This window comes from Mus musculus, chromosome 16 (genome assembly GCF_000001635.26).
Source record: "Mus musculus strain C57BL/6J chromosome 16, GRCm38.p6 C57BL/6J".
NCBI lineage: Eukaryota > Metazoa > Chordata > Mammalia > Rodentia > Muridae > Mus > Mus musculus.
This window is the reverse complement of record NC_000082.6, coordinates 11320563-11799703: the sequence shown is the minus strand read 5'-3', so window position 1 is coordinate 11799703 and position 479141 is coordinate 11320563. Positions and strand designations below refer to the sequence as shown.

Here is a 479141-nt window from a genome sequence, read left to right as displayed (position 1 = left end):
CAGCCGTAGGCAGCAAACTGCAGAGGAGTGAGCTCTATAACGCAGGTGCTGCCCAGCGAGCCTTCTGAGACCAGCAGCGCTGGAGAAGGCTCTGCAGCTGCTGAACCAACAGGAGAGGCAGAGTGCACGTGAAAGATGAGAGACAAAATGTCATACTGCACCTGAGCAGGGAGGAAAGCAACTGGTGCCACCCGGAGATCCGTGGACTAAGTGTGCACAGACCAGCTCCCTCTGTAAATGCCCTTAGGCAACCCCTGAGATTTGGGAAATGGGCAGATTAAAAGAACTTAAAACCTAGACAATAGTGCTGCGTTGGATATGAGAGTACAGGTATCCTCATGCAGGTGTGCACGAGGAGATGGAAAGATGGGTGAATAGTTGAGCGTAATACATGTAAGTGTGAATGTGTGTGTGTGTGTGTGTGTGTGTGTGTGTGTGCATATTTCAGCCTTTAAAGGGATGAGTTTCTGCCATTTGTTATAAAACAAATGGATCTAAAGTACATTATACTATGGGAAGCCAAGCACAAAAATGTTGCCTGATGTCACTATGTGAAATATAAATATTAAAAACGTAAATTGTGCTGGAGAGATAGCTCAGCATTTCAAGTGTTTGCTACAAAAGCAGCAAGGATGAGGGCTAGAGTCTGGCACCGCAGAACCCAGTTAAAGTTTTAAGTGCACACAGCAGCCTGTCTGTAATCAGTGCTCGTCCTGAAGTAAGCTAGGTAGTGACAGGAGCTCTTTGGGGGAGCTCTGGCTAAATTGAGATGCCTGCCTCAGCATAAAAGGGAAGAACAGTTGAAGAAAACTCCTGTCATCACCTTGTCCTTTCATCAGCCTGCACGTGCACATAGGTACTTGCATGCATAAACACCACACACAGAAAGATATAGATAGATAGATAGATAGATAGATAGATAGATAGATAGATAGATAGATAGATGAGATTTACATGTGTATTATATATGTGTGTGTATATATATATATACATAAATGTGTATAATGATATACTCATACATATATCTTTATATAAGATACATAAGGATAGTGATAAACAGTGGTTCCAAGGGGTGGAGGAAATTAAGATGTAGATTGAGGGATTCAGACTGCCTAGCATGTAGAATAAACAAATTGGAATCCCAGGTAAATCATGAGGGCATCTGCCCATGCATAGGTTATAGCTCTTCTTACTGTGGGAGGAAAGGCAGTAACTGGACAGATTCACCTCTGAGAGAGAGAGAAGTCAGAGGGAGAGAGAGAGAGAGAGAGAGAGAGAGAGAGAGAGAGAGAGAGAGAGAGAGAGAGACTGTCCGTAGTCTTGCACTGTTGGGTCTGGGCCCATGGAGAAGCAGAACCTCACAGTAGTAGGAGCCTGTGGCAGAGGCTGCTCATACAAAAGCAGAGAGAAGAAAGCACTAGGTATAACCCTCAAAGGGGAGCAGTCACTCTATCTGGGCCCCACCTCCTTGAGGTTCTGTAACCTCCCCAAATGGTGTCACTAGCTGAGGAGCATGCATTCAGTATATGAGTTGTCAAAAACATTTCCTTTTCTAGCCACAGCCGAATATGCACCTATGATATCCCAGTGTAAATACTAAAATAGAGCTGATTTTGAAACAAAATATTTTAAAATCAAACTTAGAGAAGACTTGGCACAAAAATGAGTTATAGTCCTTCCCGCTCACCGAGAGTTTGCCTGAGGACAAGCCATTGCTGTTAAGTGGCACATCAGGGATAAATAATATATTTGCAAATATCTGCTGTTGCTTAGACCAAAGAAACAAGATAAAGAAGCCTAAGGCACTGGGGAGCAAGTAAGGAGTCCCAGAGGGAAGAGGGCCAGGGATGCAAGCCCCTGATAGGTACTTCCCGCAGATCTCTGCCTGGACCCAAAGCATGTGTGAGCCAAACAGGCCAAATGGCAAAAGCTAAAAAGACTGGGACAAAATGTGACCACTCTCCAGAGCAAGCAACAGGCAGTGCACTTACAGTGTGAGTATTATCTGTGAACATAAAAGAACAGCATCACAGTGCTTAAGACAACTTTAGAGTGCTTGATAGGAGAGGGGAGAGGAGGAGAGGGAGGGGAAGAGGGAAAGGGGAGGGAAGGAAGGGGAGGGGGAAAAGAGGAAAGGAGAGGAGAAGAGAAACCCAAGTCATACTTAAAGGAAATGACACTCTGGACACTCAAATACCTGTTGTAAAGAATATATGCTCAAATGGGGGTGCTCATCTGAGGGACAGAAATGAAATTTTTTTTACTGAAAAAAAAATATATACAACACCTGAACTTTTAAAATCCATTGGTTCTAGGGTGTTCTGAGATGTGTTCCTTGTTGGAACAGGGCCACTTGGAGAAGGAAGAATAGATTTAGGAGAGGACAACTATCCTTTAGAAGACAGGATCAGAGGACAGGAGTGTGGATGGAGAGGTAGCCAGATGACGCAGCAGTTGGTTCACGGTCCCTGCAGTGTCATCTCTCAAAGGCACGCTACTCTGTGAAGAAGCAGGAATTTTATACACAGGCCCCCTCTGTCATGAGGCTGAGGCCACCACGCGTACAGAACTGGTGGCATCTGGCTTTTCTTGAATCTGACTCCACCCAGAGGATCCGGCTGCTCCAGCACTGGTGGAAGGCAGCAGGACTGCCTTTGTCAGCTCGCTGTAAATCCTTGGTGCTCCAGGCTACCCTTTTAAGCCCTTCGAGACAGTGCATGATCCCATCTCAGCTTATCTTTAAAAGACTTATGTTTTCTAGAAGATAATAATAAAGATTTAAAAAAAAAACTAGCAAACTTGGGCTGGTAAAATGCTGTCGTAGTTAAAAGCACTTGCTGCTGAGCCTAGCCACCTAATTTCCATGATCAGACCCCCATGGGGTGGAAGGAGAGTAATCCTCTACCCTACACACACACACACACACACACACACACACACACACACACACACACACACACACACACAGACACACACACACACACAGACACACACACACACAGACACACACACACACACAGACACACACACACACACACACGCACACGCACACGCACACGCACACGCACACGCACACGCACACACACACACACACTCAGGAACCACGTGCCCAGGCTGTCACTAGTTTACTGAAAAGCCCTGCAGGAAGATTAACTCTGTTATCTTCTGTTGGTAGAGAGGAGTGTGAGCACTTGAGGTGGGGACAGCAGCAGCCACCGTGCTCCCCCTGGCCCTTGTATGAGGATTTGTTGCTTTTCTGTGCAGATGCTTGAGTGACAGTTCCTCTCACACCATGAACTAGCCCACAGATGTCCACCAAGCACAGTGGGTAGCACATCGATGGCTTCAGGAAACAGCTCACTGTCTCAGCAGCCCCACCTTCCATCCCTGGGGAACACCTCCACACTGAGAGCCTCAGGACTGCCATGTGACCTGTCTCTGAGGACAAGATAAGCCTCTACTGAACACACAGCATGACAGTATCCAAAGTCATCTCACACTGCTCCCAAACTGCCCTTCTCCCCTGCAAAGAATATTCTCCTTCCATATGCCGTGTCTTGCCTCCATCACTCCAAGCTCCCCAGCTCTCTACTCGACAGTAAGCAGCCAGGGCTCCCGAGTCAGGCTCTCAACTCCATTCCTTAAGCCAATTAACCTCTGAAAATCTTGAGTTCGCCTGTAAAATGGGGACAGGGTAGCACCTGTGGGCATTGATAAGAAACAGTGAGTGTTAAAGAGATAGCTCAGTATATCAATACATGTTAGCCACATATCTGCAGAGGCTAAACCATGCTGCCTGCACCTCTGCTGAGAGCTCCCGAATGCCCCGCCTGCCTCTGTCTTGCCCATTCCATGACCTGGTCAGCCAAATGTTGTGTTTGTCCTATCACCAGGTCTGGTTCAGGGAAGATTCCAGTAGAGTTCTCTGATAATAGGAACATAAGAGAATGGAGGGAGAGTGTTACAGAGAGCTTTGAAAGCCTCGGCTTGAACTGAGAATGCAAGATGGTTAGGTCAGCCAGGAGAATGAGGCTGGGAGGGACGTCCCAAAGGGAACAGCAGAGACGGCCACAGTACAGAGAGAAGACACCGGGAGCAGGATTCTGCACTGCACATGTGGGTGGAAGTTGAAGCTGACTAGAAGAAGGCAGAGCTGGTGGTGGCCTTGGGTCTCCTGCCCTATCCTGAGCCAGCCTCCCTTGGCCTTCCCTGATTACAATCCATTCTGAGTTAGAATAGCTTCTACACAGTATCCACCTAAATGACAGTCTCTTCCCACAAATCCCCCTATGCCACCTGGACCCCTCTTCCAGGGCCACAGGCTGACTGCACAATGCAGAACTGGCCCAGCTTTGAGCTGCTCATGCAGCAGGCACCACATGCAGAAGGGCGTCTCATCAACAGGCTGCTTCCCTAACTCTAAGATGCACAGTCTCCCTCTCATCTTGTTTCTGAAACGAAGACATGCCTTGCCACCAGTGGCCTCTTTTTAATCGCAGACCTTTAGAAATTGATAGAATAGGAAAGAGAAGAGAGGCATAACTAAAGGTGGATGTGACTTCCGTGAGTTGAGTTCCAGCCCTGGCATTCTCTCAGTGGCCCTGTGTGTGACCTGCTTCTAGGGCTCAAGTTCATTTTCCATGAACTGAACTGTAGAGAACTATCCCCATAAGATCTCCAGGAGTTTCTTCATGAGCACGTCACTCCCTGGTCTGTGTGGAGCCCTCTGTTCAGTGTGCAGCCTGCTCTAACGGGAGATACTGGCCTTGATCACCACCCCACTTCATGTGGTTGCTGGGTGATGCTCAAAGACCTTAGCAGTGCAGCCGCAGGGATGATTGCTACACCAGCTCCCAAGCCAAGGCTTCCAGGCTGCTCTTGAGAACATTCACATGCTTGAATGCCTAGGTCACCATTGTTGGTGAAGTTACAAAAAGGCATGCCAGTGGGTGACGGGAAGAGGGGAGGGGGAAGAGGCAAGTGCAGTGGATTGTATCTCAGCTATTTAGCTTTTTATAGTTCATCCTCAAAAGAATCAGACTTCTTGAGACTGGGAAGGTAGTTCAGTAGGTGAAGTGCCTGTGAGGTAACTCACAGTGGTACATACTTAGGTACATAGTGGTAATGTATTCACATGGGACATAGTGGTCGCATCCCAAGAGGAAAAGACGTGTGCATTCCTAGGGCTCAAGGCCTAATTGGTGAGCTCCAGACCAACAGGAGCCCCTGTCTCAGAGACAAAAGAGAGTAATTTTTTAAGGATAATACCCTAGAGCAGCAGTCTCGACCTTCCTAATACCGTGTGACTTGTGCATGTGACAGTTCCTCATGTGCTGACCCACAACCATAAAATTATTTTTGTGACTACTTCAAAACTGTAATTTTGCTATTGCTGTGAATTTTATGTAAATATTTTTGGATCTAGAGGTGGCAACAAAGGTAGAACTGCTGCTCTTCATGGTGCGCTGGACTGCATGCACACAGACACAGGGGAAACAGAAGCAAGCCTCTCTTACTAGGGGGTGAAGGGCGTGTTAGTTAAGTGTCCGAATCATCTTCTCAATGTGTCACCAGCATGAGTTCACTGAAGCCTGAAAACAAACCTCCCCAAGTGGGAGCTTGCATGGTACCCATATTCAAATGAGGAAGCTGAGATGGAAGGAGAGACAGAAGGGGACTCATCACACATTTCGCCTATAGCCATCGCTATGACAGTGCTGGCATCGTTCTGTAACCCTTGGGCATGGCGCACAGTGGCAAGCCCCAGCATGAATAGTGGATGAGGTTGAGCAGGGTTAGCAAGTCACCAGATGACCCAGCTTCTCCCTGAGAGCAAGCTTGTCTCCTGAAGTTCTGTCTCTAGCATCCAGGAGAAGTCTATTTAATGATTCAATTCAGTTAAGTATTTTTTCCCCTCTCCAAGGAATTTTAAGCAACAAAGTCACAAGCTCCCTGAAAGACCTCCAGCAGAGGGGTTTCTGGGCCATGCTCTCACCTGCAGAGACTCTGGGGGGATGAAAGAAAGTGCTGGGAGTTTATTTATTTCTTCCAGCATAGTTGGCCAGCCTAGGACGAATACTGATGTCATCTGTAATTAGCAGAGCCCCTGACCGCCTGGTCACAGTGTGGACTGGCTGCTCTGTGGGCAGAGAGAGTCTAGGAACTGGGCTCCCACTGAGATGCTCTAATTACCACTTAGGAAAACAAGCTTTTTGATGTTGTATAGACAGTTGTCAACATCTCCCCAACAGGGCAAATAACTGTTAACACAACTCCCAGCTGGGGAGGGGCTTTCCAAAAAAAAAAAAAAAACAAAATTGCAGCAACCAGGCCTGGGGACCTAGAAATTAGAATCCATCTTCATTTCCAACTGTCTTGTCCCTGGAGCCCCCGAATACTGCCCATTGCCATGGAATCAGAGGACCCAGAGAAAGAGGTTCAATGTCTGATGGCGTGTGAGCTATTACCAATAACATTCACAATAGACCATTTGAAGGGAGAGAATAAGGCCTATCTTGAATCTCCTGTGGCAGGGTTTCTCTGAGCCTCTGAGAGAATGAGAGATTTCTAACAGAGTTAATTACTGACAGACTATCCAGTTTCGTGGCATTACTGCTGCTTCCAAGTCTCTCAGCAAGAGACAAGGCACAAAGCAGGATGCCATCAAGATTATTTGAAAGAATTAGGAGGCAGGCCTTGTTGGGGGAGGTGTGGCATTGTTGGAGGGGGTGTGGCCTTGTTGGAGGGGTGTGGCCTTGTTGGAGGAAGTATGTCACTGGAGGTGGACTTTGAAGTTAAAAATTCACAAGCCAGGCCCAGTGTCACTCTCTTCCTACTGCCTTCCACTCCAGATATAGAACTCTTAGCTACCTCTCCAGTGCTGTGTCTCCCTGCATGCTGCCATGCTCTCACCATGATGATAATGGACTGAACCTCTGAAACTGTAAGCTTGGCCCAGTTAAATAAACAAGAGTTGCTGTGGTCATGGTGTCACTTCTCAGCAGTGGAAACCTATCTAAAACACCTTCTCTACCCTACTGCTTGTCAGCATGGCCTCTCTCCTACTTTAAGTTTCCCCTTTTTTGAGACACACTGTCACTATTTCCAGGGCTGACCCTCACGATAGCACAGGTTGGCCTCTACATCATAACCGCCATGCCTAAACTTCCTGAGTGTTGGGGTCACCAGCATGTGCCACTGCTCCCAGCTTGGACCTCCAGCATCCTCCTGTTTCTGCACACAAATCCTCCCATGTTTACAGCCTTTCCTTTACCCTGGCTAAACCCACTGCACAGCCACATCTGCCAATGGCTGCCTCCTGAGAAGCTGCATACACTCCCACTGTACCCATGAAGGAGCTGGGGGTCTCCTGGTTCTCAGGCTCTCTCTTCTCAGTCGTCAGCCTTCTACCACTGATACTCATGGGCGCCACCATTCGGCAGACAATGCCCTGCCCCCTCTCTCTCTTGTGCACACACACCACACATGTACACACACAGACACACATATACACAGACATGCACACACACACATGCACAAACACAGACACACACACATGCACACATGCACACACATGCACAAACACACAGCCACTCAGGCTTATTGTCACCTGCCAATCTTCCAGCAGCTCTTTTTTGTGGAAGATGTTGGAAGCTAGTTAACAGCCTGCCTTTCTATCCACCTCAAGTCTCACCTTCATCCAAAGTGGCTTAGTTTTCAAGGTCACTGACCATCTCAGGAGAAAGGGTGGCCTTTGTAGCATCCCTCAGATGCCTCCCTCCCCACCCCTCTGCTGTTGTCTGGGTCATTTGGATGAGTTCCTTCTGCCCTAGGCTTTTGGTGATAGAAAGAGACGAAAGTGGGATGCCACCTTTCTGACCACACACCAGAAGAGCCTTGATGGCAATATGACCAGATCCAACCACAGAGACACTGTCCTAGGCTGAGTGGGAGGAGGATGAGCGCTCTTCCGGCTGGAGTGTGCCTGGGAAGTGTGCCGGTTAAGCAAAGATGTTGCAGCAGAAACTAGAACAGAGCACAGGGAAGAGAGAAAGATGAGATAAGAGACCAGCGTGCACGCCTGGGTCTAGCCTTGCCTGAAGCTTTGCAGAGACAGTCTGGGAGCTCTACTCGCTGAGCCAATGTTTCCTTTTCTGCTTAAGCTTGATATCAATTCTTTGCAAACCAAAAGGGCCCCAGCTGATACCCAGTGTGACAGGTTTACCTCAGCTTCCGCAGTCCTCTCTATCCTGTAGTCAGTCATCCCCACAGCTGAACTGGAGGCTTCGTGAGGACACTGTAAGCATGGAGTGGAAGCAATACCCACCAATCAAGATAGCACAAACTCACAGGAGAGGTGGCAGAAGCCAGGACTGCCCTGCTTGGTGGATGTGGTACTTGGAAGCACAATTATGATGCTGTGACCATCTCCCAGATCTCAGGGACATGGCGATGAGCAGTAAAAATGGGCTTCCTATCTCAGACATTTATTAAAACCTATAGCATATACACCTGATCAGACCATGGAGCCCGCTGTTCCTACCTGATTGTTTAAAAAGATGATACCCATCCCAGTTTGATCATTCAGGAGATTGCTGCTTGAGTGGCTTTTATTCTGTCAGATATAATCTATTTTCCTGTTTTTCAAAGTTAAGGGCATTTGAGGCACGTGAGTTGATGCCTAGGCTTATGAGCTGCCCACACAGTCAGTTTCTTCCTTATTGATTCAGCAGTGGGTTCTGCAGAGATGTCTGTATGTGGGCATGCGAAATCCACAGTGTGCTGGACCAGGAGCCCCAGAGTCACATGCCAAACGCTGATGTATGACACTATTCCTGGGGTCAGGAGAGCAAGCACCCACTCATTCCAGATGGGTAACGGAACCTACTACAGACTAGAGCCCAGATAACCACCGATGTCCAATGGGGGGAATCAGTGGGTTTTACTGGGATTCAGGTGAGCAGCAGTCACTTACAGGAGGAGACATGAGTCACAGGCAATGGTGTGGCCAGTGCCCAGCATGGATGACAGAGTGAAAGATGAAGAAAGGTGTGGCTGAGTGGGTCTGCAGGAGAGTGGAGGTGCAGACAGGGTGTGTCCTGACTACTCACAGTGAACACTTTGCTACATGTCATCAAGTTTGAAGTTTCATTTAAAAGAAAAAGGGCACCTGGACTCAGAAATCTGTTTCTCCCCAGTGTAGAAGCGTGACAGCCATCAGTGGCATTTGCCAAGCGACAGGCGGCAGGCGCTGTGCTCTGAACTTTACATCCACAGCCTGTTTAATTTGCACAAGGATCCGGTGCTCTTATTTCTTCTGCCCTGGATTTGAAGGTGTGAACCCCAAGGCTGACGGTGACATCTCATCCAGCCACACCAGCAACAGCGAGAACCCAGAAGCCAGTTGGTGCCTCCCTAGTTCATCATACTGTCCATGACAAAGTTGGGGGACTATGTGGGAGAACCCCCACGAAAGGCAGCTGCTCCCAACCTCCCCACACCCAGAATCAGGTGATATTTGCCATATATTTGACTATGTCTCCTCACACAGCTCCTGTGCATACCACCTGACATACTAATCCTGTGGACCAGGGCCTTCCTGTGGTCCTGCCATGGGCCCCAGGAACTCACCCATTTGTAGGAACTCATATTTCTTTGCTCATGACTGACTTGCCTCTACCAAACTCCATTTGCTCTGGCCCTTTGCTCCAGCTGGACCCCACCACCACAGTACCCTCACATCTTGTTCATCACATCCCTCTAGTGCAGTCCTGGAGGACAGGACTGTCACATACCACCCCTATCTGTCCCTCACAAGGGTTCAAGAGGATGTGTTGCATGGAGAACTGGCTCAGTCAGGAAAGTGCTTCCCACAGTGTGTGAAGATGTAAACCCATCTAAGGACATCGACTGCTCCTTGTAATCCTAACTCTGCACAGGCAGAGTGCTTGGTCCCTGAGACTCCCTGAGTCAGCATAGCTTAGTCAAAGGACTCCAGAGGAAGATGACAGAGCAGAGCCTGTGTCCAAAACAAATAAATTTTGACAGTGTTGACAAATAATGGTAGAGGTTGTCCTCTGGCCTCTATACACATGCCCACATATCAGCACATACACACGTGCACAAGTGCACATGTATAACTTAGTGGCATGCACACATACAAATACACACACACAAAGAAGTGTTGATTGGTTGATAAAGTCAAAAGATATATTCATGTATGTATGTATGTGCATATTTACACATATACGTATAAGGTGTGTGTGCGTGTGTGTGTGTGTGTGTGTGTGTCTGATCCCCTTACCCTAGATGTTTGCATGTATAGTTTGGAGAACAGTAGTAATCATGGTTTCTGCTCTAATGGAGCATCCTGGGTGAAAGATGACTAGTATACACTGCTGTGTAACGTTGTGTCAGTGTTTTCAAGTACCTCTCAGAAGTGAAGGATCTCGGAGCAACAACTGAGCGATTCTAGAGCAGGGCTTCTCATGTTGTTTTGCTCGGTCACCTGAAGGCTTCCTTAAGCCTTCATGGCCTTCATGTGGTCACCCATGTAGCCCTTGTCAGGTATCCTCAGCACGTGAATCTCAGTGTCTTGGAAATGATGGCTGGGTGTCCCCAAAATCAATGATGCAAGAGAGACTCTTCATAAAACCATAGTCTCTCAAACCTGACCTTAAAGTCCCACACACCACCTCTGCCACAGAAACTCTCAAGCAGTGTGGGAAGAGATCCGACAGAGCGTGACTATCAGGCAGTGGAACACATCCAGAGCCATCCTGAGGACTGGCTACCCAGTGAGAGATACTGTCGAGTCAACTGCCACACACACGAGCACACAACTGTAACCTGAGGCCTGTGTTCTCCAAGTGCAGAGCATGGTTGTAGGAGAGAGTAGATTGGGTGGGGACCAGCACTTGGAGGAAACTAGTGGACAAATTAGCCAGAGATGAGGAAGGAGAAGAGAGAGCTATGAGCTCTTAACTCACAGCTTTGCCCACAGTGGGAAGCCTTAGATGCAGGGATACCAAGACTGTCCCTCAGAGGGTCTAGGTGGCCAGAGGGAAGCCTGGACATTAAGGATTTTCACATAAGCCAAAGGAGAGAGCAAGTTGCCCAAATGGTCCAGGGCCGTGGTCTAAATCTAAGCAGGGCCAGAGGAAGGGAGAAGGAAATGCTGATTAGAGTATTGGACTAAGATAAAAGCTGTGTGTGAACACCTCATGCTCCCAGATGAGAAGGCCAAAAGGTCATTGTGGTTGGAATCAGTGTAATTATAAAGCTGTCTGAAATGCCAGCCAGGGTCAGCATGGTGACCTGTCCCTCCATGCCTGGCAGGGACTCTCAGACAGGAGGTGGGATCTGCGGAAACTCTACCAACCTCCTGACATTCAGATTCTGTGTGTGCAGGGAGAGGGGGAGGCATTCTGTGCCATGCCTGGACTCTTTTATCTTCATCAGAACCTGTGAACTCCTTTCCAAGACAGCCTAGTCCATTGACAGCTCGCCCCACCTCGGCAGTCACACGGAAAGGTTATTTCCCGCCTTCCACTTTTAGCCCCACATTAAGCAGAGGGGGTTCTACCTCTTCCGTCAGTAATGATCCCCTGCTTCCCAATATGTGACTTCTGGGTGTCTTTCTTGAGCAGAGGAGATGGTGACTCATAGCTCAGCAGACTGCAATCATTAGTATTGGGGTAAAGGCCCCACTGTCAGCCTGGCCCTTGATACCCTATGCTTATTGAGAAGAAACAGATGATGAGCACAGGAAGCAGAAACTAATACAACAGACTGGGCATAATGTCCCACTGAAGCCTTGGGAGAAAATGTAAAAATTAGAACTAAAAAGATAGTTTAAGAAAATCCACTTTAATGCCGGGTATAGTGGAGCGTGCCTCTGAACCTAGCATTTGGGAGGTAGATCTCTGAGTTCAAGGCCAGCTTGTTCTACAAAGCTAGTTCCAGGACAACCAGGATTACACAGAGAAATCCTGTCTCAAAAAACAGAACAATAAAATAAAATCTACTGCAGAGGTGGCCAATAAGTGGCACACACCATCTCCCCTCCATTCTATGCATACCACACAGCAGGCACACAGAGGACCAGGGTTCAATTCCCAGCACCTCTACAGTGACTTGCAAATGTTTGTAATATCAGTCTCAGGGGACCCAATACCCTTTTCTGACCTGTGTGTCTATGATACACAGGCACACTTTCACGCAAACACCCATACACATGAAATAAAGATCATTAAAATCTTGAAAAAAGTGTGTCTGAGGACCACCTACCTCTGGGTCCGCCTCAGGGCTGCGTTACAGGCAACCATTACTTGCTAAGTTAGGGTTTTATTGCTGTGAAGAAACACCATAACCACAGCAACTCTTATAAAGGACAACATTTAACTAGGTCTGGCTTACAGGTTCAGAGGTTCAGTCTGTTGTCATCATGGCAGGAAGCATGGCAGCGTCCGTGCAGACATGGTGCTGGAGAAGAGGCTGAGAGTTCTACATATTAATCCAAATGCAGCCAGAAGGAGACTGTCATCTGCAATGGGCAGAGCTTGATCATAGGACCTCAAAGCCCACCCCCAAGTGACACACTTCCTCCAATAAGGCCACAATCCTCCAACAAGGCCACACCTTCTAATAGTGCCGTTTCCCATGGGCCAAGCATATTCAAACTACCACAACTATCAATTGTGGTTTTCACCCAAGACCTGCATTTTTTATATAGAAAAATTATATCAGAATTTCAGCCTTTCACACTGCCCATATTCTAGGAGCATAGTACTCCCATGTGGCCGGCTGTATTCACACGGAATGGAGCGTCACAATCATTACAGACAGATTCGATGACATCATTGTCTTAGAAACACATTTCCCACATGTCAGTAATTCATCTGTCATTGTCATTTATGTGTGTGTGCTATGTTGGCCACTTTGGTTTTTAAAGCGTCTTATGTAGCCCCAGGGTAGCTTCACACTTGCTACATAGCCAAGGATGACCTTGAACCCCCCCCCCATCCTCCCAAGTGCTGGGATTACAGGTGTGCACCAACACTCCCAGGGCTTCCTGTATGCTAGGCAAGCACTCTACCCTCTGGCCTACATCCCAGCCCACAACAGCCACCTTAATAAAGACATTCATGTTAACTTCCGTCTCCTTTATTTGTTATAACAGATACAATCCAAGGACCTCCCCAGATGCCCCAAACTGCACATAACAGCAAATGCCTTGTTTGTATGCTTTCCATTCTTACAAAGCTGTGATAGACTTTAGCCCATCGTTAGCATGGTGAGATTAGTAATAACTAATGATAAAATAATTAGAACAATATAGGATGGCTCTTTAAAAATTATGAATTTGTTCTGTAATTTTCTCTTTAATATGTCATGGTACGTTTGGCTACAGAAAGTAAATCGTGGCTGAGGAGGAGAAAACCACTATTGGCTTTTCTCTACTCAGTGTGAAGGGAGTCAGTCATAGGTACTCTCAAGAGTCAACAGGGCTGGAAGGGAGTGCTGCTTCCTGTATGCTCTGACCCTGAGCACTGGCAAGCATCTCCCCCCCAGGCTGCTGTCTGTGCTGTGTGGAGTCACTGTGGATCTCACTTGTAGCCCCATAAGATCCCATGGCACCTCCAGCAACAGAAGTGGAGGGACGTGGCCTGTCAGCTCCCCTGTAGCAATTTTCCATGGAATTCCCCCTTCCTCTGCCTGTCAGCAAAGCCATGGAGTCTGTGGCTGGGGTTTCTTGCAGCTACTAGACAGACGGAGCTCAGATGTTTGGCTGCAGGAAGCAATACACGAGCAAGAAGCCAAAGCTCACTCTGTTGGACCCCAAGATGTTTGGACTTACTTGTTTAGCAGCTGACCTCGCTTATCCTGACTACTCTGCCAAATGCTGAGGTTTGCACATGCCAACAGCCAACTGACGTTTGTCCTTGACAGAGTCAAGAAGATTGGAAAAGAATTTGGAATGAGGTAACTTTCCCACTGTGTGGTTCCATGTGAAGCCTTACAGGTGTGCCTCTTCACCGGGGATGAAGGACGTGACTTCTCAACACCACAAGAAATGACTTCACTTCCTGAGGCTCTGCTGTGGAAATGCTGTGCTAAGGGAAATTTTGTCTAAGAGGAAACCATTTGTTCTTTGTTTCTTTGAGACAGGGTCTTACAATGCAGTCCTGGCTGGCCTGGAACTGTTCTAGGATGGCACTGGCCTGCTTCTGCCTTTTCAGTGCTGGGATGAAAGGTGTGCACCACCATGTCCTGCAGAGGAAAACATTTGCATCTTCTATGTAGTCCTACCTGGGAATTTTCCAGATGGCAAGGTTCCCACCAGAAGGGATATGTCAAAACCTTTGCTACTTGTTGCTACAGAAGATCACAGACCTGTGTGGTGATACAGCTGTTAAGAGCACAGACTGCACTCAAATACTCTACCACTGAGCTATAAAGACCAAAGTGTAGATACTTCCCTCCTTCTTAGATTAGGGAACAAAGTACCCATGGAAGGAGTTACAGAGACAGAGTTTGGAGAGCTGAGATGAAAGGATGGACCATCCAGAGACTGCCCCACCCCGGGATCCATCCCATATACAACCACCAAACCCAGACACTATTGCATACACCAGAAAGATTTTGTTGACAGGACCCTGACATAGCTCTCTCTTGTGAGTCTATGCCAGTGCCTGGCAAATACCAAAGTAGATGCTCACAGTCATCTATTGGATGGAACACAGGGCCCCTAGTGAAGGAGCTAGAGAAAGTACCCAAGGAACTAAAGGGGTCTGCAACCCTATAGGAGGAACAACGATATGAACTAACCAGTACCCGCCAGAGTTGTGTCTCTAGTTGCATATGTAGCAGAGGATGGCCTAGTCAGCCACCAATGGGAGGAGAGGCCCTTGGTATTGTGAAGATCATATGCCCCAGTACAGAGGAATGCCAGGGCCAGGAAGTGGGAGTGGGTGGGTGGGGAGCAGGGCGGGGGGAGAGTGTAGAGGGCTTTAGGGATAGCATTTGAAATGTAAATGGAGAAAATATGTAATAAAAAAGGAGAATAGACTGATCTCACAGAGAGCCAGACTTTGGTTCCCAGTGCATATAAGTGCCTGTAACTCCAGTTCCAGGAGCTCTGGCGCCCTCTTCTGGCTTCCACAGACACCCATGCTCACGTGCACAGACCCCTCCCCAATCCCCATCCCCCCCCCCACACACACAGACATAAATAAAAAGAAAGAAATGTACTGACTCACATTCAAGAGCTCCTACCTCAGCACTACTGACTCGAGATTGGGAACTAATGAATGAATAGGCACTTGGTTCCTTGGAGATGTTGCCCTTTTAAAGAAGGCACCTCTTACTGTTTCGGCTCTAGCATAGACCACTGTCTGGTAGAAGAACGTGGGCCTGGTGCCTGTCGTTGGATGGGTATGTCCTATGTCAGTGAGTACAAGGGCTTATGGTTATCTGTGTTGGAAACTGCTAGTTCCCTTTAAGACAACACAACTAGTGCTCACAGCTTGCTCCCTAAAAACCAAGGCTCTCAGTATTCACAGGCTGAACAGCCCACATCCTGGACTATCATCCCCACCACACAGAATATGGTTGTAGCAGCATGCTGGATCCTGTCTAAAGCAGTCAGCACCTTCCACTTCTAGGCACTGGATGAAGAAGTCTGAGCCATAGGGAAAGACCACAGCCAGGAGGGAGAGGGGTCCTGCCTTCCAGCAGCCCCTTCTGCCGGGACCAGGAGTGAAGCCCTTTTAGTCACAAGTGCACTTTGAAGGAAATGAGACTTGATAAGAGTGAGAAATAGTCTGTGCTCTGCTGTCACAGCCACTCACAATACCAAGACTTTAAAGACCCAGCCGTGTCCCGCAGTAATGAATCCTGTCTAACCCTTTTAAACACAAGCGTTCCTTAACCTGTTTCGTTGTAAAGCCCTTTCCAGCTAGGCAGCCCCAACCACCCAGCAGTCACCCAATCTACCTCCTCTTATTTTGGGTTCTTGGACATTTTCAAGAACACATTCATCTTCCACTGTGGTAGTTTGAATAGGAATGTCTCTCCCCACTCCTTAGACTCATGTATTTGAATGCTTGGCCAAAGGGAGTGGCACTATTAGGAGGTGTGGCCTTGTTGGTGAAAGTGTGTCACTGGGGTGTGGGTGTGGGTGTGGGTGTTGAGGTCTAAGAAGCTCAAGTCTGACCAGTGTGTCACAGTAGCCTTCTGCTGCCTACAGATGAAGATGTAGAGCTCTCACTGAGTCTGCCTGCATGCTGCCATGTTTTTCACTATGACAATGATGGACTAAACCTCTGAAACTGTAAACCAGCATCAATTAATTGTTTCCTAAGAGATGCCATGGTCATGATGTCTCTTCACAATAAAACCCAAACTAAGACACACACAGAGTATAGTTGAGCCCTGTGATAACAGTTCCAACAGAAAAGGCATTGAGCTAGAGTATAACCTGACGTGCCTCGAACACTTCTCCCCATGATGTTTCAGTCACCCACCAGATGAGTGAAGCACCTCTGAAGGGATAAGGGAACTCTGTAGAGATATGGACAGAAAGCGTCTGGAGCCTTTCCTGACTCTCTATGGACCTGTGATGTGAGCCCCTCGTGTGTTGTGGTGTGGCTGTGAGACGCCCTCAGTAGTTGTGTGTGTGAATTCTTCACCCCCAGCTTGTTTTGGGAGGCTACTGAGCCTTTAAGAGGGGGAGCCTCCCTGCAGGAAGTGAGTCCTGAAGGAAGGGGGTGAGCCTTGAGCTTTTATTGCCTGGTCCCACTTCTTGTTAGCTCTCTTTTTTTGCTGACTGTATATTCAGTGCTACCAACTGCCTCTAGTCCTGGCCTCCAGGCCTTCTTTGAGAGTGAGGCAAAGCAAACCCTTCCTTCCTTCCTTCCTTCCTTCCTTCCTTCCTTCCTTCCTTCCTTCCTTCCTTCCTTCCTTCTTTGTGTCTCATGTTTAATCACAGAAGCAAAAGCTGTCACTAATGCAGCGTTTTGGGATTTTATTCACGTATTGAAAGCCTGACCCTTAGTGTGGCTGTACTTGGAACTTTAGACAGTGCTGGGGTCTACATCTCACCACTTCTGTTACCTAAAAAAAAAAAAAAAAGAAAAGAAAGAAAAGAAAAAGAAAAGAAAGAGCAACTTCTGCCTCTGGTTGGAAAAGCCTGCATGGAAATCTCTGGCTGTAGGGCATCAAGCTTTGTGGGGCCTCTGTCCTGGGCCCCTGTCCCTCTGTGATGGGACCCACAGGGTTCTGTGAAGTGTCTCACTTTGGCTGGCAATTGCAATGGATCTTTTGGCAAATATCTACTGAGCACTAGTTAGTATTGGCACTACAGGAATGTGGTGCTGTCTTGCAGCTGCTGTGATAAATTATGCACACTGTTGACTTAAGATAACTGTGAGTGTGACGTCAGGCTCACACTGCAGGCTCCAAGGACAGTCGTCTGTGCCTCCCTCATAGCTTCTGCTGGCTTCTAGGACTCTTGGTGATCTTTGTCTTACAAAAGCATTACCTCTCACCTCTGCCTCCACCTGCATGTTCACAGTAGCTTCTCCCCAGAATCTATGTATCTCATGTCTCTCCAGCTTTCTCATAGGCTACCAATCATTGGGTTTAGAACCCACATGGGAAATACAAGATAATTCCATCCAAATGTCCTGAATGCCCCTCCCCCACCATGCATACTTATTGGTTGCAGAGCTTTGTCACAACTGGGGGAGGGATAATGTTACTCTACTCAAGTAGGTAAAGACTGGCATTGTGGCACAGGACAGACTTCCATGACACAGAACGATCCAGCTCAAAATGTCAAGATGGCTGAGAGCCCTGGCTAAGGCTATGGAGCCCTGTCTTACAGGAACGCTTCATGGCTATGATTTGCCTCACCACCCTTCCCGCCACTGCATTTCATCTCATCTACAAAGGTTTTATTTCCCTATAAGGCTACATTCACAGATACTTTGAATATGTAACTTAGAAGTGTTAGGAAACACTAGGGCCAGTGAGATAGCTCTGTGGGTAAAGCCCCCTACACCAAGCCTGAGCACCTGAGCTTGATTCCTGGGGCCCACACAATGGAAAGGAGAGAGCTCTCTCCTGAAAATTGCCCAGTGGCTTCCATATGTGCATCAGGCATGCACATGCCCTCCCCTAAATATGCACGCACGCAAAATAAAGTAAATAAAATGTGTTTTTAATGAAAGCCCTGAGCACACACACATTCTAGCCACACACCCCCTCCCCAGGCTAGCGCTGGCTCTCTGTGCTCTCAGATGAAAGACGCTGGGACAGACCAAGGCTGTTTTGCATTTTTCTGGGCTTTGTTATTGTTTCAAGGTAACATTTGTTGATTTTTCTTAAAATATTCAGCAACACACAAGTATGTTGACAATCACAAGGTTAATGCAATAAGGACTGAGGAAAAGAAAAGGAAAATTCGGAAATTCTTTTCTGTAAACCACTTCACTACTATCTCTTGAAATTCTTATTTCTTTCTGAGTCTCCAAGGAGGACGTGGGCAGCCAGGCCCTCTGACCTGCACCTTCTATAAGAACAAGCACGCTACAAGACCCTAGCTCCTTTGTCAAAGCTGACGGGTCCATAACTAGATACATGGCCTAAACTGGACGGATCTGATTCTCCTTTGGGCCGTCCTGTCTCTAACTGTGTTGGTCTTCTCTTAGAGACAGTATTGTCTGGGACCAAGGACGACCACTGCTCAGTGCTCTGAAGACAAATTAAAGAGAACAGAAGAGAAGCCGAGGTGAGACACTGGAAAGTGAGACTGTTGGTTTACTTCCTGTGTCCTGAGAGGCTCACGCGGTGGGCACATTGCTCATAGTCGATCGTATGATGCCCCTGCATCCTATGTCAAATTTCCTCCGCCCTAAAGGTTGCAATGAAAGAGTCTGTTAGTCTGTTTGTGTCTTGAGGATCCAGCTGATTTTCTTCCTTCCTCATCAGTCTTGAGCCTCTTCCATAGCCCTGTGGGTGGCCCTCATCCTCCTGGGAGTCTCATCTCCTCATCTATAAAACATGAACAGAAATAACGACTGCATGGGTTTATGAAACAAGTTAAATAAGATATAGTTCTGCAAGTATAGAAAAACTATTATTATGTATCACCTCTCTTTTGGTAGAAAATAAATTACTTAATAGCAAAGACTATGTGTGTGTGTGTGTCTGTGTCTCTGTGTGTGTGTCTGTGTGTGTGTGTCTGTGTGTGTGTGCGTGTGTGTGTATGTGTGTGTGATTGTGTGTGTGTGTATGTGTGTGTGTGCATCTGTGTGTGTATCTGTGTGTGTGTGTAAATCCCAGGCCATTGCAAGAGTGTCAGAGGAATGAGTGGTGGATACTTGATGAGTTCCTGCCATGGATGAACTTGTATGTAGTACTTCAGGCTCCTAGAGATAGTTAGATATTGTGTGTGTGTGTGTGTGTGTGTGTGTGTGTGTGTGTGTGTGTGCGCGCACATGCACGCATGTGAGGATGCAGAACACATATGATACAACATGCTTGTAGTGCAACTTCAGATGTGGTCTCTTGCCTTTAACCTTGTTGGAGGCAAAGTGTCCTTTTGTTGTTAGCTCTCTTATTCCAAACTAGTTCACCCATGAGCTTCCGAAATCTTCCTGTCTCCTCTTCCCATCTTACTTTAGGAAAATCAAAGATTCAGATTTGCATTGCTGTGTTTGGCTTTTACATAGATTCTGGTGATTCAAATGCAGGTCCTTTCTATTACAGTGTCTTAGGATTTTACTAATATGAACAGACACCATGACTAAAGCAACTCTTATAAGGATAACGTTTAATTGGGGCCGGCTTACAGGTTCAGAGGTTCAGTCCATTATCATCAAGGCAGGAGCATGGCAGTATCCAGGCAGGCATGGTGTAGGAGGAGCTGAGAGTTCTACATCTTCATCTGAAGTCTGCTAGAAGAAGACTGGCTCATGGGCAGCTAGGAGGAGGCTCTCAAAGCCCATCCCACAGACACACGCTTCCTCCAACCAGGCCATACTTCCTAATAGTGCCACTCCCTGGGACAAGCATATTCAAACCATCACACACAGCAAGCAATTTATCCCCTGGGCTGTCTCCTCTGCCCAGATATTACTATCAACTCCTTCTTGCCTGTGAGGAAACCAAGGCTTAGAGGAGGTGTGTGTCCCTCGGAGCCACACAGCTTGCAGTAGCAGCAGGTTTGCAGTTTGCTGTTTCTGCCCTGTGAGCTTCCCCAGCGGCTTTCCCAAGCTTCAGGGCCCCATAACTGCTCTGAATCTGGAAGGCATTGGCAGAGCAGATGGGCTGCCAGGGAGCAGCAGGCTGAGCCTCCTGCCTGCCCTACATCTGCTCCCTGGAAGTCCCTGGAGCTGGAGCTGATGTGGAAACCAGGGACAGGACAGGAACTCTACCTGCCACCTGCTTGGCATGCAAGCCTTTCTTTACAGCAAGGGTTGGTGACAGGAGCCTCCCACGGACGTGCAGATTCCTCTTGCTCACCCAGTTTAATCAGGTGGAGATGCCAAGCCGCAGCATGATCACCTACAGATGCCACATGGGCAGACGCCACCCGTCACCTGCGTATGCCTCAGCCTCTGCTCCCCACTCCACCCAAGGTTCTGGGGCATTGCTTTGCTTGCTGCTGCTTTTATTTTAATTAAAGCAAATGAGTCATCCATGTGGCCAAATGCTCAAACAGCAGCAGAAGATATAGACAGATATAGATGCAGATATAGCCTCAAAGCTCCTTTTGCAATACAGTCCTCCAAGGCCACCTCCCTGAGAGCCGTCACCGCTTCAGTCTCTTAGCCTTCCAGAAAAACTTCATGCATACCCAAATCTAAGAATCTATTTTAAAAGCACAGGCACACACATTTTCCTCTAGTTAATGTGCCATGCTGGGACCTTCTCAGTGTCCCTTGGTGGAGAGAATGCTTCCTGTGCTGCCCCAGGACTGTGTGACGTCGTTTTGTTATTGCCTGGAATGGGTGATGGCCCCACCCAGTGCCTTGGTGAGCACTTCACATAACCTGGATTTGCTTCGGATGCAGGGAGCTTCATAGAAAGCCAGCTCCTGGTGGCAGAATTGTTGGGTCAAATGTTACCTTTACTTTTAATTTCAATAAATGTCAGCAACTTACCACTGGAAATTGTGTAGATTGCCAGGGCAAGTTTCTTCCTGCTCAGTTTCCCGGTGTGGGGTATCCAGCTGTCTTTGAGAGTCTGAACATTCCTTTAGCTCCTGCAGTGTGCCCTCCTCCAGGCACAGCCCCGCCCATGAGTTATAAGTCAGAATCATGAGGCTGGCTGCCAAAAGTGTTTTTAGAAAAAAAATCATGTGGATAATATGAATAATGCACGCTCACATAAGTGATTGAAACAAGTGCCCAAAAATAAAGAGAAGGTTTGACGACGCTAAATTTGTGATAAATGTGGGATGCACAGGCAAAACCATGGTTCTGGGTTGTTTGCTTGTTTGTTTGTTTGTTTGTTTGTTTGCCTTGTACGGTTGCTTATGTGTTTGGTGCATGTGTGTATATGTGTATGCCAATATGTATGCACATGTATGCAGGAATATGTGGAGACCATAGTCTTCCCAAGTGCTTCCCAAGGACCCATGCACACATGTCCAGGTACACATGCCCATACAGTTTAAAGGAGATTGCCAGTATCTTCTGTCATTCTCCATCTTATTCCCTTGAGACAGGGTCTCTCATTAAACCTGGCACTTGGGGTTTAGAGCTAGACTTGTTGGTGGCCAATGAGTGCTAATGATACTCCTGTCTCTGTACACCTTGTCGCTGTTCCCAGAGCTAGGTTCCAGTCACAAATGGCCAAGCCCAGCTTTTACAGAGGTGCTAGGGATTTGAACTTGGGTCCTTAGGGATTTTAACTTGGGTCCTTAGAGATTTGAGCTTGGGTCCTTAGGGATTTGAGCTTGTGTCCTTATGCTTGCATTGCAAGCATTTCTACCCCCTGAGCCATCTTCCCAGCCCCCACCTTGTTTGTCGAGTCTGAGTCTCTCTTTGGCCGGGTTCTCACCAACTAAGCAAAGCTGGATGGCCAGCAAGCCCCAGTGGCCTGCTGCCTGTCTCCATCTCCTCAGCAGTAGGCTGCAGCAGGATTCTAAGGATGCCAGCATACCTGGCTTTGTTTTTAACCTGAGTTCTGGGGATCCAGCTCAAATCCTCATACTTGCAAGTACTCTGCTAACCAAACCATCTCTCCAGCCTCATACCCTTTTATTTTTAGCAAGCTCACTAAGTCTTATGTCTGAATCAGAAATGTACCCACAAGTTCATGTTTAGGGTGCTTGTTTCCCAGTAACAGTGATATCTGGGGGATCTTTAGGAAGTGGCACCTAATTGGCAGAAGTGGGCTGGGCCTTTGGAGATTATAGGCTGGTGCCAGTTCCTACCACTCAGTAAGCCAGGCTCCATCCATTACGTGGTCCCACTACCATGTTGACTTCCTCCTCCTCCTCCTCCTCCTCCTCCTCCTCCTCCTCCTCCTCCTCCTCCTCCTCCTCCTCCTCCGTGGTGATGGACCAGCACGCCCACTTCCCAACCTGGAACCATGAACACCTAGGCTCCCATGTGATGGAGGGCAAGAGATAACACATCGGATCAAGCAGTAGTCCCAGAGAACAGAGGCTCGCTAATCATTTTCTTTGTTTTTTATATTTTCATGCATAGACATGTTGATGCTCTAAAAAGTTTTAAACCCTCACTTCCATCTTCCATGTCCCCTTCCCTCCTCTTATTCCATCCTCCCTTCTTCCTTCTCCCTCTCCTTTCTCCTCTCCCTCCTCTCCCTCCCTCCCTCCCTCCCTCCCTCCCCCTCACTCCCTCCCTCTATTCCTTTCATTTGCTGCCCCTCCTTTCTAATTTGGTTCAGGTTGGGAAGGGCCAACAACTTGGGCCTCATCCCAGCACTGACTGCGCCTCCATCCTTTGCTCTAAGGAATGTCGCGGAGGCAGCTGTCTGTACTTGACTCTCTTTCAGGCCCTGTAAATAATGATGTAATGCACATTCAAAAGATTCATTTTCTTGTCTAATTTTGGGCCTCTCTGCATGTCTTGTGGTTGCAGCCCTATGCCCTTTCTCCATAATAAAAGGACTTAAAAATACTTTATGATCTCATTGATATACTATTAGTATAAAATTGGTATAACAAAATTATTATTATACATTCAAACATTCTCCTGGAGCTGAAAGTTCATGGTTTGTTTTTTTTTTCCCATCCTATAGATCTTGGCCTGGTGCTTACTAGATATAATGGAGAATCTGGCCTCAAGTGAACGGAGCCTGCCACATTGCAGTCATTACCGTTCTTTATTTTCACAGCAATGAGCTCATGCTGAATGTCTCCCCGTGAACGTCCTTCACCCTTGGTATGCCACAGCTGCTTCTACAAATAAATAGGAGTTCACTCTTAGTAAATGAACTTACTAAGTTCCATGGCTTGGCTCTGACAGTGTCTATTCACTCCAATTCCTGCCCGACCCGTGAGCAGCCGTGGCTTCTATACCTTCTCTGCCTGGTTCCAGTATCTAAGTCTCAGCTCCCAGCACGGGTTATCCAGAGAGAGGGAAGACAGGCAGCTAAAGAAACGCCTGCCATGATGGTGATGGTTGATGGGGCTGCTCACGTCCCATTCCAGATTAGTCTCCTGTGCCTGCTGATGCTCAACCCAGCTCCCATCCTGTCTTGCAGTGCCCACTGGGAACATCTCCCAAATAGACCACTGTACCCACATCTTTGTCTTGTAAGATACAAACAGCTGTTGGTGAGCAGTTAGATTGCTTTTTATAGCACACAAATAATCCATGTTCAAGCAAATAGATATTTGTGGACTGCTTTTTAATTGATGTATAGGTATGCATATTGATGGGGCCCACTGTTATTCAGATACATGAGTACTGTGTGTGATGTTTGTATCAGGTGAATGACCTTTCCCCTTCCTTAAGCTGCACTGGTGTGTGGGACAAAGTCCTCATCTCTCTACCTTTGAGGCTTGGTACCCATTTTCTCTGTCCTTCCCTCACCCCTGCCCTTCCCACCCTCTGAAGACCCGTGTCTTTTCTCTTCCTCCATGACATCAACTGCTTTATTCTTGTGGATTGACGCTTTTGTTTTTAAAGCAAATTCTCAGGACTAGAGTGGCTGGGTCAAGGGTTTTGCTTGCTTTTGTTATCAACCAACGCTACTGTTAGAGTTTATCTGCGCAAGAGCCCAGTTATTCCTAGCCTGCAGACACTGAGGCTCCCTTCCCTGCCCCCTTCCATCTCTCTCTTAGTGTGTAGTGTATGTGTAGTGCTCTTATGGTTCTGTAGACATATGTGTATGAGTGCAGAAGCAGAGGGCAGTGTCACATGTCTTCCTGAATGGCTCTTCATCTTGTTTTTTGAGACCGAGTTTGTCACTGAACCGGAAGCGTACTGACTGGCTAGACTTACTGAGCAGTAAGCATCAGAACCTGCCTACCTCCATCAGCACCTCTGCCGCCAGCAGTGGTGATGGGGATTTGAACTTGGGTCTTCATCCTTGTATAACAGGCACTTTACCTGGTGAGCCATCCCCTTCCTCTCTCTCTCTTTTGAGATTGAGCCTTAATCTGTAGATCAAACTTGCTGGGAAATTATGGTCCAATTACCTTAGCCTCTCAAATGCTGGGGTTGTGAGCATTCACACTCACACTCACTATTCACGCTCCTCTTCTGGGGTTACATATTCTGCCCACTCCTGAGACTACCCTCACTCAGTACCAACACCGCTATTCCATGTTGGTACCCAGTGCAGCCAACACAGCCTTTCTCCTTTAGTGGCCACGGGAGGCTTGAATTTGTGCTCATTTGGAGAAGTATAGCTTTCAGGCTCCAAAAACTTCAGTTCTGTGTGGTTTCTTTTGGTCTTCATTGTGAAGTAATTCTTTGCTAGCAAAGAGTTGAAGGCATTCTGTTGAAAGTCTATTCCAACATGAGATGTCTATGCTTTATCAGAAAGACACATGCAATGTAATATAAATGCATACCAGACACAGCTAAGTGTGATTTATAACTTATGAATGTACAGTTTATGTTATGAGCCATTTGAACAAGATGTCCACTGATTTCTGCTTATTTAATTGCCTGGTGTATGTTTTGCTTGGACAAGGTCCCTCAATTGAACAATTTCTCTGTATTGTCAGCTAGGGAGTTAACAGGCACACAATATTAGCATCTCACGTACAGATCACCTTTCCCAACAGTATCTCTCAGGCCACAGATTATACATCTTTTTCTGGGTCAGGCTCCAATCCAAGACAATGAATTCCTCTTCTTCCTCTTTAATCTTCCTTCATCTAGAATGTTCCTCGGCCTCACTCCGCCTTTTGTGACTTTGACATTTGTGAAGGCTCCAAGCCAATTACTGAGCAGCATGTTCCTCGGTGTGGCTTGGCCTGCCGTTCCCTCATTACTAGATCTCTGTCTCACATCTCCAGTGGGAAGGTCAGAGACTGATCTGGCCTCTCTTTGCCAGGCAAAGAATGCTTGCTCTGTCTCCTGCTGCCCCTCATTTTGATCACTTAATTAAGGTGGTGCCTGCCTGGTACCCCCACTATCGATATTTTTCGCTCTTCCATTGCTCTCTAATGAGTACTACATACGTAACAAGATATTTTGGGACCATGTAAATGTCTTGCTTTTCTATAGACAACCTTTAATTTTAGGTTCATTGAGGGCTCTCCACTGAACACTGTGTTTTGGGGGTGACTGATAAGGTCAAACTGAGAAGATTACAAGCAAGCATGTGTCAGGGTCTCTTTGACCTACTGACTTTATTTCAAAAAAGATATCCAAAGGAAACATGCAGAACAAAGCTCCCAACCCAAAGATTTACATTCCACACCTACAATTAGCAGAGTTGAGCCACACATGAAACTGCAACCAGGACACAGGAGACAATTTCCTTCATACAGTGTTATGTGGAGGGTACATAATTTGTGAATGGCAAACTGTGTGTGGGCAGATGCAAGGTGGGGTCCTGGGTCAGAGAGGGCATTGTGAAGTTCTCCCTTCCTTCTTACACGGAGCTCACCAAGTAATCCAGGAAGGCCTTGAATCTCTGAGTCTTTTCCCTATGTCTCCAAGAGAGCTAGCATTACAGGCACAAGCCCCAGCATCCAACAAGCTGACAAAATTCCAAAGAAGCCTGTAGTTTCTTTCCTGGTAAGCATTGGCATTAAAGAACGACGGACCACAGTCAGGTAAGATGGGCTCGGGTGAGAGGTGCGTGAGCATTCTCTGCCCAGCTTTCATAGAGAAAACTATTCCAAAAGAAAATTGCCACTAGAAAGTTAAGGAGGGTAATGGGAATTTCATCTTGGTTGCTATGGTGGTTTTGTGGGTCGAGAGAGTGTCCAGACACACATCATATGATCAAGTTTGTACAGTTTGTTGTAAGTTGATCATAAATTTATTTTTAACCTGCATAGTAATAGGAAGGACAGCTCAGTGAGAAAGTGCTTTCTATACAGTCATGAGGGCCTGAGTGCAGATCCCAAGCATGGTGTAAAATCGGGGCACTGTGGCAAACACTGTAACCCAGGGCTGGGAATACAGAAAGATCTTGAAACAGCAAGGACCAGGTGGAGCAACTATGGAGAAATACCTGATGTCAATCTTATGCCCCACCCCTCAACACACACACACACACACACACACACACACTGTGATGGTTTGCATAAGAGAATTGCCTGCCTGCTTCCCTCCCTTCCCTCCTCCTTCCCTTCCTCCCTCCCTCCCTCCCTCCCTCCCTCCCTCCCTCTCTTCTTCCCTCTACAGGGGTGCTCAGACATGTTGAGTCTCTGGTGGCCCAGGAATGGGCTCCTTTGCCTCACTGAGTTCTGGGAATCTATTTTACTATAAATGTATAGCTTTGAGAGAAAGAGTTGCCTGAGAAAAGCCTGCAGGGCAAGACAGGCAGGGACAGAAGAGACAAAGTCAGGGGGAAGCTGGACCAGGCCACTGTGAGAACCAAGGAAGGGAGAGCAACAGGCAAGTGCCTGGAAGGCTTTTTGTTCTTTTATGAGTGAAGACTTCACGCTTTCCAGGCAGCCCTTGCTGTAGAGGGAGGCCTAGGTGTGCTGAAGGAATCACATCGTCCTCCCTTTGTCTGCTCACAGGCTGTGACCCAATTTGTAAGCAGCTCCAGAGACTCAGGCTCTTCCAGGGCAGATGCCTGTTCCAGGTAATAATTCAATCCAGCCCCAGCTCAAGGGCAAGGCCCTGTTTGTACATGGCAAAGCATATGGTCCCCTCTTAGGAGTCCACACAAAGTCATCTTGGAAAAAGAATCTTTTGGGGAGCCAGATGAGGGATGCCATCTGCTGGGGCCTTCCTGGGGGATGGGTGAGGCCTGGGTATCATAAGCCATATTTGAAACAGAAGGCAGGAGAGATCCTTTTCAGCCGCACAAGTGGGCTCGGCACAGGAGTGGCCCCAAGTTGTGCTGGGGGACAGGGACAAGATCATTTCAGTGTCTCTCCAGGGTGAGAAAACAGGCTGATAATTGATTAAAATGGGGGAGAAGGGGGGGTCCAGGCCCAGTTAGGGTGGGTGGCCTAGAAAGAAGTGTAGCCTCAGCTCGGACCCCAGCAAGACAGACAGGGTGTTTGTTTCCTAGATGAGTAAGCAGAATTAGCTGTATGAGGTCCCAGAGTGGGGGACAAGCAGAGTAAGAACACATCCCCCAGCACAGCTATAATTGCAGTACTGGGGAGGATGAGGCCCGAGGGTTGAGAATTTGAAGCTAGCCTGGGCTACATAATGCCAATCAATCTCCTGTTGCTCTGATCAGACTCACTTGCAGTCCACCTCCAGTCTACATGAAGGCAGTGGGACAGTTCCAAAATGCACCCCAAGTTCAGCTGCTCCTCTCCCTAGTCAAGATGGGCTCCTTAATATGACTGTCAAACCAGAGACAACTCTTGTCTGCAAATGAATTACTCTATGGTCTTGGACAGGCCGTGTATGCTTGGCTATCTAAGGCATTGAATATTCCATCATGACAATAGACCCCTGGGGGTCACCTGGAGTCCCCTTACAGGGAAGGCTGAGGCAGGAGAGACCATGCCCTGCCTAGTGACCTTTCCCACACCTCACAAGTCACCCTGGAAGGACACTCATTCTGTAGCTAGACTCATGCCTGCTGCTTCCGCACTAAGTGTCCTTGGGGGAGTCTGTGTTTGTCTGTAGAGCACTAATGAGCCCTCCGACTTCACAGAATGCTGTGAGAGTTGTGAGTGCCTGGGGAGTGGCCAGAGCAGTGGCTCAGCAGGTAAAGGCATTTGCTTCAAAAGCTTGACACTTGGCTTCCATCCCTGTGCCCCACACAAAGGTAGAAAGGGAGAACCAATTCCACAGAGATGTTCTCTAGTTTCCATACATGTGCCATGGCACATGTGATATACCCACCCACATACTGCAGATATACATGCAATAATATCATGTTCATACCTACACTCACAACAATAAATTTTACACAATTTTTTAAGTATGCAGGGGACCTGGTAAGATTGATCGGAAGGTAAAAAAACCTGACACCAAGCCAGGTGACCTGAGTTCAATCACCAAGATCCACAAGGATGTCCACACACATATACACAGAAATGTATTGGGAATATTTTAATAAAATAAAAAATGCCCAGGAAATTACAGTGCATTGTGTTGACTTTGCAGTGGGTTCCCATGGTCAGGGTCCCTACCCCTTTGCATTATCTAAGAAGAAATTGTTTCCCAGAGAGGATCCTGGTCCCCTATACCTAGGGGCACTGGGTAGCCATGCTTGGCGCAGGCAGCATAGGAAGGAATGATGAGCTCAGGACTTAGAGCCCATTAGCTCTGGTTCCAGTGAGGGATACTGGCCCCCTTACTAAGAGGGGGTTCTCCAGCCACTGGTTTCTCTAACCCTCAGCCTCCTGCCCATTAAGCACTCCCAGACCAGGAGCACTCACCTCTGCACAGATGAACCTCTTTGCCATCACCCTTTAATGACTGACTGTGAAAACTCATTTTTTGTCATGTGACTGGCAGGGTTCTTCACAGTGGCTCATAGGTATGCATTCCATATTAAATGTGGTACTTGCAGCTTTTTGCCTATGGTAAGCCTTTCGATTTTGGGGTTTTGTTGTTTTGTTGTTTTGTTTTGTTTTGTTTTGTTTTTGTGTTGTTTGGTTTTGTTTTTTGGTTTTGTTTGTTTTGGTTTTTGTTTGTTTTTGTGTCTTTTTCCTTGTGTTGTTTGTTTGCTAAGCACATGCTTTGAATATGAGGCTGTCTTGGTTTGGTTTCTGTTATTATTTCACTCAAGCTTCAGTATGACATGGGAAAACATGCAGTAAAACTCATGGAAAAATGTTAGTGAAAGAGTAGTAAACTCAGTGCTCCAAGGTATGCTAATCATAAAACAGATCGTGACATTCCTCCACCCACCCACTTCCTGAGTTCAAGGAGTATTCATTCAAAGAAAGTCACCCTGACCATTACTGGAAGCTGCAATGCAAATGTGCTATTGTTAGGGGCTCTTAGAAACTGTCTTGAGAGTTAACAATTACCAGGTATTCCTTGTGACACCTGTGACTTTGTACTTCCTTGTGACTCTTATGTGGTATTTTTGGTATTTTCCAACAATGCCCTTCCCACCTCCTTGAGTTGTGGTTTTTTCCTTTAAATACCCCCTTACTCAGCTACTCGGGGCGCCATGGTCCTCTACCCTTGCGTGGTGTATGACCGTGGGCCCGAGAGCGCTCTTGAATAAAAATCCTCTTGCAATTTGCAGCAAGACCGTTTCTTGTGGGTGATTTTGGGGTGTCGCCTCTCCTGAGTCAGATCGTGGGGGAGTCCTCACGTTGTGAGTCTTTCATTAGAAAGAACCAAAGCTTTCTGTTCTCGATGAGTTTAATTACTCAGCCCATGAGGATGCTATAGCCTGGCCTTTAGAAGATTGCTACTCAAGTGGAAACTTCTGGTTTCTTTGGAAAGTCAGCTATGTCAAATGATGTTTCACTGGGGCACACAGGTGAAAGAATGTCTTCCTGAAGCAGCCACATGTGAAAAGATGTTAGGATACAGCAGACATATGAAAGGATGTGTGATGAGGGAGTATAAGCATGGTGCCACAGACCCTGGGCTTTTGTTTGGTTTGCTTCATACCACTATTCTTCAATAACACACATGTATTGGTTCACCTCACATAGTGTTGTTGAGCTCAACTTATGGTAACATGGCCATTGAGAGAAACTTGCCAAAGAACTGCTCCTGAGGTTCCTGCAGAAGCTTGCTGCTTCAGTAACCTCACTTCAGGCTGGTTGGCAAGCATGATGACTTCTTCAGGATTGAACAGCAGCTGTGGGTTCATGCCTCGTGTCTGCCTGCGTAGAGGACTGGTCTGCAGCTGCTAAGTCATATTTGGTGTTTGCTATGGGACTGAACTGCTGAGAAAGAAGATAGAGCTCACCCCTAAAGAACTATTGCTAACAGGTCCACTTCCCCTATATCCTAATAATTTTCTCTTCCACTACCTCTGGTGGGTGTTAGGCTAGAGGAAAGGTTGAACCCTTATTAAAAGTAGGTTGCAAAAACATTATGCCTACATGATATACTGGCATCACCCTTAGAGCCTGGCAGCTGGGAGCTCAGGGTTTGGTCTCACTTGCCATTCCCTGCAGAGTGGTTAGGCTCGCTGGGTGCCTTTCCAGTGTTATTCTATTTTGGTTTAAGCATATACATGTGTTTGTGTGTGAGTATGTACCACATGTATGACATGGGGACAGGTAGAGACTAGATGAGGACATCAGATCCCTGAAGCTGAAATACAGGTAGTTATAGCAACCTGATGTGGTTGCTGGGGACTGAACTCTGGTTCCCGAAAGAGCAGTGAACTGCTGACCATCTGTCCAACTCCAAGGTTTTGCTTTTTGGTATAAAAAGTGTCAGGATGTATGCCTGGCCATACTGCTCCCTTTTCTTCAGTGTCTCAGAGCAGGCCTCTGATTTTATAACCACAGCTCAGAGATCACTGTACAGATGAACCAACGCTGACCTAGTCTCCGGCCCTGGGCGGCCGATGCTCATTACTGCATGTTGTGATGGATGCAGTGGGCAGCCTGAGGCACCTTGGTGATGTTGGGAAATGCTGTCTTGAGGGAAGATACTGAGAAAAATAAAATAACGGTGCTGCATTTGATGGTGCTCCTGTGTGCTAAGTTGTTGAGTTGACCCCCTCCAAGATAAACAATTACATCAAAGTCTTGGTGACATTTTAATTTTATTTTTAGTTTGTGTGTGTATGTGTATGCATGCACATGTGTGCATATTTGTTCAGTGGCCATAGTGTCCAGAAAAGGGTATCAGATCTCCTGTAACTCTTGTCAGAGGCAGTTGTGAGCTGCCCCCATGTGGGTGCTGGGAACCTAACTGGGGTCTCCTGAAAGAGCAGTGAGTATACTTAACCACTGTGCCAGCTCTCTAGTCTGCAGTCTTACTGATGTGGTAGGTAAGAATATCATTTCAGTAGATGGATGCCCTCAGCAAGGCTCACACCACTACAGGAATGTTGGCATCCCTCCAATTCCAAGGATCCCTTCTCTTCATCATTCTCTTGTTGACAATGTGAGAAGAGGACACTCTAAACTGCTTCACACACACACACACACACACACACACACACTCACTCATATACTCACACACTCACACACTCACTCATATACTCACACACACTCACACACACTCACACACACTCACACACGCACATACTCACACACACACATTCACACACATACTGACATACACTCATGCACTGATATAAACACACACACTCACTCACTCACACACATACACTCATACACAGACACTCACTCATATACTCACACACTCACACACACACTCATATAGTCACACACATGCACAATCACACATTCACACATTGACATACATTCATGTACTGACATACACACATTCACACACACACTAGCATACAATCACACACTCATACACTCACACCCATACACTCATACACATTCACATACTAACACTCAGACTCTCATACATTCTCATACACACACATACACTCAAACTCTCAAACTCACACTCACACAAACTCACTCTCACACACACTCTCTCATACACTCTCTCTCTCTCTCTCTCTCTCTCTCACACACACACACACACACACACACACTCATACTCTTACACACACACTAATTATTTTGTTATGTTTCAGAGTCTTCTAGAACATACTTCTCTTCTAACTTTTGTCCTCCAGAATCTTAAAATCTGTATAGTCAAAGTTAGTTGTGTGCAGATTAAGTAAATCTTCTCAAAGTCATGTATATTTGTCCATATTTTGTCATATTAACATTTGAAATCAATTTTTAAATTTTGTGTGATAATAGCTCAAATTTCCATTTTTTTCTACATCTACAGACAACAATTGGGAGATAAGAGCCTCTGCTTGTGTAAATATTCCTTCAACACACATTAAGCCTCTGTCTGTACGGGGTTTGGTTCTGCTCCATTGATCCTGTATTCCCACTATAGTGTCCCTGGCTGTGTCCTTACTGGATGGACACACTTCCCTCCATTCTTCCTGAAGCCACACTTGGCTCTTTTGTCTTTCAGAATGAGACTCCGATTCTAGAGAGACAAGGCTTCCATGGGGGGTGCATCCATTCACATAACAAGTTAGGAGGATGGCCAGACATCTTTATTATGTCTTCTTATTTTAAGATTTATCTTTATTTGTAACTATGTGTATATGTGTGTCTGTGTCTACACATGTTCACATGAGTGTGGGTGCCTGAGGAGGCTGTAAACACATTGGATCCCTGGAATTACAGGTGGTTGTGAGCCACTCAGTGAAAGTGCTGGGAACTGGACTCAGGTCCTCTGCAAGAGCAGCAAGTCCTCTTAGCCACTGATCCATCTCTCCAGTCTGTTTATAAATCTTCCCATTCATGAACGAGGTATATACCTCACTTAACCAGCTCTTATAAAAATCTACATTTTTTTCCTATAAAGATCATATTTGCATAGAGTTTACAGTCTTATTGATTTTTTTGAGTTTTGAAATTTCCTTGTCAACCCAGCTTGTGTACACAACACACACACACACAAACATACACACACACAAACACACACACACGAAGTTAATGTCATTTTCCTATCATGTTTCTCATCTTCTTCACTTTTTAATAAAAGAACCAGAGAAGCCACAAGCCTAGTTGCACCTGTAGTGGTGGCACTTGGGAGGCTGAGGCAAGAGGTGTGTGCTGAGGCTACACAGTGCAATCCATGGCTGGGCTTCAATAAATTGCTGACAGAGAGCACTGGTCAACAAACTTTGGTGCTGGACGAGATCCAGTCTGCTGCTGCTAGTCCAGAGATGAGCTGGAACACAGTCACACCCACCTGAGAGCTAGGTGGTTATCATATAGTCCAGTGGCCTCACAAAACTTAGTATAGACCCCCTGCTGAGAGCTAGGTGGTTATAGTACATTCCAATAGCCCCACGGAGCTTAGTATCAACCCCTGGCCTTTTAGAGTTGCTTTTCTGGCTCCTCGCATCAGCAGTTTCTTCCTGTGCTGCCTTCAGCCTATCTAGTCTGGACTGGATACACTTTATTCAGGTGGCCAACCTTCCCACAAGGAATAATCAGCACTTGTTTAGTGAAGGGTGTGTATGTGTCTGTGCGTCTGCATGTCTATTTATGCGTGTCTGTGTGTGTCTGTATATGTCTGTGTGTATGTGTTTGTCTGTGTTCTGTGTGTATGTCTGTGTGTGTCTATGTATTGTGTCTATGTGTCTCTCTGTTTCTGTATCTGTGCGTATGCATGCTTGTGTGCATGTGTGGACACACAAGCAGTACCCACCATCCTCTTGCTAGAAGTATTCAGTATACATGAAGCATATCTGAGTTCCAGATCAGAGTAGAAACCAGTCTTGAGCATGGACTCTAATTTTTCTAATCTGTCCAAGTCTGAGCTTTTACAGAAATCTAATGGGTTCACCCATTTCCAATGACTATTAAGATTGAGTGAGATAGGACAGGGAGGGGTGAGCCCTGTGTAGGGAGAGCAGGAAAGAGAATGGAAATCAGCAGGGGGCAACTCTATGACATTCCAGAGACTCAAGATGGGAGGCTCCAGGGACTTTATGGGGGTGCCTCTAGCTGAGACTCCTAGCAGTGGGGGATATTGATCCTGAAGTGGCCATCTCCAGTAGCCAGGTAGGACCCCCAGTGGAGAAATTAGGACAGTAACCCACCCTCAAAACTTTTAACCCAAAATGTTACTACCTACAAGAAGTGCCAGGACAAAGATGGAGCAGAGACTGAGGGAAGACCAGCCAGTGACTGGCCCAATTTGAGACCCATTCCAAGGGCAAGCACCAGTCCCTGACAATGTTAATGATACTCTGTTACGCCTGCAGACAGGAACCTAGTATAACTGTCTTTTGAGAGGCTCCACACAGCAGCTGATGGTAACAGATGCAGAGACCCACAGCCAAACATTAGTGGAGCTCAGGAAGTCTTGAGGAAGAGTTGGGGGAAGAATTGAGGGGTGCAAAGGGGATAGAGACTCCACAGGAACACCAGCAGAATAAACCAACCCTTGGCCCTTGGTGGCTCCCAGAGACTGAACCACCAACCAAAGAACAAGCATGGGCTGGAACGAGGCCCCCTTACACTTACGTAGCAGATGGGCAGCTTGGTTTCCATGCTGGTACCCCAAACAACTAGAGCGGGAACTTTCCCTGACTCTGGTGCCTGCCTTTCCCTAACTGTGCTGCCTTATCTGGTCCTATAGCAACCCAACATGGCCTGGGTGCATTGATACCCAAGGAGGGCCTCTGCCGTCTCAGAGGAGAAGGAGAGGGGCTAAGGAGAGGCTGTCAGGGAGGTCAGGAGGAGGAGAGGGCAGAGATCAGGATGTGAAGTGAATGAATGAATGAATGAATGAATGAATAAATAAATAAATAAATAAATTTAAAATATTAAGTGAAGTTTTAAAAGTTGATTTATTTTTATTATTTTTGTGTGAGGTGATGGAGTGGGGAGTATTGTAGTAGTGGATGCTAGAGCATAGCTTTGTGGACTTGGCTTTCCCATCCCACAGTGGGTTTCTTCAGGTTTGTGCAGTAAGTACCTTCTTACCCACCAACCCATCTTGTTGACCCATGGGCGGGTTTTGTTTGTTTTTGAAACAAGGTCTCTCTATGTAGCCCTGGCTGTCTTAGAACTTACAATGAAGACCAGGCTGACCTTGAACTCATAGAAATCCACCTGCCTTTGCTTCCTGAGTGCTAGAATTAAAGGCTGGCCACAGGGGTTGCTTTTTTTTAAAGCAGAGTCTTTGGTGTCATTCTGTTCCTGGCTGCCTGTAAATGGTGCTCATCCTCCTTAGAATATGAGGGACCCTCCCCAGCCCGCATCCTCCCCCAGCCCCCCACTGTTTCCATCCTTTCCCCATACCCTTCTGCACTAGCCAACACCCCCCTTTCCCATCGCCAAGCTTCTCCCATCCCTACCCTGCACTCCCATCACTCATGGACCACAGCAGGTGACGCTCCTCTGCCTGAGCTGTCCAAGAACCTCCTTCCTGGAGGGCAGTGGGGACTCTCCATCCATCTGTTGAGGGCATTGCCTAGGATATCTGGGCTCCCTCAACTCAGAACCCCGGCTGTGAAAGTTCAGACTGCTTTGGGTTAGTGGCTCCCTCTATCCACCTAATTCCCTCCCTAGCCTCAGAGCACTGACATCTCCAAGTGCTGGCTCACTAGGCATTTTCTCACCCTCTTCTGTCCACTCCTAGTTAATGTGACTTCTCCCTGCAGGGTTTCTGTTAGCAGACATCAAACGGTAACCTGATTTTTGTTTTATGTTCTGCGCTACCAGTACAATGCACCCCATTTATTGCTTTCTCTTAACTGTAGTTTTTAAATTTCCAGCACAAAGAACTTATTTTTTTGTTGTTGCACTTAATAATAAATAATTATGGTAAATCCCATGACATAAAATAAAGTTCTTCTGGATTGTTGCAGGTGATGTAGTTCAGTGTTATAAACATGTTCATAACATTGTATACCCACAACGCCACCCGACCCTATGGTCTTCCATCTTGTCAAGGCCCTGCTGCCCTCCTTAACCTCTCTAACCCACCATCTGAGTCTACGTCTTCTAATATAAGTGGGAATCGTCCGGTTTTTCATTCACTACCAGGCTCATTTCCCCATAGCTCAGTGTTCCTGAGTTCATTTGTTTTGAAGTGGGGGAGGGTATCAGCATGCCCTGGGGGAGGGGTGACAGCGTGCAGTCTCCTGTTCATCTCTTCTAGCTCCTGCTGAAGCAGGAATCTTGTGAGTGCATTAACACCTCAGAGCAGGCCTGTGCCCAGGAGCAGTGGACCAGCATGGAGTATTGTGTGGCTTTTTGTCTAATTTTGGTTTGTCCATTTGTGGGTTTCAAAGTGTGAAGATGGTGTTGCAAAACCCAACATTAGAAAATGTTGGCCACTTCCAGTTTTCATCTCTGCCTGGAGCTAATCTTCTGCCACAGGGCTTTATACACAAATAGCACCAGGAGAGAGCTAGCCTCCGAGGAGTGCAGACAAGCCTGTGAGTACAGGTTATACCACCACTGCAGCTCAGAGGGACCCACACAGAACCCCCAGGACACAGGAATCAAGGAGCAGCCTGGGACAGAAGCCTTCCCGTTTCCATCTGCACCTGGAGCTGATACTGTATCACAGCGCTACAAACACCACCAGGAGAGAGCAGGTCTCCAAGGAGTGCCATACCTGCAAGCAGAGGTAACACCACCACTTCTCTTCAAATTCCAGGCCCAGGAGGGACCCACCCAGAGTCATTAGGACACAGGAACCAAGGATCAGCTGGGGACAAGATCCTTCTGGTTTCTGTCTGCACCCCACAGCTGACCCTGTACCACAGCTATCCATATCTAAATTCCTCCAGGAGAAAACTGGTCTCCCAGAAGTACTGACATAGAAGCTTGCAGGAAGGACAAGCCACAGTCAGAGACAGCAAGACTGGAGATAACCAGACGGTGAGAAGCAAGGGCCTTAACATAAAACACAGAAACCAAGGTTACTTACCATCATCAGAACCCAGTTCTCCCACCACATCCAGCCCTAGATACGCCAACACACCAGAAAAATAAGGCCCTGATATAAAACCACATCTCATGATGATGATAGGGGAGTTTAAGAAGGACATAAGTAACTCCCTTAAAGAAAAACAAGGGAACACAGGTAAACAAGTAGAAGTCCTTAAAGAGGAAACACAAAAAAATCACTTAAAGAATTGCAGGAAAACACAATGAAACAGGTGAAGGAATTAAACAAAATAATCCAGGATCTAAAAATGGAAATAGAAACAATAAAGAAATCACAAAGGGAGACCACCCTGGAGATAGAAGACCTAGGAAAGAGATCAGGAGTCATAGTCATCACCAATACAATTCAAGGGATAGAAGAGAGAATCTCAGGGGCAGAAGACACCATAGAAAACATTGACACAACACTCAAAGAAAATGCACAAAGCAAAAAACTCCTAACCCAAAACACCCAGGAAATCCAGGACACAATGGGAAGACCAGATCTAAGGATAATAAGTATAGAAGAAAGTGAAAATTCCCAACTTAAAGGACTAGTAAATATCTTCAACAAAATTATAAGAAGAAAACTTCCCTAACCTAAAGAAAGAGATGACAGTCAACATACAAGAAACCTACAGCACCCCTGACCTCAAGCTGTACTACAGAGCAATAGTGATAAAATTGCATGGTATTGGTAGAGATACATGCAGGTAGATCAATGGAATAAAATTGAAGACCCAGAAATAAACCCACATACCTATGAACACTTGATCTTTGACAAAGAAGCTAAAACTATCCAGTGGAAAAAGGACAGCATATTCAACAAATGGTGCTGGTCAACTGTCGGTTAGAATGTAGAAGAATGCAAATTGATCCATTCTTATCTCCTTGTACAAAGCTCAAGTTCAAGTGGACCAAGGACCTCCACATAAAACCAGAGACACTGAAACTTATAGAGGGGAAGAACCTCAAACTTATGGGCACAGGGGGAAATTTCCTATACAGAACACTATGCTCTAAGATCAATAATTGACAAATGGGACCTCATAAAATTACAAAGCTTCTGTAAGGCAGAGGACACTGTCATAGGACAAAACGGCAACCAAACAGACTGGGAAAAGATCTTTACCAATCCTACATCCGATAGAGGGCTAATATCCAATATATATATATAAAGAACTCAAGAAGTTAGACTCCAGAGGACCAAATAACCCTATTAAAAAATGCAGAACAGAGCTAAACAGAGAATTCCCTACTGAGGAAACTTGAAGGGCTGAGAAACACCTAAAGAAATGTCCAACATCCTTAGTCATCAGAGAAATGCAAATCAAAACAACCCTGAGATTCCACCTTACTCCAGTCAGAATGGCTAAGATGAAAAACTCAGGTGACAGCAGATGCTGGTGAGGATGTGGAGAAAGAGGAACACTCCTTCCTCCATTGTTGGTGGAACTGCAAGCTGGTACAACCACTCTGGAAATCAGTCTGGCGGTTCCCCAGAAAACTGGACATTAACCTGAGGACCCAGCTATACCACTCCTGGGCATATACCCATAAGATGCTCCAACATGTAATAAGGACATATGCTCCACATGTTCACAGCAGCCTTATTTATAATAGCCAGAAGCTGGAAACAACCCAGATACCCCTCAAGAGAGGAATGGATACAGAAAATGTGGTACATTTACACAATGGAGTACTACTCAGCTATTAAAAAACAATGACTTCATGAAATTTGCAGAGAGTATCACCATGTATGAGGTGACTCAGTCAGACTGTTGTGGAGGGAATGATGGTAGCTTGGAGTGTCAAAGGTTTATCTTGGAAAATGAGCTTGAAGTTGGTCCTGATAGATGTATGAAAGAGGCACAGAAAGCAGGATGGACCAGCACATGCAAAGGGCCTGGGGCAGATAGAGATGTGGCTTGCCTGGGAATGAGACCAGAAAGCTGGGGGCAAAGGGAGTAAAGGGTGAAAGGCTGAAGGTAAGTTGGAAAAGCAGGCTCAGGCCAACGTCTGAGACAGAACTGAAGGGCTCAGTAGAGCCAGGAAGGGCCACGCAGCTCCTCACAGCGCCTGGTGCAGGTCCCCACTGGAATCTCAAGGTCCATGAATCTGCTGCATGGAATCTTTTGTTCCTGCTCCTACTGCTGCGGTTCCCCCCAACCCCAGCTTCTCAACATGGCCCCAGCCCAGGAGAGGGTGTGGGGAAGGCTTGGTCTAGACTTCAGGAGCAGCTGCTCTATAAGGGGTAAAAGTGACTGGTAGAAAAAAGCCTTCTAGAGGTGATGATGCTATTTAGGACCTTGTTGGTTCCAGAGTGGGTCTTCCAACATGGCTGTACTGATGCCAGTGTCCTAAGCAGGCCTCTGACTGGGTGGACAGAAGGCTCTTACAGTACACATAGTAGCCTAAACTCAGCATTAGGAGTCTCCTAAGGCGAGCTTCTATTTACCTGGACTTTGCCAATCTACCCCCCCAAAGGTCAAATACCTTAGGCAAGGGCATCTTGTCATCCCAACAAAGGCCCCAGACCTGCTATTATAGAAAATCCAGTTGACTTTTCCACTGTTTTGCTGCTCTTCCACCACACACACACACACACACACACACACACACAAACACACACACTGAGAGATAGTGTTGGCATTTTGATCCCCAACAAACCTTTCTATCCAACAAGTGGTTTGGTGCAGTGGTTTTACTGTACCCTCTTTTACAGGACGCACTGAACACAGGAACTGGGAGCTGAAGCCACAGTCTGGGAGCACAGAGACCATCAAGACCCTGGACCAAAAGGGACCATCATCAGACTTCCTCCAAGGACCAAGGTGGCTCCTGGACCTCAGCCTCTGGGGCTTTTTAGTGAGGGTGGTGATGGTGGTGTGGATCTCCCCAGGCCAAAGGCAGACCAGCTAGAGAAGGCTGTATGTTTGTCTGGCTGATCTCCCAGGGTGCCCTTGGCCATGCCTGGACCGACAAATTCAAAAGTCTATGCAAGCAGGACTTACTTTGCTGCCTGCAAGGGAGTTAGCTCCCTTCGATGCCGTCCTGATGCCATGAGAAGCTATAAGGACAGCCGTGCAGGAAACACAGGATTCAAGTGGCTCCCGTCTTGTCCTTACTTACCTGTGTCTGGACTGTAACCTGTCATGAGGATGGGATGAGGTTTTTTTTTTTTTTTTTTTCTGTGTAAGACTATTATTCTACATTCCACTTTACCAAGATCAGTCTAATACTACAAGTGACTCCCAATGTTTAATTCACCAAAGCTGTGTTAGTGGAACCACATTTTGATATGTAGTGTTGCCTGAAGTGATAAGTGAACCTTCTAAACTTTAGAGGCTTTCTTGTGATATGTATATAGTTCACTGAAATCCCAGCTGTCAGTAAAGAATCTAGACAAAGGAACCACAGAGAAGAAGGTCTAATTTAGAAAATGCCATTTTAATCCCCTCACTGAAAAGGCTTCTCTCGACCAGATTGTAACAAAATCCACAGCTTATTCCAAAAGAAAAATTTAATACAAGAGATTTTAGAAAATTAAACATATTTGTTTAAAAATTCTATCGTGTAAACCTTAACATAAGAGGGAGTCGGGATAGCACATGCTCAGATCTCTGGGATGTTTGCACCCGCAGGCTCCAGACATAGGGCTGGAGTAGCCTCAGAGACCTTTCCAGGCTGGATGGAGATAGCAGACCAGGGCCTTCTCTCCCCTGGAGGTCCCAGCTCTCAGGTCCTCTTCCCAGGTGCTCAGTGACCCTGTGCGAACCACTGTCACGTGTCCCATGTCCCAATTCTTGCTGGGTCCTCCCAATCTGTCCTACTGATGAAAAAGAAAACAAAAACAAAACCAAACCTCCCTGTGGTCAAGTGGTTGCCTCCTGGTAAGGGCAGAGCTGAGCAGGCTGCAGGTGGCACTGGAACAGGTGGTGAGCGATGTCTTCAGGGCAGGAGAACATGGCCCCGTGAGAAGTGAACCCCAGGCCTCCACACAGCAGCCACTCCAGCCCTGACGCTGCCCTCTCTCCCCTCCCCACCCACTGCCTAGACTTGACTTTAGACGTAGAATGGAGACCACATATCACAGCAACAGAGCCTGAACTTTTTGGCACAGAAATATTAGATAAGATATACAGTGCTACAGTTGTGCAAAGGTAGCAAAACCAACCTAAACAGCAAACACTTAACACTATCTTTAGTGAAATAATGCACAATAGTTTAAAGAATGTTTGTTACAATAGACCTTGTTCATAAGGAGGTCACAGCTCCCAGGCCAGGCTGTGCCTCTGGAGTGGGTAGCAATGTCTCTAACAGGAATGTTGAGCAATCAGGACTGTTATTGCCATGGGCACGAGACCGCTCCTTCTTGTATACTTCCCAGATAACAGAGCAGGCAGCGGCTGGGCACCATGGTGAGACTGCCTGCTCCTGCGTCGTCCTGCTGGCAGAACACTCTCAGGAGTCCCTCAGCTGAGCACATTGAGTGGGTGAATGCAGGTGCAGGTGTAGGCGGCCAACGTGAGGGAGTCTGATGGTGGGCCTGGGAGGACAGAGCCCAGCCACTCCTCAGGGGCCAGTTGTGTCTACAGGTTACACAGACAGATGGAACAGGAATAGATGACACAGTAATCAAGGCCTAGGACACTGACTTGCCCTCAGGACATGTGAACGCTTATAGAAACAGAGTTTTAGCAGCCACAAGAATGGCAAGGCCGCAGTCAGGGGACGATTAGGAAGCAGTCTCCTGTAAACCTGAGGTTGTATCAGACCGGGCGAGCACAGCTCTGAACTCCCCTCTGCACTCTAGGCCTCAGATCTGGGGAGCATTGTGGGAACAGCCTTCCATCACCTGACCCTGCCCTGCACCGCTCCGCCTGAGTCCCAACATGCTCTTGTGAGGTATAAGATGGGCAACCTGGAACCAAGAGTTTGCTGGGTTTCTGTGGAAGCAGAGTGTGGGCAGGGCTAGAGTGTGGCTCACTGGAGAGTTTTTGTCCAGCACTTGCAAGGCCCTAGTGTCAATCCCCAAGACGGGGAAAAAGACTGGGTAGGAGGCAGATGTCAAGCAACCAAAGGGCTTACAAAGTCCCTGGAACCCAGCCTTTATAGCACATTATGGCAAAATTGGGCAAGTTCCCCATAATTAATCCTAGAAAACCAAGGTCCCAAGTCCGGGTGCCTGCCTGCCTTCCTTCCTTTTCCTTCCTTCCTTCCTTCCTTCCTTCCTTCCTTCCTTCCTTCCTTCCTTCCTTCCTTCCTTCCTTCCTTCCTCCCTCCCTCCCTCCCTCCCTCCCTCCCTTCTGTCCTTCCTGCTTTAACTGCCAGTGCTCCAGTGCTGAATGTGAAAGATGGTTCTATATATGCTGTTTGCAGTGAGAGAGCTCAGACTCTTAGTGACACGTGTTTAGGCTAGGTGTCCCAAAGCCCTGGTGCTCAGGACTCTGCTGTGGGAGGTGTAGCAGGATCCTGTCTGTACAGAACATGATAGAATATGAAGCAGCCCCATGCTGGGTCCCCCAGCTCAGGAGGTGAACTTGGGGCTACCAAAGCCCCATAGGGCCTTTCTGCATGCCTCAGTTTGCCCAACTGCAAAGTGCATGCCCAGCCCACACTCTGGTGTGGCCTTTGTGTGAAGCCTGAAGCATCTCAGGAGACAAGAGAGGAACCATGTTGGCTTTCTAGGTCTGAGAAGCCTCTTGGGTAGCTCCTTCCCAGCAAGCTGAAGAGGGTTTCTCTGCTCCCCTCAGCTCCTGCCCCTAGCCATGAGGGAGGACAAGAATGCTCTGCCTCACCTGTGCACAGCCCACCTGTCTGTCCCAAGGTAACCTCCAGAACTGGAGCTGTTCAGGCCCCCCCTGCACTCTGAAGTCCTCTCTGGTTTCTAGACTACTTCCCCCAAGTTTCCAAGGTGCCAGGAAAACTCTGCTTCCCCAGACCACTCACCCAGGTCTAGCTTTGAGCTTCAGCCCTTCGAGTTCATGCTCAGGCTCCCTCCCACAACTGCCTAAGTAGCTGCCCCTTGGTAGGTGCCACTGTGAACTCCTTCCTTGGCAGAGAAGTGCACACTGCTTGGTACGTGGTCCCTTCGGCAAATTCCTCCATACTGCATGAAGACAGCAAGGAGGTTCTGACTTAGGGAGACAGACCACCACAGACAGGGGATCCTGAGAATCGGGGAGACCCAGGCTTGATGGCAGAGGAAGGCAGGGCTGCAAAGCAGCTGGATCTTATTCCACTCCATACCTGTGAGCCCTGAACTCTAGGATGGGACCCTGAGACGAGAGCAATAGAACTACATCTTGTGAGGACACAGCATCCTGCTCCCACTGAGATGTTAGGGGACAGTTGGTGCTAAACACGTTCAGAGGACAATCATTCTCTTTTCAGTTCTGCACTGGGTCTGAGAGCCTATAGGGCCAGCCTTCCACAGCAATGTCCAGAGCCAAATCACTAGTGACATGAGGTCACAGCCACCAATTCTTGGGCCAGAGTTTTCAGGCTGCTGCTGAGGGCTGTGCTGGCGGGTGGAGGTCCTTGCTGGGGCAGCCTCAGGTTTCCTGTGTGTATGTATGTATGTATGTGTATGTGTGTAGGGTGCTTCCTGTGCCAGCAAGAAGAGGGAAGGATAAGTTCCTCAAGAACCAAGTCACTGCCAATTGCTTTGCTGGGCCACTAGATGGAGAAATCACATCCATACCAGGCACGTGGCAGTACCGTTGGGTGTCTAACCACCCTAGGGGGAAGAGGACAGGGAAGCAGACCCCATCCACCAGCTGCAGCAGGCATTTGCATCAGGAAATTCAAGAGTATAACAGTCATTCTGGTTCCCACGTGGGAAAGCGTCACAGGTGGCATCCGAAGGATCCTTCTGCCATGTGTTGTGCATCTCAGCCAGGGGTCTGGGCCCAGCCTGGCACCCACTGTCTGTTGGCAGAACTGGAGGAGGTGACAACCATCCTTGGCCACCCTGGGGTTAGTGACAGAGTCCCCATCTGTGTCTGTCCAGTGAGCAATGCTTTGCTCTAAGGACAGAGACCCAGCAGCTAAAACTGACCAGTTTAATTGGGTGGCATGTGGCAGCAGGAAGGGTGTGTTCTCTGTGGGGACATGGTCATCCTGCCAAGGTGTCCAGGGCCAGCTGCCATGGCAAGGTTGAGCACAAAGTGGCTGGGGGCTGAGAGTCCACCGAGGTCAGAGGTCACCACTTTGAGGTTCCACGTTGCGCACCTCCCTGGGGTGGCCTCGGGACAGCTTAGGGAAGCGGGAAACTGCTTTGGGCCTGCTGCTCTTGTTCAGCGGTTCTCCAGGTGGGGTGATGTCCCTGCAAGACAGGAGGAGATCTGGATGAAGTCAGAGCTTAAATGCAAATGACACAGACAGGGAATAGAGTCACATGTGAGACCAGCAGAAATCACACAGAGGGAGGAGTATCTGGCCAGCTCCAACTGGTCAGTGTAACTGGAAGAAATGAGGTTTCATGTCAGTGTGTATGTTTCTCACTTTTAAAACAGCCTGGAAGGCCCACTAACCCGGGCTTTGTCTGAGCTAGCTTTAGGCACCATGTAAGTGCTCTGCCACGCATCCCTTCATCTCATAGCAAAGCCTCATCCCAGAGCCAAAGATGACAGGCTTCCCTGAAACACCTGCATCCAGGGGTACAACAGCTGTGCTGCGATGTTCAACAGGGTCCTCTGCTGCTGTCCACCTAAGAGGATAGGGCATTTGCCAGTGTTTGGTGACCAAGGCATGGTTCACAGCCTTGGGGAGGGTGGGGCTGAGGACTGCCACATGACATGGAAGGGCCCAGAGCCAGGCTGCAGATATGTGTTCAATGGACAGATCTACTCTTAGACTCTCAGCCATAACTCAGGATGCCCTGGAGACCCCTTGCAAAGAGGAATGTATGTGGGATAGTCTCAAAAGTTTTCCTCCTCCTTACCCAGTCCAATAATACTAGTCATCAAACATCTGCCTACCAGGAAAGCCCACAGTAATACAACCTGCTTCAATGACTTGGGAGAGATGGCTGGCTACCACTGAAGGCAAAGTGGTGAAGGCATAACCTACTGTGTCCATAAAAGTATGGGGGAAATGTGTCATTCCCTCACAGACGCAGCCCTACTCTGAGTGGACCATGGGTTCTCTCCTCTTTAGCTGTATCTCTAACCTGAGGCAAGAGCCTTTTCCCATCAAGTTCTGTAAAAGATGAGGAGGCAGAGGCCACTGAGGATGCGTACAAGGTTGAAATGAGGGGTCAAAACAATCATGGTGTCAGCTCCAGCAAGAGTCTTCCTGGCTGAGGGGGGTAGCAAAAGAGAGTGAGAAAGCCCTGGCCAACAGTAATAGAGGGCTTTATAGGGACAATGGCTGGGGTACCAAAATACCAAGGGCCCCACTACAGTCTAAAACTGCTGTGGGTGTGCTGGTGCCTGCCTGCTATCCTAGCAGCCCTATGATATCCATACATTTGGGACGGAAAACAAGAGGCTCAAGACAGTCTGGGAAACATGGCTACCTGTCTAATTCCAGCCTCAGAAGGGTACTCTCAGTGATGGTCCTTCCCATAAAAACAGTGCTGATGCTGAGCCTGGTCCCTCAGTTCCAAAGGCTTCAATGTAACTCAACCAGTAGTTCTCAAAGTCTAGCAGCAAACTCATCACTGACCATCACCCCTGAGTTCACAACTTCAGCCTGGACTCTGGGCATGTGCCTGGGCCAATCCACTCCACATGGCAGGCAGGGGGTGCTTAAATGCTACCAGACCTTGCATATCTTAAGCAACCCTGGAGTCCCCTCACTCTCACTGGGCTTCCTGTGGTTCCTCAAGTGGCGCCTTGAGGATGACTACTCAGGACAGTGGTGGCTGTGCTCATACAATCACTCAGCCTCCTTCAGAACATGCATGCCACCAGGCCTGGAGGGTTTCTTGTTCTGTGTGCTAGCATACTGCAGGCAAAGCCTTACTGGGACATGACCACGTCCAGTCACCTCCCTATTGGTTTTATTCCCACAGTATCAGCAAAGGTAAGCAGCTGTGACACAGACTAAGTGACCTGCAGAGCAGCAACCCCAGGGACAAAGTCGCACCTCTAGCTTACTCTTTAGAGAGGCTGGCAGGCCTCACAGGTGCTACCTACAGGGGCAGAGCCTGGCAGCAGGTCTCCATCATCCAGCTGAGAAGAGGGCAGCCCCAAAGCCCATGTGCTATTCAGTTGTTGGTGAGGGAAGAGACCTTGTTACTGTCCTAAGCTGTCTCACTCAGACCTGGGAAGCCCTGTCAGGTGGGAGGTGAGAACAGTCTTACAAGACAACAGCCTGCTGCACACAGGAGGTTGCTGAGCTGATTTTCTTGGGATCTATTCTGGGCTCACAAGAGCAGTTCTCAGCCCAGGTGTGCTCCAGAGTCATCAGACCTCAAACAGTACTCAAGCCAAGATGTAAGACTCATTTAAAGCTTGCTGGAAAGTCCAGGGCAGAAACCAGGAAGCAGACGAATCAAAGCGCCAATCAATATAAGAAAACAAATCCATTGATCACTGAGCGTAAGGTGGCTTTCTGGTGTGCTGGCAAACTGAACTTTGAGACGTGACTTTGGATTGTCTCTAGAGGAGGCACGCAAGTCACACTAGGAATACACCAAGTGCTCTATAGTACTTCCCTAGCTCTGGACGCCACTCTCTTCATTCCAGACTAGGCCTCACTCAGTAACAAAGCTCACTGCAGCTGGAAGCCAGAGCTCAGTGGAGGAAGTCCTCAGAGCAGGGCAAAGCCACTACACTTGCACCGCTCACCGCAGGGTTCATTTCTAGTTAAATGTAGTGAGGACTACTGCCTCCTTCTCCAGCTTCCTCCCAGAATGAGACCATTAGGACAAGAATGTTCAGACAGAAGAAGGTAGCCCCTAAAAAAGACCTCTGCACTTTCCTTGCAAGGCAAAGGGGATGTGGCCAAAAAGACTGCTTCCTCTGTTTTCGCTAGCTCAGCTTTTCAGCCTCAAGCTCTTTGAACTGAAGGAATGACCATCTAGAGCCTGCTCCACCTGGGGGTCCACTCATATACAGTCACCAAACCCAGACACTTGTGTGGATGTCAACAAGTGCTTGCTGACAGAAGCCTCTTATAGCTGTCTCCTGAGAGGCTCCAACAGTGCCTGACAAATACAAACTGAGCATGGGGTCCCCAATGAAGGAGCTAGAGAAAGGACCCAAGGAGCTGAAGGAGCTTGCGGCCCCATAGGAGGGACAACAATATGAACTAACCAGTACCCCCCCCAGAGCTCCGAGGGACTAAACCACCAATCAAAGAGCACACATGAGTGGGACTCATGGCTCTAGCTGCATATGTAGTGGAGGATGGCCTAGTTGGTCATCAATGGGAGGAGAGGCCCTTGGTCCTGTGAAGGTTCTATGCCTCAGTGTAGGGGAATGCCAGGGCCAGGAAGTAGGTGTGGGTGGGTTGGTTGAGCAGGGGGAGGGGAGAGGGAGTTTTCAGAGGGGAAATTAGGGAAGGGAACAACATTTGAAATGTAAATAAAGTAAATATCTAATAAAAAAAAAGACAAAAAAAAAAAAAAGAAATGTGGAATCTTATTTCATTACATCCTGGAATAAGTAACACAGAAAATGGAGCAAATATAAACAGAAAAGCAGAGGTAAGTGGCACGCACATGTCCCCTGAACCCTGGCCTCCAGGGAACAACACCCTTTTGTTCTGAACATACCTTCCTAGAGCTACCTATGTCGTGTGTGTGTGTGTGTGTGTGTGTGTGTGTGTGTGTGTGTGTGTGTGACTTACATACTGCTTTGTTTGTTATTTCTACAAATATGTACCATGCTGCCTCTGCTTCTCATGCCAGCCATGCATTGTTGAGCTTCTCTATGCTACTTCACAGAGATCAGGATGGCGTCTATAGGTAAATCTGGAGGTAAGGTTCATCACAGACATGCTTGAGAGCCAGGAAGGTGTCCTCCTGCCCTACCAGGTCACCTTGCCTTGTTTCTTCCAGGGGGGCGGGGGGAGGAGACTCTGGCAGAGTTGCTCTATGTAGCCTAAGAGGAAACTGCCTGTAGGAAGATCTGTCAGAAGTACCAGAGGTCCAGAAGAGGGACACCAACTACAACTGACTCCCTAGATACCAGTATGGTCCCTGAGGACATGGTCTTGGAAGAGAGAAGACTCCCAGGAGTCATGGAAGGGTGTCAAGCGGAGAAGACAGTGCACTCAAGGACAGGGGAACCAACCAGTGGTCACTGTGACACAGGGCACCATAAACTTCCAAAACATTGTATTCTCATGATTGCAGGAGTCCTGCCTCCAATAGGTGTTATTGTTGGGTGACAAATGCTACATCCAGACAGAACTGTGCAGTGGCAAGAGGCCCACCTCTCTCTAGGGGACAGTGAGGGCAGACTGCTATGAGATGTCCAAGATGACTCTGAGTTCTTGCTTTTGTGGGACTACACTGATCTCCGCCCTTTCTTGTGGGATCACTGGATATTACCCAGGACGCACAGGGAACACCAGAGACCACAGAGCAGACAATTGGGCTCTTACAAACTGCAGGTTTTTTGAGACAAGGCCTCATTCTGTAGCCTTGTCTAGTCTGAACTCACTATGTAGATCAGGCTAGCTCCAACCTCACAGCTCCACCTGCCTCTACAACCCAGTACATGTGTCACCAACTGCTCTTTAAAGGCAGCTCTGCCTTCATTCTGCACCTGTTCATGCTAAGCCACAGGAGGCAGACAGGGAGTGTCTGCAAACCAGGGACAGCTAACCTAGCCTACCCTCTTCTAGGCTGAGGGCATAGAGTCTGCTTTTACATCCTCTTTCAGATCTCCAAAAAAGTGTCTCAGAGTCACCAGCCACTGTCCTAAACCTATAGCACCTTAGATCTTAGGAACAACTCACCCTTGAAGCCAGTGGGACCTCAGAAGCAGATCAATCATCTCATGAGAATCAGACTCTCCTGGGGCACCTTTACAGAGCCAGAATCGAGTAGTGATCATCCAGGCTACCCCTTGCTCAGGACTGCTTAACGCTGGCCTTCCCTGTGTCCAGGCTTAACCTCTGCCTTTGTCTTGTGGACTCACGGGATATTCATATCAGTATCCCAGCAACTGCCAATGCTTACAAATGGCAATTGCGGTTAAAATCCTGCCCCGCCTTTTGCTCATTACTTTCTTCTTCCTCCTTTGAAGTGAGTGGCCAGGCCTCACATCTTCAAACTCTTAGAGCAGGGGCTCTGGTTATGAATCAGAACAGAAATGGATCAGTACCTTACCCGATCCACCAATGCATTCAGTGATGTAGCACGAGGACATGTGTGCAATGCCCATTTCCAGCACCGTAAAAACCAAGGAACCAGACCACCACAAGCAGCAAAAACAAACAAACAAATAAGCAAACACCAAATTAGCAATATGCCTGTGGCCTGGCTCACATTCCACAGCTCTAAAAACAGGGCAAACAAAGCAAGGACCATCCATCATGCCTTAAATGTAATTGTGTGTGTGTGTGTGTGTGTGTGTGTGTGTGTGTGTGTTTCGGGGGCAAATGGCTGCAGTGGCTCTTACTCTGAAAGGCACAAACCTGGGAACCCAGGCACAGATTCTCTGTTCTTCACTGGTCTGGGACAGGGGCTTTCTGTCACCATCTCCTATCTATGGGGTCTGTAGTACAGGATGAAACCCTACATGCAAGGCCCCATGCAAAGGACTCACACAGGGCAGGTGGGACTGCATCTAGCCCCAGAGCTTGGTTCCCCTACTTTATGACATTGAGAGCAGAGGAGGCTCAGGGGTTTTCTGAAGTCTCAGCAGGCCATTTGAAAGGAGAACTAGTAGCACTACCACAGATGTCTATAAGCAACAGGTACCTGGTCTCAAAGCCTCCCTGCTCTACCTGTACATCTTCAGGGCATGCTGCCATTTCCTCAACCGGCAGGCTTGGAGGTCACTGCAGTGGCACCTAACACAGTGGCCTTCATTTGTATCTTAGGTAACCTCTGGGTACCTAAGTAGTCCAGCTGACCTACAGACATTGTCACCTCAGCTTGCCTGTCAGTCAGGCATCCAACAAAGATGCTGCTCTTCGGCTCATCCCTGGGCAGATCCACTGACAGTGCTGAAGAGGTCTGAGGTCCAGGGGAGAGGAACCAGAGCTCAGAGAGGGCACATGAGTGTCAGAGCAGCTAGGCCCTTCCTTTAGAAATGCCCCAACTCCTGCGCCCCATTGGCCCTCTCCTGCCCAGCACTCAGGGCCATCTTAGCAGCAGCTGCTCCTTGAGCACAGTGCAAACTCTGCCAGGCCTTGTCGTCTATGTCCCCTACCCACAGTTGGCTATTCTTAGGATGAGGCCTCTGAGATCTTGAGTTATAAAGGCAGAAAATGGCCCAGGGAAGACTTCCATTTGTGGCAACACCTAATTGCACTGATGTTGCCACTGGCTTCACAGGCCAAGGGTTCAGCCCTAAAAATCAAAATGGGGATCTGCTTAGGCTGAAGACAGTGGACAGAAGTGACAGAGGATGAGAGAGCCACTGCCTGCACCAGCCCGTCTCATATGCCGCGCTTCCGGTATCCAGACACTCTGGGCTGCCTTGCTGGGCAGGCAGAAGAGGTGCCATTCAGACCCCACTCTCGCATCAGAGGCAGGTGTGTGCCTGGGCTGCCTGCTTCCCCGGTAGCAACTTCCATTCTCGCCAGCAGGGAGGCAGGGGATGCTCTAGTCTGGAGAATTCCAGGAAGACTGCATCTTTCCTGCTGGGCTGTGTCCCTCGGCTTCTAGGACCTACGACTTGAGAGTGTGCGCCACACACCTCCTTCATGGGCTCCTCTTCACCTACTGACATCTCCCAGGCACAGCCACAAGTCCTCTCCTCTAAGCTACTCTGTCCTCAATGACCTTACTTAACCCAGAGTACCAGGTGCCTGCACATGGACAGCTCTTCAGTTTACACCTTGTGCAGGCCTCTGCCCTCGGGTTCTAGATGCACTACCTGCTCGGCACGGATGTCCAAATGCCTCACAAAGCCCATCTCCTGCATCTCCGAGTCACCATTTACTAAATGGCAACCCTCACACCAGCAATGTAGCCATGCACTCTCTCAGCCATGCCAGACCTTCAGTACTGTGTTCTAAACACACCAGGGGCTAACAGTTGCATCCACCCTTCTCACCTCCCCAGAGTCATCTTGCTTCAGCCTTGATGATCAAACTCCTCCCCCAGTGTCTCCCATCCATTCCCTACACTACAAGCTTTCCTCGCACTGGCCCTTCTGCTCACAGGGCCTTTGCACCCATGGTTTACTCTGCCTGGATCTGCCTCTGAGGGATATAGACCATGTCCCATTACCCTTGAGGGCTTCTCTAACCACAGTGACACATCCATACCAGACCTGTTTCCACTTGTCTCTGAAGCAATCCGCAGCTGGTGTGCATGGCCCCCCTCCCTGGGCTCAATGTCTGTGTCACTGTCATAGGTGGGAGCATGACTCACCTTAGCACTGCCAGCATGCTTGGTGTGTATCAGGCGTGCACCCTGCATTTGGTGGAAGGCAGCTGCGATTCTGAGCTGCGCTCCTGGCCAGCCTGGGCTACTACATTGACAGATCCTAGGCAAGTTAAATGAGCCTGGTCTTCCTTTCAGTACTGGGACTAATTTGAACCATTTGATTCTATAAATGCACATGTGTGAAGTTTTCCTTTTTTTTTTTTTAAGCAAGGAAGGTAGATGCTTAAACACCTCTAATTTTCTCATCATGTTTTGTTCATTTTTTAGTCAAAACAACAGTTTGAATCACAGCAGACCTGTGGGTAATGGAAAATAAAGATTTCCCCTCTTGTTCGTGGTAATTGTTTATAATTACCAATCGATCAATCTAGCATTCATATTTCCCCTCACTGTATCCTTCATGGGATTAAAAGGAAACATGGATTGCATGACTAGAGCACCTACTATGTGCCTTCCACAGGCATAGCACCAATGCTGCAGTCCCATACAGTCCTGTTAGCATCTCCATGTTGTGGGCACACGTGAGGATTGCGAGAGTATGGCACAGACAGATGGAGCACTTGAGCCCACCATGGCTTCACTGTTTCCCATCCTATGCACTGAGACTGAAGGGGCTGACCCCAAAGATCAGAGTCCTGAAAGAGGTCCACACCAGCCCTTCACTGCCAGACAGTAACTATCCCAGACTGTTCCTGGGGTCCAGAAGTGACTTGTGCCAGAGAAGGTTCCCTTTCTCACTGCAGTGGTCCAGCAGCCATGGATTGTCTGGAAACCAGAGACCTGGCTAGGGACCTAACCACAGTCCATATGGATGAGTCAGAGGTCATCATTCTAAGGCTGCCCCTATATGAACTGTGGCTGACTCCTTCCCATCTGACACACTCCATGGCCTGACTGCCATTTCATTCTGGGGGGGGGGCAGGGAAGGAGCCCCCCAGGGCCAGGACCTGAGCTGTGGAGTCTTACATCCAGGCTGCAGCTGTCTGGCTACGTACTCAGTCCCCAACAGGTTTCCCATTTTCCCACCTGAGCTGAGGGGTGACTGGAGGAAGTGAGCCACTATGGATAATCCCCAGTTACCAGATGGTGAGTGAAATACACCTCATGGCTGGCTGAAGTCCAAAGAACCAATGACTGTCTCAAGACCATTTCTATGACACCATTTCCATATGAATGTTCAATCAAGGACCTGGTGTGAAACTTGGCCTCTTGGTTAAGAGTTAAGAGTCCAGGAAAAGCAACTTACTATAGGTGACCAGAAGGTTCCATTACTCTCCCTTGCCAGCTCTTTCCAGCCGAGTATCAGGACACACCATCAGAACTGATGGCCACCATCAGCTTCTTTACTTCCTGGGCTTAGAGAGAGAGTTCTGCAGGAGGAACGGCCTGGACAACTAGCTGACTTAGCTCACCAGCTGCAGTCAGAGCTTGTCTCTTACTGTGCCACTCAGGCTGGAGGTATATCTGAAGGCCTCTCCAGGGAACTTTAAGACACGTCTTACTCTGATGGGGTCGGTGACTCTGCCAAGGATGGCAAGACAGGCTGTGTGGGCATTCCATATATGCCAGGAAGCTCAGCAGGTACAGAATGCAGTGCGAGGGTGTCCCAAGTTTCTCACACAACCTGTGAGAAAGGAACCCTAGCCCCAGTGCATGGCATACTGGCCCCTTCCTCCCACATCACCCCTGCTCAACTGTGAATCTGTAAGGACTGACTGACCCCTCCCCCTTTGCCCTAGATGTGATGCAAGGAGTCACTGGGGCCCCATCAAGAGACCAGTCAATTCCAGAGCCTCCTAGCCTACCATCTGAAGTGGGAGGAGTGCTTGGACTTGGGGCCGCCAAGACCTAGGACTGATGTTTTCTGCACAGCAGTAACAAGGTAGGAGTAGGTATCTCATTGATAGCCCAGTGAGATAACCACTCATGGTCACCCTAGACAGCACATTTTAAAGTTGGAAGTGAAGGCTGTGTGACTACCTGACCCACAGACAGAAAAGCTCTCACCAGGATGAGGTGGCACCACGGTGAAACGAGTCACCTCAGCGCCTGGTGCCCATGTGCTGCCACCACACCTCCACTATTACAGGGGGTTGGTACTTCTTCTTCTTCTTTTTTTTTCCCACTAACCCTAAATTGGATGGAGGGTACTGTGCCAAAAATAACCTAATCTGTTTCCCTTTCTCCAAACTGGATGTTCTGAGGCTCCAATGTTTAAAAATAAAAGCCACGAAGTAGGGCAGGCAATTGTAGTAATATCTATGCTGCTAAGCCATATCCTTTGGGGACTAAAGTGAGACTCTGAACACGAGCTAGGCTGTAACTGCAGTCAGAACGGCACCCTGCAAAGGCACATACTTGGTAGCATTTCTTTTAATACTCTTAAGCCTCTGGGGTCTTTGTGACTCAGCCCTGTTTTACAGGTAAGGACACTGAGGCAGAGAGTGAGCCAGGCCACAGGCTATGAAGGTCTAACACTGACTGCAGGTCTGTGTGACCAAGTCTTGCTCTTTCTGCATTCACATGGCTGCAATGTGGACAGAGCTCCCCCACTGCAGTCTGTAGTGAACATGCTTGCTGTGCCCCTGACATCTCACAATGCCACACACTCTCTGCCCTGTTCCTATGGAGCTCAGGAATTCTGTGCACATCCCCACGAGCGATGCCAGCAGCTGTAACGATTGTAGCTCTGTGGTTCCTGCACAGCTCAGCCTCAGCATGCCACCTCCAACACTGTCTGCAGAAGGGGGAATGGAGGCACAAAGCCTGTGGAGGGGCAAGTCCACAGTTAGTGAGTAGGATACAGCCTCAGGCCACACCCAGCCCAGAGCCCTCCATCTCCACAGATGCCACTACTGAGCCCTTGAAAGGAAAAAGTGCCAAATGGCTCTAAGTGGCAACAGGATGGCAGCTTCCTGTTGTATTTGTAGGTTCTCAACCTGCCTTCCCAGAACAAGTCAGTGAAAAACATCTGCAGCCCTGTCGCAGCAAGTTCCCGAGTATGAACAAGAGGAACCCAAGCAGCTCTGCTCCTTTCCCAGGCAGTGGCCTACCACGGCTCCCGAGTCCTCCACCACTCCTGAGTCCACACCTCCCAGGCAGTGGTCTACCACTGCTCCCGAGCTCCACTGCTGGGCTGGCAGATTATGGGTCTCGATGTTCTAGGGCCATTTAGCATACAATGGGCATATTGGACACACAAGGGACATGAAAGGGCTATGGCTCCCAAGCAAGCCAGCTAGGAACAACAGGTCAGGCACAGTGTGGAGCAGACATCTGAGACCATGCTCTACAGTAATGCCAGACCCAAGTTCCTCACTGCATCTTCCTCAGCATCATTTTCCAAACCTTTCTTTCTGAAACCTGCACTACTTGAAGTGCAGGCTGTGGTAGGATCTAGGGCAGTGCCAGACAGCTGTCTGTGGTCATCATTTGGAGGGGCTGCAGCAGGCACAGATTGTACCCAGGGGACTTCCCCAGGAAACAGAGAACAGCCGCATGCCCCCCACCAGGCTTTATTCTGACTTGGGCAAAAGGACCCCGAATAGCAACCCTGAACATGGATGGCACTGGTGAACTAGTAGGAGAGGCAGAAAAGCTCTGTGGCTCGTCCCTCCCCTTGTGACCCCAGTCCCACACCCAGCAGCGCACTGCCTTACTTCATCCTCACGCTCATTTTCTCACCTGGGGAAGTAACAGCAACACAAACACCAAGGGAGCAAGTGGGTTCCAGTGACCCAATGGGAGGAAGCCCCGGCCTAGCTCAGGGCATCCGACAGGGTGAAGAACACATTGTTTTCAACACCTGTCTCACTCCTGTCTATGGAGCCCACAGGTCTGCAGATAGCTTTACAAGATCCAACGAGCCTGCTCAGACCATGTCAACATGGCAACACGGCACCATAGTCACAGGGTCCTGTTTCTCTATACACTGTTCACTGCAGAATGAGGGCTTCCCACAGCTGCCCGTTGAGAAAGGCCACGCCCAAAAGCACGCTGGCCCAAGCAACCCCTCCACACTTTCCTGCTTCCCCTATGTTGACCCTGATGGCTAACTCAGTACACTGCTACACTGATGGGGTGGCAGGGATGCCACCACAATTGTGGGCACACCACCTGCTGTGTGGGGCCTCTGCCAACTTAGCAGCCTAGGAGCAGAGAGCTTGCTACTCTTGATGCTCTGAGGCTGTGCTTCACAGGCTGTTCAGACAAAGGAGGAACTCTGGAAAACCCTGATCCCCTTCAACCCTGACAGTTCCTTCCCAGCTTCCCCTCTGCCTGGCCAGGCTACATTCTACCCTGTCTCAGGGCCCAACACTGGTCATCGCTGTGTTTTGTTCCTCCCTCTTTCTTTGGCCGCCTCAGTGACTCCCAAGTCAGTCGTTCTCACTAGTGTCCTGGGAACCTGCATCCTGAAGAAGGATGCTCCAAATCCCTAAGTGAGAGGAGTCTTCATGATTTCAATTCCAAAAATCAGACTTGAAGATTGCACCAACAAGAACCTGTTCTTAGAATATCCTCATGTTTTCCACTCACTATTATAGCAACTCACAGTGACCAGTGCAGTAAACGGGCAATACTAGCTTGGGTTAGACTGACATAGCAACAGCCTAGAGTGAATACCTTAGGCAGGGAGGACTCCAGCCAATACCACCAGCACTGCTACAGCAGTGTGTGCCATGCCTACCTCCTAGGGAGGCTGTAACTACACAGATTCATGCTTCTAGAGTGTGCTTTCTTACAGCTCCTGTGATACATCCTATGCAGATTAACATACTAGTGTTTACTGTCTTTGCAAGGATGTTCCTGTGTTTGCCATTTCGCTCAGCATTTGCAAAGGCAGGATGAGCAACAGGGAAGAATGAAAATGGAGAGGAGGAAGGGAGAGGGATATGAGCCTCGAAACACAACAGCTCAGGAGGGCTGGGTGCAAGGCTAACAACCTCGAGGGTTTGTAGCCTCCCTCAGCCCTGAAGCAGGCTGATCCAGACTTTGACCTTGCTGCCACTGAGAAGGAAATTACCCTAAGGGGGAGCCTTCTGACCTAGATGGCTCTTTTGTTCTGCCACCTGCCACTGCTCTCTCCAAGACACTGCTACCTGCTGAGAAGCACCTGATACATTCTGGAGGAACATCCTATTCTACACATCACCTACAGGCTGGCTCCAGACACCAAGAATGGACTGGCAGGGGATGGACCTTCCCCTTGTATAAGTAGACTCCCATAGTAAACTGGAGAGCCTCGAACAGAATCATGTCTTGGCTCCATTAACCTCACGCCCTCTAAGTCTCTTTCAGCCCCAGCCTGCCTCCCTGGTGTACCCGGTCCTTGTAAGCCACAGGCCAGCATACAACAAGTGTTGCCCAGTGCCTCCTAACTAAATAGAGATGCAAGGACAGAGACTGCCCCCTGCCCTGGGTGGGGCGGGGGAGCTCCCTGGGATTAGAGTCCACAGAAGGACAGAGTCCAGCAAAGCAAGCCATGATCCTTCGCGCCCCAAATGCCAGTGCAGTTACACTTATTTTTAAACCCTTTCTGCTTGCGGCCATGTAGCTTGTGCATCAGTGATGTCCTGAACATCTCTGAAGTAATGAGGACTGTGGAGCCTAGAGGGCTCTTGACGATCCACCACACTGACTCAAGATAAAAAGTTCTGAGCTGTACGAGTCAGTAACACCTTTTGAAGCAAAAAAGCCTCCATGTGGGCTCAAGTGGGCCCTGGCAGAGCACACAGCAGCCCACTGCGACCCTGGACTAAACTTAATTGCTCTCTGGGAGAACATGGCTCTTCTAGTCTCATCAGAAACTATATTTAACAATGTTTGGAGTAAAAGCAACAGTGGGTGGAGAAACACGGCCCACACTTCTGCTGAACCTCCACGTGGGGGTCTGTGCTGTGACCTACTTTATTCTGTCTCCCCCATCTGTCCCTCCCAGGGACATGGACGCTTCCAAGGGATGAGTTACACTGCAAAGAAACATTTTAATGATAATATGGTAAGTGGCAGCCTAGCAAATCACTGAGGCCATGTGATGTGAAGTCAGGCTCCCTTCCTTAAGGGCCTCACCTTCCCTGGGTCTGAGCAAACCTCTGCAGCAGGTTACATCCCTTGGGACCCACCAGGAGAGAACAGACAACGTGGGGCTCCTGAGTGGTCAGTGAGAGCTGCTATCTTTCTTCTCCCTACCTGGAGGTGGGGACTCCAGCACTCCCGTGTGCCACACTGGCACAGAAGCCAAGGTTGAGAAGAAATGCCCTCTTCCCATTGCCCTACTTTCAGCCTCAGCATTGGGTGCTGCAGGCTTTGTTGCCAAGGGAGGAAACAGGCCAAAAGTGGGCACACTCGACCTCCCAAACACAAAACAACACTGACAACTGCAAAGTATATGTGGAAGCAGGCTACATGCAACACCAGACCCAAGACTGCAGAACTCTGAGAACTTATAGGCACATTCAGGAGGGAATTCACCAGCCAGCTCCTCTCAGAAACTCTGATTGGCCCTGATCCCTGCCCCATCTCCAGGTGGCGCAGGCTACTGGAACAGGAAGTAAACTACGTCTGGCTCACAGAACAGAATGACAGGCACATGGTATAAGCAGATGCAGAATGAATGACAGCAGTGTGGGGGACAGGGTATATCAAGTCCATTACCTATGTGAAAGGGTTCCTAGAAGGATGGTCAAGATCCAGGGCCATGCCTTTGAGTCTCTGCAGTTAAGCAGGCCCTGTGAGTGTAAGACTGTGAGCAAGTAAGAAACCAGCCAGAGAATCATGTGTGTGCTAGGGAAGCTGGGTTAGCATCTAAGAGACAAAGGCCTAGGAGTACAGAGTCACCAGTGCCCAAAGCTGAGTGTCGTATGGTGGGGACAGGTCAAGATCAATCTTATGTTCAAGAGAAGCCTGGCATTATTTCAATGTCTTAACCTGATGTTTTTAGCTGTTTTACAATGGCAACTGCTTCACTTAAAAACAGACAAGAAAACCCCACTGTCCGCTCATATCAAAAGCAGAAGGATTGGGTCTGTCCATGGGGCTGTAAGTTTCTCAGCTACATCCCCAACCTAGGGGAGGGCACCATCCCGCCCAGGCTTCCCACAGGCTGGGAGGGGCCCTGAGATCAGCCATGTCTCCTCTCTGGCTGGCCTTTGCTTTGCTTTTCCACGTTATAAAATAGTTCACATATGTAATCGCATTGCTATAATCTTGAACTGCTACAAATCCTTGCAGGATTGGTATACAATCCTTACTGGCAACCTTCACACAGCTCCACCAGTAAAACAAGCACAGCAGCCACGCAGTGAGAGCCTAGAGGACGATGAGATGAGGCAGGAGCATGGGGCTGGCCCAGATCACCTCAACACTCTTAGGAATCACATGTGTGGACATTCACTCACTAGATGGGACCTTTAAGATCCTGAATCAGTGTCTAAAAAAAAACAAGGTGCAAGCTGTAGAGATTTGTTAACATGATGCTTTAAGGGATTTATTTCTTTAGTTGACAAGTTCATATATGTGTATGCATGTGTATTTATGTGTGCCTATGTGCATATGTGCCTGCTTCTGTGTATCTGTGCATTTGTGCACGCACACACACACACACACACACACACACACACACACACACACACACCTGTCTGTGTATGCCTGTGTAGTGTGTCTGTGTAACACAGATAGAAAACATCTTGGGGATCCCTACCAACATGTACAAGACTTGGCTGCAGATTACCTCTCTGACCCTAAAATAAGAACAACCTATAGCTTTCACCTTGCAATCTCGCCTACTCACAAGACAGGAGAGGGAACTTAATTACTGCAATTTCAAAGAAAGCCAAAGGGATAAGACTATTGGGGGTTGACCAGAGTACAGCCTAGTGTTTACTCAAAATTCCACTTCCCCAAATTTTCTGCTGAAATTCTTTTGTTCTTTAAACCCACAAAATTGGACCCTGTGTTCTGTGTGCTAATCAGGAATAGACAATTTCTCTCTCAGCACTGACTGGCACTAACAGCTGGACCTTCAGTCCCTGCTGGACACACTGACATATAGCTGTCACAATCCAGCGACCTAGCATGTAGGAATGAACGCTGGTCTGTGGCACTGGACTGCTGGAGCCAGCTGGGAACCATCGTGTCCTTGGGGACCATCCTTCTCTCAGATTCCCTGTCATCAGTCCTTCTGGGCCTGGACTGGAACTCCCTTAAAAAGCCCAAACTGCTGGGGCTCAGAGGGAAAGGCTAATTCCCAACAGATACCCAGGCTGGAGCTGCCTAAGAGATGAGCTAGTGTTCTTCATGATGTAACATGGCACTACTAATAACTGGATAGTGGGGAAATGTGGTGTCCCAATTCATCTCTTTTAAATAGGAGAAACGGCATCTTTCAATACACAATGCATTAGACTTATGTCTCTTCACAAAACCTCAAGAGTAGCAAAACCAGTGAGTGACCTTCTCAGCTACAACAAAAGGATCTTTGCAGAGAGTAGCTCTCTGCCTGTCTGTCTGTCTGGTCAAAGTTCAACCTGGAAACTCTGGGCACATCCCACAGAGTAGAAATCCACCCATTTCTGGTTAGAACATCGCTGTGTGGTGAACAGCCCAGGTACCTTTCTGCATACTGTTTTAAAGAGCCTCAGTGGAAGGACACTCTAATTTTGTCCCTGGAAATTATACAGACTCAGACAAGGGCTTCTCAAGTGAGATTCTCAAACCCACCTGTGGAGATTTTTCTGAGGCTTTTCACACCTGGGACTTCCACAAGGAGAGTATATTATAAATAGTATCATTACCTTCCCACACCTGGAGACCATGAGAATAACAGGACTTCATGATCTTGGCCATCTTAACTCAAGGACATAAATGATCCAGACAATGAAGGCATTTGGGACAGAGCACCACTCCAAAGCACTGCCTAGATACATCTTCCTAACAACAGCACCAGAGTTGTGGGTACATGGAACCAGTAAGCAGAAGCATCATGTGGTGTGGGACAAGTGAAGAGGAAGATGCCATCACCTCAGGGCACAGATGCCAGGTCAGGAAGACAACTCTTTGTTGAGTCTATGAACTATGCATTGCAAATATCAACACTGAATGTTTCATTTTGGGAGCACTCAGAAAGTGAAAAAAGACAGGTATTTTTCCCTTGGCCTGGATCTCCCAGTGCTGCAACCAGTTCACTGGGTAAAGGCACATGCTCCCAAGCCTGGTGACCTGAGTAGAACCCCTAGGACCTACATGGTGGAGGGAGAAAAACAACTCCTGCAAGTTGTCCTCGGTCTTCCACACATGAGATGTAGCACACAATACACATGCACACACAAGTAAAAGCATGTAATAAAAACAATTAAACTCAGTCTTGAACGGAGGACCATCAAGGATGTCCATTCAGACACTAGGTTGGTAAGGTCCAGGGTGGAATTAGCGTTTCAGCACCACCGACAGCTCCCAAGCCCCATAGCGCCACAGCACCAGGGAACCTACAGAATCTCTGGCTCCTAACTCTCTAAAGGTGCAAAGGGGGCAGAGTGCAGTGTCCAGGAGCATGCCCCAGGGCAGGTACTCACACAAAGAAGGGCACCAGCTGCACCAGGGTCTCCTTCTTGGGGTTGGCAGCAAACTCAGGCACCATCTGGATGACCTTGTTCATGACGCTGCGTAGGTAGCTCTGGAGTTGCTTTCGCCGCTCTTCCACAAACTTGGCATCCTAGGGACACAGGTGGAAGGTGTACACTCAGTAAACTTGTTTCCTAAGTTCAGAGATGATCTTGTCCCACATGCACCCATCAGGTGACACTGGCAGAGGGGCTGCAGTAGAGAGTGGCATGCTGGCTTGCTATGTGCAAGACTCTGTTCTATTCCATCATGCCCAAGGTGGGGTAGGCATCAGCCAAGGGGCACGCCTATGCACAAACCATCTGCATGACTTCACATGTGCTATGGGAAGGATGACTGGAAAGGTGGCCCAATATCTGTGTAGAGTATGATTCCAAAAATGGCTGAGTGAGTGAATGAGTCACCAGGTGTGGCTGTTATTTCTTAGATGCCACAATAGTCCAAGTGTGGCATCAGAGACCAGGGCCAGAGCAGTAAATACAAGCCATCATTGCACTGACTCTAACGGAGGTCACAAAGACAGCATAAATGCCTGTAGTAACCACACAGGCGTATAAGGTTATCAACCACACTGCTACTCCTCTGCAGTACATGCTCAGTTTATCTTCAGTTTTTCAAAATATGAACCTGTCACTGATTACACAAGGTTCAACATGTGGCTAAAGCTGCATGGCACAGCCCTCAGGTGGGCACAGTGTCCAAGTCACAGTCACACCTGGGTGTGCACTGGAGGCTCACCCTTACTTGGGCTTACTCTGTCTTGTGTCTTTCTGGCCATTGCAGGCAGGGTTAGCTCCTCCAGACAGTACCCTGCACCATTGCACCTATGCTTGGAACTCTGTGATGATCTGATGCCTCCCCCTCAAATTCCCTGCCTACTTCTACTCTTGCCCAGGTGGGTCCTGGATTATGACAAAGAAATGTGGGCAGTATGGATGCCAGCAGAGGCCTTACTGGGCAAGTGGTGGCTTGGTGTGGAGAGAAAGCTGTGGAGGGGCAGGGACTTGTAGTCTCAATCTGGTAGATCACACAGCAACGGTGGAAAGTGTTGCCTACAGCAGAGCTCCACCCTTGCACTGGACCACAGAGTAACCCCCTGAGCCAGAGGGAGCTCATCTCACCAGGGTCTTAGGAATACTCTGCCCACTGTATTGGATGGTACCTAGACAAATAAGCCTCCTAGTGCTTCGCTCTCCAGCAGAGAACTCCCAAACAGCCTGGGATAAGCATGAGTGAACAGGATGCCTGGTGACAGAGACTGGCTTATTTTCATAAGTCCACTGAAATAAGGCTCTGCAGTACCAGGCACACTTAGTTAAGTTACATATATTACTGTGGTTTTTCTGAGACTTCAGTACCATGTGTGTGCTCTGAGAAGTCTCCTTGAGGAACTGTATGGGAGGAAGAACCAGGGAGAATCTATTAGCAGGTGACGTCTTCTTCTCCATGAGTTGCCCCAGTGTGCAACTCTAGTGCTGAGGGCTGGATGGGCACAGCCAGCACTGCCCCAGGCTTAAACCTCCACAGCCTGGTGGGATCAAGACAAATAGGATCTTCCAGCCCTTGACCTGTGCTCACTGGGTCTAGATGCTGACTCTGCTCCTTGCTCTCCACATCAGGCAATTAGATGTTCATTCCTGAGAGGGGTGATGGATCAGGTGAGGGTGAATGGCCCTCCTCAGGCCTGGGTTTTAAATTTGCATGAGAAACCCCTAAAGCAAGCTTGACAGGCCCGGCAGCAAAATGAGACAGGAACTATTAGTCCTGGAAGGGACTGCAGAGGATTCTGGGCATGGACAGAGACACTATAGCCACAAGAATCACAGATGGCCCTTTGTGGTACACAAGTAGCTTTGCTGAGCCACAGAGCCCAAGGAGGGTAAGTGCCCCAAATGGAGGCCAGAGGACACTCTACATCCATCAGATATCACCTGAGCAATGTCTGCTTTCACTCAGGTCCTCTAGGCAGCAATGACTTAGCAGATGGGGGTTTCACCTGGAGGAACTCCCAACTCTTTCAGATCACCCATTCATCTTGAGAGCCAGTACCTGGGATTCCACACTGTCTTGATTAAAAATAAATCCAACTGAGCGGCAACCATTGTGTAACTGCTTGCTCTCAAGTGTGTGTGTGTGTGTGTGTGTGTGTACTGTGTGTATGTGGACATGTATGTGGAGACTAGAAGACTATAGGATATCTTGGGTGTCATCCCTCCAGACATACTGTCTGCCTTGCTTTTGAGACAGAGCATTTTACCTATGGCTCACTAAGTAGGCTGGCTAGCTGGCCAGGGAGCCTCAAGGATCCTCCTTGCTCTGATGCCCTAGTGATGGGTTTACAAGCTTGTGTCATCATACCCAGATTTATTTTTAAAAGGAAGTGTGCTAAGATTTTTCTTTTATCTGATGTTACTTTAAAGAATGAACTAGCTCCCTGGGTCGGGACAAACAGTTTAAACCCAAGCTGTTCAGGGTGAGCAACAGTATGTCTCAAGTCTTCCCTGTGCCCATGCTCCTCACAAGCTGTCTCATTACAGGACCACCAAGGCTGCTGACAGGATTGGATGGGAAGAAGTAGCCCACGGCCCTAAACTAGACAATAGATAAGCGGGGACTCAGGTCTTCAAGAAGCAATTGCAGACCCCTCAGCTCAGGAGACAATCCTCAGGCCCCTGCATTCAGTTCACAGAAGTCTTATTTCCTCCTTGACTTTTAGCCGAAGCCATTTTCTGTGTGGACACAGGGATGCTCATCTCCTCAGTCCCAAGGTAGACTGTCTGACCTTTGACTTAGACCCATGGGCTGCCTAGACCCTTAGCTGCTACTAAGAGCTCTTGCTCTGGCCCCCAGCCTGCATATCCATACACCATGTGCACACAGTCATGGGAGCGTGCATACCTGCAACTTGGGAAGATACCATCCTCTCTGTAAACACCGATGTCTTTGCTTTATTACAAAAGTGTCTCAGGTATCCCCAGTAACTCTCGTCTAATGAAACAGTGGCTTCCTCATTTTGGCCTTTTCACCATACATTGCTGAGAAATTAAAGCCAGGGCCTTAAGCATGCTAGCAAAGTGCTCTATCTATGAGCTACATCCCTAGCCCATGCTAACATAGTCATAGCTGGGTATGGTGGTACATTTCTATAATCCCAGCATTTGAGAGGTGAAAGCAGAAGGATCAGGGGTTCAAGACCAGCCTCAGCTATGCAGCAAGTTTGAGATATACCTGTTCTACATGAGACTTTATATCAAAAATAGGACAATAAAATAATGAACAATTATAGCCACTTGATACTTCATTCTTAAACACTTTGTATATAATTCTAGAAAATTAGGACATGTTTCTATGTAACAAATATCATTATGCCTCCAACAAAGAAAACATTCATGTGCTAGTATTACCAACTAGTGTATCTGTCATGGTGAAGCCTACATTTTCAAAGGAGTCTGCTGCTTCTGACGTCTTTCAGTGTTTCTGATTTTGTTTTTGAGACAGGCTCACATTTTGTGTGCTAAGTTGGCCTTAAACTTGTAATCCTTCTGCCTCAGCCTAGAATCCCAGTGCTGAGGTGATGAGTAACTACTCTCACAATGAGAATGGAGGTGTGAATCCAGGACCTTAGCCAGAAGCTCTCCCAAAGGTTGCGGGGCAACGTGGACAGGCAGGGTCAGCCCTTCTGAAGAAGTTAGTCCCCACCATTTTTACCATACGTGCTGTCAGGAATCCACAGACAAGGTTTGACCCACAGGCTGTCTTGTGTGGACTGAGCAGCGTTAGAAAAGATTAAAACAGGTGAAGCAATTAAACAAAATCATCCAGGATCTAAAAATGGAAATAGAAACAATAAAGAAATCACAAAGGGAGACCACCCTGGAGATAGAAAACCTAGGAAAGAGATCAGGAGTCATAGATGTAAGTATCACCAATACAATTCAAGAGATAGAAGAGAGAATCTCAGGGGCAGAAGATACCATAGAAAACATTGACACAACACTCAAAGAAAATGCAAAAAGCAAAAAGCTCCTAACCCAAAACATCCAGGAAATCCAGGACACAATGAGAAGATCAAACCTAAGGATAACAGGAATAGAAGAAAGTGAAGACTCCCAACTTAAAAGGATAGTAAATATCTTCAACAAAATTATAAAAGAAAACTTCCCTAACCTAAAGAAAGAGATGCTCATCAACATACAAGAAACCTACAGAACTCCAAATAGATTGGACCAGAAAAGAAATTCCTCCCGTCACATAACAGTCAAAACACCAAATGCACAAGACAAAGAAAGGATATTAAAAGCAGTAAGAGAAAAAGGTCAAGTAACATATAAAGGCAGGCCTATCAGAATTACACCAGACTTCTCACCAGAGACTATGAAAGCTAGAAGATCCTGGGCAGATCTCATACACACCCTAAAAGAACATAAATGCCAGCCCAGACTACTATACCCAGCAAAACTCTCAATTACCATCAATGGAGAAACCAAGATATTCCATGACAAAACCAAATGTACACAATATTTTTCCACAAATTCAGCCCTACAAAGAATAATAGATGGAAAAATAACAACACAAGGAGGGAAACTACACCCTAGAAAAGCAAAAAAGTAATCTTTCAACAAACCCAAAAGAAGATAGCCACACACACATAATTCCATGTCTAATAACAAAAATAACAGGAAGCAACAATCACTATTCCTTAATATCTCTTAACATCAACAGATTTAATTCCCCAATAAAAAGACATAGAATAAAGATTGGAAACATAAACAGGACCAGCATTTTGCTGCATACAGGAAATGCACTACAGTGTCAAAGAAAGACACTACCTCAGAGTAAAGGGCTGGGAAACAATATTCTAAGCAAATGGTCCCATGAAACAAGCTGGAGTAGCCATTCGAATATCGGATAAAAGCAACTTTCAATCAAAAGTTATCAAAAAGATAAGGAAGAACACTTCATACTCATCAAAGGAAAAATCTACCAAGAAGAACTCTCAGTTCTGAACATCCATACTGAAAATACAAGGGCACCCACATTCATAAAAGAAACTCTACTAAAGGTCAAAGCACACATTGCACATCACACAGTAATAGTGGGAGACTTCAATACCCCACTCTCACCAATGGAAGACCATGGAAACAGAAATTAAACAGAGACACAGTGAAACTAACAGAAGGTATGGACCAAATGGATTTAAAAGGTATTTATAGAATATTTCATCTTAAAACAAAAGAATATACCTTCTTCTCAGCACCTCATGGTACCCTCTCCAAAACACACCATATAATCTGTCACAAAACAGGCCTCAACAGATACAAGAAGATTGAAATAATCCCATGCCTCCTATCAGATTACCATGGACTAAGGCTGGTCTTCAATAGCAGCAAAAACAACAGAAAGCTCACATACACATGGAAGCTGAACAATGCCCTACTCAATAATAACTTGGTCAAGGAAGAAATAAAGAGATTAAAGACTTTTTAGAATTTAATGAAAATGAAGGTACAACATACCCAAACTTATGGGACACAATGAAAGCAGTGGTAAGAAGAAAACTCATAGCTCTAAGTGCCTCCAAAAAGAAACTGGAGATAGCTTACACTAGCAACTTGATAGGGCATCTGAGAGCTCTAGAACAAAAAGAAGCAAAACTACCCAAGAGGAGTAGACGGCAGGAAATAATCAAACTCGGGGCTGAAATCAACCAAGTAGAAACAAAAAGAACTATTCAAACAATCAACCAAACCGATTTTGAGAAAATCAACAAGATAGATAAACCCATAGCCAGACTAAGCAGAGCGGCACAGAGACAGTATCCAAATTAACAAAATCAGAAAAGAAAAGGGAGACATAACAACAGAACCTGAGGAAATCCAAAACATCATCAGATCCTACAACAAAAGCCTATACTCAAGGAAAACGTGGATGAAATGGACAATTTTCTAGACAGATACCAGGTACCAAAGTTAAATCAGGATCAGATTAACAATCTAAACAGTCCCATAACCCCTAAAGCAATAGAAGCAGTCATTAAAGGTCTCCCAACCAAAAAAAGCCCAGGACCAGATGGTTTTACTGTAGAATTCTATCAGACCTTCAAATACTAAGTCCTAATACAAAGACTCTTCAAACTGTTCCACAAAACAGAAACAGAAGGAACACTACCCAATTCATTCTATGAAGCCATGGTTACGCTGAGTGTTTCCCTTGGAGGGGGAATGATTTTTGTCTTATCAGGAACTTATCACAATTTTCTTTTATAGAGGACTTCATAAGAGATTTTTTTTCTACTTCTATCGTGTTTAATGTTCCAAACAGATTTTAAAAACGGGTTGAGTACATATTACTTTTAGCTTCAGAACATATCATGTACATTTAAAAGGCATTTAACTATTATAAATTATTTTGATGACTTAAAAATGTTAATACTGAGTTGTATATTTTAAAATAAATTTTATTTGAAAGAAAGAAAGAAAGACAGAAAGAAAAGAAAAGAAAGGAAAGGAAAGGAAAGGAAAAGAAAAGAAAAGAAAAGAAAAGAAAAGAAAAGAAAAGAAAAGAAAGGAAAAGAAAAGAAAGGAAAAGAAAGAAGGGGGGGCTGGGTGTGAGTCCACACATAACCTGCCAGACACCTCTGCTGGCCACTTAATGAAACTGTTGTCCATTGGTCTGCTGCTGTTTTGTAGGTGTCTCTGTTTGAATACCAACATCAGTTATGGGTGGAGCAGTTCACGAGTATGCAGGGCACATAGGGATGTTTTAATGGGAGTATTTATTCCTTCCAAAAGGGCCATTTTGCTTCAAGCTTCAGAAAGGATGGAAAATATTAAATTAGGCATCACTGTAAATGAGAGTGGAAGTTAAGACAGGCTGTGCTCAGAATGCATGCTTGGGTTCCACCCATCTCCAGGCAGTTTCTGACATGGCTCTTCTCCTACAGGAAAAGCTCTACCCTGCAGCAGCGCCTTCCCAGAGGAAAAGTCATTGTGCTTCCTGTGTTTCCTCACACTCTTACCAGGCACAACCTGGAATCTCCCCAGAACCGCAGGTCCAGTCTAGTGGCTGCAGCAGACAGGCCAGTCCCTGCCAAGAGGCAGCAGCTTCAAAGTCAGCAGATGTAAAACAGATCACTGGCCAGAGAATTTACAAACCTTACTGAAGCCTGAGTTGGCCTCCTGTGCCCATTCCGGTGCCCACCCCCGTGAACACTAGCACTATCTTACCTAGCCATCTCTGCCTTCTGAGCACAAATGAAACCCAAACCACCCAGCATGTCAAACATTAGACCAGAGCCACAGGCAGGCAGATTATGGCCAACACAAGGCGACAGGATTGGGCCTCATGAGCAGGGCCAGCTTTGAGGGCCTGGATCCTAGAGAGAAGGCCTATTTCTACAGGTGGCACTATAAGGTGTCAATGTTATATATCTTGCCTAGAGTCCACCTCTAGAGAATACAATTTTGGGGTTTGAGACCAGCTTTGGAATGGGGCAACCCTCATTAAAAATCTCTTGAATATATGTGCAAAAATATTTACTTACGGGAAACAAATGCTGCTAAAGACAGTGAGCTGAGCACTAGCCAGGCTGAGATTTGACAGAATCCTTTCCACAGAGGGGCATCCCTATCGTGATCACAGGGGAAAGGCAGAGGTGCCCGAGACAGAAGCACACACACTCTTCCAGCTGCCTTTATGGAGTTGGCGTTTGAACGAGGTCCTCTAATCCTCCCCAAAGAGAGATCAGGGTTCTACTCCAGACCTAGAGCCTGCCACTCCGTATCCTGGAATACAGCTTCTCACATCACAGACACGGAGACTGGTGAGCAGGCAGAGAGCACCCTAGTTAGGTTCTGATAGATGAGCCCTGGCAAATGCTGCTTGGGATAGAAAGAAATGGAAGATCTGAGATAATGCCATAACCCCCAACATCATCTTCATACACCGTTTGAGGGGAAAGCCAGAGGCTCAGTGTCTGGAAAGATGCTCTACCCTGGACCCACTCCTTTTCTCAGATTCAGAGATGACAGATTGTAGCCCTGGGGCTGGGCAGCACAGGGACAGAACAGTCAGGAAAGAGTTTGGACATGCAAAGCAGTACTCCAAAAGAATCAGTGGTATGTGTTAACCATGAAAATCAACCAGACAGACAGAATGGAAAGCATGACTGTTCCAGGACGGGAACTAGGAACCCAACTGCATGGGAGTGTAGGACACTACTCAACAGGCGACCCGTCATCTCAACTCACCCTTACAGCAGCTTTATGAAGGCACGAGCTTCCCATACTGCACAGGAAGACACTGAGACTCTGGGGGATCAAGTGTCTCCTCCAAGTTACACAGCTGAGATTAATAGTGAAGGCCATGTGTCTGACTTCAACAGCTGCCTGCCTTGAACCAATGTACTGACACCAGAGATCTACAGCTCTGACAAGAACAGAAATAAACCAACTGGCCCCATGGTTCATGCAGAGTGAATCACACGCCCCAGTTCAAACACTATCACCTTGTCTGGAGGAAGGAGAGTCACAGAGGTTCTGGAAGCTTGTTCTGCCCTGGGGTAATTTGGATATGGTGATCTGTCTGCCCCAGGCAGAAACCAGTGTGCAATATCTCTTGTATCTTCCCACTCCCCTTCAGAAATTGTCACATGCTAAACCCTTGGGGGACAACAATGGAGCCACAGGAAAACATGATTAAAGGCCCTGCTTTGGTTGCTGAGGACCATGGTGGATATCCTTAAACTTGCTTTCTCTTAAGTACTTGAGAGTCCCCTGTTTTTACTGAACTTAGAGAGTCCAAGACACCTCTTCAAGATAAGAGGAGACCTAGATAAATAAAAGCAGGCATGGCAGCTCTTGGATCCTGTTGAGAGTTTCTGCATCACTCCATGTGCCATGATGATGGTTTGAATAAGAATGCCCCCCCTAGACCATGTGCCATGATGAGGGTTTGAATAAGAATGCCCCCTAGATCCATTGGTACAAATGCTTAGGGAGTGGCACTCTTTGAAAGGATTAGTTGTGGCCTAGTTAGAGGAAGTGTGTCACTGGGGGTCGGTTTGAGGTTTTAGAAGCCCAAGTTAGGCCTCTTCCTGCTGCCCGTGGAAATGGATGTAAGACTCTCAGCTCCTTCTCCAGCACCTTCTCGGCCTGCGTGCCGACATGTTTCCTGCAGTGCTGATAAAGGACTAAACCTCTGGAACTGTAAGCCAGCTCCAATTAAATGCTTTTCTTTATACGAGCTGCTGTGGTCACTGTGTCTCTTCACAGCAATAGAACACTGACTCACACACACACACCCACACCCACACACACACACACATTTATTTAGTTATTTAATAGTAGTCACTTTCTTATCGCAAAATCAGGGCTCTGACTCAGGTCCTCGCATGCTGTGCAAACCCTCTACCACCAAGCTCCAGCCCCAGACCCAAGAGCCTCCAGTTCAACAGATAACTTTTCAGTCTAATTCCTGCAGGCCCTACACTCACTCTTCCCCACCATGACGTTGCTGAAGCAACATTATGATCCCTTAAACAGCTTTCACTTCCTGTGTTCAGCCCACACTGTTAGAAGAAGGCATACCTGCTCTTGGAATGGGCTGGGCACACATGTCAGGCCCAGATGTTGGAGCATCCATGATCTGCTCATGGTGACCACCCCAGTTATGGGTTCATGTGTCATAGAAATATTTAACACCAATCTGGGGTTTTTAGCCCACCTTTAACCATTTAGTGACCCTGAGGTCTGGGGTGGGGACACAGTCAGGGTACTGCATGGCCATAGTAGAGCCCATCAGAGCAATGATTTTTAAGTCATGGAACATCTATGCAGGAACAAACAGAAAGCCCTTCCTATTGAACATATTCCCTGGAGCTATGACAGCACTTACAAGGGCCTTTGTGTTGATTCATTAATCGCAAGGTCTACTGGCTGGTCTCATGTTCACAGCAACTGCAAACTCATAAACTTAAGGATACAAGACAGTAGCTGAAGCTGCTCTGGGATCTGGCAAATGCCTGTGACTTACAGTGATGAACGAGTCCCAGGAGCCACAACTGTTGTCAGGTGTCACCACACAAGTCCTTGGGTAAAGTTCACTGTATCCAGAGAGTAACTGCTTTGATTGGAATGCAAGATATCCCTCACAGGCCCTTGTATCAGGCCCGTGGCTCCCAGCTGTTTGGGGATGCTGTAGAAGCTTTCAGAGGTGGGATCCAGCTGGAGGAAGTAGGTTAGTGGGTCAGGTCTTTGGGATTACAGGTTACTTACCCTGCTTATTGCATGTCTGCTCTGTAGTCTGCTATGATGGGCAAGCCTCCTTCACACACCTTCCTACCATAAGTTCTGTCCAAAAACGTGGAACCAAGAACACATGGGCTGAGGCTCATTGACTCAGGTGCCCTGATGAACATTCCTCCTTCAGTTATTGATTTCATCAGTGCCATACTGACCAAAAAATGGCTAACAAAGACAAGTATGGACAGGGGAGCCACTGCATGGTATGACACCTATGACAAGCGCAGGTCTTACATTAGCCCTCCCAGCCACTGTAGCATCCCAGATAACAGTGACATGCTCACTGCCTCCCAGCTCAGCAGCCCTCACCTGACTCTTGGTCAGCTCAGACCCTCTGCACCAGCCCCAGATGGTCACTGCAGAGTCTCACGTCTCCACTGGGCAGGTGAGCACTGTCCTCACCGCTGCCTCACTGCCGAGATGCCAATGTCAGCGGGATTCAGAGGTGGCACAAGAGAGTCTGGGAAAGACATGGCCCACTGCTTGCCCAGCTCAGGAACTGTCTCACCAGCAGCACACCTACAAGTTCTCTAGAGCACAGCACCACCCACTGGAAAGGGGTGGCTGGTGGGGTTGACCGTCTCTGGACTCGAAGTATGTGAGGTACGATCGGTACTGCAAAGCCAAGTTGATGGCAGGATTTGCTGTGATCCCAGCAAGAGGGCCAAGAACCCCAGTCTACTGCTGCTCCTGAGTGAGGCCTTCCGTGAGAATCTCCAGGAAGTGCTCTAAACTGGGTTCTCTTTCTCCACTCTAAGGAGCAGGCAGGAGCCAGAAAGGGAAAAAAGAAAAAGCAAAGGTGGGGATCAGACAGAATGCTACCTAACATTTGTGGGTCCAGCCTCCCAAAAGACTGACCTGTCTGTCCCAAGTGAGGTCTCAGCTATTACACAGTGCACAAAGCCACTTTCGATGCCCTGTGGCTAAAGGTCAGGACCAAGTGGCACTTCACTGCTAGCATCTGATAGCCCTGCCACCTCCACACCCACTTTTGTCTTTCAAGGAGGGCTGAGTAATTCCACTGTGGATGTCAACAAACAAAACTGAGTGTGTGTGTGTGTGTGTGTGTGTGTGTGTGTGTGTGTACGAGTGTATATATTTGTGTTGAAGGAATTTGATGCTGTGCCATTTCAGACAACACTCACTATCACCTGGGCCACCCTTCCAACGTGGCTCTTAGCCCCTTTATTACATTCAGAAATAACTGAAGATCTCTGTGTGAGGACTGATGTGCTCTGTGTGAGCGCGCGCGCACACACACACACACACACACACACACACACACACACACACACACACACACCTTCCCAAGCCTTTGAGAGCATAGCTCTTCTGTAGTTAGTTCCACAAGCTGACACACAGCAGGGTGCAGGACCATGGTCTAGGCAGGATTGCTTGGGGAACATGACTTAGCTAATCTCTGCTCTCATGACTGAGCCCGGCATGGCCCAGGACCCCAGCATGAAGCTATCCCACACAAGCAGTCGCTCCTTCTGCTTGAGATGCTTCACTGATGGAAAGTGAGCCAGGAAGACAGACCATGTTTGCCTGAGGAGGACCCTGACTGACAAGAAAGCCAATTTAGGAAAACATAGGCAGAGCAAGAAAACTATCAAGACAGTAGGCAGGGGTCAGTGAGTACCCAAGAGACTGCCATGGACTTTTAGATCCAGCTATTCCTGAAGTCAGATTCTGTTACACAGCCAGTAAATTCTAATTGTGTTCCTGTGGCTGCATAGTGAGATGCTGTCTTTAAATAAGCAAACAAAACTTAGATGGAAAAAAGAAACCATTCTTTCCAAGAAGCCAGCCTTGAACCTCCAGGATAACAAAATTAAAAGCTGTTACAGCAGGGTGCAGTCTGTGGAGCATCAGGGCAGACAGGCTCATGCCATGACGGGGAAGGACCCACTGTACAAGGCACTGACCAATGGCTGCCACAGAAAATATAAGTGCAAGAGGAAGTCCTGCTGTTGTTCTGTTCCCTTAACTGTTACTGTAGTTCCAATAATCAACACTGTCACAGCCCTTACTGTGAGACACAAGGCAGATCTCAGGAGAAATGTGGCCTTTGGGTCACCAGCTGACAAATTCTGCCCTGGTGCTATGTCCGCAGCACTGGTCTAGGCCTCACATGGAGACCAACATCAGTGTGAGTCTGACATTCTTGAGGGTTCTCAGCTCTGCCAGGTTCTCCCTGCCTTCCAAGTCCCCTTCCAGCCTTCAAGGGCTCTTACTAGCCTGCTCTGACATGTTTTCCTGTGTCTTCTGCATACTGACCTCATCCATCTAGCATGAACTCCACCCTCCACCTAGAAGTGACACCTCTAAACTACACACTTAACATGATTATATGATTATATTATCCTTTTGATGCCTCTCCCTGACACAGGGGTATCCACATTTATAGAAACAAATTACTAAACATGGAGTCATACTAAAGCTACTGAAAGAAAAAGGAGCCAGAAGAGCGATACTCAAGGACGTGAGTTCTATGAGCAGAGAGGACTCAAGCTGAACCTAAGAGAGACAAAAGACCCACTATGGGAAGAGTTGGGCAAAATGCAAAAACTGTGCAAGCAAAGGTCCTGAGGCAAGAAGGGGATTGAGGACTCAGGGTCTGAAGGGGCGACAGATGTTATCCTCCAAGGTGTGGTCACCAGGAGGCTGAGACGATTAAATGAGAATATGCACATGGGCAAAGCTTTGTAAGTAGTGCCCGGGCAAAGGTAGCAACAAAGAGCTGCCATTTTTAGTAGGACAGCCCTGCTAATGTGAGCATGGTTCTGTTTATTTCCTGCTAATAGGAAGAAGACTGCCTGGTTCATGGGGAAAGCCATGAGCCAGATCAAAGGCTCCTTTGTGACTCAAAACAGTTCCATTTTCAGCGGCTTTATGAGGAGCAGGCACTTGGCTTAAAAAAGCTTCAAAACTCATTATAAAAAAAAGAACTTCGCTTTCCCTCAGAAGGCGAAGCCCCAGGAAAGTAAATGATGAGAATATTCTGGGGACTAAGCCTAATGCTTCTGTGACCTGGGAGACAAAGCTCTCCAGAAAAAGGCCTCTGCTACTCAAGACACAAAGCCTTCACAGCCCTTCCTAGGGAGGATTGCAGGCTGGTATGATGGCTCAACTAAAACTCAAATGGCTGGGCACACTGTGAGCAATGTTTTCTCATGTAAATCATTTGAGGTGGGAAGGCCCACTTCTACCCTGGGTCTGGAGGCAGGAAGACACACCTTTAATCGGGGCCACACTTCTGCTGGCAGCCTGTATGAACACATAGAGAAGGACATGCTCTGTACCTGCATGCCCTCACTCTTGTTGGCAAGTCCATTCCGTCACTGACATTAGACCCCACTTCTTCAGGATGCTAGCGTATACAGAAGCCCAGCTCAGATACCCAGCCAGACTCATGGACTGAGCAACTACTGAGTTCTTAGACCTTCCACTATTAGGCACAATAATCGCATTAATACAATAAATTATATAATAATACAATAATAATTATTGTATTAGTACAATAATTAGGCATCCATTATTGTACTAGCTGGCCCATACCCTGAAGCCAATCTAAAAAAATCTGCACTCCCACCCCCACCCGTCTTTCTCCAGAGAGATGTAAAAGAAAGGATTTCTTTAACTGTTTGTTGTATGTTGGCAGAACATTGTAGCAATCGTGTATAACATAATGTTTGGAATAATGAATAGATGGATACACACACACATATGTACACACACACATGCATTCAATAAGTTCTGTTTCACCCTTCACAATAGTCACAAATAATATAAAATACCTTGGTGTGATTCTAACTAAGGAAGTGAAAGATCTATATGATAAGAACTTCAAGTCTCTGAAGATAGAAATTGAAGAAGATCTCAGAAGATGGAAAGAGCTCCCATGCTCATGGATCAGCAGGATTAACATAGTAAAAATGGCTATCCTGCCGAAAGCAATCTACAGATTCAATGCAATCCCCATCAAAATTCCAACTCAATTCTTCACTGAAATAGAAAGGGCAATTTGCAAATTCATCTGGAAAAATAAAAAAGCTAGGATAGCAAAAACTATTCTCAACAATAAAAGAACCTCTGGTGGAATCACCATGCCTGACATTAAGCTGTACTACAGAGCAATTGTGATAAAAAACTGAATGGTACTGGTACAGTGACAGACAGGTAGATCAATGGAATAGAATTGAAGACCCAGAAATGAATCCACACAGCTATGGTCACTTGATCTTTGACAAGGGAGCTAAAACCATCCAGTGGAAAAAAGACAGCATTTTCAACAAATGGTGCTGGCACAACTGGCGGTTATCATGTAGAAGAATGTGAATTGATCCATTCTTATCTCCTTGTACAAAGCTCAAGTCTAAGTGGATCAAAGACCTCCATATAAGACCAGAGACACTGAAATTAATAGAGGAGAAAGTAGGGAAAAGCCTCGAAGCTATGGGCACAGGGGAAAAATTCCTAAACAGAACAGCAATGGCTTGCGCTATAAGATCAAGAATTGACAAATGGGACCTCATAAAATTGTAAACCTTCTGTATGGCAAAAGACACTGTCAATAAGACAAAAAGGCCACCAACAGATTGGAAAAGGATTTTTACCAGTCCTATACAAAGAGCTCAAGAAGCTGGACTCCAGAAATTCAAATAACACCATTAAAAATGGGGTTCAGAGCTAAACAAAGAATTCTCAACTGAGGAATACTGAATGGCTGAGAAGCTCCTGAAAAAAATGTTCAACATCCTTAATCATCAGGGAAATTCAAATCAAAACAACCCTGAGATTCCACCTCACACCAGTCAGAATGACTAAGATCAAAAATTCAAGTGACAGCAGATGCTGGCGAGGATGTGGAGAAAGAGGAATACTCCTCCACTGCTGGTGGGATTGCAAGCTTGTACAACCACTCTGGAAGTCAGTCTGGAGGTTCCTCAGAAAATTGGACATAATACTACCGGAAGATCCAGCAATACCTCTCCTGGGCATATACCCAGAAGAAGTTCCAACTGGTAATAAGAACACATGCTCCACTATGTTCATAGCAGCCTTATTTATAATAGCCAGGAGCTGGAAAGAGCCCAGATGTCCCTCAACAGAAGAATGCATACAGAAAATGTGGTACATTTACACAATGGAGTACTACTCAGCTATTAAAAACAATGGATTTATGGAATTCTTGGACAAATGAATGTATCTGGAGGATATCATCCTGAGTGAGGTAACCCAATCACAAAAGAAGTCACTTGATATGCACTCACTGATAAGTGGATATTAGCCCAGAAACATAGAACACCCAAGATACAATTTGCAAAACACAATAAAAACAAGAAGAGTGAAGGCCAATGGGTGGATACTTCATTCCTCCTTAGAATAGGGAACAAAATACCCATGAAAGGAGTTACAGAGACAAACTTTGGAGCTAAGACGAAAGGATGGACTATCCAGAGACTACCCCACCCGGGGATCCATCCCATAATCAGCCACCAAACCCAGACACTATTGCATACGCCAGCAAGATTTGGCTGAAGGGACCCTGTTATAGCTGTGTCGTATGAGGCTATGGCAGTGCCTGGCAAATACGGAAGTGGATGCTCACAGTCATCTATAAGATGGAACACAGGGGCCCCAATGGAGAAGCTAGAGAGAGCACCCAAGGAGCTGAAGGGGTCTGCAACCCTATAGGTGGAACAACAATATGAACTAACCAGTACCCCCAGAGTTCATATCTCTAGCTGTATATGTAGCAGAAGATGGCCTAGTCGGCCATCACTGGGAAGAGAGGCCCCTTGGTATTGCAAACTTTATATGCCTCAGTACAGGGGAATGCCAGGGCCAAGAAGCAGGGGTGGGTGGGTAGGGGAGCAGGGCAGAGGGAGGGTATAGGGGACTTTCGGGATAGCATTTGAAATGTATATAAAGAAAATATCTAATAAAAATGAATATATATATATATATATATATATATATATATATATATATATATATATATAAAAGAAGTTCTGTTTCTCTAAAGAAACCTGACTAATACAGTAGGTGGATATTCACCAAGGTATTTCCATAAAGAATGATCACTAAAGAACATGGTTTGGGGTCTGCAGAGATGGCTGTGGCTGTGGGCAGAAATGCCTCAGGAATATAAGGACCTGAGTCAATCCCCAGGACCTGAGTTAAACATCATGGCATGGTGGCATACCTTTATCATCCCAGGGTGGAGACAGCCTGATCCCTGGAGCACTCACTGGCCAGTTAGTCGGAGAGACAATAACCCAAAGCTATTGTCTCTCTCAAATAACCCAGGTGCTTAGTACCTAAGCCGTGATACCCAAAGTTGACCTCTTGTTTCCACGGACTTGCACACACAGAGAGCACAATTCATGGCCTACTGTTCCTCCATGCAGAGGAGCACAAATCTAGCCTCTGCTTATATGAGGCATAAACAACTCCAGCGGTACATGGGCTCCTGGGAAGTTATTGCAAGAGCTGGGACACCTCAATTGGGCTGACTGACTGGTAGGCAGGAAAGCAGAGATGTAAATAAGTGTTTATAATGACAGAGCACACACTGGGAGGAGGCAAGGCCCAGTTTCCAGGAATAAAGAAGTCCAAGGTGCTACTTCCATGAGGACACAAGTCATATCTCAGCAAACAACGTGAAGGCAAAGGGTGGAACCAGGAGGAAGTCCTCTCCAGCAGGAAAAGGAACACAGGCTCACAAAACAAAGAATGGGACAATGCAACAGCTAGTGTCACCCAGTCCTCGGGACCCATTGCTGGCAAAACAGAAATAAAGCATGCTGCTGAGAGGCAGGATCCCCCTCACCACATGATGTGGACACGCCAGGCTACCTGGAGGGTCAGTTTGACAAGAGTACAACGGGTGCCTCATTAGCCAGGCCTACCCAGGCAAACCGAGTCCCAAGTAGACATGAGGTGGTGGCACAGGGTACTTCTGCTATAGTGACCAAGCAAGCATGGTGGTGCATACCTATAATCCCAGAAACTAGGAGGCTGAGGTAAAGGGATCATGGGTTCAAGGGCAACATAAAACACAACGCAGTGAGGCAGTATCTCAAAGAGGGGGAATGTTGTCTAAATGGCTTCATCTCAAAGTCCTGTAACACCCCTGAAGAATGAGAGCTGGGGAAGGATACATAGAGCGGCATCATTATAATCCCACCATACAAGTACAAAGGCAGGGCCAAAGGAGCCAACAGCCCCATGCTGCTCCTCTCTGGGGCGGGGGCTGCAATGAGAATTCAGCTGTACTTATGATGTTTAATTTCTAAACATTAACATTCATTCCATCTGGATGGAGATATGTGCTTATTCATTACAGTTTTCTGTGTACTCTAGGGACTAACAGAAAAATTTACAGTATTTTTTTAGGAACTTAGAAGTAGATAGGACAAAATGTGCATGGCTGTTGATTCTAGATGGTGGTAAGATGGGTGTTTTTCCTATTCTATGAGTTCTGTCTTTTTCCATTCTCTCAAGGAACCATACCAAGGAACTCAGTGCTGACCAGGCATGGGCCACAAGATCACAAGTCTCCGTCCAGCCTAGGCTACAGAAGAACACTCTATTTCAAAAGCTAAAAACGAAAAAGGAAGATTGACACACTATATGGCTAGCAATAACATCTCTGAGTGCAGACCCCAGAAAGCAGATAGACAGTAGATGGTTAAATGTAGCCAGCATCACCTACGCTTCTAGGAACAGGAAAGATACTTGAACTGTGGTGTCTTTACAGAGTGGAATAGTATACAGCAATGAAGTAGAATCGCCAGGTATCCCATGCAGCAGCAGAGAAGAATCTGGCAGCTGTAGTGTGGAGAGAAAAAGCGAGAGTGTTCAAGTTCAGAATTTCTCCATGGAAGGCTCTCGGGCCTCAGATGGTCTGTCATTAGATGGATGGTGGTTCACTGTGGAGAGAGTGACAGGAAGATGTTCCTGGTGCTGGGGCCTGTCTTGGCTTGCAGGGGTGCTGGGGTGTGTTCACTGTGGGGAAATACTCCAAAGAGCACCTTTAGGCTGGAACTTGTACCCCAATCTAAAACAATACCAGAGCCTGGAATCCCCACACTCAGGATCAAGCAAGGCTCAAGCATTCAGGTCAACTCCAGGTCAGCTTCAGGGACAGAGTAAGGCCAGGCCAGGCTCTACACATAGGGAGACCTGCCTCAACAAATACAATAAAAGCCTCTCCTCATTGAGGTGAGGTAAGGAGATAAGGGAAAGGGCGAGAGACACCAGGCAGGCCCAGCAGTGGCTGTGCTCTTACGGTGATCACCTACAGAGAAGGGGAAGACAAGGCAGCAGGAGACAGAGCCAGACTCGAAAGTGTCTGTCTGTGCCCCCAGGAACCCACCTCTTCTTACAGGTTCCACAACCTTTCAGAACAGCGGCACCAACTGGGGACTGAGTACTCAAACACAGGAGCCCTGGGTGTGCGGAGGGGGGGGAGGGTTGGGGGGGCACACGTTCATAGTCAATCCACAACAAAAGCCAAATTAGTGTGGTTCCCTCTGGACATGTTTTAAAGCTAGCATGGGGGCAGGATGCTGAGCTATGCTGGGTGCAGTATATAACAGCCAACCTGCACTGACTGCATGCCCACAAGAGTCTGAGGTGTCAGGATGCTGCCAAGCAGCCAATTCACACAGAAGCCCGGTGACTTGCCCAAGGTTACACAGCCAGTGTTCACTCTTTGTGCCTAGATCTCATGGCTTCTGAAAAAAAAAAACAGCAATTGAGCAGCCCAGAAAGCTGGGGCCAGTAAAAATAACTAACTGGGGCTCTGAGACACTGGAAATACACATATGCCAAAGATTGTGATACCAGCCCTCAGTATGAGTGGGAGTACTGGAGGGGAAGGGGCAATTATTCTCAATTACTCAAGAAGACATTAAGAGCCTAGAAGGGCTCTTCTCTGGTGCCATTTTAATCAGTTGTCCAAAAACACATGCAAAACTGGCAGATGGAACACAGGTTAAGTAGATTCTGAAGGCCTTTCAAGCTAGAGGAAGAGATTAAATGATGATATACAAGCAATCTAACGGCCTAAAAACAATGTGCATGAGATCAGATGCCCGGTAGAGAGTCAAGTGTCAATTAGAAAAGCAGCAGGCTTGGCATAAAAACAAGGCTCTCCAGCTTAGCCAGGCAGGGGTGAAGTGGGGAGACAGCCAGTTGTGGCCAGCTAATTGGGAAGACTGTCCCCAAGTGCCACATCAGGCATAACTGGTTTGGTGTTGTGAGGCAGGGTCTCTTTATATAGCCCAGTTGGCCTGGAACTTGCTATGTACCTAAGGCTGACATCAAACTCAGAATCCTGCAGACTCAGCCTCCAAGACATTGGGACTGCAGGTGTGAGCATCATGCCTGCTGAAGATATTGACTGTCCTAGTAACATTAGCTTTCCAGTGTCCAGAGTGAGGTGGTGCCACCTGGGACTCAATCGTCTCTTCCAATCAATGTTATCTGTGCATCTATGCAAGCACCTGTCAATCAAATGAAAGATAAAACCAGAGAAAGAAAACTGATGGAAAAATGGCTGCCATGCATGAATCTGCTTGAACTCAGGACTTGTCATGGGTTCCTTCTCTGTACTCACTCTGCCCACAAAAGTCAGCCTCTGTTGTCCATGGTTGTCCATGATGTCACAGGACAGAGAGAACTGTAAATCAGGCAGCTGGTATACAGTGTGGGAAAGAAACCCATGAGATCAGATAAGGCTTCCTGGAGGTAAGAGAGGCCAGAATATGCAACAGACAGAGCAGCCTTGAGTCTAACCTCTCCCTGTGCATCAAGCAGCAGACATGGGGTGCAGGGGCATCCACACTTCATATTTCTTTATACATGATTGTAAGATTTGTGTTAGTTTTGATATTGAGAAGTCTCCCTGAGAACCCCATTTCCTCCATTCAAGGCTGGGCTTATGTGTGTCACTGTCCTGAGATGACTTTCCTGGCAAAATGATGCAATCTACTCTGACGTCCCTTTGGTGCCATTTACTGATGCGAGAGAAGACTGGGTTTTTCTCTGCCCTTGCTCAGTATATGAAGTGCCAGGCCTCAAGTAGGGCTGCAGAGCTAGCTTTGTTTGGACATGACTCCTTTTACTCTTGATTTCTCTTTGGAACACTAGCCACTACCGATGTTGGTGGTCTCCCCAACACATCTCTCCATCACTTCTGGGTTCTTGGCACCATTTTACTCATTGTAAGCTCCTACCACCTAGCACAACAGCCCACACTCTGGGATACGCCCACTATAAGGAAGTGTCCTTGGAAAAGCCACCAGCTGCACTTTCAGACGTCCCTCTCAAGGTCCACGTGCTGCGTGTGGATAGACCCAGTTTTCTGCTGTTAGAACTCAACTGGGGAGTTCCTACTGAGACCCACTACTCACGCTCCAGTCACTGTTACAACTAACAGCACTGTGGGGGAAGTATACAGATGCTCATATGGCACAGATATGTGTAGACTGTTCCCTGGACAGTGCCCATGACAGTCAGCTCACAGTGACTGGGTCATTCCAAAGATGTCATGTATGGATTCTCCCTCATTATCCATAGACAAGTGAGTCACCTTTGAAGTACACCAGTCAAATTCCCAACATAGTGAATTTTCTGGACAATGTGTATTCACGCTTTCTAGAACTTTTGCCATCAGGACACTAAAGCAGATATAATGTACTAGGCCCACCTGAATCCACAACATCTTGGCCTTTAATTGAGATCATCAAAGGTCCTTATGGGCACCGACAGTTCTACACCCTGACTCAGTCCCAATTCTGTCCTGGTCTTCACTCAAAGTGGACTGGAGGGTAACCTCATGTGAGGCCAGGATCACCATCCTTCAGCCATTGAGGAATGATGACAAGGTGCATGTCAGGGATGAGGCTGGAGCTGGCAGCTGTCAGGTCCATGTGTCTATAGGAAACTGATCTGGCTATCTGGTTGCCACCCAGCTGTTCTACTGTGAGCCAAGCTATGCAAGGTGGTGTCCTTCAGCCTCAAGTTCATTTCTGCACAAATAAGTAAGAGTCTATTCTACAGAAATGGGTGTGGCAGGGATGGGGCTTCCACTGCATGGAGGGACCATGGGTGATCCACTATAGATGGGAGGCTTCTCTTGCATGGAGAGGCCCACTGCAAAGAGGAAACCCACTCCCAGTCCCCACTACACACAGGACAGACCTAGGGTTGCCACCTGCTCTTTCTAAATGACTGAACTGAGAAGCCTCATTCTTCAGTGCAGAGCCTCGGTTGACGAGGTTGGCTCATGGGACTGGCACTCTTGGCAGACTTAACTCAGTGAAGGCTTATAAAATGGGGAAGAGGTTGCTGTGGAAGCAGGGGTGGAGAAGGGGCTGCTTCAGCCTCAGAGAATGCTCTTAGTGATGTAAGATGTGTGGTAGGCGGAGCTAGTTCCTAGAACTTTTGTGGTGAATGGCCTTGGCAGATGTCATTAACTTAGGAATCTTCAGTTGGGATACCACTGCAGGTTTTCTGCATGGCCCACTGTCATCACAAGAAGGAAAGACCTGAAGATGTGATAGATGAAGGGTGAAAGTAACGTGGCTTCTGTCTTTATGAGGACTAAGAGCTGAGAATACAGCAATTCTGGTTGGCAGCACACACTGAGAGCCAGCCCTAGAAAGGGGTTCCTGTCAATATTGTCCCCAGTTGCTTTCAGGTCCTCAAAGGATCCTGAACGTCAGTGTCCAACTGGCTGTTTAATATCCTGTCACCTGATTCTGATGACTATGATGTGGAACTATCCAGGGAGTTAGTGACCCTTTAGTGCCCAGGAGATTTAAACCAGGAAGCCAGGGGTGGGCTGTGGGCACAGTGGTTTTCAAGCTCCCTCAGCATGTCAAAGTGAAGGCAAGGTAGGCAAATGTTTCCACTCACTAACAGGAGGACAGGGATGAGGCCAACTGCTGGGACAGGTGACTGAGCAGCTGCCCCGGGTCCAGACTTGGCTCTGTCTTCTTCAGTCTCACCTGGCCTTTTACATGCTGATTAAACAGTAACACATTTTCAATAGAGGCCATCCCACCTTCATGACAGAAGTGGCCACAATAAAAGAAACTTCTCTGATAAAGTCTGGTCTCTTCATGCATGTGAATGAGTATAACAACAGCAGTAACTGAAACTAGGGAAAAAATATTGAATCAGAACAGCAGTCAGCAGGCATGGCCAACCAATATGTCAATTTATTCTGTGTTTGTATGTACATATATGCACATTTGTATGTGTGTGTATATGTGCATGTGTGTGCAGCTGTATTTGGGGGGGTGTGCACATGTTTGGCAAATGTGTTTAAGTGCATATATGTGCTTCTGTAAGTGTGTGTGTGTGTGTGTGGCTTTGTGTGCACACATGTGCATGTGGGTGTAGATACCACAGCACAACCTTTGGTCCACTTTGATTTTTAGACAGGGTCTCTCACTGACCAGGAACTAGCCAATAAGCTAGTCTGGTTAGCCAGTGAGCTGTCTCCCTGGTGCTGGGATTACAGGGATGCTAAAACTTATTTTGACTTTGTAAATTATACATTTTTGTGTGTGCACACGCACACGTGGAAGCCAGAAAACCTTCCACCTTACCATTAGTTCAGTGTGACAAGCTGATGCAGCAAACATGTTCACCCATTGAGTCTTTACTGACCTGTTTGTAAGAATATTCTCTACAGGCCACAGGCAAGCCTGCCTACATCCAAATTGTCTCTGATGCACTCATACAACACGGGTGATAATTAAGTGTTTCCTACTGGAAGGGAACAGCCCACACTGAGCTAAGCACACCAGCTCTCCGGCGCTTTATAGGAAGCTACACTGGCAAAATAGGGGGAGCCCACCCACAGGAAGAGTGCCCTTCCCTGAGGCAGAGGCTCATGGGTAGCTCCCGTCTCGATTTTCCCTAACACTGCAGTTTTCCTGTGGTGAGCACAGTCTTCAAGGGCAGACAAAAATGACAGCAATGAACTGGCCCCTGGATGCATACCTTGTTTCCGATGGCCTTTTTGGGTGGGAAACTGTAGGCCCTCACTTGCGGGAAAGCACTCTGTAGCTGGTGGTGCAGCGCCCGGAACTCGGTGTACCTCCGATACACATTCCACTCATCGTCTTTTATCCGAATGTAGACCTGCCGAAGATGGAGAGAGGAAGACAGGCTGAGCCCAAGCTCTTAATGTCACCCTCATAAAGGTAGGTGGCGCATCATTCTGTCCACACAGGGCCCACATCTGCTTCACGCACCACTAGGCACTGACAGGCACTGAGGGCACCAGTGGGCACAGGAGGGACTCAGTGAGGCACATGTCACACGAGCCCAGCTGCACAGTGTGTCCACAGCAGCCTGAGTGACAGCAGAGCTGCAGCTCCCCGTCACACATGCATTGCCCTGACAAGCTGCCCCATGGACACCAGTTCTGTAAGTACCACAGGTCTGGGGTCACACTGACCAGTGCACATTAAGGAAACTGACTTAGGGCAAAAGAGTGAGGCTGATATCTTCCAGGCCACCGAAGGGTCTGGTAGGTGGAACAGAAAGTCAACACCGGGCAGTCTAAGCACATGCAGGGACATAACTTTAGCTCAGCCAAGCTGGGACCCTGCCCAGGGTATGCACAAGATGCTGCTGTGTTTGTGGGTTCAGCACCTTCCAGGACACAGCTACTTGGCAAGGAAACCTGAGAAATGGGAGGTCTCCTTAAGCACATGCTATTGGCCTGAACCTTGCTATTAGACCAGGCTAGCCTCAAACTTAGAAAGCTCCCACTGCTCTGTCTGCCTCTGCTCCAAGCTGATGTGTTTTAAAATACCCCACCTAAGAGTCACAGAGAGGGCAAAGCCTCTGTGTAATGACTATTATACTTCACATAGCAAGGTCCCCGCATCCCCAAGACCTCCTTACAGACCAGGGTAGACAAACCTCTCTACTGTGACAATCTGCATTCTTCATAACGTACATTTAGAAGCCAACTCTTTTTACTCAGTGGGAGCAAGGTGTGCTTCTTGTTCCCCTGCTCTTCCTGAGCCTTCTACAAGGATGCTTGGCTTCTGTCCCTGCTCCCCTACAGGAAGCCACACTCAGTTCTATAGGCCCTATGTTTCCACCCAGAGCTCTGCAATCTGCATATCTAGTGCAGACCTCAGACGGGAGCTGCAGGCTGGGTAGGCATCCTTATATTCTTTAAACACATGCCTAACTCTGAAGCCAGGCCCTATTCCTAAAGCCTGACCTCTGTCTCCTGAGTTACTGATCGCTCAAGAGTAAAGACAACACAAACCACCCTTGATGCCATTGTCTTGACACCTTGCCTGCACGTTTCCAGACCAGGCTGGCAGCAGTCAGGGGCAAGGGGCTTGAGAGCCAACAGCAGCAGGGCAGAGCTGACTCCTGCTGTGAGCAGCATGTTCACACTCCTGCCTTTGCTGGTATCCAGAGTGCATTTTTGTGCCCACAGTTACTATAGCTGGAGGCCAGTGATAGCCAGGACAGCAGGGAAAGTGCCAAGGCTCCATGGATCATCCATGACAGGCTCACCTCACTACCTCACACAGATGTAGATGACTCACTCAGATCTGTGACTCCCACTCTAAAAGAAATAAGCCTCTGAGAAGTCAGCAAGTGGGAGGCCCAAGGCTGAACAGAAATGACACACTCCAGCTAATCCCAGGACCTTCAGCACTCAGCCCCAGTCACAAGCCTCTCCTCTGTCCTCAGGCTAAGCTGCAAGGCAGAAGCTGGGAGCATACCATCTTCAGATAGAGACATGGACTCAGATAGGCAACATCAGTTGCCCAGGAAAAAAGGTGGGGTGGGGGGGGAGAATCTGAGTCCAGAGCTGCCTTCTCCCCAGTGTCCCATGTTTCCTCCCCCAGGACTCCCCTGCAAGGGCAGGGGCTCACAGGGGCCTCTGGAACCACAAACTAGCAGTGAGAAGGCAGGGAGAGGCACCTCCCTTTGCCCTTTTCCTGAGCATTTGATGTGACTTCCAAGTTTTGCCCTTGCTAACAAGCCCCTGATGTGACCTCCTCATTCACACTTTTCTGCTCAGATCTAAGGATCTGATCTGACAGAATCAAATGTCACCAAACCCCTCCAGATGACCAACAGCCTGCTTGGCAACCAAACCTGGGAGACCTGAGGTGCAAATGATTCCCTCATGAATTCTATACCCCAGAACTGAGCGTACATGCTGAAAACTGTTAAGAGTTATTCATTCATTCATTTGTTTAATTAATTAATTGTGTAAATAATTACTTTCAAGGACTCTTCCACCCAGATTAAGTTTGACTGGCTCAACTTTCCTTAGCTTGAGCCACAAAGAAAATGATTCCTTGGTGGAATGAAAAACCAGTCTCTTCTACACAACCAAGTTCCCTTCTAAACGATGGATAAAGTCACTCATCTCGGTTCAGCAGAAAGAAATAAGATAGCTGGGGCCAGCATCAGGACCACTGCCTGAAAGGAAAGTACAGACTTAAGAGCCCTTCACTGCAGAAGTCCATCACTCCCCCCCCCCGACCCCCAGAAAGGCCTATACAGAACAAGGAGGCAACAGTAAATTGAGGGCGTGAGGTGTGGGCCTCAGTCCTTTGGTGAGCACAGACTAGAACATGTGCTTTCATGGACTGGGCCTCGAGGAAATAAGAGGATCTGGGGCTCGTCTAGTGAACAAACAACACAGTCTAAGACGGGACCCGGAATAGCTTTGCTCATTTCTACTGATAAGAAACTGTTACAGCCACTATGCAAAGCAGGATGCAGACCCCTCAGAAGCTCAGGTAGAACTATGTATGACCCAGCTGAGGACACACCAAAAGGATCCAAAGCCAGCACACTACCAACATAATTATATATGTACTCTGGTTTACCAAGACACTACCAACTTCAAGAACCCATTAACATTTGAATGGATAATGAAATCATCACTATAAAAACTCAGTTTTGTTTAGCTGTAAGGAATAAAATCATGTCATTTGTGGAAATATGAATAGAACTGGAGATCGTGTTAAATGAAATAAGTCAGACTCAGAAAAATGCTGTGTGTTTTCTTTCACATGGGCATCTAACTTTAAACATACTCACATGTGCCACGCACATGTATACACACACACACACACACACACACACACACACATGCACGCACAGGCACACATACACAGATGCACACATCAGACATGGAACTAGAAGAGGGGCCATTTATGAAGAGTAGGGACCTAGATGGACACTAGGAGGAAGGACAACATAGGGTGACACAAATAAATGCTATCAAGGATCTGCCACCGCATATATATTAAAGGCCAGAGCGAAGCTTATCATTCTGTGCAGTGAAGACATGCTAATTCTAAAACCAAGAATGCCTGCAGAATGCCATGGGCTCCCTCACACTTCTCACTTGTCAGTGCCACTCATCTGCAGAGCTGTGCGTGCCCCTGTATTTCTTCTCTTCTTTCTTGAACTTCATATAAGTGGGGTCATGCTTATATAACCCACCATGTCTGGCCCTTCTCAGATAATGTATGTGAGATGCATCCATGCTGCTACATGCCCTCTCAATAGTGCTTTGGCATGGATGTATAATATCCCACAGTGGTAACATGTCACCAGTATTCACCTGCTCTGTAGGGATGAGTTGGATGCACTTGTACGTGATCCTTGGGGTACACAGATCTAAATGTGGGAGGCAAAACTATGCTATTATGAAAAAATTGTGGTCACTATTGTCATGAGCTAGGTACCCTTAGCAAGGCTGCCCACCTGAGCACAAAGGATGGTGCTAAGTGTCCTGCATCTCCACCAGAGAGCAGTGGTGACACGCAACAGATGTGGGCAGAAATCAATAGGAAGACAGGGTCTGCACGATGTGTATTTGAGCAAGTCGTGCCTTTCTCCTGTCGAGGACCTAGATGTCCAACTCAAACTGTGGGCAGTGGTTGGGCTATGCCCACTCACATACAGGTGCGGCTGGATCAGCCCTGAGAGGGATGCTAAACACTGGGTCTGAACCCCACTTCCACCTCTTTTAAGTGAAGTCACTTCTGTTTGGTAAATGAGGGTGATGCTGATGTGGGGAGAGCTGAGTGACTTCAGGATTTAGAATGGTGTCATCCAGTACCTGTATCAACACATCCGTCAAGTGTCAGTTGTTCCTTTCAGTGAACAACTGGTCATACACACAGTGGATGAGGGCAGGATAGGCAGGGAAAGAGATTTAAGATCTGCAAGCTCATTTTGGCAGGTAGAAGTTCCAGGTCAAATGCCTGCCAAGCACAACACAGGACTCATTAGCCCAAAGTATGAGGGACATCAGGCAGGTTGGCAGAGACACGGAGCACAAAGCTATACACAGGAAAGGCCTGGGCCATCCTAGCTGCTCCCCAGTATACTTACTTTAACACAAAGCATGGTCCCTCGCCCTGAAACTCAGTTCCTTCCCCTGCAGAATGGGGTGGAGCCTGGCCTCACTGGGTGATCCTGAGATGCCATGCCTAACAGGCACAGTGAGCAATGGCAGCTGCAGATATGGCAAGCCCTGTCACCTCCGTCATCCACTGCCTTTGTGTACATGAACTTCCCTATTACAGAATTAGGGGTAATTATAGGATGTGCAATCACGAAATTAAAGCAGGTAATTACCATGCCTAATTAATTGTCAAATGCTAGGCATACAAGAGAATACAAACAGAAAGCGTTGCTGTGGATAGGGCAATACTAGGTGCCCTCTGCTTGCAGAAAGCTCATTGGTAACACCAGAGGTCAGAACCTGACCCCCCTGGGTGGGTTTGCAAGCACTAAAATAAACCCAGGATGCACACTGGGCTCTGACTCAGCCTGAGCGGGGTACCCTCTGTGCTGGCTGCAGGCCAACAAGGCATTTATACAACCCTGTCACCAACACACCCAGACTCCCAAACCAGAGAGCTATTTCAGGAAGGGGACCTCTTAGGGATAACTTAATGGCTGCTGTAAACCCTGACAAGGAATAGACTATAGAGTCTGGCCCACATGCAACAAGAATTCACAAATATAAACAGTGGGTTTGCAAGCAAACCACCATGCTGCCTCTGCTTGCTAGCAGCCACTAAACACCTCCCTTGTTACTCAGCTTCTGCCCCACATGAAGTCCTGACCCCAGAAGCAAATGTTAGCCCTGTACGGTGTTGTTCTTTCCTCTCCTTGGTTCTGGGGATTTAGCTTGGGGCCTCAGCCATGCTAAGCAAGTGGCAACCAATGTGGCACACCCCAGCCATTACTTTCATTTCTTATTTTCAGAGATCTCATTCTGTAGTTCAGGCTGGCCTTGAACTTGTGATTTTCCTGCCTCAGCTCCTCCTCACCCCCACCCCCAAGTATATGGGATGACAGGTCTACACTACCAAGCCCAGAGCACGAAAAACAGGTCCAGAGAAACATAGGTCTTGTTTCTCTTAGAAAATGCAAGTCTGACTCTCACTTCCTGGAACTCGTGGACAATGGCATATGGCTCCAGACATATTGCATAAGAAGTTCTCTAAAGCTCAGTGATTTTCTTTGTTTTAAAGTGAAGCCAAGGAACAAACAAGTAAGACTTGTAAGCACCATTACATGATACAAAGGGCAGAGGAGACCAAGCTCAGAGCTCCTGATGTAGGAACGGCCGGGAGCCACACCATATTCATGCAGAGGAAAGCAGAGACAGCTGACACTGATGTGAGGGCTCTCACATGCAAAACAATCAGATGGCATTAGACACTCTTCAAAACGGCTTGAGGTTCCTAATACATTTTATTTCCTTAATAGGCAATGAGTAAGATGATTTGTGTTTTGGTTCACAGCCTATGTTAATGTATCCTCGCTCAACTTTCCTTTTAATGAAATGGCTTCATGTGTTATTAACTGTAATGTCCTTGGTGCTAGAACAAAATGCCCAAATTACCATAGGACCACACTGATGGAGTGATATTATCACCGTCAAATGCTGCAGAAGATAAACAACTTAGCTCAGGACAAATGACTTTCCAGTTCACTGGGTTATGTAAGCGAGAGAGACAAGAAGAGGAAGAGATGGAGACATGTTAGTTATTTACTGAGGACTGCCAGCACCATCCCACAGGTCTGTGACAGAGGTACAGAGGAGGCCTGGGAAGTAGAAGGGGCCAGCACAGTCTCTCAGAGGGAGAAGTGCAGTGCCCAGTTCTACACACTATACTCTAAATAGACACTCAGCACCATCTGAATGTCACATCAGAATGTCTTGGCCAATGGTTCCCAAAGAGTGGTCTTCCTGCTGGCTTGTTGGCTCACCTTTGGAGGGGACCAGATTTGAAAACACTGTGTTTCAGTCATGTGCCCTCCCTACCTTTTAGACCCGATTCACATCAGGTCTCTTTCCCTGGTAGCAATCAGGTATTACTAGCTCAGAGACAGCCAAATGGCTATTTCTATCCCCCTTATAGATAGGCACTAGGGATCCAGAAAGAATTAAGCCAGACTTCACCCCTGGCCTCAGAAAATTAGTTGGCCTGCCCAAAAAGGTGCAAAGAACCCTGATGAATTCAACTGGGAAAGAACTGGAGGGGAGGGACATGGTGTCTCCAGCTAGGTGAGGAATATGAATGCAGGAAATCAGCTGAGGGGTGTTTGGCTTAGAACAAAGGTCTAGGGGTAGTGTTGAATGTCTGTGTTGAGGCATGGTGACTTGAGCTCAAGGCCAATGGTTGACTGCACAGGGGAAAAACAAAAGGCTGAAGAGATGACTCAGTCAGTAAAGTACTTGCTTCTTAAGTAAACAGACCTTAACTCAAGCCCAGAACCCATGTAGAAGGGCAAGGCGTCACTGTCAGCGACAAGTGCCATCTTACAGATGTACAAAATGATGGACACAGGGAGGGGGAAGGCATCTGATGTAGACTCTCTAGGTCTTTTAGAAAATATGCTCTATCATATACACTCAAGTATAACAAGAAGGATGGGAAGTACACAGACATCAGGGAAATGGGCACCAGGCAGAAAGGAACATCCTGTAGATATTACCATGGCAAAGCTGGAAGTATACAACGTCACCCCGCGTGCTGCTAGCACCAATGTGAACAACTCAGGGCAAGACCAATATACAGTGTGTGTATTAAACACTCCATGAAAAATTACCAGGTGAAGAAAACTTACTAAGGGTGAGCAAGGGACAAAGAGCAAGGCGTGTTGTTTAGCAGAAAGGCTGGCTGCTCCAGCCAGGGGATGCTCTCTAAGAGGATCCTAATCTGCAGAAGCCTATTCCTTGTGAATCCATGGCTTGAAGGATGTACAGAAAGACTCAAAGTACCAAAACAAAAAACAAAAAACAAAAAACAAAAACAAAAACAAAAAAGTGGGGTATGGTGGAGTACATCTATAGAATCTGCTTGAGGGTGGTGACAATAGCAGGCTGACATTCTTGCCAAGTTCTAAGTCACTGAGAGATACTGTGTGTGGTGACTTGAATTAGAATGGCCCCAACAGTCTCATGTGTCTGAATGCTTGTTCCCTAGTGAGTGGAACTGTTTGGAATTATTTGGGAAGGACAAGGAGGTGTAACCTTGTAGGTATGGCCTTGTTGGAGGAGGTGTGGCTTTGTTAGAGGAGGTGTATCATTGGGAGTGGGTTTTGAGGTTATAAAAGCCCATATGAGACCCAGTCTCCCTTTCTTTCTACCTCTTGCCTGTGTTCAGATGTCAGCTCTCAGCTTCCCGCACCATGCTTGCCCTCTTGTTCCTCACTATGGTGATCATACACTAACCCTCTGAAACAGTAAGCCCCCAAACACCTTCCTTTATAAATTCCCTTGTTCATGGTGTCTTCTCACAGCAATAGAAGACACTGTCTTACAAATCAAGGTGAACAGCTGCTGAGGAATGACATCCCAGATTACTTTCTAGCCTCCAGCATGCACACACACAGAGGCATGCCTGTGAACACGCACACAAAAGAGGTCTTACCATTTGTGACAACATGCAAGCAGAGCACACCAAGAGTCTGCCATGCTGGGGTGAGGTGAGGGAGCTCTTGTGGAAACCACAAGATAGGAAAGTTCTGGGACCCCCCTGTGGCAATGCTATAACTAATGCCTGTCGTCTTCTAGAAACTTGGTAAGAGAAGTGTCTTCATTCCCCCAATACATACTAAATCCAGGTGGTGAGGAATGTATTAAGTTATTTATATTTAATTAAGTCATGATGTATCTTTGAATATATATATATATATATATATATATATATATATACTTTTTATTTATCAATCAATTATATTTTAATGCAGAAGTTTTTAAAAATAAAAGAGATGACAAGCTGGATATGGTGGCACCTGTAGATGCTCAGAACTCCGGAGGCAAAGGCAGGAGGATCTCAATTTTGAAGCCAGCTTTGGACGTAGAGACCCTGTCTCAACAAAAGAACAAGAGAGACGATGGGGTGGAGACTTAGCCTGGTGTTAGTAGATGATGGGGTGGGGATTAGCCTGGTGTCAGAAGTGCCGAGAAGACAAGAGGCATAGCTGGCACATAAAAGCTTACAGAGCACAGAGGAGAGCTGGACATGGTAACTATTACAACCCATGATAGACCTATGTATGATTCCAACAACATATGTATGAGCACAGTCACAGTCTAGAAATAAAGCCAGGAAACAATCAAACATTAACAAGATGGTTCTGTGAGCTGATAGCTTCTTATTTTCTTTATGACTTTTTTATGTTTTCCAGATTTCCTTCCTCTGTCCAACTTTGGTAACAGAGAAGCAAAGTATTACTTTGTCAAGCACCTGCTCAGCACCCTAAGGATGGCACATCTCTTCCTCCACCTTCACAGAGAACTGAAGGATCATCAAAATATCATGTTTAGAAGGTCTCAAAATAAAAAGACTGTCTAAGCTTCAGGAAGAAGAGCCCCTGTCTGGGAGTGAATGGGGGGTGCAGAGCCAGCCACAGTCACAGGGCTAGCACAAGGGTTCTCTGGGGACTAGGCCAAAGAGCCTACCTGTGGCCAGAGAGCTAGCTGAGAACCTGTGTAATGCCAGGGCCTGCATCATCTGCCACATGAGCATGAACCATGCCTCCGTGTTTCTCCCCTGAGGATATGTGAAGGAAGCACTCTCCCCTCGGAAGATCTTATGTTCCCCATTCTCAGGCCCAAACAGAACTATTGTAACCAACAGTGACCTCTTGTCTCCCTGTGCCCCAGAGCAAAGCCTGGATGCAGCTCCCAGTACAAGAGAAGTCTGGCAGCAGAGCACCTCTCTCTTGGCTTGGGGAGGAAGGGGGAGGTTGATGGGGAGCTCAATACTCTCCGTCTACAGGAGCAGGAAGACAGACTCCCCTGACAGTGTCCTGCAGGCAATCTCATCTACTGCAGCCTGCCCACACTTGCTGAGTGAGCATCTGCTAGGTACCAAGCTTTGTACTGGCCTTGAGGACAACAGCAGGTGGCCCACGGGGTCAGAACAGTGATTATGAGTACAATCTGGGGCTGCGGCTACCTGGGGCAATCCCAATCGCACATTCTTACTAGAGCTGATATTTTTATTAGCCTCATGACCTTCACTAGTTTATGAAGTCATTTCATGACATAAGATGAAGGCAACTGCCTGTGAAGACTCTGTTTGTTTAGAGCCAGCCACTCCAGCTGGCATGCAACACATAATAGGTTTGCTGCTATCAGCAAAGCTGTCCATCTTTTCTAAAGCACCCCACACACCACTTACAAAGACAGACAGACAAAAACTCTGTCCCGTGGTGGAAGTGTTAGGACAGAGAGCAGCAGGGATGGGCAGCCAGGGACACTGCATGTAGCACAGTGCAATGGTGCATCATGGAAGGCTTCCTGGAAGAGGCGATACCCCAAATCAGGCCTAAAAAGGTGATGAAAGCTGGCTGAGGGGCCAGGCAGACCAGGCCAAAACAATAGGCAGCTGCCTGCTATGTTATACTTTCTAAATCAAATTCTCTTGAGCCTTGCACTTAAAAAGTAGCCTGGCATCTGGACAGCAGCATGGCCGATGATGAAAATGGAGAAATGGTTGCCCATCGGGAACAGAGTTTCAGGACTTCCAGTTCACATGAACAGATTCAGTCATAAGGAACCATAGGGGAACATGGGGCTGCATCTTACCCTGGGAAGTGGACTGAGGTATGCAGTATGATGCTTCAAGCAGATCCACTGGGCTGAGAGGCAATGTCTCTATAAACACATCCCCTGCTGCTGCCCTTGAAGAGGTTTCCTGCCACGTAGCCTTCCAGCATACTCACTCTGTCTCACCACGTGTATCCAGAGCCTTCAATCCATGCAGATCAGCCTCTGGGTTCTCTCCAAGAGAGAAAGAGACAAACTGCTCCAACTTGATGGTGCTGGGGCCCCTGGCCCTGTTTACTCCTCTCTGTCGCACTCTGACTATCATAAAGAATACCTGTGGCTTTGGAGGAGGGAAAGGGGGATTCTTGGAGGCATTTTTAAGGCTTCTCAGAGAAGCCAGAGTGGACATGCTGTCAAACCTTCTCTGGGGCTATGTGGCTATCCATGGCAACTGGCTGAGTGCCTGTGCCCAACCATCCTCACAGACCATGATGTGCTGTGTGTTTGCAGCCTGGCTCTCTCTACTTTTTGAGCCTTCGATGGATGCACGTGAACTGAGACATTACTCAAAGGCCAATTCCCTAAGTTACAGAAGGGCTGACATGAACACAGACTCTGTCTGACCTCTGTTGCCCGAGATCTCTGGATCCTGTCCAGCTCTGAGCATGAGATTGAGGTCCTGTCAATCAAATCTAAGTAAGCAGTAAACACATGTCTGGTCTGCACTTACACCGTGACTTCCCTGCTGTGAAGAAACAAGGCACCGGGAAGGTGGCTCAGTGAAAGAAGAGCCTGCCACCAATGTAAGCATGAAGACCCATGATCCCCAGCACCCTGGCACTAGCAGTGAGGAGACAACAGGTGGATCCCAGCATAGCCCACCAGTCTAGCAAACTGGTGATTTCTGGGTTCAGTAAGATCCTTTACTGCAAAAGGTAGAAAGTAAAAGTACATGACAGTCAGCATTGCCCTGATTCCCTGTGAAGGCTGTACAGGTCACACGCACCCACAAGCATGCACACATATGCACATACACGGTCAGCATTGCCCTGACTCCCTGTGAAGGCTGTACATGTCACACGCACCCACAAGCATGCACACATATGCACACACACACACACACACACACACACACACACACACACAAGCACGAATGCACACGTGCCTGAGTTTATATCAGGCTTGGCTTCTTCCTCAGCATTCTCACCAAACACACTCTGGAGGCTCCAGTCAAACAAGATCAATAGGATTATTTGAGCTGGGAGCAGATATGCTCAGAACAAACTCAGCCCATCCAGGCTCAGAGATGAGAAAGGATGTGGAGCCTCTTCAGATGCAGTGCAGGGCCCACAGTGACACAACTACTGCTCTTGCCCAGTGCAGCCCAGAGAAAGCAGACATGGGCTCTTCATACAGCTACAAGGCTGGGCCTACCATCCTTACTCTTCCTCTTTGACAAGCATCCAGTTTAAGGACTTCTGCAGTAATTGTTTCAGATCATAAAAAGCCAACAGCACAATAGAAGGCTCCACCATGATGCGTACACAGCCCTCTCTGATGAGTGTTTAAAGAGACATATTAGTCATGGCCTTGTTCATGATCCCAAGAGACAAAATTTCAACTGCAAGTACATTGCAAACACCAGGAGACAGTGGGCACATGTTCCTCCCTCTAATGATAGCATAGCGTTTCTTTCTTGAAGTCCCTAATGCCCATGATAGGGCTGAGAAGAACATGTTCCTACCTCCCAGGCTTATAAAGCACCATGGAAGGCATTATATCTTTCAGCTTTATCTTGGAAATGGGCAAACGAGGCATAGGCGGCATTTGCCCCAAGGCCTACAGTCAGTAGGTAGTGGAGATATGATTTTAACTTCTGACTTTTCCAACCCTGATTTGTGTTCTGTTTTTCTCCCTGTGGCCCCTAACCTCAAGGGGTAAAGAAGTCCAGACTCTAGTGGCCATCCTCTAGACTCTTTGCCCTTTCTAGTGGCCATCCTCTAGACCCTTTGCACTTTGAAATGCCCAGCCTGCTGACTTGGCACTCCCATGAGTGGGGAGGACTGGAGACCAAAGACAAGTCCTAGCTATGGGATCCACTGCTGCCTCAGTTATGCTCCGATCCCATCACCAGGCTGAGGGCCTGGAACAAGCTTCTAGCATCTTCACAATAGGACACTACTTGTGTCCTTGTAGGGCAGCTCTGATGGCTCAGTGGTGTCCTGAAGGACACATCTGCCAGACTCACATTAGCAATTCCACAAGGGAGTGAAGTCCAATTAAAGAGTGGGATGGGTACCTTCATAAGGGGAAGGAAAGGCGAAAGGCCTTGTTTGATGTCAAAGCTCAGGGTCCGCCAGAGGATGGCCTCATGGCTGAGGGTCCTCAGAGTTGACTCTAGCAAGTAGATTCTAGCAGTTCTTTGAGGGTGAGAAACAAGGCACTTTCTCTGCAAGGACCTGGAAGGTGAGATGCCAAAGAGCCCTCCATCAAGATCCACCAAGGTGTGCCTCTCCTAGTTGAGAGTTTAGAAATGTTTCTCTTCTTCCTGGGCCAAAACCCTCTAGAAAACCTCAGTAAGCCTATGGATCTTCTCTAGGAAAAAAAGAAAAGCACAACACCCACCCACCAGGCAGGTGTGCTCGCTCACACATGAATACCCCTCGCTAGATATGACACACAGAGACATACCAGGTACACATGCTACTAACACACACACACACACACACACACACACACACACACACACCACCAGGCAGGTGTGCTCACTCACACATGAATACCCCTCGCTAGATATGACACACAGAGACATACCAGGTACACATGCTACTAACACACACACACACACACACACACACACACACACACACCACCAGGCAGGTGTGCTCACACATGAATACCCCTTGCTAGGTTTGACACACAAAGACATACCAGGTAAACATGCTACTAACACACACACACACACACACACACACACACACCATCAGGCAGGTGTGCTCACACATGAATACCCCTTGCTAGGTTTGACACACAGAGACATACCAGGTACACATGCTACTAACACACACACACACACACACACACACACACACACACACACACACACCATCAGGTATGCACAAACACATAGAAAGACCTTAGGTACACATACTGACAGATTATCTTAGACCCACAGTAAGGAAGTTCTATCAAGCCAGGGCCACGCCCAGAGCTTCTGAGAATCCAACCTGCATACCCAATTTATAGCCTTTTCCACTGGACTCAACCCTACTCTGACTCTCTGGGACCACAATTTCACATTAGGGATAGGGACCCAGAGCCTCTGGAAGAAAATGGAGATCTAGCCTGGGCCCTTCTAACTCCAGAAGAGCCCCCAACATCCCCTGTGTTTTGGAAATCCTGACAAGACATACAGAGGGCACCAGAAGCCCATCTTCAGATGACCAAGTAGCCCTGTGGGATGTCCAGCACAAGCTCTTCCTGAACACCCTTCCGAGGCCTTCTGATAGTCTAGCTGAGGTTCATGTGTGAGTCCAGATGCAGCAGCCAACAGACTAGCTTTATCTTCAAACCACATGGCTATGGGCTAACAGTAATGGAGGGCTCTTCCTGGAGATGGGGCCTATGCTAAAGGTGCAGGGACAAACACCCTGTCTCATCCTGGATGGCATCACCAAGTAATAGCAAAACCACTAAAACCCCAGTTTCTTTCCAACACTTCAGCTCAAAATCCATGAAGCAAGTCAAGAGTAGGTGATCCCAGCACTCTGGAGGTTGAGGCAAGAGGTTGAGGGTTTGAGCCCAGTCTGAGCTGTACAAAGTCTGAAAAAGGTAATGGCAACATTCTAAAAACTAGAAGGCTCTCAGTAAGTTTAGCACCAACTCATCTGGCAGCTAAACGTGGCTGAACTCGAAAGCATCATGACCAGGCCACACCTCACTTCAGGTCAGTGTTCTTGTCTCTGAACACAGAGACACTGATGTGGGATGCTTGGGTGTTATCCGAGACCCAATAACTGTGATTTAGTCCTTTCTAAAGCCTATCAAGAAAAGAAAGGTGAGGGTGTAAATCTGGAGAGTGTTGACTGTGAAAGTTTTAATGGCAGGATTCTGACTGTGCTAACAGGCCATCTACACGAAGCTGAATTGTATATTCTCTGCAGCCCAGAACACTGTGAGATGCAAGGTTGTCCGGAATCACCAGAGATAGTCTTTTGTTGCTCTACAGAGACTGTGCACATGGTTTACACATAAGCCTGAACAGGAGATTGGCTACATAAACATTCATGGAATTATAGAACACATAAGGACTGCTAGGAATTGTAATTTAGTAAGACCTCAATGACACATACATACACAAAAAAGATCAATCTTTAAGTATCATTCTGAAAGGAAAGAAATGCTACTTACATCTTTCACCTAGGCATCTTTTTGCTTAGGCAAGATGTCTACACTTTGTAGATTTACTTTCCCATCTGTCTACTATGATGGATAAATTAACAGCCAGGTTCCCAGTTGGTGGGAAATCCTGCTACTTAAGGTCGAAGTCTACCATGTCCAGATAGGTTTCCCAATACACACATACACACACACACACACACACACACACACACACACACACACACACACACACACACTGTATAGCCCTTGGAAAACCTTCAACTTCCTCTTTCCTGATAAGAACCCACCCAGGAAGTACCTGGAATTTCTGGGGTGCCTCTCCATACAAAAGAAGCATTCCTAGTACTTTAAACTCTAGCCAATGATTTCCATTCACCATGAAAACTCCTTTCCCCTCTCTACGATTCATATATAGCCTTGTCACCCCAAATAAAGTGTATTGTACAAGCTATTTCACTTACGATTGTCTCAGAGAACAGTTTTATTAAGTATCATCTAAAAGAAGAGGAACACTAAAATCTCAGGGAAGACTTTCCTTGGAGAAGCTCCCCGCTCCCAGCCAAACAGAATCCTGTAGACCCCACCTTTTCCAGACTCCACTTCATCCTTTCAACCTGGTGTGCAACAGCACTTGGACACCTGGAAGGAGTAGAGGACGTGGAACCATAGCTGGTCCCCAACACTCATACCACACCCAGTGAGCTCATACACTCAGGCTGCTTGCATGCAACTCTGGATTCCTAGTAGAAATAGAATGTGCATCTGACCTTGGCTACATTATCCGCTTTGGCCCATAGAATGTCAGAGTACTGGGAAGCGCCTTTGCAGTCAAAGTGGACTTGCTCCTGGTCCAAGACACAAAGGATAAGAGGTGTGGGAGACCTTATCCCACCACAGCCTAGTGATAAGCTCAGCCTAGATCAGCTAAGTCCCGGGCTGGCGAGTCCACACATATGTGAACAAGGACATGCAAGATGCTCTGGTGGGCTGTTTGTTGTGCCACATCACTATGGCAGTAGCTGACAGATACACTGGGCTCCACTAGGCCTAAGTATATAAAGTCAGAGTGTGTCTGCCGGATTATGATATGCTCTTTGTTTGCCATCTTGCCATTTCCCATGTCTCATTTAATCCTCTCAGAACGATGCAGGGAAGACCAAGGCTCAGAGAGGCTTCTAGACGAGCTTGTGGTGACTCTATACTCAGGTCTGTGGATCTCAGAGCACAAGGTTTATCTCTACTATGTTTATGCTGCCTCCCTCCCAGCCTCCATCTTGTTGAATGAGTTCCATTTCTCTCTAAAGGAGGGGTTCTGGGCTAAAAGGAGGAGAAATGCAAATCACATACACACATACCCACAAAAGATGACTGCTATCCCCATTTTGCAGATGAATAAACTAAGGCCCAGAGAGCCAACTCTGACAGAAAATGCCATGCATTTAATAGCTACCTTTAGCTTCAGAAATCTTCAGGTGCCCTACTTCCATGCCTGTTTCCAAGCAACCAAATCCTTTTTCAAACCATGGCCTATATGAATATTTGACATTTAAAAGAGGAAAGCAGAGTTTCTCTGTCTACAGCCAAGTCCAGCAGATCCCTGCCTGATCATGTATGCCAGGGTGGACCCCAGTTGTACTAATAGAGTTCTGCATCAGTACCAACCTCACTCACCCTCACTTGCCTTGGCACCCCTCCCTGCAGCCCTGAAAGCCTAGGCCCAGGTCCTGGTCATGCCCAGACTAAGTAGTCCACTGAAACCCCTGTTCTCCTTCCCCTGCTAGGCATCTTCCTAAGGCATTTCTGCCTGTGTCTACATACAGGGCCTCTCCATCCTTAGCTTGCCTCAAAACCCTGCACATTCCCCAGACTCTGCCCACATGGCTCCCATGGCTCTTCCACACTCTACTCCCCCCACCTTAAGGAAGCTTTAGTGGCATCCCCACCTAACATTCCTTCTGTCTTACTCCCTATCTTCCTTTTGGCTTCATGAGTCCACACCATGCTTATTTACTGACTTTTCTGCCTTCTCTCTTCTAAAATGCCAGTCTACAAATTTTATTCTCCACCGTCCAGAACCCTGGCCATACCTGGCCAGTGACAGATGTTCAATGGATGCCTTTCAAAGGGAATGAACAAATGGGCACACTGACATCTGCTGCATGTGTGACTGTGCAAATGCCTCTGACCTCTTCCAGACAATGGGGAGAAAGGACTGGTGTTTGGTGCTCCTGGCAGCAATACATCCCTGGAGGTAGTTGGTGGGAAGGGAGATGGATGAACGGACGAGAGAGGGATTCAGGAAGACAAGGATGCGGGCAGGAAGCAGACAGATGGAATTAGCAGGGTCCCTGCTGGTACCTACCTGCCGAAGCTATGTCTGCCCATGCTGATGCTGCCTGCCAAGGAAGAGATCTTGTGGGACCCTCCCCTCACCCTCTGCACAGAGTTTACAGGACACATGGGAATGAGGTCACCTGCTACTCACACAGTGAAAATTTGGAGTTTGAAACTTATCGACTGAGACAAAGGGAGCAAAGGGTGTTAACCAAATTTACAGAGGGAATAATTTAGGAGTGCTGGCTACTGTGCTGCACGAAGAGAGATAAGTTCTTTCTGGGATGGCAGAGGAACCTACAGAGCAGGCAGCCATTGCCACCTAGAGGTCAGTCACAGCCACAACTGACAATGGTGTCCACAGGGCAAGCAGAAGTGGCCTTGGCCTTGGCTAGCACAGGCCTGAGTGTGAAAGGCCCAGCCCACAAGGCCAAGAGCAGTGGGTGCTTTAGAAAACACCAGATGGAGAGCTGGTAAAGTCACGCAGTGCCACACAAGTTGAGAACTCGAGTTCAAATCCCCAGAGCCTGAGCCAGACATGTATAGTCTTCCTAGACCCAGCACTTTCCAATGGGGAGATGAGAGGCACAGGCAGGAAAATCCCAGAATCTTGTTAGTCTACACATGACGTGGAAAAACAGTAATGAGGCCCTGGATCAAATCAAGTGGAAGGCAAGAACCAACACCCAAGGGTGTCCTCGGACCCACATAAATGTATGAGGATATATACATGCAAACATACACACAAGAAAAAAGAAAAAAAGAAAATTCCAGATGTAGACTAAAGTCTTACTGAGCCCTGAGCTGGCTGCCGATCTCAGCGAGACAGAGGGTCTGCATGAACTGGTGGCTTTGGTGTAGGAGAGGAACAACTGGCCCAGTGAATGAGCAGGCCTCCCAGAGTGCAGAGGAATGCTGGTCCAGAGAGGAATGACACCAACTCTCTCTCTTCCTTTCCTAACTAAGTCACAAGGCAATAGGGCCTGGGGGCACGAGAGCACAGGACTCTGCTGAAACCATATCATTGCATCAGATAGAGGCTTTCTGGGGTCAGAACGCTTGTAAAATTCTGTGTGTGCCTTGGGGGCTTGTACCTGTATAGGGAACACACACTGCCTCTGGGTCATGTGATCTGAGCTTTACTTTTGAGGATCTTCTGTGTCTCTGCCCCCTAGGGCCCGAGGAAGGATAAAACTTAAGCCACTTGCAAAAACGAAGGCCATTTCCAAGGTCAAGGCAGCACTCTTACTAGCAAAAGGGCTCAGAAACAATAAAAGAAATGATAGCCAACATTAGAATAAGACACTGTTTTATTTAACCACTCAATGTTGAAGGTTAGGCCTGTGAATATCTATGGGAGGAGGGTCACAGTGCCCATCCTAACAATACTGACCACAGCCTCACTAGCACCCCAGCACCGGCATAGCTACACTAGGGAGAGATGCAGGAACCAGTTCCCAGGTAAGGTGCCCTCCTCCCACCTCAGTTCACTGTAAGATGGGGAACTGGAAGCCTGGCTGGCTACTCCCTTGACCTCCCCTTCTCCAAGCAGGGTGTGGGGTGCTCTGAGAAGACCTTCATTGCCCCAGCTGGAGGGCAGGTGCCCTTTCTGGACAGCTCAGCCCATGGCATCAACAGCATTCTTCCACAGTTCTTTGGAAGACACTCAGCACCTCCTGACTCGGCGCTGTTACATTTTGGATGGGGTAATTCCTTATGGTGTAGATTCACATGCATTGTGGGGTATTTACAACATCCCTTCCTAGGATTCCTTGGGTGTCGGGAGCACTGGTACCCTCCATAACAACATCTCCTTGGGAATCACGGAAGGAAACTGTCTCAGAGAGGTTCAGCCACTTGCCTAGGAAGTACCTCATCAATGTTGTATCTATCTCACTTAAGTTTCTTAACCATTTCATGAGGTGGGTGCAATTATCCCATCTTATAGATGACAAAAGTAAGGCTCGGCAAGAACTTCCCACAGCCCAGTACCTGGGGACTGGCCCTTCCTAGAAGCAAACCCAGAAAGACCATGTGGGTAGCTGTCCACAGTGACACATTATGCCCCTATTAGGGAAGGGTAGGAGGCAGCCAGCAAAGCCAGGTTGGCTGTGAGTATCCTGGATGTAGTGATACAATCAGGCCTTAAAAGCTGTGGTACAGGGCATCTTTGAAGAGTGAATACTACTGAGCAGGTCACAGCCACACTCTGGCAGCCCTCAGCTCATCAGGGGATCAACTGCATAAATTGCCACCACTGACTACAGCAGCACTATACAGTGGCCACACAGCTGCAAAGATTCCTAACCACAACACTTCTCTCAGCACCAAGAATGCTGCCATCTAAGAAAAGGAAGTCTGAGCTTAGCAGGCAGCCAGGAGCCACAGTTCCTATCATAGTGGGGGTCTGGAACCCATGTTCATGAGACTAATCTGTAGGGATGTGGCAGACAGGGAGTACTGGGGTCTGGACTCTAGTGCTAGGCCCTGGGCAGTGGGAGGGTTAGATGAATAAGTACAACAGTCAGTATGCCTAGGGTTCTCCTACTCGAGGACAGAGGGTGCCACACTGGAGGCTGCAGATCCTATCCCATTGAAGAAGGCAAACATCCTGTTTAAAATGACATCTGCCTTGCTAATCATGACACTTGATGCGTAATGTGGCTGCCCAGTTCCTCTTCAGCTGCCTCTTTACTGGACAAACGGATCACAGCCATGTACCTGCTTCTGTGGGCTGTGGATCCTTCCCTGAGCTCCACTTCTGAGTCATATTAAACAAACAAATGCTGGTGTCTCCATTGTGGCCACAAGAAGGCCACAGTAGTGGAAATGAGAGCAGTGAGTTGGGGCTTGGGGCAAGGGACAAGCAGGCTGACTGCAAAGACCTCTGGAAGGAGGTGCACCTGCAGAGGAATGTTGGTTTGGTAAGGTGCAAGCTATATAATCTCAAGTGGCTTGTGTGACATCTCGGAAGCTCTATCCCTCTATCAAATGGGCTAATGGCATCACTGCTGCCGCCTGGTGCTCATGGTGCTCAGGATGCTGGCCTTCCATGACAGTAGTCTCAGCCTTTCTCACTTGATTTGGGGAGCTTTTATCTTAGATGCCCAGAGAGGTAACATTGTCAGCTTGTCAGGGTCTAGAATTATTCAGCACATTTCTGAGAAATTCTGTGAGGGATTGTATTGAGTAAATTAACTGAGGTGGGGGGTGTGTATTAAATGCACTGGTGACCCCATGCCATGGGCTGGAATCTAAGACTGAGAAAACAAGAAATAAGCTGAACACAAGTTTTTAATCTCTGCTTCCAGAATGTAGATGCCAGGTGACCAGCAGCCTCACACTTGTGCCACTTACCTGCCCTAATGACAAGAGTTCCTAATGTGGTACCCATGAATCTTGGGTCGAGAGTCCTCCCCACTACCCTCCCGACAAGCACGCCAATGAGGAGGGCCCTCTTATGTGGGGTTGCTGTTTTAGCTTTTGTTCAGTAAAATGAAGTGCCCTAAGCTCATGAAAGCAACCTCAGGAGCCACCTGGAAAACCGGAGCAAGAGCTGAACGCCTTCTCCATAAAACTGCACCGGAGCTCAGACAGGCAGTTTTCAAAAAGCATCCAATTATAGCCCTGGGCCACTGGTCTCCTGCGCTAACAAGATGAAATTGATTTACTTTCTGAGCCAGGCAATCCAGCTGCCAGTGAACACCACTCCCTTTCAATTGTGTAATCTCTACTCTGTCCAGTGGTTTTTCTGGGATTTCATTTCCATAGTTAAAAGACAGAGATTTGAGCAGAGGTGAGAACTAGTCTGTAAAGTTCTCATTCCCAGCTGGATGCCAGGAAAATTTATTCTTTATATTTTTTAGAATCCCTGTTAATGTGTGTTTGTGCCAATAGACAGGAGAAAGCAAGGTGGAGAAGCACCCAGGTGGTAACACTCATGCCTCCACAGGCTGGATTCAACCATCCCAATGCTTTGAGAGTCAAAGTTTTGAGGGAATGGTGCTGATTTCTAGTATTTATTTAAACATTAAACCTTGCTCCATTAAAAGAAAAATCACAGAAATTGATAGACCCTATGGAATAAAGCAGAATAAATACATGGCAGCTCGTTCACCTTGACAGCCTAGTTCAACCAGGGCTGGCTCCAAGGGCGTCTAGATCACTTACTTGATTCTTTTGTTATTTGTCTGAGGTCAACTGCCAACAGGCAGGGGATGCAGTAAATGACCCAAAGCCACACTTGATCTCGAACATCTCCAAGCCAAAGCCCCTGTGACACAGGAACAAACAAGCAAGCCATGGAGACATGGAAGAGGAGATACTTCATCCACTGGGACATAAAAGCTGGCTGGGGTTGGGGCTAGGGAGGGAGGGAGAATCCAGGTAAAATAAAACTTGAAGTTCTAAGAATATCACAAAGGTAGGGTAAAGAACCCACCACCCTTCCTGATGGCTCACATTAGCATGGAGGGCCACTGGGAACAGTCGGTGATCAGATGGACTGACTGGCTTGTCACTGACTTAGGGAGTCAGAGAACATTCTGTGCTCCATGTGTAAGTGCATACCTGCACACACACACAGCAAATGGGCAAACACTGCAAGCCCACCATGAGGGGACAAAAGTGCTGACTGCTCCTTAGTGAGAGGCAGGACACATGCAATTACCACACGTGGCTGATTCTGCCCTATGTCAGCAAAGCTACCACATGTGTTAATTCCACCCCACAGAAGCCTATAAGGAATCCTGTCCTCAGTTGACTGCTGTAAACTGGAATAGTCCCACTAGCACTGCGGTGACAAATGTTCTTCATGATCTCTTTTGACTCTTCTCTGCTCAGTGAGCACATAATGGTGCCTCTTAAAGGGCTGGATCAATCCTGAATTACCCATTCAATTAAAGGAGGTTGATACGAGAAATATGCCACCTGATAATAAGCAATAATTACTGACTGTGCTGTGCACTCAAGATGTGAGGTGCAGATGCTGAAAGGCATTTCCTTGCCTCAGTGAATGGAAGGAGAAAGGACTGGGGTACCACTGAGGGCAGATACACACTTGCCTAGTGTGTACAAGGTCCTGAGTTCCATCCTCAGCGCCATGAATTAATCAATCAATGAGTGTGCCTACAAACCAAGAGGCATAGCATCTCAAAGAGAAGCCACCATTCCAGCCGCATGTCAGGGGTTCCAGCTGACAGGGCGTGTGATGGAAGAGTGAGGAGTCTGCCTGTCTAGAGGGCTAGCACTCCCCACACATGCTCACAAAGCACATCACCCCTCCAGCTTCCAATCCTTATTTACATAGTGGAAGCATCAGGCACTCTGGTGTAGTTCCCCAAGCGTAAAGGGTTTGTGTCCAGTTAGCACCCAGTGGATGATATATAGGGATGGGTAGAAAGGTCAGGGAAGGAGCTAAGAGGCTGCAGAGGAGAAGCTCTGCAGAAGAAGGCCTGCACTGAGGCCACCTTTCATCAGGTGAAGTGGCTCGCTCAGGGTCACCAGACAAAGCTCCTTCCTAATGAGGTAAGTACTTTCTCCCCCTTCCCCATCCCCCCTCTCCTTTTCATTTTTTCATTCATTCCTTTGTTTGCCAGGCTCAAAATCCATCTCAAAGGTACTGAGCCTCAGATGATTCCGAGAAGCCAAGGCCTGCCAGAGAGAGAGGCGTTTATAGATGGGAGCAGAGAGGCCAAAGTGAAAGAGGAATGGCTGGGACCAAGAAGAAGAAAACAAAGCAGAGGAATGAGTGCAGAGCTCCAGGTAGGTTTAAGTCAGGTGAACACACTGTGGAGATGGAAGGATGCAAGGGTCTATAGAATGCTGTGGGGGTGCAAGCATCAGCAGTCACTATCCTGAAGCCACCTATCCAAAGGGGGAAAGGAAGAAGCGAGCAGATCCAAGCCTCCAAGGCTCTCCTCCCTCACTGTCTGACCCCTCTGGCAGGGTCAGACAACTGGTTCAGTCTCAGGCCCTCTGGATGCCACCACCAAGGAATGAGAAACACAAAGAGCAGGACTGGACCTGACAGTGGGTGGGCTGAGCTCAAAGGCAGAGCTTGTACAGCTCCAAGGAAGCCCAGCAAGGCTCCCAGGAAGGTGTGCCCCCAGATGGGAGAAGGCCTATCTATCATACCAACGTGTACGTGCTGGCAGCAAGTATGTCTCTGGGCTTGCTCTGAACACAGAAAAGGGGTGCTTTTAGTCAGTTCTGGATGGTGTCAGTTGAAGTGCTGTCTCTGGGAGGCACCAGCGTCACATGGGTGAAAAGAGCAGATCAACAACCGACAATACAGTCCCTGCACACTGACTGCCCCTCCCTTGCCCCTTGCTCTCTTTGCCTAGTATTTCAGATTTGTGGCTAGAGACTGTCTTCCGTACAAACACCAGGCATAAGCTGCTATGCAGCTTGTGGTCCCAGGGTCCTCTCCACACACTGACGATGTATGGCCTGCCTCTTGATAGCCTGAGTACAGATCCTCTCGCCATCAGACAGGAGAAAGAGTACAGGGACTCAGACCATCTGCTCCATCCTGGCACTGAGCACAGATGTGGCACCCTGTGACCGCTCTGAGGAGGTAAAAGAGTAAATGTGTGAGAGAGTGGAGGCAGACATGTAAGCAGGAGAGCAGGAAAACAGTACGAGGAAGGAAGAAATACTTGTTTTGGCTATGTTGAAGCAATATAGGGGTTCAATAAACACATGGTCTTGTTTGTTTGTCTGTTGGGGATTTTGTTTTGTTTTATTGAGACAGTGACTTATTTTGAATGCCTGGCCTGAAACTTTCTATGTAGACCAGACTTGTTTCGAACTCACAGTGATCCACCTGCCTCTGCCTCCCAAGTGCTGGGATTAAAGGCGTGTGCCACCACATCTAGCATACACAGTTTTGCTGAACTTACTATCTGCCCATTTGCATTCTAGCTTAGACTCATGACAGGTCCAGACCCTCAAGGCTAACAGCTTCCTCTAATATATTCAGTTGTCAGGCCCAAGTGGGATGCGGATAAATCCTGTCCTGCCCCTCATAGTCAAAGACAGAGAAAGCAAGAGGTAGAGAAGCAAGAGCCTTAGCTAAGGTCAGGAGACAGACAGGGTATCAGAATGATAACATTCCTGTGGGCAGGGATTGCCTGTCTGCTATAGTGATAATTCTGGTTTCTTTAGGAAAAAGAAAAAACAACCCACAGAAATAAGAATGTGTTTTGTTTTACTCTCTGCCGTGGGTATGGGGCTGACTCAGACTGTCCACAGCAGCTATGCCTTGCCTAGTGTTCTCCCAGGGGAGCGATTTTGCCAGCAGCAGATGGTTTTTGCAACTATGACTTTTCAGAGGGTATATAAATAAATGTTAGGGCTCTGGAGAGGCGGGATGGGTTGTTGGTTGTCGATTGTTGGTTGGTTGTTGTTAGTTGTGGTTTGTTAAATAGTCATTCACAAAGAAGAAGAAAATTGGACAGCCAATATCAAACTTGCCTCAAGGAACTCTAAGTTCCTAGTCACAGGAAGTAGTCTAATAATAATGTTGCCCCCCTGTCTCTCTATTTTTTTTCTCTCTATCAAGTATTAAGGGTTGAAAGGGTGGGGAAAAGGTGGAGAAGGGTGGGAGACAAAAGAACTCACAAAGTAGCAAATTGTTGGCTGCAGTCTACAATCCTTCCAAGGAAAAACAGGGCTCAGAGAAGCTGCTCGGCCACCCTGAGTCCTGAGCCTGGTGTGTCCTGTGAGCAGTCAGAAGGACGAAGGCCTGTCTGAGCAATGGTGACAACTCCTGAAAAGGCATCCGGCAAGGAAAGTGGCCAGGTGCTCGCACCACCTCCACCAAGGCACACCTTGCTCATGGAAATGTCACGCACCATCCCCTCTCCAAGCAGCTGCTGACTCCTTGCACTAAAAACAGCACTGTGTTCCTCTGTTTATTTCTTTCTCTTTCCTAGAATAGAAATGCCTGTCTGTGAGCTCTCCATGAAAGCCTGTGCCAGCGTGGCTCCTAGCACAGTACGGCAGCACTCTTGGGCAGTGCCAAGGAGGCAGTTCAGCCGCTCTGGAAGATTAGTGGAGTTACATCTGCTTCACTAAAATAAAACTATTGGGACCAAGAGGGGCCGTAGCTGAGCACCTCATGCCAGCTGCCAACTGATTGTAGCTGCCACCCCGTGAGCAAGGCTGATGCTAACTCCAACCCCAATGACCAACCAGGTGTAATTCAGTCTGTCAGCCCAACTTGCATAGGCCTAGAGGGCAGAGGGATTGGCACTTAGTGTCTTCATTGAAGGTGGCACACTGTGCTCTGTTCAGGGAGCTGAAGATAGTGGATGACTGCAGAAGCTCAAAGACACACTATCATTGTTACAGAGACTCAAAGCCTAAGCAATCTAGACAGACTGCCCAGATCCTGCTCCTCCCAAATGGAGAAGTACCTGTCAGTTAAAGGAGAAATATTCATGACTGTGCTGGGTTCTGAACCAATGAGCTTCAGAGGAGGGTAACAGTGCTGGTAAGGATGTGGTGGCCAAGGCAGTGACCAGATCCCTCTGCCATGTCCTTGGGACCTTGCACATAACCTCTGCTCAAGGAGGCTCCCAAGGGCACTGCAAGAAGGCCTGGAGTCAAGGTGCTGTTCAATGTAAAGGTTTGACTATCCCATTGCTACCTTTCTAGCAAGTGGGGCAATTTTTTAAACTGGAAAGACAACAGTTTGAGATGTTAAGGAACACATGCCTGGTTGAAGCGTGCTCTTGCCAAGACCTTCGGTTCTCTACCTTGGAGAGTACCAGCCGGCTCCTTCCAGGTACTACCCCACATTGACTTCCAAATGTGGGAGAGAGACATCCCACTTCTCTTCACCATAAACAAGCATGAAAGCCCCACAGCACTGCATCTGGGAGTCTGCCAGGCCTGTCTGTAATTGTGCTGGTCAGCCAGGTGCAGGTGGCAGAGAAAATCCAATTGCCCCATCAGCTGTTTGGGTTTTTTTTGGTTTTCTTTATTGGTGGTGGTGGGTTTTTGTTTTGTTTTGTTGATTTGTTTTGTTTTGTTTTTTTGAGACAGGGTTTCTCTTGGTAGCTCTGCTATTCTGGAACTCACTCTGTAGATCAGGCTAGCCTTAAACTCACAGAGATCTACCTGCCTCTGCCTCTGCCTCTCAAGTGCTGGGATTAAAGGTGTGCACCATCACTACCAGGCACCCCGGGGCTGTTATAAAAGGAACTGGCACTGTGGGCATCGCCAGAAGGTTCTACTGGAGTGGGGTCATCTCTTGGCATACTTCCCTGGCCCTGAAGCAGGATTAAGAGAAAGGATGAATCTCTCCTCTCTCCTAGGCCTGGACCACACCTAATTCCAGGTCACCAGATACCCTGCTCTAAAATCAGAGTACCACTAGTAGCTGTCCCCAAAGCCCAAGTGTTTCTACTTCCTACTTTAGTCAAACAGAAAAACGAAAGCAGCTGCCTAATGTTTGCTGTGCTGCAGGGATCTGGTCAGCAAGCTCTATTATCTTATGACCTCCATTATTGTCTCTACTTGAAAGGAAAGGAAACTGAGGTTCAGAGAGGTCAAACAGGTTGCCCAAGACCATCCGGAAGTTGATTGGATGGGCTGAAGTCAAAGCATTTGAATCCAGGGCTCAAACACTTGTTCTCTAGCATGTCAAAGAGCATGAAATAACACCATCAGGGGGACTTTCCATTCAGCCTTCATCAAGTGGTACAGGGCACGGGGACCAGTATGGAAAGTGGCTGTAAGGACAACCAGAGCCAAGGTCCCAGGAATGAGGCAAAGGACAGAGCAAGCAAGGCATGCAGGAGGCAGAGGCCCTGAGGCACAGACCAAACTCAGGTCCAAGTAGTTGAGGAAAGAGTTAAAAACAACTGAGGCAGGAGTGGGGTGTCGAGCAACTCCTCCTTATCAGCTCTGGGATTTAGAACTATTTGCAGAAAAGACAAGGAAGCCAAAGGGGCATTTTCTCTGCCCATCCCTCCTATCCGAAGACTTTCTGTAGGATGTATAACTCCAATTAAACCTGAGGCAGGAGAATCATCTATGTAGACTCCAGTGCCCCCTCTACACATTACTTTCTCTTTTTACTTTTAAGGAGAGATTTGTTTACTTTATGTTATGTGTCTGAGTGTTTTGCCTGTGTGTGTGTGTGTGTGTGTGTGTGTGTGTGTGTGTGTGTGTGTGGTACCTGTGGATATCAGAAGAAGGAGACAACCAGAAGATGACTGGGGGCCAAGGAGAGACAGAAACTGACCCTAGGTTCTTTGCAACAGGGGCCAGGATTCTCAGGATCCTCCTCAGTATTGTCAGTATTCTTAGTATTCCCAGTATTCTCAGTATTCTCAGTGTTCCCAGTATTCCCAGTATTCTCAGTGTTCCCAGTATTCTCAGTGTTCTCAGTATTCTCAGTATTCTCAGTATTCCCAGTATTCTTGGTATTCTCAGTATTCTCTCTCAGTATTCTCAGTGTTTTCAGTATTCTCAGTGTTCCCAGTATTCTCAGTATTCCCAGTATTCCCAGTATTCTCAGTGTTCCCAGTATTCCCAGTATTCTCAGTATTCCCAGTATTCCCAGTATTCTCAGTATTCCCAGTATTCTCAGTGTTCCCAGTATTCTCAGTATTCTCAGTATTCCCAGTATTCTCAGTGTTCCCAGTATTCCCAGTATTCTCAGTGTTTTCAGTATTCTCACTATTCCCAGTATTCTCAGTGTTCCCAGTATTCTCAGTATTCTCAGTGTTCCCAGTATTCCCAGTATTCTCAGTATTCCCAGTATTCTCAGTATTCCCAGTATTCTCAGTGTTCCCAGTATTCCCAGTATTCCCAGTGTTCCCAGTATTCCCAGTATTCTCAGTGTTCCCAGTATTCTCAGTATTCTCAGTGTTCCCAGTATTCCCAGTATTCTCAGTGTTCCCAGTATTCTCAGTGTTCTCAGTATTCTCAGTATTCTCAGTATTCCCAGTATTCTCAGTGTTCCCAGTATTCTCAGTATTCTCAGTGTTCCCAGTATTCCCAGTATTCTCAGTGTTCCCAGTATTCCCAGTATTCTCAGTATTCCCAGTATTCTCAGTATTCCCAGTATTCTCAGTGTTCCCAGTATTCCCAGTATTCCCAGTGTTCCCAGTGTTCCCAGTATTCTCAGTGTTCCCAGTATTCCCAGTATTCCCAGTGTTCCCAGTATTCCCAGTATTCTCAGTGTTCCCAGTATTCTCAGTATTCTCAGTATTCCCAGTATTCCCAGTGTTCCCAGTATTCCCAGTATTCTCAGTGTTCCCAGTATTCTCAGTGTTCTCAGTATTCTCAGTATTCTCAGTATTCCCAGTATTCTCAGTGTTCCCAGTATTCTCAGTATTCTCAGTGTTCCCAGTATTCCCAGTATTCTCAGTGTTCCCAGTATTCCCAGTATTCTCAGTATTCCCAGTATTCTCAGTATTCCCAGTATTCTCAGTGTTCCCAGTATTCCCAGTATTCCCAGTGTTCCCAGTGTTCCCAGTATTCTCAGTGTTCCCAGTATTCCCAGTATTCCCAGTGTTCCCAGTATTCCCAGTATTCTCAGTGTTCCCAGTATTCTCAGTATTCTCAGTATTCCCAGTATTCCCAGTGTTCCCAGTATTCCCAGTATTCTCAGTGTTCCCAGTATTCTCAGTGTTCTCAGTATTCTCAGTATTCTCAGTATTCCCAGTATTCTCAGTGTTCCCAGTATTCTCAGTATTCTCAGTGTTCCCAGTATTCCCAGTATTCTCAGTGTTCCCAGTATTCCCAGTATTCTCAGTATTCTCAGTATTCCCAGTATTCCCAGTGTTCCCAGTATTCCCAGTATTCTCAGTGTTCCCAGTATTCCCAGTATTCTCAGTATTCCCAGTATTCCCAGTATTCCCAGTATTCTCAGTGTTTTCAGTATTCTCAGTATTCCCAGTATTCTCAGCCTCCACACCACCCCCTCCAGAGCCTTCCTTTTCTTTCTGTTTTTAATTTCAAAAGTTCTCAGAAATACCTTCCCAGCAGAACACAGTGGGGTTCATGAATGCCCCTAACGCCCCACATAGTAAAGGCTTGGTCTCCACTGTGAGCTGGTGAAGTTCTGAAGATGTGGGGAAGACATGGACATTTAAGGTCATCCAGCCCTCAAAAGGGAGATGGAAGCCTTCCTCCTCCTTTCTTCCTCTCTCATTCCAACTGACCATGTAGTGAAACTCCAAAATCATGAGCCCAAATAATTCCTTCATGAATTGACTGTCTCTAGTTCTTTGTTGTACTGATGGAAGGCTGACTCACACAGTGTCCCTTGTACTTCAGACCATCTTACCCATTTCACCTCTACCTACTTTCTCTTCTATAGTGAAGCACAGGGGGGTCTCACTGCAGGATAATCCAATCAATACAAAAGGAGCCCATCACTGATCTTTGCCAAGAAGCACAGAGTCAAAAGTTGTGGGAAGTACTCCTGCTCGCCCAGCACCTTCCTTCTCAGGGAAAATGCAGAACCCATAAGAAACACGAGGAGAAAAGCACAGGAATGGTGACAGGCATCCCTGCTTCCCAACCACATCCTAGGCTAGACCCCATACCCCTGCCCTTCTGTGAGCTGTGTGAGCTGACAGCCTTCCCTTCACTTATCAGCCCACCCTAAACCCTACTCCATGCGACCCCTAAGGAACTAGCCAGGATCCTGTCATTGTCAACTGAGGAATTAGACTAAGCTGGTCTTAAACATAGCCTTCACAATAACAGCCGGGCTGACTGCTGGCCTATCAGAGACTAACAGCTGAAAGTACCACACTGCTGGGGTTATCACATAGTGATGGTTCCTCTAAAGAGGGGCCCACCCTTCTTCCCCGATTGCCCTCACCTGAGCCTGAGCTAAGGGCTGTACTGTTACAAGCCCAGCACGTGCTCCCACTTGCTGAGGGTGTTTATGATGATGGCTGTTATTCGACGCGTTCTCACGACCGGCCAGGAAGAACACCACAGACCAGAATCTTCTGCGGCAAAGCTTTATTCTTACATCTTCAGGAAAAGAGAGCAAGAAGCAAGAGAGAGAGAAGCAAGAGAGAGAAGCAAGAGAGAGAAGCCAGAGAGCGAAGCAAGAGAGAGAGAGAACGAAAACCCCGTCCCTCTTAAGGAGCATTCTCCTTCGCCTCGGACGTGTCACTCCTTGATTGGCTGCAGCCCATCGGCCGAGTTGACGTCACGGGGAAGGCAGAGCACAAGTAGTCATAAGATACCCTTGGCACATGCGCAGATTATTTGTTTACCACTTAGAACACAGGATGTCAGCGCCATCTTGTAACGGCGAATGTGGGGGCGGCTCCCAACATCTCCCCCTTTTTCTTTTAATAAGAGCAAATAGGCCACCCATATTAATGAGAGTGGAGATAGAGGTCAAATCCCCAGTGTGTAGGTAAAGGAGCCATGTACAGGATTAGCTCTTAGGCTTACAGGCTTTTACCCAGAGCAACCCTGACCTGCTCCCGTGTCGTTTTGCCTGGGGGAAGGGAACTAGGACACTGAACCTTCATGAAAGATGACATGTCTCCCTAGAATAGGCTCATATATGCCGCAGAGCCTTTCCATTGCAGTGCTTAGCCTTGCAACTCTCTCGGGCTGCTGAAGCACACTCACTCTATCTCGTGCAATGAGACTAGCCTCGTGAGATATAAGAGCTGAGTGGCCAGCGACCTATTGCCTAAGCATAGATATATCAGGGGAAGCTCCATGTTCTAGTCCTGCAAGCGCCTGGGCAATAACCACCTTGTCTCTCCTAGTTTAGGCCTTAAGCTTACAGACCAATCAAAGAAGCAACACTAATCCACAGCAAAGTGTATCTCCAAATAATATTAATCCCACCCATTTTTTAAAGAAAGAAAATGCTGAGGAGATCCAATTGGGTAATCCTTTGGTCAGGGACAGGTCCAAGCGCGTGGAGTTGACCTGAATGATGGCAAGCCTCGAAGGGTCTGTTCAAATTCAGCCATCCAATTCTGTAACATATACTGAAAAAGACTTTTTGACAAATTAGCTGCCCTAGTAAATTTAACATACTGAATGGAAATAACACACAATCCCGGAAACTTTTGTTCACATCCCTGCTGAGTTATTTGTCATAATACATCTAGTTGTATCTGGACAAGATCTATGAGTTGATTAACCAGCATGAGACCTCTCTGTATCTTGACATTAGCTGAGGCCTGTTCATCTATGACTGTAGTCACTGAGGCTGACAAAGTGTTAATGGTGTCAGTCATCTGGACCTGTCCAGACAGAGCCAAGGCTGTCTGAATTAAGGCCAAACCCAGTTCCCAGTTAGTGGTAAAAAGCAGGAGAATACTTGAGCATTATACATCACCGTCATTGGGAGTGGAAATGTCGACATTATCCCCCAACGCTGCTTTCTCTTTATTATTGACGCCCTGGACATTACCAAGACGAGGGACATTAGTATTCCCTTGGTCAGTCTGGATTTTTCGGGTGAGTCTTTCTGGTACCCAAAATGGGTTGTCTTCATTCTGTGGGAAAACACAGATAGCTCCCCTGGATCTTATCAAGATAGGATCCGGGCCATACCATTTATTATCAATATTTAAAAAATTGAGTGTAAAGAGTGCCAAAGACACCGACACTCTTGGTGCTCGGGGTACAGTCTCCTCAAAAGTTCCCCTCTTCTGTTTTATAAGATAGGCTTTGAGGGTGCGATGCGCACGCTCAACAATACCCTGTCCTTGAGGGTTGTACGGAAGTCCAGTCAGGTGGGTTACGTCCATCTGACGGCAGAACTGCTGGAATTTTTGAGACGTATCCATTATCAGTCTTAAGGAGTCTGGGTTTCCCCCAAGCACTCCATGCCTCAAGACAATGTTGAATCACATGTGAGGCTTTTTCTCCGGTTAACGGAGAGGCAAACATGATGCCAGAACATGTGTCAATGGACACATGGAGATATTGAAGTTTTCCAAAGGAAGAAACATGTGTAACATCCATTTGCCAGACCTGTAGAGGTCGAATACCGCGTGGATTAATTCCCACATGAGGAACTGGCAAGAACTCACAGCAGCTTTGACATTGAGTAACAATGTCACGGGCTTCTTTTCTTGTCAAGGAGAAACGACTGCGTAATGTTTCAGCCGTCACATGAAAATTGTTATGAAAATTTCTTGCAGCCTCTACCGGGGATGATAGGGCAGCAGCCACCACTTTAGTGGCCTTATCTGCCAAATCATTTCCCAGAGCCATGGGGCCAGGTAGGCCTGAATGGGCTCTAACATGAGTAATATAAACAGGAGATCTTCTAGATAACAAAACTAATTGTATCTGCTGAAAAATATTGGCAACTCTACTGGAAGGCTTAATCACTCCAGCCACTTCTAAAAGATTTACTGCATTTACCACATAACAGGAATCTGACACAATATTAAGGGGTTCTAAAAAGGTTTTTAAAACTTCTAAGACCACTAAACATTCTACCACTTGCGGTGAATTTTCATTATATTGTTTGGATACCACTTTACCATTAGCCACATAGGCACCTATGCCAGTTTTTGATCCATCAGTATATACCACAATCCCATTTTTAAGTGGGTTTCTTACTGTTATTTGTGGAAACACAACAGATTGATTTTGGGCAAACTGTAAGATTGGATGTTTTGGATAATGGTTATCTATTTTTCCTGAAAAGGAGGTAACTAAAACTGCCCAATCATTAGATGTGGCTGCCAAGGTTTGAACCTGTGCAGCGGTATAAGGTACAATTAAAAGATATGGACTTTGCCCAAAGTGGGTGATTGCTGCTTTTAGACCTTTAAGGGCAAGCTGTGCAATTGCATCAGGATACCAATCTATTATTTTAGCTGGGGATACGTTTGGATGGATCCACAACAATGGCCCATTCTGCCACAAAACTGCGGTTGGCAATTGTGCTGTCTTAAAGACACACAAACTGAAAGGTTGCGAATCCTCAATACGTTGTAATTGTGCATTCTGTAAGGCCTTTTCTACCTTTTGTAAGGCCTGGTTAGCAGCTAGAGTAAGAGTCCTAGGGGAGGAGATATGAGGATCTCCTTCTAAAATACTAAACAAAGGCCTTAACTCAGCGGAAGGAATCTTTAAAAAAGGTCTAAGCCAATTAATATCTCCCAACAGCTTTTGAAAATCATTTAAGGTATGGAGGTGATCTCTTCTTATCTCTACCTTTTGGGGCACAATCTTATCTGGGGACACCACAGAGCCCAAGAATTGTCCTGTATCAGAAATTTGGACCTTTTCTGTGGCTATCTGTAAACCCCACTGACTTAAAGTTTTAAGTAGAAAAGGATATGCCTTTTGTAGCATGGTAAGGTCTTTATGGCACAGGAGGATGTCATCCATGTAAAGGAGCAAAATTAAAGAGGGGAACTGTTTCCTCATTGGCAAAAGAGCTTTTTGCACATAAAGCTGGCACATAGTAGGACTATTGGACATTCCCTGTGGTAAGACCTTCCATTGATACCTCTTATCAGGTTCAGCAGAATAAGCTCTCTGACCCGTTAACAAATCAAAAGTCCACTCTCTCTGCTCTGGAGTTAAAGCAGCAGCGTTTGCTCGGTCCTGCGCCTGTGCCGCCTCCTGCCACAGAGCTCGCCATTCCACATATTTGGCCATACTAGGGAGAGCGGCTTTTGCAATCATTTGCCAGTCGGCAGGAGTTAGTGCCATGCTGGCAAGCCTGTCTAACTGCACCAAGGTAAAATTAGCATTGATTCCATATTTAATCTGCACATATTCTACCGGAGCGTGGACACGCCCACCCTCGGCTCCTTCAAAGACTGGAAATGCCTGTTGTATTTTCCTTTGTTCCTCTCGGGGAATGAATGAGTCTGCGCACTGCCTTTCTGCGCACTGCCTCTCTGCGCATTGCTGACGCACTACGGGCTGACGCACTACGCAGGGCGGGGACTCCGCATAGGGCGGGAGTGCACCTGGTAGCCGATTGCCCTGAGGCCAATTAGCAAACTGGCCTTCGCCAGCCGCTTTTGGCTTTTTTCTTGACCGATTAGCTGGCTGGTAATGGGCTGCTTCTTCCTCCCAGTCTGTTTCCTCAGAGGAGGATTCTTCATCTGCTTCAGAACTACTAAGAGCTGGCTTCCTGAGCTCATCTAGTGACGAGTATCTCCTAGAGACCTCCGCTAATCGATCTTTTTTCTTCTCCCTTTTTCCTCTTTTTCTTCTAATCTCTCTCCAGGTATTCCTACCTAACCTTAACTTTTCCTCGGGTTCAAGACCCTTGGAAAGGCCTGTATACTTACCGTTTCTCCTTGTTCCTACTCTCTCTCTCCGCTTTACTTCTGATAGACTGTCCTGAATTTCCTCTAGAATTTTTAGCCCTGCCTTAAGCACTATATAACATGTGAAAAGGAACAAAAGGGCTCCTAACACTAGAAAAAATTCAAGGCCAAACATTTTCCACTTTACTTCTGATAGACTGTCCTGAATTTCCTTAGAAAGTTCAAGATCAGACTTACCTCGTTCCCCAGCTGAAAAGTTCTGAATTCATACAGTTGAATCCTTCTTAACAGTCTGCTTTACGGGAACCTTTATCACCGTCGTTCCCCAGCTGATGAGTTCTGAATTCGGCAGTTGAATCCTTCTCAACAGTCTGCTTTACGGGAACCTTTATCACCGTCGTTCCCCAGCTGATGAGTTCTGAATTCGGCAGTTGAATCCTTCTCAACAGTCTGTGTTACGGGAACCTTATAACCTTGATTCGCAGTTCTGGTTCTGGAATGAAGTATCCCTCCTGCGCCAGTCCGGAGTTTTTTCTCGTCCCGGATTTTCTCGTCCCGGGTTTCGGCACCAATTGTTATTCGACGCGTTCTCACGACCGGCCAGGAAGAACACCACAGACCAGAATCTTCTGCGGCAAAGCTTTATTCTTACATCTTCAGGAAAAGAGAGCAAGAAGCAAGAGAGAGAGAAGCAAGAGAGAGAAGCAAGAGAGAGAAGCCAGAGAGCGAAGCAAGAGAGAGAGAGAACGAAAACCCCGTCCCTCTTAAGGAGCATTCTCCTTCGCCTCGGACGTGTCACTCCTTGATTGGCTGCAGCCCATCGGCCGAGTTGACGTCACGGGGAAGGCAGAGCACAAGTAGTCATAAGATACCCTTGGCACATGCGCAGATTATTTGTTTACCACTTAGAACACAGGATGTCAGCGCCATCTTGTAACGGCGAATGTGGGGGCGGCTCCCAACAGATGGCAACTACCCCCAAACATCATCAGCTCCTCAGATGCTCAGAAGACAAAAGCTTAGAAGATATGGATGCAAACTACTGTAACACTGCCTGCAGACACTCCCCATTGCAGAGGACTTTCTACAATGAAGTCTCTCCCACTTAGTTCTGATTTGTTCTTCCCTATCAGTGAAAAGAGGCCTTCCCTGACCATCTCACCTAAAGTAACCTTTCCCACAATGCTCCGTCCCTCATCCCCCATCCTGTGCCACTTTCTTTCCAGAGTCAGTGATGAATAGCTTTGCTATGCTAGATGGTCACTGGCATATACACATTCCTGAGGAGCAGGCATCTTACCTGGCTAGCTTCATTGGCATAAGCCAGGCTCAAAGGCCTTCCATATCCATGTTAGCAGGCTCAGTGGTTGGTTGGAAAATGGGATGAATGGATGAAAGAACTTCCAGAAAGTAGCCTATGAGCTATCCCTGTGCTGTGAGTCCTGCCTGGCCTTGTTGCTCAAGGGTTTGGGCAACAGCAAGATACTGAGGGCAGCAGCTCCTAACACTAAGAAAGAGATACGGGTTGACCACTTCTTGACTTGACTTAGTTCAGAAGAGAAAACTTACTCTTTATATAACATGGACAGACCCACTTTCTGGAAGATTTTATCAAAGATCAAGCTTGCTTTTTTTTTTTTTTAAAGAATGTCTATTTTACTTTTTATGGATTCCATGAAAGTTACATTTTTTTCATTATACCACAGAGCTGGAATCACCATTCCCACCTTGTAGATCAATATCTTCAACATTAAACAATAAAAGTTTCAGTCTCCAAGGAAACAACAATCTAATAACATGCCACCTTCCCCCTCATAGGTCCCAGGGCTTGGGGAGCTGGGTGCTACTCTTGGCCACACAGTCTTGACACCATAGCTTGGTTCTGGTCATTCCTCCAACTCCCCCATTCATTGGTCCCAGCCCTGCCCTCTTCTCTGGACAGGACCATACTGTGTCCTCTGCTGTGCTTCTCTGCTGACTGGTCCCAACTCAGCATTACAGGCAGTACATGGAACACTCCCCCAGGACGACCTAAAATCACTACCACTGCTCTCCAAGAGTGAGGCACCCCTCGATTCTTCCACGTTAGCTCCTGCACAGCTCCTCTGTGGAACTGTGTGGCCAATGTGTGGCTGGAGAGTAAAGTGCCCACTGTGCAAGCATGAGGACCTGGGATGTGCTCGGCAGCACCCATGGAAAAGTGGATGTGGTGGTGTGTGTCCATCTAGCACTGAGCAAGATCTTCAGGGCTCACTAACCAAACAATCTAGCCAAACAAATGAGCTCTGGATTCAAGATGAGACCCCATCTCTAAATACAAAGTGGAGAGCAAGAGAGAAAGATGCATACATATTCACATTTAAAAATGTGCTTGCACACGCATACAAAGTGATCAGTAACAGTATGGCTAGCTGCAATGCGTACAGAACACAGACAACAGTATAGGTAAGTGAATTCCAGATCACATCATTTTGCTCATTTTTCAAACCTCCATAAATGTTGTGGCTGATCCCCATTCTACATAAACAAACTATAGCTCAGAAATGTTAACTTATCACAGAGCAAATTACTATCGTGGGACAAATTTGAGATGCGAACTCAGAAGTGATTGATTCCAAATCAGGTCTGTCTGATTCCAGGCCCACGGCTACTCAGTCCCTAGATTCCTGACAGCACAGTACCTACCAGCTGATGTGCCTTCCAGAGCCACAGATGTGCCTTCCAGAGCCGCAGATGTGCCTTCCAGAGCCGCAGATGTGCCTTCCAGAGCCGCAGATGTGCCTTCCAGAGCCGCAGATGTGCCTTCCAGAGCCGCAGATGTGCCTTCCAGAGCCGCAGATGTGCCTTCCAGAGCTGCAGATGTGCCTTCCAGAGCCGCAGATGTGCCTTCCAGAGCCGCAGATGTGCCTTCCAGAGCCCAGAGCCACAGATGTGCCTTCCAGAGCCACAGATGTGCCTTCCAGAGCCCAGAGCCACAGATGTGCCTTCCAGAGCCCAGAGCCACAGATGTGCCTTCCAGAGCCACAGATGTGCCTTCCAGAGCCGCAGATGTGCCTTCCAGAGCCGCAGATGTGCCTTCCAGAGCCGCAGATGTGCCTTCCAGAGCCACAGATGTGCCTTCCAGAGCCCAGAGCCACAGATGTGCCTTCCAGAGCCACAGATGTGCCTTCCAGAGCCCAGAGCCACAGATGTGCCTTCCAGAGCCCAGAGCCACAGATGTGCCTTCCAGAGCCACAGATGTGCCTTCCAGAGCCGCAGATGTGCCTTCCAGAGCCGCAGATGTGCCTTCCAGAGCCGCAGATGTGCCTTCCAGAGCCACAGATGTGCCTTCCAGAGCCGCAGATGTGCCTTCCGGAGCCCAGAGCCGCAGGGTCACTGCTATCATAATCATTACTCTGGTTTCTTGAGACAGATCTCACCATGTAGCTGGCCAGCCTGAAACTGCTGTGCAGCCCCACCGGCCTTGAACTTAGAGACTTCCTGCCTCAGTCTACTGAAGTACTGGGATAAGCGAGTGCCCCTACATCAGACTCACAGTTATAATGACCCTGCAAAATCAGTGGCACTGTTCCAATTATGTGCATGAAGAAAACAGGCACATTTAATATGTAAATGTGTTTGCTGCCAAGACTGAGGGTCCACACAGTGGAAGGAGGGAACTGACTGGAACTCCTCTGGCCTCCACATGCACACCAGGGTACATACTGCACACATGGGGATAAACGTGTGCAGTCATTTTAAGCATCAATAAATAAATTGCCCACTGTGACAGGGTTGGGGGGGGTGTCTCTCTTCTCCAGAACTCTGACTTTCTAAAATATCACACAGCAGCCCGGTCCCCAAGCCACAAATTTATCTATAGGGAAGAAAGGAGGGAAAAAACCAGACTGGGCATGAAAGTCGTTATGGCTCCCAGAAATGTTCATGACAGTAAGAATGCAGAATAAAATGCACAAGGAAGGAATTGTGCCCCCATCACCCAGCTGTGCTACACACACTGGCAGTGGTGACCTGGACATGAGGTGCAGCATGGTGAGCCAATTTCTATGTTAAGAAGGGTGCACATTTTCACAGGTGAGGGAGACCATCTCAGGAGGAGAATGTAGAAAAGGCCTGCAGGCTCTCACTGCAGTGCTGTCTTTGTAGGGAACTGAGTTCTTTCTGGTCCTCTAACTTCCCAATTTCTGTATGACAACCACACACTAATTTTGACAGTTTTAACTTTTGTCTGTCTTTTCTTCTTTTTGAGAAATTGTCTGCTGCCAGCAAGGGCTGCACCCTACCTGACTTCCACGCTGGGAACAGGCACTGCTGGGGGCTGATTAAGGCTAATCCAAGACTTTCAAATGTCCAAATGGTCTCTGTTGATTTTTTTTTTGAAGTGACTAATTTCCTTTTCTATTAAACTTATTTGCAGCTTAAAACCTTGTTTTGATTATGTGTTTGGTGTAGAGGCAAGGCTGCATTTGCAAGATGGTGCTGAGGAAGGGAGGGGGTTAGACTTGTGTGAGAAAGGGAAAGAAACCTGAATATTCAACAGTGCATATTAAACTCAATTCCCTCCTCCACTGCCATTCACAGCCCCTCCCACGTGCATGCCTGTACTTCACCTGGTAGGGAGCAGCTGCAGGGGCTACACTGTGGCTAACTACTGGACTGGAGCGACACAATATCATAGGCCTGATTTTCCTGAGCCACTGCTATGAGAATCAATGGGCTCCTTCCAGGCCATTAAGCCGCTTTCAGGAGGACACGTGTCCATGTGTCAGCAGAGTCACTTGATGCTGCATCAGCAAGCCCTTAGGACCTCTTCCCTTTTCTTCATTGTGGTTGGTTCTGCTTTTCATGACTGTGAGCATAGATTGGTACTTGTATTTCCCTTCATTATGGAGCACAACAAGTATGACCAAAGCTTTGCCAAGATCACATTTCCTGCTTAATTAAACACCATGATCAACTGAGCAGAGATTCACATAGTGAATCTTGCAGTAAAGGTATTCTCACCTTTCATTAAATGATTAATTAAATTGATTGAATTAGTTAATTGATTTAGGGACAAAGTCTCACTTTTTAGGCCATGTGGTTCTGAAACTTACTATGTAGTTCAGATTAGCCTAGAACTCATGGCAATCCTCCTGTGTCAGTGTCAGCCTTAGTGCTGGGAATACAGCTACCATTCTGAGCTGCTTAGTATCTTGCTTCCTTTATTATTCTTTTTGATTAAAAAAAGGTAACTAGTTTGAGGATAAAGTAAGAAAATAAAGTTGAGTATCCTCAAACTAGTTACTTTTTTTTTAAACAAAAAATAGAACAGATAGGAATCAAAATATTTCCTCTGATTAGTGAAATATTTTGGTTCCTATCTGTTGTAAACTTAAATATCATACTGCTTTTTTAAAAGCCTGTTTAGCTTCTAACATTTAAAAGGAGGCGGTTTTAACATTCAAATCCAGGCTGTTATTAAAATGAGAACTCATTCTGTGTGACTCAGGCAGTCTGAAGTCCCATGTGCTGACAGTTGGTCACCCTGAGAAGCCAAATGGATTCTTTTACATCTGAGCTATGCACACAGCTCCATTTTTCCATTTCATTTCCTATACTACTATATGCATTTTTTTTTACTTTTGAAAAACTTGGAATAGACTATAAATTCTCCAATTGCATTTTTGTTTTTTCCCATTTTGGCATGTGTAATAAATAACTTTGCAAGCTAATCTGTGAGATCTACAACTCTATTTAATGGCTATATAATATCTTCCCATCTTCTGTGATATTTCTACAGTGAGCATTGCTTGCTGAGGTAGATTATATTATATTAGATTCCTTTGGTGGCTCAGATCCCCTCCTGGAGAGTCCTACCCATGGGAAGATCAGGTGTGCTGGTTTCTTATCACTAATCTAATGAGATCTGTGGAGGGATGCTACCTTGTCACTTCCGAGCAGAGGCCTCCAATGCCTAAGCATGGCTTGCCAACTTCTTTTTTCCCTTCACCATGATAACGGGACACACTAGCTGAGGACCTCCCCTTAGCTCTACAATGCTGGCAGGGAGACCTTGTGACACACATAGGGTGATCCTTGGGGGTAGAGCCCGAGGTGGAAATAGACATGTATAAACAGCATAGTGAGCTTGGAGGATCTGACAGTTACTTGTCATAACATCAGAAGCTGGTGCACAGCAACTGATTACTGGAATGTTAAAGTGAGAAACAACTAAAACATTGTAATGGTCTCTAGCCAGTGCCAAGGGTTGGTCCTGTGGTCTTGATGCCTTCCTTGAGCCTCATCAGCCCCACACTACCAGCAGAGAGAACACAGCAGTGCCTCCTGAAGTGGATAAAGGCGGGCTTCCCAAGCTCTCTATCTGCAGAATTTACCTGTTGGAGAATTTTCTACGTGACCCAAAACATACAGGAACATAACATAGGCTTACAGGTTAAACATTTGCAAGAAATAATTTTAAAACATTTATTCTTTAGTATACATAAAGTCTTCCCATTTGTGAAAGATAAAATCAAACTTGCACTGCTAATGAGATGGATTGCTGTCTGCATTTACATAAAGCATGGAATCCTGTCTGAATGTTCAATAGAGTGGGACCTAGAACATCTTCAACAGTCTTCAGAGTTGTCCAATATTTACCTATTATGACTATCAACACTGACAAGACCAGGCATAAATATACCATACAGAATGGCAGAAGCAGGACAAGAGTCATTTCAGAAATTATTAGAAAATCCTAATTTCGACCCAAAATTCATGAGGGTTCTTCATGAAACTCACATCAACAACCCAAACAGCAATCTTTGAAATTCAACATTCTAATACAATACAATTCAAAAATATAATTTATACTGAGGCCTTGTGAGGGAGTTATTAAGTCTTTCTGGATGAAGCCTTTATGTATCTGAGTGCCAAACTCCTTCCATGTCCCTTGAAAGCACCATTCTTCATAGCATACAACAGGCTCGAGTCTCAGCGGAGCATTCCAGCATCAAGCAGTGCTGTGTGATATGGTGACACACATATGCACACTGTGTGTTCAAAGCTGAGGCACGTGAAGCTGTGTATGCAACAGGCAATGCTGCCAGAAACACGCTGGACTCATTACATGCTGGACCCGGAATTAATTTTTGGTCACTGTGCTATTCACAAGTACTTTCCTATTGCCAAGTTTCTCATGGTTCCCAGACTCAGCTCTGTGACCCCACAGTGTGAGCAGCAGGGTTCAAGTGGGTAAGAGCACCTGGGTGGGGTCTGGTCTTCTTTGGTCGTATCTCTGACTTCCAGCACTGTTTAGGAGACTCATCCATATTACTGCCCCTAAACACAGATCTTCAGTCTGGCGCTACCCGGTGCTCCACTGGATGAACGGACAACTTACACCTCCATTTTTCTGTGCACATGCTTGTTACAAGTGCTATCCTGCCTTATAACATGGTTTGGTAGTTTTTCCTCCACTAAATGACAAGAACTTAGTATATGTTTCTCCTTGCTGCAGAGTTTCAAACAGAAAAAGAGAAGACATTGAAACATGGCCCCAAGGCGGGACCTCCTCCCAAGCACAAAGTCTGTTTCATAAGTAAGTTAAACCATTCCCAGCTCCTTCTTTCTGTGATCTATATGGACTTTCAGCTCTAATTCAGCCTCGAAGTTCTTAAGCAATCACAATGCCAATTAAGATGTTTAGATGCCATTGGCCATAATGTGCAGACACCCAGTCTCTGGGCCCATCATAGAAGGCTGCTTAGTAAGACTCTTGATGCCTGGGAGTCCCTGTGTCCCACGTCAGAACATTGTCATCTCTGTTATATAACAATGTTCAAGAGATAAAACCTTTCTGCTCAATTAAATTATCATTTTCAATAAAATATATAAAATATATTTTATATAAATTTACACTTGAAGAGAGTAAGAGAAACAGCTAAACAAAAACCAAAGTCTTGTTCAAAACAGAGTAGGCAAACTGACCCTAGCAGGTCTCCCAGCCCAGTACTAGAAGTACAGCTCTGCATGTCTGAAGGAAAAAGGAAAGGGAGGTTCTATTGCAATATGGGATCAGATCAGATACACCTTGGCTCCTGGCTGCTGAGAAATACACTGTTATCCTTTCAAAATAGAATCTTTCCCATCATGCATCCAACCTGTAATTTGGACATATGTAACCCAAGTTTCACCTGTGCATGTGTGCTTATCTATTCATTTAATAAATATTTAGTGATCTGAACTGATCAAGGCCCTAGCGGGGAAAAAGCAGTGCTTAGAGACCATCCAGAGTCAATGAACAGTATCCAATCACATAAGCAAATTAAATGTGTCAGAAAGGACAAGCACTATAAAGAAGATAAGGCAAGTGGGAGGAGGTGGTGGGGACAACTTCTCAAACCTGGGAGTGTTTAGGAGAAGAGACAAGGGAAGAATGAAGGCCAAGATTCCAAAGGAATCAGAAAACTAAATGGGATTGTTGGTGCCCCAGGCTCTGCTAGACGCAGAGGAATAGCTAGGTTGGACACAGAATTTCCTCTCAACAATGAAGTGTCCCAAACTTTTCATGATTTTATTTTCTTTAACAGAGTCTGACATGTTGCCTTCTACTCTTGAAGCTGTGATTAGAGTTTTCTGATCAGAGCTGGAGAGATGACCCAAGTGCATAAAAGTGTTCATTCCTCAAGGCTAACAACCTGAGTTAGATCACTAGGCTCCAATGTAGTAAAAGACATATTCTATACAGTCATCCTCTGGCCTCTACAGGGGTGCTCCAGCATGCACGTGTACACACAGACAGACAGACACACAGAGACATACACACACCATGCACACATAAGAAATAACAACAAACAAAGGACTTTCTTGTCAGTGTTCCCAGAGTTCAAGTAAAGAACAGAAGTGATTTTTTTGACACTGGGAAGCATTTAGAAACCACTACAACTGCAGCTACTGCCATTGTCACCATCACCACCACCACCATCATCACCACCACCACCACCACCACCGCCACCATCATTATCATCATAGTCCCTCTTCTTTATTTTGGAGCTCTGTTGAGGGTTTTGTCTTTTACTGTGGATAGTAACGTTAAGTGCAGACCCCAAAGACCTGGAGTCTGCACGTAGACCCTGTGACCCTGCCCCCCAGTTAATTGTGATTAGTAAATAAAGATGACAATAGCCAACAGCTAGGCAGAAGAGACATAGGTGGGGTTTAGGTTTCCTGGGCTTAGGACCACGGGGAGGACGAACATGCAGAAGAGGAGGAGGAAGAAAAAGAAGCTGCCATGGGCTAAGGTCAAGAGAGTGTGGCCCCGAGGGCTGCCCAATTGGAGCTAAGAGCAGCCCAGATGGAACATAGTAAATAGTAGTAACTCGGGATTATCGATAGGGAAATAGAGTCTGACAGCACGGAGGGCTGTACATATGAAAGGCTTAGTGACCAGCACTGGCCTTATTCACATTTCCCCTGTCCTTTCTTCATAAATACATTAGTGCAAAGGTGACTACAGAAGAGGTGAATTTGGTGACACAACTCAGTCACTGAAACTTTCCACCAGATGACTTCCTTTTGCTAAGCCACATGCCTGTTTTTCCTTTGACTTCTTCTTCTAACTGAGGTGTTTAACACCTGTTTCTCTCCACACCTTTCCTGGGCTCCCTGCTCTGCACCTGTCCCCTGTCACTGAGCCAGCAGCACTCAGATGCTAGAGCTGAGATTCCTTCACCACTCCTGGACTATAAGCGTCACACCGTCCTTGAGGACATCAATCAGCATTGGACACATTTTCCACAGCCTTGTCTCTCTGCCCCTAGAAAACCGTTTCCACACGGCTGCCAAGTCAGGCTGCCCCTCCTAGCTCTAGACAGTAGAGCAGTCTGACAGTCACCACGGCTGGGAAGCCTGGCACAGAGCTTGGGACTCACAGTCTCTTGGGAGGAGGCTGCCAGCACAAGGAGATAACCTCTCAAGGTTAGGCCTGAAACGCTTTTCTATATCTAGGAGAGGCTGAGGCAGAGATGCAAAGCTTAGAGCAACAGCTCCACCTCTTCTGCCTCATTAAGAAACCAAGACTTTTGAAGCCCAGCTCCAAACAACAAAACCTAAAAGCTCCCAGCCCTCCTGGTCTAGTGTGGTGGCTCAGAGACTAACACGATGTGAAGGCCTCCTGAAGCTGGAACCATTCCAAAGGCAGACAACAGGGAAGCTCTCCCAAGCCAGAAGGCATCTATTCACCACCATGTGTCTACTTCTTCAAAACCAGAAATAAAATAATCATTACCCCTGTGCCACATGCCTCCGGGAAGCATTCATCACATAAATACAACCCCTAGGAGCTGACATCTGAGCAGCTGCAGGCTGCCGGAAGACAGTCCCTACACACTGCCTCCTGCAGGCTGCCGAGAGACAGACAGTCCCTACACACTGCCTCCTGCAGGCTGCCGAGAGACAGACAGTCCCTACACACTGTCCCCTGTAGGCTGCCGAGAGACAGACAGTCCCTACACACTGCCTCCTGCAGGCTGCCGAGAGACAGACAGTCCCTACACACTGCCTCCTGCAGGCTGCCGAGAGACAGACAGTCCCTACACACTGCCCCCTGCAGGCTGCCGAGAGACAGACAGTCCCTACACACTGTCCCCTGCAGGCTGCTGAGAGACAGACAGCAATGGGCAATTGGGCTGTGCAGCAATGGCACCAGCAGGTGAGAAGCTGCAGCATGATGGTACCTGTTCCAGAAGCATCAGTGTCCAGCTCCATTTTGCCAATATAGCAAGGAAAAAGACAGGCAGTTACTTGAATCCTGGCCTGAAGCCAGGGCAGCCCTGGTTCTTAATTCTTGACTGGAGAGGAAAGTGTGTCTGTGTGTTTACATGCTCATGTACACACGTATGTGTACATGTGCATATAGAAAACAGAAGATAACCAATAGTCAGCTGATGTTCCATCTCCCCCTTCCACACAGTCTCTCATAGGTGCAGAACTCATCAGGTAGGTGAGGCAAGTTGCCCAGCAAGCCCTGGGGACCTGTTTCCACCTCCTTAGCACTGGGATCATGATACACATAACACACCAGCATTTTCAGATGGATTCTCAGGGTGGAACTCAGGCCCTCAACACACCCATTCCCAACATACTCATCACCAACTAAGCTCCAGAAACATACTTTTGTCATAAGTGTAGGACGATTATACCATGCTGTGTCTACACAGACAACCCTGTGGGTACAGAGTAACTCAAACAGCAACTACACTAATTGTGAATGCCTGGGAGGAACATGCCTGCAACAACTCTACTAACTAGGTCCTCTCCATGCATGCAGAAGGCTCTACAGGTACTATTCTAGAAGTTTCTAACCACTCTGAGAAGACCTATCATGATGTTAAAGAGGACAACACTGTGAGTGCTGCACTTTGTACATTCACTGTTGTGTCCCCAGGACCCAGTACATGCCTAAAAAACAGAAGGTGTTTCTCTAACTTTTATATTCTTTATTTTTTATATATTATATATTATATTATATATTTTTTATTTTTATATATAAAAACTCCTGCTTTGGGGGCAGGAGAGATGGCTCAGCAGTTAAGAGCACTGCCTGCTCTTCCAGAGTTCCTGAGTTCAATTCCCAGCAACCACATGGTGGCTTGTAATGGGATCTGATGCTCTCTTCTGGTGTGTCTGAAGACAGTGACAGTGTACTCATATAAAAATAAAAGAATATATATTTTAAAATAAACCCCAAAACAGAACCTCTTGCTTGGCCTAAACTCTCATGCCTACCTAAGGTACAGAGTCTGTCTCCTTCAGTATGCAAAGATGATCGTGGGAAAGCCTGCTGAGAGCAGCTGATTTGTGGGCCTCCCCTTTTGTTGGGCTCCATGGAAACTAAACCATTCTGCTAACACTAGACAGGAAAACACCCAGGACAAGAAAGCCATTCCAGTCAGGGTAGGCCCTGTTACAAGCATTCAACAAAGTATGAATGAATCAGTGGAAAGAGTGGGCACCAGAGAGGACAGATAGGGAGTTTGGGAGATGAAGAGTTTGATAAAAAGACCAACTCTGATGGGGGCAGTGCATCAGACATACAAGGATAGGAGAAGTATAATCTAGGGTATGGTGTTAATAGAGACCCAGGCTCTTGATAGAACACTCCATCCACCCACCAATCTAACAAATGTGCAGCAACCCAGCCTGTGCTGGGCACTGGGGTCAATGGGAAAGAGCTGGCACACAACTGAACCTGAACATCAGCCATCTAAGTGGCCTCCTTGAAGGCTGCAGGCCCTGGCCCACATGATTGCATACATATTTAGTGTCTGAATCTAAAAGTCATGGAAAAGCCAGACCAGAAACCTAAACATAGTGGCTGTGCCCACTGTAGCTGGGCTACCTCAGCACAGGCTGAGAGGCTGTGGGTGCCATCTTTAACTGCTCTCAGCTGGGTGGAAACAGGTCTTTAGTCTCTAGTCTTGATGGATATAGGAGACACTTATCCTGAAAGTACCATGCCCACGTTGAGCCAGACCAATCATGGAACAGAGAGGCCTTTTCCACTGGTGTAGTGAGGTGAGGGATATTGACCTTCACTTGCACATCAAGATCTACTGCAGTCTGGCTGCTCAGTGGCACGACTAACAGTCCTCAGCAGCTTCACAGAAAATAGGAGCCTTGATGACACTGAGTTTGTAGAACTTACCGTGCTGCCTGGACCTTCTCCACTGGGTTACTTGTAAGTATCATTTGAAAGGGTTTCCTGTTCCTGCAGCCAACCCTAGTTCCAAATTCCAGCTCCCAAGGGAAGCCTCCCCTAGGGAGGACAATGAATTAAAGGAACTCACACTGCTTCTGTAGCCCTGCTCCCAGACTGCAGGTAGGTGCAGGGACTCTGGTGATGCTACTTGGCTATGGGTGCTATCTTCCAGCCACAGGACTATGAGCAGCATCTGTCCCTGGCCTCTCACTCTCCCTGGCCAGCAGTAGCAACTGCATCCGCCCCCAACCCAAATGCCAGTCTAAGTCGGGAGACATCAGACAAGCTTAGGCAGGTTTTTAAAATACTGCTCCTAGGCAGGGGGTGACTTCTGAGCTGACTGTAAGGAGGCCCCAAGTTTCAGGAATAGAAATGATAGCAAGCACAGAGAAAAGGTCCTGAACCACTGGACTTCAAGACCACGACCAAACAGAACAACTCCTCCCCATCCCACTCTACCAGCAAAAAGTTTCTATTAACAGCAAAATCCCAGCAACTGAAACCGTCTGGTGCGTGTTGTAGCTTGAGACTCCTTTGCTCTCCTCACCGGGTCAGTCCAGGGAACTGTGACATGTTTTCAGCAGTTGTAAACATGGCACTGAGAGGTACTTCTGCCTTAAAGTGAGGGCATCACCAAGTCAACAGACACTGATTAAAGCCTGGACAAGGACAAGTGTAGTTATTAAAAAATACACAGATGATTTTTAACAGTAGCAACTAGGTGATCCCAAAAGAAACCATCTTCCCTGCCTCCACACAACTACAGGCTACATTCCAGTCAACGCTAAGTTGGCTTTTAGGGAGGTCACCTTAATGAGGCTTCATTTCAGCTGGGAGTGACACACCCCAACAAATGGAAAATGACTCCTGAGCTATGTGCTTGAACATTTAGGGAACCGAGAAGACAGCACTTCTGACTGCCACCCTGCAGCCGGGATCCTTTTAGGTTTGTATCAGGGCACCAATTATGTACCAGAGTTGGTATTTGAATAGTCATCAGTGCTGTTTGGGGGGAATGTGGAACCTTTGCAGGCAGGAGGCATAGCTGGAGTGTCACTAGGAGTGCGACTCAGAAGGTCTTCTAGTCCTAGCCCTAGCCTGCCTGCCTGCCACAGCTGTTGAGTGAGCACTGCCAGCTCAGCTCCCTCCACCAAACACGAAGAGGCTCCAGCAGCCTCGACTGCCATGCCCCCTCCCTTCGATGCTGAATGACACCATCTAAGCCAGGAACCCAGGAAACCTTCCTCCCTTAAGTCGACTCTCTCAGGCATGTGGTCACGGCAGTGAGGAAAGTTAATGGATACAGCTCTGCTACCTCCTCCTTCCTCGTTCCTCGGGTGCCCTTGTGCCCCTCCTTGAAGTCCCTGCATTGCAGCCTCTTTCCCCTCAACAGACATGCTGCTGCAAAGCTGTCATTACTTCTCCTCACCCTGTGATCTCTCAGTGACAAGGCCATGTCCCCAACAGTGGTCGTCTATGCTTTTGATTCTCCTATATCTCCTATATCTCCCCTATATCTATTATTTAACAATTACACAAGCCCAAGCCCAACTTCCCAACCCAAGCATGTACTTAGCAAATGATCCCCAAAGTGTAACCACTCAAACAAAAGCACAGAACGAACAGTGCAGACAGTGATCTATCTCCACAACAAGCCGCTGTGTCAGCTCACGTCCTATCTGCCAGGTCACTGGCTTGACATGTATGTGCACAGCTCTACAGGGGGAAGGCTTTGGGGTGGGGGCAGAGGCAGTCAGAGGCAGCAGAGGACACTTCCATGCTACTGGGGATCTGATGCTACTAATCTACTGCATTTGATTTCCCTAAGTCTAATACCTACCCATGATATGTGTACACTTCTTACTGTAGCTGCTTACAGGGTGTGCCCTTAAGCTTTTGAAATCTGAATTGGAGCAGTGACTAAGTCTTCCTAAGCATGGATATGTTGAAAACTGTACCACTTGATGTCCAAGGAAGTCCCCCTCTACTCATTTCTCGTGGCCCTAGGGCTCAGCAGGTCCACATTCCAGTCACTGCTGTGCCCTCTGAGACTGTGAGGACGTTACATCACCAGTACCAGCTGCTATGCCAGCAAGGACAGTGAGTGGTGGGGAAATGAAAGAGTGGACAGAGACTTTGGAGGACTGTGGTCACAAGATTGCATAACCCAAACCAATCCGTGGCATCTGCCCACGAGGTAGGTATGTGGGTAGAGAGCGCCACAGGAAGGACAATGAGACCAACAAGGTCAGATCCTGATCCTGACCCGGTGGAAGTTCCTCAACCCATGGTTCACCACACTTCATCTGACACATGGGCCTGAGGTCAGAGCATGCATGAGATGGCAGTGACCATCAAGGCAGCACACCATCAACTGTCACCTCCTGCAAAATTTCCTGGGATCCTCAACCCTCCCCCCACAGACACCACCCTTCACCTGCAGCTGCCCAAATGTAGGTCCTGTGTGTCTACCACACCCTCCAGACTCTAGGCCCCTCAGGAATAAGGGGGCCTCATTCCTTGCAGTCCTCTGGGAAGGACAGCCTGGATGCCAATCAAGGTTTTTCAGTGTCAGAACATGCCCAAAGACATGCGGTCACATGAACTGTAAAGAGTCATGTCCACAAAGATCATATGTGCTCAGCCTTTACATGCTGTCACATGTGGCCATGTCCTGTCACTACCACCGACCTGCTGCCCCCACTGACACATAGGGTCATGAGAGAAAGCTCAGTGAGAGTCTGGCTCACTCCCAGCTCTTGCACAAGTTAAGCAGTGCATGGCAAATAGCATGTCCTTGGTCACTAGCTTAGGGACAAATAAATTATACAAAGAAAGGATAAAAATCCCTCCTATTTGCAAAGACAAAAACCAGGATAGAATCACAGTGACACCTGAAGCCAAGAGAGAATCCGCAGGAGGCTTGAGTGCTCTAAGAGCACCTGGGGCTACGGGCCGCAATCCCTAGACACTTAGTGCTGTGGGAGGGAATGTTCCAGAAAAGGAAACCGCACTGGGATTTCTCATGGCCTGTAGCCATGAGAAGTTAACCAGTACTAGCTCGAGAAATCACAGTCACCACACAGCAAGGCCACACTAGGCTCTCGAGGCAACCCACGCTCACAGTAGATGCAACAGGTGGAAGCAGGTACGAGTGGGAGGAGGCAGCTTCAGCCTCGGAACTGATTGGTGCTTTTCCCCAAATGGGAAATGTCATGTGCTAAGGCTGAGAAGGCTGCGGGTCCTTGCAGCCTACACTTCTGCACTGCAGTCCCCATTTCCGAATGCAGCTCTGCTATCTTTCTTACTTAGCAGATGCCCTCTCTCTGCAGAGCCACACAAAGATGGAGCCTGAGATAAAAGAGACTTGAGGCACACAGCACACCACCTTAGGAAAGAAGATGAAAGAGGAGCCAAGAGACCCAAGGCCTGGAATATAAAAACATCACCCCTCCAAACCATTTAGCCTACTGAGTGCCTATGATCTATTATTTATAGGGGAAAATAAAATTTCCCAGCATCCTCCACACACACATGCTCAGCTGGATAAACATTTAACTACTCTGGCTATGCATATTTCTTTGGCAGGACTGGGATAGTAGTGGGGAGCTCAAATACTAAGTGAGTCTTTCTAGGGTACCACCTTTCCTCTCAGCCATGACAACACCCTGTGGCCTCTAGGAAAGACAGCTATTCTAGAAGAAAAGGGCTTGACTGAAACATTGTACAAAGAAAACCTAATTGGGTCACGCTTCTGGTGAGTAGATTCAAAGGCTGAAACTAATCTCACAACAGACGCCAGGTGAGCTTAGAGAAAAGGTACTTCTAAAGGGAGGGGCTCGAGGGCCAGGAACATATGTGCTGATGGTGTGGTATTGCATATCAACGGAGTAGCTGTAACATTTGCCAAAGGAGGAGGGGATGGTAGGTTGTTTTAAGGGCCAAGATTACTCTCTAAGCATTCTCAGTTGGCCAATGGCACCGATCTTCAACTTGTTTGGAAGGTGGGTTATCTGGAGAATCAAATTAAACATTTGCAGAAGCATAAGCTAGAAGTTTATTGATCAATAGCAAACTTAATTACACCATGTGAAAGTGACATGAAATCAAACCACAAACACATCCATACTAAAAATGAGAGGGAGGGAAGACAAGAGACCACTGTGCACTGAGGTGGCTTCCTGTGGATTTGTTCCCACTCATCGCTGTGTCAGCATTTCGTTTCTGGCTACAGCCTGTTGGCAGCCAGACATCAGTGGGCTCCAAAGTGTAAGAAATCCTCAGGATAAAAAGTGTTAAACTTGGAACACACTTGAAGCCAGTGTCATTCCCATTCTGAAAATTGCCAAAATGCCACTTCTCACTTCCAGTGCCCTGTAGGCAGAGGAACAGGAGTCTCCACACTCCTCAGGACTGGCCGGTCCTGCTAGAACCCTCTTTGGCATTAGCATGAGAGCAGGGGCTGAGGTGAGTATCTGTGTGATGTAGATAAACTGTCTTCAAGTCTCTGGCATTGGAGAATACCATCTCTGAGCCATCCTATAAGGCAGGCTTCAGGCACCTGACATTACACCAACAAAATGTCCTGAGGGAGCAAGTCTAAAGTCCTGCTATGACAGGAGTGGTCACTGGGAGACAGCCAACACAACTTCCTGAGACAATGGCTTCTGTCTGGCTTTTGTGCCTAGCAGGCTGGAAGAGAGTACATGAGTGTGTATGCATGCATGTGTGCGCAGTACACACTGCAGAGGTCCAGATGTCTGGACCCATCCCATCACCTCAGGGATGCAGGTGACTGTGTTTACAGAAAAACCAGAGGCAGGCTGGGCCCCTCCCTTTGGAATAAGGGCAGCTGTCACAGCTGTTTTTCTAAGAGTTTCCAAAAAGCTAGATTCTACCCACAGTCGGAGTTGTGATTTGAATGCAAACTATAGGCTCACACAGAACACTTGCTCCAGGATGTTTGTTGTTGGGGAAGGCTGTGGAATCTTTAGGAGGGAGAGTCTGGGTGGAGGAAGTGGGTCACTGAGGATGGACCTTGAAGCTTTAAAGCACAGCAACACTCCTCTGCAACCTGCGTGCACACCATGACCAGCCACCTCGCGCCATGGCCACCATATCTCCTCTGCCTTGTTAGACTATGTGCCTCTGCAGCTGTAAACCAAAACAAATATTTTCTCCCTAAGCTGCTTTTTTTCCAACGGTAATGATCACAGCACCAGGAAAATAGCTAAGTTAGTAAAACCAGATCTCTAAAAATCTGGCAGGGGTGGCAGTTTGAGCTACAAAGCCACATTGCTAAAGCAGGTGCTTCCCCGTGTCTCTGTCCTCTCGCTGTGACATAGGGATAAGAGTGTCTAGCCTCACTAGGTTCCCATATTCCCACAGCATGCAAATCAGTGCGGGGACAGGGGACCTGTGGCTGGTAATGACTTTTTTTTTTTTTTTTTTGGTTTTTCGAGACAGGGTTTCTCTGTATAGCCCTGGCTGTCCTGGAACTCACTTTGTAGACCAGGCTGGCCTCGAACTCAGAAATCCTCCTGCCTCTGCCTCCCGAGTCCTGGGATTAAAGGCGTGCGCCACCACGCCCAGCGGTAATGACTATTGTTGCTAACATAGCCTGCCTGCATCACCCTTGACTTGCTGCTCTTTCACACTGTGAATTTAGCATTATTTATTATTTATTATTCTTTAGGCTGACTCGCTTCCTATTTACTCAAGCTTTATTTTTAAGGAAATCGCACCTCATTGTGGAACATGGGAAAATAGAACTGTGTCATAACTGAGAGGCAAATGTAAAAATAAACACAGTGAAAAGGATGACACCTGTTGTCGGATGACTGTGTTATGTAATTTGGAGACAGGAAGGTACAAAGCTGTCCTCCAGAGACTAGACAGGCATCTCTAACCTGCAGCTCACAAGCCACATGTGTTCCAAAATAGTGATGACGGTCGCTCAACATGTTGTAGATAACAATATTGCCCTGTAACGTCAGAGAGTTTGGCACCCATCCTGGAAGCAGTACAACAGTGGTTCTCAGCCCAGGGGTCTTGCAGAAGCACTATTTGGGAGATGCTCTCCCCAACGCTCTGCCATCCGAATTCCAGGTGCTCTCTCCTAAACTTCCAGTGCACATGAGACCCTGCTACCCCCTCCCTGGGAGACACAGTTCTCAACCTGCATGGCCCCATCGAAGCTTCTGCAACAACATGGCCACCACAGGCACAGCTAGTAAGCACCACACGACTAGTGTGACCAAGGAGCAGATGTGTTCAATCTATTTGGCTTTAAATAACTTCAATATAAACAGCTGTGTGTACCTAGTGGCTGTGGTGGGGGGACAGAAGCTGCACAGGGCTCCTCACAGGCATGGGGCCATGTGTGTAGTTATGCCCTCAGCTGCCTGAAAAAGATGTCCCTTGACAACTGCCACAGGATGTAGTGGAAGATGGACTGTTCCAGCCTTCCTCACTGGTGAAGCCACACATGGAGGTTTCTTTTTTAGCTTCCGGTAAGGAATTAGCATCTTTTCTTGTTGTTAGCAATGGAATTTATTACTCAAAATAGCCAATTGCATTTCCATTTCACGATGGCTGCCAGCCCATGGGAAGCTCAAATAACTGGGAAGACCTTGTTGGACGTCAGAATAAATACAGTTTCTGCTTTTTTTTTTTCTTTTAAAACCTTTGAGTTTACATTTTATTCTACCCTGGTATATTTCTCTCTTTTTTTTTAAATCATTCTTTTCTATATTTTTCTCTAGAAGTTATCTTGAATCTAAATAATATGCATTTTAAAAAATCTTGTAAGCAATGCCCAGTGGTACCGTTATTTAAGTACTTCTATCCATTATCAGTGCCATGGAAAACACTACACAAAGCTTTCTAAAATGTTTGTGAACATCAACTAGAAGCACTGTAAGACAAAGGCAAATACCCATGTTATATACAGAACTAAAAACACAAACATAAAAATCCCCCCAAGTCTGACTGCAGACCAGATCCAAATTGTACCAGGCCTGCAGAGCTAAACCCTAAAGCAGTCATGTGAACAGAGCTTAGACACTGAGGCACTGAGTGGAGACATCTGCACTCTTTGCTTATCAAGCATCTAGGGCTCTTTTCTTTTGCAATGGGTAACTTAACTGGGCATGGTAGCACATGCCTGTACTCCACACACTTGCAAATTCAAGGCCAGCCTAGGCTATATACCAACATCCTTAAAACAACAACAAAAGCATAGTCTTGTTTCATTTCGGGCATCATGTCCCATCTGCCCACTCTCAGACATGTGGTTGAGTGAGATCAGTGCCAACCCAGGTACCAGCAGTGGGTACAGGGAGCCAGATTGGGCCAGCTATGAAAATCAAAATCCATCACCTAACCCCAAGATTCAGCCATAGACCAGAGATCCAAGAAGGACTATGATATGGTCCAGGCCTTGGCTGAAGCCATGCAGAAGGCTGAGTATACGGTGCTGCTGGGAAACAGCCATCAAGCCACAGACAGAAATCAACAGCAACACTAGCACTAGGCAGGAAATGGTGCCAACATGCAAAGCACCATGGCTCCACAACCATGATGTCTACACAAAGCCCAGGCACTTACCTGATACACATGGAACGCATTGGCTGCTTTGCCTCGGAGAAACACAGACGGGATCCAGACATTGATCAGTGCCCGATTTGATCTGACCAGAATAAAGAGATGAGAGGGGCCATTTTTATTTGCAAAAGAAACCAAAAAACAAAATACAAACAAAAACAAAAAAACAAAAGCAGGCTAAGGGACTATTTTCTCCAATAAAAGGCATTTCAAATAAGACACTTATACAACAAACATGTATTATCCAAGATTCAAGATAATTTCTAAAGAAACATATAGAAAAGAATGATCAAAAGAAGGTAAAATATACCAGAAGAAATATATACCAGAAAGGAGATATATATATATATACATATATATATATATATACACACACACACATACACACACACATATATATATATGTGTTTTTTATGCCTTTATATATATATATATATATCTCATATTCATATGATATATATATATACATATATGAATATGAGAATATATATATAAGGCACACACACATATATGTATATGTATATGTATTTATTTAAACTTACATATGTAGTGTATTCTCAAGAATAAAATGTTTGATCTTCAGTTCTTACCAGCTAAGTGGCCTTGACCTAGGATGCAGCTGAAACTCAGCCACATCTGATAAAGGAGCAGTAGCAGGGAGCCACGGGAGGCCACCCTATGGTACCACCTCCTCTACACTGCCTGATTTCTGACCTTGATCTCCATTTCTACACAATAGCTCACAGAAGCAATACCTGTGGTTTTGAAAGTGACTTGGGATTGAGGGAGAGACAATATAAAATAATAAATTAGAAAAACTCAGATGCCAGGTACAGATACCCTCTTTAGATGTCTCCAAAATACTGCATATAATGCATTTGTGCTTTAATTCAGTGTTCAACTTGACACAACTGAGGAACTGTTTCCATTGGTCTGGCCTGTGAGCATGTCTATGAGGCACGTTCTTAATTGCTAACTGAAGCAAGAGGACCAGTCTGCGACAGACGTCATTCCCGGGTAGATGGGTCTGGGTTGTAACAGGGAGGTAGAGAATGAGAGGAAGCAAGCTAGCAAGCATTGCTCCTCTGTGGTTTCTGCTTCAAGCTGCTGCCTGAGTTCCCGGATGATGGGCAGTAACACATAAGTCAATAAGCCTTTTCTCCCCAGGTTGCTTTTGGTCATGGTATTTATCATGGCAACAGAGATGGTCACTAGGACAAGCAGTCTAAGACAAGCAAGATGTAAGCTGCACTACATGGAGGCATGGGTCAGTGGCAGAGCACTTGCCTAGCATAAGCCAGTGCCTGGGCTCCATCTGCAGCACCATCAGAATAGGAAACCTCAAATGCAAATTCATTTCCTGAGGACATTAACTGCACAGCTCCATGTTCATGTACACTGACTCACTCAATGCCCATGAAAACTACTTAAGATGCATTTGAGGGCATTTTGGCTATATGGCAGCTCTGCCTTATGGTACGACTTAGGGTACACAGTGCCTAACCTGCCACAGCTCCATTAACCTGAAAGTAGGGACTATGGCTCTCCAGGGAGAGGAGCCTTCCCTGAGCACCCCTGCTCAGAGCTTGTCAGCTTCCTGAGCTTGTAGCATAGGCCAGTGGTTTTTGAAAAACTCTACAACCTTCATGTTCTCACAGCCTCCAGAGTGAAAAGCATTCTATCTTCATGCACACACACACACACACACACACACACACACACACACACACACACACACACACACTAACCCTCAGGTAAGCAGCCCTGGCACTTGTACACTCGGCCAAGGTGGTGATCTCCTTCCAGGGGACAAGCAACCTGAGTGATGTATTCAGGATTGAAAACACAATCAACAATTCTGAGCCATCAAATTGGCCTGTGTATCCCGTGGTACTCCACAGGAAAAGGTCCCAAACCCAGACAGGAGTACAGAGTAGCAACACCCTGGTTCTGCTCTGTTCCCCACAGTGCTAAGGCCAGTGATCCTGCAGGGCCAAAGCAGGTGTCTCTATACTGGGTCACATGTTCTAATTACAGACCATTTACTGCACTGTTGGAAATGACTATCTATGTGACTCTCCTGCATATCATCTCTGCTGGTCCTCTAGTCCTCCCCCTATCTATCACTCATCTGTTCATAGAACAAGTGTCCAGCTAGGACCTTCTACAAGGCACATACAATGCAAAGCATAAGAGACAGAGGAGCTGAAAAAACAGACATAGCTCTCTCCTTCATGGAGTATCTTGTTCACCATGAAAGCTGCAAATTATACAAATTATTCTACATGGACAAAGGAAATAGTATGATTTGAGTTTTAAAATTTTATTGAGACATGGTCTAACCTGGAGATTGTCTCATGTGAATTTGGGAAGACATTTTTTCTAGCTTGGAATCAAGCTAGAATATATATATATCTATAGGATCCACAAAGGCTCATGTGTTAAAGGCTTGGCCCTAATAGGAAAGGTCACAGGACCTTTAGCAAGTAAGGCAGAATGGAAGAGAATTATGGGGTCACAGTGTTTCCCTAATTCTCTTTGCTTCCCAGCACCATGAGGCAGGCAGCTTGCTAGAACCATTGCATCCTGTCTCTGCACAGGCCCAAGAGCCATAGGTCTACCTTACTATTGGTTGAAACCTACAAAACAAACAAGTCTCTCTACTCTATAAGCCAATTGCCTTAAATACTGTTACAGTAACAAAGCGCAGACTAACACAAGTGTGTATTCTATTTGGTGGAGTGCTCCATCTGATATGTAGCTATATCTATAGCATCTATACACTTATCTATATCTATCTATATAACTTTCTATCTCTATATCTATTTATGCTATGCTTAACTGTGTTATAATATTGCTCAGGTTCAGTTACCTTACTAGTCTTTCTAGCTGCTCTATTACTGGAAATGGTATATGCAACCCTGACTGTCATAGAACTGGCTTTGTTTTCAACTGTGGTTGGGCATTTATACTGGAGGGTCAAGCTCAGTTTTGACTTTGATCATTCTTCCCACCCTCCCCACCACCACCCATTTTCTCCTCTACCACATCCACCTCTATGGCAGCCTCAAATGGGGCTCCTAATGTTCTGTGCTGACCACAGTCTCATTCCAGTTGCTAACATATTCCACAAAGTTGCTTCCAGGACTTTCACCCTATGAAAGGGGTCACTAAGACTCAGAGAGAGGGGCTTATCTGAGATCACAATGTTGTAAGTCCAGTGACAAAGATTTCAACACAGATCTCCTGGCTGTAAACAAAAGGTTCTTTCTAACATTCTGCCTCCCCCATGCTCTAAAAATAGCTTTTCTAAATGACCCTTCGCCTAGGGAGGCAGGACTTCTGTTGTTGAGACAAAGACTCACTGTGTCTAGTGGGTCTTGAATTCCTGGGTCTGAAACTAGAGAGGTTGGACATGCATCCACTGACTACAACTAGGTGAAGAGAAGGAGGAGGACCTTCCTGGTTCTGGGCCCATGTTCCTGAGGGGCCTGAGGAGCCTATGGATCACCAAACAGAAAGTGTCTGAAGACTGACTATAATTGCTCCCCAGTAGAGCATTCACACAGAATCGGGGCCAGACAAAACCAGAGCAGTGCAGACACAGACACAGACACAGACACAGACACAGACACAGACACAGACACAGACACAGACACAGACACAGACACAGACACAGACACAGACACAGACACAGACACACAGACACAGACACAGACACAGACACAGACACAGACACAGACACAGACACAGACACAGACACAGAGACACAGACACAGACACAGACACAGACACAGACACAGACACACAGACACAGACACAGACACAGACACACACACAGACACAGACACACAGACACAGACAGACACAGACACAGACACAGACACAGACACACAGACACAGACACACAGACACAGACACAGACACATACACACACACAGACACAGACACACACACAGACACAGACACAGACACACAGACACAGACAGACACAGACACAGACACACAGACACAGACACCGACACACAGACACAGACAGACACAGACACAGACGCAGACGCAGACGCAGACACAGACGTGGATGGGCTGGACAGCAGCAGGGAACATGAGGCTGTACCAAGGTGAAGAGTGGAGTGTGCACCCTGTGCAAAAGACCCTCTGGCCTGCTCAGCTGACTGTGGCCATGTGGGAGTAAAAAGTGAAAACTCTATGTAACACTTTCCCAATTTTAAATTGGGAAATTTAGGTCAAAACTAAAATGATTGTAAGGCCCAAGAGAAAATAAAGCACATTAGACAGCCGGGACCTCAGAAAACTTTCCCAGCTCTATAACCAAATGGACCCTGTGTGGACCTCATAGGCATTTCTGCCTTCAGGATGTGGGCCAGCAACAGGGTTCACTCTCTAGAGGCCCCTCAAGAGTATATGCATGGACTTACATTTCAAAATCCGACAAACTCTGATCTTCAGATGTTTGGCTCAAATCTCCAGGCACCTGCAGTTAGAAAAAGGAAGGCAGGGGGAAATGCATGGGTTATCAGTTTGCATATTCACCAAAAACTTCTGTCTCTCCTGTCCTCAACACTTCCTCTCAGAGTGAGGGGGAAAGCAACTACTAAAAAACAATAAGATTTCATGAAGGGCTGGCTGGGGATGATACTGCAGTCATTAAAACACGCTGTCACACACGATCTCAATTATCTTTACAGAAAAATCACTGTTAATCCTATTGAGATAATCACAGGCATATAAAAGTATGTAATTTTGGAGCTATAAAGGACTAATTAGGACTGGTGACATAAGATATCATCTGTACAATGAAAAAAAATATCTATTGTCATCGTGAAGAGTATCACTAATGTCACACCCAGTATGTGAGCAAAAAAGGCCACTGCCCTCTCAAAATGGCTGTCTTTTTGCCCTATAATGTATGTGCAACTACAGGAGGAAAGAACATGGAGTCTTCTGACTGACAAGACCTATGTTAAAACATGATTGGTAACAGAAATCAGACAGTGTCATGATGGCCCTTACCAACACTGCTCGGGTCCCAGCCATACACCATGAGGCAAGTGTGAAGACCAGGAGATATTGACAGCACGTGAACTCCAGTGATCTCCCAACCCCCAACACTGGACTGAGATGGGGACTCAGTCATCAGGGCTGGCACAAGGGCTTAGAACAGCTCTGCCCTGGCTACCTGACACCCGTGCTGGTAGCTGTTAAAATGATGATGATGTTTTCCACCTCCCAAGGTGGGGCTTCTCACCTTATGCCTGAACCTGACTAGGATCTTAAGAATCTAGACAAAGAAAAGGGAAGCACCTAAACCAGAGACCAGCATGGGGAAGTGAGGGGAATTTATTGACAATGTCCATCAATTTCCACAACTTGAGGCAAGTTGAGTGCTGTTTCCCTCGACTAACAAGTGAAATCAAGAATTGGAGCTTCCCACTTGAAAAAATGTTCAACATCCTTATCATCGGGGAAATTCAAATCAAAACAACCCTGAGATTCCACCTCTCACCAGTCAGAATGACTAAGATCAAAAATTCAGGTGACTGCAGATGCTGGAGAGGATGTGGAGAAAGAGGAACACTCCTCCATTGCTGGTGGGATTAAAAGCTTGTACAACCACTCTGGAAATCAGTCTGTTGGTTCTTCAGAAAACTGGACATAATACTACCACTAAATCCAGCAATACCTCTCCTGGGCATATACCCAGAAGATGTTCCAACTGGTAATAAGGACACATGTTCCACTATGTTTATAGCAGCCCTATTTATAATAGCTAGAAGCTGGAAAGAACCCAGATGTCCCTCAACAGAGGAATGGATACAGAAAATGTGGTACAGCTACACAATGAAGTACTACTCAGCTATTAAAAACAATGAATTTATGAAATTCTTGGACAAATGGATGTATCTGGAAGATATCATCCTGAGTGAAGTAACCCAATCACAAAAGAAATCACTTGATATGCACTCACTGATAAGTGGATATTAGCCCAGAAACCTAGAATACCCAAGATACAACTTCCAAAACACAAGAAAATCAAGAAGGAATACCAACGCGTGAATACTTCATTCCTCCCTAGACTAGGGAATAAAATATCCATGGAAGGAGTTGCAGAGACAAAGTTTGGTGCTAAGACAAAAGGATGGACCATCCAGAGACTGCCCCACCCGAGGGTCCATCCCATAATCAGCCACCAAACGCAAACACTATTGCATACGCCAGCAAGATTTTGCTGAAGGGACCCTAATATAGCTGTCTCCTGTAAGGCTTTGCCAGTGCCTGGCAAATACAAAAGTGGATGCTCACAGTCATCTATAGCATGGAACACGGGGCCCCCAACATGGAGCTAGAGAAATTACCCAATTAGCTGCAGGGGTCTGCAACCCTATAGGAGGAACAACAATATGAACTAACCAATACCCCCAAAGCTCGTGTCTCTAGCTGCATATGTAGCAGAAGATGGCCTAGTCCGCCATCATTTGGAAGATAGGCCCCTTGGTATAGCAAACTTTGTATGCCCTAGTACAAGGGAACTCCAGGGCCAAAAAGAGGGAGTGTGGGTGGGTAGGGGAGCAGGGTGGGGGTGGGGGTAGATATAGGGGACTTTTAGGATAGCATTTGAAATGTAAATGAAGAAAATATGTAATAAAAATGTGGGAAAAATAAAAATAAAAATAAATAAATAAATAAATAAATGAATGAATAAAAGGGTTGAGGTGTATCTCAGTGACAGGGTGCTTGCCTAGCCTGTATAAGATCTGAGTTCAATCCCAGAGTGCTTAAAAAATATATAGAGTAAGCAATATAAATATAAAACATAGTCACAAGCTGCTTGAATGTCAGGAACAATGAGAAGAACATTTTGGGAGAGCTAGTGGCAAAAACTGAGGCTTGGAAATGGGCTTACAGTGCAGGTTCAGAGAGGCTACCATATACTTTTCAGCCATTTGAAACCATTGGAGTTTTATGCCTGAGTGCAAACTTATGAGATTTCTTGGTTGGTCTTATAAAGGATACAGAACATAGGAAGCAGAACTAAGGTAGGAGGCTGCGATAGCCTTCAGGCAAAAGTATGGTCACGGCCGAGGCCATGAAAGGAATAGAGAGGAAGGAAGGGATTGTCTCAGAATATTGGAAGTTACAAATCTGGGGCCATGGGGATCAACTAGATAGATGCAAAGGAATGATTCCCTGAGTCTCTAGCTTGAGGACATAGTGGGATAGGCTCTATTCTGTGAGGTGGAGAACACTGTAAGTTAATATGAAATAAAACTATGTTCACCTTCAAAAAAAAAAAGAAAAGAAAAGAAAAGAAGAATTGGAGCTTCCATCTAGGAAGCAGATACAAGCCAGGTCTGTTCAGTTCTCTAATGAAAATGAAAATGAAACCAGCTAAAGGTGGAGTCCTGAGGCTTTCGTGTAAGGAAGGCTGGAAGAGACTAGAAGGTGTGCCTTGAAGAGAGAGAGCAGCCCAGCTGTGGAGACAGGAGCAGGAGTGAGTGGGAGCCTGAGTCTTGACCTAAGTGGCTTCACACCAAATGTTAGCCTGCCTTCTTCCTAGTCCCAAGGTCCTGAGCAAATCAGTTCTGAGATACACTGTGATGGACAGATTCAGAATCATCTAGATTGGTGAGGCACACCTTTGGGTGTGCTTGTGAGGGATTTTCTAGAAGCAGTTAGCTGAGAGCTCTGTGTACAGAAGATTCAGGAAGCAGACAGACTTCTGCCTTGTCACTGGGCAGACTCCACTCTCACAAGGCAGCACCAAGTTCCTCACTTGTCCAAGGTCTTACTGGACTGGGCTCTTGTGTCACATTGCTGTTTTTGTGACTATCACTTTCTGTAGGTAGCTGGAAAGAGCTGATATAACATATTCAGAAGGCAGGAGGCTGCAAGTACCGAGATCACTTAAAAAACAAAACAAAAAAAAAAAGCCATCCTTTAAGAAGGAACCTTTTGCCAAAATTTACCTAGAAGCAACAAGCCCACACCATCTAAAATGTTTGCCAGAGATCATCCCTCAGGCAGCAGGTGGTAGCTCAGTGGTAGAGCATTTGCCAGCATGGAGAAGGCCCTGTATTCCATCCCCAGTATAAACCAAAACCAAATCTCAAGTGTCCTTGATTATAGAAGTTAAAATATATAAACTATTCAACTATTTTAACAATGTTAGCTACAGAAAAAGGCCATGTAAGGAGGCATCTTAAAACAATTTTTAAAGAGAGCAAGAGAGTGAGAGAGCATGCACTATCCTAGATAATATACAACAAGCAGTTGACAGGAGCTGTCACTGCCAACAGGTGGAGAGTGAGCTTGAGAGCCTCAGCTTCCGTAAGATGGAATGAGCCATCTTCTGAGATGCTTCTCGAGAATGAGTTGACTTTCTCTACATTATGCAAAGATCTATGAGACAGATCTGGTTCAGATGCAAGCCTAACTCAACTAGGGCACCAACATGGAGAGGTGAGACCTACCTAGTACCTGTGCCTGCTTTTGCATCCAAAACCTGCAGATGTGAAACTCAAGGTATTGATGGCAAACGTGCCCCGTGGACCTGGGGTAGAACTGGGCCACCATTCATCACTACAGCCATTTTGTGGTGGTGTTGTTTTGAGATAGGTTCTCATGTAGCCCAGGCTGGCCTTGAGTTCTCCATATAGACGAGGATGACCTTGAACTTTTGATCCTCCTGACTCTGCCTTTCCAGGGCTGATTTATGCAGTACTGGCAATGGAAGCTAGGCCTTTATGCATGTTCAGCAAGCACTCTGTCAAGTGAGCTACATTTCCAGCCTCTTAGAATGCATTTTGAAACACAGTACTACCAGTTAAAAACCTTAAATAAAAGTGTGATAGCTACTCAAAGTGTACTTTGATAAAAGTTTAATAGCATACATAAAAGCTTGGTCTTTTTCAAAAGCAATGAGGGAATACACGTGGCCAGTATGGTCTCTAAGTGTAAGAATGTGTGTGTGTCAATACTGTTAGAACAAAATACAACTAGAAGATGACAGCAAATTCAGATGAGGCTGAACTACCTATTTTAAGCACTTCTGCAGTATTCTGTAATGATGGTATTTCCATTGATACACATTGTAGGATAATCTGTGTATCTATCATATTATTAAGGTAAATATTCTTTCTCCAGCTTCTTCTGGCCCTCTTGCAGCTTACTAAGTTACAGAGAGTCGGATGGGAGAGATTTTGCCTTCAGAGTCACTGGAACATGTGGGATGGGCCAAGACAGAGCCAGGACTATGAAGCCATGCGCCCTGCTCCTCACCCCAGTGGCACAGAAGTGCAGTACAGACAGACACAACCAGCACTGAGTGATGGAGGAGCAGCTCTCAGCCACTGCTCCTCCTTGAATCTTCTCCCAGGGCCTGAGGCTAGGGACAGCTGTTCAGGCCTGAGGAAGGGCTTATTGGCTGTAAGGATACCAGGCAGCAGTGCATTAGAGCTACCATCTTAAAGACAGCATCCCCAGAAAGTGTACCTCAGAAGAGCCTCTCAGTGTGCTCGTTCCACAAAGCAGACACCAAGGGCAAACCAGAGGGGAGGAAAGGAGAAGACAGGGGCAGGCATTAAGCTGCCATTACAGAGCAGAGCACTTCCTCAAGGAGGAAGTGGCACCAGGTGTTTTCCTGACAGTAAGTGTCCCTCGGGGACGATAGTTTTCTGGGAACCTTCCAGACAGTGAATATAAGTGCTCAGAGGCATGTAAGTCCTGCCAGCTTAGAGGCTTTTCTTCTAATTCTGTGGCATTATCAGGATCAGGAAGCCAGGAGATATTTATGTGTCTTCCTGAATACTGGAGAGGCTACTTGGAAGAAAAGCCTGTGTGTGTCCTTGGGAACCTTTAGGGGAGCCAGGCTGGCAACCAGGCCAGGCTCTGCACCAACTATAGAGGTGGTGGAGAGTCAAGGTCAAGGTCTATGTAAAGTTTATCTGTTCTGCTATCTCTATCTGTCCAAAGTGATGCCAGATCTCCACTGGGGCTCACACCAATGCCCATAAGCTACTCTTTCTTTCTTAGTGCTGAAGATACCATTTAGACACCACACACACTCCCCTACTAAGTTATATCCCAGTTTCTTTATTTTGTACTTTTAGACAGGTCTTACTAAATTACCAGAGATAGCCTTGAACGTACCTGGAGCTCAGGCAGGCTTTGAACTTGGAATCTTCCTGCCTTAACCACCAAATAGTTTGGACTGTAGGTCTGTACTACCAGGCTTGGCCAGAATGCTAATTCCACAGCACATTCAGGCATTAATTAGGATGGAACAGAGCTATTTTATAATAAAAACCAACTTCCTTCTGATACTAACCACAAGCATTATCTTAGACCTCCTGAAACCTGAGGAACCCAAGGAGACCCAGCTCTGGACTGTGGCCTCCTCTTTGGCTTGCCCTCCATGCAGGCATAATTAAGTGACCAACACAGTCTACCCATCTGCTTCTCACGAGGCCCAGAATGATGTAGGCAGTGCTGAGGTGGCTGAATGGTGGTACATGAATAGGCAAAACCTATCATTGGAGAAACAGGCCAGATGGATTCTTGGGTCTTCTTGGAACAAAAACCCCCAGTGCTATCCACAGAAGGGCAGAGTGAGAGATGAGACGGGAGAACCCACTCCCAAGCAACACCAGCAAGGTTTCCTGGCTCATGGCTTCCTGGGGGCTGGAAGCAGAGCCAGGACAAAGCCAATAGCTCTCAGTGGGCACCACACTCTACCATCACTGTCACTATGGAACTCTAGCCAGAGTCCTGTCACCCTGACATGTCAGTTCCCAAACTTAAGAAGACACCAGAGAGTCTGCCTCAAATGCCCACTATGTGGCCCCCATATGCTTCTGAAACAAGGGGAGGAAGGGGGAAAGGGGAAGGAGAAAGGAAACCATTAGCAGCTTCCTCGGCATCTTTAGTATCTCCCCTGGGAAGAATCAGGACATAGGTACAGATAGGGAGGGTAGACAGGAAACATGCCTGATGGTGGAGCTATGCCAGAGGGTGTACAGGGGATGAAAGAGGATCATTAGTTCAATGCAGTGGGTTTGGTCTAATGCTGCTTCTACTGTGGTAATTTGGGTTCCCAAAATTGCATGAGAATCTGCATGTCTGAACACAAGACACTGAGGGATCCTGCACCCAGTTGGTTTTGATTACTAAATAAAATTGCCAGCAGCCAATGGCTGGACAGGGCAGACAGAAGTAGAACTTTTAGAATTCCCAGGCAAGCACTGAGGAAAGACAAAGGAGATTTGCACCTGAGAAGGTGAGGGTCAGAGAGCATAGCCCCCATGTTGGAGTCAGAGTAGCCCCATGAAAGTTGCCCAACTGGGTCCAGGGCAGCAAAGATGGAATATAGATTTTAGTAAGCGATGACTCGGGAATATCAGAGGGAGGTGGATTAGCCATGTGGAGGTTAGTAAGTGGCCCAGTCATTGAGCTGTTTTAGGCATATCAAAATATAAAGGCTGTGTGTGTGTGTGTGTGTGTGTGTGTGTGTGTGTGTGTGTGTATTTCATTCAGTTCATTGGGGACCCAGAACATTGGAGCAGGTAGCGAGGAACGTGCCACTGCTCCCTGACTGCCACCAGGATCAATCTGAGTGCTCAACTGAGTACTGCTATACAGTTCAAGGCCAGCCCAGGCAACTTTGTGAGACAGATCCGCCTCAAAATAAAAAAAGCAAAACCATACCCACAGTCATAAGGGGCAACCAACAAGAAATCACCACACATCACCAAAGGCTCCCTGCACTACAAAGCATGCTCACACACAGCCCACCCCAGGCCCCTCCAGCCAGTAGCTGTGGGCCATGGTGTCATCTCTATCCACAGACATGTCGTAAGGCCTCACACGAACACACAGCAGAAGCACAGGTATCGTGAGCACAGCCCAGGCTCCCCTGCTCAGGAGCCCCAGTGATGCCATGCAGAGAGCACCAGACACACTGCTCCTCTCGGGGAAGACATGCCCTTGTCTCCTTCCTTCAAAGTTAATCCAGTTGAGCAGGTCAAGAGCCTGGTTCACTGTGAGATCACTTCTGTCCCTGATGCAGTCCCTAGAAGCTGCCATGGGGTTCAGTAGGGTTTGCCCACTGAAAGGAAAGGCCTCTCTCTCTGTTCCTCTTTAGGGTCTGTCTCCTTCTGAGGCTGTCAGAGCCTAAGTCCAATCCCCTGTACTTTGGCCTTCCTTACTCATTCTCAAAAGCTCCCTCCATGTGGCTGCCAGCTGCCACAGGCCTGACCTCCATGCCTGACCTCCATGCCTGCTGCCACATGACTGAGTTCATTGCCAGCTTTTTTCCCTTTCTCTCCTCCATTCTCCTCCTATGGGGTCCATATGCTCATAGATAGCAATATAGAAAACACAATGTTAAATGTGTAGGTTTTTCTCTTTAAGGGAAGAAATGTCCATGCCTGTTTCCATCCAGAGGACTGGGAATGGATATGTTAATAACCTTTGCTATCTGTGGAGCCAGGGTTCACTGGAATCCCAGACTCCTGAGCACTGTTTCTCAGTCAACAGAACCCATTCTTGTGGAAGAGGTCACAGGTACCTTGCAAAAGACATGCTTTTAGCCAAGGAATTTCCATGTAGACATGCCCTAAGCCTTATTGTGATAAGTATGATGAGGAAACCTTTTTTGTACTGTGTTTAAATAAAAAAAAAAACAAAAAGCTGCCCAGGGTCAGACTCCAGAAGTGTGGACCAGCCTGGATGAGTGAGTAAGTCACCCTGAACCCTGTGGGTTTCCTTCTTGGCTCCCCACTGCAGTCACTGGGGCTTGCAGGGACCCTCACATTATGGGCGGCTTCGAGACACACAGCTGGCCTGCCTTAGGGCTTTGGTTTTGCTATTGTTGTTGTTTTCTTTTAAACTCGATAAACTGTCCTTGAGCTTCCTTTTGACTGCACTCTTAAATCCATTTATGAGACTAAGAACTCCAAGAAAGAATCCCAATTTCCCCAGTATCATGTGGTAGGACTCCCCAAGATTTCTAATAAAATTTAAATTTTGCCTGTTTTTAATTCTTTAATCAGAGAAAATGAGTCCTTCAACACAGAATCCTCCTGTCTAAGACTCCTCAGTGCTAGGATGACAGGCATTTGCATCACACCCAGCTTGGTGATGCTTTTTTTATTCTAACCTTTATTTTATGTGCATTTGGTGTTTTAGTGTTTTGCCTGCATGTATGTGTAAGTGAGAGTGCCAGATCTTGGAGTTACAGACAGGTATGAGCTGTCCTGTAGGTACTAGGATTTGAATCCTAGACCTCTGGAATAGCAGTCAGTGCCCTTAATCCCTGAGCCATCTCTCCAGCCCTGGCATGCTTTTTTTTAAGCCATTACCTTCTACATATGGTAACAGAAGCCCATAAAAACTGTCCAAGGAAATGTAACAAGGCACTAAGTGCTGGCAGCAGGATCTCAGCTCAGGCACCGGAGAACAAAGAGCACCACAAGGGTTTGCTACCTCCACGACAGAGGCCTCACTGCTCACACTCTGCCTCACAGGAGCCTAGAGGGTGACATAGTTTATACTCAGAGCTTTGGCTGTGGAGCTCCAACACCTTCTATTATCCACCTGTCCCAGAGTGCCATCACTCCACACAGGCTTTCTATGACTGCCACTCACCCCGGTGAGCTCAGAGAGCAGTCTGCATTTCCCTGTTCACCACATCAACCAGTTCACATGACACCCACCAGCCTGGTCTAGCACCTGGCACACCACAGGTACTGATTAAATGAATGAATTATAATATAAACTATATTTCCGCTCTGAAATGTCAATCAATTTTTAAGCTGCTGTGCAGCAATTCAAAAATCCTCATATGTGGTTAGAATAAGTTGGCTTGGGGATAAAAAAGAACCAAAGAAAACTAGTTTTGTCTTTCAATTTCAAAGCTCTCAGGTTCACTGCTCAAAAGAAAAGGCAAGAAGAAAATGTGGCAGCCACAATGAATATTTGTCCCGACCATGAGCTGGCACAGCGCTCTCTGTGCAGTCACTCTTTCACACATCAGTTTTCAAATAATCTCTCAGAAGCAATTAGCTCTCTTGGGTTTTTTTTTTCCAGCCAAAAATGAGAACCATTTTTCAACACACTGGCACTCTGCTTTCTTACTTCATTTTAGACTAAGGAACCAAATGTGAGGGGCACAGCTATTATCTTCTGGCTGGGCCAGCCAGCCAGGCAGACGTGGCTGCAGAAGGAACCATGATGTTGACCTGCACTCTTACCACCACGAGGAGGACTCAGAGAGGCTGGACCACATGCAAGGTTCTGCTCTTACTTGTTTGTTCATTTACCTGGTTTTCAAAAATACAATCACAGGCATCAGATGCTTGTGATTTTAAAAAAATAATCAAGGCCAAAGATTCAAGAGGTAGCACCTAAGAGCCTTTTTATCTTATCCTCTGTGCAGCCCAAAAAGCGTCAGTGGACTTCTTTTTGTTGGGTCACTTTCCTCATCAGATCATGAGGGTTTCAGGAGCAACATCCTCAGACCCCCAAAATGGCATCAGGCATGGATGAGATTGCTCATTGAATGTTTGTACTGCATGACAAGGAGTAGACATGCAAAAGTGGAGAGACGGAGGAGTGGCTGGCTGGAGGAGGGGAAGGAAGGAAGGAAGGAGCATATGTAAACTATCCAGTTTACTTAGAGTGGGCACCAGCTTCTTCCTGTGCTCAGACAACATTTGCATGGAGCCAAACTATACAAGGACATACTACAGCACCACTCACAGTAGCACGGGCCTGGGAGGAAGTCATGAATAGTTATATAAACACAGTCTGGATAAGACCACACAGCTCCCAAGAAAACTGCAACCTTCCTCCTCTACTAAACGAGCAATGGCCAGAAACAGAACGTCAAAGCAAAAGCCTGACACACAGCAGGTTGCAGGGAAGCCATTGTCTTTATGAAGAAGGGGTGAGCTTTCTGTACTTGGACTGAGCATTTTGGAAGCAAGGGCACTCACTGGAAACAAAGATCAGAAGGAAAAAGCTTTCCATTCTGTAAAACTTGGAACCTTCACATTTTTGCTAAGTGTAATTCGAGTTGTTAACGTTCTCAATGTAAGTTTAGTAATCATGCAATTTTATATGCATAAGAATAGAAGAAAAAGATCAAATACAAGCTATATGCCTCTGGGTGGGGAGCATGGAGAAACAAGGAAGGAGCAGGGAAAGGCATTCTGGTATGAGCTTGAGTTCAGCATGAACCTTACAAAGAAATGTGTGGTGATGTCTGCAACTTTTAAAAACTAATAACAAAGCACAAATGAAGGTGGATGGACAGTTAATGGGAAGCAGATGCATAAGTGATGGATGGTCGATGGATGAGTAATAGATGACAGATGGACAAACAGTGGGTGGTAGTAGATGGACAACAGAGACAGGTAGATGGGGGGGTTAATTGGATAATGGATGATGAACGGTTAATTGATGGATGATGGAGAGACAAGTGACAAGCAGGTACAGGACGATGTTAGAGACACAGCTTTAGTGGAGAATACACCAGTATTCAATGGGAAAAAAAAATCTTTTATATAACAATGTTTTTCAAACAAAATATTTGAAAAGCTTTATTCAGTTGGACTAGAGGAATAGCTGAACTGTGTTACTACTAACACAGAATAAGCCTGATAAAAAGGAAAAGAAAAAGTATTTTTGAGGTGGTTAATCAATAAAGCTCTTGTGGTTTTTGTTGTTGTTGTTGTTGTTGTTTATTTTTTTCTAAATTCTGCAGTATTTGTCATATGTATTAGCTCTCTGGAATAATCTGTTTGGATTTCTTTCCTCAGCTAAATAAGTTTGGCTTTTGTTTTGGTTTTATGAAGACCAGTTAAGACTCAGCTTGCAGCTTCACACAAGTTACAACCTTTCCTCCTGGGAAGAAGAGGAACAAAAGTTGCCTTGGAGCTGGCATGGGGCATTAGGAGAACTGCCTACCCAGAGCCAGGCAGAGCTGGTGTGGGTATGAGAACTGCCTACTGAGAGCAGGGCAGAGCTGGTTTCAGCAAGCAGCAGGCACTTTTCTTTCCAGTTACCACCACTCGGGGGTGGATAGTCACCTGCAGCATCAAGGAGTTTGGACACCCAGAGGTCTGGCCTTGGGATCAGTCACCTGTTTTGAGAGTCAGCCATAATATTACAAACCCACACACTCCCCGACTATTGGCACTTATCAAAAATTTATATCAAGTTCCAAGCTGGAATCAGGTCCTCTCTATCAGAAAGGAGAGCCTCACACAAGCCAGATTCAATTTCTTCAAATAGCTCTCCATGCAAATGAGGTACCTCAACCAATGAAACTTCACCCTAACAATCCCGTCCCACTCTCCAAGGTTCATTCATTCATATATATATAGTATATATATATATATATATATATATATATATATATATGTATGTATATATGTATGTATGTGTATATATATATATATATGAATTTTCCATGTCCAATTACATTAGGACAGCAGGAGGCCTGTGATTGGACAGGGATAAGGGAGGCAGACCTAAGGAGGCAAAATGGAGTCAGACATGAACCAGCGTAGATTTAACCAGCCATGGGTAGTTATGATATCATAAGGTTAGAATAATTGGGATAAAGCTTTTATCATTATCAATTAGTTCTGAAATTATTGTATTAGCATCTTTTAAATTGTGATTTTTTTTGACACATAAATCCGACTGGTTAATTATAAGGTTCAAGAGTTTTGCTTTATGTGGTTACTGGAATGTGGGACTGCAGATGGCAGAGAGGAAACTAGCGGCTCCAGGGACAAGCAAGCCAGACAGGGGTGGGGGTGGGGAGCTTTGCTATGCGTCAGGAGCACAGCCAGGTCTGGCCCCTCCAGGGAGTTGGTGGGTTGAGAGAAGCAGGAGTGCAGAGAGTTGGCGGGTTCATTTTTAGTATTTCCCACAACATATATAGCCCTTGATTCGCTCAGAAGAGAGTGTATGTGCACAAGTTGTTTCAATGAATATCGACCAAGAGAGCTGTAACACTGAAATCTTCAGAGAAGACCCTCCCTCGTCTGGCATTCACTGCTGGACCATCCTGCTGACTTGCCTACTCTGGATTTTGCTTCATCCTTCCCCACCCAGTGCATATCAATGCCTGAACTTGGCTCTGCTCTGCTCTATCCCTGGTGTACAGCAGTGCCTGAACATCCCAAGAGAAGAAGCAGACCATGGAACCACACACCTGATGCTCATACCAAGACACCAAGACACACAGTGGCATCTGTCGTCAGAATGATGTCCCACAATCACAAGTCTCTTTCTATCCTTAGTGGAAGAAGCACAAAGCTCACTGCAACAGATGTGCAGATATCCTACATGGAGACAAGAGTGGGGGCCAAGAAGATATCGAATTTAAGTCTGGTGGTTTGTTTTGAGAAAAAAAAAAATATATATATATTCAATGGTTCTTTTTTTTTTCCTGGAATAGTAGCTACAGAGGGTTGAATATTGCCACTAAAAGAATACATCTACATCAGAAAACTCAAAATTTATCAGTGTGATCTTATGTGCAAAAACAATTTTTGCAGATGCAACAAATAATGTCCCTTCCAGGAAGAAACTGACCTATTTTTTTAATCTCTTTTGTCAACAAATAGCAAGTGAGGTCTGCTAAAGATGGCTGCATGGGTGATGTTTAACAGCCCCTTGATAATTACAGCTCTCCAGGTGTGACACACCCCTCTTTTGAACTTGGTGGTTGTTATACAAGGTGTTTTTTTGAGACAAGTCAAAGCAGCAAAAAGGAGCTCTGCTAGACCTGCCTCCACTCTCGTCTAGCAGGCTGAGCACCAGCAGGCACAGTCATTTTGCTATTCAGAGTTCCCATATTTCCTGAAGAAAGGGAGATGCAGGAAAAGGGGGCAGACTATGGCTGCCTGCTGCTTAGCATCCATTTGCTTCCTGGGAAATCATCCCACGGCTGATTTAACCCATGGGTGGACAGCAAATAACTCAAGCTAACCAGTGCGACCTGCTCTGGCCGTACAGATTAGTTCTAGGTGGTGCAGTGAGCTAAGCCAACTCTGCCGTAGTAGTCCCAGGGCTGTTCATGATGCTGGGGTCACTCTTTCTCTCAATGATACACTGGAGTTGCTACCATCCGCAGAAGGATAAGATGGTTGTGGCAGGGGACAGTGAGGACAGAATGATGGGCTATCTCATGACATGGACTCCACAGTTTGTACTTATCTAAAGCATGGTGGCTGTCTTTGCTGAGGCCTGTCTGGGCTGCTTTCTCTTGGTCTTGCACTGGAGACATTCTGAATGATACAGGCACCACGAATCCAGGGATCCCTCCAGCTTACATTCTATTATATGTCAGTCTGTAAGTTTTCACAGCAAGGCTAAGGTCTTGAAAACGAAAACCCAAATGAAACAACTCAACCCTCCTTCAAAGGGGAGCACTCTTTCAAGACACAAACACATCGGCCTTGACTCTTCCAGCCCAGGACCTACTACGCAGGTAACTGAAAGACTCCACTCGCTTGTGCACAGCACAAACAGATCAACAAAACAAAACAAGCCTTAATTCCCTACAATGCCACGGACACCAGCACCATGGCCCAGTGCCCAGGAACCAAGCACTTAGCGTGCTATCTCACAGGATTCTCCAGCCACACCCTCGGGAGGCACACACTACCTGTGGAGCCCTTGAGATACTCCTTAGTAAGTCTGTCTTCTCTTTTCGGACTTCAGGGGCTTGCTTTATTAATGATACATTCCATTTCTGGGTGGAATTTTTGAGAGACGGTATCTCTTGTTTCTCGAGTTAGTCTAGGTCTGGGTCAAGGAGAATGGAAACCATGGAGCATAGTCCCTGCTACCCATGAGGGACAAGGGACATGATGGAGACAGAAACAGCAGTTTCCCATTGTGACATATTGGGACTATGTTACTATAGCACAACACAGCCTTCCCTGACAGTTTACCCCATTTACAGATGTGAAAACTGAGTCCGAGGAAAGTAAATCACGGATCCTGTATGCAGCCATGCGACCCAGGAGAGAAGAGAGAAAATCTTGACGTCTGAGGGCCCAGAATCCTTCATCATGCTATCTAACCTGTAGCTTTCAGGGCAGCCTTGGGATGTGCTCTTGATATCAAGATCAGAGGCAGAGCAGTTTCCATTTTCCATGCCTTTCTCCACCATAGGCTCCTTTACTGAGCTCTGGGCTTTCTGAAAGCCACTACAAAATGTTCAAGTTTTTCCGTGACTGACAGATAACTTCTTACCCAAATTAGAAATGGTTTCGATTTAGTTATCAAAGAAATCAGGGGTGTGCGATACATGCTGCAATAGTTCCTTACACTTGATGGCAAGGTAGAAAAAAGACAAGAGCAGCATGGTCAGCTAGAGACTGCCACACTGAGCTGGGCTGGAATACCAGGTCAAGTTCAGTGAGCGTGTTCTGGGCATCCAGAGTAAGGGTGCTTGGTAAGAAGCAGGAACTAATAGTCACTTGTTCAATAAATATTTAATAGCCCACAGTAGGTGTCAGGAGCTCAGGCCAAGTAGAAAAGAAACAAATGGAGAAGAGACAACCAATTCTGTGCTGAGTGACGATAAGTGTCATGAGGAGAGTGCACCGTGAGAGCGCAGGCCTGCATGCAGGGCTGTGACCTCCCACATGGCTGATCTGAAGGCACGATCTGTAAACTTAAATCTCACATCACTCTCCCTGGTGGGTGATACTAGTCTTATCTAAAGATGAGGACAGCGCTGGAAAACCAAGAGACCTGTTGGTTCCCTGACTTGGTCATGGGCACCTAACTCACCTGGGCCTTCCTGTCTGTCTCATAGGATTGCTAATATGTTACAGCACTTGGAATGTGGCATGGAGCACAAACATGCTTAGTAGACAGTGTCCTTTATTGTAGGCATCATCCCGCTTTTATGGGTTTCTTTATCTCCCAGGGAAGCCAACAGATTTAATGATAAGACTAGTGAGTGTAAGAAGCCATGTTGGAACAAAGCTGGCCAAGGCAGCTCTAGCCACTGAGGTCATTCTCCGAGGGTGGGCTTAGACCTTCCAGAATGTTCAGGAAGCACAGAGCTGAAGCCGTCAGCACATATTAATGAACGGAGAAAGGAAAGTCTCAGAGCAACCTAACAGTATAGTTCTCCCACAGATGTTAAAATAGGCAAGTGTATCTTATATGCATATACATTTACATCTATGCATTGTGTATGCATGAAAGACATCCAGAAGGATGTGTACTGAAGTTTCCACAGCAAGGTCACTGGAAAAGAGGAACCTATGTTCTGCCCCCTGAATTATTGAAACTCTTTCAGAATATGCTTTTTTATATTGTGCTATTTGGAAAAGTTTGAAAGTGTTTTAAAAGACACAAGGGTTGGAAAAGAAAGCTTTGCAAATGGGAACAGCAAGAGCAGGTGGTGAAGCCACGCAAGCGTGCTGAGAGAGAGCCAGCCACGCAAGCGTGCCGAGCGAGAGCCAGATGATCCTGCCTTGGCAGCGACCAGCTCAATTTTGAACAAACCTAATATACGGCTTCCCACAGTTACTTTCTGTACAAAAATGTACATGATGCATCACAACTCCAAATATTTTTTTCACATTTCAAAATTAATCAAGTCTCCAGGAAAACATTATGGAGTATAAGTACCATGATCACACTCTTTGTGACTATAATTTTCCATCTTTAAGTATTCATAAATACTTAATAAATTTTTAATAAACTCTTAAGCTAAAAAAAGTGGGCAATTAACCCAGGCTTTCTGAGCAAACCTCTAACTCCAGTTACTTAGGTTAAGACATGGTGATCACAAGTTCAAAGCTAGCCTGAACTACAAAGCAAGCTCAAGACAAGCTAAGCAACATTGTGAGACCCTGTCTGTCTCAGGATGAAAAGTAAACAGAGAGCTGCAAATACAGCAGTGAGAACGCTTCCCTTCCACTGCTCTTGGTTCAATCCTGTCTCACAAACTCATGCGTGTGTGTGCACTCACACACATGCACATGCACAGGCACACACACACACACACACACACACACACACACAGGCACGCACATACCTCAATAAGAAAATACCTGCACCCTTGAGGGCATGGGCAGCAAGCACTGGCTGCAAACTTGGCTCTTACAGGATGGGTGTGGCAACTTGTACTTGGGCATCCTATTCATACTGGCAACAACAGTGATATTCCTCAACAGTAGAAATAAAGAATGCCACTTAATCAGGGGGAAAAAAAAGAATAAAAATAAGGCAAGCTGGGATCTTTCTAAGTTTGTCAAAAATCCTGAGTAAGAAGATAGCTCTCCAGTGCTTGGCTGGCATATTTTATTCTTTAGTATCTGAGAGTGTTCCATTCAAGCTCTGGGTGATAAAATCATTTTGGTGTCCATGCCAAACAACAGCACAGTTAAAGCAGAGAGGTGCACACCAAACAATATACATTCTGGAGTTAACCCCCTCATGGCACAAGTTATAATCTCCCAGGTCTGTGTGCCCAACACTCCATGCAAAGCAGCTACTTGAAACTGTGAGTGACTGACCAAAGCATAAACTAGGGCAGTTTCAGCTGAGGTCATTACCAAGCACAGAATTGGCACAGCTCTAAGACAATGTGCACTTTGCCAGCAGACACATGACTCTGTTCACAATGGAAATACATTTCCAAGGTTCTATCCACACAATCTTAAGTGGCCAGGACCCACACACCTGCTACCACTCAGCAACAACCAGGTCCCCACACTTGATAAGCACACACCAGAAATGAGAGTTTAACACCGGCTTCAGGAAAAGAAGGGCTGAGCCAGGATGATCCCTTGGCTGAGGGTGTGCTGGTATACATTCCAAAGTCACCAAAGGTACCACAAGAGCAGCTGCCTATCAACAGAAACACAAAACTACACCTAAGAAGGGGCTTTTATTCCTCAAATGGAGAAATTTAGAGGGTCCTCCAAGCATTTTTCAAGATGATTTGGGGCTGAAAACTAATGTTTCTGTGTTAAGCTTCTATGTGGGATACACTTTTAGAAGCCTGTCTTAACGGCATTGTTCAGAATAATCTGCACGGCAGCAGATAGCTAAAACACACATGCCCAAGCACAGAATTCAAAAGCCTCTTATAACCTAGATGTGCTGTTCAGAGCTTCGAGGGACAGCAGCAGACAATTTGGCACTATATCATTAGAGATTTGCCAACTGCCACCAAGGCAAAAAGTGAATTTCTTATTAAGCTTCTGTCGTTAAGCAGCATCAACCCTAGTAGTCAGTCAGTCCCTCTAAAGATTTTAAAGGACCAGAAACAGGCCCATCTTAAAGTGAACCTTACTGCAAACTGTGGGTGGGTCCACTGTCTCTCTCATCTCTGAATTTTAATCACCTTTTCTTGGATCAACTAGACATCACAGCAGTGGAGGGAATGTCCTGTGCTCACAGTAGAGATTATCAAAGTCTGTGATGTGGCAGGACAGGAAGCCACTTTTCAGGACAATGGAAGGCCCTTGGTTAGTGATATTACCATAGCTATCATAGCTGTGTGGTCACATCCACATGACACATGCTCTGGGCTCTGAGAAGATGCTCATGAAGACATAGTGCTTGCCACACAAAATCTCTTAGTCCATAGGAGACCAGGAAATGCAGACATGAAGGGATGAGCCAGAATAACAAACATTGCCACATAAAGGGTCACAAGCACTTAGGTAAGGGCCCCAGTTCCTCACAGGGATGAGCAAGGGAGCATCCACAGAGGGCTTAACAGAAGCTCAGGAAAAGTAACAATACCCTTTTTACTGGCACACCCCACCACACACACACACACACACACACACACACACAGCCACCACACACACACACACACAGCCACCACACACACACACACACACTGCCACCACACACACGCACAAAAACACACACACCCCACCACACACACACACACACACACACACACACACACACACACACATACAAACACTCCACAGACACAAATGTACACACACCACACACAAAAACACACCACATACAAACACACACACACATATGCACATATATACCACACACACCACATACAAACACACACGCATGCATGCACACACATACCACAGAAACAAATCTCAAGAAGAGGAAGGGCGTATGGGTTTTCAGTTAAACAGAAATTCCTGCTGTACCACAGAGCCTGTGAAAGTTTATTAAGCAGGAGTCAATGAGGAGGAAGACAAACAGGAAGGGGCATAGGGGACTAGTACAAAGGGGAGAGACAGATGGCAGAGCCAAAGACAGGTGAGCATGAAATGAGACACACACAGAAGATAAAGAAGACAGAAACAGAGAAATGGCAACAGAGGAGAAGAGGAACAGACATGGGAAGACAGAGGTAGGGGGAGAGAAGCACACAGACTTAGAAGCAATAAAGAAGAGAGGGGGAGGGAGGGCATGGAAGGGGAAGAAGGGAAGACAGCAGAGGGAGGGAGAGCAGGAGCAGAGCACAATGAGCCAGATGATCTGTTAGCTGCCAGGCTGCTCAGTGGGGCCCCGGGGGCCGAGGAGCCTCTGAGAAGCCCGTGGGGGCATTGGGGATTTGCAGCATGAGGAGCTCTCAGAGCTTTTCCACTGCCTTCCTCAGAAAAGAGCTGTGAATTCTTCTTAGAAAGCCTGTCCCTGGAGAAGGAACTTCTGGGAACACTGTATGGCCAGGTCTGCAGAGAGCACTCTGGGAGGTCCTGAAGCAAAGACAACTTACTGTGCTGCCCTTCGTCTAATACATCTTTTTCCAGCAGAGTCCTCCTCACACATAGGAAGACTGTTCGGCTTTTAGGAACATCTGCCTTCTCCAAAGAGCCCCTTCTAACTCCAAGGCAAAACAGGCAGTGTGATAAAAACAATTACAGAAGATTACAAGCTTTTAAAATAAAAACTAAATAAGCAGCAGCAGCGGCAGCAACAATCCTTTGAGTGCACACTGGCAGAAGGAAAGAAGGTCAGCAGAGTCCTGGGTACACAGTGGGACCTTTGAGCCTCACCAGAGTCCAGGAGTGTGCACACCACCTAAAGTGCTGTGCCCAGAACGTGGCTCATCAAAGGCTGCTGGGCCAGAGCAGGACCTGAAGAGTGTGATCTGAAGGGGTAGGCGTGAAGCAGCACGATGCTTGAGTTTGTAAGAGCTATGGTCTGACTGTGAAGTAGCCTCCCAGGCCCATGTGTGGAAGCATCTGGTCTCCGTCTACTTGGAGAAGCTGTGAACTATGGAGTCTGGCAGGAAAGAGTAGGTCACTGGGTGGGAGAGGGAGCTTGAGGTTTATAGCTCAGCCTCTCTCCTTCCTGACTGACCTCATGCAAGCAGCCGCCCCAAACTCATACTACCCCAGTCATAAGCCTCTCCTGTGCCACCATGATGGACCGTTCCCCTTTAACTGTGAGGCACAAAACATCTTTCCTGCTCTCAGCTACTTCATCCAGGCTATTTTAGATTTGTTATTTTAATGCACATGCATGAGTGTTTTGTCTATATGATTGCATGTACACTATGAGCACATGCATGAGTGTTTGTCTATATGATTGCATGTACACTATGAGCACATGCATGAGTGTTTGTCTATATGATTGCATGTACACTATGAGCACATGCATGAGTGTTTGTCTGTATGATTGCATGTACACTATGAGCACATGCATGAGTGTTTGTCTGTATGATTGCATGTACACTATGAGCACATGCATGAGTGTTTGTCTGTATGATTGCATGTACACTATGAGCACATGCATGAGTGTTTGTCTGTATGATTGCATGTACACTATGAGCACATGCATGAGTGTTTTGTCTATATGATTGCATGTACACTATAAGCACATGCATGAGTGTTTTGTCTGTATGTTTGCATGTACACTATGAGCACATGCATGAGTGTTTTGTCTATATGATTGCATGTACACTATGAGCACATGCATGAGTGTTTTGTCTATATGATTGCATGTACACTATGAGCACATGCATGAGTGTTTTGTCTATATGATTGCATGTACACTATGAGCACATGCATGAGTGTTTTGTCTGTATGATTGCATGTACACTATGAGAATATGCATGAGTGTTTGTCTATATGATTGCATGTACACTATGAGCACATGCATGAGTGTTTTGTCTGTATGATTGCATGTACACTATGAGCACATGTATGAGTGTTTTGTCTATATGATTGCATGTACACTATGAGCACATGCATGAGTGTTTGTCTGTATGATTGCATGTACACTATGAGCACATGCATGAGTGTTTTGTCTATATGATTGCATGTACACTATGAGCACATGCATGAGTGTTTGTCTGTATGTTTGCATGTACACTATGAGCACATGCATGAGTGTTTGTCTGTATGTTTGCATGTACACTATGAGCATATGCATGAGTGTTTGTCTATATGATTGCATGTACACTATGAGCACATGCATGAGTGTTTTGTCTGTATGATTGCATGTACACTATGAGCACATGTATGAGTGTTTTGTCTATATGATTGCATGTACACTATGAGCACATGCATGAGTGTTTGTCTGTATGATTGCATGTACACTATGAGCACATGCATGAGTGTTTTGTCTATATGATTGCATGTACACTATGAGCACATGCATGAGTGTTTGTCTGTATGTTTGCATGTACACTATGAGCACATGCATGAGTGTTTGTCTGTATGTTTGCATGTACACTATGAGCACATGCATGAGTGTTTTGTCTATATGATTGCATGTACACTATGAGCACATGCATGAGTGTTTTGTCTATATGATTGCATGTACACTATGAGCACATGCATGAGTGTTTTGTCTATATGATTGCATGTACACTATGAGCACATGCATGAGTGTTTTGTCTGTATGATTGCATGTACACTATGAGCATATGCATGAGTGTTTGTCTATATGATTGCATGTACACTATGAGCACATGCATGAGTGTTTTGTCTGTATGATTGCATGTACACTATGAGCACATGTATGAGTGTTTTGTCTATATGACTGCATGCACACTATGAGCACATGCATGAGTGTTTGTCTATATGACTGCATGTACACTATGAGCATGTGTGTTGCCCACAAAGGTCAAAAGGCACCAGATGCCCTGGAACTGGAGCTTCGGGTATTTGTAAACTACTATGTGGATTTTGAGAACAAAATCTGAGTCCTCCTCAAAAGCAATAAGTACCCTTAACCACTGAGCAATCTCCTCCATCAGGTATTTTAACAAAGGAGAAAAGTAATCCACATTGTAAGATAAGGTTGTTGGTTTTTTTTAAAGAGTCCAAAAGGTTGGCATTTCCAACTGTTAAATAAAATCCAGTCTCTAAGATCAGATTGAGCCCTGCCCCTTCTCACTGTAAGCCTGTCTTGTCTTCTGTTGTATGAAGGTCACAACTGGTAGCACTGTTAGGTGTGGTGGGGAGGAAATGACACACGCATACTTAAGGAAGCTCATCACACTTGGGCAGTGTGGAGGTTTGAATAAGCTTGGCCCATGGGAAGTGGCTCTATTAGGAGGTGTGGCCTTGTTAAAGGAAGTGTGTCATTGCATAGGCAGGATTTGAGGGATCCTACTGCCCCATCCAATGTGGAAGAGACCCTCCTGGCTACCTGAAGAAGCCAGACTTCTGGTGGCCCTCAGATCAAATTGTAGAACTCTCAGCTCCTCCTGCATCATGTGTGCCTGGACACTGCCATGCTCCCACCTTGATGATAATGGACTGAACCTCTGAAACTGTAAGCCATCCTCAATTAAACTTTATAAGAGTTGCTTTGGCCATGGTGTCTTGTCACAGCAATAAAAACCCTAAGAGAGGCAGTAAGTGACAGGCAATCAGTTACTGCCAGCTCCTCAGATCAGCAGTTACAATCTGTACAGTCTTCATCCTTCACAACAAGAATGAGCGTGAAAGTAGCTCTCTGTAACAGTGTCCACAGTGACCCTAGTCATCTACTCTTTCAGCATAAAGGACACACAAGAACACTACCTAAGTTCAAACTGAGGGTATTCTAAGAAATGGGCCACTGCTCACTTCCTGTCTGCCCATGGTCCCCTCTTCAGCCATCCCTGAAAGCTGGAACTCTATTCATGGGAGACTCACTGTCCTTCTTATTCACAGCACTACAGAAGCATCAAGAAGAGGAACCACTAACCTGATGGAGACACAGAATAACCGGCCTAGGGAGTAACAAGAGATGGATGAATAAAGAGACAGCAGAGTTTGCAGGAGAGCTGACAGGAAACAGTCCAACCAGAATCACACCATCAGTGACACGAAACCAATCTTACACATCTAGGCTCAAGTATCCGCTTAAGGAAAATGAAAACGGGAGGGGTGAGCCGCAGCACCATTCAGTGATGTCATCAGGGAAGCCAGTATAAAACTCCAGGATGGGAACAACCCAGTGTTGTATATCAACTGCAAGGGAGAGAGAGAGAGAGAGAGGAGGGAGGACCCAACAGACAAAATGTAAGAAAAAAGCCAGATTCCCAAAGGCAGGATGGTGGACAGCAAAGGCTGAGGGAAGAAGAAAGGAGTAGGGTTTTGTTGCAGGTGGAGAGTCAGTCAGTCTCCAGAGAAGCATGGCACCATGGTGGGGACGGCTGCACAACACAGGAAAATACACTGCTGAGCTGTCTGCTAAAATGGTTGGAATGAGGTAGGTACTTTTACATCCATTTTTAAATTGTGAGGAAAAAACCTAAGAGGCAATCAATGAAATTATAACATGTGAGCCTCATGTGGATCCCGGATTTTAGGAAGTTATTAAAAATGAGACAGTTGGACATTTGAATACTGCTTCTTGCTGCTGTAAAGGATTTAGGACATAAGAGGTGGGGTGGCATGGCATTTACAGTTTCTTATTTCTAAAAGGTTTTCCCTTTTGTTTAAATTTGTCTCTTGTATATTATATCCCAACTGCAGTTTCCCCTCCATCACCTCCCCAAATCTCTCCCCTGTACCTCCCCTGTGCCCCAGGCCCATCCCACCTCTGCCCTCCCCTCAGAAAAGGGCAGGCCTCCCAGGGACATCCACCAGATACTGCAAAACAAGATAGAAGAGCATTTTCTTATTTTCGACATATACAGTAGGATGCAGAGATAAAATATTACTTACTTAGTGTTTGACTCAGATAATATGGAAGGGGGAAACAGGAAGTGGTATGTTGAAATAGAACTGACGGCAGCTGGTGAGAGCCAAGCTTGGCAATGGAGACCTGAGCATGCTCACTGCTTCCCTGCCAACCTTTGGAACTTGCTGTTTTGCATAGGAAGTGTTTAATGAAGATGAAGCTATGGTGGGCATGCATGGAAGGACCAGCATCCAACCTGACAGCATCACAGCTTGAAATGTTCCAAGTTGGGATGAAAGTAAACGTCTAAAGGACATGACTGATCACAGGTTGTCTCATCAGATACAGAATGACTGAGCCAAGGAAAGCATCAAGCAGTTCTTAACCAGGGGTGTCTGGGGAGATGCAATTAGTACTCCTCTAGTTAAAAAAAAAAAAAAAAAAAAAGGCAGGGATCCCAGAATTCACAGGTCAGCCCTACAACAACAAACAATTGCCTGTGACTCGTCCTACACAGATGCTCCTCAAACCAATCTACCTAACAAAAACAATCAAAAATGAGCAATGAAAAGCTCCATCCCAGCAGACCGCATGGGTACAAGAACACAAAGCGAAGCCTGTTTCCTGGCTGCAGAAATCTGTCCACACAGCAGAGCACAGACACACAGTGGAAGGTCTAAGTCAGTTGAGAGCACAGCACTGTGGAAGGAACATGGAATGCGCCTGTATGACAAGCACATACAACTGCATGACTCTCTAATGATACAGTCTGCAGGTGCAACAAGGGTGTGTGCTTGTCTACTTCCTGTACCTTCCTCGGTCACTGACACCGGCAGAAATGAACTAACTCGGGTAGCAGAAGCCTGGTGGAGCCTCAGGGAGAGCAGAGTGAAGTGGCAGGGCTCAGACCTGCTTCCTGGTGGGGAGCACTCACCGGTCCTCGGAGGTCAATCAGCTCCTGCCTCATTTGGGACACCAGGGCTTCCTTGGCCACCAGGGCCCTGTGTAGACGCTCGTTGAACTCAATCAGCTCCCCATGCATCTCAGCCACCTGGAAAGGCAAGCAGGACATCATCAGCCTCAGGAGTGGCCCTGCCCATGCTGAGCCCCTGCTCCTGGCAGTCTCCCTCCTGCCAGAGACCATGGCACTGTGCACCCAGCAGTGGCATGCAACCTTGAGTTGAATGAGTCTGGCAGTTTATGGTTAGACCATTTCAACCCTTAACAACACTTGTCCAAGGGTTGTCTAAGTTATGTTTGTTGATAAAGTTCCTGCTGGGGCTGGGGGTGCATATAGATAAGTGGTAGCGTGACTGCCTGCCATGTACAAGACCCTGAGTTCAATACTTAGCAGTGCAAAAATAAATTAACCAATGGTGATGATGATGTCCCAGCTAGTGGTGCAATGGGAATAAATGCAGCTCCATTCACGAAGTCCCTGGGTTCAAGTGAGAAAACAGAAATGAGCTCCTTCCTAACTGTGGCTGCACACTCCTCAGCGGCGCCACCGCTCGTCACCATTGACTCTGTCTGCAGCACAATAACATCTTTCCCATGTTCTTAGTCAGCTTCTTATGACAGCTTTGAGGGGCAGATGGATTGATCCCACCTTCCACAAGCAGCTCTGAACTCAGGAGCTTCGAGAGCCTGTTCCAGGCCGTGTAATTGGTTCCTGGAGGGAAGATTAGAGCCCTGGCTGGGTGCTCTAAAACTACACCAACCCCACATGCAGCTGGTCAAGCTTGAGCCATAGAAGCTTCCAAACTCAATTATTCAACATATTTGGCTGGTTCCCAAAGAAGCAAAGATAGAAGTGCTATAAAGTCGTTTGTAGCCAATGCAAGGCCACTCAAGTATGCAATTCAGTGAACCATGAGAGGGTGTTCTGAAATGCTGTCCCTGAACGCTTCAGGAAGACCCCTGGGCAAGCAGCCTCACTTGGCCAGACTGCTGCCTCCTAGCAGACTCCTCCCAAACGTGGACTCACACAGCATTTACTACATGTTAGGATATACATAATGATGCCAGGCTATTTGTCACAGGTATTTAACATGATACATAAAATACGCATACTGTTAGAGGAGGAACATAAGGCCTGGGTGCACTGAAGTGAGGACGTGAATCTCACATCAAGGAGGAAAAGGGAGATGCCCTTTTTTATTACAAAGACAAATGTGCAGAAGGAAACACTTCCGCGATGTGCTTTTTAGTATTTAGTTACTCTTTGACATGTCTGTACACAGAGGAGAGAACACATTCTGCTCACCTGATGCTTCCATCTGCTTGCTCTGTGGATCCAATGTCCCCAACATGCCAACCTCACCGCAGATATGACATACAAAGTGCAAATGGCACCAAGGATGCCTTCACACAATGCAGTGAGCAAAGCAGGGGTGAGAAGTCAGCAAGTCTCTCAGCATTTCTCTGCTTATGGAAAGTAATTTCCCCACTTGCCTTATTCTTCACAAAAGCTTAAGCTACTCTCACGTGAAGCACACACAAATCTCCCAATAATGCCTGTAGACTGTCCACATGCACGGAGTCCACAGCTGCTGCACCCCTGCTGATGGACTTGCTAATACGCTCCCATGAACGCAAGCCCCGGACAGGTGTCACTGCCATTTCCTAGGGTGCAGTGGGAGTCAGAGAGCTGCAACAATTTTCCATAAATGCTTCCAACATAAAGTCACACAGGGCTCCAGTATGTTCACTGTGAGCGGACAAACCCTGGCTCCCTTTTGCAGCCACAGCAGTGGTCTGTATCAGGCAAAGCTCGGTCTTCACTGGGGAATGGCAGGGTGAGGAGCCAATGGAAATGAAGAGAGAAAACTTGATTGGAATAATTTCACCATCAAGCTATGCTGTGCATTGTTACAAGGGTAATCTTTGAACATAAGCTTTCTGTCTCACTTGGAATTTTTATAGAGCGTATTCTTACACAAAACCAATCAGATACACAGCTTATACCTTACCTTGGCTACATGAACTTACTGATTCTCAGATAAGTATTTCCAAACTAGAAGCAACTTCTGAGGACTTGGAGAATCTCAGAAAAGGAATGTAAGTCACAAACAGATCCCACGGTCACAGAACTAAAAGTAGCCCATGAAGTCACCATGTCCTGAAAGTGTGGCTAGCAGACAGCACTTTGGTATCTATCACAGCACAATGGAACTACAAGACTGGATTTAGGAGAACAGATGCCCTCCCACCTGCTCCGCTCAGGCTGATAGTCCCACCACATACCCTTACCTGCTATTTGATACCCCCAATGTGTCTACTAGGCCCAGGATAAAACCCTCCCTCCCTCCCTCCCTCCCTCCCTCCCTCCCTCCCTCCCTCCCTCCCTCCCTCCCTCCCTTTCTCTCCCTCTCTCTCTGTCTCTCTCTCTCACACACACACAAACACACACACACACACACTCACACACACACACACACACACACACACACACTTGGTCCCTTACTAACTGGCAGTCCTCTCTGCTCCACAGCCATGCAGAAACATAGGAAGTCGTCACTCCACAGACAGACAGACAGACAGACAAAGAGAATGACCTACACACCTGAGGGTAACCATCACAAAATGGAAACTACCATCTAACTGGCCCACAGTGCTGGTGTGAGAAGACACCTGTTCACAGGCATGGCAGCACTTTTGAGGCCCAGCATTTGGCCCAGAACATGAGAGCCCTCTGTATAGTAAGTCAAGGAACACGAAGAAGGTGTCAGTGAAGTCAAATGGAAAGTACCACAGAAGGGACTGGAACTGCAGTCTGGAGGCTCACTAGCCCTCACAGCCAGTCTGCCATGTTGTTAAGTACCTGCTGGCATGGCCGTTAAGTGCTGGAGCATTGAAGTCCAGGAGACATAACTCTCTCCTTGGATGCTTGGCCAGGTGAATCGGGAGTGAATTTTGGAGGGAAGGGGAGAGCCTGGAAGATGTCACTTTTAGAGCTGCGGGAAGCTGAGTGTTCCCTTCAAGTTGGAGCATGAAGGATAATGATCTTCAAATACAACAGGGCTATGAGGGAGCTTTTACATCTGTGAGGATCCCAGAGGCACCGTAATTACCTGACAAACCACAAAGGATTATGGATGTAAGAAAAGCCTCTGGTGTTCCCTTTCATACCACAATGTTCTCTGTCTCCTCACATTCAAGGAAATGCCTTACCCTCCTTCAAGTGCAAAACAGACACTTTTTGGTTAAGATCGAGACAAGCCCCAAATTTCAGTAGCAACTGAAGCTCTTCTAGTGACAACCAGGAACGCGTCTCAGATGCCTCAGGATCCATCTGAGGTGAAAGTCACACACTGTGTCTTCTGGTCCTGTCTGCCGTAGCTGTTGGGAAAACTGGAGTTCTTTGTGAACAGCACATGGTGCCAGCCTAGTTAAAATAAACCTGGCCAGTGCCAGCTGCCCCTGCAGAGCTGCATTCCAACCTCTAGGAGGCTTTAGACATCTAGTGCTCCTTCCTACAGGGTAGGCCACCATTCCGTACAGAATAGACCACTGCAAGGTGATACACCTCAGTGTCAGGGTCAGACGAGGCAGGGCAGAGATTTGAACCCATGCCTTGGTAGCCTTTGCAGTGATAGCTGCATAAACAGTTGAAGTATGGTAAGAACTAACCCCTTTTATGGTAAGAAATGCAGGTTTGTCTTTCATGGAACAGGTTAATAGCCCACGACCAAGTAAGTTATCATGATTACTTGGTAGGTTCCATTCTGAGAAATGCAGATTTATCCCTCCTTACACCCCAATTGAAATGGGAGGGGTCTGATCTGAGCTATATGGTTTACTTGACAGACAGAGACCACTAAGACACAGGTGTCAGTAAGTGTCACTACCTGTCTGAACTGCTGCCACAGGGTCCCCAGTGTTAACCTTCACTCTTCATGGTGCAGCCTTACAGGGAATCCACAAGCAAGCCTCTTGAAAAGGGGACAAGCAGCCTCTCTTTCAGCCCAGAGGACACCTATGCCTGGTGGTGTGCAAAATCCAAGCATCCAGAAATCCAAATAGCAGGTAAAACTGGTACTTTCATCATGGTGTCTGAGAAACTGATCAAGAGAAAGCAAGCCAAAACAGCCAGGAGCTTCAGCCCTGTGCTGAGCTCAGGGCCTTTTGCCTCAAGAGAATGAAGGAGGCTCCATGCAGCTGCATGGGTCTGCAGTAAGCAAAGGACCATCATCACAGACTGCCAGGACAGCTCACAACACAACCGTTCCACAGCTCCAACTAGACCCACCCTATCCTCTCCCCTCAGTTGCTGTGACCTTGGACAACTTACTTTCTTCTCATTTAGGTTCAGTCTTGTTTTTAAAACAGCAGAAATAACAACACAAGTTTCAGAAGGCTTACAAGGTGCTAATCAGTTAATCTTCCAGAAAGCTACAGAAGGGGTTATTTCATAAATGCTATCTATTGCTACTTGTTTTAGTTAGGATTTTACTGCTGTGAACAGACACCATGACCAAGGTAACTCTTATAAGAACATTTAACTGGGGCTGGCTTACAGTTTCATAGGTTCAGTCCATTATCATCAAAGTGAGAGCATGGCAGCATCCAGGCAGGCATGGTGCAGGAGGAGCTGAGAACTCCGCATCTTCATCTGAAGGCTGCTTGCAGAATATTGGCTTCTAAGCAGCTAGGAGTAGGGTCTTAACGCCCACACCCACAGTGACACACCTACACCAACAAGGCCACACCTACTCCAGCAGGGCCACACCTTCTAATAGTGTCACTCTCTGGTCTGAGCATATACAAACCATAACACTACTCTTCAGATAGACATCCACCAGTGTTACCCAGCAGTACCCTGGTTCTGTAAGACCAATGCCCTCTATTTCTCTCAGGTCTGCTTCACTCCCTCACTCATTGCCAGACTAAACCTGGGCAAACACCTTAGAACCCTCCTACCCCGATCTTCCAGCTGATGCATGGTACTTGTAACAGAGCCTGAAGGATGGTCAATATGAGTCTTTAGAATGAGCTAAATGCCAGAGTGGGCCTGTCAGTTGCCCAGTGGATGAGCCCGTTAAAAGACTGGGGCTAGCTGAGATGTGCCCAGGGGGCATCTGCCTTTTCCCTTCCTCCTCCTGATCCACCTGCTCCTCAGGCTTGAAAAGACTTTCTGTGCTGGGAAGAAGATGAGGCCCTGCAGAGCTGACAACCATCCCAGGATCCTTAGAAATCAATAGTAGCTCTTTGTGAACAAGCCCAGAATGGCTGGCAGAGCTTTTGAAAGGAAAGTCCAGACAAGGCTTTTAAAGTAATTCTTGACCCATTTTCACAGGCCTGGCTGAATGTGGTGTTTTATGCTTGTAATGGGTTCTAATTACCACCATTGTGTGGAGCCAAGTAAACTGTGTGCTGAATTAACAGAAGGGCTCTCCCTTCCCCTCCACTGACCCTCCCAAAACTGTTCCAGTAAGAATACACTTTGTAAGGGCTTAAGGCCCTAAGAAGCAAGGAAGGCCAATGTGGCTGGCTGACCTCTGTGCTCTCTATCAGGACTGTGAACAGTCCAGGAGGCACATTGTCTACCTGCATGCATGATGACTGGCTACCAGCACAGTGCCCTATCCCTGTTGGCAAGCTTTGTGAGACATGGGTCTTAGTGCCCACTGCTGTCTTAGTGTCCACTACTATAGCAATCCCTATGTGGTTTCAGACTTCAGATCTCTGCCCTGTAAAACAAGAGCAGCACTATTGGAATCCAGTATGATGTCTGAGGCCTCAGGGGCTGCCACAAAACAGCATCTTATATGTACATAATAGCCTCTGTGGAGCCTGCCATTTTTGACGTATAGCAAATGCTACAACCCAGCAGCTATTATTACTGAGGAGTCAGGAACTGTATTAGGGAGAGGATGGATAGTGGATGGATGGATGGATGGATGGATTGATGGATGGATGGATGGATGGATGGATGGTGGATGGATGGATGGATGGATGGTGGGTGGGTGGATGGATGGTGGATGGTGGATGGGTGGGTGGGTGGGTGGATGGGTGGGTGGATGGGTGGGTAGGGGGGTGGATGGATGGATGGGTGGATGGATGGTGGATGGATGGATGGGTGGATGGATGGATGGATGGTGGGTGGATGGGTGGATGGGTGGGTGGATGGGTGGGTGGGTGGGTGGATGGATGGATGGATGAATGGATGGATGGAAAAAGCTTGGAGGGAAATAAACTGCAATTTGAGTAGAGCTTTGTTGGGGAACGCTGCAGGAAGACGCACAGATGAAGGAGCAGGGATGCAGGACCCTCATCTGGTCAGCGGCAACCATTCTCTAATTGTAATGTATCCTCCCCCTCTTCCTCCTTGCCTCCTCATTGCTTCTGTACAGCCCAAGGAAATTAAAAAGAAACTACTGAAGGATTTCTGAAGTTTGAATGTGGATTGACTAATAGTGTCCCTCTGTGTGCCTGGCTCAGCTGCTGAGCTCAGAGCTGCTCAGCTCCAGTCTTCTCCACCCCAAGGGTAAACCCGCCCCCACCACTGTCACTCTGAAGCACATTGCCGAGGACATTTCCTCATAGCTGACACTTTTCAAAGGCTTTCAGCACAGGAGGAACTTAAGCACCAGGATGGGCTTTAGGAAGCAGCCATGTTGTTCTCTCATTGGGCATCTACATTCTAGCTTTCAGCTCCATTCAACGGGTATGGAGGATAAGCTTACAGAGGCATAAGAAAGTCAAAACTAATGGCTTAGGAGTACATGCACAGCAGGACCCAGAACCCCTTCTCATCCACTCCCTTGCGGTGCAATGCCCAATGTATCATGCTGCTCCATTCTGGAATTATCTTCTCATTCACTTATTCAGCCATGAATTTGTCTTCAGTCAACAAATGTCTACTAAGTCAATATATGCTAAGCCTGGTTCTGCATGTCAGTGGATCAGAACCTGACTCAGAGTGCTGGCATGCAGTGTGGCCAAAGGCACAGCAGAAGCTCTGAGGCCTCTGGAAGCATTGAAGACACTCAATTAGTATGGGGAAGGGCCCAGGAGATGTGACAATAAGCTGAGGGTTGAGGGCAGGACAAGAGCTGCCCTACAGAGACAGGCCCAACCCCAGGCCACTCCCCAGCATGCCTCCTGCCTGGTCTCATTCTATGAGGCATGGGCTCCAGCCTGCTGATCAGGTTTTAAGTCTTTGAGAGAGGACTTCAGAGAAGCCAGTCCCACGTAGGGGTCCACCTAGGACTACTAATTATTATTCTAGGGAATGAGTTACCAGGCCCAGAGAGTTATGTAAGGTGTACATGCCCCTGAGCTCCAGGACTTCTCTAGAAAACATTTCACCCTCGAGGACTGCTTACACATTAATTTTGCAGGACACTGGAAAGCCCAGGCTCTTTATAAAAAGATCTAAACTTTAAAATCATGTGGCTCTTTGTCATATTTGACTGTCTTCCAGAAGTTGGGAGAGGCTGGGTGCATTTTTAATCATATTTCTTTGGAAGGAATACACACAGACCTCCTGAATATTTCAACCACAGCTCAATAAATTAGGCCTAAGTTTCAAAGGAGAGATACTAAATGAAAAACATTAACTTTTATGAACATCAAGACTGCTTTTCTCCCCTAAGAATGCCTTCCTCATACCAAACAGCACTCATGTACATCTGAGCAGAGCCACTAAGGGGCTCATTCCTTCAGGGGCAGAGGGTAGATGTATTCGTGTAAGTTGTAATCTGTGGGCACAAACACCTGCACACAGGAACAGAAGTGCACATTCAAGAGTAGGCAGCAGCAAGGGACGCTGCTTTGAGGGTTGACAGGAAGCTGGATGGCCCCATCTGACAGTTACATGCTGTGTGACCATTGTGTGCCTCGATTTCTACATCTAGCTATTGGCAGCATGTGCAGAGTTACATGACAGAGTTGCTGTTAGCATTAAATAAACATGTCTTGAACTAAGGCTCTGGAAACAAGAGCACAATTTTCCCTTTCGCAGCTCAAATACAGTCAGTAGCTACAACTCTCTCAGTTCAAGCTCCATGGTTGTCACATTAGAAAAGCAAGATGGGGTGGGTTTCCAAGTAGCTAACATGGAATTTAAGTGCAAATGCCTGGTTTCAAATCTGGGACACGTGCAGACTGTGTCCTGTGCCCAAGACCAGCTGTTATTTCTGTCTACATGAAGACATGAAACTTCTGTTTCATCAGCAAAACAGAAATATTCCTAGCAGTGGGGCCTACAGATGTGGCTGAAGCTTTATCTACTGAAGCACTGAGCAGGCCTTACCCTCAGCAGCATGTACATCCTTCCTTCACAGAAGGCCACCCTGCCACTGCATACTTCACCAGAGATAAAGCACTACCCTGCTGAGCTGATCCCTCAGAGAAGCCCACCCCTGATCTCCTCTGTTCTACATCCTCAGCTCTCGATGCTGTAGAAGATGGACTCTATCTGCAGAGTCAGAGAGCACTGTGAAAGAGTTCACATGCAGCGGCCTGACCAGCTCAGGGCCCACCAGGCTCAGATCCAGCACTTCACAACAGTCAACTCCAACACCTACTCTATACACGAGCTGCTGGACTGTAAGGAAGCAGTGCTGCATAGCCAGATCTGGGAGCACATCATCGCCACTGAAGATGAAAACCTGAAGCATGGTTGTGATTGAAAACGGTGTCGGCCACCCAGCCAAGGACCTAGGAGCAGCTTTGAAGAACCTGAGAGAACCATGGAGGTCCTATAGAACCATCAGTATCCCTGAAACAAGTGGGGGGCGGGGGGGAAGAGATGGCAGATCCTATGGGAAGATGCCTTTAAAAAGTGGACTCCTGATATTGGAAAGAAAGATGGCAGAACAGAGCCATGTGCTTGAGAGAACGGCAAGCAACAGAGAGGGAGGAGGGATGGGAAAGATACAGGAACACAGCACAGCAAGAACATAGCATGACTGGTCCTCAGCCTGCAGGCCTGCTGCAGCACAGAGCTGCCACTATTACTCACCATGCTGGGAGGAGAAGCATACAGGGCCATGGCACTGCCCACAGGCTGCAAGTACAACAGTCATGCCCCATGCCTCTCAGGTGGCCAGCATCGAGAGTGGTGGGGAGTGCTGTGGTCTGCAGCTCACTTGGATCCTGTCCCCAGATACCCTGCCTAGCTGCAAGATCATCCTGACTCTGGACAACATCAGAAAGCCAAGACAAGTCTCAGTGATAGTTACTCATGATGCTTCAGAAACCTTGAACTATACTCATGGTGATGGGTATTTGCATGTAAAGATATTTAGACAAAAAATATATATTGAGTAACACTGCAGTTTTAACACTGCTATGACAAACAAATTTGCAGTGGAGACGTGGGAAAGACAGAGGAACAGAGCCGGGCAGTGGTGGCGCACGTCTTTAATCTCAGCACTCGGGAGGCAGAGGCAGGCAGATTTCTGAGTTCGAGGCCAGCCTGGTCTACAGAGTGAGTTCCAGGACAGCCAGGGCTACACAGAGAAACCCTGTCTCAAAAAAAAAAAAAAAAAAAAAAAAAAAAAAAAAAAAAAGACAGAGGAACAAAGAAGTGGTACATAGGCGCTGGAGAGAGGTGGAACTATGTTGATGTCAGTGGTCTGTGCTGCCACTAGGGGCCATGTCTGAGTCCATGGTCTATGCTGCTGCCTGAAGCCATGTCTGTGGTCCATGCTGCTACCATGAAAAGTGTCTGGGCCTGAGGTCCTGCTACAACTGGGATGCATGCTGATGATGGCACATGCTACCACTGAGGCCTTGGCTGTCTGTGGGTCCTGCTGCCACTGATGGCTTGTTGATGTCTGGGGCCTGTGCTGTTGCCATGGGCTAAGATGGTGTTAATGGCCCATGCTGCAGCAAAGGGCCCTGTTGATGCCAATGTTCTGTATCTCTACCAGAAACCATGGTGAGGTCTACATGTTGCCACCAGGGGCCATGTCTGGGTCTGTGATTCTACTGGAGCTGAGGTCTATGTTGGTCCACAGCCTGTGTTACCACCAAAAACCATGTTGCTGTCAGTGGTGTGTGCCGCTGCCTGAGACCATGTTGCTGCCACTAATGGCCATGTAAATTCGAAAGCTTCCTGCTTAGCTGCTACTTTTAAGGACAGGTGGGCAGGAGGTAGGGTTTGTCATAGAAGCCTTCCGTGTGCCTCTGTCTCGACTATATGTCTGCAACCACTGATGTCACTGCAAAGGTAACTTCCTTGCTCTCTATAGTCAGCAGGAGCATGGATCACAGGCTTCCACGTAGGTTCTGGCAACAGCACAAACCACAAACACAGCCCCTGCCTGCAATAATACCACACAACCAGACAAGTCCCCAAAGGCAGACCACAGACCACAGAAATCACCATGGCCTCAGGTGGCAGTGCCAGTCACTCAGAAAGATAGGAAATAATTACCCAGCTAGAAAGCTAGCTACAGGATTTTCTCATATAAACTGAATTTGTCACTATAAAAATTGTCCAGCCTTCTCCCATTCCACAGACAGATACTTATTTTATTGATGGCTAAACTAATGGTATAGGAGGGATTCATGGCTCAGATACTCAATCCATTAATACTTCTTTTTCCTCAGCCCAACAGGTGGAACTGGCTGTTTTGCTTCATCTATTATCGTTAATTCATAGACTCTTCAATATCATTTCAGATTCTGCTTATGTTGAAGGATTATTTCAGGCAATAAATCCAGATCTGTGCACACACTAACCTCCCTGGCTCTATCGCAGAAGGAAATAAGCAAGCTGATGCAGTAACCTGCACTATTTTTATTCTCCAGAAGAAAACTGGGAAGGGGTGTGCATCTGTCGTTGCAGATGGATCCTCTGAAACACTATGGATTATTTCCTGGCTCCTTCAGCCAAAGGCCATCAAGGACAGTGGCAGAAGACGAGGAGACAGTGGGAGTCACCAGAAAGATAACAAACCTCCAGATAAAGGGCAAAGGAAACATCAAGCTGTCTCAGGTTTCCTTTGCAAGGACGAAACACCATGACCAAAACCAAGTTGAGGAGGAAAGAGTTTGTTCAGCTTACTATAATTCCAGATCATAGTCCATCACTGGAGGAAATCAGGACAGGAACTCAAGCAGGGCTGGGACCTGGATGCAGGAGCTGATGCAGAGGCCATGGAGGGGTGCTGCTTACTGGCTTGCTCACCATGGATTGTTCAGCCTGCTCTATTATAGAACCCAGGACCACCAGCTCAGGAAATTACATCACCCATCATGAGCTGGGCCCTCCCCTATGGATCACTAATTGAGGATATGCCTTACAGTTAGATCTCATGGGGCATTTTCTCAACTAAGGCTCCTCCCTCTCTGATGACTCTAACTTGTGTCAAGTTGACTCACCAAACCAGCCAGGACACAAGCCAGTCTGCCCACTTGGGGTCATGTTAAGGCCTCACACACCAAGGGAGAACTTATTTTACCAATGACTCTGTGTTTATGAATGGGCTGTGGGCTGTGAGAGACCGATTCATTCATCTGGAGAAAGGATTGCTTTAGTTTTTCCTTCGGATTTAAATCACTTCCTAGTTATATAGGACATCATAACATTTATATTCCTATGAAAGGCAAATATGGGTTTACATTCTACAAGAGACCAGAGCTACTAATCATATAGGTCTCTTTTCAAGCCATTCTCTAGGTTTTTAGGATCAGCATAACAATGTAACAAATAGTATGAATAGTTTGGATCCCTGCTCTTGGTGGCCAAGCACTACACACTATGCTCTCACTGTTCTAATATTTGCTTGCTTATAGGATATTCATGTATCAAATGACAATTACATTTATCTACAACACCTCAAATCAAAACAACTCTGGATCTCCTGCTATTAAAAAATAAAAGGTGGGGGGAATATGACAGAATAGGGTCGAAGAATAGAGTCCTGAGAGTGCTTGTGAGAAAACACCAAGACAAGACAAGTCTTGTGACCTCAGTTATTTTTTTTTTCAACAAGGACTTGTTCTTGGCTTATGTTTTTGTGCCTTTCCCAGGTATAGCAGATCCGAGTGAGTTTCCTCAGATTATTCATTACAACTGGCTGCTGTTATATCCATTTGCCTCGATGGAAAAAAACACGTTTTGCCACATGTGGCTTGTCCTTGTGACTTTATTCAGGTGAGTATAAACTGTCTTAACCGGCAGAGTATAAACTGTCTGATGCTCTGAATAAAGGTGACTATTGCATGAGACTTTAGCCCGCCTCATTTTGAAGCTCCATTCTTACAGGTTTCACATTTAAAAATGTGAACAGTACAACAGAACAGAAACAGATTTGACCTAAAGGTATTTTTAAATGCTAAACACAGACAGTCAACAGAACTCCAAGGCTGCCTTCACAGTTGAAGATCTACATCCAGTAACAACGTACACCTAGTCTGGGAGCTACACCCAGGGAAAGAACTACACACATTGATACTCTACACCCAGTGATGACCTACACCCAGTGGATAGTCTATACCCAGTAGATAGTCCACACCCAGTGGATAGTCTACACACAGTAATGATCTACACCCAGTGCACGGTTTATACCCAGTGATGATCTATACCCAGTGCACAGTCTATACCCAGTGATGATCTATATCTAGTGGACAGTCTACACCCAGTAGATAGTCCACACTCAGGAGATAGTCTACACACAGTAATGATCTATGCCCAGTGCACGGTTTACACGCAGTGATGATCTACACCCAGTGCGCAGTCCATACCAAGTGATGATCTATATCTAGTGGACAGTCTGCACCCAGTGGATAGTCTACACACAGTAGAGGAGACAGTCTACACCCAGTAATGATCTACATCCAGTAAATAGTCTTCACCCACCAGAAGTACCCTTTTCTCACAAAGCAAGAGGAGAAATACCAGCTGTGCCACAGGCTATCTGTAGTTCTTTCTACAAAAATGTTTCCCATGAGGCAGGGTCTTGTGGAGACCAGGGCTGCAGCTGTGTTCAACACCATGCTTGTGGCACACTTAAGCAGTGCCTGGTACCATTGGTGCTCAGAACTCACTCACAGAATGAATGGAGAGCAAGGCACTGCAAGCAGCATAAAAAGATCACAACATGGAAAAATGGCTGCTTCTCTGCTCCTTAGCCTGTCTGTCTCCAGGATGCTCTGCCACACAAAGCATAAAGCCCATTGTGCAGTCTTTCTACTGGCCTACAGACTCTTCTTTGGGGATCTTAAAATGGACACCAGAGACACATTCAGACCCTAAGACTTTTTAAAAAGGAATAAAAGCAAGTGTGTGGGAAAAGAAGAGACACAAGACTTGAAAGCAAATGGGTCTCATGGGGACCCACCCCCTCATTCCCAACTTTGAGATCCAGGACAGCCAGCTCAATTTCCTGGACCTGAAGTTCTACTTTGTAAAAGAGGATGATGATGTTCATGCCAGGGAGGGATGGGAGTCCTAAAGAAGAGACTATAACTGTGGACATGAATGTCTAGGGACAGTAGCTACACAGCCTACAGGAGGGAGAGCAGATGAGAAGAAACATAGCAGTGGCCATAAAGAAGAGGCACAGTGAAGCAGCTGCCAACCATGCAGGCACTTGGGCAGCCTGAGCATGTGGTATACACAGGATTAGCTCTCAAGACAATGAAATGTTTTTCAGCAGAGGCAACCAGGAGCTTTCAAATATGTCATGAACCTTCTGAGCTTTCCTAAGATCAGAGAGATATACCACCAAAATTCTAGGGTCTCAGAGGGGCCCTGATGTGCCTGAGGCAATTTCTAATTCTTTTCTCTATAATGGGGACAAGGGGACCTGCTGTTCTGTCTTGTCAAGATTCCAAGCTTTAACCACAGAGGACCTGTCCCCAGAATTCCAGTGAAAGGACCTGTCACTTTCCGTGCCCTCTCCTCCACAGTTCTTCACATCCCCTCCTCGTGGACATGAGTGGCCTGCCTTCAACTTCTGCGGTAGAATGGCTTCTACCACCTTCTTACACCTTGCCCTGCTCCTCACTCTGTGAGCTCCCTGCCATCTACCAAGTCTCATCTCACTGTGAACCCTGGGCAGCCAGTCCCTCACACTGCATACAAATGGCTCATGTCAAGTCCACTTCCATGACTCCTAGTGCCTGGGCCAATGCAAGACCAACTCCAGCTCAATATAAGTGCAAACCCCCAAGCCAGACACAGTGGCACACACCTGTAATCCCAGCACTCCAGAAGCTAAGGAGGGAGGACAATAGGTTCAAAGCCAGCCTGGGTAAATGGCAAGAACCTACCTTATAGAAAAACAAATGAAACAGAGCAAAACTCCCAATGACAGCACTCGGCTCCCCATAGGACAGCCCTGTCACAGAATAGGCAGTGAATCTCATTACTACAGGCTCTCCCATGCAGGCTTGAGCCCTGCTACCCTTCCTGACTGAAGTTCACACTGCTCTCCTCTACTTCTTCCCTTGACTCTGCACCTTCATGTTCCATTCCATCTGCTTTCTTCTCTGAGTGTCCTCTGCAGAGAGACCTCCCTGAAAACCCTGGCTTTGGAAGACTCTCCCAGCACTAGGTTGTGTTTACCCAGAGCACCTTTTCCCTGCCTGTGGGGGAAGCCTCTGCTAAAACAACACAGTGACCTCTCCACCTCCAGATGTGCATACCCTGCCCTTGTGAGTATGGAGTATGGGCAGGACCTTTTCCCATTGCTTCTAGCACAGGAGAAAATGGCAAAAGCACTGGGATGCCCCTGCTTAGAGACTGTGGGATGGAGTGTCCTTCTTGCACTTGCTTATTCTCTGTTCTCCACACAACAGCACTCCACTTCTCCACTCTAACAGAGCCAGCTCTGTTGTCAGTCATTCTGTGTCAAGGAACCGAGCAGTAGCTAGCAAAAACCTGAGGCCCACAGAGGACTAGCATTAGACTCTACACCCAGACCAATCCACACATATGCTGGTTTGACAATTCTGCCACAAGTCAACAATATAGTAAGATACTATCTGAAAGCACTAATTTTTAGACAGATATCTTCAGCAGAAATAGATAACCAATTCACATTCACTAACTTACTTGTTTCTACAAAGTCTGGGCCGGGTCTGTTACACACACACTCACACACACACACACACACACACACACACACACACACACACGTGCTTCATAGAGGAACTAAGTATTTAATTTGTGAAATTAAAGTCAGCCATGTCTAGAAACCATTCATGAAATTATAACCCTAGGAGGGTCTTCAGTGGGATGCTACATACTAGTAAGGTGTCCAAATCCAGCCAGGAAAAAGAGCTGACACACTTGACAGCCACAACAATCTCTAGGTTTTGTCTTGTTTTTAGTACTGAGGGTGGATCCCAGGACCTCACACAAGCTGGGGGTGGGATACTCTGCCACTGAGCAATACCCTAACCCCTGCCCACCACACTCTAAACACACCGAGTCATGTCTGATCTCAGATGCTAAGCAGAGTTGGATCTAATTAGTACCTGGCTGGGAGAACAGCTAACCCATACTAGCTGTGCCAAGGACTCTTACCTCATCCTCTCATGGTTAAGCAGGATGATCTAGCTTGTCCTTATTTCATAGGCAAAGAAACTGAGGCCCAAAAGGAAGAACCACACAGCCAGCCAGACTGACAGCCAGCCAGACTGACAGCAAGGTCCATCTGCTCCCCAAACCTATCCAAGCTGGAGACAAGCCTGGACAAACACGTCAGCAGGGGTCAGGGGAAGCTGTAAAGAGGCATCTATCTCCTGAGGCATCTATTCTGGGGACAGAACTAGCACATGACTCAGAACTGACAGATTAATACACACATATGCTGCTTTGCAAATTTAGCCACAGAGCCACAATAAAACGTGTCTTTAAAGCAACTTGTGGAAAGAGAATGCTTAGCATTCTGGTTTCAAATGTCAAAAAAGAAATGGAGATCCACGTAGGTGGTAGAGATGGCGTGTGGCTTGAAAGGGTCTCGCCTCATCCACACTTTGGTGCTGAACCCAGGCTGAGAAGAGAATGGGAAGGACATAAGATATACTCAATTTCAACCAAGGTCCTTACGAGAAGGGCAGGTGTTGTCACTTAGGGGAGTGTACTGAACCAGATAAGCTGTCCCTCTTGGCTACAAAGAGAGGAAAGAGTTTCTCAAAGTGATTGGTGAGTGCCTAGGAAGGATGGCTGCAGGCAGAGAAATCTACATGGGTCAAGCTCAGATCTGAGGCTGGTGCTAGTCAATAAGCTAATATGGCCACGTGGGTTTACAACAGAGAAATCACTGGAAGGTCTGTCATATGCCTACTTCTCATCTACACACACACATAAACACACAAACACACCACACACACATACACACACTACATACACACAACACAAAACACACATAAATACACACATACACATCACACAACACACATAAACATACACACACACACACACACGAAAGACACCCTCTCACACACACCACACCACACACACACATACTACAACACATGCACATGTACACAACACACACACTACATAAAAACACTTGGGAGGCAGAGGCAGGTGAATTTCTGAGTTCAAGGCCAGCCTGGTCTACAGAGTGAGTCCCAGGACAGCCAGGACTGCACAGAGAAACCCTTGTCTCGGAAAAAAAAAATACGCATATACACACCACCAACCCATACCACACACATATACATACCTCCCACACATACCTCCCCCCCACACACACACACAGAGTCTCTAACTTTATCACACACCTTCCTGCAGTGTCCCCTACAACTCTTTCCCCTTACAACAAAAACTACTCTTGCCTTTGAAAGGCCTGGGAACTCAGACATGACAAGATAAACATATTTAATAAATGAAAATGTCAGTAGGGGAAGCAGCTATGAACAGACTCATTCATTCAGTGATGACTTTATGAACATGTGGCCAGCCCAGTCACATAGGGTCCCAGAGCTTGCTTTGTGAGTAAAGTTTGATAAGACAAAAGAGATGGGTGTGAAGAGAGGAGATAAAAGTTTTGCCCGTGTCTCTTCAATGCTTTGTCACTCTCTGCCTCTAGCAAGGTACTTCCCTGCATCATTCCATTGACTAGATCACATTTATCAGTGTCCTTGTGTTGAAAGGGTAACCAGGGTGGCCTTGAACTTCAACTGTCTCATTTTTCTAAATGCTGGGATTAAAGGCACACATCACCATATCCAATTTGTGCAGTGCTGAGAATTAAGCCCACGGATTTTAGCATGCTATGCAAGCACTCTACCCACTGAGCCATATCCCAAACCCAGAATTCTAAATGCATTCCAGCTGACATTAGATCCCACAATAGGCAGACCTGCCTTACCCCTATGAAAGTTCTCACAAGCTTTCTGGGGAAAGACCCTCTCCTGTCTGCTGCCATAAGGTTTGACAGGGCATCCCATGCCTAATTTCTGGTCAATATCTATCATATAAGTCCACAACATCCTTCCAGGATAGGCATATCAAAGTCCATGAGAATGAAGTCATTGGCTGAATTCTAAAAGGAAAAAAAAAAAAAGGTCCCTTTCCTCAGAGTAGGACTGCCAAGGGCCGTGAGCTCTGTAGCTGCAAAGCTTCATAAAGGAAGACAGCACACTGGAATCAGAACAGAGAGGAAGGAAGCAAGGAGGCCTCCCGGACCAGTTCTGACTTTCTAGGTCAAACCTTACCTGAAGTTGCTTCTTTAAGAGCATTCTAGAAAGACCCTTCTGGTTTAAGGTTGAGGATAAATTAGTTCCTTAGTTCATTTCAGACATCTTTTGTACTCCAAGGATCCATGTTGAGAAATGTGTGCCTTTAAGAGGTGGGGCCTAGTTAAGCCCCAGGTCAATTGAAAGCATAGCTTTGAAATAGAGTAAGATATTTCTCACAAGACCCTGGTTCTCAAGACTACTGCTAATCTAGGCATGGTGGTTTGGGGCAGGATGATTAGAAGTTTAGAGCCAGCTGGGTTACATGAGACTCTGTCTCCAAAATAAACAAGGAAGATTGCTATAAAAGCCTGAGAGTGCCTGACCCAATCTCTACAATTTCCCAATGTGGCCACAAAATTACCAACTTATAGTACAATGTATATCAAATATCAGGCTGTGTGCCTTACAGACACACAGTGTACTGTGCCTTAATAAAGATCACAGTTAAAAACTGTTTTTCAAAGAACCCTATGAATGCTAGGCAGTGGTGGCACATACCTTTAATCCCAGCACTTGGGAAGCAGAGGCAGGTGGATCTCTAAATTTAAGGCCAACCTGGTCCATGGAGCAAATTCTAGGACAGCCAGGGCTACACAGAGAAACTCTGGCTCAAAAACAAACATATAAAACCTCCATACAGCAACTTCGGGGTGAGGTGAGTGCGACATGGAAGGCAAACCTCACTTTGCATGTCAGCTCCATCATTATCAGGTGGATGACACTGGACAGGTGACACAGTCGGTGTGTCCTCTGTGAGCAAGGGGTTAAGCACCTGCGGCTGAGGTGGTTAAAAAGGTAAAGCTGACTCTGGCTGCTGTCCTCAGGCAGCACAGATATCCTCACAGCCAGGCAGGAAAGCACCCCTGGCCTTTCTCTAAGATGGGAGAACAAATAATGCCTGCTGTCTCTGAGAAGCACACAAACAGGTGCAAATGTCACACTCTAAATGCTAACCCTGGACAAAGATAACATGTCATTCCTATTACTGTTCTCAGAGGGGACAGGATTTTAAGGAATTGGTTTTATGACAACACAAAAGGCACCAGTGGAAGCCAGCAGGCCCAGCAACCTCACAGATGCAGGGCAGGCGAGAGCCTTTGTGCCACCTGCTACAAGAGCTTTTTCTTTTCCTTTTTAATTCCTGCCAAGAAGTACTCTACAGTCAGATTTATTTCAGGTTCTGTGCTGTCAGGAGGCTGGGCAGAGGCTCTATTTTCAATACCTTGGCTTTGCCCATGTCACAATAAGCTGCACACCAAAACTTTCTCCCTGAAAGCTGAAGCAATTTTGACTCATGCTAGCTACTCTGAGAGCAAGCACTGCCTTTGGGTCTGTAGAGATGACCTAATTTGATTTTATTCAGAATGTAAATATTATGGTTTTCTCCCTGTCTAAATGGTATTCTCACTTTCTCTGTTAGTTAATGGTTTCTTAAAGACATCCAGGGTTAGCCCACTGTTGCACACACAGAGCCTACAAACTGTCTTTGTGAATGTCTGTCACAGACCAACAGGGGAGGGCAGAAGCAGGCAGCCCAAGTTGCCTGGGTCCAAGTACTAACCCTACCAGTACCAAACAGGGCAGGCTTGAGCAGGTTGTACTCCTGTGGGGCTTTATCTCCACTGGTGAGTTAGATATATTTGGGATATTTCAGGAGCCAGAATCACCCCCTTGCAGGTCTAAAGCCTCCAAAGATGTCACCATATGTCACCTAAAATGACAGCAAGACGATGGACAGCCTCTCTGGAGGTAGGTCCCTAGCATGTACCACAGGAAGTACCACCCAGTTCAGTGACAATTGGAGAATTCTGTTTTCTTTGGTAAACACAGAAATATAGGAATATGTTTTCATTTTTATCCCAGGGGTAGAGATGTGGGACTGCTTCAGATTGTCCACAGCAACTGACTATGATTTGCCTCATGTTCTAGCAGGGGTGTGACTTTGCCAGCTGCAGATACTTTCTGTGTGGTGATGTTTGGAATTCTGGATACTTTTCAGAGGGTATATAAATGCTGGGGCTCTGAGAGGCAAGTTGTTGTTGCTAGTTGTTGTTGCTAACATAATTGGTTTTGTTGGTCATCATTTGTTAAATAGTCATGAACAAAGAAGAAGAAATTAGATATCTTGACAACAGAAGATCAAACTTGCTCCAAGGAACATAATGCCCCTAGTCAGCAGGAAGTAATCTAACAATAACTTTGCCCCCTGTCCCCCTCTCCATTTCTCTCTCTCCTATCTAGTGTTAGGAGCTTGAAAGGGTGGAAAAGGGGGAAGAGAAGGGTAGAAGACAAAAGAACACACAAAGCAGACAAAGTCTGGCTACAGCTGAGTGTTGGCCTGCTTATCCCCTGCTGTAATTTGTCATTTCCTACAGGAACAGCAATGAATCAACTGCCACTGTTCCTTCATAGCACTCTTCATGGAGGTGTTTTAGTTTTGTTTCCTGTTGCTCTGATGAACACCCTAACAGAGGTGACCTAAATTCCAGATTAGTGTGGGACAGTCAAAGTGTCAGGGACCAGAAGCAGCTAATTGTATGTAGTAGTTGGCCTGATGCTGCTTATATTCCAATGTTAATATTGGGTCCCCAAGACTGGTTGTCCAAGAGACAAGAGAGTCTGCACATAGATGCTAAGTGACCCTGCCCAAATTATTTCTGACTGGTAAATAAAAATACCTACAGCCAATAGTTGGGCAGAAGAGACATAGGTGGTCTTAGGCTTCCCAAACTTGGGGTGGGTAGAAGAGGAGCATTAGGGGAAGAAGAAGACAGGAAGAGGAAGGAGAAGCTACCATGGGTTAGGAGTAAAGAAAAAGTGCCCCTGAGGGCTGGCCAATTGGAGTTAAGAGCAGCCCAAATGAAACATAGTAAGTAATAATTCAGGGTAATCAATAGGAAAGTAGGTTCTAATAGCATAGAGGGTAGATATCTGCCCAGCTCTTGTGCTACTTAAGGCTAATTGTGTGTCTTTTATCTGGGAATTAAAGGGTCAAAAGCAATGTAGAAACCCCAGGTAGGGATTAAGTAATCTCTACAACAATTGTATTCTATCCACAGACAAGAGCAAAGATTAACAAACTAATGTACACATGCTAGGACTTAGCCCCACCCATCCACCATCACCCCTCTTATACAACCAGATCTGACTCAAAGTTAAGACACGTCTTCCCACATCAATAAATGTCATCAAGATAATCCCTCACAGACATTCTCAGGAGCCCCTCTCCCACAAGAAGTTGACCTATCATAGTAGGCTTCTTTCTGAATGGATGGTATGTGCAAACATTTCCCTATGAAATCAAATAAGAGACCTCATGGTTATAAAACAACTAAACGGGTGGTAATGTGAAACAAGGGGGCCAGAGATGGCTTGGGACACCTGCAGGAAAAGTAAGTGAAAGAGTATGTCAGGTGGGAGGTGGGATCTCATGGACACGGAGCAGCCAATACTCAGTCTCAGGTAGGCATGGACCTGCAGGAGCTGCCGATGTTTCCAAGAGAATTTATCAACGATGAACTTTGTCAGAAATGCCCTGATTGTTTGACACTGGCAATAAACCCAATACTAAAAACTCATGAGCCAAATAAAGGAGATCCATGGGCTATCTGGAACTCATTTCCACCACATCCTAAGGGCTAAATTGATGGTAAAGTTAGAGTCATCCTTTCACCTGTCTGCTTTATAAATTGGGACTGAGATGATCCCTGGAGGTAGACAGCTCTGTGCCTGTCACACAGGAAACATCCCATGTGGTCCACTATGATTTTCTCCCCTGAAATGGGCCCCATGTATACAGGCAGAGCTTGTCAAAGCCATGTCCATGTTCATGCTCCCTGCCCCAATGTCTCTCCATCAGCAAATGTCAGCTGCCATTGGCTTGGCTGTAACAGTTCATCTGTGTCTCTGCTCTAAAACACTCCACCTAACACCATTCCAGATAGTCAACATCTGGCTCTGCACTTGTCTTAAGACCCACACCCCTAGAGTATGTGGCTTCAGAGGTGCAGCTTCTAAAGTGTGCTCAGAGCTAAGAGATGAACCAGCATTTCTCTTATGAAGCTATCCAAAAATTAAACCACCCCAGTGTTTCATAAATACGCCCAATACCTACGGAGAGGAAAAGCAAGCCACATGAAGGGACATTTATGAAACAAGGAAAATACACAAAAACTGGATGTGTCTGGCTTGGCAGCTGTGCTTATCACTGTCCTAGGCAAAGCCCACTCTTCCCTACATCACTTCACCAGCCAGGCAGCGCTGCAGACACTGCCACTGAGCACCTCCCACCCCCACGATTGGGGTCTGAAAGAGATGTGGACAATGGTCCCGGAGCAACCTTAGCTCCTGCCTGGGGAAAGAGCCCTACAAAGCCACATGTTCCAAGACAGGACTACAGAAGCCAAGTGGGAGCCTAGGAGAGCAAAAAGAAGCACCGTGATGACCCTTTCTTTGTGGCTACTGCCCAAAAGCACTGGACCCATCGGCACACTAGTGACAGAATGAGCAAGAGACAGTGAACTCAAAATTTACATGCTAACTTCTGGCCAGATATTCTCAATCACATGATCTCATCTCTCAGAACCTTGGGTTTTTCTTTCTTTATTTTCCTACTGTTTTGTTTTTTAAACATATATAAGAAATAAATGTAATGAACCAAATACATGGACAAAAAAATACAAGAATCATATGATCATCTCAATGGAAGCACAAAAAAAAAGAAAAGAAAGGAAGAAAAAGTCTTTGATAAGATTCAACATACCCTATTAATAAAAGCCCTAGAACAAATAGGACTGTAGGAAACATTCCAATATAGTAAAGGTTATATATGACAAATACATGGCCAGTATCATCGTAAATGAATAAAATCATGAATAAGCCCCATTAAAATCAAGGATGGGAGAGGACTGCCCACTATCCCTACTGCTCATCCATAATGTGATTGAAGCTATAGCTGAAGCAGTAAGGCAAGAAAAGGGATACAAATGGGAAAATATTAAGTCAAATTATTTTCAATTGAAGATTATATTATTTTATATGCAATGTTTCCAAAATTTGACTAGAAAAATTGTACAAATTTTCAATAATTTCAGCAAAGTGTTATGATACATAATTGACTTACAAAATTTACCAGTCTTTTGTTTTGTTTTTGTTTTTGTTTTTTGTTTTTTCGAGGCAGGGTTTCTCTGTGTAGTCCTGGCTGTCCTGGAACTCACTCTGTAGACCAGGCTAGCCTCAAAATCAGAAATCCACCTGCCTCTGCCTCCCAAGTGCTGGGATTAAAGGCATGTGCCACCACTGCCCGGCTAAAATTTACCAGTCTTAATACATAAGTAACAAGCAGGCTGAGAAAGACATCATGGACACCTCTTCTCAGTTTCTCAAATAAAATATTTAGAGTATACATAACAAAAGAGGTAAAAAAAAGAAAAGAAAAGAAAGCCCTCTACAATGAAAACTTTAAATGTGTGAAGAAAGAGATTAAGAAACATGTTAGAATTTGAAGACCTAACAAGCATATAGCTTGGTAGAATTTACATTGTGAAAAAAGACCTTCCTAACCAAAACAATTTACTCATTCAATGAAATCACAATCAACATCCTCATCTCATTCTTCACATAAATAGAAAAAAAAAATCCTCAATTTGATACAGAACAACAAAAGACCACGAATAGCCAATTAGTCCTAGATAAGTGTTTCTAAGTATTCTGCTCATTTTAAATGCTAAGTGTATCTGTCCAAGACCCCAACATTTATACATTTGTTTCTATTGAGTCAACTTTGTTCTATATTAGAATGGCTACTCCAGCTTGTTTCTTGGGGCTATTTGCTTGAAAAACTGTTTTCTAACCTTTTCCTCTGAGGTGGTGTCTGTTTTTGTCACTGAGTTGTGCTTCCTGTATGCAGCAAAATGCTGGGTCCTATTTACGCATCCAATCTGTTAGTCTATGTATTTTTATTGGGGAGCTAAGTCCACTGATGTTAAGAAATATTAAGGAAAAGTGATTGTTACTTCCTGTTATTTTTGTTGTTAGAGGTGGAATTATGTTTGTGTGGCTATCTTCTTTTTGGTTTGTTGAAAGAAGATTATTTCTTGCTTTTTCTAGGGTATAGTTTCCCTTCTTGTATTGGTGTTTTCTATCTATTATCCTTTGTAGGGCTGGATTTATGGAAAGTTATGGTGTAAATTTTGTTTTTTCATAGAATATCTTGGTTTCTCCATCTATGTTAATTGAGAGTTTTGCTGGGTATAGTCGCCTGGGCTAGCATTTGTGTTCTCTTAGGGTCTGTATAACATCTGCCCAGGATCTTCTAGTTTTCATAGTCTCTGGTGAGAAGTCTGATGTAATTCTGATAGGTCTGCCTTTGTATGTTACTTGACCTTTTTCTCTTACTGCTTTTAATATTCTTTCTTTGTTTAGTGCATTGGGTGTTTTGATTATTATGTGTCAGGAGGAATTTCTTTTCTGGTCCAGTCTATCTGGAGTTCTATAGGGTTGTGGGCTTCTTGTATGTTGATGGGCATCTCTTTCTTTAGGTAAGGGAAGTTTTCTTTTATAATCTTGTTGAAGATATTACTGGCCCTTTATGTTGGGAATCTTCTGTACCTATTATCCTTAGGACTGGTCTTCTCATTGTGTCCTTGATTTCCTGGATGTTTTGGGTTAGGATCTTTTTGCATTTTCTTTGACTGTAGTGTCAATGTTTTCTTTCTTCCAAAAGAAATGACTCCCGGTACAATGTAGAAGACTCTAGGCCCTAAAGTCAAAGGTGTCTTCCTATGAACTGCCCTGAATGACTGGGGTTTAAATCCTAATTAGAAATTCTTTCTTTCTTTCTTTCTTTCTTTCTTTCTTTCTTAATATCTGTGATGGTTTCTATATCCTTGGACCAGGGAGTGGCACCATCTGAAGGTGTGGCCTTGTTGGAATAGGTGTGACCTGGTTGGAATGGGTGTGTCTCTGTGGGTGTGGGTATAAGATCCTCACTCTAGTTGCCTGGAAGTCAGTCTTCCACTAGCAGCCTTTGGATGAAGACATAGAACTCTCAGCTCTGCCTGCGCCATGCCTGCCTAGTTACTGCCATGCTCCCACCTTGATGATAATGGACTGAATCTCTGAACCTGTAAACCAGCCCAATTAAATGTTGTTTTTTATAAGACTTGCCTTGGTCATGGTGTCTGTTCACAGCAGTAAACCTCTAACTAAGAGACAGTATCTATTTATTTTATTTTATTATTTTTTTAATTAGGTAATTTCTTCATTTACATTTCCAATGCTACCCCAAAAATGTTTTCTATGGTAACTTCTGTACCTGAGATTCTCTCTTCTATCTTTTGTATTCTGTTGGTGATGCTTGCATCTATGACTCCTGGTCTCTTTCCTAGATTTTCTAACTCCAGGGCTGTCTCCCTTTGTGATTTCTTTATTGTTTCTAATTCCATTTTTAGATCTTGGATGGTTTGTTCATTTCCTTCACCTGTTTGAGTGTGTTTTCCTGTAATTCTTTAAGGAAATTTTGAGTTTCCTATTTAAGGGCTTCAAGCTGTTTACCTGTGTTCTTCTGTATTTTTTAAGGGAGTTATTTATGTCCTTCTTAAAGTCCTCTATCATCATCATGAGAAGTGATTTTAGATCCAAATATTGCTTTTCCAGTGTGATGGTGTATCTAGGATTTGATATGGTGGGAGAATTGGGTTCTGATGATGCCAAATAACCTTGGTTTCTGTTGCTTATGTTCTTATGCTTGCCTCCTGCCATCTGGTTATCTCTAGGGCTACCTTCCCTGGCTATATCTGACTGGAGCCTGTCCTTCTTGGGATCCTGGTTGTGTCAGAACTCCTCAGAGTCCAGCTGACTCTGTGATCCTGTGATCCTGAGATCCTGCTTGTGTCAGAGCTCCTGGAAATAAAGCTGCCTCTGGGACCCTGAGATCCTGGTGTGACCAAGCCCCTGGGATCCTGGGATCCTGAGATCCTGGGATCTTGGGTGGAGCTTCCTCCGGGTGTTGTGGGACTGGCTGCAGAGTTTGGAACCAAGGTCTGCTCAGAGCTCCAGCCCAGACTGGAAGGAGGGGTTTTTCTTCTCTTGAACAGGGACAATTCTGTCACCATGCTCAGAGAAGTGAAGAATGAGCCATTTTAGCAAAGCCTGCTCCCAGAATCTACAGGTACAGAAGGGTCATCTCCCTCTTCCTTCCTCTTGCATAAGTCTAGCAAACTAGAAAGACTTTTACATGTGTTTACATGCTAGACATGTGAACAGACTGACCATCAGGGTCTGAAAGGTGACCCAAAACGAGAGCAAAAGTGGGGGTGAAGTTCGAAGAGCTGAGGTGATGGGAAAAGAAGAAAGAAGAGCAAAAGAAATCCAGGAGAGTGTGAGAGGACACGCGAGTCATGAAGATGAGTCAGGGCACCACAGACGCCAGAGAAATAAAGGTGGGAACATGGTCAGCCGAGAGCAGGCAGGGAGGAGGACTGAGCGTCCATCCTTAGAAAGGCTGGGATCTGGGATGCAGGCAAACCTGGCAGGAGGACTTCAGGTTGGGGCTGATAAGGACCAGGGGCACCTGCCAAAGGGCCTTAGACAGCCCCCCAACACCCTACCAAACTCCAGGTCCTTGGCACACTTTCTGGACGTGATCTCAAATACTATCAGAACAGAGAAGAATTTAGAACCGTCGCTTTAATAGGGAAAAAGATAAGAGTGTAACACATTTTTAGCTATTACTCATAAAACTGCTTTAACATGACTTTCCTGGCAGGCATGACTACTAAATGAACAATCCCCGCTAGATCCAAATGTTAATTTGCTCAAAAATCTGTGTGAAATGACCAAGTTTCATGCAGAGGTGTTCCTGCTGGTCCATAAGCTGACATGCATAAGCACATGTATAGGCCTGCACATACACACAGGCACACATGAAAACTTGCACAACATACTCTCAGGACCCAAGCTCCACCTTCCCCTTATTTTTTGTTTTTTGATCTAAGGTGAATATAGTAGCAATCTATGATTAACAATAGCAAAAAAGCAACAAATGGCTAGGAGGTGGTGGTGCACATATTCAAACCCAGCACTCAGGAGAGAGAGGCAGGTAGATCTCTGAGTTCATATCCAAACTGATCTACTCAGAGAGTTCTAGGGCAGTCAGGGCTACACAGAGAAACCTTGTCTTGAAAAGGGAAGGGAAGGGGAAGGGGAAGGGAAGGGAAGGGAAGGGAAGGGAGACAAAGACAGAGAGACAGAGAGAAACACACACAGAGAGAGAAGAAAAGTAGCTAATATTTCACTGTAGTTTCTTGTAATCCCCCTCCATAAAGGTGGAAGGGGGTGTGTTCTAGAACTTTTCTTCCGGTACCTGAAACACAGGATAGAACTAAACTTATCTTTATTCTGTAAATATACAAATATAATAAAGGTTAATTTATAAGGAGGTAGAGTTTCTGCAAAGATTACTTTAGAATTCTTATTGAAATTGCTGTTTCTAGAATTTTCTCATGGCTGACCAGGAAATAGGAAGCACAGTAGTGTGGAAAGAAGGCCAGCGTGGGTGAAGCAACAGCTGTGTTCTATATCGGACTTTAGCCCCTAGGGAACTGGAGTGGCAAGATCATTTCCATGTGAATATGACACTGACCCATGCTCTCTTGTCAGCTGGACTATATTGCCTGAGAGAGTGGACAAGTCCACACAGTTTCAGTGACTTCCTGGAGGGTGGGGTGCTGCTACCAGCCTTTTGCTTGCAACAGATTCTAAGACTCCTGGACTATGTGCTGGGCAAACCCCGAGGTTCTGAGGTAGGATACCAGGCTCTGGTACCTGCCAGGATGCTTCCTTAAGCAACCACTGAAACTCTCTGGGACCTGGCTTCCACATATTCTGGAAGATGGTGACCCCAGTACCCACCTGCAACCCTGGCCCACAGACTTGCTGCTCCTGGGCACTTCCAAGGCTAGGTGATTGAAGATGAGTTACTGCCCTGGGCCACAAGGGGCCACTATTCCCTGTTCACAGTATCAGGTACCAAGTCACAGCTACAGCACACTACAGAACTTTCTGCAATAACCAGGGAAATCAGGCCTCTGCCAGGTTATCAAATGCTCAAAACAACTCTCTGCAACAGTCCTTCTGCCATCCATTTCACAGACGAAAACACTAAAACCCACGTCTACCAAGACACTGCCTGGTATCGCCCCCACCTCCCAGCACTGTGCCCAATACAGGCAGCGGCAAACAAGGTGACAGTAAACAACTGCAAGACATGTGGATCCCTGAAGGAAAAGGCCTTTGGGTCAAAAGGAAGAATGAGGAACTAGACTCAGTATGGATGCAAGCATTAAAACTATGGTCTGAAGCCTAGTGGGGTAACACAAACATCTGGAATCCCAGCAGTGGTGTGGGAGGGCAGATGCAGAGACAGAAGGATCCTCAGAAGCACATGGACAGGGTGAACTACAGCTAGAAGGCAAGAACTGAATCAACTGTGGCCCTCTGATTTCCATGTATGTGCTGGGGCATGTACATACCTGCACATGAATAACCCTCATGCATACAGGTGCGTGCACACGCGTGTGTGCACACACACAAACACAGATTGCTCGGACAAATGTATTAAGTCCAACACCACTGGGTAAAAAGCAAAGGGACATTTCATATGTTTACAAACACATCCTCAGTGACCTAACACATGCTTCTATGGGCCAGCAGAACCATGGGCCAGCAGAGACCAAAACACAAATAAGACAGATGCATTCAGCATGCAACATGTACAGGAGATGATAATTACACATGCTCCTGTTTACTGCAGAGGACTTGGAGCAGGGAGCACAGATCACTCTCCATTCATGTGACATTCTTGAAAGAGGCAAAAGCCATTAGTGGGACCAGGTCAAAATGAGAGCCTAAATTATCTTGACCGAATATTTCTACTGAGTCCCAGGTTGCTTTAGACAAATATTATGCAAGGCACTAGCACAAGAAAACCCAGAAGAGCAAGCAAAGCCCTTTCAGCCATGTAGAGCTGAATATCCTGCCCAAAAGCAACTTTGGAGAGGAAAGGGTTTATTGTAAGGAGTCACTGAGGCATGAGACTGAGATGGCCAGTCATATCATGTCCACAGTCAAGAGCAGAGAGAAAATACACCTACTCTGCTTGCTCATGCTTGGCTAGCTTGCCTCACTCCTCCACAGCTGAGGGGCCAGTCCATGAAATGGTGCTGCCCATATTCAGGGTAGGTCTTCCACCTCAACCAACCAAGACAACCCTGTAAGACATGCCCACAGGCCAATCTGATCTAGATAAATTAGAATTAAGACTCACTTCCCAGGTGATTTGAGGTGTGGCAAGTTTATGGTTAAAATCAACCAACACAAAGACTTGGTTCAAAGAACCTGGATGTACTTTAGCGTGCACAGCCCCAGGGTTGTCTGCCTGGACCCCACCCAGCCCCAAGAACGTGGAACTGCATCTCTACCATGGTATGGGTGTGGTTTGTCATCCAAGAAAACATGACAGCATAGAGGCTATGTGAAAACCTTTAAGAGGTGAGGCCTGCTTGTGTTTGTGTCACTGGGGAAGCTACCCTCAGGAGGATTAAGGTAGCTTTCATAGAGCCCAAGCTTCATGAGAACTAGAAGTTGGGAGAGTAAGCTTGTCTCCTTGCTCTTTTTTATTTATTTATTTATTTATTTATTTATCTATTTATTTATTTTAAATTTCTGCCATGAGGTGATGTAGCCAGAAGGGATGCTCACCAGAAACTTCACCAAAAGCATGTACTAAATATATTTTTTTAGCCTGACTTGGATATTTTTGCTATAATAGCAAAAGGAGGGTTAATTACAGACTGCATTCCAGGCCTCTGAAGGAGATGCTAGGCTGCTAGGAAGGAAGCCTGGAGCTGCCAGTGTCACAGAATGAGAAGCCTGCAAGAGGAAGACAGAAAGAGAAGGTAGGAGAATCAGGAATAGTATCCAGACCATGCACCATTTTAGCACTGAGCTACAGCTATGCCAACTCTCAAAATTGTATGTTATGTGAGCCAACCAACTCCACCTTTTTACTTCAGTCATTGTAAAAAAGTTTCTGAAAATGTTAAGAAGTCCAGCCAAAAGAGGGAGACACACAGATGAAAATACAAGATCAGCAGAGTTGTGACAGAAATGTCCTCAGACTTGGAGGATGCCCAGGGGATAGGTCTGACCACAGTTATTCAAGAAAGGCTTCAGTGAATAGCAAATGGGTCAGTGGGTAAGGGCACTTGCTGCCAATGCATTCCATCTCTGAAATACAGAGAACCAATTTCTGCAAGTCATCTTGTCCTGACTTCCTCATTCACATCATAGCATGCACAAGTATGCACACACACACACATGCACATAGACACTGACACATGCATGCACGAGACACACACAGAGACCACACAGAGAGAGATAGACAGACACACATACAATTATAAATATATATAAAAGAAAAAATGTTCAGAAAGAAAGAACAATGAAAGGCATCAAGTCATGAGATACATAAGGCAGAAAGCTGCCTTAGCCCTCCTAATGCCAGCTGCCCGCTGCCTTGTTTGGTAAAGGACGGCATTTTGAAGATAAAGAGGCTCAGTCACTGAGGTGACTGCCACACAGGCACCTGAGCTCCATCCCTAGTACTACAAAGTGAGACACAGTGGCAGGCTTGTAACCCCAGCACCTGTAAGCCCAGCCAACCCAGCCAAGTCAGTGTAGTGAGGGACTGTGTGTCAAAAAGTAAGGTACAGAGTGATTGAGAAAGATACTCAACACTGACCTCTGTCCACATACACAAAACACACATGCATGCCTACATATACAGAAGGAAGAGAGGGAAGGCAGAAGGGAGGGACAGACAGATGGGAAAGCAGACAGATGGATGGATGGATGGATAGATGGATGGATGGATGGATGGATGGATGGATGGATGGATGGAAGGACAGAGGGAGAGCCGACTGATTTGGATTTTTTGTTTATTTGTTTTTCTGAAGAAGGATCTCAATCATGTCCCCTGTTGGCCATGGAATCCTCCTGCCTCTGCATCCTGAGTACTAAAGTTACAGGCAAACACACCTTGCCTGAATGTGGAGCACACCTCCGAGACAATTGAGAACAGATGCCCACACACTACTGAGTGGCCCTTGACAAGAAGGTTCCCAGCCTCACTCACTCCTGCCCAACTTTTCCAGGCTTGCCCACCCTGACTGCTCCTATACCCAGACAGACGAGAAAGGGAAAAAAAATACAAAAATTAAATTAGAATACAATCACACTGATTTTTTTTAAAAAAGCAAATCTAATTCTTCTGTACTCGGAAACTGCCAAGATGTCAACCTCACATAAGATAATAAATAAGAAGAACCAGAAGGTTCCTTCCAAATATTTAATTAATGTGTTTTATCTGCTTCAGCACCCGGGAACAATGGGCCACAGGCTGGAAGATCAAGTCTAAACCTTCACACTGAATTCTGGGTCTTGTATGAGCCTGTCACAACCTTGGTGTTACTTAAATGCAGGTTTTTCCTGTTATTATTAATTAGGCTTTTTCCTAACAGTCAGTATCAGAATTAACCTTCAAAGAAGAGCTACCAGAATGTATTTAACTCATTTTTATGAAGCAAACCCTTCCTGATTACTGTGTACTGGCTTTCCAATCATTCCTCTTCAGCAGAGTTTCTCTGTCAAATTAAAACAGTTGATAATATGCAAATAGATGCCTTGTGACACCTTAACACACACTCAGACTTGGAAATTCCCTAAGGGCTTCAAGAACTTGGGCTGGAATGGTCCCCATCCTTTCTTCCACTAGGGCAGACCTGCAGACTGGGGTCAACTGTCAGCCAATGGCACATTTCACACAGACGAATCAGTCAAGTTTGGGTGGGTCGGTGTTTTTCTGCATCTGTCCCAAGGCAACTGTTTCACTGTTTTGTTGTGCTATACTTACTGCTATAGCAGATTACACAATGGACTGAGGGAGGAGAGTCTGTGTCCTAGCAGAAGAAGTAGGGGGATCCCACATTGCTGCAAGCTGAGAACCGACCGAATCCAGTCCTGCTCCTTTGCTTCTGGCATGGCAGAGGCACAGATGCAGGGAAGAGAACAAACAACTGTTGCTTTTCCTGTTCTCCCTTGTAAATACTGAATAGCTGCCACGGGACTCTGCATGCACCTGTTATTGCTAATGTGTACAGCATTGCCAAAAATTCCAGTAGCCTTTTTATCTAAAGAAATTGGACATAGCCCTGGTTACATCAAGAATCTGAGCATTTGGAAAGAATTGTCCTGCATGGTTTCTTCATATCAGTCTAGTTTTCTAGATAGGATCCTTGAAAGGGAATCTTAGAATAAGTAAGTGTCTGGCATACAGTAGTTGCTTCAGAACATTCTAAAAGGAAGAGTGAGAAATTCATCATTAGCACATTCAGATGGTCCATGACTTAAAATAGGGTTATAGTTCACAAACCCATCATATGCTGAACACACTGAAGCTGAAAATGTGTTAATGTATCCCCACCTGGGAAGTCAGGCCTCCTATAGCAACCAACCCACAGGGTCAGCTCAAACCTTAACCAGCTCCTGATGAACTTAGCCATGCTGTCCACATAGCAATGCACTGGCTAACTGTCCATCTGCCCCCAGCATACACCTTCCTTAGGAGCAGGGCCCAGTTCTTTACCCTCTTTTCCCCAGTACCTGGTTCAGAACAGTTGCCAAAAATTCCATTGCTAGATATGGTGGCACACACCTATAATCCCAGCACTCAGGAGGCGAGGCAGGAGGACTGTGAGTTCAAGGCCCATCTGGGCTACATATTGAGACCCTGCCACAAACAAAAGAAAACAAAAATACCTATTGATCAATTTTCTTCAATGCTGACAATCTTATAGAGCAAGGTTCTACACACTATGAGCAATCAACCAAACCTACCTCCACTGTCTTCTTTAGAAACCCTGGATTACTAGATCTGTGGCCTACAAAACTCTTGGCTCTGGAGGCTGGGTGCCCAAGGTTAAGGCACAGACAGAGTGGACTCTTCCTGAGACCCCTCCACCTTCAACTGCCTCCTCTGCATCCCTTGGCTTTTCCCTCTTATGAAGCCACCAGCTGTGGTGAATTTAAGACCTCCCCCCTCCCATGATGAGTTAAACGAAATCATTTCTTTAAAACCCTGTCTCCGGGGCTGGTGAGATGGCTCAGTGGTTAAGAGCACCGACTGCTCTTCCGAAGGTCCTGAGTTCAAATCCCAGCAACCACATGGTGGCTCACAACCATCCGTAACAAGATCTGATGCCCTCTTCCAGAGTGTCTGAAGACAGCTACAGTGTACTCACATATAATAAAAATAAAATAAATAAATCTTTAAAAAAACAAAACAAAAAAAAAAACAAAAAAAACCCTGTCTCCAAACACAGTCACATTGATGTCAGACTGCAGCATATGAATTATCAGAGAGACAAAAGCGAGAGACAAAAGCAGTCTATCTGAAAGCACAGCCTCACTCATTGCTCCAGTCCAGAGCAACAGAATTGAGCACTTGTAACAGAGCCTGAAGAGGGGCTCTCCACTCTGCACCTTCAGCACCCCAGGCTAATAAAGCTATACTCCTCACTGTTCCTGTGGCTCTGCACCAGGAGGCTTCAGGAAGCCTACGATGCCAATATTAATTCTCTGCACCATAACCGGTGGCTTTAGCAGCCAGCCCAGCTTCCCAAGAGCAGAAAGCAGAGATTAATAAGTACAGACCCACAAATCCATGATTAAAACACATGCCGGAAATGAGGGACCACACTGCTTGTCAGACACTCGCCCCACAGTAATTAAGTGAGACACATGCCTTGCTAATGCTGCATTGTGTATAAATAACTGAGAGGCCACACAGGGAGCATTCGGAAGGTCTGGAGTTTGGTGTTCCAGACGGACATCCTGTGTTCAGGCTTTTCTCACTGACGACCCCTTTGGACAAAGATGCCATTGTTTTTCACTCATCTTCTTGCTTTCCCTTTGATAAAGCAACAATTTCAATGAGAATCAAAGAATTTCAGTCTCACGAGCTCACAGAGAGGGAAATGCTAAAACGCCCATTTGAGTTTTCCTATGCCCACTGCCACTTTTGTTTGTATGTATTCCCGTGTGAAGGTACTGGAACCCCTTGGACTCCTGATGGAACTGGCACGTGGTAGGAACCTGGAGGCAGGAGCTAATGCAGAGGCTATGGAGGAGTGTGGCTTACTGGCTTGTGCACGCCATGTGGGTACTGGGAATTGAACCAAGGTCCTCAGGAAGAGCAACCAGTTCTCAGGCACGGAGCCTCTCTCCAGCTCCCTGATTTTGCTTTCTAAGCACAGATTTCAGCAGTGCTTCCTACTTAGTTGCTCTCGTCTCTTTACACCCCATCCACTCATTTAATCCTCCTGCATGGCCACCAGCATGGTCACCTTTTCACATCCACTGGCACATTTGTTTATTTTTACATTAGATACACAGGCAGAAACAGAGACAGTGACACTCGTGCGCACGTGCGTGTATACACACACACACACACACACACACACACACACACACACACACACGAATAGGTCAGAGGATAACTTGTGGGAGTTGGTTCTCTCCTTCTATCATGTGGGTCCCAGGAATCATACTCAGGTCACGAGGCTTGGTGGCAATCACCTATACCCAGTGAACCACCTCACTGACCCTACTCACTCATTTACTTCTCACAAAAAACATAGGAGGGAGGAGCCATCATCACTCTCAGCTAATATTCAACAGATAAGGAAACCAAGACTCAGCATGGCTGAGCACCTCCACCAAAACCACACAGCCAGTGGGTGATGGAGCTCAGCCCCCACTATAAATCTACACCCAGCCTGACCCCCTACGTCTTTTCTTTGAAATCACATCATGCTCCATTCACTAGCTAGATACTCCCTGAAGTAACTGAGCAGTGTGATTGATGTTAAGACAATAATTAGCTTAGAAACCAAAGGCTAGACTTGAGTCCTAAGGAGTAACCTTCGAACCTGCCTTATCAGCTGTACAAGAGTCTAAGAATCTTCTATAGTGCTGGAGGGCACTGTCAAGGGATTCCATGGGAGTGGCACCATTTTCCTGAGCATCTATTACTTCACTGTCTCAACTGCAGGAGACAGACAAATGCCTATCCCTGACCCTAGGTGAGGTGTGGGGGATAAATGAATAAAACTGGCACTGCCTGTGCCTCTCGGGCTTTCGGTCACACCATGAAACACAATCAAGTCTTGCAAAAAGAACCACAGCAGTAACACTAGGATATTGCCTCAGGGAACAAATAGCACAGCATAAGAGATGTGCTAGGTACTGTCCAGGCTCACACGTACAAGGATTCTTCCCACCTGGTAAGAAAGTACCAGGCCATAGACCTGTGTCTTAGTTAGGGTTATTACTACTGCGATGACACACAGAAACAAAAGCGACCTGGAGAGGACAGGATTTACAACTTTCAGGTAACATGGCATCACTGAGGGAAATTAAGACAGGAGCTCATATAGGAGCTAATGAAGGAGCTATGCAGGAGCTAATGCAAGTGCTAATGTAGGAGCTAATGCAAGTGCTAATGCAGGAGCTAATGCAGGAGCTATGCAGGAGCTAATGCAGGAGCTATGCAGGAGCTAATACAAGTGCTAATGCAGGAGCTATGCAGGAGCTAATGCAAGTGCTAATGCAGGAGCTATGCAGGAGCTAATGTAGAAGCTAATGCAGGAGCTATGCAGGAGCTAATACAAGTGCTAATGCAGGAGCTAATAAAGTGCTAATGCAGGAGCTAATGCAGGAGCTAATGCAGAAGCTAATGCAGAAGCTAATGCAGGAGCTAATGCAGGAGCTAATACAAGTGCTAATGCAGGAGCTATGCATGAGCTAATGCAGGAGCTAATGCAGGTGCTAATGCAGGAGCTAATGCAGGAGCTAATGCAAGTGCTAATGCAAGTGCTAATGCAGGAGCTAATGCAAGTGCTAATGCAGGAGTTAATGCAGGAGCTAATGCAATTGCTAATGCAGGAGCTATGCAGGAGCTAATGCAGGAGCTATGCAGAAGCTACACGGGTGCTGCTTACTGGCTTCCCTAATTCATGGCTTGCTCAGCCTGCTCTCTTATAGAACCCAGGACCACCAACCCAGGGATGGATGGCTCCACCCACAATGGGCTGGGCCGTCCCCATCAATCACTAATCAAGAAAATGCCCTACAGCTAGATCTTATAGAGGCATTTTCTCAATTGAGATTCTTTCCTTTCAGACTTTAGCTTGTGTCAAGTTGACATAAAACCAGCCAGCACAACTGACCTCTTGTCAACTTGACACGCAAATATATTGTTATTAATCCATAGCCTTCCCTTTCTTATTCTTCCTCAAGATCACACATTAATATCAACATTACAATACAGATTCCAAACTTTAAAAGTCCCACAGCCTTTAAAAATACTTTAAAAAATACTCTCTCTCTAAAATCTGAAGTCTTTTGAAATTCAAAGTCTCTCAACTGTGGACTCCTGTAAAATCAAAATTAAACTTTCTTACTTCAAGAGGAAAGAACCAGGACACAGTCACAATCTGAACAAAGCAAAACCAACCTCTAAATTATAAATAACTCAATGTCCAGTTACTCACTGGGATTCACTCACAATCTTCTGTGCTCATCCAAGGGGCTTGGTCACTTCTCAGGCTCTGCCCTCTAGAGCACATCTTGTCTTCTGGGCTCCAGATGGCTCCACTCCACCACTACTGCTATTCCTCATGATCATTCGATGGTACTGGTATCTCCAAAATTGCTAGGGTCCTCTGTAGCAACTGAATAACACCTTCACAAATAGCCTCTCCTAGTCTCCCTTCAGGGACTCCAGTCCTGCCACACAGTGCTAAGCCTCAGCTTCTCTCCATGACCCCTCTCCATGATCAGTACCACCTGGGTGAGTGTTACATTAACAAGCTCAGCTGCCAGCATGCGGTACAATCTTAGCAGCCTTCCCCTCTCTGAAGTACAACTTCCGTGATTCTGAGGAAACACTTCTAGAAGACTTCATCTCAATATGCTGATCTTTTCTTAATCACAGATGATTCTTCAGTCCAAGTTGCCCAGCATCCATTGACCCAGCAAAGGCTTAAGACAAAGGCTTTTAGTTAGTGGTTCTGGTCTCTTGTTAATCACAGTTGATTCTTCAGCTCCAGTTGACCAGACACCTCAGATTCTTCACACAAAAGGTCCAGTAGAGCCTTTGCTTCCTTCTGAAACATCACAGGCCAGGCCTCCATCATCTGTACTGCTTTCCACATTCTTATCTCCTAAGCTCCTACAGAACAGTTCACTGTACTCTCAATATTCAATGAATTTTCTAGCCAAAAGTTCCAAAGGCCTTCCACACTCCTCCCACCCACCCCACTCCACCCCCCCCAAAAAAAAACAAAACAAAAAAAAAACATGGTCTGTCACAGCAATACCACACTATTCTGGTACCAATATCTAGGATGGATGGATGGACAGACAGATGGACACAGAGAGACAGAGGATTTAGTAGAATGGCTTACAGGCTGTAGTCCAGCTGGCCCAACAATGGAAGGTCCAGGAATCCAGAATCTGTTCAGTTCACAAGGTTGGATGTCTGATCTGGTCTTCAGCAGACACAAGAATCCCAAAGTAGCCCCAATGTCTTGGAGCAAACTCACAAAGCCTCTTTCATCTCCATCCTCTGAATGTAGAAACTCATCCAGAGAACCATTTTTCCCTAATGTGAAAGTTATTAGGCCCACGTGTTTTTATATAATAGGACCATTTGGGAAGACATCATCTAAGTCTCCAAACCAGGCAGAACCATGTGATTTTCAACAAAGGGAGACCTTGAAGGAGACATAAAACACAAAGCCTTAAGCTTAAAGAATTAGGTGCCCACTAGGCTCTCCCTCAATGCATAACTCACCTACCCTGAGAGATGGGTCTTAGTTCCTGGCAAAACCTGCCTCCTGAGACATTTCATTTGCATGTACATTTATGCCAAATGTTCTTGTGAATGTAATTTTTGCCAAAAAGACCCTCTTACCATGGCTCAGGCAGAAGAAAAAACCTTGATATTCAGCTGCTATTTTTCCTGTTAACCTCCTCTAGGCATCTGTTCAATGCCAGCCCTGGAGAAGCATCAGAAACTGAGATGAATAAGGCTGACATTAATATTATGGTAAATGCTATGCTAACGTGAGGGATAACAGGGCTGAGAACAGGAAACATTCATTCACTTATATATATGCACAGCAATGGAGTCAGCTAAGCCCTCCACCCCACCCCACCCATGTTCCTTTAGCTTTAGGGTAATAAAACTTGGTAAACTAGAGCCAAGCATAGGCCTACTAATTAAAGACTACATTTCCCAGAGTCCCTAGTAACTCTTTGTGACTTTACATGTAAGACAGTAGAGTGTGACAATCAGTTATTTAAAAAAAAACAAAACACAAACAAACAAACAAACAAACAGAAATAGGGGACACTGAATCCTAGGTCTCTTAGTGATCTCACTGAGAATACTCACCCACCCTGTTGCCTAAACCTTCTGAAAGCTGTTTGCAAAGAAAGCATGGCTCCTACATTGTGTGTATTCCAATGATAAGCTGTGTTAAGCTCAACTAAACACACTCACTGAAATGAGCCCAACTTTTGGCTGGCTCTTGTCCTAGGTACAGAGTTGATAATCAGTCTCTGCCTCCACAAAGCTCACACTCTAATTTAAGACAGACAACACCCAAACATACAGGAAATTTAGGAGTGCTACAGGAAACAAGACCTGTGAAGGATTAGAGACAAATGTATGTAAGTATGTGTTGTCTTCAATACTTTTTCAAGATGTCTACAGCCCAGACCTAAAGGCTACAGACCTTTACACTGGCAGTGGGAAGACTGCCCCAGGCTTCCTGAGCTGTAAGCCAACAGCCCTAGGATGTGTCAGGATGACACAGGACACACACACACACACACACACACACACACACACACACAAAATGGGAAGCAAAGGCAAGGGGCTTTCTCTGGCCATCTACCCCGGCCCTTGGCAATGGAATCTGGTGAAAGCAGTCTTGATGCCTCCTTACAGCTACAGGGCTGAAAAGGTTCCCATGCTCAGAGATTTCAGGAAAACAGAAACGACTCCCCAATGCTTCAGTGGGTTTCAAATAAAAGGTGTCCCACAATCTTGATTATATGGCCAGTCTTCACATCTAACTGTCTTTTCAAAGGAAGTCCTATTCAACTAAATTACAAGTCATAACTGGATTATGATCTCCCAGGGATGTCTCATCTCATTCCCTACCTCCCCAAACTTCCATAGGAGTTATCTGGGAAAGAACATACTTCCCTGTGGAGCATGCTCTGCTTGCTCACAATTATTTTTCCCTGAACTACTGATTCTGAGTGAGTGTCTCCTTCCATGGAGCCCTGTTCCTGAATACCCAGGATCCCCAAGGCAGTCACAGCCTCATCATCTCTCTTGAAAGTAGCTTCACTGTGGTGTGACAGGCACACAATGGATGTCACATATTCAAAGTAGCCTCTGCTGATGTGTGCTGATGTGTCTATGCTTTTGAAACCACCAACACAATCAAGATAGTGAACCCATCCATCACTCCCGAAGCTTCCTCGAAGATCTCTTGGTAATTTCATCCTCCCATGATGCATCCCAGGTAACCAGTGATGTGCTTTCCATCAGCACAGTAGTTTGCATTTTCTATAATTCTCACACAGCACATACTAGTTTGGGCCTAACTCATCAGCAGAATAACTATTAGGCAATCCATCTTGCAGTGGTGTGTGCCAATGGTCCACTGCTTTTTATTACCGAGGAGTGGTCCACCATATGGACAAATCAGCATTCATATATTTACTCCGTGGACTACTCAGGATTTTCTAGTTTGAGGCTAATACAAACAATACAAAAGCAACAACAACTACTACAATAACTAGCTGCTTGCCAGGGTCCCATTTCTGTGATACCTTGGGAGTCAAGGCAAAAGGTTTAAGTACTATACAGAGACGCTGTCTCTTCCCCAAACCCAAACAAGTAAAGCTGTTCCAATCACTGGCACATGGGTCTTTGTATGGAGTTGTTTTCTTTTCTCTCAAATACCCAGGCATGGAATGCTAGCCCAGCCTTTGAAGGTAGAGTGTCATCACTTTGAGACATCTGTTTAGAAGTTGTTCCAGAGGGACAAGGACTCACTCAGTAAAGTGCACGCATCACTGTAACACATTCATGGATTTGTGCGACCACCATGAAGCAGAGTCGATCCCAGAGAGAGAAGAAGGTGGTTGGCTTCAACACAACTCAGTAGCCAGTGCTGGTTTAAACATCAAGAGTCTAGCTGGGCGTGGTAGCACACGCCTTCAATCCCATCACTTGGGAGGCAGAGGCAGGCGGATTTCTAAGTTTGAGGCCAGCCTGGTCTACAGAGTGAGTTCCAGGACAGCCAGGACTGCACAGAGAAATCCTGTCTCAAACAAACAAACAAACAAACAAAAACCAAAAAAATAGTCTAACCCCAAGTAGTTTATTTTAGGAATATCAAAGCACAGCATGATTTGGTGGAAAAATTTCCTGGTAAAAATAACTCACTACCATGTTCACAATAAAGTTTAAAATATGATTGCATCTAACTCTTTGTAACACATATGTGATATCTTCCATAAAGATGGGCTCTATAGATTGGCCGAAAAAAAGGAGCTCATGATAAAGGTCTGGGGAAGGATCTGGTGTGGTCTAGGCCACACGCCTAGTGCAACGGTCACCAGACTCTAAATCCTCTCCACTCCCAGCCTTCTGGGTGGAAAACAGGTTATACGTCCCCCCCTTTGAAGACACAACTCTACGTGCTTAACATTCCTGGTTATCCCAGTACTGATCTGTGAGCACAAGGACCTACATGCCTCCTCTACATACACACACACACACACACACACACTCAGACACACACACATACACGCACACACACATACACGCACACACAAACATACACACACGCACACACACTCACACACACATACACGCACACACACACATACACGCACACACACATACACGCACACACAAACATACACACACGCACACACACTCACACACACATACACGCACACACACATACACGCACACACAAACATACACACACACACACGTACACACACACACATATACATACACACACACACACACACACACCTCCAAAAGCATGGTCTGTGCTGTGAGAGCACACTAGGAGCACAGGGAAGCCACTGTCTGCCTGCCACGTCTACACTGAGCTCCACCACCTCGCTGCTTCGTCCCTGCCTTCTATGTTTAGCTCCAGAAGAGGAAAGCAACCATAACCTGGCACAGAGCAGGGACTTCGGTCAAACAGCTGAAGGACATGCATAGGATTTCAGGTTAATGACATACCAATCATATCAGGCAGAAACTCTCTTAATGCAGTTTCTGTCTCTGCTAATGGCTCCAAGGGACACCTTTCTGTCACCCCTCTCTCTTCAAATCAAGGTTCTTCAACTATTCTCATGGGTTAACGTTGTGCATGTCTGGCCCACAAGCCTAACAAGTCGTGACCTGTGTCTCACTGGTTCACTCTCCTTTCTGCATGCAACAGACTTAATGGTCTTCTAATGGAGTTAGGCACAACAGGCAGCTTACATAATCTCACAAGTCTATGACTCCCTGCCACTCTTTGCTCATTAAATAAATAAATCAATCTGTCTACATTGCCAAGACTCTGCAGCTGGGAAGAGGATGGACTTGTCTCCAGAGTACTGCTCTGCATGCTACAGCAGCCCTTATCACACAGGCACTGCAGCAGCCTCCAACTCCCTCAAGGAGCCAATGTGGTTTTATGACTGCTGTTTCTGCCAGGCACCCAGAGCAGTGACCAGTGCATAGTAGGCATCACCAAGCACCCACAGAGTAAGCCAACAACATAAAGCAACAATGACGGCATCACCTACCTTTTAGGTCTGCTTTGAGCACTAAAGTTGGTTTCTATAAGGGCCCAATGAGTGCTGAGCTGTGTCACTTAACCCGCAGGAGCTGGGTGCAGACTGAGCCCTATAAGAGGGCTCACACACATCCCAGCCCCTGGAATGAACCTGGGAATGCCCTGTATGCCTCTAAAGGGAAATGACTAAGATAGTGACCAACCACAGCAGCACACAGCAGTAGATACAGGTCACAGAAGCCATGCTGAGCAAGGAGCTTGGAAGAATGCAAGCTGATGGGAACATAGCAGAACGTCCTGCAGGGTGTTGCCATGGCGAGGTAGTTGGCTGAGGCAAGTGACTATTAAACCAAATAAACAACACTCAGAGCAGAGGTAGCTGCTGGTCCAGGAGTCCAGGGTCAAGGTCATGGAAGAAGTGAGGGTTACCATGAGAGAATCTCAGGGTGGCAGTACTTTGCTGGCTGGTGGGGTACAGTGTCATTTCTTTGACTGTCAACAAACCATGTCAACACATTTCAACTACACCATGCTTTGACAAGAGGCCTGTGGGAGAGAACACTGTTCAGACTGACCTTGAGATAGTTGTACAATCCTCTAGGCTTCCCAGATGCAAGACCCCACGTGTCCCCCCACATTCTCCCACAGATAAACTCCACACCCCTTCTTGATCTCGATGCTTTCACAGCAGATGCTTACACATAAGGTCTGTGACTCTGTACCAGACATGGGGGGAAGGACAAGAAAATACTGCAGAGCAGTCCTTATAAGGCAGAGACCTCATGTGCCCACTCTTCACTTAACACTCACAAAACACATGTGGCAGGAATCCCCCCACTACCTGAACCAGTCAGAAACCACATCCATGTCCTCCCCAGTACCACCATACATCCCAGGCTATCACCTGCCAGCTACATAGTGTAGATAATCCCTCAGCCTGAAGACAAAACTCAGTTGGCATCAGCCCTTGAGGTAGTATGCAGCTGCAAACTGAATGATAAAATGTGGACCTGGCATGGCCTGGGTGCCTTTTCCTTATGACACCCCACACCCTTACAGAGGAAACCCATCTTCAGAAGAGCCTGCCTGTAAACCACTCAGAAGCAGAAGGCTAAGGCTGAGGAGAAAAGAAGGGCCTGACTGGGAACTCCCTCTGTGCTAGGACCAGTCATAGCTTCAGTCTTATCCAGTATCATGATACAGCTCTGCAGCCCACTGAGGGGACAAGTGGTCCCAGAGATATTCTTGGGTGTCCATGGCTCTCTCACCCCAAAGCTTTGATGAGCTCAGAGACAATTCCTGTCCATACTGTGGCTGGCACTTACAGTGAATCCAGTGGGGAGCTCAGCCATCGAGTCTGACCGTTCTTACTATATGAAGATAGGAACTTTAGGGAAGGATCGAAATGGGGAAGCCATATGGATTCCTTGCCTTTGTCCCCAGAGGCCATGTCTTACAGTGGCCCAAGGCAACTATCACCCTTACACTTAGATGTTACCTTCAATCCCTCCTGAGGCATACAGAGGCAGAAGTGTAGAGCAGTCTTTCAGAGACATTGCCACCCTCAGCATCAGCTGTAACGGAGCAGGGATTTCAAGGCCTGTGTAGCACTCTTTGGTCCAAGATTCTGCTAATCCAGCAAACTGTGAAATACATTCAAGTCTGTTTCACATTTGAACAGGTTACAGCTGCCAATACTCTGCTGTGACAGACTAAAGAGACAAGTGACTTCACCCAGGTTAAGTGGGGATGTTGCCCTTTCCTGTTTGAAACCCAGGGAAAATAATGAAAAGGCCATCCCTGTCCCAGCATAGCAATGGTTCTTTCTCAGAGAGCACATGAGTCCCATGTCAAAAGCAAGTCAAGCAAACGGCTATAACCACAAAGAGGGTGACTGACAGTAAAAACAGTAACATTTCATATAGCGCCTTGAGAAAGTAAGAAAGAATGCCAAAAAACTTTCAAATACAGAAAATGTGACTGAGTGTGGATCTTCAATGTCAATGTATCAGATTAGGAGGCACCTAGGAGACTGGCAAGGTACACTCCTCTCAGTATGTTCCACTCAAGTTCAGGAGGCACCATCCAAGAGGCTGGGGAATGAGGAAAGAGAGAGGACCACAAGCCAGGTGCCATCTCTCTGCTTCCTGACCACCAGGAAGTGAGCTGCTCCAGAACACCTGCCCTAACCATGCTTGGGTAAGACCAGGAATGAGGTAAAGAAAGCCTTTCCTTCTCATGGCAACTGCAGTCTCACTGAGTCCCTCCTGCACTGGGCTGCAGTGTGTGCTCCACACCACCGTTCTTCCTCAAACCTCAAAATACATTCAGAAGAGGGGACTGCAGGGTCACTCCTACGTAAACATGGCTTCCAGGACTGAGGACCTGTGTTGCTTAGGTTCCTGTCACCCTGGCAACGGTTCAGAGTAGCAACTTGACCCACTCCATTCCTATCACACAGGTCCAACCCAGGGTGGCCCTCATCTTGTCATCCACACAAAGAAGCACGTGGGGAGCTGGAGGGATGGCTCAGCTATTAAGGGCACTTGCTCTTGCAGAGGGCCTGGAATCAATTCCCAGCACTATATGACAGCTCACAACCAATCCCAGGAGATCCAGTGTCCTCTTGTGACCTCTGAAGGTGCCAGGCATGTAGGAGGCGCACATGTTCATATGTAGGAGGTGCACACATTCATAAACACCCACACACGGTGCAGTAAATAAACCAGAAGCAGCAGCACATGAGCAGTCAGCAGACTGAATGGAGCAAGTGAACAAACTGAATCACAAGATAATTATTTTTCTGAATTAAAATCAGTTTGCTAGCAAGTCAAAACTAAAGTTTCAAATAAAAAACATGGCTTCTTAACAAAGCAAAGCTTTTGGGACAGCACAAATATGCCCCACACAGCAGTACTAAGTAAGGCTGTGGCGAAAGAGAAACCTGTGCTCTCTCATCCCCTGGCCCTGCCATGGAAGGCCATCAGGATGCCTGAGTACAGTAAACACAAGCATCTGCAGTGGCAGGCCCCAGTGGGACACGTGATGGCGAAGCAAATGAAATGCATATCATCTGTTAGAGCATCACAGCAAAGGAGGATGAATGGGGCACAGCTATGAAACATGGAGATCAGGAAATGTGTCTAAGGGGCAGGGTATCAAGGCTGAAGCTCTTGGGATAAAGGCAGGGAACTCTAACTCCAGCCCAAGGTTCCTCCTCACTCCTGTCTTGTAAAAGCCAGTTTCTTATGTGTATGTATCTGCTCATGTGGGAATGTGCACATGTATGTATACACATGGAGTCCTCATGTGCATGCCAAGTCTCTTCCTCTAAGACTCTCTCTCTACCTTAATGTTTTGAGATAGGAGCTCTAAGTACTAAACCCAGACCACATCAATTCAGCTAGGCTGGCTGGTCAAAAGCTCCTGTCTCTTCTTCAGTGATGGTGACACACACACATCCTGCTATGCCCAGCTTCTACATGAATGTTGAGGGATCAAACTCAGATCCTTCTGTTTGTAGGCACTTCACTCCCTGAGCCATCTCCCCAGACCCCACTCCTATCTTCTGCAGCATGTTCTTTCGATTTACTCATTCCTTTGCTTCCTCATCTATGAAAGCAGCAATCACTAAATGATACTTACTCTGATCAGGTCAGCACAAGGATTACATGAGACAGTACTACATGAAAGCAGTCCCCAGAGGAGCAAATACTCTGCAGTGCTGAGACCAGCATCACTACCTTCCTGCAGCCTTCTGCATTGGCCCTGACATTATCACCTCCATCACCACGTCAGTATGATCTCCATCATTTCCTACTCTATCACCTCATCCTCCACCTCATATTACCCTAACTCCCCAACCACCCCATCCTCCATTGCCCCAGCACCATCACCTCTATCACTGTCTCTTCTCACTTCATCTCCATCTCCTGCAACCATCACAGTCACCTCCCCTGCATCACTCTCATTATTACTCCAAATCAACTCTTCTTCCTCATACCCATGCCCCTCACCACTCATCTCCACCGTCACCTTGTTCTCTACCACAATACCATCTTCATCATCTCCTCTTCTACATCTCATTACTACCATCTTCTTCTCTATCATCATTTCTTCCTCCATTATTTCCTTACTCCATCCGTTCTTCCTTTCATCAATTCTACCACCACTACCTCCTACATCACCATAAAGATAGAGATGACAAAAATTATACCCTTAGCTGAGTCTGCTTTAGACCTTCTTGGCTCTTTCTTCACCCCAAGTCACCACACACTTTCTTCCCAATAAAGAGGCTACTTCCTGGCATACTGACTTGTTTCCTAACTTCCTTTTGGCTCCTAAAGAACTCACCACATTTTAAAAATATACCTATCTATCTACATGTCTCTATTTCACACTACCCTGAAAGGCACAGTCTTCTCCCTGCATCACTCTGCACAGGGGTAAGTATTCAGAGAACTGAACTTTACACTGCAATCCACCTGCCTCCCATTTTTGACACTCATCAGCTATAAAGTCATATATTAACCACTTCTGTGGTGGCTTAGAAGACCTATATATACACTGCATGGGTAAACTCTGACTTCCACAGATTTCAAATAATCAGAAAGCTGATATAACCACACTTTTTATAGTGCCACACTAAGATTACTGATGTTCATAATTATGGCCCTGAGGCATGGCACGCTCAACTGCCTTCTAAATTATCAAAGATAAAATTATGTTCAGTTGCATTTTAGCATTAAGTGTATTTTAATTATATTCTCATTCTTGGAGCATTAGTAACCCACATGGCTGAAATAGATGATCTAGGCAGCTTTGTGAGTAAAACATTCTGAATAAAGCTGAGATTTTCAGAATGTTCTCACAAAATCATACTCCCCAGACACTGCAGGTGAATGGCTGGGATCATTTATAAACAACTGGATTACACAGTAACATTGCTGTGTGGTGCTATAGTAATGTGAGAGACAGGAAATAGATGAAGGTAGCAAAATGTTTTCTACTCCTGCTGAAAGCTAATAATTCTGATGAGCTTCAAAAAGTCAGGGCAAAATAGTAATATGACCAGTAGCTGCACATAATTTTATGTATATGCATGTGTGTATATATGTACATATTCTATTTATGTGTGTGCATACATTTATTTATACTTCTATCTGTAGCCCCTAACACTTCTAGAAGGCCAGTGTTTCAGATTTCTGTTGCCACTGAAAACAGCAGATAGACTAGGCGAGGGAGACAATCGGGGTGTGGGTAGCTAAGATCTGTAAACTTCAAGGTACTCACATTGGCCATGTCGTGGCTCCAGACAGCTCCTGTTGTACAGGAGTAGAAGTCCGATGCTACCAGTTAGTCTGAATTTTTATTTGCAAAGTCATCTGACATAAGCACATAACTGCACATAAGAGATAAGTGGGAGAACTAACATGCTCCTGTGGGCCCCACGCAGAACCTTCAGCTATGCCTAAGGCTCTCTCTCTCCCATGAGCCCCCTTTTGAACTGCAAAGTACACACTGGTAAGATGACATGTTACAGTTACTCACTCTAATGTGGCTCTGAGACACTCCATGGTACTTCTTAAAAAGGGATTATGTAGCACAAATAAAATGGCTCAAAAGGTAAGGTGCTTGCCATCTCTGTTGCTGTGATAAGACACCCTGTCAAAAGCAACTTAAAGGAGGACGGGTCTATTTTGGCTCACAGTCCCAGATTACAGTAAACATTATATCAAGGTAACAGGAGATCCACCATGATGCTTGTCTCAACTACAGGCAAAGGCAGAGAGAAAGTAGATTCAAACCCTCTCAACTCTCAGGCAATCCAGAGCCCAGTCCCAGGGACTGATGCTAGTCGCAGTGGGCCTAATTGTCCCTCATCAAAAAAGACGATGCCTCACAGATGTGCCCACAGGCCAAGCAGACCTGGAAAGTATTTTCTTGAGACTCCCTCTTCCCTTGTGATTCAAGGTGACAGTTAAAACCAACCACACATGCCTAATGACCTGAGTTAGACCCAGAAGCCACTTAGAAGCTGTCCTCTGACCTTCACACACATGCAATGGCACACGTGCACTGGCAATCACACGTCATACATACATGCAATAAAAACAGTAAAAATAACTTAAAAGGTTTTACCTAACAAAATGTTCCCAAGCAGGCAGAGCATAGTGTGGTCTGACCCACACTGAAGTTCTACTGAAGTTCTGATAAGAGTGGGGCCTCTGGGGAGTGATCAGATCACAAAGACAGAGCACTTATAAAGAAGAGTTTACCCTAACAAAGGGCCCTCAAAAGAACCCTCTCTCCCCTGCCCCCTAAGAACATTCAAAAAGGGACCTCTGTGTTCCCCTCATGAGATACTGGTTCTGTTCTCTCTATGCCACCCATTTTATGACTTTGACAAAATTGCTCAAACCAAACCAGCAGACAACATGGCAGGCCAACACAGTGATAACTAGTAGAAAGCTACTGCCCTAACTCCACTTCTGTTGCCATAACAAACACCCTGATAGGAAGCTATACAGGGGAGAAAAGGGCTTGTTTGGCTTACAATCCCAGGAACACCAGGAGACTCAGCTGCCTCTTCAGCAGCCTCCATCAATGGAAGCTCCAGAAAAGACAGGAGGCTAGTAGGAAAATCACCGGGGTTGTTCGGCAGATTCCTGTTCCTGCATTGCAATTCGAAGTGTTCCTGAATAAACCTGCTTGAAGAAGGACAACGTGGTGTTGCATCTTTCCTGTTGGTCGGGGTGGATGTGACAGAGACAGAATACAATTATCAGCAATTATCAGACACAGGATGTTTCCAAAGGAGAACGGCTATGAGCTTCAAGTCTGGACTTTGATCCTGTCTTCTGCCATTGAGTGCTTATGTAGCTTTAAACACCTGAGGGCTTAGAGTGTCTTTGTCACCTCTATAAAAGGACTGGAGCAGTACTGTGTAGAGAGTGTAAGGAACAAACAAGACACACCAAGTGCTCAAAAACACACGTGGGGTAAACAAGCACGGGGTGAATGCAGCCAGCCAGTCCACCGGAGACCTCAAGTGTATGGAGAAGGATGAACACAGCTCCTGAGGGAGGAGTGGACTTGGGATTTACAGGCATGCGCTGCTTTGCTCTGCTCTTAAATCCACTCTAGCACACACCCAAAGTGGATTAAACAAAAACGCTCAATTTGTTCTTCCTACAAAATTACTAGATCAAAGCAAGTCATTAGCTGAACTACATAATTTATTTGATTAATTTGCTCTATAATAAACTGAGAAAAGCCACTCCCAGTCCAAGCCTGAATCTCCCGTAGTTTAGAAAGGTCTTCTGGTGGAAGACAGGCACACTTCAGGAAGCTTGACCTCCAAGCAGAGTTCAAACATCTTATGGTGACAGCTTTACAAAACCAAATGCATGGATAAGCTGGGGTGTGGTGGGACCTCAGAACTGGGTCAAAGGTTACCACACTGCTCCATGGCTATACCCCTGAAATCCAGTCAACCACTCTAAACCTTAGTTTCCACCCCTCCCAAGCCCACTGTGCTCATGGGTATAAAGCTCAAATGTCATACCCACTGTGACAGCTGACATAGTACATACTTAGCAGGGCATCTCAGTGGCATGTGAGTGGTGCATGCCTTTAATCCCTGATCTTGGGAAACAGAGGCAAGTGAATCTCTGTTAGTTCAAGGCCAGCATGCTTTACATAGTGAGCTCTAGGGCAGCCATGGCTACATAGTGAGCCCCTGTCTCAAAAAATTAAAAGAGGGGTGGTGGCAAGTAGGAGATCTCAATCACTTTTAATTCATGCTTAGATCATTCATTCATTCATTCATTCATTTAGAGGTGAGTGGGTTTCTGGTGAACACATGTGTACTACTGTTGCACATGTCACTCTCTCTCTCTCTCTCTCTCTCTCTCTCTCACACACACACACACACACACACACACACACACACACACACATCTGGGATGGTCCGTCAACTCTCTGCTCTTTATAAACTAATACCAATGCTGCGACACTTTGTGCCAATCTCATGGTAAGAGAGACAAGCAGATGTCAGAAGGTTTTAGATCCTTCAATAAAACAAACAAGCACTGCGCTATCAGAAGCCAAGCCTAAGTCTGAGGATCACACATCAAGGGCCACTTCTGAAGTGACAGGTACCCTGAGGCCACACTTTCCTAGACATTTCCCAAGCCAAACCCTGCCAACTCTGCAAGCAGAAACCTCCACACGGCTCTTAGGACCCAGAGAGAGCAGCCATCCTGCTCTGACATCACCAGCTTTGTCTGACAGATGAAATCTTCCTAAGAAGATTTCCTTAGAAGCAAACAGTTGGCTGGGTCTAGAAAAAAAAATTCTATCAAGTGGCAGAGAACAGCCAGGAAGTAGTGGGGGACATAGTCCCCACTGGCCTGTGTTGGGGAGGACTAAAGCAGAGAGAAGAGAATGCAAAGGGAGAACTTCCCACCATACCATCTTCAGGAAGAAGAAAAGAAAATAGAAAAGTATTAACCAAGTCTGGGAAGATGGCTCAGTCAGGAAAGTCTATGCACTCCCTGCAAGCATGCAGTGCCGAGTGTGATCCCTGAGCCCTCTGGGAAACTCCAGGCAATGCTTGTAAGCCCTGGGTTGGAGAGGATAGAATGGGGGAGGGGTGTCCCAGAGCCAGCCAGTCTAACCTATTGGTGACCTCCAAGCCAGTGAGAGACCAGGTCTCAATGGAGGTAGATGGCACAGGAAGTTGTCGTCTGGCTTCACACGCATTCACATGCACACGCACATGTGTTCAGAAAAGAAACATTATCATATCTACAGCCTTACAAACAGATGAGAGGAAAGCTGCACAGAGGAACAGTCTGGAGGAGTGACTGTGTGCGAGGTAGTGACACACACCTCTGACAACGGTGTGATAAAACACAGCTCTGTATGCTGACTAAAAGGTAATGTTAGAGACAGACATCGCTGCTAGTGAGGAACTGAAGTGTCATCCCTGTCTCACTGCTAAGTATCTCTGCCAGGTTGCCAAACTTGCACATGTTCTTCCTGCAGCCCAATTGCCCTAGCCCACCCAAGCTGACAGGCAAAGGACCTGCACACCTTCCCCTCCATGGCAAGGTCTCAAATACTGCCCTCGCCCCCGTCTCTGCACTCACTGACCCTTGGATGAAGAGTACTCAGCTGGTAGAGCAGAGTCCCAAAAACAAGGGAGAAGGTCTGTTCACCGCTAAGCGCTCATCTGTTCACTACTTGTTCGCTGTGAGCTAACGTAAGCTGGAGTCTCCATGGCATCCTTCCTTCCCCTCGAAGTACATCCCATTCCCTATTCTCCGTTCCCCACATCTGACCAGGGCTCTCCGCTGTCTCAGTGCAGAAGCAAGACCCTGTGATCAGATGAAGAGCAAGAGCGGAGGCTCAGCTGGGTTGCCAGCATAAATTCAAAGCTTTGGCCAGGAATAAAAGAAGCAAAGCCTTGTCTTCTCTGAATGTGAACTTGGAAGAAAAGATTTGCTCAGGGGAATCACAGCCATCTATGAACAGAAGGGGAATTACCCATGCCTAAAATCAGACTGTCCTGGACTGAAGATAAGCAGGACAGCAACAAGTACCCCAATAGTTCCCTGGCTAAACAGATAAAAATCCCACTCCTCCTTTTTACAAAGATTACAGTGGGCCCAGCAGCAAAACAGCAAGGCTGCCTTCTAAGTAGCAGCCTGGGGACCCAGACTCGGGCCCTCTTGTGGCTGGGCCACACAGAATCCATGGCTCACAGGTACCCTGCAAGGAAAACAAGAACCAGGAAATGTTCGTTCTCCAGTTGATCTCTCCCCCAGCCTGGACCGCACAGCAGTTCTATTTATACCCCAGTAGCCTGAGCAAGTCACATGGTCCCAAGGAGAAAACTGAAATAGGACTTAGTAAATAAATGTATTGTGTCTGCCTCAGCCAGTTTGATCTAGCTTCCCTGTGGTCTTCATCGAAAATGCTGTTTAAATGGGTTACCAGTCAGATGCCAGGGGTCCTGCTGGATGCTAGGGCTAGAACAGCTAGAATGGTGATGATTGGGGCACGTCTACTGCCATCTGCTGGGCTTGCAGCAGAGCAGACTTGGGGAAAGGGCAAAATGAGAACACAGTCAAGGCAAGTACAGAGAAAGCTGCCCTATCAGGATCAGGATGTAGGATACAAAGGATGCTGAGGACACCTGGGGACCGAACCCAGTTTGTAGAAGAGCAGAGAAGTGGCCCAAGCGAGCCTCAACCTTATAATGCCCCTGCCCCTGCCCCTGCCCCTGCCCCTGCCCCAGCCTGCTAGGTGCTAGAATTACAGGCACCTTCCACCACACCCTCTTCAGATGAGATCTTAAAGGTGAAGAAAATAAGTTACTCTCTCTCTTCATCTCCTCTCTCTGTGTGCATGCCCTTTTTCTCTTTCTTTCTCTCTCTCTCTCTGACCCACTCCCTCCCCCACTTTCCTCATGGCAACTTCCCAACCTCAGTCCTTGGGTCCAGTGAACTCTCCTGGCTGAGAGAAGCTTCCCAATAAACCCGCCTTGTGTGTGTGTGTGTGTGTGTGTGTGTGTGTGTGTGTGTGTGTGTGTGTAAAGTTAACAAGGAAAGATGAGTCAAGGATAGAAGACAGAAAAAAGGAATCAAGTTAGTTGTCAAGTTAGACAGCTTGCCCCAACCCCCATGCAAAGATGTGCTTCTGAAAGATGAAACAAGTTCTAGGTAAGGTGAGAAATGAGGCTGAAGGCAGCAGCAAGAGTTTACTAACACACACATCAGTGGTCTTCAGATGCCTTGAGGTACAGGTGAGTCACTGTAGCCAGAAGAGACTTCGGTACAAGGCTGGCAAACCTTGGTCTCCTCAGTCACATCAGCTGTCTGCTCTCTGAAGTTTGTCGCTCTACCCTCAAGCAGCAGGCTTTTCAAGTAAAACAAAGGCCAGCTTATCTGGTGCTCACAACAGCCCTGATCCCTCCCAAGGTGTGCCCAGCACCAACAGAACAGCCCTGAACCTCTTCCATCAAGACCAGGCGACTCTGGCTTCAGGAAGCTTCTTCCTGCATAAAGGGAGAAACCTAACAGAGACTCAAAATACTGGAGGGCTGAGGAGCTGAAATCAGCCACTATAATTACCAATATTTTTATCTGTTGTCCAAAAGAAGAGCCTTGGATCATCTTCCAAGTGTGTCTCTGTGGAAGTTCGCCTACTCCTTCCTAAGTACTCCAGACTCCCGGTCAGAGGCAGGCCCAGATTCCAGGCCGCCACAAAGACAAAACCAACACTTAGGCATCTGAGCAGCCTCCTCCATCTCTGGTTGGATTTTTTAGACAGAGTCTCAACTATACAACCCAGGTTGGCCTCAAACTCAGGATCCTCCTGCCTCCGCCTCCCAGGTGCTAGGATCACAAGTGTATTACATTATACCCAAATGAGACAAAGAGAATCCCTTATCTGCTATGAGGAAGGAGAAAGCACATGGCTCAGATGAGGAGCTACAAGCAGAAGAGTGCTGGCAACCCAGGAGCAGCACAGCATCTCCAGGGACTAAGATGAGCTGAGGAATCAGTGCTCACTGCTGCTGGCTGCTGAACAGAGGCTGCACTCCTGCATACCTCAGGATCCATGAAGAAAAGGAGGGCAGAGTGCTTGGAACTTCTGCTCTACCAAGACACAGGCCACGATGAGAAGGACACAGAGCTTCTTCTTGCCCTAACCAGGCTCTGCTAAAGTCCCAGAGTAGAGCTCAAGGAGGGCAACTGGTCACACTCCACTGAGAGCCTGAGGCTTAGTGAGGCCCAACAGGAAGTGGTAGATCAGAACTCCTCTGACTTTGTGGCATCAAGTGTCCTCCAAGCCACCAAACTCCAGAATTCAATGTCAAGAAGAAGAAGGATCAAAATCTGAATGCTGCCCACATCTTACATTTCCTGGAAGCCAAAATGGACTGGCCAACTCTAGGGAGATTCGGTGAAACCACAGGAATTACTTAAAAGAGAGAAAGAAGTAAGAGTCTTAGATGTATCCAATGTCTTTGAACTTCAAAACCTCTAGTGAGAAAAAAAATCTGAAGTTTCAGATCTTCAAGAGAGAGGGGAAGGTTTACAAAGAAAATTGTGAGCACGGTTACTGGAAGTCCAAAGGAGGAGGGAGGAGCCATGCAAAACAGCTGTAGTGAGGTGCTAACCTCTGCTGAGCTGCCTTAAAGCCTTGCTCCAGACAGTGCATGACTCTTCCCTGAAGCCTCCCCAGGATCACCACCTCCTTAATCTTTGGCCTGGTCTTGGGATAATGAATGCCTGCTCTCTCTACATCTAAGAAATTTGATGGCTTTGCCACTAAAGCCACTATGCAGTGAAGAAAACAGAACTCCATCTAGAGGAGTAAAGGCCACTGAAGGAGCATCAGGACTTCTTCTTTACCACTGCCAGCTCTATCAAAGGCTCATGGGCATGGAAGGCCAGAAGACAGGACAGAAGAGGAGGCACAGGCTGGCTGCTAAGACAGTGCTCATAAAGCTGTGTAAGAGCCTGCTGCTCTGGGCCCTAAGCTTAGCTTCCCTCAACCCTGAGCATCAAAAGAGAGCCTACCTCCTCTACAGAGCTGAAGTCTTTTGTCTTTCTTTTTGCTTTTTATTTGTCATGCTGGGGATTGAACCTGGGGCTTCAACCACACCAGGCAAGTGCTCTCTCCTGAGCCATGCGCTCCTATTAGACATCTAATCCCTGCCATCAGAGGCCACATTTGGGACTTCTCTATCAGCCTAATCTGGGGCTCCACATTTAACACCCTACACATATTTCACAGGGTACCTAAATTCACTTAGTAGACTGTTGTTGGTATGTGTTTATGGAGCACCAACTGCATGCTGAAGCTGAGGTACTTAACAGACTCATGGCCAGAAAAGCTCTGTCCACATTAACCCCAAGGAGCTCCAGGTCACTGGAGCATAAAATAACACAAAATATCTGTTAGACAGATTGTCACCTTCTTCTAGAGCTAGGCATTGCAATGTCATCCCTCCCCCTCCTCATCCTCCTCTAGGCCCATCTCAAACACTAATGCTGCACAGAATCCATTAGCTGCCACTGCTTGTCATACAATGTACTAAGTCCCCCCGCATCTCACTCTAGAATGCCATCAGTGAGTGTCCCTTCTGTTCTGTCACATGACCCCTTTTCCTTCAGTGAGCTCCGGTTCCCAGAGCACAAGCAGAGGTTATAGGTTTGTAACATGGTTTCCTGCTTCTTCCTTGCTGAGAAATCTAGCAAACCAATTGACTTTGCAAAGCTGTGATCAGTAACCACAGAGCACTGGACCTTCTTTAGGTAACTCTTTGGTGGGCATAAGCCATGGGCATGACATCTCAGCTTACTGCCTGGAGCTATAGGCTAAAGAACACACCAGAGAGTCAGATGCTACATCCCCCATGTGTTCTCCTGCTGGATCACCCTACAACTGCCACAGCCCTCCCTTTATAAATCTGTCACCTATGACAAAATACCTGGGAAGGGCAACTTAAGGAAGGAAGGATTTGTTTTTAGCTCACGGCTCACAGCCCATCATGACAGGGAAGCCATGCAGGAACCTGAGACAGCATGTGTGTGTGTCAGGAAAGAAAGATGAGGCTGGTGTATAGCTTACTTTCTCCTTTTCATTCAATCCAGGTCATAGAAGGGTACTGCCCATGTTTAACACAGGCCTTCCCTCCTGTCTTAGTTTCTATTCCTGGACAAAACATCATGACCAAGAAGCAAGTTGGGGAGGAAAGGGTTTATTCGGCTTACACTTCCACATTGCTGTTTATCACTGAAGGAAATCACGACTGGAACTCAAGCAGGTCAGGAAGCAGGAGCTGATGCAGAAACCATAGCAGGATGTTCTTTGGCTTGCTTCCCTTGGCTTGCTCAGCCTGCTCTCTTATAGAGCCAAGACTACCAGCACAGAGATGGCACCACCCACAATGGGCCCTCTCCCCCTTGATCACTAATTGAGAAAATGCCTCGAAGCTGGATCTCATGGAGGCATTTCCCCAACTGAAGCTCCTTTCTCTGTGATAACTCCAGCCTGTGTCAAGTTGACACAAAACTAGCCAGTACACCTCCTCAGTTAAACTAATCTATATAATTCTTCATGGACATGCCTACTAAGTGATCTTAAATCCTGTTAACAAACAATGTTAATCATCAGATTTAGTTTCCAAAGTTCAAACCACAGGTTTCAGAAACAATCTGGAATGCATTTGGAGTTGAGTTGGCTTTGCAGTACTGAGGACCACAGAACCTCATCCAGCTCTGGGACAGTCTTACTACTTCAATCTTCAGCACTGACTGCTTCCTCACTAGTAACAGATGGCTCCAGTACTCACTGGAGCCCAGAGCTGCCCAGGGGCTGGAGTCCAGGTCACCGTGAACAAATGTGTGGTATACATATGCAATGGGGACAAACTCCATGCTTCTAAAGACGGGCAGCAGGAGAGCAGGAGCTCCCTTTACACTGGATGAACCACAGTGTTTGGGATCCTCCAAGTAGTCATAGTATTAGAATAAAAACTATCTCCTCTTGATCCTGCTAAAAAGGAACGATGCTTGGCTGGCAAAGCTCCCTGGCTCCCACTGTACTGGCTCTCTAGTCCACCCCATGAGTGTCCACCACTTTCTGGGTAAACACAGAGCATCACAGAGCTCCTGAAGGGCTCTACTCATGTGAACACAAGGTAGCAGAAGGCTGGTGTAAGACATGCTAAAGCCACAGGAATAGACAGCAGTCACCCCCTTCCTAATCAGAGAAGAAAAAAAAAGCTATCAGGATAGAAAATGCTAGTTGAGGGTCTGGGAACAGCCACACAAGCTTGAGGACTCCAGTTTGACCCCCAAAACTCACACAAAAAGAGGTGTAGTGGTGCAACCTCAGTACAGAGGACAGAGAGAATGGAGAGCCCCTGGGGTTCACTTGTCAGCCAGTGTCACCAAATCTATTAGTCACAGCCCAGTGAGAGAGCCTATCTCAAAAAAATCAAAGTAGGGAGTTTTGCTTCCACAGGCATATAAACAAAGACACATGTGCACACATATCTACACAACACACACATACACAAGGGAGGGAGGGAGGGAGGGAGGGAGGGAGGCAGGAAAGGAGGGAGGAGCGACCTGAGGACTTGTTTACTTCTACCCAACATGAGCTCAGTTCATTGGCCAGAACCCACAACTCTGCTGCTCCTGATACGGAAACTACAAAAGGGAGGAAGAGAAAGCTTTAGCCTGGACCACCAGCTCTACCTATTCAACGGCTGCCATGTTCAAGGCAATAGGATGCAACAGAAACTTCCTCCATGGCCTGATCTCTGCACAGACAGCCAAGACTGGTACAGAGAGATGGGAGACTGTAACATGGTCACAGTGGTTGGTGACAAAGGCCCCATTAGAACTGGAGACAAAATGTTTCAGTGACCTCCCCAAGCGCATCCTTAGAGTACTAAAGCACAGCTATTCTCTGAGGAGAGTGTGAGAGTTATGTGTCCACACAGTCCCCAGTCAAGGAGTGGTCCCACCAAACCCTATCTGAAATCTTAGCAAGGTGGGCTGAGAGCTAGGAGGCAAGATCCTAAGGAGAGCTGGGAGGCGAGTGAGCTGCTCCTGTGGAGAGCTGGGAGGGGAGTGAGTGAGTGAGTCAGTGAGTGAGCGAGCGAGCGAGCCATGAGGTCCTTACCACAGCTCCCCTCCCCTCAGTTCCACTCTGATCACCCCACTCCATCCACTTTCTCTCTGATAACCCTTTTTTCCATTGGAACCCAGTTCCCCATTATGGACTCTTCATTTATGGACTAAATTAACACAGTCCTGGGAGAATTTAAAAATATGTTCCCTCAAAGCTCACTTATCACTTACCAATAAAAAATTCCTGACATAGGACATACTTTTTGCCTTCAGAGACTTGGTATCTACTGGAAGGCTAGCTATTCTTGGTTGTCAACTTGACTACACCTGGAACTAACTGAAACTCAAGTGGCTAGGTACACCTGAGGGATTTTTTTCTTATTTTTGTTTTGTTTTGTTTCTGAAGAGGGTTTCTCCTTATAATCTTGGCTGTCCTGGAACTCCCTCTATAGACTAGGTTGGCCTCAAACTCACAGAGATCTGCCTGCCTCTCCCTCCTGAATGCTGGGATTAAAGGCATGTACCACCACTACCTGGCTTAGGGGAGTTTTATTAACTAAATCATTTGAAGTGAAATGATCCACCTTTAGATCTTTAGAGGTGGGAAAACCCTCTTTGCATCTGGGCCACACCTGCTGGCAGCCTACAGAAAGGGCATGGGAGGAAGAATCTCTTGCTCTGCCTGCTTGCTCTCCCTGCTTGCAAGTCCATTCCTTCACTGGCATTGGAGTCCACTTCTGGATTCTGGTTTATCCTGAAGACCAGCTGAGAAATTCAGCCTTGTGGACTGAACTACTGCATTGTTGGATTTTCCGTTAGTAGACAGCCATTATTAGATTAGCCCAACCATAGCCTTGAAGTCACTCTAATAAGTCCTACTTAAGAAAGACAGATGATAAATTCATTCACTCTTTCATTTAATCAGGTCTGTTCCTCTAAAGAGCCCTGACTAATACAACACCCATGTGGGTTTGCACAACCCTCTAAGGGAGAAAGAACTGTTCCCACTTCACAAAGGGCGTTCTGAGTACCAGAGGGACTCAGGAATCTGGGCTCACTGCACCGCACACAGGCCCCTGCTTTCACAACCCTTTTCACGACCCCGCTGTGAAAGGCATTTGACCAGAGTTGTCCTGGCCCTGGTTTCGGATCCTTCCTTAACAGCTGTTTTGTCAGACAGCAGCTTGCCTTCCCCAAGCTCACCTGAGTTAGAACTCAAGCTGCGTGTGTCAACACTGCCTTTCTCTTTTTCAGGAACCAAATAAAAAAGCACAAAGAAAATGGTGACCTGGAGCTGGAGGGTGTGGCTCAGTGACAGGTAGCTGTGCTGCATTCCTGACACCCATGTTTTGGTGGCATGTTTACCTGGCACTGGTGCATACATACACACACACACATACACTACAACACAACATACCACACACACACACGTGTGTGTATGTGTATAATCTATATAATTCTAATAATTATAATTATTAGACACAATAAACAACACACACATATACCATACACATACACACACCACCACCACCACCACCTCACAAGGCTCGTAACTGACTCAATAAATGTTATCAAATGACCATTCATTACCTAGATGGCATGCAAATGACTGACTGGGTAATATCACTCTAGACTTCTGCATGTATGTCTGTCTTTGTATGTTATCTTGGTCGGGTTCTTCTACCAGGGAACACACATCTGAACCAAGACACCTATAAGTGCAAATGCTTTAAGGAGGTGCAACAGGCAGGGCCTCTGTGCGGAGTCATCAGACTGTTCCTGGTCACCAGCAAGTTCTGCCACCTCTTCTGAAGCCACTCTTCTTTACTAGTTTACATCTTTCTTCAACTGCTCCTGTGCACATATGTGTGTGGAAGCCAGGATAAGCTTGGATGACACCTTTAGGAAGGACATACTCTCTTGAGACAGGTTCTCTCCGTGGCCTGGTGCTTACCAGCCAGGCTGTTCTGGTCCTCTTGTTCCTGCCTCTATTCTACAAGCGCAAGCCACCAAGCCCAGCTTTTCTTTTCACCTGTGTTCTAGGATGCAGGCTCAGTTCATGAGGGGCATCCAGCAAGATCTCTCTCAGTGGACGACCTCTCCAGCACCAAGTTCTTTTGCTTTTAATGTTACATGTTCACGCTCTCGCTCCTACTCACTTGCCACAGATCTCAGGCATTTCTAGCTAAGTAAAGTTTTCCAGAGAATCAACTTCCCCTTCTCTTCCAAGTACTCTGGGTTTATCTCTTTGTGTTTCGCCTTTCTGGTCTATGGAGCTGGCTGGCTGCTACAGCAGGTGAGCCCTCACCTAAGTTATACCAGAGCAGCCAGCATTCCAGATAACTACAGCATGGGAAATAGGGCTAGCCTTACCTCAATGAGTTTCCTCTCGTAGGAGCTTGCTAGTTCCTCAGCAACTTCCCCAGGCTTCTGTTCAGGGACTGTGACTTCTGCATCAACGTTCCAGAGACTAGGTACAGCTTTAGGAAGAGAAAGACACTCAGATAAGTATTTTACCATGCACCAGAAATGATACTCCCTCATTTTAATAGATGTATTTCATTTATTTAAGATTTATGCATGCCAGGCAGTGGAGACGCATGCCTTTAATCCCAGCACTTGTGAGGCAGAGGCAGGCAGATTTCTGAGTTCGAGGCCAACCTAGTCTACAGAGTGAATTCTAAGACAGCCAGGGCTATACAGAGAAAGCCTGTCTTGGGGAAAAAAAAATATATGTACATATGTGTGCATATGCCAAATTTCTCCAGAGAGAAAGGTCTTAATAAGGAAAAAAATTACAATTAGTAATTATGTTAACACTACGGTACTTTTATACACATACATCAAAACAAGGGATGGTTAGGGTCTTCTGAAGGTGTAAGGGTTACTGGAGTTCTGCACAGAGTTGGAGAGTGGCCTTATGCTGGAAGCCTTGGGAAAGAAGAAATGTCTCAGCAGCACATAAGCTCATGCATACAACTTTCATAGTGGCCGAACATTTTCTCAAACAAAAAGCAAATGTATTCTGGGAGGTGGTGCCTACCTGCCGACAGTGTGCCTGGAGAGGTGGTGCCAGGCCCTAGGCTATGGTCTATGGATGAGAATGGCTTCCTTAGACTCATTAGTTTGAATATTTGGTCCCAAGTTGCATGAGCTTTGGGGAAAGATTACGAGGTGTGACCTTGTTCAGGGGGCCACCGGGGATGGGCTTTGAGGTCCCAAAAGGCTCAAGCAAATCCCAGAGTGCACTCTGCCTCCTCCGTGCAGGTCCAGGCCTGAGCTCTTAACTATTTCTGTGTCCGTGCCTCTGCCCTGCTATCACGGACTCCATCATCGCTCTGCACCATCAACCCAAGCAAACACTTTCCAAAGTGCTTTGCTCATGGTGTTTTATCATAGCAGTAGGAAAGTAACTAATAAACAAGGAGAACCAAGAGCTATCTGTAAAGGCTCCTTAGATGGACATCCAGCAACCTTGAGAAAGTCTCTGAGACCAGCACATCACCGCTGCAAGGCCATGCTGGGGGATCCTGATGCACAAGGCATGCTGAGCCATGAGCGCCTTTTCTGTACTGAAGACCAAATAATCAAGAAGCTGGGAATGAGCCGAGCAGCTGCAGTGATGTCTGGAAAGCAAGAACAAGACAGGGTGCCGCCCTGGATAGAGAAAAGGCCCACTGACATACTTCACAAACATGGACCAGGCTCCATTTCCAGCACATGCTGAGATGTGCAAGTCCTGAATGCCTACTAACCATAATGGGATTATACTGAGGCGGGACCAAGGCCTGAGGGTAGCATCAGGTAACAAGGAGCAAGCAGCCTGCAGAGCTGAAGTGAGAGCTTGGGGGCCTTGTAACTTCATGTGACTCATGGCTGAGATTCAGGCAGTCAGTGACCATGTGGGTGACAGCTGGGAAGCCAGCAGAAGCAAGGCCGCTGGTGACAATGAAACACCCTGGGTTCTGGAACTTTAAGATGACCTTAGCCACCACAGGAGTGACCAGCAATACCTAACACTTGAGTGACTTGAGAAAAGGCTCCAGTGAATGATGATTCAAGGAATATGTGAATTTAAATTCATCTCCTTTAAAGTGTGAGTTATTTTTGTCCTAAAGAAAAGGGAAAGTTGTAGAGGAAACAAAACAACAAAAACTACTATGGAAGCTGAGCATCAGGCCAGTAAAGAAGTAAGGAAATTCCAGCCCTGGATAGGAGTACATGACACACACCAAAGCACACTGTGACTCAGGTGGAGTAACTCCTGAAAGGCTGCACAGTGCCAGCCAGACAACACCAGCCGGAGAGGCAAGCAGGGATCAAAGCCCACAGGGGCAAAGGCAGTCAGAGTGGTCATCAGGACAGGGTACTTATCTGTGGGGAAGCTAATAGTAGGTAGGTCTGCATTGAGTGAAAGTTAGGTTGCCTTACTCAAAACAGAGAGTTGGGGTCAATCCACAATGACCTTCTGTGCAATCCCAGTATTCCAGAGTCTAAAGGAGTGCAATCCTGCATTTCAGGCTCACAAGGTTACTTAGAGAGACTGCAGGGGGAGGAGGAAGGAGGAGGGAGAAGGAAGGAGGAGGTGGTGGTGGTAGCAGTATTCCCAAACCTTATTTTAAAGGCAAAATAAAAGCCTGGATGAGAAGGTATAAACTCCTGAAACAAGTAGATTCCTAAAGTTCGCAGAGGACAACAGGGGGCTTGCCTCGGGAAGTAATTGACAGGAAGCTGAAGTGCTTAAATGCAGGGGATTCCCTGTAGACAAGGCCCATGAAACTCAAAAATAATGAATATGCAAAACACCAAACAACACAAAGCAGAAGAAAAAGATGAATCCAATCTTCAGAGAAAACAGGCTGCCACGTGGGATGAGGCCACGTATCTGATGCCTTAGCATGTTTACAGCCACCACAGCACGATCCCAAAACACCAGTATGACAGTGCAGATGGAGGTCAGCTGCAGATGTGTGCTTCGTGGGCCTGAGGGAGGTATTCCTCAACTTCACACTGAGTCATCAAAAGTGCTCACAAATGAACTACATACATTCCAGAATACAGCCTACCTCCAGCAACTCAGTGCCAGCAGCTACAGTGCAACACATTTCCACTGTCACCACTGTCCCTTAAAGGCCTTGCCACCACACCCCCACTCTCTTCCGGGCTTTCCCTATCTCCACTGCAACCAACCCACCTTTCTTCTCTCACTTGGCCCTCCATCTACAGCTAGCAATTAGTAAGTGATCTCTGAGTCTAATACTCTTGCAGGCTGAGGTAGTCACCTCTGACCCTTTCCCTTGGGTGAGGTTTTGCTTTTTAACTCAGTTTTCACCTTTTGGCTTTATTTGAAATTACTGATACCAGGCACTGTCTCTCCTTGGACTTTTAGACTTTGGCCCCCAGTCTAGTGAGGTGATGATCCACTAAACAGCTGTGTCTTCCTCATTCAGTCCTCCCTGGATCCTAGGAACCCCTCAGTCTATATCAGAAATTTTCCCCTTCTTCATTCATGGGAATGGCACATGGTGTCTTCCATACAAAACCTCCAACCTCTCCACCTGGCATCCTTTAAGTGCTCCATCCAAATTGATTCACTTTTGCAATCAATTCTGACCTCAAAATCCCTTAGATGCTCAATCTTAATTCAGCTGACCAACAGTGTCCTAGATCCCAGTATTATTTGGGATCTACTGCAAGTCGCCCTGTTACTTTTTTGACTGTGTTCTGTCTTTAAGTTACTGTTGATGGATCTGTAAGTTTGTTACAAAGTGAGAGCTGGAGCCAGCCCTAGCAGGAGGGGTGTGGGAGGCAAAGGAGCAGGCCAGCTGCTGTGTGCACACCCAGCACACACCTGTTCTTCCCTGGCCTCCACTCAAAGCCAAGCTGCTGATCTGGCTCTCCTGAGGTTTGTATGGATCGTTTGTTTCTGTTGGCTCCTGCCTCCCAGGAGGTTTGATTCCAAATTCTAGAGTATGATTCTTCAGCTGCTGCTTCCCTCTGGGCTGCTATGCCCTCCACGTGGGCACCAATGGGCTTCTCTGTCTCCTGCCCTGCTGCACCTCGGGCCTGCACCCACACAGACATCTCCTTTTCTCCTGCTCTGTCCAGTTCTTTCCCCTGCTGGAAGACTGCAGTCCCAGCTGCAGCAGCCTAGACTCTTTTCTTTGTGCCCTCTGACTCCGAGCTATCTTTCTTTGTGCTTTCCTGGGCCTACACTTGTTGAACTTCTTTGCCTTACCCCTAGGAGCTGCCTGCTACGTCCTGCAGCTTTGCTGCACCTCTCAGCTTCTATGACATTGGACTCCTTCCTCTGGGTAGAGTTCCTCCTTGTTTCTCCTTGACCCTTAGCTGTTCTTCCCCTTCTCTGTGCCATAAAGTGTCTTTCCTCTATGCCCTTCGGACCCACTCCATATGGCAACCCTCTCTCAGCTCTGGCCTATCATACCCACCTGGGTTTTACACCTAGCTGGTTTACCCTTATCTTTGCTAACTATTCAACACCAGGCTTCTAAAAAGTTGAGATAAGTAAAAACATGTTTGATAAGTACGATTTATAGGTTCCTAAGGTCTACTCAGGATCACAGTAGTATTTGTCTAGCTTCTTTATCTTTGTTCACTTTAAGACTTAGTGATTTAGATAAACTAAGCCATAATGGGGTGGGGGGGGGAACCCTCAGTATTCTACAATAGTATAAAAGGATCAGTAAAGTTGCCAGTCTCCCTAGAGACTGTATCTATGAATAAAAGTTTTAGTTTGATACTAATAGAGCTTCAATTCAAAAGGTGTTATTTTTATAGCTCAAACTTAAAAGGAATAAGCTTTAAAATCCTAATCTAATAAAAACTACTAACCCATTGTAAACTGTCAAAGATGATTACGACATTTAAGTTAAGGATCACTTGCCTTATAAATGGTAGAATTCTTGAATGTACTCAGTGCTATACTGTGGCCGTGCTAAGTACTAACGTACTTGGTTACAGGAGAAGCTTTGTTTAGCCTCCTATGTACGTCTCCAAAGCTATGCCTACAGCAAGTAATAGAAAGCAGCAGAGCTTGTTTAGTTTAAATATACTTTAGTAGATGATGATCCTCAAACTCTTCAGAGAGCTACTCAATATGGCATTTAATGTTTAAAAAAGGCTTCCTGTGACACAGAGATATGCCAACTCCTGAAAGCTGCTCATAGATCTTCTCCACAGAAGATGGTGGGCACAGAAGAACTCCACCTGGAGCTTGCTTTAAATGTAGCAAAGCCAACCCTAGGCAAAACACTGCCCTTTACCTCACCCACCACCAGGCCCTGCCCAAACTGTGGACAAGCAGGACACTGGAGAGTTGATTGCCCCACTTTGCCAAGACAAAGTAGGCTACTCTCCCCAAGTTCCTCCTCCACAGGAGAATCAGTCAGATCTTCTGGGCCTGGCAGCTGAAGACTGCCGATGCCCTGGGACTTCTGCCCCAAATGACTATGGAGGAGCCTAGGATCATAGTGCAGGCAGCTGGTGAGTCTTTTCAAAGATACTGAGGCAACTCTTAAAAGAAGCAGTACAACATAAAATTCAAATAGAGTGTTTGTGGGAGTAGGAAGTGAGGGAGTCCCTTTTTTTTTGCATAATAAGATTAAAGAATACTAAATAACAGTGAATCTGTGTTTCTAACCTTGATTTGAAACACAGGCTCAATTCTTATACACTAAGTCATGCAGAATTGCACTCCATACAGATACAAACACTTTGAAATGGGGTTTAGAAAAGCTGGGAAACACCAGCAGTGTTGCACCCCTGCAATCCCCTGCACAGAAGGCGGAAGCACCCCTGCAATCCCCACACAGGAGTTGTTGCACCCCTGCAATCCCCACACAGGAGTTGTTGCACCCCTGCAATCCCCACACAGGAGTTGTTGCACCCCTGCAATCCCCACACAGGAGTTGTTGCACCCCTGCAATCCCCACACAGGAGTTGTTGCACTCCTGCAATCCCCACACAGGAGTTGTTGCACTCCTGCAATCCCCACACAGGAGTTGTTTCACTCCTGCAATCCCCACACAGGAGTTGTTGCACTCCTGCAATCCCCACACAGGAGGTGGAGGCAAGCACATTCAGAGTTAAGCTCACCTTTGTCCACAGAGCAGTTGAGGCTAGGTGACTGACTGACTGCCTCAGAACAAGAATGACAGCAGGTGAAATGGCTCAGTGAGTGATGGTACTTCACAGCCAAGCCTGCTGACCTGAGTTCATCCCCTGAACCCACACAGCAGGAGGAGTGCAGAGTCATACAGAAGAGACATAAACACACACACACAGAGAAATGAACATATAAAAATTGAAACAGTAACAAAGAGTTAGATAAGATCTTAATGCTGGAAAAATCAGGGGTCCCTCATGGGACTCTTAGTCTCATTAATTAAAAAAAAAATTGTTGACTAAATTAGAAGTGAGAGGAGTATCTTATTAGAGATTAAGAGAAAAGCAGCCCCAGTGAGCAGGCTGTTCATCTCAGCAGCTGTTCAGAAAAGAGTGGAGGACAAAAGGAAAAAAGGGCAAACCACCTGAGTTAAGCTAGACAGACGCAGGGCTGCAGGCAGACATGTGTGGGGAGGAACCTTTAGAGAACAAGAAAGTCACGGGTGTAAGGAAGGGGTGCTTCCAACAGCACAAAGGAAGTCAGAGTAACGGCAGGTAATCTGAGAGCCCCGCAAATGTGTGCCACTCTCCAGCCTTCATGCGCCATCCGTGGAGTGAATCCTCAATGTCCACACTGAGCAACACGGCAAACATTGGTGAGCAGTCAGAGCAGAAACTGGCGCGTCGTCTCTTTCCTGAGTCTGATCTCCTGGTTCTGATATGGAAAGGGTGGCTGAGTACACTTCCTGTTTCTGTGTCTGCTCTTGACCAAGAGTGAATTTTACCTGTTAAAGTGGTGGTCTCTTTCTCCATGACCGCACACTTACTGTTACATACCCCAGGAGGAAACACTTCTTTCTGTTTGTGCTAACACGAGCTAGCTCCGAATTTAGGAACATAAGGCACACAAATGATCAACAATTCATATTTGCTGCTCCCCTCTCTTTCTCTCTCCTCTACCCTCTCTCTCTGGTTTTGTTGTTGTTGTTATTTGTTTTGTTTCTGTCTAGTATGCAGCTCTGGCTGGCATCAACTCCCTCAGTCCACCTATCTCTGCCTTCCAATTGCCAGGATCCCAGGTACAATCCCACTCAGAGCAGCAATACACTCTTAATCCTAAAATGTAATCAATAACAATTCACTCCTCGTTTTGCATCACTTTTACAGTGTCAAGGAAGCCCTGAGCAAAACCCACAGCTACTGGTGTCTAACAGGCCAGAGACACTTTCAGAGTTGTGCTGATAAATGCACACTGCACCAAAAAGACTAGTACAAAGGCAAATCAGAAACAAATAGTAGTCCAGGCATGGTGACAAGTAGCTGCAACCCAGAACTTGGGTAAGGAAGGAGGACACATTCAGTGAGTCTTGTCTACATGGTGAGACCCCTAGCCAAGCAGGAAGGGAGAGGATGAGGGGAAGGAGGGCAGTGAGAAGAAAGAAAAAATGCAGTACTGTATTTAATGGCTTCATCACATGTGAAACCTACATCCACCTTCAGCAGAGTCACAGAAAATCAAAACAATGACCCTGTTTCAACTCACACAGCACCAGACACAAGTCACTGACTACCCTTCGTCAAGCACAGCATCCACCGGTGAAGACTCACCACTCCACTTCCTGCCCTCGCTGCAGTTAGTAGTCTCCACCTGTGTTTCCACGGAAGCATAATTATATATTCCAAATGAAAAAATAATGACCTGACAAAAATCATCAAAATCACCTTCCCCCATGACATGCACTGAGCCAGCAGACTCAGACATTTACTGCATTAACTAGGGTTTTGTAGGTTTGAGGTTTGTTTGTTTGTTTGTTGTTTGAGACAGGGTGTTTCTACATAGTCCTGGCCAACACTGTGTAGACCTCTGCCTCCCTGGGATTGAAGGCATGCAACCACCACTCCTGGGAAATGTTTCACGAGTTTTACTATTTTACTCTGTGTAAGTATGTGCACATGAACGCAGAGAGATGCCCAGAGGTTCTGGCCTAAAGCTAGAGTGACAGATGGTTGTGAGCCAGCTGGCACAGAGTGCTGGGAATTACACTCCCATCCTCTGACGGAATGGACATGCTCCTAACCACTGGGCCATGTCTCCAGGCCCCCCAGAGCTGTTTTTCACAGTCCAGAAAAGCTGAGGTTTATTGAACATTAGCAGGTCATTCGAACTAGAAGGACCCCTGCAGAGTTTGCTGCCTTCATGCAACCCAACAAATATTTTGGGGGCATATGTGGTAAGTCACTTGAAGCAGGTAACTTCTCAGCTGGTCTCACTAGTAGGCACCAAGGAATACATCGGGTTTCTTTCTAAATCATCTTAAAGAGACTGCACATCATAGAAGCAGCATACAGCATAAGGTTCTAGGTTTGCTCTTGGTTTGAACAAGCACACGATGACCCCAAATGCACACAGTGTGCCGTACTGCTGAGGAGAGTGACTAAGAGGCCCTTTAAACCCAGGGACAGTTTCCTAGAATACCGTAGTGTACATAAGAAAGTATACCAGCGGCCATAGAGGAGACCAGGCTCTGTGTGGTGGACAGTCTGGGATGCTTCCAGGCTCCAGAGCAGAAACATATTTCATAGGTGAGATATAAATGACCCCAAGACAGGTTCCCAGACTGTTGCAGCAAAGGCTATCCTAATGGCCAGAGATGGGAGCGGAGACTGAGGCACGGAGTGCTAAGGTTAGATGCTTGAGGCTCAAGGTCAAGCTCCTCCACTCACCGGTGTAACCTTTGGCCAAGGTTTTCCAGTGTTCACTCCCCTGCTAGCTAATGAACCAGCACCTAGACAGGAGACATGCGGGGCTGTTTAAGGGACTAAAATGAATTAAATGGTAACATGAGGTTGGCACTGAGCAGGGATCAGGAAGTAAGTGTTGATCTGGGGTGTTGGAAAACAGTGCAAGTTCCTTCCGTGGAAGAAGCATGCTAATTAAATCAGAATGAGTGAAGGCTTCAGTAGAGAGGTACTGTCTGAGCAGCCAGTAGAGCCCTACAATGTTCTAGGAATGAAGAGAGAGAGAGAGAGAGAGAGAGAGAGAGAGAGAGAGAGAGAGAGAGAGAGAGAGAGAGAGAATGAGAGAATGAGAGAATGAATATGACAGTCAAGGCTTTTATTCTCAACAAAAAAGGGGGGGGGATTCCTAGAAGATTCCAAACCCTAACCCTAACTCTGTGCACCCATCTTGGAACCTCAGCTCTTTCCAATGTCCACACTGTGTCCTCCCTGCTCTGGAGTCAACATTCCCTAGGGTCCCTAATAGGCCACTTGTGGCACACTTCAGAGGCCATGTGTTTACAATGGAAAGTTTGCGACATGAAGGAATGCAGTCTAACATTTTGGTTAGTATAAGATACTAACCAATGATGGTATAAGAGCACTGTACATCCAAACTCTCCAAAAGTTTGAATTTTTAAAAACATTATAGAGGCATGTTTTAAAACATGTCTATCAGAAAGTGGGACCCACCACTGCTCTCAGCCTTGGTCAGAGGAGCTTCTTTCTGAAGCAACTGTGGAGAGACCACAGCTGCTCAGTGGGCAGCAGTGACTACAGAGGCCAGAGCTGCCACCACATCCTTCCCAGATGTATTTCTGCCTGCTGGTGTGGTGCAGCCTGGAGGGGGTCTGATGAAGATTTCAGTGCTATGCTTTCCCCACTAGTGAAAAGCCATTTGACTGCAATAATTACCTATTCACTGGAATAAAGACATGCTAGCCAAAGTAGCTTCTCACTCAGAATCCAGTTGTATGTGTTTCTTGGTAGAATCTAGGCTCCACTTGCAGTCATAAGGGTCCCTAAGTGTCAACTACCAGAGAAGGGATGAGGTAGCCTCAATGACTCCATGTGTCATTTCTAAAGCAGCTTATACCTAAACAGATGTTAAGTCCCCAGACCTGAGACAAATGGCCCAGGTGACACTGGCCACCAGGTTCTCCCAGCATCCCTCAGTATCTACCTGCTATCTCGTCCTTCTGGCTGGCATATCCTAACCCCCATCCTAAACTTCTCCAGTCCAGGAGAAGGCTGCCCATCCCCCAGTTTCCTTTCCCTATTTTGGCTTACTGTTTGGGTCTCCTGGTTATTGTACCTGGTGCCCCTCTCTCTTCTCCTCTCCTTTCCTTCCCTCCCTCTCCTTATAGGACTCAGGATCATGTCCACTTTGGACTCTCCCAGATGTCTGCCTCTAGCTATGTTCTCCCACCCATCTACAATAAACCGTCTCTTCCATCATATCTAAGAACAGTTATGTTTTCTTCTCCTTTTTTTTTAATTCACAAGCCACAGCAAAAACTCAGCTAGAAATTTGATGTGATGACAGAAAGCATGAGACATAAGCTCCTAGGTAGGACAGCACCTGGAAGTGTGCACAGCACCACAGTGTGAGGCAATGCTTGTGTAGAGGGGACAACAGCTGGAAATGTGCACAGCACCACAGTGCGAGGCAATGCTTGTGTAGAAGGGACAACAGCTGGAAGTATGCACAGCACCACAGTGTGAGGCAATGCTTGTGTAGAGGGGACAACAGCTGGAAGTGTGCACAGCACCACAGTGCGAGGCAATTCTTGTGTAGAGGGGACAACAGCTGGAAGTGTGCACAGAATGAGGCAGGGTGTTTCTGCAGGGGGGACAACAGCTGGAAGTGTGCACAGATGTCCAGGTTTTCACATCTGTTCCTCTGGAGTGTGGCAAGCATTAGTTTAGTGTTTTCATCCTAATTTTCCAAAATCATTTGTGCGTGTTGAAATGAACAAGTTTGACTCCTGCCATTCCATTTTAGAAAAGCAGAGCTATACCCACTAGAGGCAGAAGCTGTTTATCTGTAAGCCCTGGCTATAACAGCAAGCATGACCTTCTGGAGGAATTATTGTAAAACCTGCTATCTCGAAAGTCCATGAGAGGATTCCCTGGACCTGTTTCAATCCCAGAGCTGTATGTCCTACATAGGCACTTAGGTGCTGTGCAACCCATAAGTGAGAGCAGAATACAGATGGCACAGAACTTAGCGCCACATGGGCCTGGGCTCAAATCCTGAGTCAGCGCCTTTCTGCAAATATGGCTGCCCTGGGCACAGTCCCCTGCTGGGGAGAGAAATCCTCTGCTCTGCCAGGGTAAAGTTGAAGGAATCTACACAGAAATGCGTGAGGCAGTCAACTGGACCCCTGGCTCAGACAGCATGCCGTCTGAACATGGAAACCTGACAACAGCGACTGGGAACATCAGGCTAGGACTTGGATACCCACCCAGGTGACACTTCCCATTTCTCTAAATCCAGAAGCCAGCCAGATCAGTCACTAATCAGTTCTTCAGTACTGATCTCATGAGCCACCATCACCTGACTGGATGTGGAAAGCTGACTACAGCAGACAGCAAAGGCAGCATCAGCCACCCATGCCCACCCAGCTACTGGGGTGGTTTGTGGTACATGTATACGTCAGCAAGCATGTTCAGCCTCCATTTCCAGTCCTTTAAAAAAGCAGATCTACTTTCTCCTGTGGTTTTACTTCTTTAAAAGGTTTGCTTTCTCAGCCTATATGGTGGCTCATGTTCTCAGGAGACTGGCAAAAGGGTAGGTACTGAGTTTGAAGACAGAGACAACCTGGGCTACAGAGTAAGGCTTGCTCTCAAAATAAATAAAAAATTTAAATAACACTTTACTGCCAAAAGAAAAACAATCCTTTTCCCATCTTTTAGGCTCTAACTTGACATAGGTAAGAGACCTGAAAATCAATGAAAAGTGGAGTCTAAACCCAGCCATTCTGGGAGCCATGGTACTTCTGGCTTTTCTCAGAGCATCCTTTCTCACTTGGTCCATGCAGCTACTCCAGAATATGGGCACCCATGACAAGAAGGGACAGTTAGTATTTACTGGATGCTCACTAAGTGTTTGGCACCAGTTCAGATTCCATCTTTGTTCCCTGATCATCTTTAAATAATGTCCAGGGAAACAGGAAGTGACGCCATCATCACTGTGGGCAGAGGTGAGCAGGTACTACTGGGCACAGGACACCATCAGAGTGGTCTGGTATCAGACAGTAGTAACACTCACACATATTTGTGATGATGATACTACAACCCACACCACTAGACTGTACACTCGAAGCTGGTCCACTGTTGGCAGTAAATTATATCAACTATAGCCATCATAAAAGCTTGATGATAGGATTACTCCTCGCCACATGCTTGCTAATATGTCCACACTGTAAACACACATGAATTCATGTACCCTTACTGGTTTTACTTTTTCTACAATACAAAAGGCTGTGGTATGACGCAGCTCTCTTTCATTCCTGGCAAGCCTCGGGACCTCCATTCCTCCTGGCCCTCACATACAATCCTCGCCCCTTTATCACAGTTTGACCCATAAGTCTCACCGTCAGAGTCAGAGAGCCCCACCTACAGTTATACAGTTGTGCATGTGAGAACACAAGTAGGGTCAATAGGGATGGCATTTAAACATGGCAACTAGCAAATCCCCAGAGTGCACTGTGACAGTGATCAGCCACATGCTTCTGTGGCCTCCCTCAGCTTCCAGACTTACCAACTCAAGTACAAGGCTCCTGGGGTTTATACCAGTGTTACCATTTTTTAATTTTAATTTTTATTTTACTTTTATTTTTATTTAAGACAGGGTCTCAGTGTTGTAGCTCTGGCTGATCTGGAACTCACTATGTAGACCAGGCTGTATTCATAGAGCCCCATCTGCCTCATCCTCCAAAGTGCTAGGATTAAAGGTATGTGCCACCATGCCTAGTTCACTACCATTCATTTTAAAACAAGATCAAGAGGCTGGCAGACATGAGAACCTGAGCTGAGAACAAGTCACCCACCCAGTGACCAGGCCAGAGGAGCAGACAAGAGAAGAAAGCCCATAAAAGTCTCAAATATACTCAGAAATGAGAGAGCTTCAGGCCATGGGAGACCTCAAAGGGCCCAAGATCAAGAACATAGGCCCCTGGTGTGAGAGAAACAAGGTTGGAGGCTCAAAACTGCTATGTGCAAAAATCTGCAATTCCTGAAGACATTTTCCAGCCTATGGGCAACAAAAGCAAACCACAATGGTAGTTTAACCACAGAATTGTGGTTAACCTAGCATTGTTTTTGTCTATAGAAAATACAGGGACAAAGAGTGGAGTAGAGACTGAGGGAAAGACCATCCAGAGACCTCCCCATCTAGGGATCCAGCCCATCTGCAGACTCCAAACCCAGACTCTTTTGCTGATGCCAAGAAGGGCTTGCTGACAGGAGCCTAGTGTAGCTATTCCAAGAGGCTCTGCCAGATCCTGATCAATTCAGATGCGGATGCTCGCAGCCAACCATCACACTGAACTTGGGGACCCCAATGGAAGAGTTAGGGGAAGGACTGAAGGAGCTGAAGGGGATTGCAACCCCATAGAAAGAACAACAATATCAACTAACAGGACCCCACCCCCACCCCCGAGCTCCCAGGGACTAAATCAAGAACCAAAGAATACACACAGATCGACCAATGGCTCCAGCTGCAAATGTAGCAGAGAAATGCCTTATCTGGCATCAATGGGAGGGGAGGCCCTTAATTGTGTGGAGGCTCAATCAATGCCCCAGCATAGGGGGATACTAGGGTGGTGAGGCAGGAGTGGATGTGTGGGTGGGTGGGGGAGCACCCTCATAGAGGCGGGGGGGGGGGGGGATGGGATGGGGGTCTATGGAGGGGAAACCTGGAAGGGAAACAACATTTGAAATGTAAATAAATAAAATAACCAATAAAAAAAGATGATTTTTGTTCAGAAGAAAGGTGAAAAGAACTTCACATAATTAATGTGGAAATTCTGAAATATGTCCCTGGTCCAGGGACCTTCAAGGACAAGTACAATGGCTGAAACTGTAGAGATGCCTGCAGCACATATAGGAACAAGAAATATCATCCTTGAAACTCAAGGTCATGGAAAAGTCTACCGCTTCAAGACAGAAAAGAAATCATGTTGAAAGCTCACTTCCTTATGAATTCTCAAGAATGACAAAGGGTCAGGTCACAGCAGAAAGAAAACAAAGCGCCACAGAACAGCACAAGACACCACCATGTAGCTGCACCTCCTAAGAGGGGACATAAGAATAGAATCAAGGAAGGTAGGCTCACGTGGAGAAGGCCAGGCCAGAGAGGCCACATTGACAGCATAGATAATGGTGACTCAGGGAGACAGGGGGCCAAGTGGATAGAGAGAGAGGATGGGGAGGGGTCAGAGGCATGTTCATGTCATGGTGACTTGGCCATGCTAGGTCATGGTGGCTCTCAGATGAACCGTGAACACCTTCATGAAGACTATTGAGAAACAGATAGGAAGGAAGGGGTGTTGAAATGCAGATTCCTGGGCTTTGTGTGCTGGATATTAATCTGTAGGTCTGAGGGGAGGTCTAAGAATCAGCATTTTAATTAATATTAAAGGTGATTTCTACACACACAATAGTCAGAGGAGCAGCACCTGATAAAAACTATCCTAAAGGCAAAACAAACAAACTTGGGGAGTAGCCCTAATACTCACTACTCCAGAAACAGGCAGAGTCTCCATTATGGCTCCAGGCAATCAGTGAGGCCTGTGACCTGAGCATGTGGAGCTTGTGCTGTCTCATGGACCAATGTCTGCTCTGAAATGAAGCTGACTATCTTCCAGCTACTAGCTACCAGAAACTCGTCAGTGTGGCTGCTAGAGGCTAACTTTCTACTCTGTGTGAGACGTGTGTGGACACAGAAGGCGTAGCTGATCCTCTGTGAAAATGAAGATTATATGATCTACACTTTTCACCAAGGCAGAGTAGTCTCCGTTTATGTGTAAGGGTATTCCTGTTACCAGTCGACAAAAGTAGAGGAAGAAAGAACCAAGTCAGGGAATGCGCTGGGGTGAGGTCACGGCGCATGTGCATGTTCTTGGCACAGTGGTTCACAACAGAAGAAGCAGAAGGAGGGTATACCTAGACATGTCTTGACACTAAAGGGCTGGCAGAATCCACCAGCTAAGATGCTGTTCACTACAGTGGTTGTCAGCTTGGTTAGACTAGCACCTCTGGGTGCATTTGTGATGGGTATTCCTGAAAGAATTACATTAGAGGGTTCTCATCTTATCAGCATGTTAACCCTTTGATGGGTTCATCATGTGACAACCTTTTGAGAAGGAGTAAAAATATAGAATATGGGCCAACTGGAGAGAGCACAGCTCTGGGTTGTCACTCTGGGGCTGAACTTATCCTGGCCTTTTCCCATCCCTTTTCCCTGCCACCATGATGTGAGTCACTCGATACCACCAAGCCCTCTTGCCATAGTAGACAGAATTCTATGAAACCATGCATCTAAACACATACTTGATCGTTTAAGTTGCTTTGCTCCTGTGCTTGGTCACAACAAAAGCCAAATATACCCACCTAACTATGTACTGTGAGAAAGCTTGCAACAAGGGAGATGAGAGACCGGGTCCTGTACCTTGTCACTGCCTGTGTCCATCAGCACAGACCACCACAGTGCCACAGCAATAAATAAAATGGGGTTTTATCAGTCAGGCACAACCCTCAACAGAATGGACATATCACACCCCTCTCCCAAGGCTCAGAGATCTTCACTGAGCAGCAGGAGGCAGAAAGATTGTAAGAGCTGGGATGACTTCAAGGAAATAGTGGTTGTAGACACATAGGGTAGTTGCACACACAGCAATAGTGAGCACACAAATAAGACCTCAAAGCAGACAAGATCCCAGTAAGAAGGGGAGAGGAGTTATTTGCACTTGATAGATTCTGGAGAGAGAAGGAATCAGCTTTCTTTAACAGCTGAATGCTGGTTGGTCAGTCACAGCTCCATCCCCAGATGCAACACAAATTGCACTTAATAGTTTTTAGGCTGTGTGGGGTGGAGGACTCCTTGTTTTGTTTTGTTTTGTTTTAAGATTTAAGTTGAATGGGTAGAGAGATGAGGGTAGAGAGAGCAGATCTGGGAGGAGTTTGAGGATGAATATGATCAAAATATATTGCATGAAATTCTCAAAAAATTAATTATATTTTTCATTCATTCAATAATTTATTTACCCCCTAGGAGGAACAACAATATGAACTAACCAGTAACCCCAGAGCTCCCTGGGACTAAACCACCAATCAAAGAAAACACATGGAGAGACTCATGGCTCTAGCTGCATATGTAGCTGGGCATGGCCTAGTTGGTCATCAATGGGAGGAGAGGCCCTAGGTCCTGTGAAGGTTCTATGCCCCAGTATAGGGGAATGCCTGGGCCAGGAAGCAGGAGTGGGTGGGTTGGGGAGCAGGGGGAGGGGGGAGAGGATAATGGATTTTCAGAGGGGAAACTAGGAAAGGGGATAACATATGAAATGTAAATAAAGAAAATATCTAATTAAAAAAATATATATATATTGTTCAACAAGAAAGATAGCATGCTTTGAAAATAAATGCAAACCAGAAATGGACATTGTTTTCATGGTATTTTATAACATTTTGATATAAGGGACGGAAACATTTTTTTATATTTATGTGAATAATACCTGTTCGTGTCTTAATGTATATAAAGTTTCATTTCTAACTTTAAGAAATATTCTTTAATAGACAAAAATAATAATAATTTATTTACTCTACACAATGCCTGAAGCTTCCCCTCCCTCCTCTCCTCCCAGCACCTCCCTCTCATCTTACCTCTCCCTCCATTCTCCTCAGAAAGTGGAGGTCTCCCACAGATATCAACTCCCCTTTGTATATCAAGTTGCAGCAGAACTAGGTGCATCTTCTTATATTGAGGCCAGACAAGGCAGCCCAGTTAGGGGAAAGGGATCCAAAGGTAGGCAATAGAGTCAGAGACAGCCCCCTGCTCCTGCTGTTAGGAGTCCCACATGAAGACCAAGCTGTATTTTTAACAGCACTCAGGAGGCTGGGGCAAGGCTGTCAGAAAGTTGAGGAAAGAAAAAGGAAAGAAAGAGAGAGAGAGAGAGAGAGAGAGAGAGAGAGAGAGAGAGAGAGAGAGCGCCAAATCACCCAGCATAACTAGAGCTGATTACAACTTGAGGCAGACAGAAAGAAGACTCTTCCTTGGCCTGTGTCACACTAAGCCAACAGAACCAACACTGTTCCTCAAAGTCAGCGCAAGTAGGTCAGGGGCCACCATGGCCATACTGGACTTTGAATGAGTCCCACAAACTCAGAAGTTCAGTGCAGTAAGAGAAGAACTTTGACATATTGGGAAAGGTACCATGATAAATGGCAAGACAGAGGCTATTTCAAAAAGCCCACAGAGATGTTCTGCCTTGACGACTTCCCTGAAAATCCTAATTATGTCTAGGAACCCAAAGTGCAGAGCCCTGGAGAAAGCAGAAGGCAGGAAAAGCAGGAGGAATTTGGGGAGGGGTCTGTGTCACACCAAAAGCCACAGGGTTGAGCCTGCCTCTGCCTACATATGGGCTACCTGACACCACCTTGTCAGTCTCTCTGTAGGCTGCTGCAGCAATGCAAGCTCTGAATACCAGCAGGTCTCCCACTGACAGGCAAAGAAATGCCCCTAGGGAGGTGGATGTCCTCAGGTATTCCATGTTAGATAAAGAATAACAACAACTATCTCCACACTCAGTACCTGCAAACCCTGAGGCCACATATAATGTGGCCATTTATTCCCAAATGGTTCTAAGTCCCACAGGACAGGCACAGATGAAATGCAGCTCTCCTCAGCTACCATGACACAACAGCAGAAATGTACAGACAGCTCCTGGCTTACAAAGGCTCAGCCAAAATGTATTCTTTCATGATGGCGCAAGAACAGCACATATTCAACAGAAACTATACTTTTTATTTGAATTAGAATATTTTCCCACACTAGCCCTCTAGTGTGGCCACCTCTTCATGCTGGGTGGTGGTAGTCAACAGAACTCTGGATAAGGCTACAGATTGAGAGGGAAGGGGACACTCTTAGCACAGTGCTGCTAAGCTGTGACACCTGCTATGCTCTGTGTACTATCAGCTGATGACAGGCTATTTGGATGTAACCCCTTCATAAGTTTGCCATTTATATAATTCAAGCTAAAAATCTCTATAAGTCCAGTGCATCACTGTGTTGGTTTATCAAGTTGGCTGTTGTAGGTCAGTGTCATGGGTCCCATGGAGATCACAGCAGGCTCCCCAACTACATCTGGTTGGTGGCAAAATAGTAAATAGATAAGGAGACAATTTCTATTGACGAGGTTTGTAAAACTATTGGTTAGTTTTCTTGCCAATGCTACCAAAGCTAGAGACACCTGAGAACAGGGAACTTCAACTGAAGAAATGTAAGTAAGGATGGCCTAACAGAGGCCTGTGAGGCAGATGCTTGATTACTGACTGATGTGCAAGGGCCCAGCCCACTGTGGGTGGTTCTACCTCTCGGCAGGTGGTTCTGGAGGTTTAAGCAAGCAAGCAGCCATCAAGAGAAAGACAGTAAGCAGCATGGCTCCATGGCCACTGCTTCTATCCCTGCCTCTGGGTTCCTGCCTTCAATTTCTGCCCTGACTTCCCTCCATGGAGACCTGTAAAGTGTAAAATGAAATAAACCCTTTCCTCCTCAAATGCCTTTGCTCATGAGGTTTATTCTAAAGCAAGCACTATAATTAGAGCCACTAATAAACTACCACAACTCCGGAAGGGAAATGGTGCTGTTCTCTCTGACAACAGAAAACTCTATTCAAATTAAGTAACAGGAGCAACTGGTGAGAAAGGTGAGTGAGGTGGCAGAGTGTGCTCCATGGCTCAGGAGAGTCCTCCCTGCTAGCCCTCCTGCTGCAGTGGGGGAGAGTCCTCCCTGCTAGCCCTCCTGCTGCAGGGGGGGAGAGTCCTCCCTGCTAGCCCTCCTGCTGCAGTTTGGCTCAGAGACACTGCCTCCATTTAGATTATGCTGGGGCCCAAGTCTGGACTGAAAACCTCATCTTCCTTCCAAGAAACCCTGTATTCTATATATGTGGTTTATATATGATTATGTCAGCACCAGAGTTGATGAAGACTAGTGAGACAGCTCGCTGGGTAAGGGTGCTTGCTACGATGTCTGATGCCCTGAGTTCAGTTCCTGGGACCCACACAGTAGAGCAGAAAACCACATCCTGCAGAGTGTCCTCTGACCTCTACATCCATGATCTGACATCCCCTCACAAGAATGAATAAATATATGTGATTTAAAAAATTTTAAAGAACTCTAAACAAGCCCAAGAGTCAATGAAAACTGCCTTTACAAGAGGACAAGAGGGCTGGAGAGATGGCTCAGCAGTTAAGAGCACTGACTGCTCTTCCAGAGGTCTTGAGTTCAATTCCTAGCAACCGAATGGTGGCTCACAACTGTCTGTAATGGGATCCAATGCCCTCTTCTGGTGTGTCTGAAGACAGTGACAGTGTACTCACATACATAAAAAATAAATAAATTTTAAGAAAGACAGAAAGAAGTGCCCCAACAGCCTGAAGTGTGCTCTACTAGCGAAATCTTGCATGAAGTGAGTGACATGCCCAAGCATGAAAAGAGACTTTAGGTGTACAAGAGCAGACAGCAGGTATAGGGCAGCTGCAACAAGAGCTCAGAGGGGATCGAAGAAGACAACCAGTCCAGCAGACCACAAAAGCCCTGTGACAGCCCCACTCTAGGGGTCTGAGCTCAGGCACATGGGGGCATGAAGTTCAGAAGGAAAAACAGACATTTAACCTGTTTGCCTGCAACTACATTAGTAGACATGTGCATGCATAAAGGATTGATTATATCTGCACCAAAGGTACAGAAAAAAGAATGTCAAGAGTGTATTGCCATGTTCCATTCATAAAGCCTGTGCCCAGGACATATGAAAGGTGTTAGGGGACAGGGCTGGTACTCCCCTGGGGTCTCACAGACCCCTCCTCTTCCAAGAATGAGAGCCTACCCTACTGAGTAGACTACTCTAAGGTTAAGATAGCAGGAAAGGTAAGGGAAAGTGTGATGTGAGAGGGTGAGCCAAAGAGGTGTAGGTTTTAAAGAATCTTGTGTGTGTGTGCACATGTGTGTTTGGATGTCTGAGTGCCATGGCATATACATGTTTCACAGCATGAGTGTTGGTCCTTGGTTTCCACCTTTGAGATGGGATGTCTTTTTGCTTGCAAGTCTGGTAATTTGGGGGGATATCCTAGCTCCACCTCCCATCTCTCTGTAGCAATGCTGAATTATGGATACATGATACAGCACCTGGCTTTCCATGGGATCTGAGGATCTGAACTCAGGTCTTCATGCTTACGCAGAAAACATTTTACCCATTAAGCTGTCTCCTCAGCCCAACGTGTGGTTTTTAAAGAATATAGTTATTAAATACCCATTATCCACTTCACCTGAGGTTGACTTCAAAGCCAACTGTTCTGCTGGTGAGCAAACCAGCCCCTGCTAATTGGAATCTTCCAAAGGGGTTCCCCAGAATGTTCTATTAGTGATTTTCACCATTCATCCTATAGAGAACCCTACTAGAACAGTGGACTTGGAAACAGGCTTGCCCAGTGACAAAGTCTTAATAGTGTCCTACATAACCCACCTGACTCTTCAGCACACCTGGAAAGTGGTTCTCCTGTTTCACAGAGAAGCACCCTGCTGTGATGGATATCAAATAAACCCACTCAGGTTCTGGGAAAGCCAGAATCAGGCCTTAATCAAGTCTGTGGACTCTTCTAAAGAGATCGAGTATAACTAAACCCTATAGCTATCAATCTAGTCTAATGCCCTACATGTGTCTGGCCAAAGTAAAGGACTCAAGTAGGGCACTAGCATCCCTGAGCATATCAGAAGCATGTATATATTTTCTTTGTATAGGGGTGTCTGGGAGCTGTGTGCATATATGCACCTGCATATGAAGAACAACCTTAGCTATCATTTCTCAGGCATCTTAGCTGCTTTTTTTTTTTTTAAAGACAAGATTTTTCCAAACAGCTTACCAAGTATGCTAGGGTGGCTGGAGTGAGCTCCAAGGACTTGCCTGCCTGATTCTGCACTACTAGGACATACACATGCCAACTGGGTTTCCTATGGACCTCACAACAGCACGGAAAGATTTCCTTTGTAACTTAATGTCTGAGCTACCTCCCTAGCCCATGAACTTTCTCTTCAGCCCACTAAGCCCTAATCACATGGCCATTTACTCTAAGCTTGGCAAAGCCTTTCTCAGAAATATAGAGTACCACTCAAACTAGAAAACACCAACAAACAAGGAAATAAATATGGAGGTTAATATAACTATTTGATACACTCTTTTCATTAAATCTACCAGCCTTAGAAGACAAAGCTGTGGTAGGGGGTCCCCAGAGCAAGCTGGCTACTAAGACTAGACTATAAGCATTCAAATCAGACCCTGCCTCAGTGCCTGAGGTAGAAGAGCAATCAAAGATGGTTCCCACCATCCACCGTAGGCCTCTACATGCATATGCATCCATGTGTGCCTTGCTCAAGTCTGCTTCTCCTCTCTTGGTGCTTTTAGCTGACACCCACACAGTCACACTGACACACTAATGTCTGTCTGCTTCCTCCCTGAGTGAGAAGATCAGCTGGTGCAGAGGCGATCAAAAGGGAAGAATGCCCTCATTTTCTGCTGAGCCAGGTTTGGTTTGGACTCACTAGTAATAACAAAAGCCAGTAAAATCAGATATAACACAACTCCTGGAACCCATGCTCTCCCCTGAGGGGGTTAGTCGACTAACTCTCTGTAACCACTGAAGGCGAGAGGTCATTTCCAGGGTAAAAGTCAGGTACACACTACCAACACCAACACCGGCAATACCCGAGATCAGCAGTGATGGTGCTTCCAAAGCTCTGACAGCTTCCTCCACCTCCTCCACCACTCACAAGCCACTCTCCTGCTACAGAGCTTTTAGGAAACCATCTAACTGTTGTCCGGAACATTTGTCCCCAGTTTTGTCACATCACTGACTCTCCCACAACCAAGTGAGCCCAGCTCCAGGGAAGACATGTAATAAGGCCTGACAGATGAGGGCTAACAGGGCTACGGATTCCCAAGTGAGCTAGAGGTGGAGCCATCCTATAACTCATACACTTCAGGACTGACACTGGTTAGGAAGCCTCCCTCTTCCACCGTGGATTTGAATTAAGGAAGGGAAGCAGACTCATTAGTAACAGCCAACGTAGAAGGAGAGAGAAAGCCGGGCAGTGGTGGCGCACGCCTTTGATCCCCGCACTCGGGAGGCAGAGGCAGGCAAATTTTCTTTTGAGGCCAGCCTGGTCTACAGAGTGAGTTCCAGGACAGCAGGCAGCCAGGACTATACAGAGAAACCCTGTCTAGAAAAACCAAAAAAAAAAAAAAAAAAAAAAAAAAAAAGGAGAAAGAAATGAAGACAAACATGAAAAATTAAAACAGACAGACAGATCCAAAGACAGACAGGATCCTTGTAATACCAGCACCCTGGTCATCCACCTTGTGATCTGGATAAACATTTTATCAAATATTATATCATGAAATACTCCTTTCATATAAATTATATGAGCTGTTTGCAGGGCTTCTCTACTCCAGATTAAGCCAAGTGTCTTGTTTTGTTTATAATAATGAATTCTATAGATCAGACAGACAAGCACTTATGCTTAATAACTATCAAATTTCTCTTAAGGACTCAGGTAGTTTATAAAATTGCAATTAAATACTGATTAATCTTTCAAATCTGATCTAATTTTAAAAGTCATGTAGAAAATATGAAAATTTGACATTAAAAAAAGCAAGCAGGGACTCACAAATACTGAAAATGGAATAAATCACAAAAAAGTCAAGATTTGATTAGGCAAAGTAAAAAACTGATCTTAGTTTAAAAATTGCACAGAAAAATTAAGGATAAAGATATTTGCCACAAGAGAGGCACAGAAATGGTATCATAAATAAAAAGATATAAAAAATATAAAACATAAGTATCTAATTTTAAAGTAGCACATTTTTTAAATGTCCCAAGCACAATAGCATCCACCTGTAATCCCAACACTTAGTAGGACAAAGGAGAATGTTGAGTTCATGACTAGTCTATGCTACATAACAAGATATGTCATAAAATAAAACTAAATAAAAAACTAATTAATATTGGAATAACTGGGGTTGAATATTCAACTCTAAAACCCAAGAGAACAAGCAAAACAGTTGATATATTTAGAAAAAGAGGAATAAAAACAAATATACAGTTTAATTATTAAGAATTGAAGCTTCTGGTTTCTGTCTGTTCCTGGAGCAGGTCCTCTGCCACTGGGCTCCAGAACCAGGTGGCTCTGGAAGAGAGCTAGACTCCCAGGAGTGCAGACAAGCCTGTGAGAGCAGGTAGGACCATGACTGCTGCTCAGAGAAACCTGTCCAGAACTGTCAGGACACAAGAACTGAGGAACAGCCTGGGACAAGAGCCTTCCAGTTTCTGTCTGTGCCACAGAGCTACATACACAAATACCACCAGGAGACAACCCGTCTCCCAGGAGTGCAAACAAACCTGTATAAGTGGAGATAAGACTACCACATCTCTTCGAATTCATGGCCCAAGAAGGACCCTCCCAGAGCCATCAGGACACAGACACCAAGGATCAGCTGGATACAAGATCCTTCTGGTTTCTGTCTGCACCCCAGAGCTAACCCTATACCACAGTTTTCCATATATAAATTCCTCCCAGAGAGAAGTTTTTTCCCAGGACTACTGACACAGAGGCATGCAGGAGAGACAAGCCACAGTCAGAGACAGCAAGACCAGGTAACACCAGAGATAATGAGATTGTGAAAGGCAAGGGCAAAAACATAAGCAACAGAAACCAAGAACATTTGGCATCATCAGAAACCAGTTCTCCCACCACAGCGAGCCCTGGTTAAACCAACACACCAGAAAAGCAAGATTATGATTTAAAATCACATCTCATGACGATGATAGAGGACTTTAAAAAGGACTTAACTAACGCCCTTAAAGATACAAGAGAACACAGGTAAACAGCTATAAGACATTAAAGAGGAAACATAAAAGTCCCTTAAAGGATTAGAGGAAAACACAAACAAACAGGTGAAGGAACTGAACAAAACCATTCAGGATCTAAAAATGGAAATAGAAACATAAAAGAAATCACAAAGGGAGACAACCCTGGAGTTAGAAAACCTATGAAAGAGATCAAGAGTCATAGATGCAAGCATCACCAACAGAATACAGGAGATGGAAGAGAGAATCTCAGGTGCAGAAGATACCATAGAAAACATTGACACAACAAAGAAAATACAAGAAGCTCCTAACCCAAAACATCCATTAAATGCAGGACACAATGAGAAGACCAAACCTAAGGATAATAGGTATACAAGAGAGTAAGATTCTTAACTTAAAGGGCCCGTCAATATTTTCAACAAAATTATAAAAGAAAACTTCCCTAAAGAAAGAAATGCACATAAACATACAAGAAGTCTATAGATCTCCAAATAGACTGGACCAGAAAAGAAATCCCCCTGTCACATAATAATCAAAACACCCAATGTACTAAACAAAGAAAAAATATTAAAAGTAGTAAGGGAAAAAGGTCAAGTAACATGTAAAGGCAGACCTATCAGAATTACATAGACTTCTCACCAGAGACTATGAAAGCTAGAAAATCCTGGGCAGATCTCATACAGATCCTAAGAGAAAACAAATGCCAGTCCAGACTACTATACCCAGCAAAACTCTCAATTACCATAGATGGAGAAGCCAAGATATTCTATGAAAAAACAAAATTTACACAATATCTTTCCACAAATCCAGCCCTACAAAGGATAATAGATGAAAAACGCCAACACAAGAAGAAAAACTACACCCTAGAAAAAGCAAGAAAGTAATCTTCTTTCAATAAACCCAAAAGAAGAAAGCCAACCAACCAAACAAAAAAATAATATCAAAAATAACAGGAAGCAACAATCACTATTCTTAATATCTCTTAACATCAATGGACTCAATTCCCCAGTAAAAAGACATAGACTAACAGACTAGATACATAAACAGGACCCAACATTTTGCTGCATACAGAAAACCCACCTCAGGGACAAAGACAGACACTACCTCAGAATGAAAGGCTGGAAAACAATTTTCTAAGCAAATGGTCCCAAGAAACAAGCTGGAGTAGCCATTCGAATACTGGATAAAAATTTACTTTCAACCAAAACTCATCAAAAAAGATAAGGAAGAACACTTCACGCTCATAAATGGAAAAAAAAAAAATCTACAAAGGAGAACTCTCGCCGGGCAGTGGTGGCACATGCGTTTAATCCCAGCACTTGAGAGGCAGAGGCAGGCAGATTTCTGAGTTTAATGCCAGCCTGGTCTACAGAGTGAGTTCCAGGACAACCAGGGATACACAAAGAAACCCTGTCTCGAAAAAGGAAAAAAAAAAAAGTAGAAGAAGAACTCTCAATTCTGAACACCTATGATCCAACTACAAGGGTACCCACATTCATAAAAGAAACTTTACTAAAGCTAAAAGCACACCACGTTGCACCTCACACAATAATTGTGGGGGACTTCAACACTCCACTCTCATCAATGGGCAGATCAGGGAAACACACACTAAAGAGAAACACGGTGAAACTAACAAACGTTAGGGACCAAATGGATGACAAATATCTATAGAACATTTCATCTTAAATCAAAAGAATATACCTTCTTCTTAGGACCTCATGGTACTGTCTCCAAAATTGACCATATAATTGGTCACAAAACAGACCTCAACAGACATAATAAGATTGAAATAATTCCATGTCTCCTATCAGATCACTATAGATTAAGGCTTGTCTTCAATAGAAACAAAAACAACAGAAAGCCCACATACACATGGAGGCTGAACAATGTTCTACTCAATGATAACTTGGTCAAGGAAAAAATAAAGAAATGAAAGACTTTCTAGAATTTAATGAAAATGAAGCTACAACATACCCAAAAGAACAGGACACAATGAAAGCAGTGCTAAGAGGAAAACTTGCAGCTCTGAATGCCTCCAAAAAGAAACTGGAGCGAACATATACTAGCAGCTTAACAGCATAACTGAAAGCTCTAGAACAAAAAGAAACAAATACACCCAAGAGGAGTAGATGGCAGGAAATAATCAAACTTGGGGCTGAAATCAACCAAGTAGAAATAAAAAGAACTATGCAAAGAATCAATCAAACCAGGACCTGGTTCTTTGAGAAAATCAACAAGATAGATAAACCCTTAGCCAGACTAACCAAAGGGCACAGAGACAGTAATCAAATTAACAAAATCAGAAATGAAAAGGGAGACATAACAACAGAAACTGAGGACATTCAAAAAAATCATCAGATCCTACTACAAAAGCTTATACTCAACATAACTGGAAAATCTGGATGAAATGTAAAATTTTCTAGACAGATATACAAAATACCAAAGTTAAAACAGGATCATATAAACCATCTAAACAGTCCCATAACCCCTTAAAAAAATAGAATCAGTCATTAAAAGTCTCCCAAGCAAAAAAAAACAAAAAAAAAAAAAAAAGCAAAGCCCAGGAACAGATGGTTTTAGTGCAGAATTCTATCAGACCTTCAAAGAAGACCTAATACCAATACTCTTCAAACTATTCCACAAAATAGAAACAGAAGGAACACTACCCAATTCATTCTATGAACCCACAGTTATGCTGATACCAAAACCACACAAAGACCCAACAAAGGAAGAGAACTTCAGACCAATTTCCCTTATGAATATTGATGCAAAAATTTCCAATAAAATTCTCGCCAACCAAATCCAAGAACAGATCAAAATGATCACAAGGTCCCCAGTGCCCCAATGGAGGAGCAAGATATAGAGAAAGGACTGAAGGAGCTGAAGGATCTTGCAGCCCCATAGGAGGAACAACAATATCAACCAACCAGTACCCCCAGAGCTCCCAGGAACTAAACCACTAACCAAAGAGTACACATGGATGGACCCATGGCTCCAGCTGCATACGTAGCAGAGGACGGCCTTGTTGGACAACAATGGGCAGAAAGACCCTTGGTCTGGAGAAGGCTCAATGCCCCAGTGTAGGGGAATGCCAGGACAGGGAAGTGGGAGTCGGTGGGTTGGTGAGCAGGGGGAAGGGGAATGGGAATGGGATAGGGGGTTTTCAGAGGGAAAACCAGGAAGGGGTAAAAACATTTGAAATGTAAATAAAAAATATATTAAAAAAAAAAAAAAGACTGAAGGGACGAATCCAATGCTTGCGGAGGTGAAGCAAGCACGCCCCGCATGGCATGGCTGTTGTGTAGATGCTGCTTTCTGAAAAGCATTTTGATTTTCTTTATGAAGAGCCCTGAACTGCCTACTCTAGCTCTTCAGGAACTGTCCCCAGAGAACTAATCAGGATCCCATCAAAAGTACAGATTGAGAGCCAGTGTTCCAGCATTAAGAATCCAATCATAGGTAGAAGGGCCACTACCTGGGAAGCACGAGACATTGTGTAGGTGGCGTTAAGAAAAAGTGTTCAGTGACAAAAATGTTCATGATAGAATTTCCACTGAAATGCAAGAATCAAATGGCAGGCCAGGATGGTTTTCACTCCCTTAGGTAGGCACACTGTGCTCAAAGAAAAAAGACCAGGAGCAGTCCTAGGGTGCCTGTGCTCTGGAGGCTGCAATTTCTGGTGGTTTGTTTCTTTGTATCTCAGTCCAACCTTTGGAAATTTCCTTAACAGAGACATTTCTTTAGATCAGCAAATACGTTTTACAACTCTGTGTCAGTAGAAATAGAGTTAGTGAACATCAACACTGGCAGGGTTTAATTCGCCCCTGCTGGCTGGAGTCTGTGGGTTCAGACACAAACCTATGCAACTGGGGCAGAGGGCATGTGCGGGAACGTTCTGAGCCTCGGTACACTATCCTCTCTGTTCTCTCCTCTGTGTGCACCAGAACACAGATACCCTGGTGAGGATCTGAGCCACAGTGGCACAGAGATAGGGCAGGAACACAGGTAAAGCATCGGAACCGCCCAGCAGCTCTGGTCGGCCTATGAGTTTGCCCCTCTATGGAGAATAAGTCATGCTGTCTAAGCTACCAGGGCCACATCCGTGTTACCAGCAGCCAATTCACACTCCCAGTGGACCCACACATATTATGACATGTTATGTAAGAGGGTGGCACTCTGGGCTTCATGTCCCTTGCTTGCTTTCTTCACAATTGAGGTTCTGAAGGTTTTTCAGGTAATTTAAATTTTAAGAGTGTCTAGATAGCCAGAAGAATTGGAAACATCCATATTTGCAGCAACTTCGCAACAACAACAACAAAAGGACCTACATCCAAGGCCAGGAGCAATGAGCCTTGAGGACATGCCAACTTTCCCACCACCCACGCACCAGTGCTCAAGCAAACATTTACAGTACCCCCTAAGACAGCAACTGAGTGAAAGTTGTTTGGACCAAGCGAGCAGTTGTGTTAAATGGGGAAGCACAGTGGAGAGGTATTCATTTAATGAGGTTTGTGTTGGAGTGAAGTGGGGAAGCCAGAGATATAAAATCAAAACCCGCAGTACTGGGAAATAAATATGAAAAGCAGTTCTGAGTCATCTGTGCAAGCAGAGGCAGCATATATTAAGAAGAAAGTGAGAGATGGGGGGTTTAAATCATATATATTCTGCCCTTCCAGGCAGGAACAATTCCCACAGGAACAGAAAATTGTACTTTTCCAATAACCCTAAATTGTTATTTATTTCTGAGTCCTCGCCGGTTACTATTTGGTTCCCTAAGGTTTGCACACTGCTGAAAGAACTGTGATTATAAGTCAGCATCTATTCTCCAAACGCACACAGGTACACATGAATCAAATCCATAACCCATGTTGCCACCGCCTTTTATTCTGTTTAAGTTTTCTGCTTTGAACACTGATTAATTTCCTTTCAATAACACAAGTGTGGCGTGCCAGTCTCTCCACCCAGAGGTTCCCACTCCTCCCTTGTGTGTGGAGCCTTGGGATGGAAACCTGAGAGCTGGGACCCTGTAGAGCATCCCAGGGCTCTGCAGGGGAAGTCTACCCATAAAGGAGGGAACAAGGAAATGGAGGTAGAGATGATGAGTTCCATAGCATGGCCCCTGTGTTCCAGCCAGAGCGAGATACAGTCTGCTCACACTGCTCTCAACATGGCACCAAAGCCACAAACCTTCAAATGGAAACTGGGTCATGCTCCCTGGCCAGACTTTGGATTAAATACTGTGGGTCTGGGACCACCCTACACAGGAAACAGGGAACACTGCAGGGTGTACAGTGCCATTGGTCTCTAAGGACTTCTGCCAATTCTGGGGCACGTCAGTGAGGAGGAATTCGACATTGTGTCTATCTGACACAATGCATGATAACTAAAACAGATATTCTTCCCTTGCAAGTTAGACAGGGAGAAAGTCGGGGGAAGGGAAGAAATGAGCAGGAGTCGCTTTCCTGCACCTCCCTCTGTGATTTCTGCCCTGGCTGGAGAGATGGTCCAGGGAGGACCAACATAGAAACTCACATAGAACCCAGAATATTTAGGCTGGAGCCAAGGGGCTTCTATCTCTGAGTAACAACCCATTCTGATTTTAGAACTGGCAAAAAGCAACTTCACAAATAGCTGTACACTCGCAGGAACCTGTGGAACCCATGCTTGGAATTCCAGAGCTGGGAAGGTGAAGACAGAATTCCTGGGGGTGATTGATCAACTAGTCTAACCTAATCCACAAGTCTGCGGCCCCAGTGAGACCAATCTACACACAAAAGAACAAGATACAAGCTATTGAGTAGTGACACCTAAAATGACCTCTGACCTCAATATACATGTGCATTCACATAGATACAAACGTACACATACACAGACAGAGGGAGAGAGAGAGAGAGAGAGGAAGGGAGGGAGGGAGAGAGGAGGAGAGGGAGAGAGGGAGAGAGGGAGAGAGGGAGAGAAAGCACCTGATATGGCTGTCGCCTGAGAGGCTCTGCCAGAGCCTGACAAATATAAATGCTCACAGCCAACCATTGGACTGAGCACAGGGTCCCTGATGGAGGCATTGGAGAAGGGACTGAAGGAGCTAAAGAGGTTTGCAGCCTCATGGAGGGAGCAACAGTGTCAACAGGCCAGATTCCGCCGGAGCTCCCGGGGACTGGACCACCAACCAAAGAGTACACATGGACGGACCTATGGCTCTGCCGCATATGAGGACGGCCTTGTTGTACTTCAGTGGGAGGAGCAGCCCTTGGGCCTGAGAGTGTTTGATGCCCCAGTTTAGGGGAATGCAGGGCAGGAAGAAGGTAGGTGGGTGAGCACCCTCATAGAGGCAGGGGTAGGGAAGATGGGATGGGGGTTTCTGAAGGGGAGAAGTGGGATACAGTTCTTATGTGGTATCATTCAACTGGATGGGGAAAAACAACTGAAATGTAAATAAAGAAAATATCCAATAATAATAAAAAAAGAATAAGCAAGATGTGGTCCATAACACAATGGATTCAGTTATAGAAAGCTGACCTCCTGGCACATGTTATGATGTGGATGCACAATGAAATCATGCAATCACAGAAAGCCACGTATTGTTTAACCCCAACTACTGGAAATATTCAGAACAGGTGTAATCACGGAGACAGGAAGTGGAATGGTCGAAGTGACTACTTACTGATGGGCAGGGTTTCCTTTGGGGATGGTGACATGATCCACAGTGGACTGTAACAACAGACATGTGGTACAGTGAACATATTAGGCCATCAGATCTTGTTCTTCATCCAGTTGAATGATACCACATAAGAACTGTATCCCACTAAAGTTGGTTTTCTAAAGTTCAAAGAGCATTTCCAACCAGTGTGCAGAACTGGATATATAGAAGTATGGCTCACCCCTCCCCACCACTACCTGACTTGGGGCTCAAGGGGGCAAGGTGGGTGAAGCACCTCCCAGACAAGGCTATTCATGGCTCCCACCAGGACTGCAGATGAGGAGACCCACACCCAGCAGAGGGATTTCTCCCTGTCTAACTTGTGAGGGAAGAATATCTGTTTTAGTTACCATGCATCTTATATGCTCTTCTTCAAATTGGAGGGAGTAACCCAAAGTCCCCAAGGAGCCCCTCACTACTAGTGGTAGTTTAGTAAGAATGGCCTCCACATATCATCCTGAGTGAGGTAACCCAATCACAAAAGAACACACATGACATGCACTCACTGATAAGTGGATAATAGCCCAGAAACTTAGAACACACAAGATACAATTTGCAAAACACATGAAACTCAAGAAGAAGGAAGACCAAAGTGGTGATACTTTGTTCCTTCTTAGAATGGGGAAAAAAATACCCATGGAAGGAATGACAGTGACAAAGTTCAGAGCTAAGACGGAAGGAAGGACTATCCAGAGACTGCCCACCCAGGGATCCATACCATAAACAACCACCAAACCCAGACATTATTGCATATGTCAGCAGGATTTTGCTGACAGGATGCTGATATAGCTGTCTCTTGTGAGGCTATGCCAGTGCCTGGCAAATAAAAAAATGGATGCTCACAGTCATCTATTGGAAGGAACACAGGGCCCCCAATGGAGGAGCTAGAGAAAGTGCCCAAGGGTTTACAATCCTGTAGGAGGAACAACAATATGAACTAACCAGTACCCCCAGAACTGTGTCTCTAGTTGCATATGTAGCAGGGGATGGCCTAGTCGCCATCAATGGGAGGAGAGGCCCTTGGTCTTTCGAAGATCATATGCCCCCAGTACAAGGGAATGCCAGGGCCAGGAAGCAGAAGTGGGTAGGTTGGGGAGCAGAGCAGGGGGAGGGTATAGGGGACTTTCGGGATAGCGTTTGAGATGTAAATGAAGAAAATATCTAATAAAAATATTAATAATAATAAAAAAAGAATGGCCTCCATAGGCTCATAGATTTGAATACAGGGAGTGGCACTATTATAAAGGATTAGGAGACGTGGGGTTGTTGGAGGAAGGGTAGGCTTTGAGGTCTCAAAAAGCCCCCACCAAGCCGCTCTTCTCGCTGGACGTAAAGCTCGCAGTTACCTCTCTAGCATCATGTTTGTCTGTGTGCATCATGCTCCCCACCATGATGATATGGACTAAGTCTCTGAAACTGCAGTCAGGGCTTTAGGTTACACTTCCTAAGCATTGATTTTTTTAAATTTTTATTATTATTTTTTTTTTTTGGTCACAGAAAAAGAAATAAAAATTTTTAAAGTTCTGTGACCAAAATGTGTAGTATCTTCAGCAGTAAGTAAACAACTGGGTTGTGAGTTAAGGCCTACTCTAAAAATAGAAACACGCACCAGCCCCAGGAGTGAGCCAACTGTTATTATTTTGCTAAATGGACACAGTTGTCAAACTGTATCTCTCTCCATAGATCAATGGACACAACTATGCAAGCACAGAGAACAAGATGGTGGAGAACTGAGGCATAAATGGGATGTCCATACCACCATCCCCAAGGATCAGCAGACATCATAGAAGAGGGGTGCAGAGGTTAGGGAAGGCTGGACATGACAGGACCTCTGCCCCCAAGGACCTCCGCACCTGTGCCTGCATGCATAAAATCAGCACAAGATCAAGCCAGTTAGCATCCCACATAGAAAGGGAGGGGCTCACAAGCTGCTACTTCTTGCTAACAAGTTATTGACAATTATTGGCTTTTAGATTAGGGAGAATCAGCTTTCTTTATGGGTGTGAGCCATGGCTGGTGGACCACACTTCACTGGGTCACTCACACTCAGGAGTTAAGAACAGAACAAATTAGATATGACAGGTTATTTTCATAGGGAAAAGAAGGACACAGAGTTAGAACAGGTAAGGTGACAGGAGAGTTGGTGGGGGGACTGGGAGTGTGCTCAAAATACATTGTATGAAATTCTCAAACTTAACAAAATTGTATTAAAATAGAAAAAAAACATAATTGGAAAAGTAGGTTGCAGCTATGAGACTACTATATAAACCCCAATGAGGCAGAAGACGCCAAAGCTTCAAATCCTTCTTCTTAGTTTGGTTTCCACTACTGTGATACAATACCCAGGAGCAAAAAGCACCTTGGGTTCTGAGAAAAGAGTTTGTTCAGCTTCTACATCCCAGCACAGTCCATCACTGAGGGAAGTCAAGCAGAGATCACAGAGGAGTGCTGCTCCCTGGCTTGCTCATAAAGCCTGGCCCCACCAGCCCAGGGAGGAGACCACCCACACTAATCAGCAATTGTAAAAATGTCCCGCAGGCCAGACTAAGGCAGGCAATTCCTCAACAGAGGAACCACTGTGAATCACCACCAGAACAGGTTCCACACCAGCTTCATAGCACCTTGAGTTTTAATTCACCATGATCAACTCCACGCTGATCCCCATGGAGTCTCTGTAGCTGTGTAGAGAATTAGACTCTCTTCAGTGGCCAGACTTCCTGAAGTTTTGACTACCCACTGTGAAGCTCACTGGGAGATTTAAAAACAAAGCTGTTCTTTTGTTTTCCAAAGAAAATCTAAGCCTGAGATTCAAGCTTTTAAACTATATCCACTACTGAAGTAATTATGCCATGGAAAAACATCAAGGGGATTTCCACTGGACCTTAAGCCCTTTTAAGGTATTGCCAAAGACAAACAGGCTTCATTCTCAAAATGTGGGTTGTTAAGGTGCCTAGACTGGGGCTGACAGCTGTCCACTAAGCCTGGTGACCTGAGGTCCATCTCTGGAATCCACACATAAACAGATCAAAGTCCCAGGCTGTTCTGACCCTGAGTCCCCTTCCCCATACTCTAACTCACCGGCTATTCCAGTTTACAGGGTCCCTCCCACTGCCACATGCTCCCTCAAAAGTGTCAAGGCTCTTCTTTTTTGTGGTTCTCTCTGCCACCCAACCCAGTCCCAGATAGTTGCGGCAGTTTAAACTGCCATGGATCGGTCTAATTCCAGGGTTTCACTGTGTCCTCACTCATAGATAGAAGGAGATAAGGATGCCTGATAGATGGAGGAGAAATAAGAAAAACACATATAAAAAAAAAAAGAACAAAGTATTCACTAAAACAAAACTCCATTCACAACAAGAAGAAATCACAGCATGTCAGGGAATAGAAACATAAAAAGCTAGTTTTTTCCTGCTGCCATTTACAGGCAAACACAGACTATAGGCTTGTTTGGTGGGAGCAGTCTGCAGCCCTGCTTGTTGGTGGCACTTCATAGACACAGCTTTCTGGAGAGCCAGATGGGAACCCCTAAGGGAAGTGAGGAAAGCTACAGCCTTCATCTGCCCTCCTGAGCAGGACCGAATTCCAATCACTAGGTGCACTGCGGGGGCTGCCAATGCAGGAGTATTTCCTGCAGTGTCTGTCAGCCAAAAATAATAGTAAGAGTGCAGCAAAAGGAATCCATATGCAGTGGTGGCGCACGCCTTTAATCCCAGCGGAGGCAGGCAGACCTCTGTGAGTTTGAGGCCACCCTGGTCTACAGAGTGAAACCCTGTCACAATCACCCCCTATCCCTCCCACTCCCACCCCCCACCAAAAAAAAAAAAAGGACAAACAAAAAGAAAGGAAAATGGTTAAGAAAACTCTTGACAGAATATCACTCTACTTTTAATCATCACATGGCCACACAGCAACAGAAAAGGCTTCGTGACAGACATACAAAGGAACTAAACAGGTTTCAGAGGTGTCCGCAGCTTTGACTGCCTGGAGGAGGCACTGAGCCCTCCCTCTTCTCTAGGGAGCTGCTTTGGCACTAGTGACACTGAATTCAACATCCTATTTAACCACTATGTGCCACAGCCAATTTACATTCTGACTTAAGAGGGAAAGGGGTTTCTCTTTCCTTTTGGTCTTTTACTCATTTTTTTCTCTTTCCTTTATGTTTAACAAGCATGATAAAAATTATATATGTTAATGAACGGGATATGATGTTTCAATATGGGTATGCTTCTTGATGTTAAATATATACGTGTGATATATATATATATGTATATATTTCTTTATAATCACAACATTTTGGGTCATTTCCTCCAGGGTTTGGATGCACAGCCCATCACTGGGGTCTATATTCAGCCCCCTCAGCCCTGGTAGCCTTATCCTTGCTCTTGACTTCTCTGAGATCAAACAATAGGTGCCACATGCACAACATCACACAACACTCATATTATCCATGACTGACAAATTTCACTTAACGTAATGTCCTCTTGTTCTGTCTGTGCTGTCATGTATGACAGAATTTCTTTCTGTTTAATGGCTGAATGGCAATCCACTGTGAGTACGTCCATTTTGCTTATCTGTCCATCAATGGATGGACACATGGGTTGTTACTGTTTCTTAGCTATTGTGTGACCAGTGCTGCATGGGATAGCAGATGTCTCTTCAACATTCAGTGTTGAGGTCCAAAGGCTGTTGCACCCACAGATTACTAGGGAAACCAGGAATGTTAAACACAAGGGGCTTCTCAATGGAGGAGATAAAGTGCCTGTTATCCTGTCCAGAAGCCTGGGAGTAGACTTTGTTAATTGCCTTTTGGCTATCTTTAGAGGCAGACCTCACCCATCTTTTGCTATAGAGACAGACGTCATCCAAATTTATCCCAGTCTCCCCCCCCCACACACACACACCATTATCCATCCTTAGGGGAGATGCCAAATGTACTCTATGGCCTGCTGACCTCTAGAAGCTATTGGTCAGAGACCACACTAGACTCTAGGCCTTTCAGCTATAGAACACAACCTAGTGGTCACATGTACATTGAAAAGGAGTTTCTATGCAGTCACATCTTAAGCTTTATTATGAACCTGCAATTGGACTGACTGTTGCCTAGAAACCTTTTCCTAAATTGTATTGTGTTTTACATCTGCTGACAATGAGCCGCCTGGCATTAGACTCCCCAGAGTCTGACCCAGGTTGAAGAAGTCAATCTGCACTGGGTTTTAGTCTCATCTCATTGTATGGTTTGATTCCCGATCTGACACCTGCAGAGATCCCTCAATATAGATTTTATTTTTCCTACAAATCAGGAGTAGGACTGTAAATCACTGTATAACTCCACTTTTCATTTATGTGGAATTTTCATAATGATTTCCATACAGATAGATTTATATCCCCAGTGATCTCTCCTGTAAATCCTCACCAGAACTTGCGTGCTGGAGTGCACAAACACACACACACACACACACACACACACACACACACACACACACACTAGTTCAATGTGGTTTTTATTTCCATTTGATGATGAATGTCACCGAGCTAATATTGTTTTCATACACCTGGTAGACATATCATGCTTGCCTGTTGTTTGGGGACAGCCTCTAGCCCAGGCCCAATCTAGTCTTCAACTTTCAAGCCATCAGAGCCTGCCTCCCAAGTGCTAGGTTTACTGGCATGGGCCATCATGCCTGACTTACAGCTTCCTTTGAGAAATACCTAGTCATCTATTGCCTGCGTTTTACCAGGGTTATTTATTTTTGCTGCTGACCTTTTGAGCTTCCGTAAATTTCTGGATATGAAGGTCCAGTCAGAAGCAGAGCTTCCACGTACTTTCTCCCATCATTTATGCCGTCTCTTCCCATGGCTGTTTCTTTTGCTGTTCAGAATCTATTCAGTGATGCAGTTTCCCTGCCAGCTTTTGCCTGTGTACTGTGCTTTTAAAAGGGGATCACATTTTATATATCCTTGCAGTGTTAACTCTGTCCATACCCATGTCCTGCTCTGACAGTCTCACTTTGGGATATTACACTTAGGTCTTTAATCTATTTTGAAAAAATTTTTGGTGAAGGAACTGGAGAAAACAGGGATCTGGTTTGTGGTGGTTTGAATATGCTTGGCCCAGGGTGTGGCACTATTTGGAGCTATGGCCTTGTTGGAGTAGGCTTTGTTGGAGGAAGTGTGTCACTGTGGGTGTGGGCTTTGAGGCTCTTCGCCTAGCTGACTGGAAGTCAGTCTTCTCCCATTTGCCTTGGGAACAAGAAGTAGAACTCTCAGCTCCTTCAGTGTCCTGCCTGCCTGGGTGCTACCATGCTCCCACTAGAATAAGGAGGCCATGTTCCAGCTCTAATAAGCATCAGAACCCTGCAGCTTTGGCCATGTGGCTCTGGCTTCAGAGTCAAGAATAGAAGACTAGGAGGCATGAAACCAAAAGCCTCAAACCTTGGTTGGCTTTGATGCCCATTGGCTTTCCAGGATTCTGGCCCCTCAAGCTAAGCACTAAAGACCTGAAAGGTTCCTTTGCTCCCAAAGACACTCAGGATTCCCATATCATTATGACACATGCTACAGAGAATACAGGTAAGATGCTGGAAGGGACTGTCAGAAGCAACTGCCATAGGAAGGCCAGGAAAGTGCTCTGTGAGGAGGTGACATAGCCAAGCTCAGCCTGGGAGTACCGAGGAGCTAGTCAAGCAGAGGTAAGCATCCACAGATGAGGAAGAACTTGGTACACCCCAGGATTCACTGAGGCAACTTACACAGCAGGCCACATGTTGACAAGAAGTATCTCTCCCCAGAGCCTCAGGTAGATCAATAAGTACTCTTAACTGATGAGCCAATCCTGTTTGTTTGTTTGTTTGTTTTGTCTTTTTTTTCTTTTTGGTGGGTGCTAGAGATTGAACTTAGATCTGTGTCTGAAAAACAAGTATTTTTCTAGCTAACTTATTTCTCCAACTCCAGATCAATTTTCTATGCTCCTAGCTCTCCCAAGAGTGATGGAGAGACAAGGTTTAGGTCTGTCCAGGCCAAGGGTGGAAAAAATATGGAATGCTCCCAAAAGGATAATGAGGTAACACAAGCAAACAGACAGGAAAGCAAGGACAGAAAAGAGACATAGACAGGATTCATAATATGAGCAGGAGCCAAGTCAGGCACAGTCTTATAAGTCCTGGTAATGAGTTTGGATTTTATTTAGAAAGCAACAGGAGGTCACTAAAGAGCTTTAAGTAGAGAATCAACATGGCCATATTTGCATGAGAAACACTGTTGCAAAGAGTGGATATCTGGAGTTACAGTACTAGAATAAAAGAGACCAAAATGCCAACGGTAGAACTAGAACAACTGAGCCAGAGCTCAAGCACTACACTAGATCTTTGCTAAAAGGTTGAGAATCTACTATTCTCAGCAATTGAAAGCAATCATCTAGAATACTGTGCTAAGAAATATTCCCAAGCTTAAATAGGGATTCTGGGAAAGGTATCCTGATTGATTAGTAATGCCTGCATGGGTATAGGCGGAAAAAGAAGCATCTGCATCTCTCCTTCCTCTGCTGACAGAAACCTCAGTGCCTCTTACACCTCAAGTACTTTGTTTGGTTTTGGACCCGGACAAGGGATGGATGTACACAGTTTACATATTAATGCAGACCTGGCTTCCCATTCTCCCTGCATCCTTCAGTCCCTACCTGGCATACCCTGCCCCCAATCGTGAACTTTACAGCCCAGCTCCCCCCTCCTTCTCCTCTCTCTGTGGGCATGCCCTTTCTCTTTCTCCCACCCCCTACATGGCAACTCCCCTGGCCTCAATCCTTGTTGACTGAATTACCAGATGGCTGGCCACAAAAAGCATTGCCCTGGAGCAGGAGCAATGTAGCAAGTGGCACACTCGCCCCTGCAAGGCTGGCTCACTGCTGCCAAGCATAAAGCAAGTACCAAAAATGAAAAAATGTCCGGGGGGGGGGGGGGATGTGCTTTACAGGATGGAATCCAGGAAAAATACAAGAAAGAAAAGAGAATAGTACCCACCTGTACTGGCTAGTTTGGTGTTAACTTGACACAGCTGGAGTTATCACAGAGAAAGGAGCTTCAGTTGAGGAAATGCCTCCATGAGATCCAACTGTAAGGCATTTTCTCAATTAGTGAGCAAGGAGGAAAGGCCCCTTGTGGGTGGTACCATCTCTGGGCTGGTAGTCTTGGTTCTATAAGAGAGCAGGCTGAGTAAGCCAGGGGAAGCAAGCCAGTAAAGAACATCCCTCCATGGCCTCTGCATCAGCTCCTGCTTCCTGACCTGCTTGAGTTCCAGTCCTGACTTCCTTGGTGATAAACAGCAGTATGGAATTGTAAGCCGAATAAACCCTTTCCTCCCCAACTTGATTCTTGGTCATGATGTTTGTGCAGGAATAGAAACCCTGACTAAGACACCACCCAATGGGTCCCAGGCAGGCAGTTATGAGAAGGACATAGGCTCGAACAAAGCCACAAAGCAGTGGACCCTATAGTCCTGGGCCGCATATCCCAGTAGACCTAAGGATCTTCCATGACTAGGTTGCCTTCTCAGACATGCTGAGCTCAGGTCTGAAGTGAGGATCACAGCCAGGCTCTATGTGCAGACACAATCCACTAGCAGGTGTCCTCGATGTAACATAATACTACCCAAGCCAGAGGCTCATTCTGCACATTCCATTTCCATGGACCAATTCCAGCCACCCGCTTCTCGTTACAGTGTCTCAGTATGAACTCTGGCAAGCCTCACACTTCCAGTCTTCCCGCCTAGCCTGCCAAATGCTGAGATCCCAGGCGAATGCCCAGCTTCTAAGCCTCTTTCTAAAGGAAACACCACTCTGTGGCTCCATGCGTAGAAGGAAATCTAGCAGACTAATTGTATCTAGGGTAAACATTTGAATGAAATAGTTATCTTCTACAAGTATCTGACCTTAAGGAAATCACTGTAGAAAACCAAGCTTGTGTTGTATTATCTATAGAGATGTTTTTCTAGGAGCTTTACGTAAAGCCTAGGCATGACTTTGGCCACAGAAGATCCTGCAGACCTAGAATATCTTGCATTATTGAGTACTGCAAACATACACTCATACATAACTTAAGTTGTAGGGGTGTGGTGTTTTTCTTCACAAACATATATATTAGGTTATGGGCTTTAGTATAAGAAATTTGTTTTACCCCCACACCCAAAAAAGAAACAACAACTTTTGCATATCAATCAATAAATCTGCTTCTACGAGGCTGTCTGTCTGATGTTCAGGCCATGAGAAGCTAGTCCCCTGCTACTAAGAAGCCAATGTTTGTCTAGAGTGACACTGTCTTTCCAATTGACTCAGAGCACCAACACCATGCAGACCCAGTAGGCCCCAAGACCTAATGTCTGTCACTCACACAGCCCTTGTGTTCCTCTCTCTCTCTCCTTTTTGAACTCACAAAATTGCAAAATGTATCAAATTTTAAAGAGTTTACCTTAATAGCACATACTCCTTTTCAGGCAGCCATTACAAACTCCTGAGCACACACCTCACCTCCCAGCCTCTGGTTACAGCAAAGCAAACTCCCAGGCATGTTGAACTCAGTCATTCTGCACCATTCTGTGGCTGTGCATTAACCTCAAGCACACATGGCACTCTGAAGTGTCCTCAATGCTAAACAAGAGTTGTCTTCAGGAAACGCTAAGTGGAGGGATTGATGGTCTCTAAGATTGCCCTCTCGGAGCAGCAGGGACTGCAGAGAAATCAGTGGTAAGTAGGGGAGCGATTGAGCCTTCTGGCGCAGTCCTGTAGAATATCCAACGAGGAGGCACAGTAGAGGCTGGCAAATCTTGGGGGCAAAGCCAGAGTCTGACTGTTCCATCCATCTGTGGATTGTTACCACTAAGTTAACTACATCAAGGGTGGTACAGCAAACCGGGATTGGCTCCTGCAATGTGCTGCAGTTAGTTTTGTCTTCAGACGGCTCTGGCTGACCTGAAGCAGACTATGAAGCTAGCCTTGAAGTCACAGAAATCCTCCTGCCTCTGCCTTGAGACAGCTAGAATTAAAAGCATATACCACCATGCCTGACTTAAAGGATGCATTTTTTTTCATAGAGAAAGAAGACTTGATAAGTTCAGAAACAAAACAAAACAAAATTCTTATATCAACACCTCAAATCTTCCAGATAACTCAGGAAAGACCTCAACTTTTCACATTTCTCTGCAATGTACAAACTTCCTGGGCTGATCTGGATGCTATTACAGACTCTAACTCACTCAGAACCGAGCTCATGTCTGCAGTGCTGTGAAGGAGGTAGTTTTGGACAGACCTTATTACTTAGCTCTAGCTGGCCTGCAGCTTGCTATGTGAACTGGGCTGCCTTGAATTCACCAATATCTGCCTGAATCACAGAGATTGCATCCTGCTGTGCACCTCCCTAACCATCTGTAAGCCTCCAGCGCAAGCACTTGGTTGCAGACCATCTGGCATCAGAATGGGTGGCTGGCCCATGGGGAGAGAAGCAAAGAGGAAGACAAGAGGAAAAAAGGGAGGGAGACAGGGAGATGTACCGCTTGCCCCATCCATGCAAATTCCACAAGAGTGATGTCAATGCCCACTCTTGTACTCCTTGCATAGCTTGGTAACATGTGCTGGGAAGCACCGAGGACCTGCTCTTAAGATGGGCACGCTGGAGGGAGGAAGAAACTGCTTTCCTGATCGAGAGCTAAAAACTCTCAAGGGCACAGATCCAGGCAGGGTCCAGTCAGAGCCTTCATGAGCCGCTGGGCCTCTAGGAAACAAATGGAGAGCACAGCAGGAGGCTGCAGTATGGATCCCGGCCACGGAGGGCTGAAGCACAGGTGAGGAGTGAGCCAAAAGGAGAGCGACAATACAACAGTCGGGAAGGTCCCGCTGGATCTCACCCCCACTTCATCACCCAGATCTTGCCACACGGAGCAAACCACTGCTCACCAGAGAAACCCACATGATGGTTTGCTTTCAGAGTGAGGAGGAAAACATCTACAGCTGTGTTCTAGTTTGCTTTCTATTACTGTGATAAACACTATGACCAAAAGCAACTTAGACTCCAGGTCACAGTCCATCACTGAGGTAAGTGAAAGCAGGAACTCAAGCAGAAACCACGGAGGGCCACTGGTACTGGCTTACCCCGGACTCAGGTTTGCTAGCTTCCTTGCACAGCCCAGGACCACCTGCCTAAGGCAGGCACCAGTGACTGGGCTGTGGGGCTCTTCCAAATCAATCATCAATCAAAACAGCCTCTCAAAGACAGGGCCACAGGCCAAATAGATGGAAGCAATCCCTCAGTTGAGACAGCTAAAACTAGAGGACAGTCAGTGGCCTGAAAAGGCCAGCCAAGGATCTATAAGAAGACAGCACTCTACCAATCAGATACGGGCAGCCCACTCCTCTCCGAAGCATGGGAAGCTGGGAGGGGACACCCAACTCGGTCAGTTTAGCACACATAGTCCAGTCATTACAATGTCACATGGTCTTTCTGCAAACTGTGGGAAAAAAAGCATAGACAAAACAAGAAAGCAAGCAGCCTTCGGGCGAAAGGCACTGGAGCCCAGATAACCGTCCTATTAGGAGGAGGTAAGGCATAGTAGGAAGAAGTCAGGTCATAGAGGGCCACCCTCAAGATATGATTGAGCCCTTGTTATTTCCTCATACTTCCTCCTGCTGTGAGGTAAGTGGGGTCTTCCACCACAGGCTCCACACTCTGACATTCTACCTCCCCTGAGGTGCAATACACAAATGCCAACTGACCATTAACTAAAACCTCTGAACTCAGAAGCAAAGGGCTCTTACCTGCTGCAAGCTGATTGTCTTAGGTGCTGTGTCAGTGGAGGAAGCTGGCTAATTCAGCCACCCTGACACTGGTGTCTGTGTCATCTGGGAAGGTTTCAGAGGAGCAGGGTGTTTGCAGCACACCAACAAGAGGGTGATGTGGGGTAAGCAAGCTCAGAAGGACTTCCAAGTGAGGAACTGATCAACTCATACCAAAACTCAACCTGCAAGGATAGTCCAGGTTTTAAACCTTCCTTCATGTGTGTACAGATACATACGTGTGCAGTGTGCAAGTATGTGCACATGTGTATGCATGCATGTGGAGGTTAAAGGACAATTTCAAGGGTCCTTCCTTAGGCGCTGGCCACTGTGTTTCTTTAAACGGAGCCTCTCATTGGCCTGGAACTGGCCGGCAAGCTTCAGGAGCCTGCCTGTTTCAGTGCTGGCATTGCAGGCACACATCGCCATACCTAGTTTTCTCTACATGGATTTAGGAACTGAGTCAGGCACTTATGCCCATAAAATCAGCACTTCGCTGACTGAGACAGCTCACCATCATGGATTTATTATCTAAAAGCAATAGCTTAATATTAACAATATCTCTAACGTGGGTTGACATACCATGTACCAAACACACAAACCCAGCCTTGGGTTTACTGAAAGTTTGTACATATTAAGGGGAAAAGGAAGAGGAGGAAGAAGTTGAGGGTGAGAAACAGGAGAAAGAGGAAGCAGAAACAGTAGAAAACCTGAACTACTTGTACCTGAAACTTTGAGAAAAAATGTTTGCCAGCTTCTGGCCTTTGGCTTTGCAGTATAAACAGAGAGCACATGGTGACACTATCATCTGGAGATGATAAGATGTAAGGGCTGTGCACCCTTTAGAAGAAGACTACAGAGGTCAGAACTGTGTTCTACCCCCAGCTCAGCAATGTCATAAAGAAGTGCAGAATTCACCTACCTGTCCAGCATCTAAAAGACACACAGAATAGAGTCCAAATAACACAAACAGCGGCTTCAGATGCGGCTCAGCTGGCAGGTACTTGCCTAGAATACATGAATTCTTAACTGATTCTCAGCACTGCCTAAAACAGATGCAATGCTGCATGCTTGTGACCTCAGTATTTAGGAGATGCAGACAAGAATTCCAGGTCATTCTCTACTAAAAAGGAATTCTAAGGTCAACTTGGGATACATAAGACATGGTTGGTTGGAAGGAAGGAGGGAGGGAAGAATGAGTGAGCCAACAAACAAGGAGGGAAGGAAGGAAGGAAGGTTTGAGCACCTTTGGAAGGGTAAACAAAGCCCTTCCCCAAAGCATCCATCACCAGCCCCGAGAAGCTGACACCATTGTCTCACCTCCTAATCTGTGTGTGAGAGTTTAGCTAAGCTCTGACTCCTCCTTGGCTGAGTGAAGATCCTCATCACACCTAGCAATGCAGGACAAACACAGAGATTACACCAGAGCACATTTGGAGCTATGCCTGGCTGCTGGCACACGTAAATGTGGCCACACTCCACTGTTTCTCATTACCCTCTCTTCCTAAAGTTTTCTTAAGTAGACTAGGTCAAAACTGGGAAGATGGGAGAGCCAGCTACATAGCTGGTGCATGTGCATGCGAGTGCAGGGCCGGCAGTGGCAACTGCAGTAACCAGCTCGCCTCTCAGAGGCTTTGAGAAGCACAGCATGGGGTGTGAAGACATGGATACAATAAACTGAGTCAGCCTCCTTCTACTCATCCTCCATGATACCGAGAGAAGTCCAGGCATGGCGGTACAGACTTGTCATCCAAGCTACTCAGGAAGATGAGGAATGACTTCAAGTTCAAAAACAGCCTGCGCTATACAGCAAGTCTTTGAACAACCTAGATGACTTTGTGAAACTTGTCTCATAATAAGTGAAGATGGCTGGGGATGTGGCCAGTGGTGAGTGCTTGTCTACAGCTGGGGAGTGCCATGTGGTCCTGATGTCTGCCTCCAGCACAGAAAATCAAAAATGAGAATCTAAGTCAGGCAGAGTAGGCATGTCTATAATCCGAATAACCAGGAGACCGAGACAAGAGAGTCATAAGTTCAAGGACAGCCAGATATATAGAACCTTAGAGAAAGTACCGAGCTCAAACCCCCAAAACCAGGTGGTCTCCATGAGCTGGGAACGCATGCCCTGGCTGTCCTGTGCTATAAGCATGATGAGGTTCTGTCACCCAGGTGACTGTCCCAGCCCCAGGGCCCTACTTCCTGCTCCATTCCTCCCTTCCCTGTACTATCTGTTAGCAGCAAACTGCTACTCTCTTCAAGTACCTAGGATTACTACAGTGCGCCTTGCAGAAAATGCTGAGTGAACAGAGCTAAAAGGGGAGAGAAAAAGAACCTTCTCCATCCCACGATTCATGGGTGGGCAAGCGTAGCACACAAGCCCGTCACTGGCATGCCTCTGCTCCCGTGCCAGGGAGGTGCGGCTGAGCAGCAAGGCAGACTGTGCGGGAGGCATGCTCGCTGGACACCCAAGCACATGTTTATTCATTTTTAGAAAGCCTGCGGTGCCCTCCCCCTTATCCCATGAAATCTGACCATCCTACTCAGCTTCTATTCCTGTCCCTTGCTCATTTGCGTAATTTTAACACTGCAGAATATAGCTAGCCTAAGAATATTTTTTATAATTACACCCATCACAGGAACTGTCAGTATCTAATGAAGGATAATTTCAGCTATTATAAGAAGCTTAAAAGATCATTTTCATGAATAATTCGTAATATGAATCATTAAATTCAAACAATGTCAGAAATTTCAAAAAAAGAGAGAGAAAAAAAAGAAGGAAAAAAAGAAAAGAAAAGAAAAATATTTTAGGTGCCTAAAAGTCACTCTCCCTTTAAAGGCAGAGTCTGACGAGCTCGGAAACCCAAGGTTGAGTGACAGTGGGGAGGAAGTAATGTGGAGGTTGGGTTGGAGGTTTCTTCTGGCCCTGCCTATCTCTCCAGCTCAGCTCAGCCCTGCTCCTGCTGCCCACACCCAAGATGCAAGCCCTGAGCCCCTCGGCCTCCATTCTAGTGTACCTGCCCAACCCGCTTCCTCTGCCAAAACAGGAAACACCCTGGTCTGGAAACAGAATGAATGCACACAGTGCTGGCTCTGCTGGTAAATACCCTGAGCACCCAGATCCAGCCATAGCTGGTTTCAACTGTCTGCTAAAGGCGAGGGAAGTTAGAGTAAAGCGGCAGGCCTCACAGACCTTTCTAACAGCAGGATCACAGGTCTCCTGTCTAGGCTGGGCTAAAGCCCAGGAAGCGGACTGCAGGCTGGCTGCTGGGGTGGGAATGTGCTTGAATGCTGCTGGAGGGATAGTCAAGATCTAGATCTAGATGACACTGACTTCCAGGGCTGCCATCTGTCCCTATCGGAGGCACTGAGGTCTTTGTGCTCACCCCCGCCCCCACCTGCCAGCCTATACATGCAGAGAATGATTTGTGAGCAGACAGCACACCCATGGTGATTCCAATATTCTGATACCGAAAGGATGACCCAGAAAAGTTCTATTAAGTGACAGTGTTACCTGGAAAAGACAAGGCAGGTCTGGGACCTCCAATTCCTCCAAAGGTCAGCTGATAACTATTTTAGTGTGTATTTTAGAGGACACCCCCTTCCTGTCTCTGCTGGAACTATCTAGCTATACAACTGCCTCATGAAAGCAGCCATCAGTGATACTAACAAATAGGTGTGGGCATGTCACAATAGAACTAGATCTACAGTTCAAATCCCAGCACCCAGATAGCAGCTCACAGCCTATAAACTCCAGTGCCACGTAATCTAATACCCTCTGCACAAACACATATGCAAGCATGTGCTGCACAAACATACAGCCAAGGAAATATACAGAATTTTTTTTAAAAACTGGGTTTACAAACAAGGCAGCTTGTTCCCAAGCCAACCCAGTATGCTCGAATCACATTTGGAGAGAAAAATGTAGAGCAGGTACACGTATCAGAGAGCCTAAGGTCTGTCTGTGTACATTCATATGTATCATTCATTTCTGGTTACTTAGAGAACTAGAAGAGATGGGTGACTAGGGATCATTATATTGCTGTTCAAAACCTGATAAAATATTCAATTACACAAAAAAGAGAATGGGACACAAGCTACCTCAGGACTGCTCCCACTGAAGCTAGTTCTCTTGTGATAGAGTCAAATCCCAAAAAACAGCCCTCTATAATTCATACTCATGTGGGGAAAGGGGAAAAATAATAACTGAGAATCCAAGAAGATAAATTTTATGCTGTCTTCCAAAAACCAAGCCAACAAAAGATAAAGAGTAGTTTAAAGTTGTGTGACCCCAGCCTGTGACCCTCTGTTACGTGGCAGTTATTGGGGAGGAGGGGTAGGCTGAGTCTGTGCCTGTTCCAAATGACACAACAGCAGGTGTGTGTGTGTGTGTTTCAACTCTTGTCTAGAATATACTGTATATGTACCTTAGATTCAACGGAGTGTATATGTGTATGTAACTTGGATTCAACTCTATATGTAAGTATATGTGTATGTAACTTGGATTCAACTCTCATTTAAAAAAAAATAAAGCTACTAGAAAAGCATGTTTTTAAGTAGCAACAGATGTTTTTAAGTAGCCTCCATCTTGGCTGATGACCTCATGATGATGTAAGCAGCCATGTGGCTGGCACCCATCTTTACTAATGTTAAAGAGTATGTATCGTGTGAGTTAACCACCATTTTCAGATAACCACTGGGCAAATGCCACATTCAGCAGCTCTCCAAAGAGTTTGAGGGCCATTATTTATTAAGTATATTTAAACTAAGCCGGGCGTGGTGGCTCATGCCTTTAATCCCAGAACTCGGGAGACAGAGGCAGGCAGATTTCTGAGTTCGAGGCCAGCCTGGTCTACAGAGTGAGTTCCAGGACAGCCAGGGCTATACAGAAAAACCCTGTCTCGAAAAACAAACAAACAAAAAAATAAACTAAACAAAATTTGCCATTTCCTAATTATTTGCTTTAGGCTTAATTTTAAAAAATAACTATGAAAACATAAAGTTTATTACTATAACTAATTATATTAGTACTTAGCATGGTTAATGCTATTTACTTTGCCAGTCACCAGGATTTTCTCCAAACTGTAGACAAACAAGACACTAGAAAGTTGATTGCCCTGCTCTGCCTAGACAAGGTAGGCTGGCCCTCCAAGTTCCTCCTCCACAGGAAAGTCTGTCAGATCTTCTGAGCCCTCATGCTGCCTTAGCCCTCTGTCACCACTGAAATCCAGACTACCATGGAGGAACATAGAATGGCTGCCCAGGTAGCTGATGAGTCTCTGTCATGTTTAACAGGTGAGGAGCTGATTGCTCTGCATTCCCTGCTCTCTCAGGTAAAGTTTACCTTCTCAGATCCCTGATGGTGGATACAGTAGTCAGTGATAGCTCTGTCAGTTTCACAGCAGCGGCCAAGGCCTCAGCTGCCTCATGGTAAATGATTGGATAGAAAAATGCTTTAAGATATGTAAATGCAAGATATAAAAGTCTAAAAAGGTGTCTTGAGAAAGGTATATAAATGTGATTCATAAATGTATAAAGAAGTAATTAAAGATATGTTTAAAAATGAAAATGTTTTGGGTTTCATTCCCTCTCTATGCTATTGCTTCATTAAGAGCTCAAAAGTTCGGTTTTGGCATCAGTCAGTGGAGTTCTGATGAGCCATCAGTCTAGCTCTGGTAAAGCACTGACTACTACTAGAGTCACAAGCTGGAGATTTTAAATTTCCTTTGATTGTATTCTAAGTATAGACTTGAAAGTGCTTCTCTCCGTGTTAAAACATCTGTCCAGTCTACACACACCCAGCCTTCTGGATAGAGGAGTGTTCGTCTTTTTAACTCAGGGTCCCCAAGCTTCTACTATGACTCAAAGGTGTGAGACTACTGCCTTTTCCACAATGTGGATTTCAGTACAGGTTACAAACAGTGGTGATGCTGATATATCTAAAACTTATCTCTTTTTGTAAGCTCAGAAATTTTTGTAAGCCTCAGGGAATCAAGTTGAACCCACCTCTCATGGGTCAAATGGACTCCAGATAAGTACTGTCAATCAACAGCCTGTTTCCCCACCTGCCTTTTCTGGTTATTCCTGAGGGTGACCTCTCCTCCACTTTCCCTGATCTTAACATTCCCTTCTCCCAACTACCAGGACCATGGGCCTAAAAGTTTCAAAAAGACATCTAAGAAAAAAGTTTCCCCTAAACTCCTTGACTTTACCTTCTGCCCCCAATATAATATCTGTTCCAGCAACCTTAATGTTAGCTCCAGACGCTCCTTCAAACTCTGCATCCTGGACAGCTTCAAAGCGGCCAGCCCCAGGAGGTTCAGCCTGGCATCCACTGCCTGCCTGCATGTCCCTAGCCCCAGAGGTCCCACACAGCCTGGACATCAAGTGAAACAGCCTGTTCTTCCTGGGCTTGGCCTTCATCTTAGCTTGCTTGGGTGTCCAAAGATGTTGACACTCCAAGACAACAAGAAGCAGTCTAAACAGCACATTGCCTCCATCCCTGTCTCAGCAGCCATCCCTTCCTATTTCCTCACATTCTATAATAAGCAGAAGGACAGAAAGCTAGGAGCTGCCCACATTGGAGGTCTAGGTGCCCCCTCAGATGCTCCCTTGGGTACTCCCTTGGTCCACCTTCAGCAACTCAGCGGCCATGTTATCAGCAGCCACCAAATGCAACTCATTTCTACTGTCTCTAGGAGTGAGATACCTTTTATACAGTCCATGTCATCACCCCCCCCCTCCCTCCCTCCCTCCTTCACCTTCAGGGGTGGTCTTTCACCAGCCCCCCCCCCCAACCCAAACTCTTGCCTAAGGTCTCTTGTGTGGCACAGTCTCTGCAACATTCCTTGGCCTGGATATGCCAAGAGCCCCTTCCTCCATGAGACCTAACAGTGAGTGCCCCTTGGCTGTCACTCTTATCCTTCACTTTACACAGATGGCAGCTAAGAGCAGAGACCAGGCTGCCCAGCAGCACTGGGGCCTCCTTACTCCCCAACAGTGGGAAGCACTTGCTGCTAACGGTATGATGAGACAGCCCCTGGTATACAATGCAGGCATGAAGAATTCAAGGCAATGTGTGCAGGGCCTGACCACACCTGGAGGAGTTTTAAAGAGACTGGGTCCCTAAAACCATGACACTGTAAAGAGAGGGTCAGCAAAGGATGGAAATGAGGAAGCTTGGGCCCAGCCCAGGTCTAGAATGCCTGGCAGCAAGTGTCAGCTCCCTCATCCTGTCTCCAGACACAGGAGCAGACAAAAGAACTCACTTCCCATTTGGGCACACCTTTGGTAAGACAACATAACCTAAAGCATACACACAAGGCAAAGCATACACACTTGAGCACAGGCTAGCTCACTGTCTACGCTCACTCCAACCTTCAGCTGCTTCTGCCTCACCATCCAGGACACAGGGACCAGAACAGCCTAGCAGGCAGAAGCCCTGGCTGTGCAGAAGAAGCTGGCAAAGGTCCTGGATCATAGCTTCCTTCACAGTAGCTCTTCAAAGAGCCAGTGCATGCTCGCTGTTCACTCTCCAAATGCCAGAAAGCACCCATAGACACCAAACCAAGTCAGGGCTGTACTGGGTAATAGAGCACTGGCAGGACAGTGAGTTTAATCCCTGATAACACAGAGCAAGCAGACAAACACAGTAGCCCTCCTCTGAAGCAGCTTGCATCTTGGCAAGTGTTTCTCAAATATGTCAAGAAGGAAAGCAAACGAGGCTTTGGAAAGTCACTGGGCAAGCCTTGGAGAGATGGCTCAGTGGTTATGACCACATATGCTATTGGAGAGGCCTCAGGTTCAGTCTCAGCACCCACACAGTGGTAGTTCTCCACTGCCTATAATGCAGTCCCATGGGGGTTAACACCCTCTTCTGACCACCATGGATTCATGCAAGCATGTGATACACATACATACACACAGGCACATACACATAAAAATTTTTTTTAAATATGATCCAACTGGGCAGCATGACCACACTTCTGAGAGTGAAAAACTGGGGAAACAACAACAGATGAAGCAGGGAGGGCCTGTGGGGCTGGCCCTCTGTCTAGCGTACAGGGGTGCCAGACAGTAGGAAAGTTCTAGGGGGAAGAGGATGAGATGTGGCGTAAGAGAGCGTGCTCCTTCTCAAGTGCAGGGCCCAAGAATGAGGGCACAAGCTGAGGAAGTCGCCCAGCCTGCGGATCCCTGTGTCACTTCAGAAATGGTTTCCATTCATTCCAAGGAAAGCACTTAGACAAGTCTCTCTGTGCTGAGGTGCAGGCTCTACAAACACAAGCAAAGTAAAATGACCAGCTGCCTTAGAAACGTATAATTAGAAACTAAAGCAGAGCAGTGTTTCCAAACCAAAGAAGCATTTAACAAAACGAGCCACCTGTCAACCTCCAACAAGGAGAGGCTCTGCCACCAGACGACAGGCTGACCGACAAGCAGCGGACCCCAGTCACACTGGCAAATATGGAGGGGGATGAACAGGCTAAGCAAGGCTGTCTGTTTCTTACAAACAATGAAAAAGAGAAAAGCCAAAGGATGCTGGCTATTTCCAGGCAACTGTTTCCGCTATGATTTGGGAGAGAAAAGTGTTTGGCTGGGACTGAAATCAGGTCAGCAAATAAACACTTCCTGAGATCACCAGGTCACCAGGGCACATGTGTTGCTTCTGGGACTGGGAGCTGGCTTCCTGAGCAACTATGACCCCAAGCCTCTGCTGAAACTTTGAGTGATGGCATAGAGTGGTTTGGAGTCAGGCCCGCCCTCACAGGTAACATCCACCAGACCTCCAAACCCACCAGAAGCAGGGACTGCTGTCACCAGGAATCTCCCCTCCTTCCACACATGCACACTGAGCTAGCACCTTTCCAGCCAAATAGCTTCAAGAAGAAACTGTGGAGAACAGGTCTGAATGCTCCTTAAAGGAAGCTCATTATCCCCGGGCTCAAAAGCACCCTCTATGGTGGCAGAGCAACAGCTGTCTTTAGGGGACATGAGGCAATCGTAAAGAGTAAGAGACATGGGCTAGTGAGATGGCTCCGCGGGTAAGAGCACTGACTGCACCTAAGGTCCTGAGTTCAAATCCCAGCAACCACATGGTGGCTCACAACCACCCATAATGAGATCTGACACCCTCTTCTGGTGTGTCTGAAGTCAGCTACATTGTACTTATGTATAATAATAAATAAATCTTTGGGCTGGAGCAAGCAGGGACTGAGTGAGGGGAGTTGACCGGAGCGAGCAGAGGTCCTAAGAATTCAATCCCCAACAACAACATGAAGGCTCACAACCATCTGTACAGCTACAGTGGACTCACATACATAAAATAAATAAGTAAATCTTTAAAAAAAAAAAAAAAAAGAGTAAGAGACATGCATCAAAAATAAGAAGAGATGCAGCTTGAGGGCCTGTGGCCAGAAACCACCCACACCAGCCCAAGCTACTTCCAGATATCGTGTGCGAGAGAAAACTGTGGAAGTTACTACTGTTTGGGTTTTCTTTCTAATATAGCCAAGCCTCGTCCAACCCAACAATGCTGTAAAAATGAGGTTAAGATACTACCTCCACACTGCCCTTCCAACAAGCATCTAACAAATGCTGAGCGGCCTTGGCTTCCTGCACATGCCCAGTGCAGTCGGCTGAGGGCCTGCTGACATCCATCCCTTCCTTCTCTGTCAGATCTGTTCCTTTGGTTCAGAGCCCTGGCTTGGCTCAGCCCCGTGCTCACACCAGTGATGCTGCTGTGGGGCCGACCCCACCTCATGTCACCCCAGCTTGACAAAGCGCTAACCACCCCTCCCCTACCTCACCAAGTCCCAAGGTTGAGAAACACAGCAGCTAAGGTGGGTCATCTGTAGGAACAACCCAAAAGGTACTCTCAGTTACACTGGAGTTTAGTTGGTTTTTCAACTGGACACAAATGAGAGTCGCCACGGACGAGGGACCCTCAACAGCAGAGCTGCCTCCACTAGACTGCCTGCCTGTGGGGCTTGTCTGTGGGGCTTGTTCTGCTTTTTTGGAGGTGGCAGGGGAAGAAGGGAGCGTTTGAGACAGGGTTTCTCTGTGTAGACCTGGGTGTCCTGGAACTCATCTGTAAACCCGGCAGGTCTTAAACACAGGGATCCTCTTGCCTCTGTCTCCCAAGTGCTGAGGTCAAAGAACCAGCACTGCCAGCCCGGCTTTTTCTCCATGGATGGCTGATGTGGGAGGCCCAGGCCCCTGCAGCAGCTAGTCCTAGCTGTCTAAGAACGAGGTCTGAGTGAGCCGTGCGCAGGGAGCCAGGAAGTAGCACTGTTTATGGTCTCACACAACTCCTGCACGAGGTTTCTGCCTCCACTTCCTGCTCTGGCTTCACCCAGGTGGACTTTTTTTTTTTTTTTCTTCACACCTCGGAGGTCGACCAGATGTCAGAAAGTCTCTGCCCCGGAGGACGACCAGACAAGAAAGGAAAAGCCAGATCAACCACTTCTTCTTCCCCAAGGTGCTCTTGGTCAGGGTTTTATTGTAGCAACATAACTCTAACTGTAACAAATCCTTTTTTTATAAAATCTGAAATATGTATGGAAAATACAAATGTGTTAATGCCCAGAGGTGAATACAGACTGTGTTAGCTCTACTACTTACTCCCTAGGACTTTCCAGTAAATTCGATTTTTTTAAAAAAAATCAATCCTTTTAAGTCTGAGAACAGAACTTAGTAAAGTGCACTCATGCAAACAGCTGAGCACGGTAACACAGCTGTAATTCCAGCACTGGGGGTGGGGTGGGGTGGGGGGCTGAGGCATGAAGCTCGAGAAGGCCTGCTAGGCAGCTAGTCTAACCAAACCAGTTCCATGTTCATTTCTCAAAACCTGAGGTGAATGGCGGGTAATATGGCTCAGCAGGTAGGGACATTTGCTGAGCAAGCCTGGTGACCTGAGTTCAATCCCTGGAACCCACATAAAGACAGAAGGAGAGACCTGACTCCACAAGCTGTGCTCTCCCCTCCATATGTGTCAGGGCACATACACCCCACACCTACACACAAAGTCATAAAGTAAGTTTTAAAAATAATACAGGATGGGTGGATATAGTCCCTGCCACTTGGAAGCTAAGGCAAAAAAAATCAGAATAAGAGTCCAGATTCGAGTTTTGGAAGAGAGCGCAGTGAGCTAGGTAGTAAGGTGGTTTTCCACCGGGGCCCCCACAGCCTCGGCCAGGTGCCGGGTGAGCCGGAGAGGGATAGGGGGTCCCGGAGCAGCCTCTGTTCCTATCCTGCGGTTGCTAGGAACCTCAAGGTAGCCACGGCCAGGCCACACGATGATTCTGCAACGACTCTTTCCCTGACAACGATGCGTCTGGATGGCAGCGGACTCCATAACTCCACAGGCCCCCTGCTCTCCAGGGTTGGGCCCACCGAGACGCCCCAGCCAGGCCTTCGAGGACTTCTCAAAGGTGGCAGCGAGCACGGCATGGCAGAAAGAATGGCGGCCACCTAAAGGCCCAGGCTGGGCCTTCGGGGCTTATGCAGCCTGAAGCGGCTGGTCTGAGCAAGAACACTCTGCCATCGCCATCGCTCACTCATGGATGAGCACTCGGACAGGATGAACAGAGGCCTCAATGGTCCTGGACGAAGGTGAGCGGACCCTGAATCTCGGCAAGAGGAACGATCACCATTGCTGAGCCACAGGTCTTCCTTCCACCCAAGAGAAGCCAAGACTTGACAACCGCATGCAGCCAATCGGAAACGCTGGCGACGACTTAACATGCAGCCATAGAAGGGCTGTGTATATAATATGAAAAAGCTGCTCTCAATCTTTCCCCCGACCCTTTTTTGGCTTTTGGCTAAATCTGGACATCTAACTGTAGAGATTGCCGATGCAGGGTAAAGTAGAGGTAGGAGATCACGTGTATACCCAGTCGCTATAAAAAGAAGATCGTAGACAAGTCTTCTACAAGTGACTTTGAAATGGAATTGTTTAGGCCGCCTCTAGAAAGACCCAGGAGCAATACTTGTCCCTGTTTGTTCAGTACCTTAGAGGATCCAGCAGGAGGAAGAAGAGGTCCAGAGACAAATTGGTGGTGTGAAGAAGACGTGCCTCTTTTTCATCCTATTGTATTGTGTATGCATCTTATTCCTCATTTCTTACCCCCCCCACACACACACCATGTTTGTGTGTGTGTATGTGTGTGTGTATGTGTGTGATCTTTTCCAATGCCATTTCTATATATTTGCATTTTGTTTTGCTGTGTGTGTACTGTATATAATGGACAAATATGTCTAAATTTTCAACATCTAGACTCTAGATGTTAAAGAGGTTGGCAATGTATGACAAAGTAGTAAATTTAGCACATAGTGTACACTGTTAAAATTCATAGAAAATTTTGTTCTGTAAATGGCTTGGGGATAGGAATTTGCTCAGCTGTTTCTAAGCATTACACATGACTATATTTGTCTACTGGTTTGAAGGGAGAAGAAAGTGGGTCAAAGCCCAAATGGTTATATTTAGAAGATACCTCAGATAATAACCATTGCTTGGCATACATTTTTATTTACCAGCGCCATGTCAATAGCAGAGAAGTTCTTACATGAAGCATCTAGTCTTTTAGATATATAAAAGTGCTTGATACATTTGAATGTACAGGTTGTAGAATAATATTTTGTGTATATAGTTTTTTAAACTGGAGAAATGCTGTGTGTAGAAATAGAATTGTTAGCCTACCTCTGAGATCAGTGTACCGGCTGTACTTGTTCAGTGGATGGAAGAGGTGGGAGGGAAGGAACTGCAAAAAGATTCCATTCTTGTGCTAGACATTTCTAGCTTATCCATCCCCCTGTGTGCTGTGTGCACCTCATGTAACTTTGCTATGCTGATATATTGTACATACTGGACAAACGAGTCCTATGATATCTAGTCTCTAGGTATTAAAGAGGTTGCAATTACAATATATTAACACTGTGTGTGTGTGTGTGTGTGTGTGTGTGTGTGTGTGTGTGTGTGTGTGTGGAAAGAGAGAGAGAGAGAGAGAGAGAGAGAGAATGAATATGAATGAGAATCCATGGCAGCTGCTTCAACCTCTCAGGCAGGAAGTAAAACTACTTCCCAGAGGTTTGTTTACAGGACTCTCAGATACTATTTCATCTGGATAATGGCTGCAATGCTTCCAGAGGGGTTCACTAGACAGTTATCACCATCATCGCTCATCTTTCAGAAAGGAATTGACAGATGTCTGCTAATTCACCTGACCCTCCTCAGCTTGGAGCTTCAAAATATCCCCAACCCAACCTAAAGTGAAAACTGCCTGCTATTTGAAAGGTGCCACCACTTGTTATTGCTTTCATTACCGCCATTACCTTCAGCCCCCAAATGAACATGCGAAGCTCTGAAACCACTTAAAGGCAGACAATGCTGCGACTGCGCCCACATACCCCGCCTTACCCTCCTCCAAGAATCATTTCCCCAGGCTCCCTCCTCAGGCAGTGGCATAATAATCCAAGGAAGGAGCAGTGTTCTCAGGTAAGGGAGGGAAAAGGGCCTTCTCTGCACTCTCCACCACCCACAGCAAGCATGTCTAGCCACAGCACCCCTGCCAAGAAGTGGGTGAGCTAAAGGGTCTAAAGTCGGCTCTAAGAGGTCACCTACACTGTTCCTTGTCTGTAGAGACAGCACATGACAGGTTCTGGCTATCCAGAAAGATGTCCTCCCCAAAACGTGTATTTTTTTTTTCTCAGAATAAAATGAAATGGTAATATGGACCAGTGAAATAGCTGCCCAAAGACAGAGCCTGTGCACCCAGACCAGCACTTCAGTGAGCTCAGCACAGGACACCCAGGCTGGGGACCCATGCATCTCATGTCAAAAAACCACCTGGAAGATCAAACCTGGAAAAAAGGAAAACAGGTCAGACCTAGTAAGTGTAAGCAGGAATCTTTTTTTGTTTGGTTGGTTTTTCAAGACAGGATTTCTCTGTAGAGCCCTGGCTGTCCTAGAACTCAAGCTGGCCTCAAACTCAGAAATCTACCTGCCTCTGCCTCCCGAGTGCTGGGATTAAAGCACGTGCCACCGCTGCTTGGCTTCAAGCAGGAATCTTGACTTCTACTTTCTGGATAGGGGGCAATAATGGTTAGTTTCATGTCCCACCTGGTGTCTGATAATATGACTAAACTTGGTAGGTATGCAGATATTTGATCAAATGCTAATTCAAGCACCAACTGTGAATCTGTCCGTCTGTATCACATGGCTAGGTTTCATCCAGGTGATGGCCTTAAGATGGAAGAGAAAGTCTATGGAAAAGGTGTATTCACAAGATTCAGAGTCGAGATGTGACATCAACTCTTCCCAAGTCTCTAGCCTGCAGGATGCCTTATAGATGGTGAAGTAGATGGATGGCCACAGTCACACGAGCTAGCTTCCCAACATAACCTCCTGCACATGCACATAGCCAGTCTGCATCCTTGCAGAAGCCTGACTGTGTGTGTAGCCCACATGCACATAGCCAGTCTGCATCCTTGCAGAAGCCTGACTGTGTGTGTAGCCTGGCACACATCCAGCTGTGGGGTTTTGGTTTCTATGTGTGCATAGAATGATAGGAGCACCAACTTTCTACAGTGTCAGAGGAGGGGCCAGGCCACTAGGAAGACCCTGGCTGAGGATTTATCCATCGATAATGTGGCCTAAGGCCTCCTCTAGGTATTCTCAGGCCAAAACCATTTCACCGCCCTAGAAATTGCCAAGGTAGCTAGTCTAGGTGCCTCTGGAGCTGGAGTGATCCCTGACCCTGCCTTGCACCTTTCCAGGGCTGGGATTTCAAGTATTCGCCACCACAGCCAGCTTGGTTAAGTTAGGTTCTGGGGACCCAGCTCAGAGTTTACAGGGCACTTTCCTCACTGAGCATTTCTTCCCACTCTCAAGCATGGAGAGTCAACTTCTGCTCTCTAGTTATACATGCAACTGTCTGGTCCCAGCTCCCTAGAGAAGGAAGGAATCCAAGTTCATGAACAGAGGTGGTCTAATGTCCAGAGAAATTACAGTGGGTGAATAATTGCCAAGCTCGTCCCTAGGGGATACTGTGGCCCTCCTGTCAAAGCTGTAACACTGCAGGAAGATGACAAAGAGGACCTCCAGAGTAAGAGTCAATGCAAAGGGAGATACAAGCTTCCATGAGCTCCCAGCCTAGCTAGGAAATGCAGGTCAGTGGAGAACACCCCACCCCCACTAACAACCACAACAGGAGCCAAAAGCCTTTCAAACAGGAGAGGACTTGTACCTGTAAATTTAAAGGTTGTTGACAAAGTATTTTACAGTTAATTTTGTATTATGTATATTTTAATCCTGAAGGCATTTTCCAAAGCAAGATTATAAAGATGAAGGTTGTAGTCAGCCCTCGGGACTTCTGTCAAGTGCAAAGGCACTTGGGGCTGAAAAGATTTTCAGTCTCTTCCCTCTGATGAGCTCACATTTGCATTAGTTAGTTTTGCCACATATAAAAAAGATACTTTGCTTGCAACTAAACTTGCTTATGCTATTAAAATATATTCTCAGTTTCCTCGTATAACTCAGGGAACAGATACTATTGGGTCCCTCGCTTAGACCAGAAGCCAAAGGACATCATGAATTAGATGCATAAAGTATCCCTTCCCCCAGGCTCTCAGTGAGGCAACTCCAACTCCTATAAGCCTTCGGGCACCAGAGTCCAGACTGGACAAGTCTACCAGGGCTTGAGGAGACAGTCCTAATTAGTTAGAAGGAAGATTCAAGCTTGGGAAGAAAGTTGCCGTGCCACTTTGGGAAGCACTGCCTTTTACAACTTTTGTTTTTGTTTTGTTTTGTTTTGTTTTGTTTTGTTTAAACAAACAGTATTATACACAGTTATACAGTACCATGTGACTATTCATTACATGCCTACACAGTGCTCTCTGTAATGGCCAAATCTGGAAGAAGGGTTGGGGGCAGGGAACAGGGTCTTAGTGTACAGCTCAGGATAGCTTTGAACAAACAAACCTTTTGCCCCAGCTTTGAGTTTTAGGGTTACAGCCTAGGCTATGATCCAAGCCTGTTTCAGGTGCTGGCAAGTGGCTGATGTTCTTTTGGTAACTGATGAAAAGGAGAAACTCACGGGACTCGATAAGCAACAACAGAGCAAATGGTGTTGCCCAGTAATGAGCTCATCCCTGTAAGGCCTGCAGTGTGAGAGGACAACCAGGTACACAGTGTGTCTTACACGGCACAGTAGGAGAGCATGGCCTAGGCACAGTGTGTCTTAGCACACAGTAGAACATGAAAAGGTGCTGCTGCTACTTGGCAATGGATTATGCTGGTCACTGTACTGAGGTTCAGCTAGGGTGATCACACTGCATACTCAAAAGGCTCACATGTAGCCTTGCTTCAGAGCACTCAGGCTCTATCTTGAGAAAAGGAACTTCAGCTGCAATCTGAACACTATGAACTCTGCTCGTACATTTGAAGAGAAGTGCTCCCAAAACCCTGATTCAGGAGTGCATCTCATAGTGCTGGTTTTTACATCGAAAGCAAGCCCAGGGGTTGGAGAAGTGGTGCGGTTGGTAAAGGGTGTGCCATGCACACCTAAGGACCTGAGTTCAGTGCCCAGCATCTGTGTGAAAAAGCTGATGCCATGACATATGCTTGCATTTCAGGGGCTGAGGAGGAAGAGCCCACAAGCTGTCCAGGCTGACCAATTAGTGAGTCCCAGTTCAGGGAGCTACCATGCCTCTAATAATAAAGATGACAGATCCTAAGGACCACCACAGAGTTGGCCTCTGACCCCCCCCCATATGCATATTCTGTAGGCCCATAAACAGAGGTGGGTACAAGCTGGGAAGAAAGGAGATATCAGGAAGTGATGTGGTTAAGAGAGGGGGTAAGGGTGAATATGATCCCAACACATTGCACTGAAGGGCCCTAGGGGCTTTCGTTGGCCTTACACCCACCCGCCTCAGGTCAAGGTTAGGCCAAGTTCCACTCTCCACCCACAGGAACATTCTTGAGTAAAAACTTCTCAGAATGTACTGACAGTCACCTGACCCTCTGGAAAGTCCCAGGTAGAGTTCAAATGTGTGCCACTCTTGCTAGCATGGATTTAAAGGCCAATATGCTTAGCCAATAAGTTTGAACTGTAACCTTGCTGATATAACCTGTGCCCCTAAAAAGTATAAAAACTGTTTGTAATAGCCATTCTGGGGTTACCTTCTGGACACTTGCCTTGAAGGACTGATTGAGGTTGACCCCAACGTGCCTGAAAATAAACCTCTTGCTTTTGCATCAATCTGTGTCTCGGTGTCTCACTCAGGGGTTCTCGAAGTAAGTACCATTGACTGAGGGTCAGGGGTCTTACAGCACATATCCATAAAATTCTCAAAATTAAAATAATAAATAATAGTAATAGTGAAACATTACCCAGTACCTATCTGTGCTAATCCATATAAGTTGCCTGCTGCCAACTATCCCATTTTACACATGAGAAAACTGAGATAATGAGACATTAAGAAACTACAAGAGATTCAGGCATGGTGGTACACGCCTTTAATCCCAGCACTTGGGAGGCAGAGTCAGGTGGATTGCTGAGTTTGAGGCCAGCCTGGTCTATGAAAGGAAATTAAATAAAATAAAAGGTTTAAACTAAAAAGGCCTGGGGCTGAGACTGCAAAGAAGCCTGGGCACACCCGAGTCCATCTTGAAGCTAGGTCACCCGGTTGTAAAGATAAGGGAAGGAATGCAGGAACTGGTTCTGACTAACTTGGCTGACTCATTGACATCCAGCAGCCCGCGACTCCTGCTCACCCCCCTTTCTATAGAGAACATAGTTAAAAGCTGAAACATTAACCAGATGCAGAAAAGCCCCCTGCTTTAGAATTCTTATTCGCCCAGGCCTGCACGTACTACTCTGCTGACTCATAATCATGTTGCTGATGTTTGAATGGGCCAATCATGTGTAACGGCGCCAATTCTTCCTAGACCCCTACCCTATAAAAACCCCGAGTTTTTGAGTCTCAGGGTCGAATCCACTGTCTCCTGTGTGAGATACGTTTCGACCCGGAGCTCCGCCATTAAACTACCTCGTGTTGTTACATCAAGGTGTTGTGTTCTGTTCGTGATTCTTGGGTGCACGCCGAATAGGGAGTTGAGTGGGGGTTTCCCCCCACTATGTTCTTTCAGTCTACAGAGTGAGTTCCGGGTCAGCCAGGGCTACACAGAGAAACCCTGTCCCAAAAAAACAAAAAAAACAAAAAAAAAAAAAAGGAAAAAAAGAAACTACAAGAGAGCTGAGATGATATCCTGGCAAGTCTGAGTCCAGGGAGGTCTGAGTTCTCACCTGTGTGAATTCTGCTGCTTACACCCCTGGCCTCAGGTCAATCAACTGTCCACAAGGCTCACAATATTCTAGAGCTAAAGTTCATAAGTGCCCACATCATACAACTGTTACTAAGCCAAGAAGTTTAGTTTTCATTTAGCAAGAATATACAGCAAAATTTTCTGTCTGACTCTGGAATGCCACCAGCACCAGTTTTCTATTAAGTCAGATAGAGTACGTACACTCTGAGCCTGCCCAGGGAATAGCCGCCCCTCCCCCATGGGCTCATCTCCACCTCACCTTCAGCTGTTTGACCTTCTCTTTTCAGCATCTGGACAGCTCCTACATATTTCTTCAGCTGGACTTTGAGCACCTCGTTTTCTCTGCAGGTATAAGAATGTTTAAAAAAAAAACAAATTTAAAAACTAAAAATTTCCACCCTAAGTGGGGGGGTTGGGGGTGGGGGAGATCTGTGTAAAAAAAAAAGCACACAATTTGTATCTTATAAATGTTAATGTGCTATCTTGTTTCACAGCTCAACACTGAAAATGACTATACTAACGCCATACTTCTGAATACATTCTGGAACTTTGGTTTTGTAATGTTGGTAAATGCTAACTGGTTCCTGTGCCTCCCTCCATTGACAGCCTTGGAGTGTAAGCATGTTATGGGAATCCACCTGCCTGCCAGATGCCTCTTGAGGGTCAGGCATTTGGTTGTATTTCACCACTGACAGATGCACACACTAAACACAGTCCAGCTGGGGCGACTCATACCAGACCAGCTCCTGCATATTACATGGCTTGCCTCATGCTATGTACTTACACATTCATCCCAGAAACTAGCACAGCTACTACTTTGTAGATGGGGAAAGTGGGACACCAGGAAGAACCAGTGACCAAATCCATCTCCAACCCCACAAGGGAAAACGGACCTGGGATACAGCCACAACCACCTCCCAAATCATGTCCCAGGTATACTGGCTCATCATGTGACACGAGGTTCCAGGAGAGGAAATGGACATTTCATTACTATCCATCACATTGCTTTGACCTTGAGTGTGACAGATCACCAAATCACACACGCATGCATGCATTCATCCATCCATTCTACCCACCACCGGCTTTGACCCATAGAAGCTCACTGAATCACACACATGCACATTCATCTGTCTATCATTTGTGAAAAATTCACAATGAATCTGTCATAATCTCTCAGCTGAATAAGCGAGGAGTTCAACAGATAATGTTTCTGAACAAAATCACGTGGTCAGGCTCACCGGGAAACCCTGTCTCTCTGTCCCCAAGACAGACTTTCTTGTGTCTCTCTGGAGAGTGAGATTTGGTCTCTCATCAGCTGTAGCACAAGAGGCTCCTTGTTCACTTTCTATTTCTGCCTCTCACTTCCTACCCTAGGTCTTCAGTGTTTCATTAAACACACTGCTTCACAATAAAAAGGGCTCAAGCTAAGATTTCTTCTATGATTAAACAAATAAAAAGACTCATTTCAAAATATTCCAACAATTAGAACATATTTAAGAAGAGGGAATTAGCTGAAAAGCCAGCATGCTGAAATGGAGCCATTAGTGCTGTGTTCCTCTCCATGCTGTCATACAGAGATATGTGCAGGCGAGGGCATCATAGGGAAGAATGCCTGTTATATTTCTCTAACATTTTGGCTGGAAGTAAAATCACATTCCTTGTCATCTGCTTCATCTCTACCTCCGCCAGGAGTCAACAGCAAAGCTGGTGCACGCTGCGGTGCCCTACAGCATGTAGTATGGCTGACCACACACACTGCGGCAGAGTCAGTATAGGCAGGTCCTATACTGGTCCTGCCTATACTGCCTATACTGACTCCTTCACACTGTGAAGCAGTGTGTACAGAACCTCCTTTGTACTGTTCTTTGCGGTCAGTTTGGGAAGACAGCATCAGGCTCAAATGTAGGAAGCACCAGAAACTCAAGAATCACCTGAGAGTTTTGCACAAATCTCAAAAGCTTTGATAAAGGAAACCACAAATAAGCCCTCCCACTACACTGTGACAGACTGCCAGGGATCTGTCCACAGTGACTGCATTTACTCCAGCTGAAGTAGTGACAGCAATCGTCTGAAACCAAACAACAAGCTCTGAGGAGACAGGTAGGGAGGAGAACTAGCCCTGATGTGTACCAACTGCACTGTATGCTTTGTAAGGCTCTCTAACCACAGCCTCACCACACAACTCACTCTCACCCATTGCTGCGTGACATCATATAGTATCTTCAGACTAAGGGAAGAAAGCAATATACACATGTCTGTATGGGAGAAAGCTGACACTGCTCTCCAAAGACCACCATCACAGGGCAGATACAGTTTCAATGTTGGGCCTCTGGCTCTCATCCTACCTGCTTCCCACACAGGCCAACCGTCAGACTCCCTACTCATCCCATCTCTGGCCAGCACTAAAGTGTTTCAGGTGGCTGCGGAATCATTTGTTTAACAATATGTTAAGATTCCATCTAAAAATCACACCTAATGTAATATACAGAATTTTAATAGAAATCCCTTCCATCGAATGATGAGACACCATGTGAACATATCTGCTCACTGGATAGAAATCTTTGGCAGATGCCAGTTTAATGCAGCCAGCTTTGCCCTGGTGGGAAATGAACACTTTCATCTCTGGAACATGAGAGGTCTCACGTGAGAATGTGCTCATACCTTCTCGGAAAGGACAAAGGCCTCGTGTGGGGCCCTGGCTACCGACCCCTGAGAATGATCAGATGCAGTTACTGTTTTACATTTTTATTTTGAAATAGTTAAAGATTTGCAGAAAGTTAGAAGATAATTGCAAGAGGCCCTGCACAGCCCTGGCTCAGTTTTCCCTGGCGGTCACACCTTACATAACCACAGGGAGTGCGCCAATGCAACCCACATACCTATTGTGAATACAGTGTATGACTGGACCATCTTCATTATTATAACTGAGACGAGCTCTGAGCCTTGGCTTCCTAAGCCATGAAATGATTTTCATCACTAACTCAAAGCTATAATTTCACTACTATTATAAATAGTAATGTATCTAGGCTTCCCAATGGGCTTAGGCAACTTCTGTAAAAGGGTCATTCAACACCACAGAGAGTTGTGATCTGCAGGTTAAGGACCACCACTAGCTTAGTGGATGGTCTTCCTCATTGGCAGAGTGCCCTTGGAGGAGACAGTGAGACCTTCCAGACCCTTCCTCTTCCTCCTTTTCTCCTGGTCCTAAGGTGACCAACTTTTGTACTTCCCATAAGAGAATGCTTCCTGAGTACAGGTTCAAAAACAGAGACCAACAATCCACGACTAGAACCTAATGGGAATGTGGGCTCAAACGAACCTTTTCTCCTCCTTAGTTGATTGTCTCAGGTTCTGTTATGCTAACAGAAAGCTGATAAATAGACCTTCCCCATCTTTCTTTCTTTTCTTTCCTTTCTTTTTTCCCTCCTTTCTTTTCTTTTCTTTCTTTCTTTCTTTCTTTCTTTCTTCCTTTTTCTTTAAACTTCACACATCAAAGACATTTCTCATAGTTTGAACAACTAATTTACAAAATAAAAAAACAGTGACTTTTAAAGTTTTTATAGCACTAAATTATTTATCTGCATTTATGGATATGTGTAGACACACATGAGCCACAATACTTGTGGGTCATGGGGACAGAACTTGAGTTACCAGGCTTGCTAGCTACTTCCTGCGTTGTCTTGGCAGCCATACGGAAGCCCTTAACTTGTAGACGGAGACGCCATTTGGAACGTATCATTCTGCTCAGCACGTTAATCCTTCCTGGGATTTCCATACTCAGTGGTTGACACTTGGCGATCAGTGCAGCTGAAGTTCATTATGTAGCCCGTCCTGGGCTTCAAACCTCAGCTCCTATTCTTACCAGCTCTTCATCCTTCAGTGAAGACACTGACAACAGCTGTCCCCCAGTTTTCACACAATGCTCACTGGCTGTCAAATGCTATTTTAAGTGGTGCTTAATTGTCCCACCCTATTAACTGTAGCATATGCTTCCTGGGGATCAACCGGACTTCTTCATCCCCTCTAGTGCTAAGTGCTACTGCTATGTGTAACTTCTAGGATCAGTTACAAGAAAACAACAACAGTCTCTATTTCTCTGGAAGGCTCCCATCTCTGATTCACATAGAAGGGGAAGAACCCACCCTGTAACCCAGCAAGTCTTGAATGACTAGAACTCCACCCCATACTTTGCCTAAGCTCCTGAGATCCTGAATCAAAGGGATTCGCTAAGCCAAGTCCAGGCCTCTGACCCCCTAAAACTATGAGGAATTGGGGATGGCAGTACTGAGATTGAACCCAGGGTCTCAGATGCCAGGCAAGCACTACTAAACTACAGTGTCACCCTAATTAACTAAATTTAAACAGATCCATAGAACTTTATGTATATTAGTATACGCAATGCTCATGGTAACCTTATGAGGTATTCTTACTCCTGATGCTGAGCCTAGAAACAGAGCATAGGAAACAGAGGTAAGAATTTTATAAGTCAGCCGGGCAGTGGTGGCGCACGCCTTGATCCCAGCACTTCGGAGGCAGAGGCAGGCGGATTTCAGAGGCAGGCCTGCCTGGTCTACAGAGTGAGTTCCAGGACAGCCAGGGCTACACAGAGAAACCCTGTCTCGAAAAAAAAAAAAAAAAAAAATTTTAGAAGTCAAACAACTTGCCCATTGTCTGTATGACCCTCCAGTCCCCTGTCCATGTGATATCAAAGCCCAGTAACTTCACATCTAGATAACTGCACAGACAGATGCCCTCTCTGTGCCTCAGTTTACCTCTCTAAATAACAGAAAATCAAGGAGCCCTGAGGATTGGTACAATATGTACAGTTCTTACAACTTTTTGGGACATCATGCCAGCACCAGACAGTGTTCATATAAATGGGTTTAGGGGTACAAGACATAATGGGTCCCCATCCTTACTGAGGTGACATTTACAAAGGAGCTGTGGCCTTACAGCTCAGCAAATACTATCTCAGACTACAAAATGTACCCTACAAAAATGCTAGAGGGGTGGGAAGGAAGAGAGGATGTGGCCTAGGAGGACTCAGGTAGATTGTGTGAGAGAAGTCTACAGGCTTCTGTGGAAGTTGACAAGCCTGAAGGAGATAGAAGACACACAGTTCCCAGAATCAAGATGGAGAACTGGGTGCACTAAGCCACCTGTGGGTCTATTAAAATGCAAAATTGATTCAGAGCAGTGGAGCAGAGCCTGGAAGTCTGCATTTCTAACAGTGTTCTAGGCAGGCTGCCAGACCCAAAACTGATCTAGAGGGAAGGGTTAGGAAAGCCCCAAGAAGCTGGAAAGACTGCAGCCAGGAATGAGTCATGAAGGTCCCTGAGCCAGGGCAAGGAAGGGTGTGAGAGAGAACATGGGCTATGCAGCTATGGACACAGCAGATGCCAGCTGAGCTCTAAAAGGCAACCAGTGCAGTTATCCAGCCAAGAAATGATGGTGGCCAGGACTGAGAAGACGGGTAGCAATCGCAAAGGTGGACAGAAGTCCAAAGACCTTCATCTACAGGATTCCAGACCATCTTGCCAGCCTGCTGCCAGCCCTGATCTGCCTGCTGGCCACCTGCATTTTCCTTCAAAGCTCGGGGGAGATGTAAATCATGGAGTAGGTGGCAGCAAGTGCCTCTCCTACAGCTTCCAGTGACTGCAGTAATTAATGTGTGCAAGTCAAAGCAATTACGCCTGCTGAATGTCAGAGTAAACAACCAGAAACCTCAGACAGCACCATTCAAAGAATAATTACTCAAAACAAAACCAATGAATCTGTTAAGTGCATTTGTAATTCTAGCATCAAAACGCCACAATGAGACACACCTACAAAAATCTGCTCTCCTGGGCCAGACAAAAGCTTGGCTTGAGGGTACCTCAGCTCTACTGGCCAGTGATACTAAGTAGGCACCACATTCAACCACACCCAACTACTAGAAGACAGTGGCTGAGAGGCCTGGCTACGCAAAGCCATGAGGACTACCTCAAAGGAACCAGTGATGAACCAGCCTGCCTCCACTTTAGGCTTACAAATACCTTACAATAAAGACAAACTAGGCTCACCCTGTTTATAATTAAACCTGTTTCTCAAGGAGTAAACTATGCCCCACCTGTAACCTTAACTACAAATTGTTCTGTACTGCCTGTTCCAGGAAAGAACAGCCATGCCTTTGTTTCAAAGGGTTATTATGGTCACCTGTTGTTAGGACCACTGGTTGGTATAACTACCTTGCAACCACCCTGCAATCATGTCTTTGTTTTAAGCTGTAATGACCGTCTTGCAACCCTACCTTTGATTCAAAAGCTTGTTACAACTTGTTTTGACCACCTTGTTATGTTCTGCTCCTTAACCCCACCTATTTTGCCCAATAAAGTACCCATTTAGAAACCTTCTACCCCTAAGTTATATAAGCCTTGCCTACTTCAGACCCAATGTTAACCTCTGGCACCCTGCCTTAGCCCATGTACATGAATAAAAAAGCTTGCTTTAATTAATTGCTTACTTTAGTTAATTTGGCCCAGTAATCTTTCTCCTCCCATCTTTGGATATATCAGCAGGAACAAAAGGTTTAATGGTGCTGAAAGTTAGTCCTAGCAGCTCAAGATCTCTGTAAACTATGCTATCAAAGCTTCCATCATATACTGCTGCTTCCATCATATACTGCTAGTCTCCTCCAGACCTACCCCCTTGTGAAGGCCTTCTAACCCTGGAATCAACCAAAAGCACCTTTGTACAGTTCTGTGACAACCCAGAGCCTATAATAAGCAAGGGCTGCTGCAGGAGAAGGGCTGTCGAGGCTTTGTCAATACTTACAGGCTTAAGGGACAAAGAGAGCCTAAGCAGTTTTCCTAGGAAATGACAAGAACTGGGATTCAAACTGGCAGTATGACTCCAGACGAGGGAACCAGCCCTCCACATTGCCTTTGTAATACAGTGAACAATCCTAAGAGGGTCACGGTTTCCCAGCCAGCTTCCATCTCAGATAAAAGTTCAGCATGGCAGCAGATAAAGGCAGAAGATGCTCTACTCACACTAGTACCTCAACTCCTCCATTAATGTGCTCTCCAGGCTGGACCCCCACATTCCCTGCCTTGTGGCTGCCAGGGATGCTCAGCCAAACATCTAACTAAGCCTCTCCACCAGTGTAGAATCATTTAGCTCATCACAGTCCCTCCCTATGCCTTGCCTTCTGACACCTGTGCCATTACTATGGCTTACATGGTTTTCTGTCTGCAACTCAACACCTTGTCAAACACCTATGAGGCTCACAGGCATCATCTCAGGACATTCTCAGCACGGGTGATAACTGGTCAAAGACACCCAAGAACGGACCTGGGATTGTTGAATCTCAGCAGCTCAACTCCTCCAACTCCTGTGAGGGGTGTGATGGGGGTGGGGGCCTTCCCTTCCTGGACGGCTCCAAGGCCAGGAGAGGTGAATTACTTAAAGGAGAACTGATCAAATAACCAAATTTTGCTAAGTAGTAGTGGCAGCACAAGCTGCTATTCCTAGCACAAGAGATTATCTTGAGTTCGAGGACAGCCTGATCTAGAGCGAGCTCCAGTTCTGCCATAGCTACACAGAAAAAACTGTCTCAAAAAAAATTTAAATTTAAAAAAGTAACCAAGTTTATCACACAGTTGGGGCCAGACTCTTGCTACTCAAGAAAGTTATTGTCAAAATTCAAGAGATTGTTGTGAACTCATGAGACTGTCACAGAAGAACATAGTAATGCCCTCACGGGGCAAGGATGGGACATTCGACCATTGAAATAGTTTTACAAAGTAAACTGGTTGCCATTTTTAAAAATGTCAGAGTCATAAGCGTGAAAGAAAGCTGAGGAGAGATGGTAGCTGCATCGGTCACTCTGGCGTCCATCACTCTGCAGACAGGAGGGCTCTATGACAGATGGTGAGTGCCATGCACTACACTGCACTGCAGTGTGAGGAGTGCTGACTTCTGACCCTCAGCACCTTACTGCAGTGCCCAAGGAGAAGGCATCACTTACAGGAAACCCATGTGCCACGCTCTCTGGTCGAGTCAACTGGACAAGCCGAGAGGCTTAAAAGTCACTCATGAGGCAAAAGAGTTTCAAGGAAGCTCTCCTCCTGGAGTCTAGCGTTCCCTACCCATACAGTAATTTTTCATTTCCGCGTTCCATTCCCGAGTTAGTCTAGTGTATGGATCCACGTGCTCTCTTTCAATATTTTCCTATCATAAGTGCCTTTTAAGATTGAATTCTGACATAGCTAAAGCCGTCCGCCAGTGTTCCAACAGTCCTAGTTCGTCCTTAGCAAGACCTTGGGCTTGGAATTCAGTACTGCCCCTGGTATTACACTATCTCTTTGAGTAAAAGTTAGGTCATGCCCTTCACAGGAATTTACCATCACTAAGGAAGAAAGAAGTTTCTGACCGTAGGAGAAACCAGAATAGATATTTAGAATTATAGCTGAGTTACACCTATATACAGGAATTTACAATGGTTTAGGAAGTAGATCCGGCTGTGGTTTTAGAGTATTGCATTATTCATGAGATGGTTAGCTAGAAGGGAACTCCCTAGTTAGAACCATGACTTGGGTGTGAAAGCCCTTGCCCTAGGAGTGAAAAGTTCTCACACCTGGCTCCTAAGACTATAGCTGACCTTAGATAGGGCTGACTCTGTCTCAGTTATTTTATTGCCCAGTTCCTGCCAGTCTTTGCGTTTTCATTTCCTCTGTTCTGTGTAAGAGTCATTAAGCATCCGGTTACCTCATTTGTACCTTGTGGGTATGTCACCCAACTACCTTGTTGTCTTCTGCATAAAAAGTCTGATGCTTGATTTGAAAAATTACATTCAGATTCCACACAAACTCTCCTGTGTGTGTGTCTGTCTGTCATTCATCCACGCTTTGCCCACCCGCGTCGAGAGACCCCATTCCACGCAGACACAGGGACCCAGAGAGTCTGCGGCACCCATGTTAGTTTATAAAGGGGTAGAAGCTAGAAGAAGAAAGCAGGTTCCAGGCCTCTCTTGGAATCACATTTGCTGGAGTAGAACCTGAAGTCTGAACTTTAACAAACCACCAGGACACTTCTTAGCCACACTCTGGCATCCATTCACTGCCATGAGCCCTCTTGTCATATATACTATGCTGGTGACAGACACCCAGCAGGAGCGGTGTTCTTCTTCAACTGCCGCCCAGAACATGAAGATAGTGCCTGCTCAGACATAAGAAGTCTTGGGACATTTTCTTTCCTTTCCAGTTCCCTCAAGTAAGACAACATTGCAGAGCTCCCCGGAGCCTCGGATTTCTCTGCTCTGTGACTGACCTGTGCAGTATTGTCTCCTGTTGGAGGGCTGGGGGGTGGGGGGAGCACCTAAGAAAGTGTGGGTGGATTTTAATGCCTTCTCTCCTTTTCCTCACCATCTCCCTATTCCTTCTATAAAACCCATCATACCTCATTAGCCACCTGATAAATTCTATTTAGAATGGCATGCCAGGAATGTAGGCATTCCAGATCCCAGCCAAGGAAATAGACAAACAGCTCCAGTAACTCACAAAGGTAATTAATAGAAGATGACACACCGCAGAGTATCCTGAGCACTGAACCCTCTTCCCCAGATACATCCTACATATGTCCTCAGAAAGCACATGTCACCTTTCCTGAGGCTGGCCCAGGTTCCTGCATCTAGGGAATTAGCTTTATCCGATTAGCTGGGGGAAGCAGGAGCTTCATGCTGAACAGGGTTTTCTTAGGATCCAGTTCTAGAAACTACTACATCTATGTAGTAACCTACCTTTGCTAAAAACAGTAATTCTGCTAGCTAGAGATGTAAACTAGAGAAGAGATATGCAAATGACATTCCACCCAAAAATAGTTTCAAAGCTACAGCCTACAGAGGCCAGAGCCATGGTGTAAGAGAATACACCCTATCCAGAGGGCCATTCATTACAGCGTAAGACTACATGAACTCAGCCCTGCTCTGACAAGTTCACATTTCTCATGCAGTGCCCAGTGCAAGGCCTTCAAACCTGGGTTTGCTGTCTTAACATGTGAGAATGCTCACTTCCTGTGTGTCACACCCATTCTGCAGTCATGATGGTACTGCACAGCACTCCCTTCCTGCCACACTGCAGCCGTGTAAGAAAGCACCCGTGTCTGAAGAGTGTTTAAGGAAAAAACATCATGATGCTTGCTTTTAACTTAACTATATATACTACAAACGCTTATGTGGGTAAATAAGACACACAGATAAATATGTCCCAATTACTATAAAATACTATTAGCAACTAGTGACCCAGACAAAACGTATGGGAGTTATTTTATTATCTTTATGATTATTTTACAAATCTTAAATTGCTTCATAATATAAAGCTAAAAATATCCCTTGGCTCAGAAGATGTCTTGGTTTATAAAAGCTGGCAACATAAGCATAAAGACCTGAGTTCATTCTTCAGAACCCAAATAAAGAGCTAGGTATGGCAGCAAGCACTGAAATCCCAGAGATGGGGGTGGGATGGGGGTGGGGCAGAGACAGGAGAATCCCTGGAGTTTGCTGTCCAGCAAGTCCACCCAAATCAATGAGTTCCTTGCTCAGTGAGAGACCCTGCTTAAAAAAAAAAAAAAAAAAAAAAAAGTAGAGAATTGAAGTGGAAACTTAACTTCTGGTTTCTTTGTAAAGTCAGTTTTGTCAAATGACGTTTTTGCTGGAGCACACAGGTGAAAGGAGGTCTTGTTGAAGCAGTCACGTGAAAGTTTTCCTGAAGCAGACACAGCTGAAATGATGCTTTGCTGGAGCAGACATGTGAAAGGACAAGTGATGGAAGACTATAAATATGACCCCACAGACAGTGGGAACTGGAGCACTGGTTTGCTTTGCCCTGCCTCACTATCCTTCTCTAATGACAAGCTTGTATTGGTTCACCTTACACAGCTTTGTTAAGCTCAGCTTGTGGCAACACTGCCATTGAGAGGCTTCTGGCAGCCTCAGCAGCCTGAGGCAGTTGGTGAGCCTTGCGGTCTCTTCAGTACTGGAGCAGATGCTGGTTCACATGTGGTGTCTGCCTGCTAAGAAGACTGGATTGGAGCTGCTGACTCATATTTGGGGTTTGCTATGGGATTGATTTGATGACAAAGAACATTGAGCTCATTCCCAAAGAGCTATTGCTAAACAGGGTCGCTTCCCCCATATCTAATAACGTTTCTCTTTCACTGCCTCTGGTGAGTGATGGGCACGAGGAGAGGTTGACAGTTACTAAAGCAAGCTGGAAAAGATTTAGTGTACAGAGAACAACTGCGGAAGACACCTGATATTAAGCTCTGGCTTCCACACTCACACACACTGAAGTGCACACAAGCACAATCCCCTCAGGAAAGAAACAGCACCCTCACCACCATCGCACGCTCCTCAAAGGGGGATTTATAATAATGGTTTAAACAGAAGAACATGAAGATGAATTAAATGTCTCATAACAAACTAAAAAGAATGCTTGCTTGGCAAGAATAAGGACAGCATGGTAAACTTTAAGTGGCTTCAGAAAAATAAATAAATAAATAAATAAGAGCCAGATCCTAAGCTACACGTCCCACTTTGACAATATCACTGTACTTCTATCAGAAACTAGAAACCACTAGATGGCAACTGGGAGGTCAGATTGCTCTTCTTATCTTGCACCCTGCTCTTGAGGAAGGCAGAACGGGCCTGAAGGCAGGGCATGCACACTGTCAGTGTTCACATGTGTTGGCAGGGTATCTGAACACACTATCTGAACACCAAGCTGAAAACTCAATTTGGCTTTGGAATGAATCTTAATAGTCTCATCAAATCTCTGCCTCTTGAGACCACAGGCAGGAGACTAGACTGTGAATAAAGGAATAATTTTTAAATGATAACAACAACAACAACAAGGTGCAACAATGGAGGCCACACAGCAGACACAGAAATTCGACTGAAGAGAACATATTATTACAGCGCATAGGCTGGAATCATGGACCGAAGGTTCTCAGGCTGACGTAAGCCTCAGAGGGGGCAAGGAGTTTCCATCTAGGTGCAAACGATGCAAGGCTACTTCACTTAAAGATGTAGGTTTGTTCTGAAAAAGCCACGAGCCAGAGCTGCCTGGGAGGTCTTGCTATGAGCTGGCTCACTGAAGAGGAGCTGCTGCCCCTGTAGACAGGGAAAGTGCCTCCCCTAGTTCCTCCTCCAAAGACAGCCTTCTTCATCTCTCAGGAGGCACATTCCTCACTTCCCTGAGCTTTGTCTGTGGGCATTCCAGTCTGGGACCTCTACTGTGCAGAAACTCTGCAGTATGACAAGCTCCACAAACAGCCTTGGGCTCAGAATTTCAGGACTAAAGCAAGGGCTTGGTACAAAAGTAGGTCACCACAGAACCTGGAGTACAGGTTCATGCTAATGGTCTCAGCCACCACAGCATGGCAACTCAGATATACTCATTGCTACTGCAGCAAAGTCAGCCCCAGGGATCTATCCAAGTGAACCACATTTCTAAGGAACAATTATTTTTCCCTTGACATCTAATGACTGCAAGAATTGACACAGCAAAATAAAACCAGACTCCTTCAGCTGTTTGTCATTAATGTTAGTTGGCACGTAATTAGAGCCTCTTTCTGCTATGTTCCCTTTAACCCCTGAAGTTGAAGACAAATTATTGGGAAAGTATGCTAGATGCTCCTCAACAGCGTGATGCAAGCTTCTGGACTCCAGGGGTCCAGCATAAAGAGAGCTAGCACCATGGGCTTCAGACATGCCTGGGATGGAAAGGATGCCTAGAAGCCATCTGGGCACAGTGAGTGTACAGCCCAGGAGATTGGGTGGCATCTGTTAGAAAAGCAAAATGAAAGTCTGAAATAAGGCTGCCTACAGAGGGCCCCATGAATTCTGACTCCTTAATATTAAATCACAACATTCCTGCCTCCTGGCCATGACCTTTTTAAAAGCAAGAATGTAGGCTCTTCCAACCCTGCATTGCCACCACAAAGCACAGTGCCCTAAAGGAGCTCAGGCGGAAGTCTCAAGGCAGCCCAGCCAAGGGCAATGTATAAACCTTGTCCAGCTCCTGAATGAGAAATCACCATACAAGGCACATTAGGAACACTTAGGGTATTGTGACTGTTGAAAGACAGCCTTGCTGTCGGTTATCTCAGGCATGCAATGATATCTTCGTAATGCAGAAGAACACCCTTGTTCTCAGAGATCGATGCTGACAGGGTTAGGGAGCAAGAATGGCAATGTGTGTTTAGTCTTTTTGTCAACTTGTTTGTTAACACAAGCCAGGGTCATTTGTAAAAAAGGAACTTTAATGAGAAAATGCCTCCAACAGGTAGCCTGTAGGCAAGTCAGCAGGGGCATTTTCTCAATTAATGATTGATGTGGAAGGGACCAGATCACTGTGGGCACCCCTGGTGGGTGGTCTTGAGTTGTGTAAGAAAACAGGCTAAGTAAGGCATGGAGTAAGCCAGGAAGTATGATACTACAATGACTTCTGTGTCAGTTCCTGCCTGCAGGTTCCTGCCCTGTCCCCCTGACTTCTTTTTATAATGGAATGTGCTGTCAGCTGAAACAAACCCTTTCTTCCCCAAGGTGATTTTGGTTGAGCAATAGAAAGCAAACTAGGATGATGTGGGAAAACCCTTCCAAACATCCACATTGTGAGATGTGTGTACCTGAGTGTGTCTATACAGAAAAGAAGAGTGAAAATAAAAGTCAAATGTGTAATATCAACACCGCCAGCACTGGTAACCTTTGTGTCATGACAACACCACCTGCCAGAAGCGCCTAATGGAGGGACAGCTAGTTTTGGCTCCGATTGGTTCCCAGTTTAAGGGAATTTTAGTCCACTATGGTGGATGATGCATGGTGAGGTTCACTTTGGCAGGAACATGTAGTGGATGCTGCTCACAAGGTAGGCCAGAAAGTAGAGAGCAAGGTAAAGACAGTAGTAAGCAAAACCTTCAAATGAACACCCTGCATGACCACCCACATCAGCCACACCCCACCTCCTAGATGCCCCATAACCCTCCAAACTGTCACTCACCACCTGCTGGGGACAAAGCATCCCTGATAAGAGCTTACAGGGGAATGTCAGACTCAAACCTGAAGATCTGGTAAACTTAAGTGTCAACTTAAAGTCTCCAAAGTAAAAAGTTAAGGAAATCTTAACATGTTGTTTTATGAAGAAAAATCTGCATGCAAAATTCATGATGACATTTCTCTGTAGCACTGAAAGTGAGCAGGAGAACCTGCCCAGGTTGGGGGTATGCAGGGCTCCGGAATATCACTCCTGCCCCAAGGCTTAAGGAGCCACTCTTGTCTCCCCCAACCCCACACATACACACAAAGGTGCCACCCACAGGCCCTGGCTGAATGGCAGCTCTGGGCAGCCTGCAGACCTGCCTTCTAAGCAGCACAGTGAGCTCTAATCCTCAATCATCAACTGGCCCACTCCCAGCTGCCTGCTTGCCTTCCAGTTCCCCCGCTGGCAGGTTCCCTGCATCGTGCTTTGTCCAGTGGGATTAATATTAAGGGAGGATTTAGTAGGAATATTTAAAATGCCTATTTAGAAAAGGATTCTGGGAAGATTGCAGTGACAGCAGCAGCATTTTTAAATCTCTTTAAATTTCCTACATTAAAATAAATAAAGGAGTAAAGCAAATCCCACAGATGGCGTCTACAGTGGAGCTTAAGACAACGACTGGAACACCGGTAGCAGCAGCAATGGAAACCAGGTACGTGTATAGTCCCTACTGATCTAACATCCTGCCAGATCAGTGGTGTTGCCGCCTGTGACCCTGACAAGTGTACCCCACCAACCATCTCCTCTTCAGCCTTGGACCAGCGGCAGCTAAGATAACAGACTGGTGACTGGGGCCACCTGTGCTGGATAGAGGAAGAGGAAGGGGAAGAGAAACTGTCGAGTCAAAGCGGGGGGGGGGGGGGGAAGGTGGAACTGATATGTGGCCCATTCAAACTCCTCCCCCAGCTCCTTCTCCATCTCACTCATCATCAAACTCCTCTGGGCAGAACAGCAAAACTAATGCTGGGATAAGCGAATCTGCTTCCTCCGCCTATGAGTTCCTGAAGGACACAGGTAGGATGGAGGCATCCTCACTTCCTCCCTACCTCCAAAATCAAGGTACCTGTTAAAAATGAACAAGACCAGCTCTGACTTGGAAAAAGTGAGCCAGAGCTCTACAGAAAGTAGAGCCCAGCCTTCAAAAGGGCTCACATCAGCTTCACCACAGGCCCCACTGTCAGCTAGCTATGGACTCCAGGACCTGCAGCAATGGAGGTCCATACATGAACTCACCAACTTACCCACAAATCAACAGGAAAAACTCTTCGCTCCCTCCTTTCCCATCAGGCTCCATAAAGAATGTATCCCCCAGTGGTCCTGCGTAGCCTCCTCCTCTGCCCCAGTAAAAGATAGTGAGCTGTGCGGCCTCTTCCCCTGATGGCTTCTTCAGGACCCATGGTTCCCCTAAGCCATGGACAGCAAGTCCCAGGCTGAACCTACGCCACTCAGAAACCAGTGTTTGTGCCCATGGCAAGCCTCCTTTTAGCTTCCCACCATGTCTTCTCTTCTGAGCCTTTGGAGAAAGCTTTCAAAGTCGGTGCCTCCTAGGCTCTAGATCTGGGGCTGGCAAGCAGCAGAAGCGGCTGTGGGAGCCCCAGTCTCCAGTGCAGAGCGCCACCTCCATGTTGTCTTTCCAGCTCAGAGCATCAGCCAGGCCTCCAATGGCAGCACCCAGCGTCAGCTGCACAATCTGTTGAGTAACATCAGCAGCAAAGAGGGCACTTATGCCAAGCTTGGGGGCCTCTATACACAGTGCCTGGGGGTCTCTACACACAGTCCCTGGGGGCCTTTACACACAGTCCTTGGCCCACCTAGTGACCAAGTGTGAAGACCTCTTCATGGGTGGCCAGAAAAAGGAACTGAGCTTCAAGGAGAAGAAGTGATCACTCTTCAAGCTGACATGCAGTGAGCCTTGTTGTGACTTGGGGAATCCAATTTGGTACTACACCACCTACTCTGAGACCACTGCCAATACTTTGGCTATGAAAATCTGCAAAACCCTAGAACCCAAATCAATCTTGTACTGCAGCTGGTCTGTGGTGTGCGCCCATGCATTCCAAACATCCGGCAAGGCAGAAGGTATGTTGTGGCCTCTGTGGCCTCCAGAGTGCTTACCAGCCCTGACATATCCAGCCAGGGCCTTGTGCTGCTGCACCCGCTGCCGAGGAGTGTGACAGATGGTGTGGTGCTCATCACCTGGGAGGTGCCTCACCAGCCAGCCTCCAACTGTTCGGGAATCTATGCTAGGCCTCCGGCAGAGCCTGAGGTTTATGAGCACCGGCTGTGCTTCCTGCTTCTGCAGCTCTGCAGCTAACCTGAGAACCTGAAGGCACACGGGATCCCACACCAGGACCTGTGTCTGGAGAACCTGCTCCTGAAGCACTGCAAACCCCAGGGCTTCCCCTGAAAGACTGAGGGTGTCATTCCACACACACACAACAGTCTCCTCTCCTCAAAGAGTCTCCATTCCTCCTCCTCTACCACCCCTGTAATTATGTTCAGTTCTAGCCTCCTGCAAGGTCCTGAGGACAGTTCCCCCAACAGAACAAAGTTTAAGCTCCTGCCTCACTGCCCCATTACGGAGTCTCCTCACCCTTCTGTCAAGCTGTTATCTAAAAAACAACCTCCCTAATAAAAGTAAAATGTCTTTAAATAAACAAACAAATAAACACATAAGACCAAAGCCCACTAATGATATTTACAGTGGGACTAGAGGCAGGGCCCCCATGCAAACCCTCCAGTTTAATTGTGCCAAGGCAGATTAACAGCCATAGGCCTAAGTAGCACCAGTACAGATGGATTAAAAGGGCAAGCACTTGAAAAGCCCTGAGAGATCCCCAAATCAGCACAAGGTAAGGGCTGCTTTGGAACCACAGGCCTTCCTCTCAAACAGCAGCGGCGTGCAGACTGACCAGAACCCCCGGCTGACCGTGGCTCCCTTCTGTGGTCATAGAGCCCCAGAGTAAGAAAAAGACCACTGAGATGGAGGAGTAACTGAACAGGAAGACGGGTGCGAAGGACGAAAGGGGGAGAAGGGCAAAGCTCAGTGGGTCCAAGAAACAAATGATTGTGTTCCTGGAGATGATAGAAGACAGAGCTCTGGTCCCCTACCTGCGGTCCTTGTGCCTGGCATACCAACGCTCAGAGGGCCAAGGCAGGAAGATAGTAGGTTCAAGGCTGGGCTGGACTACAATGGTTAGACCCAGGCTAACCTGGGCTAACATAGCAAGACTCTGACTTAAAATGAGAAGAGATGGAGGAAGAAAGGGTGAGGAAGGGAAGAAGGAAGAGAAGAAGGAGGGAAGATCATCTACAGGTAATAAAAATATACCAAGTATACCCATGTAACTGCAAGCTTCTATTTCAAGACATGCCAAAAGACAAGGTACAGATGATGCAAGCCATGGAAGAACAGAGCATACCACAATTAGAAAGTGCAACACTGAGGAAGAACATAGGAGCCCAGAAAAGCACTCGGGAAATGAGAAGCAGCAGGAAAGGGTCACCAGGAAGGCACAGGCATGGAGCAGTCTCCACTGAGCAAGGTGCGAAGGAAGTGATTCAATGACTTAAGAAAGTAGCAAATGCTCAGGACAGGCAAGGAAGACCTACCACACAGAGACAGGCGCCCGGCCGAGAGGACAATAGGAGTGGCCGCCCCACAGGATGCAAACAGTTCAAACTACCTGCCCCAGAGCCCAGGCAAAACCTAAGAATATTGACTATGAGGGACAACATCAAGATCTATTCTAAGAAAATCACCTGCCTCAGAGAGAGAACAATTCTGGGCCAAGTGCCCTCTGAGGAAGGAGAGTTAGATTAACCTCCTCTGACAGCAACACTTCAAATGAATGTCCTGGCTCTTCAGATACAAGAAAATGGGATCTAAAGACTGGAAATCAGCAGAGCCCTCTGCTCAGTGCTGCTGCCTGAGGCTGCTGCTGGCCTCCCCTGCAGACCCAGAATGAGCTGGAAAGGAGCAAAAGCCTCACACGTGTGGCAGTGAGTGATGCGACCAGAGAGTAAACCTGCAGACCCGGGCGACTGTGCACTCTGCGCTGGCAGTAGAGACACACACACTGGCTGTGTGCTCTGGTGATGGCACCTGGATTGAGGTGAGAAGGACTGGCACCTCTAGGCACTCATTAACATGTTAGTAGCAAGTTTGAGACTGTTTTTCTGAGACTGTATAGATATGCATGCACAGGAATATATATACACATGGGAACCCCTACTTAAAATATCCGATGGTTTGGGATTCAGAATACCAAATTCAGGGCGATAAGGTTGTTTGCTTAGCCACTTATACTGTGCAAGTGCCTTCGCCCACCAAGCCACCTCACCAGCCCAACCTTTTATATTGCATTTGCATATTCTGTTCCCCTTATACAAGGACTCACAGGATGATATCATAACAACATAACTTATCAACTCATTTGCTTTAAACCATACACACAGGAGTCCTCAGAACAATAACACTCAAGTTGCAGCAAGAACTTAGAAAGTTAGTGTGTCTATCCAGCCAAATGCATTTTTAGCACAGTTTGCAAACAAACTCTACAGTGAGAAGAAAGCACCATTCAAGTTAGACTGAATTTACAAACTTTGATAACATGGTGTCCACATAGATCAGCAGCCACTGTAGTTACATCCAAGAAACAAGCCCTCCTTCCTATACTTGCTTGTGTCAGGAGTTTTGGCACAGCAACAAGGAAAAGGAACTAATATAGTCAGCAGTTCCCATGATGGTGGGGAGATGAAGCCTGGAACACACACTTGATAATCACTGGGAGGCTCTGCTCAGTAGCTAGAAAACAGCTGACCGAGAAAGGAAGACCAAGGTTGGCCACACAGTGCTGTCCTGACAATGAGGGCCGACATGCTTATACCAATGCTGTCCCGCCATGATTCCAGGTTTCTGATGATAGACGCTCGTCATACCATGACAAACTGAGTGTACAGAAGTTAGAAAATACTGCTAAATGAAAAATGGCTGAAAAAGAGTTGTGGCCCAGCATGGTATAGCATTCACTAGCATGGGCAAGACTGTGGGTTCCACCCCAGGAAAAAACGAAAGAAGAATGGTGGGGAGGAAGGAAAGGGAGAAAAAAAATCAAGCATTAGCACCACAAATGTGATTTAAAATATTGACCTCATGGTAGATGGCTGATTTGTAACATAGGCAGATCTCATCTTGGTAAAGCTGTCTATAAAATGACAATGACTGTACACCACTACCTCCCAGGAACCAAAATAAGGCAGGCTGTTAGGGATGAAACAGAACAAGACCAGTGAAGGCTGCTCCTGAGATGGATGTCTCTATGTAAGATCCTGCCCAACACAGACCCACAACAGAGGAGAAAGAGCACAGGACAATCATGCCTAGAAGCAGAGAGAGAAAGGATCCAACCACAGATAGAAGTGTCATCTACAAAAACACTAGCCACCCAGCCTAGCTCCACTCACAACTAAACTGTGCTGTCATCATCTAGCTGCCGGCAATGGCCACACCCAAAAGAACCAAAACTGAGATGAATCCCCACACAGTCTATCCTAAAGTCAGCAGACGTTCCCCACCAACTACTGCCTTGGTCACAGACCCTGAGCATCAACACTTGAGATCTAGACCCAATGTGGTCAATCCCCTGTCATGGTTAAAACTAAAACAATGTGTGTATTAGTGTATAGAAAATGATATTACGTATGATATATATTATATATAAAACTCCTGGGACATACTCACACCCTGTACTGCAGAAAAGGATATCAGGGCATAGGAAGTTTATGGCTTATCCCAAGATTCAGGCTTTGGACTTAAACCCAATAAAAACCTATGAGCTATCAGTCCAGTTGCACTGCTGTAACAAAACACAGATCTTAAAACTGGAAATCCAAGATTCAAAAGTCCTCCTGCAACCTCTCTCTTTGACTTACAGACTTTCATCTTCTGTTGTAGGATATTTGATCACATTGTGAACCCCACGATTGTGAATGGGGAAAACCTGTTTCTTGTTGTAGCCTCCCCCAGCCTTGAGCAGGCTGATTCAGACCTTGCTGCCACTGAGAATGAGACCACCTGGGGTGGAGCCTTCAGACCTAGATAGTTCTATTCTGTCACCTGCCACTGCTCTGCTCCAAGAGGCTGCTGAGAGGCTAAACCTGTCTTCCTGAGATATTCCTGAGATAGCTGACAACCTGTAGATTTGGCGACCTAATGCTAACAGCTCTGACAGACTAGTGTTAACAACTTAGCAACAAAGCATCAAGAAGCCTGGCTTGGCAGGAGATGGGCTTTCCCTCTTTACAAGCACAGACTGCTGGTAAACATGGGGCCTTGATCAGCAATCTGTCTTGGTCTCTTTTCTTCTCTTGCCCTTCCCTCTTTTACAGCTCTGGCCTCCCACTCAGGAACCCAGTTCCTGTGGCCTCAGGCTGCTACATCTGGATGTGGTGTGGCTCACCCTTAGCTCACACCTTTAACACAAGAATTTTCTGTAAATGAGATTAACCATAGGTCAAGAGGTGGGGCAAGCAACCAGTTGACAGAGATTGAACACAGGGAAACCCAGGGAGGAGAAAGGAGGGACATTGAGTTGAAGGGCATTTAAGACAGATGACAAAGGAGCAGGAGCTTTTCCTTCTGGGACATTGGTGGAGTAGGAAGGGCAGCTGGGTGCTTTCTCTGCTTCTCTGAGCTAGCAGGCTTTCACCCCAGCATCTAGCTCCTGAGTCTTCATTCCAAATTGAACATTTGGAATTTTGTTTTAAAAACAGCAATCTTTTAATTGTGTCCCCCTGGGACCCTCTCTGGGTATGAGTCCTTGGCATCTCTTCCTATTTATGTAAGGACAGTTCAATGGATAAGAGTCCCCTGTTGTACTGGCTAGTTTTGTGTCAACTTGACACAGCTGGAGTTATCACAGAGGAAGGAGCTTCAGTTGAGGAAATGCCTCTATGAGATCCAGCTGTAAGGCATTTTCTCAATTAGTGAGCAAGGGGGAAAGGCCCCTTGTGAGTGGGACCATTTCTGGGCTGGTAGTCTTGGTTCTATAAGAGAGCAGGCTGAGCAAGCCAGAGGAAGCAAGCCAGTAAAGAACATCCCTCCATGGCCTCTGCATCAGCTCCAGCTTCCTGACCTGCTTGAGTTCCAGTCCTGACTTCCTTGGTGATGAACAGCAATGTGGAAGTGTAAGCCGAATAAACCCTTTCCTCCCCAACTTGCTTCTTGGTCATGATGTTTGTGCAGGAATAGAAACCCTGATTAAGACACCTGTTTTTATGGCCTCAATTAACTTTGTTTATCTCATTAAGGGTCCTGGGTCCGAACATATTTACACTGGGAAGTGGAGCTTCAGCATATGAATATAGGGGGCAGAATTCAGTTCATAACAATGACCAACTTCCAGCAGAGGCCAATGCCTGCTATAGACTTACAAGAGAGGAAATAGCAACCTAGTAACAGTACAGAGATAATGCAGATGGCCCTGGTACCCACAAACAGAGGAACTACCAAATAATATTCCCAAACCAGGCTCCTTTTAGAAGTTATGAAAGCACTAAGTGAAAAGTAATTAAAATTTCTTTCTAGCCCTTCTGCTCGACTCGAGACTCGAGCCCCGGGCTACCTTGCCAGCAGAGTCTTGCCCAACACCCGCAAGGGTCCACACGGGACTCCCCACGGGACCCTAAGACCTCTGGTGAGTGGATCACAGTGCCTGCCCCAATCCAATCGCGCGGAACTTGAGACTGCGGTACATAGGGAAGCAGGCTACCCGGGCCTGATCTGGGGCACAAGTCCCTTCCGCTCGACTCGTGACTCGAGCCCCGGGCTACCTTGCCAGCAGAGTCTTGCCCAACACCCGCAAGGGTCCACACGGGACTCCCCACGGGACCCTAAGACCTCTGGTGAGTGGATCACAGTGCCTGCCCCAATCCAATCGCGCGGAACTCGAGACTGCGGTACATAGGGAAGCAGGCTACCCGGGCCTGATCTGGGGCACAAGTCCCTTCCGCTCGACTCGAGACTCGAGCCCCGGGCTACCTTGCCAGCAGAGTCTTGCCCAACACCCGCAAGGGTCCACACGGGACTCCCCACGGGACCCTAAGACCTCTGGTGAGTGGATCACAGTGCCTGCCCCAATCCAATCGCGCGGAACTTGAGACTGTGGTACATAGGGAAGCAGGCTACCCGGGCCTGATCTGGGGCACAAGTCCCTTCCGCTCGACTCGAGACTCGATCCCCGGGCTACCTTGACAGCAGAGTCTTGCCCAACACCCGCAAGGGCCCACACGGGACTCCCCACGGGACCCTAAGACCTCTGGTGAGTGGAACACAGCGCCTACCCCAATCCAATCGCGTGGAACTTGAGACTGCGGTACATAGGGAAGCAGGCTACCCGGGCTTGATCTGGGGCACAAACCCCTTCCACTCCACTCGAGCCCCGGCTACCTTGCCAGCTGAGTCGCCTGACACCCGCAAGGGCCCACACAGGATTCCACACGTGATCCTAAGACCTCTAGTGAGTGGAACACAACTTCTGCCAGGAGTCTGGTTCGAACACCAGATATCTGGGTACCTGCCTTGCAAGAAGAGAGCTTGCCTGCAGAGAATACTCTGCCCACTGAAACTAAGGAGAGTGCTACCCTCCAGGTCTGCTCATAGAGGCTAACAGAGTCACCTGAAGAACAAGCTCTTAACAGTGACAACTAAAACAGCTAGCTTCAGAGATTACCAGATGGCGAAAGGCAAACGTAAGAATCCTACTAACAGAAATCAAGACCACTCACCATCATCAGAACGCAGCACTCCCACCCCACCTAGTCCTGGGCACCCCAACACAACCGAAAATCTAGACCCAGATTTAAAAACATTTCTCATGATGATGATAGAGGACATCAAGAAGGACTTTCATAAGTCACTTAAAGATTTACAGGAGAGCACTGCTAAAGAGTTACAGGCTCTTAAAGAAAAGCAGGAAAACACAGCCAAACAGGTGATGGAAATGAACAAAACCATACTAGAACTAAAAGGGGAAGTAGACACAATAAAGAAAACCCAAAGCGAGGCAACGCTGGAGATAGAAACCCTAGGAAAGAGATCTGGAACCATAGATGCGAGCATCAGCAACAGAATACAAGAAATGGAAGAGAGAATCTCAGGTGCAGAAGATTCCATAGAGAACATCGACACAACAGTCAAAGAAAATACAAAATGCAAAAGGATCCTAACTCAAAACATCCAGGTAATCCAGGACACAATGAGAAGACCAAACCTACGGATAATAGGAATTGATGAGAATGAAGATTTTCAACTTAAAGGGCCAGCTAATATCTTCAACAAAATAATAGAAGAAAACTTCCCAAACATAAAAAAAGAGATGCCCATGATCATACAAGAAGCATACAGAACTCCAAATAGACTGGACCAGAAAAGAAATTCCTCCCGACACATAATAATCAGAACAACAAATGCACTAAATAAAGATAGAATATTAAAAGCAGTAAGGGAGAAAGGTCAAGTAACATATAAAGGAAGGCCTATCAGAATTACACCAGACTTTTCACCAGAGACTATGAAAGCCAGAAGAGCCTGGACAGATGTTATACAGACACTAAGAGAACACAAATGCCAGCCCAGGCTACTATACCCGGCCAAACTCTCAATTACCATAGATGGAGAAACCAAAGTATTCCACGACAAAACCAAGTTCACACAATATCTTTCCACGAATCCAGCCCTTCAAAGGATAATAACAGAAAAGAAGCAATACAAGGACGGAAATCACGCCCTAGAACAACCAAGAAAGTAATCATTCAACAAACCAAAAAGAAGACAGCCACAAGAACAGAATGCCAACTCTAACAACAAAAATAAAAGGGAGCAACAATTACTTTTCCTTAATATCTCTTAATATCAATGGACTCAATTCCCCAATAAAAAGACATAGACTAACAGACTGGCTACACAAACAGGACCCAACATTCTGCTGCTTACAGGAAACCCATCTCAGGGAAAAAGACAGACACTACCTCAGAGTGAAAGGCTGGAAAACAATTTTCCAAGCAAATGGACTGAAGAAACAAGCTGGAGTAGCCATTTTAATATCGGATAAAATCGACTTCCAACCCAAAGTTATCAAAAAAGACAAGGAGGGACACTTCATACTCATCAAAGGTAAAATCCTCCAAGAGGAACTCTCAATTCTGAATATCTACGCACCAAATGCAAGGGCAGCCACATTCATTAGAGACACTTTAGTAAAGCTCAAAGCATACATTGCACCTCACACAATAATAGTGGGAGACTTCAACACACCACTTTCTTCAAAGGACAGATCGTGGAAACAGAAACTAAACAGGGACACAGTGAAACTAACAGAAGTTATGAAACAAATGGACCTGACAGATATCTACAGAACATTTTATCCTAAAACAAAAGGATATACCTTCTTCTCAGCACCTCACGGGACCTTCTCCAAAATTGACCATATAATTGGTCACAAAACAGGCCTCAATAGATACAAAAATATTGAAATTGTCCCATGTATCCTATCAGACCACCATGGCCTAAGACTGATCTTCAATAACAACATAAATAATGGAAAGCCAACATTCACGTGGAAACTGAATAACACTCTTCTCAATGATACCTTGGTCAAGGAAGGAATAAAGAAAGAAATTAAAGACTTTTTAGAGTTTAATGAAAATGAAGCCACAACGTACCCAAACCTATGGGACACAATGAAAGCATTTCTAAGAGGGAAACTCATAGCGCTGAGTGCCTCCAAGAAGAAACGGGAGACAGCACATACTAGCAGCTTGACAACACATCTAAAAGCCCTAGAAAAAAAGGAAGCAAATTCACCCAAGAGGAGTAGACGGCAGGAAATAATCAAACTCAGGGGTGAAATCAACCAAGTGGAAACAAGAAGAACTATTCAAAGAATTAACCAAACGAGGAGTTGGTTCTTTGAGAAAATCAACAAGATAGATAAACCCTTAGCTAGACTCACTAAAGGGCACAGGGACAAAATCCTAATTAACAAAATCAGAAATGAAAAGGGAGACATAACAACAGATCCTGAAGAAATCCAAAACACCATCAGATCCTTCTACAAAAGGCTATACTCAACAAAACTGGAAAACCTGGACGAAATGGACAAATTTCTGGACAGATACCAGGTACCAAAGTTGAATCAGGATCAAGTTGACCATCTAAACAGTCCCATATCACCTAAAGAAATAGAAGCAGTTATTAATAGTCTCCCAACCAAAAAAAGCCCAGGACCAGATGGGTTTAGTGCAGAGTTCTATCAGACCTTCAAAGAAGATCTAATTCCAATTCTGCACAAACTATTTCACAAAATAGAAGTAGAAGGTACTCTACCCAACTCATTTTATGAAGCCACTATTACTCTGATACCTAAACCACAGAAAGATCCAACAAAGATAGAGAACTTCAGACCAATTTCTCTTATGAATATCGATGCAAAAATCCTCAATAAAATTCTCGCTAACCGAATCCAAGAACACATTAAAGCAATCATCCATCCTGACCAAGTAGGTTTTATTCCAGGGATGCAGGGATGGTTTAATATACGAAAATCCATCAATGTAATCCATTATATAAACAAACTCAAAGACAAAAACCACATGATCATCTCGTTAGATGCAGAAAAAGCATTTGACAAGATCCAACACCCATTCATGATAAAAGTTTTGGAAAGATCAGGAATTCAAGGCCCATACCTAAACATGATAAAAGCAATCTACAGCAAACCAGTAGCCAACATCAAAGTAAATGGAGAGAAGCTGGAAGCAATCCCACTAAAATCAGGGACTAGACAAGGCTGCCCACTTTCTCCCTACCTTTTCAACATAGTACTTGAAGTATTAGCCAGAGCAATTCGACAACAAAAGGAGATCAAGGGGATACAAATTGGAAAAGAGGAAGTCAAAATATCACTTTTTGCAGATGATATGATAGTATATATAAGTGACCCTAAAAATTCTACCAGAGAACTCCTAAACCTGATAAACAGCTTCGGTGAAGTAGCTGGATATAAAATAAACTCAAACAAGTCAATGGCCTTTCTCTATACAAAGAATAAACAGGCTGAGAAAGAAATTAGGGAAACAACACCCTTCTCAATAGTCACAAATAATATAAAATATCTTGGCGTGACTCTAACTAAGGAGGTGAAAGATCTGTATGATAAAAACTTCAAATCTCTGAAGAAAGAAATTAAAGAAGATCTCAGAAGATGGAAAGATCTCCCATGCTCATGGATTGGCAGGATCAACATTGTAAAAATGGCTATCTTGCCAAAAGCAATCTACAGATTCAATGCAATCCCCATCAAAATTCCAACTCAATTCTTCAACGAATTGGAAGGAGCAATTTGCAAATTTGTCTGGAATAACAAAAAACCTAGGATAGCAAAAAGTCTTCTCAAGGATAAAAGAACTTCTGGCGGAATCACCATGCCAGACCTAAAGCTTTACTACAGAGCAATTGTGATAAAAACTGCATGGTACTGGTATAGAGACAGACAAGTAGACCAATGGAATAGAATTGAAGATCCAGAAATGAACCCACACACCTATGGTCACTTGATCTTCGACAAGGGAGCTAAAACCATCCAGTGGAAGAAAGACAGCATTTTCAACAATTGGTGCTGGCACAACTGGTTGTTATCGTGTAGAAGAATGCGAATCGATCCATACTTATCTCCTTGTACTAAGGTCAAATCTAAGTGGATCAAGGAACTTCACATAAAACCAGAGACACTGAAACTTATAGAGGAGAAAGTGGGGAAAAGCCTTGAAGATATGGGCACAGGGGAAAAATTCCTGAACAGAACAGCAATGGCTTGTGCTGTAAGATCGAGAATCGACAAATGGGACCTAATGAAACTCCAAAGTTTCTGCAAGGCAAAAGACACCGTCAATAAGACAAAAAGACCACCAACAGATTGGGAAAGGATCTTTACCTATCCTAAATCAGATAGGGGACTAATATCCAACATATATAAAGAACTCAAGAAGGTGGACTTCAGAAAATCAAATAACCCCATTAAAAAATGGGGCTCAGAACTGAACAAAGAATTCTCACCTGAGGAATACCGAATGGCAGAGAAGCACTTGAAAAAATGTTCAACATCCTTAATCATCAGGGAAATGCAAATCAAAACAACCCTGAGATTCCACCTCACACCAGTCAGAATGGCTAAGATCAAAAATTCAGGTGACAGCAGATGCTGGCGAGGATGTGGAGAAAGAGGAACACTCCTCCATTGTTGGTGGGAGTGCAGGCTTGTACAACCACTCTGGAAATCAGTCTGGCGGTTCCTCAGAAAACTGGACATAGTACTACCGGAGGATCCAGCAATACCTCTCCTGGGCATATATCCAGAAGATGCCCCAACAGGTAAGAAGGACACATGCTCCACTATGTTCATAGCAGCCTTATTTATAATAGCCAGAAGCTGGAAAGAACCTAGATGCCCCTCAACAGAGGAATGGATACAGAAAATGTGGTACATCTACACAATGGAGTACTACTCAGCTATTAAAAAGAATGAATTTATGAAATTCCTAGCCAAATGGATGGACCTGGAGGGCATCATCCTGAGTGAGGTAACACATTCACAAAAAAACTCACACAATATGTATTCACTGATAAGTGGATATTAGCCCCAAACCTAGGATACCCAAGATATAAGATATAATTTGCTAAACACATGAAACTCAAGGAGAATGAAGACTGAAGTGTGGACACTATGCCCCTCCTTAGATTTGGGAACAAAACACCCATGGAAGGAGTTACAGAGACGGAGTTTGGAGCTGAGATGAAAGGATGGACCATGTAGAGACTGCCATAGCCAGGGATCCACCCCATAATCAGCATCCAAACGCTGACACCATTGCATACACTAGCAAGATTTTATTGAAAGGACGCAGATGTAGCTGTCTCTTGTGAGACTATGCCGGGGCCCAGCAAACACAGAAGTGGATGCTCACAGTCAGCTAATGGATGGATCATAGGGCTCCCAATGGAGGAGCTAGAGAAAGTAGCCAAGGAGCTAAAGGGATCTGCAACCCTATAGGTGGAACAACATTATGAGCTAACCAGTACCCCGGAGCTCTTGACTCTAGCTGCATATATATCAAAAGATGGCCTAGTCGGCCATCACTGGAAAGAGAGGCCCATTGGACTTGCAAACTTTATATGCCCCAGTACAGGGGAATACCAGGGCCAAAAAGGGGGAGTGGGTGGGCAGGGGAGTGGGGGTGGGTGGATATGGGGGACTTTTGGTATAGCATTGGAAATGTAAATGAGTTAAATACCTAATAAAAAATGGAAAAAAAAAAATTTCTTTCTAGACCCCTCAAGAGAGAGAGCCTGCTAAGCTATTTACTGGTCCTCCTTACCTCAGAGCCAAGAAAACTGGATTTTAAAAAGTACTAACAATATTTTGGATTTATAGAATCCATTTCTTCCCTCCAAAGAAAAAAGAGCCAGACACAAAAATCTCTTTAACATGCTTTTCCTGAAGAGGACCAGAGTACTGTGCTGCTTCCCAGTGGGCCACACGATACATCATACTCTCTCCAGGCCTGTTCATTACACATTACTACTCACAAAGCACCCACAGTGTTAGTGTGTGGGAAATAAACTCCTTATGGTCCATCCCCCTACATTCTACATGATGGTCTATCTGTCCATGGTAATTCCTCTCCCAAGCCCAGCCTGGGTCAACTGCAATTCAAACTGCTGCAGAGCTGGCCAGAATCCAGGGACAAACCCTTCTACTTCAAGCCTGTGTGGTATTCATTCTTTCTCTCTAGACAGAGGCCAAGACTGAAAATCTCAAAGGCCTGCATCCAGCCAGGAAGAACCTTCTTCAGGCCCCACTGTTAGTCATCACAGTGGGATCGCTCAATGGGGGAATGCCGCTCCCTACCATGCATATCCCATAATTTCAGCAGCCCAGGAGCACAGAAGAGATGCTCTGGCTACCTCTTAGGGGACAACCCCAGTCAGGGAGGTGGCACCACGTCAGCAGAGAAGCATGGGAAGGCTAGAACAGGGTAAGGAGAGCCTGCCCTTGCCAGCAGAGAGAGGAGCTCAGGTGCCCTTTGTTGACTCTGAGCAGCAGCAGAGGGGCAGTGACACCACCAGAGAATGGCAGGGACCCAAACCCTCAAAGACATGAGACCTCTTCACAGGCCTCACAGTGGTTAAAGGGCTGTCTTCTCTAGAAGCAAGGAGGTTCTGGTTCCTGTGCACATAAGATTTAATAGAAGCTACATTCAGACTGAGAAAGGTACAGATTCAAGCTAGAACCCAACACTTGCCATGTTTCCAGCCCCATCAGAGTTTGCAGACTGCAGCCCATGTCTCCCTGTGCTCTTTGTCAACTTGATACAAACTAAGAAACAGCTAGGAAGAATGGCCTCTATCAGACTGTCTTGCGGGCATATAGTGGGGCATTTTCTTGATTTATGACTGATATGGGAGGGGAGGGCCCAACCTACTGCAGGTGGATACACAGTAAGACTCTGTTTCAAAAAAAGCAAGCAAAGAGAGCCATGGAGAACAAGCCAGTAAGCAGCTTTGCTCCCTGGTTTCTGTCTCTGTTCCTGCTTGAGTTCCTGCCTTGACCTCCCTCAAGGTGCTACCTTGCACCCACACAGCTGTGTCAGGCACCTTCTCTAACACTGGGTACCATCAAGATCTAGTTACAAGACCATACAACATCTCTAAACTGTAGGGATGCTTCTGACGTTTTAAGGTCACAGCTTTCGGAGATGTAATCTGTGTTGTTGCTGTAACGAAGTCTTTGGATAGACTCACTGCTGTCCTCAGAAGGATGGCTAGGTCTGCTTGCCAAAGACCTCTATAGCTGGATGTGATAACTGGCTCCATCACAGAAGGACCCTCTTCTAAGTAGCCAGCAACTCCTTCCAGGCATTTGTATTCAATTCCTCCCAAATACGCATGGTAAACAAGCTAAGTAGAGTACATACCATGGGGAAGACTAAGAAAGGGGGCTCTGGGGTGGCCATGGGGAAGCCACCCATGCTTGGTGCAGACACTTTTAGGTCACCCACTCTCCTTCCAGTACTGCCTCAGCTATGCTTGCTCTGTCAGAAGCCTGATGAACTCACTGGTTCCCAGGCATGGTGGAACTGTTCTCTTCTTTCTGGTTAGGAATTTATGAGGAGGGGCAGATGTTGTTCACAACTCTCCAGGAAGGGATTTTAGCCAACAGTCCCAGGACTGTGGCCTCAAGCTCTTGGAAGAAGCTATGGGTATAGAAAAGAGCCTGCAGACTGTTTGGCACTGGCTAACCCGGATATCTTAACTGGAGGAGTTTGAATGTTGCAGACCAGGAGGCAGAGCTATCCTGGGCTCTTTACTGCATTTAATAACCATATATCATTAACTGCTACATGAAACTGCCTAAGATCTTCATAACTGCTACATGAAACTCTTGGGATAGTCAGAAAGCCAGAAGGAACTCCAGCTTCCACCAATTTTATATGCTAAGAATGTGCCAGTACCTAAACCCACTGAAAAGACCTCTGCCTGCCTGCCTGATGCCTCTACAAGACAGACAGTGCAAGCACACTGACTCCTGTTTTCTTCTGCCCTGTAATGTCTTTCATAGTGGAGTGTGTTGTGCAAGGTAACCAAGTTACGGACATTCACGGACATTCACGGACATTCACGTTTAGCTCACTATAAACTATTACTACGTCATTTAAAAAAGAGGCATTGCGTTATGTTGACAGGAGCATTACCCATTTCAATCATAAATGTCAATGGTGTTTGTATTGTTTTAGTTTGGTTTCTATTGCTATGATAATCACCATAACAAAAAGCAACTTGGTGAGGAAAGGTTTTTCACCCTCAGTCCGACTGTGAAACAGGTGAGGGAAGGAACCTGGCAGAAGCCAACTTCCTCTCCATGGCTGGCTCAGCCTGCTGCACCACCCAGGGCCACTGCCTCGAAAGTGCTATGCCCTCCCACATAAATTAATATCAAGAAAATGCCCCACAGAATTGCCTAGAGGCCAGCCTGTTGGAGGAATTTTCTTAACTCACGTTCCCTCTTCCCAGCTGGCCCTGGGTCAACTTAACAAAACCAGAGTCAGCACAGGCACCTACATGGAGTTATGCAGCCATCAGGTCTAAGTCATTTTCATCGCCTAAAAGGAAACCCCATCCTCTTAGCAACAACCTGACACTCAGAGCCATCCTCAGTTGCAGGGACAGTCTTCTGGAGGGACATTTCCACGTGAATGAGTGGTACTGTGTGGGTGGGGTTCAAGGATCAAAGTCAAAGCATCCACGTCACTTCTGTGCCTTGCTCAGCTTCCTAAAGAAGCTCTAGAGAGCAATCCACTGAAGTCAGAGAGATGACTACGTAATCCTCTAAATATAACTCAAGATGTCATTGCCACAAAGTTCTACCAGCTGAGATGAAGCAGGGTGGGAAGCAGCCCTGAGAAGTCCCCTCTGAGGAGGAAACAGAGCAAGAGGTGGCTGGGACTCCAAGCCACTCACTACCCAGGGAACCTGTCAACCTACCACGCCATGGGAATACAACATTGACAGCGGTAACTATGTCAAGCCAAGGATGTGGGGACTCTGCAGCACTTAATGGTCCCTGAATGAGGGTGGGGAGTTGTCATACCAATACAAAAATTCATACGTGTTTTAAATTTAAGTACTGTGCCTTTCCCCCAGCCTTGAATAGGCTAAACAAATCCCCAGTGGTTTTACAACCTAGCTAGAGTCAGTGCCTGGTCTCCCTGCATTTGCAATCTTCCTACTGCAGCTTTGAGGAGTTGAAGATGAGCTTGCTTTGCAACTCAATCCAGCTGAAACAAAGGATGGGTCTGTGGGCTCTCCCTATATAAATGCAGAGCTGATAATTAAACTTAGAGCCTTGATCAGAAACCTTTGTCTTGGCTTCATCCTTCTCTCATTCTCTCTGTCCTTTTTCATTTCCAGCCTCCCTTTCAGGTACCCAGTTCATCCATGGCTGCTGGACAGCAACAAAGTACAAAGGCCAGGAAATGGAGGTGGAAAAGGAGCCATAAGGGAGATTAGATCATTTAGTTAATGATGTCAGGCAAAACCAAAATAATACTGTTTATGGGGACATGACTCAATAAGAACACTTGCTGCACAGCATGAGGACCTGAGTTCAAATCCCCAGCACATCAAAAGCTGGGTATGGCCAAGCACAGTGCTGTCCCAGCACTGAGGAGTGAAGAGAGGAGGATCACAGGGGCCTGCTAGCTGCCCGCCACCAGAATCCGTGAGAAACACTGTCTCAAAGTAAAGCAAAGAGCAACAGAGCAGGTCACCTGACACCTCCTCTGGCCTCCATTCATGTACACATATGTACACGTGAGTACACACATGCAAACACATCTTTATGTTGAAACCCATAATGAAATCTCATTGCCACATACACAGCTCCGTGTCTTCTCACATAGCATATAAATTATCTAGACTCTTATTCCCAACCAACCCAGGAACTAGGGTATCCTTGGCTTGGAAGATTCCTTCTGCCCCACACCTTTGCTGGCCCCTACGTATGCTGATCCTCTTAGCCATGGCCGAGCTCCCTCCTTGAAGTTCAGAAGAAGTGTTTTCACCTATGGTGGCTCTGGCCTTTTCCAGCTGTGCTCCAGCCCCACTGCTGGTAGCTGTAGGACAGTCTAGGTCAGTAGTTCTCGATCTTCCCAATGCTCGGCCTTTAATCAGTTCCTCAAGTTGTGGTGACCCCCAGCTGTGAAAATATTTTTGTTGCTATTTCCTAGCTGTCGTTTTGCTCCTATTATGACTCTTAATGTAAATGCCTGTGTTTTCTGGTGGTCTTAGGCGACCCCTGTGAGAGGGTCTTTCGGCTGTAAGGGATCACAACCCACAGGTCTCGAGCACTGCTGGTCTAGGGAGCTGGTTCGTTCTTTAGCTGGAATCTATGGTTTCTCAATAAGGTCTTTTGTTTCCAAGACACTCATCTCCAGAGTTAGGGCGTAAGCACATGTACTTGTGCTCCTCAGGCCCATGTCAGCCTGCACACCACTTCTATCAAAGCAGCCTCCTTGGTCTCTGTCTTCCACATGCCCTGCACTTGGGCACTAAAGTTCTCTGCATTCTCCTGTCGTAGCAACCTCGGCTCTCCCTCTGGAGCACATATCTGAGCACATATCCTTCCTTTCTTTTATTCTTTTTGAGACACAGGGTGTCCTAAAACTTTTGAAGTAGATCAGGCTTGCCTTGAACTCACTGGTATCCTCCTGCTTTAGCCTCCCAAGTGCTGTGGTGTGCCCACGGTACGTGGACCACCTTTTCTTGAAAGGCAACACTGGACAGTGGCTGTGCAAGTGCTACGGCAGAGAGCAGTGGCTTCTGGGAAGAGGGCCAGATGCAAGCAGGTGGTTTGTGAGCCACAGTCCCTGGCCAATCACTTCACGCCACTGCCATCACAGATAGTCAAAAAGCAACACATATGTTTGTGCTGCAATAAAACCTTATAGAAAAGAAAGCAGGAGCCAGGCATAGTAGCACGTGCCTTTAGTCCCAGGACTCAGAAAGCAGAGGCAGAAGCAGATCTCTATGAGTTCGTGGCCAGCCTAGTCTACAGAGTGAGTTACAAGATAGCCAGGGAAACATTGTCTTGAAAAAAAAAGGGCGGGGGAGACGGGGCAAAGGTTCAAGGCCAGCCTGATCTACACAGACACACCAGAAGAGAAGGAGGTGCTGGCTGTGGGACTGAACACCTTTAACTCCAGCACTCTCTAGATAAAGCAAGTGAGCTCTGTGAGTTCCATGCTAGCCTGATCTAACCTATACTCAGTTCCATGCTGCCCAGCCCACATAGTGAAACCCTGTCTCAAAATAACAGGAGGGAGAGAACTCAGGAGGAAATAAATCAATTGACAGACTGAAGGCCCTAGTTTGCCAGCCCTGGCTCCTGGCTCACCTAACCCCAGCCACTTCCCTGGCAACAAGACTTCATTTCTTGTGTTTTAGTCCTCTCATGTATTAAACATACTGGCACCAGTATATGCCTCACTGGGCTTTGGGAAGGACTGAACAAATGTCTGAAACACAGTAGGCACTGCATAACCAACCGTGAGTCTCCACAGCATAAAATGCATTGCTAATGGTAGTGACAGAATCAACACACCTCCCAACACCAGACTATTAACAAGTAGTAAATACTGTCACGGTGGTGGAGGTGAAGGTGGTGGAGGTGAAGGTGGTGGAGGAGGTGGAGGTAGAGGAGGAGGAGGTGGAGGTGGAGGTAGAGGAGGAGGAGGTGGAGGTGGAGGTGGAGGAGGTGGAGGAGGTGTGTCGGTGGTGGTGGTGGTGGTGGACAAGGAGGTGGCGGTGGAGGTGGAGGTGGAGGTGGAGGTGGAGGTGGAGGTGGAGGTGGTGGTGGAGGTGGAGGTGGAGGTGGAGGTGGTGGTGGCAGTCACAGTCACAGAGCCAATTCAGATAAGGACAAAAGCAGAGAAGTGAGCCAAGAAAGGAACAAGAGGTACACAGACCTCCATATGGCCCACAGAAGCTCCATGACAGGACAGCTGGACAGTCTGGATGGCCAGACAGGTGACCCTCCATCACCTCTCTGTGAATGACCCATCTGTGTGTCTGGCAGAATTCAGACAAAAACTGTACAGTTACTCCTGTTCTGAGCAGGACAGCCAGCTGGAAGAGTCACAGGTCACTGGAATTAGTCCTCTCAAGAGGCAGGACAACAAGGGAAAATCAGTCTTCGCATTCCTGGGTGGAACAGTGACTGTGCCATCTGCAGCCAGTAGCCAAGCTGAGACTTAGTGTCAGGGTCCTGGAAAAAGTAAAAAGGTCCTCTGGATGTGGTAAGGCATCACATGCCAATGAGCCATGTCAGGAGTGCCCCCCAGGTACCACAGCCATAACCACTTTCAGATCCCTGAAAACAGAGATCCTAGGCCAAGGACAGAAACTGTCACCTTCACAGTTCACCTAGGACCATGTTACTTATGATGTAATCCACGCTGTTCAGCCGCATGGCCCTTCTCAGTCTACACACCTCCATATACACTGTTGGGAGAAGCTAACATTAGGACTGACCACACAAACAGAAACAGAACTCAGGGCCTGTGTCATGTGTGAGCTCACTCACCCTTCCTACATGATCCATCCAGTACTCATACTGTTTTCTGATGCTGACAGTGTGTGGCCTTAGCTGACACAGTCCCCTGAAGGAGAATCCAAGGCTTAGTTTAATATTGGAGTGGTTAAAGCCAGCCCTGGAATGGTAAGCTCCCACAATGCATGTCGCTGAGTGAGTGCTGAGTGCGCATCCAGGAGCTGGAGGCCCGGGCCCCCGCCTGCACCCATCTGTCTTCCTCTGTACTTTCGACCTGAGACAACAATGACAGCAAGGTCTCTCTTCATGCCACTGAGTCACTGAGCAAGCTAACAGGCCCTTTATGTGACACTTAGTCACTAGAAAGCACACTGTGGTGAGGAAAAGGGTGTTTGCAGATGGGGTGTCTGCACTCCAGAGTGACAAACTGAAAGTGTAGAATTGTGAAGTCTTTCCTAACACTCACTCATTTCAAGAAGTTCATGTGTCTCTCAAAGTTCTGCTATGCGCTCCTGACCCATCCTGCAGAAGGCTGAACATGGCCAGTTCTTGATTCATTCATATCATGGCAGGGAAAACTCAAAAACAGCAGTGGGAGGAGCTGCTATGGATAAATGAGTTCTGTGTGAACTCTACTTCCTGAAAGAAAATCCTGTGGTTAAAATAAGTCAGCTCAAATAGGACAGCTAAGGCCACTCCTCCAGCTTTTGGATGCCAGCTCACTTCCAAGTGAGAAGTTATCAGTCAAAAAAGAACACACTTTTAAACAGTAGCAAATATCACAACAGTGCCAGGCCAGAGGGAAACATCATGGTTAAACTTCCACTAGGCTGGAGAGACGCTCTGTGAATAATTCGAATGTTAGCAAGCACGAGGACTGGAGCTCATGGGCCAGGACCATCGGCCCCACACAAACAGCAAAGCCAGTGGCATGGGAGCTGCCCATGTGCTGAAGCACTGAGGACACAGAGACGGAGGGTCCCAAGGGCCATCTGACTTCACTGTCATACTCAGTGAGCTCTGCGTGCAGCAAGAGACCCTGCAGTCAAGGATGGTACCCAATATCAATTCTAGGCCTCACGCACATGCCTGTTCATGCATGTGTATGTCCATGCATAGGGACATGCATACCTACACAGGCACACCACACAAACTCATTCAAGAAAAGAAGTGACTTACAAAATCTCTCACACCCACTCATTTCCCCTCCTTAAGTCCTGCTCTGTGGCAATTCACTCCTCTAGGGGTTCCTTTCTGTTGTCTTTCCTGCTGTTTTCTCCCTTTTATTTGCTTGCTTCTTTGTTTGTTTATGTGTCTGGGTGTTTCGCTTGTGTGTATGTCTGTGCACCGTCTGTGTGTAGTACTGCAGAGGTTAGATGAGGCACCAGATATCCTGAAACTGGAGTTGCAGACAGTTGTGAGCATGTGGGTGCTAGGCATCAAACCTGGATCCTCTGGGAGAGCAGCCAAGTGCTCTAAGCACTGAGCCATTTACTTCTCCAGAGGCCTCAGCAGCTCCGTTTGGACCTCTCCCCTCCCACTGCTCTTCCACTCATCCTTATTACATCGCTTGTACATCCACATCCATCCCTACTCGGCATCTCTACAGATGTCCGCCATACTGACTAGACTAGTGTCCCCTCCCCCAGATCTTGGGAGAACTGACTCCTTCCAATCTTCTGGTCTCTGTGTTCCGCGCTGCACCCAGGGGAAATGCTCCTCTCACTCTGTGAGTTCCAGTTCTGCACCCTCAGTGGCTTTCTGCTTGTACAGGACATTAGTCAAATGTCTAGGCTCAGGAGATCTGGCCTTTGCCCTGGCAAGCTTCTTCCTGTCACCTCAACAAGCTGCCCTCTCACGTTGCTAGAAACCTCTCCTCCCAGCAGGAAGACCTGAGTCTAAATCTCAGCAAGAAGAAGAAAACAGTGTGACTATGTGTGCCTGTAATCCTGGCACTGTAGAACAGGGGGTCATGGAACTCATTGGCCAGCTGCCACATCACTGGCTTTGTGTTCACTGAGAGGCCCTGTCTCACACTAAGTCAGAGAGCAACAAAGGAGGACACCTGAGGACCAACTCTGAATCCCCACACACAAATAAAGACATAAATAAGGCCCTCTCCCTATACCACCTTTCCACATGATCAAGAGTCTTATCACTTAAGGGCCTCCCCAGAAAGGCTGGTGACCAACTTGTCTAAAAGAGCGTACCAACCCTGGATTCTCCATCTGCCATCAGAACCAACAAGTACATGATGAGCAGGCTCTTTTGCCCTCCAGGACCCCTGGAGAAAGACTGTCTCCTTTCACTTTGCTGCTCAGCTCAGACACTAGCACAGAGCAGGCATCAAGAGTGTTTGCACTCAGGTCACACCTACCTTGCACCAGACATACTATTTAAAGCACTCAGCCCAGAGTCAACAAAGCGGTTGCAGCCAGGTGCTATCATAGACTAGAAGCTTCTGAGCCAGCACCAGGCTTCTATACCCACACATTAATTTACCTATTATAAACTCCCCCCTACCCTTCTCTGTATACCAAATTTTAGCAATGCCCAGACGGGCCTGTTCACTGATGTATTATCTGTAGCTGTCTTCTCACTAGGACAGCTTCAGTGGTCATGACAGAGACCATATGTTCTAAATAGCCGGAAGAATTCACTCTCTAGCCTTTCACAGAAAATACATGCCAACCTCTGGCATGCCAACCTATGGTAAGTCAAGATGCCCTGGCCAAGCCCAGGGGCCAAGTCAAATAGATGAACATTTCAGGTAGTTGCTATCAAGAAAGCAAGGCAGGGTACCAGAGTAAAATGGAAGAGTAGACTGACAAGATACCTCTGAGGCAGTGACATCTGTGCTGGGCTTGAAAGGGAGCCAGCTGTGCCAGGATCTGGGGGACAGCACCCGGGAGGGGAACCATTAAACGAAAAGCCATCAAGTTGGAGCAGGCTGGCATCAGTCACAGTCCAGCAGAAAGCAGATGGCACAGAGGGGAGTCAGTGAGACCTAACGGGAGTGCTGACAGGAAGGAGAGCAAGGCATGGTAGAGCTGGCCATGCAGAAAGCCCAAGCCCCAGGCTCGGCAGGCATGCAGAGCTGAGGGTAGCAGTGGGCACTGGGCCTAGAATGACAAAGCAGCCAGGCACTTAGTAAGATGCAGACAATTTTGGGGTAGGAGCCATTGCAAGATGGTACAGCAGGTCCCAGAAGACTCCAGGAACTCACTGGCCAGGCAGCCTAGCTGACCCAGAGACCCTACCTTAAAGAAATAAGGACTAGAAGAATATGCCTGAGGTCCTCCTCTGACCTCCTCACGGGCAGGCCCACACCTGGAGATTTACAAAAAGGCATATGGCCTTACCACCTCTTTCAGTGATACTGCAGTATTTGCTAGCATCCTAAGCTCTGCTCCACAGTTACCTGGCAACAGCCAGGTATGCCTGACTCACTATAAAAGGGGCTGCTTGCCACCTCCTCTTTCGCTTGCTCTCTTGTCTTCTTGTTTTGCTCTGTCCCCTCTCCCCTTCCCTCCTCTCTCCACATGCTCATGGCTGGCCTCTACTCCTCTATTCTCATATTTCCCCCCCTCTCTCTTTCTCTCTCTCTGCCTTTCCCTGCCTCTACTACCCTACTATCATTGGTGCCAAAACCCGGAATTTAGAAACTCTGTAAGTTTACATCACCCCTGCTACAACATGGAGATCCACACTCTCTAGCCAAAATTTCAAAGAACTGGTAAGCCCCATGCCCCTACTGGTGAGAGTAAATGTCCACATGGCCCCAGGGGAGGGTTCTAGAGCTCAGCCCTGTGCTGCCTTTGAGGATGGGAGACATTCAGTCTTTCACTGAGCCTCGTTCTAGGACTCTTTCCCTTAGGTGAGACTTTTCTCTCTCCTTTTGAGACAGTTTCTTTCTTGTGGCTGAGAATCCCAGGCCACACAATGATGTGTTTATAAAAAGATAAAGAGAGAAGGAATATGTTCTATGGAGATGTGGTGAGGTATGGAGGAAGGGGGTGCCTCCGTGGGCCCATGCCAAGGCATCCCCCCTCCCCCAGTAAAGTATAGAATAGAGTTTATTCAAGGCATGGGAACGGGAGTTAAGAGGGTAATAGAGGCATAGAAAGGTAGAAAGAAAGAAAAGAGGAGTAGGGGCCAGCCATGAGCATGTGGAGAGAGAAGAAGAAGGGAATGAGGAGAGAAAGGGGAAGGGAAGCAGGGCAAGGGCAAGGGCAAGGGAGGAACAAGAGACCAAGAGGGCAAGCAACCCCTTTTATAGTGGGTCAGGCCTACCTGGCAACAGCCAGGTAACTGTGGGGCAGAGCTAACAGTATTATCTTTTCCACAGGGAAGTTTAATCTAAGACATTTGATGCCAAAGCCTTGAGAAGGACGTGGCAAGCCTCAGGGGGCTGCTCAGCACAGGGGCATTAATGGGCAGCAGCAGTTTGTGCCTCTGCTAGGAGAAGTGGTCAGATACACAGTGCACTGAGCCCCCATCTCTGAGGATGACAGGGGCAGAACTCAGCCAACTCCCTGAAGGACTCAACAGGCTGTGTACGCCTGGATGGTGGGAGGGGCATTAAGCTAAAGGATTAGCTTGGCTGGGAGTCTCACAAACCTGTGTAGATGCCAGCCATTGCTGGGAGCCAAGGAAGCCCTTTGTTAGTCAGGTGTCCTCTACCTGCAGTTCATTCTAGAGCTGCCCTGCGGAACATAAGCTATGAATCTCATTCTCCACTCTAACCACTCTCCACCAGCAGCAACTTGAGTGCACAGGCAAAGGAGCTATCCATCCCAAGGCCATAACAAGCCAACAATAAGAATACTATCACAATTGCAAGAGTGTCAGGAATCAGCAAAGCCAGGCCCATCTTCCCCCTATGTCCCCAATACAAATGAGGGAAACAGAAACAAAGACCCCCAAGCTCACACAGCAGGCGGTGAGGGAGTACACACTGCCTTCCCTCCATGTTCTTCCACCTTGCTGCCCACAGCCAACACACAGCTGGGCACAGTGTACATTTAAGAGGAGTCTGCAGTACCACCAAGGGACATAAAAATACTCCAGCAGAACATCTGGGAGGTCACATCTCTGGCACGAGGACAAGCAGTCCACTGAGGTGGCTCTCACTTGTACATCAGAGAACTCACATTTAACACGGACTGAGAGCAGTACCACAGGTACCACCATTCTCAGCCCAGAGAGTGAAGCACCAGGGCCAATCCTGGAGGCTTCTCAGAGGTGGTGTGATATTACAGCTGGCTCTTGAAAGACAGTCACGACCTACTCTCAGAACAAGGAGAAAGGACACATACAGCTAACCAGAGACGACTGACGGCGTTTTGGAGAACAGCCCTGGGTGCTGCTGCTTCTTCACCAGATACAGGCCAGAGAGCAGTGAAGCCTTGAGACAAGGGATACAGTCAGTGACAGGAGTCAGACCCTGGATCTTCACTTCCTAGCTCACACAATGAGCAAGTCTGGTAAGCTGCTTACTTTTCTCATCACTGTGACTAAAGAACAGACAAAGGCAATTTAAGGGAGGCAGGGTTTATGTGAGAGAACACAGACTGTCCTGACAGAAAAGGCCTGGCCAGCCCTGGCCAGCAGTGGCTCCTCAGCAGCAAAAGAAGTTAAGGGAGACCTGGGGGTGTGACTCGGGTACAGGGCTTGCCTAGCATGCATAAGGTCCCAGGTTCCATCCCAACACCAGAGCACCTGAGTATAACCCGCTCATGTCCTCATCCTAAACCTACCTGTGATTTCACACTGCTGTGTGAGGTCAGTTATAAATGCACTACTTACTTCCTGCCCTAAAACACCAGGAAGCCTCTTTGCTTCCTGCCTAATGGCTTTCTCCACAAAGCAGAAGAGATCAGACACCAAATAGGGCAGTCTAAAGGCCATTAGCACCCAAGTGACAATAGTCAATAGAAGACAAACAAAGTGATGGATTCCTGTCCTGCTGACTATCCCAAAGCACCCCATCCACCCACCAAGTCCACTCTCCCTCTCCCACCCCCCACCTGTCCACTCTAGCTCCCAAGTAAGGAGAACAGACTGAAATAGGGTTTACCTGCACAGCCCACCTAGAGGGCCACCCCACAACACTTAAAGGCCTCTGGGTTTTACCCACATTATCAGCTCTGGGGCCTGAGAAAGCCACAAGCAAACTTCTAACTCCCAGAGGGGCCTCCGCACGGGCTCTGCTCCTTTGTGGACTAGGTAGAGAGTGACTTCTGGAAGAAACTGATCACCTGGGCAGGTAGTCAATGATCACAAAGGCCTGAGTCAGCCTGCCTCAAAGACTGGCAGCTTTCTCTAACTAGCATGGGAGACAGCCAGGCTGTCCCTACACACAGGGATCCCAGCCAGGACCTGTGCTACATCTTGCTTCCCTGAGCTTCTTGATAACGCTGGAGGCCTGAAGAAACAGGGAGGGAAAGTGAGGCAATGGGACCATAGGGTTGCATGGGAATGAAGCAGGTCACCTCACAGAGGGGCCCCCTCACCACAGCACAGTCACCAGGATAGGTGATCCAGGACTGGTAATACTCCAGCAGGGGAGACTGGAGCAGTGGTTCTTAACCTTCCTAATGTTGCAAGCCCGGCTTGTACAGTAAGTACTTTTACCCACTAAACCATTTGACAACTTTCTTTTTTTTTTTTCTTTTTATTCTTCTTCTTTTCTATTCTTTTTTTTTTCCTTTGTCCTTTTTCCTTCTTATTTGTGGGGTCAGGGAGGGACAGAGTCTCCCACTGAGTCCAGAGTACATCAGTGCATCCAGACTTGCTGGCCAGTCCCAGGGATCCCCCTGTCTCTGCATCTCAGCTCTATTACAGATGGGTACTATATCCAGATTTCTATGTGGATACTTCATGTGTATGCAGCACGTACTCTGCTGCCGACCTGTCCCCGCATCCCCACCCCACCCAAGTCCTCGGCTTTTCTAATGAGCATCTCACTGCCCAGGAATGGGGCTGACCACCCACGCGAACAGATGTCCGGGTCTGTGGCTGAGGCAGGTCTCCTTCACCTGCTAATAACCATGTCCTGGGTTCACCTCATCCCTGTGCTTTCAGGGACACATTTTCTGGCTCTTAGCCGGAGCTGCCCCCTAGTGGCAGGCTAAGCTGTATTTCCATGCACAGACAGCCACAAAATTACACTATTACAATCCTTGAACCAAACACATTCCCTCCAGAGATTCAGTTCTCGCTTCTGATTAGCATAGTGCAACAAGCCGCAATCAGCCAGGGCAGGGATGGAAGTGGAGAGTGGGCTCAACAGGAGCTGGACTAGGAGAGACTGAGGGCAGGGCATGCAGCACAGAGAACGTATGAGGTAGGGTGGGCACAAGCCTCACTCAAGCGACACTCATGAGCTCCCCATGTGCTTGCCTGGGACATGCTCGGCTCTGGGTTCACACCCCGAGGATAAAGAAATAGCGACCAGGAACTAGCTAGGAGCTTTTTTGGTTGCTTTGTTTTTAAACCAGATAAACAGGACATGAAGTTAGCTATAACCACAGTAAGTGCTGCTGTCATGATTAGAATCTGCAGGTCTCCACGGCCTCTCTTTGTTTTGATTACATTTTCCCCAGCCTGTGGTGCAAGGTAGAAATGCTGGGAACTTGAAAGCTGGAGGATCTAGCTGGCAGCAGAGGCCCAAAGGGGGGCAGGTCCAGGTGCTGTCCACACTTCCTGGACCCTGACTTACCCGCTGCCATGCACATCCAGTCTTACCCTGTCTGCCATGATGCCTGGGACCCTCCAAACCCAGGGACTAGAGCACACCTGCTGTTTCCCTGGTCAGCAAGGAGAAAAATATCTGATACAACTGTAAAGAAAAGTCTGCTAGAACCAACTCTGCTCTGTTTTGGGACTTTGTGTGAACCAGAAAGCCACTTCCCATTTCAGAAGGAATAGGACAGCTGGCTCTAACAAAGCCACCCAGACCTGGAAGATCTCTCTTCATCCTCAGAAGCAAATGTGGAAGGGTTTCCCTCCCTTTGTGAGCAATTATACAGTAAGCACACTGTCAAATTTTCTATTAAAAATACTGAATTCTGGTGCTTTTTGAATTGTTATAAGGGGAAGCAGAGAAGAAGGGATCTCCAATTATTTATGTCAAAATCTGCAAAAATAAGAAATATTTTTATATCTAATTGTGTGTGACACTTTGCTAGAACATTCCCTAGTAAGAGCTCTCCTGGCAGCTCAAGCTTTTAGCTGGAGGAAGGAAGCCATGGCCACCAATCAAAGCTGAGGAGGCAGGAGGACAAGACGGCAACAGTCAGACAGCTCGCCTTCTGTCTGTCTCTCGGTCACACTGCCTGACTACATGAAACCACATTAAAACAATTGCAAAGCCACATTTAAACGTTCATTGTAAAGACTGAGAGCAAAATGCGACCCGCAGGAAGGAGCCTTGGGACTGCTGCGCTGCCATAGGGTAGGAGACTATGGAAACAGAGAGCGAGCAGAGAGGAGCTACAAAGGAGGCTCAGGAAGAACACACTCCAGCCTCAAAGATGAAGTCAGCAGCCTCTTTCAAAGTCGTCGTCCTTGACAGCAAACAGCCTTAAACATTCTAAGAAAGCACTGTACCATTGGCCTCCATTTTCACCCCACTCATTAGGGTCTTCCTTAAACCCTGACTAGTTTTCATATGTAACTGTGCTAGCAGGATGGCTCAGTAGGTTAGGATACTTGTCACCAAGCCTGATGACCTGAGCCAGAGCCTTGGGGTGCACATGGTAGAAGAAAAAAACTGATTCCAAGAAGTTATCCTCTGATCTCTACATTTGCACCACACATGCATGCACCACCATACATGTATGAACCACACATGCATGCACCACCATACACGTATGCACCACATATGCACGTATGACATGTACACCTGCAAATAAATAAGTATAATAAAACATTTCTCATTCAGCAAGGCTTGTTGGTACACACCTTTAATCCCAGTACTCAGCAGGCAGAGGCAGCCACATCTCTGTGAGTTCAAAGACAATTTGGTCTACATGATGACTTTCAGGACAACCAGAGCTATTTAATGAAACCATGTCTCAAAATTCATGTATCACCAATAATTTAAAGGCAACAACTTTGGTTGTTCTTTAGGTTCGAACCTGCAGAGTTCCCCACAAGCTCATGTTCTGAATTTTTATTTCCAGCTGGTGGTGCTGTTTTGGGAAAGCTATGGAATCTTTAAGAGGAAGAGCCAGGATGCTGGAAGGGAACTTTCAGGGGCAGCCTCTGAAAGTTCGAGCCCAGTTGTTCTCTGCTTCTTGGCCGCTGCCACAGGCTTTGCTGAGCAGACAGAGCTGGTTTGCCACTCCTCTCTGCCACACAACAATTCCCCGAACCTAAATACGCCTTTCTGCTTTTAAGCTCTCTGTCAGGGATTTGGCTAAAGAAATGCAAAAATAACTAATGTGGTTCTCTAGCCCTGCCCCCCCCCCAAAAAAAACAAAAACAAACAAAAAGCAGGCAAAGTCAGAGCAATGGCAAGTTAGGTAAAGGCAGTTACAACAGACAGGGTCACAGAGGTTTGGTTGGCCAGCTCATCTGAATGTGCTTGAGACAGTCCTCAACAAAAAGTCAAGCAGGAGGAAAAAATATTAAATTCTGGGGGCTAGGGATATACCTCCTTAGAAGAGAGCAGGCCCTAGTTTCAATACCAAGCATCCAGTACTCTCCAGGTATAAGAGAGAAAGAGAGAAAGATGAGAGGAGAGGAGAGGAGAGGAGAGGAGAGGAGAGGAGAGGAGAGGAGAGGAGAGGAGAGGAGAGGAGAGGAGAGGAGAGGAGAGGAGAGGAGAGGAGAGGAGAGGAGAGGAGAGGAGAGGGAGGAGAGGGAGGAGAGGGAAGAGGGAGAGGGAGAGGGAGAGGGAGAGGGAGAGGGAGAGGGAGAGGGAGAGGAGCCAAGTAGCTAGGTAGCCAAGAAAAGTCATCTTGGCCTGGGTCACGCTCCTCTAGAAGCCAAAGTCACATGCCCATTAGTAAGGAGGGAAATTGTCTGCCCTGCAGCATCCTCCATCCAACCTTTCCAATCACATCTCTTATGTGGCAGGTAATTCCTCCTGTAGATAAAGGAATCAAGATAAATTAGCCTCAATTTACACAAATTAACACAAATCACAGGCTGAGGCCCAGCCAGTGACCCAGGAAACAGCTACTTCTTCACAGCCTGGGGCCTCCTGACACTGTGACCTTAGCAATTACAAGGGAACAACTATGGCAGAAGATGTGCTCACTCATCAGCCACCATTTTGGCCATAACACCGTGCCACAGGGTCTGTGCGTCTAACGTTGTAGCACTGACTCCTGTGCTAAGACCTGACACTTCACAGCCCTAGGTAGCAAAGGCCTGAGGTACCTATGGATACACTCTGCCACCAGTGCAGACCTGGGCAAGAGCTGGCCCCTTATTTCCAGCCCTATACAAACACTTCACTCACATCTTGATCATAGGCATCTAACACAGACAACAGATCTTTTGGGGAGATAGAGCCTAATTCAAGAGCCACACAACCCAAATCAGGATTAAGCTGTTGGTTCTACCCCTATCCTCTGGAATGCTTCAATCCTGTTTAAAGTTAGGACTCTCCAGTGGGAGTCACTCACCCTCCTACTCCATCTCCACTTCCACCCTTAGACTATCTTCCTTCCATTCAGGACAAGGAATGTATAGAGGGAGACCTGTGCTCAGATCAGATGAGAACACTGTTATGCCTCCTTGAAGGCCTTTACTATTCTCATTGTCCACAAACCCAGATCCCACCACGGTTTAGATATGAAAGTCCTCATAAAACTCATTGCTGGGGCTGGCGAGATGGCTCAGTGGTTAAGAGCACCGACTGCTCTCCCGAAGGTCCCGAGTTCAAATCCCAGCAACCACATGGTGGCTCACAAACCATCCGTAATGAAGTCTGATGCCCTCTTCTGGAGTGTCTGAGGACAGCTACAGTGTACTTACATATAATAAATAAATAAATCTTAAAAAAAAAATCTTTTAAAAAAATTAAAAAAAAAAACTCATTGCTGAAGGCTTCGTTCCTGGTGTGTGTCTGGGGCTTTTCTGAAGTGAGCAGAGCATGAAGGCTTTGCCCTGCTCAGTCACTGACTGGTTCTCATATAGAGTTGTAATCTGATGGCACTCCCAGTGTGGGGTGGAAACCAGGAGACAAGAGCTAGGTAGAGAAGCCAGGCTACTTTACATGGCCCTAAAGATTATACCTTGTACCCAGCCTTCTGCTGTCTCTCACCCATCTCGGATCCAAAGCAATGGGGCCATTCCCCATTGACAAAACTGAAACCAGGAGCCAAGATAGATCTCCCTTCTTCCTTTTCTCTAGTGTCTGTCACAGCTGACTAACACACACCCAACCCTTCACTAGGACCTGTGGAACTGTCCCCATGCCCCTCTCCTCACTTCCCAGATGCACTTAGCATTCTGTGCTAGAGTCATAGAAGCTACCTATGGCTTCAGCATGGCCTCTTCTTTTGTGCCTCTATCTTTCTCACAGGCTGTCCTTATCTGTCTGGAATGCTCCTGTTGGCCTTCTAGGAGAATTTCCTTGCACCTAGAAACCATCCTTGAGTGAAGGGAGCAGTGAAGACTGTGGGTGACATATTACCTATTTACCAACTACACATTAAGCTCCAGCCTCCTGGCCTTTGGTGTCTCACCTCGCTTCCAACCAGGGGTGACACTCTTTCTAACTGCTGTACCTATTTTGTAAATGTAAAGCATCAAGGATGGGCATGGTACTACACACTTGTAATCTGAGCACTTGGGAGGCTGAAGCCACAAGATCACACATTTCCCTGGAGTATACAGCAAGACCCTGTTTTGGCACATAAATAAACTGAGGCAAGCTCACTTGTCCAAAGCCACTAAGTGAACGCAACGCTGACTGTGAAGCCCTGACAGCCATTGTGGTAACAATCTTCCACACAGAACAAACAAGCACCATTCCCAGCTCTACATCATAGCTAAAACCCTAATAAGTGAACTTTCACATGAGCGGTCACTATGTGCCTTGTAGAGGGTGCAGATCACTGTCCACCAAAATCCCCTTCTCATTTAGACTGACATTCTCTACTCATAAACCAGTAACCCCATCAGTCAGTCTCAGGACTCTAAGAAGGGAAGACCTGTATACAGAATTGCTACCTCCTCAAAAAAGACGACACAGGTCAATGAAATGGATCACCAGGCACATGCAACCATGACTGCTATCCAGGATCACATGGTTGATGGAAATAACTGACTCCAGGAAGATGGTCTCTGACCTCCACATGTGTTCTTACACACACACACACACACACACACACACACACACACACACGCACGCACATACATACATGTGCCTGTGTGCATACCCATACATGCATGCACATACACAAGTGTATACACACACCTGCATGCATACACAATACTTTTTAAATTTAACACAAAGAACTTGGTGCTAGAGAGATGGGTCAGTGGTTAAGACCATTGGCTGCACTGTAGGACTCAGGTTTGGTTCCCAACATCCACAGAGTGATTTCCAACTCTCTGTAGCTCCAGTTCCAGAGCATCTGATGCCCTCTTCTGCCTTACTGGGCACCAGGCACTCACATGGTGCACATATTTACTTTTATTTTCTGTATAATATTCAAGAAAATATACAAAAAATAAAAGTAAATATTTTTAAGAGGAAAAGGAGGTAGGAAGAGGAGAGAGAGGAGGGAGGAGGAAGGGGAGGAGGAAGAGGAAGAAGCACTTTTTTTGCTCTGTTGAGATTTGAACCCAGAGCCTCATTCACGTTCAGCACCTTTCACTGAGCTAAAATGCCAGCTCTGGGACACATTTCCCACCTCTGATTCTCTTCCTTTGGCCTGAAGACAGATACAGTATCAGGGAATTCAGCAGCTATCCTAGACCATGAACTGACCTGAAATGTAAGCCAGAAACAGTAGAACAACACACAAGGGACACATATTCAGATGTTAACTCATTCAACAAACTCCTCCTGCATCCCAATGCCTGAGACAAAGCCCCTGACCAGATTAGGGTGTGAACACAAAGGTAGAAACAGACAAGATGAAAAGTGCCACACAAAACAAAAAGAGCAGCATAAAAAATGAGGGGAGGAAGCACTGCTCTGTGGAGTCTGAAAGACAAAGAAACAATGAGGAAAACCATGGGTACAGCAGAGGCCCTTCCCAGACAACCTGGAAAAGAGAATTGCCTCATGAGAGTGTCCAAGTGCTCAGTGCATGTGGAAGAACTCCTTGTTCCCTCTCACTAGGAATCCAGGAGGCTGGGTTCCGAGGTAAAGTTTCTCTACACTGCAGACTACTGCCTCCCACAAGGAGCAAGCACTCTTCACGGTCCTTGGTTTTCTGAGACAGAGTCTCATCTATATAGCCCAGGCTGGCCTTGAAGTCAGAATTCTCCTACCTCAGTCTCCTAAGCGCTGGGATTACAGACATTCACCACATTCCCTGTGTGAGTTTCTTTTAAATTACACTGATTATTTTATATGTTGTATGTGCATGTGTGTGTGTGTGTGTGTGTGAGAGAGAGAGAGAGAGAGAGAGAGAGAGAGAGAGAGAGAGATACATGCCTGTGCCATAGAGCACATGGGGAGGGCTTTCAAGAACTAGATTGCTATGGTCCCTTTGCAGTATGAGGTGAACGTAAAGTTCATAAATTACAGACAGCAGCAAGTGCTAGACCCTCTCTCTCAGCTGATGCTGCCACAGATCTCTGGGAACTAGAAAGTTACAAAGCCCACAGGAGAAAAGAGGGCACCTCAAGCCCCAAGTTATTCCTTAGCATTTCCTCAACAGGTCATCAGGCTTAGCCATGAGCAAGTTTACCTGCTGAACCATCTAGATGCACACGCATACACACACACACACACACACACACACCCTGTCATTCCCAAGTAGCTCACTGGGACTTTTAAAGCCAGGCAGGCAGTTTTCTGGGCCCTCCAAGTTGATTTTGGCCTTGGAGCTGAGCATTCGGTGAGGTTAAGTTTGAATCTTGTAAAGAAAAAGCATCTGAAGAAACGTCCATCTGCGCCAAAGAAAGCAGGCCGCACCCTCTGAGGGCTGCTAGCGTAGAGCCAAGTCTAGTATGTCTGAGCCTCCGCTCCACTTCATGCAAACCTGTGAATACAAACTTAGCAGCACACAAAGTCTGCAAAATTCCCGAGCACTAGACCTGACAGTTGTCTCTCTTTAAACCACATGGCTGCTGTGGCCAAAAATATCTCCCCTCCGCCAAGCTTCCTGTTGCTCACTCTGGCTCCAAAATAACAAGAAGTGGCTTGGCAGTGATGTCATACTGCCACTGTCACTGCCTGCAGGGCACTCACATGCTGACTATATTTAAGACCCAGGCTTCATGTCAGTGACACAGAAATTACCACCTTGTGAGCCAAACTGTACTGGAAAGATTTGAAAAATTACTTTCTGTGAATAGGCAGGCTGCATATGTTGCCTTCTCTCTGGGCAGAGGCAGAGCCCAGTGGACAACAGCAAAAACCTCCAGCTCCTCGTTCTCACAGTTTCCGTAGCAGCAATATCTCTCCCAATGGGTCACCTTTTCAGGCTCTCTGTTATCCCTCCACACTGCTCTGTAAGTTTAATTCTACCCTCTAGATCTTCCCGACTTCCCATTAGGAAAGGCATCCCAATGAAACACTAATGAACAGTGACCAAGCTTCCCTCCCCCGTGCACAACAAGCATAACCTGTTAGTGAGGGCTGGCTCGTATCTCCTGGTTCCAGTGAGTTTATCTCTTCTTGCTTCCGCACTTTTGTGTGGGCAAAGAGACACTTCAGATCCAACTCTCCCACTCCTCCTGGAATTGCTGTAGGCTTCTCATATCTTGATGAACTGCCTAGACGGTGGTACAGCTTTTGTGGGGAACACCTACCTGCACTGGGTACTAAGGTCTGATGGTCACACACATAATGTAAGCACATGCTTCCAAAGGCAGACGCTCACACAGATACAACTTCCTGCTCACTCTCCAGAATTCCACTCCCTCAACAAAGCCTGAATCTAAGAGAACAGTTTAGAATCAGCAAACACCCCGTGGCTTTCTCTACTGCCTGAGGTTGCTTGGGCAATGCCTAAGGCGTTCCGCCCTCCTCCCGCCACGCTATGCTCCACGTTCCCCATGGAGACGTGCCTGGAAAGCCCACACTGACCCTCACCATTGAGCCTCACTGCCTCTTTTGTTTGAGAAGAAACTTGCACATTTTCAGATCTAGAGGCAATGTTCAAGTGTTTGGCCTCTCCACCTTCCTTTCTCAGAGGGAATCTCACCAAACTCCACCTTCTAAAACTCACGAGCAGGAGTGAAACAGAGGCGAAGCAGGCAGTACCAGCACAGGCCGGAGTATGTCCTACTTAGTGCGCTAAGAAAGGTATACAGCTTGTTCCACTACAACCATATGCCTTGACTATGGCATCCCACTCCTGAGATTACACACAGAAAAGACACAGAGGGACAGAGAACTGTGACACAAGGATCTTTGCTTCAGGAGTCACCTACTGTCTCATGGAAGTGGATGCAGACTCAGCATCACATGGCTGGAAACTACTGCAAACACTGTGACATGCCACACAGCTTTAGCAATCACAGTGAACTAGGCCCACTCACAGCCTGCTCTGTTCTCTACAGTAAGACTCTATTGCAAAGAGATTGTATTAATTTGCTTTGCACTGCTGCAACATAGTGCTGAGGTGACACAGCAAATGCTTTCAACCATTCAACTTGATTTTTGATTTTGTTGTTTTCAGAGGGGATCTTGCCACATAGCTCGGGTTTGATCAAACTTACTATATAGCCCAGGCTAGCCTAGAATTTAAAATCTTCCTGCCTGAGCCTCCTGGTGCTAGGATTACAGATGTGCATTGCCTGGTTAAGAAATCATATCTTAGGGGCTGGTGAGATGGCTTAGTGGGTAAGAGCACTGAGGTCCTGAGTTCAAATCCCAGCAACCACATGGTGGCTCACAACCACCAGTAATGAGATCTGATGCTCTCTTCTGGTGATCTGAAGACAGCTACAGTGTACTTATGTATAATAATAAATAAATCTTTGGGCGGGAGAGAGCAGGGTCTAAGGGAGCGGCCCAACAAGATCGAGCAAAGGTTCTAAAAAATTCAATTCCCGACAACCACTATACAGCTACAGTATACTCACATGCATAAAATAAATAAATCTAAAAATAAAAAAGGGGGGATCATATCTGAAAGCAAGTCAACAGTTCTGGGGTAGCTTCCTGCTACAAGTGTCAGGAGAGATGGAGCTGGAAGGGAGTCTCTCCAAAGCCCCCTTAACCTCTTCAGGGGCAGCTCTGTGAGGCAGGGACCTCCCAGCAGGCCCCGCTGAGGCTCCACATCCTCTCCCAACACCACCATACTGAGGATCCCAAATCCCCCTCCAGGGAAAACTCCATCCAAACTGTAGCACAAATCATGAGTCTTCAGAAATGCTCAGACCTTCTACCATGGCAGTTGTACTCTAGGAATCAAGCTGCAGTTAATAAAGGAGTGGCTTTAGAAAAGCCTGTATGCTTGTGATACACTGTAAGAACTCAGGAAGAAGGAAAGTGACATCGTGATAAATAAAGGTGTGTCCAGACATAGTACCCCCTGTGCACAGACTCAGAGAAACAAGGTTGACTTCCTTCAAAGCTGCTGTGCACTACTGGATCAGATTTTGTAAAGTGAGTTTGAACCTAAAGGCATAAATGCCTCATCAACAATAATCTGTGTGCATGTGTGTGAAGACTCGTGTGCCACAGTGCATGTGTAGAGGTCAGAGGACACCATGTGGGCGTTCACTCTCCCCCACCACATGAGATCCAGGGATTACACTCAGGTCTCCAGGCTCAACAAGGAGCTCCTTCACCTGAGCCATCTTGCCAGTCCCCTCCAAATAAAAACTAAAGCACTAGCAGAGACTGTACCCAAGTGGGTGTCTTTAGGAACTCTTCTGTCCTCACACGTAAAGACTATCAGTCACACTTGCCTTCATTTGCTGGGGCGAGGGCTACTTAAACATGATCTGAAATCTGCATAGAAACAGAAGAAAATATAAAACACATGACACATAACTTGCAACACACAACTAAAGGTGTAAAAACTAAGCTTAGAAAATGGACTTGATGGACTAACAATGAAGACAGTGATTGATTGCATTGGGCCATGGGATTTGGGCCTCCTCCCATTTGGGGTTGGTCCACAGCTTTTACAATTGCAGGGTAATGTTTGAAAACACAGAAATAAAAACTTCCTTAAGAAGTGTCAACTAGCCAGAGATGACAGAATTCTGCTCTAGCTGAGTCTGACAGCACACCCCTGCCATGCTAGCACTAGAGAAGCTAAGGCAGGGGGGTCCCAATCAAAGACCAGACTAGACCATATAGGAAGAAAGAACCTGCCTTAAAAAGAATTCCACCTCAGAAAACACATGTGCAGTTTTAACCTGTGAACACGCAATCCGTGTTGACGGGCAAAGCATGAGCAGGCCTAGGCTTAAGTTCACATACAGATCGGTAAACAAAGTCATCCCTTAAGTTGTTTACAGCTTACTTGAAAATAAACTCTTAAGCAAAAATGAAAAATGCCAACACTTCCAAAAGAAACTAACAGTAACAAATTGACTCTCCATTTGGTTCTGAAATAAAAATATCAAGCACCTTCACCTTCCTGGATGTCACCAGCAGCCTCTGCATCCCCTGCAGAACCTCAGAAGTGCCCACCATCAGCTCAGCCTGCTGCACTTCCATCACCCAATACCTGGCAGGACATTAACATCTGGGCACCAGACCTGTGCAGTCTGGGTCTCGCCTCTAGAAAGCCTAACTTAATTAGTCTGGAAGGTGGCCTGGGCCTAATAGTTCTGTAAGCTTCCCCTGGGGACTGAAATGTGCAGCCAGAGCTAAGCAGCATGGTTAGCACTTTAACCCAGAGAATTCTTTATTAGAACGTTAGTTATGTCTGAGCAACACCAAGCCAGATGAACTCCAAAAAGTGACTGTAGCCTTGAGGTGTAGGAATAAATTACTTCCATGGTCCCAGCTCTGGCTAAGGATACCTGCAGGGGCCTCTGGGTGGCACTTATCAGCATTAACTCTTGCAAAAAAATCTATAAGAGTAAGACTGTTTCACCCTGGCTTTCCAAAGGAGAAGCATTAGGCACTAAGTGGCCATCTGCCATCCCACATCCACTGGGAACAGAGGCTCCTATGTAAATAAGTATTTCCTTAAATGGTGCCTGAGGCACCTCCCTCTACCCCAGCCTCAGACAGAGCTGACAATGGTAGCACACTCTTGTAATCCTAATATTTTCAAGGCTGAGGCAATGGGACTCTGAGTTCAAGGCCAGCCTAGGTTATACACTAAGTTCAAGAACATCAAGAACAACCTGGGCTATCTACCAAGCTTCTGCCAAAACAAAAACAAAAACCAAACAAACCCAAAGACTAAAGTAAACTGACGCAAAACTAATCCCACCCCTGCCCCACATCATGCCACACTTACACCTGAGCATGGCTGGCGCACAGAATCACTCAGCCAAATGTTTAACATCTGTGTCTATACACCCCATCCCACCCCACCCACCCCTCTTCAATTTAAACACATAGGCTCACGCAGCCATGCTCTGTTCATTTCTAACTGATAAAGCTTACCACAAAACAGCTGCTCTTTGAAGAGTTAACAAATGAACAAGGTAAACTACAGAGCCTGGAAGAACTCCGGCAGCACCAGACTACAGGTGAGCAGTTTCCACTGAGACAGATCTTTGCCTATCCTGATGCTTGGGCCTAACACACAAGTCCCGACTTATACATGGATTCCCCTGCTCTCAGCTGCAAGTTAGGGACCTGGGGCTGCTGCTGAGCATGGAGCAAAGGTGGGACTCTCAGCTCATCACACCAGACAAGTGACTCGTCCAGTAGCCTGAATGAGGGAGGCAGAGGGAAGGGTGACTGGACACAGTAGGTGCTCAGAAGATCACGTGGGGAATCAGGTCAAGAGGATGACTAAACATACATTCTGCAGTGTTTCTGCCAATGGTCCTGAGAAAAAGGACAAGGGAAAAGGCTGAGGCAGGGATTCTCTTGGTGGCAATGCTGCCCCCTTCAGGTGTGGGATAAGTAGGCATGCCTGGCGGCATAGTCAGGCCAAAATGTAGAGTAGGCTGAAGACACCATTCCTTCTGAGAGGCTGGGGCAGTACACAGTGCTGGCTCGGCCTCCTAGGGCCATCTGTAGGAGACTGGTGTAGAATCTGAACCTGGAGCCGCCTCTCACAGATGCTGACAGCCCTTCTCCTCTGGGGTCTGCTGCACTCTGCATTTTCATTCCGTATTTGCTATAAACAGCCACTCTGGTCCTCCCTCTCTATGTGCAAGCTGTGGACCAGGAAGTGCTTTATAAGCTGTGGGTTGGGCCTTATTCGCCAGATACTGAGGCCTAGTGAGGAAGTCTGAGTCTTTGCTCTAGTTTAGAGACCTGTCTTGCTCACTTCCGTACTGGAGTGACTCAGCACTTTCTGCTTAAGCCTGCCTTTGCCTAGCTACCACTGATGTAGAATAACTTTATTGGCTCTGTCAGTCACCCTATACCCTACGGCATCCTTCCCCGCCCTCTACATCATCTCACCTCACCAAAAATCCCCACCTCTTTCTTCAACCCTATATAAAGGAAAGACTGCTACAATAAAACAAGTTCCTGCTCTGACAGACTCCCGGCCTGGGTGTGTTTGTTTTGGGCTGCAACAGTCACCATCCCACTCAGCCCTGGAGAGACTAGGCTGGCCCTGCCAGCAGAGAGCTGGCATCTGTGGTTCACTCTGTCCCAGAACTATCCTAACCAATGTAGAACAGAGTCTGCTTCTATTATGAATGGCTTCTTGTTCATTTCTCTTTCACATAAACTATAAGCTAGCTTCCTAAATCACTTGTGTTATATGTATGTTATATTAGTTATGGACATTAGGAGTGTCACCAAGAATGTTTACAAAAAAGGAACAGCAAATCTGCTAGCATGAAGTCCAAAGACGGCAAAATAGATGACTAACAAGGTCACTAGAGGTCACAGTTTGTGAGACATAAACCACAGAAAGCAGCCAGAGGAGGTAGCATAGTGTACTCACTCCTGTCAGATTCCACTGAGGGCTGTCGGCCCAACGCCACTAATACATTAATTTGGAACATCTAAAGCACCTAAATGGGATGGGGAGGAATCACCATGGGAAGTCTACAGTCACTGCTGCCCATCTAGGGAAGTCCTCTCCAGCCCCACACTCACTCCTGCAGTTCAGAAAGGAAAGGATGCCACCTCCTGGATACAGGGAGCGTTGATCTGGGCCTGAGAGCAAGAGATGCCTGCTGCTGGGGAGACGAGGTGAAGTGGCTGGGCACAGCACAGCCATGGTCTGTTACAGATCCTCTAGTCACCATGAGAGAAGATCAAACCTGATAATGAAGCCAACTGCAAGAAAAAGGATAGAGAGATGTGGAGAAACAGGTCTCCTTCACAGCAGGAGTTCCCTAGCCACTCCACTGCCCTTCTTCAGAGGCCTCTAAGTGGGCTTCTGTCATCCATGAATGCTCTCACTAGCTAAAGCTAAAGTAGAAGGGATTTCCAGAAAGCTTCACTTCCCAAATGGTGAGCAAAATAGTCTTGGAACAGGTAACAAGCAAGTCCAAGAGCTCCCTAGAACTGAGCTATAACTAAGAAGAGCCCAGTGGGCATTCCTTGGAGATAACTTGGGTCAGGTCACACCACCACTAGCCCCACAACACTTCCCTCCCTCACCAGACCAACTTCACTGAGACCTATTTGAGCCAGGCATTACGTCAGCGGTAAGAAAAACCAGGTGAGCACAAGAGCATGCCCCTCCTGAGGAAGCCTCTGGCCTAAATTTGAGCCTTTGGTGGCAGTACGCTATTGTCACTGCTAGTAGTAACTGTTGTGCAATGCTGGTGCCTGAGCATGAGCACCACGGAGAGCCCTTACCTGGGTAGGTCAGGAGATGCTGGACACAACCTTCTGCTGATGAATGTTCTTAAAGTGACAAGAAACAGAAACCCAACTCCAGTTCATCTCAAGAGCAGTGGGGATTCATCAGCCCACACTGTGAGAAGGTCCAGAGAGGCCTTCAAGAGTAGGTTGGAGCCGGGCGGTGGTGGCGCACACCTTTAATCCCAGCACTTGGGAGGCAGAGGCAGGTGGATTTCTGAGTTCAAGGCCAGCCTGGTCTACAGAGTGAGTTCCAGGACAGCTGGGGCTATACAGAGAAACCCTGTCTTGAAACAAACAAACAAACAAACAAAAAGAGTAGGTTGGCCCAGCATCCCAGTGAATCCTGAAACCCAGCTCTCTTGCCCACCGCTCCTCATTTGAGTGCCTGCATACCCTCACCCTATGCTGTCTTCCCTCATGAGAACACAATGGCCAAGGCAGCTCTAGGCTTCATACCCCAACAGAAAGTTACCCAGAAGAGAGAGCCATCCAACAGACAAGAGATGAGCTCCCACCAAAGTTCTGAAGACCCACCCCTGTCTCCATGGCAAAATTAGACCACATGTCATTTCTGAAACAGTCTAGGAACCCTGCAGCAATCTTGCTGGAAGGAGATGGAATTACCTTGACCAAATTAGATATGTTAGACCTGAGCTGGAACCCGGAAAATGTCAGTTTCTGCCACTCCTGTGTAACTTTAATGCTTTCAAATCCTTTTTAATGATGGTTCTTAAACACTTTAACCTCTCTTACAGCCCACCACTCACCAGAGGTAGTGGGAAAGAAAGGATATGAGGGGCGGGCTTATGGACCTGTTTAGAAAGGTTCTTTGGAGCAACTCCCATCTGTGTTATCTAGAAATAGCAGTTCAGTTCACAGGTCAGCAGCAGCAGCTTGCTCTACTCACAAACACTTCACAGACATACAGCAGTCCAGGTTGGTAGCGTCGAGATAACAAACACAAATCAGCAGCAGTGGCGCTACCTAGCAGAGACAGCCAGGCCTCAGCCTCTGCACAAGTCAGCAGGAGGCACCAGGGCCAACAGGAATGCCAGGAAAAGTTCTCAGCTGTGCCAATCTCAGTGAAATGAAGATCAGCAAAGCGAGACCACCAAGTGAGTCCTTTTTATACCCTCCAAACATCCCGTGTCCTCCCCGGGTCTTGCCTCAGCACATGCATCTGTCTCAAAAGTCACTGCCAATCAGTCTGCAGAAGCGGCAAAAAGCCGCAGCACACCACCAGAAGTTGCTTGGTGCATATCTCTCTATGGAGTCCTGACAAATGGAGTTCAACTATACAATGTAAGGCAGACCAATACATGCGTGTTGTTAGCAAAGAATCTTTCATCATGTGTCCTTTAACAGGATTACTTTAGCAGAACATCCTTTCTCCTGTGTCTGCTTCAGCATAACTTTCCTTCATGAGTCTGCCTTGGCCTTTCACCTATGTCCACTTCAATGAAACATTCCTTCATGTGTTTGCCTTAGCAACACAAGTGACTTTCCAAAGAACCCTTAAGTTTCCACTTCACCTGGCTGCCCTGGAACTTGATCTGTAGACCAGGCTGGCCTCAAACTCTGATCCACCTGCCTCTGCCTCCTGAATGCTGGGATTAAAGGCATACACCACTACTCCTGGATTTAGAAATATGTATCTTTTGATAGATATATGCCAGAGCCAAAAGAAAGAGAGGGTCAGCCCACTGGACTAAGTGCTTGGCAGATACATGTCAAGACAGAACATCCCCTATGACCTTGTCCCAGAAAGCAGAGTCTATAGTTCTCTGATAACCAACAGAAAAAGGCAGAGCTTGAGCCTTGACAGACAATATAAGATTTAGAGCTTTTATTGAAAGCCAAAAGTCTCGACAGACAGAGATGCCAGACAGGATCTGAGCAGGGCACTGAGGTCCCTGTTTTGCCTTCCCTGTATAGGCCCACACCCTAAAAGTTGTGCCATGAGGACCTCAATCTCACACATAGACATCATTGTGAAGATCTCACTGGCTACCAGCCCAGCAGGAACAATAAACAAGAGGGTACATACTGACCAAGCAGGGCTGGCACACCCAAGGAAGCTGACCTCCAAATGGAGGCCAGTGTCAAAGGCTTCAAGATGCTTTGGACAAAGAAAGGACTCCAACACCCAGGTCAGACCCAGAGTCTAGAACTATCAACAGCCAAGGCACCAACCAGAACGCTTGTCCACACCCTTGGGCTGTCAAGAGGATGACAGATGTACTTAAGCCCAGAAAAACCACAGTCCACCGTTTGCCCCTAACATACAAACATGAACCCTTCGTTAGAACATGGTAAAAATGAGAGAAAGCCAACACAATCTGGATAAAGCAACAAAGATTGGCAGGTGAAAAGTAGCTCAGAAAGGCTGGGTTCAGCAGCTCAGGTGCCACCCTCAGGAAGAGCTGCACCCCTCTCCTTCTACTGTGTGTGCATTCATGCACTGGGTTAGAATCTTTCCTCAAAGGAACAAAGACCCACCAACTCCCAGGTTCCCTCTCGTCCAGGCAAGAATGCTGAACCTTGCTCTCAGCACATCAGCCACACACATTAGCTAGACTCCATCATGGTGGCCAAGGAATGAAGCAGCAGAGTGACACTAGCATGAATAGCCAGGAAGGAGGAAGAGCCACTGGTGGAGTGTGAGGGTCTAGCCGGCTGGGTCATGGATGCTGAGGGAGCTGATTGAATCTCAATTCTGGGTGTTTGAGGTGTTTCCTGGAGAGCCAGCATCTGAATTAGTGGACCAGGCTGGGACCTTATCAGGACAACCAGGTGCCATCCTTGCACTGAGGACTCCAAACAAAACAAAGGAACCAGGGAAGGTCAATGCTCTCTCTGCCTGACTTCTGGAGCCAGGGGTGGTCCTCTCCTGCCCTGGGGCTCCTAGCTGTCAGCCTGGACCCAGGCCTTCAGACCACATCACTGGATTTCCCAGGCTGCCACTTGCAGACAAGGTTAGGTAAACTCCCTGGCACGCAAGTCATATGAAATCAATACCTCAGGACCTCAGAAAACCATGTGGTTTTCTGGAAAGGTACAGACATCCTATTGGCCCTGCTTCTCTTGAGATCCCTGAAGTATCAGGAGGAAGCTGAAACCTGGAGATGGTGGTGGGCAGCTTTTGAAATGGTCCCCACTGACTCTGATCCTGATAGTCATCCCTAGTGTCATGGCTTCCCACACTGCCGGGCTGTTCTGTGTATCTATAGAACTCAGCGTGCTCTCCAAGGTGACAGAAACCTCGAGACCTCCACCTGGAGCATGTTCTTTCTCTATGGGAGCCACATTGAACAGCCTACAGAAACCTTCAGATTAAGGACCCTAGGCCTCTTATTGACAGACAGACAGACAGACAGAAGACACCAGCCCCTAGTCTGAGACAAGCCTGAGTACACCAACTCTAGCCAGCAACTCAACTTCTACCTCCTGAAAGACCCCTCCCCATCCATTCGCAGACACCTCACTCCCAGAAATCGTGGAAAATTCTAAACACTTGCTGTTTCTGGAGACCAAATTAAGAGATGATTTATCACACAAGAGACAGCTAGCATGATGAGCAGAGATAGAAAATTGTCCTTAGAGTGACCCAATGACTTTGACCCTGTTCTCTAATTGGGAGACTCAATCCCTGATGCAGTAGCAATGCTGAGAGGTGGCCCTTAGGAACTGGGCAGGGGCTGGCGAGATGGCACAGCAGCTACTTACGGCTTTTCCAAAAGACCCAAATTTAGGTCCCAGTACCCATGGGGAGGAAAGGAACTCAAGTTCGAGGGCTCCAATGCCTTCTGACCTCCACTGGCACTAGAAATACACTTGGTGCACAGACACACACAAAAGCAAAATATTGAGACACGTAAAAATTTAAGTAATTTTTTAAAGAACTGATCAGGTTACAAGGGCTCCGCCCTCATCCACCACGGCTTAGTACTAAACATGTCTGTTACAAGAGCAGCTCCTCGGCCTCTTTCCTCCCACTCTCCATGATGTGATGGCTTCCATTGCATTCTGACATGCCAGGAGGCCCCTGAAGGTACAGCCCCTCAACCCTAGCCTTCCCAGCTTCTAGAACTATGAGGCAGTTATTTCTGTCCTGTTCCGCAAGACCAGAGACTTCCTTCAAAGGGACTTCTCATGTAAATGTAGTCTTCTCTTCTCTAACATCTGTCTCCCAGCTGGAAGTAAGTCAATGAATTATTTAGAGATGTGACTTACACAGCCTCACTGCACCTGATTATAGTGCTGCCCATCAGGAGTGAGTGGCAGCCGGGCCCAGGAAAGCTCTGCACAAGTTACACGCCCTTGGTCTTTGTTGAGCCATAGCAGAAGCTGAAAGTCATTAACTTTGAGCAAAAGGAATAAGCAAATGCTAAATCTGCAGCGTGTGTTTGTTTCACCACCAAGCACGCAAGGCTGGTGAAACACGTGCGCACACGCATGAACTCTCATCGGGTGCTTAGAACAGACTGTGCTCTTCTGAGCCTGACTAGCCTAGCTTTTCATCCTTCATCTGTTGCTATTAGAATGCACCTTTGATTAGACAAGGTTTCAGTTAACTAATTAATAAAAAGTGATGGTAGTTAGCATGTATTATCTTCATACAAAGCATATTTTCTGAAGCAAAAATGGTCTCTCATGGTCTCTTTTTATCCATGTGATAATTCATTCAAGTTTTCTTTCTCCCATTTTACAAATAAAGACATTTAAAGAGGTTAGGAGCTCACCTAAGGTCACCTAACTAACACGCTGGCCCCTAAGTCCAATGCCAGAAACTGTACCCTAAACCACTAAGCCACCTGTGTTATAGATCTTGCCACCTGAGCTGGAGAGTGGGGTCAGGGGTTAGAAGAGGGGGCCAGCACATACATGAGCCTCAGCCTATGATAGTCACTCCCCCATGGTGACTGTAGCACACAGCCCTTCTAGCTACCAAGCAACAAGTGACTGAGCAGACCCACTCGCCCGCCAGTGTGGCCAGCTGCTCAGGGGGGTTTCTCCCACTTTCTCTTTTTGAAGAATTTGTCTGTTCTACAGATGTCCTTCCACCTGCAAACTGCCAACTTCCAAGTGCCTGAAACAGTTCTTGCATAACTGGGAAGACTTCACATTATAAACCTCGGTCTCTATCCCATGTGTAGCATAAATTGTTCTCTGGGATTACCACAGCTAAAAAGAGCACTCAATATAAAACACGCACAGCAGCTTGTCAATCGTCTCAAGACTCCAGCAGCCTTCCTCCTCTGTCCACGTCAGTGGATAGGACCATCCTCTCCCACACAGGTGAGGAAGAAGCTGAGCAAGTCACCCAGAAACACAATTTCCAGGAATGGAGCCAGGGCTAAGCTGACTCCTAACACAAGCCAACACAATGAAGGGACCATAGCCCTATCCTGTTACGATGTTCAAAGCCAGTGTCTCTGAAGACTTGAGTCATCGAGCCAGGATACACCACAGAGCTCCAGTGAGGTCACGTGAGATGGAAGACCAGTGAAGAAATGCACAATAGGAACTAATTACTCTACTTCTGACTACCTCTGACCTGGCTCTGATGTCCTAGAGCAGGGCTTCTCAGCCTTCCTAATGCTGTGACCCTTTGATACAGTTTCTCAGGAGGTGGTGACCCCCATACACACACAACATTAAATTATTTTTGTTGCTACTTCATAACTGTAATTTTACCACTACTATGAATCATAATGTAAAAGGCTGTATTTTCTGATGGTCTTAGTTGACCTCTGTGAAAAGGGTAGTTAGAATGCCCCACCAAAGGGGTCATGGCCCACAGGTTGTTAGGATGCAAAGAGAAGAAGCTCAAAGAATGGAATGTAGAAAGGAGGTCACAGGACTGTGCTGAATTACAGGAACATGAAAAGTACTCACGCCACATCACCGAACACAGCCTCTGGACATACCCCAAAGAACCACCAATGTTAGTGTTTTAGCATGAAATGTCCCCCACAGGATCACGTGTTTAGTACTGGGTCCCCAGGTGTGGGAGGTGTGGGGAGGTTATAGAACCTTTAGAGTACAGTCTAGGAAAAAGAAGTGGGTCTTGGTACATTTCTGGTACCAATGTGAGCCCTCTGCTTTCTGTCTGCTGCGGTGATGTCAGCAGCCACATTACCACTTCCTGTCTGCTGTGGTGATGTCAGCAGCCACATTACCACTTCCTGTCTGCTGTGGTGATGTCAGCAGCCACATTACCACTTCCTGTCTGCTGTGGTGATGTTAGTTCTTCCCTAAGTGGCATCTGTCAGATAGATGTTTTGTCACAGTAGACGCTGCTCACGTCACCGAAAATGGGGAAAACTGGGAACAGTCCAAGTGCTAAACTGACCAATTAGTGTGGTCAATTTAATATGCTACATTAGTTCAATGAAATACCACACACAGGTCTACACAAACGGCTAACCTCAAACTGCCTTACAGTAAGAGGTGGCAGGGGAGACAAGATGAGGAACGATGGGGAGTCAGCCGCACATGCAGGGGATATGCATGCCCACAGGAGAATGCACTCAGGAAAAAGAATGGTGCTCTCATAGGAGGTGGGAATTTTAATTCATCATGTTTTATCTAATAAGATATAAATGACATCACAGAAAAAATAATTAGTGCCTCTTAAAATAAGCTTAGTAACATTTATAATTATAGAAATGCTCTTGAAAAATGACCCACCAGCCTAATTTTTCTCCTGTAATATTATAAGACCCGAAACCTTGCTCCCACAAGAAGAGCTGGGAGCAGCACCATTTACCGCAATGCTGTGGGGCCCATTCAGCTCAGTACCTGTGAAGGACACAGCCTGCACATGCCTGCACTCTGACCAGCAAGTCCAGAACCGCTTCCAGCAAACACACTCAAGTGGGAACACAGTGGCAGACACTCAGGTTATGCACCGGGAAGTATCACAGAAGACAAAATGTCCTTACTGTCCACTACGAGCAGACTGGTTAACCCAATCCTAATACAGTCAGGCCAGAACACACCAGGAGCTACTAGAAAGAAGATGGCAACCCTGGGCACACCCCTCCAGAACCTGCCTGGAATGTAGTGTGAAGAAGAGGGGAAGAATACTCATATGTACATAAATCTGCCTCGTGCACACGGAATCCCGGGATTGGCTATGGTTAAGACAGCAGGGAGCAAACTGAGGGGCAGGAAAGGGAAAACACCCAGCAGTTAACCTCCTGACTCACACATGCATGTGTGTCCCTCATTCAAACAAGTGCGTCAGGTGAAAATGCACAACTGTAGCTTCCTTTGGTACTCCCTTTCTGGTTTTCTAGAAGTATGAATGAGCTGTGCTGGCACATGCTTGCAATCCCTGCACTTGGAGACCAAGGCAGGAGGATGCCAAGTGTGAGGCCTGCCTGGGCACCATGCACAGCAAGGCCTTTCTTCAGAGACAAATGGGAAAGAAGGTGTGTGTGGGATTGGCTCACATTCTTGCCTCCCCGCCTGGCCCCGTCTACCTGGCCAGTGCCTGGACCTTTGTGGCATGGCGCTCCTGCTGTTCTGTCACCTTCCGCCTCAGGGCATCCACCTCTTGCCGGAGCGCTGCTGAGTGCTCCATCTCACCGTCAAGGAGATTCCGCAGTGACCTGCAAAAGAGGGCCCCACCGTTCAGAGGCTGTGCATCCATCCCACCCAGATCAAGGCTCATCACTGCCCACAGGCTCTGCACCAACTCAATGCACTTATACCTTAGCTAAGCTGATATTAGCAGACAGCAAACAAAAGCCAAGAGCCTGAGCCCTGGGCAGGTACCTGTGGTAAGACGCTGAGTCCCTGTTCCTGGGATAGTTGAGATCAAGGGAAACAAGGAGGTAGCAAATGCCAAGGAGGTGCTCTTAAGGACACTCCAGTCAAAGGTGTAGCAACTCTGACACACCTCAGTGGGTAAGAGATCTTACAGATGGAGGGTTTCCTAACAGGCCAACTGAATACTCTGCAGAAGAGAAGCACAGAACACCTGCTTGGACTCGATGACAGCGGTCTCTTCCTGCTTCCACTGCTGCCCATAGAGTGCACCAGGACCCACGGTCCACTGCCACCACCATGAAAACCAGTGTGCATGGAGTGGTTATGGAGTACATACTAACACAGCACAGGGTAAGCTGGCATGCATGGCATCCTATGGGGTACATTTTAGCACAGCATTACCTTAGATCCGAATACTTTTTAGCTTTTATAGCATGCCTATTTGCATATACATTTCTACCCCAGAAAGTGACCAGGGGTAGCAGTAATAGGAAGGATCACAAGTTACCACCCTAAGGTAAATCAGGTATGGCTCTGCTTCACTGCACCTAAATGGCTATTTCTAGAAACCCAACTGTGATGTGTTTACAGGCCACATGCAGAGGGTGTCTGCTGTGAATATCAGGATGTATCAGATACACCAAGCCCCACAGTGCCCCGCTGCCACCGAGCTCTCCAAGAGCTTGGAGAGGAGTCTCCTCCTGAAGCATGCCACCCCCTGACAGAAATACCATGGGGGATTCTATCTGGGAAGAAGAAATCAGCATACAGTAGCTGTCATTCTTCCCAAGGGAAGGTGACTCCACGGCTTCTTCCGAGAGAATTGCTCCAGCTGGAAGAACGAGCCTCGCAGAAAATGAGCCTGGCAGTGGAGAGAAGTCTTGGGTGGGAGTTTGTGTGAGGTGGAAATGGCACTGTCTACACCTCTCTTAATAAGAGCCTCTTCTGCTTTAGAAATTATGCTTCTTTGCCTTCATCTGTCTCCATGAAGAACAGCAAGCAGCTTGTCAACTAGACCTGAAATAAGGTCTCAGTGAGAGCCGGAGATGCTGCTGTCACCAGGAAAGGACAGGAGGTAGCTTGAACACACAGGTGACCCCTCTGCACACCTCCCTGAGTCAGGCAGCCTACTGGCGCCCACAGATTTTTGTGAATAATCTCGGGCAAGCCTGCCACTAGCCACCCCAGCCTCAGCACAGACTCTGGAGGGGAGAATGATCAACTTCAGACATTCACGTGGTGGCACCTGGTAGTTTCTAGTATGGATTTCAATAGGGAACGAAGAGAAAATTAAGAAAACACTCTGCCTCTTGGAGTGGGTTTTGGCCAAATTTAAAAAATCCAAATGTCATGTCGCCCCTAGTAGCCCTAATTTGAGTGGAACTGGAACACAGAATATAAATCCTTAGTTAAAGGTCACTTCAAGGATGTTTTATAGGCAGGGAGATGGACAGAAGTGGTGTGGCATATGTTCTTGAGATGATAAAGCTACTCTAAGACTGACCATGGTAATGGCTGCATATAACTGGGAATATATGAAAAGCCACTGAAGTGTGTGTGTGTGTGTGTGTGTGTGTGTGTGTGTGTGTGTGTGTATCAGTGAGGGCTGTCACTGGAGGCCCCTCCTCCACATCCTTCTTTTCCGAAGGTAACACTAGTGTTTCTGCTTGTCTAGCCCCCTTGCTTATATGCAAGCCATAGCAAGTCTACTGAAATGCTCCATTCAACAAAAGTAAGAAATCTGGTACGATCCCAGCATCCATGTCAGGCGACTAAACACTACCTGTAAATCTTGCTTCGTGGCATCCAGTCCCCTCTCTGGCCTACACATACAGACATGCACATGCGTGCGCGCGCACACACACAAGAATTTAAAGCAATAGTAAGGTAAGAAGTTGTCAGTCACACACAGCTATGGCAACAAGGCACCACTGTCTCCATTCATACTCTCCTGGGAACAGAAATGAATGACAGCTGTGATATCACAGTACCCATTCTCTTCTTCCAATTCATCCTTTCTGTTCATCATGGCCACGATGGCTTGGCGCAGTTCATCTGAAAAGGAAAGCAAAGGCAATATTTGTGAGCAAATTATCCCAGCCAAGCTGTCCCCTGAAGCTTGTCCGCAGTACATGCCATTACATATGGCATGTTTAGGTAAATTCCCTGTTCCCTAGAGAGAATTCTTTTACAGCCTCAGAGACTCAATGGGCTCAACTGTCACCTTCATCCACCACACAAACAGAAGGACAATGTGAGATGAGAACCAATTCTATGTTGGGAGGAAGGGTGTTCCCAATTCTTTGGGAACACACTCAGCTTGTAATTTCTGAGTACTTTCCCAAGGCTCTGTTTCTGGACAACATCTGTCGTGAACAGTGATTTATTGCCTCATACAGATGTTCATGAGCCCAGACAGCAGATCAGGCAGTACTGAACTCCATGCTTGCATAAAGACAGTCCATCATTAGTAAACATCTGGCTCTCTACACTGCCTCCTGAGGTTAGCATACAGCTGACATAGGATAACATTCAATACAGAGTGTACACTGCACAAATATTTGAGAAAGCCACTCTACTGACACTTTCCACACAGAAAAAGCATTTGAGGCTAGGGAATGACAATACGCCCCAAATGTCCCACCTCCATCAAGCTTCTCCACTGGTGCTATGCTCACACTGAAGGCATAGCCAGATTCTAGCTACATCTTAAGAGCTGGAGAAGTCAGCATTGTTTCATCTGTCTCCTTGATTTCCCCTTATAGTGTGGCTAGGAAGCACAGGGCCCACATCTAAGAATAGTCTGTGACTACGTCCAAGAACCATGTCCAGAACCAATTACATGAGGTCACAACAGGGGTGCTCAAGGGCTCAGTAGCCAGCTCCATGGTTTAGGACCAGAGGCATTGATGATTCTACCAAATGCCCTCAATTTAAAAATGTCTCACAATACAAAAGGTAGCTAGAAAATGCCTTTCCATAAGAGTTATTAGTAAGAATTAGAGATAACAAGGAGAGGGTGAGGAACAAGAGGAAGGTGCTAATCTGTGGCCTAGTCAAGCATCCCTGAAAAACAGAGACGACTTAGGATAAGGCCTAGGGCAGAAAACTGGCAGGGATGAGCCACTGAGCACCAGTCACACCCTACCTGGAGACACAATGGCCAGGGCTCATATGTCCATTCCCTCATCATCGACCAAGAGCATACTAGGTTCACAGAGCTTCCCAAGCAAAGAGCCAGGCTCCCACCTGATCTGAGGAAGAAGAGGCCTTCCGAAGAAGGCTCTTAATGGGAGGAACAATGACTATCACAAGCCCACGTGAAGCCAAGTCAGTGGTCCCAGCCTCGCTCCAGAATCCTGCCTCTGTGTGGCCTTCCTTCATACAGCAGGGAGCAAGCAGCACCCTTCTCAGCAGACAAGAGTGAGACAGGGGTGTCTTGCAGGCAGTGCCTCTCAAAGGCTGCAGCAGGAAGCACAGAAGGAACTCAAACTGTTGCTAGCACTTAAGAATGTTATTCTAATTAATAAATCTATAGAGGAAAACAAAGCAAGTAATGTCTCCCAGTGCCACTGTGGCAATGAAGGAAAACAGAATCAGACTCGATGTTCTATCAACAGAAGTAGAATAAAGCATTCTAGGCTCAGTCTTCAGGCTAGCCAGGTTAGTGCTGTGGGTACTGTGGACACAGGCTTTGGCTACTCCTCCACCCCAGGACCTTTGAGGATTCTAAATTTTCCTCTAGGCTTTCTTTCCCCCTGGCAAACTTGGCTGAGCCTGAACCACACATGAGCAAAGTGAAGAGATGCTCACAGCCCCATCCGGGGCTAGAAGGCACAAAGTCTGCTAACTCGAGATCCTGCACTGTCTGCCAGCAGCCCTGTCTACTCCTCTCTTCTCCGCAGCAACAGAGCTGGCTGACACTCACGAACTGCTTGTGTGGTACATGAGGAAGGACCAGAGTGCAGTAAATGACGGGGGCACTCACTTCCAGCACCAGTGTACACAGCACAGAGTGGCCTGGAGTAGTTAGGTGAGGTGCTGTCACACTGACAAGCCCTTTGTCCCTCCATGCTGCATTGCTTCTCCCAGAGAGAAAGCTCATCAACAGGAGCACAATCCCAAGCTTCTGCGAGCATCTGTGAGCATCTGTGTCCAACCTCCCTCCCCAGCTCAGCCACAGCCACAGCTTGTGTGGATCAGAGGCCTCCTGGGGGGTCTCCAGATGATCCTGACTGCACTACCGGCACACAACCTGTGGTCAGACCTCCCTTGAAAATGGAAGTTATTACACACAGATTTTATCCAGATTTACTGGTCAGGGTCTCCTACTTACATTCTACAATAACCTAAACTCATCTGCCTAGGCCCTGGTAAGGATGTGTGTGCCTCTTTTGAGAAGCCTCCCTGACTGCCCTTGCCCTACAGCTGCTACTGGCATGAGACTGTGAGTCACCTTGTGTGGTGCTCTGACTAGGAATGGCCCCCATGGACTCTTGTGTTTAAATGTGTGGCTCATAGGGAGTGGCACTATTGGGAAGTGTGGCCTTATTAGAGGAACTATGTTACCCCATAGGTAGGTTTTGAGGTCTCATATATAAGCTCAAGCTATGCCCAGTGTGACAGTTTCCTCCTGCTGCCTTCAGGTTAAGATGTAGAACTCTCAACTCCTCTAGCACATGCCTGCCTGTATACTGTCATGCTTCCCACCATGATAATGGACTAAACCTCTGAAACTATAAGCCAGCCACATTAAGTGTTTTCCTTTATAAGAGTTGCTATAGTCATGATGTGTCTTCACAGCAATAAAAGCCAAACTACGAGACCTTGGTCTTCCCTATGTGCACATAGAATGTTGAAAATAGAATACATACCATCTGCACAACTCAGTTCCAAGGATACCTCCTCAATGCATGTTTAACCAAGGTGTTTGGTTTGATTCCAGAAAGATGAGTGGTCAGGGAGGCTACTCTGATCTAACATCCATACTTCTAAAACCATCAGCGAAACTCCAAGTGATGAATGTCACATTTTCTCTCATATGTGGAATCTAGATTTGTGTGTGTGTGTGTGTGTGTGTGTGTGTGTGTGTGTGTAAGCAGGGTGAGAAGGTGATGAATGCATGCAGCAGAGGGGCTGTTTCAACCGAGGAAGGAGAGCAGCAAACGAAGCTGGGGACGTGGAGGGGATAATGATATATAATTATGCAAATGGCACAATAACACTTATTACATTATATGCTAACTATAAATGAATAAACAATACATACACACAGAAATTCAACGACAATACCAGCACTTTCTATGAAGCTACAAAGTTTCTGCCCAGCAAGCCTTGTTTCTAGTCTCAGCGTCCTGTTGTGGGCAATCAATACCACAGAGCAGGAAACAGATGCTAACAGTCCCTCCAGAATACCCAGTACCTCGTATCTCTACCACCTATGATGGTTGAAATCATCCTGGTGGGCAGATGTGAAGGGCAAGAAGAAGTTCAGATACAGATTCTAGTAGCTTCCATTCCAGAACTAGAAGAAAACCTACAGCACATTGCTAACAATAGGCTCTGGGCCCACTCAGCCACATGTCCCAGGCAACCGTGACAGGTATATGTATTTGCAGACTACAGGCTAGACTTGTGCTTCACTCCCCACAGGATGGCTGGTCTCAAGCACGGGGCAGCCGCTCAGCTTCAGCACTTACAGGAGTTAGTCTCTGTAGTCAGGTACTCCCCTCAAATCCCAGCTCCAGCTGACCTTCTAAGGTCACAGGGTTTAGTGACCTTCTTTGAGAACCTTAAGGATAAAGTGGGATCTTAACAGTCTCAGTTTCATAAAACGTGGTGGCACATACCAGTAACCCCAGGGTTAGGAAGTAGAAACAGCAGGATCAAGAGTTCAAGGCCAAACTTGGCTACATAAAACCCTCTCTCAACAAGAACCAGCCAAACCCAGATACAATCTCACAGAAATACTGTAAGGATTAAATGAGGTAATATGCAAAGAGGTGCCTAGAACACAGTGACATTTATCAGGTACTACTGATGGTTCTCACTGTCCCTTTCCCTTCTTCAATCCAAGGTGGAAACATAGTACCAGTCCTTCATACTGGGCCCCTCTGCAGGAGTTGTGGGCTATACTAGGCTCCTGTGCTCCTTAACCTTGGATGTTAAAAGGAAACTTGAAAATGCTCTCTGTTATAAAGCAGCAGATCAGATAAGAGATTCTCCAAGGGTCAAACAGCATCCAATGGGCAATGTGGGTCAACCAGGCCAGCACTGATGTACCACGAGAAGACTTAGCAAGCATCTGAATCCTGGCACCTGGAGCCAGAAAGGAGGAGTCTGGATGCTGACATTCCAATTTGCAGCTGAATGTTACGTTCTATGGGTGGGTTTTAAAGAACTGGATCCCGAACCACACAGAATATCAACCAGTGGCAGCCACCTCCAGTAACCACAGGGGAGTCTGGCCGAAGCTGGCTGTGCAGACCCCCAATCCTGCTGTGCAGCAGGCACCATGGAGCTGCTGCAGGGCAGCTGAAGCCAATGCAAACCAGCTCCGTCATCCCAGCATGACCACACCTGCTCCACACGCTGTTACCAGCCTCCTGAAGGGAGCCTGCATTTGCACAAACATCAAAGTGATAGACAAGAGTCACAAGTACAGACATGACATGATAGTTATGGCAACCTTTTAAAAAATAAATCCATCCCAGAGCCAGGCAGTGGTGGCGCACGCCTTTAATCCCAGCACTTAGGAGGCAGAGGCAGGCGGATTTCTGACTCCAAGGCCACCCTGGTCTAGAGTGAGTTCCAGGATAGCCAGGGCTACACAGAGAAACCCTGTCTCAGGGGTGGGGGTGGGGGGGAGTCCATTTCAGAGCGAAGGGCTGCCAGCCCAGCACCCCTCCTGCCTTCCATGAGCTTCCACTGGGGAGCAGTGGTGATGGCGGGAAGAGCATGGCTCATAGCTCTAATGTGAACCTCACCCTGCTGCTCTGCTGCCCTCATGCCTTCCAGGCAGCAGTGAGGGAGTGTGGCTTCCATGGGACTTTCCCAGCCCCTAATCCCAAGAGCTTCTGGTGAGCAGAGGCTTTCCCTCCCGAGCACTCTCCTCTCCAACATGGCACAGCTCTTTACTTGTTAGTCCCTAACACCAGGATTCCTGCCTCTTTCCTGAGGCAAAATCTCCAGAAAAACACAAAGCAGGGTCCTGACCACCAGGTTCTGTGAGCTTGGCCATGCCAGGTAGGGCCTCTCGAAGCTGAATGGCCATGGCCACCTCTCAAAAGCAGTTCTCTGCTTGGCTGCAGAAGAGTGAGCAGCAAATGCAGCCAGACACAGGAAAATGTCAGTGTCAACCGTCAGAAATTGATCTGGGATAAAAAGCATTTCCAATCACTGCACAAAGGATGGCTTTGTCTACAAATGCTGCCAAGGCAAGGAACCATTTTGGAAGCAAAAAACAAGACTTCAAGCTCCACTTCTGCTATGAACTGAAATAAGTCCCAGGCAGAACAGTACTTAAATATGGGAAATGAAGCAATCAAAACTATAAATACCTGAGCAAACACTCCTTCCGTTCCTCTCCTGGTCTGGAAGGCACGTAGGAGAGCAGAACAAGCTTGTCAAGCCCAGGCAGGGAATGTAGGTGCCACTCTGGACACCCGAGCCTCGGGCCCCGGCCTCTCAGCTTGCTCAGTGGGAGAGTCTTGGCTAAGACACTAAGGACCGGGCAGGGCAGTGGTCTATGGCCATTCCATGGGGGCCCTGCCCCTCCACCCCCATTCACCCAGTTACATACTGTCTACAGTTGCTTTCACAACATGACAGCATGTGTTGCCCCCACTCTCCACCCTGTCCACCTCAACTCTGCCTCTGCCTTAAATAAGAGATAAAGGGAGCTCTCTGTAGCTATGCATGTGGCCCTGACTCTGGCTACATCCAGACAAGGGACTAGACAGGAGCTTTGGTAAGAGAAAAAGAGGTGGGCCAGTTGTGGTGACCCTCTTCTTTAAAGCCCACACTAGGGAGGGAGAGGGATAGCTCTAGATTAGCTGATCTTTTCCTTCTTCTGACTCTATCAACTGCTCTCCTTCTCGCCTGCCTCTGTGTCTTAGCGCATATTCCTAAACGGCCTATCTGAGCCCCAACTCAGAGCTGCCCTTCAAGCTTCCTCTCAAAGTATCCTCCACCGGTTCACCTTTGCTCTCTCAGGTCTGTGGCAGCTCTAAAGATCACAGACCTGCCCCAGCTTATTTCCAATCCAGTTCCAGACTCTGCTGCCACAGGCCTCCAGCCCATACACACCAGGAAGACACTGGTGACAACTGACTCCAATTGAGCCAATCATCTAGAATTTTCACAAAATGAATGGGCTGTTGTCTAAGACTGCAGAGATAAAGCTAGGTGGAAACAGATGCATCCAGCCAAGGGACCTAGTTCTAAAGCCAGTCAGCAAGGTCCTCGAACTAAAAGCTCATTTGCCCAAAGGCCAAGTTGGCATTGCCATCCTGAAAGGAGAAATGAAACTGCTGGATTCTTGCTATGCTTCTTTAGGCACCAGGTACAGAGACCTAAGTAGGTCAAATGCAAACATTAGTACATAAAGCCCATCAAACAGAGGAGTCATTGGGAGCCCAGAGAAATGGTAAAGTGTCACACATGTGTCAGAGCCCCGCAGTCTCACAGAAGGCCACAGACAATCGAAACTGCAGACCATCTGTATGACTGTCTTGAGCAGTGGCAAGGCCTCCTGATAGACAAAGGAGCCATGACAGCTACCTTAGGGGACAGGAGCAATAGGTCCAGGCTGACTTAAAGAGGTCATGCAGCTACAGGAGACAGGGCAACCATACATACATGCAGCTACAGGAGACAGGGCAACCATACATGCAGCTACAGGAGCCGGGGAAAGCACACATGTGTGTGCCAGGCTCCTTCAAGTCCTAGTGGATCTCTGCCTTTGTCTTCTGAACTGGAAAGGGTCTGCATCCTCCCATTATCAGCTAGACCTTGTTCTTCTAAGGTCTCTCACATATGCACACATCTATTGTCTGGTAGCTATAGCTGTTCAATAATAGCCATCCGAGGATGCCTGGAGCAGCACCTGACCGCAGCACACACTGAGAACTACTGAATAGATCAACGGTCAGGTGAAGAAGTGAATTAACACAACAGTAAATGGTTCACTGTGGCCCACTGCTAAAACCCACCCTCAGCTCCAGGAACTGAGTGTCAAATGGGCTGGACAGAAAAGTCAATTGCCTTTAATAACAAGCTCAAGGCCTCATCCAAGAACACTAAACACTGGGTTCAAAGCTGTAATTTCCTGCCCCGCTGACAGGCATTCAGGCCAAAGTACAGAGTTTGCCATCATGAGTCTGTAGGGTGTGATGCATGCAACAGTGAAGGAGGTGGGGCAGCAGGAAGGGGTGAGACAAGCCTACATGTCAAAGCCATAACCTAAAGTGGATGAGCCAACAAAGCTATGTCCACTCCCCAACCCTAAATGGCCACGGGAACACTCAGTATGATTTCACAAGGCTTAGAAGAGCAAGAACCCACCTCAACACCCAGACGCCTAACAGTGACCAGAGACCCACAGCCCAGAGCCACTGGCCTGCTCACACAAAGGAGCCCATAGCTACTAAGTAAATTGTGGTGTGAGGGGAGGGGATAACCCTGAGGCTAACTGGTCTTAGATCCCTCTTTAAACAGCACTTCTGGATGGGGGTAAGTGTGCACATATACACAGTCACATGTCTGTGCACGTGTGTGTGCACTCACGTGTGCGCACACACACACACTCACATGTGTGCTCCTATATGTGCGGTAAATCTGGCTTTATAAAACATCTTTCCCATAGACTTTCAAGAGCTTTTACAAACACTCCCCCTGAGGCCCATACTTGGCTATATTTAAAGAGCAACTCACAAAACTATGTCTACAGAAATAAAAATGTTCTTCTATGGGTACTTAACCTGTATCATCGTTTTGAATCTAACATCCTACTTTTATATCATTGTCTTCCTACCCACTCCCTTTCCTTATCCACCAGAGAAAGGATAAACTAACCTTAGCTTCAAAATATAACTTGAAAGCAATCTCAGGCCCACTGTACCTTTTTCTGCTGTTTCTTCCTCCTGCAACCTTCCCTGCCTGAGCCCCACCAAGAGCTTCTACTTCAATAAGGAGGGGGAAAAAGAGAAACAAAAGTGTGTCAGGCCAGCTTGCCAGTGCGGAGGTGCCCAGGAGTACCACATGAGGCTGCGCTCCCTCCGTGTGCCCAGCAATGCACACAGCTTCCAGACGATCTCTTCTGGGAGAGAAGGAGGTAGTAGAGTAGACACTCATGTGCACAACACAAAGGAGGAGACAGGCCACACAAGGGTGGGGACTGGTCCTAGGTCATACAGCTAGTAAAGAGAGGGCATAGAGCCCCCCCCCCCCAAGGCAGGCTCCCTAGTCAAACCTATCCCTTGACACACTGGTAGCTGAGTGGTCTCACCCTATCCTATTGTCCCATCCAGCAGTTGGAGGGATCCAGCAATTCTTCCAACTGCTTTCTGTCTGCCTCTAGAAAACCAGAACTGATGAACTCCTGGCCCCATTCAGCTTGAAACAATTGTTTCTGTTTAATCAGAATGCATAAGGGCTTGAGAAACCCATGGCCGCAGGAAGAAAAACATAGGGAAAATGTTAGGCACAGAAGAAAGCCATCTTCCAACTTCCTGAGAAGGCTCCACACTCTCATCACCTCTGTCAGTCACTTCTATACTCTTCCAGACAAGTCTGCCCCATTCCCCATATATATTCACATACAGTATTTGTTTCCAGTGGCATAAAGCACAAGTCTTTAAGGCAGGTGCCCTGAAATTTATGATAGGGGGCTGGAGAGACAGCTCAGTGGTTGAGAGCACTGGCTGCTCTTCCAGAGGACCCAGGTTCAATTCCCAGCAACCACATGGCAGCTGAAAACTGTCAAAAACACCTGTTCCAGGGGATCCAACACCCTCATACAGATATCTATATGCAGCCAAAACACTAATGTACATAGAATAAAAATAAGTAAATAACTAATATAATAAAGATGTGCTTATGAAGAGAAGAGCACAGGCCCTCAAACCCCTGAGCCACAGAAGCCACTTTCTGCCCTGCTCTTCCCTCCCTTGTTAGCACATATAGATTGTGCCTATCCCTTAGTTTGTTATGACAAGGGAAAATCCTGCCACTACAGGCTCCTGTCGTGGTGTCTCCAGGAACAAAGTGGCCACTGAGTTGCATTTTACATGGGAAAATCCCCTTAAACTAAAGGAATAGATTTACTTTTTTCAAATGTGGCTGAGGAGCAAGCATCAGGACTTGAGCTCAGATTCTCAGAATCCATGTAAAGCCAGATAAAATGAGGCAACTCACAGCCATAACCCAGCCCTCCTGTGGCAAGACAGAAGGCAGAGACCACAGAATCCCAGAACTAGCCTGGCATTCAGTGGCCAACAAAAGAGAGGCTGCCTCATATAAGGAAGATGGCAAGCACCAGCACCCAGGATTATCTTCTAGCCTCTACAGGTCACGATGGTGTGTGCACACCTACACACACACACACACACACACACACACACACACACACACACACACACAATCATCACAGCCTGACAATTCACTAAGAATTCAATAAAATCCCTGTCCTTTTCTGCACCAGGCAGCCTGTTTCCCAGATAGTCATTGCTCCCTTTCCTTAACCGCTCTATTCCCAACTACTCTCCAGCCTGAGTTTGTACTCAGGCTTGGTTTTCATCTCTCTAATCACCAGGACAGTTCCCTCAAATTCTGTGTAAGACAGGGCCACCTGGGAAAAGACAGACAAGTATGAGGTCCTTAGAGGGATGTGGGCACAGAGAAAGACCCACTGTCCTCAGTGGGCTGAAGTCAGGCTACCCCCATTTCTGATGGCTCCGAGCAGCTGGAACCTGCTCTTCCCACAGAGCTGAGCCTGAGCTGCTGTTAGCCAATGGTCTTAACATGCAGGCTTTTGGATGACCAGGTTGCGGACCACCACTGTAAAACTCCCTGCTCCAAAGCTGGAGTTCCCGGCCCCTCACCAACTCAGCAATATCAAAGTAATAGGAACATATGCGCCTGGCCTTTCTGCACCACGGCCATCAAACATACAGAGCTGGGAGGGGCCTATGTCAGACACAGAAGCAGCAAAACTTCAAGAAGACAGAATAGCGCAACTTAGCAACCTGGGGCAACTCCCCCAGGAATACTGTGAACCACACGGAGACCTAATGTCCTGTCCTGTCCAACTCAGAAAAGGCTAGAGAAGACAGCACCTAGGTACTGGAAACCAATAGAAGCAGAAACCCAGGCTTAGGGGCATTTCTGCCACTTAATATTTTACACATATGTATTTTATTCATTACACACACACACACACACACACAGAGAGAGAGAGTCTAGTCTCTGTATAAAAAAAATCAAGAAATACTTATATAAATTAAGAAAATTAAATAAGATATTTTTCTTTTAAGAAAAAAAGTCTTCTACTTTACTACCTAAAGTTTAAAAAAAAAAAATAGGCAGTTCAGCTTTATAGAAGTATTTAGTAGACTAAAACCAGGATACTTTAAGGATGCTTAGAGACAATAGAAACAACAGTATTGTGAGGCTACTTATAAAGGGAGATGGCATAATTTGTTTTTCTTTTTTAGCAGGGCAGCTTCCCTAGGATAGCACCCAGGGGCAGGAAAGGAGAGCCCCTCCCCTCAGACGTCACTCCTCCAGCCCTGGGACAGCACAGAAAGGCAGAGCAGAAAGTGGCACACTCTGACGGATTGGGTAGAAGTTCTCCAGTCTGGCAGGTCGCACATTCCTCTGCTCTGCAGAGCTCTGACCAGGGGCCATCACTGTTGCTTTGTTGTTGTTGTTGTTGTTGTTGTTGTTGTTTAATGCTTCTCATCAGAGGCCAATGTACAGCCAAGTTTGGGAAGCACAGAAGCAGGGTCTCAGAAGAGGAGGGCTTGATACAGCTCATAGTTGAGGTGAGAGCTGTTACCTATATTTATAAGTTCCTACAGTGGGTCAGAGTAACCAACAGACATTGTCTCAGTCAGTCTTCTGAACAATCCTCAAAGACTGGGGCTGTTTCCACTTTTCAGAAAAACAGACTGAGGCTCAATGAGAAGTAGGTCAGAGTCACAGAAGGAAGTGAAGGCCCTTGCTGACCACAGAGGGTAGTCAGATGGAGGAGGCCCCTGCCCTTGGTCCTCTAAAGGACTTCCTCTGGGAGAAATTTGCAATGTTGACATATGTACCCTGTTATGGTTTGGACCTTAATTCACCCCAAAGTCTTAAGTGTTGATGGCTTGGTCCAGAGTGCAACTGCTGGTAGGTTCTGGACCCTCTGGGAGGTAAAGTCTAGATGACACAAGTTTAGTAACCAAGGCACATGCCTTGAAGGGATCCTGGCGCCCTAATGCCTTTCTTCCTTGCTCTCTCCTTGTTCCCCAGATTCTCACCTACAGGTGAGCAGCTTCCTGCACTTCAAGCTCCCACTCCAGCACTGTACCTGGCCCAAAAACTACAGTCAACCAACCGAATTTAATGAAACTTTTGAAACAATAACCCCAAATTAACCATTTCTTCACCATGTTTTTAATTCAACAGCTAGTATTTCATTCAAATAGCAGACTCATTATACATGGTCCAAGAGCATTCAAATAAAAAATCAGATGTTACACTGAAACTAATGGAAGAGAAAGTGGGGGAAGAGCCTTAAACACATGGGCACAGGAGAAATTTTCCTGGACAAAGCACCAATGGCTTATGCTCTAAGATCAAGAATTAACAAATAGGACCTCATAAAATTGCAAAACTCCTGCAAGGCAAAGGACACTGTCAATAGGACAAAACAGCAACCAACAGATTGGGAAAAGATCTTTACCAGTCCTACATCTGATGGAGGGCTAATATCCAATATACACAAAGAACTCAAGAAGTTAGACCCCAGGGAACCAAATAACCCTATTTAAAAATGGGGTACAGAGCTAAACAAAGAATCCTCAACTGAGGAATACCGGATGGCTGAGAAGCACCTAAAGAAATGTTCAACATCCTTAGTCATCAGGGAAATGCAAATCAAAACAACCCTGAGATTCCACCTCACACCAGTCAAAATGGCTAAGATCAAAAACTCAGACCAAACATGGTAGCACACGCCTTTAATCCCAGCACTCAGGAGGCAGAAACAGGCGGATTTCTGAGTTCGAGGCCAGCTCGGTCTACAGAGTGAGTTCCAGGACAGCCAGGGCTATACAGAGAAACCCTGTCTCCAAAAAAAAAAAAAAAAAGCCTCAGCAGATGCTGGTAAGGATGTGGAGAAAGAGGAACACTCCTCCATTGCTGGTGGGATTGCAAGCTTGTACAACCACTCTGGAAATCAGTCTGGTGGTTCCTTAGTAAATTGGACATAGTACTACCTGAGGTCCCAACATGTAACAAGGACACATGCTCCACTATGTTCATAGCAGCCTTATTTATAATAGCCAGAAGTTGGGAAGAACCCAGATGTCCCTCAACAGAGGAATGGATACAGAAAATGTGGTACATTTACACAATGGAGTACTACTCAGCTATTAAAAACAATGACTTCAGGCTGTAGAGATGGCTCAGCAGGTAAGAGCACTGACTTGTGGCACATTTACATTTAGACCACTGGACCTTTGGGTTTTGTATCCGCCTGCGGCCGCACGAACTGGGTTCCTCAGTGGGAGGCCGGAGCTGTAAGGGAGGAAAGGTGAGAGAAGAGACCAAAGGTCCTGACTTAAAATCCCAGCAACCATATGGTGGCTCACAACCATCCGTAATGAGATCTGACGCCCTCTTCTGGTGTGTTTAAAGACAGCTACAGTGTACTTATATATAATAAATAAATCTTTTTAAAAAAACAAAAACAAACAAAAAACAATAACTTCATGAAATTCTTAGGCAAATGGATGGAACGAGAAAGTATCATCCTGAGTGAGGTAACCCAGTCACAAAAGAATACATATGGTATGCACTCACTGATAAATGGATATTTGCCCAAAAGCTTTGGAATACCCAAGATACAATTCACAGACCACATGAAGAAATGTATTGAATATATATTGTGGCTTTGGTCTGATTGGGAATAAGGGGTGCTATGAGGGCTGGTTAGCCAAAGACAGGCAACTAAGGTTTCTGAACTATATTAATCTAAGACAGAGGTGCCCAGAGGCCGTGGTTTATTCATAATAGCACCATAAAGTCATGTTTGTGCAAAGTAAACACAAGGAAGCTGCAATACCTCCTTGACTGATAAGAATAATTCATAGAAAACCTAGTCCCAAGCCAGGCACGGCCGACAGCCACCATAATTCCCAGGCAGGTCCATGGAGCATAAATAAATTTTATGCCCCAATCCAGCTAATTTTTATTATATATTTAGGGAGGAATTGTAGCCTCCCCAGCCGTGAGCAGACTGATTCAGACCTTGCTGGAACTGTGAATGAGACCACCTAGGGTGGAGTCTTCGGACCATGATGGCTCTATTGTTCTGTCACCTGCACTGCTCTTCTCCAAGAAGCTGCTACCCACCGAGAGGCTGAACCTGTCTTCCTGAGATACTTCTGAGATAGCTGGCAACCTGTGGAATTGGCACCTAATGCTAACAGCTCTGACAGACTAGTGTTAACAACTTAGCAACAAAGCATCAAGAAGCCTGGCATGGCAGGGGATGCCCCCCCCCCTTTAAGCACAGACTCTTAGGAAACACTGGGGCCTTGATCAGCAATCTGCCTTGGTCTCTTCTCTCACCTTTCCTCCCTTACAGCTCCGGCCTCCCACTGAGGAACCCAGTTCGTGCGGCCGCAGGCGGATACAAAACCCAAAGGTCCAGTGGTCTAAATGTAAATGTGCCACAAGTACTGCCCCTTATTTCACTTAGGTTGGCCTGCCACTCGCAACCAAACAAGCTACACATCATAGGCAACAACCTGGAAGTCACACGGAGATGGCACTGATGTCAAGGTGGTCTGTGATGAAGGAGAAATAGAGGTGAGAAGAGTAACCTTATACTTGTTTGGTGCCACAAGTGGCAGATGGCAGATGAGGGCTGGGGAAGCAGATGCTAAATGCAATCTGCCTTGGGTTTCGGTACCCAACCAATGACCCATCAAGCAGACCCCCAGCTCTGAAGTGCAATGACTCCCCAGAAGCAGAAAAAACCTGCAGATATGATGTTCACACGTATCCTCCATCTTCTCCTACCTTCACCTGGACAACTGGCCGAGTTCAGCCAGAGAACACATGGCTCTGACTCGACCACATCTGCCAGTCTGCCATGCCCCAGGGCTGCAGTGTCAGCATCTGTTGTTTTGAGCTTCATGCATGGTGGGATGGTGGAGTTAACCCACGGTAGGGAAGACTAACTGCATGTGAAATCCTCACGGATAATTAGGATGCCACGTTGCACAGCTTCCACCCACCCTCAGGCTGTGGTATCAGATACACTGGCAAGTCTCAAACAGATTCACACATAATCTGCAATTAATTAGAAGCACCCAGCTATTGGGAGGGCCCAGATGAATTCCACTCTGTGGAACTTCTGCAGAAACCCACAAAACTCTTCAGTAGCACACAAGCTCCACCTTCAATATGGATGGGTTCGAGCCCCAGAAACAGCACACGCCATGCAGCCATCAGGCCACAGCTTGCCTTTGCCAAGCCCTGGGTTCTGGAACAGGAAGACTGTGGTACCTTCTGTGTGCATCCAAAGTTAAGGAGGTGGTTTGGTGGGAAATTAAAATGAGGAGCCTACTGTGTGCCTTAAAAGTTAAAGAAATGAGTTGATGAGGAAAAGAGAATGAGAAGCCTACTGTGTGCCTCCAAAGTTATGGAGGTGACCTGATGGGACAGGAGAAAAGGAGCTCTGTAGGATCCAGGATGTCAAGCTAAGGTCACTACTCCTCCAGTTCCCAATCCTAGGCAGCATGAAGGGAGGAGAGGCAGCTCCGTGGATTCACAGTGGAGACAAGCAGGGCTCCCTGTTGTGGTTTGGAGGTAAAAGGTCCCTCACAGGCTGATGTGTCTGAACACTTGGAACCCAAGTGGTGGCTCTGCTTGGGGAGGTGAAACCTTTATGACTACGGTCTTCCTAGCAGAGATGAATCACTGTGGGCGGGCCTTGAAGCTGGTAACTTTGTGGCTTCCACCCCAGCTCTCTGCTTCCTGATCACCAGAATGTGAACAAGACATGCACAAGTTCCCACTGCCTTGGACAAAGCCTCCCAGCCACCACACCTCTTCTTCCATGGTAAACTTAGCCCATGAGTCAAAGTAAGCTGTCCCTTAAACTGTTGCTGTCAGGTACTGTGTCACATCGATAGGAAAGCTGGAGAACACAGTCACAGAAGCAGGGTTCTAACGGCTTGGAGCATAGCTGTGAGCAACAGTGGAACCCACTTGGAGCTCTCTCCATCCAGCTTGTCCTGCTGCCTGGAGCTATGTGTACCCAGCACTTCCACCAACACTCTGATGACTGCCAACTGTGTGGAACACGCAGGACTCCCCTCATGCAGCAGGAAAGAGTTCCATGCCCACCTGCACCCCTCTGTCTGTGCTGGGCACATAACTGCACTCTTGAGCTAAGAGCTGAAGGTTATTCAGAGGCAGCCATGTTGGTGCAAGAACGTAATTAGAAATTGAACAACTCATGGCATTTAGTGTTCATTAACTTAATACCTACTGCTTTCTTACTGTCGTAAGGTGACAGTCCTTCCACGCCTTAACAAATGACCATCCACCCAATGGCTTCTAAGAAGCAGTTTCCCAGACCCCACATGAACCCCCAAGATACTCGTCCTGTTTCCTTGCGTCTGAGGAAGGCCTCTCACTCACCAGGGTTTCCTGTCTAAAGCCACCTGACAGCATCCCAAGCAGCGGGTTGCCAGTGCTGCACATCCCAGGGGAAGCTGTCCCACGACACTGTAACGCTGGGGCTCTGTTCTCCTTTGCAGCCTGCTACCCTACAGAATAGAAGGCTAATACCTGTTCTCCAGTTTACCTTCAGCTAGAAGGACGAGGGGACTGAGTTCTGGTCAGTGAGGCACAAAGAGAAGCCTGTGAAGTAGACAGAAAGAGGAGTCCATTTCCCAATAGAGAAAAAGTGCCAATACTTCCCGCTGGCTCTTGCTTTCTGCTGAAAATGAGTGTGGTGTCTGTAACAGCAGGAGTTGCCTCCATCAGATTAGCCAAAGCAAGAGCTCAAGGAGGAATCTAGAGAAAGAAACTGAATGGAAGCCTGGGGGAGCATGGCTTCCTGGCTTGCTTCCCTTGGCCACTTCCAATGAGGAGGGCGTGGAGTCCAGCAGCCTGGCCCCAAGGATAAAGAAGAGTGCTCACAATCTCAATCCCTCTCTGTCTCCTCTTTCATCAGGGCTTTTAGGGGAGGTGTCACTAAACGTCTGAGGGTGAAGATGGCTAAGTGATGCAGCATCGAGGAAGGGAGGGCAAAGAGTCAGAGTAGCTGAATGGCAGGGACTAGGTCCCAAACACAAATCCCACCTTAACTTTGCCAGTGCTACTCAGTGTCTTTGCCAAGACAGCTGAAGCAACAATATTGGCCAGGGATAAGCAAAACAAAGGTACGCCAGCCAAGCACCTCAGTCCCCAGTGAAGACAACAACAACAGGCACTTCTGAACCTCCGTCCTCCTTCCAGCTGCTTTGATGGAGGTGTCTGCTCTGTCCCCAGAGGGGCTGAACACTAGTGAAGACGGATGGCAGGGGGATGAGCAATTAGTCTTCGTCGACACCTACTCGGGGCTGACAGGACACCCACTGCTGAGCTCTCTGTGCAATAAGGCTGGCTCCCAAGTTCTCCATTCAATCACCGACTAAACTCCAACACCAGGAGAAATTTGCAAACTTCTTTCTCTGGGGTAATTACTCCACTTCAAGTAATATGGCTCATCACTGACAGGCCATACCGCTGAGCTCAGGGGCTTCTGGGAATTTTCCTCAGAGCCATGGGCACCACCATCTCCATCCCCTTATTAACTCAGCACATCTTCCTCTGTGAGTCACCCCTGCTTCTAGGAGACAAAAGTCTACTTTATCCTGGATGTTCATCTGTCAGTGAGGACCTGAGGATGAGCTGCTGTTGGCCCTTCCCCAAAGCAAAGGCAACAGTGTCGGTGCAGGAAGAAACCCTGGAATCCTGAGGTCCGCTTCATGGCCAGTCTAGCTACCTGACAAGCCAATGAGAGGCCGTGTCTCAGAAAATTAGGTAGACATGGTAACGTGGGTGAGAGAATGCCCAGGAGGCCCCAACCCTAACCCAAGAACTACAGGCAATGGCAGGAATGCTGAGAGTGGGAGAATCTTCCTCGGGGAGGAGCACACCACTTGTTTATCCATCCGAATGGCCAGCCCTGAACACTCACATGCAAGTAACAGTACAGACTAAATAGCTGGACTTATTTATTCAGGGGTGTGTGTGTGTGTGTGTGTGTGTGTGTGTGTGTGTGTGTAGACACATGTAACAACAATTATGAATGAAGGAAGAGGCCATGAACTGAAAGTTTAGCCAAGAATAGGAGGGAGGAATGGGAAGGAAAAAGTGGCATAATTAAATTATAATAACACAAAAAAAATTAAACAAGGATGATTGAGGAACAAGAGCTGAGAGTGTCCTCTAGCCTAACACACATGTGCACACACATAAACATACATACAGGAAAGCACACACACGCTTTAGTACCATGCAAGCAGAGTTAGGTTAAGAGTTATGCAGGCTGACACAGACCAGCAGACACAGGGAGGCGAGGTGGGGCGGGGAAGGGCAGGGCAGGGCAGGGCAGGGCAGGGCAGGGCAGGGCAGGGCAGGTCTCCACCATGCTCTGCAATCTCTATGCCTCACTGCTACGTGTCCCTTGCATCTGTCCTGAAAGAGACGGGTACTCAGAGTAAGAGGCACACTGTATTCAAGATCTCAAGCAGATGTGTGTGAGAAAATCTAACAAAATGTTTCCCAAACTCAGAGGGCTCATCACATCAAGTATTCCACAATGGAGAATGTTTCAGTCCAGTATGTGAGACTGGGGACCTGCCATCAGTTCACCTTCAGAGGTTGTGGATACAGCCACAGTGCAAGGCCACTCGGATGATAAGGAGAAAGGAAAATACTTTAAACTACCTGGGCCAAAGTCTAGCCAGAGTGACCCCAAGCTTGGTTTTCCTAGAGAACAATTTCCTATGCTAAGGACCAGTGTCACAGGATACTCTCTTCAAACAAAGTCCATTGCTGGCTGGGACCCAGTAGCAGCCATGACTCCGGGGAAATGGTTCTGATTCTTTTTCCTGCTGGATCTGAAACTCGATACTTAGATTTATATTGCCACAGCCAGGAAACCAGAAAGGTATAGATCGGTGTTTTAAGTACAGTTCATCTTTTTTCTCCATAACTATGGAAGGCCACGGCAGGGTGTCGGGTGAGACTGGGCTCCGTGCTCTGGCTATGCTGCTGCTACTCCAGGGAAAATCCCCTGCCTGCTGCTGTCTGACAGCATTTCCTCAATGCTTCCCAACAGTGACAAGGGGTAGACACCCTCAGTGTCCACGGTACTGCCGCTGGGAATGGCCTCTCTCAAGCTGCTTCTCTACCCCACTCTTCTTGGCAAGTATCCCCATCTCTCCAAAGGCTTCTTTAGCCCTACCACACCCATGCACAAAGCTTTCCATCCCTCCAACTCAGGCCACCCTACGGACTCCACCACACAGGTCTGTCCCCTCCTCCCTCCCACTCCTGGCATCGAGGGTGAGGAATGTCTGTGTTAGTGTCAGTATCAGCTGCAGCACCCGATCAAAGGTGTTCACGCTTTCAGGCACTGGGCTGGGGTGACAGTGCACAACCTCAGGGCTTCTGCTAGGATTTCCTGCTCAGGATGCACTCCTGAGAGAGGTGTGATGACTGAAAGCGACAAGAAGGCGGTTAGTGCCCACGGGTGACAAAACAGCCATGTCACTCCCATATGACTCCTTCTATCCTGTGTCACTCCCATATAACCCCCTTCCCTCCTGTGTCACTCCTTCTGACCCCTTCCTTGTCCAGTTGCCATTCGGCCACATCTCACTTCCAGTCTTTGACCTCTCTGTGGTCAGGATCCACACTGCAAGAGCTGAGGGTGCTGCTGAGCACTGAGTGACTCTTAGTCCTCACAGCAGCTATAGGAACCTCATCCTGTGCATTTCAGTGATGGGAAAATTGAGGCACAGAGTTTATAAGCCTCACCCTTCCTCCCATACCTAGAACAGTGCCCACTATGTGACAGACATTTAGTAAACTTTTGGGGAGTGGATGAACAAATTATGAAGAACTGAGGTGTGCCTATATCATATCTGGAAGCTTCCAATTTCTGACAGTCGCTGTCATCCAGGAAACAAGATTCAGAAGGAAAAGCGAGTCTCCAGTGTTAGCAATCTCTGTTGCGGTATCCAGGCACAGTCTGTGTGACTAAGTCACACAGGACTTGGACTGTGACCTGTTTAATGGTCACTGTTCATCCTAAAAAGATCTCATCATTGAACCCTCAGCCAAGCCCTGGGCTAGATGCTGAGCCCTCCCATTGGCTTCCAAGTGCCATAGTGCTTCTTAGTTTCATTTCTCAAACGTCCAGTGTTTGGAATAGTGTTGCTAGGCAATGAGCCAGCCTGCCTCACCTCGACTGAGACTCCCGTCACATGATATCAAGAGAAAAACAGACTGAGGCTTAGTGAGGCAGTGAGCATCGAAGTGAGCAGCGAGGGGCATTGCTCTTGCCCTCTCCTCCATGGCCTGACATCAGAAGTGACAAAGAAATGAGCAACTCGAGTTGCTTGTCTCCCCGCTTTCTCTGAACCCCAGGAAAGAAAAGGAAGGCAGTGGTCAGGACTCAAAAGCCATGTAAGTATCAGTGGCTAAGCAATGATAGCAAGGGAGAAACAGTTTCTAGCTAGCAGTATGTGCCCTTCTAAAGTAGACCAGACTCCCCTCCTCCCCTCCAAAGCCATCACTGTGGGGACAGCCTTACAGGAAGCTATGTGCACATCACCTCTGCCACCCCACCTGACTGTTGAAATAAGGCACCAGCACTCGACACCCACAACTGAGACGCAAAACCCCAAGGTCTTTGCACGGGGAGGGGAGGACAGACAGCAAGGACAGAGGCACAACCTGGTGCTAAAGGACTGTCCACCAACAACAGGGGAAAAGGCTCATTACAGTTCTCAACTCCCAAATACAGAAACTAATTCAAGAGTGGAGAGAGGCAGCAGTTACAAAGGTGGGGGGCACAGCAATGAGTGTCCACCGGGTGGATTCCCACTACATTTGCAGCCTCAAGAAAGACAGATGGCGTCAGGAAGCCTCGTGCTCAGACCACCCGCTCTGGGCTGGTCTGCAGGTGCTCAGCCTTTCACACTTCACAGCGAGGGTGACAGAGCTGAAGAGACAGCAAACACCCACAGGAGTCATGAGCAGTCCCTAGAGTCTCATCATTTCCAATAGGTCCGTTCTTTTCTTAAGCTTTCCAGCAGCTATTCAGCACCCCTGTCCACCACAAGGATACTTACTGGGCACAAAGAGCCTGTTGTCCCTGGTATAACCACAGTCAGGCTTTGCCGAAGGCATTCTCATGCCAGGCAGGGAGATCCAGGGTCTCCTGGCACGGCCACATATCCCCTTGGGGTTGAAATCACCCCAACTGAGAAGATTAAGCGTCTAGAGAGGATTAAGGGTACACATCCAGGAAAGGGGGCTTCAGAGGCTTGTAATTGTAGGGATGCCATCATAAAACAAAAACCATGTCCACCCATTTGGAGGCCTAGACACTGTGTTTGGAATCAGTAAATGAATCCTTTAAGGGTGCTAACAGTCTCACCTACAAGTTACTGAACACTTAACACGTGTAACTCTGAGATACATTTTTCCAATCTGTCTTTTCAAATTGTAAGGTACAACTCTTCTGAGTATGTTTCTTGTATATATGCGTTTAACCTTCACAAACCCACCAGAGGAGCAAGCACCATTGCTAGCCCAACACCAACACAAACCTTGGTTTGAAGCTAGTGAGCTTCACCAGAGTGGCCCCTGGTGGTGAGGGTGCTGCAGTGCCACTTCCAGCCATCAACAGGGAAAGAGTGGCCCCTGGTGGTGAGGGTGCTGCAGTGCCACTTCCAGCCATCAACAGGGAAAGAGTGGCCCCTGGTGGTGAGGGTGCTGCAGTGCCACTTACAGCCATCAACAGGGAAAGAGTGGCCCCTGGTGGTGAGGGTGCTGCAGTGCCACTTCCAGCCATCAACAGGGAAAGAGTGGCCCCTGGTGGTGAGGGTGCTGCAGTGCCACTTACAGCCATCAACAGGGAAAGAGTGGCCCCTGGTGGTGAGGGTGCTGCAGTGCCACTTACAGCCATCAACAGGGAAAGAGTGGCCCCTGGTGGTGAGGGTGCTGCAGTGCCACTTACAGCCATCAACAGGGAAAGAGTGGCCCCTGGTGGTGAGGGTGCTGCAGTGCCACTTCCAGCCATCAACAGGGAAAGAGTGGCCCCTGGTGGTGAGGGTGCTGCAGTGCCACTTACAGCCATCAACAGGGAAAGAGTGGCCCCTGGTGGTGAGGGTGCTGCAGTGCCACTTACAGCCATCAACAGGGAAAGAGTGGCCCCTGGTGGTGAGGGTGCTGCAGTGCCACTTCCAGCCATCAATAGGGAAAGAGGTGCTTTCTTAAACACAGCTCACATCACATATTCCAACAAAAACATTAATTCAAATGTACAGACACTCGGCTGTTAAACAGGAGGTGAATGAAGTAAAGCTGACATAAACATAAAGAAATGTCTACTAAGTAGTGGGAAAGCATCCAGTCTGGGTGGCTTTTCCCACAGGCAGACAGCCAGTCACAACCCTAAGTGCCTGCTAGTGAGGTACCAACATTCAGAGTGCTTTCCACATACTGAGCATCCCCTGTTAGACCTTACTTTCTGTGTGTGTGCACACATATGAGTTCAGTGTGCAGTGTGTGTATATGTGTGTGTGTTCATGCATACAGTGACTACTCTAAACTCACTGGCATTCACAGGATTCACAGGGCATACTGAGTGGCCGTCATTATCTGTCTGTGCTGAGGTCAGCACTGCTGGCCACTCAACAAGAAGATATGACTGTGGCACTTGCCTTTTACAAAGAAAGGTGACATTTCAAAACCCTGCAAACTCAGCCCAGACCATCAGAGTTCTGCTGCCTTCCAGGCTGGTGACCACATTCACTTATGTGAACCAAGGTGTGAAGAGCTGGAGACTTGGCTGGGACTGCAGCTCAGTTGTTGGGTGTTTCCTTGCATGCGCCAGTCTCAGCACTGGGAACATTATTTATATAAGCTGTAGGCCAAGGCCAAGGCTGCTTATCCACACTGCCCTATCAAGGTCTCTTATATCAACGACTGCTACCCACTGAGCACACAAGACTGTAGCAGGGGATGAAGACATCTTTCTTTGACATCACAGCAACTACCAAGAGCAAACAAGTCACCACAGGCACACAGACTCAACAGGTGGCTCCATCCCGCTGACAATGAGAACACGAGGATCAGGAAAGTTGCAGGGAATCCCGGCTGGAACAACCAAGAAGTGGAGCTGTTAAGGGTCAGCCAGGCCAGAGACAATGCTCACAAGCACACAGGAAAAGAAGCATTTGCCAAGGCTTCCCAGTGTCAATCCTCTGTTACATCAGACTAATCCTGTAGGGCTACACAGACAGCCCTTCCTATCCCTCTCACAGATAAAGCAGGGGTGGGTGGAGGCACCCACATTTCTGAAAGAGGCATGGTCCTTATCTTGCAGGAGCAGAGTGGACAAGAAAAGCCTTCCCACATGAAATCACCCCTGAAAACAAAGGCTAACCCACCCACCCATTCACAAACAACTGTTCTGCACAGCCCATATAACTACCAGACACCCAGAGTCAAATGGCCCACCAATGTGGGCCTTTCCTTCAGAAGGTTGGCTGGGAATTCCTGATAGGTCTCAAGCCAAAGATGACCAGAAACAACTAGGATTAATTTCTAAAAAAAAGAGATGAATGAAAATAAAACGGGCTGAGTCCCTGCTGCAGGCACAGCTCAGAGGTATCACAAGAATGTCCTCATGGGAAAGGAACTGACCAAGCTGGTGGCTTTGTCAGGGATGGAAATGGCTTGGGAGGCTCAGAGGCAAGATCCATGGCAGCCCCCAGAGAACCAATTCACCTGCTCCATACCCCACACTGGAGAGAGGCTGAGAAGGGCTCTGGGAACCATGCCTGGCCACTAGGAGAAGGTGACAGACAAGTCGTCCTCACATAGACCTAAGTATCTGTTCAGCCCTGCACAGCAACAGAACTCACACTAGCAGTTCCTGCTCTGCAGCCAGAGGACTGTGGGAAACCTCAGCTCATAGGGAACATGGCTCTGGAGAGTGTTCACGTAAACAGAAAGGTCCAGGCTTGGAGATCTAGGAGATCCGTGTGGAAGTTTCTATGTCACCTCAGATAACTAATGCATTTCCAAGCAGAAATGGCATCCTGGGGTGATGTTAAAGGGGCCTGGAACTTCTCTGGATAAAGTTACTCTCCATCTGACATCACCACTATGGGCTCAAGGTTTGTTGTACTTTGGTGTTTGAAGGAAATGTTAATTTTTACCCAAAGGCTGATGAGGAAAAAAGGCATAATTTTTACACTATCCAAGTGTTGATCTCTGAATGTGATATGGAAACAGAAAGCCTGCCCTCTGCCCCTCTCCTTCCTGCCATTAGGGGTAGGAACGAAATGGCCAGAGCTCAGAAAGCAAAGACAACAGCTAGTCAGGAAAAGGAAGAGCCCTGGCCTCTGATGACCATGGAGTCTCATGCTAGCCCACTCTGCCAACCCCAGTCAGGGCACCGGCCCCAATCCCAACTGACCTAGTCATTGAACATCTATCTTGTTAAACAATTGCTGGTGTGGGTGTGGGTGTGGGTGCGGGCCATCACACACACACTCTTCATTGCCGTGTCCCTAATACTTCCCTCTGAAGCTGGAAATGATTTGCACCACCTGTCATTAGAATATGTCATCAGCAAAACTGATTTGTCCAGAGTCACAAGGAAAGTCAGAAGACAGCCTTACTCTGGCTGCACACAGAAGGTAGCTTAGAAACCGCAAGGCACAGAAGGTTCCTTGCATCCTTTAGCAGATTCACCCCCATGCACCACAATCCGGCCATAGTCTGGAAGCTTACAGCGATACCACGATCAGGTGCACAGAAAGCAAACACTCACTAACTTCATGCTCACTTCAAAGCCCACACCTGCACAGGATAAGCACAGGTGCCCTGCTGGCACACATGCCAGCCTCTGAGAGTACTTACGGACTGTCATGGACTCAGGCACTGAGGCAGAAGGTAGCAAGCTGCTCAGAGGACTTCCTTGGCCTGGAGAACTGGCTTCCCTACTGGGAGGAAGTAGACAGAAGGAAGTTACACTCATCCCAAAATGCAACTTCAGTGTTCACAACACTCTCAGGCAAAACGTTTCCCCAGGAATCTACTGGAAAAACAATGAAGCTGCTCAGCAGATGTCTGAAATTTACTGGTAACTCCAAAACCAATCCAAACACCCTCTGGAAGCCGCTCACTCACGAGGGAAGAGTTAGTCACTCAGTGGGCATGTGTGCAGCTGGGTCAGACAGGAAACCACTGCCTTCCTCTTCCAACTCGTGTACACACGCGTGAACACACGTCCTTTCAGTAGTCTACTTTGTCACATTCTTATGGTTTGTATTGTCACTTTCCCTAGTTAGAATAGTCTCCAGGTCCATGTTCCCAGTACAAGGGCCCCACATATTATGTAAGCTTCATTCAGACAAGCATGAAATATCACTGTCCAATGTCAACAAGTCAACAGTGTTTGTTTCTGATGGTCTCTCATGGATCCTGGGCTGGAATTTTCTATGTGACTGTCTTAGTCAGGGTTTCTATTCCTGGACAAAATATCATGACCAAGAAGCAAGTTGGGGAGGAAAGGGTTTATTCAGCTTACACCTCCAAACCACTGTTCATAGCCAAGGAAGTCAGGGCTGGAACTCAAGCAGGTCAGGAAGCAGGAGCTGATGCAGAGGCCATGGAGGGATGTTCTTTACTGGCTTGCTTCCCCTGGCTTGCTCAGCCTGCTCTCTTATAGAGCCAAGACTACCAGCCCAGAGATGGTCCCACCCACAAGGGGCCTTTCCCCCTTGATCACTAATTGAGAAAATGCCTTACAGTTGGATCTCATGGAGGCATTTTCTCAACTGAAGCTCCTTTCTCTGTGATAATCCAGCTGTGTCAAGTCGACACAAAACTAGCCAGTACAGTGACCAAAGATGATTTTGAACTTCTGATCCTTCTGTCTTCGCTTCCCAAGTTTTATATGGTGCTGGGGATCAAACCCAGAGCTCTATGCATGCTATGCAAGCATTCTCCTACAGCTGAGCTACATCTCTTGTAGATTCTAAACAAGATGCCTTTAAATGAGGACACACAGAGAGGCAGGTTATGCATTATCAGTGAATATAGAAATGCCATAACAACAGGTTCCAGCATCCCCCTGTAAGCAGGCTGGTGCTCAGAGAGGCTCAGAGAGCATAATGCGGGCAGGTAACTGGACTGCATGCATATCTACAATCAATTTCTAATGTGAATAATAGCACTGGCTTGTCCATACGCAGCAGGAGACCCCAAGGCCAGGGCTTGCATTCCTTGATCACTGTTGCATTTGGAAAAGGCTCAAAAACACAAGAAGAAAGGAATCAGAATTCCGGAAGGGTGCAGGGACACCATCCTTTATGAGGCAGGGCTCAGTGGTATCAGCCCCTTCATGGTGTATCATTTTCAGAATCCTATCTGTTCTGGGTGACAAAACACCAAGCAAGGTGTGGGGCAGCAAGGACCCCCTTACCTTGAAGCTAAGTCAAGTACACAGATGGCTAACTTCAAGACACCAAATTAAAATTGTGAAGAGAGAGGAGGAAATAAGAGCAACAGAGATGAGGTGATATTTGGGAGACCAGGGCAATGTTCCCTGCGAGCAACAGGTACACTGGCAACTTAGTTTTCTGGATTTTTTTTTTCTATTTCTTCGATCTGAGCACAAACGTGAGATTGGGCCTCAGTCTTCAACTCCAACAGGTACCACCTGTCTCCAAATGAAAATACAAGGCAGAGAGGTAAACAGCATGGCCCAATCCACTGATGGGCTTGGTGTCCTGATACTGACCTGTACCGAAGGCCAGGCTCTGGGATTATATGGTTTTCTGTTCCTGTTCCATTCTCCAGACTTCCCACAGGGGCATCTGCAGAAGTCACACAGAGAATGAGGCTTTACTTTCAACTCCATTTCTCCTTACCATGTGCTCAGCTGGCCTATTAGCTACCTTTAAACTCTTCCCACCCACATACAGGCTTCATGTACTACCCATTTCTTTTGAACAGGCATCATTAAGACTCGTTTCTAGTTGCTGCATGTGCCTTTTTTATTTAAAATAAAACAAAACAAAACCTTGAAGCAAGGGAAGTTATTTCCAAAGTCCATAATCTAGGGCCCACAGCAGAATCGGGGTTTTTGATAAATGAATTGCGCCTGCTTGTAGTGGACACTAGAGGGCAGCAGCACCTCACGATTGGCGAAGTCTGACACTGTACTAAGCCAAAAGTCACTAAGCATTTGGGAAAGGAAGTGAGGCCATGAATCTCTAGAATAGGCAAAGAACGTTCCTGATTGCTGCAGGTGCATTAGCTGATGCTCAGGCCTTCTTCCAGGAAAAGAGTGCAGACCCGTAGACCTGGGGCTAAATGTCCAGGAAGACTGTATCGCTCAGGGGAACCCTTGCTCATTCATGAAACTCTTGAGTCAGGCAAAGGAGCCAGAGACAGAGCAACCCTCTGGGCCTCTGCTTCTGCCTCTGCTAGGCTTAAGGGATGTGAGCCTGGAGAAGACAAATCCCTTCTCACCGTTGGCTGCACATCCCAGCCAACTCCCGCTGGCTCCAGTAACCCAATGGCACCATGAGCCTGGTTTCCATCTGTGAGGCATCAGCTGGGAAATCAGGTGACTAGCTCTCCTGTCCTTACTACCTAGTAGTGAGGCTAACGGGTGCAGATGCTGCTGGCTACCGTGCAAGGCCCTGCTCCTCTCCTGCAGTCCAGCCAGGCAGCCTCTCTGTGCCTTGCTTCCCGTTTTGCTGTGCTTTGCTCTGCTCTATTCGGCTGGCCTCTAACTCAAGCTTCTCCTGCCTCCTCCTTCTGACTGCGGGAATCACAAGCACGTGCCTATCAGACTTGTCTGGCCTATGTAAAACATTTTCACAATTATATGACATAATTAAATTTGATATTGTTGTGGTTTTGAGACAAGATTTCACTCTGTAGCTTGGGCTGGACTCAAATTTGTAACAGTCCTTGCCTCCACCTCCTGAGGCCGGGGATTACATATGTGAACCACCAATGACTCTTTGGCCCCTGTGCCTCTAGGTAACCCTACAAAGTCTAATGTATACTTTTACCTCTCAAAATGACAACTCTCAAACTCCCTCATTCAGCTGAAACCCCAGCCCTGCATCTTGCCTCGTCAGGAAGTTCTACTGAGACCTCCCTGGGCCCAGCAGCCACCTGCATTTTCAGAACCCCTGGGCTTTATTTCTGGACTCTCAGCTCAGGGGCACCTGCCCTCCACCCACCACAGAGCCAGGCGAATCAGTTAAGCTTACACTTCCTGGCAAAGGCCCATGTTTAATCCCTAGTTCATGGTGCCACAGCAGGACTCTAAGAGGCAGAGCCTGGTTCACTGGAGGACGTGGCCTTGAAGAATCAGATAGTGGGACCCAGGTCCCTTCCTAGCTCTCTGCATTTCCTGGCCACCATGAGGTAAGCAGTATCCTCCATCTTGCATTTCCAAACATGATGCTCTGCCTCACCACAAGCCCAAGACAATGTAGCAACTAAACATGGAATGAAATCTCTGAGTTTATGAGGCAAAATAACCCCTTTCTCCCTATAAGTTGATTGTCCCAGTATTGTTTGTTACAGTAACAGAAACTGACAAACACAATATCCAAAATCTCCATGTCACTAAATTGCCCCTCACTCTGCTCCTGTGCTCATTTCTGGTTAGAAGCATCTAAGGATCCTTCAGGAGGCTCCCTCAGTTCAGTAATCCTCAGTGCTGAAAAACTCAGCCACATCTGAGTCCAACACCATGCATGACTGGAATAAAGGTCATTCCAGACTTGGCCCCTCTCTGTGACTGGCAGACATACACACACACGGCCGGCACTGTGGTGGGGCAGATGCACCGGCACACAGAACATGAACAGCCACTGGCATCTTTTATTATATGTATGGTGATGGGATAGAACACAGGAGCTGGGAAATGCTCTACCACTGGGTTCTGCCCCAAGTCTGTATTATCTTCACTTCACAGATGAAGACACAGACCCCAAGGGCTTAACTGACTTCCCAGGATCATGGAGTTGGTAAGGGAAGCATCTACTCAGCACTGAGCTGAGCCCCCTCACTTCAGCAGGCAGGCTCACTAAAGTACATGTTTACCCCTCTGACCTCCTGGCTCTCCTGCCTCCGTCTGCCCCGTGTCCTGTGTGGGTACCACTCTCCCAACACTATGCATCCTTGCCCTGCAGCATCTCTCCACCATCTGCAACATCCGCTCATCCACTCGATAGGAGTTTACTTATGGTGCCAACTATGGACTCAGAACTGACCAGTGTCAAACTCGGTTACACTGGAAGACAGGCATGGTCTTGTACTTGTGAACCTTACAGATTAGAAAGGACAGGCACTGTCTAGTTATACACAATATCTCCATCAGTTCAATGAAGGCAGCTTTTCAGGGTTATACCGTGCGGGACACGAAGCCTGACTTGTACAAGAAGGTAGCAGTTAAAAAAATAAAAAGGCATTTTTTAAAAAAGTGTTATTAGTCAAGAAAGCTATGTGTTCTAGTTCCATAACTCAGATGACAGAGGCAGGAGGAGTGCGACAAGTTAAGGTCAGCCTGGTCTACATTATGAGTTCCAGGCCAGCCAGGGATATATAGCAAGGCCATGTCTCAAAAAAAAAAAAAAAAAAAAGGTGACATCTAAGCTACAACCTGAGGGATGACCTCAGGTACAGAAGGTGGGGAAGCGAGCTAGAGAAGCAGAAGCAGGTGGATACGGGGCAGGGACGTTGTGAGTGAGAAGGAGTAAGGCTGCCACTGCTTGGAGGTTGCTTAATGTAACAACAGCAAAGGGAGAGGTGCAGAAGGAGAGCCAGAGCATGAGAAAGATGTAATTTGACTGTTCTCCATATCTGCTCTGGCTGATAAAAGAAGAACAGACAAAAACACAGACAAAAGGAGCCAGTGCAGGCTTGTTGAGAAGCCATTTTGCAACAGCACCGGCAAGAAGTAATAGATAGGATATGGAAGCATTCGGAAGACACATTCTATACATTTCTCCTTCACACGGGTAATTAAAAAAACAGACCCCCAAGCCATGGCTGGTAGCATAAACCATAATCCCAGTCACTTGAGAGGCTGGGGAGGGAAGACAACTAGTTGAAAGGCAACATGAATGGCCTTAGTGAAATATTGTCTCAAAATAAAAACTACTAGGCTGACAAGATGGCTCAGTATATAAAGGCATTTGCTGCCAAGCCTGATGATACCCATGTGAACCCCCAGAATCCACCTGCTGGAAAGAAAGAAGTGACTCCACACATGCACAGGGACACATCTCTACATACTCATACTCAAAATACATAAACAAGTAAATGTCATTGTAAAAGATTGGAATATGGAGCTAAAGAGATGGCTGGGTGAGTGGTGAAGAGCCCTTGCTGTTCTTCCAGAGAACCTACATTCAGTTCACAGCACCCATATCCGGGGGCTCACAATCAATTGCCTATTAACTCCAGGATCCAATACCCTCTTCTGGCCACCATGGGCACCTACACTATGTGCCTTCACATGCACATAGCCACAAATAGACACGCAAAATTTTAAAGAATTTAAAAGGCTATGCCCCTTAATCCTAGCATTCGGGAGGCAAAGGCAGGTGGATCTCTGTAAGTCTGAAGTTAGCCTGGTCTACATAGTAGGATCTACCAGCTAAATCTACACAATGAAACCCAATCTCAAGAAAAAAAATTAATTAAAAATTTTTTAAAAACTGTGAAAATGGAGGAAGGCCTCAGGTGGGATGTCCCTTCAGATCCCCATGGCCTAGCACCATGCACACAGCAGAACAGATAAATGCTGAACAAAGAACCCATGAGTTCACGTGAATGTCATGTGACCCTACAGTTGGCTGGGCACAAGATGCAGTCCCTGTCAGCTCCCACAGAATCTAGACTGTCAAGAGTAAAGATGTCTTCCCAGAGGGCTTCAAAGTCTAGCATATCAGATCACAGCAGTATGTGACTGCCATTCCTTGTACTGATTCAAATGAGACACGTCACCCATAGCTGCAGGCATTTAATTAACACTTGGTCCTCAGTGTTGATGCTGTTTAGGGAGGTTATGGGGTGTGCAGCCTCACTGGAGGAAGGACATCACTAGGGGTGGGCTCTAAGAACACACACCATTACCAGTTTGCTCTCTCTGCACCTTGCTTATGGTAGATGATGGGAGCTCTCAGCTTCCTTCTCTGATTGTCATGCATACCTGCTGCCATGCCTCCCACTGTGATGGTCTCTTAACCCTCTGGAACTAGAAGTCAAACTCATTCTTTTATAAGTTGCTTTTGGTTATTGTGTTCCTCACAGCAAGAGAAAGCAAGCTAATATAATATACTCCTCAACTTAACAAGCAGCCAATAAAGTCAGAAGTAAGGACAAAGAAAGTAAGAATGTTAGACCCAAGGGGATGAAGTTAAAAGACCACAGACTGCAGGTGAACTGAGGAATGCTCTCAGATTAGCTGCACATCTCTGAGGCCTTCACCAAATGAGAAGCACACACAGAAAGAGAAGCACACATGGAAAGAGAAGCACAGGTGCTGGGTGGGGCCTGTACAAAGTTCAAGTGACTTCTTCCATCTCCTAAGGTGAAAAAAACATAGTCACTAGTTGTGGTTAACTTTGATGTGACCAAGTTTAGTAACGAACTGTTGGAGGCAAGCATGTGAGCCTCCTTGGGTTTTGCCAACCAGTTTACCCCAAGTGTCTTAGTTAGGGTTTCTATTCCTGCACAAACATCATGACCAAGAAGCAAGTTGGGGAGGAAAGGGTTTATTCAGCTTACATTTTCACATTGCTGTTCATCACTGAAGGAAGTCACAACTGGAACTCAAGCAGGTCAGGAAGCAGGAGCTGATGCAGAGGCCATGGAGGGATGTTCCTTACCGGCTTGCTTCCCCTGGCTTGCTCAGCCTGCTCTCTTATAGAACCCAAGACTATCAGCCCATAGATGGTCCCACCCACAATGGGTCCTCCCTGCTTGATCACTAATAGAGAAAATGCCCCACAACTAGATCTCATGGAGGCACTTCCCCAACTGAAGCTCCTTTCTCTGTGATAACTCCAGCCTGTGTCAAGGTGACACACAAAACCAGCCAGTACACCAAGGCATCCTGCCGGAGCATCTGTACATTCCAGTTCTAGAGGAAATCTTTAAGCTACTTCTTAAATGAATGTCCACAAGCCATCCTTGCCCTGAGCCCCAGATCTCCTAGCTCCTACCTATTCCTACCTGTTCAGATAACTCAAAACCCCCTCTTGTTCTTGGAACAGAAGCTCTTGCTGGAGAAGACAGGAAGTACCCACCTGCTGCACCATAGGAGCCCACTCCACTGACAGGGAAGAGTACATCAGTGTCAGCATCCGCATCTCCATGAAGCACCTGCAGTGGAGCCCAGCCATGGACCTGGGCCAGGCAGGCGTTCCCATCCAGTGTCCTGGGGAGAAAGAATACAGCTGCGTGACAGGGCCTGCAGACATACTACAGCATCTGGGTTCCACAAGTCTCCAGGCCTAGATGGGGCCAAAATCAGGACATCAGAGCTCAGAAAGGACCCCTCAAGTACTTGTTTATGAGAGCCTGCTGAGTGTCTCCTGATAGCAGGTACTGTGTTCACCACAAGAGCAAATTAACAACAAATGGTTATCATGCTGGGGGCTGGAGAGATGGCTCAGTGGTTGAGAGCACTGGCTGCTCTTCAGAAGGTCCTGAGTTCAATTCCCAGCAACCACATGGTGGCTCACAACCATGTGTAATGAAATCCAATGCCCTCTTCTAGTGTGTCTGAAGACAGCAACAATGTAGTCATATACATAAAGTAAATAAAAATTTTTTTAAAAAATGGTTATCATGTGCTCTTGGAGCTTATAGTCTGCAAGAGGACAGAGACATCAATCATGTCACCCTGCAAGAAGGCGGAAGGCTCAGCTCAGGATTGTGGAACAGAGCAGGAAGCTGAGGAGGAAGGCCCTTTTTACAAAGGGTGGTTTGTAGCCAACCATGATGGTATACACTGTAGTGACAATTTTGAAATTTTGGTTTCATTAAAAAAATACAGAAATATTACAAAAATCTGTTGTTGTTTTAATCCCAGGTGTGTGACTATGGCTATGATTTGCCTCGTGCTCTAGCAGAAGTGTGATTTTGCCAGCTGCAGATAGTTTCTGCAACTGTGTGATGTCTGGAATTCTGGGAACTTTTCAGAGGTTATATAAATGCTGGGGCCCTGAAAAGTGAGGTCATTTGTTGGTGGGTTGTTGCTGGTTGTTGTTAATCAAAGTTTGTTAGGTAGTTGTGCGCAGAAAAGAAACAACAACAAGAAAAAATTAGATATCCTGATTGCTAAGACCAAACTTTCCCCAAGGAACTCATTGGCCCTGATCAGCAGGAAGTAGTCTAACTAGATAACATGGCCCCTTTCAGATCCCTGACTTTATTAAGGGGTTTCATTCCTTTCCTCTGTGTTGGAGATTGGTTTTAATGTTTGGATTTAATCAGAAACCTGTGTGTCCAAACATTGAAGATCCTTGTCCTCAGCTGGTTTTTGGTCAATCAATAAAGATGTCAGTGGCCAATGGCTGGGCAAAGGGAGATGAGGTGGAACTGTTAGATTTCCGTGGGCTAGGACACAGGAGAGAGAAGAAGAGACAAAAAAAATCACCATGACTTGGGGAAGAAGGATGGGACATAGGAGCTAGCCAGTCATGTGAGAATTTGACCATTGGCCACTTCCCCAATTGGGCTTGGGGTGACAGGGGAAGGTTTAGGAGTGCCTAGCCTTTGAGCTAGCCAAAGGCATTAACTGTGTGTGTGTGCGCGTGTGTTCCATTCGTGAATCCAGATAGCTCCTGGATGGGTGGCATGTGACCTGCCGAAAGCCAAAGCAATGTTGCTAAAATTACCACCACACCTCTCTATCCTTCCTTCTCTCCTATCTAGTGTGAGGAGGTTGAAAGGATAGAAGAAATGGCGTAGAGAAGGGTGGAAGAAGAACCCACAAACTAGCAAATGACAGCTACAGTATACCTATAATCCCAGCACTTGGGAGAGTGAGGCTGGGAAGCACTAACACACTTTGTGTAGCTCAACTGACCATCAACCTGGGGTCTTGCTTTGGTTTGATTCTGTTGAGAATGAAGGGTGTAGATTTTTGGTTTTATCAGGAGTTTTTGGTTTTTTACTTCTTTGTTTGAGACGCGGTGTGAAGTGTCCCAGGCTGGTAGAGAATGCTGTACAGAACTCAGGATGGCCTTGACCTTCTGATCTTCTTACAGATTGTACACTCACACTGACTGAGAACATAAGGAAGCTCGACAGATCAACATCACACCTTACTACATCAAGTAAGGAAAGGGGGAGAGGGAGAAAATCAAATTATGTAATTTAAACTTTTTAAAAATCTTATGTGGCCGGGCAGTGGTAGTGCATGCCTTTGATCCCAGCACTAGGGAGGCAGAGGCAGGTGGATTTCTGAGTTCTAAGCCAGCCTCGTCTACAGAGTGAGTTCCAGGACAGCCAGAGCTATACAGAGAAACCCTGTCTCGAAAAACAAACAAACAAACAAGCAAGCAAACAAACAAAGCTATGTGTATGGGTCTTTTGCCTGTGTGCATGTCTGTGCACCACATGCATACAATACCCACAGAGGCCTGAGAGTGTCAGACTCCCTGGACCTGGAGTTAAAGACTGTTGCTGTTAGGTCTAAAGTGGGTTCCCCAAAATGACAGTCTGGGGTCAGCTCAGACTGCACTCTGACCAGGTAAACTAAACACAAGGGCTGCTAGTGGATAGACAAAGCCCTAAAAGCAGAGCTCCTCAGAATCTGTGAGACGGGTTTCTGTTTGTCAGGAAGAGTCTCTACTGACCTTCTCTGTCCCTAAAGGCAATGTGGAACTAGTTCCCTATTAACACATACCTGCAACACATATCAAATTCCCCTCCTAGTTCCCAGGCTGTCCTGACCCGCAGGAACGCCCTACCATAACTTCCAGGCTCCCTCCCAACCCTTCTCTTAAAAAACTGGTGATGCATTCCCCGTCTTTTTGCTATGCTCAATGAGACGGCCACGGCAATCTTGAATTTCCCAGTAAAGCTTTCTTTCTACCCATGGAATAGCTGGGTTCAGTGGCTTTACTGTTTCCTCACAGCTGTGAGCTGCCAAGTGAGTGCTGGAAGCTGAAGTTGAGTCTTCTAGAAGAGCTGCCAGTGCTCTTAACCAGTAAGTCATCTATCTCCCCGGCCCCAAATTATGTACTTTAGCAGAGTCTGGGGGCATACTCCTAAAATTCTAACACCCAGGAGACTGCCGAGCCCAGGCACCACAACAAGGCTCTGTTCCACAGCCACATGGTTCAGTGGTGCCGTGTTTACAAATACAAAGCTCTAGGTTTAATCTGCAGCCCCACAAAGAGAGAGAAAGACCCTGACCACAGGTATGGTGCCTCACACCTATAATCCCAATGCTTGTGAGGTAGAGGTAAGAGGGCTGTGATGAGTTCAAGGCCAACCTGGACTACATAGTGAGACTCTCACCTCAAAACAATATCACCTGTTGACCATATACAATAGCACCCAGACTGAGATCTTCCAAAGCAAACCACAATGGTGTCCAGCCTCCCACCTGCATGAGCCTCTACATAACATCCTTTATTTTAGGGCACAGGTCAAGACATTTTCTCTGTAAACATTTTAGACTGTGTGGCACACTCTTATAGACAGTGTTTCTTTACAAGCCTTTAAAGTCCAACCAAATCTAGCTGGAGCTAGCATTGGGTGGGTGTTAAAACCATAGTAAAAATGCCTTTTAGACAAGCAAATATAGCTTAGTCGGGAATCCACTACACCCACGGCTGCACCTGATAACCAAAACCCAGTGACATCACTCACTCAAGAGAACCTGACATGGTCCTAGAAGCCCATGACACCATTGCACAGGATATAAGCAGAGGCCAAGAGCAATGTTCTTCTTTGCACATTTGGAGAGACACCACCTTGATCTACCCTGTGGCTGGAAAGTCTCCTTCAAGATCCTGACCCTCAAATCAGAGACTTTGGTTATAGACTGGACCTGGCCTTCAGCTAAGATACATGGGGAAGATAGGCTCAGGTAATTAGAAATTTAGAGTGTGACCCTGTGTGATGACCCTCAGCATGACTTCTGGGAGATAGTTTACTGAGTCCACCTCAGGAATAAGTTCCATCTTGCTGGCAAGGTCAAAACTGAGTTCATGTTCCCAGGACCCAGAACCAACTTCAACCCTGCTTCTCAGATGTTTCATGTTTGTGTGTTAACCAGTAAAGGATGTACAAAGGGAAGTTGTTGTTATCCCATTATCTCTAAACTAACACGCACGAATAGTAAACATACTGCCTGTCTTGACTTAATGGGCTGTGTGCAGCTTACCCACTCCTTTGTTCCCTCATCACTCTGAATTATGGACCAGAGTCCAGGAGGGGACCTGACTGACAAAGCTCACTCAAGGACCCTGAAACCAGGTGACCCGGATAAGGCCCAGTCACCTACTTTAAGTTCCTTGTTTAACTCCTTGTGTCAAAATATAATTAGTCAATGCAATAATGCATCCTGCTCTACCTCGCTTTCTGTCCCCGCCCTCTAAAATTGTTGTAAATCTCCATGCAGGGTTGAGATTCAGATTCCGCAAACCAGCTGCCTCCCTGTGCCACAGAAAATAAAGCTTTCAGTTTTGAGCTTCTGTCTCTGAAGTGAGTTTTCTTGGCTTCCACCCCAAACCCAACATAATAATGTGTGACTTTTGTTATACTAACTATGAATATCTACCTTCTTGCTCATGACAAGAAATCCAGGGAACAGTCCTAACAGAATCCTATGAGTGAATCGTTTGCTTCCTTCCATGACCAGTGTAAGGACATTTAGACAGCAGGGCAGGGCTGAAAGAGGGACAGCTCCTGCCACTGACCTCCCCCTGCCCCGCCCCAAGTTTAAGGTAAACATGGCTGTGCCTCTAGGCTATTAGAACCACCCTCTTGGGAGGTTGTGGGGGACTTTTGGGATAGCATTGGAAATGTAATTGAGGAAAATACATAATAAAAAAACAAAACAAAACAAAACAAACAAACAAAAAAAAAAGAACCACCCTCTTCAGACTTTGGTTGCCAAGTTGCTCCCAAAAAGGGCAAGCCAACTGACATATCCAAAATTGAGTCTAGGCCCAGTTCAACCTGGACTATAGGAGGTTTTTCTGGAAGTCAGCCAGCATTCCTTAAGAACTCGTAAAGCCTGTTCTACCAAAAGCTCACTTCCTGTCCTCAGCAAGAGGGACCTATGGTTCTCTAATTAATATATACGTATTGTGCCTATCAGCATTTCAAGTCAATGCTGACAACTTAGTTGCCGCCTCCCCTAGGCGCCTCATCCTTCTTATGACCTGGCTGTTCTGTCTCTCTCCTGCTCCTGCTTCTCTCGCTGTGGTCTCTCTATTCTCCATCCCTTACTCCCCCTCCCCTCCACTCACAGAGAGCTGGCCGTGTCCAGTCTACCTCTTTCTCTCTCTGTTCTCAACTCCTCCAGATGCCTCTGCCTGTTCTCCTCCTCATATCTACAACGATAACCTTCCTCTTAACTATACCATGGAGTGGTCATGCTATCAGTTTATTTAGTGGCATGCAGTTTAAAGTAGCATGCAGGCAAGGCACGTTTTCAGAGAGAGCAGTACTGTCCAGTGTGTGAGAGCTGAAGTTAGATTTTAAGTTTAAATTGCTGTGCTTAAGAGATCTACAAAACAAAACCTCAAGCCGCATTTGCCCAAGGACAGACAACATCCTGGAATGCTGGGGGCTGTTGTTCGCATAAGAAGACAAGCCATGACTTTCCACTTTTATAAACAAGCTTGGTTGCCTCAACTATACAGGATATGCTTGATCCTGTATTGGAGTTACTTATACATATAGACCCTGTAGGAGGAGTTACATAGGCAGTAAGTACATCAGAATGTATGCTTGCCCACAACTTGACGAAGGTGAGAAATGCACAGCCTTGTGGGTTTCGCCTTCGTGAGCACCAGACTAACATAATTCATGGCCATTCTATGGGAATTCCAGGAATGGACCTGGCCAATGTCCACTGTCCTGGCCAGTATTTAATAAAGCTTGCTTTAAACCTGGCCTTATTCTCACTTGGTGGGATCAACAAATCCTAGTTCCAAACATCCCACTACCTCTCTGGGCACGTGGACTTTTCTTCTTGTTTCAAAGACAATTCTTGCCATGAAGGGTGAGACCCCAGATCCAAGAGAAACCAGAGCCATGAAGGGTGAGGCCCCAAACCCAAGAGGAAGCGGCCCTCAAGGGTCACCAACTCAGCTGACACCTGGATTGACTTTAAAGGGCCAACAAAAAGGCTCAGCAGATAAAGGTGCTTGCTGTCAAGCCTGATGACCTCAGTTTGACCCCTAGGACCCCTAAGATGAAAGGGGAAAACTGTCTTTACAAATATCTTCATACACATGCACTAATAATGTAAAAAAGATTTAAGATTGGCTTAAAATAACAGGAAGTACTGTTTATCATTAAAACAAAATATTTGTTTCAAAATCGAGACAATGTTAAAAATAAAGTCCAAGCACAGCTAGGTGAAAGGGTTTCCTAGGCAGGCAGTATTCATGGTAAACACTGAATAAAGGAAAATGGTTAAAGTACCAGCAGAGAAGGCCCAAATGGGGGCCACTAGAACACCCCAGCAACAGGCAAGCATCAGGTCTACAGTGCCGGCCATGCCTCCTCACTTACACGGTTGCAGTGAAAGCACACATGCACTTCCGACGACGTGTTCCCATTCAGTATCACGGTACAAGGTCATCTCCAGACTCTCAGACAAGCGCGCTCCTCACTAACGATGTTCACAGTGAGCAGACTGGCTCACTCCTTTATTCCCAGCACTCAAAGGCAGGAAGTTCTCTGAGAATTTCAAAGCTAGCCTGGTCTACTAACTGCCTGTCCTGTCCCAGGAAAGCCTGGGCTACAGAAAACTGAGTTCAGTCCCAAATACTGCAAAAACAGACAGACAAAAATTGCTCAAGAGCTTCTCCCCCACCCCCAAAAATTAATTAATTACACAAAACCAGTTCTAAGAACAAAACAGTGTTAGGATTCTATGCTCAGAGCACACGGGGACAAACTCCTCGGCAGGTTCATGCCTGGAGCACATTAAGGTCAGACCAGGTGTTCTGCTTCTCTGAACAGGACTTTGGAATCTTGCTACTCAGCTCTTCTCAAGTTGAGACAATGTCCTCAGGGTAGATTCTCCACCCAGGGTCAGATATTTTGTTAACCATCTTCCGCCCCCAGGGCTATTGGCAGACCCCCATGCACAGCCTTCATGCCTGCCTGTGCAGGTGTCTTCTCAGGCCTGGAATTGGGACCTGCAGAGCCAGCCTGGCCCTTGCAGGAAATGGCTGGACAGGCCGCGGCTATGGCTCAGGGCACTCGCTGTACACCTCTGGAGGTATGAGGAGCTAAGTCACTAGAGATGGGCATGGCTCATGCTTGTAACTCGGAGTTACCCCGACACCCTCCAGACTCATTTTTTTACTGGTGTCAGAGCTCAAACAAGAGGAATGAAACACTCCTTTCCATAATAAAGCTATTGCCTATCTTGAAGAAAAACAAAAAGCAAAGTCAACACTTGTGATAGATACTGGATAAAGCGGGATCCGGCACCAAAGAAATAGTTAAATTACCAACAAACAGAGAAAGCCCAAATTTGGGCCACCAGACTATCCTAAAAACAAGCAAACATCAGATTTTGCCAGAAGCAATGGCAAGCCTGGCTGAGCCCCCTGGCCTGGCCACACTCCCCGACATGACCGCTGTGTGCAGACCCAAAAGCCAAGTATTACTCAGTAAGCCATTCATCACTGCTCAGCTCCTGCCCCGGCTTCTCTGCAGACTCTTCAATCATGATGCCGCTGTACACTGGACAGAGGCTGTCCATGGTCCATGGAGGTCCAGCTCCCAAGGCCACCCAACACTGCTTTGTGCCTCTTACACATCACAATGCCAGCAACCACCCTTGCTTACAAGGTGGCCTCCTCCTCCAGGCTGCACACCACTGGCACCAGGGGTAAGAAGAGAGAGGCCTGGGGCTCAGGCATTGACTCACACAACTCAGCATCTACAGAGCCACAGAATGCAGTGGCATTCCAAGGGTGCTCAGAACTAACGGCAGTTTCAATGATTGCTTGTGCCAACTTGATTGGGAAACTGTGTCAGATAGTTAGTCAAACACTATGTTAGAAGTTGCTGTGAGGATATTTTTTAAAAAAGATTAATATTTGCACCAGTAGAGTTTTAGTTAAAAGATTGTTCTGTTGGACTAGATGGACCTCAGCCAAACAACAAAGACTGCAATACAAAAACACCAACCTCTCCAGAGAAAGACAGAGTTCTGCCAGCGAACTGCCTCTGGACTCGAACTGAGACTCCCCACCAGTCCACCTGCAGAGTTAAACTCACCACACTCCACAATTCCATGTGTCAATTCCCCAAATCAGGAAAAAGAAAATTCAGAACAAGACAGGCATAGAGATACACACCAGAATCTCAGCCCAGGCCAGCCTACACTATATGATACCCCGTCTCAAAACAAACAAACAAACAAGCAAACCAACAAAAACAGAGGGACTGCGCCACATGGGCAAAGGTGAAGTGGTGAAGGACACACAGCACTAGCTGTTTCGCAGAACTATGATTAAAACAAGAGAGTTCAGACCCTGCTCCGGGCTCAAACCATCCGTAGTCTGTGGACATGAACACTGCTGCTGAGAAATGACTCGAACAAATATTTGGGAGTAGAAAATAGCCTTATACAGACGGCATTCTAGGGGCAGGATGATGTATCTAGGGCCAGCCTGAGCTACATCCAGAGACCCTACCCCAAAACAACAACAAAAGCAAACAGCGTAAATACTCAACAGTAACAGAACCATTTAGCAAGAGAGGCTTTTGCAGACCAGGAGAGGAATTCCATGGGCCCCTGTTCCGTGAGACTGCATGCTGAGTGTCCTACAGGCTCCAGTGTGTGAGCTAAAATCCAGGAACCTTAGTGCTGTGCGTCTGGGAAGTAGGAGAGCCCTGTGAGTCCAAGTCCATGGGCAGGAGAACACAGCACCTCAGTTCACACTGTCAGGCATGAAGGAAGCTCTTCCTGCCTCCCTCAGACTCCTCTGCTCTTGTCAGGTCCTGGCTAACAGGAAAGCCCTGTCACTAGTAAATCCACCCAAACACTGATCTCAGCCTGAATACTCTCCCAGATTCCAGAAACAAGAATTTAACCTGAGGATCTCACAGTTCAGCAAAGGTGACCTTTATATAAAACAACTGAATTATGTAATAGCATGAAAAATAGTAAGTTCTGAGAAGCAGTGTATGTGGACCCAACTCCCAGCATGGCAACCTCTTTGCCAAATGTCAACTTTGAAATTGTCTTTCCTCTGAAGCTTACAGCATGGAGAGCATCGGAGATGAGCAAAGGCAGATGGCCAGTGCACGTGTGTGAATGACAGCCAAACCTTGTCACATTTTAGACTTATTTATTTTATGTGTGTGGATGTTTTGCCTGCATGTGTGTATGTGTGTCACATGCATGGTGCCTGACACCCACAGAGACCAGAAGAAAGAGAACATCTGATCCCCTGGGAGTAGTCTTGCAGACAGCTGTAGCTCACCGGTGATGTGGGGACTGGGAATCAAATCAGCCCCAAAACTCACTCATTCCACTCGCTTCCATAGAAAACAGCCACCTCGCCACATAACATCCTCTACCTCCCTTGTGGAGAGCTCAAGCAGAACTCACCTGTCTGGCGACTCCGCGTGGCCAGTGTGCCCCCTTCCTAGCGGGCTCCTGTACGCATCCTCCTCGTTCTCATCCACGTCGTCATCAATGCTCTTCACATCAAGCTTCTGGTAGCCCAGCTCCCCATTCAAAGACGCAGAATCAATCTTCCATGAGCTGCTGCTCTGGCTCCCGTTGGAATTTGGCCCAAAGGTGCCTTCAAAGGCTGCCATGATGTTGACGGAGGATCGGTCAGAGTTCTCCTCCGAGCTTTCTGCAGTCCCAGGCATCTTTTTTAAAGTGTCCCCAGTACCCTGCTCCTCCTCATCATCATCAAAAGAGACAATGTTGGTCACCTTCTTCCTCCTTCTCCGCTCCCTTTTACATCGGGTATCTGGCAAAAGAACAGCTGCAGTAAGAGACAGAGGAAGGCCGAGCCTCACTCCCACGGGGCAGCAAAGCCTACTGTCACACCAAGAATAAACCAAAACTAAATCAGATTCTGTGGGGGTTTTAGGGTTTTTCTAAATAGATTTTTTCCCCATACAAGATACCCTGGTTATAATGTCTCTAGCTCATCCCAGATTCCCCCCACCCCACTCAAATGCACATCCTTTCTTTTTCTCTCAAAAAGCAAATAGGCATATAATAATAAAAGAAGATAAAACTAATCAGAATAGAACAAAACAAAAGGAAATAGGAAAAGAAGAGCCAGCCAGGCAGTGGTGGCGCACTCACGCCTTTAATCCCAGCACTCGGGAGGCAGGGGCAGGCAGATTTCTGAGTTTGAGGCCAGCTGGTCTACAAAGTGAGTTCCAGGACAGCCAAGGCTATAAAGAGAAACCCTGTCTCGAGAAAAAAAGAAGAGAAGAGAAGAGAAGAGAAGAGAAGAGAAGAGAAGAGAAGAGAAGAGCCAAAGAAGAAGAAGAAACACATACAGATGCAGAGACATACACATTCGCACACACAGGTAACCCATAAAGGCAAAAAAAACTTTTAAAAACATAATATATAAGCAAATGACAATATAAGATTTAAAAAAAAAATACCACTGAGTTTGTTTTATGTTGGCCACTACTGCTAGGTATTTTTTATTTTTTTATTTTTAAAAACAAAACAAAACAAAAACCCTCTTTTTAAAGGTAGGAGTGTGTGTGCATGCATGTGCGTACACACATATATATACCAACAGAAGTTAAAAGAGGGCATCCTATCCCTTGGAGTTAGAGTTAGGCAGCTGTGAGATGTGGGTGCTAGGAATTAAACTCAGGTCCTCTGGAAAAGCAGCAAATGCTGAGGAGATCAGAGGCACGGGAGACCAAACCTACTACCATTATTTTGCTAAAGCTCAAATTGTCAAATATTCCTCTAAATATTTATGTTTATACCCATAGGTTAGTGATGTTTAGAGAGCTTTCTTTTACACTGAGCAGCATTTAATGTAATCGATCAGAGTGCTGAGAATGAGCAACTTCGAGTGCTCAACCTACACCAACCCCACCCCCACCCCCACCACTCAGGGGACACCACAGACAACAAAGCAGAAATGATGTAAGAGCCAGAAGGCAGGGAGGAACACTATACAATGATGCCTGATGGACGTGACATGGTTCTCCTGTCAGTGTTTACCTGCTTCAGACCAAGCCAGTCAACAGTCCAGCTCTGTGGAGATGGGGATTAGAGGCAGTTGGTGCCTGCTGGGGAATGGACTGTGAATATTCTTCAGGGGTGTGTGTGGTGCTCAGTAAGTAAAGTGCTGGCTGCACATGCAGAAGGACTAGAGTTGGACCCAGCTCTCGGGGAAGCTGGGCATGGACGTGTACACCTGTAACTCCAGCCCTGGAAGGGCAGACAGGAGACACAGGCAGATCCCTGGAGCTCCATAGCCAGCCAGTCTAGACAGAGATACTGTCTCAAAACAAAACAAAGTGTACAGCCAAAGAGGAAGATGGCCCACACTGACTTCTGTCCTTTGCACGTGTGAGTGCACACACACACACTGTATAAATAAACACACATACACAAAGATGACAGACAGAAATAGAGAGATAAAATAGAATTCTAAAAGTAGGGCTGCTGGGTCAGGTTGTGATCCTACTGCCTTGGAAAGATCCAAGTTCAAAGCCACCCCAATGATATGATAAGACCTTGTCTCAAAAATAAAAAGTAAAAAGAACTTAGGATAAACACTTTTTAAAATTGTTCTCAAAGGGATGGCCATGATTACTGCCTTAATGGATTTGGAATGACAGGGATTGGTATTTAACCCCTAAGTTTTGGTCTCTCCTAATAGCAACTCACTAACATCTCAAATGCTCTAAGGGTGTCATCAACATCTGGTAAAGTCTCAGTTTAACTACTTTCCCCTTCTGCTCAGATAGGCCACTACGGAACGAGCATCCTCCCAATACAGACAAGTCCAAAGCATTCTCTCTGAAGCATCCTGTGCTGGCATCCAAGATACCACAAAAACAATAAGCTGCTCGTGCCTTTTTGTTTTAAAATATCACCCCTGCCCAACCCCAAGAAGACTAACAAGATGCTAGCAGAGCTCGGCTCACTACTGATCGTAAAAACTAAGGAAAGAACGGAGAGAAGTGGTGGGAGATGACCCACCTGGCAGCCTGGGCGGGCTTCTCTACCCTTCCTGTCAGGTCCCGCTCACAGTGAAAGACAAGAGAAAAACAAACACACACAGATTTTGCTCCCCGGGAAGTGACAGCATCAGGGGTTCCTCTCAGCACCACTCTCATTTCCTTTTCAGTGGCCCTACTGTGCCACCTCCAGGGCCCCTTCTGGCTTACCAACATGAACGTTCTTGGATATGACAGGCAGAGGGTCAGTCTCCTGCTCTGGCTTGATGAGAATGGAGACAGCAGAGGATGCTGTGATCTCCCTGAGAAGGCTGCTCATGCCCTGTGTGGACTCCTTCAGCAAAGATGTCACATTCTGCGTTGACTCCTTTAAGAGGTCAGAGACAGTGGGAGCAAATTTGCTCTGCCCATTCAAATCCTTATTGTCAATGTTAATTGCAAAGAGTATGGAGTTCAGACCTGTCAAAAAAGTGGGGAAGGGACATTGCAGTACTTGCTGTCAGCAAAAAGACAGTCTACAAAGGACACAAGAGGACAAGAACTCATCTTCAGCATCTATAAAACCATCCGAACCTGTATTGGTAGATAGAAGTTCATGTGAACAGAGTCAGGAAGACAGCCAACAAGAGTCACCTAGGAGAAGCTGGTGGTGGGCGTTCTGGAGAGAGGCTTGCCTGGGCTGAGGCACAGAAAGCCACTTAGCAGCTCTGAGACCTTGGTTAAGCAGCTTGTCATCTCCCTGAGTTCTAGCTTCATTGTCTGCGCAATTGTGGCAAAGGTGACCCTCTCAGGATTCTGAGTACTGGGGGCTTTCCCTACCAACACCTACCTCATCAAGAGCTCAGTGTGCGCCAAACAAGTCATGACAGTTACTATAGCCAAGACTGAAACTGGCAATCTACAGCCTATAAAGAAAAACTACAGCCAAAGCCCAACTCTCTCATCTCTAAATGAGCCTAACATGGCTCTCGATGTGGGCTCAATGTCAGGTAAGGTGATGTCTCAGGCCACAGTCACAGCCATCCAGGGCCTTGCTTCACACTGATAAACCACATACAAGGCCTTTCATTTTCTGTGGCTCTCTTAAAGCCCCAAAAAGGTTCCTGCAAAGCGCACAGTGTTCTCACTTCACAGAGTAAGGGAGAAGAGGTAACAGAGCTGACAGAATTCAGCTGACATGCAGGAAAACCATGGGTAAGGCAGTCAGCCAATCCCCAGTTCTTTACAGTTCACCTGCCAGGCCACAAGCCACACTCTTCAACCAAGTGCATCATCCGTACAGTGTCAGAGGCTAGATAAATTGGCCCAGTGTAAAAAGCAACACAAGAGTAAGAAAGCCCAGAGCATCATGGCATCTGCTCCCAGGAGCCCTCGGCTCACCAAGCTTCTCAGGACTCATTACCCCTGGCCTCAACCAGGCTTACCAGCTGCCATGGTAGGGAGCATGCTGGACCTTTCTTCATCCATCACAAAAGACCAATCTTCATAGAATGTGCTGCAAAAGCAAAAAGAGACGGGACAGCTCTTAGAGAAAGGTAGTTCTCAGCATCCATTCACTGGCCAATGATGCATTGCCTGGGTCCCTAACAAACACCCCGCCTGGTCTGTCACCCAGAAGAAGTTTGGTCTCTCTCTGCTTTGAAGCTTCTCACTAGAAACAAAGGTCTGAATGCACAGACCCTGACTTCCTTCTCAGTCCCCTGAGACCCTGAGCTTTAGACATCTGAAATAGACATGTGCAGATAGGATTATAAAGAAGCAAAGTTGAAGAGGACGGACGGATGGACTTCATTCAACAAGGTACCCTGAGATAGACAGGAAGTTCAGGCTCACAACAGGGCTCACCTGATTGGCCAATGCAAGAAAAGATCATTTCAGAAGCAACTACAGAGCTTCAGGGCTCCATCAATGGGATATGCACTTACAATAACAGCTGAACTACAAACCCACACTCCAAGTTAGTTATGGAAAAAGCTGGGAGGCTAAAGGGCTTCTGTGAATTTCAGGAGCAGCTGGGGATGGTCAGGGAAGCCTGCAGGTACCTAAGGCAATCCAGACAATTAACAGTACAGCAAGGCTTAAAAGCAGATCTCCCAAGTCTAATCTCTTTTGTTAAAGATTTGTTTGTTTGTTTGTTTGTTTTATGTATATGAGTACACACTGTAGCTGTAAAGATGGTTGTGAGCCTTCATGTGGTTGTTGGGAACTGAATTTGTTTTAGGGCCTCTGCTCAATCTGGTTGGCCCCACTTGCTCCAGTCAACTCTGCTCACTCCGGCCCAAAGATTTATTTATTATTATACATAAGTACACTGTAGCTGTCTTCAGACATGCCAGGAGAGGGTGTCAGATCTCATTACAGGTGGTTGTGAGCCACCATGTGGTTGCTAGGATTTGAACTCAGGACCTTCAGAAGAGCAGTCAGTGCTCTTACTCACTGAGCCATCTCGCCAGCACCCCCCCCCCACCAGTCTAATTTCTAATCACTTTATATGACTCTGTTAGGAAATAAACCACCAGACTCTTCAATGTCAGGTAACAAAACTGTAAGTGCAGCTTCAATAATGTCAGTTCAGTGCTGAGTGACCTGCAGTGTAGCAAGAGATGGAGAAAAGTAGATGCTGAAGACAGGAGAGGGCATGTGGCAGGAAGATAACACACCTTGTCAGGCTAGCATTTTCATCACATTCAGGTCCACAGTGAACTGGATCAGCTGAAAAACTGAGCTAGCTTTAGTACATGTAAATCAATCTGAAGTATGTATGTGTGAGAGAGAATGTGTGTGTGGTGTGTCTGTAAGAAAGAAAGAAAGTGTGTGAGTGTGTGAGAAAGTGTGTGAGAAAGTGTGTGAGAGTGTGTGTGTGAGTGTTCATGAGAGAGTGTGTATGATTATGTGTGAGAAAGAGAATGTGTATGAAAGAGTGTGTGTGAGTGTGTATAGAAAAAGTGTATGTGGGCCGGGTATGGTAGCGCACGCCTTTAATCCCAGCACTCGGGAGGCAAAGGCAGGTGGATTTCTGAGTTCGAGGCCAGCCTGGTCTACAAAGTGAGTTCCAGGACAGCCAGAGCTATATAGAGAACCCCTGTCTCAAGAAAAAAAAAGAAAAAAGAAAAAGTGTATATGTGTGAGTGGGGGGGGGGAGTGTGTATGAGAGAGTGTGTGGGAGAGAGTGTATGAGAGAGCAAGAGAATATGAGAGAGAATGTATGTGAGAAAGAGTGTGTGTAAGAGAGTGTATGTATGTGAAAGAGAATGTATGTAAGAGAGTATGATGAGAGAGGATTGTGAAAGAGTATGTATATGAGAGTCTGTGAGAGTGTGTGTCTGTGTGTGTAAGAGAGAGTATATGTATGAGAGTATTAGGTGTGAGTGTGTGAGAAAGTGTGTGTTGAGAGAATATATGTAAGAGTGTGTGTGAGAGAAATAATGTGAGAGAGTGTGTATGTGAGAGTGTGTGTGAAAGAGTGCATGTGAGAGACAGAGTGTGTGAGAGTGTGTGTATGTATGAGAGAGCGTTATGTGTACAAGAGAGTATGTGTGAATATGTGTGAGAAAGTCTGTGAGTGTGTGGGGAGAGAGAATGTATGTAAGAGTATGTGTGAGAGAGTGTATGTGAGAAAGAATGTGTGAGAGAGTGTGTATGAGAGAGAATGTATGAGAGTGTGTGTGAGAGAGAATGTGTGAGAGAGTGTATGTGAGAAAGAATGTGTGAGAGAGTGTGTATGAGAGAGAATGTGTGTGTATGAGAGAGAATGTGTGTGAAAGTGTGTGTGAGAGAGTGTATGTATAAGAGAGTGTTATATATATGAGAAAGTATGTGTAAGTATGTGTGTGAGAGAAAGTCTATGTGTGGGGGGGGAGAATATGTGTAAGAGAGTGTGTGTGAGAGAGAATGTGTGTATTTGTGTGAGAGTGTGTATGTGTGAGTGTGTGTGAAAGTATAAGAGTGCGTGAGTGAGAAAATGTGTGTGTGTGTGTATGTGTGTGTGTGTGTGTGTGTGTGTGTGTGTGTGTGTGTGTGTGTGCATGAATGTGCTTGCATATAGAGGCCAGAGAACAACCTCCAGTGTAATTCCACAGGATCCATTCACCTTCTTTGAGACAGGGTCTCTCATTGGCCTAGAGATCACCAAGTGGGCTAGGCTGGGTGGCCAGTGACTCCCCAGGGATCCACCTGTCTCTGCCTCCTCATCCCTGGGACATGCACCATTGTGCTGGTTCTTTTCATGTGGATTGTAGTTACTGTTGGTTTTAACTGTCTTCTTCTTTGTTATGTCAATTTTATTTTTTATTTTTGTATCCGTATGTGTATGCAGGATGTGCATGAATTGGGCACACATGTAGGGGTCCACAGAAACTTTTCAGGAGTCAGTTCTCTCTCCTTCCACCATAGGATCATGGGATCTGGGAGCTGAAGCCTGAGTTACATGTCTGTGTGGCCAGCAAGATCCATCTCAGTGACCCTGGTGTTTTTCAGGGCAATCCTAGCGCCCCCACAGGATCACTGGTAGATTTACATCACAGGGCAATGGGGGCAGCATAGGATGCAGCCTCTGTCCAGCATGAGTCAGATTTCCAGTAAAGAAAACAGTAAAGCTGAGAAGAAGCTGTTAGGAGAGGGGCACAGGGGTTACTACAGAAGCAGAAAGGGAGACCTGAGCCTGCAGAAACCTGGCAGGATTGAATCAAGGGTTTGTGGCAACGCTGGGAAGGCAGCTTATGGCATTAACAGAATCTGAGTGTCAGATCTAGGCCTTGCTAACATGGAAGTTACTCGAGGCCCAGAGAGGACTGATCATAGCTCCTTGGGTCATCAGGTGACATAAACTGTCTAGTCTACCATCCTCACAGGCAAGTAACAACATGAAGAAATAAAAGTGGCCCATGAGGCGTCTCAAGTACTGCTTACTATAACACAAGCTGACCTGAGTAAACTTTATGCTTAAGGGGAAAAAAAAGCACACGATTAAATAAATAAATAAATAAATAAATAAATAAATAAATAAATAAAAACAAAGCACATCTTCCCTGATGTCTCATAGTCTGAGCAGGCGGCCAGCCTGGGCTATAACAGTGAGTTCCAGGCTAGCCTGGACTACATGTGAGAACTTGCCTCAAAATAAACAAAAGAATAAACTAAGTTTCCACATCTTTTGGTCAGTTTGGGATTGAGTACACTAAAGAATCCCAAATTTTGCAGCTAATCATTGGACGGAGTGTGGGGTCCCCAGTAGAAGAGTTAGAGAAAGGACTGAAGGAGTTGAAGGGGTTTGCAACCCCATAGGAAGAACAACAATATCAACCAATCAGACCCTCCAGAGCTCCCAGGGGCTAAACCACCAACCAAAGAGTACACATGGCTCTAGCTGCATATGTAGCAGAGGATGGCCTTGTCATGCATCAATGGGAGGAGAGGTCCTTGGTCCTATGAAGGCTCAATAGATGCCCCGGTGTAGGGGAATCAAGAGTGGGGAGGTGGGAGTGGGTGGATGGGTGGAGGAACACCCTCATAGGAGCAGAAGGAGGGTGGATGTGATAGAGGGTTTCTGGGAAGGGGAGAAACTGGGAAGGGGATAACATTTGAAATGTAAATTTTTTTTAAAAAGAGGGTAAAAAAAAAAAAAGAATCTCAAATTAAAACTGCGTCACAGAGTGAAGAGCAGTCTGTGTCCTAAGGCAATAGCTGTCTGCACCAAGCCTTGAGCAGAACAAGTACTGATGGAGTGCTGGCTACAGGTGCCACACGTGGTCCCTTCTAATCCTTGAGGCATTTGTCCTCCTACAGGGGAGTGGCTAGCAGGGCTGCAGTGCAGAAGTCCCTTCTCCCCTGGCTAGGAGACTAGGGCCACCCTGCTGGGTACCTGAGCCTGGCACGGTCAGCCAGCAGCATGTGCAGGTAGCGCTCGAGGGAGTGCTCATTTAGGGCGCAGCGCAGCCAGGCCCGGCCTCGGCCAGCATCGGAGGTGATGTGGTGCAGGGAGTAGAAGCGCTGCAGCTCGTGCTTATTGAGGACCTCCTTCACGTAGACCCAGAACACGGGCTCTGGGGAGAGAAGGAGCAGTGGGTCACCGAGCCGCAGCAATGGTCAGCAGGTAACTTTATGGGTATAAACGGCATTACTTCCTTAGCACAGACAACGTAGAACAAAGTAATAAGCAGAACCCCCACCCAGAGACCATCTTTCTTTCTTTCTTTCTTTCTTTCTTTCTTTCTTTCTTTCTTTCTTTCTTTCTTTCTTTCTTTTTTAATGAAATCAGAATAGAATAGTTATTCTAAAGAAAAACTAAAAAGCTTTCAAATAAAGGCCATTATTGAAGCAACATGAAGAGCACAACTTGAACTTGACTTCATTCATCTTTTAAAGCTGTTCTCTGAATAACTTCAGGTCTAAGCAGTGAATTTCAGTACTGTGAATATTCCTTGAAGTTTGGCAATAATGCAGTCCAACTGTCTCTTTGCTTTACACTGTGGGAAACTGCTCATGTCATAATATTGGGGGGGGGGGCAATTTTCACCAACCATTCTTTGTTGTCAGCACAAACTCATTATAAAGCCCCCATTTGGGCTCCTGATCAAGCACAGGAGAGGGATGCAACTGGACCACCTGGTTATCTTTCACAGTTAAGCAATGCCCTGTTCATTCTAAATGAGCCGCCTGCATAAAATACTCAGTAACTAAAGCTTTTCTTATATTAATATAATAGTCCCTGCTTATAAAATCAGTACTTTTTTTTTTTTTTTTGGTTTTTCGAGACAGGGTTTCTCTGTGTAGCCCTGGCTGTCCTGGAACTCGATTTGTAGACCAGGCTGGCCTTGAACTCAGAAATCCGCCTGCCTCTGCCTCCCGAGTGCTGGGATTAAAGATGTGTGCCACCATGCCCAGCTTGTCCATAATTCTTTTTTTTTAAATATTACATATTCTTTATTCAAAAGATAACTTGGTCATACTATTATCTCCCAAAAGACTAAAAGGAAATGACCTGGTAAAACTCAAAAACATATTTCTTCAAGCCTCTTTAATTTATATAAATTTATATTAGTCACTAAACTGATGATTTACAGACAGCTGGAGAACCTTAATTATAGTAGCAATTCATAATATAGACTATTAGGCCTTTATCGTGCACCTTTGGCCCAGACAAGCCTTGACTGGCTCTTTGTTCTTGTATTTCTTTTTTTTTTCCATTTTTTTATTAGGTATTTAGCTCATTTACATTTCCAATGCTATACCAAAAGTCCCCCATACCCACCCACCACCACTCCCCTATACACCCACTCCCACTTCTTGGCCCTGGCGTTCCCCTGTACTGGGGCATATAAAGTCTGCGTGTCCAATGGGCCTCTCTTTCCAGTGATGGCTGACTAGGCCATCTTTTGATACATATGCAGCTAGAGTCAAGAGCTCCGGGGTACTGGTTAGTTCATATTGTTGTTCCACCTATAGGGTTGCAGATCCCTTTAGCTCCTTGGATACTTTCTCTAGCTCCTCCATTGGGAGCCCTGTGATCCATCCATTAGCTGACTGTGAGCATCCACTTCTGTGCCATAATTCTCGATAGCTGCTGACGTACACTGTCTGCAGACATGAGGAACCGGTAGTTAATGAAGTCATAACACCACAGAACAGATTCATGATTTTGTTTAAAACCATGGTAGATGCCAGATGATCTCCACCTATGTGAGCAAATCTCATCTTGGACTCATCTGTAGCTTCCTTGGCCTCCATGGGGCGAACAAAACACTGTGGGACTAACAACGTAGCAGTAGTAGATAGGACCTCATTACAACATTTGTAGTCACAACTTGCAATAACCATTTTAGTGAGCTGTGGATCTAAAGGGAACTCTGTCATCATGGATCCCAATTCAGTCAGATCTCCATCATCATTTAAAGCAGCCAAATAACTCAAAAGTTCTAGGGCTCTCATCAGAGTTTCAGGAGCTGGTAGTCCATAAAACTCAAATGTACCAAGTCATTAATGCCAGGTTCCTTCAACCGTGACACCACTGGTCCTAACTTAGAGCACAGGGTCTCAGGAGGGGTGTTAGCCCTTCTTCCAATTGCTCCATTCTGGTTTTTTGAAGGTGGTGGCTCAAAAATGCCTTGTTGCTGCTGGGGTGCAAGTGTAGAATATAATGGAATGATTTTATTATCACCAACTTCAGGACCCAAATCATCAACTTCATGCTTTATTCTCTTATAGGCTTCATCAATTGAGAGCACTACCCTTAGTTAACATTTTCAAATCTTTCCAGCCAGTATTTTTTCTTGTACCTTTTTTACATGAAAATCAACCTTTGTGACAGCTAAATTGTGTCCCCAAACACAACCACATAACCACACCCTCATCCCTGAAAGCTGCGAATGTAGCCTGACACAGTGAAGAACTCTTGGCAACTCTAATGATGCCAATTCCTGTGGACACAACATGTGTCTTCATAAGAAGGCAGAGAAACTGACCCACGGGAGAGATCAGGTGAGTAGGGAAGCAAAGATTAGAATGATGTGGCCACTTCCAAAGAATGCCAGCAGCCTTAGCAGGGAGAGGTGAGAGCAGCTGCTATCCTGTAGTATCAGCAGGAACCACCCTGCCACTGTCACCCTGACATGATAGCCCAGTGAAACTGACCTAGGAGCTGCAGCTTCTAGGACTATGAGCAGAGATCTCTTTAAGCCACATGTGATGCCATGTACCTGTAGCCCTGGATAATCAGGCAGCTGAGGCAAGGGTGGAGTTTGAGCCAAGCAAGTTCAAAGTTAGCCTGAGCAACATAGCAAGATCCCATCCCATCTCAACAACAACAAAAAACTACATTAGCCAGTATATTATTATACATGTATAGATACATGCATACATACATACAATTCTGTATCTTGATTCTGTTTTTCCTAAATCATGAACATTTCCTGGATTCAAAAGCCCTGGGAACAATTTTGTATTATTACTTATTCGTTCAGTCTTCTGCATGTTGAATGTAATTTCTGGTGGCTTCCTGGGAGGATATAATTTTGCTCTATCTTGATTACAAAGAATTTGCTGCTTCCCCTCACACAGAAAAGAACATCCTTGAACATGAATAAGCACCCTCCTTTCTAGATCCTCAGGAGAGCTTCCTCAGTAGTCAACTACTTGGTCTAAGGATAGGAACAAATTTAAGGCCATGGGAAGGCTAAATAAGGTTGTGTTGAGCCATAGACAGACAGCCATTCTTACTAGCATCCCTTCAGGTCTACCTTTCTTATTCATAAGCTCAAATTACTTAGGAGTTGAAATCCTTGGGTGTACCTCATTTTGTGATCAGCTTTCCTTATAGCATTGGCTCATCAACACTTCTTCATGCTAAGGTCAGTACTACAATGACAGCCATTAGCTCTTGAGTATTAACTGTGCACCAGCCATTGCCCAAAAATTTCATAATTGACCTCATTTCAAACCAAGGCTACCTCTTCAAAAGCAAATCTGGGACAAGTTATTGTAAATGTTAATAAGCACCACAGGTGAGCAGGAGTGTGTGGGGAGCCGCCCTCACATTCGCCGTTGCAAGATGGCGCTGACATCCTGTGTTCTAAGTGGTAAACAAATAATCTGCGCAAGTGCCAAGGGTAGTTCTCCACCCCATGTGCTCTGCCTTCCCCGTGACGACAACTCGGCCGATGGGCTGCAGCCAATCAGGGAGTAATACGTCCTAGGCGGAGGATAATTCTCCTTAAAGGGGACGGGGTTTCGCCATTCTCTCTCTTGCTCTCTTGAGCTCTTGCGCTCTTGCGCTCTGGCTCCTAAAGATGTAAGCAATAGAGCTCTTGCTCTGGCTCTTGCTTCTTGCTCCTAAAGATGTAAGCAATAGAGCTCTTGCTCTCTTGCACTCTTGCTCCTGAAGATGTAAGCAATAAAGTTTTGCCGCAGAAGATTCTGGTTTGTTGCGTTCTTCCTGGCCGGTCGTGAACGCGTGTAAGAGGAGTGTGGGGCCAAACACAAGCCACTCAAATCATATTCTGCCTCTGCCACCTTCAAAATGAGCATGCTTACAACTGTTTGATTTCTAAGTGGGGCAGAGCCATGTCTCTGCTGCTAAACCCAGCTTTCTTTCTTATTAACTTATTTTTTAATCATCATCATATCATTATTGTTATTATTATGTGCTCTGATGTTTTGTCTACATGTATGTCTGTGAAAAGATGTCAAATCCTCTAGCACTGGAGTTACGGGCAATTGTGAGCTGGATACTGGGAATTGAACCCAGGTCCTCTGAAAGAGCAGCCAGTGCTCTTAATCACTGAGCCATGCCTCCAGCCCTGAGATGTAGCTTTCAGTCCAGGAGCCAAACAGGTTCGCAGACCCTTCTGAGAACATTGAAGTCATTGAGGTTTTCTTCCAGAAGGATGAAAATATTCACAGCTCCAAAAACCACACCTAGATTAAGAAGCTTACTCTACACTCCAGTTTAAGCAACTTAGGCTAGCTGCATCATTCTAGTGAGCCCTGAGCAGTGCCAAGCCAGGAGAGAGAACAAGGTCTCATCTTTAAGGGGCCTTCAACCCAGTACACAGGACAAACAGGGGACGAGATCATTCAGTTAGGTAGCCTTGGGTAGGCACAGAATCATGCTAACCTCAGAGTCCTATTCCATGAGCACAGAATAGGTGGACTGGGATTATGGGTCACCTGGAGAAAAGAGCAGGTAGAGTGTTGAGCACAAGGCCCACAGTGAGCCCAACAATGGCAGCCTGACCCAAGATAACCAATATCCAGAGCTAAGAGGAGGTGCTATGCAGCCTTCTCTTTCCCTTTCTGTACCAGTAGCACCTAAATGTATATATATGAATGTGTAGGTATTTGGGGACCCAGCCACCATTCCAGGTTTTTGAGCTTTTATTTTGTGTGTGTGCATCTACCACATGTGTGCAAACACAAGAGGACAACTTGCAGGAGGAAGTTTTCTCCTTCCAGCATGTGAGTTCCAAAAACTGACCTCGTCAGGCTTGGCAACCAGAGCCCTCAGCCGACTGCTGCATTGACTTTGTGTTTCAGAACAAACTTCTCAGGAAGAAAGAGAAAGTGTAGATCACTCCCAGCCCTCAAAAACTCTTGAAACTATACAACCGCACAGAAGAGGCTACGGACCCTTCTCTGCCTCTCTGCTCTTTCCTACAAACTGAACCATCCTGTCTAGAAAGGAGAGAGACTCTGAAGACTTACAAGGATTAGGAAGCTCATGAAAGTTACAAGATTCACAGGGCCCCATCCAAAGTGATCAAGGCAGCCAGCACCGGCGAGGAGCGGAGACTCTGGTGGAGCTGCTGCCTGATTGTTGCACAGTAAGCCCCAGGGATGCAGCTTTGTTGAGTCATCACCCATGTGGAGTGGCTTCTATGGTACAGCTTCCCCTGAGCCAGCCATGCTTCCATGAGTAACTCCCCAAAACTCAATCAAACTCATCAAACTGGACTCAGGTAGAGTCTTTTTTTTTTTTTTTTTTTTTTTGGCCTGTCATCATTTCCCTATCTGCTATGCAAGAGATTTGTTCACATCCAAGAAAAGTTACATTCAAACACCATCACAGAGGGGACTCTGGGGAGCACAGTAACTCTTCACAGTTACCCTTCCAGTAACTCTCACATTCTGCTCAAAAAGCTACAGTGACCTCCCTCTGACCTTGAATACCAGGAACACTTTACTGTAAAGCCTGTTTTCACCTTCCAGTTTGCAAATTGCTTACCGTGAGCATCCTCTTCAAGCCTGTCAGCAATGCCACTGATGATAACAATTATCCCAGCAGGGCTCCACTCCAGAATTAATGTGGTCTATTTAAAGTACAGCTCACCTGCCTCTTAATGCAAGCAGTGCCTATAATTTAATTTTGAAATCTATAGTGATCTGTTTTGAAACGTGGGGAAAGTTCCAGAAGCATGTCAGAGCACCCAAAGGTAACTGCCAGCAAGAACAGAGCCAGGAAGGGGTGCTCAAGTGAGTTGTCGGGAGACCCTGTTTGTAGCTGACTAACAGAACCAGCTTTTGGCAGTTTCTAACAAGCCTTGGCTTTCACTGGCAATGCCAAAAATTCATACCTTGCACGGGGTCAGTGGGTAAAGTGCTTGGTGAACAATAGGAAGACTTGAGTTGAGATCTCCGGCACCCACGTAAAAAAGCCAGGTGCAGCTGGGCATGGTGGTACAAGCCTTTAACCCCAGTACTTAGAAGGTAGATGTATGTGGATCACTGTGAGTCAAAGCTTATCTGGTCTCTATATAAAGTTCAGGCCTGCCAGAGCTCCACAAGACATTGACTTAACACCTTGTACAACGGTGCACATGTAATCCCAGGTCTGGGAAATCAGAGACAGGAGGATCCTGTGGCCTGCTGGTCAGCCATTCTAGCCCAATCAGTGGGCTCTCACTTCAGTGAAGGATTCTTTCTCAAAAAATGAGACACAAAGCAATTGAAGAAGACACCTGACCTGACCTCTGGCCTGCACAAACATGTGTGTGCATGAACACACATGAACGAACACACACACACACACACACTGAAATAACATGTAAAATGTGGATATAAGTTGACTCAATTAGTGCCAGCCACAGCTCAAATGCTGGCTCTCTAGGACCAAAGTGTCCTTTGGTAAAGGGCCATCTGTCACTTGAGCCAGAACATAGCTAGTGTGATGAAATGGAGTTTGCTCTCTGATCATCTCATGAACCCCTACACAGAACTGATACCCCTGAGTGGACGGGGAAAATAACAGCAGCTCTCCTATAGAAATTTAAACAGGTGCAACTGAGCAAAGTAAAGCACTGTACAAAATTAAGCAATGTATCACCCAACTCTAAGGACCTGGCTCCTTGCAAACAAGGAGAAAGGGCATCTTTGTCTCAGATGATTAGACAGGCTAGGTATTGGCTCCAAGGTTCTGAATGACCAAAGTCTTGACTTTATCTAAGGTCAGTCACACCTCGGGGCTTCACAGTCACAGTCAGAAGATGAAGAAAGACTCAGATAAAGCCAGCTGTCACTCTTTTATCAGGCAAGGATAAGCAACCCCAGAAAACCACGAGGAAGCAGAAGTGGAGAGAAGATCAGTGGGGCTGCTTCACCTTTCCTGGGGTATGTGGAAAGGAGGGTATTCCACAGTGCAAACACATCTGACACTAGGAATCAGCACACAGAGCCAAACAGCCATCCACGCTGAGGCAGGGACAATCCACACTGCTCACCAGCCTAAGAGCTGGGGGGAAACTGCTGCTCAAGCCCAGGATGGGCCCAAGCAATGAGCAGGTGATCAGCAGGCAGGGCTCCCAAGAAGGGAACCACAGCTTTGTCACCCCACCATCTTCCAGGTAGCCACAAGGCTATTTCTAGAGCAGAGGGTCTGTGGTTTAAATATGAAACACAAATAGTAAAAATCTGTCTATCAAGCCCATCAACCTGATGCCTTTTTGTTTTTATGAATCCATGAAATGTACATACAAGAAAATTCACCATTTTAACCATTTTTAATTTTTATTACATTTTGCTATGCATGTCTGTCTCTCTGTCTGTCTGTCTCTCTGTCTGTCTGTCTATCTGTGTCTGTGTGTGTGTGTGTGTGTGTGTGTGTGTGTGTGTGTTTTAAGAGGACAACTTAACTTTTAAAAGAGTCCATTGTCAGCCAGGCATAGTGATATACACCTTCAATCTCAACACTTGGGAGGCAGAGACAGGCAGATAGATCTCTGAGAGTTCAAGGCCAGCTTGTTCTACAGAGCGAGTTCCAGGACAGCCAGAGCTACAAAGAGAAACCCTGTCTCAAAAACTCAACCAAGCAAAACAAAGTCAGTTCTCTTCTTCCACACTGTGAATCCCAGGAATCAAACACAGGTCAAGGCTTGCACAGCAGGCAGTGTTAGCGTCTAAGCCATCTCACCAGCCCCTGACTTACAATCTTTCTGCCTGAACATCTGAAATGCTTCATCCCTGGCATCTGCCACCACACCCAACTCTTCTTCACTCCTTTCATGGCTATGAAAGAGTGGGGATATGTTGAACAGTATAGGGTGTGTGTGTGTGTGTATGTGTGTGTGTGTGTGTGTGTGTGTGATTTTTGGCATGTGCAATATGTAAGTGGTAAGTATGTGTTGTATATGAACACGTAAGTGTGGCATATGTACACAGAAAGAGGCCAAAGGAGGACACAGAGTGTCCTGCTCCATCACGCTCTACCAGAGTCCTTTGAGACAAGTCTCTCTCTGAACCTGAAGCAAGGCTGGTAGCCAGCATCAAGCCTCAGCAGTGCTTGGTTTCTGCCCAACACAGTACTAGCATGACAGGCACATGCACAGCCATACCCAACGTTTTACACAGGGAGATGATAGAGATTTGAACTCAGATTCTCAAGTTTGCACAGCAAGCACTCTGACCCACCAAACCATCTCTCTAGCCCCAGAAAGCAGGGCTTCTAAAGCTTGTGACTTGTTTTCTTTTAGATGTGTACTTGATCTTTGAAGAGACTACTCATTCCTGAAATGAGTAAAGGACCCAAGGAACTTCCAAGATGGTAATCTCCTCAAAAGTTGACAAATCAGGTATCAAATATGAGCCTTCATGAAACATCAAAATACCTTTAAAACAGCCAGCAGTCACAACATCCCCAAGAAACATTAGTCTAACTATACCAGACTGCTTCTCAGTACAGGGATTAAACCAGGCACATGCTAGGCAAGCACCATGCCACTGAGGTATTCTCCTCTTTACAGAGGCAGGATATCTTTTGAACTAGCAATTCTCCTGCATCAGCACCCAGAACTTAACATAGTGAAACCCACTCATGCATTCATTTCCCTTGCATTGGCATTGACCCTATGCCACCTAGATGTCAAGGTCCCTCCCTGGGGCCCCATGGACATCTTCACAGTCTAGGACCCATGGGTTGAGGAACAGCATCCAAATAGCTCTCCCAGTAAGGCCAACCATGAGGTTAGGATAGATGGCTCAGCAGTTAAGAGCACTGACTATTCTTCCAGTGGATCTGAGTTCAATTTCCAGCAACCACATGGTGGCTTACAACAATCTGTAATGGGGTCTGATGCCCTCTTCTATAGACAGAGGCAGTGTACTCACATATATAAAATAAATAAATATATCATTAAAAAAAATAAGGCCAGCCATTCTTTACCATTGCTAACCACTTCTGTTAGTAACCCTGGACACAGTTCAGTATTCTCTCCACATGGTCAGCAGACATCCTTCCGAGGCATCTTCACCAGAAGCAGATTTGCAAGTTCATAACAATAACAACGAAACCCCAAGAAGGAACTGAAAGCACCGCATGGAGAGAGAAGACACACAGAGCGGACTTCCCCATTCAACCAAGAGGAGGGCCAGGCTTTCCTGGCACATGCACCTTCCTCAGAAGCCAGTTCTATAGAAATTAAATCATTGCCCAAGGGGACTCAGAATCAAAACGTAAACTCTGCTTTGAGTTAAGTGCAATGGACCGTTTTCAAAAATCCCCACCAAGGCTCAAGAAGTCAGTATTTTATTGAAAGATGGGGAAAGAAAGCTGGGGTTAGCTTCCCAGGAAAAGTAGTACTTTGACAAAAGTCATGATTCTGACACAGTCCTCGGTCACCTCTATGATGTATAGACTCTAAGCTACAGCAGTAAGTAAGTCCGGATCTGGCCACTTCCCTTCCAGGAAAAGCAACAGGCTGGAGAGCAGGCCATGCATACCATCTGGAGTCCTTACAGAGGTCGGGTTCAGGATTGCTGAGACAATCAGGGTGAACTGGGTAGGGAGGTCAAGGAAAGATGCGAGGAATCTCTAAGGCGTATCTATTAAAACCACAGTGAGCTAGCACATTGTGTTCATTTGGAGATAGCAGGTCGTGCCCTGTTGGGAATTGGTTCTAATGCTTTGTCTTAATTTGGCTCTCAAAAGCTGCACTGCCAGACCTGAGAACCCCTGCCACCAGCTGGCTTCAATTGATAATAAAGGATTGACTGACGTACAGTCAATGGCTGGGCAGGAAGATGGAGGCAGGACCCTTAGATTGCTTGGGCAAGGGAGAGAGGAGAAGAACAAGAGACTGGCCATGACTTGGAGGCAGAGGGATCAGATTTAAGAGCTATAGGAGAAAAATCATCCAGCAATGTAGGTGGAAAGGGAAAGTGGCCCATGGGGGTTGGAGGAGGGGGCTGCCCAGAAGGTAACAGGGCAGGAAAGATAAAATATACATTTAGAAGGTGTTAAGCTAGGAATCCCAGAGTGGGATTCGGGGAAGTTTTGAAGTATCCAACCATTGAGCTAGTCAAGGCATATCAAAATCAGCTGGCGCGAGTCCATGCCCATGTGCATGAACATGTGTGTCTTTCATTCGAGAACCCAGAGCTCTTGGGCTGGTACAGCCTATGAGCAATCCTGCCAGGAGCCAGAGTGGTTTAATTAATTTACTGCTATGGCTATTAGTTTTTGTGGGTTTTTTTTTTAAGCCAAAGAAAATGACGTGGAGACATGATGAAGTAAGATGGTGACCTGATAAGAAGAGAGGCATGAACGAGGAGTGCTCTCTCACTGAGGTGGCACTGATGGTGATCATGAGCCACTACAGAAAGGCTCTGAGCTGAGCATCTGATGATGAGGGGCTCCTGAAGCCACTGCACTGCTGAGTGGGCAGCAAAGCGAGGCAGCACTGAGAACAACGTGTTAAACACAAGGCCAGAGACTGCAGACGGGCTTGCTGCCAGGCCTGACAGCCGGAGCTCCAGCCTTGGGCCCCAGGCAGAGGAAGGAGTACACACAAACACACACACACTCACACACACATACACTCACACACATATACACATACACACTCACACACATACACTCTCACACACATTCACACACTCACACACACACTCACACACACATACACTCACACACATATACACATACACACTCACACACATACACTCTCACATTCACACACACACTCACATACTGTCTCACATACATTCACACACATATACTCACACACATATACATACACACACTCATACACTCACTCACACTCACACACACATTCACACATACATACACACTAATTAAGTAATTTTTTTATTTTAAAAAAGGTCAGTGAGATGGGAGATGGCACCACAGGCAAAAGCACTTGCCACGTAAGCCTGATGACCTGAGTTTGACCCCCCAGGACCTATGTGGTAAAAGGAGAAAACTCACCCACAAGCTGCCCTTTGACCTCCACCTGCACAATGGGGTATGCATACAGCATGCACATAAATAAATAAAATAAAATTTTATATTAAACATAAGATTACCAGGACATCCAGCCATTCCACTTCTGGGTAAATATTAAAAGAACTAAAAGCAAAAAAGCACAAATATTTATTTTCCCATGGTCATAGCAACATTACAACAGTCAACAAGAAACCCAAGTGCTGATCAGGTAAAAGAAAATATGATTATCTATATACTAGAATATTACTCAGCCTTAAAAGGGGGAGATGACATTGTAGGGTGGGTGAACTGGAAGACGCTGTGGTAAATGAAGCCAGATACAAAAGAGCACTGTGCACATTTCACTTACATGACGTGCCTACGGGAGTCAAGTGCCCTAAGACAGAGGAGAATGCTGGCAGTGGCTGCTAGGGGCTGGGGGTTGGAGGCTAGAACTTAGAATTAGCATTTTAATGAGTACATCGTTTCAGTTTAGGAGTATCAACATGGTATGGAAGTAGTTAATGCCACTGAACTATAGACTCCTTTTTTTTTTAGACTTATTTCCAGTGTGTTACTGGTTTGCCTCCACGTGCCCATGGAAGCCAGAAGAGATGTCTAATCCCCTGGAGCTGGAGTTACAGATTGTGAGCCACCATGTAGGTGCTGAGACTCAAGCTGGGTCCTCTGTGGAACAACAAGCATTCTACACCACTGAGCTGCATCTCCAGCCCCAAGTTGCAGACATTCAATGGTTAAGATAATATACTTTATTATACCTATTTTACCTGAATTGTGTATTTTGTATGCACATGTGTGAGTGCACTCCCTTGGGTGTGCACCTGTGGAGGCCAGTAGTAAGCATTAGGAATCTTCCTCGATTGCTCTGCACCCTCTATTGTGTGTTCGTGTACACTGTGGGGCATTCCTGAGAGGTGTGGATGCCAGAGAACAACTCACAGGAGTCACTTCTCTCTTTCTAAGGAGTCACTGTCACATAAGACTAGTGCCAGCTTATGAGGCCTGGACAGCTGAGCCAACTCATGGGCCTTTCACCTTATTTTCTGAGACAAAGTCTTTCTTTCACTGAGCTCAGATTCACCATTTCCACTAGACTGGCTTGGCTAGCTAGCCTGTAGGATCTGCCTGTTCCACCTCCTCCATGCTGGGGTCTTGTTTGTGGATGCTCAGGATCTGAACTCAGGTCTTCCTGCTCATGCAGCAAGCACCTCACCCACTCAAACTCCATGCCAGCCCTCAGTTTTCACAAAGTTACATAGGAGCGAAAGCTTAGGCTTCAGAGTGGTCTACTTTTCCTGATGCTATGATAAAATGCCCTGACGTTTTGATTTTGACACAGTCCTCAGTGTGACAAACTTAGGAAGGCAAGGTTTACTGTGGCTCACAGTTCAGGTCACTCTGCGTCCATCAGGACTAGGGTAGAAGCAGGGGTGCTGCTTCCCTCAGTCACCTCCTTTTCACTGTCTATACCCAAGCTCTTAGAAAGGCGCTCTGCACAGTGGGATGGGTGTCTATCTCATCTAACATCAGCAAGAAAATCCCCGGAGGCTCATCGCCAGGTGATTCCAGGCCCTGTCAAATTCATCATCTGCAGTAACCATCAGAAATTTCGGGAAGGACTGGGGGATGGGAAGAAGATAATAAGACAGGAAAAACATTTCACCATAACAAAATGGCTGCCTAAACAAGCCCAAAGAGCAGCAACACTAACAAACACAATACATCAGAAAGGAAAGTATCAATACCAAGATCTACAGGCTGCTAACCACTGCGGAGAGTCACTCTCCCCAGGGACAAGCCCCTAAGTGGTTATATACCAAGTGCTCAACCCTGAAATCATATACATACAAGCAACACTACACAGACTCAGTGGATTATACTTATATACGTGTGTGTGTGTGTGTGTGTGTGTGTGTGTGTATGTGTGTGTGTGTAACAGTAATAATAATTAAACAAGAAGAGGACATAAATTTGAGAGGAAGACTGGAGAAGGACATGGAAGAGGTTGGAGGAAAGAGAAGGGGAAAATGACGTTTTCCTTGTCATGGCTTTAAAGGTTCTGAATCCTACAAGCTAGTCTCAGGAAGTATGTAACTGTAACTACAAGCTAGTCTCAGGAAGTAACTGTAACTGAATATTAGTTACACTTTACAGGATTAAAAAAGGTAGGGAAAGTAGTTCCAAACCTAAAGAATTTCAGGACATTAGAAGTCAGAAATACACTCAAAATACAGATAAGGGTATATTCTTATTTAACATACAAGGCCTAGGTTCAAATGTCAGCACACACAAACCAAACCAAACCAAAGCAAAGCAAAACAAAAACTGCACAATTTTAAAAGTAAAGGATTCAAGCACTTTTATTGGTAGGCCATCAAAAGCAACTGTGTGGTAGCAAAGACCCATTCCTTACTGTGCCCAGCACTCACATCCACTGCTGAACCGTGGGAAAGACTCAGGCCCCAAGGCAGGAGCAGCAGCAGGAGGGGAGCTTGCAGGGGTCTGGCCTGGTCTTTGTGGAGTGCAAGTCCCAGCAGCCTAGAAGCAGGTGCAGAGCAAAAAGACAGGCGACACTGGTAGAGGCAAGGAGTCCGCATCTGTCCCGACCAACACTAATAACCCTTTATGTCCGGGGAGCCGGAGACTATGTGGGAATGTTAAGAAGACCCTCCAAGCTACATACTATGCAGAATGCACTGGAAGCATCTGGGAGGCCACGGAGAAGGACAGTCATGCGATCGCAAGGAACTCGGGACAGGAAGGACTCTGGCCTGTGGGCTTTAATGGGACTGCGGTACATCTAAAAAGAGCTACTCCCGAGAAGAGCTCGAAACCGTTATCTGTGCCTGAGAAAACATTGCCAGAAGATCAGGCACATAGACAGCAATTTTCTCCAAAAGCCCAAACTGAGTCAGGTTATGGCCCATGTCCAAAATCCCAACATCCCCAGAGGAAGAGGAAACAAGATCACGGGTGCAAGGCCAGCCTTTGGTACATGGAGTCTGAGAATCGCCAAGGCTACCCAGCAACACCTGGTCTCAGAGAGAGAAAAACAGAACTGAAGCAAAACAGATGTGTAGAAATGTGGGGCAATAAATCTTATTAAGATTGACAAAATGAAGTGTTTTGGTGTGGGAACGATGCACCAAGAAACAGAATCAGAAAGTGTGTCCAGCTGCCGTGCTGCAGGAGCAGGACAAAGCAGTGCTTCAACGTCTGGCTTCAAGACTACACCAGAGGCGACCATTCTGGAGGATTACACTTTAACAGGTAGTTTAGTCAGCAACAGTGTCTGCAGCATGTCTGACTGTGTGTGTCACCCTGTTGTGACCTGCTATCACACAAAGCAACCATTAGTACTGAAAAAGACCTCAAAGCCCAAGGATAAGCACAAACAGCAAACAGCAAAGCTGATGGGGGGGGGGGGAAGGTGGGCAGACTCAGAGCTCCTCTCGGCCTGGAGCTAAGAGAACGAGCTAGTGCAACCCATGCATTACAGGCAAGGCTTTTGCAACTTTCCGGGACACTTTTAATTAATTTTTATTTTGTTCAAAAGTCCATCACTTCCAACTATGTCTCAGAGTTAATCATGTGCCTGAACACCTGGTCACCAGCTATGGCACTGTCCTGAGAGGTTATGGAGCCCGTCAGGCACAGGACCCAGCAGATGGACACAGAGGCTACAAAGATGTGAGTTCTTGCCGCTATGACAGACTTAGAGACACTCTAAAGCATGAGCCAAAATAATTACACTCTCTTCAAGTGCTTCCTTCAGGCATTCTGTCATAGCAACAAGAAAGGAGCTACTATCCTGATACGACAGACCTAAGAAACCAAGCAAGACGGTGCCACTCACTAAGAATAGCTTTTCTGAAGAGACCGAATTTTCTGCTAGGAGCCAAAGACCCAAGAATAAGTATAATCACATGGTGTCTTGTCTTCACAAAGCTTACTACTATCTCAAAGGGAACAGGGACAACAGGCAACTGAATAAGGCACTGTAAGATAAGTAAGATCTCCTGTCCTTTCTTCTAGAAGACACAGATGGGATGTTCTTGTCTGCAAAGGGCCAACAGGTAAACACTTTACACATTATGGGCCATGAGGTCTCTGTAGTAACTGACATAAACAGTTGTGTTCCAATAAAACCTTATTTACAAAGCTGTTCTCCAGCCTAAGTGGCCACAGTTGCTTCATATATGCTGTTTAACTTGCTCCTGAATTCGGAGTCATGATCACCAGGAGGCCCTCTTTCTGGAACAACATGTCATCAAAAATAATCAATGTCAGAACTTCAAAATTGTGTCTCAGAGACCTGAGCAGGAATCCTAGATCTGCTACTTGCTGGCTGTCTTAGTTTCTACTGAGTTTTACTGCTGTCATAGAACACCAGGACCAACAGCAACTCGGAGAAGGGAGGGTTTATTTGGCTCATGGTCCACTGAAAGAAGTCAGGACAGGAACTCCAGCAGAGTCCGTGGAGGACTGAAGCCTTCTGGCTTGCTCTCCAAATCTTGCTCAGCCTGTTTTCTTAGACCACCGAGGACCTATCCAGGGATAACACTGCCCACATAGGGCTGGGCCCCTGCTCACATCACTCATTAATAAAAAACATATGCATAAGCTTGCCCATATGCCAATAAGATGGGGGCACTTTCTCAATTGAGATTCACTCTTCCCAGATGTCTTGAACTCATTCCAAACTAGCAAAGGCTGAGCAGCACCCTTCCCTTGTGTGCTAAGCTACAGTTCTGAACACACCCCCAATGGCTCCATTGAGACTACTCTGGGTCCCTCATGTTAGAAATTTAGAAATTGCCACAAGACTGGTGGGATGCTGTTGTGACAGACCTGATCATGTTTTCCAAGGATTGTGGAAGGACTCTGAACCCTGGGCAAGAAAAGCCATTAAGTGCTCAGAGCTTAATCAGCTACTGTAGGGATATGGCAGATAGTGCTCAGAACAATACAGCCAGAAGCCCGGCCTGGGAGGCTTCAGAGGGAAGCAGGACTGTCAGGGCCATATATGTGATACTTTGAATTAAGAATCTGTGATTGGAGCTAGAGAGATGGTTCAGCAGTTAAGAACACTGGCTGCTCTTCCAGAGGACACAGGTTCAATTCCCAGCACTCACATGGCAGCTTACAACTGTCTGTAACTCCTGTTCCAGGGGACCTAACACCCTAACACAGACCTACATGCAGTTAAAACGCCAATGTACATAGAATAAAAATAAATGAATTGCCAGGGAGTGGTGGCTCATGCCTTTAATCCCAGCACTCAGGAGGCAGAGACAGGCAGATCTCTGAATATTCAAGGCCAGCCTGGTCTACAGAGAGAGTACCAGGTCAGCCAGGGCTACACAGAAACGCTAGTTCAAAAAGTCAAAATAAATAAACAATTGGAGGGGGAAACTGGCAATGAGCAAAAAGAGACCTTGTTTGGTGTGTTGTTCTTATAGCAATAAAAGAGAAGTGGAGTAGCTTGAGCATTATGAAGAAGGATGGAACTGGAGAATGCAGGACAGGGAGGAGGAGCCTGTTGAGAGTGGCCAGCCTACCGCCTGGGGCCACGGTGAGGTCCCAGCCAGAACTGCCATGGAGGGCTTCGTGAGTCTGTTGCTACATAGTCCATGTTGATATCCATAGCTTATACTACCACTAGAGACCATGAGGAAGCCATATGGTCAGTGCAACCGCTGGGGACCACATGGATATCCAGGGGCTGTGCAAAACTTGCCCTGTCCCTTACTGGCTTTAGATTCTAGAGAGCTGGCCCCACTTCACACTGGTGACAGCACTCAGGAGAGCAGCGCAATGGCACTGGCCTCAGCGTCAGGCATGTGGGTAAGCCAGTTCCAAGGGTGTGACTGTGGGAGGATGACCTCACCACTGGTCTGACATAAGGTAGCATGCAGCACCCCTCGACACATCTAGCAGCCGGGAAAACTGCCCACAGAGTCATGAGTGCAGGAGAACTAGCCCTGCCTCTCACTGGATGAAGTACTCAGGAGAATGGGCCTGTATCTCACCTGGACAACACGGCAGAGCTGACTCAGGTGATTGGGGTGCAAGTGAGCCAGCCTGGAGCCGGCGAGAGCACTAGAGAGCTGGCCACGAGGTGGCATGGATGTGGGGGTGATGCCTTCCCCTCCATCCCCTCGATACCTGTGGTAGTTGAGAGAGCTGACCCGAAGGCCTGAGAACAGGAGAGCTAGCTTTGCCCCATCACTGGCTGCAGCATTCAGGAGAGCAGGCCCTGCACCTCACCTGGACAACACACGGAGCTGGCCCAGAGAGTGAAGGCACAGGTGAGCCAGCCCCAAGGGTGTGAGAGCAGGAGAGCTGGCCTAGCCCCTTGCAGGCTGCAGCACTTGGGAGAGTGGCCCCAAGCCTTGACTGGGCAAAACAGAGGAGCTGGCTCTGGAGGCATGGGTGTGGATGAGCTGGTCCTGAGGCCATGAGGGCAGGAGCGCTGACCCTGCCTCCTGTTGATGGAGACACTGGGTGGCCTAGCTGGAGCAGTGCTGGAGAGCTTACCCTGGTGATATGGATAAGGGAGAGCCATGCTGACCAGCTTAACTACCACCAGATCAAGGCCCAGATCCAGGGCTCTGAATTGGCCCACCCCAAAATCTGTATCATCTTTGAACCACTGGGATGCTTGAAAGGGCCGGTCCTGCTGATCCAAAGCTGCAGGATCTCCATGACACAGGATGACCACATGACAAGCAGAAGTCCCCATGAGAATCCAATATTAATGGTGTCACTGAAGCCAACGTTCTGGAGCCAAACCAATGAATGACTCATCGTAATGTACATTTGCAAGTAAAGATGTGTGGACAAAAGGGACACACTGTGACAAACTATTCTTCCAAGAAGAGATGTTTCCTATGCTGTGTGTGTGTGTGTGTGTGTGTGTGTGTGTGTGTGTGTGTGTGTGTGTTTAGGTATGGAACTTGTTTGCTATGTGCCTTTTGGTAGAGAAACAGGACTATACTTTAAACAATTTTTACCTATTTACATGGGGAGGGTAGCTGGCATGTGTGCCATTGTTCATTTGTGAGGGTTAGAAGACAACTTGTGGGAATTAGGACTTCTTTCCACTGCTGTAGGTCTGGCTTTCAGGCAAACACCTTTATCTGCCAACTTATCTTGCCAGCCTAACTTAGCACACGTTGCTAAGAGAGACATGATTATAAGCAGCGACTATGCTTTGGATATGATTTGAGGGTGTTCCAAACATGTATTGAGAGTTTGGCCCTCAATGTAGTCATGTTGGGAGGTAAGGTCATAGATGGCACTGTCTTTGGAAAGGGTTGAGTAGTTTTCTTGGGACCCCCCAAGTGAATTCTCGGGAGAGAAGGTTCAAAAAAGCAAACCTGGCTCTACCCAGGATCAGGTGTCCTGACTTGAAACATGATCACTTTTTCATATGAAATATAATCACTTGACCTCAGGTTTTCTACTGCAGAACTGCAAGCAATACACTTCTTCCATTTGAAATAAACAATCTGCCAGTTTTAAATTTAAAAATGCCACACCCTCAAACTTTCATGAACAATTACAAGCTAATAGATCGGAAATGTTAAGAGCAGCAGGCATCTTCCTTATAGAACTCACCAAACTCCCAGACAATACAACAGAAAAGCTGAACAGCTCTCTACCTAGTAAAGATCTAGGAGAGACCCAGTGAGATGGGACACTTCCTACAAAGAAATTGCAGGCCCAGCAACGCTTCCACAGCTGAGAATGAAAGCCACTGAGACAACCCTGCCATCTTATCTGATTAAAGGCAGACATATGGCTGGAAATAATACATCATAACCATGGTGTGTGTGTGGTGGTGGTGGGTTTCACAGGCTCTTCATGAGTTAATTATTATACTTGAGGAAGAAAAATGCCCATTATGTACAAACTTAACCAGACATAGAAAAATTAAATAAACAAGTATTTTGCACCTTGTTTTACGAAGCCAGACAAACCACTGTTCCAAGTGATAAAATTTTAAGAAAATCATGTAACACCTACTGTTATCCTCAGGGCTTTGTCATTTCCTGGTGACTAACACTGTTGAATCCCATTTCTTAGGCCTCTCTGCCACCCAGAGACCCTCTCTCATAAAGTTCTTTAAAGCTTTGGCCCATTTCTCTCTTGAGTTGCCATTCTTGTAATTTACACGAGCTCTGTAACACTATAGATACAACCCTTCTTTCCTGGGAAACAGGCGCTGCGAGCTTCCTCCACTCAGGTTTATCTGCCAGCGTCTAATGACATCATTTGATGGATGGAGTAGTTCATGTTCACAACCTAGGTCATCTTTCATCATATCAGCTGGCTTCTTCTGAATCTGCTTACGAAGTCCTTGCTTACTCTAAAGCCATAAGGACTGTTGGAGTTGGCTGAGCATCATGTGTGTGGGGGCTGAGGTTTTCTTCTTTCACTCATTGGTTAGATGTCTAACTGATGAAGAGCTATTTACTGACTACTCTTCAACTGCCCTGAAACATCCTTTTGGTCATAAATCAAGTGTCCAGGTACCTTTCCTTCTGGACATCATATCTTGATAGTCCTTTAACCCTTGTGCCAATAGCACTGCCCTCCTAGCCAACCACCAGCACTGTTGACTGTTACATCCCCTCACAGAGCGGTGGGAGGGTCAGCGCCTCTCACCTGAGTCTTCAGCCTCTCCCTACCTGTCCTTTGCTATTCTGCCTTAATTACATGTGGAGAGGCTACAGCACATTGGTGAGGAAAACTAGAAATGGGGGCTCATCTCTGTAGCGATGGGGAACCCCTCCTCCCTGCCAGATAAAGGCTTTCCAGGGTTGGTTACTGGGTATGAGGAAAGAAGGACCTATACCGCTGTAAGTAATCCATCCCCTGTGCTCTGTAAGGAGACCCAAATGAATTCTAGCAGAATCGTGCCTCGGTTTGTCCTTGGCACCTTAGGAGGCGAGGTACACCGTATATCCTGGTCAGGGTTTCTATTGCTGCAATGAAACACCATGACCAAAAGCAACTTGGGGAGGAAAGGATTTATTTGGCTTACACTTTCCCATCACTGTTTATCACTGAAAGAAGTCAGGACAGGCACTCAAACAGGGAAGGAACCTGGAGGCAGGAGCTGATACAGAGGGCACGGAGGGGTGCTCCTTACTGTCTTGCTTCTCCTGGGTTACTCAGCCTGCTGTTTTATAGAGCCCAGGACCACCAGCCTAGGGATGGCACCACTCACAGTGGATTAGGCCCTCCTCCATGGATCACTAAGAAATGCCCTGCAGGCTTACCTACAGCCTGATCTTACAGATTCATTTTCCCACTTCCTCCTCTCTGATGACTCTAGCTTGTGTCAGGTTAACATAAACCTAGCCAGCACACAACGTTTGTGTCCTACTAGTAAGTGATTTTAGCAATAGCACCCTGTCTCCTCTACTGTAATTTTAAGAGAAGTCTTTGTATCTGGTAAATGTAAATCCTGGACTTTGTTGTTTCAGGTTGTTGTGACTTTTCTTTGAGTTCTGCATTTTGAATCATCTTGTCCATTTCCACATATACAAAAAAATACACACACACACACACAAAAATCGCTGTTAGAACCATAGTTGGGATTGCATTAAATTAGGATTAGTGCAATCTGAGATTGCATTAATTACTATTATTTATTATTATAATAATTATTAATTATTCTCAGATTGCATTAAATCAATCTGAGAATAGGTTATTTTTCCGCCAGTGAAATGAGCCAATTCAAGCCAGATTAGAATGTATTAAAGGCAGGTTTATTGGAAAGCTGCTCTCTGGCGAGTTCATTGGCCCCAAGGATTGAGGCCAGGGGAGTTGGCCATGGAGAGGTAGGGGAAGGGGAGAAAGAAAGAAAGAAAGAAAGAAAGAAAGAAAGAAAGAAAGAAAGAAAGAAAGAAAGAAAGAAAGAAAGAAAGAAGGATGGATGGATGGAAGGAAGGAAGGAAGGAAGGAAGGAAGGAAGGAAGGAAAGAAAGAAAGAAAGAAAGAAAGAAAGGAAGGAAGGAAGGAAGGAAGGAAGGAAGGAAGGAAGGAAGGAAGGAAGGAAGGAAGGAAGGAAGAAAGAAAGAAAGAAAGAAAGAAAGAAAGAAAGAAAGAAAGAAAGAAAGAAAGAAAGAAAGAAAGAAAGGGTGCCTGTGTAGAGAGGAGGAAGAGGAGGAGGAGGAAGAGAGGGCACAAAATGTCTGGATCATAGTAGGGAGGAGCCTCTGGGGGAAGGGCAGCCCAGCCCGGAGCTAAAACGTTCAAGGTTGAAGGCAGGGTAGGCCAGGTCTGCTCCCACGGGTAAAATACACACCTCAGTCTCTGGTCCCGGGTCCAAAACCGTCAAGAAGAATTAACACACTTGAAAACGTGAAAATTCCAGCCCGTGAACCTTAAACAGCCCTGCTGTGTTGATGTCCTATTGCTTCTTAGTGCTTTATGGTATCCATGAATGTTGTTGCTTAGGTATTTCTAGGTATTTGAGACTTTTTTATGTTGTTAAAAGTAGCATCTAAAAATACTTAATAATTTTTATTGGTACTGAGATATGCAGTTACTTTTTGTTTATTAATCATGTATTTAATAACCTTACTAAATTAACTATAATAGTTTGTAGAGTTTTTAGATTTATACTTCTTTACTTTTCTCTAAAATTTTTAAAAATTTTATTTTATTTACATGTATATACATGTATGTGTGCATGTACACATGTACTTAGGTGTGTATGAATGCTATGTATCACAGCATGTATGTGAAGGTCAGAAGACAACCTTGCTCCTGTTTTTTGTTTTTTTGGGTTTTTTTAAAGATTTATTTATTATTTATTATATGTAAGTACACTGTAGCTGTCTTCAGACACTCCAGAAGAGGGAGTCAGATCTCGTTACGGATGGTTGTGAGCTACCATGTGGTTGCTGGGATTTGAACTCCGGACCTTCAGAAGAGTAGTCGGGTGCTCTTACTTGCTGAGCCATCTCACCAGCCCCCTTGCTCCTGTTTGCGGCAGGGTCACTGTGTTATTTGTCTGCTGTGTGTAACAGGCTGTATGTGACAGGCTGTCTGACCCATAAGCTCAGGGTATTTTCTGGTTTCACCTCCAGCTTCTCACAGGAGAGCTGCACCTGGCTTCTTTTCATGTGGGTCCTAGGGATTTGAACTCGGGTCCTCTCCTTTTTGCACAGTGAGTGACTTGTACTCCATTTCCCTGAGATGAGGCCTTGCTCTGCAACCAGGTGTCCTTTGCCTTCTTCACAGATCCTTTGCAGAGAACGAAGTTTCCTTTTTCCTCTCTTGCTTTGTTTCCCCTGGCAGATCTGTCATATGCCACCAAACTACACTGGAAATGTGGGCTCGCTTGTCATGATCCTGATCTCAGAGGACTTCATAAGATTGGGAACATTCCTTTCTATTGGGTAGCAGGCTGCTAAGAGTTCCTATCCTTGCATTTTATCACATGCTCTCTCTGAATCTGTTGAGGTTGAAGACTGACTGTATTAGGCCACACCAGCACACCCAGCAAACCCAGCTGGGTAATGACGAAAGTTCTTTTTATGTATCATTGGATTTGATTTTAATATTTTACATCTATTATTGTGGAATAAATTGCTTTCAATTGATTTTCTTTCCTTTGGGGAGGAGGGGAAACAGGGTCACCTCATGAAATCCTAGCTGTCCTGAACTCACTCTATAGACTGGCCTTGAACTCACAGAGATCCACCTCCTCTGACTCCCCAGTGCTCAGATTAAAAGATGTAGAACCCCAAAGTCTGGTTCAGGAGCTCCTGCTGACAGAAGCTGAGCCTCAGTCTCCAGCTCAGGCACATGAGCCCCACGACTCATCACTTTACCTCCAACACACACAAACACACACACACACACACACACACACAGCTCCAGGAGGACTGCCATTAACCCAGGGTCAAAGTGGCCCAGTGCATCCCTTAGTAAAGCAAATGAATAGACTAAAGCACTGACCATCATGGAGGCAGATCAGCTCCTGGTACCCCACAGCCCAGCAGAACCTCACAAAGCAATGCTGAAAACCCACACAAATACGGCCATGATGTTTCCTCCAAAATGAGGAAACACAAAGGTCTGTGTGAGAAACTAGGGACACTCTTGGCAAGGCTGGGGGGATGACACAGAAACTAGGGACACTCTTGACAAGACTGGGGAATGACACAAGTAATAGGAATATGAGTGGCTTAAGAACAGTGAGACTGCATGCAGCGTTTTATGCGTTTGTGTATTTACCTTACAGTCAACACTTCACCAGAGCTGAGGTTATAAACATACACCGTGAGGGTGGGAAATTGGCTCAGTAAGAAGAGTGTTTGCTGTTCAAGCATGAGAACCTGAGTTCAAATGCCAAACACCCTCAGGAAACGTCATTTGTGGGCTGAAACACCTACTTTAACATGAAAAGATGGACCAGTAAGTAAAGGTACCTGCTACCAAGCCTGAGTTAAGTCCCTGAGCCTGCACAGAAGGAGAGAACCAACTACCACAATTGTCTTCTAACCTGTATATTCAAGCCATTGCATGCATCATACACACACACACACACACACACACACACACACACACACACACACAAAGAAAGGAAAGCAGCTAGCCAAGTGTTACAGTCCCAGAACTGGCAGACAGCAGCAGGAGTATCCCCATGATCACTAGCCAGCCAGTTTAGTCAACTGGTGAGCACCAGATGTAATGAGACCCCATCTCAAAAACAGGAAAACTAATAACACAGAAAGCAATAGAAGAAACATCTGATGTTATCTACCTCTGTCCTCCACACATGCATGGACAGGAACACACACAAAATGCTTTAGCATCCTCACTCAGCCCTCAGAACAGGTCACAGTAGAAATCTGGAAGGGGGGGGGTCCCCAAAAACTTCAAGTGCTCAACTCTGCTTCCTTTCGTCTGGACCACGACCTGAAAAGGGCAGCAGTCAGACTAGCCTGTGGGACAGCCAGCCTGTGGGACAGCCAGCCTGTGGGACAGCCAGCCTGTGGGACAGCCAGCCTGTGGGACAGCCAGCCTGTGGGGTTAGTAGCTCCCACCTCCTGATCCTGACAATGAGGACAGCAGACAACAGACAACACTATCGCAAGTTTCAGGGCAGCAGGGAAGGGGGACCGTGATAGGAATGAGGGGAAACACCTTTATCCAACCTGCAGAAGCCAGTGTGCTCAGCTCCAACCACAGCCACAGAGCAAGTGTGGGCCCAGGAACAGCGGGCTGAAATTTAAAGTAGAAATCCCTATTTCAACATGAAACTCCACAATTTTTAATTTTTCGAAACTTAAAAATAAGGCAGGAGTGGTGGCATACAACTTTACTCTCAGCACTTGGGAGGCAGAGGCAGGTGAGTTCAAGGCCAGCCCGGTTTACAGCAAGAGTTCCAGGAAAGCCAGGGCTCTATTACACAGAGACACACTGTCTCGGAAAAAAACAAACAAACAAACAGTAAATAAAAAATATGATACATACATACATGCATACATATGTAAATGAGTTACTAAGCTCAGCCATCCATGCGCTCAACCCCAGAAGGCCAAATGCAAGCCACATCCTTGGCAGGCAGCCACATTCCCTCCCAATGAGATCTTTATATTCAGTCATTGCGCTGAGGTGGAGCTTCCCTCTCATCAGAGGGAAATGAGTTTGTTTATGATGCTGGGGATTGAACATATGAACTCACGCATGTTGGGCAAGCACCCTATCACTGAGCTAGCACCCAGCTGGGGCAGACCACGCTTCTCATCTGTAAACAGAACTGATACGGCAGCCTCGTGGGCTAACTGAAACCTGTGCCATTATTCCTAATACAAGGACAGTATAGACTACTCAGAAGACTATTGAAATGCAGGATGCCTGAACCTGGGCCTGGAATTTTTTCACAAACCCGACCACCCTTCTGTGAGGAGGCACGGCCTGCAACTGCCTCATCTTACAATGAGGAAACAAGAGGCAGGGAGGAGATGTCCCCACTGTGCCCATCTGACAAGTCAGAGAAAGATGTCAACCCTGACAATCTTAAGCCACAGGTCACAACCCCTGTGCTACATCTTGGAGGGCAGGGACTCATATCTATCTGATAAAAGGGCCTCTCCCATGGCTCCCCAACCAACCACAAGAAGCCACTGACCTGATCTCAGCTGATAAACCACCAGCCCTCCTCCCTTGGGAGGCTCTTAATCACTTCCTGAAGGAAAGAGGTCTTAATCAGCCAAGGCAGGTCTAGCAGCCAGTGAATGGTTAATTAAAACAGCCAACAGAGATGACAATGAGGCCTTGGCAGCCACCCCAGGGCTAAGCCAGTCTGCTCTGTCCCCAGCTTCTCGTGGGCACAGCTGTGCATCCAAATCAGCATAAAACAACAGAGTCTGTACCCCCACCTTCCCAGGTACAGAAGGAAAACTCATGCTAAGCATGAGTGGGGAGCGGGGAGGGCACCCAGAACGCTACAAAGGCATCGGGGCTTTCCTGGATATCAGAGTCAAAGACCAAGAAGCAAAAACAATCTAGTGTGTGAGGACCAGAAAGAGCTATCTCCCTGTGTGGCCGAGGTCAGAACTTGAGGAGGAGGTGAGGGAAACAGTGAAAGCTCAGGGTGCTGGGGGAGGAAGGGTCACTCATGTGAGCAATGCAAGCCAGCCTTGCACAGGACCTGTCAGCACCTCCTGCCGACCATCCTCAGAGACCATGCTTGCCCTGTGTGCTGCACTAGGGTTGGACACTGCCACAAGGTCAGAATAGCCCCAGCTCCAGCTTGCCTCTGTGGCCAGCAGCTGACCTCACCCACTGGTCACCCCGTAGATTAAAGTAACTATCTAACAAGTCGAAATGGAAACAGAAAAAAAGGAGGCTCAGCAAATATAGGGACGCTAGGGAAATCTTAGCAAGCAGGCCGAACACTGATTCCCCCTTGAGAAGACATAGGATGGATGCATCCCAGGAGAGCTACCAGCACTGCCACCGGCAGAAGCTGACTGACAGACACGGGGCCTCTGTGCCAGAATCTTAGGATTAGACTTCTCCTTACCTGTCTTGTCTCAGTTTGGTTTGGTTTTTGAGACAGGATCTAATGGAGCTCAGGCTGGCCTCAAATCCTTATCCTCACGCCTCCAACTCCCTAGTGCTAGGATTAGAGGCCTATACCACCATGCCTGGCTCCTTTGCTGGCTTTTAAAGGAAACCTGAGAGCACTAAAGGAAATTCAGTGTGAAATTCAGCTCTGAAAGGGACTCCCAAAACCCAGTCTCTTGAGGTACAGAACATTCATTTCTGAAAATGAGCTACTCATTAGGCAAACAGGAATCAAAGGTTTGCTGAAGAGCTGAGAGAAAGGAAGGCAGGCCTAGAACTAGGTGTGGTGGCACACATCTGTTACCAACACAGACAAGGCTGGGGCAAGAGGACTGCAAGCCCAAGGCCAAAGGCTGAAAGTCCAGCAGACAGCCCCACTGGTCTCTAGTGAGACCGTATGTCATGAAGGCTCTACCTTCTGGTGTAAGGGAGGGCTAATGGGAGCAAGACATGCTTTCCTCAGCAGCAATGTGTGCATCAGCATGGGGACGAGGAGGTGTCAGGAACTGGAGATGACACCCACAAGGAGGGTCTCGAAACACCGCCTTTGAAATGCAAAGGATGAAGAGGTGCCAGGTCATCTCTGTATAACACAATTCATTCCCAAGTTCATGGCCAGAACAGAACCCTTACCTGCCAGCTTCCTTGCCAACACAGTGGAGGCAGCAAAGACCTATGCTACTTCTGGGAAGAGGAAAGAGTTACATTACATCTAAGACCATCCAAGGGTCAGGGTCCCACTGAGCACCAAGTGTTCCCTATCTTCAGGAACAGTGTTTTACAACACTGAAATGAATGACAGCAGAACTCTGAGCTTTGAGACCTGCAGGGTTTCTGGTGTTGCTGAAGACATTTAATTATGCAATGCCATACTATCCCCTGCATCAAATTAAAACAGATTATTAATTTCCCAATAATTGCTACCCCACACTGGTAGTATAAGCACCATGGCTGTTGACCACCAAACCCAGAGGAGCTGGTGACACATGGCTCTGAGGATCATGTGCTCAGATTGGCTTCATTTAAGTTAAGTTGCAGACAGCAGTGATTTAGCTCCAGAGATTTCTGGGCACAGCACATGCCCAGGCCCACACATGAACCTGCTATGGAGAGACTAAACTAGCCGCAAGTCAGAAGTGGTATCGAGTACCTGTTTCGGTCTTGCTGGTGAAGCCTGCTGCCTGTTTGATGGCTGCAGCCGTGAGTGCTAATCCTCGGCTCCTCTTCATGCCATGCTGAAGGACGGCTTCAAACTGGGCACACAGACAGGTCACCCTGAGGAGAAGCAGGGACTCATCAATCCACCTGGGAGGGAGTGGCAGCACAGTGGGCTCCAGAGCTGCAGGTGAACCGCCAGTGTGACTCAGGCGACACCTTGATGTGCAGACCCCGGGAGCTCTGAAAGCCCCACCCCCATTTATGTATGAATCACATAAGTCAGGGATACCCTCAGCACCAGCGCTGAGGAACCACAGAAAGGACACCAACCAGGAGGTGATGCAAAGCCAATTGAAAAACAAATCAGTCCTGTGGGAAAGGGCTGATGTTAACTACATCCAGGCCACAAGTCTCAACTCTTAATCCCCAGCCCATAGTTTACAATGCACAAAGCAAGATGACATCCTCACAGGAGCAATCTACCAGCGTGCCCAACTGCAAACTCTAATTTCATGGCCTGGTACTTACTGCCATGTGAATTCTTACTTTTGTTCCTTATTGTACTAAACGAGATTATATCATAAATGCCTATCTAGAGTTAACAACATTTTCAGTTAAATTACAGTTGCTGTACATTTAACTGAATTTCTCAATAAGCAAAGAAATGGGAGCTTCAGAACATGCCCATGAAGAGATGAGGTCAGAGCAACCACATTCTCAGGTTCTCCCTAAGTTCCTGGGCCTCTGCCCAGGCCTTCTGAGCTGTTCCACTCTGAGCAGTCACTGTGTAGCTCCTAGGTACCAAGCCTTGTTCTGAGCTCTGGTAATACAAAGGTGGGAGAAAAGGTGGGACACTATGGTGCACACCTTTAGTCCCAGCACTGAGAAGGCAGAGGCAGGTGGATCTCTGTGAGTTCAAGGCCAACCTGGTCTACATAGCAAACTTCAGGCCAGACAAGGTTACTTTGTGAGACCTGCCTCAAAAGGGAAGGAAGGAAGGAAGGAAGGAAGGAAGGAAGGAAGGAAGGAAGGAAGGAAGGAAGGAAGGAAGGAAAAAAGGAAGGAAGGGAAGGAAGGAAGGAAGGAAGGAAGGAAGGAAGGAAGGAAAGAGAGAGAGAAGAAACAAACACAAAGGATAGAAGAGACAGAGAAGGCCCCATCCTAGAGCCTCTGCACTGCTCTGAGGGAGGAAAGTAAGGACAGAGACCACACAAAACACCCCAGTTCCTCAGAACTAGAAAGAAACTAAACCAGGGTGGCATAGGAAGTGGAAATGGGTAACTCCAGGCCAACATTCTGTGACTAGATGGTAGTAGCTTTGGAGTTATGACATCACGATGACAAAAGGCAGCAAATTAGCCAGAGGGGCCCAGTGCAAAGGCCATTAAACCACGTAACAATTAGCTCCACCCATCACTATGCCTGCCCCAGTCCTACTCAAGGGTGATCACTTTGTGGATGTTGATCATCTTCACAACTACTTCAGTAACTCCCCCAACAACACTATGAGACCTGGTGAGGAGGATTCTATTATCTCCAAACCTAACTCTTGGTCTCCTAGCTTGTCTCTCCTGGACCTCCTGCAGCAGGCAGGGTCTGGTACCCACTATCTGCTCCACCCCCTCCCCCTTGTACTTCTCTGATTACAAAGCACAGGTTTCAGGATCCACCCGCAATGAGACATCCCTCTTTGTGGGGCAGAAGTACTCCTAAACATTAGCCATGTAGCTGCCATCCTCTACTCAAACAGGCACGCAAGGATTTGAGGGCTTTCTGAAAGCTGAGGCGGACACAGAATTATATGAAATCCACAGAAACCAAAATTGGAGTCAGACCAGGGCTCAATCTTAGGAAAAACAACTCTAGAGTGTGTTATTAACTGAAGCCTCCAGCTTCGAGTGAATCTGGGGAAACTCAACCATCCGTTTAACAACCCCTGGCACTTTGCTTGCCTCCAAAGCATAGGTCAGCAACTGCCTGGCCAGCTCCAGATAAAACCAGGCCCCCGAGTGGAATGGAATGCAGGCAAGCCACAACCCTAGGTTTGTAGGGTTCTGTGGCACCAGAAGCCCTGCCTCCCCAACACACACAGGTCACAGCTAAGCTAACACAGCAGAAAAACCCAGGTGAGCGCTGTTCTGTAATTACTTACCATGACACCAAGTCAGAGGCCATTCCATGTCAACAGGCCCCGCGGGCCTCTCTGTTTGACCTAGCTAGGTCTACTTATTATCTAACATTTCACATGGGCGCACACAGAGAAGCTCCCTATATAACCACGTCAGGGAAGGTTTTGATTGCTCCCTGCCATTTTGTAAGGTGTTAATTCATACAACAGGAAATAAGCACCTGCTTTCCTCCATGTTACATTTTCTTAGCTGAGTCTGTATTTCCCAGATTCTCTCTGCTAAATGTTCTTTAACTTCACTGTGGAAGGCTGACTGCCTCAATGAAATTATCACACACAATTTACTTTCAAGTTAATGAGTTGGGACATGTTCTTAATGAGTGAGGTTTTTAATAACAATAGATGTTTTAGTTTAAAAAAAAAAATCATCCAATAATATCACCCAGGCTTCTGTGCTTACAGCTGTTCATGGGATGAAGAGCTAAAACGCAGTGTATCTTTACAATGGAGCACTACTTAGCATGCACAAAGTTGAGTTCAATCCACCACATAAAACCAGGCATGGTGATATACACCATGGCACACACCCAGGTAGTGGTGGTGGAAGTGAATATGGTGATGGTGATGACTGTCGTGGAGGGGGAGGGGAGTGTGGAGAAGAAGGTGGAGGAGGTGGAGGAGGTGGAGGTGGTGGAGGTGGTAGAGGTGGTGGTGGAGGAGGAGGTAGAGGAGGAAGTGGAGAAGGAGGTGGCAGAGGTGGAGGAGGAGGAGGAGAAGGTGGTGGAGGAGTGGGTAGAGGTAGAGGAGGTGAAGGTGAAAGTGGAGGAGGAGGTGGAAGTGATGGAGGTAGTAGAGGTGGAGTGGTAGAGGTGGCAGAGGAGGTGGCAGAGGTGGAGGTAGAGGAGGTGGAGGAGGAGGTAGAGGAGGTGGAGGAGGTGGAGGAGGAGGTGGAGGAGGTAGTACTAGGAATCAAGTTTAAGGCCTCAAGCATACTAGGTAGGAGCCCTAGCCCACATCCCATACCCACACTGGGACCTTTTTGAAAAAAATAAATGCAACCTCAAAACTGAACAAGATTGTCCTCATTTGTATCCCCAATGCAATGTGTTGGATGGATCATTAACATTGATCAATAGCACCCATAAAAATCAACCAATGAACAGCACGGCACAGAGGCAAGATGGCGTCAATCAACCACCCTTGCTGTAGCCCTGTCACGAACATGATGACCATTTGAAATGGACCACATCCTACATGTATGAATTACATGAAGTTTTTAAAAAGCAAATATACAAATACATACAAATAGAGAATAACATGTTTCAGGCCAGCAAGAAGGCTCAATGGGAAACGCACCTGCATCCAAGCCAGAAGGCTTGACTTCAATCCCTAGGGTTCAAGTGAAGAAGAGACTAGACTCTGCAAAGCTGTCTGCTCATCTCCATGCATGTGCTGTAGTATGCACATGCCACACACAAGATAAATACGCAATACAATGCTTAGAAAACACAAATGAAATTACCACAATCAAAGACATCAAAAGGTATTTTACTTCATTTTATTTATTTTAGTGTGCATACATACCCACAATGCCACAGCACATATGTGGAGATCAGAAACAATTTGTGGAATTTGTTTCCCAAGGGTCCCAAGGATCAAACCCAGGTTAGGAGACATGGTAGCAAGTGTCTTTACCTGCTGAGCCACCTCAATAGCCTAAGAGTAACTACTTTAAGTACAGAGAAAAGGGATATATTAGCTAGCTGTATGTCAACTTGACACAAGATAGAGTATCTTGGGAGAGGAACTCTCAATTGAGAAAATATACCTGTGTGCCAAGAAGCAGAAAACAACAACAAATGCATGTATGTACTCATGTATGTATGTATGCATGTATGTATGTGTGCAAGTGTGTGCTTGTATATGTATATTTGTATATATGTATATGTTTGTGTATTTCAGCTTAGATCTCATAGTGTGTCATGAAAGGAAGTCAGGACAAGAACTTAAGGCAGGAGCCAGAGAGGTGCGGTGGAGATGGTAGATAGCAATGTTTACTGGTTTGCTCTCCACGGCTTGCTCTGCTTGCTTTTATATGTAACCCGGGACCACCTGCCCAGGGGTGGCAGTGCCCACAGGGGGTGGCCCTCCTACATCAGTCATTAATCAAGAAGATGCCACACAGATCTGCCTCTGATGGAGGCATTTTCTTAATTGAGGTTCCCTCTTCCCAGATAACCCTACCTTATGTCAAACTGACAGAAAGTCATCTGCTGCAGCCCCCTTACCCAGGACAGTAGAGACACAGACAACACATACGTCTGTATGTCCATCCACTTTATCCTTTCCTTATAGTTCCTTCATATTGTATGTTACCTCTTCCCAGGAATAACCCAGAGTCCCTGCACCCACCCACCCATTTGCACACTAATACCACAGTCACTTCTACAACCTCTAATTATTATTGTAGGTCACTATGATTGTCACCACAATTTATATGACCAGATTCAGTGTCCTGAGGACAACTGCCCTGCCATGCAGTGTGTCTCCAGTGAGTACAATGTCCTCCAACAAAGCCCTCAACACCAAGAGTGATGAAGAGTCCTCTGGCCTCTCATTGGCACTGAAGTGCATCCTTGGTGTAAAATAAAAATGCAGGTTGGACATGGTGGCACGCCTTCAATCCCAGCATTCAGGAGGTAGAGGGAGGTAGATCTCGGTGAGTTTAAGGTCAGCCTGATCTACACAATCAAAGTGTCAAATCCATTAAGTTCTTACTAGGTCTGAGCAGCAAATGCCACTATAGCTACGGATCACCAAGTCTTCAGAAGTGAGAGAATCATTGTCCTCTCATTTGTCTGTTACAGGAGAGACTAACACAGTCCATATTACACAGCGGGCTGTCAGTGACTTGTGCCATGGTGGGCCTGACACTGGAGCCCATGTTGCATGCTAGCTGCCTCTCACCTCCACCAGCAGGACAGTAGGAGAGTGGGGAATGAGGCTTCCATGCTACTCACGGCACTTCTCAGGAACCATCCCTTACACCCTAAATAAATGTTTATCTATAGTTAGATATGAAAATGTGCTCAGATTTTTTAAATATCCAAGAGTTCTACATCTGCTAAAAATAATCTTTTTTCTAGGAAGGAATCACCTCATAGCCGAGCACAGTAATACATGGTTGTATTGCTAGCACAGAGAGAAGGCGCTATGAGGCCACTTGTTCAACACTAGCCTGGGCTGAGGATGTAACTCAGGACACCTACATAACATGTCTAAGACACTGGATTACAGCCCCAGTATCGTATGTACAAAATAATTTTTTTATAATTTTGTTAATAAGACAAAAGCACGCAGGCCTAGCGGCTCACCATTGTGGTAGAATGCCTGCATAGCAAGCATGGCATACTTGGTTCCATCATCAATATAAAGTAAAAGTAAAAATAAAAAGCCACCGGGAGTGGTGGTACATGCCTTTAATCCCAGCACTTGGGAGGCAGAAGCAGGCAGATTTCTGAGTTCGAGGCCAGCCTGGTCTACAGAGTGAGTTCCAGGACAGCCAGGGCTACACAGAGAAACCCTGTCTCGAAAAAAAAAAAAAAAAAAGCCTATGTGGGGGAGACATCAGATCCAACTAACCAAGCCCAGGAGACATGCCCAGGCTAATAAGAAGACAGCTTCCAGTTACCACCTTCAACTAAAAAGAGGCTGGTAGGCAACAGGTGACACATTAAAGAGTCACGTGATAAACACAGTCATATAAAATGGGGAAATGTTCTTCAAAACCTTCTGAGGCCTAGGATGTGGCTAATAATGTGTATGCCCAACATTCATGTAAGCCCCTGGTTCAATTTCTGGTACTATGTAAGCCACACCTGTGATCTCAGCACTCAACTGGCAGAGGCTTGAGGTTCAAGGTCACCCTCATCTACACAGGGAGCTCAAGGCCAGCCTGGGCTACAAGAGACCCTACCAAGGAAGGCAGGAAGGCAGGAAGGCAGGAAGGCAGGAAGGCAGGAAGGCAGGAAGGCAGGAAGGCAGGAAGGCAGGAAGGCAGGAAGGCAGGAAGGCAGGAAGGCAGGAAGGCAGGAAGGCAGGAAGGCAGGAAGGCAGGAAGGCAGGAAGGCAGGAAGGCAGGAAGGCAGGAAGGCAGGAAGGCAGGAAGGCAGGAAGGCAGGAAGGCAGGAAGGCAGGAAGGCAGGAAGGCAGGAAGGCAGGAAGGCAGGAAGGCAGGAAGGCAGGAAGGCAGGAAGGCAGGAAGGCAGGAAGGCAGGAAGGCGGAAGGCAGGAAGGCAGGAAGGCAGGAAGGCAGGAAGGCAGGAGGAAGCAGGAAGGCAGGAAGGCAGGAAGGCAGGAAGGCAGGAAGGCAGGAAGGCAGGAAGGCAGGAAGGCAGGAAGGCAGGAAGGCAGGAAGGCAGGAAGGCAGGAAGGCAGGAAGGCAGGAAGGCAGGAAGGCAGGAAGGCAGGAAGGCAGGAAGGCAGGAAGGCAGGCAGGCAGGCAGGCAGGCAGGAAGGAAGGAAGGAAGGAAGGAAGGAAGGAGAGAGATCCATTGATAGATAGATAGATCTAAGCCATCTGTTTCCTAAATGTCCAGGGAATGTACGTAACGTTTCCACACAGGTTAAGATCATTACAAGGGCCTTGAGAAAAGATGGCTCAGCAATGAAAAAGGATCTGCTCTGGCAGAGGACCCTGGTTTGATTCCCAAGTACCCACAAGGCAGTTCACAACTGTCCATAAAAACAAAAAACAAAAAACAGAGAAGAACAACATCTGCTTTGTTTTTCTGCCTCCTGCAAAGTAGCCTCCCTCAGCCCTGAAGCAGGCTGATCCAGACTTTGACCTTGCTGCCACTGAGAAGGAAATTACCTAGAGTGGAGCCTTCTGACCTAGATGGCTCTTTTGTTCTGCCACCTGCCACTGCTCTCTCCAAGACACTGCTACCTGCTGAGAAGCACCTGATACATTCCGGGGGAGCATCCTATTCTGCACATCACCTACAGGCTGGCTCCAGACACCAAGAATGGACTTGCGGAGAATGGGCCTCCCCCTTTTATAAGTAGACTCTTTTAGTAAACTGGAGAGCCTCGAACAGAATCATGTCTTGGCTCCATTAACCTCACGCCCTCTAAGTCTCTTTCAGCCCCAGCCTGCCTCCCTGGTGTACCCGGTCCTTGTAAGCCGCAGGCCAGCATACAACACTGCAAGATGTTTTTTGTTTTGTTTTGTTTTGTTTCAGCTATTTTTAATTCCTCAACAGGTAAAGAGAACATCACACATTCACAATAGCCCTCCTTTCCCCGGAATGTCTGGATAGGAGAGAGTTCCTCGCCTAACCTCAATACACCCTCAGCTCAACACCTGAGCCAGCTCACAGCACAAGTGACGAGGGCCCAGCAAGTGTGAGGACACCGCAGGTGTAGAAGGGCAAACACACTTGCTAAGGAACAAAGCTGACTCCCCGCAGGCCCATGGAAAGGAAGGGCTGCACGCCGCTGACTCCCAGCCTCACGTGACTATTGTATTCTCTCTATCCCCACAGACAGGGAAACAGGCAAGTCGGGAACAGCCCAAACCTAGAGCGTGGTGTGGCCTGGGCAATGCTGGGCTCAAGCTCCGCAGTCCCAACCCTGTGCTCTCCAGCGCCCTGCACTCCTCATCTCTAACTGAAGGGAAACTTCCCCATTGTGCTCTGCTGTCCATGGAGGACAGCCATGCATCCAGCCTCTGAGCTCCCACTCCAAGAGAAGGCAAACGAGTCCGAAGTCACGGAACAAACCTGTTCTGAGGGAAAACAAGTGGCAGTGACAGGCAGGGTTGAGAAGCAATGGCTGCCGCTCTCTTCTAGGACAGGACCTGTCTAAAGGGAAAGGCAAGCCTCAGCTACACTTCTGAATGCTGTTCCATCCTGCACAGGAGAACCTCTGGATCTTGCTGTGGCAACCTCACAAGACCAAACTCTCAAATAGCACTACTCTCTCCCTCCCTCTGTCTGTCCCCACCACACATGCAGGTCCACTGATAAACACTGTGCATCGAGTCAACCCCCAAACTCATAGCAGGTCCAGTGCCAAAGGAATTCATTCCCTCCCAGCACCTTAGCAACTTCTGTCTGTCGTACCTGAGGACTCACTGGCACTTCTCTCGTCTCTCTTCTTCAGCTTGACTTACTGCTGCTGTGACTAGCACCATGTGACAGATTACAGACTATTCCTCAACGTAAATATGATTTAAAGACACATTCTGACTCTGCCAGGGTCAGACAAGTGACACCTGCACTGCTTAAAGACTGAGCTGTAAGAAACATAGTAATGGGAAATCCTCTGAACAGCTACCATTGTGTAGGTCAGAAATGAGCAAATATTTGCCATTTCATTTCGTTCCACTTCATACCAAGCCAAGCCTGAACCTGGGGAGGACCTGAAAGGAATTTAATATCATGACATTTAGCATTGAACACTTGCAGAAACGCAAACCTCTCAGTTGGGGAGCACAGACAAGGAAGGAGGGGAAGATGTGTGGGTACAGCGGAGCCACACTGGGGACCAGGCCTGGCTCCACTCTCCACTCCACTTCCCAAATCTCCATACCAGTCTTGGTCATGATGAAGCTTTCGCGTCTGTGATAAAGAAACCATCCCTCTTTCCTGCTACAGCTTACGGCAGTGGTTCTCAACCTTTATGCTGCAAGCCTTCAATACAGTTCCTCCTGTTGTGGTGACCCCTACCATAAAGTTATTTTCATTGTTACTTCACAACTGTAATTTTGCTACTATTATGAATGTAACATAATACCTGTTTTCCAATGGTCTTAGGTGACCCCTATGAAAGGGTCATTGGGCCCTACCCCCATCTTTGCCTCCCCCACCCACCCATACCTCTGCCTCCACCCTTACCTCCACCCACAACAAAGACATCTTGACCTACAGGTTAAGAACCACTGGCCTAATGTGAAACTAATAATTTTGCCACCATCACTGTCAGACTGCATAATACCATCAAATGGACTGTCATCCCAACACATAGGCAAAGCCAACAAGTATGTTTGTTCCCATTATAAATGCCCCTTCTCAGTAGAGAAGCCAACAGGGTCCTAGAGCTCCCTCAGCCAGATCCTCCTGCCAGCACCCAGCAGAGAGCAGAGATTCCTGAGTGAACAGCTGGCATTTTCTCTGGCATCCAGGCCATCCCTACTTGGGAGGTATTCCTGGTGTGCCAGCCTCTGGATTCGAAAATTACCGGCCTCCTTTCGGTCCTGGCATCTAATTCTCATTAGTCAAAACATTCCCTAGGTCACATTACTAGTCAATCCTGAAAATCTCTGGCAAGCACACCACTATACCACTGTCTGTTCATCTTCTGTTGCTATAACAAAATACTTGAGACTGGGTAACTTATAAAGAAAAAGGGTTTATTTTGTTTTAAGGTTCTAGAACAAGGTAAGGATCTCCTGCTTCAACTCAAGGAGGAGAGCAAGAAAGGCAGGGAGGTATATGCAACATACAGAAAGGACTGAAACCCACAGCAAACTCACTCCTCAGCTGAGGGCAGCTTCACCCACACAGCCTAACCACCTCCCCACACATTCCCACTGAGGAATTCACCAATACATGAACTCTGAGGGAACAAACTCACACCATAGCAACTGTCCTGACAAAGATTCCAAATGATGCCACCCAACCCAGCTGGACTCATGCTTCAGGCAAAGCTGAACCCTAGAAGTTTGTTATGTTTACTACATTTATTTATTGTGTGTATATGCATACACATGCATAGAAGACAGAGAACAACTTATGGGAGTCCCGGGGTTTTAATTTTGTTCACCACATATAGCTGCTTGGATTCTCATGCTAATCAGGTTCCCAAAAAACTTGTTTGCAGTATCCCACCCCCAGTTGTTTCTGGTTGGTAAATAGAGATGTTGACAGTCAAAGGCTGAGCAGGGAGACAGAGGTGGGACTTTTAAGCCAAGAAGGTGCAGGTTGGGGGGTTCGGGGGGGGGGGGGGTTGCGGGGTGGAGCATAGCCACCATGTGGGAGGTAGGAGGAGCAGCTGCAAGAGGGCCCCCCAACTGGGTCTAAGGCAGCAGAGATGGAATATAGATTTTAGTAAGTAATAACTTGGGGATATCAGAGGGTGGACCAGCCACATAGAGTTTAGGAAGTGGCCCAACCATTGAGCTGTCTAAGGCATATAAAGGCTGTGTGTGCATGTACTTCATTCAGGAACCCAAAACACTGGGGTGGGTAGCAAGGAATGCGCACTGCAGCTGCCACCTGGATCAACTTGGGTAGCGATAATTGGGATCTACAACAACCAGGCTTGATGGCAGACACCTCTATAGCCACCTGTGAGCCATCTCACAGGCCCACAAGATCTCTTCAGACAGCAAATTTACAATGACATTCAGGGATGGTACTTGGCATTTTACACATCTTATTGGGTTGGAGAGATGGCTCAGCAGTGAAGAGTACTGACTCCTTTTCCAGAGGACCCAAGTTTAATTCAAAGAATAAATTAAATTAAAAAATTAAAATTCCGAACCGGGCAGTGGTGGCACACGCCTTTAATCCCAGCACTTGGGAGGCAGAAGCAGGCAGATTTCTAAGTTAGAGGCCAGCCTGGTCTACAGAGTGAGTTCCAGGACAGCCAGAGCTACACGGAGAAACCCTGTCTCAAAAAACCAAAAAAAAGAAAAAAAAGAAAATGAAAATTCTAGTTCCTTCTAATCCTCTACTGTCCCCTAGAAGATTCCGTCTCCTGAAGCCCTGAGAAGACTAAAGTGAGAAGAGACCTAGTCAAGAAGCTGTATTAGGGCTGGGGTTGATTGGCGGTAGAGCACTTGCTGGCACATGGGGGCCCCCCCAAGTTCTTTGCCTAGCACTAGAGAAAGAATCGGCAGTGATCACCTGTTTTGTTTTTCCATTAACTAACATACACACACATACACACACACACACACACACACACACACACACACGAAAAGTGCCTGGAGTCACGTGGAAAGAAGTCTTCCAACACCCATCATTTCTGAGAGCCAAAGCAAACGTCTTAAAAGCCTACAATTCATTTAAGTCCTTCTGTCTACTTGCAGTCCACTTGCTACATCAGTATGTGACAGGCAGCTCATAAGCTGAATGGCAAGTGGGTGACCACAGCCTGTATTCCCAAAGGGGAAGGGGTCCACAGATTTGACATGAAATGAACATCCTCCATTGGGCATTCCACATCAACAAGGCCCATGAAATGCTCAGGCTGGATAAGCCAGGCAAGACCCCAGGGGCACAGACAAGGGGCATGATTCCTAAATGGACCTTGAGTGCCAACGTACTCTCAGGCAGCCAGCCCAGGGAATTAAGAGTTTACTACAATCCAGCTATACCACTCCTGGTTAATCCCCACTGTCAACGTGACTAGATTTACAGTCAGTATGGAGACGCACCTCTCAGTGTACCTGTGAAGGTGTTTCCAAGTAAAGTAACTTAGGAGGGAATGCCCACCCTGAAGTACACAATCTCAATAGGCTGGAGTCCCAGACCAAATAAACTGCACGGAGCTGAGAGCCAGCATTGAACTCGTTGAGTTCCCTGACTATGGAGGATGGTGGGGGGGTGTGACAGGGGACGGCAGACAGGTGGCAGAGAATCCACATGTGGGCAGAGTTCTGAAGCAAAGCCCACTGTCACTACCCTGCTGTTCTGAAGCCTCAGATGACTTCATCAGCTGTAGACCTTGGCAGATGCCAGCAGGAAGGTGATGCGGAGGACAGAGAGAAGGAAGTCAAGCCTGAGCTGGGGTCTAATAAAGCTGGCATGTTTGGTACTGGAGGCAGTTAGGGAGGAGCTCCAGAGACAGACAGAGAATGTGCGTGTCAGGCAAGTTTGCTGAGATTCTGGCTACAAAGGGAGAAACGTGAACGATACGGTTTGTGAATTAAAGCTCAAAAATGCAACAGACAGTGGAGACTTGCAAGCAGCTGTAAGACTGCTGTCTCAGCATGGCAGCCAACATCCCCTCTGGAGGTGAAGCATCTCACAAGGACAGACAGTGACGGTGGCTACCTGCAGCCACACATCTTGTAAATGATGCCAGAGCTTAGAAATGAGGAGGGATGCCCTATGGGAGAAGGCAAGGCTTTTGAAACCCCAGCTTCAAAATCAACCTGATCACTAAATGGGCACGACAGAGAGAGAATAATACATCATCACCTCTCAGTATTTGTGAGGGACCAATCCCAGGAGCCTGTGGTTGTAAAAATGCATGACACTCAAAGCCCTCATCTAGGCTGGTGTAGTGTCTGTGTGATATCTTTGCACATCCTCCTATGAAGTTCAAATCTTCTCTGAGTTGTTTATAATTCCCACTAACTATAAATGCTGGTCAAACAGTTGTTACTGAGCATGCCTAGGGAGCTTTGACCACGTTCAGTACAGATGCTTGCTGGGCATAGAACTCAAGCCCTTGCATAACTAAGCACACATTCGACCCCTGAGCTGTATGCCCTGCCTTTCTAATATTTTTGTCTGCAGTTGAACTCACAGATGTAGAGTTGGCAGATACAGAAGAGCTCAAGATCCTGGGTCCAACTCTAATCCTAACACATCCACAATGTTTCAGTATCACGTTTAGATATGAAGTACCCTCAGGCCTGATCCCCAGAGCAGCAGATGCCCTAAGACTTCTGGGAAATGAAGGGCTGTGACCTTGTCAAAGCATTGATCCACTAATGGATATGTAATTGGGTAGCACTATTGGGAGGTCACAGAAACCTTAAGCAGCAAGGTCTCATTGAAGAATGTAGGTCACTGGGGCAGTCTTTGAAGGATGCACCATGCCCCTTGTCCCTTCTCAGGAGCCCTTTCTGCTTTCCAGCTCAGGCATGAGCAGCTTGTGCCACCATGCCCCAGATACAGCCCCTGGGAACTGTCACCTCTGAAGCCACGAGTCAAAGTCTTGTCTTCTTGTAGAATCCTTCTCTTGCAAAGCCTGTCACAGGAACTGGAACACCAACAAACACACTGCATGGGGCACTGTTATTTTCCCTCTCTGGGTCGGTCTTATCATCAGAAAAGGCAAGATGCTACTTCATTTAGGTGGTCCTAAAGATGCAGTAACAACACAGCAGCCAAGCAACAGCCCATGATGGCCAGTATTCTCCTCCATGTCTAGCCATAAGGAACAGCTGGAACAGAATAAGTCAACTTTTCTTTTTCAGAGTGTGTGTGTGTGTGTGTGTGTGTGTGTGTGAGTGGGTGGGTGGGTGGGTGAGCACACACTTGCCATGGCAAGCATGTGTAGATCAGAGGACAATTGTGAGAGCTTGTTCTCTCTTTTCACCATGTGGATTGATTCCTGAGGTCAAATTCAGGTCATCAGGGGCCACAGCCAGTCTTGACCTGCTGAGCCTTCTTGACAGCAAAAATTTAAGTTAAGATTCACATAAGAAAAGGTGCAGCTATTACATAGGCACACATTCATCTGATGTGTTCAGACACCTCTTAGAAAATGTACTCAATCAACTCCTACAAACAGCCATTGTACTCAAAGATGAAGAAAAGTAAATACACATACATGAACACACCACATGCACGCATGTATGCACGTGTACACATTGTACAGACAGGCCACCCTGGTTAGGACGGGGTAAGCACTTGTTAATTAACTCTGCATACCAGGCTAGGACTCAGAACAACTACTAGACAGAAGCTTCGAGTTCACAAGACTCACCAGTTTATAACTGGTTCCTTTAGTCTATTTGGTTTTTTTTGTTTGTTTTGGTTTTGGTTTTTCGAGACAGGGTTTCTCTGTATACCCCTGGCTGTCCTGGAACTCACTTTGTAGACCAGGCTGGCCTGGAACTCAGAAATCCGCCTGCCTCTGCCTCCCAAGTGCTGGGATTAAAGGCATGCGCCACCACGCCCGGCTCAGTCTATTTGTTTTTTGAGACAGGGCCTCATGTAGCCCAAACTGGTTTTGAACTTGCAATCCAGACAAAATAACTTAAACTGATAATCCCCCTACTTCCACCTTCCACATGCTGGGATCACCATACCAGCTCTCCTGTTAGTCTTTTAAGGTGATGTTTACTGAAAACACAACTTCTGTGATCACACCTGTAAACCCAGCACTGGGAGAGTGGGACAAGAGGCAAGAGTTCTGCCCGAGCAAGAGCTCTCCAAGCAACCCCTCTCTGCTCATATCTGTAGACCTAAGTTGGAATCTGAAATCACTATCATAAATCTACAAGCCTTCAGGCCCTTCTGATTGATGCAGGTGGACCCTAAGTTCCAGAATGAGGACCCCTGTTCTGACAAAGGGTAGATAGATCCCTTATCAGACCTTGAGGGAAAACATCAGTTAACACTAAGCAACAGTATAATACCCAAACACATACCCACACTCATCTAATGTTTGGCAGGCCCAAAGGCCTGTACAACATGGGGCAGGTGGACACAGAAAGTTCACAAGTTAAAGGCCAGACTGAGCTACATAGCAAAACCTTATTGCAAAAGGAAAACAAGGGCTAGCAAGGAGCTGGAGCAATGGCTCAGTAGTTAAGAGCACTTGTTTTTCTTACACAGGACCAGGATTCAGTTCTCAGCACCAACACATGGCTCATAATCATCCTTAACTCTAGTTCCATCCTCAGCTCTCTTCTGACCTCTGAGAACAGGTACACACATGACACACATGTACACATGAAGGTAAAACATTCACATATAGTAAATAAATCTAAACAAATTAATTTTCAAAAGTTTAAAATAAATAAATAAAAGCAAGGGCTGAAAGGTGGCTTAGCAAGTAGAGATGCTTGCCACCAAGTCTCATAACATGAGTTCAATACCCAGAACCCACTGTGGAAGGAGAGGACTGACTCCTATAAATAGTTTTCAAATTTCCATGCACACATACTACACACACTAAATAAATAAGAAGCAACCCTTCTACCCTCAAAGCTCATGGGGATGGAGATGTCGTGGACATTGAACACCTACTACAGGATGACAGGACACACATTCCTTGGGATACAAGATCTTTCCAGAACACCATTTAGGTGCTATGGCTGTGCATGAAGAAATCTGCTGAGCTCAGCTGTCGGAATGGGCTATTCGGATATCTCCAGACAGCTCCTATGGGTGTGTGGGGTGAGGACAAGCTATTCCTGGGCCCGGGGAGCCAGAATTAGAGATAAGAAGGGACCATGGCAGCCATCAGGCTGTACAGATACATTAACAATCAATACAGCCAAATATCCCTGTGGGCTCAGAGCTAGCCGTGTGATGACAGAAGACAGATAAGAGACTCAATAAAACATGAAGATGCACAACTTGTGAGATGTTCAGTGTAGCAGAGGGAAACCTAGGAAGGGAGAGAGAAGGCGGCACTCGACCTGCACTGGGCTCTGTGCACTGCTCGTGCTGGTAAAGTCTCACAGAAAAAAAGGAAGAGATGACAAGTGGGGAGGGGAAGCCAGGCGTACAGGGAGGGGATTAGACACTTAGCCAGGCAGGGCTGAGGAAGAATGTCCTCCGGCCTCTCCCTGGGCCACAGGGCATGCGACATCATAGGACAATTCCAGGAAGACTGGACACTCGTGACCTTAGCTGGACCAAGTGCATGCAACCAGCCAACATGAGAAATGTGGACAATTTGTTAGCCCTTCCTGTGCCACAAGTGTCACTGATAAGCTTAAGGGCTTTCTTTCTCCATAAAAGGGACACATGGTAAAATGTATTAAATATATTGAGCAAATATCAGGAAACATAAAGTCCTGTTATTATTCTGAAAGACACTTCTGCTCAGATCTTGGTGCTTTGGGGGTGGAGAGGTGAGTTTTGGCTGTAATTGTTGCCTAACATCAATGTGTGTTCATACACTGTTATAGCTTGCTCTGGTTACTGCTTTGCCATATGTATGTTTACTACAAACATAATTTCTATTACACTTTACTATGTGTGTATATGTGTCTGTGTGTCTATAGGTGCACATGTGTCATGACAGATGTGTGTCAGTCAGAGAACAACCTGCAGGAATTGGTTCTCTCCTTCTACCATATGTGTCCTTAGGATATGTCATGTGCTGTACGGCAGGTGCCTTTACCTGCTGATTTATCTCATGGGCCCAACATGCAGAACTTTTTTTTTTCTTCCCATTTTTTATTAGGTATTTAGCTCATTTACATTTCCAATGCTATACCAAAAGTCCCCCAGAGAACTTTTAAATTACTACATATGCATGCTGTGATGATTTATATATGCTTGGCTCAGGGAGTGGCACTATTAGGAGGTGTGTCACTGTGGGCATGGGCTTAAGACCCTCATCCTAGCTGCCTGGTAGTGAGTCTTCCACTAGCCACCTTCAGATGAAGACATAGAACTCTCAGCTCCTCTTGTACCATGCCTGCCTGGACTTTACCATGCTCCTGCCTTGATGATAATGGACTGAACCTCTGATCTGTATGCCAGCCCCAATTAAATGTTGTCCTTTATAAGACTTGCATTGGTCATGGTGTCTGTTCATAGCAGTAAAACCCTAAGACACATGCACTTCCTAGTTAAAGGAAATTCTATGAAAAACATTTTTTAATTCTTTGCTATGTTTGTGGAATTAAGAATTGAACACAAGGTCTCATATATGCTAGAAATATGCTCTAACACCAGGCTATTTTTTGGTGGTGGTTTGGTTTGAGTGACAGGGGCTAAGCTGCCTATGCTGGCCTTGAACTCACAACACAGACAAACAGCCCATGCACTCATGATCCTCCTAAGTAGCTGAGGTTACAGAGCTGAGACAATGGACCTGGCTTGAACATCACTCCATCTTACAGATGCACTATACCTCGTTGCCTATTTTCTAATCGTCGCCTATTTTCTAATCACTGAATACTTAGGTTTCTGAGTTTCCCAACTGTAAATCATCATGGAAATAACTTTATATAGAAAGGTACTTCAAGTAGAACACATTTCTGGAAGGAGAAGATAGGAAATTAGAAGCATATCAATAGACAGTGGCTATCTACCCACAGTGGAAGCTGTCACTGCCCCTCCTGGCTGCAGAGGCAGATACAGCAGCCTCCATTTCTCGGCATCTTTTCCTTAATGGTGAAGAGGTTTTGAAAATGACCTACAGCCAGACGTGGTGGCGCACACCTTTAATCCCAGCACTCAGGAGGCAGAGGCAGGCGGATTTCTGAGTTCGAGGCCAGCCTGGTCTACAAAGTGAGTTCCAGGACAGCCAGAGCTAAACAGAGAAACCCTGTCTCGGGGGGAAAAAAAAACAAAACAAAACGAAAATGACCTATAAGCTAGGCATGGTGACACATGTTTGTAGACCCAGGGCTGGGAGAGCTAAGACAGCAGGAGGATGAATCCATTACCAGTAGAGGGGGAAGGGTGAGATGGGTGAGATGGGTGAGATGATGGGTGAGATGGGTGAGCAGGTAAAGGCACTCGCCACTTAAGCCTGTCCACCTGAGTTTGACCCCAGATGCCAAGATGGAAGAAGAGAACCAACTCCTGAAACGTGTCCTCTGACTTCACATGCACTGTGGCTTGTGAGCACCTGCACTCACACACACTATGACAAATTTAAAAAAAAAATTGAAAGGATAGCATGGGCTACGTAGTAAAACCATGTCTCAAAAGGACAACTAGATAAAATATTTAAGAATGAGGAGGAGGAGGACAAAGGAGTGACGTACTCACCTGCTGTCGGAATCTGAGGCGATCTCCTTTCTCCCTCCAAAGCGGATCTGGCACTGCAGAGAAAGAGAGCTGAGGCGGGCCGCTGGCTGGAATGGCAGACATCACAGAGCGGCCACATGGCTTCAGATACATTCAGCAGGGACAGAGGCCAGAAGGGCCTTGAGAGGGTCAGAGTGGCCCAGGCCCTGGTGCTTCACAGAGGTAAGAAGCCAGCATGGCATCCCCAGACTCCTCTCTAAGGAAGCCCTGCCTCCCGCTCGCCTGGGAGAAGAGAGTGAACAGGCGGACAGGAGTGCAGGCACCGCAGGGAGTCCAAAAGCAGCGAGATATCACAGCTCACTCTTGCTGATGGCACTGAGAACCTCTATGCCTCTGTGCTCATGACTCTTCTTGACACAGACCCAGAGTAGGTAAACTGTGTCAACGGCAGCTGCCTGGGTGAGCCTTCCGACCAGCCAGTGCTGAGCAGTTCTGCCAGCCTGTGTGAACTAGAAAGCCACCTTTTAAAACACAGACCTATACCACGGTCAGCCATAGAGCCTGTCAACCACCTCGCCTGACCTTCCCCATCACCCATTGCCTCTTTCATTGTTGTGTGCTCTTAGCCTCACTTAGTATCCCTGTATACTTTTAATTATAGGTAAATGATACATATATCAATAAATATCAGTAAGGCTGACTGTTATTTAAGATAAATGCAACAGTTCAACTCATCAAAATAACTCAGCAGCTCTGGGCAGAAGAGCTTGTGTCTAAAGTGCTACATGGAAGCTGCTGGACCCACTTCCCTGTCCTGCCCCTTCTTTCATTTTCAGACCAAACTCTACCCATGTTACAAGTGCAGTTCACCCAGCATCGCTGTGCAGAGGAAATCCCAGACTCCAGGGAAGAAGAGGACTTGCTGAGTCTGCTTTCTTATGGCACCCAGGACCACCTGCTCAAGGGTGGATTCTGCCCACTGTGAGCTGGGCCCTCTCACATCAATGATTAATCAAGAAAATGCCCTACTGACTTGCCTACAGTCAACTTGAAGGAGGCATTTTTTTTTTTCTATTGAGATTCCTCTTCCCAGATGACTCTAACCTATATGAAGTTTAAGATCTAACCAGCAAAGTGACGCTCAGAAAGCACGGCAGCTGGAAGGAGCTGGACCTGCCTGGACCCACTCACCACATCAGGCTCCCTTAAGCTTGGGGCAGACACTGGATGCGCTGAGTCCACTTCAACATTTAACCCACAACCTGTTAAACTATGTCCCTCCTTATCAAGACAGAGAAATAAATGTCAATATTCTCTTCCGAAAAGGGGGCTCTTCGAATCTCAGGTTTGGATCTACTCTCCCTTCGCTTACTGACTGTGACAGCCTAAGTGAGCTGCTGGTCTTGGAGCTGCAGTGCCCTAACCTGGACAGTGAAAACAGTCGCAGGAACTCCTCCATCCAGTGCTGAAAGACATCACTGAAAGCGCTCACAGAGAGCCAGGCACAAGGTGGACAGTACAGTTCTCTGTCATCAAGCCAGCACCACAGCCAGCATCAACAGCCCAGCAGCCTAGCCGGAACCCAGAAGGAGGCTCCTGGGTGTGGCCTTAGGGCCTTAGGCCTCAGGTCTTGTGTTTGCACTTTTAGGATCCTAAGTCCAAGCCAGCACCTCTGAAGAGCTTCCCTAAAACAAATCTGCTGGGAACCAAACTCTGCAATGAAGACTGTCAATGCTGAAGGATGGAGTCTCCTGAAAACTCTGGAACCCCTCACCAGAGACTTCCTCCATGCCCATTCTCACTGCCTTCCTCGCTCTGTCATTCCCAAGGGAGAAGTCTGCTCAGCCATTCTCAACTACAGCTGGACATGGTGGTACACACCTGTAATCCCAGGATGGGAGGCTGAGACAAGAGTTCAAGGCCAGCCTGGGCAACTTGGTGGTGATACCCAGTCTCAAAACAAGCGACACAAACTAAGCCTGTGCGCATAAAAGGGAAAGGCTGACTTCAATGCTGCCTTTGGACACTCCTCACCAAAGGCTGTGGTATGCGCCCTTACCTGCTTCACTGCATCCAGCAGCCGCTCCAGCAGGAATTGCCTTCTGTCATCATTCTGCGACCCTAGAATGAATGGGGTGTAATTATTTCTATTTGATAATCAGACTCTGATCAAGACTTTCTGACATGAGATGCTGAGCATAGGAGCACATGTTGTTAATCCCAGCATTCACAAGATAGAAGCAGGAGGATCTCTGTGAGTTCTAGGCCAGCCTGGTTTACAGCTAGCAAGTTCCAGGTTATCCAGGACTATAGAGAAAGAAAAAAAGAAAAAAAAGTTTCTAACATCTGGCATGATAGTGTATGGCTAGCCATAAGCATGATCAATCAGTCTATTTATCTTTAACAAAATAAGTAGCCAGACCAGGCACCTACAATCTACTGCCATGATTGCAATGTACTCCGTCATAGGAAAACAGTTCCCCCAGACTTAATGTGCCCTGAATGCTCCTGATTTCTCTGCTGTGATACTACTGGTACTGCAGGAAATTCAACAGTGTCCCTGGCCTTTACTTACTAGGTGCCATTAGTGACACAACAAAACTGAGCTGACTTCACACGTTATCATCTGTGTCCTGGAGAGTGGAGATCCCCTCTTGACAGGCTGGAGTCTACAGTAGCATCTAAGTCCCTAGGATGGCAAACCCTGTGCTTAGACCACCTTAGTTCCTTCTCCCTGCCCAGCTGCTCCTCCTCTCAGCAGCCAAGGCTCACTTTACAGAGTTGACCAGTGATGTCTGGGGCGTGGCTTGCCTCAGATGCATGGGGCCCTGGGTTCAGCACTTCATGAAACAGAATGGTGGGCACACCTATAATCCCAGTCTTGGAAGGTGGAAACAGGAAGATGGGGAGTTCAAGGTCATCTTCAGCTACACAGGAAGTTGGAGGTCCGTCTGGAATACCTGAGACTATCTAAAAAGTGAACAAGCACCAATAGCTTGGCCAATGAGAATCAGGCAGAAGTGCGCTTGGAGACCTCTGGTAGGCTGTGAAATGGTAGGAAGGGCCTCGAGCCTTCCTCTACCCTCATGCCTAAGTCTTAAGCATTCAGAAGGAGCAGAGCAGTCTGCCCATTAAACCACATGCCTGGAGAAAAAGCCAAGAGAATCACAAAGGTGTGCTCCTGGGTATGCTGAGTTGCTAAGCCAATACTACAAATAATCCTCACCAGTCAAAAACCACATCTGTATAAACCTACATAGGTGCTTGAGCTTATTTTTGCAGTAAAATGAATTCCCAAATAATTCCCACAAGAACAAAATTCACGCAGAATTTTAATTTAAAAGGTCTGGGGAAAAGGACCTTCAGTAACAGACAGACCACCAACAGATGGTACAGATGCCCATAAGAGGCAGGCTGACACTTATCAACAAAGCTAAGTCTGTGGCTAGCAATGCCCCAGCCACAGAGCAGTCCCTCTGAACAGGGATGGAACTGCTCTCTAGGGGCTGTCCTGGGACGCAGCGGAAGTGTGTGAGAGACGTGGAAGTGGAATGGTATAGAGTCAGCTTCTCACAGAGCTAACATGTATTAGGAAGAGTCAGTGCATGAGCGCACTGAGAGTGACGGAGACAGGAAGAAACAATGAGGAAGGACAGAAGCCATGGAGACCAACACAGTGTAGGGGCTCTGCACACCTGACATGTGAGCTGAGCCCTTTATAAAGAAAAGAGCAGCAGCCATGGAAACACATGGAAGGGTCCATTCCAGGCAAGCTCAGCCTCTGTCTTCCAAGACATGGGGGCAAGGGGCAGGCAGAAGGACTGTAAGACAGGGCTAAAAGTTGACTTGGGGGTGGGGGAAGGCTGGAGAGATGGCTCAGCGGGTAAGAGCACTGACTGCTCTTCCAGAGATCCTGAGTTCAATTCCCAGCAACCACACGGTGGATCACAACCATCCATAAGAAGATCTGGCACCCTCTTCTGGGGTGTCTGAAGACAGGGACGGTGTACTTACATATAATAAGTAAATCTTTAAAAAGAAGAAGGAGGAGGAGGAGAAGAAGAAGGAAAAGAAGAAGGAGAAGGAAAAGAAGAAGGAGGAAGAGAAGAAGGAGAAGAAGAAGAAGAAGAAGAAGAAGAAGAAGGAGAAGGAGGAGGAGGAGGAGGAGGAGGAGGAGGAGGAGGAGGAAGAAGAGGAGGGGAGGGGAGGGGGAGGGGGAGGGGGAGGGGGGAGGGGGAGGAGGAGGAGGGACAGAGCCTCTGTCTCTCTGCCTCTCTGTCTGTCTATCTGTCGCTGTCCTCCCTTCCTTCCACCCAGGGCTGCCTGACGTTTTGCGTCCACCAAAGAGAGAACCAGCCTGGCTTGTGTGTCTTGCTGCCCCCGGGTCTGTCTGTCCCAGTCCTCACTCCCTTCCTCCCTTCCTCCCTCCCTCCCTTCCTTTCTTCCTTCCCTGCCTGGCGTTGGCCATGGCCCGTGCAACTCGGGTCTGTCTGTCTGTCTCTCTGTCTCTTGCTGTCCTTGCTTCCTTCCTTCTGACTGGGGCTGCCTGGCCTGCCCATCCACCCATCTGTCTGTCAAAGCCCAGCTTGTGTGTCCTGCAGCACTCAAGTCTCTCTGTCTCTTTGTCCTCCTCTCACTGTCCTCGCTTCCTTCCAACAGGGCCAAGCCCAAGTTCGCGTCCAATCGAGAGAACCAGCCCGGCTTGTGTGTCCTTCCTGCCTCCCTAGGGTCTGTCTGTCCCAGTCCTCGCTCCCTTCCTTCCTTCCTTCCTTCTGACCCGGCCCTGCCTGGCATTGCCCATAAAAGAAAAAAAAAAAAAAAAAAGGAGGAGGAGGAGGAGGAGGAGGAGGCGAAGTTGTTGTTGACTGGGGTGAGGGTGGACAGGAGGACCATCAGACAGACTGGCACAGCAGCTGGTCATGGAGGGTCCTTCCCAGCAGGCTACAGGCTAAGATTCTGCTGTAACTAACTGGTGCAAGTGTGATTTTGATGGGCAACATTGCCCCCTCGGAAGCCTGTGCTAGACTCACCACATCAAAATGGCTGCCTTCCTCCAGGCCTGGAGGTGAAACAGAGACACTCAAGAAAACACTGGAAGAGCTTTTTTGGAGAAGGTCAAGCCTACAGAGCATCCTCCCCAGGAAAGAGAGCATATGGAAGCACGGCTCATGGCAGTGCAGATGCCCGGGCACATCCTTCACAGCTGTGCTTCTCCACAGCTTTCTCTTTACTTAATTGAAGGGTTGCTTTCTGCCCCCTCCCTCCCAACACTACAATGGAAGGAAAGAACGGCTTTCTTCCTTCCTTTTTCCAAGCTCTATTCCTCACACTGGACAGCAACAACAAGAAATGACAGCTTCGCTGGGCGTGGTGGCGCACGCCTTTAATCCCAGCACTCGGGAGGCAGAGGCAGGCGGATTTCTGAGTTCGAGGCCAGCCTGGTCTACAGAGTGAGTTCCAGGACAGCCAGGGCTATACAGAGAAACCCTGTCTCAAAAACAAACAAACAAACAAACAAACAAACCAAAAAAAAAAAAAAAAAAAAAAAAGAAATGACAGCTTCGTCCTAACAATACTTCTACTGTTTTTTTCTCATAACAAAACTTTATGAGACTAAGAAACAATAAAAACAAATAGAAAGAAAGAAAGGAAAGAAAGGAAGGAAAGGAAGGGAAGGGAAGGGAAGGGAAGGGAAGGGAAGGGAAGGGAAGGGAAGGGAAGGGAAGGGAAGGGAAGGGAAAGGAAGGGAAAGGAAAGGAAAGGAAAGGAAAGGAAAGGAAAGGAAAGGAAAGGAAAGGAAAGGAAAGGAAAGGAAAAGGAAAGGAAAGAAAAAAAGAAAGGAAAGGAAAGGAAGGAAGAGAGAAAGAGAGAAAGAGAGAAATGTCTCTACCATCTCACTAGACTGGCATTCTAGTCAGCTACTACTAACTGTGTGCACTTGGGAGGGTATGTATGTTTGTGCATGTTCAGGCACACACATTCGGACACCAAAGGTCAACCTAGGTGTCACTCCTCAGGAGCCAGCTCCTTAGGTTTGTTTATTTGTTTGTTGCTTTGAACAGGGTCTCACTGGACCACAGGCCTTACCAATGGCTAGGTTTGGTTGGCCATCCAGGGAGCGCCAGGGACCGACCTACTGCTGTGTTTAGGTTATGAGTATATTCCACCATGTCGGGCTTTTCCACATGGTGCTAAGTATCTGAACTCAGGTCCTCATGCACCCTGTGAAAACACACGCTGAGGTGAGCAGCTCTCAGCTTAGAGGCTGTCCCTGCCCGTGCTCTCCCCAGGCATGAATCCCAGTGAGACTATCTTATCCCTGAAAAGATATGAGAAGAGAGTCTTCAGGACACAAGACAAACAGGTGACTCCAAGGCCACATATCAGCAGCAGGAAGTTGAGAGAGGGCCCTAGCTTTGAAGGGAGTAACATTCAGCAGGAAGTCACAAGACATAAGTCCTCATCCTAGCCGGGCTACTTGCTGGCCATGTGACAGGGCAGTCACTTCCCCTCTCTGGATACTGGTTCCTGCATGATATTGTGAGCACTAGCCCTACAGTATCCAAACAGAAGGATCTTGCACAGACTGGCAGGCAGAAACACAAGGTGTTTCCTCACCTTCTACAGTGACACACCAGAGAATGCAGGACACACACACACACACACCAGAGCCCTGAAGAGCCCTCCAGCTCCCAGCATCACAACCACACAGGACAAGTATCAAGTTAACACTACCCCAAGTCCCAGCTGTGGGCCAAGTCAATAAATAAGGTCTGCACCATCCTTTACCAAGAAGGGGAAAGGGCTCACCCAAGAAACAGAACGGAGGCTGCCCGAGAAGACATTTACGTTGGCACCACATTTGTCTGCGACACACCTGTAAGAACAGCCCACTACAAATCCTGAACCCTTGCTCAGTCACACCTCAGAGGTGAACCCTGGTCTTCCTGCCCATCTCCAGGGACAACTTCAACTAACCAGCAGCTATTGATAGATCACTGTCAAAATGAAGAGACTTGGCTCAGTGAGGGAACACTTTTCCTGGGTTCCATCCCCAGCACCCCAGAGAATGTCCCTAAAGCTGCACACACGATATCACATATTCATGTGAAATGCCACAACCCAGTTCAAATGTCACTGTGTGGCCCTGACCTTTTAGAAGTAAGGTTTAATATTCTGTTTAGATTCCTGATAGGTTCAAACCAAGTCCTACTGCCACCTTGGTGACAAGAATGAGAAAGTGGGGGCTTGAGCTATCCTCCTCAAGCTGGGAAGGAGCAGACATATAAGCCAGACAGACTTTGGAGGTCAGAGGCAGGAAGTGGATGCAGGGTTTCCTTTAGGTGATGAAGAACAGGACAGAGGTGCTGGTCACACATTATAAATGGTGCTGGTTGCTCAACTTAAGTGATAGCTAACTCTGCATCATACTGATAAATATTTTATGGAAAGGCCTGCCACAGGGGGGGGGACACCTATTTTAATGTAATCAAACAACTACAGGAGGATTGCTCCCAAGGAAGGAGCACCAAGCTGTACACTGAACACCCTCTTACACACACCTAGTTTCCTATGGAGAGCCTCTCTCTCTCTCTCTCTCTCTCTCTCTCTCTCTCTCTCTCTCTCTCTCTCTCTCTCTCTCTCTCTCTCTGGTGGTCAGAGTCTTCATGGAAAAGCACACAGTGCTCAAGCTTGAGGGCTCAGGAACTGCTGAGGGGCCATACACCCAGGGCCAATCCCCTCCCAAGGGCAAGCAGCAGGGTACGCAATCTTCTTTCTGGAGATGTGGTCTCATCTAGCCCAGGTAGGTCAGGAAATGGCTGGGCAGAGGATGATCCTGGCCCCCATTCTACCTATAGCATGCTGGGGTAGTAGGCTTGATGTGTCTCCTGCATGCTAGGCCAGCACTCTCCAGGAAAATACATCCCCAGCCCCCTAGAGACTTTTTATTGACTTGTTTGCTTGTTTTGGACACAGGGGCACTGGCTAACCTGAAACTCACTCTGTAGACCAGGCAGGCCTCAAACTCACAGAGATTCCCCTGCCTCTGCTTCCCCTGAGCTGGGATTAAAGGCAGGTGCTGCCATAGCTGGCTCTTGTTCCTTATTTTTGTTTCTTTTTTTTGTTTGTTTGGTTTTGTTTGTTTGTTTGTTTGTTTGTTTTTTGTCATAATGAATTAGAGACACTGGGCTTGGTGGTGCACATTGAAATGCGTAAACTAGCCAAGGAGGATTGCCATGAATTTGGAGTCAGCCTGACTCATTGTCCTAATCCAGCTAGAGCTACAAAGAAAAACCTTGTTCTCCCCCTCTCCCCCTCCCTCTTCCCCTCTGCCTCTCCCTCTCCCTCCCCCTCTCTCTTCCTCCTCCTCCTACACACACACACACACACACACACACACACACACACACACACACCATGTAGTAGAAGTAAGTAGACACCAAGCATGCCATGTCCAGGACAATCCCAAGAGTCAAAGGTGCAACAACTGAAAGACTAAGATCTAAAGTTCTGTTGGGTGGGTCTTGCCCTGAGATCAAAACTCCCTTTATTTCATTTAGTGTTGGGCTTTTCTTTTCAACCTTTTATCTCCTTGAGCACTGGACTTAACCCCCTTACTCTTTCTGGTTTTCCTTTTCTCCTCAAACTGTACAAACAACAACAACAAAAAGAACACACACACCAAAAACAACAACAACAAACCTTTGTGCCTCTCTTTGTCCAGTTTGCTCCTTTTTGTTACAGATCTGCCTAAGAGTAAGTTCTAACGACCATTAATACTAGCCTGTCTTGGCATTTCTGCCAATACCATAAATCCAAAACTCTTTAATTTAGCCTCAGGCAGATTTTTAAGACAAGGACAGGGCTGGCAAGATGGCTCAGCAGTTAAGAGCGCAGACTGCTCTTCCAAAGGTCCTGAGTTCAAATCCCAGTAACCACATGGTGGCTTACAACCATCCGTAATGAAATCTGATGCCCTCTTCTGGAGTGTCTGAAGACAGCTACAGTGTACTTACATATAATAAATAAATAAATCTTAAAAAAAAAAAGACAAGGACAAAAGCAAACATATTCTTTGCCAAAATATCACATACACACACACACATATACACACACATATATACACACAACTAGGTCACTTACTAACTAACATTCTTCCCCTCTAAAACTTCTGAAGCCAACCTACAATTCAAATCACTCTCGCACTTCTGCCTGCCATGCTCCTACTAGGATGGCCCAATAAGGCCCATTTAAAGCACTCAACTGCTTTCACAGTCCAAAGTCCACATTCTACCAACATGTAGCAAGGTCAGCCTGTCACAGCAATACCCCAGTCAGGTACCAACTTCTGTTCCAGTCACTGTTCTATTACTGTGACGTGATCATCATGACCAAGGCAACTCTTTTTTTGTTTGTTTGTTTGGGTTTTTTGTTTGTTTTTCTTTTCTTTTTTTTAAATAGGGCAATTTCTTTTTTAATTGTTTTTAAGACTTGGCAGCAAATACCTTTACTCACTTGAGCCATCTCACTGGCCCAGTAAAATTGTGTGTATATTTTTAAAGATGTATTTATTTATTTTATTCATATGAATACACTGTAGCTGCTTTCAGACACACCAGAAGAGGGTGTCAGATCCCATTACAGGTGGTTGTGAGCCACCATGTGGTTGCTGGGAATTGAACTCAGGACCTCTGGAAGAGCAGTCAGTGCTCTTTACTGCTGAGCCATCTCTCCAGCACCTTGTTTGTTTTTTGAGACAGGGTTTCTCTGTATAGCCCTGGCTGTCCTGGAACTCACTCTATAGATAGACCAGGCTGGCCTCGAACCCAGAAATCCGCCTGCCTCTGCCTCCCAGGGCAACTCTTACAAAGAAAAGCAATTAATTGAGGGCTTGCTTACACTTTTAGTCCATTATTACCATGGCAGGGAATGTGGCCAGGAGAGAAATGGCATGGGAGAAATAGCTGAGAGCTACATCCTGAGTCTCCTGGAGGTGGGGAGGAGCCAAAATGGGCTTTTGAAGTCTCTACCAGTAACACCTTTGCTCCAATAAGGCCACACCTCCTTATCCATCTAATCCTTTCAAATGCTTAGGTGGTAACTAAGCATTCAAATATATGAGCCAGTAGGGACCATTTTTATTCAAACCACCACAGTTATTTGGAATGTTTGCTTTAAAAAATAAAAATAAAAGAGATGCGGGAAGAAAAAGCAGAATCTCAGTGTATTAGTCAGGGTTCTCTAGAGTCACAGAACTTATGGATAATTTCTAAATAGTAAAGGAATTTATTGATGACTTACAGTCGGCAGCCCAATTCCCAACAATGGTTCAGTCGCAGCTGTGAATGGAAGTCCAAGGATCTAGCAGTTACTCAGTCTCACGCAGCAAGCAGGCGAAGGAGCAAGAGCAAGAGCAAGAGCTAGACTCCCTTCTTCCAATGTCCTTATATTGTCTCCAGCAAAAGGTGTAGCCCAGATTAAAGGTGTGTTCCACCACACCTTTAATCCCAGATGAAAGGCATAGCCCAGATTAAAGGTGTGTTCCTTAACTCGGAGATTCAATCTTCTGGAATCCATAGCCACTATGGCTCAAGATCTTCAAACCAAGATCCAGATAAGGATCTCCAAGCCTCCAGATAAGGGTCACTGGTGAGCCTTCCAATTCCGGATTGTAGTTCATTCCAAATATTGTCAAGTTGACAACCAGGAATAGCCACTACAATCCACCCCTTGTCAACTTGACACAAATAATATCTCATGTTCACATGAAACAATAACAAGGTTGTAAATACGCCTAACATGATATAACTATCCCTCGTACAATCGCAAACGCATTAGTAAATTTACAATGGGCATTCATATTACTTTATAATCCTCGTTTCTGCAACTGGTTACGTGGCCTTAATTGGTATTTATAACTACCTTCCTCTACTACCCATTCTGTATTTCCTTCACCTTCAGCCAGCACCTCAGCAGGTCTTGGCTCTTTTCCTGGAGGATTGACCCATACCTTCATTCCTGATGGGTCTGCGTCCTTTGTCATCCTGCTTGGATTAGGCTGTTGTAGTTTCCCATTGACTTTAATCACAGGACATGGTAGTACTAAGAGACGCCCTAAGGGATCTCCTGCACTCCAGACATAATCTTGCTTACCACCATTGTGAAGAGGTAATCCAATTTCCCCATGGTAATCTGGATCTATCACCCCTCCTAACACTGTTATTCCTTTTTTAGCCTGTTGGTTTAAGGGCATTAGAAGCCCAAAATGACCAGGGGGAAGTCTGAGCTTCCAGTTCAATGAAATGTTTGTTGTAGCTCCTGGTAGGAGCACTCCCCTCTCTGGAGCCAAAACTTCTAAGCCAGCAGAACCTAGAGTTATGGGGACAGGAAGCAAAAATTTTCCTAGAGGGTCACTAGGAGTGATAGTAAGTGGAACTATTCCGTTTTCCACCCCTTGATTCCTGGACCCATGAATCCTGGCTATGGGTGAAACTGTACCATATATCGAGCGCTGATTCAAAGCATATACTGCCTTCTGAAGAACTCTGCCCCAGCCTTCCAAGCTGTTACCACCTAATTGGCGCTGTAACTGCGTCTTCAAAAGGCCATTCCATCTTTCTATCAGCCCAGCTGCTTCAGGATGATGGGGAATGTGGTAAGACCAGTGAATTCCATGATCGTGAGCCCACTGTCGTACTTCTCTGGCTGTGAAATGAGTTCCTTGGTCAGAAGCAATACTGTGTGGAATACCATGACGATAGATGAGGCATTCTGTCAGTCCGTGAATGGTGGTTTTAGCAGAGGCATTACGTGCAGGAAAGGCAAATCCATAACCAGAATAAGTATCTACTCCAGTAAGAACAAAACGCTGTCCTTTCCACGAAGGAAGTGGTCCAATGTAGTCAACCTGCCACCAGGTTGCTGGCTGGTCACCTCGAGGAATGGTGCCATATCTGGGGCTCAGTGTTGGTTTCTGCTGTTGGCAGATCTGGCAATCAGCAGCAGCTGTAGCCAGGTCAGCCTTGGTGAGTGGAAGCCCATGTTGCTGAGCCCAAGCATAACCTCCATCTCGACCACCATGGCCACTTTGTTCATGTGCCCATTGAGCAATGACAGGGATGGCTGGGGAGAGAGGCTGATTGTCCACAGAACGGGTCATCTTATCCACTTGATTATTGAACTCCTCCTCAGCTGAAGTCACCTTTTGGTGAGCATTTACATGGGACACAAATATCTTCACATCCTTTGCCCATTTGGAGAGATCTATCCACATACTTCTTCCCCAGATGTCTTTCTCACCAATTTTCCAATTGTGATCTTTCCAAGTCCCTGACCATCCAGCCAATCCACTGGCTACAGCCCATGAGTCAGTGTATAATCGTACATCTGGCCATTTCTTCTTGCAAACAAACTGTAATACCATGTGTACTGCCCGAAGTTCTGCCCACTGTGAAGATTTCCCTTCACCTGTGTCTTTCAAGGTTGTCCCAGAAAGGGGTTGTAATGCTGCAGCTGTCCACTTCTGGGTGGTGCCTGCATAACGTGCAGAGCCATCAGTAAACCAGGCTCTAGTCTTCTCCTCTTCAGTCAGTTGATCATAGGGAACACCCCATGAGGCTATAGGTGCATGCTTGGCAGCAGATGGCATTGTAACAGGAGTAGAAACCATAGGCATTTGAGCAACTTCTTCATGTAACTTGCTTGTGCCTTCAGGACCTGCTCTGGCCCGATCACGTATATACCACTTCCATTTGATAATAGACTGCTGCTGTGCACGTCCCACTTTATGACTTGCAGGGTCTGATAGTACCCAGCTCATGATGGGTAGTTCAGGTCGCATAGTGACTTGGTGTCCTATTGTCAGACGTTCAGTTTCCACTAAGGCCCAATAGCAGGCCAAGAGCTGTTTTTCAAAGGGAGAATAGTTGTCTGCAGATGATGGTAGAGCTTTGCTCCAAAATCCCAAAGGCCTTTTCTGTGATTCACCTACAGGGGCCTGCCAGAGGCTCCAAACAGCATCTCTATCAGCCACAGACACCTCAAGTACCATCGGATCTGCTGGGTCATATGGTCCAAGTGGTAGAGCAGCCTGCACAGCAGCCTGGACCTGTTGAAGGGCCTTCTCCTGTTCCAGGCCCCACACAAAGCTAGCAGCTTTCCGAGTCACTTGGTAAATAGGCCTAAGTAACACACCCAAGTGAGGGATGTGTTGTCTCCAGAATCCAAATAGACCCACTAAACGTTGTGCTTCTTTCTTGGTTGTAGGAGGGGCCAGGTGCAATAACTTATCTTTCACCTTAGAAGGAATATCTCTGCATGCCCCACACCACTGGACTCCTAAGAATTTCACTGAGGTAGATGGTCCTTGAATTTTGGTTGGATTTATTTCCCATCCTCTGATACGCATATGTGTTACCAATGAGTCCAAAGTGGTTGCTACTTCCTGCTCACTTGGTCCAATCAGCATAATGTCATCAATATAGTGCACCAATGTGATATTTTGTGGAAGATCCAAACGATCAAGATCCCTTCTAACTAAATTATGACATAGGGCAGGAGAGTTAATATATCCTTGAGGCAAAACTGTGAAGGTATACTGTTGGCCTTGCCAACTGAAAGCAAATTGCTTCTGGTGGTCCTTATGGACAGGTACTGAGAAGAAGGCATTTGCCAGATCAATAGCCGCATACCAGGTGCCCGGAGATGTGTTAATTTGCTCAAGTAAGGAAACTACATCTGGTACAGCAGCTGCAATTGGAGTTACTACCTGATTTAGTTTTCGGTAATCAACTGTCATTCTCCATGATCCATCTGTTTTCTGCACTGGCCAGATAGGAGAGTTAAACGGAGATGTGGTGGGAACCACCACCCCTGCATCTTTCAAGTCCTTGATAGTGGCAGTAATTTCTGCAATGCCTCCAGGAATACGATACTGTTTTTGATTCACTATTTTCTTTGGCAGAGGCAACTCTAAAGGCTTCCATTTGGCCTTTCCAACCATAATAGCCCTCACTCTACAGTTCAGGGAACCAATATGAGAATTCTGCCAATTTCTGAGTATATCTATCCCAATTATACATTCTGGAACTGGGGAAATCACCACAGGATGTGTCCGGGGACCTACTGGACCTACTGTGAGTCGGACATCAGTCAAAACTCCATTAATCACCTGCCCTCCATAAGCCCCTACTTTAACTGGAGGGCCACAATGTTTCTTGGGATCCCCTGGGATCAGTGTCAACTCAGAACCAGTATCCAGCAGACCCCGAAAAGTCTGATTATTTCCTTTTCCCCAGTGTACAGTTACCCTTGTAAAAGGCCGTAGGTCCCTCTGGGGAAGAACTGGAGAAAGGGTAACAGCAAAACCTTTGAGTGTCTTATCAAGATCCTTCCTCAGAGGAACCTGGCCACCCCTTCATTCAAGGGGTTCCGGATCTGCAAACTGTCTCAAGTCTGGAAATTGATTCACTGGCCGAGATTGCTGTTTACCACGATCTAATGTAGCCTTTCTTTCATTTGTTTGAGAATTTTTCTGCTTATACAGATCAAACAAATATGCAGTAGGCTTCCTATGTATTTCATTCCTGGAAACACCATGATTGATTAGCCAGTACCAAAGGTCCAAGCGAGTCATGCCATTATAAATTTCACCTCTCCTGTGCTGACCATTACTGGGTATGTTATTATAAACATTCTTTTGTCTACGCTGTCCATTATAATAACTAGGATCACCTTGTCTCCGGCGATTCAATGCTGCCACCTGGCCCTTGTTACCTCGGGATCCAACTAAACCCAGTGAATTTAATTCATCTAATTGAGCAGAAGCATCTCCAATGCTAAGATCTGGCACAAGGAAAAGGGAAAGAACAAAACCCTTCAAATGTGCTGGTGCCCCTCTCACCAATTTGCGTCTTATAGAGCTGGTGAAAGGCATATCTTCTGGACCTTCCCATTGTGGACAATTATGCTTTACACAATATATCCACTCTAGCATTGCAATTTCCCTAAGTCTTAAAATCCCTTCATCAACACTAAGCCACGGAATATCAGGCATCTCCAAGTCATTTCCAGTAGGCCATCTTTTGATAAACACCTCAGCCAACCATTCAAACAAACTTTTGACACCTTTTTTAACTATGCGAGCTTCCGTATTAAACCTAGAATCTCTACTCAGAGGACCCATGTCAATAAACTCAGCCTGCTCTAGTTTTATGTTCCTTCCACCCTTATCCCACACCCTTAAAATCCATTCCCACACATATTCACCAGGTTTCTGCTTGAATGAATTAGCAAACTCATTAAGCTCCTTAGTAGTGTAGCGAATTTCCTCATGGACTACACTTTCTACCTCCCCTCTAGGAGCCTGTTTTGCTTTGAGTCTGGTTACAGGTCTAGAAGAAACTATTGGTGGGCCGTGAGCAGACTCTGCAAAATTAATTTCCTCATGTGGGGAAGGGATTATTTCAAGAGGTGGGGCTGAGGGTACTACTTCCTCAGGTGGGGCAAACCCTTGAGAATCTGAGGATTCAAAATTCTCAGCTTCAACATGGTCTTCCCACACATCCCCATCCCATGTTGTAGGATCCCATTCTTTGCCAATTAGAGCCCTTACTTTAACTGTCGACACACTCTGAGGCTGAGACTTGAATTTTCGCTGTAGTTCAGCCAACCTTACAATGAGAGTTTCTGTTTGATTTTCTGCAACTTGAGCTCTATTGCTACAAGAGAGAAGATTCTCCTCAAGGACACACTTAGCAACTTTTAGATCGTTTACTTGTGTCTGGAGCCTTTCGATTTTATCACACAACTCCTTCCTTTCATTCATCATTTTTTCCACAGATACTAAGAGCAGCCAGCCTGTAAAATCATTTTTCGATTTTTTCCCCATCTTGTAGAAAGCTTTGTGCACTGAATCACCTAATTCATTAAGAAAATCAAGGGCATTAGCTTCTTTAAGTTCGGAATATAGTTTCAACCATGGGTCTTCAAAATTCTCTGAGCTCCCAGGAGGGAGAGAATCTGGAGAGGTTTCAATAGTTGAAAGTGCTGGTGGATCAACAAGCCAATTCCAGAATTTTAAAAGATTCATCCTTGTACTTCTGTTACTCTAGAACCACTCCTGGTACCAACTTCTGTATTAGTCAGGGTTCTCTAGAGTCACAGAACTTATGGATAATTTCTAAATAGTAAAGGAATTTATTGATGACTTACAGTCGGCAGCCCAATTCCCAACAATGGTTCAGTCGCAGCTGTGAATGGAAGTCCAAGGATCTAGCAGTTACTCAGTCTCACGCAGCAAGCAGGCGAAGGAGCAAGAGCAAGAGCAAGAGCTAGACTCCCTTCTTCCAATGTCCTTATATTGTCTCCAGCAAAAGGTGTAGCCCAGATTAAAGGTGTGTTCCACCACACCTTTAATCCCAGATGAAAGGCATAGCCCAGATTAAAGGTGTGTTCCTTAACTCGGAGATTCAATCTTCTGGAATCCATAGCCACTATGGCTCAAGATCTTCAAACCAAGATCCAGATAAGGATCTCCAAGCCTCCAGATAAGGGTCACTGGTGAGCCTTCCAATTCCGGATTGTAGTTCATTCCAAATATTGTCAAGTTGACAACCAGGAATAGCCACTACACTCAGCTATATAGACTCAGGCAGAGAAAATGTAATGGAGGCCGGGGACGTGTCGGTTGGCAGAGAGCCTGCCTTCCACGCAGGAAACTCTGAGTTCAGTCCCCATGCATGTGTATACCACAATGTAGGTACACACCTGTAATCCCAGTACTAGGAATTAGAGGCAGGAAGATCAGGAATTCAAGGGCCATCCTAGCTTCCTAACAAGGTCAAGATGAGCCTGAGCCACTTGAGACTGTTTCAGAAAAGAAAGATAAATGGGCTGGAGAGAGGCTAAGAGGCTAAGAGCACTGGCTGCTCTTCCAGAGGACCCAGGTTTGATTCCCAGCACCCACATGGCAACTCATAACTACCTGTAACTCTAGCTCTAGATGATCTGATGCCCTCTTCTGGCCTCTTTAATCACCTGGTGCACAGACATATATGCACCAAAAACTAAACTCCATATACATGAAATCAATCTCAAAAGTGAAAGGTTCCCTCTCCAGGGAAAGAAGGGACCCAGGCCAGCAGGCAGGGGAGCTGGCAGAAGGACCTGGGCCACTCAGAGCCAGGGAAAGGGCCTTACCTGCACAGGCTTCACACTGGCCCATCTCTCACCCAAACACAGCCTCCCCTACCTGAGTCAGCGGCATCTCCCAGCCCTTCCAGCTTCTCTGGAGCAGAACCTGGGCAAATTCTGTCCCATTAAGGTCTCTGCTCCGACATCTCACACACACACACACACACACACACACACACACACTCACACACATACTCACACACATACTCACACACATACTCACACACACACTCACACACACTCACACACACTCACACACTCACTCACACTCACTCACACACACTCACACACACACACACTCATACACACTCTCACACACACTCACACACACTCACACACACTCATACACACTCACACACACATACTCACACTCACACACACACTCACACACACACACACACACACAGAGGTCTTGCTGATGCCACATGCTTATGTTTCCTCCACACAGACAGTTTATCAAGACAGACTACACACACAACTCTAGGCTAAGTGCAGGATACAGATCTGGCCCACCAGATTCACCAGCATGGGCTATAGGATGGCTCTACAGTCAGCCAACCCTGAACTTCCCCTGGAGTACTCCTGACTTGGTGTCACTTTGACAGAACGGCAGCCAAGAGCTACTGGTAGCCCTCTTGCCTCTGTGAAGGAGAGCTGGACAGAAGCATTGTCCTGCTAACTCCCTAGGAACCTGGATCCAGGCCTGAAGCCAGGAAAAATGGCCCTAAGTCTTTTGATTACACAACTCTACATAGTCCCATGTTGCAGACCTCAGCTTAAACAATTTCTACCGCATTCCACCAAGAACCAGCAAAGTCTTTTTCCCTGAGATGACAACATTTCAACAGGCACCAATGCCATACAGCCCTTTGCTGAGTGAAAAGGGACAGACCGAGTTGCTATTCCAAGAGTGTTTTGAATGGCCTGCCATTACTGCCACTGGGCTTCATCTCCCTTGCAGCATTTCATACTAGTACAACTACCAGCTTGGGCACAGAAGCAATCAGTGCCAGCTCTGGGAAATCACATCAGAGACCTAAGGCAAAGAAAGGAAGGCTACTGTGATGGTTTGAATAGGTATGGCCCCCACAGACTCATGCATTCACATGCTTGAACATAGGGAGTGGCGCCATTAGGAGGGGTGGCCTGGTTGGAGTGGGTGTGTCACTGTGGAGATGGGCTTTGAGGTCATTTATGCTCAAGGTACCCTCAGTGTGGCAGCCTGGGGGTCCAGATAGAGGACTCTGAGCTCCTTCTCCAGCACCGTGTCTTCCTGTATACTGCCATGCTTCCTGCCATGCGGATAATAGACTAAACCTCCCAACTGTAAGCCATCCTCCATTAAATGTGTTCCTTATAAGAGTTGACATGGTCATGGTGTATCTTCACAGTAATAAAACCCTAAGACAGCTACCCTGTCCTGCACCACTGTTTACAACAGGAAAGTAGAGAAAAAGGAAAGGAGGAGGGAGAGGGCTAGCTAAGGCTCAATGCAATCCATAGTTAAATGTGTGCTACATGCAAAACGGATTACTGCAATACTGTGCAGTCCATAACCCTGACCAGGGTGCAGTCCATGGAGCAATGTTTTATCTGGAAATGTTAGAGATGAAAGTAAAACTAAATTCTATGGTAATGATAAAATGACCTGGGCTGGTATCAAAGGTTTCCTCAATCTTTATTTTTCCTTTTGTTTTTAAAGGGTGTGTTTCATTTATATCAGGCTTATCTTGAGCTTCTGATCCTCCTGTACCCCACTCTGAGTGAAGGGTTACAGGTGTGCACCCCACTCGTGGCTTATGCAATGCTATTGATGATGGAACCAGAGCCACAGGCAAGCTAGGCAAGTGCTCTACCCCCTGAGCCACAGCACCATCCTTCATTCTTACTTTCAATGTCTTCATTTTATGATCCTTTAGGCATCTTTGAAACACTCTCACTATGTAGCCCTAGCCTGAAACTTGATACATAGACCAGGCTGGCCTCAACTCACAGAGCTCCATCTGCCTCTGCTGCCCAGCTATTGGGATTAAAATGTATGTCACCAGGCCCAGCTTTAGTCCCAAATTTCAAGAGTGCTAACAACTTGGCTCTCATGAAACATTCAGAAGGAACCTAGGCACACAGCCGCAGGAGTGGTCAGTGGCATTACTCCAGACCACTGACTGTAAAGGTGTTACACCACTTCTGACATTGGAGCTCTAACATTCTCCCATAATTCACCATCCCTGTGACGTCATGAAGAGAAATGATATTAATAGCCTCTGAATGAAACCACAGACATTCTTTTTCCAGTCACTGTTTCAGCTCATTCCAAGAACAAATCACTTCTGGTCAAGGTGCAGCCAACAATCAAGGAGAGACCTGTGACCTTCAACTTTCCAGAAAAATAAGAAACAGCCACGATGTACACACATAAGAAACAGTGGTGATCTCTCTTGGGCAAGCTGCTGTCAGGTTCAGTGACTTCTTGGGCCCTGACTTTCCTGCCCTTTGAACTGGGATTCCAGAGTTTTCCTAACACTAGGGCTCCTGAGAGTTACTGATGGAAAAAGGTCCTCATGTATCCTTAGACAAAAGATAGTGCTAGTGAACAATAATGACCTCTGCCTTCCCATGGAGAGCAAACATGCAGTCTAGAAACCAGAATCCCTTAGCTTCTAGAGGTCAGCAGTGACCTCTGGTTCCTGCCTACTGAGTTTTCCAGGAAACCATCTGACCACTCCCTCCCTAAGAGACACCAGAGTGGGTCTTTTCCTCCTGGCAATTTGTTTACTTCTACAGGCAAATGTAAATCTACAATGGCTGTGTTGGATGTATGTTGAGCTGCATTGAAGCATATATTTTATATTTAATTCTATACTCTGCATAGTTTTTTGTTTTGTTTTTTCTTTTTGAAACAGAGCCTCATGTAACCTAGATTGTCTTCCAACTCTGCATATGGCAACAGATTTACTTGAACTCCGATCCTTCTGTCTCCACCTCCTGAGTGCTGGGACTATAGATGTGCAGTACCAAGTACGGCTTATGTAGAGCTAGAGATGGAACCAAGGGTCTCGTGCATGCTAGATAGACACTTAACCAACTGAGTCACAGCATCTTCAGCTCCATCCTGTGCTAGCAGAACACTGACTTATCAACTAACGCATAAACAGTAACTTGAGAAGTCTATGATCTTCTTCTTAACATTGCTGAGGTTTTCTATGTGAGGTCATACCATGTGGTGTTTACACATTCCCCACCAGTGGGCATCTTCATTGATTCTAGCCTGGAAATAAACTAGTATCTAGTGAATGCATTATCTAGAGTGTGCATAATCTATCTAGTGCATACATTACCTAGTGTGTGCATACACTTCCTGGATACTTGCACATAATGTTCTCAGCCTTGAACCCATCTTTCTTCTGCTTCTATTTAAACACTTTAAACACAAGAATAGAGCAGCACCTAATGGCTAATTTATAAGATGGACAAGAAACTGAAAAGCATGTTAAGGCACACCAAAAGGAAACAATCAGCAAAATCCTGCAAAAAGTCCACAGGACAAAGGAGCATGTGTCCTTCAAAGACAACTGCAAACAGCTTACAGGAGGGAACTCTGAGCAGGCCTCCCTGGAGAGGCTGAGGCAGAAGGATCTAACTATAGGAAGATATGGACTTTGAGGTCGGTTACACAGCATGACACTGTCTTCAAAAAAAAGACTATGGGGCAGGACAAGTGGCTCAGGGAGTAAAGGTGCTTGCTGTGCAAGTCTGAAAAACTGGCTTTGATCTCCAGAACTAACACAAAGGTAAATGGAGAGAACCAACTCCACAAAGGTGTCCTCTGACCTCCACATGTGTGCCATGGCACCTGCTCATACACACACACACACACACACACACACTTTCTTACACACTCACACTCACACACACACACCATTTTTTTTAACATGTCTCAGTCAGTAAAGTGCAAGAATGAGGAACTGAATTTAATCCAAAGGGCGCACATTTTTTAATCTTTAGTCCCTGCAGAAGAGGCAGACCTCTGTGATTCCATGCCGCTTGTAATATGTAATACGGGTGTTGAGGAGGCAGACGGGCAGATGCCTGAGGCTTGATGGCCTGCCTAGCTTAACTGGAGAGCAGCAGGTTCAGTACAAAATCTGGTCTCCAAACACAAGGGAGAAAGTGACTGAGAAAGGCAGAAGTTGACCTCAGATCTCCATACACAAAGACACTGTGCCTCAAAGGATGATGTGATAGACAGACAGACAGACAGACAGACAGGGTAAGCCGTGCTCAGCATGAAGGCTCACAGCAGTAATTCTATATTACTTTTTTTTTTTTTTGATTTTTCAAGACAGGGTTTCTCTGTATAGCCCTGGCTGTCCTGGAACTCACTTTGTAGACCAGGCTGGCCTTGAACTCAGAAATCCTCTTGCCTCTGCCTCCTGAGTGCTGGGATTAAAGGTGTGCGCCACCACGCCCGACTTAATTCTATATTACTTAAGAGGTGGAGACAGGAGGATCAGGAATTCCAGGACTGCGTCAGCTACACAGCAAGTTCAGTGTCAGCCTGAGCAACATAAGACCCTATCTCAATAAAAGAAAGTAAGAAGACAATTCATAGGATGGGAGAGAAGCTTTGTAAGCATATTAATAAAGGAATTATATCTGGAAATTACACAGAATCCTGGCAGCTCAACATTAGGAGACAAATGGTTCAATTGAAAAGTGGACTGACAATAGTGAAGGCTCAGAGGTTAAGAACACTGGCTAAGCTTCCAGAAGACCTGGGTTCAATCCCCAGTACCTACATGGCAGCTCAAAACTGCTTATAACTCTAGCTCCAAGAAATAAGACACCCACTTCCGATCTCTGACACACCCAGGCACGAATGTGGTACACATGTATACATGCAGGCAAAATACCCACACAGATAAACTATTAAAATGAGAAGAACTTCCATGGACAGATGATATAAACACTCATTTCTCCAGAGAACATATGGGCACAAGAGGCTATGCTGAGAAAGCCTAGACATTAGGAAATGCAAATCAAAACCACAAACAAGTGTCACTTCACACCCATGCCAATGTGGGCTACCATGGTGCTCTGGGACAGAAGAGCAGATCAGACTCCTCAGCTACTTCCATACAATGCAAGGCCACTCTTCCCTTCATTACCCAAGAAGAATGGAAACTAGAGCCGCACACAAGACTGTATGTGACCTCCACAGCAGCACCCTTCTAAGAGCCAAGTGAAAATCCCCCAAAGCCCAGTCGCTGCACGTAGACAGGGGAGCAATACCCGAGCAACAGAACCACTTGGCCACAGGAAGGATAAACTATGGGTCAGGCTGCTCCATGGCTGGATCCTGAGGACAGTATACTTAGTTAACAAAAACAAAAATGCTATGATTTTATTTATATAACATACAAACAGTAGAAAAATCCAGAGGGCCGGGCATACAACCCCACGCTTGGGAAGTAGAGGCAAGGGGAACCAGAGGATAAAGGCTATCCTGGGCTACATACTAAATTCAATACCTGCCTGGACTACATAATACAGTATCTCAAAAGAATAAGAAAAAATAATCCAGAGACAGAAAATAGATTAGTTGCCTAAGACTGAGCAGAGGGACTTGAACAGCAATTGCTAACGAGCCCAGAATGTCTTTCTGGAGTGATACAATTTTTCTAATATTGATCCCAGTGAGGTTTGAACAGTTCTGTCACAGCACTAAAATAAACCTTAAAATCTCTTTCCCACTGAGCAGTGGTGGTGCACACCTTTAATCCCAGCAATCAAGAGGCAGAGGCAGGTAGATCTCTGAATTCAAGGCCAGCCTGGTCTACAGAGTGAGTTCCAGGATAACAAGGGCTACAGAGAAACTCTGTCTCTAAAAACCAAAATAAGAAAAAACAAAACTAAATTCTCTTCCAAAGACAGCTAAATTATTTAAAACAAAATCCACCCTTAGATCTGTGTTGTAAGATTACACCATAAAACAAAACTATAAAGCAAGGACTTAAATGTGAACATTAGCTGGTGAGTGCTATTGGGATATCACTGCTTTCTAACAGGATTACAAAATTAATTATTTTTAAACATAATATGAGAGATACATATAAAAGTCTTTGCGTAGCCGGGCGTGGTGGCGCACGCCTTTAATCCCAGCACTCAGGGAGGCAGAGGCAGGCGGATTTCTGAGTTCGAGGCCAGCCTGGTCTACAGAGTGAGTTCCAGGACAGCCAGGGCTATACAGAGAAACCCTGTCTCGAAAAAAACCAAAAAAAAAAAAAAAAAGTCTTTGCAGTGGCATGGCATTGGGAGAGGTGGGAAGTAGGCAAGGATGCAGACGAACTAGCAAGCAGCTGTAACTACCAACGAGGTGAGATACCAGTGCATTATACAATCCCACATTTGCAGTGTCTGAAGTAATCCTCCCACCCCCACCCCCACCCCCACCCCCAAATTTTTTGAGTTGGGGTGTCAGTTTTGAGACAGGTATACACCAGGTATCACAGGCTAGCCTGGAACCTGATCTATAGACCTGGCTGACCTCAAACGCATAATAACCCAGTGTTGGGAGTGTTGTAGTGACAGACAAGAGCCTGCCACACACCTGGCAGGAAAATCCTCGAGAAGAATGGAAATTTCTCCTGCACTTAATTTCATTAAGCACGAATTATCAATCCCAAGGGAGGTAGGATGGGGTCATTTTCAACCTCAGTCTTCAAGAAACAAAAGTACCTACCCTGAGCTTAGACACAGTATGAAGCACATGTTTAGCAGAGTAGGGCTGGGTCTGACCTCACACTAGCCTTTCCACCCTTCTGAATCAATGATACTATTTCAGAAAGGAATAAACTGACAGCGCACTTGGTTACAACTGAACAAAGGAGCTATATGAAACACACATTACTAAAACTCCAGATGTGGCATGCACTCGGCATTGGGGAGGGGACGGGAGGCTCCTGCCTCCAGTTGCTCTTTCCAAAAAGGCCATTTGGTCTCTTTTAAATGCTTTGTTTGGCTTGAGACCTAATGATTTTTTTGAAACTTCCCTTGAATTCTTATTACGTTTGTATTTATTTATCTTGTGGATTCATGTGCTAGCCACAGTGTTTCTGTGGAAGTTAGAAGACAACCTGCAGGAGTCAGCTCTCCTTCTATCCTATGGGTCCCAGGGCCAAACACAGGTCATTAGTTAACTACAAATGCTTGAGCCAGAGTTTTGATACTAAGTGTCTCCTTGAAAGATAAACTGGCCAATTTCCTTTGGTTTCTCAATTTCAGTTCTTCCTCTAATGAAGTAAAGGAATTTCTTCTGCAGACATCCAGGTCTATGACGAGCCCTTTGGTCACATTCAAAGGGAAAAGTTAGGATTAAGGTATCTATCTCTGGTGAGAGGACATAGGCTCAGCATACATGAGGCTCTGGATTTACCCCTTGGGATCACAAAGTATTTCAGAGTGCCTGGTTCCCACCATTGTCCCAGAGGGACTAAGATGCAAGCCTGTCCCCACTCTTCACTCAGCTTTTATGGAAAGAGTAACAATGAGCCCTGTTAAAGGACTTAACACCAATCATTTAGCTGAGCAACCAAAAGTCATTACTAATCTAGGAGGCAGATGCTATTGTGTATGCTTGCTTTGCTGCAAATTCCACCTTAGTTGCTCTAACTTACGCATCTTTAAAGGATGGAGAGGTGGCTCAGTCAGTGACGTGCTTGCTGGGGGACATACTTCTAACTCCAGGACTGGTGTGCTGAGGCAGACACAGGATGATTTCCAAGACCAGCTAAACAAAACAGTCTAGCTAGAACGGTGAGTCCTGGGGTCAGTGAGAGACCCTATCTCCACAAATAAGGAAGCAAGACAGAAAAACAGCCAGGGTTGATTGCTGGCCCTCCTACACATGTGCACATGCAAACACACCTGCACACACATACTAAATTAATTAATTAAAAGTATATTGCTGGGCTGGTGAGATGGCTCAGTGGGTAAGAGCACCTGACTGTTCTTCCGAAGGTCCAGAGTTCAAATCCCAGCAACCACATGGTGGCTCACAACCATCTGTAATGAGATCTGATGCCCTCTTCTGGAATGTCTGAAGACAGCTACAGTGTACTTACATATAATAAATAAATAAATCTTTAAAAAATTAAAAAAAAAGAAAATCCCAACTAATAACCAAAACACGAGTTTAAAAAAAAAAAAGTATATTGCTGCCGGGCGGTGGTGGCCCACACCTTTAATCCCAGCACTTGGGAGGCAGAGGCAGGCAGATTTCTGAGTTCGAGGCCAGCCTGGTCTAGAGAGTGAGTTCCAGGACAGCCAGGGATATACAGAAAAACCCTGTCTCGAAAAACCAAAAACCAAAAACCAAAAACCAAAAAAAAAAAAAAAAAAAAAAAAAAAAGCATATTGCTTTATGTGGTAGAGCCAGGATTTGAACCCAGTACATTGGGCTCCATCACCTTTTGGTGGATGCTGGCACACACGTTTTTGTTAACATTAGTGTTAAGTTAGACCCAGTAATTTGCTTTGGCAGATGAACGTAAACTGTAAAAACCCCTCCATTAGTCCCCTCAATAAGACCACAGTTCCATAAACTTTGCTCTTGAGCAACAAAAAGCATCTAACGTTTTTTTAAAGATGCACAGAAATAATTTAAAAAACAAAAAATTAAGACTGCCCTTTGCTCCTTTGCCCTAGCACCCTCTCCGCTCCATGAAACACCTGAGTGCAAGTCTAGAGACTGGGTGCAGAGACGAAAATCCAGCTGCACAGTAAGAAAAAACAGAAACTACGAGGGTAGGCGGGTCCTCCTAAGGGAATCCAGATCCCTGAGTCCAGCAGGAGAATCAACAGCCAACACAAGCCTTCCCTGAGTCACTCCCATCTCCACGCGCAACACCCAGGAATGACTTAGCACCAAAACATCAAAACATCATCAGGACTCTTCAGAGGGAGGCTTGAAGACACAGACTCCGACAAAGGGACTAAACTTCGGTATCACTGAGCACAAGCCGTCACAAGCACCTGCCTCTCACTTCCAGACTCCCCACCCGCTCCACCTCCCTGCTGGTGGTATTGGCTTGGGCAACGCTTGAGCCCCATTTAGGTTCAGCATTGGGCAAGAAGGAAAGGGCTTCAGGACACAACCGGAGACTTCAAACGATGAGCTAGAGGAAGACATGGAGAGAACTGAAGCATGAACTAACAGCCCAAATACAAAAGGCACAACCGGGAGAGGGACGCTGCGAGGCTAACTGGCCAGCTCTGGGGACACAGGTGCAGGGAAGAGGAGGGAAGAAGACAAAGCTGTCCTAACACTGAGACCTCTGGGGACCCGGAGCTGTCGCTCTGGTTTGCTGTGTGTGACAGGGGTGTCTAGAGATGCTCTTTGCCTTTGGAGAAAGAGGAGTCACTGGGTGGAAGAGACCTGGAACAGAGAATAACTAAAAACCAGGGGCTGGTAACTGGAGCTGAGTCCCAGGAGGGTCACGGGAGAAAGAGGGACTAAGGCAAGTACCAGAGATCTGAGAATCCGGGGTGCGGAAACCTGTCAAAGGGATCGGCTGTCTGGGAGGGAATTGGGAGCAAGCTCTGCTCTAGGAGTTGGCTGTCACTGGTGAGGCAGAGGGACAGGAGCGCCAGCCCCGGGATAGTGGGAGCGGTGCAGGAGACTCCGGGCCAGGGCTCCGAGCCTGCGAGCGACCCCGCGGGGGTCTGCAGCGTGTGAGCACACCGGGCCCGGAGCGTGCGGCTGCAGTGGCGCTACGGGGCGGGTGACAGCAGCGGGGCCGCCACTCACCGCTCATGTTGCTGCTCCCGGGGCCGCCGCCTGCCTTGCCGCCGCCGCCGCGTCTGCAGCCGCCGAGCTCCACACAGGCCGGGAGAACGCGCGCCCCGCCCGCTGGCCCCGCCCCGGAAGCAGTGACTCTCCTAGGGCCCGCCTCCCGACCCGGAACCAAAATACTCGGGCAAATCGACGCCCCAGGGTAGCAGGGAAGAGAACCGGCACCTCACAAAATCAATGCCTCCCAATCCCCGAGCCAAGAAAAAGACATCCATTTAGACTGAAGTTCGGACAAGGATGCGATATACGCGTACCGAGAGCTTGGAGTAGTGTGTTGCATGTCCGTCAAACCAGCACTCGGGGGAAGGCAGGTGGATCAGAAGTTCAAGGTCAACCTTGAACTACTCAATGATTTCGAGGCTAGATGGGGCTGCTTGAGACTGTCTCAAAGAGAAGAGAGAAAAAAAGAGTAATGGGCCTGCAGGGCCTGGTGGTACAGGCTTTAAATCCCAACATTCAAGAGGATAAGTCAGGAGCCTGAGCTGCAAGAATTCAAGAGCTGTGGATGGCCGGCGTGGTAACGCACGCCTTTAATCCCGGATTTCTGAGTTCGAGGCCAGCCTGGTCTACAAAGTGAGTTGCAGGACAGCCAGGGCTATACAGAGAAACCCTGACTCGAAAAAAAAAAAAAAAAAAAAAAAAAGTTTGGTAGAGAGGGCACATGCCTTGCATGCAGGAGGCCCAAGCTTCAACTCTCTGTACAAACAAAAACAAAAGGTGAATTCAAAGCCATTCTGGGTAACTTCTCAAGACTCTCGAAATAAAAAGTAAAACCGGAGTGGTAAAACCGGAGTGGTGGATATAGTTCAGTAGTTGGAGTAGCACGTGCAAGGCCCTGCAGGCAGGAGAGTTTGTACTTTCTTGATGATGGATGTGGGAATAAAAGTGCAAAGCACAGTGATGCAGTCAGAATTTGAAACTTCACTTACAATCCTGGTGTGACCATGCACACCTTTAATACCAACATTCACAGAAGAATCGAATTACTGCCTGAGGCACTTGGGAGAATTTGTGGTGGGTGTGTGTGTGTGTGTGTGTGTGTGTGAGAGAGAGAGAGAGAGAGAGAGAGAGAGAGAGAGAGAACTTTCTAGAATGAGAATGCATTGTAATGGGTCTGAGGAGAATGACAGTGGGTCAGTGGGTTAAGGGAACTACAAGAGTTGTCCAACTGACTCTAGGCAACAGTGAGAGGAAAGGTGGGTAGGTGCTGAGAGAACACAAGAGCTAAATTCACAGCAACTGTGAAATCCAGGGTTTTGCCCTATTTTAAATATGGAGTTGAAAGACTATTTTGCCTGCTGGATATGAGGCTGGAGTCACCCAGCCTGGAGAACTTAGGCTCTTGATCAGAAATAAGAAAATAATGAAGAGCTAGAAACTGTAGTAGCTCAGTGGAAGAACACATGTGTGCCATCCTGGATTTGATTCCAATAAAGAAAGGAAAGGGAGGTGACTAAACCTGCAGGCTGCCCTTTACCAGTGGTCTTAAGTCCTACAGAGGTTTCACATGGCTTCAGCTAAAATCTTCCACCTTCCACCCTGGGAGGACACAAACAGCGCTCTCTCCCCAGATGCTAGCATCTTCACGTGGAGCTCTCCAACTCCACAAATGAGGCAGACCAAGTGTGGAACAGGTCCTGCCTTCCTATAATCCCAGTCCAGAGAGAATCAAGAGCTTAAGGCTAGCCTGTAAGGAAAATGATATGTCGAAAAACCAAAAAAAAAAAAAAGAAAAGAAAAAGAAAAATGATATGTTTTGATATGTTTTGATACTTCACACATTAACAAGCCTCAAATGTCTTGTTACAGTTTCATAAAATAAAACAGTCATTCACTGGCTATTACCCTGCTCGGACTCACTCAGTGTCTTGCTCCTCTCCTCTCCTCTCTTCTCTCTCTCCTCTTTTCTCTCTCCTCTCTCTTCACTTCCCCCCTCTCCGTGTGTGTGTGTGTGTGTGTGTGTGTGTATGTGTGTGTGTGTGTGTGTGTAAACTGGAGGTAGAACCTAGTACATTGAGTATGCTAGGCAAGTATTCTATCTCCCCTAAGCCAATCCTCAGTCCTGACAACATTTATAAGGTGGAGGTAATAATGGTCTACCTTCCTTATAGTATTTTGTATGTGTAAAATGACTTAGAACAATCTCTGGCACCATTAAGCCTACATAGTGCACACACCTGCACTTGAGCTGAAAACAGTACCAGGTTCGTGTTTGTCAGCAGTAGCACATGCATTTTTATGAGCATGCTGGCACCTGCTGCATTTCACACAGAATTAGCCTGGCTTCCACTTATAGAAAAACATGGGACAATCTTGCTTTCTTTGGCCATGGGGAGAATCCAGTTTGTCCTCAAATATACCTACCATGTTT

At 46.6% G+C, this 479141-nt stretch overlaps 1 protein-coding gene, 2 long non-coding RNA genes and 2 pseudogenes across 13 annotated transcripts; 1 reads left to right on the top strand and 4 right to left on the bottom strand.

Moving 5' to 3' along the window:
* Positions 1-18202: 18202 nt before the first annotated feature.
* On the bottom strand, positions 18203-20002 carry 4833415N18Rik (RIKEN cDNA 4833415N18 gene). Its single transcript, NR_126430.1, has 2 exons — positions 19857-20002; positions 18203-19056 (listed from the first exon to the last, which is right to left on the bottom strand). It is a non-coding gene; the product is annotated as an RIKEN cDNA 4833415N18 gene (long non-coding RNA).
* Positions 20003-40608: 20606 nt separating this feature from the next.
* Positions 40609-476843, bottom strand: Snx29 (sorting nexin 29). Of its 11 annotated transcripts, none has more exons than XM_006522666.3 (21): positions 476726-476843; positions 451784-451845; positions 449746-449798; positions 431903-432027; positions 404305-404485; positions 399869-399939; positions 398655-398903; positions 395872-396244; positions 386348-386478; positions 380806-380881; positions 378921-379003; positions 354476-354539; positions 352196-352324; positions 288662-288744; positions 227899-228005; positions 168130-168246; positions 143513-143568; positions 139077-139158; positions 84650-84790; positions 61271-61410; positions 40609-44507 (listed from the first exon to the last, which is right to left on the bottom strand). In XM_006522666.3, exons 1-21 carry the CDS (start codon positions 476730-476732, stop codon positions 44378-44380), a joined length of 2460 nt encoding a protein of 819 aa, XP_006522729.1. In that variant the 5' UTR covers positions 476733-476843; the 3' UTR covers positions 40609-44377. The 11 variants fall into 11 exon arrangements, with proteins under 11 accessions (XP_006522729.1, XP_030105181.1, XP_030105178.1 ...); NM_028964.4 differs by having other exon boundaries at positions 44231-44507; positions 378921-379000; positions 476726-476800; XM_030249321.1 differs by lacking the exon at positions 404305-404485 and having other exon boundaries at positions 476726-476841.
* Gm32100 lies at positions 211173-215998 on the bottom strand. Its single transcript, XR_384676.2, has 2 exons — positions 215156-215998; positions 211173-211506 (listed from the first exon to the last, which is right to left on the bottom strand). It is a non-coding gene; the product is annotated as a predicted gene, 32100 (long non-coding RNA).
* Positions 303089-304883, top strand: Gm15897 (predicted gene 15897; annotated as a pseudogene).
* Positions 404864-406657, bottom strand: Gm18868 (predicted gene, 18868; annotated as a pseudogene).
* Positions 476844-479141: the final 2298 nt, after the last annotated feature.

Excerpts from the sequence above, each read along its gene's own strand:
- Snx29 (XM_006522666.3), bottom strand. Across the intron at positions 449,799-451,783 it reads TGCTGGATGCAGTGAAGCAG|TGCCAGATCCGCTTTGGAGG; the intron begins GTAAGGGCGCAT and ends CTTTCTCTGCAG. Across the intron at positions 380,882-386,347 it reads GGGCTCCTATGGTGCAGCAG|ATGCCCCTGTGGGAAGTCTG; the intron begins GTGGGTACTTCC and ends TGACTTCTGCAG.